Source organism: Cotesia typhae, unplaced genomic scaffold (genome assembly GCF_013202065.1).
Source record: "Cotesia typhae breed Kobodo isofemale line unplaced genomic scaffold, CoteBio_Ctyphae contig_123, whole genome shotgun sequence".
Taxonomy (NCBI): Eukaryota; Metazoa; Arthropoda; class Insecta; order Hymenoptera; family Braconidae; genus Cotesia; species Cotesia typhae.
Window position 1 is genome coordinate 711550 of NW_027423715.1, and position 539950 is coordinate 1251499.

At 30.9% G+C, this 539950-nt stretch overlaps 31 protein-coding genes and 1 non-coding gene across 48 annotated transcripts in view; 18 read left to right on the forward strand and 14 right to left on the reverse strand.

Moving 5' to 3' along the window:
* The window catches only part of Tj (Maf family bZIP transcription factor traffic jam), a 5629-nt gene extending 3589 nt beyond the window's left edge, over positions 1 to 2040 (reverse strand). The window contains exon 1 of one of the 3 annotated variants that reach the window (XM_074255566.1): positions 1805 to 2040. Coding sequence is in view for 2 of the 3 variants with exons in the window: in XM_074255548.1 (XP_074111649.1) it covers positions 587 to 670 (84 nt within the window). In the remaining variant the exon portion in view is untranslated. Of the gene's footprint in view, positions 1 to 586; positions 1029 to 1804 lie in introns of those variants that run through there. The other 2 variants (XM_074255548.1, XM_074255556.1) reach the window with 2 other exon arrangements.
* Positions 2041 to 8703: 6663 nt separating this feature from the next.
* Positions 8704 to 13174, reverse strand: L(2)gd1 (lethal (2) giant discs 1). Of its 2 annotated transcripts, XM_074258013.1 has the most exons (9): positions 13014 to 13174; positions 12610 to 12736; positions 11737 to 11837; positions 11341 to 11656; positions 10003 to 11275; positions 9458 to 9724; positions 9265 to 9303; positions 9119 to 9209; positions 8704 to 8982 (listed from the first exon to the last, which is right to left on the reverse strand). In XM_074258013.1, exons 1-9 carry the CDS (start codon positions 13071 to 13073, stop codon positions 8863 to 8865), a joined length of 2394 nt encoding a protein of 797 aa, XP_074114114.1. In that variant the 5' UTR covers positions 13074 to 13174; the 3' UTR covers positions 8704 to 8862. The 2 variants fall into 2 exon arrangements, with proteins under 2 accessions (XP_074114114.1, XP_074114121.1); XM_074258020.1 differs by lacking the exon at positions 9265 to 9303.
* A 1161-nt stretch (positions 13175 to 14335) lies between these two features.
* Positions 14336 to 17031, forward strand: Vhaac39-1 (V-type proton ATPase subunit VhaAC39-1). Its single transcript, XM_074258031.1, has 5 exons — positions 14336 to 14660; positions 14776 to 15126; positions 15238 to 15572; positions 16108 to 16185; positions 16492 to 17031. The coding sequence occupies exons 1-5, from the start codon at positions 14540 to 14542 to the stop codon at positions 16651 to 16653; spliced, it is 1047 nt and encodes a 348-aa protein (XP_074114132.1). The 5' UTR covers positions 14336 to 14539; the 3' UTR covers positions 16654 to 17031.
* Positions 16633 to 18689, reverse strand: Thg (tRNA-histidine guanylyltransferase). The gene is made up of 3 exons (XM_074258026.1): positions 18226 to 18689; positions 17769 to 18013; positions 16633 to 17398 (listed from the first exon to the last, which is right to left on the reverse strand). Exons 1-3 carry the CDS (start codon positions 18575 to 18577, stop codon positions 17075 to 17077), a joined length of 921 nt encoding a protein of 306 aa, XP_074114127.1. The 5' UTR covers positions 18578 to 18689; the 3' UTR covers positions 16633 to 17074.
* A 629-nt stretch (positions 18690 to 19318) lies between these two features.
* Positions 19319 to 21739, forward strand: Trf (TATA-box binding protein-related factor). The gene is made up of 4 exons (XM_074258040.1): positions 19319 to 19839; positions 19951 to 20063; positions 20686 to 21128; positions 21422 to 21739. Exons 1-4 carry the CDS (start codon positions 19747 to 19749, stop codon positions 21496 to 21498), a joined length of 726 nt encoding a protein of 241 aa, XP_074114141.1. The 5' UTR covers positions 19319 to 19746; the 3' UTR covers positions 21499 to 21739.
* Positions 21740 to 22125: 386 nt separating this feature from the next.
* On the reverse strand, positions 22126 to 24183 carry 7b2 (Secretogranin_V domain-containing protein 7B2). The gene is made up of 5 exons (XM_074258051.1): positions 24031 to 24183; positions 23695 to 23782; positions 22744 to 23122; positions 22489 to 22676; positions 22126 to 22401 (listed from the first exon to the last, which is right to left on the reverse strand). The coding sequence occupies exons 2-5, from the start codon at positions 23764 to 23766 to the stop codon at positions 22327 to 22329; spliced, it is 714 nt and encodes a 237-aa protein (XP_074114152.1). The 5' UTR covers positions 23767 to 23782; positions 24031 to 24183; the 3' UTR covers positions 22126 to 22326.
* Positions 24184 to 36205: 12022 nt separating this feature from the next.
* On the forward strand, positions 36206 to 44178 carry Vglut (Vesicular glutamate transporter). The gene is made up of 9 exons (XM_074254195.1): positions 36206 to 36318; positions 38280 to 38410; positions 40445 to 40677; positions 40829 to 41142; positions 41278 to 41452; positions 41891 to 42183; positions 42255 to 42635; positions 43284 to 43493; positions 43587 to 44178. Exons 2-9 carry the CDS (start codon positions 38337 to 38339, stop codon positions 43818 to 43820), a joined length of 1914 nt encoding a protein of 637 aa, XP_074110296.1. The 5' UTR covers positions 36206 to 36318; positions 38280 to 38336; the 3' UTR covers positions 43821 to 44178.
* A 5279-nt stretch (positions 44179 to 49457) lies between these two features.
* LOC141534863 (phospholipase A1 member A) lies at positions 49458 to 53798 on the forward strand. Its single transcript, XM_074254470.1, has 7 exons — positions 49458 to 49576; positions 50368 to 50479; positions 51155 to 51303; positions 52575 to 52829; positions 52931 to 53122; positions 53214 to 53382; positions 53460 to 53798. Exons 1-7 carry the CDS (start codon positions 49516 to 49518, stop codon positions 53572 to 53574), a joined length of 1053 nt encoding a protein of 350 aa, XP_074110571.1. The 5' UTR covers positions 49458 to 49515; the 3' UTR covers positions 53575 to 53798.
* A 606-nt stretch (positions 53799 to 54404) lies between these two features.
* Positions 54405 to 57192, reverse strand: LOC141535079 (uncharacterized). The gene is made up of 2 exons (XM_074254859.1): positions 56745 to 57192; positions 54405 to 55882 (listed from the first exon to the last, which is right to left on the reverse strand). Exons 1-2 carry the CDS (start codon positions 56884 to 56886, stop codon positions 54663 to 54665), a joined length of 1362 nt encoding a protein of 453 aa, XP_074110960.1. The 5' UTR covers positions 56887 to 57192; the 3' UTR covers positions 54405 to 54662.
* Positions 57193 to 62444: 5252 nt separating this feature from the next.
* On the reverse strand, positions 62445 to 76952 carry Syt1 (synaptotagmin 1). Of its 3 annotated transcripts, none has more exons than XM_074253081.1 (10): positions 76655 to 76952; positions 67089 to 67230; positions 66042 to 66167; positions 65773 to 65918; positions 65590 to 65682; positions 65205 to 65399; positions 64229 to 64405; positions 63829 to 64080; positions 63045 to 63276; positions 62445 to 62618 (listed from the first exon to the last, which is right to left on the reverse strand). In XM_074253081.1, exons 2-9 carry the CDS (start codon positions 67225 to 67227, stop codon positions 63082 to 63084), a joined length of 1323 nt encoding a protein of 440 aa, XP_074109182.1. In that variant the 5' UTR covers positions 67228 to 67230; positions 76655 to 76952; the 3' UTR covers positions 62445 to 62618; positions 63045 to 63081. The 3 variants fall into 3 exon arrangements, with proteins under 3 accessions (XP_074109182.1, XP_074109165.1, XP_074109173.1); XM_074253064.1 differs by having other exon boundaries at positions 65590 to 65688; positions 76655 to 76933; XM_074253072.1 differs by lacking the exon at positions 76655 to 76952 and adding an exon at positions 68098 to 68180 and having other exon boundaries at positions 65590 to 65688.
* A 730-nt stretch (positions 76953 to 77682) lies between these two features.
* Positions 77683 to 80202, forward strand: LOC141533957 (uncharacterized). 2 transcript variants are annotated; one of them, XM_074253095.1, is made up of 6 exons: positions 77683 to 77947; positions 79019 to 79372; positions 79541 to 79635; positions 79726 to 79775; positions 79865 to 79915; positions 80003 to 80202. In XM_074253095.1, exons 2-5 carry the CDS (start codon positions 79169 to 79171, stop codon positions 79873 to 79875), a joined length of 360 nt encoding a protein of 119 aa, XP_074109196.1. In that variant the 5' UTR covers positions 77683 to 77947; positions 79019 to 79168; the 3' UTR covers positions 79876 to 79915; positions 80003 to 80202. The 2 variants fall into 2 exon arrangements, with proteins under 2 accessions (XP_074109196.1, XP_074109204.1); XM_074253103.1 differs by lacking the exon at positions 77683 to 77947 and having other exon boundaries at positions 78984 to 79372.
* A 1156-nt stretch (positions 80203 to 81358) lies between these two features.
* Positions 81359 to 84773, forward strand: Oaf (BRICHOS-like domain-containing protein out at first). The gene is made up of 3 exons (XM_074255186.1): positions 81359 to 81673; positions 82603 to 82716; positions 83024 to 84773. The coding sequence occupies exons 1-3, from the start codon at positions 81578 to 81580 to the stop codon at positions 83771 to 83773; spliced, it is 960 nt and encodes a 319-aa protein (XP_074111287.1). The 5' UTR covers positions 81359 to 81577; the 3' UTR covers positions 83774 to 84773.
* Positions 84774 to 84859: 86 nt separating this feature from the next.
* Positions 84860 to 148940, reverse strand: LOC141535290 (uncharacterized). Of its 4 annotated transcripts, XM_074255175.1 has the most exons (11): positions 148697 to 148940; positions 148339 to 148428; positions 147274 to 147351; positions 121767 to 121823; positions 101223 to 101403; positions 100572 to 100839; positions 90263 to 90500; positions 89751 to 89938; positions 88260 to 88477; positions 87739 to 88039; positions 84860 to 86967 (listed from the first exon to the last, which is right to left on the reverse strand). In XM_074255175.1, the coding sequence occupies exons 5-11, from the start codon at positions 101400 to 101402 to the stop codon at positions 86399 to 86401; spliced, it is 1962 nt and encodes a 653-aa protein (XP_074111276.1). In that variant the 5' UTR covers position 101403; positions 121767 to 121823; positions 147274 to 147351; positions 148339 to 148428; positions 148697 to 148940; the 3' UTR covers positions 84860 to 86398. The 4 variants fall into 4 exon arrangements, with proteins under 4 accessions (XP_074111276.1, XP_074111253.1, XP_074111268.1 ...); XM_074255152.1 differs by lacking the exons at positions 121767 to 121823; positions 147274 to 147351; positions 148339 to 148428; positions 148697 to 148940 and adding exons at positions 107859 to 108161; positions 109455 to 109513; positions 109635 to 110308; XM_074255167.1 differs by lacking the exons at positions 121767 to 121823; positions 147274 to 147351; positions 148339 to 148428; positions 148697 to 148940 and adding exons at positions 107859 to 108161; positions 109455 to 110308 and having other exon boundaries at positions 84860 to 86964.
* LOC141535547 (uncharacterized) lies at positions 125274 to 126534 on the forward strand. The gene is made up of 4 exons (XM_074255519.1): positions 125274 to 125310; positions 125534 to 125684; positions 125784 to 126111; positions 126177 to 126534. Exons 1-4 carry the CDS (start codon positions 125274 to 125276, stop codon positions 126435 to 126437), a joined length of 777 nt encoding a protein of 258 aa, XP_074111620.1. The 3' UTR covers positions 126438 to 126534.
* Gclm (Glutamate-cysteine ligase modifier subunit) lies at positions 142114 to 144492 on the reverse strand. The gene is made up of 6 exons (XM_074254946.1): positions 144191 to 144492; positions 143948 to 143989; positions 143507 to 143621; positions 143166 to 143365; positions 142702 to 142816; positions 142114 to 142495 (listed from the first exon to the last, which is right to left on the reverse strand). Exons 1-6 carry the CDS (start codon positions 144278 to 144280, stop codon positions 142359 to 142361), a joined length of 699 nt encoding a protein of 232 aa, XP_074111047.1. The 5' UTR covers positions 144281 to 144492; the 3' UTR covers positions 142114 to 142358.
* Positions 145072 to 146314, forward strand: LOC141535148 (transmembrane protein 14C-like). The gene is made up of 3 exons (XM_074254967.1): positions 145072 to 145268; positions 145355 to 145544; positions 145904 to 146314. Exons 1-3 carry the CDS (start codon positions 145193 to 145195, stop codon positions 145968 to 145970), a joined length of 333 nt encoding a protein of 110 aa, XP_074111068.1. The 5' UTR covers positions 145072 to 145192; the 3' UTR covers positions 145971 to 146314.
* LOC141535140 (uncharacterized) lies at positions 146351 to 147178 on the forward strand. The gene is made up of 3 exons (XM_074254960.1): positions 146351 to 146489; positions 146566 to 146800; positions 146907 to 147178. The coding sequence occupies exons 1-3, from the start codon at positions 146384 to 146386 to the stop codon at positions 147061 to 147063; spliced, it is 498 nt and encodes a 165-aa protein (XP_074111061.1). The 5' UTR covers positions 146351 to 146383; the 3' UTR covers positions 147064 to 147178.
* On the reverse strand, positions 147969 to 148087 carry LOC141537295 (5S ribosomal RNA). Its single transcript, XR_012480908.1, has one exon. It is a non-coding gene; the product is annotated as a 5S ribosomal RNA (ribosomal RNA).
* A 236-nt stretch (positions 148941 to 149176) lies between the features above and the next one.
* Positions 149177 to 156819, forward strand: LOC141534042 (ornithine decarboxylase 1). 2 transcript variants are annotated; one of them, XM_074253192.1, is made up of 7 exons: positions 149177 to 149544; positions 153135 to 153309; positions 153390 to 153806; positions 154087 to 154260; positions 154351 to 154690; positions 155163 to 155377; positions 155479 to 156819. In XM_074253192.1, exons 3-7 carry the CDS (start codon positions 153543 to 153545, stop codon positions 155899 to 155901), a joined length of 1416 nt encoding a protein of 471 aa, XP_074109293.1. In that variant the 5' UTR covers positions 149177 to 149544; positions 153135 to 153309; positions 153390 to 153542; the 3' UTR covers positions 155902 to 156819. The 2 variants fall into 2 exon arrangements, with proteins under 2 accessions (XP_074109293.1, XP_074109288.1); XM_074253187.1 differs by lacking the exon at positions 149177 to 149544 and adding an exon at positions 151855 to 152188.
* Positions 156820 to 163884: 7065 nt separating this feature from the next.
* On the forward strand, positions 163885 to 165215 carry LOC141534693 (uncharacterized). 2 transcript variants are annotated; one of them, XR_012480457.1, is made up of 2 exons: positions 163885 to 164866; positions 164985 to 165215. XR_012480457.1 is itself a non-coding variant. In XM_074254225.1 (2 exons), the coding sequence occupies exon 1, from the start codon at positions 163887 to 163889 to the stop codon at positions 164625 to 164627; it is 741 nt and encodes a 246-aa protein (XP_074110326.1). In that variant the 5' UTR covers positions 163885 to 163886; the 3' UTR covers positions 164628 to 164629; positions 164985 to 165215. The 2 variants fall into 2 exon arrangements, 1 of the variants encoding a protein (XP_074110326.1); XM_074254225.1 differs by having other exon boundaries at positions 163885 to 164629.
* Positions 165216 to 174626: 9411 nt separating this feature from the next.
* Positions 174627 to 228326, forward strand: Sona (sol narae metalloprotease). Of its 3 annotated transcripts, none has more exons than XM_074253735.1 (17): positions 174627 to 175308; positions 180132 to 180231; positions 209644 to 209744; positions 214051 to 214114; positions 214981 to 215195; positions 215778 to 215867; positions 218392 to 218593; positions 218823 to 218958; positions 219345 to 219474; positions 219541 to 219683; positions 220631 to 220683; positions 222952 to 223078; positions 223284 to 223448; positions 224080 to 224206; positions 224386 to 224490; positions 224566 to 224714; positions 227514 to 228326. In XM_074253735.1, exons 3-17 carry the CDS (start codon positions 209646 to 209648, stop codon positions 227527 to 227529), a joined length of 1821 nt encoding a protein of 606 aa, XP_074109836.1. In that variant the 5' UTR covers positions 174627 to 175308; positions 180132 to 180231; positions 209644 to 209645; the 3' UTR covers positions 227530 to 228326. The 3 variants fall into 3 exon arrangements, with proteins under 3 accessions (XP_074109836.1, XP_074109821.1, XP_074109830.1); XM_074253720.1 differs by lacking the exon at positions 220631 to 220683 and adding an exon at positions 221582 to 221637; XM_074253729.1 differs by lacking the exons at positions 174627 to 175308; positions 180132 to 180231; positions 220631 to 220683 and adding exons at positions 183611 to 184226; positions 185188 to 185691; positions 221582 to 221637.
* A 417-nt stretch (positions 228327 to 228743) lies between these two features.
* Positions 228744 to 231456, forward strand: LOC141535997 (A disintegrin and metalloproteinase with thrombospondin motifs like). The gene is made up of 13 exons (XM_074256192.1): positions 228744 to 228803; positions 228886 to 228946; positions 229162 to 229373; positions 229448 to 229718; positions 229798 to 229903; positions 229975 to 230104; positions 230180 to 230328; positions 230398 to 230447; positions 230518 to 230644; positions 230716 to 230859; positions 230928 to 231054; positions 231132 to 231239; positions 231313 to 231456. Exons 1-13 carry the CDS (start codon positions 228744 to 228746, stop codon positions 231439 to 231441), a joined length of 1674 nt encoding a protein of 557 aa, XP_074112293.1. The 3' UTR covers positions 231442 to 231456.
* A 1601-nt stretch (positions 231457 to 233057) lies between these two features.
* On the reverse strand, positions 233058 to 235663 carry LOC141534283 (homologous-pairing protein 2 homolog). The gene is made up of 4 exons (XM_074253552.1): positions 235475 to 235663; positions 235112 to 235292; positions 233732 to 233891; positions 233058 to 233609 (listed from the first exon to the last, which is right to left on the reverse strand). Exons 3-4 carry the CDS (start codon positions 233882 to 233884, stop codon positions 233157 to 233159), a joined length of 606 nt encoding a protein of 201 aa, XP_074109653.1. The 5' UTR covers positions 233885 to 233891; positions 235112 to 235292; positions 235475 to 235663; the 3' UTR covers positions 233058 to 233156.
* Positions 233944 to 235075, forward strand: LOC141536177 (A disintegrin and metalloproteinase with thrombospondin motifs like). The gene is made up of 5 exons (XM_074256514.1): positions 233944 to 234081; positions 234269 to 234330; positions 234414 to 234537; positions 234611 to 234775; positions 234922 to 235075. The coding sequence occupies exons 1-5, from the start codon at positions 234002 to 234004 to the stop codon at positions 235073 to 235075; spliced, it is 585 nt and encodes a 194-aa protein (XP_074112615.1). The 5' UTR covers positions 233944 to 234001.
* Positions 235664 to 237577: 1914 nt separating the features above from the next.
* On the forward strand, positions 237578 to 240529 carry LOC141534626 (transitional endoplasmic reticulum ATPase TER94-like). The gene is made up of 2 exons (XM_074254088.1): positions 237578 to 237719; positions 237807 to 240529. The coding sequence occupies exon 2, from the start codon at positions 237856 to 237858 to the stop codon at positions 240250 to 240252; it is 2397 nt and encodes a 798-aa protein (XP_074110189.1). The 5' UTR covers positions 237578 to 237719; positions 237807 to 237855; the 3' UTR covers positions 240253 to 240529.
* A 139-nt stretch (positions 240530 to 240668) lies between these two features.
* Positions 240669 to 242897, reverse strand: LOC141534632 (kelch domain-containing protein 10 homolog). The gene is made up of 3 exons (XM_074254100.1): positions 242176 to 242897; positions 241275 to 241616; positions 240669 to 241205 (listed from the first exon to the last, which is right to left on the reverse strand). The coding sequence occupies exons 1-3, from the start codon at positions 242812 to 242814 to the stop codon at positions 241038 to 241040; spliced, it is 1149 nt and encodes a 382-aa protein (XP_074110201.1). The 5' UTR covers positions 242815 to 242897; the 3' UTR covers positions 240669 to 241037.
* Positions 242898 to 243488: 591 nt separating this feature from the next.
* On the reverse strand, positions 243489 to 246764 carry LOC141534256 (kelch domain-containing protein 10 homolog). 4 transcript variants are annotated; one of them, XM_074253511.1, is made up of 4 exons: positions 246707 to 246764; positions 244987 to 246118; positions 244135 to 244476; positions 243489 to 243981 (listed from the first exon to the last, which is right to left on the reverse strand). In XM_074253511.1, exons 2-4 carry the CDS (start codon positions 245623 to 245625, stop codon positions 243814 to 243816), a joined length of 1149 nt encoding a protein of 382 aa, XP_074109612.1. In that variant the 5' UTR covers positions 245626 to 246118; positions 246707 to 246764; the 3' UTR covers positions 243489 to 243813. The 4 variants fall into 4 exon arrangements, with proteins under 4 accessions (XP_074109612.1, XP_074109603.1, XP_074109620.1 ...); XM_074253502.1 differs by having other exon boundaries at positions 246250 to 246764; XM_074253519.1 differs by having other exon boundaries at positions 246715 to 246738.
* Positions 246765 to 248065: 1301 nt separating this feature from the next.
* On the forward strand, positions 248066 to 250591 carry Zmynd10 (zinc finger MYND-type containing 10). The gene is made up of 2 exons (XM_074253148.1): positions 248066 to 250033; positions 250093 to 250591. Exons 1-2 carry the CDS (start codon positions 249017 to 249019, stop codon positions 250321 to 250323), a joined length of 1248 nt encoding a protein of 415 aa, XP_074109249.1. The 5' UTR covers positions 248066 to 249016; the 3' UTR covers positions 250324 to 250591.
* Positions 250592 to 250714: 123 nt separating this feature from the next.
* On the reverse strand, positions 250715 to 252002 carry Rps12 (ribosomal protein S12). Its single transcript, XM_074253134.1, has 4 exons — positions 251844 to 252002; positions 251325 to 251456; positions 251029 to 251233; positions 250715 to 250812 (listed from the first exon to the last, which is right to left on the reverse strand). The coding sequence occupies exons 1-4, from the start codon at positions 251858 to 251860 to the stop codon at positions 250744 to 250746; spliced, it is 423 nt and encodes a 140-aa protein (XP_074109235.1). The 5' UTR covers positions 251861 to 252002; the 3' UTR covers positions 250715 to 250743.
* Positions 252003 to 252671: 669 nt separating this feature from the next.
* Positions 252672 to 256130, forward strand: LOC141533995 (uncharacterized). The gene is made up of 2 exons (XM_074253121.1): positions 252672 to 252836; positions 253889 to 256130. Exon 2 carries the CDS (start codon positions 253894 to 253896, stop codon positions 255478 to 255480), a length of 1587 nt encoding a protein of 528 aa, XP_074109222.1. The 5' UTR covers positions 252672 to 252836; positions 253889 to 253893; the 3' UTR covers positions 255481 to 256130.
* Positions 256131 to 329592: 73462 nt separating this feature from the next.
* On the reverse strand, positions 329593 to 346814 carry LOC141536004 (uncharacterized). The gene is made up of 3 exons (XM_074256202.1): positions 346742 to 346814; positions 330074 to 330728; positions 329593 to 329954 (listed from the first exon to the last, which is right to left on the reverse strand). The coding sequence occupies exons 1-3, from the start codon at positions 346812 to 346814 to the stop codon at positions 329903 to 329905; spliced, it is 780 nt and encodes a 259-aa protein (XP_074112303.1). The 3' UTR covers positions 329593 to 329902.
* A 21551-nt stretch (positions 346815 to 368365) lies between these two features.
* LOC141533987 (uncharacterized) lies at positions 368366 to 506081 on the forward strand. Its single transcript, XM_074253111.1, has 5 exons — positions 368366 to 368967; positions 380111 to 380263; positions 409504 to 409606; positions 491799 to 492244; positions 500819 to 506081. Exons 1-5 carry the CDS (start codon positions 368392 to 368394, stop codon positions 504362 to 504364), a joined length of 4824 nt encoding a protein of 1607 aa, XP_074109212.1. The 5' UTR covers positions 368366 to 368391; the 3' UTR covers positions 504365 to 506081.
* Positions 506082 to 539950: the final 33869 nt, after the last annotated feature.

Below are 539950 nucleotides of genomic sequence, written 5' to 3' on the forward strand. Positions count from 1 at the left end.
AAGAAAAACGTATTAAAAATAATTGGATTGACCAGAAAACTAATTCTTTTTTCTTTATCTCAATACTTTTTTTAATCAGGGATTTAGATAAATTTTACTCAAAATTTAAATTTTAATAATAATTAAAAAAATCTAAATGTCTATTGGACTTTCAATTAAAAGATATTTATAAACAATTTAATTTTTTATTTATGATAAAAAATTATTAAAGTGATAATTAAACTTTTAATTTATCATTTTCTTAAATTTGATCGACAATTTAATTTCAATTAATGATTTTATTAAATTTCATTAATAAAATCTTCAAATGAAAATCTATCGAACTTTTTCAATAATTAAATTTCTTTGAAAATTTTTACAAACATCAAAAAGACTTTCTAATTAAAAAATGTAATTTTTGCGACTCTGTATAACTGACAATTGCTTAAAATTAACTATTAAAAAGTGTTAGTCCCAAGGTACGGAGGGGACAAGTATAAGCATAAGCATTAGCAAAGACAACAAATAAATAAATAAATGAACTAAAAATAAAATAAATGATAAGAAGAAGAAGAAGAAGAAGCGATTGTTGGTAAGGTGAGATCACCTCGCGCTTAACGTCGGCGGGATCGAGATGATCGAGGACAAATTCCTGGACGTATTCCCTTGCTAAGTGGTCCTCCGCTTCCATCTTGACCTCGTCGACCTCGAGAGTAACTTGTTCCGCGGCCGTTGTCTCTATCGTGGAGGCTGCAGTAGTGACATAAGGAACCGGCTCCGAGGGACCTTCTTTCTCCCTTGCGATTAACCCTAGTTCTTCGCCACCGCGGCCGCCACTTTCTTCCGCGGCTGAAGAGTTAGTTATTTTTCTATGAGGCGTCTTGATTATATTTATCACTTAACTTTTTTTTTTTTTTAATATTGCACTTCACTAATTGTAAGTTATTATTGCACTGAAGTTTTTTGAGTTAAAGAAGGAACTTTAATTTTCACAAAATAATTTTTAAATAATTTCAGTACTTAGTCTTAAATTAAAAAAAAAATTAATTTTTAATTTGAATATTTTCAATTTAAAAAAAATTTGATAAAAATTTTTTTTTACAAATAAATTTTTTTTTAAAACAAACAATAATATTTTTCTTACAAATAATTTAAAAATAATCGTCAAATTTTCATTAAAAAATAAAATCAATAATGTTTTTATTATAAAAAAAATTTTCTCTAATTTTTCACAGTCAAAAATTTGTTGATAAAAAAAATATTTATAGTAATTTTCTTAAAAAAAATTATTTTCACAGTCAAAATAAATATCGCACCTTTTAAAATCCATTGCACATTCACTGTTTAAAATAAAAATTAATAAACCAAACCATTGAATAAAAGATAACATAAAAATCACAAAAATGAATAACTAAAATCGTAAAGACGCGTAGTGTAAAAAAAGGTCAGTCAGACACGGCGGATCCTCAGAGATCTCTGTCCGATTAGCTGGCGGTCACTAAGAGTGGTTTCGCACCTCCTCGAGCGGGTATTTTCCCATTCGTACATACATCCCACCGTACAACAACATATTTATCAACACTGGTAGCTTATATATCTTGTAAATCTCATGGGTGAAAAGAGTGCGGGTTTTATTTAAGTAGTACAGCCGAGGACGGAGAAGACCAAGGTAGCGAAGAGAAGGTACAAGGTAGAGAAAAGAAGAGAAGGTGAGGGTGGATTTAAGCACCCGGTTATTACAAGTATGAGTATGTAGGTATGTAATTTAGTGTGAGTGTGAGTATGCAGTGGGAGGGTTGTTGGAAGCTGGCGAGCTAGCACGAACCTGAGGAATGGAAATTCGGCACCGGTGCGCGGCCCACGATACAGAAGATACGCCAACCGAATGGGGACCTGGTCAGACGCAGCCTCGACGAGACTCTTGGTCGGCCATGACGTCACTAGTAGGTGGAGCCCGGAATAGTCAGACCTTCCCAGACGAAGGATTGGCTGATAGTGTTATCGCTTCTCATTGGCGCTGCTCCCTCTGCTCTACTTGCCTGGAACTGGAACTGGAACTGGAAGCGCGAGCACTTTAAACTCTGTCACTCAAGGCCTCGTATCAAGGAGCTTGGCAAGGGGTGAAGCCAGACCCCGAGTCTTATATTCCGAGTATCAATGCATACCCTGCTTTAATGTACCCAAGACTACTTTCTGAGGTGTCTATTAATTTATACCGAGATTATTCACATTTTTCATCATTCAACCCCCGGGTTTTATAATGCCGACAAAATTTACATTATCTTTAAATAATCCTTTTTAAATTGTTAATTGTCTTGTCGCGGATTTTTTTCTGGGGTCTTTGGTGTCACTTTTGGAAGGGAAATTTATAAGTTTAATTGGAGTATTTTTTTTTTTTTAAAGAGTAATTATAATAAATTAATTATGAAATAAAATTAAAAAATTTCATGAAAAAAATTAAATAATTTTGAAAAAAAATTATTTTTCGTATAAAAAAGAAAGTTTTTGAGTAAACAAAATTTTTGTTATTTAAATAAATAGTTAGAAAAAATTTTTGCATGGCTTAAGACAATAAATTCTTGAAGATGAATTTTTTTTAAAAGAATTTTGATATTTAGATAAGGATAAAGCTCCATTAAAAAAAAATTAAATTTACAAGAATTTAACTTGTAATTTATAAATTTTTTTTTATAAAAATAAGTAAAATTGAAAGTTTTTGAAGTAATAATAAATGAGATAAATAAAAAAATTAATTTTGACATTTTTAATAATGTGAAATTTGTAAACGAAATTATAGAATATCATTTACAGTAATTCGATAGTTAATTAATAAATATTCGACAATTTTTATAACTTTATAATGAAATGTGGATAATTTTTAAGCTTGAAACCTTCTTTTATGGCTACTAATAAATTTTATCTTACAAATTATCCCACGATTAAAAAAAATTAATTTTTTAATGAAAAAAAAAATTTTTTTAAATAAAATTTAGCCAGTATAGTTAGAAGAAAAAATGATGAATTATTATTATTATTATTTTTAATATTAAATAAATAACAGTGATAATAAATCTAGATAGTTTCTAAAATTAAAAACTAAAATGATTTTTTTTTAATTAATTTTATTCATAAATGAATTTAATAATGAACAAATTTAGATTCTTGTTAAGATTAATTAAAGCGTTGCTCAATTATAAATAAAAATAAAAATTTTTCAAAAATAAAATAAAATTACCTTAAAGAACATAAACAAAATTGTAACAAATATTGAAGCGTGTAATATCCTAGATTATATATTCATATTTATATTTATACATGTGTGTATCATATGAAATATAAAATAAATAATATATAATGTGTGAGAAGAATGATACGATAGTGAACACTGAGTGTAAGCTGAGGCGGTGTTCTCCTATAGACTCAGTAGTCTATGAGCTGGGAGGTATGCGACGGGGAGTCTGCAGAGGAAAGAGGAAAGAGGAAAGAGAAAAGAGGAAAGAGGAAGGAGGAGGGAGGAGGAAAGAGGGAGAGTGCTGGCTCAGCAGCTTTGCCCGTGCCCGGCACCCCGGCAGCTTCAGCTTCAACTAGTAGCCTGCACATCGATACCAAACCTCTACTCTACTCTATCCAATGATACCTAGCTCTTACACCGCGCACCACACACCACACTGCACACCGCTAACAAATCTTTCCATTCATATTGCACAATCATCTTCAAATTATATTCCCTAAATATTTCATCAGTTTTTTTTATTCTTTCTTCTTTCTACTTGTTACTCTTTCATTATTTTTATTTTTATTTTCATTTTTATTTTTATTTTTATAGCTTCGAAGGATCTAAGTAGACTCAGTTCTGATATTGATATTCGTTGGATAATCTGGCATTATTTTCCTTCGGTTTAATTCGCCGTAGAATATAATATAATACACTGATTCAAGAATTTATTAATTATTAATAAATTTATTTGCTTGGAAATAATTTTTTTTTTTTTAGAAAAACTAAATCAATTTTTTTTTATTATTAATATTAATAGTTAATAAATAATTGGTAAAAGTCAATTAATAAATTGATAATAAATACTTTTTTACAGATATTAAATCATAAAATTTTTAAAAATAATTATTTATTATTAATTAATAAATATTTAGTTAAAATTAATTAATTATTGATAAATATTTGTTAACTATTGATAAATTAATTTATTTAAAAAAAATTTTGATAATTTATTAAAAAGAAAAAAATAATTTTTTTTTATTTTTTTTTTTTTTTAAGTGAAAGTTAACTTGTTAACAGTGAAGAAATTTTTTTTACCTGTAAATGAATATTTATGAACAGTTAATAAAAATTTATTAAAAATTAATTAATTAATTGTGTTTAATGAACGATTTATTAATTTTTTTTAACTGTTAATAAATTTTTTTATCTGAAAAAAATTATAATAGTTTATTAAAAAGCACAAAATATTTTTTTTTATTTTTATTAAATATTTTTTTTTTTTTCAAATGAAAGTTAACTTATTAACAGCGAATAAATTTTTTTTTTCCTTTAAATGAATATTTAGAAACTGTTAACAAATGTTTATTTAAACGACGAATGTTAAAAATTATTTATTGATAGTTAATAAAAACTTGTAATAATATAATGTTCAAAAAAAATTTATACTAAAAAAAGTTTATAATTAGAGATAAAGATTTAGATTCGAGGAATAGAATGAAAACGCATCTTTTTCATTTCGTTTTGTTGATATTGACGTCGCACGACTTGGTAAAATCTGAGATGACAATACCTCGGATGAATGACAAATGACCGAATATAGTGGAGGATATATAATGCTATACTTAGAAGAGAGAAATACGTGTATAGACTCTGACACACTAGGGATTCATTCCATTTGTCTTTCTGCAAGTACTTGATCTGTTTGCTATCCGCGCTCAATTATTAACGGATAATCGTTTTTTTTTGTATTCTGCTACCCTGGAGACAATATAGAATCCACGGATGTCATTGCTGACTGTTTTACTCGAGGAATTAATTTTTTTGTCATTTTACCGCGTTTAATTATTTTAATTTATAGATTTTATTAGAATTATTATTACTCCTTTTTTTGCAATTCCTAATGTGGGCCAAGGCACAATAGCCAAACGGCAAATATACGACAATATAATATTTACAGTATTTACAGAAAGGTAATTAATAATCTTTTTGTTTCACCGATTAAAAACAAACAATTTAAAAAAATGAAAAAAAAAAATTTTTATAATATTAATTAAAATTATATTTAACGTAAAAAAATTGGATGGAATTTTTTAAAAATATTTCCTAAATTATTTTTAAACATTTTTAATTTTTTTAAATTTTAAATTAAAAATTTTTTTAATTTTTAAAAATTAAAAATTTTTAATTTAAAAAATTTTTAAATATTTTAAATAAAAAAAAATAAGTTGTCTTCTGACCTATTAAATAATTAAAATAATTAATATTAAATATTAAAAAAAAAAAATTTTAGGGCTGACTATAAGCGACTGTTCTACTGAGTAATGTATACCTATCGGATAGTAAGTAGTAAAATAAAAGTAAAGATAGAAGTAACAAAGCCTAGACGTCTGCAAACATGTTATGACTTAGATTTGGTTTTATTATTATTTTTATTATTTTTTTAACATTTTATCAGGATGTTTGGTAACGAGCTGAAACTTTATACGGATTGTTGATATGAGGCTGCATTGTATAGACTTATATAAAATATATTAAAGGACTACATACGTACCATTTATTATTATTAATTGTATATTATTAAGAGATACACATTCATACATTCATACATTGTAATAGTGTTTTGAACAAGCCAGTGACTTTCTCACTTTTCGCTTAATCGGCGCTAGGGCCGGATGTGACGCAATTGCGAGTGAGTTCTCGCGCGTGGAGATTGGACGGTAGATGCGATGTGATCCGACACCCGTGTCTTATTCAAACGATATAATATAATGCGGTATAATATTCGCTCTCTTTAGAAACAAAAAAAATTTATTTTTTTTTCTCGTTTCAGTTTATTTTATTGTAGTAATATTATGTATCGAGGCTACAATGTATAAAAACTCCGGCCAGGCTCGGATGCCTCTACTGATTATTCCTTCATAATATTTGTCCACGTGCAATTAATTTAATCGTTAATGGCTTGTTGTTTTGATTACACGAAAAAATAATTATGCTGCTGGTATTATTTACGATTGCGATTGAATAAATCGGGAGAGTTAATAGAGATATAAAATATATAAAGCGAAAGACATTTAGTGCTTTTCCGGATTCAACGGAAGTTAAGTCAGATTTGTCATACCCGAGACTTATTTATCACATTTATATTGTTTCATAATTTTTGTCGTAAAAAAAAATTTGATTTCTTTTTTTTTCAATTATGAAAAGCTTTTTTTATTGTTCAATTTTAATTTTGTTTTTAAAACATAAAAATTTTTTGGAATAAAATTATAAATATTCATTATTCATTAAATCATTTAATATTAAAAAAATTATTTAAAACAAGCAAAAAAATTGTTAAAAATTTTTATGTTAAATATTTAAAACTTTTTTGTGTTAATTTAACACAAAATTTTTTGACGCAATGACGCAAAATTTTTGACTGTGTAAAATCCCGTAAAAAAAAAATTGTATTCAACATGAATTTAATATTGAAATTCGTATTTTAACATAATTAAACATAATTAAATTTTTATTAAAATTCTGAATTAGGATTGAAGGTTCTACATGCATGCTAATTTCTATTTACAATTCATTCTAAATCAGAATTTATTTTTTGCACGGGAAAAAGTACAAGAATATTTTAATTATGATAAATATTGACATAAATTTAATAATAAATATCTATAAAGCTAGACACAAAATAAATGTAGAAATTAATTGCAACGCCGAGCATAATCTTATCACTTATTTTCAATTTATTAATATTTAAAAGATTGTTGCAAATAAATGAGCCATAAGCAACAAAGTAGCTCGTGCATTCTCTGCACAAGCTGATCTTTAATCTAAAATATTATATAAAAATGAAAAAATGAAAGATAAACATGAACTTGTCATTTGAACTCCTTGAGAAAAAGTTGCAATAACTGATGATCAAGTTCTTAATAAGCATAATTACGTAAGCGGTAATTATTATCAGCATTATTTTATAGAATAAACAGTAACATTGCAAATATTAAGTTGAAGATAATATCAGCGATGCGCAATGATTAAATAAATGAACATAAACATTAAACATGATTAATTAGCTTGGATAAATGAGGAGTTGGCTTTTCGGTGTGGCGAGGACCAAAGGTCAATATTACTTCAGCTACTTCAGTATGATGTTACGGTGTGGGGTAACTAGATTGTAAGCGGTTACTCAAATAATCCTCAGCGATGCGGAAAAAATTATCTGTGTAGAACGTAGATCCGAGTGTTTAATTTTCTCTGATCGCATCACTGGCTTAACCCTTTCGCGAAAGGGTACATTGCAGATATAGACGTTTAGGAGCAGCCAGCAGATATCGCACGTGCTCGAGTTTGAGTACGAGACTCAATTGTCTAATTGGCAAATAAATCCACCGTTGTTTTCGAAAGTCTCTCAAGAGAAGAGAACCGATAGACGAAAGTGAGAACCCCGATCATACTCCAATCACCCGTCGATCAATAGATGCCTGCGGTTCTTTATTTATGCATCGATGGGTATTTACTTTCATTTTTGTGTTTCATGCCTTTCGACACCACGGGTGACGACCCTGTCAACCCTTTCATTTAATGTCATTTGTTTTTTAACTGGCTTTTAAATGCTATTATTCCACTCATTTGACATTACGCGACTATTTAGATTTATAATGGACATTTTTATTTCAATTGCATCGATAAAAAAATTTTTTTTTTTATTTAATATTAATTCTCTCCTAAAAAAAAATTAATTTGTTGTAATTTTTGAATTCTATTTGTTAAATTGAAAATTAATTTTTTTTTTTTCTAAGAGAAAAATAGAAAATTCATTTAACGTCATTTTTTTTTTCTTTACTTTAGATAAATTTTATTTTTCCTTTTTACTTACATATCAATTCTTGTTGTAGAAAAAAAATTAAATATTAATTTATTGAATTTTTTTGATTTTTTAAACCTGAATAATTTTTTTTTTTTAATTAAATATTAATTATTTTTAAAAAAGAAATTTAAAATAAAACTAAAGAACTTATTACTAAAATTAGAAGTGACTTATATATATGTACCAATTTTTATATTAACAAATTAAAAAGATTCTTGAGAAATAGTTTATTCTTTTTAACTCTTCAAGTGCTTATAATTCTCTAATTTCAATGAATTTATTTTCAAGAACAAAAGTAAAGTTTTTAATATTCAAAAATAGAATTTTCAATCAATAAAATTGAATTTTCAAATAAATAAATTGAAAATTATTTATTATTTAGAAAAAGTAACAGTAACTACACAAAGTGTATAGCGATAGAACAATAGAAGCTGATTCCACATTTCCTGGAGAACAATACACCTGGTGAATACCACTAACAAACTATTGTCCGGTAATCGTCGTTGTCTCATTCATGCGCAATATGTCGAGTTCTCCCTTTCAGGTCAAAGTTCACTTCTAATTAACCTTCACAAACATACTTTGATAATTCCTCAAAATTTAACAATTAAATTACTCTCAATCAATGCAATAATTAATTAATTAGATGTTTTATTTATTTACAAGCTTTATTCATAAATACATTTGATAAAAAATAAATGATTGATTTATCACATCAATGTGCAATAAGGCATGCGCTTCGTAGTACAACTGTTAAAATATTTCCATAAAAGCAAAAAAAATTTTTTTTTTTTAATTAATTTGAAGATTAATTATCAATAACGAGCCATCGGTCGGTCATTTTTTCAATCTGCTTGGTTGTGATGGGGTTCCTCACACGGATTTTTACTTCCAGCTGTCCTCCAGCAGCTTTTCTTCCGTTCATTAACTGAAATAATTTTTTATTTTTATTATTAGTAATTAAAAAATTTTATTTTATTTTATTAATTATTAATAAATAATTTAATTTATACTGTCTTGGCATTGAAATTAAATTATAAATAAATAAATATTGTAATATATACCGGGAATGTGTCATGCAATATACATTGAGTTTCCAGTGGTTGAAGTTTAACAGTAACAGTACCCAGCAAATTGTCGCTTCGAAGAAATCCTCTGTAATAAAATAATAATTTAATTAAAATAAATAAACATTATTATTAAATCGTACCTGGGGTGTAGGCAACACATCAAAGGATTCGTTGAGCATCTGTAAATTAATATATCCTAATCTACAGGTGTACTTTTACGAATTTTCAATAAATACATAAATAAATAAATAAATAAAAATAGGAGAGAATTGTCTAAAAGTTTCTAACACAAGCAGGAAAATTATTATTAAATAAAAATAATTAAAAAATTACCCTTTGGACCATACTTGACACTTCAAAGAGTGTCGTTTATAAGTTCGCTGACACTGCCTGGAAGATCTGTCAATGCTACCGGTCAATGTAAAAGTCGCGTCGTACTCTGGAGTGCTCGTATTACGGACTGTCGATGTTCTGTCAGTGGGCGAGTTCTCTGTCGGGTAAGGGAACTCGTAGATAACGTAACTATCAACTTCTTTCGGGTAATTGACTCCGCGGATAATAGACAACTCGACATCACCGTCTGTTAAATCTGTACAGCTCCTGATGAAATTATGAATATTTTTAATTTTTGATTTTTTTTTTTTTTTTCAATTTAATTAAGTCTTAAAATTTTTTATAACTTAAAAAAATTAATTTTATCATTATAAACAGTGTTGGGTAAAAAAATAATTTAAAAAAATGACTGACTAAAAAAATCAATCATTTTTTTTTAAATTAGCAATTATCAAATACTTAAAAAAATAAAAAATTAACATTAAAAATATAATAACCCCCCAACACTGTTAAAAATGAAACCTAAATAAAAAAAATATAATTACTGAACAATAGCGTAAGTTTTAACTTCATAATGATGCTGTGGAGGCGGTAACCCATCTCTGCGTCTAACACGAAGCATATCCAAATCTCTACTGTACCCGAGAGCCATATTTTCCCACCTATTGTACCCGGGAACGTCACCGAGAGCCTTGGCATGATCACGCGTAGCCAAACAAACCTTCCTGTGCTTGATCAATTGCTTCTCCAAGTTATCATAAATTTCCTGATCAGTCCCAGTTGCTTCACTCGGCTGGTAATCATCAGAGGACACCAGAGCGAAGCTGTCATTAGAAGAAGCTGCGATGGAATTATGAAGTTCTTCTTTAGAAAGCGGAGACAGCGGAAGCGAGGCCATGTCTACTGGCAGCCCAGCTATGCTAGCCTGAATCAGAGGTTCAATCTGCTTCGCCTGTCTCAGGTAATCCTTGGCCAAGTCCAAGTCTCCGTCCTTCTTAGCAGCCAGTGCTGCGCGTTTAAATTCCATTTGTCGTTTCTGTAAAATAAAAGTTTGCTTCTCGGCTCGGGAAGTCATTGGCTTCCCTCGAGCCGGTGGGGTAGGTTTCTTCTCTGTCCCCGATTCAGCTTGCTCTGGCGGAGTCTTCGGAACTGGAGCTGGAGCTGGAACTGGAGCTGGAGCAGGCTTTGGAGCTGCTACGTTCAATACAATCGGAGGGAATCCCGGAGGAATCGGCAGTTCATCAACAGGAATGGGTCTTCCTTTAGAGTGAAGTTTTATCGCATCTTCGTATTGCTTGCAAATGCGACCGTATCTTCGGACTTTTGAAGAATTTCCTTCTTCTTCAGCAGCTGTCTTAGTCCGACGGTAGACTTCCAATCTTTCTTTCAGAGCACCCATGATATCTCCTCCAGTAACTGGAGCTGGATCAGGAGCTGCTGATGGTTCTTCACCAGAGTCTTGAACTTCGCTTTCTTCTTTAGCGGCATCTTGAGGTGGAGTTACCTCCGTTGCGGTTACAGCTGGTGAATTAGGTAAATCTGGCGTTGGTGGCATGTCGGATAAGTCAACAGGTTCTCCAGAATTCAGCGCTGATATGACAACGTCGAATTGCATTACTATTTTTAGATATTTAACAGCTTCTTCAAGCTGTCCGGATTTTCTCCAAGCAATTGCGGCTATTTTGTATTCTTGCTGGCGTTTTTTTAACAGCGCTAATTTTTCTTCATCAACTGGAATTGGTTCAGCTGCTGGGGGTACTTCTGGTGCTGGTTCAGGTGAAGTGGAATTTTCCAGTGGAATTTCTTGAGTATCAGGTTCTAAATTATATTATTTTAAAATAAAAAATGAACACAATACGTGGGTATAAATAGATGGAATATACCTTGATCAGCAGGAGTGTCTGGAGTTACTTGAGTCGCTGATCGCGGAAGCAAAGGTGGTATATCTGCTGAGTCGACGTTCTTCCCTGCTTTGGCGTCGCGTAGCATTCCTTGAAGCGTTTTCACACTGCGATTGTAACGACGAGCTTTTGAGGTGTCGTTTGTACTTTTTGCTTTCGACTCCGCTTGCTGGTAGAGATCTAGTCTTTCTTCCAGGAGTTTTACCAGTTCTTCGGAACCCGGGGATTCTGCTGGGCTAGATGGAGTTTCTTTGAGTTTTGGAGAATCGTCGTCATTTTTCAGAGCTTCCAGCTCGCTCTGAAATTTTTATAGTAATTATTTGTCATGATTTGATTTATTTTTTGGAAGGTAAATTATTTTTATTATCAATCAAGTACCAATAATTCTGGATCATCATCATCGCCGGATAATTCTTCGTCAGAACCGATTTCTTTGACTTCGAAGTTTAAATCTATTAGTTCTGTTGGTGGTTTAGGCGCTATAAAATTTCATGTAAAAATAAAATATTAATTTTTTTTTCAATTTTAATGTTGTTAATTTTATGATTAAAAAATCAAATTTTTTTTGTATTAATATAATTGCTGTAAAAAAAATAAAAATTTTTACATGGCTGTTAACAACATTAAAACTTCTCAATTTAAAAAGATGATAAAAGATTATTTTATTATTAATATCTAATCTTAATGTGTCATTGTCATCATAACTAAAAATAGAAGTATAATTTTCAAATAATAAATAATTTTAATTTTGTCTAATTAAAATTTATCTGTTTTAAAATTTACTTATTGCTATTTTAATAACATAGCTTGAAATATATTTTTGTACCACTGACTAATCAGCTAATAAAAGCAAAATAATTAAATTATCAAGTACCTGACAGTGTCATAAGTAAACAAATCGTGACATTAAAGTTAGCTGTCACTAGACAATTTTTAATTTTCTTTAACAAAAAAATTATTTTCAAAAAATTGCATTTTTAATTTATTAAAATTTCTACAAGTCTATTTTTTTAATAATTTTTTTTTGCTATAATTTGTTTGTTAAAAAAAAATTAAAATAATTTTGAAGTGACAGCTAAATTTAATGTCATTAATTTATCATGAAAATAAAATTAGCAGGCTTCTGAAAATTTTTAGGGTTTTTCTCATTAAAAAAATAAAAATAAAAATTTAACATGTTAAAAATTTGAAAAACTAAGAAAAAAAAAATTTGAATATCAGCTGATTTAAAATTAATTTTTAAAAACAAACCTGGACGTCTAGGCTGTGGATTATCTTCCATCGCCAGCTGATTTAATTCACTCTCCAGATCTTCATCATCTTCATCATCATCTGGGACCCCCATGGGATCAAAACCTCCCATAAAATCAATTCCCAACTATCAAAGAATAAACTTGTTATCATATCATCATCACCCAATAATAATAAAAATACATAAAAATTAAGTCAGCCGATATTTAAAAATTTTTAAGATTTTTTTTTTATTAAAAAAATGATTAGAAAAAAATGAAATAAAATTTGCATTTGTAAAAAATTATGAAATTGTAAGTGCAATTTAAAAAAAATTTTTTTTTGTTCTAATTTAATTATTAAAAAAAAAATCAAAAACGTCGGCTAACTTTATTATTATTAAAAATACATTTAAAATACTTTACCGGATTATTAGTCCGCGGTTTTCGTTCTTTCTTTTTTTCTTCTTTCTTTCTCCCAAACATAATTACAAAAAGAATAAAATGACACTAATAAAAAATTAAAAAACTATTCAATTACTCATCATGTGTCAATTATATACCAGCATCAAATTACGTGATAACCTTCACAACATAAAACCAAAAATTTATTTCCATTGACGTTTATATTAAACATTACTGGTTCTCCCCTTTTTATTAAAATAAATTTCCATTGGTTAAATCGCCGCTGCGCCTGATCAATGATCTCACAATACTGAAGTTAGCCGTCAGCTGTCAATTTAAAAAATTATAATAACAAATCAATTACAATCAAAAAATGCTTCTAAAAATTTTCACTTGTAATTTTTATTAATTTTTACATGTGAAACTTTTTAATTTAATTTTTTTTATAATAATTTAATTGTTACAAATATCTAAAAAAAATTTTTATTTTTATCTGTCAACTTTAGTGTCATGTGATATCTCTTGTCTCTCTCTCTCTCTAACCTTTAAACTCGACAACTGCCTCGCCTAGAATGTTATTAAAGTTAGCCGTTACTTAATCATTTTTTAATTTCATTTTTCTAGAAAAAATTATTCATAAAAAATTGGATTTTTAATTTCTACATGTCAATTTTTTTTACCATGATTTATTTGTTAAAAAAATTCTCAAGATTATTTATTAAATATCTGTTAAATTAAATAATAACAAAGTAAGCCAACGTTTTTAATGTTTTAATTTTTTTTTTTAACAATTAAATTACAACAAAAAATTTTATTTTAAAATTACATGTGAAATTTTTTTTTTAATAAAATAAATTATTAAAATTTTTAAATGTTGGCTAACTTAATTTTCATCTAAATTAATTTTATGACATTAAAGTTAGCTGTCACTTGAAAATTTTTGAATTTTTTTTAACAAACAAATTTGCTCCAAAAAATTATTTTAAAAAAATTGCATTTGTAGTTTTTTAAAATTTCTAAATGTAAATTTTTTTTGCCATAATTTATTTGTTACAAAAATTTTAAAAATTATCAACTATCTGGTAAGTTTGTTTTCATTAAAATTCCTACAAGTCCATTTTTTAATAATTTTGTTTGCTATAATTTATTTGTTAAAAAAAATTTTTTAAATTGTGAAATGACAGCTAAATTTATGAGATTAAAGTTAGTTGTCACTTTACAATTGTTTTAATTTTTTTTAACAAATAAATTATAGCATAAAAAAATTATCAAGTGACAGCTAACTTTAATGTCATCTTTATTTTCATTCACCTAAAGCAAAAGAGACATCTTGTTTAACAGCCGATACTACTTATATATAACTACAAACTATTCTAAATACTCAGCCAACTTCAGACAATTCGGTCATATGATCCAGGTCTGGTGATAGTAGGGCGAGTCCAGTGTCTCTAATCTCCATTTACAATAGTCTTGCCAGAAAAAAAATAATTTATCGACTAGTTTGTGTTTTTAAAAATATTATTAAAAATAAATAATTAATAATAACCATGAAGGGCTGCTTGTTCAATATCGACAATGGTTATCTTGAAGGTTTGTGCCGTGGATTCAAGTGTGGAATCCTTCAACAAAGTGATTATCTTAATTTAGTTCAATGTGAAACACTCGAAGGTATGTTTTTAATTTAATTTTATTTATTATTTTTTTTTTTAACATCTCTAATTAAAAAAATATATTAATACTTTTTTTTTTATTTTTATTTTTACTTAATTTGACAATTTGACAGATTTAAAATTACATCTCGCTGGTACTGACTACGGCAGTTTTCTGGCAAACGAGCCCTCACCATTAGCTGTCAGTGTCATCGATGACAAGCTAAGAGAAAAATTAGTTATTGAGTTCCAGCATATGCGTAATCACTCCGTGGAACCTCTGTCACAGTTCCTGGACTTTATAACCTACAGTTACATGATTGATAATATTATCCTGCTGATAACTGGGACTCTTCACCAGCGACCGATTTCCGAATTGATTCCCAAGTGTCATCCGCTGGGTAGCTTCGAGCAAATGGAAGCTATCCATGTCGCAGCAACTCCTGCTGAATTGTACAATGCAGTATTAGTTGATACTCCACTTGGTAACTTTAATTATTTTTAACTATTGATTAAAAATTATTTTTAACTATTGATTAAAAAATTATTTTTGAGAATTTTAAAGATTACTGGAAAGTAATTGTTTTATTTTTTAGCTCCATTTTTCGTCGACTGTATCTCTGAGCAAGATTTGGACGAGATGAACATTGAAATTATCAGAAACACTTTGTACAAAGCTTACTTGGAGGCTTTTTACACTTTTTGCAAAGACATCGGAGGCACTACTGCTGATACTATGTGCGAGATTCTAGCTTTTGAGGCGGACAGACGTGCTATTATCATCACGATCAATTCTTTCGGTACTGAGCTCGGTAAGGATGATCGAGCCAAGTTGTACCCACGCTGCGGTCGGCTTAATCCTGATGGACTTGCTGCCTTGGCTCGGGCTGATGATTACGAACAAGTTAAAGCTGTTGCTGAGTATTATGCTGTAAGTTTACAAGTATTTTTTTATGGATATTTAGATTTTTAATTTAATACCAATAATCTATTTTTGATGATGAGTATTTAGGCTGCTTTCAAAACTGCTCCATTTCTAGATACATAATTAAGAAATGACCTTGTATCTCGTGAACTATTGACATTTTAAAACATTTAAGTTCATCTCGATGTTACACTCATCGAGACCTTTCATTTGAGTACCCACATCAATTTTTCATATATTTATATATATTATATATATGTATATATGAAAAATATATGAAAATGCAGGTGGGTACTCAAATGAAAGGTCTTGATGAGTGTAACATCGAGATGAGCTTATATCTTTAAAAATATCAGTAGTTAAAAGAGTATAGTGCAGTTTAACAAACGTCATACTTTTATAAAACAAAATTTTATTTATTTATAGTTCACAAGTTACGGCAGTCACATAGTGACTGCAAGGTTGCTCGTTTTATTTAATTTATTATTTTCTTATTTTAGTTTAAAGAAGACATTACTTATTGATTTTTTTTTCTTTTTAGGAATACAGTGCATTGTTTGAAGGCGCTGGTAATAATCCTGGAGATAAGACTCTCGAAGATAAATTTTTTGAGCATGAGGTAATTTTTTTCAATACAATTTAAAAGTTAGCTGACTACTGTTAATTTTTTCAATTCTTATGAAAAATTAATTACAATCGAAAAAATTCTTTTAAAAAATTCCACTAATAATTTTTTTTTTTAATTTTCACAAGTAGAATTTAAAAAAAAATTTTTTTACAGTTATTAAATAGTAAAAAAATTATAAAAAAATTTTTGATGTTTGCCAACTGTAGTGTAATTCAACAAAAATTATTTAGTTTAATTTTGATATTATAAAACACTAAAATTATTTAATTCTAAAGTAAAAAATAATTTTATTTTCAGGTACGCTTGAATGTGCATGCATTCCTTCAACAATTTCATTTTGGAGTATTTTACAGTTATTTAAAGCTTAAAGAACAAGAGTGCCGCAACATTGTCTGGATCTCTGAGTGCGTTGCTCAAAAACATCGCGCTAAAATCGACAACTACATCCCGATATTTTAAGCGAAGTTTTTTTTTTTTAATTTCAAGCCCATGATAAAAATATAAAATGTGTACATTAAAAATCAGTTAAACAAACGACCTCATCTATTAAGCTGTTGTTGACGCCTTGATACATAACGGCGTATTTTATTATTTACTGAGGCAAAATGTATAGAGTATTAATATTAACCGAGAGTTAACTTGTTATTATCATTATTAAGTAATAATATATGTTACAAAATAATTATTGCATTCCATTCTAAAATCGTGTACCCAAATTAACCAATACCTTCAATCATATAAATATATAAATAAATATTATAAATGTGTATGTATAATGTATATCATTGTAAGAAAGATAGACAAATTGATAGATAATAAAAAAAATCCATAACTTTATTTTTTTTTTTTTTTTTTTTTTTTTTTTTTTTTTAGTTAAATACTAAATGAAAAGTTTTTTTGTTACTTCAGGTAAATTTTCAATATTTTGCGAATTTGATGATTTTTTGTAAGTTAAATTATTTTTCACTTTAGCTTTTGGGTTTAAAATCTCGGGATGTTCTTTCCAAAATCGGTCTCCTATGATGTCTTCATTCAGAATCAGCACTGTTGACTTAATTTTACCATTTTCGTCTGGTATTAATTTTTTAATTATCGTTGTACCTTTCCGATATATCGGCAGTTCGTTGTTGTAATTAATTCCAAAACTATCGAAAAGTAAATCGTTCTTTTGGCTACTGACTGTTCCTTTTAATTTTTCTTGAGCCTGTAAATTAAAATTTTAAAGTTATTAAAATTTATTTTTATGTTTAGGAAGTTGTGGAAATTATATACACGGAAAAAATAAGATGACACTGGATACCATCGTAGATTATACTGAGTGAAAAAATTTTTTAGACAATAGCTAGTATAATCCAGATTACAATGAGTATAATCCAGATTACAATGAGTATAATTTAGATTACAATGAGTATAATCTCGATTATAATGAGTATAATCCAGATATCACGCAGTATAATCTAGATTTTTCTAGTTACTATCTGAAATTTTTTTTCACCACAGATATCACTGAGTGTAATCTGGGATGATATTCAGTGTCATCTTATTCTTTACGTGTATTAAAATTACTAGCTTACTTCTGCAGTAGTCATATTTTGTCGTTGCACTAAATTCCAAAAGCAAGTGTTGTATAAATTATTAATGTGAACATCAGCTTGCCTCCAGGACAAATAATCTCTCAATTCTTGGTCTGATGAGTAGAGTACCACTCTGGCATCAAAGGACGGTGGATATTTCAAGGCACATTCTGTAAAGGAATCACTCCAGTGGAATGTATACGCCGATGAGAAAAGAGAATTAACGTAAGTTAGCAGTTTAGTTTCTGTAAAAAATAAAAATTAATAATTACTTGGTATTATATTTATTATTTAGAAATAAAATAATTTATCATGGTTAAATTAGTTGACTGCTGAAAAAAATTATTTTTAATTTTTTAAAATTTCTAAATGTCCATTTTTTTACTAATTTTTTTTTTTTTCACTGATTTATTTCTTAAAAAAATAAAATTTGATAAATGAAATAAATAAAAATTACCTCGGCGATTATAAGCCATAGTTTCTTTCCTAAAAATGAACGAATACTCATCACTCTGTCCAAATGCTAACACAATGTCATAAAACTCTTTGATTACCGTGGAAGCGGCCTTGTTCATCAAATCAAGAGCCCTGATATCATTAGGCTTCAAAAACTTGTGGTCGTCTGAGAATTTTGAAAAATTTTTTCCATCTATCCTCACGACAATCCAACAGTTTGGCAGACAAAAGGTATCTTGCTCATTTCGTCTCACATACTCAAATTTACTTTTCGCCATCGCTGATGAAGTTTTTATAAAACGATTTATTATAACAGGCACTGACAGATTTAATTTTGAAAAAATAGAACACATTAAAATATTATTGCAAGTGATTATTGAACAAAAACTGTTGTTTATTTTTAAATCCAGCACATGGTTGCATTTATTTACCTTTTTTGTTTTTAAGGTTATGAATGTTTGGAGCGAAGTTCCAGGTGTCATCTAGAAAATGTATGAAAATTAACTTAGCAAATAGTTGATCATTTTAAAAATTTTTGTAACAAATAAATTATGGCAAAAAAAAAATTTTAAAAAACTACAAATACAATTTTTTTAAAATAATTTTTTGGAGCAAATTTATTTGTTAAAAAAAATTTTTAAATTATCAAGTGACAGCTAACTTTAATGTCATAAAAAATGTTATTGACACAAATTTAATTTTCAAATACTAAAATCAAAATCAGCTGACATTTAATATTTTACTTAAAAAATTATTTAGTTCTAGAAAATTATTTTTAAAAATTTAATTTATAATTTTTGACAATTTGTAAAAGTAGAATTTTTTATAACAATAAGTTAGCCGACAAAAAAACTTACCAAATGTTTCTTAATTTTATTATCATTAATTAATGTATTAAAAAAAAATTTTATTTCAATGAATAATTATTTTAAATAATTAAAAATTAAATTAATTATTACTTTTATCATCCTTATATTTCTAGTAAGATTTATGACCTGTCAAAAAATAAATATTTACAATTTTTAAAACTAATTTTTTTCGCGCGAAAATTAAATAGCGCTGCAAGTACTTTCTCTTAACAGCTGGATAATAAGAATACTAAAAATTCCACGGATTATTTAATCTGTACGCGTAGCCGAATGTTTCACAGCTAACTGAATCACACACCGCATCCTGCAATCGTAGGTTCGATCCCTGAAGAAGCAAGAATTTTTTTCTTCAAGAGAAACAAATTCGTGATTGATAAAACGTCACTGTCATTTCACTTATATATAATTCCTCAATCACTTAAATTTTACCGTGTAAGTTAATTTATAAAATTTGAAACATTCCCTAGTTACTCACCAAAGTCACTAGTTGCCGACAATCTGAATAAATTTTAGTGCCAACAAAAAAAATAATCACAGTAGTTGTAAAAAGTCTCATCAGCATCTGGAAGACTTTCAAAACTCCACGTGATAGGTGACAACTGTTTAAAATAATAATTTCAAGTGTTATTAAATTGTAAATAGAATAATTAATAATGTCCGGGCAAAATGATGAGTTGAAGCGGCTACTTGGTAGTCCTAGCCCGAGAAGAGGTTCTGATGACAATATCATGGCTCCACCGCTCTCTGTAAGTAAAGGTTATAATGTTTTAGTTTTTATTTATTTATTTATTTGTTGATAATAATAATAATAATAATAATAATAATAATAATAATAATTATTATTATTATTATTTTAGACAAATGTTCCGAAACCTAGTACAACACAAAGCGGTACTAGCAATCCTCAAGCTTCTATGACAGCTTCAACTCCGGCTACTAGTCAAAAAGAAGTGTTGGAACCTGTCATACAGTAAGTTTTTGAAATTTAATAATTATTTTATTAATTAAAAATTATAACACTAAAAAAAATTTTTTTAAGTAAACAAGTATGAAAAATTTAAGTCTAAAAATTCACATGTAAATAAATTAAAAAAGTACATGTGATATTTATTCAAACATCTGACAATTTATTTTACAAGTCGATTATAAAAAAAAAATTTTTTTTAGATATTTATAGCAATTCAATTATTATAAAAAAAATTAAATTAAAAAGTTTCACATGTAAAAATTAATAAAAATTACAAATGAAAATTTTAAGAAGCATTTTTTTATTGTAATTAATTTATTAAAAAAATTTTTTAAATTAACAGCTGACTGCTAATTTCAGTATTATTACAGATATTAAAAATTTTTTTTTAATTTTATGGCAATAAAATTATTACAAAAAAAAATTATAATACTAATGTTAGCCGACGTTTTTAATTTTGTGATTTTTTTTTTAATAATTAGTGTACAAATAGTGATCATAAACTATCAAATATTATATTTTTCTTTTCTTTCAAATTTTTTTAAATTAAAAAAATTTTTTTAATTTTTTAAATTTCTTAAAAAAAAAAAAAATTAATACTTATTAAGATCTGTAATAAATTTAGGAACGTTGTCTCGACTGTCAATTTAGAAACTGAGTTGAACCTAATGAAAATAAACGCTTGCACGCGTAACTCCGAGTACAACCCAGCGAGATTCACTGGACTGGTGATGAGAATCCGGAACCCGCGAGCTACTGCGCTAATATTCAGATCAGGAAAGTTAGTTTGCACTGGGGCGCGGTGCGAGGAGGACTCTTACCTAGCGACCCGGAAATTCGCGAGAATCATCCAGAAAATAGGCTTTCACGTGAAGTTCAAGGACTTTAAAATTCAAAATATCGTGGCGACTTGCGACCTGAAGTTTCCTATAAAACTGGAGAGTTTATGCGAGTCTCATGGAAATTTTACTTCCTATGAACCGGAGTTGTATCCTGGACTCATTTATCGGTTAATTGCTCCGAGGATTGTTTTGCTTATTTTTGTAAATGGAAAAATTGTTATGACAGGTAATTATTTTTCACAGTTTATCTATTTAATATATAAATTATTTTTTTTTAACAATTAAGGAGATCCAAGTAGCTTCCTAGTGTAAAGAATGTCTAGAAAAAAATATTACGTAAAAATACTTTTAAATTAATAAAATTTTTGAGGAAATTTCGGAAAAATTTACTCATTAAATAATTATTAACATTTAAAAAGGCGATTTTTTTTTTTAATTTCACACTAGTTGTGCCTTTTAAGATTTTACAGAAAATATTGTTGCTGATTAATTAATTAGTTATTGATTTATTATTTATAGGAGCAAAAGACCGAGAAGATTTGACAACTGCCCTCAGCAAAATATACACAACGCTGCTGAGTTATCGGAAAAAATAGCAAAAATTATTGCTGGTAATTTTAATCACCATCAAAGTTCTTGCGATAATATTAGTTGGAATGTTAATACGATATTTATATGTTTATAGTTATTTTTATTGAAATTTATAAAATTGAGATAATTCAATTAACTCAAAAATTTTATTCACAATTATTTTCAAACGATCAAAAATCGAAAATGTACATATTCATTAATTAATCTTCTATTTAAATTGATTGTAAGTGTAAAAAAATTTTGTCGAGATTATTTATTATTAATATTTAAAAATGAGTTCATTTTTTTGTGGAATGTCTCTTTAGATAAATACTTATCTAAATATTTTAGTAGGTATAAAAAATTTTGCATTTAAATTATACATTTTTTGTTTATTGTATTTACTTAAATAGCACCATTCATAATTATAATTGTATTTCACTTTCATTAAATTAAGTAGTTTCATGCATAATATATTTGTATCTTGTCTTTTTGTTAAAAATACTCAAGTAATAGACATTTATTAAAATTTGTCAATTTTCAACGTTAAAAATAAATTATATATAATATATTTCATTGTATAATATATTTTATGTATATTAACTTTTTTTGTATTTATTAGTTATAATTTATAATTTATAAATAATGATATATTTTTAGTTCCACACCAATTTTCACACGAATATTTTCTAAATATTTTTTTTAATATATATTTAAATCGATAATATATTTTATATTAGACCATTGAGTATATACTTTGGTTTTCCATCAAAATTAAAATATATAATTTCGAAAAAAATTTACGAGATTTTTGAGATAAAATTTTGAGGGTCAACCAATTTTATAAATATTTTTTAATATGAAAATACATTGATCCCTTTTTTAGCTGCAATTGGCAACTTTTCACCCCGGAAATAAGGATTACCCTCCTGAAAAAAAATTAATAATATTTTATTAAATTATTTTTCACTTATTATTAATTATTAATATTAAAATATTGATTAAAAAAAATCAACCTGTAAACTTCCAACAATTTTTTCAAATTCAGAATTGGCAATTTGTCCACTCATAGCTTGATTATTTTCATTGTTGTTGTTCAAACAATCAAGCATATGTTCGCTGTCACACATGCAGTCTTGAGATGCCTGAAAATCGCGACTAAAAGCTGCGGTGTTTTCAAAATTTTCCAGACAATTGTTGACGCCTGAAAAAAAAATATAATAGTTTTATTAACTTGTTTTTTGAGGCAACAAAAATATTTATAAAAGTACTTGTGTATCCGATTGGGCACGGATTTGGAGGAGTGCAATAAGCTGGAAGAGTATTCTCGGATTTCTCTTCCTTGGGTCCCTTGGGCTCGGCAGCTTGAACCTTGTGTCTATCTTCACCCGCTTCGTCGTTCATTCTCTGGTTGGCTACAAGACTACTGTGTCTCAGGTACTCGTGATCGCGGATACTTGGATTAGGATTAAGCGTTTCCATTTCTTCGTAATCAATCGACATTTCTGCTGGGATTTCTTTGGCTTTCTCGAAGTCTTCGGCGTCGCGAACCATCTCTGGGTAATCCAGATAAGAGTCTGCTGTTTCTGCTAGGTCTTTGCTCATATGATCAATTATATCTCGGAGAAGTATATCCGAGTATAGAGGGACCTTTTTTTTAACATAAAAAATTATTTTTTTTCTTAACTAATGCCGTTTTTAAAGATTTAAGCTCATCCCGATGTTACACTCATCAAGAGCTTTCATTTGAGTACCCACATGCATTTTTTATATATTTTTCATATATACATATATATATATATATATATATATATATATATATATATATATATATATATATATATATATATATATATATATATATATATATATATATATATATATATATATATATATATATATATATATATGAAAAATTGATGTGGGTATTCAAATGAAAGGTCTCGATGAGTGTAACATCGGGATGAGCTTATATCTTTAGAAATGTCACTATTTTACGAGATACAAGGTCATTTCTTAATTATGTATTTAGAGAGTATTTTCGAATTCAGCCCAAATGCTTATCATAATTAATTGACTATTGGTGAGAATGATATGAAACCTTGAAAAGGCACAAATTCAAATCAAGACCATTGCAATGACATTTTAGGTTCGAATTTTATGATTATTATAATTATTATTATAAATTTAAAAAATTTTTAAAAATAACAATATAAAATTACCTTTAAAGATGGCATATACATTGTTCCTTCAACAATCGTAATAATTGTTAATACTCCAATTGTTAATATCATATTTATAATTTAAAAACTGAAAAATATAAAAAATTCATTATTTTACAAACATATTCTTATAATTTTCAAATTTATCAAATCACAAAAAAGTAAAAACTAAAAAAAAAAAAAATTATTAATATCATTCACAAATTTACGAATATTTTATCTCCATTTTAGTAATTTGACTTCAAATTCTTCGACTATATATTTTAAGTCTAGGTCAAAAAACTCTAAAAAAATTATTACAAGTAATAAAGTAGAATAATTGAAAAAGTAACTTACTATCGGATAAATGTAGAATAATGTTTATTACCACAAATAAATAAATAGTTTTAGCAACAAAATAATGCGTGTGTGTTAAACTGGGCAATTTGAGGCTTCAGAACGCACGAGCAAGAATATCGCGCCTTCTCCGGTGTTGCTCGGTATTAAAGTATTGATCACCTAACAAACGGATGTTCGTAACGCGCTTTACTTTTCTCACGTGAATTTACCGCCCACGCTTATCCCTTGTACTCGACTTTGCATCGCTCGGTACGGGTAAAGTCGGCGTACACGACCTATATCTATTTTATTGATGATATAAGTTACATGTTCATCCTTTTAATTTCGAATTTTTATCTATTAAAAATATGATTTATCAAAAATATATTTTTCCTCCAATTTATAATTCAAAAATTTTTAGTTTAAAAATTTAATTGAATAAAATTAACAATAAAAATTAATTAAACACAGAAAAAAAAATTTTTTTGATCCAAAAAAATTATAAGGAAGATCGAAATTATTTTGGAGCAAGAAGAAATTTTTTTAGCTTAAAAAAATTTAATTTTGTTCAAAAAATTTTAACTTTAGTCAATAAATTTTCAGTCTTCTTTAAGATTTTCTTGATTTAAAAAAATTTACGCTTGACTCAAGGCTTTTTTTCTTTCTGTATAGAAAAAAAATGAATTTTAATTGTTGATATTTTATAAAAAAAATTTTTTTCTTTTAAAAAAGCTTCCAATTTTTTTTAAAAATGAAAACTAAAAATTTAATTAAAAAAAATTTTTTAAATAAAAAAAAATTCTTGGACTTTAAATGATTGACAAATCATGACATTAAAGTTAACAGACGTCTAAAAATATTTGATTTTTTTTATTAATTAAATTACAACTAAAAAGATATTTCTAAAAAATTGCACTTGTAGTTTTTCAAATTTTTTACATGCAACATTTTTTTTTTTAATTGTTTAATTGAAATTTTTTCAATAAAAAATTTCAAAAAATTTTGAAATGTCGACTAACTTTATTTTCATGAATACTCACCAAAAATTAGTAATTTACCGAAAATAAAAAAATATTTATATTAATCTTGATTTACATTAACCATAAACAAGATATTTGTAGACAACTATAAAGCAGATCGATTAACAAACAGTCTGACAAAGCAAAGGGATAAAATGTATTGCGTTTACGGCGGTCGGTGGGATCGAAAGATCAAAGGACCCCTTTTAGAATCGTTACGTCGACCAAAAAGCAGGTCGCTTATTGTGCTTCTATCACCTTCATTAAATTACCTTTACCTTTATGCAATTTTGTTATTTTTTTATCACTAATTATTGTTATCAGTTATCACAAATCAATACACAACTTTATTATTTATTATTTCATCATTTAATCATTCAATCATTTTATGTATTTATATTGTTTATTATTAGACCGGGAAGAAATACTTCAAAGTATTTTTATCTGCATGAATTATGGATGAGGATTTTATTTTCGGGCTCTAATCGATATAATTATTATTATTATTTATTAATAATTTGAATTATGGGTATTGTTATTTTTGACAGTATAAATTACTGCAGAAATAAGGGAAAAAACATTTTAGTAAATAGAAAAATTTTTTCCTTTTATTTAGAAACAAGTTAGAAAATTTTTTATAAAAAATATTTAAACATTTCTAAAGTAAAAATTTAAAAGACTAGAATTGAGTATTGAGAGAATAAAATTCCGTAAATATTTAGCATCGATAAGACACGATGTATATTGGAATCATTGACTCGCGTGCAAGGAATCTTTGGCACGTATCACGTAACTCGGTTTGATTTTTAAACACAATTAACCATGAGTTGTACTTTTCGCAGCAAATACTTTAAATTACTTATATTTATTTGAGTAAATAAATCTCAAGGTAAAATTTTATAAAAATTACTCAATTATTAATTGCAAAATTGAAAAAACTAGGATATTCATTAATTTTTTTAATAATGAAATATAATTCATATTTTTTAATTTATTGCCTTAGAAAATTAATTAAATTAAGTAGGGGGAGAATCAGAGTAAGCGATATCTGAAATATTAGTTTGCTCGACTTACGTCTTATTTATATTTTTGGGGTGAATGTCACGAAAATTTATCATTGTTGCGTCATATCATAGAGACGAAATATTTTAGTTTTAATTAAAAAAAAAATTTTAATTAAAAAGACCGAGCTTGCCGATTTTTTAAATATTTTTGAGGGACAAGGTCGTGCTCATTGATTTTTGTAATCAGTACTTTTATTTATCGAGTAACTCTAGAGACATAGATGTAAGATCTTGGAAAAATAAGACCTTAAAATAGATGTTGGACGTGGGTGTGTGTATGTGTACAAGGGATGAGTGTATAAAGACGGTATGTACTTATTTGAGAAAACGGTTGTTACGCTCCTCTGTCGTCTCGGCGTCACGAGTATTGATCCCCCGCGAACGTGCCAACAGGAGCGAGTTTGCTCTGGCCACTATCTGAATGGACCACCCCCGCTGATTGCATCTCCCTTTTCTCTACCCTTCAACGCTCCTCTCATCATCCACTCGAATTTAGTAAACGAGACGACCGACTGGTGCCTTTTTTTCATCAACTATTAAGCCTTGTTCTACTTTTTTTACCTTTACTTCAAATTTATCTTGTCTAAATATACTTTTTTTAATTTTTAATATTTTAATTGGTCGTAAATTATTCCTTATTTCTAAAATATTTTTAATGTAAAAAAATAATTGTAAATTTAAAAAAGTAATTACACTGAAAAAAAGTCATCTGAAAATTTTTAAGATTTTTTTTTCCAACAAATTATAATAAAAAATTAGCGCCAAAATTTAAATAGACTGCACGGAAAGAACAAGATGACACTGGATACCATCCCAGATTATACTCAATGATATCTGTGGTGAAAAAAATTTTCAGATAGTAGCTAGTATAATCCAGATTATACTGAGTGATATCTGGATTATACTCAGTGTAATATGGATTATACTCAGTGTAATCTGGATTATACTCAGTGTAATCTGGATTATACTCAGTGTAATCTGGATTATACTAGTTACTATCTGAAATTTTTTTTCACTCAATATAATCTGGGATGATATCCAGTGTCATCTTGTTCTTTCCGTGTAAAATAAAAAAATTTTTACTTCAATTTGACATAATTTAAATTTTTCAAATTGACGGACAAAAGTATTAAATATTAAAAAAAAAATAATTTTTACACAAACATTTTTTTTTTACGCAATGACGGAAAATTTCTAACTGCGTTTAAAAAAAAATCAAGGTCCAGATTTTGAATAAATACTATCAAAAATCAATTTTAATTGTTAATATTTTATAAAAAAAATTTTATTCTTTCAAAAAAGCTTCCAATCGATGTGAAATTGTTTTAAAAATGAAACCTTTAATGCCAAACTTCACTTAAGTTTATTAAAAAAATAAAATTACCTAAAATGTTTATTAATTCAACATCGACATGATTATTCTTATAGACATTTACAAGTCCACCAAAATAATTCTGATGGTGGGCTACGCGTGGTTAATATGAATGAAAATCGTCCCCATGCATCGAATATTACAGACAATAAAATTTCGGTAATTACAACTTTTTACACTTAACCTCTAGCTCAATTTTTAATTGACTTTCTTCCATAATTTTTACCACAATAATTAAATTCCAGAACACCGTAAATACAACTGGATTTAATTTTGAAAAATACGATCCTTACATAGATGTCCTCCGAATTTTATTTGTCCCAAGCATCGACAAGCGAATCTGCGAATTGCTCGAGCTCTTCCACACAGATAAAATCACAATAGACACACCATCATACTGGGAACGATGCTTAAACATAGTCTCGACGATAAAGTACGAAGTGGGAGTGGTGCAGGGCTACTTGAAGCAAGTGTTCTGCTACTTGGTGAACAGCCGGCCCGTAAATTTCGTGATAAACACCCTGCTCTTGAGTAATCGGCTGGACAAAGTTTGCCGCGATCTCGACAGATTGGGCGAGAAAAATCTTCTAAGGTACGCGAATGCCTGGAATTTCGTTAACGAGAAAAGCTACTGGTGCGTCACAAGGCAATCTGTTTCCATCACTACTGAGGGAAAACACAGGGGAAGTCTTCTGGAGGCTGAAATAGGCTCCGCGTCATCGGCTTATCCGACCTTTAACTCAAATTCTGTCTCTTTGCCGCGAAGACTTAGCAAATTTTCCCATCGCAGCGCCAAAAGTCGAAAATCCAACTCGGAAAAAAATTCTTTTCCCGCTCAATCCGCAGAATTTGGTTCGAATAATAATAATAATAATAATAATAATAATAATAATAATAATAATAATAATAATAATAATAATAATAATAATAATAATAATAATAATAATAATAATAATAATAATAATAATAATGGTGAAAAAAAGCTAAAAGTGTTGATTGGAGACCTGCACAATTCAAAATATTCAGAGATTCGCAAATTATCGGTGCCTTGCAAGTGCGAAAATTTGATCCAGCATTTTATAAAAACAGATTTTATCGACTCACCTATGAGCGTAAAAGCCAAAAATAAATTAGAAAATGCGTTAAGAGACACTTGCTTTTCTTTAAATCAAATTTTGGAACCTGTGGACAGTAATAATGTTCAAAAGTGTAAATTATATTGCAAACTCAAAGAGAATTATGTGAAGATACAATTGAAAAAACAAGAAAATAATGGAAACAAAATTTGTTTATTTACGGAACGAATTGATGTTGCAAAAAAAGATTTTGCGCCATTGAGAAATCCGTCTTTTAAGCTGGAAGATATTTCTGAAGAGATCAGTAGGAACTCGACAGCTAAATCTAACAATGATAAATTTTTAGTTAATTCTGGGCTTAATGAAAGTAGAGATGGAAATTATGAGTTGATGAAAAATGATTGCAAAAATTTTGAGTCAAAATTAGATAATGGTTTGTCGATGAAAAATGACTCAACAATAAAGAAACGAAGTTTGGTGGTGGCTACAGATAGTTTTGATTTGAACGAGAGTGATTTGAGAGATTCAAAAGTTAACGTTGTAAGTTCAACAGAAATTTACAATACTGGTGTTTCAAAAAATAGAAATAAATGTTTAGATCGGAAGCATTGTGGAAAATCACAAGGTGAATTGTGTAGGTGTCCTACTTTATGTCATTGTGAACTTGATTCATTTGATGATAATTACATTACAGCGAAAACTAGCGTTCAATCATGGGGAAGCTTTGTGAAATGTGACTCTGAGCATTCTTGTGACTGTTCTTCAGGTAGTTCTATGAGTAGTGTGGTTCAGAAAAATAAAAAGTGTTGTTCCGGAGGAAATTGTGATGATGATAAAAATGGTTGTGGTTCCAAGAGTTCAAACATCGATATTTATATCAACGTTAACGAAAATGATTCGACGAGACAAATTAAAGATTCAAAATCAATTTCTGTGCAAACTATTGAAGAGAAGTTGGAATTGAGACCTGCAGAGTCTGAGAAAAAGTCCGAGGATAGTGCAAGTATTTTTCCGGTAAATTCATCGGTTTTTGAGGCTCTGAAGACTATTGATGAAAAAGCTTGTGATTGTGATGAAAAAATTGAGGCTTTTGATGAGAAACCGTTGATTGATTTTGAAGATAGTTTTGAAGAAAATGAATCGGAGGAAAATAGTTTGAAGGATTTACCGAAGAACGAGTCCAGATGCCTGATTTCAGAGGGATTTGTTAAGAATATGGTTGATAAACTTGAAGGGAATAATTTGGACTCTAAAGAAATGATATTGATTGAGAAAAATGAAGCGATTTGTTATGTTCCATTGCAAGATGTTAAAATAGAAAGAACAGAATCAAATTTTGGGGATGCAAGGTACGAAACTGATTGCGGTTGTTCAGTATGTTCAGATTCTCTGAAAGAAATTAAAATTGAAAGGAAAGAATCGAGTTTCAAAAATGAAAATCTTGAAGAAAATGATGATTGCAATCGTATATCGTGTTTTGGTTCTTCACAAGAAATTAAGCCAGAAATACAAGAACCGATTTTTACAAATCTAAAGCATGAAGATGATTACAATTGTTCATCATGTTCCATTTCTTCAAAAGAAATAAAAACAGAAAGACCAAAATCAAGTTCTGAAGATAAAAAATATGATAATGATTGCAATTGTTCATCATGTTCTGTTTCTTCACAAGAAATGAAGCCAGAAAGACCAAAATCAAGTTCTGAAGATAAAAAACTCGATAATGATTGCAATTGTTCATCATGTTCTATTTCTTCACAAGAAGTGAAGCCAGAAAGACCAAAATCAAGTTCTGAAGATAGAAAACATGGAAATGATTGTTGTTGTTCAGTTTGTTCAGTTTCTGTGCAAGAAATAAACCCAGAAAGACCAAAATCAAGTTCTGAAAATAGAAAACATGGAAATGATTGTTGTTGTTCAGTTTGTTCAGTTTCTGTGCAAGAAGAGAAGCTAGAAGTGAGAAAATTGTTCGAAGAAGAACGAATCGAAGAAAACGAACTGAAAAAAGAGAAAACATGTTCGATTGGTTCCTTTCAAGAAGAAATAGACGAATTGGCAAAACGGAAGAGCAGAATATCGGAAGAAGTAGTTGACGAAATCAAAGCCTCGGTAAAATTACGGACTGATGAAAAAGACGAAGTGATTGAAGGCTGCGGTTGTACTATCGATTCTGAGGACATGTTTACCTCGGCACATTCTGTTCTGCAAAAGTCCGCTGTCGAGATCGAACTCAGCAATGACTGCAGCAGTCTTAGTCCGATCGTAGAAATGGAATCCCGTGAAGTTGATATCCTGGAGCTGAAGTCTGGAAAGCTGAACTTAGATTCTGTAAAAGTGAAAACCAATGTCGAGGAAAAGTCTATTGCAGAAGAAAGCGAGAAGAGAAAGTCGAGTTTGGAGAAGAAATCAGCTGTACCAAAAATTGTTACTTCTGAAAGTTCAGCTCCGGAAACTCTTAGGTCTGTCACGTCGGACGTTTCCAAAATTTCAAGAACTTTGTCACGTGCTGAGGCCGATTGTACAAGACCTTGTTACTACAGACATAATATTTGTCTTCACAAAATTTATATGTGCGGCTGCTTAGAAGCTCGTCGCTTCTCAAAACTTGTAGTTTCCAAAAAGAACCAAAATTATCAGTCGATAAACGCTAACAAATTGCAACGTCCTCCATATAAATTGCCGATGTATGTCCGTGAAATAATTTCGTCAGTCTGTCGCGATGTTCGACTTGTATTTTCCAAAAAAGGGTGCCAGGAAATGGGACAAGCGTTTCGAGAAATAATTCGCAGAATTTTGAAAAAACGCAATAAAGGTACCAGTACAGAAGATTTACCGCTGTACACTTATTATCATCCGAGGAAAAGTCGTAGGGCAGTGTCCAAATTTTCTTTAAATTCCCAGGAATTTTCTGACCGCAAAAATCTCTGTTCTTATCACAAGACTGCTCAAAATTTGTACCATAAAAATCATGAAGCTAGAGTTCCAAGGGAATTTTTGAGTTCTACGAAGCACAACAAGGAAGTTATTAACCAAAACAAGCAATTGCATCAACATTGCAGTTTACCAAAAAATTCCCAAAAATTGCGAAAATCAAATTCTTGTTTTGTGGGAAGTAATTGCAATTGTAATTGTGTATGTTATTATAATTACAAATTGAAGAAAAATTTATCAGATACTTCCTTTTCGACTTTCTCGTACGGGTCGCGGATTGATAATTTAGGGGAAAATGGGTCAGGTGACTTGAACTCAAGGTGTGATTTGAACTACAGAAAAAAAATGAGAAAAAGAGCTGTAAGGCATTTGACTGATTACTTGGAGACGCTTCCCTCGGATGAGTAAGAATTTGGAAAATTGAGGCGCTTAGATTTATTTTATCGATGTAATGATTTATGAATTTTTTTTTTTTTATAATGCATTTGATTCGAAGGTATTTTGTTTTGTATGAATTTATTTAAATGTACATAAAAGACAATAACAATAAAATAAAAAATGTGGATGAAAAGGAAAAAAGTCGAAGGACATTATTTATAAAAGCGAGTGGGGAATCGATCTGATGCTCAGCCTTTTGTCATTCGCACAGCCCATTACGGTGAACCCCTGGCGATATATAGCTGAGTACTTTACCTTTATACATGTTTAACACCCACACATGTATATATTATAGCGTACAAATATAAACCGAGGGTGCTTATCGATGTAAATGTGACCGTTAAAAATCTTGTCGTGATATCAACTCAATTAGGAGGAGACATCAGCTTTTTTTATTTACCGGCAATTTATTGTCATTGTTCTGTTTATCAAAATTTAATTCTTTTTATTTCTTGTTTTTTTTTTTCTGTCTGTGATTTTAAATTAAGAAGTGTGAGTTAGGGTTTGAAGTTTTGGGAATTAAGGCGTTTTTGAAGATAGTTAGGCCAAATATTTGAGGAATTGTTTGAGCCTTAATGAAATTCTTGGGGAGTAGAAAGAGCATTTGTAAAGTTTATAGTATGAGAGGGGATATTAAGTAAGTAGGTCTAAAAACTGGCAGACATAAAAATGCCCGGGGGATTAAACTAGTGAAATAAATCACCAACTTTGGTAACAGTCAAAGCATGCGTCTGACATTAATATTATAGTTTGTCATAATAATATTATGAGTTTAATCGAGTAACAAAGTAACTATGGCTCTTTTTCTTAAATTTTATATTAATTGTTGTTGTTTGAAACTTTTTGATAAATATTACATCCGTCAGTAATATCCAATAGTAATTATTAGTTACTCATATAACTGTGGGAAAAATTTTTGAAAATGACTTGATATGTTTATTCTAGACCAGATAGAAATTTATATGTCCTTATATACACGGAAAAAAATAAGCGCAGCAACAGAATTTTTTTTCGGCAGCAAAATGACTGATCCTGTGGGAGTAACATGTAAAAATTAAAAATTTTAAATAATGTCCATTTTTAGAATGTTATGTATCGGACTGAATAAATTTATAAATTAATTTTTAATCAATAAAAATAAATCTCAGACATACATTTTTTCTTGTTGGGATTAAAAATATATTTAAATTAAAAAAAAAGAATCAAATTTGTAAAAAAAAATTTTTTTTCAATAAAAAATTGTTTTTAAGGTAGTACGAGCGCTAGGCAGGGTGGGGATAGGTAACGACTCTAACGCGGTAGGTTATTTATTTAAATAATCGGGCAATCTCCTTCAAATTTTCTGAATTTATTTTGACATTTTTAGACTTCATATTAAAATTAAATGAAGTCTTTTATCAAAAATTGCCTTGGTGCTCGTACTACATTAAAATATAAAAAGATATATTTTTTTGAGTTCAAATTTGTTGTTTTTTTTTTTTTTTATTTTCAAAATTTGAATTTCTCTTAAAAATTATAATTAATTTAATCTTGTAGCTCCTACAGGACTGCATTCTGTTGTAGCGCCTATTTTTTTGTCGTATAGTTTAATATGTTTATAAATAAATTTTTAAATGTCTGTTTTAATAAAAAAAAAAAATTAATAATAATTCAATTACTAAATTCCATACATAAATTTTTCTCCAAAAAAAAAATCATAATTATTAATTAATTAAAATAGCAACAATAATTTAAGCGACTGCAGAGTTAAACTTTTCGTCAACTAACGAAACAAGTAGAAAAGACTTATTTAAAATCGGCGATGCGTCTGATGCATCTATTGTATGTAAGTATATACCCAACGTAGGTACTATTTAATATCATCCACACTACAAGTAGTAGAGACAAAGTGGTGGTGTGTTTCCCATGAGTAAGTCAGCTAGGATAGGAATAAAATAAAAAATCGTGAGTAATACAACGGGCCAGTAGTATATAGTACATATAAAAGCACATAGCAGTGGCAGCATCCTATCCGTCCGTCCCCCGTGCCGGTTTGCCGATCGATATTTCCTGGCAACCGCGGAAAGGAGGGTTCCACACACTACACACTACACACTACTCACTACATCCTATTCAGTCTGCTCTCAGCTCGCTTCCTCTGTTTGTAACAATACCGTCCTGCTCCTAACGTCTATCCAGGATTCCAATTCCTTCCGCTTAGCTTTCCGATATATAATAACACATTCTTTCCCTTTTTATTTAGCTTTATGACTTTTTGCTCCCAAAATTATTTTCCCCAAATCTTACGCCTATTTATCATAATTCCTAAAATTTTATCACAGCGTTACAAAATCACAAGTCCATATTTCATTCACTTTTGTTATTAATTATTAAATGGCTATTTTTCTTATTTTCTTTTGTCAGTTTTCGGTTTTATTTAACTTTTATCAAGGCGAGAGCTTTCGCCGCACATATATGTTCGAGGACTATCGAGCTTACTACGACGGATAAAGTATAATTGTAGACGCACGCGGCGAAGCTCTACCTACTGACTTGACTCTCTTTTCAAAATAAAAACGAGCGTAAAACTCAAGGGGAAAATTTTATCACTATTCACCATCACATCTTCTCTCTATTTACCTCTGACAATTCAGTATATTAGTCTCTCCACGGGCTATTCAAACTCGATTATAATTAAATGACTATTTTATTAAATTTTTATTAACGTCTTTATTTTGGTATTCTCTCTTATTTAAATTAAATTAAGTAATATAAATAAAAATTGCATAGACATTTTTTTTTATTAACAATTTTAATTATTTTCAAACTTTTGTTTATATTTTATTAATTTTTACTTTCAATTTTTTAAATTAACTTCGCTGCGAAAAGATTTTAAATAAAGACTAGCAAAAAATCTAGTCCAAATCAAACCCTGAAAAATTTTAAATATACTGATAAAAAATCAACTTGATTAAAAATTCTTAAATTGAGTAAAATTTACTTAAACAAAAAAGAGCTCCTAGTTCAAAAATTTTTTTGCTTGACTTAAAATAATGAAACTTCTTAAACTTTAAGAGTTGAATAATTAAAAAAAGAAACTTATTTTAAAAAGTTTTTATACAGAATAATTAAGTTTTACATTAAAAAAAAAATTAATTTGATTCAAGAGATAAATTTTTGAAGCAGTAAAATAAATTTAGAATGATTTATTATTTTAAAGTCAGACGAAGAAATTTTTTATTAAGTTTTATTTACTAAAAACCATAAAAATTTTTCGAGAAAAATGATTAATATAGTCTTGACACTAGTAAATTTTTTTTAAACAAAATAATTATTTTCTTGATTCAATAAAATTTCATTTTTTACTTCAAAATTAATTTTTTTTCCCGTACATATTTAAAAAAAAAGTTTCATGCTTGCTTATAGATTGTAAATTATAGATCATAATTTTGATATTTATAAAATTTATCTTACTTGACTTACTGCGACTAAACCAATCGCTTGAACAAAAGTTTATTTAAATTTATAATAAATATTTATTAATACTGTAATGTATTACATAATGTATTGTATAACATTTCTATTAACTTTGCGTAACATACATTAATATTGAAGCTTTAAGAAATTTTTAAGCACCAAGAAATTTTTAAGGAAGACAAAAAATTATTTCGGAGCAAGAAGAAATTTTTTTGGCTCAAGAAACTTTGACCATTCAAGAAATTTTTACTGATTTTTAATATTTTCTTGAGCCAAGAAAATTTATCCAGTCAAGAATTTTTTTTTTTTTAGTGTATAAATTCTGTCTCTATTCACAACTGTGTATAAATTGACTAACCCTGTTATTGGCCCTTTAGGATGTTCGATTTAAATAAAAATAAATAAATAAATACCTCAAATTTATTATAACTTGCCTAGTTTTATTTTCAATAAAAACTACCAATTAAATTTAATAAAAAAAATAAATATTCAACTAAAATGTTTGACAATTAATTCGGCTTTTAAAAACTCAGCAATTACTTCTAATGAAGAAATTAAATAAACGTGATTGATTGAATTAAAATGATTTGTGATAATTATTTATGTCAAGACACGACTTGATTATTATTTCTCACTTATTATCATGATTAGAATGTCCATTATTATTATTATAATTTTAATTATTATTATTATTAATATAACAGGTAAAAGCTCCAGGAAAAGCTCCGCCTAGGGTCATTTTGAGAAGGGGTTGTCAGTTTTATTGGCCAGTGATATCGATGCGTCGTGAATCTCTGTCCAATGGGAGGGCGAGATGTAAATGCGCTGGCGCCGACGAGAAGCTCTTCGAGGAAGCTACGAGCTCGCCGAGGACGACGACGACGTTCATCGTCGCGATCCCGCGCTTTCGAACCCACTCCGCACTTACGCTCACCTGGACTTAATTATTGGTGAGTTACTAGTCATTAGTTATTAGTTATTATATATAATCAATCCATTTATCCAACCCCTTGCTATTTATTTAATAATTTTCACTGTGCAATTTTATTTTTTTCGTCTTTTTTTTCTTGTTGGAAAATTTTTCCCAAAGCCGTTGCAATTTTTCCAGTGATCAATAGTTGTGAATGTTAAATAGTGTTATATATATTTATTTCACTCATATATATTTTATTATATTATACTTATGTTCTGTGGGAGTTATTATGCTGTAAAGTGAAGTTTTTTGGTGATTTTTTTCAGTGTTTCAGTGAAATTTTAAGTGCAAATTTTATTGATATATTTTTTTTTTTTATTTCAAGTGTTTTTTCAGTGAATGAAAATTTTTTTTATTAAAAATTTATTAATTAATATAATTGCATATAAAAGTTAATTCTAATTAATATTTTTACCAAAATTTTTTTTTTCAGGGAACCGAAATTTATTTCAATAATTTTTAGTAAAATTACAAAAAGTTTTAATTATTTAAAAATAAAATTTTCACTTACAAAATTTTCCAAGTTTTATTTTTTTTTTAAATAAATTATTTTACAAAAAAATTAATTGCAAAAAAAGAGCCAAAAATTTTAATTAATTAATTTAACAGAAAAAATTTTATAAAAAAAAAATTACGCTTAATTTTTAATTTTAATTAAAGAAAAAAACTTTATCTAAATCCTCATATTTAATTTCTTAAAATTCAATCCCCTCAATATTTCCAATTTTATAAAAAAAAAAAATAATTACTAATTACCAAAAAAATTTCCTCCTACTCAGACAATAATTACAATAAAATTTCGATATAAAAAAAATTAAACTGCATATTTTGGTAGTCTATAAGCGGGTAAGAACCCCACGCGATCGATAGTGGCTAAAATTTTTCGGGGATGACTGCCGTAAATATTTCTACATATTACCATTATAATACTCCTCCTCTATTAATATTCCCATGAATATTTATTGCTCTAGTATAATGTAACCATGTACTGCCTCATCATTTTTTTTATCCACTAAAAAAAAAAAAATAATAATAAAAGTCGTAAAAAAAGAAACAAGCTTCAAATGAGCAATAAATAGAATTCACAATCTGATAATCCACGGGGGATAATAGAATAAATAAAAAAAGACATCAAACCATTAATGGCAAACGTTAACGTATTGGTCAATTGCTGTGACAGTCCATTACGATTACTCCCTTCCCTATCTCCCTTCTCTTGTTCACGTACAAGATTCACCCTCTACTCACTGTTCACTCATTTATCTATAAAACACGTGCATGCATGCTTTTTAGTTTCATTATTATCATGTCACGTCATTTATACATTCAAATCTCTCTCTTTATCCCTAGATCGTTATTACGGCCATTAAATAAAAAAAAAAAAATAAAATAATAATTATTTAAAAAAAAAAATAATCCCGAAAAAAATTCAATAAATATTAATAAAATAACTAAAAGGTTTTTTAAATCCTCGATGTTATCTGTTCAATATATATCTGTTAAATCTCGAGTAGTTTTATCTTTTCACTCCTTTCGCTTCTTGGGGTTATTTTATTCTCTTCTATTTTTTTTTTTTTTCCAATTCTCGAGAGAAAATCCCTCGAAAGTACCGAGGATTAGGAGGGTAGATGGGCAACTACTCTAAATAAACATTCCTGGTATCTACTGCGGGACTGTACTATAAAATTCAACCCCTAAGGATTCCCTGTACTCACTTGTCGACCTAACACATTTACTACCACTTGTATCTTATAACTTTTGTATTTTACGTAACCAGGGCAGATTCATTTCCTCTGTATGAATAGACAGTCATCGCTCTCGTCTTCCATTTATATTCATATTTTTATTGTAAAATTTATTGAACTGGATAAAACATATGTATATTGTGACGTTTCAATCAATAAAATAAATAAAGTTTTAATTATTGTTTATTTCTAGGGGCTGCAAAACGTAACAACTAAATATTAATCCAAAGGCAACCCCAATAATTTAAAGATGTCCGGATTCGCGGCAGCGGGTCTCGGAGCCCTCGCGACTATTAAATCTAGGGTTGATGGCAAGCTTGCTGAGTAAGTTATTATTATTATTATTATTATTATTTTATTTTCGTTTTTACAAATAAATTATTTATCTTATGACAATGAAAGTTTTTATTTATAAGGAAAAAAAAAAATAATTCTTGGGTCAAAAATTTTTTTTAAAATTATTATTATTATTATCTGATTTAATTGAAAATTAATGCTACTAATTTTACAATAATAAACTTCACAAAAAAAAAAAAAGAAATAAAAATAGATTTTAATTTTAAATTTAAAAAAGTGTTTGCTGTCAATTAAATATTTTTCTTATTTATCATCTGCTCGGTCACGGATTATTTTATTTTTTTTTTTTTTTTTCATTATCTTCGTCACGATCAACCTCCTCTTTTTTATGTCAATAACGTTTAGTAAATAGATTTTACATTGACAATTTTTTATAAAATAATCATGAAAATTTTTTAAACTTTTTAATAATTAATTTACATTAAGACAAAAATATTATACAAACCAAATTTAGCAAGTATTAAATATATTATCTTAATTTTCAGTGACTAAAAGCCATTTATATACAAATGACTTGATTTAATATCGAGTAAAACCGCCTTGATAGGCAGATAATTCTATTAATTACCTTAAAGATGTTTACTCCTCAAAAGTTATAGACTTTATTGAGTCTTGAAACTTAAAAAAAATTTTTTGTTTCAAATTAGAGCAAAAAAAATATTTATGTCATTGTAAATTCTACAAAAAAGCTCAATGTTAATAATAAACTTAATTTTGAGATTTTTTAAATACTTTTAGTGTGGTTAGTCATTGTAAAATTAATCTATGACATGTTTGACATTAGAAAGGTTAAACTTGATTAAAGTTATGTATGTTGGCATAGAATGATGAAATAATCAGTTTTGGTTACGATTTGATCACAAACGCGCGTAATAAATATTAACTATTTTTTGAGTTGAAAAATTTTTGTTAGCCTTAAACAATATTGATTATTTATTTCATCAATAATTTATTAATTATCAATTTATTGTCATACTTAAGTGCTCAAAACTTATTATTTTGGAAAAAAAATTAACTTGATTTAATTAAAAAAATGAATTTGAGATAATAATTTTTTTTACTTCACTCTACTCTTCAATGTAATTAAAAAATATACGAAATAATTTACAAATTTAATTTAAAGAAATACTATTATAATTTTATTAATTTCTCAAATTTTCCAATGTTAGAAAATATATTCGAAAAATTATCAAAAATAAAAATTCCTGCATTAAAAAAATGGGACATCTATTTCTTAGCGGGAAGTTAAAAAAAAATTAATTTTAATCAAGAGAAAAATTATTGAATTAAGTAAAATTTTCTTAAACCAAGAAAATGGCAGTTTAAGAATTTTTTTAACTCCAATCAAGACGTTAAAGCTCTTTAAAATTATTTTCTTGATTAAAGTTTGTTTCGTGAGAAGATGACTTTTCGAATTTTAAGATTTTAAAAAATTTTTCGTATTAAAAAAAAGTTTGCGCGCCAAATTGATAAAAAATTTGATTTCTGAATAGAAAATACTTGAATCTAAATATTTTTAAGAAAAATTACTTGAAATTAAGTTCTAAAAGTTATAAGAAATGTAGCAATACTAGAAAAAATCAGATATAAAAATTTTGCAGTCACTGTGTTTTAAAATTGGGCAGCCGAGCGAGTTTAGAGCAAAATTTTTTTCTAAAACAAGTATTTTTTTTCCATACATAATATCTGTTAATTTTTCTTCATGATTTAGCGATGAAAGTTCCAAAATTAAATAATAATGATGTAAAATTAAAAGATTTACAATTAAAAAAAAAGGATCTGAATAAAAATGAAAAGACAATGATTTATTCATCGCACACCAGCCTCCTTTTTTTTTTTGTACTCATTCTTTCCCAAAAGAACTAAAAAAGTCTATAGGACATCATTAAAAAAGTAATTTCCCATCGATGAGACAAAGGCGTGAGAGTATTTGAGTGCGAGTACGACAATAGAGAATATATTGCGCGGTGAATTAAGAACTTATTGATCAAATTTCGGTAGACTGCGTATCGAGAGAAGAAACCAGCGAGGATATGAAGAGTTTGCGATGCCGAACAATGAGAGCGCTAAGGACAACATGGGATATGAGCAAGACCGCGATTTGCAGCCCCGTGGGTCCCTGGACTCGCTGCCAGAACCTGAGAGACCGCCGTTACGTCACATTGACACATATTGTATGCCCGAGTGTCCTTGTTTATCCAAGAGGTACACGATCGCCACCCTCGCATGCTTAGGTAACCCATTTACTCAATATATATTTCCCATTTTAATTAATTTGATTTATTCTTTGATATTAAATCCTATGTAAATTATACATTAACAATTATTGACAATTAAACTGGTAAAAATTATTAAAATTAAATTTTTCAATTTTTCGGAATTCAGGTTTTGTTATTTCTTTCGGAATGAGGTGTAACATGAGCATGGCCAAATTGATAATGAAGAACGACACAAACAGCGACGGACAGCCCAAGTTTAATTGGACCGTGGGTACCGAGGGCTTGCTGGATTCCTCATTTTTTTGGGGATATCTTGTCACCCAGGTGCCTGGAGGATTTTTGGCCTCGCTCTATCCTGCCAACAGAATTTTTGGAATGGCTATTGCTGCCTCTTCATTCCTTAATCTTCTTGTACCTGGTGCTTTGTCCGTTCATGCTGCTGTTGATATGTGTGTTCAAGTTCTTAAAGGACTTGTTGAAGTAATTATTATCAATTTTATTCTACATTGATTGCTCAAAATTTTTAAATTAAATTCAATGACATTTTTTTTTTTTTTTTAAGAAAGAAATTTAAATGAATTAATTATTTATAAGTAAAATTTATTTACTTAATAGGGAGTGACTTATCCAGCTTGTCACGGTATCTGGAAATACTGGGCACCGCCATTAGAACGATCAAGACTGGCAACTCTCGCTTTTTGCGGTTCATATGCGGCAGTTGTTATTGGAATGCCACTTTCTGCTTTACTTAGCAATTCCTTCGGTTGGCAAGCATCTTTTTATTTCTACGGTAATTTTATTCTCCGTATTTTTACAATTTTTATCGATTTTTTTATTATTCATTTTAAAACTACTTTCTTTAATAATCATGATAAAAAAAATTTTTTTTTCGGGAATCAACGTATTTTTGTGTGAAACGTGAAGAAATACAAAAAAAAAAATTTTCTCCAAACTAAAAATTTTTTTTCTACAAAATAATTAATTTTAACATTAAGAAAAAAAAATTAACTTGTTTCAAAAACAGTTTTTGAACCAAATAAAATAAAATAATTTTGAAGAGTTTCAACTTTTTGAATTAAAATGAGAAAATTTCGAATCAATTTAAATACACTTAAAATTTTTTAAAATATTTCTCAACTCAAGAATTTAAAATAATTTTAGTTGAAATTTATTTTCCTTAAATCAAATTATTTTTTTTAATATTATTAAAAATTAAAAAAAATTTTAGGTGTTTGCGGATTAATATGGTACTGCTTTTGGCTCTGGTTATCATTTGAGCGGCCATCGAAACATCCTTGTATTTCCGCCCGGGAATTGCATTACATAGAAGACTCTTTAGGAAAAGGATTGAATACTCAACCGATTCCCACATTTTCCTCAACCCCATGGAAGAAATTTTTCACCTCTATGCCGGTTTACGCAATAATAGTCGCAAACTTTTGTCGATCGTGGAATTTCTACTTACTGGTGCTGTTCCAGGCGCGGTTTATGCATGAATCATTTGATATGCCCCTAGTTGAGGTAATAATTATAATAGTAATTAAAGAAGTTACTTGGGAGCAATTTGAATAAAATTGACTTAATTTTATTAGACCGGAGTGGTTGGCTCGCTGCCTCATTTATTAATGACGATAATAGTACCATGCGGTGGATTACTGGCGGATCATTTGCGTAAGACGGGAAGAATGACTACGACCAATGTAAGAAAGTTGTTCAACTGCGGAGGGTTCGGAATGGAAGCGCTCTTTTTCTTGGTAGTTGCCAACGCGACCACTAACAATAACGGAGCTGGTGCGACGATTGCTCTGGCGATCGGGGTGGCCTGCAGCGGGTTTGCTATTTCTGGTTTCAATGTCAATCACCTTGACATCGCTCCACGGTATGCTAGTATTTTGATGGGGATGTCTAATGGTATAGGAACTATCGCTGGATTGCTTGTTCCTTTCTTCGTCGATACTATTACGAAAAATAAGGTATATTGTATTTTTTTTTATGATATTTGTCATGATTTTTTTTTTTTTTTAATTTGATTATTTTGTAATATTGTCAATAATTTACTATTTTTTTGTACTTGGAATCTTCTTAGCTATTTTAATTGATTAAAAATAATTTTAGAAAATTTGAATTTACAAATTAGAGTTAAAAATCAATTAAATTTTTTTTTTTGAAAATTTATTAAAAGTGGTGTTTTCAAAATTTTACACTTTTGAATTTGTATTGAAATTTTTGAAAATATTAAAAAAAATAAAGATTGATCAAAAATTAATTAAAAATGATTTTTTAAAAATTTGAATTTATAAAATAATGTTAAAAATTTATTGAGTAATTTTTTCAAAATTTTATTTAAAAAAATTTTTGTGAAATTTTTACTGATGCAAAATTTTTTTTAAAGTTTATATTATTTTGAATTTTTATTAAAATTTTAATTTGCACAAAAATTAAAAAAAAAATTCCTATAAATAATTTTTAAAAAATTAAACTGTATTTTTTTTTTAAACTGTTTTCTTGCAATTTCAATTCATAAAAAACAAATTAAAAAATTAATCAAAACCAGCGATCTCAAAATTAAATTCCCATAAATTTCAAAACAATTAAAATAATTAGTTAATTTTAAATTAAAGGACAGAGAAAGTTGGAGGAACGTCTTCATAATGGCCGCATGCGTCCACTTTTTCGGTGTAACATTCTACGGAATTTTCTGTTCCGGAGAATTGCAACCATGGGCTGATCCAGCAATGGAGGAGCAAGGAAGCTGGAACCCACTGGACGATCTCGGGCAAAACAAGCCACCAGTCCCGCCACCACCCAAAGTTATGCAATCCGAGTTTATAGTAAGTGTTATACTTCAATTACCTAATCGACCTGTGACCTATTAATAAATATTAATGACAACAATAATAATACTAATAATTAATCCATCACAGAAGCAACCATCAGTAGACGTAAATGCAGGGTGGAATGACGGCGGACAAACAGAAGCCAGCTCGTATAGCAGCCAACCAGTAATTAACTACGGATCAACGACAAACAATACGAATCCCTTTCATTCGTCAAATCCTTTCGCCAGCGATGTTCATGAAACTCAAGTCCAGCCGCCTACGATTGACGATCACTCTCATGATGTCACCCAGCAGCAGCATCAGCAGCAGTGGGAATAAATTACAAGTATTTTTAGTCCTTTTTTTGTTAAATTATTCATCAGGTAGGTTCGTTTTTTTATTTTTATTTTTATTTCTTCCCAAGATGATAAATTAATTTTAGTCTAAAAATTTTAAGACTTCAATTGAAAAAATTTTAAGACTTTAATTTTAAAAATCAAAAAAGAAAACAATGAAAGTATAAAATAATTTAAAAGAAGAATATATATATATATTTACTTCCTCTGAAAAAAATAAAATACCTAAGAGGACAGATAATAGTGCTAAAAGCCAACGAAGAAAGTATTTACAATAACGATAATAATAATAAATAATTATTTTTTTATAAAAAGATTGATGAAAAAAATTTTTTGGTAATTTAAATAACTGATAGAATTCGAACCAGGAATTGATTGATTAAATTTTCAACAATAATAGTTTAAAAATAAAAAAAAAATGATGATAATTATACTTATATAACTTATACTGACAATAATATGAAGGAAAAAAAAAATGGATTATTTATTTATATGGAATTGAGTAATCAAAATAATTATTAATAATAATAGCACTTGTTTTTAATCGCACGTGTTGATTACAGCACATTTGATATGGAAACTTTATTTATTAGGAAATAAATTTTTAATAAATTGAAATTTATATTATATTTAAATAAATGATGGATGTTAATAAATACAAGTGGAGACAATAACAATACAAAGCACAATTGGCTGATACTTTTAGGTATTAACTTATTCAATTATAAAGTTTAGCGATAAATTTTATTTATATAAATTTAACTGTATTATTAAGACGAAAGTATCAAACCGTATGAAAGTTTATTCAATAATTATATTACTTCAATATTTTTTTTTTTTTTTTTTTTTTTTTTTTAATGTAATAAAAGTAACTAAGGAAAACGGATTTTTGAAACATATTTACGCAAATTACATAGAAATATATAGTATATATATATATATAACATATGAAAGTTATTGAAACTTGAAAGTAAAACAATGAAAGGAATAGTAAAATTAATTTTTTGTCCGATTATTAAAAAGAAGCTAACTTTTAATTAAAAAAATTAATTTAATAAACGAACTCATGATGAGAAATTAGTCAATTTACATGAGACCTTTTTAATCGAGTAATAAAGCATTTAAATAATTTAAAAAAATATATAAATATTAATATACATGACCGTTATAAAATAGAGTATTGTCGATTATTGATTATATTAATAAATTTATATATATATATATATATATATATATATATATATATATATATATATATATATATGCATATACATTTATGTATATATATGTATATATATTATTGAAAAAATATATTAATAAAAAAAAATAGAGTATCAATTCTGTTGAATGAAATTATGGCAACATAAATATATGAATACAGTAATTAAAAAAATAAAAAAGTAATTATTGAAATGTTAATGCTTGGAAATAATAATATTGATGATGAGACGTATTAATATAATAAATTATATATAAAATTTTAAACATAATATTGATAATATAACAGTTGAATTATATTTGTTAATTTTCAATTGTATAATTTATTTAGAAAAATAGAAATTTTGTTTATTCATTTTTGTTAGGTAGAAATTTTATATTATAAAAGTCAAATATTTAATAAATTATTTAGAAATATATGTTATTATTTTAAATGACAATTTTTTTTTTATCAAGAGCAATACGTGTAAAAATTTATTATAAAAAAAAATGTTTTTGGTAATTCGGCTCTGCGCTGCTAGGTGGCGTCACTTCTCGCAAGTGCTAAGGAAATTTTGGCTAAATATATATAACGCGGTAAATTTTAATGAATCCGAACAAATTTTAGTCCAATTTGAGATATTAAATACGTAATTGGAAAAATTGAAATAATTTAAGAAGAAATATAGATTAATAATTTAGTTTTTTGACGTCATAACGTCTTATAAATTTATGAACGTTTGCAAAAACTGTGAATAATATTTGACTATTAAAAATTAATGTTTTTAACCAGTCTTAAAAATATTTGCCTAATTATTATTATTATTGATAATATTAATTATAAATAATAATAATTACACCAATTTTCAAATTATTACATCAACTTTTAAATGATTAATGCGTTACAGACAACCAATTTTTTTTTTTATCAAAAATTTACGCGCATTGTTCTGTACTATAAAAACTTGAAGTATAATAAAATAGATAAGCACATAAGTTATCAAATAAATAAAAAAAACTTCTCCAAATGTCAATGATGAAATAAAGAAAAGTATCTGCGAAAGATCGATAAAGAAATATTATGAAAAAAAAAAAATAAATAAAATATAAATAATTATCATTAGATGGAGTGTAGTATCAGGCCTAATAGTGTTGAGATATTTAAGTTGATAGTCTCCCTGATCTCCGAAATACAAATATATCTTTAATTATATTTAATTGAAAAAAAAAATAAATATAACAATAATAATAAAATAAAAATAAGAATAATGATAATAAGCTAAGTGCTGATGCTGTCGAACAATAATTCTGATATATTTATATATATATTAAGAAAAAAAATAATAATTTTATGACAGTAAAATATACTTGTGTGTAAAGTGCCGAAAGATTTTTTTTTATTATTAATATTATAATTATAAATAATTAATAACAATAATTATTAAAATTATTGTTATAATAATTTGTTTAGTCTATTGCTTTGTAGTTTAATTTTATTATCGATTTTATAATTACGTTGCAATTGTTGGATGAATGGAATTTTTTTTGTACATAAACGTTAATTATTTATAATATATCTCTGGATTAAATAGATAATTTTATTTGATATTATTCAATTTTATTATTGATTTATTTAGTTTGTATGCGGTTAAATGTAATTTCTGTAGTGTGCGTACGTGAAACTAAATCATATCTCTAAATATTAAATAATTTTTTTTATTAATTATATAGAATGATTATTTCGCTTTGATTATTGCATATATTGATAAATTAGTTTACCGATTTATTACTTTATTAATTAATTAATTAAAAAAGAGATTAAAAAATAAATAAATATATAAAATTATGAAATAGTTAATAAATAAATTGATACGAATTTTATCGGTATATTTAATATAAAATGTATCAATTATATCGACAATAAAGGAGTTAAATAAATCCAATAAAAAAAAAATATATATATATGAAAGTAATAATTTTTAAGGACAATAAATAACATTTTTTTTTTTAAATAATTTCAAATGACGATTTTTTAATTGAAATTTTTAGAGTAAAAATAGTTGTTTGTATTGCTGAATTTGAAGAAAGTGAATAAATACGTACCCGAGAAAAAAAGATTTAATACAATTATGTATAATTATATAAAAAAATTGTCCGATAAAATTGGATAGAAATGATATATAATTATTTCCCTTGAAATAAAACAAATTCGGCATGGGCAGGAATCGAACGTCGGACCTAATATTTAATTTTTTGGAGCATGAGAGAAATTTTCTCAAGACAAGAAAATTTAATTTTATCAAGAACTAAATTTTTTAGAGGAAGAGGCTGAATTTTCTCAAAACAAAAAGATTTTCTTGGCTTAAATAAATTTTCTTGGATCAAGATACGTATTTCTTAAAGCAAGAGAATTAATTTTGTTGGAATACATGAAATTTATTGTCAAAAAAAAAATTTTTTTTTCGCTCAAAAAAATAATTAGGAAGAAAAATATTTTCTTGGTTTTTTTTTTCTGTGTATAATTTTATACAATTGTATCTAATTATATATAGATGATATACAATTATAAATAAATTATATATAATCGTATCTAATTATTTAAAATCTTTTTTACTCGGGTAGGCCTTGCGTACCAAAATAGTAAATGTTATATTATGAATTATGAAGTAATGTATAATAAGCTTTTGAGAATGTCAGTAGAGGTAAAATTTTGCTTGGTAAAAGATAATAATAATAATAATAATAATAATAATAATAATACAATAATAAAATGTAAAACTTAGCGACTTCTTCTTGCCTTCGATATTGCATATATATATTAAATTTTTCAATTGCTGATTGACAATAAAACCAATTCTTTGAAAGGTGACTAACGTCAAAAGTAGAATTTTATTATAAATAATAAAATTGATATTTATTATTGTAATGATGAATGATTAATGATTAATGTTTACCGACTTGTAAAAGTAATTAATTAATAATAAAATAATGAAAATTAATCGTTAATTGCAAAAAATATACTGGATGGTTTGTTAATTATTTCATCATATAATTATGTAAAATATGTATGTACATTGTAATCTAGTTGTATTATTAAATAATACCTTTAAAATTAATTATTTGAGAATAAAGTGTAAGAAAAATCTTTTAAATTAAAAGTTTATGAATTCACCTCAATTTTATTTCTTCATTAATTTTAATTACCAAATTTATTTTTAAGAATTTTATAGTATATATTATAGTAGCTTATAATTATTTTGATAAAAAATTAATTTGATCCTAATTTGATCTTAATTATTCAATTTTTTAGATAAAAATTCTTAATTTTAATTCATAATTTAGATAAAAATATATTAGAAGTTTAAATTTAAAAAATTTTCAATTAAATTATTTTTAACACAATTTTTCTATCTAAAAAATTTCTTTCAAATAAATTTTATTTGATTCAAAATGATCAAATAAAAAAAAATGAATTTCTCACTTAAAATCAAAATAATTAAATCTTGTGATTAAATACCACAATAAAATTAGTTTGAGTCCAGTTCAATTTAAATAAAGAATAATTTTCATAAAAAAAAATAAACAACGCAACGTTCCACATGACATAATGGAATCCAGTATGCGTAAATCAAGAGTTGATAAAACCCGACTCCTGTAATTAAATGAAATATTTTTGTATTTGCCGTAAAACTTTCGACACTAATAACCACCATGCTCGCTTATTCAGGACAACAAATGACATGTCCTCCCAGTATTTAAATGCATTTTTTAATTATTAATTACATTCCATCGCGTTCATCCGCTTACTTTCCAGTGGATCTCAGTATTATGATTATTGTCCGTGCGTGATATAAAAAATCCATTTAATCATCCTTTACATCATTACATTTATTGCATAAAATTCAAAGAATAATAAAAAATGCATACTTTTTAATTTCCCACACGGCTGGTTAACAAATACAAACAATAAAATGACAACAAATAATTATAAATGATAAATAAAAAAATGAAGCGCAACGTCTCGTCATTTTGAGAAAACCAACAATGAAATAGCGATTGCATAAAAATTCAAAACGGGGAGGGCTCCTATATAAATAATAGACGGCGTACTTCCTTATCAGTATCAAGATTAATATTTACTTAATACTTTACCGCAAAATAAATATAAATTAAACCGCTCAACTCAGAACTTTTGTGTATAATTTTGTGATTTTTTAATCCTCCGAATTGCAAACAAGAGTTTTGATTAAAATAATTGATCGATTGCGCATGCGTAAGAGCTGGACCGTGAATAGGGGAAATGCCGGGACTCCCATCGTAATATACTTGTACTTTCTAAATTCTCTTGGATCCCTGATGAGTTTACATTTTAAACCGCGACATCAAACGTTAAAGAATCACGTCCAAAAAAAAATATATTTTTACCATCGGTGATACCAGACACGTCCGATGTTATATCACATACGCCGGGAGTGCCGGACATGGCGGTCACTTTTGTTCTACATCTTCTTTTTGTAACATTTTTTTTGTTTTTTCAAACATGTAAGTTTTATTTTTATTTTTATAAATATTTTGTGAATTTTTTTAAAAATAAATTTCTTCTTTTATTTTTTTACATTTGAATTTTTGTGAAGATTAACTTTTTATCAAAATTAATAAAAAAAAAATTTTTTAATGATTTTCAACAAAATTTTTTAAAAGATTAATATTTTATTAAAATAAAAAATATTTTTCTAAAAATTTTTTTGATAACAAAGTTTTATCAAAATTAATATTTTACAAAAATTAATTTGTATTTAATTAATATTAAAAAAATTACTTTGGAATAAAAATTTATAAAAAAATCACTTTTACAATTAAAAAAAAAAAAAAAAAAAAAAAATGAAATAATAATTCATAATAATGATCATAAAACTAAAAGCTCAAAGTACACTATTATGAAACATTCAATTAATTATAACCAGAATATAAATTCAATAGAAGACTGACACCAATCCGAGTGACCTTTGCCTCATTCGCGATTATCCTTTTCCTTTCCCAGCTTTTTATCTTGCCTTATCTTCATCGAGTCGCGTGTAGGGCGACAAAGACAAGGACGATAAGTCAAGGGCAAAAATCCTCAGACGTCTCGTTACATCTCAATGAATTTTTTCCGCTTTTCAATGACAATATACGTGCTCAATAACTATTTTTATTAATTAATTCTGTAAAAGTTTCAATTAATTTATTCACTAATTTGCATGCCAATGTATTCACTTATACTCAACAATTTATAATAACTATTTTATAAAAATTCTTATTTAATTAAATAAAATAGTAAATATAATTTTTAGCAAACGTAAGCGGCCAAAATAAAACTCTGAAAGATCTCTTTAATAGTACTTCTTGTGCGAAGCCTCCCTTCATCTGTCCGCATCCACAAATAGAGTTTTATTTGTACACCAGGTAATACCTTAATTTAAAATTTTAATTTAATAACAATTAATAATTGTATTAATGACTAACAATTGAGTTAAATATTAAATTTTCCAATTAAAAAATTCGAAAGATTAAAAAAAATAAATTCTTTAATAAAAAAATTTTTTATTTCATAATTTTACATAAGAATAGTTAGATTAACCAATTACTTTTTTATTAATTACAATTAGAGTGTATAACGTTGTAAAAAAAAATTTATTAAAAAAACAAACATTAAAAAGAAAACTTTTAATTTCAAGATCACGATCAACGTATGTTAAATTGAAAGTGACCTCAATACTGATGAACTCACCTTTCTCCGGGATTTGATGTACATGTTTACTTGTCTAAATAATAAGTACTTGACTTACTCTCACTAAGTACTCACTACTTATGTCATAAATAGACTCTCGGTAGTTTAAATTAAAATAATCATTTCGGAAGCATCCTTCTAAATTTTAAAATAAAACTGTCCGTCAAGTTGACGTTTTATTCACTGCAATAAATTATAAAAGAAAGTTTTCTGTGTATCCATATATTTATTTTTATTCTTGTTATTTAAAAAAAAAAAAAAAAAAAAAAAATTATACATTGAAAATAATGTTATTAAATTTTTTTAAACTCGAAAAAGTAAAGAATTTATTTACTGTTATAATTTACCAGAACGACTCAAAAAAATCCAGTTCTCCTTGACGTTCTGAATCGCCGGTCATTGGAATACACGACATTTGACCGGTCCCATCCGACGAAAATAATAATTCACGGATTTGGAGGCGGAAGGAATTTAGCGCCGAGCACTGATTTGAGGAATGGTGAGGATAAGTATTGTGATTATGGTAATTTTATTTAGATTTAATTTTTATTTAATTCGTGGGCTTTGCAGCGTGGTTATGATTATATTATTGTAAATTAATGATAATTGTAATGATATTGATTATAAGGCAATACCGGAAATTGTGCGTGAAAGGAGAAGGAATAGATAAGGTTGTCGACCGGTTAGTTAGTTTTATTAGTGAGAGTACTAGCAATTGCGAGAACTATCTCATTTAAGTTACTTATGATATTATTATTAAGTATTAGGAAATATTTAACTGCTGGGAAATTTGTAATATGTAATTATTTCATTTATGTTATTAAGCGCGTTTATGAATAGAGGAGTATGTTATTATAGTCAATTTTTGTAACGTTCAGTTCGTTTTTAATTTATTTTCTCTTGTAATATTCAATGATATATTACTGATTTAAGATTATTAAATAGATAACATTCAATAATAAATTCAGTTATATTTTTATTAAGATTTTATTTATATTTTTGAATTCTAATTATTAATAAATTTTATTTTTTATAAAATTAAATCCAAAAAATTTTAATTAGATTTTGTTAGATCTAATTTTTGTTTGAAAATTTATTCAAGAAAACAAATTTTATATAAATATTTAAATCTAATGATTGTAAATAAAAGTTAAGTATTGATTTTTCTAAATTAATAATTTTTTAAATCATAAAAATAATTGGTTAAAATAATTTTATAATTTTTTAGATAAATTCAATTAAATTTTAATTTGTTAACATATTTTTTAATCCAATGAAAATTTATTAAATTTAACTACTAATTTTTTTAGATCTAAAAATGTAATCAATGTTTAATTATACGCATAAGGAAGTATAATAAAAATTCTATTTTTTTTTCTAAGTCTAAAAGAAATTTTTAGTATGGAGAAAAAATTTTTTTTTTGCATTTTTTCACGTTTCATAAAATATGCAGAAATGCAAAAAAAAAATATTTTTCTTCAAACTAATAATTTTTTTGGACTTAGAAAAAAAAAAGAATTTTTATTATACGCCCTTATGACATCCTAGGTGGGTCCCGAGAGCCATAAGGACATATAAAAAATTTTTTTTTAATTTCTGCACATTTCAGACCAAAATACGCCGATTTCCGAAAAGAAATTTTTTATACGCCCCGATGGCTTTTCCCTGGAACCTTTTGGACACAAAATTTTTCTTTTTCTCTCAATGATATAGATTATAATTAACTAATAATTTTTCACGATTATAATAACAATTTTGAAAAATTTAAAGCGTATTTCAAGCGCGGTGACTACAACATAATAATCGTCGACTACGGATCATTAGTCCGCGAGCCATGTCTGTCGCAAATGCAGTGGGGACCAGATTTCTGTTCACAATGTATTGCTCAGTTAGTGAGGTACTTGAGAGATCACCCTCGTGGGATACCGGTCGCGAGTATCCACGTGCTGGGCTACAGCGTTGGTGCTCACATAGCCGGCTTGGTGGCGAACCACTTGCCCAATGACAAGCTGGGACGGATTACTGGTAATTAATCACCTCTCAATCCCCTCTCTGCCCTCAATATCGACAGTCGCCTCCCAAAAACGCCACAAGTTCACGCTGACGAATTTAGAAACGGCTTTCAGGTCTAGATCCGACGATATTTTTTTACATGAACGGAAACCGTTCAAGGGATTTGGACGAAACGGATGCTCACTTTGTCGACATTATCCACACCGGTGCCGGGATTCTGGGCCAGTGGGGCCCAAACGGACACGCGGATTTTTATGTAAATGGTGGTTCCAGTCAACCTGGATGTGCGACTGCTTCTATTTTACGTAATTTTCTTCCTTCACTTATTCATATTAATATTTTTATAAAAATTAGACAATTAAAAATTTTTAATTTAATTGTAATTAAAAATTACAGAAACTCTGGCGTGCGATCACACAAAAGTAACGCCGTATTATATAGAATCAATAACAACGAAGGTGGGATTTTGGGCAGCACCATGTGCAAATTTATTTTCCTATCTGACAGGATGGTGCAGCCCAAAAGACGAAGAATGGCTTCTTATGGGGGAAGATACCCCGCACACGTTAGTTTTTAGAAAAAACTAATTTTTTTTTTTTTTTTAATTAAATAATTAATTACCTGATGAAAATTTTTGCACAGCGCTCGAGGAATTTATTATCTGTCAACAAACGCACGCAAACCGTACGCCCGAGGACATCCAGGAAAAAGGCAACTCCCGAAAAATCGGAAGCAATTGTCTTACCGCCAGTATTAAGTCTGCTTAAGCAATTAATCAACATTATCATAGAATAATTAATTATAAATTATATTTTATACATTATAATTGTAGATATACATTAGGGTGTGCCAAAATGTAACTTCCTTGATGGACCTTATAAAATTGGAATTTTCAGTTCCGCTTTTGAAATCAGCTGTGTTTAGGCCTTTCCTAATATATTTTGGGGTAAGGCGATAAATTTGATTTTCATAGAATTTTTTAGCAGGAGGTTTAATTGGGCACCTCCGCTAAAAATTCAAATTTTCGCCGGAAGTGCCCAATTAAACCTCCTGCTAAAAAATTCTATGAAAATAAAATCTATCGTCTTACCCCAAAATATCTTAGGAAAGGCCTAAACACAGCTGATTTCAAAAGCGGAACTGAAAATTCCAATTTTAAAAGGTCCATCAAGGAAGTTACATTTTGGCACACTCTAATATACATTAAATAGTTTAGATTTTTATTTATGGTTCATAATTAATATTAATATAATAATAATTAATTTTTGTACTTTTGTTGTAGTTCATTTAGTACCCTGATAGCCACCTTAACTGAAATTTGCCGTCAGTCTACTGCCGAAATTTGAAGCCAACTTGACGGATAGAGTTGGAAAGCGAATGAAAATTTTCAAAATTATTATCTTGATAAATATTATTAAAAAATTTTTCTCCTGATTCAAGTTTATTTTTTTTTCTATGTGCTGAAAGTCAACTACTTTCCAGGAAAGCACTGGCTATCAGGGTAGATCTAGTATGTAATAGTTATAGATGATAATTTGTCGATATTGAATAATTTTCTATTGTAATAAAATAAAGTTAACATAAAGATCCAAATTTGAATTTAATTGTCATGAAAATTTATTTTTTACATTAAATACAATAATTATTATTACATTTATCTCACCCAAACGTTATAACCATTAAATGTGCTCAATGACACAAAGAGGGCTTCTTTTGATGACCATCATACATGCGTACATTGAATTTGAACGTAACAAATATTAAGAAATAGAGCAGTAGTGCAATAATAACTTATTTTTGGAGATCTGCATCTTTACATTTGCTCTAAATTATTTTTGTTAAAATTTACACACTTAATATTATTTCTTTATCACCAATACAGTTCAATATATATTTCTTAGATCCATCCAAAATTTTGATGAAAAAACAGATTAAACTTAATGTTATTCCAACAAACCAAAAGATAAAAAAGAAATACAAAAAATCTAGAGAAATTGGTTTGAAGCTCGCGACATATTCCGAAGTTTGTAAATTAGATATAATCCCCGCAAGTATATTAGCTTCTGTTTTAGCATTTATTCCAGAACTAACAACAGACATAAGAAATTTATCAAACTTAATTTTTAATGGCAACTCATCAGGAATTAGATAATTTCGTACACGAGTGATTATTGCATACTTAGACAAGTGCAAACTTAGTAAAGTTTTTTTAGACAATTTTTTTCGCATTAACTCTGACAGTAATGCATTAAAATAAGCGATACAAACGCTTGATGGATCTTTTATAACTTTTTCTACACACGTTCTATCAAGCAAACTATTTTCGGGTATTTTCGCCTTTACAATATTTTCGTGCTTAAAAACATCTATGTCTACGTCATAAGTTTTGAAGATTTTCTGATAATAATCATTCCGTAAATCCGACAGAGAATTTACGTTCTTTCTTAACTTTGTTTTAGACAAACCATCCACAAAATCTCCTTGAAGTGTCATTTGCATTACCAAAAAGTAAATAAATACTAAGCTGAAGAAAATTCGTAGATATAGAGAGTTTATTCTGGTGTTCAATGAAACACCGATCCACAAGCGAATTATTTCAAATGTCGTAAATAAGTAGCCTCGATCCGAGTTTGTAACTAAAATTACTGAATAGGTAATGATAGAAATTATTATTGTTCCTAGAATAAGTGAGAAGTCGAAGGATCTGTGGATTTTTTCTAAAGGCGAGAGGTATCTTTGATTGCTCGATAAGATGTATAGGCCTTCGAGGCTTGTAGGATAGCTAGATCTTAGCATCTCATATCTATTGAAATAGTAATCGGAGCTTACTGAGCACCACAAAATCTCTGTGAAATTTTCCATACGATATAAGTAATCGAAATAAATTGACTTTCTACATCCAGTTGACATTTCTGTGAGAGAAACATTGAATGTAGTCTTCATTGCTGCGATAATGTGCAATCCATCTTTAAAGCCGTCTGATTTTCGGGAAGGAATTGTAATTTTTATTTTAATTTTGTCGACATACTTAGTTCGGTCAAAATTGAAACCTTTGCAGATACTGTCTGTAAGTGGTAAATAAATAAATGTAAAGTGTTTTGAATTAAAATATCAATACGCATACAGAAAAAAAAATTAACTTGAATCGAGTAAATAATTTTGAAGAACATCCTCTTGATTTAAGGAAGTCCTTTCGCCATCAATGTTAAATGAAAAAAATTAGATCATGAAATTAATTTCTATCTAATAATTGAAGTCCTTATTTATCTACTAGTGAAGTTTAATTTATTCTTTACCGTGCAAATTTTAGAAAAAAAATTTCTAAAAATGTTTAGGCGGTAAAAACAGTTTACTTTTAATATTTTTTTAATATAATTCAATCAATGAAAATAAGTAATTGTAGTCATTTAATAATTTGATAATTAATGGATGAAAAAAAAAATTGTATTTATTAAATAATTTAATCTCTGAATTTTTTTTATAAAAGATAAACAATTTTTTTTATGATTCCGTTTTTTAAAATAAGTCGAGTTGTCAAACCTTGTGAGTTATGACATTTTTAAAAGTAGGTATCAAATAATTGGTCTTAAAAATAAATTTTATTGTTTTTAATGAATCACTAGAAATTTGAATAGCGCGCTACGCGCGCGTCTAAATTTTAACCAATAAATTAATCGTGGCCCGTTTTTTGCGAGTTTCGACCTTTGACGAACTTCAAGACTTTCATGTATTTTAATTTAGAGGATAAAAATTTTTAATGAAGTAATATTTAGCTTAAGAAAGAAAATTTATCAACTCAAAAAATCTTTAAAGTTCATTAAAAATAATTTAATTAATTAGGAAGGAATTCCTTAAAATAATTTTTTTTCGTTCAAGATTTCTTCTTTTGAACCAAGTTAATTTTTTTTATCAATATAATTAATTAACCTTCGTAATACGCTCGATTGTAAATTGCCATATAATATGATGCATTTGATACTTCTTCGACTGTTTTCCATTGATGAGGAGCTCGACTTGAATACGGATTAAAAGTATAGATAAAAGGTTTTCCTTCAGAATCAAAACACATGTAGTAACAATTCAGTATGTTCCACCAACGAGAAAATTTAAGATCATACAAAATTTTGTTTAATTCGCCAATCGAATTTTCAACAGTCGTGATAAATAAATTAATTTTTCCTTTTCCCTTCGTGAAATCATCATCAAATATCGAGACTAATAAATTATCTTGAAAATTAACAGTAACTGATTCTAAGCCGCCCAAGTGTCTACTTACACTTTCATCTGTCCGGTTGTTAATGACAGCAGCGTGATAATTCTTTTCGCAAGATTTTATAATATGTACCTGCAGAAAAAATGTTTACCCATTAAAATGAATATTAATTAACACTTTAATAACTCACCAGAATTTTTGATAGTTTAGAAAAATTATCTTCCTTTTTTTCTTCGATCATTGCCGATGATACTAAGAAACAAAAAACTAAAAACAGTAGACAAAATTCTTGCATTTTAATTATTCAAAATTTCATCATCATTAATAAGAATTATTTTTTATTCTTCATTTGAAAATTTCTAAAGCGTTCCACTAGAAAAAATTATACTTAACAAAATTTTCAACGAATTGATTGAAGCAAAAACGACTTACCATTTATTAAATGTCAAAAAATTCATTTTTGATCATTATTTGTTCCAGTTTGATATTATTTTATAAATGATAAAAATTTTATGCAAAAATAACAACAATTTATTTTTTTGTTTGCAGTAATACTAAAATTTGAAATAGTAGAACACATTTTCCACATTTAATATTATTGAATAATTGCTTTTATTCAATGCACTTATTCAATGCGTGAATGTTTCATTTGTACGCAACGTAAGTAACTTGATTTAAATAATATTATGTTAACAGGTGATCACTAGTATTACTATTACTAAATATTGAATTTAATGGCACATGCGCATAGTGAATTATTTTTGGAGATTTTTATCACTATGTTTGCTGTGAACAAACGTGTCGTAGTGTCAACAAAATTTGTTTTGCTGAGAAATAATCAAATATAAATCAAACTAAAAATTATTCTCCGATTCCGCTTTTTCTTTATTTTCTTCTTTTCTATTTTAATCGATTTATTTTTAAAAAATTAAAACACGATTATTTATTGAAGTTTATGTAGTAATATTTAATATTTTAAATTTTAAATTTTTTTATTTAAATATGATGCGTCTTTTAAATATTTTTATGTCACTGTAAAAATTTTAGTGAGTTTAAAAATACTTTTTATATATCTTAACATTACTTGAAAAAATTTGTATATAAAGTTTAACTATTGCTAAAAAAATAGTTTAAAAATTTAATTCATAAACAATTTTTATGATAACAACAATATTTATTACATAATCATCATCATTACAGTACAATAATATTAATAATAAAATTAATAATCATAAATATATATTATATTTAATATAATGAACATATCTACTTATAAACCTTAAAATGACAATGAAATAAATAAAACATACACATTCTCATAATAATTATTTTATTAATTAATAAAATAACTATAATTAATCACTTTTTAAAGCATACGCAGTTCCCATTTTTTTTAAACACCATGATTGTTAACTTATTAAATTTTTATATCAATTTTAAAATGAATCAGCAATAAAATTATGGTTAATGACGAATGATTAATGATCAATGTTCTGATTAATGATAAAGTAATCTTCGTACCATGAATTTATAAAAATTTCAGTCGGGTTCTGATCGTCGCTAAAAAATACAGCAAGGTACTCTAATTTTTTCTCTATAAATATCAATAAGAAGAGCGGGGTCAAATTATTTTTGATTTAAAAAAATTTTCAAAATTAATAATTAAAAAAAAATTTTTTTAATATTTAAGTCTTCAAAAACATTATAAATTTTATTTTAAAAAAATTTTATTCTGTTAAAAAAAAAAATCTGCAAGCTTAAAATTAAATTTTTTTTTTTTTTTTTTTTTTTTTTTTTCAAATTTCACCTCGCTCTTCCCGAGACTATTTTTTATATATAATATATTTATAAACGATTATTTATATAATAAATAATCATTACATATATGATCAAGTGCATTTATGATCGAAGTGCCTGATTCAATGGTATTTAATTGCTATAAAAAATGACCTATAAAAAATTATAGGTATTTTCCAATCACTGTACTCTTGAGCGACTATCAGTACCGATAATTTTCGACTCAATAATTATTAACAATTAATAAAAAATAAAAATAAAAAAAAATGAATGACAATTAATTAATAAATCAACAAACAAAAATAAAAAGTAATATGAGACTCTACCGTTTGTCTATCAATCTACTCTATAATTTTACACTCGGTAATTTAAACTACTAATACAAGTCGATCAACGACACACCCCCGACATAATATTAACCTTTATCTCTAATGACTTTACTCGCTACTCTAATGACATGCGATATTATAATTAAATAAAAATTGTGATAATGACAATCGTTTAATGAGGTGAGGTAAAAAAAAATCAGAAGTAGTTTTTTTTAATAATTTCCGCAATCATACGTTTGATAGTTATTATTTTATTTAATGTTTAATATTTAATATTAATTATTCAGTACTCTATGTCATATTTTTGTTAGTTGAATATTTTTATCTGGAATTATTATTTTTTTTATTAAATGTCGACGTCGAGGACAGTGACGTCGATGGATCGAGAAAATAAATCGCAAAACTAAGTGATGAAAATTAATTAAAGGCACTCTATAGATATTTATTTAGTGAAGGTACATGCGTGCAGATACGTGTAATTAAATATTTTATTTTTATTAATTAAATATCTCATTTTTTTTTTTTTTTTTTTTTTTTTTTTTATTAATAATCTTCTTCAATTTAATCTTTAATCTATATAAATACTTTAATAAAATACCCAACGTATACGATGAACAAAATAACCGACTTTTATATACACGAGTAGTGCCGTAATTTACACTGAGGTACTTATTGTGAGTAACATTAGTTTTAAGCTGGACGTAACAATTCTCGTAGAGGGTAAATAAACTTTAATGTGCATAAAAATAAATATTTTTTGAGATTAAAGCGGGGGAGTGTTATGATAATGGCGGTTGCTTCGATTAATTTCGCTCGACGCCGCTGTCTTCGTGTTACTCTAACAATTGTAAAGCTTTTTATTTTTTTAATTAATATTTATATTATTATTTTTTTTTTCCTCTTTATTTGTAATACATTAGTTATTTATTAGTTATTAAGTAAATACAGTCGTAAGATAACTAACTACGGTTAATTTATGTTTAGTTACTAACAAAACCAAAATTATAAAATTTTTGATAAAATGATTATGTCAACTTTTCTTATTATTAATGATTTTTTTGAATAGTTATCGTCATTGCTATTTATAATCATTTATACGTTATTAATTATTAAATTTCATTAGTCGATTTTTTCTTATAACTTGAAAAAAACATTTTTTTTTTCATAAACTCAAAAAAAAAATATCTTTTTTTTTATATAAACTTGAAAAAAAAAATTTTTTTTTTAAAAAATCAATATTGAAAGAAATTAATTTTCACAATTTTTTTTTAAATTATTCATGAAAAATAAAAATTTAAATTATATTTTTTTTAATGACATAATGATATTTAATAATTAATATATTTAGCATTCAAGTACTGATGAATATGATAATTTGTAAAGCTGCAGAGATTAAAGCGTCTATCAAAGTAGTGCGAAGAAATCGGTAGTTTTCATATTATTTTCTTTTTCTTCTTCCTTACTTCGTCATACACATATTTTAAATACATTTTAAATACGATTCATGTATTTTTTATTGTATTGTTTTCAATGTTTGTATAGTTAACAACATTAATAGTGATAACGATTGCAACGTTGATAAAACCGCATATGCGTTTTTTTTACTTCAATGTTATTTATTATAATGTAATTTTATTTTATTGTTTTAAATACTTCGTAATACATGTATTGTTTTAAGTAATATTGTCCGTTTGTTTTTTTATTTTTTATATTTTTTTTTTTTTGGTTTAAGAATTCGGACTATATATACGAATTAATATATCAGTATCTAAGATACTCAATACCAGCTGTTTCAGTTTATTTCTCGGGAGCAAAAGGCTCGCATAAAAAAGGCCGACTTTAAATATTTTAGCATAATTCCAATATTTCTCAGAATTTACCAACTAAAAAAAAGGAAACAGGTTTTTATGTTGATTTCCTCCGATTTGAATACTCAAATAAAAATATATTTACACTTTTATTAAAAAAAAAAAAATAATAAAAAAAAAAATAAAAAAAAAGTGATTGGAAAATAAAAAAAAAATATTATTTTTATTATTAATTATTATTGTTTATTATAATGATTTTTATAATGTTAAACAGCGTAAACAGATTGAATAGGCCCATTTGGTTTGTTAATTATTTTTTTTTTCTTATTTTATTATTTTTTTAATATTTTTCAATTTTGACAGGGAATTTGCATTTAATTTTTTTTTAACAATTACATTTATTACATTTTTTGTAGTATATGAATATAGTAATTAATTATTTATATGTATATAGTAACTACTCCCAAAAAAAAAAAAAAAATATATAATACGTAAAAATAATAAATAAAATCTCACAATCAATCCTCCATTTTGTTTCAGCGATTTAAAAAAAATGAACGCCATTTTTACGGCGATAAAACAATACTGAATAATTATAATATACATACAAATATTAATATAATTACTGTTTTTATTATAAATTTAAATATCAGGGACTTTCGCGTCTCGAAGCTACACGGGATTAAATGTTTTCATTTTCAAAATTGGTCTTTTATAAGTTATAGTTACAAGTTACAAGTTATCGTTGTTTGTTATTCCTCATACATATTTATTAAAACATGTATCATTAATAAATAGTTACAATAATTTTAAGCATCTCATTATTTACCATCAGCTAAAATTACAAATAAATACATTACTTATAGATACAAATAATTAGATTTTTTCAATTCTGCTTCGAAAACGCGAACGACCAATACAATAAATATTAATGTAATAATAATAATTAAGTCTAATTAAATATTAATAATAATATTGTTTATTATTGTAGCGTACGAAGACATTGTATACAAGAGTACAATTTTAAATTATTTAATTAATAATAATATTATAATAATTATTATAATTCTACTCTTGAAAACAAATAAATCTGTACGATTTTTAACAATAAATCTACAATATATACTCAATGCATTCTCATTAACGCTTTAAATCGATCAATTAATAATTAACAGTTAAATAATAATTATAATCTTGAAAAATAAAAATGTGCGGGGATTTTTTTTTAAATATACATATATATGTAATTTAACAATTTATCAATTAATTCAGCATCAAAGATCTCATATGACTCTACAGAAAAAACGTATAATAGATAATATATTATTGTTGTATATATTATATATTATATTTAATATATATATATATATATATATATATATATATATATATATATATATATATATATATATATATATATATATATATATATATATATATATATATATATATATATATATATATATGTGTATATACAAGATACTACACTCCATCAGAATATAGTTTAACGCTATTATTTATTAGATGATAATTTTTCTGATTTTTTTTCTGTTAACTCTTTTGTAAATTAATCGTTATCTACTGGGTTATTTTTTTTTTAGAGCTTTGTTTCTTATTTATTGTTTATTTTTTTTTAGATGAAGCGAATTTACGCCTGAAAAAAATTATATAACATTATATAAAATTCGTTTGGTTTATTCTTTATATTTTTAAGTTAATCCTATGCACATGCTACTGATAATTATTTATAATCTCAAAATATTTTTATTATAATATACAGTAAAAAATTTTGTGTTTAAAAAATTTTTATGTTTAATATTTAACACTTTTTTGTGTTGATTTAACTGTATAAATGTTAAATGTACACATAAAAGTGTTAAATATTTAACACAAAAATTTTTAATTCTAAGTTTTTTGACGCAATGACGCAAAATTTTTTACTGTATATATTTCTTCTTTAATAAAAAATTTTTAAGAGCTTTAAAAGTTTAATCTTTCCAGTACAGAGGATTAGAGTAAATTCGATAAATGAATTAAAACTAGAGTGGAGTTTAAATAGAATTGTAATAAAAAAATTTACCTTTTTTTCTTTAATATTGTTTTTGGTTTTAATTTTCTTAGTCTTTCTTATCACCATCCTCAGGATCCTTGAGCGTATGCCACTGGGCAATTGGTCGTCTTGGTGATGCTAACATGTCTGACCAATGTCTTAATTCAGTACCACTTGCATTGTAGCCAAGAATACATTTTCCAATTGGTTCTGATGTACCAATACGATCATAATCTACCACAGTTACTACTAGATTAACTTTCTGTGAATAAAAAAGAAAATAAATTTTATTAATATTATTTCTAAAAAATGTAAAAAAAAAAAAAGTCTCAATAAACATAGAAAAGTTTTTAACTTCCCACTTTGAAAATTAAAAATTTAATTTTCAAAAGTAAGAAGTCATAGATTTTGGTCCGATTTTGAGAATAAGAGTTTTCATCAGATCTCCATGTTTTAAGGTCCTGAGAAGCTAGTTCGACTATTTTTGAACCTTTTCAAAGATGTTAAAAAAATAACAATTTTTTTTTTTAAATAACTTTAAAATTCTTCGATTTATTGACTCAAGACCTGATAAAAATTTTTTGTGCTTAAAAAATTCCGTCAATTAAATCAAAATCGAACCAAGCGTTCAAAAGTTATAGCCATTTAAAAATTCCAAAATAATTTTTTTTTCGATATAACTTTTGAATTTTTTGAGCTTGAGGAGCTCAAAAATCAACTAATTGGAAGATTTTTGAGTTCGAAGAAGTGGGAAGTTCCAGAAATGGCCTACAGGTCAACCGCCTTTCAGATTTTTTTTTATTGAAATGCGTACTTGTATCTGCTCAAACGGAACTTCAAATGTAAAGGATTCGTTATAATAAGGATTCAATGTGCATTTCTTGATAGAAGTTTTCTTCTTCTTCAGCCGCTTTCCATTTTGCATGAGTGCTATTTTAACATACGGATCTGAGAGACCGCCGACATCCATCTTCTTTAGATTCTTGGCCTCCAGAATTACGACTGTTAATTTTCCAGCTGTCGGTACGTAACGGAGAGAGAAGCATATGTCACCAAGTTTGTTGTCCTACAAACAAGTTATTTATTATTACTGTTGCTATTGAGATAAATAAATAAATAAATAAATAAGTAAGCGAAGCAAAACATTGAATGTAAATATAAATTCAAAAGCAAGGTAAATTGCGATAGATAGCCCTAATAAAAGGATTACTCACTTGTCCGCCTTCTCCTTCAACGCTCTGCAGCTCTCTCCACTCCTCGATCGTTTGAGCTAAGTCTATTTGGCATAGCGGTACTTTAACTTCTCCTATTTGGTCGTGTTTTGAGAATCTGTCAAAGTCGAAGATTGCAAACACTAGGGTCTTGTTCATTGCATCGGCGTACGGAACACTCTTTAATAAAAATTAAAAATCAATACTATATTTTTTAACACATATCCTTCTTAAAAGCTAAATTGTGAACTTTTTATTTTTTGGGTAAATCTTTCCGGGAAATTAACTCTTAAATTCTTTTGTTATGGATCGCTCTCACAAACACGAAGCACAGTTTGTAAATTTAATTTAAATTTTTCAGGCAATTCAACAGCCAAGAAAATCACTGGCAGTTTATAGTTTATTGGGTGAAAAATTCGAGAGCTGTTACAGTATAAATTTCGTGAAATATTTACGATTAATGCCTTTAATATTGTTTGTAATTTATGCTTCTATTGATCGCAAGAAATTCTAAAGGGGTGTTACACAATGTAGAACTTTAAGTTTATACTGATAGAAGAATTTAACTATTAATAAACTCATTTGTTTGTATTAAAAGTAATAAATATGAATAATAAATAAATAGTTCTTTATAATAAATATATACTAATAATTTTTACTGCAAAAAAAAAAATTCTGTAACATTGCAACCGTAGTTTTAATGTTAATTTTATTTAATCTATATTTTTATGAGAAATTATTAATGTACCTGAGTTATAAAATGTGTTGAAATAAAATTTTTATTCAAAGGTCTAAAATGAATTATTAATTAGTAATTAAATTAAAAAAATAATAAAATCATTGATAATGTTTTTTTTTACTCTTCCAAAAATATTTAAATTATAATTAAATCTAAACTAAAATTACCTACATCCAAAATGTCTCTCCCAGTAAAAGCAAGTACACAATAACTTAAATGAAGTAATTACGTAAAATTCACCTTAAATGTAAACGTTTCATTAAATTCAGGACTCAAAGTTTTCCTATGAACTTTGGTCTCAAACTTCTTCTTCTTGTCCGGAAGTAAGTAAACTTTTACATAGGGATCTGAAGTTCCGCCCATATCTAGAGCAGGCAGGTCCTCGGCCCGGATCACCGTCACCGCCAAGCTGTTTGAATTAAAGTCGTATTCGAGCTGGAAAAAATCTCAGGCGTTAACAAAATAAATTCACGAAACGTGACCTACAAAATTATTTTATCACAATTTAAAAAAAAAAAAAAACTCATTGACTACAAAGGTCCTCAACAATCACATGGCTCGTAGAATAGGTGTATACTCATATACTGGTGCTCAAACTCATACGAATTTAAATTCACGAGTGTACCTTGTATTGTAGTCTTCCAAGTTTGACCTCGCTCTGTTTGCTCTCTGCCTCATCTGGCTCTTCAGCGTTGTCCGTAAGTTCTTCCATATCCGGCTGTACCTGCGCAAATGCAATTGGATTCCACCAAGGATAAATTGGATTCTCTAATTACTAATTCAAAGCATGGAAACCCGAATAACAAACCTTATCCTTGTACGTTCCTCCCAGGAGCTGAACGCCCTTCAGATCTACTGCACCCTTAAGACCCTTTTTTCCGTCCTTTGACCGGCGTTTGCGGAAACATCTTCTTATACAGCAGAAACAGACCCCCAGGACTATTGCTCCCACCGCTGGTAATTTTTAATTTAATATTAATGTCAAATTTTACTTTAAATTCATTATAAGCTAGCTTTTTGTAATTAAAATTGTAAGTATTCATCGTTTTAATTGTATAAGAAGGATAAAAACATTACCAATTAAAATCGCTACTAAGCCCCATGTTGGAATTCCCGTAGCTGCTGTTATTTCTTTGCCGACATTTTCTATCTTTGTTTCGATTTTAGCTGCCGTAGATTCTGTTGGAGTTTCCGAGAACGCTTCTGAAAAGCATTTGAGTATTGGTTAATAATTTTTTATCCAGAGCCGGGGAGGGTACACAGAAAAAAAGATTCACTTGAGCCAAGATAAATATTTTTTTGAGCGAAAAAAAAAAATTTTTTTTTTTTGACACAATAAATTGCTCTTGTTTTAACAAAATTAATTCTTTTGCTTTAAAAAATACGTATCTTGATCCAAGAAAATTTAATTAAGCCTCAAAAATCTTCTTTCTTGCTCCAAAAAATTAAATATTTTGATAGTAAATTTTCATTAATATTTTTATTGACTAACATGTCAAATTAGAAGATCAAATAATATTGAATCATTTTTTTTATTCAATATGAATAATTGCACGCTAAAAAAATATAAAAAGGGTATCAAATGATCAAGAGAAAAATTTTCTCAACGTGAGAAAATTTTTTTCTCAGCAGAAGTAGGTGGCGCTGCTTCCCTAAAGTATCTATAAATCTTTATCAAATATAAAAATTTATTATTTCAAGAATAGAATTTCAAGAAAAATTTTTAAATTCGCCAACGCAACTTCGATCTTCTTTCAGGCACCTGAAAATTTTCTTGTGCTAAAAATTTTGTTTTTCAGTAAAGGAATTTTTTCTTCTGTATAGTGTTAAGATATTTTATGTTATATTTACAAAAATTACTGTCAAATCTATTTCTATGAATTTTTAAAAATTTTACAAGTATTCATTTCATATTCATAAAGATAAACTGATAAATTTACGGAAATAAATATGTAAAAATAGAAAAACTCAGAGAAAAAAAATTTATATGATTACATTTATATTTCTGTACTACTAGAAAAATTAAATTGTGAAATTATATGATTTTATAGAATTTTAAATAATATTTTTTGTTTCAATGCAAAATTAACATTTTTTTTTCACATAAATATTTACTATAGTTACCAGTCATAAATTCTTCGCTAGATGCGACTATCCTAAGTGTTGTACTTGGCATCGCTAATGCTGGGTTTTGTGTGTTGATTGGAGCCTCAGCAGCCAAGCTTTCGGCTACGTTAGCCGATTCTTTACTCGATGGCGGCATTTTCTGAAAATCCAAAAATTTATTTTATTCTCCAAAACACGAATATCGATTTGATTTACAGCAATTTGACAGTTTGAACGTTTTATGATGAAAAATTTAACAAGAAGAAGTATGAAGGCTATAAAGTTGAAAAGTAATTAAAATTTTTTTTTTTTTTATTGAGTCTAACTTTGATCATTTTACTTAGCGTTATTATTCATTTTTAATTATTTTATTGATTTTATTTTTATTCATTAATATTCAACACAATATTCGAGTTTGTAATTTCAAAATTGAAATTAAGTTTAATAATTCAACGATGGAATGAGAAGTTTTAATTGAATAAATTAATTAAATTCATGGATTATTTTTCCAGTTGAAATAATTAATTATTCAATAAATTTAATGTTGGAATTTAGTAGCTGTCAATTTTTAATTTAAAAGAAAAAATTATTGAAATTCGGGCAATCACTTGAAAATTATTGGACGGATTAATCAACTGTAAGTTGATTAGAGCTGTCGATTGCAATATAACCATTCAAATTGCTCAATTAGCTATATTGTTGAAAATAGAGCTCAACTTTCTTACGGAAAAATAATTATAAGATGAAATATAAAAAATTGAATAAAAAAGCAATTATTATCAAGTAAATATAAATGGATACCGTTGGAATAAATTTATTTGATTCATGCTATTTATTGTTCAAAGAAATAAAATCAATAAACTCACAGATGCATAATAATAAAAAGCGTGATAAAAGATGACAGTAAAATGAATTAAATTCAATGATTGAAAAAAAATTACATTATTTCTTTCTTCTTTTTAAATAAAAAATGATTGTTATTATTTTTAAAAAATTGATAAGGTACTACAATCTAAAAGTTACCCACATGAAATGCAATTGAGCAATGAAGATTTTATTTTCAATTACATTTTATCTATCGCGAAGACGATAAATTTATTGTCAACTAAAACCAATCGCTCCACAGTTAACAGTAATATTTTTCAATAAAGTCACACTTCCACTGTACTTACTCAAGCAAAATTGACTGATAAATATAAGTATCTAACTCTTAAAAAATATATATATATATATATATATATATATATATATATATATATATATATATATATATATCTATATATAAATATAGAAAATTTTATAACAACGAACTGCAAGTAAGAAGTAGTGAAGAGAATAAGTGGAATCGTGATTGTTGAAGGAAACTTTGAGCATTCTATTTGCTCTCATATCGGTACCGACCTTGGACCCCCCCTCAAAACAATTTACTGTGCTCACACTCACATTTACACTCGACCACACAATATTAACAAGTACAATCGTAGTCGTCCTCTTAACTGTCAATCGCGATAAAGTGACATCTGAATTATTTTAATTGTTCCGCGAGTGATAAAATTCTAATTTTTATCTTCTTTGTTTCCATACAGTCCCTTTATTTTCATGAAATCATAGAAAAATTTTTTTTTCATGCACGGAAAAAAGTAAACTGTAAACTTCACTTGGATTCCGGTTAATTTTTATAGTTTCAAAGAGTACAGCGGACATCGGGGTGGTAAAAATGTAAATATTACAGGAATTAATGTAGAAAGTGTAAAAGCGACAATTTTTAATTTAATATAGAAAATAAGTGATTAGTAGCTGTCACTATAATAAATATCAAGTTTGTCATCTTAAAAATTACAGTTTTAAACAGTAAAAATTGCTTTTTTAATATATGTACAGAAAAAAAAATTAATTTGAATCAAGAAAAAAATTCTTAAAACAGGAAAATAATTTTGAAGAGTTTCATTGTCTTGGAAAATTTACTTGAACCAAGAAAAATTTTTTAGTTCAAGAATTTTTCTACTCAAATCAAGAAGATGAAATTCTTCAAAAATTTTTACTTGATTCTTATTATTTATTACAGTTTACTTTTTTCCGTGTAATTATTGCTGTTCTAGTATAATTTATTAAAAAAATAAAAAACTTCTTTGCTTGGAAGCAGAAAAAATAAGACTTTTAATTGTAAATTTTAAAAATTTACACAGTACTCCATATGAATACACGCGACACGAATACAAACCTCGAGCGATGTATGATAAAAATTTTTCTAAAGCCCAGAGATATGGATTCGCGAACACACATGTCAAAGAAAAAATAATAATAATAATAAAAAACTCGACCGCCCGGAATTCGCTATGCAGGTCACCTCAGCGCAAGGCACAGGGCACAGGTGAGCTTTCAGTCTCGAGAACTCCAACCGGAATAGAAATGAGAGATGAAAAAATGAAATGACGGATAAGTCTTACAGGAAATGAATGTTAACTCTATAATCATAATCCGGGCATCTTTCATCTTCCATCTTTCTGATAACAGCTCTTAAACTTTTCCTGTAAGTATTTTAATACCCGGAAATTGAGACTGATTTACAATTAATATTAATTATTTCATATTTTTATTTCCATGACTTGTTAAAAAATATTAATATTTTTTTTTTTTAAGTCAAATAATTAAACAATTTTTCAATTAAAATAGATCAACTGTTTATTTAAATAGATTGAACTTTTTCACTTGACCTTTAACTGAAAATCCTCTCCCACGTATTTTATCTCAAGTTTCTTAAATTCCTTAAATTCGTATTTTTATCTTTTATTTCCAATTCGCATTTATCGTACAAAGGGAATTTTTTTAACAACACATTTTTTTATCTACGGACTGGATAAAACTCCCCGATTTATTTCGTTAAGTTTACAACCTCTCGGTAATTTTATTTTTAATTTACTGGGTGCTTTATTGCGGTAATTAATGAGAGTTCTTTTTTTATAGCGTTAAAAATCACGAATTTTATAAAACTTTACAATCAGAGAAAATATTTTTAAACTTCTGCTGTTAAAAAATAAAAAAAAAAAATGTGAAGTTATTTTTTTTAATTATGTTGCTTAAAATTCTATAAATATTCTCGGTTGTATTAAAAATAAATGGGATACTAAAAATCAATAGTACAAATATTGGTTCAAAAAAGTAGTCCAAATTCCTTTAGAGCCGGCAAAAGTTACCTGTCAAATAATAATGTCGCTCTTATAATTTATATACTGTATGTTTGTTTTCAAACAGATCAATATTTTTAATTAATTGTCTGTGTACAAATTATTGACAGTTGTTTTTGTTAGTAAGAATTAAATACCAGGGGAAATAATATTTACATTTTTGTGTTGTTATTATCAAAATGATATAATCCATAAAACATTTGGTCAACATTTAGATACCGCAGGAGTTTGCTGAATAAGTAAACTAGCGACATTTAAAATGGTAATCAAAGCAAGAATCACTAACTAACTAACTCATTGAATATTTAAGATCGGTAATTTATAATCTAAACATTAAATTAACTCTCGCTGTCGGATTTTCTGTAAATTAAACTTCCTGAATTGATATAATTCTCTCGTAGAGTTTATTCCATTAGGATTAATACATAATAGTTCTTGACATTTAATTTAACTGAAACTTTGAATAGTAACGAAATTTTTGTTATTTTAATTTTTTTTAATTGAGAATTTTTTTTTTTTGTGAGAGAAAATAAAAATAAAAGTTTTGGTAAAAATTTTGTGAATGTTTAAAAAATTTAAATTAGTCGAGAAGTTTTAAGAGATTCAGGGAAGTCTTAATCGGTCTTAGGAAGTTTTGAAAGTTCGGAAATTGGATGTTGTAGTTTAGAAAATTGGAAGGCACTTTACTGAGAGTATTATCGAATACTCGACAAGTTTTAAGATCATGCTTATAAATTCTAAGTGTTGATCAATTTATTATGGTAATAAAATAATGATAATTATGATAAAAATTTTTAATCTTTGGTTGAATCAATATTTTGTATAAAAAATTAAAGATAGAAAAAAATTTAATTTTCTCTCATCATTTTTTCATAACACTTAAAATAGTTTGTAATTACATCTCACATAGATATTTTTTAGTTTGCAATTATTTATTTAAATTTTTTAAAAAATAATAATAATCTTGTATAATTTACGAGAGTTGGCAGTAAAATTTGCCAACTCAACTAAAAGACTAAAAAAAAAAAAAAAGTATCAAAGAAGTTGGATTTATTTCGTGACTATGGAAATGTATGATGAAAAAAAGTCTTTATATATATAAAACCATGATTGACGATAAGAAGCTTCGTAAAAAAAAAAAAGTAAGGCTGAAAACGTGAGCTTTCCAAGTTGAGAACTATATAATTTAAATATTTATCAGATTTTTTTTCATGTAACTGTGATCTAGATAATATCGAACGAATCCCCCATTCTTCATCCCATCACTGCTTTTATTACTATTTATTATGTTTCATAAATCAGCTATTAAAATTTCAAGAAACTGTCAAATAAGCAGATAAAAAAAAATTGCTGAATAAAAAATATAAAATCTCGCTGTCTAGAATTGATCTCACGCATATGAATAAAATTTGTCGGCTCTAAAAGAAACAGAGAAGAGGGAGAAAAAGTGAAATTGGAAAAGTAATCTATATTTATATCTCGAGAATTCCTCATATTTTTCCAAACAACATGAAGCGGCAAAAAAAAAGCGATGCACGGGAGTCTGACGCGCTATAGACTTTTCTACTGATTCCTCAGCTCCACATCTTTGAGCTTAATCTCTCAATCAATCTCCGCACTATCGCTATGAGCAGTAAAAATTGCTGTGTTGCTTTTTCTACTATTAGTCTATTAGTAACAATAAAATTTACTATTTTTCTCTTTATATTATTTTTCTAGAAGCACATTAAACATTATAAATGATTGCTCATTATCATTTTTTTCTCTTTACAATTAATTTTTTTCCATGTATCATAACACATAATTAATCCTGCTGCTTTCATAAATAAATTTTTTTTATAAAATTTATTTCTTAAAAATTTATCTAAAACTTTACTAATTATTTTCTAGAGCACTAATTGCAATTAAAAAATTTTTTCACTCAAGAAAAAATTCTTTATTGTCTAACAATTCAATTTAATCATGTAAAAAAAATAATAATAATTTAAAAATTATTATAATAATAATAATACTATTAGTGAACAGTCGGGAGTATGAAATCAATAAGAAGCAACACTGCAGTTCAGTTAGCGAGGTCGAAACAAAAGACCGTACATATTATATTATATATATACGTATACAACAATATATAAATGAACGAACGAGAGTAAGAAGATAAAATGTCATATTGGCTCCAATTCAATTTTTTCTCCATCGCCAATAATTAATAAAAAATAAAAAAAAAAAATTGTAAGGACAATAAAAGACACGTGGAAGAAAAGGTTTATTAACTCGAGAACGAAGTTAATTGAATTATTATTAATAATAATAATAGTAATAGCGATAAATAATAAGTAATAGCCGGGACAAAAATATTTTTATACATTAATAAGTCGAATTCTCGGTTGACGCGACGAGTAAATATACTTATACCATCCTTGGTGTCCTTCGAGACAGCTCAGTTCGCCCTTGACACATGCGTGGGCACTGGCATTACGTTTCATTACTTGGGGGATTACAATAACAACTTTACGGCCCCCGCTATCGCTGTTCTGGGTTTTTTCGCTCTCCAGCAACTCTCAATAGTCAAGCTAGACCTTCTGTATCTTGTATCGTGTATCTGAGATCTCCAGTATTATCTAGTGTGGAATATACTCTGGAATTGTTCCATACAGTAGTTGTTCTAATCCACAGTTTTACTTTTATCTTAATCTTTCTTCTGCCACCCTTTTATTCGACTTACTTCTTGCCCTTTGCCATCATAAGTCAAACGTTAATTAATCGTTTAACATCAAGCATAACACAATATTTTATTAATTAATCTTCTGACATCAAGCATGACATTTACGTCATTACAACACATGTTGCTTTGACTGCTGGCTTAATTGAAGGAAATTAATGTTTTAATAAAAGGACTAATTTTTTTTTTTATTTGTTCGTTCTGTCAAAATATTTATAACGGAAATATATATTATGGTCAAGATTTTTTATTTTTAATTAAATGAATTTTTTTATCAATAATTATTAATTTTTATTTAAAATAAAATATCAATTATTTTTGATCGTACTATAAAATAATTTTACATAAAAAAAAAATCTTGAATCAAGAAAATTATTTTAAACTACAAAAAAAATTTTTAAATCGAGTAAAATTTATTTGAATAAAAAATAATTTAATTGTAGAATTTTTTTAATTAATTTAAGGCAATAAAACTCTTCAGAATGATTTTTTTACCGGAATAATTATTAACTTCAACTTGAAGAAAAAAAAAAATACTTTTAACAAAACCATTGAATATTCACATTAAATATTCAAGATTATTTAAATTTTCAACCTATCTTAATTTTTTCACATCTTATCATACAATCAGCGATAAAGTTTTTTTTTTTAAGATAATCTTTGCAACAATAAAATTTACTATTTTATATAATTTATTCAATTTAAAATAATTTTTTTTTCACTATTCAAAAAGTATGATAATTAAATTTAATGAGAAAAATGTGCACAGAGTATTTGAATTAAAGTAAATTACTGAATAAAAATTTCCAAAGAAAAAATTTTTATTTGATCAAATGTAATAACGTCATTTATGCAATTACTTTATTCATCGGACTGGGATTTTTTTTTATAAATTTATTATTATCATTATTATTATTTTACATGAAAATTCTATAAATTGACGATAAAAATGGTGATTTATATTATCTAGTATCTTGGTAGCTCGAGATAGTAAATAGGAAATAATGTAAAATACATATGTTAACATCCATGCAGGCTTTATATATGTATATATACGGATATAGCGATATAGATAGTTTAAATATACATGCAAAGATGAACGAATAAAGCCATTCGGATCAATATTGACGAAGTTAATAAGGAATATGCTTTTAAAATAACTTATTTTTCAATAAATTAACTAAAAATTAATAATTAAAATGAATTTAAAAATAATTCATCATATCTCTGGAAATTTAAACGAGAATAATTGAAATAAATATGGGAATGTAAATTTATTATTTTATACTGCTTATCTAAAACTGTAATAATTTTTTTCCGTATAAATTTTTTGTTTAAAAAAAAATAAAAAATGAACATATTGAAATAAAACTCCCAAAATTGGAATTAGTTGTAAAAATAATTCATAAAAACTTTTTTATAATTACAACTTGTTAAATTAAATAACGAATTCTAAACAAGAAGTAATTATAAGTTTCAAAAAATATCCGGTTAGTTATGATGAATAGAGTGAAAATTGATGAATAAATAAGCGGTTGAGATTACTTAATTATTGCGCCGGTATTTGATGATTTAATACCAGAAGAGCCGGGTACAGTCTAAGTCAAGAAGATATTACAGCAACAGCGCATAATCACCGGGTCTGCTATAGACTAACTGTTTTATGTAACTGTCTGATAATTATCTCATACACTGTCCGGGTAAATTGATCACTCGCGGTCAAAGAAACTTATGCAACATTTGGTTCCAAACGCGTGCCTGATTTCTGTCATCCAGAATTAATTTATGGTTCGAAAATTTGAATTTTTTATGCGTTTCAATAAACGCGATTGCTATTCATTGAGCTCATAAATTCTTTGATCTACTCTGTCCCGGTTTATTGATAATAGACACCAGAGAAATAAAAGGCTCAGCTAAGTAAATAAACATAAATTCAATAAAGATATTTATGGTTTAATAAAATCGAGATCTTTAAACGTTTCGGGAGAAAAAAGAGGAGGTAAAATCTCTTTAATAGGTCAGCTCCCTAAATATATAATAAAGGGGAGAGCCCTTGCTAACAAAAATATTAAGTGTGCTTGGAGCTCTAACTCGTAGGGCTTCTAGACGCGCTCACCCCATATGACACAAATTCCAAAAATCGATCCGACACCATTAATAACGTCCTACTCAATTTCATACCAGGAATTTTTTTACTTCTTTTATTTTATTATTAAATTCTCGACTTTTTTACTGAGAAAGTCTTCAGTATGTCAGTAAAGTTTTATTTCTTCACATTTTTTAAGAGTCAACCTCTTCAATGTTTTTATTTTGTAATTACGAACAAAATATTATTATTATTATTTTTATTTTTATTGTAAAGAATATCATGCTCCTGTTTATATAAAAAAAAAAAACAATTTTACATTTTAACATTTTTTCATGTCGCATGAAATTAAATCTCAATTTATCTTTTGCTGAGTTTTATGAATATTATAATTATTACGTGGGTGGTAAGAAAAAAAACTACCGTATTCTAACCATCGAAAAATGTTTTTAATTTTAAAAAAAAATTCTATCTTTAATATTTATTTTTTTTTATAAAAAAAAAATACTGAATTAAAAATTTTAAAAACAAAAATTTTTAAATTATAATTTTTTTATAAAAAAAATTCACAATAAATTTTGATTTAAATTAAAAAATTTATAACTAACTTTTAATTTAGCCTTTTTAAAAAAAAAAAATTTTTTTATTGAAAAAAATTATAACCTCTAAAAATTTTTTTTTAAACTGCCAATAAATTGTGGAGATTAATAATAACATTACCCAACACTTTCCCAAGTCTTAAAAGTGCACAATAATCGCACTCATTAAAGAAAAAAAAAAATAGACAATAACTCGATAAAAAGCTAGTATAAAATCATATATTGCAAGGTATTATTCGCAAATAAGAGTGTATATAATAGATTAGTAGATAAAAGTAGAGAACGTAGGAAATGTATCATCACCATTTATAAAGTAAAATGTTTCAATTTATTAAGCTTTGATGTCTATTCGTACTTATCCAAGACACTTTTCTTTTTATTGTCGAACACACACATTCATCCATACATTCATCACACATTGATGCACCACACCAGGGAGCTCGAGGGCGGAGAGATAGTGCTTCAACCTAATTGGCATGGATTCTAGAAGACACTTGAGAATCTCGACATTATAGAAAAAAATCGATACCTTCTTTCATGAATATCATTTTAATTCACAATACCAATACAACCCCCCTCACACTAATATTTCTGGTCATATATATATAGAGATACACTTCTCTCGAAAACAGACACGTCCCCGCGTCATTTCCTCAGCGCCCCGATCTACAAAAAACTAATCCCCATAGATGAAATGAAAATAAGTATGGTTTATTTTAAAATGTATCTGTAATACAAATCAAATAGTCGTACTGAACGTGCATCGATCGCTTTGACCCCAGTGAGAACCCACCCAACGTAATAATAATTTACTTTGACATAAAGTTTAAACATAATCCTTGTTTTCGAGTTAAAAGATGGAGATAATTTTTCATTTTTTTTTCAAAGCTCTTTTCTGGAAAAAATCGCGGGGCAAATTTTTAAATTGAACTTTAAAAAAATTAGGGAATAATTTTTTTTCTAAATGAGTAGTAATAATAATAATTTGTACTTACTGAGTAGTTAGATAAAAGTTAAAAAAAAAATAGTTGGAAAATATTTTCCACGTCAAAGACGAACGCGGAAAAATCACTGAACGATTCAAAATGATCCACTGGCACAATAAATTTATTTAACGGTATGTATGTAGTACGATAATACGGTTATTTTTTTAGTATTTATAATAATGTTATTTAAAAAATGTTATCTTTCATGAAGAAAGATGTATCGAGGAGCAAACGAACAAATTTACTAATATAACAAACACATTTTTATGTGAAATAGTGAGTATCGAGCACGTCAGTGTAACGCACGGAAAATGTATCCGTTGTTGCGGTGCTCGAGTATCAATGCTCCTAGAGGGTGATGGTGATGGTGGATGACGATGGTGCACGAGGGGATGTAGAGTAAGAGGAGAGTACAAGAAGAGGGATCAAATTCACAGTGCGCAAGACCCTCCTTTTCGAAGGTACTATCGCTGTAAAGATGGCTGACCACGTCGACGCGAACGGGATCGATAAAACGAGTTACGTTTTCTGCCAGCTAACAGTCAATGTAATGTTTGTACATGTACAGCCACATTTATATCTACATCTACATTTGTACTATCTGTATCAATAACTACAAGTATGCAAGCACGGCTCCGAAAATACAAGACTATTTTTTTTATTACAATTTAAGTTTTGCAAGTTTCTAAAAAATTTCCTCAAGTTGTTTCTTTTTTTTTTTCGTTTTTTTTTTTTACGATTTTTTGGAAAAATTTTTATTCAAATTTTTCGGGGTGGGGGGGGGGGGCATATTTTGATGGCTGATGGAGCTTTTGACCATTTTTCCCCGGCGTGACGATCGCGGTCGTTGTGAAGAGATGGCGGTCTAGTATAGACTGGATATGAGAATTAATACCGCGCACATAGTCTAGAGTAAATCTAGCGCATCGTACACAATATAATACACAACGACTACTAGCTACTAGAGTGGAGGCTTTTTTTTTTTACAATGATGACGTAGGAGAGCTTTGTCGATGCCCTGGTCGATGGCCGTGACACCTCGCTCATCAGTATTCTATGTGAAATCTATTGATATTTTGGATTTTTTTTTCTTTAGTAATTGATGATGCGACAGATGTTGTAGAGAATTTTAAAGATAATAAGATAATGGTAATTTATAATGGGAAAATTGTGATGTAATTATAAGTACTTTCATGACAGTCATTTTATTTTAAATGGAGCGGTTGGGATTTAATTGCGATGAAGGAAAATAGTGGAGATGTTATATTATATTTATTATATGATTGTAAAGTGATCTCTTATGTAAGCTTCTCTTTATTACTGTAGTTTATTGTCTACTGATAATATAAAATTTATTTAATTTAATGTGATTCTGAGGGTTATTATTATTATTTATTTTATTGTTTTGTTATTAATTGTAGTCGATAATTTAAATGAAATTAAATACACATTATAAAAAGATAATTTTTTTTTTAATTTAAGAATTATACATTTTTTAAAAATGAATTATTTTAGACGAAATATTGAAGCTATGGAAAAATGATAAGAGACCTTTTTTGTCGGAAATTCAATTTTACATTAAAAAGGACTCCTTTTATTTTTCGTATCTTGGATCTTTAAGACAAAATATTAATTTAAATAAAAATAAAAATAACAATATTTTATTTTATTTTAAATTGTAAAAGTTTAAATTAAATTAAATATTCGGTTATAAAAAAAAAATTTATTTTTCTGATTAAATAATCATAAGAATAATAACACATATTTAAATGATAAATTATTTTGGGTAAAATATAAAAAAATGATGAGACTCTTTTTTTTTGGAGCAAATTAAATTTTCTACACAGAAAAAAAAAATTTAATGAATCAAATACATAATTTTGAAGAACATAATCTTCTTGATTTGAGCATAAAAATTCTTGAACTGATAAATTTTTCTTGATTTAAGGAAATTTGACGATTCAAAAATTTTTCTCTCGAATCAAGTTAATTTTTTTTTTTAGTGGATAAAAAAGATTTTCATTAATTTTTTTGTATCTTCGATCTTTCAGTCACTGATAAAAAAATTAACTTGGCTCAAGAGCCAAAATCTTGCACCAAAAATACCATTTTGAATAAAATGATATTCTTGAATCAAGAGAATAAATTCTTGAAACAAAAAAAAAATTTCTTAGACCAAGAATAATTTCTCAACTCAAGAATTTATTTTCTTGACTCAAGAAAATTATTTTCTTCAAATGGTATTTTTGGTTCAAGATTTTGGCTCTTGAGTCAAGTTAATATTTTTATCAGTGGTCAAAATATTGATTTAAATAAAAACTACAAAATTTTATTATTATTTCAAATAAGAATCACGAACATTTTGGTTGCTAGGTTCATTGTTTACATGTTACTTTGAACATATAACCTTTATAAGGGCATACAAGTAACTTTAAACTAATAAAGCATAACAAAGGGTACAAAGAGACAGTATAGTCTTGACTTCATGAGCATAAATAATTAATTAAGTAACAAAAATAAAGTATGAACAGTAAAAATAGCAGTATCGATTCTAATAATACCCCATTGGAAGACATATTTTTAGGCACGGAAATAAATAATTTAAAAAAAAATTTATCGGACAAGAGTGATGGCGAAAATAATTCAAAGTTAGATAAACCCGGGAGCTCCGATAATAATCACATCAAATACATCGACCGTCCACTCATGGATACTTCTTTGCCCTATGTAAGTTCAATCAGGTCAATCATAATCATAAGTCACAGGTACAACTAATTTGTAAATTGCTAATATTATTAAATCGATCATTGATTTTCTATTTAATTGATACATCAATAAAATTAATCTCCGCGTGGCAATAATAATGTTAATATGCATTTTATTATTATATCCCAGATTCCCGTTTACACTCATCTCGTAACTTACGATCTAACGCCGATAGAGAGACCGCCAACGCCACCGGTCATTAAAATTTTACGAGCCCAATTACGGTATTGGTTTTATTTGTCATTATTTGTACTTGTTAATGAAATATTCATTCATTCATGAATTTTTTCTTTCTAATTAATTTTTTTTCTTAGAAATGAAACCCCACGGAGCATTCCGGAATCGAGAGCGTCCAGTAAAACCGGTAAAAAAATTTTTATTAATTTATTTATCACTTTTGTACTTATTAATTATTAAAAAAAATAATCTTAAAATATTTTTCTTATTAAAAAGGGCAATTTTAAGGGATCATAAAATATTAACTTCGACTTCTGGACCTTGGAAGTAAGTATCGATATTTTTGGACATAAATAATTCCCGGTGGCTCGCATGTATTAACTCTGAATTCTCGATTCCCAAAATTATAAATAGCCTGGACGAGCCGAGGACTTAAGAGTCGCTTATATATTGTTCAATGATTTGTGATCCGCTGTAATAACGTCATATAAATAAGACGTCCTGCACACGTGTGATTTAATTCTGGAATATTATATACTTATGGGCTACTGAAGTCACACGCAAAATTGTAATCAAGGATTCATTTTTTATCATCTGTGACAAATATTTATTTGTTACCCGAAATTTATTTTTTTCTTTATATAAAAAAATTTTTGATAATTTTCAATAAATTTGATTTTAAATTGAAGAATTAATTATTTAAAAATCGAGATTTTATTCAGAAACTCAACTATTTAATTTTATAAAACAGGAATTGACATTTTTTTTTTAATTATCTGGTAAGAAAATGAGAGATGTAATTAAGAATTTGTGGAAAAAAACTATTGAAAGATTTTTTTAATTTTAAAAAAATGCAACATTGTAAAAAAATTTTGCAATTAGATACTTTTTTTTTTAAATATATTTTTCATGTTTTTAAAAATTCTATTTTACTTTTCAAATTTCTCTAAAATTTTATAACACTGAAGTTGACAGATATTAAAATTTTTTTTGAAATTTTAAAATAAATAAAATTAATTAAAAAATTTCACATGTGAAAATTAATAAAAATTATAAGTGAAAATTTTTAAAAGTATTTTTTTATTGTAATTAATTTATTAAAAAAATTTTTTAAATTTACAGCTGACCACTAATTTCATTTAATTTTCTCCAAAAAATTCTAAAATTTTGCACATGACATAAAAAATATCCAAATAATAAATTGCAATAAAAATAATTAATATATTTAGCATAGATAAATTAACGATGATATTTTTAGCGTTCAACTGACATTTGTCCGATGAATGTCTCAATAAAACCAATCCAATTATCATGGTTATTATTGTCCTAATAATAATAAAAAAAAAAATAAAATAATAAATAGAGTACTTATAATAGAAATTCATAAATAGCAACAATCTATTTTTTAAATCAGTAAAAAATAATCAATAACAAAATGACACTGGATAGTGGCGCTATCGCACACAATTAAACTAAACTAAAATAAATACATTAATTTTTTTACACTATCAATAAAATAAAAATAAACAGTAATTAAATAATTTACAAATTACATAAATTTTAGTATTTAATCATAAAATTCCAGTTTTTTTGGTGAAAATAAAAACTACCCTGGGGTAATTTGAATTTTTGAAAATTGTGATAATAGCTCTGAGCCGAACATACCCGAACATTTATAAGTCAGATTATTTCGCTAAGCAGAATATGGAGTCAAGCGGGGTACAAGTGCAAGTACATACAACCTTACAAGTACTGTTTCTATATGTACATCATACATAACAATGACAAGTACGCGAACTATGGACTGTAATAATAAAGCGTGTACATAAATGTGATTTTGTAAATTTTTTTACTTGTCGCTTACCGCGACTATTTTTTTATTGATTATTATCAGTGATTTATTATTGCTCTACTCTTTTTATTCTTGCTTTTATATTATATTAATAATAATTATTTAATTAAGTGATTGATGAGTCGCATCAATAAAAAATGAAGGAACTTGTCAAAGTCTTTGGAATATTTTTAGTATTGTTTTATTCTTGTGGAATTTGCACTACTTTGCTTTCGATAAACGTCAAAAATCAGGTAATTTTTTTTTTTTTTTTTTTTTTTAAGTTTCTCTTTGACAGCTTAAACGTCAAACGTAACCTCACTTTTTGGAGCTGTCATTTTTAGTTTTTTTATAAATTTTAATTATTAATATTATAAAATTTAACAATTTATTTTGATTTGTTAATTTTAATAAATTATTATTTTTTTTTTTTAATGTTATTTTTTTATTTCGGATTTACCAATTTTGTTATAAAGTATTAGACACTTGATATGAAAATTAAATGACATTAAATTTAGCTGTCACTTTATAATTGTTTTAATTTTCTTTAACAAATAAATTATTTAAAAAATGGACTTGTAGAAATTTTAATAAATTAAAAATGTAATTTTTTAAAAATAATTTTTTTGACAAAGAAAATTAAAAAATTGTCATGACAGCTAACTTTAATGTCATGAAAATTAATTTAATGATATTGAAGTTAGCTGTCATTTGACAATTTTTTAATTTTATTTAACAAAAAGATTTGTCCCAAAAAATTATTTTTAAAAAATTGCATTTTTTATTTTTTTAAACTTCTAGATGTCAATGTTTTTTTTTTTTTTGCTATAATTTATTTGTTATAAAATTTTTTAAATTATTAAATATGTGCTACATTAATTTTCATATTAAATAAAATTTAAAAAATTGTTAAGTGACTGCTAACTTTAATGTCACATACTTGACAACTTATTAAATTATTTTTTCTAATCGATAGAATATTAAAATTAAAATATATAAATAGGATTAAGTAATAATATAATATAGAAAATTTTTATAAAAATAAAAAATGGGAATGACAGCTTGAAAAAATGGGAGGTTTTTTTTTTTAAATCAGATTAATTTTTAATAATTTTTTTCATTCATATAAAAGCATGAATTTTTTTCAATAAAATTAAAAATAATTATTGATTTTTACTTTCAGGGTGGAGATGTTTTTCCAGAGACAATTATTTCAAATGTCACTGAAGATACCATAACTCTAGAGTTTCAGAGATCTGACGGAACTTTGGTGACACAATTAATTGACTTCAGAAATGTATGTTAATTTTTTTTTATTTATTTTAATGATGCTTTTATGGATTTTTAAAAAAATTTTATTCTAGAATTAAGATTAATTTAACAGATTTTGATAATTTTTGTAACAAATAAATAATGTCAAAAAAAAATTAATATGTAAAAATTTTTTAAAATTAAAAATGAAATATTTTTTAAAATAAATTTGTTTATTATAAAAAATTATCAAGTGGCTGCTAACTTTAATGTAATTAATTTTTTTTATACAAATAATCTAAAAATATGATCACAGAAAATGAAAATTAAATTTTTATAATAATATATTTTAGGAGGTACAAATGATAAGAGCAGTAATATTAGGGGAAGTAGAGCGTGGTCAAAATCAATTGCAAGTATTGTGTTTTGTAAATCATTTTTCTAAAACGGATTTTATATCATCGGACGCGATGTCCAAGCTGAGACAGAAGAATCCCGGAACAGTCCGAGTCGCTGAGGAAGATCGCGGTTATACTAATTATACAATGGATTTATTCATAGATATCAGCAAGTCTTTGGTGATATCTAAGCACATTTCGACATTTTGCTCAGAAGCCGCGGAGTCTACTTTTACTCGGAATGAAGATTTGAAACTCTGGACTCAGAGACCCGGGACTGCAGAGTCACTGATTACTTCTGCAGTTCGTAATTTTACATCACCAGTGATACAAAATTTAAATATTAACAACAGTAGTAATAGCAGTAGTCATAATAATATTATTAATAATAATAATAATAATAATAGCAGCAGTAGTAGCAATAATAATAATAATAATAATAATATTAAAAATAACTCTGTAATTTCAACATCGAGATCAAATCTAATAAGCAAATGCGCGGACACATCAACTTGGTCAGTTCCGTGTTCGTGTTCTCTTGAATTATGCATCGGTTGGTATCCATGTGGTTTAAAGTTTTGCAAAAGTAAAAATGACGGAAAAAAATTTGTCTCACCGTACAGATGCGGTATAAAAACTTGCAAGAGATATTACATATTTACTTATCAAGCCAAGCAGAAACAAAACTGTCTTTGGGATGATTGACATTTACAATCCTACTAGTGATAAAAATTAATAATAAAAAAAAAAAATTATTTAACAAAAGGCAAATATATTTTCAAAAAATATATTTGAGCATTTAATGCTTTCGACTTAGCTGCGAACCATGACAAAAAACCAATAACCGATTAATGGTTATTTTTATTATTATATTTGAATTTAAATTTATATTTAAATTGTACTGGATGATGTATGGAGTTTCGTTATTTTGTGAGTACTTTTTACTCACAAACTCATTTTTTACGCGGGTTTTTCAAATATTTTTTTATTCTTTTCGACTCTAGAGTTATTAAAAAAATTAAATTAAAAAAATTTATTATTATCATATCACTTATCGTTATTAATCAAAGATTTAATTAGGCATTTATTAAAAATTTTTATAAAATTATTTAGCTTCAATTATATTAGGCATCGAAAAATGCATGTATGTACGAACATTCTTTGAGTAAGTTATACGTTTTTAAAGGAAGTAAAAATTCTTTAAATTTTGAACATTCCATATCATTTTTTTAATTAAATCGGCTAATGAATGATTTGAATTTAAACACAAAATGTGATCAATATTTCCAGTGATAATTTAAAAATATCTAATTATTGTTTTTCAAGAAAAAAAAAGTCATGATAATTAGATAGCCATTATTAGCGAGCCATTTATAACAAGACTGTTAATCTGTCCATTTCATACTTGTAATAATTTCCAGTGAAGTATATAAATTTTTTGAATTTATAGATAATTTCTTGAATAATTTGATACTAATTTTGGTATTAATTATGATTTGATTGTCAAAAAATAAAACAAAAAATTATAAATTTGTCGCTTTGGTGACACTAATGTGAAGTCAATAAAAATAAAAATTATTATATGAAATTCTAAATGAAAAAAAAAAAAATATATTAAAAATAGCAATACTTAAAATTGTAAATAAAAATTGTAAATAGGATTAATATTGCAGGGATTTTTTTAATAGATTTAATAAATAAATAAATAAATAAAAAAAAAAAAAAAAAAAAACATTTTCTCAAAAGTTATTTGTTTTGTAGAATTTTCTTCTTACTGTTTATTTTTTTTTTTTTTTTTTTTTCATTAATCGCCGGTGAACAAAATTAATTATTGATATTATTAAACTATACACATATATAATATATAAATATATAAATATACACGAAATGATTTATAAAATATATGTAATAATAATAATTATGTAACAATTTTCGTTTACACATACATTGTTGTAACCATATATACATATTTTTTTATATGTCTTTAATAAATAATTGACAAACCAGGATTTACTCGTGAAAATATATTTATTCATTCATTTTTTATTTTATGTATAATATATATTATAGATATACATTATTTTTAAGTCTGTATTGTCTTGCATACGTCGTGAACGAGTAACGTTAATTCTAATAATTGTCTAGCGATGTTTAACATCAATTTATTTATTTATTTATTATATTATATCAAATATAAAAAAACAAATAATTTATAAAATATTTATAATCATCATAGTTTTTGTTTTTTTTTAAACTACTAAATGCAAGTCCAATATTTTTACGGTAAAAAATTTTAATTATTTACAATTAAAGAAATAATTTTATTTTTATAAATTTTCACTTTGAAAATTTATAAAATTCACACTCGATTTATTTATTTGTTAATTAAGTAAACAAATTGTTGAGATCTATTTTATACGAAAAAAAAAAATTACGACGAATTTTAAAAAGTAAAAAAAATTTTTTTTAATAAAATTGTAATTAAATAAAATATATAAATAAATAGTGCATTAAAAAAAATAGTGTCACAATATTCTAATTAAAAACTTAATAATAATCATAATAAGACCAAACAATTGTTCCATTGCACATAATTTAAAATAATCCAATATCATTAAATCTAAAAATAATAATAATAATAATTAAAAATAATAAGTACCGCAAGTGCAGTATTAAAAATATATCTATTATAAATTTACATCGACCGTTTTAAGTACTCAAAAACGAAAGACCGAAATAATTTAGTACTTAAAAAAAAACTTTACACAATTTCCTCGATTGCTCAACAGCAATCCTATTAAAGAAAGAAATATTTATCCGTATTACCCATTGTTAAAAAATATTATAAATCTTTCCCACGTCGAGATCAAAAGATTTAACTTTATCTGTTAATTTCGATTAAAAATTATCGCCTATGCAATAGGAGTAGAATTATTTACTAAATAAGTAAAGAGAGTAAAAAGTTGGTAAGTGAGTAAAAAAAAAACAATAATAATAATAAAAATACATCTTATCTTGTACAGCATGAGAATTAAGGCAGCTCTTTTACAGCAGGAAACTATTATTTCCTCAGAAGATACCACGAAATTCGTTGGGTGAGAGATCTAGAGATAAATTCAACTGCGTAACAACAGTAATACAACCTCGAGTACATACATAACATTACTCTTTATATTACTGCAGAGTTTAGCGCAGTACCAGTAGAAACTCTTCTAGAATTCTTAACAATTTCTTAACATTTTATATTTCATTTCATTAGATAAAATAAAAATAAAAGTAAAATCCCTCGCGTAACTTCCGGCCTCTAATTAAACAAATTTACGGTCTCCACTAACTACTGTAGCAAGTCTTACGGACATCTGCAAGGATCACGCTGAAATCATCGTCGGTCTTGGTCGCTTGCTCCAAATTTTGATTGTGCTGATTTTGCTGAGCCTGTTGCTGGTTTTGCTGATTTTGTTGATTCTGTTGCTGCTGTTGTTGCTGTTGTTGTTGTTGATGCTGCTGCTGTTGTTGGTGTTGCTGATGGTGGGCCTCCTGGTACTTTATCATGTCGACGTTCTGGTGGTACTGCTCTATCGTGTGTCCAATGTTGACGGCGATGCAGTGGTTGTCCTTGCGCTCCTCGATACACTGGTTGTTGAGGACATCCAGTTGGCTGGGGTGCAGCGAGTAGTAGCGCAAGTCGCTCGCGTAATTGTGATTGCTGTCCAGGAGGTTCTGAGACATCATGCTGGAGTGGGCAATCGAGGGGTGCGAAGGGTACTTGTAGTACTTGTCGAACTGCAGCTCCTGCTGATCCTCCTCCGCCATCGGCTCGAGGTGACCTAGCATGTGCTGGTTTTGTCCTGTATCGGGGTAGTCTTGGTGGTGGGGCATTTGGTAGCGGTGGGATACTGCTATAAGTTTTTAAGATTTAGTTTTTCGATCGGAGGATTTTAGGGTACTTTTTTGGATGTGATTTTTGTTAGTTTAGAATCCGTATGAATCTTTTGAAGAAAACCAATTTCCAGTAATGTCAAAGTAAATAAATTGTAGGATTTTTTTAAAATTAGTCATCAAAATTTATTTAATAATTTTCGTACCAAATAAATTATAGCAAAAAAAATTAGAAAAGAAAATTGACTTGTAGAAATTTAAAAAAATTAAAAAAGCAATTTTTTTAGAACAACATTTTTCAACCAACGTGTTTTCATTTTTTTATAGTACCAGAATTGGCAAATATCTTAATTTTTGAGTTTTTTTTTTGTTCGGAAGAAAATCAAAATTGTCGGACCTCAATTTTTGAAGGTGTGAAGTAAAATAACTATCTAAATAAATAATATTGACTATCGAAAGAAATTCAACTTTCACTAAGATAGAGTGGGTTAAAATAAAAAATTAATGGTTTTTTATATCCTTCAACTATAAAAACGATTAATTTAAAAAAATAAAAATTGTGATCAAGATCAATAAATTGATATTTTTCAACCATTAAGCAATATAAGAGATGTAAAATAATTGTTAAATTATTAATGAAGAAAAATGAAAAGAAGAAATTTAAAATTTCATAAAAATCATAAAACTATTGGTAGAAATAATTCGATAAAAAATTTAGTGACCATAATTACAAAGAGTAAGTAGTTAGTGTTGTATGAAAAAGTGTAAGTAAAAATAAAAATAAGACTCACTCGGACATTGTTCATTGGAGTTCCTCATATTAACATTTTGCTGACGATTGGAGCATTGAACCTGGTTGTAATTACTCTCGATATTGGACTGCATCGAGTAATTAGTAGATTTGGAAGGCTGAGGATTGTTGAAGTGAATCGTCTGATCATGAGGCGAAGCCACGGGAGGGTAGAAGGTCCCCGTGACTGATCCGACGTTGTCGAAACCAGACCGTAATTTATTACAGGAGACCATCATGCCATTAGCGATCCCCACCGCGGCGATACTCGTTGTTTGCCTCTCGAAATTCAAGTACCCAATCTAGAAACACGAAATAAAGAATAAATATTTTCATTGATAATTTACAATTCATAATTTACGAAATAAATAAAAGGGTGTTTCTAGTTTGAGTACATCGAACAGATTAATGAGAATAATAAACATGAAAGTTCGATCGGAGTGAATGAATGATTGAATATCAATATTGAATGTTTCGGCGTGCGGTGTGCGGTGTGTTGGAATAATTAATTGAATGACTCACCGATTTCTTATAGGTCAAAGTATCCGTATAACCACCGGTATTCTGACAGGAAGATATGCTTGTGCCGCCGGCGTGTCCAGCGTGCAATTGATTGTCAGTATTCATATACGAGTAACGTTTACTTTGTTCTAGTAAATCGTTATGCTGTTTAGCTGTGCTGTCCATTAATTCTCTCTCAGCCTCGGTGTTCTGAGAGGATTGAAGGTGTGTTCCTTCTCCTTTAAATTTACACGTTTGTTTTAATGTAAAAATATAAATATAAATTTATATTCATAGTGTAATATTACTTTAACTGTATATTATTTTTTTTTTTTTTTTATAATTCTAGCGTTGAATTTCATTTTGCTTTTTAAATTTTTTATTCCAAAAATTTTAGAGCTATTTTTTTTAATAAAATTTATTTGAAATTTTTAACAGTTTAAGAAATTGCACGTTAATTTAAAAAAATTATATATTGTCTCATCTCTTGGTTAAATTTTTTTAATTTCATACTTAATTTTTTTTTTTATTATAAAATTATGAGAAATATTTACAAGTGGGGTCAATCATTTTTATTTTCATTTTCTTAAACGAAATTTCTATTTGATTTTATTGACATATTTTTTTTTTTAAATACATAAAAAAATAAACAATTAAAAAAAAAAATTGATTAACACAATTTCAACAAGTTTTCAAAAAATTTATAAATTTTTTAGAAAATTATGATTTTCAACTTTTTTTTTATTGCTAGTTTTTTAATGTATTTTTCAAAAAAATTTGTATCAAAAATATCAAAAATAAATAAAATAGAAATTTTATCCAAAAACATGAGAGCTCAAATTTTTTCCAACTTTTGAAGGCAAAAAATTTTTATTTTTTTATCATAAATGCACTGTAAAGACAAGCAAAATAAAAAAAAACTTTTTATTTAATTTTTGAATTTCATACTCAAATTCTACTTTTAAGAAATCTTACTATTTTATCCTACTCCCAAAAATTTAGATATAAAAAAAAACTGTGCAAATGTTGAGTAAAAATAAAAAGCTAAAAAAATTATTTAATAAATATATATATTTATTTATTTAAAAATAGGTCTTTGACTCACAAATTAAACAACTGAGACATTAACCTCACACATTTATTTTAAATAAAAAAGAAAAACTAATTGTAAACATTTGAACCCTGATAAAAAATAAAAATTTTAATTTAAACTTTTACATGCCTAGACACTAAATATTTCCCGCAGCATACACTAAACAAAATAATATGAAATTTCATATTTTAAATATCAATTAATTTTGAAAAATTACCCTCGATATTCAACTGGATAAACATTTATACCGATAACCAAACGCGAACTCATCTTTTGAGTTTATTTAATAAACAATATAATGCGTCAATTAAATTATTATTCAAAAAAGATCATTGACCTTCAAATTAAACATTTTAGAACTGAGGCATCGACCTCATTAGTTTATTTATAATAAATTAAAAAAATAAATAAATAAATACCTTCAGATTCAGGACTCGCAACAGGTGATATGTCAGGTGTATGGACGATCGGCGTATAAGGACTGCCATATAGAGAATTATTTTCAGACTTATAATCCTGCATGCTCTGTTGCTGGTGATACATCGAAGAAATCGGCGAGTGGCCACCCCACGGTAGCTGCGACATTCCTTGATAATTATCCATCTTCCTAAACAATACAACACACATCCTATATTAATAAATAATTATTATAATAAATAATAAATAAAGAATGATGGTTAAATTAAATAAATTATAATCAAATGGGGTTTAAAAATTCAACTACTTGTGATTAATATTAAAAGTAAATACATAAAAATCGATGCTTTGAATAAGTAAATAAATATTCATAAATAAATATTCCGATGCGTGTGTCAGTTGGACATCCACATTCCAGTTTGTCATTGTTTCATTTTCTTACGAAGAGTTGAGGTAAGGCCATTGGATGCTAATAATTGCAATGATAATGCCACTTATTAATCGGTGTACTCACGTCGAATGACGAGCCGCTGATGCAGATGCTGAATTTCCACTCGGCGTCGACCTAGATCCTGCGGAATTCGCAATTGTCGGAGGCGAGGAAGGTCCTCCTGACAGTCTTTTCGGCTGTTTTCTGCGTCTAGGTCGGTATTTGTAGTTCGGGTGCTCTTGCATGTGGATCACCCTCAGTCGCTCGGCTTCTTCGACGTATGGCCGCCGGTCCTGGGGGGTCAGACCTCGCCATTTTTTACCTGTAATTTTCATTTGGTCAAAAATATTTTTAAATGTCTGACTATTTTTTAAGTTTAGTAAATCAGTAATTAAAATAATTTTTATTGACATTTAAAGATTAAAAAAAATTTATGTTAAAATTAAATTAATTTTGATACAATAATTTGTTTGATAAAAAAAATTTCTAAAGTTTTTAATTGCACAAAAATTTATTAAATGAAAAATGTACAATAATTTTAAAAAATAATAGAAAATATACTGATAAAAAAAATTAATTTGATTAATTTAAAAAAAAAAAAAATCCTGACAGCTGAACAATTCTTCTTGGTTCGATTTTGTTGAATTTTTTTTTAATCAACCTAATTTTTTCACCAAAATAAAAAATTTTCTACAAGCAAAAAAATAAAACTACGAAAATTAAAAAAAATATTGTAGTTTACGAGTTATTCTTACCAGTAAAGTACTGAGTGCGTGGAACAAAATAATATAAAAGTTATTTCATATTATATATTAGTAGATAAATAATATATGTGGACTGTGGATGTTAGGGGAGGTATATGAGGGTAATTGAAAAAATTATAAGTAAATCTTACAATCAAGAGCAGCGTACACTTTGTATAATATAATAAGAATAAGTATACATGTTTTTATATGTTTTATATGTACATTATTGCAGTCGTATGCACTGGGACGGTATAGGCTGCACATGTTGGGCTTATGGGGGCGTAGATATGGGTGCGCCCGTGCCTTTAGCCAGCCTGGACCCCTTACCCGTACCAGCCACGGACCATTATTTTATATTTCACTTTGTGCTTCGACTCTCAGATCTTGGAGACCTTTTTATTAATATTAAACTCAAATTAAATTTATTTTTCACCGGGTTAAGTTACTCAATTTTAATTTTCGCTTTTAATTTTTTTTACATTTTATTTAAAAAAAAAAAAAAATGTTTTTGATAAATCATTAAAGTTTTTATTTATTATTTTTTTTTTTTCAATTCAATAAATTATTAAAAAATTTAACGCAGCCTAAAATCAACTTCTTCGAATTACCCCCACAAAAAAAATTATCCGTGCTTTAAAATAAAATAATTTATTTATTTATATATGTAAATATATTCAAGCAAAATAAAAGAAGCATAAAATTGTCCAGGTCATGACACGCAATTTTTTCAATTATCGTGACCTGCGAGGTATTTTTTACGCTCCAAAAACGACGAAAATTGGTGTACAAACAGAGAGCGAAAATAAAGACCCCAGTACGCTGGGAGTTTAAAGCAGGCAGTAAACTTTTGAATAAACCGCGGGTTACTCTCTTCTCCACTTCTTTATCTCTTATTCTCTATTTCTTGTCCAGTATAGTGTCTTTGTAGAAGTTTTTATAAAAATTACCCACAAATGCGTGTATTAGAATACCTAACGAGGACACTGCCGATGGTGGGACGAAAATGCGCGGGTGTGACGATGAATCAGTCCGAGAGTTCCCTTTAATATAAACTCTTATTGCTCATACTTCTCCTGTGCGCACCTTTTATTTATATTTATTACTGTATTATTGAATACTCGGTCCTTAAGCTCAAATTAATTCCGTTTAAATTTTTAATTTTCGATGAAATTTGTCGAGTCAAAATTTTATTGAGTAAAATTTGGTAATTGGGGGGTTGAAAAAAATTTCACAACTTTTATTTGATGTTTTGAATTAATAGGACATGGATAAAATTTATTTGTAAGATAAAAAAAATTTATTCAATTAATTTCACGACAAGTAAAATAAAATAAATGTTAAGTAGTTATCACGTTTGTAAATAATAATTTTCTTTTCCTGAGCTGTTAAGTTTAAACAGAGGTTAAATGTTACGAAAAGTAAAAAGTAAAAATGGTTATCCCGTGTTTGCATCTATTTTTCCGATGGCAAACCAATTGATTTTACACATAAATAAATAGTGACATTTGAGTGAGAGACAGAGCGTAGACATGAATTTAATTGAGCATTACATATACCATTTGCGGGAATTAAGTAGAATTTAAATGTAATATGTAGGTAAAGTGAATTGAACTTAACTCGAAAAAATATCAAAGAGGCAGATATGTTGATATTGATTTTGAGCCGCGGATTACGATACATTTCCGAGGAATTCAATCTCTGACGAAATAAATAAATGCAAAAATAATAAAAAGAGACGAGGAGCAGTGAAAGATAAAAAGATAGTTCTGCAACTGGAGAAACATCTACAGTTGACATTTTCAGAATCCCCAAGCTGAGTTTTCTGAATTCCAGGATCGACGCGCGCGGCCTTTTGCGCGGACAAGGAATCCCGCGTGCCTTTACCCGATACTAAGAGATACTCGCGTGATTTACAGGTCGAATCGGCTCTGGCAACTGTTTATGTTTATGTTTGTATATACCGATATCCAGGGAACGTATGTGTACACATAAGTAAAGCTGACTCAATACTTGATAGTTGTGTAAAAGCCAAATGCATTTTTACATTTTTACATCTTCATAACTTTTTTTTTAATATTTTACTTTTGTTTTTCATACATACTAATAAACGAAATAATAATAATAATCATCGTGAAAAAATTTTCAATACGGCAATATCAAGCTATCCAGAAAAAAATAGAATAATTTAAAAAATAAGTATGTCAATTAATATCTCCTATAAAACAAAAATTTATTCAGCAATTGATTAAACTAAAAATTAATATCAGATAAATTTCTTAGAAAAGAAAAAAAAATTATTATTTATTTTAAAACTTAACTCTCTTGTTAGGAGAAGATTGAGCGACCATGCGTCATCTGTCGGAAATTTTTAGGACTACATTTAGTCAAATAATTATGTTCTCAGAAATATGAAGAGATTGGTTTAAAAAAATTAACAATTAAATCCAACGTAAATTAACGATTGATAAAAAATCAATAAATAAATAAATATTAATTTGTATATCAATTTTTACGACTTAGTTTTAGGTGGCGCGATTTCTATTTCTTACTCGATGTCGCTGGCCAGTATAATAAAATTAAAATAATTTATTTCTCTCCATTAAATAATAACAATAAATTAAAAAATATTAACAAGTACTTGGATCAATAATTATTTAAAAACATTTAAGCTATTATTACTGATATTATAAAAAATAGAGTAATCTAATAAGACGTGAAATGAAGAGTACGCACCTTCAGTATAGAAGAGTAAAAAGTGGCATTAGTTCTGATGTTTGTCGATACGGGAGCGTCAAGTACGCATAGCAATAGAAGAATTAAAAAAAGATGAGCAGAGTGAGGCGTAAAGAGTGAGGAGTCTGAGCAGAGATGAGAAGAAAAAGTAATAAATGATGAGATATAGGAGTGAGAGATAGAGGAAAGGAAATGGTGCTAGCACGAGCCACGAGAGATGAGATACATCACGGCACGGGAGACGTATTATTAATGGTGACAGTGGGCGACTCAAGTTGGGCGGGTTGCATTGGACCCTCTTCGTCGAGCCTCCTTGCCTTTTATTTCGTTTTATCTCTCGACTTCTTTTATGCCTTCTTATCTCGACTTGCTCCTCTGCTCGGTACCATACCGGCTGGCTCTATACTACTTCACTTATACTCTTTCCCAGTCCTCTGCAACTCCTTCATTCCGTTATATCGCTAAACCCGTGCCCCGTGCCCCATAAGCCCAAAGATACCTCTATTATTATTGATATATTTCTCGTCATTTTATTCAAATATTCACCGAATACCACTTTAAGCTCTTAATAATTCTCTCTCAGAAAAAAAAAATTTACTTTTGTATTCTTGATTAATAATTTAGAAAAAATGTTTTTTTTTTTTTTTTAATTTTTATAAATATTGTACAATAAAAAAAAAATTTAATAGCTTTAAAAAATTTTTTATAAATATTAAAAATTATATCTGTAAAAAATCTAAAATTTAAATGAAGCTTTAAAAAAAAATGAAATAAATAATTTCCCGAGTGCTTATTATAATAAACTATGTCCAATTAAAGAAAAAAAAAATGAATAAAAAATTAATTGACAAGTGAATAATTAAAAAAACAAGAAAAAAAGACTAACAAAACAAAGATCGGTTATCGCATCATCTATGGGTTAATATACTCGGAAGATTGTGCATGTATGTATTTTATAGAAAAGAGAGTGAGCCAATAAATGGCCCGCGGATAGCTCTGTACTGAGGGGGCGAGTATTCTTATAACCGAGGAATAAGAAGGTACGGATGTGGATGTGGATGTACCATACCTTGGGTACTCCATACGAGCGGAGTCGAGAGTCGAGTGAAAATAAGAGAAGACGGCTAGGTCGATCTTGGGGCAGTAACGAACCGGCACAAGACAAGATCGGGCACAATAATTGCGCATACATATAAAATGAGGATCCAATATATACATATATTTAAACATATATAGAGGAAAAGTAAGAGGTGGAGTCAAAAGTCGTCGTCGTTCCGTCGAATCTTGTGCAAGGTGCCCGTTTCTACATATATATATATATATATATATATATATATATATATATATATATATATATATATATATATATATATATATTTTTTATAATTATAATAATAATAACAATAACAAACTTTTTTAATGTTTCGTTTAAATCAATATATTGTCTGAAAGATTAAAAATATAAAAAAATTAACAGGGAACTATTTTATAGAAAAGTAAATTTTTTGTTTATCTAATATTATTAAGAAATGACCTTGTATCTTGTGAATTATTGACATTTTTAAAGATATAAGCTCATCCCGATGTTACACTCATTGAGAGCTTTCATTTGAGTACCCACATCAATTTTTCATATATTTATATATTTTATATATATGTATATATGAAAAATATATCAAAATGGATGTGGGTACTCAAATGAAAGCTCTTGATGAGTGTAACATCAAGATGAGCTTATATTTTAAAAAATGTCAATATTACAAAAAGTACAGTGCAATTTAATAAAAGTCATTATTTAATAAAGCAAAATTTTATTTATAGTTCACAAGTCACGGCAGTCACATAGTGACTGCAAGATTGCTAGTTTTTCTTATTAACTTGTATTTAATTTAATTTAAATTGTCAAATATTATTTAAAACAAAATAATAATAATAAAACTCATGAAATGGGAGATGAGAGAAAAAATTGTAAGCAATAAAAGAAGAAATAGATGATGATGATGATGTTGATGATTTTGAATATATGTAGAAGAGCATTTTACAGAGTAAGAGTGTAGAAATAAAAATGATATAAGAGAGCTCGGGACACAAGTAAAGCAAAAGCAAGGCAAAAGGCAATAATAAGCTTGGTGCCTGCATAGAATGCCAGGTAATGAGGTGGAGTCGGTTAAAGACTGAGTCGGCCGCACCCTTAACTTATATTCCGTACCGACACGTTTAGACCCACCTAGAACGCGATGAACCGACTAGTCGGGATAAACTCGCGATCTTCTGACAATAATTTAAGCGAGTAGAGGTCTCAGGACGAAAGAACCGAATTCAGGATTCTTAATATGTAATAATAATACATGTATCGAGTCGAGGTAATAGAGCAACAAATATAATGTATATTCTACACTACAAAATACAATGCCAAGTTAATATTAAGTACTGAAGCTAAACATGACGTTTGCCGTCGCTTTGCTCGGGATGGGATCGAATAACGCTTCACTCGAGCAGAGATAAAAATTAGTAATGTGAAAACGCTGGTGTTTAGCGGGAAATTTTCTTAAAAATGGAAAATAGCTTGCGTGTGAAATACCTGGGAGGAGATATGAGTGTCGGGTTTTGCTGGATTATTGTATTTAGGGAAATAGTCGGGTTTTACGAATAGGTGGGCACGAGACTAAGGGGGCTTTTAGCCCTTGAGCTGGTAATCCTATTCATATGTGTGTTGAGAATGCCTCGTAAATGTACGTAGTCTGTCCCTTTAACGGGCAGAAGACGCCTGGCGCTCGGTCTTTGAATTTCACGGGTGATTTGACGCGCGAATATTACAGCGAGTCTATTGAAAATTTCAGCTCGTTTCAAGCAATTTGCGTAGGTGCTTTTTCCGTTGTCTCGAGTTGTTTAGCTGCAAACATATTTTAGTTGTACGATATTGAAATTATTTTTTTTGTTACACCTCAGATGTCAATATATTTCGTTTTTTTCAAAGTTCATTACTGAATTTAATTTTTTTAAATAAGCCCGCTATATTAACTTTTGCCAATCCGCCATTTTTTGTCTTCTTCACATCAAGATTTAATTTCCTAACCATATTCAATTTATAGTTCCTAAAATCAGTAAGTAATTTTTATCCGAATCTCCTTATTGGCAAAATTATAATACACATTTTTCATTAATTTAATCATAAAAGATCAATTTTTTACTCCAAGTTATTTATAAAATTAAATTGGCTACACCTAAAAATAATTTGACTTGTCAAATATAGGCGGCGCTGCCTGATAATTCTACGAGTAATAAACTTATCGTTCAAAAAAATGGCCATAAAATTGACAAGTTCAAAGTTCATTAAAATAATCAATAAATACAAACAACAACTTATGATTGTATATAACCACGTACAAGCTAATCAGAGGTACTAAAACACGATATCAGGTAGTTTACTATAAGCCCCTTTTATAAAATTTTTTCTCCTTGATTATTGTTATTATAATTTTTAAATCGTGACGTGTTACGTGTGCTGTACGCGGAATATATGCTCGGTATATAGTATACGAGTCGACTCATACTCAACTTGGTATAATATTATTTGCTGGCACATTTGTCGTAGGTGGTCTCTACACGCGCTCCTATATACAATATATATATATATATATATATATATATATATATATATATATATGTAGATATATATAGTACACACTGGTTTGCTCTACTCGTACGCGTGTCGTATACGTAACAAACTGTCACGTATCATTTTAATTTATCCTTCGACAGAACAATCTTGGATTCTATTTTCGGTTCAACTATCAAAAGTATTGCTTTTATAATTTGAATATTTTTGATCAGATAATTTTTTTGATGATTAAAAATAAATTTAATTGCGGCCCAAGGAGTTTCCGGTATGACCTTGCAGTGCATAAGATCGGGTCGTCTTGGATAATTCAAAAGAAGAGAGAAAGAGATAAGAAGAGTGGATACTGCTGATATAATATGAGTCTGGTCTTAGGCCGTCGCGTCTCGCGCAAAATTGCTCCGAGCCGATCAACCGGAGAAAATTACGTCCCGATCTTGCCAATCTCTAGCATCTTATTGATTTTTCATTAAACAGACAAATAATAGACGAGACTTAACTTTATGGGACCGATCCACTGATACGCTATTGACTAGCAGCTATCGCTAACTAACTGTCTAGATATTTTATTTTAGTTTAGAAAAATTTTAATTATAATTACTTTTATCTAGGAGAGGACTTATTATTAATTTTATTAGAGCTGACCTGGCTTGTAATTTTATTACATTGAATAATTTATTAATTATCGTCTCAGGAAACTTTTTTATGAAAATTACATTTTGTTAGTAAATATTATCAATAATTTTTATTAAAAATTTATTTTAAGGTTTAGAAAAAATTTTTAAGAGTAAGATTTTTTCTCAGAAAAAAATTTTTTTGAACCAAGAAAATTAATGAAGAAAATTTTATTCTCGAAACTAAAAAATTTATATTTTACTGTGTAAAATATTAACTAATTTTTTTTTTTTTTAATTTTTTTAGAATTTATAAAAGAATTAAAATTTTTTCCGAGTAAAGTTGAATAGTAAGTTTGTTATGATTGAAATAAAAAAAATTGATATTAAAATAAATAAAAATAAAAAGAAAATGTATGTAACGGTCGCCATATACCTATAGATGATTAATAAAAATGCAGGAACACGCGTGTCGCCGGATATAAGATCCAATGCCGAGGCTTTAACGTATGATACGAGTAAGTCTTCGCTGAAGTTTCTTAAAAAATTCTTTCTGCCCAAACTATGTAATAATTTTCTTTAGAATTTTCAGCTCTGAATACTAATACTCATATAAATAATTATAATTAATAAAAAAAAATTGATGACTGCAAATAAAATGAAAGAAGAAACTGCAGAAATTAATATAAGCGACGCAGGTCAGCGTTTGAGACTATTATACATTTGTAATTTATACATTAATATAAATACATTTATATGAATATTATGTGCAGAGTATCGACGTATGGCACGTGCATGAATATGTAGTATGCAGCGTGTCTGCCATATAATAGTACATACAGTGGTTGCCAGAAAAAAAATTGATAAAATTAAGACGGCGTGAGTGTAAGTGAGGAAAAACAGGAGATAGAGAGAGAGGAGGGATAGAGACAATGCGAAAATGAGAGAGCAAAAAACTAAGAAAAGCAATGAGTGTACTGAGCACTCGACTTGCATAGCAATCGACGTGATCGCGTCATGCCAATAACATCAAACCGATCGCCTAATATATATGTGTAATCATTTTTTTATCGGTCCTACATTTTATCGTTCGTCGCTCTACTCGCCGGTATCGAGATAAACCACTCAGCGATTACCGCTTACGCTGAGAATATGAATTTGGAATAAGAAATTGCAATTAAATGTGAAATACTATTTTTTTTTACTTTGAGTTTTTTTTTTTTTTTTCAAGAAAATTAAATTTCTGTATTGAAATTTATAAAATGGTTGAAAAATTTTTAATTTCTTTATTAAATGTTAATTTTTAAATTAACTTGATTTTAAAAAAATTTTTGAACTAAAAAATTTTTCTAAATAAAAAAAAATGTATCAGTTAAAAAATTTTTCTACATATAATAAGTCGATAAAATTCTCTTAAATGATTTTTTTGATTCATAATTCTTATTTTGAATGATTTTTAAATAAGTTTCATTATCATTTGCAATTATGTGATGTCTAATAGTTTAAAAGTGATTTTACAATTTAAATGATTATGAAATTATTATTAATGCAATTGTTATTGGTCTTTAGCTTAGAGAAAAGTTAACTGTGACGGTAATTACAATTTGCTGGCCGTCGACCGGCTGGAAATGACCAATACACCAGCAATGTTGCGGATGCCAATTGCCGATAATCCAAGGTGTACCCTCCACGACGATAACGAACCAGTGAAGGCGATCGTTGACGGATTTATAACGAGTTTAACTCGGTTCACTGTATTATATGTTTATTTTCAAGGATTTATTTTGTTTATTATTTATTATTTATTTTTATTTTTAATTTTAATATTAATATTAATATTTATGATTATAATATTTTGTCAATATTTTTTTTTCTTTAGTCAAGTGTTTGGTATCTTTAGTTTTGTTTTCTCAATTGATTTTAATTCTACACTTTTTATTTTTTTAGTGAACGATAAAAAAAAGACAATCTTTTGTAATTCATTTTAATAATTATCAGGTTGACGTTAATTTTATTCTGTTTTAATGATTAATTACTGAATAAATAAACATTTAGACTTCAATAATTCAAAAAAATTTTTTTTATTAAAAAAAAACCTCTGAATTATTTTTAAATAATTTTTTTTTATAATCAAAAAATTAACAATTATTGTATGAAATAAAAATGTTCTTGATTTAAAAACCCGGAAGTATTGTTTATTTAATTATTAACATTCCAACACCTCTTTAAAATCCGTCATTCACTCCTATTATAGCCAATACCGATGGAAAGCGTCGCGAGCCTTAAGAAGCACTCAAACCGTGGTTAGCGTTAAAACTACTATCCTATTTATATAAATAAAAATAAATACTGCACTTAACGCTGGCGTATGTACTTTTATTATAGACAAAGTCTAAAGTCTCTCTTCCTTTACCCATATATAAATTTATAAAAATAAAATAAATATATTCTCTGAGCAGAGCGCGAGTTTAAATCACCGGATTTCTGTTCCGTCGGACAATTAATTTAATAAACTCTCAACGACGTATTTAGGACTTTCTCATTCCCATAGAGGTGAGAGAATTTCCGCAAGTGATTAAACATTTTTTATCCTGCTTTACTTTATACAATTTACAATTAAGATTACTATAATACGTCTCATTATAAAGAATAATAATGATAAATAATAAATCTTAACTCACCGAGCATTTTGCTGAGATCGGCGTTATGAAGATCGGGATTCTCGTCGGCCAATTTTTTACGCTCGACCTTTGCCCACACCATAAAAGCATTCATAGGTCGCCGGATACGTTGCTCCTTCAGGATACGCTGTGTCGAGGTACTCGGATGGCACATCTTCACGACACTCGGCATTGACAGGCTTTGCTGATAATCTAACGGTGGTCCAGATGTTAACCACGGCATGTCTTCCAGTCTTTGGTGAACTGGGCTATTTAATACTCCTTGCATCTAAAATTGTAGTTATGATTGTTGAAATGTCAAGGTATAATTCTAAATTTAGTAGAAATTTTTTGAGAAAATTCCAAAAAGTATAATAAAAAATTCATAAAATTTTTTAATACAAACTTTTGACTTTTGTAAATTATTTTGATTATAATGATATCCATCAATGATAAAATGGTACAATATTTACAAGTAAGGTCAACCATATTAATTTTCATTTTTTTGAACGAAATTTCTATTTGATTTTATTGATGTTTTTTTTTTTAATAAAATTTCAAATTTATGTTAAAAAATAGCAAAAATTGTCCGGAAAATACAAATTTTACGTTTAATAATTAAAAAAAGGAATTAAATAATTTAAAATAAAAATATAGCCGAAGACAACTCACAGAGATAATTTGTGGATCCATAGACATAGATCCATCATTTCCATCCAGGCTAGAGTCGACATCATAGGTCCGAGTAGCACCAGGATACATGGAATTGTGAAGAGCCAAAAGACCCTGGGAGCTCGCGTAATTCATTTGTGGCGGCGGTGTTGCTCCACTGCGGTCATAATTCTCCAGCATTCTATAAATATTACAAAACAAATAAAGTAATTGTTTGTTTATTATTCGCTGACTAATATATTTAAATAAAATAAAGTTATTAAATGCGCTTAATTGCAAGTTCGAACAACACCAAGTTGAATAAACGAGTGTATGTTGAATAAAAATAAAAAAACATTAAGAAAGACGTCAAGTCGTCTTATTTTTTTCTTCGTAAGCCAATACGATCGATTGATCTGTCAACCCCGTTAGGAAAAAGAGTTGATCGACATGAATGAACCATTCAAGGCCATCTAATGGAATTCCCACGATTGTCCTTAAGGCATTATACATTATACAATCAATCGTATAATATCATACAACCACCAGATGTTTCAATCATTTTATACTATATCCAGTACAACCTCATACTTATTCTATTTATTTATTTATTTATTTATTTATTTATTTACAAATATTTGTTTTCATCTGCCGGATAAAAATAAATAAACTTTTTTTATCTTTACAAATAAGCGCACATGAATAAATAAATTATTTTATTTATACATTTTTTTTATTGTTTTAAAATTTTTTACTCAGCTTCGAGTTAAATTTTCCATTTGAGTAAGTTTAAATTTTTTTAGAATAATCTCATTTTTTTTTAAATCCAACAAAATTTTTTTTATTATTTTATTTTTGATAAGATTTCTTTAAAGAAAAAAAATGTTTCATTGCTTGGAAAAAAATTAATTATGGAATTTTCTTAAATTTTCTTAAATAAAAAAAAAAAAAAATAAAAAAAAACTTTATTCTTCATTGATAAAATTAAAAAAAAAAAATATCAAAAATAAAAACTGTTATGCGGTAGGTCAAAATCTAGTAAGAAATAATAATAGTAATGGGTTATTAGGTTACAATAGTAGTTATTAATGACACATTTATATATTTGTCGAGTATAATGTTGATGTTAAGCCGCTAGACATAACAAAGAAAATATTCCAACAGGTTTATTAGTCTACAAACTAAAAAAAAAAAAAAGAGATATATATATATATATATATATATATTATATATATTATATATATATATATATATTATATATATTATATATATATATATATATATATATATATATATATATATATATGTACAAAACACACACATACACACATATATACTTCTCACGGTAGTGTGTTCTATATAATAGCCATTGTTTGGTTTTAAGTCTGTTAAGGTCTCTTCAGAAGATACTGATGCCCGCAAAAACGTCACGGTATTTTCATTCAATAAAACTCTACTCTACTCTGCTACTGTTACTTCTTGTGCTGTTGTTACATTAGTGATGCTGTAGCTGTTGGTGATGGTCATGGTGTCTTCTCATATATATTATCAAGTTAGTAAAGAGTTACGCGTGCCATTTTTTACTCACTGCTTTTATTATCTCTCCTCTTCATCCTCATATCAGTTCTAAGCATGCTTTATGGATAATATAATAGTTTTAATCATTTTTAGTTATCGTGTCATACTTTGCCGTAACTCGATACGCGGCGATAGCTGATAATAAATGTATCGCCTGACAAATACTAAAAGAAGGTATTACAGTTTTAAAATTGGGTTTTGTACCAAAAGGGCAGATAAAAAAAAATTTTTTTACTATTCGATTCAAAATCCTTTAAAACCTCAAAAAAAATTTTTTTTTAAAAACTGATGCCAAAAAGACGTATCAGGATTATTTTTTTATAAGTCAAAAGAGCGCATAAAAATTTATGTCTTGTTACAAAACAGGTAAAACTAGATCAGAATAATCATAAAAGATATAAAAATTAACTGTAAGGAGAACTTTTGGCTCTAAATTACAAAATTTTAGAATTCTTGATGTCAAAATGTCATAAACTTTGAGACATAGATCCTTTTGCTTTTGGAAAAATTTTAAATTTAGAATATGTTTGTAATAAGATCGGCAAAAAAAAATTTTTTTCATACACTCTTTTCGCATTTGCCATAAAAATGAGAGTGGGGAGCAAAAAAGGGGTGAGGTAAGAAGTTCTATCGAGGAATCGGTTAAATAATTACGAGTAGTTTATCGTTATGGTCGCGTAAATTGAAGTAGGTGATAATGGGCTGTAAGACGTGTTATGATACAATACACTATAATGGATAATGTATAATGTATTTAATGTGCGTGTGTGTTATTGGTACTTTAGTGTGACGAATTAATTTGTCTGTTTGTAAACCGGGGTTTTTAGTGTGTAGGACATTGTGTGGGTCGTTGTGCTTTCGACTTATTTACCAGCTAGTACTTGTACGTCGATTTATTTTATTAGACTTGTGCGTTAATTGATTGCTTTATCAGCTTTAATTGCGTAACTCTGATATTTGTTTTTTAATTTTATAAATTATTTCTCTGATTTGTTCAAATTAAATAGTTACTTTATAAAAAAACTTGTTTTTCAACAACTTTAATACTTTTTTTACTCAGTAGAAATTTCATCCCATTTTTTTCAATCTTTAAAAATTTTAGATCTGAATTTTTCTTCTACTAATTAAAAAAAAATATCGTAATTTTTTTCTTGATTCAAATGCTGATTTTTATAAAAAATAATCGTAATTTGAAATAGAAAAAAAATATTAACTAATTAATTTCCATAATTTTAACCAACGACCTCTATTATCTCCAAAAACAGCCTGCACAATTCAAAATCCAGGAAAAAATTGTTGCTCTAAAAAACCCCGGTAATAAATCATGAAATAATCATGAAAAATCTGATGAAACAATAATTAATGGCTAGAAGCCGATCCTGATTTATAGGGTCAATCTTTGATTTCGAAAGGTGATGGGTGATAGGATATGTGTTGGGATGATGTGTTTATACGTAAATAAAAAAAAAAAAAAATAGGCAAACAGATGGTACACACCCAGAGTCCTGGATGGATGAGTGCCCGAACAGAGTGTGTACGTAACCGCAGCAGGAACTGTAATTTCATAGTGTATAACACATAACATAGGCCCCTGATTAAACTTTTAAATCGAATGACCAACGCGGTTCAGTTGGTAAGCGGAAGTTACGACCCGGCCGCTCACCTCTGCACTACTAACGCTCCGACGGCGACGTCGCTTCTTCCTACACTATCACACTATCTCATAAAATATATATATATATATATATATATATATATATATATATATATATATATATATATATATATATATATATATATGAAAACGATACACATTGTAAATGTGTTATATATTATGTATGTTTATAATTTTGTTGAAATTTAGAGAAACCGAGTCGAGACTAAGACCAAGAAAGCACATCCTTCAAAGCTTTACCTTTGCTCTACTCTACTCGACTAATTTTTACAGTCTCAGTCTTACACGCTCGCCACACCGGAACGGACTAATAATCGTTGACCCCAGCAATCTGGATAATCGAGATACTGTCTTCATTTCCTCCTGCGTACACGTCGACCTACTCCTTGTTTTATTTTTTTATGTTTCAAAGATTCTTATCTTGAAATCTTGAATATTTAACCCAAAATCCGAAATAAAAAATTATTTTTCTTAAAACTTTTTTATAGAGGACGCGAGAAAATTTTTTATTAATAAAATTATTGGACGTATAGGAGTTAAGTGTACATATTTATAAATATTAAAGCTCAGGTCAATGACTGGTAATTTTTTTATTGAATTTTTAATTAATATATTTTAATTACTTTTTTTTTATTAATTTATGTTTGATTTTAGAGACACGGTAGTGTCTTGAGCCAAGGGTTCCTCTTTCTTCAAATTAAAGGGGATGAATTAATCAATTATATTGAAAAATATGGAAATTAATTTTGATACTGAAGTTGACGGTTTTGTAAACAAATTATTGTAAAAATAAAGTTTGGACAAATTTTATATACACACTGAAAAAAATAATTGAAGAAAAATATTTTTAAAGAACTTTTTTCTTGATTCAAATTTTTTTTTCAGCGCAAAAATTTAACAAATTGTAAGCGCAATTAAAAAAAAATTTTTTTTAATATTAATTTTTAATAATAATAAGAATTTATAATTTTAATTAAATATAAATAAAAATTGTGAAAATTTTAAATAGAGTAAAAAATAAAAAACTAGTTCAATGAAAAGACAGTAATTAAATAATTAAAAGTGGATAATAATCGAAATTAAGAGCAGAGATTGAGATGAAGATGAGGATGGGTTAGTTTGCGCATCACCGGTGCAACTGTCACCGCAAAGAACAATGGCCAGTGATTTATAAAAAGGCGTCGAAACGGTAACGGCAAACGTAAGCGTAAATTCCGTAATAAACCGAAAACAATGGTTGTGGGAATTGATACGAGAACGGGACGTTTAGCGTTTTATAACGGAAGCCTTTCGTTGCCACCATCGACCGTTTGCGTTCATCTACCTATATTAGTGCACTACTAGTTGTAGTTATAGTTATAAGTTACTATACATTAGAGAATAAGAAGGCGTTAGTTGGATCGTCGCAATTCCTGTACCCAGGATAAGGACTCGTATGTTGCTATTACATTGTACGACATATAACTTAATATTTAAGTAAGTAATGGCCCGAGATACGGATAGAAATAGATGTAAACATACACATCTACGCTGAATATATTCATCGGCTCAAATGGGATGAAAAATGCCACCTACTACAGGTATACATCATCCAGCTCCGGAAGCGAGGCAATTTCTACCGGATGGTACTTTCCAAATAATTCGACTTTTAAAGTACACTTACTTTTTTCCTTTAAATACTTTACTTATTATTATACTACGTGTCATTTCATTTGAATTGCTTTCTTTTATTGCTTCAGAAAATTTGTTTGTTTTTATTTTTTTAAGAATCGCTTGATTGATTTCGAAGAGCAATTTATTGAAAATTAATGACGTCAATAAAAATTGGTCGTCAAAGAAAATTGAGACACTTTAAAGTGAGTGACTAATATACGATGTTTATTTTATTGAATAAATATTTTGGAGAGTGAATGCGTCAGTTTTTGGTTTTGGGGTCAAAATATTAATACAATAAGTGATAAATAAATTGTTAAGTAACTGGTGGATCAATATAAGCTACGTTGACTTGAGAAATTAATTTTGTATTAATTGTAATTATTGAAAAATGATTCCTTGGTTTTCATTTAAATTTAAAACTTTAAATTTTGTATTTAATACAAAAATTAAATAAACAATTTTTATACCGAAGTTAGCAAATATTTGACTAATTTAAATATTTCTAAAAATATAAATTCTTGGACAATCAAATAATATTTCTTGCTTCAAAAATTCTTCCTTGATTCAAGATTACAAAATTTTTTTTATCAAAACATTATTTATAATAAATCTTTCTAATTATTAAAAAAGCAATACAAATATATAAACAAAAGTATAAGTTCATCGAATGAATAATAAATATGAAAATTTAGTACACAATAAGTATGATCAATACAATTGTTATTAAGCTCATCTTTAATGTCAAAGACTTCTTAGAAAATTAACAAACTCGATTAGCCGTGTTTATCTTCGAAGAATTACTTCGTAGGCTTGCCGACACACACAACAGTACTATGTCGATCGATTATGGTTTGTATTACACCAGTGTTTAATGTTTTCAACGTCTCCTGATTTGCCAATAAATTTTTTAATATAAATACAAAATACAAAATTAATATTAATAAAAAATAAAAAAATGTAGTATTGCGAGGGTAAAAATAATAAAATTGTACAGATCTTGATCAACTCATATCAGTAACTTGGTGTTTTAGCACGCAGAATTAAATTTCAAACCTCACCGACGATCGGTCAGCGTCTCGACATTTAATATCTCGGACAAATCACGTTCGTTTTGTGTTTCTTCTCCGAATGCCGTAAATTCACTCGGGCGAAAAATTAGCGCACTAAATTATCGGGCGATATAATAGAATAATAATTATAATTATCTATTTTTTTTTTACTTAAAAGACCAAACTAAATTTTGTAGACTACGTATACAAGAGTGAAAGTTTTAAAGTGAGAATTCAAAATTTGTGGGAACATGACCGATGTCAGATAGACCGATTGACGATTAGCGATTACTGATTACTGATTACACTAACCAAATACATGGTTACGCCTCTACAATTTACCTGATCGTTCTTTCCCCTAATAATCGAACTAATAACAGGATTTACCAGGACCTCCTCCAGCGAATCATATACTTATCCCCCCAATTCACCTTACCATTATTAATATATATATACAAGAAGATATCTCTACCTTATTTATTTAAAAAGGAATAGCAAAATAATAATTGAATAAATAAATACTGACACGACAGTCCTTTATCAAAAATTTTTAACACATGCTTTTTATATTCTTAATTTTATTATCACCATTATTAATTTTTTTTAATATAATAAATCTAAATTATTTTTTTATAAAAAAAAAAAAATTTTTTTTAAATAATTTTTTTAATTATTTAAAAAATAAAAAAAAAAACTCACGTATAGTGCGAATAGGACGGACTTGTTTGCTCAACGTGTTGATTATTAGATAAACTGTGTATCCCAGCAGACTGATCCTTATTCGGGGACGAATTTTGGGCTCCTGCAGTTCCAGCTGAGGACGAGGCTGGCGAAGGTACAGCTTGATGATAACGCTGGCACATTTCGGCCAAATTCCACCCATGAGTATCCATATATCCAAGGAACTTCTTTCAGTGGCGTGCCATCCATTTCACCACACGTGATTAGCACCATCCACCATCCATCCGTACCCACTCCGTCAGCCTTCAATGACAGTACTGCCTGGATCAAAAATTCAGGAACAAAATTTAATTGTCAATTTTTTATTTGCTTTTATTATTAAATTATTTGTATATGTGTATATAGACAAACTCGTAATGGAACATTACGTTAAATAATAACATAGATCGAGATGACTATCGACTTCTGAATTGGACATTTAAAGTTACTATAATATAACGGGCCGAAGAAAATTGATTCAATAATCCAGCATCTGGTACTCACGGGTATGCCTTCAGTTCAGACATTATAGGCAACCTCTGTTCTATCCTCAGATAGTCAATATATATGTAATAGTTTCAGCGTAATGCAGGGTTCAATATTATGTCTTGAGAAATTTTATAATTATATTTATTATTATTATCATTATTTTTTATTACTTAAAAAATCATGACAAAAAATAAAAACGAATTTTTTAAAACCAATTTAATTAATTGTCTGTTATTTATGAAAAAATCAGGTTAAATGTCAGTCTAAGTTTTCCTACTCGTATTATTTTAATTATCACTTTGTCATGCATTACATCTTTTTCAACTGATATATGAAATATCAAAAAAAAACTAATAACAGCTTATCCTAAATTGTAATTTTGCAATTATTTAAACAAGTAAATTAATATTGCGATGAGTTAGCTGCTAACTGATGTAAAACTTTTATTATATTAATTCTCCTTCTTCTTAGTGTCATTATTATTGTTATTATTTTTTTATTAATATTATTTTTATTCCGAGTAGTGCTATGTGACACCTTGACACCAGACATTCTTTATGTATATACTACCATCATTTTTTATTGTAATGAGTAATGACAATCACATTTGATATGTACATCGATTTTTATTATCGAATTAAATAAAAACTCTTATTATTTATTCCTCTGATTTTTATCTATTTTTTCTTTAATAATTATATTATTATTGTTAAAAAAAATTACGGAAAAATAAATAAATTCTATAATATAGAACCCTTTTTGTACTTTTAAGGAAGTTGATTGAAATTAAATAAAAATTTAAATATTAAAAAAAATATTCTGTCCTTCAGAAATTTTTAAAAAATTTTCTTAATTAAAAAACACTTGTAATTTATTCAATAAAAATTCCCGAGCCGTCTTACGTCGATTCTACTATCAAAAAATGTACTCCCGCAACTCACGTGTGTCCGTCTTATTAACCAGAATCTCAAGCTCATTATTTGCGTCTCAACGCGCATTAACTGACGTCGTCTTTCCTATTTAATGATCTAACCATTAAACTTTTAAAAAATAAATAATACAATCCAACATAATAAAAAAAATTACCTTCAATATTTTTCCTCATTCATTCCCTTAAAAGTAAAATCCACTGTCAAATAATACTCCTTCAATTTTAAAGTAAAACTTGTTAATATTCACTCACTTCCAATAAAATTAAAAATTTATAATTTTCAATTAAATAATAATATTTATAATAATAATAATAATAATAATTAATTCATTTACCACTGAATTCTCAGACACTATTTTGTGATGTAAAATAAATTACCACTATGAATCACAACTACGGATTACACAACACGTGATTTGATTGACAGTCCAAGCTGGAAATATTTTAAATTTGAATCATTTTTGACACAATCAATTGATAATTTAAGTCTCTAATTATTTCGGTAAATAAATCGACTTTTTTTCGGTTGTAATACTGTAAGACACTCATCCAGGCGTGTTAAATCCCGGCGGAAATGTCAAACGACGTCGATACACCCGCGACAAAATGTACCGTCGGTTGTGTGGGAGTGTGACATAATAACGTGTGTCTGCGGCGATCGGGTAGGCGATCAGTGAGTCAAAAATTTTTTTATTAAATTATCGGGGTTTGAGATTAATCATTCATCGCTCCACAGATGAAACTCATTAGTTTAGTGGAAAAAAAAAAAAAAAAAAATTAATAAGTCTGACAAAAATGAAAATTTAAATTAACGAAGATCACTGCACTTTGATAAAATTTTATCGATTTAATGATGATTTATGATTAATGAACAATCATTTTAAAAAAATTATTTTAAGTACACAAATTTTCGAACAGCAAAAAATTTTTTTTATTCAAAGAGTTAATTGTTTAGTCACTGTTTTGATTACTGGTTCGACGTAAATATTGTAGTGTTAAGAGTTGAAGAAGTTGAGGCCGTCCGTCATCGAGGAGGCGCCCGTCGCGACTGCGCGCCACTCGGGCGCGAAATCCGCCGCAGGACGATGCAACAAAAGAAAGAGTGATAGAGGAGAGAGTAGAGGGAGACGAGATCTACCGCGCACCCACGATATGTATGCAATGGTATTAAAAGGCCGAGTACTAAACGGATCAAGGGTCTTACTTTTGAACTACACTTTTTTGGTAAACTTTTGAGTATTTAGCAAAAATTCTATGGTTTGAAAATCGGAAAATAGTTACGATAAATGTTAAGAATTTAAGAGAAATTTTTTTTATAAGTTCAGAGTTTGAATTCTGAGTTAAATATTGGAGATTTGGAAAAATTAGTAATGACTTTTTTTAATAGAAATTTAATTTTTTAAAAAAAAGGTCCTTATAAATTTTTTTTATCTTCCGTCTCGTAGACATAATTTTAAATTAAAGTTTTTTGAAAACTTTCTTATAATTAAAGAACATTTCAATTGTTTGTTTAAGTTTGAAATTAAAATTCTGAGCTAAATAATGAAAATACAGATAAATTTTAAAGGATTTTTTCGATAAGAAATTAAATTTTCCATAAGAGGGTCCTTATAATTTTTTTTTTTTTTTTTTCCGTCTCTTAGACATAATTTTAAGTTATAGTTTTTTGGAAACTTTTCTGTAAAACTCAACAAAAATATTTCAATTTATGAGAAAATTTCAATAATTAAAAATTATTATAAATTAAAAAATTGTAAAAGTTTTACCGCGATAAGTGTGAGGTACTGTAATTTATATTTATTATGATAACTTGTTTGTTTATAAACATAAATAATATTAATTATCAGAGTGTAAGGATAGTATTTGTACTGTCATGGGTATGATATGAGTTTCATATGATATTAAACATTAAATATAATATTAAAAAAATTCACGAGGTTATGGGGAATTTTGGAACGCCTTAGGTCTATCCTTAGGTCGCCGTTAACATTACATAATTACAAGCGTAGGAAGCGGATCGATTAGCACACGAAGAGAAAGGCCGTCTCCTAGTGAACAGTACAGCGTAGTGTGTATCGTAGAGCATTGTACATGGCAGATAGTTGTGTTATGTTTAGCTGTGGATAGGAGTAGAGTAGACCATACAATACAATATAATAATGTAAGAAGAGTTGATATAAGTGTGAGATGGAGCAAGAAGTGTGTGGTGGATTGGCCGAAGGCTTATATGAATCACCGCGGGGGTCTCTAGACCAAACCGAGATAGGATAGATACCCTCTTTCATTTCGTTTGATACAACTAGCTCTATATCTGTACTTTTATTTCAACTGTACTGTTTATGTGTTACTGGGCTCGGTAACGAGGCTGGAGCGTGCTCTCCAAACCGAGAAATCGATGACTTTCGGTATTAATCATCTTAATTGTGTTACTACTTAGAAATCATGTTTATTTTTTATAACCATGTGCTAAGAAAATTAAAAGAAAAAATTCTATTTATAGCTCTTAAAAATTTTCAATTTTAGAATTTAAAAAAAATTTTTTTTTGTCAAAAAATATAAAACTCGTTAGAAAATTGATTAACTTTCATTTTTTTTAACGAAAAAAATTTTTTTTAATTAAATTTTTATATGAGAAAAATAAATTCATCATAAGAGAATTTTTTTTGACTAAAAAAAAATATTTTGGAAAACAAAAATTCTTGTTTTATTGAAGCAAAAAAATTTCTTGTCCCTGAAAAATATTAAAATTTTTTTTCAAACCCTTCAAAGTTGTAAGATCTTTTTTTTTTTGTAACATAAATTATTTTGAGAGCTTCAAATTATTAATTACTAGTTTAAAAATGAATATTCTAAAATTATGAAGTTGCTAATTGAAATATCAGCGATAAAAAATGAATAATTTATACAGAACATAAATAAATAGCGAGTGAATAATGAAATTAGATATTTTTATCAAAACAACAGGGTATGAAATGCATCGCCGATGATGATAGTTCTCAAGCAAAGTTATTTTTCAGCATTATCCATTTAGTAATTACACAAATTACATTAAACATTTCTTCGGTTTAACGCTTCGTTAAAGTTTTACGCTTCCTTTAATAGCACTCCAGTTCTGCCAATTTTATTTTCCTAGCCTCAACGATATTGTATCGGGTTAAGTAGCTCAGGTGAAAAATAACCGAGGGAGGCTCGGAGGGGGTGGGATTCCCGTAAAAAATATGTAAATAAATAAAAAAGAGAGTTGTAAATAATTTTATCGTATGTATATGGAGTTTATCTTCATTCATATCGAATTTTGTCGGTCTTTCTGTAACGAACCATGAAACTACGCCGGTTGTACAAGCTAATGGATACCAGTGTACCGAGCAGATAACTTGAATAAATTTAAATCTTGATCCTTATAGTAGAGAAGAGGGAGAGAGAAATAAATTGTATGGACATCATGATTATTCTGATACTCTATATTTATACTATACCTTCACTGTTAAACGTACGACGTTACTACTTACTCTATTTTCACCTTTATTCTCTATCTTGTACTCTATTTATCTCCTTATTCTCCTTAATTTTTAATAACAATTAATAATAATAATAATAATTAGTTGTAAGAATTTCCAACTTTTATAATACTGATAGTTGATTATTTATTTATTAAATAAATTGAACTAAAAATTGAATAGTGTTTGATTAAATCAATCAGGATTACATTTTTCTTAAAAAGACTTGCATAAATTAAAACTTTAATTTATGTAGATCTATCCAGAACTTTTTTTCTCTCTTAAAATTATTTCCTAAAATTTTATTATGAAAAATCTATTTTTAAACCATCAAGATACCTTTTTCTGTTGACAATATTTTTACCTAAAAATCAAAGATAAAAATCTTTATAAACATATATCTCAATTACTGTCTTCCAATTCTCACTACGAAAAAAAAAAAAAAAAATGAAAATTCTTCAGTAAAAAGAAAATTAATTTTCTACCTTAAAATTTTCGCAACTTAGCCTCATAAAATGAAGAAATATATTTGTACAAAAAAAAATATTATTGTTTCCTCAACTTCGGAGTGCATCCATTGTGCAAGATTTAAAATACCTCTCGCTCCTTAAAGTAAATAATTACCTTACGGAAAACTATAAGTGAAAGAAAGAAAAATATTTAAATTTCATTGAAATCCGGGAAACAAGGCATAGAATATCTTCGGCTGTGGGTTTACGAGGCCATAAAAAAAAAAATAAACAGCCTCCGAGCGCACTGTTGTGTGTATATGCAAGTAATATAAGGGACTTTAAAGCTCTTGGAATCAATACTGGATGGTGCATACTATATAATGGAGCTAAGCCAAGTAGTGAGTCGAGGATGCAACTCAACTCTGTTAAACTCCAAGTAAAGACGGCGAGTTCCCTCGAGAGAAGAGTAGAGGCGCCTCGGGTACACTCATGCACATGCAGCGTGCAGCCCGAGCCTGGGGCATTACATCGTACTTGGGACTGCGGACCGCGGATAAACCGCCGAGTTAAAGTTAAGAGGAAAGAGGAAAAAGGAAAAAGTTTAAGTTGAGATAAATAAGTAAGCAGCAGCGGCAGCAGCAACCGAGGAACGTACTGTACAATACGATACGAGGGAAAAGAGAAGGAATATTGTGTACGTATCACGACGCGTCGGTGAGCAAGTATAAAGTAGGTCCGCGGTGGCGGTCCGCGAGCCGACGACGAAGATCGCCGTCCCCTTCGCGATCAGTGCGACCAATCCGCGTTGCGAGTGAGCTGCGTGAAGGCGGAACGCGGACTCTTCACGTTCGCTTATCCGCGTATTTATTATTATTCAGTTTGCAAATACGCGGCAAAAATTATCTCTGTGCCGGCAGATGCCCTGGGAGGTGGAGCCACCGCGGGTATGAGACCAGACTGCCAGAGATCGGCACTCAGCCTGAGTCTTTCTTACTTACTTGCATACTTTTATTTGCTTAATCTCGGCATTCATTCTAATAAGTTAAGCTAACCATTTCACTCGATACTTTACTTCACTTGCTACGTTATGAGCACTAGCTTCTAAGTATGTATGGATGTATTAGAATACGTAACACTGCATTTATACATATTTAAATTTAGACGGATAGATAGATGGATTGTCAGACAAGGAAAAGTAAACAAGTAAAGGCTCAACTAGAGTAATGTTCAGTCAAGTGAGAGACAACAGCAACAACCGAGTACATTACTGATCCTCTGTGCTCACTTATTCTTTACTTTGGTTGGTTAATTTGTTACAGACGACGACTTGAGGCTTTACTATTGTACTAGACTAGTCACATTCTGATTCAATGTTTTGTTTTTGTGTTTTTGTTTAATTCAATTCATCTTTTTGATACATTGTAGAGATTGTATTCCTCAATTTTATTTTTTTATCTAGTAATTTATAGATCGATTATTATTGTTTGTTTAATTTTCATATTATAATAATTATTATTGACCATTAATTGTCAATTAACTTAGCCAACAATTATTAATATCATATTTTGTTGTATTATTTGGAATACATTAATCAACAATTTCTTATTAGAAAAATTTATAGTTCAATCCTACAAGTGAGGAACTAATTTTTTATAACAATGTTAACTTAAGCTACACTGAAAAAAAAAATTCTTGACTGGAGGGTAAATTTTCGTGGCTCAAGAATAAGTCAAAAAAATTTTTTCTTGCTCCAAAATAACTTTTAAAATATTTCAGCGACTTAAATTTCACATTAGGCTTCGACATAAGGGCTTGTACAAAATAACTTGGTTCCTATCCACTATCAGTCCGCATTTTCGTTCTCTTTATTTGATGATATTCAATGCAAGTTAAACTGGGAGCTCGGTGGTGAACGCGCGCGGTCCCTCAGAGGAGCAGCCACAACGTGTGTAGTACCGAGTGATTTTCAAGATTATTCCTCTCTCTATTTTCTATGTGCTGGACCGCGTATGGATTTATTGCCGGCGTGTAGATCGACGACAGATCTGAGATTTACGGGCATTCTAGCAAAGCGTAAGACAATCCGAGAGGTTTTGCTTTATATCGAAATACTTATAAGATCCCTTGTGAATCAACCAGAGATATCCATAAACTTTTGGATACTCAAGCTCAATTTTTATTTAAGATACCATAAATTTACTTCACTAAACATTATGCCATCTGGAAGGAAATTCTCTTTCATTTTTTCATCATTAAATATTTTTCGATTCTGTCAATTTTATTTTTATAGAAACTAATCATTTTTCTATAACTACCCGGAGAAAATTAAATTATATCATTTACAATACGAAATTTTTAGTGTTAACCATCTAAAACAGTATTAAAGTTTTCCGGTGTTAAAATGATTAGTTTTATAATCATATTTCACAAGATAATCATTTTTTTTCTATCATTGATTTTAATTAGTCTTGAAATAATTAACATGAACATTTTAAAAGTCAATTCCTGCCGTATCTGAACGATAAAAATTAAAAAAAAAAAAAAAACTCTCTTTAGAAATAATAACTAAATAAAAACCCGTGATTAATATATAAATAGTTACAAAATGATTTGAAATTAAAAGTGATAGATTGATTGACGAGGGATCATTAGCGAGTCCAGAGGCACGTATTATATACCGATTAAAAAGGAAGCTATATGTGTGCTCAGAGTAAGTCCCCGTGTCTCTATAAGCCGCACTATCATTACATTGCATGTACACACGTGTTACGTGCAAATTTTATTAGCCGAGTTAAAGCTTCTGATCGACAGATAGTGAGAGTTTAGTAAATGAGCTAATGTGTAAAGTGTAATGTAATGGAAGTAAGTAAACGCCATAGATACCATTCGATGGCGATGCTGACTTGTGACTTGGAATAAGAATTATTAACTCCGGGGATAAACCATATAATACCGATCAAGTGTACCATCTAATATAAGTACGTCGAGAAATCATAGTTACTCACACATGTACTTATGGATAAATCTATATCTTGTTTTATTAAATATGTATACATATATGTAGCGTAACTTCAAACGTGACTTGCCGAAAGTCTCAGTTCCGCATTGGTCTTTACGGTGCCATGAATTTCAATCCAATAATGTGAAAGTTATCAACTCATCCTGCCGTGTGGTCTTAACATTTGAGATGATGATATCTGATTTTATTTTTATTTCATTTATTATCTATTAAAGCGATGTTGTTATTATTATAGCTGATGAAAATTAATTCAATTGACTTGGAAATCGAAATATTTATTTCATCATTTTTTAAATGCATTTGTAATTTATTAACAATTAATTCTTTGGGATTAAGTTAATTTTTTTTATTTAAAAATTTTTTTTCTTAATTAAAAATAATCAAACTTTGCTAAATTAATTTTTAGGTTTAAGATTTTATCTCTATAATTAAGATAATTTTCTAATAAGTTTAGAATATGAAAAAATTGTAGAGACAAGAGAATTTTTTTTTTTTTTTGATAAAAAATTGTGGGTTTATAAAAGTATACATTTTTATAAAAAGGTCATATTAATACGCTAAAAAATTTTCAGTGTTTAGATTTAGAAAATTAAGATTAAAAAAAAAAAATTTTTTTAAATTATTTAATTAAAATCAATTTCTCGGAAGAACATTAAAGTAAGAAATAATTAAAAAAAAAAAAAAAAAATTTTTTTCTTTATCCGAAGATAAAATTATAATTCAACGACAATTGATTCCGAGGAAAAAAATTACCATAGTTTTAGATTCGTCAGATAACTTGTGTAAAAAAGTTGTCGAAATAAGGATGCATAAAAAGAGAATAAATAAAATCAAAATGTAAGCAGGTATTTTTCTTGATATTTATAAAGGCATCTGGAATCTAATCTAATGACCAGCGAGTCTTAATAATAAGATTAAAGAGAAGAGTACAAGTACAAGTATTTAAGCGTGTTCATTTGCTGGTTGCTGGTGAAACGACGTTGCGGCCCTCAGATGTACCCAGGTGAACTCTACCAGCTACCTCTATACGCAACCGGAAGTGACCGCGTGCCTGTTGGGTCGTGGAAGAAGTATTCGTGGGAGGCACGGTACCGGAGAACCTTTCCGTTCGCTCAAACGAGAAGTCTCGAAATCCTCGAGTGAAACTAGAATACTTTTTTTCTTAACACACTTTTTTTTTTTTTTTTTTTTTATTATTATTATTTATCTGTCGCTTTTTCATCTGCCTTCTTCTTCTATTCGTTTAGTTTACTATACACATTTACGCATTATAATTTACACACGCTCACTCCTCGCAACTCGCTACTACATGTGTTTTTTTCAGCCGTCTTAATTATAAATTATCGTGACATCCTTTTATCTGTTTACCTGTTACCTTTTTTATCACGGTACATCAAAAAAAACTTTTGGTAAATCCAAACACGTAAAAAATTCGAAATTACAACAATAATGTGTAAATCTTAAACCTCAAATATAATTTTATTCTGATGGAAAAATTAACTTGATTCAGGGAAAAAATATTAAACCAGAACATTATTTTTAAGAATCTGACAATTTTCAGGATTTTTATAACGAAATTATTAAAAATTAAATTAAAAAAAAAATTTTAATTTAAAAAGTTGAAAAGACATAACATTTTGGCCTTTGAAAATTTTTTCTTTAACCAATAAAGCTCTTTTAATTAATTTGATAATTAAAAGAGCTTTTAATAATTACTTTTAATAATTGCTTTTAATAATTAATAACTACTCTAGAATTAATAGTAAATTCAAGTAAATTTTTCTAAGACAAAGAAATTTTAAAAATAATTTCTTTGATTTGAAATCCTTCCTTTAAAATCAATTTAATTTTTTCAACATACATTCCCATCCAATTTAATAAAAATTGAAATCCATAATACAACTAGCGAAACAAAATGATTGGCAAGTATATTAAATATAAATCAAAAGTTTACGATGGATTTAATAATCGAGGTGCGTTGAAGCTTGTCGGGTGCGAAAACGGAGAATTGTGAAAGCCGAGCATGGGTTATATGTTATATATCCTTGTTGATGTACATTTTTTTTAAATATATACATAGACTCTACACTCCACACTCCACTCTACATATACATACATATATTTATTTATTTATTTATTTATTTATACATATAAGCCGGTGCCCTCGCTAGGAAATAAGAAATTTTCTGAGATGCGAGTATACTCTACAGCGAGGGAGGAGGTCTAGCGAACATAGTTAATTTAGATTGTATCGCGTGAGAAGCAGGAAATGACGAAATATCCTGGAGTACCAACTTACACCAGCTTACTGGCAACGATGGTTCTTCACCGTCTTGTGTACGTCGTCGTCTAAGTCCTCAGGTCTTCGTTACTATTATATATAGCACTCTTCTTCTCACTCTGCACTTTGCACTCTGCTTTATACATTCTATTCGCTCTTTACTAATATAATGCAATGTAATATAATAATAATGATAATAATAATAATAAAACTCGAGTATCAGTACTACACTGGCAAAGTAAGGAGTTGGCGCATTCGCGAGTCGCGACCTCATCGCGGAGTTACCAGGTTACGAGAAACCGGCACGCGAGGGCACCAAATTACGTCTCTTTATGAGCTGTCTTCTCTTTTTATTATTCATAGTCATAATCATAATTATTAATTAATAATGTTGAAAAATATTTTTATTTTAATTAATGATTGTAATATCCGAGTCGAAGTATTAGCATAATAAAAAGTTTAATTGAACCATGAAAATTAATATAAAAAATTATTTAAGTAATTTTTGCTTAAGTTCATTTTTTATGAATTAAAAAAATTATATTTCGATTAAAATTATTTTTATTTTTATTTTTATACATTGAAAAAAAAAAAAAAAAAAAAAAAAATGATTCATCAGAAAAATCATTATCGAAAGCTTTATTTGAGTTTAAAAATTCTTGAAGTCAGAAATTTCTTATTTAAATTAATTTTTTTCAACGTCTACTTTTTTCTAAGTCAAAAATTTTTTTCTGTATGAACTTCTATTAACTCATTAAAATTATTATTTTCAAAATTCAAATTTATTCGAATAAAATTTTTAATGTCGTCGTCAACGACTCATAAACTGTCATTTAAATTTACACCCCAAAAAACGAAAAAAAAAAAGTATAAGTTTTTGACTGTGTACTATATATGCAAATTCAATGGACCGTCTCGAAATTTATTCGAAGTAAAATTTTCTCCCATCAAATTTCGAGGTAGAAAAAAAATGACTAAATGAAAATGAAGGAAAAATTTGGACTTGAAAGAAAAAAGATTCGGGGTGTGACTTTGACACAGATATCCATAAATTGCATAATCGATGTCACGCAAATAAACGATACCCGGTTTCTTGGTGGTTGTATCGCGGCACGCCCCAGAATGACGAGCTCAAGCGCAAAAACTAAGCCCCGTTCTCTGGTCTCCAATGAGGCGTGGCGAACGATCTCCAGCGTCACTTCCGGCTTCGATATCTGCCCATGATACCTCATTTTAAAGAGCTAACCGATTCTAAATGTCATCAGTGACCTTTCATGTTTTATATCTATGCCTATACCTATCCAGCAATCTATCTATCTACCTATCTATTTCTATTAACCATTTCCATTCAGCTCTTCTGTCTGTTTCATCCAGATACCATCGGTTTATTTTTATTTTATTCAAAGGCTTTATCATTAACTTAAAAATCCAATATTTCTTCGAAAATTAACATTTTTAATATAGTTAAAAGGATTTTTTTCATTAAATTCATTAAAAGTCGTTCTATATGATGAGAAAAAAATTCGTGAGTTGTTGATTTAAATTTTCTCTCTTAAATCAAGAAATTTTTAGGTGTAACTAGTGCTTAAAGCAATTAAAAAATAAAAATAACAATAATAGAACAATTATTGTCACTATTATCTGTGACATTTTGATCTTTTTTAAGAATAAATAAAAAATGAGATTGTCGGAAGTAACTACTGAGAGAACCGTAAGCTCTTCAAATGGTTAATTGGCCATAGTGACTTCTTTCAGGTGACCAGCAAATGCTACGACAGTGGAACGAATACCACGATAACCACCTAACTGCTTGTCCTTCACTTTAAACTATAACTGAATTATATTAATAATGAATAATGAGGCTAAATTATTTTTTAAGGAAATAAATAAGTTTGAGTCACGATTACACTTATATCAAATAAAATCTTTTATCTTAAATCTTAATTAATCAGAAGAGCAACAATGCCATCTAGTTAATTATCATAATATATTTATTAATAATAAAAACAACCGTTTGAATGTTTCATGATTTTGAATAATAATAAAATTATGTAAAGAGGTTATAAATTGTAAACAGTAAATAAACTTGAGTGTTATAAGTTATAAGAAGCTTTAAATACTCTACTATTCAGTGACATTAAGACACGTGTATACAAGATGTAACAACAAGGTTTTCTAGCTATAAAAGTGATCGAGAGGATTGCATCTTCCTTACTCGTGTGTTAGTATGGTATTAATCGAGATTTCTTGCTTTGCTTCTATTTCGCGTGTAACATCTTGTTACTTTTTTATAAAACACACAACTTGTTTTTTTATTGCGTCAGATCAACGACTTTTTTATGCAATAAATTGAACGTTCATTAATTATTTATTATTTTTTTTTTTTTTTTGGAAATGTAACTGAAGTGTTGTTGAATTATTTTATTTTATTGAAAAATATATTTTTTTAATTTATATTATTAAGTTGCTAGTATACATTATTTTGTGCAAAATATTTAAGATATGGAAAAATGATAAGAGATTTTTTTTGTAGAAAATTGAATTCTGAATAAAAAAAATTTTTTATAAATTTTTTCGTATCTTTTATCTTTTGACAAAATAGTGATTTAAACAAAAAATTAAAAATCTTTATTATTATTATTATTGATTGTATATTTATAGTAGATACATGTCTTTATAGATATAATAAGATTGCAGGATGAAAATTGCTTGAGTGCCGAAGCGTAAAGTATGTATGCGAATCCCGGAGTCGGTCGTTACCTGCGTGCCGCCCACGCGATACACGAATGGGAGGAAAAATATCAGAAGAAAAAAGAGAGATATATCCATAGACGGAGAGGTAACATTGTCCATTACCGAACCGTATAATACACAAGCAAAGGGAAGAGGCGATGACAGCAGACGCCGTGACCACTGCTCAGGATTATGAGGCCTATCATATTGTATTGTATCATACTGTACGTCGCTAACAGGTGTACTACTTTTTCAGTTACTTAATTACCGCTCATAATCTTTAATGCTCAGAAAATCCTACACATTTAATTTATATTCAATATAATTTCAAGATAAAAAAATATATAATTAGGAAAAAATACATTTTTTTTTATCTGAAGATTTTCATTTAAAAAATTTTCAATCATAATTTGTTGAAGAATTTTTAAGAGTTCAAAAAAAAGTTATATACAATAATTATGAGTAAAATTTTAAATAAAACTTACATTTGAAGAAATGGCTCGTGGATGACAAGAACAAACAGCAAGCTTTGTCCAAAAGTTCTGAAAAATAGAAAAAAATCCTTAATTTCTATAAAAAAAAAATAAGCCGTGAATTTTCGGAAATTTTTTTATAATTAATCTACAACAATTAAATTAAATTACCAAAATCCACAATACGGGATTATTAAAGGTGATAAAGAAAAGCGCATGCCTTATCCTTATCGAGCTTAAAAAAGTCGATCTCGCGATGTTTATCTCAGGGTGGACGTTGTCATCGAAGCGGGTGGGTTGCGGGCAATAAATAAATGCGCTTGGAAGCATCACCGCGGCGGATAGTGAGCAAGAAAAGGATAGGGAAGGTAAAGTCTGCCCTGATGGTAGTAGGCGTTGTACATACAACACTGCGCGTAACGAGCACTTGGTTTTATATATTTTTACCCTGTACTCGGTTCTGTGCTGTTCTCTCTTACTTCAGTATTGTATAAATATATATGTATATGTGATACAGACATGTATACCAGTACCAAGTGCATGCACTTCTTGGGCAGTTTCTCTCACTCCCATCCTGGCACATTAAACGTATGTACGTATACATATATATGTTTGTAGTATATACGATTACGATTTGCGTATGAATCCCAGTAGCAAGGTGGTCGATCGCACATTAAATCTAACCGCATTCGCATGCCGATAAGGGAGTCCAGTCAACTTTTAACGTGTATCGTTATTTTATTTCCGTTCATGAATGCAGAAAAAATAAAGAAATTAAAATATATGAAGCATTTTAAAGTCCCCGACTGAGGTTGTCTTAAAGAAAGAAGCTCTTTTTTTTAGTAAGTGAATTATTTTATAATTCATAATACTGAAATTTACTTTGGTGTCTTCAAAGTGATTAGCATTTAATATTACGTTGACACACAGCAGAAAAGTCGAGATTTTTTTTTTTAATTATTTATTTAACGTCGCTTTAACCATTTGGTTCTAGGCGACAGGAAGTCAAAATTATTTGACTTAAAATTTAACTTGATTTGTCTTAATCCAGGAAATTTTTTAAACGTTCGAAAAAACCTCAAAAATGTCTTAATTTAGACTGAAAAAAAAATTCTTTACTAGAGGCTAAATTTTCTTGGCTCAAAAAAATATTACGAAAGATTGAAAATTTCTTGAACCAAGATAAAATAACTTTTGTCTTCCTTAAAATTTTTTTGATGCAAGAAGTTTTTTTTCTGTGTAAGTAAAATAATTTCTTAAAAATAATAATTTTAATTTTAATATTAAAATAATAAAAAGTATCATGAGTTGAGATTCAAGTGAGCTAACGGAGGTTATTAGGGTGAGGGTGAGGTTGTTAGCCTAGAACTAGAATAAGAAGGGCTTCCGGTTCACGATCCTTGGTCCGAGAATTTTAGAATGCAGTGTATAAATGTAAATATTACACTTATAATTAATGAAGGGCTTGATGTTTATTTTTCGAGAGCAGGTATTAATTTAAGCGACTCTTAGTGGGAGTTAATGTAACTGTATGTAAGTGAGAATTTCTCTTTTATGTGGCTAAGTTAATATATACATGATTCATGTATCATAATAAATACATGATACAGGTATGATTAAATGGGGTGAAATTGAAATGTGCATGATAAGCATAGTAATATAATTGCAGATCCCCAGTTTGTCTCACGATTTACAGGTGTTACGAAATTTTCAAGTCCTCCGGTGTGTGCATGTGTGGATCGAATGCGTGGATTATTATTATGGACTAGTCTCGTGCTCACGGGATGCATGTATTATAATTAGTCAGGGTTGATGAACTTGTGTGAATTTTTTTTTCTTAATAATTTTATAATTTTTAGCTGCAGAGGTTTGTTTAGAAATTTTTTTAAATGTTGAGTAATCCTGGATGTTGTGAAAATTTAAGTGGTTATATCGAGAGTTTAGTGCTGCCAAAATTTATGCAATGGAAGGAACGTAATGAAAATAATTTTGAATGCTTTCTGACGATCTCTAAAGAAATTTTTTGAGTCTAAAGAAATAATTTTTGTACAAAGTAAATTTTTCAAATTATAAAAGTTCAAATAATAATTATCATGTTACTTTCTATATTATTTACAAGAGATATTCATTTTTATTGTTCATCTAGTCCCATGTAAAATTTAGCTTCCTGTCATTTTTAAAAATTAAAATTGAAGGAAACTAATTTGAAAATACTTTGTTTTTTTTTGTCTAGAAATTTTTTTAGCTATTAAATTAATAAAAACGCCTCTCAGAATCTCTTCAAATAATGTAAATTTATCTCAAATCAAGAATTTCTTTTTTATATTCAAGACGATAGAATTCTTGAAAATAATCCTTTTACTTACAGATTCCTTCTGTTCAATGAAGTCAACTTTTCCATTCGTAAGCCCTAAAGCAAACGCAGGCTTACAAAACGGCTCAAAAATATGAACATAAAAGTAATGAAAAAAATGTATTAAAGACCTTCGAGCCAATAAATAGTAATAAATATAATATAACAGTATATTTAAGTACTGCATTGTTCTAATCCCCTTTACTAGTACTTATAACTAGTAACTACGCATTATAACTATACTTATTGCATAAATATAGACATAAAATTTCCCACCTAGCATAAATATAAATCTAGAATATAATTTATAAATAAATAAACATAACTTATCAATTATTTTTTTTTCTTTCATATTAATCCATTTTTTCTTTCACAACAATTTTCTGTTTTCTTTCTCTCATTACATATTTGAAGATATTACGCTTATAAGTGTGTGTATGTATATGAACGCAATTTTTCTAACGGTTAACGTCGCACCTGGGCGCGTCAGAGAACAACTTGCAAGTGCGTGCAAGTCACTAAAGAAGTCGGAGGTCACTGTACCTTGAGAAACATAACTTACTTGTCGGTACTATTATTTTTATTATTATAGTAAGCTTCCCTCTCTTTAGTGCTCTATTAAATTATTTACAGATAAGGAGAGCGTATATGTGTACTCCATTTTTATTTATTATTTATATGTGTATAGATAGAGTATATACATGGGTGGTGAGCAGTTAAGTGTAAGTAAAATAATGCATAAATGTACCAGAGCAATTAATGCGAATTAACCGCGCCACTATGTATATTATAATAAGAATTACGTTCTCACGAGTGTTGTTATCTTAAAGCTTAACGACGTCACGGTTTTGGATTTCTCATCGCGGGTTAGGTCCAGGAATTGAAATAGTTAATCGGTACATAAATAAACATTACTTTATCCGAGTTATTATTCTGTCTTAGAGATTTTATTTTGCGAGATTTGCATTTTTTATTATTAATTGTAAGTGTCAAAAAAATTTTTGATGGATGGTTTTTTTTATATCCTTAGGATAGAGAACATTTATGAGTTATTTCATAAAAAAATTTTCAAATCTACTTAACTATTGACGAAAATTTATAATTTGAAAAAAATAATTCGATCGATCGTTTAATTTCTTGAAACTAATTATTTCTTGTTAATCGATATGATTGACAAACCATTAACAAGTTTTATCTTTTCAAGTATGTTCTATTTTTATTAATCATGTACTAGACATAAACGACGGTAGTCTTCATAAAAAACCAAAATTCCTTTAAAAAAAGAATATTTTTTTACGTTCAGTTTTTTTAGCAAAAATTAGTTTTTTTTTTTTTAATTTGTGCAATATTTTGATTAGTTTGTAAAGTGATTATTTTCAATAATTTAAAATGAAAACCTATGAAAAATTGATTATTTTTTTTGTAGTTTGTAGTGTAGCGAATGGATTCCATTCGAAGCTAAAAAAAAATTATCCTTTATTCATCGTGTTAAATATAAACGGCAACGAGGATTTTGTATGTCAAGGTGTGTTGATTAGTCCAAGTTTGATTCTTAGTATCGGAGATTGTGCAAGAAGGTAAATTAATTTCTTTTTTATTCCATTGAATGAAGTGATCTAAATTCCAATTAAGTAAATAATTAATTTTATAAATTAATTCAATTTTTAAATTTACAGTTTATACATATCGTCCAATAACAGCGACACCTACGTCTACGACAATTCACTAAATCGAAAATACATAAGAAGAAATAGCTACTACTTTATCCGTAACGTCGCATTGATTAAGACAGAAGATCCAGTAGTTATAGAAAACTCAGATGATTATATTTTTAAATTAGCAAGTAATGTTGAGGATATCAATTACACTAAATGCAAGCTCCAGTCAGTAGAATCAGACATCATTAAAGACTATTCCTGCGCTTCAGAAAACACCCTTCGAAATGTAACCAAAATGGGGCATCACAATTATATTCATTGCGCGGTTATTGATTACGATAACATAGTAAGTTTTCTAATTAACAATTTTGAACGAACTGATAATTAATTTATTTATTCTTTTATTTGTAGAGGTACGGAGATCTTCTGACATGTTCAAGAAAAAATTCTGAAGAAATGGTTTTAGTGGGATTCGAGTATCATCTTTACTATAAAAGGAGCAGTAAATACCCTACTGAGCCGATAAACATGCACTTTATAAATTTATCCAATTTAGGGATGATTATCAAGCATAGATTGAATTTACTTCGGTGGATATACCAACGTGACTTTTTCCTTAGTCCTGAAAATGACAGAATTTTTTCGATACTAAGAAAGTTTAATGAGAATTAATAATTTACAATTTTGGTAAAACTGATGAAGCAAATTAAAGTTACAGATAGATATAGTCTAAAATATGTAATGCGCAATAAATAAATTCAATCATTAACTTTAATTATTTTTTTTTACCAATCTAATAGTGTTTTTCCCTTAAAGTTTTCGTAAAATTGATTTTGCATACTAATGATTGAAATTTTAAATTTGTTTAGAATTTTATTGTCTTACGCCATTAATTTTTTAAACGAAATTTTGGTAGAGGCCCTATTGACTACCCAAGATGATAAAAAATCAAAAATTAAATCAAGGAAAAATTCCTCAATTTAATCATTTTTATATAGAATCAAGTTAATTTTTTTTTTTTTTCAGTGTACAGAATAATAATTTAAAATTAAATCTATACAATAAAAATAACTGTCATTGTTATGTGAAATAATAATAAAAAATGGATTGATAGCTTTTATTTTTTTATTTCCCGTAATTGGACTTTGAAAAAAAGATAAGAGCTATATAAAGACGCACATTTTTGTGATTAATAATAAAAGCTTCAATCTACTCCTCCAATAAGTTAGATACAATAAGGTATGTATTCACTTTATTAAAAAATATATTACTACGAACATACGTTAAAGTAAAGTTAAGTAAAAATTATTTTCATTTTGTTTTTTCATAAAATCCAAAAGAAATATAAAAATGAAGGTTTACAGATTATTGATTGTTATTTTTATCGGATTTATTTACTGCAAAGCTGCAAAAATAGGAACAAAAAAATTAACTCCGTTGCGAATAATAAGTAAATTAAATAATGTAGAAGTAGAAAAACTTGCTTGCAACGCTGTGTTACTCAATCGACAGATATTACTTGCTTCAGGAACTTGTATTTACGAGTAAGTATTTCCCAAATTTAATATTTTTTCTAGAATACAGTTTGTTTTAATAAACCGATGAAATTAAAGATTAGCAGTCGTTTTTTACAAAGAGCTTTTATACTTGAATGATTTTAATTTTTATAGAAACCTCAAATTATACAAACATGATTACGCATTCATCTACAATGATGAACTCGTTGAAATAACGGTTGATGAAAATAATATTTTCTTCAATGAAGATTTGAGCCGCTATTTCGATCCGTCTTTACGCAATTTTGCGTTGATAATCAATAAAGAAAAAATGAACCCGTCGTATGCAAATGAATATTTCTATTATTTCGCCAGTGATGTTAATAAGATAAATTTCACGGATTGTATAGTTCAGACACCTTCAGATTTAATTACTTTGGATGAAGCACATTCTTGTGTATCGTCGGATAATATTGATTCAATTAATAGAGTAAAGAATGTCAATAAAATAAACTGTCCAAATATCGTCAGTTCATGGGTTAGTATAACAATGTATTTAATAATAAAAAATTTAATTTCATTCTAGAGGAAAATTCTTGACCTAATATAATTTTGCAAAATTTTTCATTTCCAACTAAAGTAGAAAATTTGTATGATTTTCTTACTCCAAGATTTTTTCTCTAGAATAAAATAAAATTTTTTATAAGTAAGGATAAATTACAGACAATAATTAATTTTTCCCAGCAGAAAGATGACGATTTGCTTATTTGCTCGATTAAAAATGATCCCAATACTATGGCTTTAGTTGGATTTACGCAACATGGTTCTAAAAATTTAATCAATTTATCTGACCTTGATCCTATAATAAATCAAAAATTAGCAAAAATTAAAATACTTCCACCAGAGAACAAATCTATTGCTAAATTTTTATCGATTTGGAATTTTTTGAGATTTTTCTCGAACGTTAGCCGATAACTAATAATAAAAACGATTTCATCAGAGGAAGGAACTAATTGAACTATAAAATTATTTTTGGACTAAACTTATGTATCAATTCCAGCTCACTGTGTAAACAAGCTTAGAACATTACTAATGAAGTAATTAATAAAAAAAAATCACTTATTTTTAGTTTACAAAAATTATCAATTATCGATATAAGAATTGAAACATTGAAAGAAGTAAATAAAAAAATATTTCTATTATGTAAAAAATAAAGTTTAATAAATCTGAAAGGGGCCAAGTGTTGGTAGCTAAAGATCTTGCACGGTATAAACAGAACATTAGTGTACAGGAGCATATTAATGTGAGTAGAGCGGAGTGTGTGGTGTAGCGTGCCGTATCACGGGCGGCAGAGAACGGATGTCTGGTGTGTAAGGAACCGCTAAAATGGTGTTCGTCGTTATCAGTTAGATCTGGAGCGACGATGCGAAGAGAAGCACGCCGAGTAGTCGCTGAGGGTTCTGTTCTGTTCTGTTCTGTTCTGTTCCCTACACTAAGCCGAACAGCCGTGCAATACAGCTCGCTTACAACCTCTATGTATTTTATGCTGTAAATGAACCTACCTCCCAACACATCCTCGAGATATACGACGTACAATATACGACATACGACGTACGATGCCCACATCCACAGATATAATGCACCAAGGGCTGGTCTCGTGCTTTCGCTCTACAGTACTTGTTGGTCTCTACTCGGCGTTCAACTTCTGTACCAGGTATCATTGTACCACATACATACCCGTACTTTCAATATTCTCGCCGATCTCTACCATTCCTACCTAAGCATTTTTTATTATATCTTTTCCTTATCCCTCCTTTTTTCTTTCATTCGTTTTACCACGTCCTTTACTTAACTACACATATGTATATATCCACCTTTTTTTTACTTTTTATCAACATTTCGCGGTCTCTTTTACTCGTTCGGTTAATCCTGATCTTACTCGGATGCTGTTACCAGAAACTGCCCACCTAGCTTACCGATATCTTTTCAGGTATGTGTATAAATATAATCGGCATACAAATTTTATTCATAATGAGACAGTCTAAGATATGGAGTGACAAAGGTAATTAGAGTTTACATTTACTACGACTGCTAAAAATTCAATTTTTACTCCAGCAATTTTTTATGAATTTTTTTAATACTAATATAAATTTAATTATAATTTATAAAAATATTTTCATCATTAATAATGAGCTCTATTAACTGTTAATTAGATTTTTTTTAATGTCAAATGATTTAATAAATATTATTATTGATAGTTAAACAATCATTTGTTAAATAAAATTTATTTAAAATTTAAAAATAATTGCTAATACTTAATAAATAAACAAATTGTTTTAAAATAAATTAATTTTTTTAATAAACTAAATTTTTTTACTAAATTGAATCATTAATAAAATTTCAATTAAAAAAAAAATTTACGAAAAAGCTCAATGATAATACGCATAAAAATAGTAAAATAATTTTCCAGGTATTTGAAGAATGGTTGCTGGTTGTAAAGAGATTGTAATTCGTTAATTAGACAGCAAAGACGTCCTACGGAGTCTTTAAAGTTGGCCTTAATTACCATTGCGCGTCCTCAACGCATTACATTTTTGTTATTAATTTTTTTTCCTCTTGTGTAGGAGTTTTTTTTTTATCCATTTACTCAGTCTTTTTGTTTTTATAAACTCGGAGCGAACCCACGCGCGAGATCCGCCGATTATAAGATAACGAGGGCTACGGGCTCAATGAAAGGCGTTTCTCGTCACGTCGTTATAAAAATAAACTATTTTTATTAATTACATAAATATAAACTTTTTATCCAAACAAACAAATGTAAACACCGAGGTAAAAAATTTTAACCGCAAAAAATTTAATTACAAAAAAATATTATTTATTGGTAATACCAATTGCATTTATCATATTGATGAAATGATTGATTGGTTGGTTAAATGTTAAAATATTAAATCTCATAATTCGAAATTTTTGCGAGCAATATTTCATTTTAATGTTTCTAACCAGAAATAAATTAGTCTAGACTTGATCAAAAAAATGAAATCAATAAATATTTTGTTTTCGGTATCTTTTTAATCCTAATCATCCGAGTGTCCTTGTACTGATTTAAATGTTGTAAAAATAAAAATAACAAAATTAAGAGAGCGGAAGCGAGCCGCAACATTTCACTTTTTCGCAACTAGTACACGCGTCGAGCCGAAAAGTATTGCACGACTTCCGAGCTCGATTTTTTAGTTTTGTTTTATTGCTACATCAGCGACAACGGTGGCCCTGGTGATCTCTTATTATGTTTTTTTTATTAATCTTCTCCAAGAACTTTAATTAATTTATAAACTTGGACTTTTAGAGTCTCGATACAGAAAAAAAAAATTTTTATTGAGTTACAAAAAAATATTTCTTGACTCAAGAATTTTTTTATTAGAGCAGAAAGAAAAACAAAAAACTATTTATCGTCTTTGGAAAATTAAATTTTTACCACCGGAATGAGAAAATTAATGATCAATGCTTTACAAGCTTTGAATTTTTGACAGAATTATAAATTTTTCATTCGATCAGGTCAAAGTTGATTTATTTTTCCACAAATATATATTTTAATAGGCAATAAATAACGAATACAGTACATAATAAAAAAAGGAAAAAAGAATAAAAAAAAAACAGTAAACTTGATAAAATATGAAATTAAAACGGTATAAGAAAATTTACTAACGTGATGCCGATCATTAGGATGCAATTAAATTTACAATTTTCATTCATAATTCATTCACATTGTATATTATTACACGGTTCCTAACGTCTCGTGGGAACTCGTTAACTAACCATGAGGGCTAGATGTACATGCGTGTATACACATATATAAATAAATATACACCTCCATGATGTATATGCGTATAAAATAATTAGAGAGGTCATCGTGATTTTGTTTAAAGTGTCGATTGATTCGCGTTGAAAAATTCTAATTATTTAATTAATTGTATGCGCGTCGGTAATTAAAACCTTGTTATTACTGAACAAATTATTCTTCCAAATGTAGATTACGGATAAATAATTATGTATAAAAATATTTTTATAGCGGATAGCAATAAATATTTTATTTAAATCAGGCGTGTATTTCACCCACAGTATCTCAAGTGATAAAGAAAAATGTTACAGTAGTAACATATCTGTCGGTATTTTTATTTTATCTTAAACAGTCTCTTATTCGCAATAATACGGTACTTTGCGGACATTAAATAACTTTTTTTTTATTTTATTCGAATACGAGAGATTAAATTATTTTTTTGAAGGCAATAATAGCGAGTTGAGAGTTTATAAAATGTATGATAAATGATAATAATGAAAAGGTCAAGTAATAGGTGTAGTGTGTGAAAGGGATATTGGATGTAAAATATGTCTTGTTATTTATATTAGATGTGGATTATTCGGAGGTAATGTAACAAGAGCTCAAAAAGTTGAGTGGGCATGTGACGACGTGATCATGAATCTAGTTTGTTTGTATAGGTACGTAACATGTGTAGGTATGAAGTACACGTATGGAAGTAAACGAATTGTAACTGTATCGAAGATCGGATTACTAGATGATAATGATCGATCACGATCGATCGATGCTTGATATTTCACTTTAACTCGACTCGTCGCGATCTCAGGCATTTAAGTTTTCTTCACTTGACATTTATATTATTTTCACATATTTTCATACCTATTTACATTTTACAGTTTATCATCTATCGAATTTTCATTCTTTTTTAATATTATTTCTGATAAATTATAGAGAAAAAGGCAACTAAAAAATTATTATTTCAGACTACATTTTTAAAAGATAAAATTTTAGTTTTAAAATTTATTTCTTACCGAGTTTTTGATGTTAAAAAAATGAACTCGATTCAAGGGAAAATTTTTTAATTAAGTAAAATTTATTTAAATTAAGAAAAATTTCTCAGTTCAAAAAATTTTATGTTTAAATTAAAATGATAAATCTTATCAATATGATTTTCTTTATTCAAGATTTTTTTTCTTGCATCAAATTGATTTTCAACATTAGAATTCAATTTTCAAACTGTAATATTTCAATTTTTTTTTTGCTCAGAGCTTCTATTAAGCTCCAGACAACCAAAGAAATATTTTTGGGTAAAAAATAGAAGTTTTGATGAAAAGACAAAAAACAAAATAGAGACGGTAGGTCATGAGTAAAGAGACGAGACTGTTTAATTAACAAATATAAACGTAGCAGCGGGGCTGATAAACAGCACGTACTAGCAATAAAGTTCGTGCCGCCTCCAATGTGACCGATAACACACTCTTTAAAATATGCCTATATATATATATATATATATATATATATATATATATATATATATATATATATATATATATATATATATATATATATATAAATATATATCTATATATCGGTCGCGGATTTCTCTCGGTCAGTGCTTACGCCGGGGGCCCGATATACTATATACTTGAACGCACCTTAACGCCCACATTCCCGTAAGATCGCGGGGGTGTACGCACTGCATTTTATTATTTTTGTTTCATTTTATTCACCATATATTTTTTAGTGTAGCTCCTTTTTAAATTTATACATCTATACATATTTATCTCCATCCTAGAACGCTTGGTATGCCGCGATACCCCTTTTCTACTACATATGCACTGACGTTACGCATCAGGTATCCGTAAAATATGTGGACGTTTTATAATAGATGCTCCTCCTCCTCTTTTTACTCCTCCTGCAGCTCTTCTTCCTCAAGGAAATTTATTCTTCTTCCCTCGCAAGCATTTTCTCGGCTTATATTTTAACTACCAAAGCAACAACTAACAACGGTAACAATTGACCGGTTAAATATTCTCGTTAATTCAATTATCTCCTTTTTATTTTATTTTTTTTTACATTTAATCCATTTTTTATTTTTCTATTGAAAATATTTTTTTAAGGATAAATTTTTTTAAAGCTAATTAAATAAAAAAATTCAAAGTTAGTCTAATGAAAAAATTTTTAACTTTGATTACGATTTCAATGAGTAATTTAAGCCTTAAATGAAAAGCAAAAAAATTTTTTATCAAAATAAAATGAACTCAAACAAGAAAAATTTCTTATTTCAAAAAGTTTTTAACTTGAAATGTTTAACATTTCCCTTGTATTCAAATCAGAATAAAAATTTTTGAAAAAACTCAATACTTTCTTTCTCAAATCTCATTCGAGTAAATTTTTCCATCAGTATCCAAATAAGATAAAAAAAAAAAAAAAAAAAAAAAAAAAAAAAAAAACAAAGTATTGTCGGCAAGTTGCAAGTAAAAAAGTACTTTTTTTCCCCTCCGGGTGTAAAGCGTCAACTTTAGCCCCGCTGCGCTAAACAAAGTTTCCGCTTTACACCTTCGTCAGGGAAAAAAATAGTATACACTCCTCGGGAAGTAAATAAGAAAGCCTCAGATCACATGTTTGTTGACCTCGGCTTCGCCTCGGCCAACAATTACATGTGATCTGAGACATTTCTTACTTTACTTCCCTCGGTGTGTAATATACTATACAACCGTTTATTTTATTTACTTAACTGAAGCAAATGTTTTTTTCAGCATTTATATATTCTTTATTTATTTTTTCTCCCAGCAAAGATTGAGAAGCGTATCATTTGCATGTCTGCATTTGCAGGTCAAGCCAGCGACGAAAATGTCTTAGGCAGTCTCAGTCTGAGTCTGTGAGAGCGCAGAGAGTGCGTAACGCAAAGGATGAGGATGCACGAGCAGAGAATCGCCGTCGTCGTCGTCGCCGTCAGGTCGTTCGACTTGACTCGATTTTTAAGAGTAGCGCAGAACGCCAGGAGATATATCTCCCGATGTGACTGCGAGGGGGACTAAGGAGGAGTAAAACAGAAGAAAAGAGAAGAGAGCCCTTTCTCACTACCACAAGCACAAGCTTGTTGCAGTCAGTACTACACTCAGAAGCAAATCCAGGTACAGCCAGAATATAGGCTGAAACCACCCGCTTCCCTCTTACTTTAAGAGCCACAGTATATATACTTATATATTGTGTAAGTCGTATCGCATTTACTTGCTCTTCTTCTCAATTCTCATTCTCATTCTCTCGCGTCCCCTGCACTGGTTCGGTCCCTTTGCCTTTACTCGTATTTATATTATATCGACTCTACTCAGCTTGCGAGATACTACACGGAGGCAACTGTTGGCGTCTTGGCACACATGGCACACACGGCACACACCAACTCTCCTTTCCACCTATTATACTAAACTCTTTTACTCCCTTTTATTTTACTTTGCTCTTCCACACAAATACACACATATACCCTCACCCTCGTACAATCGATTTATATATAAATATATAAGAGGAAGGATATATAGGATATACAGGAGGGACAGAACCCGCCGCTGCGGAGACAACATAAAGATTTAAGACTCTGAGTTGCACCAATAAACATGCTGTGTGCTCAGGATCTCGGAGACTGGTGCCTTGGAGATCTCCGAGTGTGCATTTTGCTTCTGTGTTCCGTTTTCTGTTTCGCTCAGTTCGCCTCTTTCAAATATATTTATATTTGTATAAAGAGAAAGAAAAACTGAATCCTCATTTTTTTATATTTATTTATTTATGGGGTAAATAATGTACGTAAGTACAAGAGCAATGAACCAGATTCAAAGCAAAAAAATTTTCATACCCTCTTTTTGCAACCTTTGAGGTTTAAAAATCATTTTTTACATTGAGTTTAACTGTACGGGTCCTATGGGACTGCGAGAATATATTAAAAAATTTTTCGATGGCTGGGATTTAGTTGGAATTATTTTTAATATTAATTTTCAAAGTTTCAAATAGCAATTTAAACTCTGAAAATTTCCTGCAAAATTTTCGGGAGTTCAAATCGTTTGAACTATAGTACTATATTAGTTTTTAAATGAGTCTAGTAAAAATTCAGTCAGAGTATATGTGATACATCCACAGCTTCAGATAAATGCCAAGATAATTGGTAAAGTTGAACACGCAAGTTAACAACGCGAACGCTGTCAATTTGGAAGAAACTTATGTGCTTCAATTTAGTGAAGTTAAGTTGAACATAACTTCACTGTTGTTTACTAACTTGCCTTCAGATCACGCAGTAGATTCACTCCAATTTACAGTTTGATATGTAGGCGGCTGCTCGGAAGTTTGAGTTGTCGGATTTAATCAATAAAGTTTTGAATGTTAAATACCTCACTAATTACAGTCTCGTAAACAAACTGACTAATTAAGATCAACCAATAATTTATCAAGGAGAAAATTCACTTTATAAATTATAAAAAACATTATAATGAAACATTGACTTGGTCTAAATAAGTAAATTCACCGCGATCCTGTAACTATTTTTGATGGAAAACCAATAGAGATAATTAACTTCCCTGAAAAGATTAAAAATCTCTTCAAGTTTTCCATTCTAACCGATCAAGGAGTTATGACCGAAATCAGCTTACTCAACTTTTATGCTTGGTGAACCTTTCAATAAAATTTAGGACTCAAACACTTCAGCGACTAGTCGATGCATCATAACTAACCCAAAGCCAGTACAGAGAGCACAGAACTGTTGGAGCAACTGTTGGAGGGTGGTAAGCTCTTCTTTTCTCTACTCGCATACACTCACTACACCTTACATGAAGTTAGTATTAGCTCATAACTTATATATACCATCATGCCTTCTTTATTATTTCTTCTCTCTACGTCTAGAAGAACTTGCGGTGCTGCTGTAGATACTTCTACTTGGTCTTGCTAACTAAAGGTGGGTGCACCTCTCACATGTGTGTCTGGTACATGTATACGAATCCTTAGGTACCCCCAGGACTACATAATACCCTTCCTGGCTGGTATCTTTCTCTTTTTCTCTTATTCTTCGTCTCCCTCAACGGAGTGTCTTACTCATTCTACTTATTCGGTATAAAAGTCACCTCGTGAAGGTAAAACCTTCGGTAGTAAAGACACCACCACACCACCTCAACCATTATTGTTTCTTTCTTCTTCTTCTTCTACTCTTATTTTCAGTCCTTTTGTCCGTTTTCTGCTTCCGCAAACGACAGCCCGCTTATTTATACCCAAAGGTTTTACTTTGGATCGCACACGGGAACGAGAAACTCCGAGAGAGCACACTTTTTTAAAATAAAACAAAGTTAAAATAACCCATGCACAAGCCCATCCTCGATAAAAAATATTCAACTAAAATAAGACCTGTACTCAAGTAAAGTATTTACTTTTATTTCCCTTAAACGCTCGAAAAATGAGACCAAGAACGAGGGACGTATCTTTATTTTTTGGCGTATGCTAATATAACTAAACAGTGGGAAATTCTCACATGCGAATTGCACGAAGAATCGAGAATGAAGAACGAAGATTGAAGCCCGAGAATTCAAGAGATGAATGATCAAATGATCAAATGTGTAACGAGAGATAACGACTGCGTAGCATTCAATTGAAAAATGGATTTCACATTTGTGAAGTGGATTAGTATTTGTATATGTGAAGGGAAGGGAAGAATAAGTTGTGAGTATGCTGTAAGAGAATGAGATAAATAAACAGAGACAATTCCGTTAGTGCATCACCTGTCACATGAACCGGATGGATCACATGCAACAGGTCTATATAGAATACTCAATTGACGTCGACTGATACTTTGAGACACTGACTTTTCTTATTCTTATAAGTTTTGTTACATCTTACGTCTTGCAGTTTGCACAGTAAGAAGTAGTAAGAATAGATGTCGGTGTGCATCGATCGAGTCTTTCGTTTTGTTTTATCGTACTGTGCATAACAGCCAGTAGGAGGAAGAGAGTCTATCACTATACGCTATACGCGGCTGGTTTATCTCTGCCCGGGGTACAAGAGAGCTACCCATGTCGAGCTTTATCTCTGTACTACTTCAATGTATGCCACTGCGGCTCTGATGGGTCGTGTGTCCGTCAATGGCACACATGTCTGCCACGTGCCGACTCTGCCTACTCGGTATAAATTTATATGCTCTGACTGGTTTTTTATTTTCATTTTTGTAAAATATTAATTTTTATATTAAGGGTTTGTACGCAGTTGAAGTTTTTTAAAAAATGATTTTTTTGGTTTAAAAATTATTTTTTTGAATTATTAATTTTTTTTTTTTTAGAAATAATTATTGAAAAATAAATATTATAAACATATTAAATATAGAAATTTTTGTGGGCCTACATTTAGTCAAATCATTGACCTGATGCCGTGATTTGAATGAATATCAGCCAGTATATGTTGTAAATAAAGTTTCATGCGTTAAAAATTTTCAGTGAGTATAAATATTAAAAGAGCCTCGACTCGATGAGTGGTAAAATAATTTACGACTTCCCACAATTTCTATTATTCTCAAAAAAAATATTAATACCCAAAAGAAAAAAAAAAGATTGAATATAAGGTGGAATAAATATGATTTAGGACAGGTGATTTATTTATACAGGTATCGGTCGTGCGTAAGCGCAGTAAGCAAAAACCTGTAGTACTATACGCTGAACGCTCATCATGATTTATTCGGGAACAAAGAAGCTAAGCTGGTGGTGACTTGCGCATCGCTACCGGGTGTGTTAAAGTAACACGCGATGACACCTACAAGCTTTGTTGCTACTCGTGATTCACTTTAAATTCGCATCGCGAGACTTAAGTCGATGTATTTCTCCCCGTACCGACTATTTTTTCTACTCTTGTTCCCTTATTTTTGTTTATACCTCACACCTCTAGATTTAAAGTTTATTCACCATTACCATTACAATTATTATTTCTGTCGTTCACTGATAAAAAAATTAACTTGAAGCTTGAAAATAATTTTGAAGAGTTTCACTGTCTTGAATCAAGACGAAAAATTTTTGAATCAAGTAAAATTTACTTAAGCCAAGAAAAATTTCTTAGTTTAAGAATTTTTTTATTTAAATCAAGAAAATAGTTCTTCAAAAATATTAACTTGATTCAAGCAATTTTTTTTTCTGTGTAGATTTAATTTTAAATTAAAAAAACTCTACAATAATTAAAACTATTTAATTCTCTCCGAATAATCTTCATGGTTAAAGACTTTTTTTTTAGATCGAGATAATTTTTTTATCAGTGTTGTGATTTTTTGTCATCATCATCATCATCATAAATCTTGCTGATAAAATAGCCTAGATGAATACGGAAGAGCATTAGTCCTTAAATCGCAGTAGTAGGCGATATTTATTTGGACAGGGGGCGAGTCAGAGAAATAAAATAAAATAGATGTGCCATCTATGTATTTTTTTGGTCTTGAAAAAATAAATAAAGTTGGGCTTAGTTGTGGCAGTGCGTTTGCCGGTAAGCAAAAGCGAAGCCGAACAAATAAATGCTGGAAAACAGGAACAAAACCGACATTATGTGGCATTAACATACAAAGTATGTCAGCGCCCATGGTCTCGAGAGGCATAACATAGTATCGTTCGCATACTACGTTACCTCGCCCTGCTGCTCCTGCTCCTGCTCCTGGCATCACCGACCAAAGACCGACTATAAGTATAAGTATAAGTATGAGACCAAGACCGAGACCAACAGTTTATTCCAACCTCGCCAAGACTAAGGACTAAAGACTAAGGACTAAGACTCGAAACAACAACTGAGAACTGATTCTTTTATTCTTCGGTATTGAGTCTACTTGTTTCAGGGTCTATAAGGCTATAATGAACAATAAAATTCTAAATAGGATGCTTTAACGATTATATTATATTATTAAGAGAAAATTCGCTGCCCAAGAAATACCAGCAAAGATATATATCAGGGTTACTCAAAAAAACCGGCTAAATTTTATTTTTTTTAAGGTCTTATATAAAAACATTTTTTTAGTCCATTTCAAAAATCAGTTCAAAAAAATGTGATGACACTGAAATCCGCTGAAGAATTTAAAAATTTTTGGATTTTTATTCATTGATTAAATTCAAACTAAAATAAAATTCTTTAAAAAATGCATCTTTAATTTAAAAATTTTGAGTGACCCCTAAAAATTTTGTATCAAGCTGATTTTTGGACTGAATTTTCAAAGCATGATAAATTTACATATTCTCATAATAGTCCATTTTTTGCATCACTATAATTTTATCGATTTTTTAAAGAGTAATTAATAAAAAAATTTATAATTACCTCTTAGTAAAGTTTATTCAAGGTGACATTTTATGCTTGATAATTTATCTATTATATTTCGTAATTAATCGTTAAATGTTACTTGAATTTCAAAAGACCCTCTACAATTAGTTGAAGAAAGTGATTGTAGCTTCATTTTACGGTCATCGACGATCAATTATTTATCTATTCATTGATAGTGTTATCTTTTGAACAAAATTTTAAATAATAACTTTTAATATTAATGCAATCCTGGATAATGTATTAATCTCATGAAAATCTGTGTAATAATCAAATCCTTATCTGCGATACTCGTTAATGACAGTCCCCACTAGACGAAGGTTAAAGTCCGATTCTTCCCTATATATTGAGCTTGATCTAACAAAAAAAAACCCACTAGTTTGTCAGCATCTACTTAGAAATCATAAATTTTTCGATATTTAATTTTTTTATCGATACAAAAATGGCCAACTCTAAGCTACTTTGTACTTTAATTTGCACCCTTTTGGCTCTGGTAAGTATTGACAGTAATAATAATAACTAGCAACCTTGCAGTCACTATGTAAAAAGGCACAAATTCAAGTCAAGACTTTTGCAATGACACTACACTAACAATAAAAAATTTTGCGTCAATGCGTCACAAAAATTTTGTGTTAAATATTTTTATGTCGAATATTTAACTTTTTTTTGTGTTAATTATTTAATTATTTAATCTATCCAATATTAATTTCTAAACGTTATTATTATTAATAGAACGGAGTAAATTCACATCCAACTGACACAAACAAAGATACTCTTCTCAAAGCATACTTTCATGATCTGTATGAACTGTTTCGTACATCCTGGGCAGAATTGGATTTTTTGGATGAGCAATTGGGTAAAAATCCAGACATTACAATCCTCGAATTGCAAGACAGCTGGGATGATTCTTATGTAAGTAATCAAACTAAAATTGCTTCTAAATTGATGAGCTATTAGTTACTTATTAGTATTTTTATTTTAAGGGCTCATTTGATAGCGAAAGTACTTCAGTAATGGTAAGTTCAAATTATTTTTTTTTGGATACAGAAAATCAATTTTAGAGTAGAGAAAAAAAATATTTATGAAATAATTATTGTCTTGGACTAAATAAAATTTTTATCTATTAAGTTTTAAGCTAAAAAATTCTTACTTGGACAACAATTTTTTTCATAGTAAATTTTGATTTTTGTCATCACTTTTTTTAGTTTAAATAACATTTTTTTTCTGTGTAAAGGAGAAACTAATAATAGTTCATAGTTTTCGTGGTTATTTAATTTTTGAATTTTTTCTTTTTTTTTTTTTAGATGGCTTTGATCAAACAATTACATGCATTGGAAAAAAACGCTCGAGAATTTAGAAAAAAATTGAAGTACATCGCGAAAAAATCGTCTGAAAATCCCGATTCTAAAATCAAAGAATTACTCGAATCGAAACTGTAGAAAAAAAGAATTTTTTTAAATATCAAGTGTAAAATAATATTTTTTTATAGATAATTTTAAGTAAAAATTGTTATGTGTTTTGTTACTAAAAAATGTTTTGAAATAAAACTATTGAAAATAATTTTTATACAATTATTATATTTTTATCTGATATGAAAAAAAATGTATAATAACCCAATTTAAAATTACCATATCAAAGTGATAATTTATGTTTGCGAATATTAAAACCAGGTTACGCATTCAATCAGCTTCAATGATTAATAAAACACATAAAATTTAGCGAAATTATTTTCATTAGTTTCTGATATTATAAATAAAAGTGTGTCTTTTTCTTGCACTCGCAAGAACGGAGGCCTACTGTGAGGGAAGACAGTTGAGTAAGAAAGGGATAAAGTAAGCTGCAGAAAATCACTACTACTTTTACTACTACTACTTCTACTGGTACTTTTGCAGCAAACCGATCTCCAGTCGGCGAGCGACCAACAAAACGAAAAATTTAAATCCGCCAGTTCAAGTCGTATGTACTCGATTGTGGATGCGACCAGACATGTATATGTACAAGGATCAACATATACACTGACCGAATACGAAGGGATTCTCGTGTCTTTCTGCCTAGTCGCTCCCGAGCGGCTACTGCTAGCGAAAGGACATCAAAAAAAATGAAAAATACGGGCGGATAAAAAATCGAGCGATCAAACATATTTTTTTCTACTTTATGTTTTTTTTTTTTTTTTTTTTTTTTTTTTTTTAATTAAAAATTTTTTTAATTTTTAGCCGTCAGATATTTTATTACGAAATCGTTTTTGATTTTTTTGCTCTTGTTAATAAATTTGTTAATTTTAAAAATATACCGGTGTCTACTTTCACTATAATTCTTTTTTTTTTTTTTTTTTTTTTTTTTTTTTGATGGACAGTATCAAAAGATCCTAAAGAAGTGAAAGATGTGAAGAAAAAATGTCAATCGGATAACAGATGCTCGGGTTATACCATCATTCTCGAATCGCGGATGAATTTTAAATTAGTTCGAATCTATTCGTTTGATTTGCATCCACTGATAGATTTATTTTTATTCACTCGCGAATTTATATTCCGCAAGCCGTTAAACCAGTCTGTGCTCATAAATAACGAAAATAGATGAAAATAAAAATAAATTTACAATCTATCATATAATATAATACGATAAAAAAAAAAACGACTCTTCATTTACTTATGTTATTCAAACTATAAATAATCCCGTAATTTTAATTTTTAATTATGTTGACCTCCATTCAAGTATATTGATTTTCAATAAATACACTTTGCACTTGATTGTTTTATTTTTACACTTTTTACAATTAAAAATATAATATACACAACTTTTATGAAAAATATTACATATAATACTAAATTAATAATACATTTTTCAATTCATTTTAATTTACTGAAATAAAAGCATTAAATGCTACAAAAGTGCTGCAGAAATTGAATTTTTAAAAGTAAAAAAATATAATAAGTATAAATTTAATAAAAATTTTTTATCTACTGAAAAATGCATTAATTATTTAGTAATGTTAACAAAATATCCTTTTGAAGAAAGTACACCGCGGCACTTTATGTGGACTTGGTATTTGGCGACCCAATTCAATTTTGCCTCGCTGCCAAACAGCTCCACGCAAGAATCTTTGTTCAATATATCTGTAATTAAAATAATAATAAAAATAAATAATTAAAATTTTTTATTTTAAGGAATTCAAGATCAAATGTGATTAATTATTAAAGTTTGACAGCTTTGAATCACTCAGATCATAAGTACCGAGTTGTAAGTGATAAGTAGTGATAAATGACAATGATAAGCTGTGACACAAGCGTGTTGATAAACTAATTGAATAATTTGAACTTACGATAAGGATCATTGTGCGTTAATAATTGAATCTGATTTTGTTGCGTAAACTCTTGAAGAACAGGTGGAACTACACAGCACATTGCTAGATTTATTTGCACAATTGTCGGTCGTATCTGTAATCATCATTTTTAGTTTGTTTAATTTTTATTTTATTATTATTACTTAAAATTATGTAACTGAATTAAAAGTAATAATTTACAAGTGGGGTCAACCCAAGCTAGGTCATGTTAAAATTTTTTTTCTTTTGATCAAATTGATCAATTTTTTGTTTTTTCTAATTGTTCGTTTTTTTATGTACTTAAAATAAAATATATCAAAAAAAGATAAAATAGAAATTTTATCCAAAAACAAGCAGAATAAAAAAAAGTTAAAAAATGTTAATTTTTCATCTAATCACGGCTCAAAATGGGGTTTTGACTCCACTTGTAAATAATAAACGAATTAAATGTTGGTCAATATTACTTTTGCCCACTGGTACAGTTTTATAAAAACTCCAGTATCTACATTGCTGAGTCCAACTGATGTCAAGGTTCCGCTTTGGATGTATTTTTCCAATACGGGCCAGAGTTTTTGTAGAGACTCTAATTCCTTTCCAGAATTTTGAGCTTCGCCGTAGGCAAGAATCAACGTTCCGATGCTGTTTGTATGCAGTTCCTTCAGCACTGTAATTAATGTAATTTAGTGATTTATTAAGTTTTTAGTGATAAATAAATAAATTATTGTTTTATTGATCTCAATATTTGGATTTAAATTTTATTATACACTCAAATTCTTAAAAATAAAAAAAAATAAAAAATACATACTTCGTTCCAAAGCATCTCTTAAGATTTCAGGATCATCAGATTGCATGAATATTTTTACTGTTATCTTTAATTCCTCTCTATCACCACCTCCTGCATTAATATCATTTCCACTTGTCTGTAAAAAAAAAAAAAATTAATAAATTGCATTAACTGAAACAATCAATTGTGATATAAAAAATAGCAGACATTGATCACTTTTATAAAATATTGCCAATTAAATTAGAAGACACTTGATAATTTTTTTATTTATTTTTTTTTTTTTTAAATAGACTAGTTCTAGAAAATAATTTTTTAAAAAATTACATTTATAATTTTTATAAATTTCTAAAGATGAAATTTTTAAAAAAATTTTTCATGTCATTTATTTTTTTTTTAAATTATCAAATGTCTCGATTTTAGTGTCATAAAAAATAACTAAATAAACAGAAAATTATTCCTTACGTTTTGAGAATCCTTGAGAATTATTTTGAGAGCCTCAACAAGCTGAAAAAAAAAATTTATCCATTAAAAAAAAAAGAAGTAAGTTAATTAATAAGTTTTATTGAAATTAAATAATAAAATAATAAACAAGTGTTTATAACCTCTAAAAAAGTTTTTGTAAAAAACAATTATTTTACTTACTGATTGAGTAATAAATAATAAATCATATTTAATGAAATTTAAGCAAAGTAAATAAATAATTACCTCTTCTTCCGAAGTCTTGCCAGCTTTTAATTTTAATGCATTCAAAGAAAGAATATTTCCTGTATTGTACAACACACTGTTTGAAACCATTTTTAATTTTACAAACTAATTTCAAGGAAATAAATAATTTTATAGGGTAAAATTTCAAAAATTTATAATTTAAAAAATATTTCACCCAAGTTTTTTAAAAATTAGCTCCAAAATATTAATTATTGTTTATTTTTCTGGAGTATTAATTACTATGTAATACTAAGTGCTCATAGGAGCACGTGATGACTCGGAATGACACTGACAAGTTATAGCTAGATCTTAAATGCTTTTAGATTTAGAAATATTAATTTTCATGAGTCATTAGATGACTATGAGTTAATTGTTATCTCTTAGAATTTTTTTTTTTTCTAAAAGTAAGTTCACTATTATCATCTGCCAGCAATCTAAATTAAAATAAAAATCAGCAATAATTTCTAATTAAAAAAAAAAAAAGAGTTCAACTTTTTAAAATTTTAAAAATTGGAGCTCACAAAAAAGTTTCAAAAATTTCATAATAAAATTAAAAAATAAATAAACAAACACAAAAATAATTTTACCAACTTTTAAAGTAAAAACATCCCTAGATTAATCTCTAGATAAAGAGCGCGCAAAATTTAAATTTTCCAAATAATAAATCTATTAAAATTTTTTCAATAAATAAATTTTGACCTTAAAATTTATTTTTGAGTGTTTGATTTTTTAAAAATTATTTTATTAAGTGTTAAAAATTGAATTTTAATTATTAAAAATAAATAGTTGACAATTATTTGCAAGTGCAAAAATAAAAGACGAGCAACCATCATTAAATATCAACAAGTTCCTATCAAACTCAAGACCGTGAGACTGAAGCTACTTCAGTTCATTTGATATCATCATCCTATCATACAAACATCACTATATTATTGCGTAACCTAGCTGATAGTGAGTAGTAGTTATTCAAGAAACTACTAACAGTAAAAATAAATAAAAAAGATGCTGATTGATTACGCAGCGTTCGCTTACGCGGCTTCTGTTGCTGGAGGTGGAATACTCGGTTATGTTAAATCAAGTAAGTTATTTTATTTTTATCCATGTAAAATATCATTATTAATTGTCATTGTCATTGTCATTAATTGAATAATAAATTTTCAACAGAGTCAATTCCGTCACTAGCCGCAGGCTTACTTTTCGGTACAATTTTGGGATACGGAGCTTATCAAACCTCACAGGACCCTCGTAATTGCGCAGTACTTTTGGGATCAAGTGCCACTTTAGGTGGTATGATGGGCTATCGTTATTACAATACCGGTAAAATTATGCCCGCTGGTGCTATTGCAATTATTAGGTAAGAAAAAATTGTTTTTTCATATGAAAAATCATTAGTAGGAATTTAGCAAACATTAAATTATTTTAATCATGAATAAACATTATACTGTATTGCATATTAGCAGACATCTTTAAAATTTTTTTTATTTTGTTTGAAAAATAAATTAATCCTAAGAAAATATTTTCTACATTCCATTAAAATTTTCTTAGAATTTTAATTTTTTTTTTAAATTATTTTTATCATTTATTTCTTTGAAATTTTAATTTTTTTTTTCATGATTAAAAAAATATTTAACGTCAATTGAATTCACACATGCGATGAATAAATTATTTTAATTAATTCATTAATTAATAAATGTAATTATTGGAATTTTTCAGCGCTGTGATGTTCATAAGAACAGTAATAAAAACTATGACAACTCCCGAAGCGCAAAAAGTCGAATAAATAATAAATAAATTTAAATTCCGCATTTAATTTATACGAGAACAAATTTTCATATTTTATAACTTTTGTAAGAATTAAATACGAAGAATGTTATTGTAATTTATGTAACTCAAAACACGAGAGTACGCTAACGTTAAAACAACGGACTTAGAACTTTATTCCGTATCATAATTAGAGTGTAGTGTACCTATATTGTTATTACAAAAAACGTGCTCTTCTATACTATCTTGTGTTCTTATTCAATATTTTTACCGGTCTCAAACATTATATTTATAAATACAAATAGGGTTTAAGGTGTTATGTACTTTGTTTAATTTGCATATTAAAATTTCTTAGAGCAAAAATTTACTGTTACTTTTTTTTTTTTTCTCAACTTCATTATAAATTACACATAAATATTTAAAAAAATAAAAATGAGTGATTTTTTCCCACTTTTTCCCATTTTTTCGCTAAATTGTTCAACATTTGCATTCGCAGCCGGAATTGCTGGAGTTGGAGTGTATGATTATATAAAAACAAGTAAATAAAATTTTACTATAAAAAAATAAATAAATAAATAATTTAAAATTTATCAAAAAATTCCTTTTTTTCCTAGATTCTACAATCTCGTTAATTGCTGGATTGACTTATGGATCAGCTTTGACTTGCGCTTGGTATTCGACTGTTAATCATCCATTTGAAATATGGGGTATAATGGTCACTACGGCTAATTTGGCGATAACAAGTGCCGCGGCAGCTGGAATTGTTTCAGCTTCGAGGATTATAAATGATGACTTTTATAATGTTAATAAAAATAAAATAAAACTATTGATTAAAATTGCAAAAGCTAGGTAAATATTTATCAATATATTTTTATGGAGAATTTTATCTTTTAAAATATTAATTGTGATTCTTCAATCATTGTTCAATATCTAATTAGTTAATTAATTGTTTCAGTGTCGCTCTACATGCTTGGAGTATAATCCGAATCGTCACAGTCTCTATTGCGGCATTTATGCTCGAAAAATTAAGCGAAAATAATCACTCACTACTTGAAAATATTATTAAAGTTTATCCTTGTAAAATAATGTGCTACGTAATGATTAATATTTAATCCTAAATGAAAATATTTTTCGTACTAATTATCTCTATAATTTTTATATCGCAAAAATTATATTAATTAAAATGTAAAAAATATTTAAATAAATTAAAAACTAAATTAAATTAAATATATAGTTGATATTAAATGAAGAATCAGAAAACAATCTTTACTGATCGTAACAAATTAAAAATAATTGAAATAATATTTTATTTATTGACTCACCAAGCTGCTCATCCAAACATTCAGCTTCCTTGACAGATAAATGCTGGAACAATCCATGTTGAGAATCCAAATCTTGGTCTGAAAAAAGACAAATTATTTAGAATACTTCATTTTCAAGTATTTCATATTTTAACTGAGAGATTAAAAAAAAAAAAAAAGAATGAAGGAAACGATTTTTTCTATTTTGAACTCAACGTTTTATTTAAACGCTTCAAAAAGGAAGTGCAGTTCTAACTCTGTTTTTATGACCTCAGACCCTTGGGTCACACAAAGGACTCTTTCTTTTATGAAGCTCAACACTCTATCCTCATAGAGTTGTATATTTTTTTTTATCAGCTAAAAAAATTTGTAATTTCAAGTATTGGAGTAGAGGTTTAGACCTACTTGTAAAATTTTTTCTTTAAGAAATAGTAAGTGACGACCCTCTCAACCGTAAGGACGCATCTCAGAACGCAATCTATACTAATAAATACTGCATATTTTATGTTTTAGTAAAATTAAATTGTTTAATTACAATTTTTTTATCAGTGTGGGTAGAACAAATCAATATAATAAATTAATTTAAGATATTTGGATAAATAATTCAAATAAAATAGAGCTGATGAATTTTTTTGTGTTCAAAGTGATTTTTTTGGGAAAAAAATTACGAGGAACTTTAAAAAAATAAATTTTTTTCCAAAAAAACTAAAAAGAAATACCAACAACACGTGGTGTTCCCAAGCGGTCACCCATCCAAGTACTAACCACGCTCAATGCTGCTTAACTTCGGTGATCGGACGAGAACCGGTTTTTTCAGCATGATATGGTCGTTGACATTTGCAAGAAGTAATTTGTTTTAACATAAACTTGTCAAAAAACAGTAAAATACCATTATTTAAAAAAAATTATTTAGTTGAATTTTTTCAAATGTTATCAGTACATTAGTTTAATTTTAAGACTACTAATTTAAAAAAAAATTTTTTTATGAAAATTCATAATTGTAATTTTTTTAATCCCTACTTGTAGAATTTTTGAACTAAATTTTTCTTAATAATAACTTAATTTATAAAAAAATGTTAATTTTACCATTGTCAGTATTTATAATGCTGAAGTTAGCCGTCAAATGTCAATTTTAAAAATTTTAATAAAAAATCCACGACAATAAAAAAAGTGCATCTAAAAATTTTCACGTAATTTTTATTAATTTTCACATGTGGAATTTTTTTTTTTTTTTTTTATAATAATTACATTATTATAAAATTTAAAAATAATTTTTAATGTCTGCCAACTTCAGTGTCATCCATTAATTATGAGTATTTTGACATTTTAATTGCAAAAAAGTTGAAAGCTTTTTTTAATAAAATATTCATGAATATTCCTTCAGTTATTTTTATCTACTTCTTAAATAAAAGAAAAATAATTGTCAAATGCCTACTATCTTTACTTAATTTTTTAACTAAACTCTTGTCGACTGTCAACTGTTCCACTATCACTCGAGATCCCGGACTGTATCATTTATAAAAAACAGAAAATCCAAAAAATAAAACGATGTCATAGGACATTTATATATATAATCTTTACTAGTACACCAAACTATCTAAATTAATTAATTTCAAGATTAATAAAAAAACTAAAACATAAAAAAATTAACTTTTAACTAACTGCGAATTGAGATGCTGGCCGGTACATTTTCTAAACTTGTCTATCATCCAAACGGTTACGCTTTACGGCGCCCCTAGTGTCAGCCGCTTGAACTATTTCAAAAACGACGCATGCGCACTGCCCGCCAATAGAAAGATTAAAAATTAAAGTTGTCGCTGCGTTGAAAATGACAAAACGATTGAAAACGTTGGACGTGAATTCAGCCAAAGTGTATTTACGGATAATTACCGATTTACTCACATTACTGAGACCAGACTGAGCTGATCTCATGGCCGCTCTGCCTCGTTCATTCTAAGGTTCGGCTCAGTACTCAGTTCTCTATTTTCAAGTCACTTAATTTAATCATCTTGGACTTGAATTTTGCGAAAAATAATTATTAAAAGTTATCGAAGCGCGTTCGCGTGAATAACGAGAAAGTGAGATAAATTCAAGTAACGAATGTACTTGTCAAGTTCAAATAATCATCATAAAACAATCGCCTGTACCACCAGCGAGCACTGGCTCCACCAGGACTCACTGATCCAGGTCCCGAAGACGATTTGACTTATTTTTGGGATAAAGTTTACGAAAACCTCCATCATTCCGCCTTCAATCCAGTGCCTACCCGCAGGGTGGCAATCATTTTACAAGGTAATTATTATTTCTAAAAATAAAAAGAAAAAAAATTTTTTTTTATAATTCAGTTATCTAATATTTGATTACCAATCGCATTATCATGTCCTTGTCACATTTATTAATAATTACTCGTTTTAATTTATTTAGTTTCTCGCTCCAATTAATATCTCCGATGAAATGGTTACGATTAAAATTACCATCACCATTAAATTTAAAGACTTATCATAAAACATCGAATCGTGGTTAGCGAATTGAGACGATGTCATGTGAACAGACACTACAACTCATTTTAACTGTTCAATGATTCAATCATGTTATTTGTGGTACATAAATATATGTGCTAATTTATTTCACTTCGTCATTAATATATTAATATATTTAATCTATATAAGATGATTTTATTTAAGAATAAATTTAACATTTATAATTATTATTAAAAATTAAATTATTTTAGTAAAATTTATTTTACTGCTTAAATAATTTTCTATTAATAATTTTTGTCCACGTAAATTGTTTCTAAAAGACTTAAATAATGTAATGACGTTACTATGTTATATTTTATCGTTATCGTAATTGTCACGCGTTTAACTTAATGACGTTGTCACTTTTTAAATTGAATTTCATTATCTTGGATGTACTTATTGGAATGGATTATTTGAAATGTTAAGTAAACAAATAATATTTTTTCAAGCTCATTATTATGAGACAATTTAATACAAGAGAGAGCTGGTTCAATGGAAATTTTTAATCGTAATTAATGTTATTAATTGTAATATCGATTGTTATCATAATCAGTGGTTAGCAAAACGGAAACGTCTGGTGCATCGGTATCAAGTAGCTCAGGGATAGAAATAGATAGCTGTTTATTTTTACGAATCAATAGAGAATCGATTATCTGTAATAATCAACAGTCACTGTGTCAAGTGTCTGGATTTTTTAATACTATTATTATTATTATAACTATTGCAATTAAATTTAAACTACAATTCTTAGCACGTATCGATATTGTTCTTGGAATTGCAGGAAACTCCGACTTATCTTTGCATTGATTTACTATTTTTTTGAAATTTATTTAATATTTTTTTGAGAATATTCTTCAACAATCAAATAACACACACGTGTCAAGGTGATACATATGGAATCGGAAATTGCATATTATGTTGTAATAATATAAAATTTTTTTTGTCGTCATATTAATATTGTGATTGTATTATTATTTTTTTTCTAATTATTATTATTAGTTATTTATTAACAGGATTTTTTTTATTTATATTTCCTGTGTTTTGTAATTTTTATTTATACTGCGTTGCAAATATCGAAATTAAAAATATTAGAAATATTTTTTGATAATTAAAAAGATGAATTTTAATATAAAAAAATTAATATTTAATATTAATAAATATTTTATACCAGGAAATAATTTCAATATTTATTAATTCGATATATAAATATTTTCGATAAAATCTTCAAAACAAAAAACCGGTTTTGATACTTAACATAAAAAAATTACGCAAGAAATTTAAATTAATCACGGAAAAACCCAAACTAAAAATGTATTTAAACAATATCGAAAACTTTTTCAATAAAAATTGATAATTTAATCAGTTTAAAAAAATTAATTACAAAAATTTGTTGAGTAACAGGCATCTGTTAAGTGATTAATCATTATTATTTATTATTATTTCAAAAGCCGATAAACGAGGATCAAAAATTTTAAAAAGACAATAGCTTTAGTCATTAACTCATGACTGATAACTAGCAATTTTTTTTTTCTTCGTCAAATAATCTCGTTTTATTAATTTTGATAAATAGAAAAATCCCAGATACAAAAGTCTAGTGAAAGATAAAAATTTTTAATCGCTTGAATATTCAGAAGATCAATATTTTATAAGAAATACATTGTAAAAAATAGTTAGTAGCGCTGAGTGTCGATGAGTAATCGATAAAAAAAATTTTCATTTCATTTGTTGTGTGTACATTACAATGATAATAATAATTAATAACGTCGATTGATAATCGCTAGGTGAAAGAATAATAAAAAGAGAGTTGGTACATACAAACATTAATTATTATTATCACCATTAATAATTGATGTCTGACCCCCAGTGGAGAAAAATCATCCTTCAAGTGTTACCCCCATTTACAAATGTTTATCTAATATATATATATATTGATGCATAGTACATTTAGAGCGAATCATGATTAATCATACACTTATTGCTGACAGATAAGATTCACTCGGCATTTACTTTAAATCGTAACATATAACACCACAATTTTGATAAAACTTATCAAGGCGGTATAAATACGTGGGTAAATACGCGCTGCGAATTCAGTACTATCCGATAATTCATCTCTTAAGCAACAAATACTTTATACTTAGTATAAAGCAAATAATTAATAATTAATCATCGATACTTTCAATTGAGTTTACAAGAACATTTAAATAGAATATCAATAAAAAGTCATTCGACTTTGCATCTCAACATTTATCAGCCGAGATTTTTTCTCGCTTTAATCAACGTTTTGTGTTTGATACTACTGAGCACTTATTGGACACTTGGTTAAAATTTAACGCGAATCAGCTATTGTATTATCCGCCGTATTTTTTTTTCTTCACTGTTATAAACAAGGCACGAGAATTTTCGCCCACAGCCGAGTATGTTAAAATATTTTTTATTACACTACAATAAATATAATAAATATTAAAAATGTTTTTTTTATGATCATAAATAATTGAACTAACACGCCATATTCTTAATTGCTTCAATTAATTTTTTTTTACTCAAATAAAGATAATATTTTTATTTGAGTCGTAAGTTTCTAATCTTATTATAAAAATTCTTTATTAATTATCAACAATTAATTCTTTATAAAAATTTTACTGCTTTATTGTTTGATAAAATATTTTATTAAGTTAAAACATTTAACGGTCTGTGGAATAAAAGTTAATACAAGTACGAATTAATGTCAAATCAATAACTTTTCTATGAGCTTCATTCGTATAATTGAGAAATCCCAGAAGTTCATCGACTTTCAATTAATAATTAATTAATTGCATTATTATTATTATTATCTATAAAATCGTTTTTTTCTTTTTAGTGAAATTTAATGATATTGCAAAGTTCTTGACTTGAATTTATGCCTTTTTAAGGTTTCATAGCATTCTCACCGATAGTCAATTTATTATGATAAGTATTTAGGCTGTTTTCGAAAATATTCTATCTCTAGATACATAATTAATAAATGACCTTGTATTTCATGAACTATTGACGTTTTTAAAGATATAAGCTCATTTAGATGTTACGCTCATCAAGAGCTTTCATTTGAGTACCCACATGCATTTATATATATATATATATATATATATATATATATATATATATATATATATATATATATATATAAATGCATGTGGGTACTCAAATGAAAGCTCTTGATGAGCGTAAAATCTAAATGAGCTTATATCTTTAAAAACGTCAATATTTAAGAAATTACAGTGCAATTTAACAAGTCATAATTTAATAAAGCAAAATTTTATTTATTTATAGTTCAATAATTAATTCAATTATTAAAGTTAATAATAATATTTTGTTTAATTGCAGGGTTGTATCTGTGATAGACTGGTTGGCCAGTCTGTTGGAGTTGATCTCACAAACAGCGGCAACTGGAAGTTGGCCCTAAACGCAGAGCCCCCGTGGCTTTGCTAGCACCCCCAACGCTGTTATTGTCTTAAATCGCCTCCTCACGACTCTTCCAATTCTCATTGACAGCTGCCTCGTAAGTATCCAGCTTATTAATTTAACACTTCAACAAATTTAATTATTATTAACTAATTAAAATTGAAATTATTCCCTCAGATTGCCGCCTAGCGCCTGCAGAATAAAAAAAGAACTCCGTAATCAACGGACAAAAAAATAAAACAAGCGAAAAATAAATCAAAAAAATCTAATTCTCAATAAATTATATTAAGAGTAATAAACGTTAATAAAAAAAAAAAAAAAATTGCAACCATGAAAGTTTCAAACTTGAACGAACGCATCCACGTGTTGGACAGCTCATCATCGGTGATGAGTGTAGTGAAAGACATTGTTGATAGTGGGTTGCAGGAAGAAGCTTTTTACGTGCTCGATGTTGGTGATATTGTTAAGAAACATCAAATTTGGAAGGAAAAGCTGCCACGCGTTGAACCTTACTACGCAGTCAAGTGCAATGATAGTCCCACTGTTATTGAAGTCCTTGCTGCTTTAGGGACTGGCTTTGATTGTGCTTCTAAAGTATGATTTTTTTTTTTTTTTTTATTAATTAAATAATAAACAGTAGACTGGAGCAAAAAAAAAATTTGTAGCTTATAAAAATAAGAAAACCAAAAAAATTAAATTGATTATTTCAAAAATCAGGTGGCCACTTTAAAATATTGAGTAAAACAAATTTTTTTTTTTTTACAGGCTACAAATTCCCTCAAACTGAGAAAAAATTTTTTTTCCTCCACTTTAGTATAAAATTACAATTATTTATTTATTTATTTATTTAAATTATAATTTTTTTTTTCTACAGATTGAAATAAACAAAGTCCTTAGTGCTGGTGTAGACCCTACGCGTATTATTTTTGCTAATCCAGCAAAGCCTGCTTCACATATTCGTCATGCTGCTGCAGTTGGTGTTGATATTACAACAGTTGACAATGAAAGTGAATTGCATAAACTCAAAAAAATACATCCCCATGCTAAGGTAATTTTAAATTTAATTTATATCATATTACTTCCTACAACTTAAATATAATATAAAATTTAATAAAAATGAATATGATTGCTGTTGCAGGTTGTCTTGCGTATACGTTGTGACGCTGAGATATCGCAGTGTCCTCTAGGAATGAAGTTCGGTTGTGACCCGGTAATGGAAGCGCCAAATCTTCTTCACTTGGCGCGAATGTTGGACCTCGACGTTGTCGGCATCAGTTTCCATGTCGGCTCGGGTTGTCAGGACCCGCCGGTGTTCCATCGGGCGATTTGCCATGCCAGGAATTTGTTTGACCTGATGAAAGAGATGGATTTCAAACCGTATTTGCTGGACATCGGTGGTGGTTTTCCTGGTGATCGTGGAACAAGTATTGATAAAATTGCTGATGTTGTCAATGGAGCACTTGATGAATATTTTAATGGTAAATTTCAAGAATTAATTTTTTTATTTTAAATAATAATAGGAATTATAATTTTGCTGTTCAGTTTATTTATATTATTAAAAAAAATATATATATATTTCATAAATGCGCCATAATAACAAGTAGAATCGAAAAAAAAAATTAAAAAATGTTAATTTTTTACCTAGATATGGCCAAAAATTGGGTGGACCCTACTTTTAAATAATTACTAAAATTTTAGTTGATTAAATATGAACTGAATCGCAAAATTATAATTCATAATGAATTTTTTTATTTATTTAAATTATATCTCAAATTATGAATAATAATAATATGTGTATAAAAAAAATAATTATAATTACCTTCAAATTTATCGTCAACTGTCACAAAAAAAATTATATCCGGAGTTTAAAATTTCAATAAAGATAAAAATGAATTCTACAATTACATGTTTATGAAAAGATAATTAATAAAACACTAAACAATATTTCAGCTGATGACGTGCATGTTATCGCGGAGCCGGGTCGTTTTTACGTCGCCTCAGCATTTACTTTGGCCACGTGCATTCATAGTAAGCGCTCAGTAAGAAGTGATAAACTGTCACCAAGTGCGATAACTCACAACATGTATTACATAAACGACGGTGTATACGGCTCATTCAACTGTATTCTCTACGATCATCAGCGAGTCGTTCCCGTTCCACTTAAGGTAATAAATTATTTCAAAATAATCCTACTAAACTAAAATATACGAATAAATAAAGAATGATGATTAATAGTTATTTATTTTTTTAATCTTTAAAAATTTAGAGCGGCTGCGGCAAAATGGTACCATCAAGCATCTGGGGACCTACATGCGACGGCTTAGACCAAGTTGTGGAGAACGTATTGATGCACGATCTAGATCTAGGTGACTGGATAATATTCGAGAACATGGGCGCCTACACACTGCCCGTGGCGTCGCCTTTCAACGGATTCCCGGTTCCAAAGGTCCACGTAATTGCTGACGAAAATGTTTGGCTGCTTCTGAAAGACATCCTGCCAATGACCGAAGAACACTTTGTTATTGGCAACTCTCCGGATAATTTGCGTATCGGTCTCGATATCGACGGCTCAAAGATTGATGAGTGGAACGACCCGGCCATCAATCTCTCCGGCTCGGACATTATTGATGATCCCAACAATTCATCGCCTTTCATTTACGAGTACGTTGAAGTTGGACCCATCAACTAATCAACTAACATTTTAAATAATTATTAATAGACATCTTAAGATCTTAAAAAGGTACAATTAACTGCTGCACAATTTTTAATTCATTCCAAATTTTTTTTAAATATTATTGTTATTATTATTACAACAGATTATTACTGCTGATGATTATTTAAACAATCACTAGCACAAATTTCTCTACAAAGCATTTTAGTTACTTAAATCAACTGCCATTTTACTTATATAAAAAAATTTTTTTTTTTAAAAGCAATTGCTTTTTTTTAATTAATTTATGTGACGCGATTTAGTTTAACAAGCTTTGCAATTAAATACTTGAGTATTTTTTGAGAACGGGAAATTTTATTTTTGGATGAAGCAGCACGTGGATGTACCGTTTTTTTTTTTTTTTTTTTTTTTAATTGAATATTTTCTATCCAGATGGACAATTTTGACTTTTAAATGAATTATAATCATCTTTGTTGTAATGATTAATTTTTAATTTTATAAAGTAGTAAATTTTTTTTTTTTTTTTTTTTTTTTTTTTTTCCCAAATAGAGTAAAAGACTTTTGGTATTTATTCAATTAATAAAATCATTAATTTTTTTAATTAAAGTAAATTAAATCTTACTACTGATTATTTTTTAAATAAAAATAATTTTGACATTATTAAAAAAATATTTTTACTCTTTTATAATTTTAAAATTAAAAATTATAATAAAAAACAATAAAATAAAAATGGTTGTGATTCGCGTACTTAATATTAATTAAAAATTCAGGGAAAAATGGTTGATTAATTATCAAGTGATATAAAATTTTTATTCGCCTGTTTTTCAATATTAATTTTTCGATACAATTTTATTTTTATTATAATTAATTTACAAAGTCATCCATCTAGATAATATTGTTTATTTTTTAATTAAAAAAAAAAAAAAAAAAAAAAAACTTAATTACTTAATTCTCGGGTATCGTTGTGTATGAATGACTAAAAATTACTAAGGCATATATAATATATTCTTAATAAATATATTCTTAGAAATGACAAGTTTTAAAAAAAATTTCTGAATGCTTAATTAAATGACTAGAATAGATAAAAAAAATGTCTATGTAAAAGAGGCTCAATACTATAGCCCACAGATTTATAAACTTTTCCATTGAAATTGACTAATTAGTTGATCGGCAGATCAGTTAATTTATTAATTAACAAAAACACGAGAAACATAATCGACCGTACAATCTTTTGTACCTTTGTACAAGCAGTCTGATGTCACGATTGTAGTTCGATTGGACAGCCATTCAATTCATACATTTACTATACCAAACAAAAATATATATATATACATTAATAAAAAAAAATTAATTACTATTTACAAATGTAATAAATTGAAGAAAAATCCAAAAAAATTAATAATTAAAATTAAAAGTAGATGATGATTGGTAGAGTAGTTTATTAGAATTAGCGTAGAATTCTGTATTGTCACAACGATTTACCGTAGAAACAACTATATTGAAAACTAATTGATAATTGTATTGATGAATATTAAAATTATTATTATTATTCCTATTATTATTGTATTTAACAAAAAAAAGTTAAATAGTGAGAAGAAATTGATAAATAGATGAAAATGGTTTATGAATAAGTTAAACTCTGCAGGAAAGCTAGAAACGTTGAGGCATTGAGGCAGCTGTCATAAGAAAATACAACTAAAGATAATTGGGTTTTCTTTTTTTTTTGTTTTTTCATTATATACCTTTATTGTATTATAATTGTCGGCTATTATATTTTATTATATTATTGTTAATTAAGTAATTATTATAATTAATTATTATTCATCCGTGTAATGACTGTAATGATATATACTACTAGTTCAATAAAGTTTCATCAATGTACAAATAATTGTTTTTCTATTTTATTGCTTAAATTTAGAATGATACTAAAATTGAGGAACATCTAATAATTTTTAGAATGTTTTTAACAAATAAATTACAGCAAAAAAAAATTCCATCAAGAAGCTCTAAAAAATTATAACTGCAATTTTAAAAACAAATTTTCTAGACTTAGTTCTTCTATATTAAAATTTACCTTAAAATTTTTTTCCTATTTAATAATTTTAATAAAATACGTCTCCCGAAGAAACAATTATATTTCTCCAAAAAATTTATTTATTTATTATCAATTTTTAAATAATCAATTGCTGCAATAAAAATATTAATTGCTTACGCTTGATTATTATTTTTATTATTGTATTATTTATTTTCCAAGTGATTCAATATTCTTTTACGTAATCATAGATATTTTGTACTCAAAGTTATTTCCTCGTTGATTTTATAATTTTACTTTATAAATAAAATATATTTAAGTCTAATAAATTTATCGACACTAAAAACCAAACATTTTCTATTTTTATATTTACTCAATAAATTATATCTGGTATATTAAAAATTACGAATAGTAACTTGTGTAATAAGCAATAAAAAAATCAGCGTATTAATTTTTAATGTTTAACAAATTCAGATATAAAGATTTCAAAGTGATATTGAACTTCTATGAATTACAATAACGGAATTAATTTCTATGAAGTTAAGACGTAACACAAAAGAAAGGTTTTATTAATATACAAGAGAAAGAAGTTGAAAGTTAGACGCTGTAATTTTATGTAGTTCGTCCGAAGAATTTTACTTTTAAGCTAACTTACTTTATATCACTACACGCCCATTTTACTTTTTTCTTTCTATGTATCATATCATATATAACAACAAAAATAGTAAAGTAAGTTTAAAGAGATTTTAAAAATCAAAACAAAGGGTGTTTATGGTCACTTAAATTATATAATTATCACGATGATAAATAGTAACGAAAGTAATTGTGTTAATAATAATAAAGGTAAAAAAATGGTAATACGATTCGTGAGGAAGTTAAGAATTGAAACTCAATATTATTATACATTAAATTGAAACGTGTTTACTTTTCTCCGGTGTTACTGTTCTCGCTTCATGAATTATTGTGACGCAAGAAACTGGAGAAAGAGATCTGTAAGAGTAAATTCATCTATTCATCCATTTAATTTCTAATTTCAATGCTACACCGTTTTTTTAAATTTATTTTCAATGATGATGCTAATTTTATCTCCGTCAAACAATATATTCTAAATCAATTTGACTCATTTTTATTTATTAAGAGATCATTGATCATTTATAAAGATATATATTTTTTAAGAAGACTTATTTAGTTTCAATTATGGTTCTAACTAGACATTTCGATTTAAGCTCCATGAGACGTTAAAAAAATTAATATTATCAATTATTAACAAGGTATCATTTTCATCGATTAAAATGGATCAACATGAATCATAAAAATTTTTTTTTAATAAATTAATAATTAATTAAAAGATTAATAAGTAAAAAATGTAAAACAATTTAAATTTTATTTAAAATTTCAACTAGCATTTGAAAAAATAAATTTATTGATCTTGTCATTAGATTGATTGTTACGTAACATCACTTTAGCCGGTATCAGGCTCTTAGACACCCTCATGGGTGACACCTTTTAAATAATGATGATAATATTATTATTTTTTTAAGTAAAATAAAATTAAAAATAAAATACACTAAAGATGATGGGTGACTCTGATTATTTTAACGGATCCACAGTGATAAATTGGCACCGGTTTTCATAATTTAATATAAATACGGATTTACCGATTGCAACATATATATGTATACCTACTTAAATACACGGTTAAGTCTCGAAACTTCCGTAATTTCTCAGAATTCTCAATGATCTTTATTTTACAATAGCTTTTAATGTAATTTATTTTTATGAATGTAAATTAAAAAAAAAAAATTGATTCAATTTTTCTAAAATATTAAAATTTAATTTTTACATCAAGTTAATTAAAAATGTTATATTAATTATTAAAACCTCTAGTTATATATTTATAACTTTTAAACAAATGAAAAATTTATTTATTTATTTTAATCGAATAAAAAATTTAATTCGAGGATTTAATCAATTAAAATTTGTCAATCTGTAATTTTTTTACTAACAATAGAGTATTAAATTAATTAATAAATATTTCCATCAACTTTATCCTTCATTAAACTGAACTCGAATTTACTTTAACAATGTTCCTTCAGCATTCAGCATACCAATCGCGATCAGACACTCCTCTGTACTAATTATAATTCCACGTGGTAATTTTAAAAAAAGACTCGCGATTATCTTAACAAATCCAAAGTATTAATTACGCAAAACATTTCACGGTGACAGCAAACGTAAAATTATTTTTAAAAAATCTGGCAATCGATAAACCGGCATTTATGAATCCATTCATCCAAATAATCGCATTTGACACTAAAATAAATAATCATTTTTTACTTGCACTAGATTATTTTATTTTATAATCATAATTAATCCCATGAGTCACCTCAGCTCAAAGCAAAATAATAAATGACTTATTGATACCAAATTATCAATAACTAAAATGATTTAATTTAAATGAGAAATGAATAATAGCTCAGAGAGCATGCAGTAACAATTGATCGTTCAATCGTGAACTAATTACGTTGCGTAATTAGTCGAGTACGGTATAATACGGTATATCGAGTAACAGCCGAGTACCTCCTGTTGTTGTGTTTAGATCTGAGAGTTTATATTTTAGAAAATTTAATACTAACTACCTTTCACAATGCCCGCCTCTGATTATTTCAAATCGTGGTTTGTATCCGTGCATTTTGTATTTATTACTAAATATATATCTCTATATATTTATAAACCATAAGTTTTATGGGACCGGGATACATTTATATATAATATCTAATGTATATTATTTAGTTTTATTTATAATTTATTATAATAATCGTTATCATTATTATTATTGTGTCTATATATGAACTACATAAGTATATAGATCACGATTTAAGCATTTACTGATTTACATCTGCTTAAATGTTCTCGTAAATCAACAATACATTCTTGATAAATCATTACTCTTTCCTTTTAAAGCCGCATTATCAAAATAACTTTTATTTTTTCGGCACTCAGGAATTTACTGATTTTATCGTTGAATATAAATTTCATTCTAATGTGGAATTATTATAAATATCAGTGAGAAAAAAAGGGAAATTAGCCCACCTATTTTTGAAATGTCAGATCATTGGAAAAAATTAAAAGAAAAAATTTATTTTCATTTTTTGTACTCAAACGAAAAATCACACTTTTTAAAAATATTATATTTTTGAAATAGATTCTTATTTTGAACTCAACGTTTTATTGTAAAAAAAATTCAAATTTTAGCGTGATATTGTCTTGATAAAACGGCCACTGTTTATGATATCAACTTGTTAGTTGATATTAAATAAAGAATCAGAAAACAATCTTTACTGATCGTAACAAATTAAAAATAATTGAAATAATATTTTTATTGACTCACCAAACTGCTCATCCAAACATTCAGCTTCCTTGACAGATAAATGCTGGAACAATCCATGTTGAGAATCCAAATCTTGGTCTGAAAAAAGACAAATTATTTAGAATACTTCATTTTCAAGTATTTCATATTTTAACTGAGAGATTAAAAAAAAAAAAAAAGAATGAAGGAAACGACTTTTTCTATTTTGAACTCAACGTTTTATTTAAACGCTTCAAAAAGGAAGTGCAGTTCTAACTCTGTTTTTATGACCTCAGACCCTTGGGTCACACAAAGGACTCTTTCTTTTATGAAGCTCAACACTCTATCCTCATAGAGTTGTATATTTTTTTTTATCAGCTAAAAAAATTTGTAATTTCAAGTATTGGAGTAGAGGTTTAGACCTACTTGTAAAATTTTTTCTTTAAGAAATAGTAAGTGACGACCCTCTCAACCGTAAGGACGCATCTCAGAACGCAATCTATACTAATAAATACTGCATATTTTATGTTTTAGTAAAATTAAATTGTTTAATTACAATTTTTTTATCAGTGTGGGTAGAACAAATCAATATAATAAATTAATTTAAGATATTTGGATAAATAATTCAAATAAAATAGAGCTGATGAATTTTTTTGTGTTCAAAGTGATTTTTTTGGGAAAAAAATTACGAGGAACTTTAAAAAAATAAATTTTTTTCCAAAAAAACTAAAAAGAAATACCAACAACACGTGGTGTTCCCAAGCGGTCACCCATCCAAGTACTAACCACGCTCAATGCTGCTTAACTTCGGTGATCGGACGAGAACCTTTTTTTTGTTTTTGTATAAGTTTATTTATTAAATAAGATATTATTTGTACAATATTTACAATGTTGCACTTATAATTTATTCATTTTTGTAGCTCCTGCTTAAGTTTAAGCTTAATCTAACATTTTATTTTACACTAAGTTGTTATCTTATTATCTAATGTTTTGTATTTTAAGTTTCGAGTACAGTATTATCGCAAAAGCAGTAGTAATTGACTTTGATACAGGAAAATTTGTGCAAAAACCTGTGGTTGGGAATTTCTCCAGACATATGTCTGCATGCTGCTTGGCGGTTAGCATTTATATCTGTTGTTTAGGTATCTGTATTATTAAATATATCATATAATTTTTGGTATGGTAGTTTATGCTTAAGGGGCACACCTAGTGTGAAATTTCGAAAAAGTCGATTTTTTTTTTTTTCCATATTTCGGTAGATTACATCTTTAAAAATAACATTAAAATTTCAAATCGATATCTCAAATAGTTTTTGAGTTATAACATTTTAAAGAGCAGCCGCTCGGCAGCTAGAGTGTCATTAGCTGCGAGACGTACCTGAAGTATTGTTCAGAGTCTACTGTCTCTTCCAGCCCCTATAACACGATTCCAGTTTCTATTGTTGGCTCTCAGGTATACAAAAATATATCATTATAATAATTTCTAGAAATTTCTAGAAATTTTTCGTTTACTGCCACGTAAATTATTTTCGGAGCCAGACACATTTAGTTTCATTGTGATCGTTGTATCGAGCGCATCATAATTTTACACGTGCTATTTTCTTGAAAATGAGTGATCAATCTTCATATTCAAATAAAAAAGGAACTCACAATGTTCCTAAGCATCGATCAATTGCGAAAAAACGCAAGTTTACCGGAAATAGATTTACATTTGAGCAATCTACTGCGAATACCAGTACGTCCGCAGAAAAGTTATTACAAAATAATGACAATAATGTTGTGATTGACCCATCTCATGGATATTGTATTTTGCAATTTTTATCAGTTTTTAGTGCAATTAATAATTTAGTGGTGTGTAAAACCTGTCAAAAAAAGTTACTTTCAATCAAGCAAGTTCAAGAGGCCTAGGGTTCAAAATTGCTATTATTTGTGAATGTGGCAATTCGTATATTAATTCTGGACCAATGATTAATAACGCCTTTGAAATAAATAAACGTATTGTTGCTGTGATGCGTCTATTGGGCATTGGAATAAATGGGATAAATTTTTTCTGTGGATTAATGGATTTAGCATGCAAATTTTACGACCAAACTTTTGCGGGATGTTTTACGAATTTACAGATTGCAGCCGAAACTGTTTGTAAGCTCAGTATGCAGCAAGCTATAAATGAAGAAAAAGAGCTTACATTAAAGAAAGAAAATTCGGAGACAAATTTGACTGTTAGCGGCGATGGTACCTGGAAAAAACGTGGCCATACTTCCCGTTTTGGAGTAGTTACGCTGGCAGGAAAATACAGCAAGAAAATTCTTGATTCATGCGTAAAATCTACATATTGTCAGAGTTGTGTTTTTGGAAGAAAAAAAAAAGATAGCGAACCTGAAGATTATGAGGAATGGCTATCATTACACGATGAAGAATGTGATGCCAATCATAAAGGATCTGCCTCAAAAATGGAAGTGGATAGTGTAAAAGACATGTTTGGTCGTTCCATTAGTAAATATGGTGTAAAATATACCCGCTATATTGGTGATGGTGATAGCGCTACCCACAAAGGACTTATAGATTTCAATCCTTATGATATTCCTGTTGCTAAATTGGAATGCTATCTACATGTGAAAAAAGAATGGGAACACGTTGCCGAAGTGTAAAGAACATTAATAAGAAATTAGGAGGAAAAAGTAAAACATCACAAAAGTTAACTGTAAATTTTATAAATAAACTCCAAAAATATTATGGTTTAGCAATTATGAGGAATCAAGATAATGTAGATGAAATGTATAAAGCAATCTGGGCAACATTTTATCATTTCTGTTCAACTGACAAAAACCCAAATCATAAAAATTGTCCAGAAGGCGCTGAAAGTTGGTGCGCTTATCGCCGCGCGGAAGCTGAAGGAATCACTAGTACATTTAAACACGATTACCTCCCACTGGATCCAGAAGTACAAGAAGCTATAAAACCTATTTATGAAGACTTATCTCGATATGAATTGCTTGATAGATGTAAAGGTAACAATACGCAAAACAACAATGAAAGCTACAACGGTTTACTTTGGCACTTTTCACCCAAGCATCTTCATAATGGCTTCAAAACTATTGAATTGTCAAATAATTTTGCAACTGCAATATTTAATGACGGTTATTCGTCAATTTTGAAGATATTCAATGTAATGGAAGTGATAATTGGACCTGCAGCAAGAGATTTTGCGGCTCTTAAGGACGACACGAGAATACGAATCGCTGATTATCGCCAAAGGGCTTCTTCAAAAGAAGGTCGATCATCTCGAAGAAAAGCTTCTTCAGCTGAACAAGCCCTTTTCGAAGAAGAGGAAGGTGTATTATATGGCCCTGGAATAGCAGATTAGCTGTAAATATGATTTTAAACCACTTATAACAGTGGAAACGATCATTTTATCTTTAAACGCGTTTTTCTCGAAACAGCATTTTCCGAATTTGCTGCAGTGATTACTCAAAAACAAATGATCCGATCACTATCGAATTTTTTTTACATGTTCTATATATAGTTCTCCGTACAATGACCTATCGATTTTTTGATCTGATCAAAAATCGAATTTTCGCAGGCCACAAACGACCAAAATTTTAGGTAAAATTCGACTATTTTTTTTAAAACGCCGCCATATTGTCAATTTTTGATTTTTTTTTTTATCGTAGGTCATTGTACAGACAATATTATCTAGTTTAACGAGATATTTTTTTTTTAGATTTCATCCACGGAGAAGGCCGGAATCACTGCAGCAGTGAAGGACCTTTTTTTTTTCGCGCCGTTAGAGATCGACGATAACTTAAAAAATATTTAATTTTTTTCTTCAAAAATTTCATTATGTATTCTTAAAACATGTATAAATATATTCTTAAAATTTTAAAATAATTGATAAAGTATTTTTTTTAATAAAAATTCCCAAAAATCACGTTTTTTTTAGGCCGTTACACTAGGTGTGCCCCTTAAACGTATGAGGTATATTATATTTTCTGATTTTAGTGATATTTTTAGTCAAGTTGTTGTTATTTAAATGTTTTTCATAAAAGGTGTTAGCTAGTTTGAAGATATAATCTTTTATTAACATCATATCAGCAGTGTTGTGCATATTACTTATTCTAGCATATCTATTTTCTGAGAGAATGAGTCTAAGGCACTTATTTTGGTATCTTTGGAGTAGTGATAAGTTGGTTGGAAATGCACCACACCACACTGGAGCTGCATAAGTTAGGATAGGTCTAAGAATCATTGTATAAATTAGCTTTTTAGTTTTAATTGATAGTGTAGAGCCCTTAACCATGAGAGGATACACTTTTTTCTGTACAGTGAAGGCTTTTTTAATTGCTTGCTTGATGTGAGTCTGATACGTCAGTTTGGGATCTAGATGAACGCCTAGGTATTTGACAGTATTTGTTGGTTCTATGCTGTGGCTGTATACTTTTATTGGCTGTATTATTCTCGTGTTATTTGCCTTCTTGGCAAAGGTTATCACTTCAGTCTTGGATGCATTTAGGGAAATTTTCCATTTGGTATAGAATTTTTCTAGTATGTTAATGTGCACCTGCAGTTGTTTGGCAGCGGTGATGGCACTGAATGAGTGTGCATAAATGGCTGTGTCATCAGCAAATAGTGCTGTACTTGTTTTAGGAAAGGTAGGTATATCATTGAGATAAATATTGAATAGTATAGGACCAATAACAGAGCCTTGCGGTACACCAGCTTTGATTTTCCTTTTGGTTGATATTGTACCATTAACAGAGACAGCAAAGTGCCTGTCAGATAGATATGAATGAATAAGTTTAATGATTGTCGGTGGGTAATCGTACTTTATCAGTTTATAAATTAGTCCATCTATCCACACTCTATCAAATGCTTTTTCAATGTCAAGTAGTAACAAGGTTGTTACTAGGTTTTTGTTGAAGTTAACTGAGATATCGTTCACTATTCTCGTAACTTGCTGTACTGTGCTGTGTTTACTTCTGAATCCAAACTGATGATCTGCAAGGATATTATTGGTTTTATCATGTTGAATGAGTCTCTGAAGAATGACTTTTTCGTATACTTTACTCATCGTTGGGAGAAGGCTGATTGGGCGATGGCTGCTTGGGTCAGTGCTTACTTTGCCAGGTTTTTTAATTGGCATAATTTGTCCAGTTTTCCACTGCTGTGGAAAGTAGAATAGTTTAATGGAGTTATTTATTATATATGTGAGTTGTACAAGTGCTTTACGAGATAAGTTTTTGAAGACTATGTTCTGTATTGTATCTTGCCCTGGTGCTTTTGTAGAAGGCAATTTCCTGATTATAGTCGACAGTTCTCGTGGTGATGTTATAAATTTGTCCCAGTTCTCATTGTTGGTTTTTTCTAGGTACTCCTGTACCTGTTTTATCATTCCTTCTTGCTCAGTTGTATTATTAACTAGATCTATGTTGTGAACTTGTTCAAATTGATCTGCTAACATATTAGCTTTATCGTAGTCAGTGAACGCTTCAGCTCCATTTTTTACCAGCGATGGGATGTTATTGTCTTCCATTTTTAATACTTTAGTCATTCTCCACAGTGAGTTGTCACTAGGATTCAGCTTTTTAGTTTGTCAGACCATTCTTCATTTCTGTGATTAATTATAGCTGTTCTTATTTGATGAGTGAGTCTTGTTACTTCAGCTTTATCTTTGTTTTGCCTAGACCGCTGCCAGATTTTCCTGAGATGATTTCTTTGCTTGATCATTCGCAATATGCAATATGGTAATTTATCTTGCAGATTTTTAAAAGTTGTTTTTGGAATATTTTTATCCATGCTGCTGCAGATGTCTGAGGTAAATTTTAGTATTGTGTTATCTAATTCATCATTTGTTTTAATTGTTGATGTAAGGATTGTTTTTTGGTCAAGATGTTTTCTAAAGGTATCCCAGTCCGCTTTTTTGTAGTTAAAGGCTGTTTTCTGAGCGTAGTTTCTTTCTTGTGATCCTAGTTCAAGTACAACCGGTGTATGATCTGAGTTGAGTTCATGCAATACTGTCATATCTGATATTTGGCTGACGTTTTTATTTATAGCAATGTCTATTATAGTGGGAGGGACGAGAACCGGTTTTTTCAGCATGATATGGTCGTTGACATTTGTAGTAGGCAATTCGTTTCAATATAAGGTTGTCAATAAATAAAAAGATTTAAATCTTTGAAAAAAACTTTTTTGGAGCGCTGAATTAATCTATTTTTTTAATTTTTAAAAATTATTTCGTCGTTAAAGATTTTTTTTCCTGGGTTAAGTTAATTTTTTTAATAGTATGAGTAAAACTAATCAATTAAAAAAAATTTTATTTGATTTTTGCGCACACAAAAAAATTACCTTGGATCAAAAAGAGAAATTCTTGAAGTTATTTATTAGAAGAATTTTCTAAGCTCAATACTTTTCCTCCCGAATCAAGTTTGTTATTGTATCAGCGTACATATATTAGATTGATTTATATGATACAATGTATATATTTACGAATCAAATAAATTTAATAGTTTGAAAAATATTTTACGTAAGTTTTTCAATATGTCCGGTTTTGAACTGACAGTAAATAAATTATTTAATATATATTTAATCGAACTTGTATTGAAGGCCATGAAAGCCCAATACAAGCCTGTACTTAACTAGTTTAATATAAATACCTTTGATTTGTAGGTGTTAATTTATCAATTTGTTTTACTTTAAAAAGTATAAAATATTGTTATAATGTATTATCATGAATAAATAAATTTATTTAATAGATAACAAAATCGACTGTTGCAACTTTAATGTCAAGAAAAAAAATTTATTATAAATTAAATAATAAAAGTTGAATAACAAATTTTTTATAATTTATGTAATCTCAACGATATTAAACTAATAATTTTGTTTCTATAAAAAATTCGTCTAAAGATAAAAATTTTCCTGGATGCGGTTGTCAGAGAATGCAAAAAAAAATAAGTTTATCTTAATATAACTATATCACGGTTTTTATGAAATCATTAAAAAGCTTGAATTACGGATGCACGGGAATTTATTTATAAAAAATAAATAATTAAATTATTGTAAACAATGTATAAATATATAGCATTTAAAAAATTCCAGCCACACTGTTTTTATTTTATTATAATTTCTCTGCATGTGTTAATTCGCGATAATTGTTCTAACCAATGGGGACCTTGAATCGTGAAAATTAAATCCATGATTTCTGATCATTATCGCCATAATTCTCATCCTCTTTCCTTCTCCATTGATCAACATCAAAGTCACTAAAATAATGACTTATTCATTTATTTTTTTACTATGCAGTTTTCTCCAGTAAAATAGTTAATATTCCATTTGACCATTTATCTACTCTAAAATCAATAACAACCTCGGAGCTAGATAATATTTCAGACGATAATTATAATCTGAGTGAGATGTTATTTACAACTTGATAATAAAATTACACTACCATAGACGGCTATACAATTTTTTTTTCATCCGCAAGTAATTTCTTTTTTTGTTTGAAAATTTATTCGTAATTTAAATCATTGTTGTAACCCCTAAAAAATTAGAATTTAAACAAAAAATTTTTTTTTGTCGTAAAAAATCCACAAATCATCATTTTTGATATTGCATTTTTTTTTTAGTATGCAAAAAAATACTTTTATTAAAATTTTTTCCAAAATTAATTGCAAAATATTTGACAGTTTTCTTTAAATAAAAGTACAAAAAAATGATATCAAGATTAAAAAAATTTTCTATAAATTTTAAAATTAATTTTTGACCCACCCAAATAATTAATCTTCCATTATTAAAAAAGCTTTTACATGATAACCATCAATCCTAATCACAATCTACGCCTGAACAATAATAATAAGATTTCACTCAGATTTCTCACCATCATCATTATCATCTCCACCATCAAAGAATTTTATTAATCAATATTTCTCTGTAAATCTGAATTTCCTTCAACTCAATAAAAAACAAGATACTCTTCCATATATCTGTACGATTTATCTTCTCTAAAACGAAAAAAAAAAAAAATTAACCTGCTCACATCTAAATAAATAACACATTCCTGATCCATTAAAACATAAAATTATATTATATTATACTAGATTATAAGCTTCCGGTGGATTTAGCGTACATTTGATGCATAACACTTCCCTAAACATAACAGTCTCGGAATTTGTTAATACGGCACATGAACATGTAATAAACGTCAGTGATACAAAGCATAAAAAAAGCCAACGCCGATTTCACTTTTAGCCATGCAAACTCTTAACGATCTCCTCATTATCATCCTCATTACTATACACGATAAAAGCAAGCTTTGTAACAACAAAAATAAAATAATTAATTATTCCTAAAAAAAAACCACCCTAAAAAATTGACCCGCGTCCTCGAAAGCCCGACAAAAGCCGAGCCGAACAAAAGACCAAGAGACACCTCGAGTGTCCGTAATGCCCATAAATATGATATATATTAGTGATAATAGTAGTTTAAATATCGGTTGTTAAATAAAAGCTTAGGCTGGTTTTTAAAAGTCCAGCTCATGCTCGCGGCTATTGGCTCAGGAGTCAGGAGCGTGCAAGTTAACACAGAAAATTAGGAGCAAGCCGTTCGTTGTCCCCTTTCTCTTGCCAAGCCGAGCGTGCTATAAAATACTTTCGCTCTCGTACCGATCTAGACTTGAATGTATACAATATATACACTCACACACTTAATAAATACATCAATACAAGTTTGTATGGTATATAAATCCACGATACAGACAAATTCAAGAGCGTGTTGGTAAATAATGTATACAAAGAGTAACAGTGCAATATTGTACGTATTTTTTGTCTAAGACGGCAAAATGGAAAAACCGGAAAACCAAACGTTCGAGTTTTAGAGAATTAATATAAGCCGCGCCTTGTCTTTGCTGAACTGATACAATATGCATCGAGACAAAGGCTCAATAGAGACCGAGTTTAACTTTAAGATAAATAAACAGAGATAGACTGCTCAGAAACATGTAATTTATAAATGTTTAAGTCATTCGTCGATAATTTTCACTTTTAAATGTAAACTACTAACTCCATGCTCGACAATGCGCTGGTTATGTTTTTATTGTTTTATTATAGGTCGCCAGGTTGACCTATGACCTGTCCTTTTTAAAAGCTGGACGGGTTAACGACCAAGCTTTATGTTATTCTTATTCTCATTAGTAATGCAGTTGATTTGTATAAAGAATTAAATTATTTTTGTATTGCTTGAACTATGATATTGAATTGTTAGTACAGAGCGCTCCGCTAGGTGGCTTCTGAGCGAAAACTTCTCGAGTCAACGACGTGCGAAAGAGTGAATATATTCGATTTCAATTACTACGGCAGATTGAGGCAATTGTCAAACATTTATTTGTTTTGCTTTTTATCTTAAGTTACTCGTCTTTGTCTTCTGGTTGTTTTATAATATAACTTCAAAATGTTGTTGGACAATAAAATAGTTTACGTAACACTCATTGTAATTGCAGTACTTTACATTTTTTTTGGGTTAGTATACTTTATTGTAACCTTTTTTCCGTTTGCACCGGAAAATATGGATGATTAGAGTAAATTATTATTTTTAATTGATTGGGAAGAGGTCGACAATATTTTATCAATGTAAGAATTATTATTAACCTGCAGTCACTTTTATAAGTGACTGCCGAGAATTCAAAAATCAATAAAAACTTTTGTAGGGTTATTGTGATGTTTTTCATCATAATATATTTAATTTACACAAATAATAAATTTCTTGGACCAAGAAAATTTACATTCCAGTCAAGATTTTTTTTGTTTCAGTGTAAATATTTTTTAAATTATTTTGCTATTATAATAAAAAATATCGACAATTTAACACTGTATAAAAATTAATTTTGAAACAAATATCTCTTTCACAAAATTCATTTTTTTTAATTACGCTGATAAAAATTTTTGTAAATTTAGTAAAAATTTTTGGTAAAAAAAATAATTTTTTTTAACAATGTATATGTCATAGATTACATTTCAAATTTTCTACAAAAAAAATTCAAAGTCATCTTCAGAGAACTCTAACAAATCTGTTAGCATCACTACTCATAATAGAGAGTGGAAGATAATTTCATTTTCTTCTCTTAGCTTGAGTTCACTTGTCCATATTTGTTATGCGTCCGGTTTAGTACTTCCGCTTGGTATTACTTGTGTGCAGTTCTGATACCGGTAATAGCGATCTAATACTTGTACTTGTAGAACTGCTACCAGCATTAATGTCCGATGCCAGTCTGGGTAGTCGTTGATAATTATTGTTATTATGGAAGTAAATGCCGTTGTTTTTGATAATTTAATGGGAGAGTTTACGGCCGCGATTCTAATTCCTATGCCACTTAGATTAAATTTATTTGTTTATGGCAATATTACGTTTATTGAATTGACGGTACGGCTGACTAACTATTTGTACATGGTTTTAGTTTTATTATAAATTTATGCAGGAAATGATATGGCTCATTGAAAGCACCCGTAAATAAAGCTTAGACAGATCAAGTAAAGACTATTTTTCTCCCCAGTTTGATTTGTTTTTTAGAAATGCCCGCGGTTGCGGTTTTGGTAATAAATTCTTATTCTTTTAATTTCTATTTATTTGGTATGCAGACGCCGACATTTAAGTGATTAGATTGAGGCTATTAATTATTATCAACGATTAATGAGTAATTATTTTTTATTTATTGTCCTGAGGAATAACGCTGAGAAAATATTTTTTGTTTGTTTCAAATAGGAAGTGCGTAATGTTGAAATTTATTACCCTGTTGTGTCAATTTTTTCAATTGTCCCATTAATGGAAGTTTTTATTTTTGGTAAATAACACAAGGTCAGTTTTTGAATGCACAGGTGTGTAATCTTAATCTACGATTTTTGTACTTATGGAGACAATTTGAAATATTGTTTGGAATATCAAATTAAACGCCTCATAAGGTGATAAATCATTAAATCAAACGTCATAAGTTTGGGGACTCGCAGCAGTCAGCATGGCGTGTCAATAAATAAAAATCCGTATATAAAAAGATCTCTCGGGTGGACGTCTTCAGTTTCGACGTTAAATTTTGCTCGGTTGGACTCTAACATTTGCACTGTGCCTGGTGAAAAAAGTTAATCCACTGTTTTTGTTGTACTTTTTGTTCTCTGCGATTGGACCCGGTTAATAATATATTAAGATAATAATTTAATAACACAAGAAAATAAAGATTTAAAATATTCAACGGACAAAATCTACGCGCGATGGAGCTAACAAGTAGGTTGATTATTTATTTTTATTTCTAACTGGAATGCTCGCTGCTCTTTATGATGAAGATGTTACTCTAGAAAGGACTTTAATGTCCTGATCAAAAGGAGACTGGTTTTATGGGTTATTTAAATGTTCAAATTATGTTATATATATTCGATATAGTAGATGAATAAAAATTTTGTAATATTATTTATTTCTTAATCGACTTGGATGTTTTCTTCATCTTTTAAAAATTTTTAAGAACATTCTTTTTATTTGAAAGTAACATTGAAATTTTTTGAAGCTTCAATGTTTTTTTTTATAAAATTATACAATTTTATCATGAAATTTTAAGAGCTAAGTTCATCAAAAATAGAATAACAAAAAAAAATTTTTTTTTTAAATGTCTATTTTTTCATTTTTTCGAAAACTATTTTTTTTTCTCGGAAAATTAACAGTTAAAAAAAAAATTTTTATTTTTTACATTCATTGATTTTTCATGAACTTAAAAAAAAAAATTATGGAATTTTTGGGAAAAAAATTCTAAATATCATGGACCGTAAAACAAAAAAATTCGATCGAATTAATCAATTTAAAGGAGTAATAAATTAAATTGTTTATTTTTCAAAAATAATTTCTCAACTTTTTATTAAAAAAAGAAAAAAAAATTCTTACCCCTACAAAAAATCTTTCCCAAGCAAATAAATAATTCCGAAAGTAATGACAAGCTAATTAAATCCTTGAAAAACCCAGTGAATTCTGTTAACCCCTTACAACCTTAATTTCCCACCAAATAAATAACCCCTGCCTCAGGCACCTCAGTGCTCGTTTTTCAGCATAATAGCGCAAATAAATCGCAAGTCAATGGAATCTTATCTGAGCAATTTAGTTGGATTTTGACCCACAAGAAGCTAGTTAACAGTTGCTGCTGCAAAAGTGGTAAATCACGTCGCTATAATAGTGCCCTTGTTTTGTTCTCTTAGTATCGGACCTTGTACCTCATTCAGCGGTCCCGTCTCCATCTCCATCTCTGACTCCTGTCTCGTTCTTTCACCCATACCAACTTACACTCCACCACTTAAATATTAGCATTAACTCGGCCCCAGAAGGACACCGCAACAAAAACGCGACAAAAAGCTAACCCGACAATTTTTAGAATTCTTACCGTTCCTTCACTCTCTACTAAACTCGACGCACTCTCAAAATCAGTCTCACCTGCCCCACCACCCAGCATCAGTCCAACTGGCAATACACAATTAACAATTGAAACGCAGCAATATCCTCTGAATTGCGTCAGCAATTTGAAATCTGGTGGACCCCAACTATTTTGCTGGATAAAAATATGCCGTATAAAACAGCACGGGTGAACAAATGCTGCTTTTCTCGCTAGCCCGTACTTATATCTTAGCTTTCCCAATATTTCGAAACAATAACTTATTAATTATTATCCTTAAATGCATTACCCGGCCATAAATAACGATGTATCATTACTCACAGTGCCCATGCCGTGCTTAAGCTCATACTTATACTTATTAGTTAGTTGTATTACATAAAAAATAATCAGGTATCAGAACTGTCAAAGACGTTAAAAATTAATCAGTAGCCATAAATGTCCGTCGAATAAAATAATTATTTAAATATAAGCGTAAGTATTTATCTAAAGAGGGAATCCACGATCCATGATCCACGGATCGACGATAACTTTCCCGATTTTGAAATTACCGGTAATAGTCTTAGTCTCTCCCTCTTTTTATCCACATTCACATGTGTGTACTGATGGTGTTATTGAAGTAGTAGACACATACAGCAGGTAGATGGTATAAAATATTATATATAATATATAATGTATAATGTATAATGTATAATGTATAATGAAAAGGTAAAAGAAGAAGCCGAATGGAAGTAAAGTCCCAAAGAGAAGGTAGTATACAGTCAAAGTCGATGACGATGATTGTGATAGTGATTGTGATTGTGATGGTGTTTGTCGTCTAAGACGCTCTGTGGTGTGGAGGCACCAACGAGGTGGTGGAGGTAAAAAGTGGTGGTAATTTAAAAAGTGGTGGAAAGAGAGTAGGCGAAACTGACAGGCTTCTCTGCGGGTATACAAACACCATGTTACAATCGCGATCACGGAGTTTGTAGTCAAGCATAAGCCGCGAGTCGCAAGCCCGGAGTAGTTGTTGTCCCCACTTTTTATCATTTTTTATTATTATTTTTGATCGTTTTAGAAGCATTACTGGTTAAAATTTGAACATTATTATTGTCATTATTATTGCTTCTTCTTTGGGCCTGTTCTTGGATCGGCAACAACTTCTCTGAGTATCAAGTCGGTTGTCCTCAGTTGGCCCGAGTCTGCTCACGCGTTCGCACTGACTACTTTTAGTTTTGAAATTTATTATTTTTATTTTTTGGACTTTTAAACTTTGAACTTTAAATTTTGAATTTATATTTGAAAAAAAAATTTTTTTTTTTTAATTTGTGCTCGAATTTTTATTTTTTTGATATTCAGTTGTTTGGAGTATTAAGCACGTGGTTGCGCGAAAATGCCGAGAGTGAGCGTACGCCGACAGTACTATTCAACGGGAGTTTATTCGCGTGAATAGTGAACACGAGGAAGAGAAATAGTGCCGGAAGAAAACAGTGAATTTGTCAAGAGGAAAAATTATTTAAATTTATTGTATTTAAACTTTCAATCGTTTGTCGACTCGAGAATGTTTTTCGTGATCGAGTGATTAAAGAGGAAAATAATAATTAAAAAAAAAATATATTAATAATAATAATAATAAAAATAATAATTGTTATCTACTGGAAATGTAAGAACACAATTGAAAAAAATTATTTCTTCTAAGGAAATTTTTTTTGACAAGAATTTAAAAAAAATTTTCAAGTTTTATAAATTTCGCTTTTTAATTAGAAAAAAAATGTTTTTTTTTAATTTTTGATTTTTTTAATTTTCAAATTTCAAAGTTTATCTAAAAAAATTTTTTTTTCAAAAAATTCCTGTCAAAAAATTTTTTTCTGAAAAATTAAAAAAAAATTTCTTTAAATTAAAACTAGTAAATATTTATTGATAGTAGACGATGTATGTAGAGCGCATAGGTACACAAGCTTTTACGTAATCCCTTCGTCCCACGAATGAGTTGTGGTCACGAATGAGAAATGTCTATTTATATTTGTTTGTCAAGATTGCTGTTATAGTTGTTACAGTTGCTATTGTTGTAATCGGTATAGGTAAACGGTTTTTATTTAAATAAGTAAAGGCGCGTACCGAGCCGTAACGTGTTCCGCGAATAGGGTGGAGAATGAGAGCAAAGGAAAATCATTGAAAGTTACACATTATATTATATTATTTGTTTAGATTTAAAGTAAACTCTAATGTAAGTAAATGTAAAATAGATATAATATAATATAATAATAGGAGTAGTAGCAATAGCAATGGGAGTGTAGAGTATAGAGTAAAGAGTGTAATGTATGTAAGTTAAAAAACTTATATGGACAACGTGGTAAGGAGTAATCATGACATGGATAATTTATCGCGATTGATGCTTCCATAATAATTTATAATGCACGGCATATATCCTTAACTTTTTAAATCGGATCGACTTTGGTATTTTCTAATCTCTATGTTTTCACTCTAACTCTAATGACACATATGTCTGCATATCTTATTAGTTATTAGTATTGGTATTAGAGATAACGACTAGGGAATAATAAGAGCAACTTTACTTTTTTTTTCTTTTCGTAATTCTTATGTGTGATTGAATTTACTTTCGGATTGGTTTTTAAGGAGGTTTTTGTTGTAAGATGGTAGATATAGTGAGAACTCAAAGTTTTAATTTATTCAGGTGAGAGGAAAATTCAATGAGTTGAATAGCTTGTTTATAAAATCGTGGAATAACTTTTTTTTTTATGGTGTATTAAAATTTTTGTTGTTAGGTTTTGATTTTTTATCAACTTCACTTTAATAAAATTAAATTAAATATTCAATAATTCATTTATTTTTATTGACAAATTACGTAACATCAGAAAAAAATTTTTTTTTCTAGTTAATTATTTTTTATAAATTTATTGCACTTGTTTTCAAATGATTTTACTTTAAATTAAAAAAAAAAAAAACTACTGAGAAATTGAATTAATTAATTTAATTTGCTAAAAAGTTTTAAGACTGAGAGTAAAAGTATAATAAATTATTGTGGCAATAAATCAATCTAGATTGAATTAATAAATCTATTAACAAAAAAAAAAAAAAAAAAAATATGTAATGTTTTTGATAAAGAATCTAAACGACTAATTACTGAAAAAAATGAATTTCACCAGCGCAGAGTTTATTAAAATAAACTCGTGGAAAGTAATTAATATTTTCAGCAAAGTAAATTATCAAGTAGGTTAATCAGCCGGTAGATGAATATCGACATAGCTCGAGTTAATTTATAAATTTTTCCTCAAATAGTTTAATGAAATAACGTTTAACAGTAACCTCGAGTTATTAATCAGATAAATCAATCGAGCACAAATAAATACCGGTAATCGATGAAAATAAAAAATAAAAAAAAATTGCATGTTAATGCGGCAATAAAATGATATTTTAAATGTTTAAATAAAAATAATTACTTAATTTCTCAACAAGTTGATTCTTGATGATGTAGAAATCGATTAATATTTTTTAAGCAAACTAATTATTTAATTACCGATATTTGATGGGTTTTAAATTAACACGCCAGTAATGAGATATAATCAATTTTTTTTTAAACTTGTAAGAATTATTTTAATTTCTACTTTCAAAAAAGATTTTTTTTTCTCTTTAATATTTAATTTTTTTTTTTTTGCCAAGAATCAAATTAAAAATTCAACCAAAGATTTATCAATTTTTAAAAATTCCAACCATCAACGTATCCTAAGAAAACAATCTCCATTACAAATTACATAACAAATCAGGTTGCAATAAATATTAAGAAAAAAAGTCCATGACATTCGATCGAATGAATTCGCGAGTCGCAAGTTTCCATGGAAATCCAGTCGAGTATCTCGTGTCTTCAACGTTTAGTCGGTATTGGTTTATTCTACAATCTCACTAGGCATCATGTCAGCAAACATATGTACTTGCCGGAGTGATACAACAAACAACTCGAGTTCACTTAAGTTGAGTTTAGTTTATATTAATTTATTTAAGCCCGCAATGGGACTGAGTTTAATGCAATTCTTGAGGATAGGAGCGACGATAGAGAAATCATTCGAGTTTCTAGGCCGACAACAAGAGTACACTCACTATGGAAGTCATACACTCGATAATAATAACCATAATAATGATAATGATATACATGAGACACACTACATTCTACACCAGACTGAAGTTTTTTTTATCTCCACTCTAGGTCATGAGTTTCAGTTTCATTTCTTTAAATCGGACGAGATCCTCAGGCAAATCTCACTTTTGATTAATCGCACGCATGCATATATTTTTATTGTTTATATTTTATTTTTCTTAATGATACCGCCGGAACTTGATGGTAAATTTATATGAATATAAATAAAAATCTAAATGCATAAACATAGTCGCGTGAAGAAGAAAACTTGTAGTTAAAGAGGAGGTTAAATTTCACTAGGATACGTGTGAGGATTTTTACCCGACAGCTGAAGGAATTTGCGGACTTTCTGTTTTTATATTAAATTATTTATAAATATACTGCCGATATTTCTCATATCGTAGAAGTGTCTACGTCAGATCGGATCTCGGATCGGTTAGATTTTATGTTACGATTTTATGGGAGATATAACCCGATTGTGCTACACTTTATTAAATTTATAACGTGCTTGTTTTCTTATCTATGCTTGCTTGTGAATTAAAGTAAAAGGATTAAATGAAAAAATAACTAAAAGTTTTATTTAGGAGCTAAGATCAAATGTGCGACTTCCGGATTCATGCATTATATTATATTAATCGCTGAAATAAAATTTCTCCGGATTGTATTTTTCTTACTACGGGTAAGGTGAGTTAGATTATGCCAGCTAGGTTTTATATTATGTACCCATTCGGTTAACTTCTATTCGATAGATTTCACTTAACTTAACTCGGCTGTTACAATGTACTGTGCTAACTGACATTTAAATAATTTCGTGCTCCACTTAATTTAGTACAAGTACTTTAAAATTTGATTCGGCTTTGTCATTTTTCCGCGATTGTTTCATTAAATTTTATACATTATTCTGTATTATATTTTTGAAAGTTTTTATGTCGAGTAATTGGATAATATCATAATAGGCGTAGATTTATAAGCTATAAATTAATTTTGATGGACTTATACGCTCGAAGAAGTATTTGGGATTCGGTTGTGACTGAGAAGAAATTTTGTTTCGGTAATTAAAAATTGTTTCATAAGATTTTTTTTAACTGGTTTGTTGTGAAATTTTTTTCTCTTAATATTTTGGATTTTAGAAATTTTTTGTCTTTAAAATTTTTTTTTTTTTATTTAATTTGAGATTAGCTTTTTAATTTAAAATTTTAGTAATTTTTAAAAAAATTTACTTGAATAATGATTAATATGAAAACTTGTTAATTAAATTTTCCATTTTATTCATAAAAAAAAAATTAAAAAAAAAAAAAACGTTTACAGATACAAATAAAAAAAATTTCTCAACAGTTTATAATCATTTAAAATTCTATCAAACTTGATCAGCCAATAATTATAATAAATTCCAAAATAAATTCCAAAGTGTTAAATGATCATTAGACAAATTAACTATCAAGTAAACACTACAATTTGTTTACAATTCGGAAAAAAACTAATGAGATTTTGCGCCAGAAATCCTTCTGACCACTAATTAAATGATAAAACGCATCGCACTGAAGATTATACTCAAAGTTTAGTGATTCAGTCGAGTAAAGACGTCTCGAGAAAAAAAATATTTAAAAATGATTATCTGAATGTTTCATTAGCATTTAAATAACCGTGATATCGTTTCGAAACGTCTGAGATTTCTTTCAACAAATCATTGACGGAGAAACTTGGTCATTTCCGCTCTGTTCTCAGTTCACTATAGTTCTCCTGTCCAAAAGTACCGAGTACCGTGATAATTATACACCGCGTTGTATTATTTTATCCTTTGCTCTCTATCTCTATCTCTGTTTCTATTTAGCACTACTCGATTTATTTAACTTACTTATCGATTTTCCTTTCAACATTTTCTCGTAATTGCTATTTACAATCAATACAACGTCATTATAATCAATTCTCACTCTATTCAATTGCTATTTTTGTCTTGCCAAAGAATTTTTAATTAATTATCATTTATTCATTGTTATCATTATCTATTCTATGCGGTGATTTATCTCACATTTTATTTTATTATTGATACTTAAATATCATATGACGCACGGGTTCAAGTGACGCTCCAAAAGTTATTGCACAAATAAAATTGTCACCCGTGAAATAAAATTTTATTGTTTAAATCGTATTTCTTAAAACAAAATTGAAGTAAACGATTTCATCATTTGTTTATTTTCCGGACTTTGAATAAAATAATTGTTGCTGTTTTTTTTTTTTTTTTTTTAATACAATTACTGCCAGATTAGCGAATATAAACGTGTGTGACAATAATAAAGAAAAATAATAATAATATTAAGCAAATATAATTGAAGGATGCCGAGTTATTTGGCCACAGTTACGATGGAAACATGAAGACCAAACAGGATCGTTCATCTGATCAGCAATATTGTACATTAACCATCTATAAATGACGTAAGTCCCTTTTGACAAAATTTACATAAATATTTCATATACGTATACATAATACATGTAAATATATATATTAAGAGTAATAATAATGATAATGTGTAAGGTTGGTATAATCATGAATGAGCTGACGTAATAATGATCGTCAATTAGGATCCCCGTAATCGGATCGTAAGTTACTTAACAGCAGTAACTGTTCAAAAGTATATAAATATGTTTTATGTGTAATATGTTTATTGAAAATTTTTAAATATATATGAGTGTAATAATTAACAATTAGCGGTTCGTTAATCGATATGTTTTTGAATTAATTATTAATTTAATATGGAAATAATTTTTATTATTATTTATTTATTTTTATTTAATTTTTGATTTTTGGAGAACTTTGAAGTTTAATTGACAAGGTAAATGCTGTCGTTATTTATTCGCTTTGTCAAGAAACAAAGACACTCTTTGTAAACTGAGCACGTACTCGGGAGAAACGGATAAGAATAAGAAGTTTTAGCTGTGAGGAGTCCCGAGTTGCAAGTACGCCGAAAATATTAATATAGGAGAAAATTTTTTTATATTAGATGAAATCGTGACTCTTTATTTTATTTTATTTCATTTCTCTCAGACTTGGAAATTTTTTTCGATTTGAATTTTGTGATGTGGAGTATGTATATATTAGACTTTTTTTTTCGTTGAAGAGAAAAGTGAAATTATTAAATTTTAGGGAAAATGTTACACTACAATGTGAATACCTGTAAATTGACACACATATTTTTTGTGCAATAGAAATGAAACGGCGTAAAGAAAGAGATCTATCTAATGTGGGCTGATAGGCGAATGGTTTAAAAAACAATTGTTTCTCGGGACTTTTTATTGACTTATTCGTAAACTATGTCACTAGATTAGTCACAATAAAATACAAAGCAATTTAATTAAAAAAAAAATTAATCTTGTCAGGACACTGATAGAATAATTAATTTGGTTGAACAGAAAAAAATTTGAACCAAGAGAATAATTTTTAAATTTATTAAAAAAAAAAAAAAAAAAATTTAACTGTTTTAAAAAACGAAAAAATTAGTAATGTATCTAATTCTATACTTTTATTCTGCAAATTATCAGTAATAAAAAACGAAAAAAATTCCTAAAAAAATTAGCCATCCCACAAACTAATAACCGAGTAAAATATCTATTTCTCACCAACGTGCAAATTAAAACATTAAAAAGCACCTGACAGCTCAATTACAAAATTACTTAACATATCCGAAAAGCGTGAGACCAACTCCGCGATAATTTACAGTTTTTTTTCTACAATATTAAGTTACCTATCACTGTTAAAACTAATAATCGCTCGTAAATACTTGAATAAATATTTATAGTTCTGACTAATAACTACTATTTACAAACAACTGAAAAAACTTTAATAAACTAGCATTAAATTATGACAAAAAAAAGCAATTTCTAACTGAAACTCCAACACTACACGCAATTGATATCATAAAAAAAATAATTACATAAAAAATAAAAAGCTGCTACTAATAAAATCTTACATGATAAAAATAATTATATTACCTAAATAAATACAAGAGATTTAAAATGGCAATCAGCCAAAGTGAAAGCCCATAAAATACATACATACATATAAATAAATGTATATATATGTATATATTTCTACTCTCGGCTGATCTATTTCTCACGATGGGTTTTGGAACGATTAAAATTTTAAATACAAATCCGTAAAAATTAGACGAGAATTCGCATCTGAGTGTGTGTTTGCCGACCCGATGCATAATCACCTGGCTGTTTGTAGGTTTATTTAATTTAAAATTAACAATAATACATAACATATATGTATATGCTTTTAGGGATAAAGCATGCATTAAGTATTATATATAAATATTTATAAAATAAGATAAAGTCTGGGTAATAGTGGCGTTGGCGGCGTCCAATGAATATCTCCACGCTTGCACGCGGATATCGTGAGCAACGATCAATTCCGGAGCACTTTCATTTCTCTCTTACTGTTCTCTGACACAATCCTGTCCGTGGTAATATAAGCATATGCTGGAGTAATTCAACTATGCCCCGATTCTGCACCGGTAAAGTTACTTATTGTTGCTATACTGTTGAACGAAATAAAAAAAAGTCCTAGTCAGAATAAGAAAAACATTTGAAAGAATTAAAATTCAAATTCACTGTCTATAAAAATTTCTATTTGCTCTGAGTAGATATTTTTATATGAATTTTTTTATGATTGGAAAAAATATAAAAATTGTCAGCAGCTGATTTTTCAAATTCGACAGATTAGTAATTAAAGATTTGTTATGAATAGCAAGTACTGAAGATTAAAGAGTAATGCAATACAAGTGTGGTAAAGAGAGTTTGGTTCTTATTCAGCAGTTATATTACTGGATTATGGATGGTGTACACAGTGGCATGATACTGTTACACTTTCCTCGATAAACTGACGACAAGCCGTGGCTCTCCTAAAATAGCATATATGTAATGTAATGCAATGAAATATAATGATAATATAACAAGACGTCGGGCAGCTTGAGTACTCTCATTTTCAATACCTACACAAGTTAATATAATACAATATAAGGATTCTTGCTTCTTGGTTTATTTTAATTTCCGATATTATTTTATTTTCTTGGTATTATAATAAAGACAAGAGCTACGGTTCGCGTAACTTTAACTGACCGTAACGATTTTTAGATCCATGACATTATTCATTTTTTTATTTATCATTTTTATGTTTATTGACGTTTACAAGCCTCGGTTACATACTTTGTGCTTCCGCGTTATAAAATTGACAATTTTCATCCAATTTATTCTACAAATTGATTAACATTATTATTGTTGGTGTTATTACTATCATTAACTTGATATAGAGAGCTTTTGTTTTTGAACATTGAATGTTTTTAGAAAATTTTGAAATTTTTTTTTTGCTTTAGAATTTTCTATATATTAAGAATTCAATGATTAAGACAATTATGAAACAGCGTATAAGTCCCGTGTTATTAAAAAAAAATTATAACAATAATAATAATGAGCATTCGTCTAATCAATGAAATAAAATAATTCAACGTTGGAGTCGTAAAATCTATTGTTAAAATTTTTAATTTCATTGTTAGGATGGAAACAGAAGGATTCTCGCATTAAGAGACGCCTAAATAAATAAATGGATGATGAAAAAGAATATTAGTGAATAAAATATTTAATTATTTAGTGGTAACGACTCAACGATCTAATCTTGCAGCGCTTTCACGCGTAGCACAATTCTTGCTGTTAATTATTATTTAGATTCACTGACGGCCTGACGAGTTTCCTTCCGCCTTTAACTCTCTACTTCCTATATTTACCTTACATTATATATATCTTCCTTTACAACTAACGTTCCGTAATAGTTGTATTTTTTTAATGTGTTATTAATTGCACAGCAAAAAAATTACTCGAGTTGGCAATCATTTCTGGTGAATCATTTTGACGTTACTCGAGTTTTGATCTAAAGATTCCTCGTTTTAAAAGATTTATCGGTACAGTAGATTGATATTTGAATCGTTCTATACCAAATGACCAAATTTTAGAAATCGTATTTTTTTTGTACATCAAAAGCTGCTTGTCTGTAAATTTTTAGCGCTTAATCTCAAGAAGTTTTTAAGATGTGAATAAATCTTAAAAATTCAGCTAAATTAAAAAATTTTTTTTACATTTGCTAAGTTGGTATGGAACAACATGTTTACATTTACCAAATATCAATAACCAAACACCGAATATTGTACGGTAAACACATCTTGTACTATTTTGTACATTATAGAAAACGCTCTTCTTAAAATAAACGACATTTGGTATTTTCTAAATTATACTACGCCAGTTTGTTAGACTCAACTGTACGTTGCTCATCAAAACAGCCATTTTTGTGGCTGTTGGAGTTATAAAAGTTATAAAAAAAGTGATAAAAAATGTGGAAAGAAGCAATAATTTGTATAGTCGGTACTTTTTGTTTTTTGGTAAGTCAAAAAAATTATATTTAATAAATAATTAAATTTTTTTGAGGAGATTTAATGACAGCTGTATGTCATGTAAAGTGTAATAATCAACAAAAAAAAAATTATTTAATGAATCCAAGCTAACTTAAACAAGTTAAAAAAAAAATGCTACTGAAAAAAAAATTGTTTACCCAAGAAAAAAAAAATTTATGAATATTAAAATAATTAATTTTATGGTCATAGTATTTAACGTACTCTTTAGTAATTAAAAATTTAACGATATTTATCAATTGGCTGGGTACGTGCATATATATTTGTTAACAAGTAAGTATGTATTGTGTATACTATACACTGTATAGGTGAGGGATAAATAAAAATGCTATTTCCAATTTTAGGGGACGCCGACAGTATTCTTGTACACGTAGCTCACCGAAAATTATATAGTACTAGCGGACCGATAGACGCCATCCTGTACACATGCCTTGAATTCAAAAATTTTAAACTTTCTTGAATAAGCTGTAAGTAACAGTTTGGACCGTTTTGATGAAAATTTTCATTCAAATATTTTTAAAATATAATATTTCAATTAGCCCGTGAGTTATTTTCATACCATAGCACAAAATTTTTCTGAATGTAATCGCAGCGTCTACTATCGGGATACACTAGAATTAAATTGAAATATTTTTGAATAATCGACACTGCGATCGCAGCTCTGTATGCCGGATACAATGTCAAACATTCCAAAATTAACTACAGTCACATACACACGTACAAAAAAATTATATGTAATTATGACTAGAATTTTCGTGCACCCAGCTAATATAAATTACTATTTAAACAACCAGAAAATTTAATTTTTGTTATTATTCAATCTTTACTATTTGATATCAGCTGTGATTAAAGCTCCTCAATAACTAATGGTTAAGCATCACAGTGTGATTTTTTAAAATCTTTTCATCAATTCTATTTATATTAATTACAGCAAATAGTTGATTCGCATCCTGCAATTGTATCAACTAGTTTCGATGTAAAAAATGAAACTCAGGATATAAAATATACTGTTTGGTCTGAGAATCATGATGAATCAAAATTTTATTTTAAACCATCAAGAATGGCGGATAATTCTTCTATGTCTTCAGTGGAATTAAGAATTGAAAGCTTTACACCGAATCAAACAGAAACATCTTCTGAAATTTTGGCTCAGAAAGAATCGTTTCTTTTCGTAGTAGAGCCATCGCATTCAGAGTTTGCCCGTGAAGTATTGAGACTGATGAAATTAGTCTTCAACTTTTGCATATCTTATGGGTTTCTATTTTTGAGCACAATAATGATGGTGGATTTTTTTATTTTTTACTGTTTGATCAATTTGTATTTATTATATACATGGAAGTCCATAAATAAGAACTCCCAAAATCTTAAGGAAAGTCACAAAGAAAAGAGAAAATTAATTCTACGTTGGCTACTCGTTACTGCTATTTCCATTTTGGTAAGTCGAAAAATATACTCAAAGGACATTTAAAAATTTTTTGATTCTAAAATATAATTCTGTTCAATTACAGTTATCATTTTTTATATATACAATGTGCTGTTTTTCTTTTGAGAAATTCGATTTCTACTACGAACAAAAAGTTCGCTTTGATCTTGATGAAGAATCAAAATTATGCTGAACACCACAACAATTCGCGGAAAAATTGGCAACAATTATAATATGTATATCAGGAATGTGGACTAGATAGAATCATAATAACAAATTACATTATTATTCCTGCGACGTTTCGGTCATTTATTAGACCTTCATCAGGCATCATAATACGAATTCTAACAATCACTATCTTACATTGCACAGTTGCCTTAGTCATATAAATCATCACAAAATTAACAAAATTGATAGATTTATTAATTATTCTTACTATTAACTCAGAAATAAAGTACACACGACACTTATAAAATTGTTATTGCGTCCTATTAGTCCACATTCCTGATATACATATTATAATTAAGAATTATGGATGATAATGAAAATAATATTGGCGACAATTTTATCTGAACAGAAAATAAATAACGCTGCAAACTTCGTAAATTTTTTAAAATTACTATCTTTAGAAAAAAAATGACTTAAAACATCTAATAATTTTAAATCCTTTTACAGACTCAAACAGATAAAATTTTCCAAGATATCCAACAGGAAGAACAGCATATTTTGATTATAAGGTATTGGAATTCATCATATTCTATATTTGACAATGATTTTGGGAACAAATTGATGGTATACTTGCTATTATCTGGAGAATACGTACTAGTAAAGATCTTTATTGTATGGCCCATATTGATAGTGATGGCCATCATATCAATGATCTATTGCATAACGCTTGTTGTAAAAACGACTTATATGTTATTGGATCATGTTTATGACTTAAAAAAAGAACTTGATTCTAAAGTTATAGTTACACCAGTACACTGTAAAAAATCCGGAGTGAAGTAATTAATCACTTAGCGTAGGTAGTGAATCCGGAGTTTTTGTTTGCGGAGTGACTCCGGATTTCACTTCGAAAAACATCCGCGATCGGAATTTAAAAAAAAAATAAAATAAGGATGAATTTTCATTCTACAAAAAAATCTCAAAATTAATTTACTATAAATGATTTATTATAAATCAACAAATAAAAATAATAATAATTGTTTATTTAGCAGCTTGCTATTTTTCATACAATTTTTTAGATTAAAAAATAATATTAATTTAGATGATAATAATAATAATAATAATAATAATAATAATCTATATTATTAAAAGAATAAGTAAAATTTTGTGGCCAGTGTATTTATATGATGAAATGGGTTTTTATAGTTAAATTTGGTATCGTTGGAAAAGTCTTGACTTGGAGTTGTGCCTTTTCATGGTTTCATATTATTCTCACCAATAGCCAATTTATTATGATAAGTATTTACTATTTAGACTGCAGTCGAAAATACTCTATCTCTCGATACATAATTAAGAAATGACCTTGCATCTCGTGAGCTATTAACATTTTTAAAGATATAAGCTCATCCCGATGTTACACTCACCAAGACCTTTCATTTGAGTACCCACATCAATTTTTAATATATTTATATATATCATATATATGTATATATGAAAAATATATCAAAATGCATGTGGGTACTGAAATGAAAGCTCTTAATGAGTGTAACAGCGGGATGAGCGTATATCTTTAACAACGTCAATAGTTAAAAAAGTACAGTGCAATTCTAACAAAAATTATTATTTAATAAAGCAAAATTTTATCTAATTATAATTAATTTATGAAAAAAATATAAAAACATTATAATAATAATTAAAATTAAATATTATTAAAAATAATAAATTAAATTTTTAATAATTAAATATAAAAAGGGTTTATAAAAATATTTTCTTTACAAAAATTTATTTATTTCTAAATTCATTTATTTTGGGAGTGAATGCGGAGTGAATTTTATTATTAATAAAAATTAACTCCTTCTCGGAGTAAAGATCACTCCCGCTGGGAGTGAATCAATTAAAAATCATTCACTCCGCGTTTACTCCGCGTTCACTCCGCAAATTTTTTACAGTGTATTAACTCTAGAATCTAATCTCAAGAGTAGTGTAACTTCAGAGTCATGCACAGAAAAAAAATGATTATGATTTTTTTTAACGGTGATGCACGTTTCGGCTCAATAATATAATAAGTGCCTTAATACAATGTGTGTGCAGGATTTAATCCATTAGGCCCAAGTTTGAAATCACTTTTTTTCTGTGTATATACAAATTTTTTTTACTATTTCATGATCGAGCATAGTTCTCAATAAAAATTTTTTATAATATTACTTTGTTTTTATTTTTTAACCAGCTTGTAAAAATTTTTTAACATTAACCATCATCCAGTGCGGCTAGATCTGGGTAAAAAGTACCCCCACCCAGCATTACGCACCGTACATTTCGCCAAGGGAAGGGGAAGTTTTCACCTACGATCTGGCTGCACTGCCGCATCATCTCACTTCTACTAATTTCTTAGTAGGATTTCCGATGTAATGACACCGTGTTACTGATGACGATTGTTATGAAAAGATGACGATATAACTGTATTGCTGGCGAGAAATCAGCTGCTGACAATTCTATAAATTACTTACCCAATACAAATAGTTTCTATTCTTCGGCAATTAGAAATTTACGCATAACCAAATTAAAAATCACGGCGTTATTTATTACAGAACATGTTATGTTTGATTTTAAAAATTACCAAGAGAAATCTCTCGTTATAATCTTTTTTTTTCTTATTCATGAATAAAGAAGCTTCCGCAAACTTCAGTTTAAAAATAAATTTTTCTGTGTCTATATAAATTTTTATGTACTTCTATATATTGTAAATTAAAATAATCATTATTACTTAATTCTTAAACAATACTCACAATTTATAAATTAGATATTTTTTAGAGAGAAAATGATATTTTTTAACAGTTAAAAATTTTTTCAGGTCTTTTAAAAAATTTTCTACACATAATTAATCTTATAATTTTGTGCGGTTCATTTTTTTTTCCTTTAAGCCAACTTAATTTTTTTATTGCCATACTCCTGATCAATTTGCAATTAAAATCAGTATTTTTTTTAACTACCGTAAATTTGAATTAATTAAATAAAATTTGTAGACAACTATTAATCATCGAATACTTAAATTTAATAAGTTAATTAAATACATAACATAACTGTTATGTACTCTTCATATTTCAACATAATAAATATAAAGCAAATTAATTAAAATAAGATAACTATCTAACGATCGAGATAGTTGATACAAATTGACGAAATATCAATTACAGCATGTTAATTTCCTGAGATACAAGTTTCGATCCCTAAGAGCTCCACCAAATAATGTTGAGCAAAAAGTTAAAACTTTTAAATAAATGATTGGTATTAGTATTGGTATTACTCATTAATACTAATCACCGTAACATTGATACCGATCAGCGTGTTGATCAACGTACTCTGTAGTTGCATAAAAGTCAATCGATTTTATAAATCTAACTCGCCGGCGTCATTGCCATTTATTAAACAACTTCCCAATTAAACGAAAAAAAAAAATTATTTCCTTCATATGTAAATCTATCGCAATATCACTAATGCCCATAATAATAAAAACATAAATATATAAATAATTAAAATAAAGTATGTATGTAGTAATTTCAAATTAGTGAAGCTAAAATCAACATTGCTATCTGTACCGTCTCACTTTACATTACTTGTGAATCGAGAGTACAAATAACGATTACAAAATCCAAGAATCGGTTTAGTTATTATATTCGACGATTCAATTCCTCGAGCCTCGAAAGTCCTATTTTATTGGCTCAAAACGACATAACATTAAATTGGACATCGATATCGACATCCATAATATCATTCGCCGTTAATTGCATTTACTCGCGGTTCGATAGTAAATTATATTAACATTAAACAGTTGAGTATACAAGGAGAATCGAATTAAAGACACTCGTCGCAGTATTTTATTTAGAAACTTTTTACAAGAGATTACTAAAGAAGCGAATTGTCTAATTGATATTTTATTGGCCTAACTTTAGTTTTTTTTATTTTTTTTTTCATCAGAGAGTAGAGCCCGGAGCAAAAAACTATGACGAAAAATATGTGAATTAAATGAAAACAAAATATAAAAAGTAAACAAGTGGATGAATGTAAAAAAATATAAGTATCAGGGACACATGAACGAGAAAACTCGTCGATCTAGCCTGCTGACTACGTATCAATTTTATTTGGTTAATTGTGAGATGAAAAAGTTCACGACAACAGCCTCGGGGAATAAAATCCACGCCCGTTTGTATAACCAAGGTCGCGATTAAACCAGTGACTGATTCGACGGTCGAGTTGTGACACCAAAGTCGTATGTATTATTGTTGCAAAAGATTCGCACGAGTTCGAAATTGTTTGCACTAATGGAAACTCATTCCAGTCGCTAATATCTTTCACTAATTATCGAGTGGCCTACATAGTTTATAAATTACTTGCTATTGATTTTTTTTACGGCTATTCTAAGCATTTATTCTGTTTCACAGATTCGCGGTTTTTCATTTGTGTCAAAATTTTTACTTTTATTTTTTAAGTGTAAATATTTTGAACTTGAATTCTGACAAAAGTGTAAGAGATACAAAAAATTGTTTGAATACTTTTTTATAGAAAATTTAATTTTCTACAAAAAAGGTTTCTTATAATTTTTCTGTATCTCTAATACTTTTTTAGAAATTTAATTTTAAACTTTTGCACTCGAATTTATTATTTATCGCTATTAATTAATCGAATAAAAAAAGTAATTATTTTATCTCAACAGTTCCGCTCGCTCCTTAATATAAAATGATCACGGGTTTTTTCTCCGGCGTGAGCAATTGAGACTTTAAAAGCTGATAAATTGCAGGAGAAACTGGAGCAAGTGTGATGGATAATAGAGAAGGCGGCGTAATTCTTAAGTTTAAGTACTGTGGGATCAAGGCACACGAAAGGCCGCTGGCACATAACACGATTCATTTAATATATATTTATATATATAGAGAAACATGGTATATGTATATGTATCTATATACATATATTTATAACTATATTTATATATGGGGAGAAAAATTTACTTTCGATCGTAATAGTTAGCATTGAGCTGGTTCACTCACGTGGAGCTCCGCGTGAAGGTTGGAAAGGTTGTCACTAAAAAAATTCGTATTTTTTTATTTTTATCTTAATTAAATTAAAATATCTGTTAATGATGTTATTGATTCAATTCCTTAAACAGTTATAAAGAACAAAAAATTATATAAAAAATAAATAAATTTGACTCTGTATAAATTTAATGTATAGTATAAATATAATGAACATTAACTTAAATTATTCATGTCCTTTCCTCAAGCATTCGTTACCCGTAACCCGTAACTCGTTTTATAATAACAAACGTCCCAATAATAACGGCCCGAGTTGAGAAAAAAATTAATTAAATATATTTTAAATTTTAAAATCAGATAACTTTTAGGTCTTAAATATAAAGAATAAATCCGCCGCTTAAATTCAGTAATTGGCTTCCGCGATTTAAAGTTTTATTCAACGTGTAATGTAACCAGTCTGAAGTTTAAGACAGACTGTTTTCATGTATCGCATCAGATGTATTATATGGTATCAATACACGACGACTTCTGATTGACTATTTACTTGTATTTGTATTTTTATTTATATTATGTATATTGTACATACATATAAACAATGTTTACACTAATATAATCTGATCATTTGTATATATCCGATACTATGTTACAAGTGTATATGGTACAGGTAAAAGTGTGTAAACACTCTTCTGTGATATGAAATTATTTTTTTATTTTTCTAAGAAAACTTGTATGGTCCAGAATTTAAATTTCGAGAATTTTTTAATGATTGAAGTATTAAAACATTTTTTTAAAGGTCAAATGTAATAAAAAAGTAGAGTATACAATAGTCGGTTTTATTATTATTATTATTGTAGTATATTAAAAAAAATTTCTTATAGTTGGATAATTATTTTTATGAAAAAAAAAAAAAAAAAAAAAAATCATCGAATTTTAGAACTTAGAAAAAAATTCATACGTTCGGTTTTCTTTAATTAAAAAAAAATAAATGTACATCCAGTAAGATGATATTTAAAGATTTCGGTTGTTATTATAAAAGTATAAGTCTTACGTATATTTAAGTTGATATGCATATATATATAAGTATATATATATATATATATATATATATATATATATATATATATATATATATATATATATATATATATATATATATATATATATATACATATATATAAGTATATATATAGGTATATATAGGTATATATATAACTATATATATAAGTATATATATAGGAGAAGTAAAGCGTAGTCGCGTCGTCGATACGGTGAAAGCTGATATTTTGTAATACTTGGCTACTATATATCCAATATAATATAGCATAGCACTACTCATTCGGTTCCATTCCATTCCTATCTACAGGTACGGTCACCTGGACATGTTTAGCTCTATATATTCTAGTTATGCTGAAGATAACAGAGAGTAATTTCATTTATGCTGGGCTCAGATACTGAATTAACTGCATTCTTACTATAGCACTCACACATTATTACTATATTATGTACATTATATATTATATATTTATGAGCTATCGCAGAGATATTTTAACCGTTTTAACGCCATGACCATTTTTTACAATTGTTCAATTCAGGTATTATCTACAAATATATTTATGCGCCTTTATTGTGTAAAATAATTAGCAGTGACGCGCATACATTTAGTCACACCCAAGATTCTTACATACGCTGGCATTTACCGACACCGACTAAATTATAATTGTCTGTCCAGTTATTAAGTTCTATGAATTTATATTTTTTAGATTAAGATTACTGAGGCCTGAGGGCTGATAAAAAATGTTTAAGGATTTGAGCTTAAATAAATAATTATTTTATTTATAGGTATTGAGACAAAAATAATAATAAAAAATGAGATTGAAACCTTGAATTCGAAAGTCGTGTGCCTTCGTCTCTTTTTTTTTTTTTTTTTTATTCCGATATATTATTAATATTCGATGGAAAATATATAGATTTGTTGACCTTGACAAACAACTTTAAATCGTCCAGTTTGTAGGTTTTTTTTAAATTTATTTTTATGGGGAAAAAACTTACAATGTGTGCCAGTACTATTTTTAATCCTGATCCTTGCTTGTTAAAATCTAAATATAACTGAACCAGAAATAAAAAGATACTTAAAGATGAAAATTTCTCTAAAAGTAGAATTTACTTAAATAAAAAAAAAACTATAACTTTTAATTGATTGGATGTAATTATTACTCATCATAAAAATTTTTTTAATGATTTTAAAATGCAAATTTTGTTTTGTTAAATTTACTTTACTGTTAATTTTTAAAACTTATCGAATATTTTATTTATTTAAATAATCTTGTGGTATTTAATAAAAATTAATTTGATTTTAATCTTAGATTTTTTAAAAATAAAAAAAAATAATTTACAAGCTTAATAATTATATAACCGGTGATAAAAAACTATTCCGACGACAAACAAAACATAAAATACTCCTCAAAAAATATCTGTCAATTTAAATATTATTATAAATCCATTAATATTATTTTGTCACGATAGATTGGCAAATTTAACATTTAAAAACCAGGATAAACATATGTATATATAGATATATAAAGTGAAATAGATTGTATAACAGCAAACACCGTAAAGTATACTGATTATACAGTTGTATTAATCGAGCGTATAATACCAGAATTAAAATGAAATTAAGATTGACTGCTTGCTTAAAAATTTATTCTTACACGATTTTTAATTCGTTAAAAATGGATATTTAATAATACATCTAGCTAGACGTGGCACAGAATAATATAATAATAAAAACCCGTTCAATATATTTATATTAATATATTTATATTATACTGAACATTGAACGTGTCGAGTTTAAAGACTCAACTGGTGTAATGAAAATAAAAAGCGAATAACCGGGCTTAATAATTTGCTTCCGTGTGCGCCTTCGATTATCGATCTCTACACCTCTTATTAAAACTGACATGACAGTTTTAACGTGCCATATTGAGAAATTCAATAATAATAATAATAATAATAAATAATAATAATAATAATAAAGTAACACTGTACTAAACAGAATACATATATGTATAAATAGTGATATAGCAACGTGATTAAAGCCCCAAGGGAACTTTTCATTTTCTTGTCCATTAACGATATATTTTATTCCGACGACTATTCTTCCGGTTTTGGCTTATTTTATTAAAAGTACTTCACGATACGGACGTATATCTTATTTACAATTTACAATTTACAATTTACAATACTAAGTGGATCAGGAAGACGCTAATTGAACTACCGGTTCTTTAAATACCCGTCAATGACATCCACTAAATTATTTATTTATGTCTTTAAATCTGGCCTTGAATATTTTTAAGCTTTTTAAAAAATTTAAATTACAATCCTATATTTTACTGTAGTTATAATTATTTTTATCGTAAATTTCAAGTGATTAAGAATTATTTAGCTGATTTTTGTTGTCGACGCTCGATACCGACAATGAAAAATTCTAATTAATGATTAGATGCTGAGTTCAGGTGTGAAGGCGCTAATTATATCCTCACGTAGTCATTGAAGGTAGAGAGCATATATAACATAATATATAACAACAACGATGGCCAATTTTCACTGCAGGTATATTGTATATTATATATGTGATCTGATGCATGGCCTTGCCACATATCAATAACGTCAGTGCACTTGCAATAATTACTGTCACATATATTATTACTTTTATTCCGCTCAGGCACCTACTGTGCGAAGTTTAACGTGGGAAAATATGTTAAAGAAGAAAGAAAATTTTATCGATTGTGAGTGAGTACTCCGATCGTTTTTTATTATTATATATACGGTAACACGATATGTATAACTATTTATTATGTTATTGTACTACGACAAAAAATATACGCTCGGTGCATGTATTTTACTATTTTAAATATGCATGATGCAAACATATAATTATTTATGGAATATTATATTGCTCGGAATTTATTAAAATAATAATAATAATGAAGTTATCGATAAAAATTAGTATTTTTTTTTAAGATGAAAAATCTAAATTTTTATCAAAATTTTAAAGAAAATATTTCTAATGATTTATTTGCGGAAGTGAGAAAAAAAATTCAATTTTTTCTGCCAATAAAAAAATAAAATATAAAAGGGATTATTATAAAAAAAAATTAAAAATTTTTTCTAAGAAATATAAAGCAAGAAAAATAAATTTTTGAAAAAAAAAAAAATTAAAGCTTTTGTAATTTATAAACTTACTTTATGTAATAGAATATTTTATGCAGGACATAAAAATAATTGCAGTGCATTAATTAACCAAAAAGTCCCGGGAGAAAAACTGAAGCGAATTTGTGCAACATCCTGATTAACTGGATGCAATGAAAGTCACGAAATTTGATCCATGTAACACGCAAATAATCGTTGTATCTGTAGTAATAATAATGTAAGGGTCGGCTGTAGCATATCCACCGTGAAAAAATAGCGAATTTATTATTTATCAGGGTTCCCTGAAGCGCGTCATCATAAAAATAATAATCTTATGTCCTAAGTAATATGCTTGTGCATTATACTAATATTATAAATACAAACAACCATAAATGTATATCATTCATGGCTTATAACTATATAGGTCACAATATATTTCTATTTCGTTTGCTAAATTTATAATCCCTGTTACTCTTTCATAATTATTATCATTACACAGTAGTTTTAATTAATTTTAATTAATTGCTGTTCCTTAAAACAATAAATTACATACTAAAATATTGTATCAGAGTTTAAATGCAAGCAAGTATGAGACAAAACCGCTACTAAAATTACATGAGCATCAGAATTCACCTGAATCAACGTAACGCTTCTTCTTTACTTATTTTATTATTGTTATTAAATTTTTTCTTAACTCTTCTGACTATTTCAGTTGTTAATTTTACGATGACGATAATGACCACATTCAATCTGACGTACGACAACACTGACGAGATAAAACGCTAATTCTTAGGTTATTCCTATTCTGCAATACGACTTCTTCTTTAATGATGTCACTACTGTTAGATTCACCTTCATTATCTTACTACTTGCAGGTGATTGCATAAACTAATTACGACAAACGGTGACAAGAATTTCTTTTTCTCATAACATTGCTCATTACTCATTACTTATTATCTCCTCGCTAATCTAACGGGAATTTTAAATTTATTTTTAGAGAAAAAATTAATAACTGTTTCTGCTTCTTAATTATAATTTTTTTTTTTTTTTAATTTTTTAATATTCAATGTCACGTGTCATTAATATTGATTTTCAATTTAATCTATGGCTTAAAAGCCTTCACAACTTTGTAGAATCATTTATCAATCGAATAAACTAATAAATTACGGAATCGAATATCCAAATGCATTAGAATTAAATAAATATTTTTAATTTAAATATTTAATAGAAAATTACAGAGTTTGTAATAAATATTTTGGTAACCGGAAATTCAAATGAAACTATACTTGATTTACTGGATTTTAATTTTAAACTATCAATCTTTATTTTTTTATTTAAATTATTTATTTCTTAGTAAACAAAAATATTGATTATGATAGGTTTTATTTAATTTTCTAATCAAAGCTAAAAAAAATTGAATTGAACAAATTTTGAAAGCACGAATAAAAAAATAATTAAAAACTGACATTGAATATAGAGAATAAATTAATTCGAATAAAAATCCAATAAAATTTGTCATCATATTTTTGTAAAACATTTAAATTCTCCGAATAAAATAAAGCGATAAATCAGATACAAATGATTATTTTATGTTAACAAAAAAATGTGTAATTAATCATAAAGAAGTTGAAAATTTCCAAATGAGTAATCCAACCCGTTGAAGTGCTCACATATAATATATAATAATTATAATAAATCGCTCGTTTCATTCATAAATTTATTATTCAGAATATACAATACTCAATAATAAATAAATAAATAAATAAATAAATAAGCATCTAAAATATCGGGTATTAATAAACAGTTTCTAGCCTAATAATTACTAATTTTGCGTATATGCTCGTAAACCTATGCTCATAATAATGTTGAAACAGAAGTTGTCGCGATAAAGATCTCTCCGAAACTGGGCGTCGAGATCATTGTCCTTGAATATTATTAAATTAACACACCTTGCGGTATTACATAGCTATTATGTCCATATAATATCAAATGATTGATCAAAGCGTAACAAATCATGCACGAAAAATTGTCAAGTTCAATCCGTTTAATTACCAATTATAATGTGTAGCTTATTTTTGAACAGCATTTTTACCGAGATAATTAATTTTGGGGGGAGGGGGGGTTCCGCTTGATTTCTCAAACGGGTCAAGGTTGATAGTCAAGTGATTTTAACAAATGCCGCAGCACGTACATTCTTGTCAAGCATGCGGAATATTTATGTTGTTATAAGCACATACAATAATAATAATTGTATATTTAATTATATCTTATTATATCTATATTATATTACTCATATATCGATTGACTTTTAAATAAAATAAGACACTACTAGACCACTACGCTGGCATCGAAATCTCCGGGTGATCGCGGCAGTATCTCATCCAACAATTTTAAATTTACGAAATGAAAAATAAAAAAATGATTTAATTTATTAAAATGCTAAATAATTATTAATTCAGCAATGACAGTGACTATAAAAAATTAAATTTATTTATTGTTGTAACATTTGGGTCGCATGAATATCATTCGGCTCAAAAAGGTACACGATTATATATAGACCTCATGCCAATCCAATCGCAATTGCAATCAATATCAATATCAATGCTGGGTTGTTATTCATATGTATTAAAATAATTAATGTGAGGTGAATAGACGTTTATAATACGCTGTACGTATTTTTGATTCGTTATCGAACTGAGCGAAAGAGATTTAATATTGCAAAGGCAATACATTAAGATCACGCCCGCATTTGTCATTTATAAATTGTATTGTTTTTTTTTTCTTTCAAGTTTTTATTTTATATGTGTTAACATTCGGAATCGAGTCACGGTCGAAGTGAAATTGGTGCTGCCCGCGATCCGCGATGTCACGTTGCGACAGTGAGAGGCCTCGTGGGAGGTTTTATTCAATTACTTTGTTATTAGTAATGTCATTGTAATGCTCTAAATAAATGTAAATGTAAATGTAATTATAAATATAAATAATGATAATGATATCTGGTGCAGGTGGGAGGGAAAAGTAAGAGTATTTTTATTCTGTGGATTAAATAAGTCCACTTTTGTCTGAGGAAAGATTTGTGTCTTAATATAGGTTAAGGTTGCATTTACTACTTTTTATGTTTGTCATTAAAGTAATTGTTTTTTAAGTAAGACATTCTTTTGTTTTTTCTCGAGTAGAAAAAAAAAACTTTTAATTAGATTTACGAAATTTTATTTGAATTTTCAAAATAATTAAAGGAGGAATTTTGTAGAGACAAAATGATAAAATAAAAATTTGAACTGAAAAAAATTTATAATTGAATTTGATCGATTGGCATTGAAGAGGTAAAAAATATCGAAGATGTATAATTAAATTTAATGAAACTTGGGTACTTGTAAATAAAATAAATAAAATAAAAATACGAAACAAAAACTGACCTTGAATAAGGACAATAAATCAAAAGAACCTAAGGAGACATGTACGAAGATGGAATGTCCGGCGTAAGACGTCGGAAATGTCGAAATATTAGACAGGTATGGGACGTACACCTGTCCATCTGATGAACGTCTGAGTTGAGAACTCGCGTTTGGCATACGTGTGTTTGATACAGGTCAAGGACGCCTCAAGTGTTATACTAATGTAATGGATCTGAGTGTATGTCTACGTTTATAATGTAATTACCCACGCGGGGTTGTTCTGTTTAATCAATTCAATAAGAAGGAGAATAATATATATGCAAGTTAAGTGTTGTTATTATTAAGACTTGAGACTTACCTAATGCCCGTTGGCGATATGATCTCTGTAGGTGTCAAGGTGATAAATCATTGAGACCTCAGCTCTGCTTCCTCCTATTACCCTTGGATCTGTCGTCGCGATTGATATCCAGCAACCTGTCATCTCAATTTTCTGCAATGAGATCCAAAATTTTTTTGACAGCTTTTTTTACTGATGATTTTTAAATTTAAAAATAAATTTTAAATTTAAAGTTTATAAATTTTTCAATTAAAAAAAAAATTGCAGATAAAGAAAATTTTTTTTAATTTTCATGAACTTTTAAGTCTAAATTCAAAAATTTAATTTCATAACACATTCTGCTAAATAGGCGGTAATCATCCAGTTCAATATAATTATATCAAAGATTTTTACCGATCAAATTATAAAAGATTTACTTAAAAAGTCACGTACATTCAAAATAATTATCCTCCTTAACTAATCCGATGGGAATAAATCTCTAAATTATAATCGATCTTACAGTATATGGCCTGATTACTATCAGTCATTACGAGGCCCGTCTAATAGATTATCAATCACGTCTAAAAAGTTTAAACCCGAACAAAATCCCATAGAATGATTACGTCTGTAGTTTTTATCATCATTTATTAGAGTGACAAGTATGAAAAATAAATTCTCAACATAATATAATAAATGATAAATAATAAATAATAACCAATCAAGAGCAGATTGATATAATTCGATCCACTCGTTTTGGTCGGCATCCAGTTAGTAACTATTTATTATAAATACCGTCTATGTAACTTATTAGATATGGACAAAATGAGATCTAGGAAGTTGGAAGCGCACTTGTTATTCACGCCAGTCAACTCAACTAAAGATAAATTGAGATTGAGATCAGACTTTAGTTTCGCTCGATATTTTATTTCGTACAATAAATTCAGCAAAGCCTAAGACCTACCTACCTACCTATTTTATATACATATCTATAGATATACTGTCGGTATATTTAATACAAGTCATGTTATGTATATCGCCGGTAATTACGTAATGGGTTGTTATCTTTTTTTTTTTTTTTTATTTTATTTTCTACTCTACACCCGCATTCACTAACGCGAGATGCTAGCAATAAAAAATACTTTCGCAACGGCAACACGCTCCCTAGCCGTTGGTTAGACGAGGATGAAGAAAGTGTAGCTCAAAGCCGCACCGGGTTTGCTGAAATCATTTATACTAACCTACCACAATAGAGGTCACGGTATTCATCCCATCCTTTTTATGATTGAAAGTGAATCTTTCCTATTGAGATGAAGATGAATAAAAATATAATTTATAAAAATGAGAATCTAAAGGCCAATACTGTGATCAATACGTCCAATAAAATTGATTGTTTATATAATAAAAAAGATTTAAAGGTTATTTGATTCATTTTTTTTAATTGAATCATTTTTTATTATAATTAATAATTAAAAAAAAAAAAAAATATATAATTATTAATTCGACAAATTTAGTAATTGATTAAGAAAAAAAAAAAAAAGAGAAATTTATCGGCAATAATAAATAAAAATAATAATAAATCATGGATATTAAATGTCAGAAATTACTTTCATATAAATGATATATTTAGTACAATGTATCATTGAAGAAATAATAATTATTATTATGATTATGTGTAAGAAAATAAAAGTTGAAAGAAAGAATTTAAATTAGCTGTAATAGTTGATTTAAATACAAATTAATTTAAACAACTATAATGAATACTATTTTATTGTCAATAAAAGTATGTATAATTTGACTTAAATTATACTGTAAGTCATTAAAAAAAGGTTGTCTGTATCGTTTGAGTGTTTACTTAAAAAATAATCAAAACTATACTACTTTATTATACTATACAGATAAATGTGTACACAATTAACGTTTAAGACAGCTGAAATTTAATGATGCGGCGGGTACTTAAATTAAAGTTACGCAATACCACGGCCGTAATATTTTATTACAGTACGTGAACATAATAGTAAAGGTTACGTTCATCATCATCAAAAATTTCTTTAGATCAAGGTAACTATTATTTTCTGAAATAAAAAACAGATTGTATTGATTGTCAGAAATTTTGTTATTTTTTAGAATTTCGAAGACAAAAATCTGAGTGAGTAATGATGAGAAAGCGAGAGTTTTATTATTCCATTGAGTAGAGAATTTTTTAGTGAATCATTTAGTAATAATAAAACATATCTCACTCGGGATTTATGAGCTAGTTCTCATGATTATTATTGTCCGGATTTTAAAAATGTAACCGCGATTATGTTACTTTAATTTGGCCGGGAAGATTTGAATTACTCTTTCCGGCGATTGCACAACAGTTGAGTGTTTTTTAACTTTTGTTTTGATCAAATTTTTTTTTTTTTTTTTTTTTTGATAGTAGATTTGAGAATGGTCTTTCTTCTATCTAGATTACGAGAGATTAAATGTAATTACTATTATAGAACGTAATTGAGTGTATAAATCACTAGTGATTTTATTAATTTAATTTAGATTGTAATAAATCAAATTTTATTAATTGTTTGAATGTTAGTGAAAATTATTATTTTAATGTGAGTTACAATTTAACTTAATTTATGATTTGTGATTTATCGTCAATAATTATTGCCCCTGAATTTTTATTTTATTTATTTAACAGAAAATATATAAGCAGCTTACAGAAGCGATTAAATCACCCGTGCAATTTATTTTAGTAAATAAAAATACAAATGATCAATTTAAAATTAATTATTGTATACTTTTAAGTAAATTTTATTTAATTCAATAATTTTTCTTCTTGATTGACAATGATTGAATCATTAAAAATAATTTTCTTGATTTAAATTGTTTGTCAAGAAAATTTATAAGCTTAAAGAAATTTATAATCTAGATTTGAGTTTCTCAATAATTAAATTTGATAATAATTTTTATGGATAATAAAATTTTCTGGGCCGTAAATAATCGAGGTGTTGAAAAGACAATACCTGAAAGCTTTTAAATTTGACATAAGAAAACAAAAAAACCCAGAGTTATTATAAAAAAATTTCAACCAATTTGTATCGTAAAATTTCTTTGTCATAAATTAACAACTCGAAAATTTCTTGGTCATCTTTTTTACTGTGTGAAAATTGAACGCGACTCAAATATTTACATAAAACATAATAAAGTTTAGAGTGGGCCAAAAAATATCGTAAAAATAATTTACGCATCGCGGTACGATCAAAAGTATCATCCTTTTTAATAACTACTATACACTCGAGACCTTTTTTTGTCACAAATTTTTATATCAGCAAACGTTCAAACAATGAATTATTTATCCTAGGATATACATATAACGTGTCTATATGAATGATGTGTATAATGAATTAATTTAATTGTCTCTAATGGTGTCTGAATGAATAAAATTAAAGTTCCTTAAGTTTTTAGCGTTTAATGATGGACATAAAACGACAGTATTTTAGTGGTTTATGGGAAAAGATTTGAGATGTGATGTGAGAAATTTTTCATACACGTCTGTGGGATTGTTGTACCCAGGTGGACAGAATACGCGTTAATGAAGACTGAGAATAAGAATAAGAAAAAGAAAAATAATAAGAAGAAGAATAACCTGTTTTTTCTATCTCCTTATCTTTTCTCTATTCACAATAATGATCCCGCCGCAAAACGATACAAAAGTAGAGTATAGGAACATGTTTCATTTTATTTTATATATTTTTTATTATAAAAATATATACATATTTTTATACGCATTCGTATATACTTATCATTTTTTAGCTTATCGATTGCGGGAAGACACTAAAGTTAAATCACGAATCAAGTTATTATTTGAACCCAGTGAATATTTAATTTTTTTCTCAGAAATTAAACACACTAAAATATAAAATTTTTAAGTATAAAATACTAAAACATTTCGATAAAAAATTAAAAAATGTTCCGAGCATTTCATCGTCTCAAATTGAGACTAAAAATTTAATAAATAAATTTAAAAGAGCAACGATAATGATAATGGTAGCGGCAATAAGAGTAATAATAATTATAATGAATTTAATACAGATTCGTTAGAATTAAATTTAATATTACACAGCTTTCGTTTTAGTCTCGAGGTCTCCTATCCGTTCACTTTTTAGCGATAATAATAAACGACTGTGAGAACAATTCGCATGCTCTCACTTGTGGTCTAAGTCGCTGAACACTGTGTAGTACCAGTCATTGGACCCTGACGATCATACGTAAGGATTATTGGTATGGAAATAAAAATAAAAATCACTTGACACCGACCATTGTATTGCATTACTTTCATTCACCGTATCTGTTGATTTTTATAAAACTAAGCGCTTACACGACTACAAAATTTACAGATTAAATAATACGGCTTTAATTCACTCGGAAGACGAGACTTCCGACCGTTTTTTAGTTTTAATGGATTATTATAAAAAGGATTGACAATTGCGTTCTTTCCTGAACATTGTATTCTTTCGATTCTTTGTTCGGGCTAACAATAACGAGCATTTCTTTTTCTCGGTCGCCAAAAACTTACTTTTGTTTCTGTGAAAATGGAAAGTTTGTCGTAATCGTTTTGACGTGTGATTAAAAAATTTTTGCTAAAAAGGCCAATCCTTGAAACGCGAATTGTTTCGTCAAAAGTCGCGATTAACAAGACATTAGTAATATTTAATTTAATTTTAGTTTATTTTAAATTAAAATGTATATCAATGCTGTCTCGTATTTTTCTAATTTTTAATACTAAATATTAATTTATAGATCTAAAAAAAAAAATTATTGCTAATAAGTAGCTAATAATTAATTCATGATATTTATGATTCAATTACTAAAATCTATAAAAGTATGAACCGCATATTAGTCATTTGAAGAGAATTTTAAATAAAACGAAATGGAGAGACCTTCTCAGTGGGAGTTGACAGGTAATCGAAAAAATAGTTTCGATAGCCCAGACTGGGAGTCGAACCCGGGTCCTTTGGCGACATGCCGACTCATTCACTTAGGCCACTATAAAGAAGGAAATATGTTAATAATTATAAAAAACCAAGAAATGACTCAATAATTTTTAAAAATCTTGATTTAAAATTAAAACCATATTTTTTCTGAAAAATTGCAAAGATCCTTTTTTACAAGGTAAAGTTGTACCGAAAATGTGAACCTAAGGAGAGTATAAACATTAAAAATAATCAATATGATGGTATAAAAAGTAAAAAAAAAAATTCAGAGACTTTTCGAGGCATCAAGTTTATGTTTAAAATTCAAGTTTTTCCATTTTATATATTATATTTATTCGTAAAACCCGCTTGAGTGAAATATTTGTATATTTATCTCATATATTTCTTCTCTTGATCATCATAATAATGATAAATATTATTATTCTATCGTACGATTGATATTATCCACATTAGGTTGACTGGGTCGTAGGTAGAAATGACGAAGCCCAGCAGAGATAGGATACCAGGAAAGTTAAGAGGTCAACGATCGAATGACCGCACCTCGTGTGTGTCGGACTCTTGGACCGTCCCCAAATCTATTATTTAAAAATGTTTCTTTTTTTTTTTTATTTTCAGAACACACATATTATTATTATTTCAATTTTATTATTTTTAAAAAATACAATCCTCTCACTGTTCTCCCTGTCCAATATTTTTCTCATCCAGCATCCAACGCAGGTGTCTTTTTACCTGATTATATATTATCAATCGTTCATGAGAAAGGCTCTTGTATCATGCCTTGATACTTGGATTGAATTATAAAAGGAAACGACGCTAAAAAAAATTATTTGAATGATCTATGGATCCCCCAGGATGTCTTCTAATGTTTATTTCAATCAATTGATTAATAGTTATCCTTTTTCTTTTAGGATTATAATAACAATCAAGACGTTTATTATTAATTATTGCTAGTGTAAGATCCAATGCCACCATTCTTATTTTATTATTAATGAGTTTTTGATTTCTCTTGGTAAATATTTAGATTCATAATTAATATAAATTAATTTATATTTCAGAATTAGAGATCTATAAAAAATCTTTAAATATTTTTATCGTTAACTAGTTTAAAATTTTTTAATTAAATAAAAAAAAAATAGAGTTAAATAATTTTATTCCAACAAGTTCCGGCACGTGTGTGTCCAATAGTCAACTTGTTTTTACGAATTAAATGACATACTGAGAGTTACAATATAAATAATAATAATAACGATGATATTTCTGGCTACTTAATAGTCAGCAACTGAAAAATCAGGTTTTTTTATTAAACATTTAAAAAAATCAGAGGAAAGAGACTTAAAAAAACAGTAAATATATGTTTAAATTTACAAGAATCAGGTGGTCAAAAAACAAGCTTGTCTACAATTATATTAATACAAGTGTCGTGATATTGACTCTCGTACAAAATACAGTCACTTCTTTTCCATACGTCGTGATGATAAAATAGCGGACAATAAATCATTGTTTCTTTTTTATTTTTTTTTTTTCATTTATTTTTAATATTTCTGTAAGAAACTAAACTTTGTCTTCATCTTCAGCTAATTTTTCAATTATTTTTATTGTTACAATTTATTAATACGCGGATCAATATTCATAAGGATCAATTTTATTTTGATGGAGTGAATCGAAGTCTTGGGATTAAGATAAAATACTAAAAATTATGACGGACAGAATGAAAATTATTGTTGTGATGTCTTTGGCGAAGGTTAAGCTTTTAAGTTTTACAAATAAATATCGTAATTGATAAAGTAATTTTTATTTTTATTTTTTATAAAATTCTTCCTAATTTAATAATCATGATAATATTTAATTATAAAATTTTTTTTAATCATGATTTTTTTTCATTATAACTTTAATTGTTAATTTAACAAAATTATTAAAATTGCAAAAATGTTTTTATTAAAATTTTTAATAAAAAATAACGTCAAATTAAAAAATTTACAAGACTTGAATATTAAAAAAATTAATATTACAAATTATTAATTATTATCATTAATAATAAATTCTGTAGTATAGATATGCAAAAAAATGAAAAGCCAATAAATTTAAATTTCTATCTCAATAAACCTTAATATAACTTAGCAATAAAGCAGATACCATTATCATGATTGATTAAATAAATGAAACTTTTCTACAATTACTTAAAATGTCATAACAATTATAAGTAAATTACATCAAGTCGTCAAGTTTGGTGTGATAATATAAGTGTCGTAAAAGTTAGAATGTAAACTCGTTCACCTTGCAATTAAATCACACTTGATAGTATCAAGATGCTTGAAGCTGCAATTTGTAATAATAATAAGAAAGATCTCGGATTCTCAGTACAGTATAGCACTTGACTATTGATTTTTATTTTATCATCTCACTAGTATAAACAAAACCTATGCCTCTGTCAATAATAATTAATAAACATCTCTGTTTTCCCGATGCGGAAGTATCTGTTTTAAAAATCACACTTGAAATATGCATTTATTGTTAATTGAAAAAATAAATGCCAAAGATGGAATAAACATATATATATTAATAATACATAATAGAATTATTGACTCGACTCGCATTGTAGTCTATTGTGTTGCGATAATTTTATGCGCACGAGACAATCGTTAATCGTTAATCTACACCCGGGACTTTTAATAATAATATTGTTTGTTATTCTAATTATAATAATTATTGTTATAATAATTATTATTATAATAATAATGTTATTCGAATCAACATAATATTTATTATGATTGACTTAATAAATTACATTGTTCATTTTTTATGTAATTGTTATTATGCGTTATCAAGTATGCAATAAATGTACGCAACCTGTTGAATAATTAAATAGATTACGCTAATAAATTATTTTTTAATTAATAGGCAAGTAATTTTTTTTTTTTTTTTTAATTAAAACTTTTAAAGTTTCAAAAAGCATAAAAGCTTCTTCCGGAATTGACTCCTTGAACCGTGATGATGACTACTTTTATTTACTCGTTTGACAAGAAAAATATATCAAGGTGGTTATGGTGCTGGTAATTTTTTTTAATCGGTACGTACATTTATGGTGGCATGTACACTAAAAAACGAGAAAGTATTGTCAGCCTTGGCGGCGAATTGTAAGCAAGTGAATTTAATTTTTAATAATATTAATTCAACACAAGTGATAAATATGAACAAAATTATCCTTGGGTGGTCAAATGTATAAAATATGAAAGATATTAATGCATAAAATGTGAAGATGAAGAAAAATAAGAAAATATTTATTGAAATTGTTTTTAAATTTGAATTATCGTAGATCTTAATGTACTGTCTTCAATTATCGTAACTTGTCGGCAAAATATTACCATCGTGTGTGTAATTAAATATATTATGGTCAAATATTATTTCTGGTGAAGTTAATACGTGAGTTATGCATTAAAAATTAAGATTCCAAGATCAGGGCGTTGATATATTTATACGGGTGTATAATTAACTCAGGTGTACAAGATAATTATCGTATACGCTGGACGGTGACCATTGTAATATATTTATGGATATTTTAATTCGTCCACTTACGTCAGCAGAATTAACTGACGACACATGTCGGCTTTTTATTTTTTATTCGAGAAATTTTTTATAGACGTATAAATTTGATTTCGTTTTTTTTTTTTTTTTTTTTTTTTGCTTTTTATGGTGTGGTCAGAGGATAAATTTAAAGCCTTAATAAATCAGGGGCAAAATGGGCTTCCTAAGAAAAAAACTACTTGTTTTTAGTCGATAAATTTGACATCAATAAGATCTAGTCGTAAAATAAAATTTAAATGCTGCAAAATAAGCCGCCTTAAAAAAAAAAAAACAGGAAACTTTTAAAATTATTCATTCATGACAAATTGGGATTTTTATGAAATTATTTTATAACTTGCACTTGTCTAATAAATACCTACTTAAAATTAAACGTATTTATTTATTATAATTTATTCATTGCAATAAAAAATTTTGGACTCAGAAATCAACAAAAAAATATAAAAAGTATTTCTTAGCCAGGGTTGTGAATTTTTAATTGAATATATATTAACTTATGAAATTTAATTTTCTAATAAAAAAAATTATTAATTGAAAAAATTTAATTTAATGATTCAATTTATTATTTTTCTACCGAAAAATAAAATTTAACTACTTTAAAAATTTAATACTTTATGTAAAATTCTGTTCATAGCCTAAAAATTATTCAACCATCTATAAAATCAATATGACTCAATGATAAATTTTGACCAATGGTTAAAAAAGTGCTCCAAGTATAAAAAAAGTCATTTAACAAAAAATAAAGATTATTCAAATAAATAAACGTAAACACAAATAATTAGCATAAAATTTAGGTCATGGGAATGTTTTTGTCTCTAATTCACAGGATCAGCTGAGCTAAAAGTTGTCGTGAACATAGCACGAGGCTTAACACACAGTACGGTACTTATAAACACAAGATATAAATTTCCTCAAGGTTTCCCTAGAACAATACGATATAATATAAAACATATAATGGTAACTACTGCTTACTGGCTACTGCCCGTAACGTCAGTCAACCGTGTATTAAATGTGTATATGTGTAACATATTGTCACACTGACAGCAAAACGTATAGTTGAACGTAAACAAACTGACGGCAGAAAACAACAATACATTGAATACATGAATTAAATAAATAGGAAAATGAATAAATATAAAATAAATAAATAAATGACAGTAATAACACGGATTACATAACGTTGACAGATAATCAAACGGATGAATATTTAATATTTTTATTTATTTATCCAATGCAAATAATAAAGTCATTAAATATTGACAGAATACGGGATGTAAACTAGTGATATCGCAAGTAATGTTGTTAGTTATTTTTCATTTCTTACAAGTTAATAGTAAGAATGAAGGATAACCTTCAATTGTGCATTAATATGTTTCCGATATAACATAATATGTCTGATGGTTAATAATCGCGCTCTTACTCGACTAATTTTTCCCTGTACAATGTACAATGCCGCGTTATATGTTTATTATTTCGCGACGTGATCCTCGGCCCACAATATAATGAACAACACGCCAGATCTAGTAATAGCTATGTATATCTATATAATACAACAAGTAAAGCTGCACCGATCCCGGAAGGAAAGTACCGACTTTGCTCGTTACGTCGAATCATAATGGTCAACTCTACTCCGTAGGTTTTAACTCAGTACTGCCGCGTGCAAATCATTTCTTTCCGCTATTGTCAAGTACATATATACAAAGTATCCATACATGTATATATTTATATAAAAAAAGCTTTTGCTCTTAATATGTACTGAGATTAAATGTCTATCGGATTTATTTAGCGATCAGGTCAATAAATCATGAAAGAAATTCTTGGCAAATTAATTATCCTTCTCCACACTTTGATCTTCGAAAAAAAAAATTAAAAAAGCTATTTATTAGATAACATTTATTTATTATAATGTAAGATAGCATTATTAGAATATTATTAATGGAGTGAGATTTATTAATGGGTTATTTCGTACTATTGCGATATTAGGTGTCTGGCTGCTGATAATTGATGAGCCATTAATATCAAAGGGCAAAGAGTTTATTTCTAATTTATTAGCTTTTTTAGTTTTATTCATTAATCATCGATTTATCATTAAGACGTACTAGTTTATTCATGGAGTTAAATATTGCGTGTAATTAAAGCTGAGCTGTAAAATAAATGTTCAAATTTTTAATTTTTAAATTTGGAAAAAATTTATTTTAAAAAATTATTTAAAAAAATTTTTTAATTTTGATAAAATTTATGGAGAAAAATAAAAATTAATTTATTTTTCAACTTTAAAATTAATAAAAAAATTAATGAAATATATATCATTTTTTTTCCAGAGATGCGGCGTCGCCAATCATCAGGAATATTTAAATGCAAAATGATTCACATTCGCGTCCTGCTGTGTATGGCCGTTTTATCAGTCGCACAATGTCACCAGGTGAGGAAAGAATCACTCTTCCATTTTATTACCAACTTTATTCCCCATTTAAAAGTTAATTACCGAACCAAAACCTCCATACAAATTTTTATATTCTTGTAAACATTTTATTGGCAGTTATACTTGCAGCCCTTTGTTCACTGACGAATAGAATGCGTTTACCACTGCGGTCAGAGTTTACTGCCGTTAATATAATATAAATAATCTTTACAATGTACCAAAGTGCAGACAGTGTTAATTATAGTATAAATAATATTTATATTGAGGAAAAGGACTTATAAGTTAAAAGTTAACACATACGACTAGTTTTACGGCTTTTCGTTTTAATTTAATACGTTTTAGTGTTCTGTACTGACGGGTTTGGCTATCGAAAATCTACAACCGCAATTTAAATAAATAAAAAATTAAAATGTCTTTTAAGTGTTGATAGAAAGAAAACCAATATTGTCACTTACTCAATGAGCTGTCAACTTTAATTTACTTTCTTACTTATGTTCGTAAAAATAATATTGTATTATATTATATTATTTGTTTTATTATTCAGAATATCTTTTTATTTATATTTCTAATTTTTTATTACATTCAAAGGAAATGAAATCACCGAACTGTAATAAAATTAAATAAATAAAAAATTCTTCATTAAAAAAAAAAAAAAAAAAAAAAAATTAAATTTAGACAATTAAATAAAAAAATTCCAACTTGTAAAAATCGATTTCTAAATTTTTTGCACGTGTCTTTTATCTGTAACTACTCATCTAAACTTTTAACTCTTACGCAATATTTACATTAAAAAAACGAATAGGTAATTAATTTAAAAAATGAGCAATAATAATTATTAAAAAATAAATCAAGTTGTGAAATGAAGACAATAAATATAATAAACTGGGACATGAATATTTAATTGAAAAATAAATAATTATCTAATAATTAAAAATTTATTGCTTATTAGTTATTACTTATTACTGATAAATAAATATTTAACGATCAACGAATCGATTCATTAGCAGAACTTTTATGCAATTGGTACCTTCACGCTGTAACGCAAACGCATATATTTGCGCAATTTAAAAGCATTGCTAATTCTAATCAGCTTGGGAAAATAAAAATATGATTAAACGAAAAAAAGGTAAATATAGTAAAAAAATAAAATACTTGGGAGTTGGGAGCTACCGATTGTGAAAATAAAAAAAATAAAAAGGTAATCTTTTACGCACTTAGTTTGAATCGCGTTTCGCAAATTCCCGGGAGTTATTTATATGTCTCATTAGGGCTCTAACGTGTGTTTATGTTGGCATACAAATACACTGTATAGAGAGTACTCTCAGATACAGAAGTAAGAAGTAAGAATCAAATAAGCCGAGAAAATAACCAAGGACGCTCCGATTCTGGCTGTTTCTAGCACCGATTGCCTAACATTTTATTCACCACTTCGCGCCGTAAAACTACTGATTAACCAAAAACCGGGTGAATTATTTAAATAACACCATTTAAATCACCCCAACACATTAAGATGTTTATCTAAATTGTTCTCAGTAAATTCTCGCTTTCGATTCTGTTACCGATATCGAAATCACCTCCAAGAAATAAAATGCCATTTAGTCCAATAAATTTATGCCTATTTCATTAGTTGCTTTTAGTACCGATACAAAAAATTAGGGACAAAAACTATTTTATCTGACTATTGATATTTCTCAATATCATTTTATTATATTTATTTATTTATTATTAAGAAATAAAATTCTATTGAATAAAATAGATTCCTATCCAAGATTCTAAGATCCCCGGGGATTTATACATTTTTATTTTTTCTCAGTACACGCCGATCTTGTCTCAACTCGCGATATTCAACCAAAGCAGAGCAGCAAATTGTGAAAGTACTGAATATAATGCAAAACGATTGCATTAACACAAAACAACGATTTATGCTCCATCAACCCGATCTCAATAAATAAATTAATATTTTAATTTTTTTTTATTTTTTGCTTCAACGATACGACTATTTTCTGGGCAGCTAAAAGTCGCAAAAAAATTATGATTAAAATTAGCAACCTGACAATTTTTTTTTATTTTTCTTTACAAATTTTTATAAAACTATAAATGCAAAATTTTTTAATAAGTTATTTGTTCAGAAAATTAAAAAATTTGTAAATGTCTGATGAATTAAATTCCATAAAAATTTCGCGTTTCTTTGAATTTGATTTTTATAAATTTATAAATACAATATTGAAATCTTTTGTTGACTTTTGTATTTATTATTTATTATTAATTGCAAAATACACGCTTGTTTAACAATAGATTATCGCAATTGGGCTAACGATCGATCCGTCAATTCTTTGTATAATAATAAAAATAGTAACAATAATAAATATGTAATAAGAAAGGAAATAAGTAATACACTTCTCACAAAAATTAAGGGAGCAGAAAAAAAATCCAAATTTTTGGGGGATTTTCAACAGGCTGTAACTTATACAAAAATGGTTGTACAGCAAAAAAAAAAAGCAAATTGTAGCTCTAAGTGTTTTGTTTTTGGATCTGAGTTTGAAAATTTTTTTTTGAAAATATTTTTCGAGTAATCATAAGAAAACCACCGAAAAAAAAATTTTCGAAATTTTTTTGGTTTTTTTTTTTAATCTACGGACGTGGAAAAAATTTTTTCGACTCAACCTCCATATGGACCGGATAGCTTGTTTATTCAGATTTAATTTCGTTTTTTTAAAATCTCGATACGAGCATTTCTCGCTGAGATATCGATGTTTGAATGGAAAAAGATCATTTTGTCTTTGATTACCAATATCTCAGCAACCAATGATTGCACAGAAATTTTGAGGTTGGTTTTAAAAACTTGAATAAATTCTCTACAAGGATTGGCAATTGAATTTTGAAAAAAATTTTTTTCAATCATTACATGAATTTGAAAAAGCATCCAAAAAGGGCTTTTGTCGTTTTTTGGAAAATCAAGCGCCCAATCAAAAATATTGCGGAAACCACTGACGTTAAGTGTGCCTCTTACTGTTCAATATACCCACAAAAACCCTACAAAGTTTCAATTCAATCCAGCCAACCGTTTTTTTTTCCCACTTGATCGAATTTTTGAAAAAATTAAAGGAGCAAGAATTTCGCTCTGAAAATGTCATAATTTTTATCAAAAATGAAAAAAATTTTCGTTACGAGCTAACATAATATTTAAAAACGAGGCAACTAAGAGTGAATTTAACACGAAGTGATGCCTCGGGGATGTATTCACTCAGGTCCTTTCACTCTCGATTCAAATGGAGGTCGGCTCATCCTTTAGCAAATTCATTTCCAAATGCAATAAAAATTACACAATGACTCGAAGTATTTCCTTATTTATTTAATTAAGCGTTAGATGTATTTTAACATTATTATAAATAATGAATAAAAGAATTAAAATATAATTGATTGAAGTTGAGTTGACATTTAAAATTTTTCCAAGTTTTTTTTTTTTTTTTATTGTACGTGCTGCGTGAGGAAGAAAAAGCCGGGATAGTTGGTATAGGGCACGCACCAATCTCTGATGCAATTAAACCCTCGATAAAATCAAAGCCCGAGCGATTATATCAGATCATTGTGTATCCGGAGTAATCGATTGGAATAATATAAGAAGAAACATCTTCACTTATCGTGATATCGATGGTATCGACGGATAGTTTGAGCGCATCCTTTCACTCTCGACTTATACTTGTTCTTTCCATCACATCTACATCGACTGCCAGCATACTTAACATTTTTATTTGTTTAACATTGTGTGTGTAAAATGTAAAACCAACTACACGCCTCTATGCACGACCTTTTACTGCTCTTATTGCTTGTATTACCGATCTTTCTACTGATTGTAAAAAGCTTTTCCTCGTGGACATTTTATTTCAAAAGTAAAGGTAAACGTTAAAGATCAATCTATCATCCCAGTAATTAATGTTTTTTTTTATTTATTTATACATCTAACATTTTTATTTTTAACATTGACAACGTGATAATCGATTATTTTATCTATTAATGCATAGAAATTATCTTTAATTTCAATATTTATAATAATAATAAAAATTTAATACAAGATTAAGTCATTATTATTAGTATCGCAAATAATTTAAAATTAAAAAAAAATTAGTGTAATAATAATAACTAGCAATTTGTAAAGATGAACTTTCGGGTATGTTATTTGAAAAATTAAAATTTTTTATAGTAAAAAATAAAATAATAGTTAGCATCCACGAATCAAAAAGGGTGAAAAATTTAACCAAAAAAAAAAAAAAAAAATTTCTCATAATTTCGAAAATATTTTTTTCAGATTCACGAACACATGACGGCAGAAGAAAGGCTGTCGGTATTTCACCAAACAACTGATGAGATCAGTAAGTCTGATAAATTTAAATAAATATTTTTTATTACAACTAAAAACAAATTTAATACGTCTAAAAATTAAAAAAAAAATATGTATATATTTTCATTCATACATCACTTTTCTATATATTTATATATATATTACTAATATAATGTAAAATGTAAAATCAACATTCAAGTTAAGACGATCATTTTTTATCCAGGGATATATATTTATATTTTTTTTATATCCTCGACGTAGTGTCTACGTGGGTCGATTGGCTCAGGTGTATATATTTATGCAAATTACTCCATGAGTCATAAAAAATTTTTTTTCGATGATTCTTTTTTTTCTATAGGCTTTTTAGCTTCGATTGGGTTATCCCGTTATTAATTAGAAAGGAAGTAGAAGCAAATATCCATAGGAAACACTCAATAAACTGAACTCAATAAATAAATTAATTAATTCATTATTGCGAGAATAAATTAATATTGAATTATAAATTGATGATAATTAAATTTATGTAATCTGACAATAGTTATTTATTGTTGTTATTAATTTTTGGATGAATATGTGGGAAACGACCACGAATCACGTGTTAAACTAGTGGTATTGTGAATTAATGCCGGTGAATCATTTGTGGTATGAATTATTTATCAGAAGGAATCGGCTGAGGCATTTTTTATCCAGATGTTTATTGGTAAAATAATAATATAATATAATATAATCGATTCATGGGTCATTCACATCTGGAAGATTCTGTCCCCACGTAAAATAATTCAATTAACTTAAATGTTGATAAGGATGTATTAGTAATGGCAATCAAATAAAATTTTTACAAATATATATATTTTTTTTTAACTCCCCTACGACTAATGGTGGTCTTTATGTCTTCAGTGCCGACGTACCAAGTGGTCCCCATTTTGCACTCGGTATTCAAGAGAAACCCGGAAGTGGAGCCTGAGGTCCACTTTAAGGTGTTCGGTCAGGACTATTACTTGTCTCTGAAGCCAACACAAGGACTCTTTTCTCCTGACAAACACATCGCCATGTGGACAGTCATTAAGAATAACTCCAGTCCTAATGGACTCGACTACGAACAAGTTCCTGAGGTTCCTTCATATTTTTTTTTTTTTTTTATTTATTTATCAACTAATTGTGACCATAAAGTTCATAATAAAAAATTCCTATTTGCGTCAGATCAATTTAATTTTGAATGAAAAATATAAAATTCTTGGAAAGATTTAAATAATTTTTTTTATACTAAATAACATTAAAGTACAAAAGAATTTTTTTCTATTATAAAACAAAAAAAAAAAAAAAAACTTAAATTTATAAATTCATTGAATCTATAAAATTACAAATAAAAATGTTGATGCATAAAAAATATATTACGAAAGAGAATTTTGTAAGAAAAAAATTCTGAGAAGAAATATAAATTACCAATTAGTTGTATAATAATAATAATAATAATAATAATAATAATAATAATAATAATAATAATAATAATAATAATAATAATAATAATAATAATAATAATAATAATAATAATAATAATAATAATAATAATAATAATAATAATAATAATAATAATAATAATAATAATAATAATAATAATAATAATAATAATAATAATAATAATAATAATAATAAAATTTATTTTACCAAAAATACTAATCAATAAAAAATGACAGGCTAGTGCAGATATCGGTGATATTTATCAAGACCCGGCGAACATGGCGTCTATATTGCTGCACCGAGATGCGAATGGGAAAGTACTTGTGGTAAGAAAATAACCGTATTTAAAAATAAATATATCTCATTCGTCCTCTAATTTCTTAGCCATCAGATTAAAGATTCGCGTTTCACTGATCCCGATTCTCAAAAAAATAAATAAACATAATAATCAACCTGTACCCCTTTCGTCACACCACAAAGTAGTCGGTAACCGTAACAGTTATTATACCCAGAAATATTTCGTAAACTTTTATTTTAAAACTCGGTCCACGGACAGATTGAAACGCTATCTCCGTGAGCTGTCCAACTCAATTCATGTAACAACAATCATAATAATAATAATAATAATAATAATAATAATAATAATAATAATAATAATAATAATAATAATAATAATAATAATAATAATAATAATAATAATAATAATAATAATAATAATAATAATAATAATAATAATAATAATAATCATTACAACAATAGTATAAAAATAAAACCGCGATGCATCGTAACAGTAGGTTGCATGACGGAAAAACAATTAGAGGGTGGCAATCACAATGCTCTTAGGTCTCTTCGTTTCTCCTATACACCGTGTCAGCAAAACAGACGATATTGCAAGACAGCCAGCTAAACAAAACATTTTTTAAATTCGCAACAATATTTATTCACTACGACTCTTACAACTCTTATTTATTCTCTTTATCCCAATACAACTCCGGTGTTATTTTTTCTGTCACGCATCGCTCAGCGTCCCAGTTTCAATCCATCTCTTGCAATTTCCGTCAACTTATTTATTCCGTTAACAAAGTTGCTTCAATAAATCTCTTTCTTCCTTCGAGTTCATTGCTTAAAATTTTTTTTTTTTTTTTTTTCAATCATTCAATTCATTATAAATGAAAATAATAACCTAGCGACGGCCTCGTGGCGCCCAACGCTTTGCAATTAGGAGGTAGTCAAGTGAATTGTCCTCGTTACCCCTATACTTATTTGTATATATTTATTATACATTATTATATAAATATCTATACATTATAATCAATCGTACTCTTACACGACAATAATATTTAGTATTTGGTCACGCATCGCTCATCTTCGTGGCTACAAACATTTATTTATGTCCTCACCTTGTTCGCAATAGACGTGTCATTATTACCATTATTACTATTATTGTTGTTATTATGAAGCTAAGTAATAGTTTAGGATTTTAACTTGACATTTAATAATATCTATTGAAAGTACGCAGTAATTGGTACGCACGTCAATAATTGATAGCTGACATGTGCAAATGGAATGCACTTTTTAGGACCTTTTAAATTAAAATGTTTATGAAATTATTCTTCTTGATTATTTTTAAAAGGGATGAGCATGGGATTTATCAATGACTCAATAAACATGTTAATTATGCACGAGTAAGACTGACCGATTATATAATAAAATGAGAGGCTAATGTTGTGATGTAAAGACAAGCCTCCGGTAAAATAATATTTGTATTTTATTTTAAAATATCTTGCTCGTCTTCTTCGTGTTGGTCTTCATCTCAACTTGGCTACAAATGAACTTAGTGTCATGACCTTTTCGTGAGCGCTTTCACTGCTGCCGGTTAGGTGTATTACACTTTACAGTTGTTACTTTTTACCGGTTAACTTGAAATGCCTATATACTGAACATATTGCCGCGATATATATAAATATATATGTACCCATCCCGCGATCAAACTTGATAGATGATCGATCGAGACCGAGTTTGTTGCCATATTCATTTTTGCCGGCTATTACTGCACGGGTAACATTTACACGTAATCCGAATAAGAACGTAAATGAAGAACATTTAGACCGATCCTTGATTTTTTTTTTTATTTTTTTTTTTGTTCAACTAATGACCCGGTTACACATGAAATTTTTGAAAGATTCTCCTTAAGCGATGTCGAAAATATTTACTTTCTTTTTTTTATTAGCCGGAATTATTATAATTTTATTAATAATTGAATAACCTTGTTGGGCAATTTTTTTTCACTTCATGGAGAGAATTAAGTAGTAAAAATTATCATCTACTTATTGTAGAGTCATTTTTAATTTATCCGGATAATAAAATTTACAATTGTTGATATTAATAAGAGCTGATAAATTTTATTTTCAAAAATATTTATAAACATCATCAATATTTATCAAAATTCACTTATTAAATTTAAAATTAACAATTCTAAATTTTACTATCAACTTTATAATCTCCAAAAAAATATTTATAATAAGAATAATTGAGAGATGGTAACAGTTATCACAAAGTATGATAGTTATCATTTAAGCTAATTAAAATTTCATATTAAAAATTATTATCCTTGATAATAATCGTTTTCATCTTCACAATAACTCCTACAATGAAAATGAGAAATATTACGGCACTTTATTATAGAAATTTATATGAAATGATTATTAATTTTAATTAAAAAATTGTTAAACTAATTATTTCAACTCTAGAAAATTTTTTTACTATGTTAGATGATTTATAAAAAAATCTCGTTGTATTAATGATATAATTTAATTTTTTCTGGGTTTATTTAAAATGAATTATTTTTAGGAAGGAGACATTGGCTCTGAGTTAGTGATCCGACCACTTCCAAGCCGGTTAATAAATGAAATAGTAAGTAAACATGATGTGTATCACGAGCCTAATTTACTGCCAAATGTTACAAGAGTAAAGAGAAGTCTCAGTCAAACACATCATCACATTGTGTATAAACGCACGAGTCGGCCTGTCTCCGATGAATATAATGATTTCGGTAAGTTTTTTTTTTTTATAATTGTTTAAGTTATTTCGAAAGTACAATTAAATATAATGAGAATGAGTAATCTTTTAGTTTTTAATGTCACTTATTAAATCATAGTTTCGCTTGAATTTTTTTCCTATAAAGTAATAATGATAATAATTTATGAGAAAATTTTTTAAATATTAAACATCGATGATAATGATAATAATAATATTAACGAGGTACTTTAAATCACCCACAGCTTTTATGGAACCGGACCACCTAGCTAAGAGGTTCAGGTTGAAGAGATCAATTAACTCGAGAACGGAGTATTCTTCGCCACCGCCTGATGTTATTTATCCGGAAATATTATGTATTGTTGATTACGAAGGCTACAGGTGAGATAATTATTATCATTATTTTATTATTTATATTTTTTTATATTGAAAATTGAATAAATAATTACGATAATCATTCAAATAATATATTAAAATATTCAATTATTGTAACGATATTAATTTACACGCATCACGAGAAAACTATGTGTATGTTGAACAAATTCTTACATAATAACATATAATTGCAAAATGTTTAAAAATTGGAGTGAACTGGATTCAACCAGTTAATTATTAGTTTGAGTACTAGTTAACCGATCGATACATAATTACAAGCCAGAATAATTTTTATCCAAGTTCGGAGTTCAACAGAAATAAATTAGCTCCTGATTTTTAAACATGTTCATTTTTTGTTCTCGTTTGATTAATAATTGAACGGCTTGTTACAGAATGCACGGAGGAGATAATTTGCAAATAAAAAAATACTTTGTGGCCTTTTGGAACGGAGTTGACCTGAGATATAAGTCGCTGAAGGGACCAAAAATACGCATTAGTATTGCCGGAATTATTATCTCGAGGGTAAAATTTTTTTCTATTTATTTTAAAAATTTAATTTTCATCATTAATTTAAACTGTAATTATTAGGGAAGGGACGCAACACCGTACTTGGAAAATAATCGTGTAGGACGTGATGCCATCGACTCAGCAGCAGCACTTACCGACATGGGCAAATATCTCTTCCGGGAGAGAAGACTTCCGGTTTACGATATTGCCGTCGCAGTGACAAAGTAAGGGTAACCGTATTCCACGTAAATTACACACTGTGTGAATACGTATTTTTTTACTTTTTTATTTTTATCAACTCAAACTTCATTACTAAAAGTCACGAAATTTTTTTTTCTCGGAACAAATTGTCCCACTTTCAAATTTAGACTAAACATTTTACTCTCCGTATTCTTAAAACTCATTAGTGTCGCATCAAATCCAGTCGAGTCGCATAAAAGAATTTCTTTGCATTTCATTTACTTAAAAAATAATTGCCGTTGTAATTTCAACAACTTTTTTTCGGGTCTTGTTTGTCTTTCTCGGTAACAATATTTAAAATTTAAATAACACCAGTTCATTTCAAAAGTATTAATAAAGAAAATTTATTTGATTCAAGAGTAAAAATTTTAAATAAAAAAAATATTTAAAATTTTTATATTTTTCAATAAAACAAAAAAGGACTTTAATTAAAAAATTTGTTTTGGTTTTAAAGAATTTAATTAAAAAATTTTTCTGCTAGATTTAAAATTTCAAAATTATTTTTTTGGTCTAAAATTTCTTCTCCCGAATTAATTAATTTTTTATTAAATTACAAAATTCGTTTCATGTATGACCATCAGTTGAACGATAATTGACCCTGAAACTGTTGGCGGGCCTTGAAAATATTCATCGGTCATGGCCCGATTAATTTAGAAATAATCATTCAATTTGTAGATTATCATTGTTATTATTATTACTGGTGTTGTAAAAATCAATCAATCGGTTGGTTAATCATTAATCACTATAAAAAATTTTTTTTCTATAATTTACTTGTTTATTTTTTTTTTTTTTTTAAGAAATCTAAAAATCGATTTTCCAATTAATCGATTGCTTTCTTACAACACTAATTATTTCTAAACAAAAATAAAATATATAAACTCATCGCCATCACTATTTTCATACTGTCGAATTTTTTCATTCTATAAAACAGGTATGATATGTGCCGTCGTAGGAAAGGCGGCCGGTGCACTAAGGGAACCGCTGGTATGCTCACTCCAGAGATTATATATATACTTTTGTTATTTATTATTATTAATTATCACCGATAATAACTATTTACCCTCACCGTCCATTTGTAAATATTGCGCCAACATTTACTCAAGTAGAAAAATTACTGGGCTGAATGGTAACCAAAGATTTTTAAAATAAGCAAAAAAATCTTTCGTAGTGAATTTTTTATTTTTAAAATCAGTGGGTACTTTATCGTGATTTTTTTATTGAATAAAATTAATAATAAACTAGAAACTTAAACTTATAATTATGCTAAAAAAAATATTTAAACTTAATCGCGCAGTAAATTTTTATTACCCAAAATCCGGGCGTTGACATCACGATAAAGTCACTGACATTAAGTGCAATAAAAATAATATTCAAAAAAGGACGAAAATTTAAAAAATTTACAAGATAATAATGGTAGAATAATTGCTTGTTAATGTTTGGGTTTTGGATTATCATTATTCATTAATGTGGTTATAATTTAATTATTGTATGTATATTCATTTAATTTTAAAAATAAAGTGCAATCTAGTGGCCCTCGACAGTGAAAGAACCGAGTTCGTAGAATACCAGGATAATACACCGCTAATTCAAGGAGTCACCTCTAACTGTCATTCCCGACAAAGATTTTTATTTTTTTTTTGTACTATAGTTTTGCAAACACTCAATATCAAGTCGCTTCAAATTTTTATTTTCTCTTGAAATATCAAGTCTGTTTGCCAAAAAAATAAGACAGTAATCGCTTAGTCATCCATCGATCGATTCATTTTATTTAATTACATTAGTATATTATTCTTCTTCTTTTTTTCTATCAAGTCTCGTGACGTGGTAGTCCATCACAGTTTTTTACTGAATAATAAACAACGATTTTAATTGTGCGTTCCAGATTAGATATGTGCAGGAGACAACATACTAATGCCGTATGCAATAGAGGAACTGCAGGTATGTTTTCTGACGAAGAAAGTTAAAGCAAACAATATAAAAAGAATCTTTTTTTCTATCACTTTTTTTAATTTTTGTGCTTTCGCACCGTTTTATCTTTCACTGATGTTTATTTTGTACTTCACTTTATTTATTTTTAAGGTAAATGGCCAATTTTTTTTTATTCTTCTGATTGATAAATTTCAATTTTAATCACATAAATTTTTAATTTAGTTTTGAAAAAAATTATTCAAATAAAAATAATGATTTAATTTATTAATTTGATCTAGATCAAAGTTCTGAGAAAAATGAATAATTTAGTGTAAAAATTTAATGGCCAAACTACCTTACAAATCACCGATCACTTTACTTTAAAATGTAAAAATTCTATAAAATAATTGTCTTTATTATTTTATTTAAAAAAAAAAATTTCTAGTAAAATTGCTGAAAAACAGAATTTTTTTCTGGACACCTGCTCTCTACACTGGCTTGTTCTCTCACTGGCACGTATTGCGATCTCCAAATCAAAACCTCAAAGTCTCAATAAAAATTATATTATTTTATCAACACTAAAAAAAAACTAAAAAAATTAAAGAGCAAAAATTTTTGACGTAAGAAAAATTTTGAAGAATTTTTTCTTAAATCAAGTAAAAAAATTTTACTTTGTTCAAGAATTTCTTCAAAATAATTTTCCAGGTTCTGAAATTTTTCTCTTAAACAAAATCAATTTTTTTTCAGTGCACTAAATAATTTTATTTGTCGTTTTTCTATGCACGTTTTTTCTCGTTTCCTAAAAACTTTTCTGATAAACGTTTTAATTTTTCACCTCCAACGTACTATCGTTAAGGACCCCCACGGTAAGTCTCTCTATTCTTCACGTGAGTGACTAAATGAATAGAATTACTAAGTTAAAAAAATGTTTTTAAATAAAAAATGATAAACTTTAAAATTAAAAATTTTAAATGACTGAAAAATTACAAAATTACGCATGAGCTTACGATGGCCACTAGCATGGCTTATAATTACAATAGATACAATAACATTTGAGTTACTTTAATTCCCAAATAAAATCAATAACATCCTAACAGTAACTCGATAATTTATTAATTTTAATTGAATAAAAAAAATATTGCTGGTATTTTTAACCTAAAGTAGCTGAATTAACTAAACTGTTTGTCAAAAAATATTAATATAAAAATCGGTTTTCATAATTAGTAATTTATATAGTCATAATTCATATTAAAAAATAGATAATAGATTGAATAATAATTAATAATAATATTATTGGGGTGGAATATTTAAAAATTTTTAATATAACAAACTTTCTCAACGCAGGATTCGCTTATGTGGGTGGTGCTTGTGTTGTTAACAAGCGTCTGGAGAAGGTCAATTCAGTTGCTATTATCGAGGACACCGGCGGATTTAGTGGAATAATCGTCGCCGCTCACGAAGTCGGTCATTTGTAAGTCTCAAAACTTTCTATTTATAATTCCTCTTATTAAAGTATAATAGAGTAATAAAAAACTAAAATACATAAATAAGTAAAATGTCAATAAAAGTCAAGTCTAGCTGATTGTGAGCGTAATCATCGGCTTGCGCGAGTAATTATTAAAATTTATTATAATATGCCCGTAAATATATAATTACAATAAGTATCTATCATGCAGGCTGGGTGCTGTCCATGATGGTTCACCGCCTCCAAGCTACCTCGGTGGACCGGGTGCTATAAAATGCCGTTGGGAGGATGGTTATATCATGAGTGATCTTCGACACACTGAGAAAGGATTTAAATGGTCCCACTGCAGTGTCGCATCTTTTCATCACTTCCTTAAGTATGCTTTTATTTACATTTCATTTAATAAATCATTGTAGTTTGTAGTTTTCGGTTTTATTATTCGTGTTGTTTGTTATTTATTATTATTATTACTCTAATTAATTTTTAATTCTATCACGGAAGTTGTTAAAGTCACTATTTATTAGACAACGTATATTATATTATTATTGTTATTTCAAAATTAAAAATATATTATTAAGTTATTAAATTAAAGTGAGTTACAACACAAATTAATGTCAGAGCAAGTTGATTTCACACTTTAATTTTTTTTATTTTAATAATTATTTTAAATGTACATCTACTGTAAATAAAATTTTAATTTCTGAAGGAGTAAATAATTTTTTTGAAGGGAAAAATTAAAGTTAGAAATACAATTTATAAAAGCTAGATGCTCTGAGTAAAAAGTTGTAAAAATTAATACTCAGAATTTTATTTTATATAAATTTTATTTAAAACTATAATTTATATTTTTAACTAAAAATAAAATTATAAATTTTTTAGTCAAAGCTACTCTTATTATAACAAAAAACTGTAAATTTGTCAATTGCTCTTTTTTCCGAGCTAGAAAAATTGTTGTAAATTTTAAATCATTCCGAGCTTGTTAATTAACATAAATACTACTTTTACAGCGGAGATACGGCGACCTGCTTGACAAATGTACCGCATGAAGACGAAAAACTGTCGCGAGTATTACCGGGTACATTATTATCATTAGATGCACAATGTCGCAAGGACCGTGGCACGAGTGCATGTTTCGTAAGTATAAATACATTAACAAGTATATAAATTTAATCTTTCGATATTTACAATTTGTATTTAAATCTTTAAAAATTTTAAATGTCATAATATATATTTTCACTTCTTTTAGTCGTTTGTGTAATAAAATTTGAATAAATTATTATTTTATTTTTATTATATAATAATTTAAATTACAGAGAGACAACAGAGTTTGTGCTCAATTATTTTGCTTTGACGCGCTCTCTGGTTACTGTGTTGCGTACAGACCTGCTGCAGAAGGCTCGTCATGTGGGGATGGACAGGTACTTTTTATACAATTTTGAAACAATCATTTTAAGTAATTAATTCTATATTAATGTCGTCTATTTACTCCTCAGCATTGCTTGAATGGTCAATGTGTAGCAGAACACGAAAATATTATTCCCGATTACACGCAAAATATTCCCTCGTATGTCCGTCATGACGGTGTTTACAACAATGCAATTCATAGCCGTCCTTTTTCACAGTATAATCATACAGACTACAGGTATTTTTAAATTTGTTTGTCTAAAAAATTTTTTTAACTTTTTTAGGTTGAAAAATTCACAGTTTCTGATTTTTTTTTAAATCTTCTTCATTTATATAAAAGAATTTATGGTAATTATATAGAAGTAGGGCTTCACTTATGCCTTGAAAAAAAAAAAAAATTAAACTTGTCAACTACTTGATTTTAATCCCTAGTCAATAATTTACAATCAAGATCAATAAAAATGGTCGTTGACTCGGTAATAAAATGAGTAATTTTATTAATAAATTTTGAAGGCTAAGAAAGGTCAGAAACTGGGACATGGTCAAGTCAATAACGATTATTTACGCAAACTATCAATAATAAAATATTTAAAAAAATTTACTAACTTGACTAAGTTATGTTATAAAGCCAAAGAATAATTTCAGAGCTTTAATGAGCAATAAACAAACAAACGAGCCTTTATTGCAAATAAATCAATTACACTGTCGATAAAATTTTACAAGCTTGTAATTAGACAGTCGTCAATCCGAAACTATTTATTGGCTTTATCGCTTCAGTTCGTTATTCATTTGCATTAATAATTCACATGAATTTAATCCTTTAATTAAAAATACTTATCTTTTCTATTTTTTTAATACACATTTGAAATGTATTTTATTTAAAAAATTAATGACGATTTTTAATTATGAAACCGGTACATTTTCTAGCAATAGTCATGTTTTATGTTTAGTAAATATTTAAAAATATATAAATGACCTAAAAATATTTTTTCTCAATAAAAAAATGCAATCTGACAATCCGCCCACGGTACTGCAAATATCACCGGTTAAATAATCAAGAAAAAATGTCACGGTACTTATAGATTTTAATGTAAATAATATTTTTGTTTTTAAGCTTTGGAGGATTAAATTTCATTATTAATTTTTTTTTTTTTTTTTTTTCATAATACTGAAGCTAATTAACTATAAATTAACTCCAGTAATTTTTTTTTTGTTTTCGTAAGTAATTTATTAAAAATGGGACTAAATTGAATATGCATGAAATTATATAATTTAACTAATTAATGATTACATCAACTAATTGATATTTAAAAAAAATATTAAATGGATGACTATAAAAATATAAAATTATTATATTAATAAAATATATACAGGTATCAGTGGGAATCGACAACCCAAAACATACAACAGTCAAATAATGAGTATTCAACACCGAATTACCCAAATTCAAATGAATATACATCATCTGTTGATGATTACTATAACAATAATATGCCATATTATTCAACGACACCTTATTACGACGTATATAACTATGATAACAACAATAACAATAATGATAATAATAATAATAATAATAATAATAATAATAATAATAATAATAATAATAATAATAATAATAATAATAATAATAATAATAATAATAATAATAATAATAATAATAATAATAATAATAATAATGATAATTATTATAATAACAACTACAACATTCAGTCAATTCCTGAATACAATAATGTAAATTATAACGACTACGACAAGACTACTGAACCTACCACGACGTCGACGGCTCCGACTACGACGACGACGGTTAAGAGTGTTTATAATTACTATAATAATTACAACAAAAATTACTATAACCATTACCAAGGTTATTCAACGACAGCCAGTACAATGTTACCTAATAATTATAATGTTTATGATAATACGTTGAATAATGAAGTAAACCCGTACGTACGTAAAAAATATCCAAATTCAGTGACTACATCCACTGCTACTCAAGACCAAAATCATCGACCGAGTACAGGTCGTGGTAAGAGAACATTCCACAATAAATCAAAATTTATTTTCAAACTTTCTATTATTTTCTAAATTTTTTACTTCTATTTTTATTTTTATTTCAATTTTAATGGATTATCTCTTATCACCGCTCTTACTATGGAACTCAATTATGACGATTAAAACATACTTTCAAACTGTTTATTATTAATATTTATTTATTGACTAGAAAATTTATTTTTAATTATTTTATCTTGTAGAATTTTTAGTCAATAATTAATTATAATGTGAAAAATAATGGTAATTATTTACAAGTGGGGTCCACCCTATTTTTGCCTTAAAAAATTGGAAAAAATTTTGGCTCATGTTTTTGGATAAAATTTTTATTTATTTTTTTTTTTTTTTCAATAAAATCAAATAAAAATATCGTTTAAAAAAATGAAAATTAAAATGTTAGACCCCACTTATAAATAAATACCAAATTAATTTTTAAAATTTATAAATAAGTTATTTTTTTAATTTTCTGGTCAAAAATCTAAATTATACAACTACCTACTATTAATAAAAAAAGAAGAAAAATTTTAATAATAATAACTGGGACTAATTTCAAAATTTATCACTCAACTGACTAAAACTTCACACTTCAACTTAACAAGTAAAATTATAATAAAAAAAAATATAAATCAACATAACAATACGTATCCGCTTTTTAACTGATTAAACAAAGGTCTAAAGAAGCGACTCAAGGTCACGCAAACATCGTTATTACAGCTACAAATTATAATAAATTGGTGCTCGATAAGTTGACAACTGTGGCATGAAATAATCAATCATTTAAAAAAATATGAATGCATCTAAGCAAAACCACCCACCCAATTACCTTACTCATCACTCTTATTGTCTACTCAAATTTTATTTACTCAGCCATTAATCAATAACTCACAAAAATTAAATAATAATAATAAACAAAAACTACAAAAGAAAATTAGTATTAATAGTATCTATTTTTTTAATTTAATTAATGAATCTATCTAATTTTTAGAAACCGAGGACGGTGAGTGTGTGGATACGGCGACAAATTGCGCGGAGCAGATTGACAGGCTGAGAACGTGGCTGTGCCATCTACCAACTGTGAAAATTCGCTGCTGCGCCTCCCTTAAAGGCATTTGCAGATAGAATTTTATTTTTTAAAAATACAAAACTGCAAATAACAATTAAATCTTATTGTTAAAATCTTATCAATTTTACCGTTCAATGTTTTTCTCTCAATTTTCATTACAACAAAAATAATTATTATTATTATTTATAACCGCGGATAAAAGGAAATTTTTCTTCCCAAATATTTTTTCTTTACAATAAATTTTGTTCAATAATAATAAATACAAAACTTATTTTATTTATTTCATATTGAACTATTTTTTATTGCTAAAATTTTTTGGGAATAAATGATGAAAATAATAAACCTGAGAAAAATTGTTCTAATAAATATTTTTAAATAAATATTGAAGTAGACAATATTGTAATTTACTTTTGTTTTAATTTTTAAAAAAATATATATATATAAATATATAAATATTATATATAATTATAACTTATGGTCACGATATTGACGATAAGATTTTTTTTAAGTAGAATATATTATTATTATTATTTTATTTTTATTATTATTATTAATTATTATATTCTATTGTGTAGAAAATCGTGAAAAATTTCACATTGTTTTGATTAGAGATAAATCTAGTGACAAAACAAATGGAAATTGTCATTATTGTGAAAATGTGTGACGACGAAAATTTTAAAATGTAATGGAAAAAAAAAAAAAAAAATAAATAAATAAATCACAATGATCTTGAAATTTTGTTTGCTTTCAATTTATTACTTGTATTTCCTTGATCATATTATCGATACGATAATTATTATTTAATTCAATTACGAGATGCCGGAATAATTTTGACCATGAAAATTATCATAATTAAAAAATTAAATATTCACTGTGACAAATCACGTTAAAGTAAATATAGATCGATAAATTATTAGCATTCATCAATTGTGGTTGGCTTTTTAACGGCAAATTAATTACTTATATTGATTATAAATAATTAATTAACGATTTGGAACCTTCGTTAAATGTGTAATATGTTTACTCAACTGATTGTTTACTTACAACTAATTAACATACCCAAAAATTGTATAAAAGTACCATTGTAAGATGATGATTACTTGATAACGTAATTGATTTTTACTCGGATCAATAACTTTATTTTTATTCGAAATGATCCGAAAAATCAGTTTAATAATTTTTGCAGTGATTTCTTCATCGTGCAGTCAATCGGTAAATTTTTTCAAATAAATAATTCATTAAATTTAATTTTTAATAGCTATTTAATAATTATATTATTCTATATTATCTCAAGTTTCATCATCATTTGACTGACGAAGAACTTCAATCTATTTTTCAATCGTCGAGAGATAGAGGTAATTGTTAATTGTTAATTATTTTTTGAAAACTATTAAAATTTTTTAATCATTTATTAAAAAAATTCATAAATCGTTTTCATTGTTCGGCTGCCCAATTTTGAAACACAGTAACTGCAAAATTTTCACACCTGATTTTTTTTAGTATTTTAGTTTTTGATAAATAAATTTTTTTCATCGCTAAATTTATAACTCTAATCATTTTTCTTTTTAAGTACCTTACTATGAAGTAGTACCAGTATCACACACTTTTCACGCCCGAGCCATGCATGAAGATCAAACCGTAAAAATCAACTCTTTTGGCCAAAATTTAGAAATGTATCTAAATCCATCCGATGGATATTTAGTTAGCGAAAACACTCCTGTTTGGATGGCTCAGCGCAACGTAAACTCATTGAACGGTGTAAAATATCGCAAAGTCAAAAATGTAAGTCTAGTCAAAGCTTATAATGAAAATTTGAAAGATTAAATAATTAAATTAACTAATTTTGCTACTTAAAGCCCTTCAGAGATGTCGGTCGAGCGTATCAAGACGCCCAGACCAACTCGGCAGTCGTTATTTACAGGTCTAACAGAAATAAGATAAAATTGTTCGGAAAAATTCACAAAGACTTTATAATCCGTCCTTTGCCTGAGCGTTTTCTGAATAGATTTTTCCGAGTAAAGAGAAGCGTCGGAAATGAAACTGAGAAGAGCGAATTTGCAGAAACGCATCATCATATCATTTACAAACGCCCTGAAATGAGCAGTACCGAATTGAAAAATGCAATTAGTATGTTAATTTTATAATTTTATAATTTTATTGATGATTTTAAGCTATTAAACGATCAATTATTGATTATTTTAATCAGGAGTTGTCGAAAGAACACGAAAATCTCATCACAATAGAAACAAACGCAGTTTACCAGATGTTATTTATCCGCAAGTGTTGGTCATCTTAGACAGCTCTTTATACCAGTAATTATTTTTGTTATTTTTTAACAAAAATTATTTCAAGTTAATTTTTTTTTTTTTTTTTTTAATTACAGAATTTTGAATAAAGATTATAAAACATCAATTTTATATTTACTTTCATTTTGGAACGCTGTCGACTTGAGATACCGTATTATAAGCGACCCGAAAATCCGATTGACTATCGCAGGTTTCATTATTTCAGTGGTAAATATTAACTTTTTTTTTTATTCAGAAAAATAACCAATTATTTATTAATCATAACAATATAAAAAAATTTAGTCAGAAGGAGGAACTCCGTACTTAGAAAACAATCGCCGCGGAAATATAGAACTTGACGCTGATTTGGCATTAACAGCCATGAGTAAATATTTTTATAGAGAAACGAGATTTCCATTTGATACTTATGACATTGCTGTCGCTCTTACCAAGTAAATTGACAAATTTGTATTTATTTCTACCAACTGTTTGTTTTTTTAATATTATTTCCAATATTTCAGCTACGATATGTGTAACGTAGAATACGGCTACTGCGACACTTCAACGTTAGGTAAAAATAATTTTCTATTAAAAAAATATTGAACTTTTATCAAGAAAATTAATCATCAAAATATCAACAGGGTACGCGTTCGAAATGGGAGCCTGTAACAGAAGTTCGATCGACCGAAATACCGAAGCCGTAGGAATTGTGGAAGATGATGCTGGATTCAGCGCGATTCTTCCAACTGCTCATGAAGTTGGTCACTTGTAAGTTTTATACTTTAATTATATAATTAAAATTTTGATAATTAAATTGATTGATTAATTATTAATTACAGAGTGGGTGTTCCTCACGACGGTACCGAAGAAGCATCAGATTGTTCGGGCTTCGACGGCTACATTATGACGTCCACGGTTACTTTCGGCGAAAACAGTTTCCATTGGTCAAAATGCAGTAAAAGATTGATGGCCGAATTCTTCGCGTAATTATTTTATTAATTAAAAAAAAATTACTTGAATTATTTACTAGAATTAATTATTAATTCTCCAGGATGAGCGACGCGTCTTGTCTTTTTGACCAGCCAAGAAGAAGCAAACTAATACCGCACATGCTTCCAGGAAAAATTCAATCTCTCGATCAACAATGTCAAAAAGTTTATGGAACTAAGGCTTGTTTTGTGAGTTTATATTTTAATATCAATTTTAATTTTATAGAGCAACTAATTTTATATTTGTAATTTATAATTTGTTTCAGTATGATGAAAGAGTTTGTATGAAATTAGAGTGTCAAATCCCGAGGGGTGGAGGGTCATGTAAGTCGATGTCTTCTGCTGCTGAAGGGTCCAAATGTGGCGAAGGAATGGTAAATATTTTGACGATTTTGTTTATTATTTTATTAATTATTTTCTATAATTAATGATTTTTAAAAATTTTAGTTTTGTATACGAGGAAATTGCATCGCTGAAAATTCAACGACTGTTCCTAACTGGGAAGAGACAAAACCCAAGATAAATCCGTTTAGAAATAATTTCCACTTCGGGCTTTCTCCGATAAAAATTAATTAATCACCGGAAACACTGTAAAACATTCAGCTGTATTTAATTATTTATTTATTTAATTATTTGTGTAAAAATATTGTAAATAAAATATTTTTTTATTTAAATATGATTGTCGTTGTTTTAAATAAATACGGAATAAAAATAAGAAGTATATCATGATATGATATAGTAATTTATGGACTAAAAATATCAATAAATAATTGGTCTTTTCTGAATAAAAGTGAAAAAGTTTACAGAAATATCTCATTGCAAAATGAAGTCGCTTGTAATACTTTTGGTCTTAGTGCTTCAGTTTTGTTTCAAATCTGGTTATTCAGCTCAGGTAAAAATTAATTAGCTAAAATAGTTTTTATTTTAACAATAAATTCGTTTGTTAATAAAATGAAATTTTTAGCTTCACGAGTTAATGACCGATGAAGAAATTCAATCCGTATTTCAAAGCAATCGCGATAGTGGTATTTATTTTTATTTACTAACTTTTTCATTATTTGAGAATATTTGAGTGTATAATTAATTAAATTTTTATTAATTAGTACCAAAGTATGAAGTAGTACCGATTTTGCACTCAATGAACAAAAAAAATGTTAAGTATCCCGAAGTTTACTTCCATGCTTTTGGAAATGATATATCGTTATACTTGTGGCCTGCCGAGGGATTATTATTTGGAAAACACACACCTGTTTATACGGTACAGAGTGATAAACTGTCGTCAACAGGCTTACGTTACACAGAGTACGATGAATATGGTGTAAGTTATTTTTGTTTAAATATTTCTAAAGTTTTTTATAAAATTTTAAATAGTAAATTGTTTTGATCATTTTTTGAAAAAAATTATCAGATCTATTACGCTTTTCGAGATGATAATAATAATGCAGCGATAATTGTTCGCGATGGAATGTACAACAAATTTAAATTTGTAAGTCCAAAATTAATAAAAATACATTATTTTTATTATTGTTGTTGTAAATAAAACTAAATAATAAATTAACTAAAAATGTCAGGATGGAACTTTTAATAAAAACTACGTAATCAGATCTCTTCCGCCTCGCGTGATAGAAGATGTGATACTTAAAAATACATCATTTTTCAAACCAAACTTATTCCCGGTACCTCATTCGTCTAGTTCATATTTTCTGGCTAACCATCACGTTATATATCGGATGAATGACACGAATATTAAGCTGAAAAATCCTAGAAATATTATTTTTCCAGGTAAGTCCAACTAACAGATCATGAAACTAACAATTTTGATTACAATAAATCTCACTAAAATTATTTAAAAAATATTAATCGACAGACAACCCAGTTGTGAGTAAGAATTATAAAACTAATGATGGAATTAGTGCAAAAAGTACACCTACAGAAATTATATACCCGGAGATACTTTTACTGGTTGACTACGACACATTCAAGTCAGTAATTAAATTCTCAAAAAACATAAAAATAATTAAACAATTAAATGTTTATTTTAAATTACAGATCCTTCGGATCAGATATTTCAGAGACTCTGGTATATCTAGCGGCATTTTGGCACGGAGTGGATTTACGTTACAGACAATTAACGGATCCTCAAATAAACATAAACCTTGCGTCAATAATAATAGCAATGGTAACTAACAAAATTAAATAATTATTATTATATTTACAGTCTCCAGGTACAAAAATATTAAATACATTACAGTTTTAGTATAAAAATATAAAAATTTTCAATTTAACAACTTTCACTCGACTATTTTAATATCGATGCCGATGTCATCGTAGAGCGCCTTTTTAGTACCCGGAAACCCTTCTAAGATAGATTCAATAACATCCGTACAGAGCCGCTTGCGCTTGGAGTACGCTCGAGAGTACAAGTCATAATTTTTTTGAACATTCTTTTTTTTCTCGCCTAAATCTTCAGAATTATTAGCAGCTTTAAGGTCTTTTAATTTACTCTCAAGCTGTTCAATCCTCGCCTTGACTTCTTCATACTGTTGCCGAGCCTCTTCTAGACTCGGAGTGGCCTTTAAAGCCGCTAAAGTTGCTTCTCGGGCTTTTATTTCTTTGTCAAGACTCTGAAACTTTGTTTTAAGCTCATTTGCGTGTGCTTTAAGCTCGCGATCTACTCGGATCAGTTCATGAGGCTCTTTTGTTGAATCCGGAACAATACAGTAAATTTTTATTTTTCCATACGTCTGCAAAAACAAAACACATATTAGCCATAAATTATAGAAACTTGTAAATTATTAAATAATTTATAATAATAATTTTAAATATTAAGAAACATGTTATAAATAAATTATGATTTTTTTATTACTTTTTCAAAGACTTTTCCCGCTTTTACTAATTTATCCAGTGACTGCTGAATCGCTGACTTCTTGGTCTCTGCAGAAAGATTCGACGCAATGTCATTGACATTGTACGGTCGAATACGTACTTGTAGAAATTGATATACCGCTTCTGTTGTCATTTTAGCTCTGTTGTTAAATAAATTTTAATTATTAACATTAATCATTTTTAGGACGAAGATGCAACACCGTACTTGAATGGATACCGCGTTAATGATAATGCAATAGATGTTGAAGCTATGAAGCCTATGGGAAAGTTTCTGTACAATGAAACTAAATTTGGAAAAGATTCTTATGACATTGCTGTCTTGCTTACTAAGTACACTGCTAATAATGACATTTAAATCAGCAAATATCTGACAATTTTCAAAATTTTTTAAATAAATTTTTTTCATAATAATTTAATTATTAAAAAAATCTAAAAAATTGTCAGCTGTTTGTTGAATTCATAATCATTATCAATAACATTTTATTTCATTTTAATTTATTAATTATATTGCTAATAGATTGCAAGTATGTGAATGGACTTCACCAAGAAATGATAGATCAAAATGTCTCCCTTTAAGAGGTAAAAATTTGATATTAATTTTTTTAAATGATAGACTTGATATTTTTTCAAAATTAATCAGTAAAAATAAATTATTTTTAAAGGAATAAGTAACTTTGGATCAGCATGTGCTTGGAGTAAGAACAACAAAGCGTTTGAAGCCATCGCATTTGTACACGACGAAGGATTCAATGGAATTGCTACCGCTGCTCATGAATTAGCTCATGTGTAAATAATTAAAAATTTAACTTGATTTCTAAAAAGTTTTTAAATATAAAAAATAAATAAATAAATTTATCAGATTGGGGGTACCGCACGATGGGTCAGCATCAGCTCGCTATGTCGGGGGTCCTGGAGCTACCAGGTGTAAATGGGAAGACGGATATTTAATGAGCAGCAATCGTTTTGACAAAAAAGCATTCACGTGGTCTAAATGTACCAAAGAGTGTTTCAAACATTTTTTGCAGTAAGTTTTCAAAAGTTATGCTGGTCAATTATTAATTAAATAATTATAATTAATAACTCGCGGTACTTTTTTAAAGATTTTATCAGATGACTATCCTAGAAACAAAATTTTTTTTATTCTTTTAATAATATAGTCTATTTTTGCAGACTACCGATAGCTAAATGTCTTTTTAACAAACCGACGGTGAACAGAGGACTTCCGAAGATTTTACCGGGGACGCTGATGTCTCTAGATGAACAGTGTGCTAAGGCAGGAGCTCAAGATGCTTGTCATGTACTTACAACTTATTTTTATAATTAATTTTATAACTAAATTCGTGGTTATTGAAATACTAACTTTTATTTTTCAGCACGACGGACGAGCATGTACGTTGCTCTTCTGTTCGAGAAAAAGTAACTCTGATGAGTGTTTCTCCACTGGACCAGCCGCTGAAGGGTCCACTTGTGGCAATGAGAAGGTAACTTCTAAACTAGTCTTCTTGTCCAAATAAATTTAATTATTGTATTATTTAGACTTCCTGGTGAAAAATAAAATTATTAATTTATAAATTTCAGATTTGCATTCAAGGACAGTGCGTTAATAGAAGGCGATGGAGAAATCCTGGTATTAAACATTAGCATTAGACTAAAAAAAATTAAAATTGTAGATGCAAATGAAAGTATTAAAATTTATAGAGATAAAAATTTATGTCAAACTTACCTTAACATTAACCTCTTAATAAAATTACACTTAATTAAAAACAAACGTCACTTAAAAAAACGAGCTGGTTATTTTTCAAAACTTTGGGAAGTGTGATATTTTTTTTTGCGGGTTTGATTTATTGCTATTTATTACGTATGTATTTTTAATTATGATTGTAAACAGTTGAATGTATACGCATCTGTGTAAACAATGGCACGAGTATTGTCGCGCCGAAAGTAAATGCATGACATGAAACTTTGAACACAAGATGGCGGACCGTGTCATGTCCGATTTCATATTTTTTATAAGAATAAAAATTTTTATAGGTGAAAATATAATTTTTTATAATTAATATAACGCTGGAGTTGACAGACATTAGAAATTTTTTTAGAATTTTATAACAATTAAATTGTTATGTAAAAAATTTATCAAAGAAATTTCACATGTTAAAATTAAAGAAAATTAACAGTGAAAATTTTTAGAAGCACTTTTAGTGCTGTAATTGATCTGTTATGAGAATTTTAAAAATTGACAGCTGTCAGCTAATTTCAGTATCAATGAAAATTAAGTTAGCCGACATTTAAAAATTTTAATAATTTATTTTATTGAAAAATTATTAAAAAAAAAAAAAATTTCACATGTAGAAAATTTTAAAAATTACACATGAAATTTTTCAAAAATATTTTTTTGTTGTAATTTAATTAAAAAAAAAAAAAAAAATTAAAAATGTCGGCTAATTTTAGTATTGTTCAGTATCATTATAATTATTATGATGATTAATATAAGCTTACCACTACCATAGAAATTATAGAGAACAGCAAACACTCTAACATTCCTGTAACATAATTAATAATAATAAAAATATTAATAATAAAAAAATTTTTTATTTCATATGAAATTTTCGATGTACCATGGCAGGATGGAGATACAGGAAACGGCAGGAATGGAGACAGCGGCATCATTTAGCTTCATGATTTTATAAAATATTTAAATTCATACACTCAAAGTTAATTTATTAAAAATATGTCATTAAGGGAAGAAAGATATAAATTATCGCAAACAATTACTTAAATGGAACTTTTACGGCGCGGCAAGAGCAGCCCGGGTTGCTGAAAAATTAATATTTACGTTTTTTTTTACTTATTTTACCGAAATAAATGATAATTACTACGGATTGGGTTCGAGATACTAAATAGGGACTCATACTTAATGCAATTAAGGCTTAATTTAGTCTAAAAAAGTAATTATTTAAAGATAAATGACGGAGCTACTGGAACTTCGCTTGCTGTGCTTCAAAAGTCGCTGCGTAAGTGCGTACAAGTACGAACTCGTCCGCAATCTGCAATTCTGCAATCTCATCATGGCTGCGCAGTCGACTGCTGCGCTGATTGGCTCAAGCACAGCGCAGGCGCGTCATTTCATTGTCAGCGGGAAAAAAACGAATTTTTTGAAAATTAATTAAATTTTTTTTAATTTTAATAGAAAGTTTTTTTTTTTTAATTTGAATAAATTTTCTAAACAAAAATTATTATGATACTGAAGTTAGCTGATAGCTGTCAATTTTATTTAATTTTTATAATCAATTAATTCCAAAAAACAATGTCCTAAAAAATTTTTTAATTAAATTTAATTTTAATTTTGTGATAAAAATTTAATTGTCATAAAATTCTAAAAAAATTTCTAATGTCAGTTAACTTCAGTGTTTTAAATGATCAATTATTACAGTAATTAATAAAAAATGATTCAATAATACATTTAAAAAATTTTAAAGAACATAAATCGTGAAAATGAATAAAATTACACGAAAAAATAATTATTTATTGAAAAAAAAAAATTTAGAAATGAAATCTAAACGTCAGTTTATTCGTAATGTCATTAGTGGATTTTTTGATTATTTTTTTTTTTTTTCTATTCAGTTAGTACTAAAAAATATTTTGTAAAAATTGCATTTATAGTTTTTAAAATTTTTTTTATTTTTTTGCAATAATTTTATCAATAAAAAAAAAAATTCTAAAAATTTTTATATGTCAGCTAACTTAATTTTCATGTCACAAGTATGAAAGTATATGTAATTCTATATTAAGGTGCACTTTATTTCTTCAACCTTAATCACGTGATTCAGCACTTTTACCAGCCGGCTTGATCATCTTATTGTGAACCTTAGATTTTCAGTTTCAATTAGATTTAGTCATTCATCGTTCAGCTTTCAATACGCACAGCCCCGAAGCTCGACAATTCGACATCTATTTTGCAAAGTATCAAGGTAACTATCATTTTAATTGAGAAAATCTGAAAATTCTGTATCCGTAAAATTATAATCTAACCAAAAGAATTTTTGGTTGTGTTTCAGTGCCTCGTTAGTTTTATAATAATTAAAATAAATCAATTGAGAATCCAAAATGAGCGACAAACCCAGTGAAGATTTAGCGACTGCTATTTTAAAAAAGAAAACCAAGCCAAATAGATTGCTGGTTGAAGATGCTGTGACTGATGACAATTCCATAGTCGCCTTGTCGGAGAATAAAATGGCTGAACTCCAGTTGTTTCGTGGTGATACAGTATTATTAAAGGGTAAAAGATGTAAAAAAACAGTTTGTATTGCTGTAACTGACGACTCTTGCTCTGACGACAAGATCAAAATGAACCGCACCGTCAGGAACAACCTTCAAGTCCGTCTGAGCGATGTGGTAGCTGTCCATCCGTGTCTAGAAATTAAATATGGACAGAGAGTGCATATATTACCAATTGATGATACCATTGAAGGACTCTCGGGCAACTTATTCGAAGTTTACCTCAAACCATACTTTTTGGAAGCCTACCGTCCAGTGCACAAGGGCGACAACTTCATCGTCAGAGGAACGATGAGACCAGTAGAGTTTAAAGTCATTGAAACAGATCCAAGTCCGTTTTGTATCGTCGCACCAGAAACAGTGATACATTGCGAAGGCGATCCAATTAAACGAGAAGAGGAAGAAGAGTCGATGAACGATGTAGGATACGACGACATCGGCGGGATGCGCAAGCAGCTTGCTCAAATAAAAGAGATGATCGAATTACCCCTGCGTCACCCTTCATTGTTCAAAACAATCGGCGTTAAACCTCCACGCGGAATCTTGATGTATGGTCCACCAGGAACTGGAAAGACACTAATCGCTCGAGCTGTTGCCAATGAAAGTGGCGCTTTCTTCTTCCTCATCAACGGACCGGAAATCATGAGCAAGATGGCGGGCGAATCTGAAAGCAATCTGCGTAAAGCTTTTGAAGAGGCTGAGAAAAATTCACCAGCTATTATTTTCATCGACGAAATAGACGCGATTGCTCCAAAACGCGACAAAGCTCACGGAGAAGTTGAGAAAAGAATTGTATCGCAATTGCTGACTTTGATGGACGGCATGAAGAAAAGCTCACATGTTATTGTAATGGCAGCAACGAACCGTCCCAACAGTATTGACGGAGCTCTTCGTCGCTTCGGGCGCTTTGATAGAGAAATTGATATTGGAGTTCCTGACGCAATTGGACGCTTAGAAATTCTTCAAATCCACACCAAGAACATGAAGCTTGGTGATGACGTCGAGTTAGAACAGATAGCCGCTGAAACTCATGGTCATGTTGGTGCTGATTTGGCCTCACTGTGCTCTGAAGCTGCACTCCAGCAGATCAGAGAAAAAATGGATCTTATTGACCTGGATGATGATCACATTGACGCTGAAATTCTTGCATCTCTGTCAGTAACAATGGAGAATTTTAGATTCGCTCTGGGCAAGAGTGCTCCAAGTGCGTTGCGAGAAACTTCTGTTGAAGTTCCGAATGTCACATGGGCGGACGTTGGAGGTCTGCAGAATGTAAAGAAAGAGCTACAAGAACTTGTTCAGTACCCAGTCGAACATCCTGAGAAGTTCTTGAAGTTCGGAATGCAGCCATCCAGAGGAGTCTTGTTCTATGGTCCGCCAGGCTGTGGTAAAACTTTGTTAGCTAAAGCAATTGCTAATGAGTGTCAAGCTAACTTTATTTCCATCAAAGGACCGGAATTGTTAACGATGTGGTTTGGCGAAAGTGAAGCCAATGTAAGAGATATTTTTGATAAAGCTCGCGGTGCTGCTCCATGTGTTCTTTTCTTTGATGAGTTGGATTCTGTCGCTGCTGCACGAGGCAGCTCTGGTGGAGACGCTGGTGGTGCGTCAGACCGAGTTATAAATCAGATTCTCACGGAGATGGATGGAATGGGCGCTAAGAAAAATGTTTTCATAATTGGCGCAACCAATAGACCGGATATCATTGATCCAGCGATACTTCGTCCAGGAAGATTGGATCAACTTATTTATATACCACTTCCCGACAAACCTTCTCGAGAGGCTATTCTAAAAGCCAACTTACGTAAATCACCCGTCGCATCAGACGTTGATTTGAGTTTTCTTGCTGAAGCTACTCGCGGTTTTTCTGGAGCAGATTTGACTGAAATTTGCCAACGAGCTTGCAAACTCGCGATCAGAGAGTGTATCGAGATTGATACTCGCAGAGAAAAAGAATGCGCGGAGGCTCAAATGGAAATGGAGGAGTTTGATGATCCAGTTCCTGAAATTACTAAGAAACATTTTGAACAAGCGATGAAATTCGCTCGTCGTTCAGTTTCTGACGCCGACATACGAAAATATGAAAGTTTCTCGATAACTCTTCAACAGTCTCGTGGAATCGGAACTAATTTCAGATTCCCGCAATCCGGGACTCAAGCTCCAGCTGCACATTTACAAGAAGTTTTTTCTGAAGATCCAGATGATCTTTATGATCAAAATTATTAATTGGCTCAAATTTTTTTTTCTTCGTATTTATTTACAATTTCTTAAGTTTTTATTCATTCTTTTTTTACGTTCATTGTAAATTTAAAACATTAATTAATATTAATAAGAAAATTCTACCTCATATTGACTAAGTAGATATATTAATATTTAATTAATCTTACAAATATTTTTATAACGATATTTATTATTATAAATATATCATAGGTTTTCAATTAACGAATGTGATTTTTAGAGTCAACATTAATGAATAAAATAATAAAATTCATAAAACTTTGTTTATTTGCTTTTTTCAATAATTTTTTTTTTTTTTCAACTAAAGTTTTTTGGTGATAAATAATTTTTTAACGAATGATTGTAAGTTTAAGAAATTTATTTTTACCTGAAAATTATTCACTTTTAAATAAATTAAAATAATTAATCCAGTTAATAGTTTTTTCATATTCATACACTTAAACATTTTCAATTTATGTTATAAAAATTTTACTAATTAATTTTTTCGATTAATCAGTTCTTATTGTTACAAAAATTCATTAAATAATAAAACAAAACAATGTTAAATTAATAGAAAATATTAAATTAATTACAATGAAAAACTTTTATTACAATAAATCAAGAAAGAAAAACTTTTACATTTATATAAAAAATGTTAAAATTTTAAAGAAAGTATCTAAAATAATTATAACCAGTTAAGTAATACTTTTATACAATTGCTTTAAATAAAACTTTGTCTCTAAATCACGGGTATTTATTATTAATATTATTTTTAATTATTCTTATAAACATATTCACTGGCATCTAGACTTAACGATATTAACAGGTAGGCCAAGATTAAACAGCTCCTCATCTGTTTTAGTGTTCAGATCTTTGTAATAGTGATTGACAGCATCCCAGCAAATATCTGTCAGCCTGGGTATCCGTAACCACGAGGAGTATAGAGTATTTATTTCGATCAACTGTGAAAATAAAAATAATTTTTTAGCATTTAGCCACAAGTATTAATTAATATAAACATTTGTAATTACTCTGTCATTTGTATTCTTGATTCTACCACCAAAGATGTACATCTTGCCCTTAAATGTAATCAGAGCATCATGCTCGCAAACAGGTTGAGGCAGAGTAAACCCAAATTTATTCAAACAGGTCCATTGAAGTGTGCGCAAATTCAGCTGCCAAATATCATTGTAAATCGTGTGATTCATATTTCCTCCAGAAATAATCACACTCACATCTTTAGTCAGCAGATCAACGTACGAGGAGTTGCCAAAATTAGTCCTGACATCAGGAAATGGCTTGTCATTGTTTGGATCTCCGGTAGTGCTTAAAATGTACCAACGATTCTGCTCAACATCGTAAGCTTGAATCGTCTAAAAAAAAAAATTGCATGTTTAATTTTAAAAAATTTCTAAGTCAATTTTTATTTCTCATTTTTTTTTGCCATAATTTATTAATTAGAAAAATTCTTCAAATTGTCAAATATGTGCCAAATTAATTTTTATACATCAGATGATATTAAAGTTAGCAAACAATTTTTTAATTTTATTTTACAAAAAAATTTATTCTGAAAAATTATTTTGAAAAAATTGGATTTTTAATTTTTTAAACTTTCTACAAGTCAATTTTTTTTTTTCTTATGAATTATTAATTACAAAAATTCTTTAAATTGTCAAATATGTGCTAAATTAATTTTCATACATCACATGACATTAAAGTTAGTAGTTGCATTAAAGTTACTTGACAATTTTTCAATTTTATTTGACAAATAAATTTATTCTAAAAAATTATTTAAAAAAAAATTACATTTTTAATTTTTTATAATTTCTAAAAATTAATTTTTTTCTTATAATTTATTAGTTAGGAAAAATTCTTGAAATTATCAAATATCTGCTAAACTAATTTTTCTCCATCAGAGTTAAGCTTTGATACCTTAATTTCACGGATTCTCTCCTCGTACAATTTAATAAATAATACATAGATTCTTTTTCCATCATAAGCCAGCTCAATGTCTTCATAATACCCTGGAAAGTCATTTCCATTTTCAGGGGAGAGTTTTTCCCAGATCGCGGTCTCCGGGTCAACTCTGTAGACGCTTAAATTGTGATTATTACCAATTGTGTACAAATAGGAGCCATGATTTACAAAATTGTGAATAATTGACCGCTCAGGAATAGGTCCCTTGGCTTTTATCTTGACGACTCTGTTCTCGTCCTTGAGATGATGAGTATAGAGGTAACCTTTCGACTGGTTTTCATTCCAAGTGGCGACAATTAACTTGTCAGACTTGAATGTCATACCGAGAATTATTTCGCTGTTTGTTGGGAGGTACTGCTGTTTTGGCAGGCATAACCAGACACCGGTGGACAAGTTGTACTTCCAAATTTCTTTTATTATTTTAGGATTGTCGTAGTCGGTGATAGTGTCTCTGTTAACTATGTATTTATAACCACTAAAAGAGTACAGGTACTTTTCATCACTGAATATCGTGGGAAATGTCCTGGGTGATGGTCGTGCTTCATTTATCGGGTTTGAGCACTCCGTGAAGACAAATGGTTTAAATACATACATTTTTATTTTTATATTTTATTATTTAATATTTAGAATTTTTATTCTAACACTAACACTTGTGGCACGTGCATCATATGACAACAGACGTGAAGTTAGTCAACTATCTACCGGCTGGATTTTAAAATAATTTGTTGGTTTTTTTTTTCACTTTGATTATTTTTATTAAGTTATAAATTAATTGACAATTTTTTTAATTTTTTTAACAAAAAAATTTGTTCTAAAAAATGATTTTTTAAAAATTGCATTTTTAATTTATTAAATTTTCTACAAGTCAATTTTTTTAATCATTTTTTTTGTCATAATTTATTTACTAAGGAAAATTAAAAAAATTTTAATGACATTAAAGTTAGCTGTCACTGGACAATTTTTTTTAACAAATAAATTTGCTCCAAAAAAACTATTTTAAAAAAATTGCACTTGAAGTTTTTTAAAATTTTTGAATGTCAATTTTTTTTTGCCATAAATTATTTGTTACAAAAATTCTTAAAATTATCAACTATCTGCTAAGTTAATTTTCATTAAATTTAATATGAATTTTTTCATACAAATTTTTTTTTAATAAATAATTTGTTTATAAGTATACTACAGTACAGAGAAATAACCTATTAACTATTATCATAATCATATTTATTATTCCATAATAAATTATTCTTTTACATAATTATACTTGTAAATTTCAATAATTTGAGGTACATGATTAGTCATAACTATCTCAGAAAAAATTTACAAAAATAAATATTTTTTATAAAGATTTAGTACTTTGTGCGGCAACAGCATTCGACAATTTATTTCAAAATCAAAACATTACTTGGTAGATGAAATTAAATTTTTATTATTATTTTTCAATATTAAAGTAAATAAAAAAATTTCTATATAAATAAATTTGACGGCTTTAAAAAAATTGTCGAATGCAATTCAGTCTGATATAAAATAAAAAACTAAAAAATAATTTGATCAAAAAATATCCACAATTTTTTTTTTATATATAAAAAATAAAATTCACTGGCATCTAGACCTCACAAATTTAATCGGCAATCCAAGTTCAAACAGTTCTTCATCTGTTTTAGAATTTAAATCTTTGTAATAATAATTAACTGCTTCCCAGCAAATGTCTGCTAGTTTCGGTATTTGTAGCCAAGCTGAGTAAAGAGAATTCACTTCAGTCAACTGAAAACACATTGAATCATTAATTAAAAATTAACACAAATCAAAAACTAAGTTAATATGCTGCTCGATTTATTTTTTCAGTTAAACATTAAATTGATTGCCAATAAAGAGTCTGCATAATTTACTAATAAAAAATTTACAGTAAATTATTACTCTATTATTTGTCCTTTTAATCCTTCCACCAAAGACGTACATCTTGCCATCTCGGGAAGTAGTCGCGTCATGCTCACAAATTGCTAAAGGCAAAATAGATCCAAGTTTATTTAAACAGGTCCATCGCAACGTAGACAGTCTGAGTCGCCAAACATCACTGTAAATTTTTCGATCCATCGTTCCTCCAGAGATCACAATACTAGTTTCCTTGGTCTCAGGATCCACTACGTGATCAATTCCGAAATTAATCCTGAGATCTGGATAAGGTTTATCATTCTCTGGATCTCCGGTAGTTTCTAAAATATGCCAGCGGTTCTGCTCAATGTCGTAAGCTTGTAATGTCTGAAATACAAAATAATAATTAATAAAAAATTATTTGAGGGTAAAATAAAATTTAATTTTATAAAACTTGTCGGTAATTATTTATAAGTGGGGTCAACCCCATTTTCGGCCATATTTAGTTTATTATATTATTATATTTTAGTTTATATAGCCATATTATTATTTTCAAAAGTTTGAAAAAATTTTGGCTCTCATGTTTTTGGATAAAACTTCTATTTTATTTTTTTTTTATGTTTTTGATATATTTTTTTTTGAAAAGTACATAAAAAACCGAACAATTAAAAAAAAAAGTTGAATATCCAATTTTTATAAAAAATTTATAAATTTTTTTGAAAATTGAGATTAACAACTTTTCTTTTTTTTTTCAACTGTTAATTTTTTTTATGTATTTAAAAAAAAAAAAAAAAAAAAAAAAACTATAAATCAATAAAATCAAATACAAATTTCGTTCAAAACAATGAAAATTAAAATGTTTGACCCCACTTATAAATATTTACCAACTTTTGGTACCTTGAGTTCACGAACTCTTTCTCCTCGAAGTTTTACAAATATTACATAAATTTTTCTTCCATCAAACGCAAGTTCAATATCAGCGTAGTTTCCTGGGAAGTCATCACCATTGTCAGGAGACATTTTCTCCCAGATTCCAGTGTCTGGATCTATTCTAAAAACTCCAAGACCCCGATCATTCCCTATGGTGTATAAATACGACCCGTGGCTTATAAAATTGTGGGAAAAGAAACGTTTGGGCAGTGGACCCTTGGTTGTCATTTTTTCAACTTCATTTTCATTTTTCAAGTAATGTGTGTAGAGGTAACCTTTTGACTGACACTTGTTCCAAGTGACTACAAACAACTTTTCAGACTTGAAAGTCATGCCCAGGATAATTTCATTGTTGGTGGGGAAAAATCGCTGCTCTGGTAAGCACGTCCAGACGCCAGTGGCTAAATTATACTTCCAAATTTCTTTTATTATTCTCGCGTCATCAAAATCTGTCGCAGTGTGGATATTCAACATGTACTTGTAGCCACTGAATGAGTACAGATATTTTTCATTGCAAAATATTGTAGGGAAGGTTCTGGGGCTCGGTTTTATTTCACTTGATTGGGATTCACATTCCTTGAACACGAATGGCTTAAATGAATACATTTTACAATGTAATTATTACAGATGTTTTATTTTTGTACTCTGGTATTTATCTCTGACACTTTTATGTTGGTTGTTATCGATCATTGAAAGTATACGTGAAGTTTGCCGAGAATAAAAAGCGCGGTTTTAAAATATCTAAGAATTTTTACAACCAAAATTTAGAATTGTTTTTTTATTTAACAGATAAAATATTTATTTGCAAATAATTGCTTTGAAATATTGTTTAAACATCACACAAAAAATTTTAATTTTGTAGCTAATAACACTAAAGATAAAAATTATTAGATTATTTTTAAAATACAAACTATTTATTAGTTTTTTGGATGATTATTAAAATTTTTTTAATTATTCATTTATTATTCATTCTCTAAATCTGTGAACTATAAAATGTACAATTTTTTTTTCTACATTCTGGATTTATAATCGTGTTGTCATCTTGAAGAATATTAACATATCCTCATTAGGCAATCTTCAAATTAAATGTTCCTGTTTTCTGGAAAAATTATAATAAAAAATAATTTATTTGTTTATACAATTAACAATTTAATTTAATCAATAAACAACAATGAAATTATTTTACTGTGACTATTTATTTTAATTAAAGTGTATGGATTTAATACCTACATTCATTTATTGTCTTATTCAATATTATTAAACTTGTTTTACAACAAATTAATTACATCACAAAATATTTTTTCTGAATTATTAAAAATTAAAAACATTAAATAAAACTAGAAAAAAATGTCTGCTGATTTTAGACTTAAAATATATTTACAAAAGTTTTATTTGCACTGTTATTATTTTTACGTTCATAGATTAATAATAATTAAATGACACTGAAGTTGATAGATATTAAAAATTTTTTTAGAATTTTTTAGCTATTAAATAATTATAAAAAAAAAATTAATTAATAAGTTTCACATGTGAAAATTAATAAAAATTACAAGTAAAAATTTTTAGAAGTATTTCTTTATTGTATAATTGATTTGTTAAAAAATTTTTTAAAATTGACAGCCGACAGTTAACTTCAGTATTATAATTATCAATTATAAAATTAAAAAACAAACTTTGTATTATTTACTGTCATACAGCATCAAAAAATCACGTATTAGCAGTGTGGCCAGAACGTGCTCTTTTCTTACCCCCATTTTGTAGGATACTCTCATCTGACTACATTGAAAGCGGTACAAAGTGGGGGTAAAAAAATCGCACGATCTGGCCACACTGCGTATTAGTGTTTACAACCAATAACCTATATATTTTTTTATTTTTTGTCAAGAGTTCATAATAATAACCATCTGCTGATAAAATAATTTTCTAATTAATTTGCATTCAAATTTTCGCGCTTTAGTCTACTAGCGCCACCTACTCCGAGTTTCGTTACAAATTTGAAATTCGCGGGCCCAGTGCGCAAGCGCTCCGAGAGAATTGGCCAATAGAAAGCCGTGGCTCCCCCCTACTTTCGTGTACCTAACCGACTTTACTCTCGGGCTCAGAACAATCAACGGTCGCGCCTCGAAAAGTTAGATCTTGGTAATTGGGTACAAATAATTCTTTTTTAAGGGTAATAATTCACAAATTTTTACTTAAATATTAATAAAATAGCTCTAGAGTCACTCGGGGATAATAATTTGCATAAATTTTTGCGTATTTATTTTTAAAATCGTTGAAATATATTTTGAAAGGTGTCATGGCGGCGGGACTCGAATTTACTGCGTATTTTATCATTTTTTGCAATAATTATGTATTTATTTCGGGATGTTTTTTATTAAAATGACTCAAAAAAATTCGGGAAACAATAATTTCTATAAATTTCCATTAACTATTCGATAAATATTTATATTTCGGTACTCGCATTTAGATCATGGTCAGTATATCTATATACATTGTATATATAGATATACTCACTGATACATAACTGATTTCATTATAATTAATAGTAAACAATCATTAAAAAATTTTTAATTAAATAATATCAAATAATTATCTTCAATTATCCAATATTTAAGACGTATTAGAAGTTTAGTTTATTTTTTTATCTTTAATATGAAAATAAAATTAGCCGACCGCGAAAAAAAAATTTTGTTTTTTTTTTTTATTAATTTAATTAGCAATCAAAAAATATTAAAAAAAAATTGCACATATAGTTTTTCAAATTTTTTATATGTGGAATTTTTAAAAAAATTTTTTTGTTATAATTTTATTAATAAAAAAAATTCTAAAACGGTTTAGATGTCGGCTAACTTAATTTTCATATTTTTAATTGAATATATTTTAACATATTTTTTTTGTATTAATAATTTTAATCACCATTTTGAATTTTAACTTGCTTAAAAAAATTAATTCAACATATTCTATTATATTTTTATTTTTTTATAACAATAATAATATTTTTGCTAATTAATAATTAATGAATTTGATTCGTTTATTTCTAATAGAATTGCTTATGAAAAAAAAAAAAAAAAAATAAAAAAAATAATAATTTTCAAAAATATATAAAAATCTGACACAATTACTAGATCAAACTTTTCGTTGATGAGAAAAGTTCTAGAAATTTTCGTCGCGATTTTTAAACTCGTAAAATTAATAACATTCAGTTTATTTTAGCTGTGATTGTTTTTAGCGAGTGTAGTTGAGTAATTAGTAATCAGTTAAAGTGAGTGAGTGTAAGTTCAAGTGAGTGTGAGTGAGTGAAGGTTCAGAATTTTCAAAACAAGCCGGCCAGAGTTCTAGATGCAGCTGAATTCATCTTCTGACATAATTGGGTATTTTATCACATACTTATGATTATTTTTTTTATTAAAAAAAAAAAATTAATTAATTAATTTATTATTATTTTTTGTTTCAGAAAACGTCAGTAAAGTGTTGGAACCCTTCTGATCTTTTCTCAGAGGTTGGTAATACATTTTTTTTTAATTTCATGACATCAAAATTAGCCGACGTTCAACAATTTCAGACTTTTTTTTATTAATTAAATTAAAACAGAAAAAATATTTTAACAAAATTTCACGTACAATTTTTAAGACTTTCTACATGTGAAATATTTTCAATGAATTTTTTTTTTTTAATTTTTTCAATAGTAGAAATTCTAAAAATTTTTAGATGTCGGCTAACTTTATTGTCATAAATTTAATAATCAATTTATTTATAAAATAATTTATTTTTATTATGATCATGTTCATTATCATTCAATTGACAATTTGAACCAATTTTTTAAGAAAATTTTCAACTTCAAATTTTTTATCTCAAACTTGACTTAAAAATCGTCAAAAATCGTCTAAACTCGTGACTATTCGGTTATTTACTTAAATTCAGAAGCTAGAACTCGTTGCCATAGCAACTGTTTATTAATTTACGATTAAATACAAGTTTAGTTATCATTAAAAAAAATATGTCTCAATACTTTGAGTATGTAATCCCTCCAAGGGAAGCCGAAATGATCATCAAAGATCTATCACCTTCCAACCTCGAGGAAATGGGGACAAAGCTCTGGTTCGAGTACCACAAAAAGCTGATGCACTTAAGTCAGCAGAGTGTGTTAGAGATTACTCACATGCGTGAGGAAACAATCAAAGAGTGGTTCGTAACTTTCCAAAAAATTCCGATTCTGATTTTCGAAGCTATACAAATTTCCGTGTGGAAACAAAAAATATTTCCGCGACTCCTGGAGCTCGATGAGGAACCTTCCAACACTTTCATGCTCTACAGTGTTTTATACCACGAAAACATCGCAGTTTCGTTACTGGAGAATATTTTGTACCACTCTGACAGCGTAGAGTCTCTTGAGGACCCAGCTCTTGATTTAATAGACTACGCGGTTTCTTGTATTACTGGAACTATTTTTCCAAAAGAGCAAGACCAGGGTGACAGTAATAACATCAAAGAAGATCAATCTTGTCTTGAAGAGTTGTTACTAAAAAAGAAAGAGATAGAATTTGACATCAGTATCAAATGCATCTCAATAATCGGTTACCTGGGAAGTTTTGCTGATTCGTTACCTTTGGCTACTTTGAAACGTTTGCTATCAACTCACGATGTTCCTTATTTGTTTGCTCAATTGATTGAATTGCGTCCTTGGACAAAAATAGTCGACGGAATTAGAATGATATATTCCACTATCGGAGTCTGGGAAAAATTAAAAGAAGGCGAGGAAGACAAAGTTTCTAAAATAGAAGGCCAAGTTTGGTTTGGACTCCGCGAGCTTCTTCTCAACCCCAAAGCCGCTACTTATTACCAAGTTTCCGAGTTTCGAATATCTGCACTGGCAAAGCTGCAAAAGTATTTACATGAAAGAGTGCTCGATCAGATTCCTCCGCTTGTCGACTTTCGTAGATGGCTTAGTTGTTTGAATGTCACTTCGCAGATTCCTAGTTCCAAGCCTGGTTTTTGTGTTGAAATTATTCCTCAAGTGAGTTGTAGATTTTTTTTTTGCTAATAATTATTTCTAATTGCTGGTTTTATATTTAGATAAGGTCGTCAATTGTTGATAAGTATAAAAAGAAGTGGAAAAAAATCGCTGAACAACAGTCGGAATATTTTTTCGGTAAAAATATTGAGTATGTTCAAAACATGGCGCAAGTTTTAAGCGAAGCTTATGATTTGGATAAAATGGTTATTGATAACAAATGTGTCGTTTGTCGCAGCTTGGCTAACAAACGATGCTCCAAGTGTAAAAAAGTTTGGTATTGCGGAAGGTAATTTTTCACTTGTAGTTAGATTTTTCACTTGTAGTTAAATTCACTTGTAGTTAGATATTGATTTAAATTTTTCTTAAATTAAAATTGAATGTCTGACAGTTTTCTAATTTTTCTTCAAGTCTTATTAAAAATAGTCAAAATTTTTTGGATTATTATTAAAAAAATTATTAAAAATGGTAAATTGTCAGATTTTCAAATTTCCACATTAAACTAAAATTATTTATAAATATAATTATTTTTTAGAGAATGTCAAGTGAAAGATTGGACATCTCACAAAAATGAATGTGAAAAAATAAGTAAGGACCGCGACTAAATTTATCAACGCGTTTATTAAATTAAATTAAATTAAATTATTATTGGCTATTATCAATTGAATTAAAAAAAACAATCAATTACTTTAAAGTATTATTTATTTAAACGTTTAGTGGCCACTGTTTTGTTTCAAATAATCGATAAGGACTTCCTTTGCACTGGTATCGTCACCAAAGTCCTGTAACATATCAAAAATATTTTTTATCACTATAGGTTGAATAATAAAATTTAATAAATTAAATAGTTAAATTAAATCATCAGACATTTTGGCGTATTTCAGCAGGGTTTTTAAATTGGGTTCACCTCAGTTGAGGGAGCCTGTCATATCATCATTTAAATTTTAAAATAAAATTATCAAGATTTGATAGTAGATGTTTATAAAATAATCAATTACCTTAATAACGACGCAAGAGCAGCCGACAACTTTACGTGCTTTTCCTGCACTGTCGATTTTGCATAAACCAGACCACTCGCCGAGTTTCTTGTTGTTGTCGACCTTGATGAATGGGATTTGATGCTCATTGCAGAGTCCCTGGACAAGTTTTTTGTACATTGGCTCGTCGCAGTTCTCAGCCAGGATGCACAGCATCGCCTGCCTCCTAGGAAATTAAAAAATTCCATCATTAGAGGTTTTAATGCTCATCCGATGTTTTGTCACATTATCTCTTTAAAATTATTCAAAGTACAAACTTGTCGAGGGATTTTGTTGCTTCGTGCAGACCATGAACTACTCCATCGTGGATCAGGGCGTTCTTCAAGACTTCTTGGAGCGCCGTGTTTACGTCCATCGAGTTGGACGGTGCTGCGGAGGGCACATCATCGCTATAAATTAGAAAAATATTTATTAGTTGTGAAAATAATTTTTATTTAAATTATGTCAATAAATTACACGTGTTTAAATTGTAACAAAATTTTTCAAAAAAATTTTCGTCAAGTTTTTAGTAAGATCGATTCAAAATATTGATTTGATTAAAATATGAACAGTAAATTTATTTAAAAATATATCTATAATTTATTTAAAAATTTGAAGTCTTCAGATACTTTAAGGTTATGAACTATCACCGGAATATAATTTATACTTTTGAAAATTTCAACTAAAAATGTTCAACTCAAAAAATAAAAATTAAAATATGAATAGTTAAAAAATCATATTTAGTAAATAAATAAATTAAAATAAATTAATTAAAGTGCAAGCAAAGCAAAACTTACTTTTCGGCGTCTGACATGATCGAAGCAGTTTATACCTCTGAAATAAATTAAAATACTTATTAGTAACATATACCTGATTATTTAAAATTTTATAAAATTGTTTTTTAACAAAAGATGTAATTATTAACGACGGATTTGACAACAGCATCATTGTGACATGTTGCATTTACCTTAGACGAAGTAAGAAAGAATTAGTTACTGAACACATGTGTTATTATCGCGATTGTCGCGCTGTATAACCTCGTCCCGCCATCTTTAGAGCGCATTTGATAGAGAACTGTTCTTTCTTACCAACCGCCGAGTTTCCCGCACTCATATGAATTTGATTTAACTTGAATAGGATTCCCAGCAAAGTGCGCAGTGCTGATTGCTATCAACCTGATTAGCATAAAAGTAACATCAATTTTATTTCTTATTGTTAAAGATAAATTAACAAAGCAATTAATTAATTTGATAATGATAACGTAACGGGTCCCGGGCTTTTTTATTTATAAGTACGTGAGACTTTTTGCTAGATCTTAAGATTATGGGCCCTATTAAAGAAGGTCAGATACCACGCAACGGGATTGTCTAATGATCTCAAGAGAATCTCATGATTCACGATAAAATTGCGCGTAATTTATCGCAGATCATTAGATGTTAAATATGAAACGCTAAGTTTTATTAGATGGTTTTTTAGTCTATAATCAGCAGCGTACGGGATTGAGTAAAGTACTAAATTAAATTTAATACTATTCGTAATTCAGTAAAGTGTCTACTTAATGGGTTTTTTAGCGTGGTAGGGGGTAGTGGATTTTATTATACCGTTCGTTTATTTAAACGGTGACGCGGTGTGATGTGACTTTACAGAGCAAGTGTGTACTGAATTGTGACCAGTTCTTTTAGTCATCACTGTTGCTTCAGCCAAGCCACATCGCGGGGGTGGACATACTCCTTTTTATTAAACAATTACACTTAAAGTTACAACTATACTTAACTTATAGACACAATTAGGTAAGTTTTATTATTTATTTATTTCACTTTATAATTAAAAAATATTTATTTAGTTCGAGTCATTGGCAATTATTCTTAAACTTCATTACAATTCAAATTTCCCATAAAATTTTTCTACACCCCTCGGTTTTACTTTATTTTAAATTAATTATTGTAATAAATAAAAATGATTAAATTTATAAATTAAATTGATGAAAATATTCTTAAAAATTTCGCAGTAAAAAAAATGACCGGTCTGTTAATTAAAGAAGCAATTATACTATCGCGCAGACGAAGCGTTTACTTGAAATTAAAGTGTCGCACACTGATTCCCAGGTTATTAACCAATTAAATGTTTAATTGCGAATTTGTGAAGTTCATTGAACTACACATAACTGTATATTATGATTATGATATACCGGAACTGGTAACTTTAGTAGTAGATATATATATATATATATATATATATATATATATATATATATATATATATATATATATATATATATATATATATACAGCAATCGTAGGACGTTGCTACTAAATTCTTACAAAGATTTGTTCCGCTATCATTCTCATCTGTGTTTGTCATTGAAAGTGTAGATTTAAATTGCAGTAGCTTACCGTTGGTTTGCTTACAAACCATGCGATCGATAATTATTGTTGTCTAAAATAAAAAATAAAAAGTAGAGTGTGATTTGACAGGTAAAATGAAATTATAACAAACAAGTTGTTTTGGTTCCCGCGGTGACCGGAAAGTCGGAGCCGGATCTCAGGCTCGTCGATCTTTTGCATAAAAGCCACGGAAGTGTTTAGGGAAATATTTGTCACGGTTTATGTTAGGGTAATGCGACACAACCGAACAAATGAACTAGGAGCTATTGTAGAGTTGAATTAAGTATACCGTGAATGTTGAAGTGAAAGAAAGATTGCCGTGACATTTATGCATGAGTGATTATTAAAACTTAATTATCTTGATGGGTGTGATAAATTTTATTTCACTGTATCACGTGTAATTATCGTTTAATTAAATTAAATTTTATTATATTCATTATTTTTTAAATTCATTCTAGGCATAATGATTGTACTGATTGCAATTCTGATTAGCCTGCTGGCGAGCAGCTCAGCTGACGGAGTGGGAAAAGCTTGGGAAATATCACCAAATCCAAACGCCGAAATTACGACACATCCGACATGGCCACGGTTAGATTTGTCGGCCTTCGAAGTGAGGAGTGTCAGTGGAATTGGTCGATTGACGTCACGCGAAAATCAACCTCCGGTTAAAATTCAAGAAGAGCCTATCAAAGATCGGGAAGATATTGACATTTCAGCTGAGGAATCTGGAGAGAATCGTGTTGCTAAGGAGATCGAGGACATGGAAAACGATTATTTCAGTCCAGAAGTCATTTATGATCACCCTATCTTCCAGGGTGTGAATAAGAACACACGAAAAGACGTCGAATTGCTACCAGGTCCTTGGGAGAAATCGAGAACCCAAAGAACTAGCAGAAAACGTGGTTACTGTCCTGATAATGACGACGAGGTGGAAAATATTTCTGTTGAAGAAGAAAAACATTTGCGCTTACGTCGAGATGTTGATGAAAAACAAATGGAGAAGATTGCTGCTAGTAAAAATGTACGAGAACCTCGTCTGAGTGCTTCGGAGTCTTGGTCCAAGCAACCATTAGCGATTGAGTTTCGTCATCGAACAGATTTAGATGAAAGTACTTCCAGTGGAAATAAAGAAGAAGTTTCAAGATCATCTGCTCGAAGTCATCAGGCTCCACATGTCGATTTTGTTACAGCAAATCGCAGAAATTTCGAAGGAAGAGAGTCTCGGGATTTGCCTTTGCCCAGAGACGCACCAACGGCTCGAGACTTGCCGATGTCTAGGTCTTATGACGAAACTCCTTATCGCAATAGCCTTCGGGAGAGAGATCCTGATTCACCGTACTCCCGAGGTTATTACTACCCAGATCACTTCAGAACAGAAAGAGATTACTACGTTAGAGGAGTTAATGAGCCTGCTGCATTTTCTATGAATCGTTACCGCATTGAAGACTATGATATGTACCGGAATCGGCCAACTCCGAAGCCCAAGAGGATAATATACTACGCAACGCTCCCTGAAATCGTCCGCAAGCCTGTGGATCTTCGAACTTATGCTAGACCTTATGACAGCGTGAGTAGAGCTTCGATTCCTGTTGGAATGATTACCCGCGATCGATACCATAAAAGAATGCCCAGCATGATGGACAGGGATGACACCAGGTACCAGTATCGGAATTATCAAGGTTACAACTCTTACGACCCGTATATGAAGAGATCCAGCTATCTAGATCATCCTTATGCTCCTTTTAATGAAAGATTGGAAGAAGATCGCTATCGGGACCAAGATTTCGATCACGCTAGCTACAAAGAAGCTCCTGAGACTCGAGAACGTGAAGATCCCAAGAAGGTAGTTCCTGGAGTCGAAGCTAGGGTAGAACAGGACAAAGCACCTTGGCCAGTTCAAATCGGAACTGAGATAAATGTCAAGGATAATCAAAGAGTTTCTGGTAGAAAAGTATTTGGGCAGTACCCGAACTATGACAGATTCCGTCCCAGCGCGAGACTAGACCGCAAAGACAGTGGAAATGATCCCAGTGGAGAAACCAGACACTGAAACTAGATATTTATTATTTATTTATTGATGTATTAGATAATTTGAGGTATCATGGTGACAATGGGATAATTTGAGAGGTATAGGGGTTCTGGTTTCTCTGTCTGCGATTTAATAGTACATATTTGAGACAAGATTGATTAAATCTCTTGATTATTCATTTATGTTGGGATGGTCTGTTAAGTAATGATAACAATGATTATTTATTTCAGCATTAATCACTGATATTTTGATTTATATCCTATTTTTTTTGTACCTTGAAAATAAAATAAGAATCTTGTTTAAATTTATGAGAATATGTTTGAACGTAATGTCGATGTTTTAATTAATAAATTGATTAGCTCAAGATTTTTTAGGAGGTGATTCTTGAACATTTTGAGATAGCAATAGTCTAAATACATATTATTTGAGTGCCTTAAACGATAATATTATGCAAAAGGATAAATATTAATTAAATTTTTAAATGAAAATTTTTTCACTTGTGTTTTTTGCATAAATAGAATATGTCAGAAATAGAATTAAAAAATTTGTTAATAAGACGTCGATATTTCCAATAAAATAATGTAATCAAATATTGTTGTACCAATGAGTTGATTGAATAAGTAAAAAATTTATAAACTTTATTAAAACTGTAAGAATAAACTATATCCTGAAAAATTAAGCTCTTTTTTAGTGAAATAAACCTTTCAACACGAGTTTATCGATTATCAAAATACTAGAAATTTAAATTCTCATTTAATTGTTTTTTCATTCCCTACGAGGTTTTTAGGCTGAAAAGTTCATTCTTTAATTATTTTTTTAGAAAATTAGAATTTTTTAAACTACTTCCTCGCGTTTAAAAAAACAAGAGAGATTAAGAGATATTAGGTTTTAAAATTCTCAATAAATTTATTTCTAATGACCAATTCCAGAAAAATTGATTTTTTTCGCATTACTGATGAAGTATCTTGTTTAAAGTCGAAAAAACGAGCTGTAACGAGTTTGCAAGGACTCATCCTGTACTTGGATAAAATATCCAAGTTTTCTGCTTAACCTTACCCAAGAATAATGCACAACTGTAATACCAACATCTACAACACTCAGTCTTCCAGTACTTGCTTATACCATCCGTAAAATAGCAAAAATCCTACCTTTTTCACCACTCCAAACCCATTCACTGCTTCTCTCTGCCGGCTATTTTCTCAACAACTCTCACACTCAAACTCCTTCACTTTTTCTCGCACTAAAAAAACGAAAAAAACCGAATTATCCTCGGTATATTATGCGGTCTCCTTCTTGTATTAGTTCTCCTTCCGAATGGATGAATGGTAGTAAATGACGGTAAAGCAATCGAGCGATCGATTTACTCGATTACCCGTCGATTACATTCGAGCTGAATATCAGAGGAAGACGACAACAACCAACAGTCGTACTATATTTAATATTAAATATTATGGAATACGGCAAGGGCCATATGGAATTTGGGCCCAAAAAAATAGTCCCGTGCAGGAAATTGCTAACGACTTAAACGCCGGGGCGTTTCTACTGAGGACCTCTCCTGGGTCCGTTGTATGGGACCCTCCAGTGATGGATGGACCTGAGCTCTGTAATTTGGAGGCGTTATGTGTGTATCGAGACACGTAGGTGTTGCTTTATATAATATAATATAGCGCTCGTTTGGCCACACCACACATATACATTACATTAACATCAGTACAATCTTCCCTTAGTATCGAATCCTGATGCTCTCTCTTGTCCTTACCAAATAATTGTGTACCGTCTTGGTCACACGGTCCTCGAACTGGTCTTATCCAGATGACCCAGCACCTGTTTGGATTTCCTCTTGGTTGCATTGATCCGATCATCATCATTGTAATCATAATTGTAGCCCTTTTAGACCATCGCATAATTTATATTTATAAATAAAAATATCAATTTTACGATGTAAATGTGTTGCATGAAATGCTTGGCTCACGATCGACACGTCGCCAATAATTCATAAGACCGTAAATTCATACGCGAGTCATTTATCCAACTGCGGCGTAGAACCCTACACCGTGATCTCCAGAACTCTCTAAGAAGACGAGAGACATATCGTCGGTTAGTCAGTCGCGGCAACGCTAAATTATTAAGGATGATCCAAGTCCTAGCCCTGGCTTACTATGCAGGAGACAGACCTAGAAGACGAGGATGAGGAAGATAGGCTAGTCTCGAACGCGATTAGTCTGGGCAATGGATAATATTCCTTCTCATCTTTTCTCTTTTCCTTTCTACTATCTGCACCCTCGGGGCATCGTCGGGACGCCCGTTGTATGATAAATGACCAAATGGTCTCGTAGTTTTTAGCAAAGTTTGCCGCGGCTCTTTACTCTTTCTGCTCGAGCTACGGCCGAGGTCCATGGCATAATTTCGTTGTAAATCATTGTAAACGTTGACGTAAACGTCGGGCTAATTAGATACACTTACCGCAAAAGGGGCTCGCGTTTATTTTGTGCCCATGCACCAGCAATGTCCTCGATATCTTTCTCTCGTGCTCTGTCTCTGCAAAGCAAAAACAAAGAACGCTTTTTTGTCCCATCGCGCTTACCTCGGGACTTTTATTTCAAGTAATAAGTACATCTTCTTCAAATGCCAAGAAAATAATTAAGTAATCGTTAAATTGAGATAAATGTCACCGTGATTTATTATCACTATGATTATGTAATTTCCATCGACAAGACTGGTTTATTTTTTTTTGTTTAAAATTTCTCATCAACCCTTCAGCGGCGCAATAATTGTAAAAAATTATTGACGAATCCTTTTAGGTCTGCTAAATGTTTTTCTTATTTTATGCTTAGACTGCATTAAGAGAAAAAAATTTTTTTCTGGCCGGGACTGGGAAATTAAAAGACACCCGGCGTGATATTAAAAACGCTAATCACCCCAAAAGTACATGAACGATATAATTTATATTTTTTTTTCTCAGACAGCTCCAATGTACCCTAACGACATTTGCAGCTCACTTACAAGTTAGGAGCAAAGAGATGGTAGCCCCTTCTGGCTCCCACGATTACCGTCAGGACACCCCAGGTCGCCAACTTTTAATGGGTCTATCGTTCGACGGTTTTTTCCTCCCTTGCCACGTTTGATGCATCCCCTGGGACCGCCTCGTTAACCCCGGGCCTCTATCATCAGATTTTGTTTTTTATTATCATTAAATTACTCGGATGACTCTTTTGGTACAGCGTAGAAAGTATAGTGCGTTCAAAGTCTTAAAAGTCTTTAATGTAAAAAAAAAAAAAAAAAAAAAAAAAAAAAATAGAAGGAAAAAACATTTATTTAGCAATATTTTATGTAAGGTCTCGAAGGTAATTTTTATTTTAAAAACCCGGGCTCTCGACCTCTCGTCGGTGCTCTTGTACACGATAAGTAAGACCCATAATTTACAAAAACTTAACCCGGACACATTTCGCCTAATGGAAAAATACGTTACGGGTAATTTTAGGTGCTTTCGCGCGTCTCGACAACCTTTTAAATAAAATTCTTGCTATTATACATAACAGCATTCTATTGTATGCGATATTTTATAAATATACATGGATAATTTTTGATCGACACCGCAATGATGTGCGTATTATTTAAGTGGAATTCGTACATCACCGAGAGAATAAGGTGATGAATAAAAATATAAAAAAACCCGCGGGAAATATTTAAAATTTGCCACGGAAAAAATTATGTCCATAATAGGATTATAATACAATGTGTGTATAAATACCTGTAGCTGCACTCGGAAATCAAGCGAATTGCAGATTGTGGGCGTGGTATATATGTTATATATACTTTTATTTTATTTATTTGATTCACTTCCGTGAGTAATGCGATTCTCTCTTTAATAAATAAATTTAAGCTTTGTTTAGTTCTCTGACAATTAAACAATTAAACTATACCATTAACTCGTCATTGTTTCCTTTGCATCAATACACTTTGGCAATTGTTTTGCGATAATTGTAGGGATTACTAATTATTATTTCACTTTATTACTCCCATTATTATTTATAGTTTGATTTAAGTCCAGGGCTTACAGTTATAATTGATAATAAAAAATCCTTATTTATTTATTTATATATTTGCATTCATAAGTTTCTTTGTTTCTTTGTACTTTTATATGTTATTTATTATTCAAATAATATTTATATTACGCGATAATTTTATTCGACGGGTAGCGGTACTCGGTACTTACGCAGATCCACGGACGTAAAGATGTCTCGCGTCGGTTATATCTTCATTAAAAATCCCTCGTACCTTACAACTGGCTACGAAATTATACAGAGCCTAGGGTATCATTGCCTCTGGGCCAAGCCACACGAATAATTGGCTTACTACCTCGGGTAATGTGTCTTGTATTTATTTGGTTTTTACACTTTAACGAGTGATTTTTATTTATCTAGTTTTCCATGGATATAAATAAAAATTTAATGGTGCTCGTAAGTAAGAGGATCAATTGAGAGAGGCTAAACCAATTTAGGTATTTTTATTTTTAAATTCTCGTAAGAATTCTAATTAGATTTTTTCCGATAGAAAAAAAATGTAAAAGTTGCCAGAAATATTAGTAAATACAGGAAAAACTTAATGGATTTTTTTATCGATTTAAATTTATTCATAATCAAATTTTTAATAAATTATTATGTTGATGATAAAAGTCACTAACAAGTTCGTTAAAATTAGAACAACAACGTCCGTCAAAAAAATATCGAACCATATCTTTGATTCAAATTGGTCAGGAACTGAAATCGTAATTGTAAATTGTAAGTCAGAACAGTTTTCTTATAGACGAAACGGAATGCATAAGTGGTTCCGGCGAATATTCTCCCCGCGTAGCTTCTTGAGTGAGGGGAGGATTCTTGAGTCGACTTCCGGTTGCGAGGCGAGTAGCTAGTGTCCCTAATTACCGTGTCGGTTCATGAATACGACGATTGCCGCCACGGCGCGCGGCCACACCGGCACGGAAGCTAGCGTGGCGTCACTGGGTTGTTACTACGCTCATGAATTTATGTATCTGCATTCCTCAACGCAGTTCGAGGTACCCTCTCAGCTCTACACTCTATTACATATAACATAACATAATATAAACATATACAATACAATGTTGAATGTAAGAAAGAGAAGAACCGACCAAGTCCAGAACTCACTTCTTATCCTCGTATTCACGACTTTCAGCGGGTTTATGACGTTGACTGACTCCAACTATGACTCGGATTAATTCATCGACCATGTATGTATATTTCATACATTAGCTCTCACTTAATATTTCTTCAGTGAATTGCTGTCTTCTTTACAACCAGATTTATAATATAAATAAAGTAAAAATGTCTTCTGTACATGGAGCAAGAAATGGTTGAAGAAAAGAATGTCTTTTTGTACTCGTCATACATGTAATATAAATATATATATTTATATATAAATCGCAGGTGAATTCTTCCACACTAAAACTCTCAGTGATGGACGAATTCCAGTACAGGGGTCTTGGACAAAGGGAAACCGTCGCGATTTAACATATTAGCGTTAATTAAGGCAATTATGTCTCCGCCCGTGAGCATGAGAGTGTGTCCGTTGACTCAAGAAGTTCATCCATATTCAGAAGTAACTTCCGAGGCAAGGGTATAAGGCATGGCACGAGAATAACCGGTGAGCTGCTGGTGCCTTTAGAAGCTAATATAAGACACAGAGTGAGGAAATGAGAGAGGATAATATAAAATACCAAAGGTAACAAGACATACGAGATACGAGACACCCAGTTGTTAGTCCATGGTATGGTAGTTGTCCTCATCAACGGGAAAACGTTATTTAGTTATTCCTCTACTTACTAACTCGCTGTATGTTGGATAACGTTTATTCCATCCTATCCCGGGTTTTAATTTCTTCCCTGCTCCCTCTTATTCTATTCTCATTCTCTATTTATTTCTTCACCGTTGACAGTCATCGTGGGACTGTTCCGTTTCATTTTATCTATGTGCATATAATACGGTTGTCTCGCTTCCATAATAAGAATCGAGACAATGTAATCTCCTGCATACCGGCACACATGTCTCTTTTCGCATCATATCAACTCCTATGATCTTTTGTCATTATTTTGCCATCAACTTCTGCGTTTCCACATGGACTTAGTCACTGGTATTGCGTTTTTTTTGCTTCACTTGACTCGAGCAAGAAAATTCATCTCGTCTATTATTCAAAAAAAAATTTTGAGGATTGGTTTTTAATAAGAAGCAAAAAAAGTTGTATAATTTTTTAAACTTATAAAATTATATTTTTTTCAAATTTTCCACAATTTAAAGTTAGCGTTAAAAATAACGTAAATCTGAGAGCAGAGAGGTACTTTTAGAGAGTGCATGGGCGGGATTGTAACGACGACGTCGAGGACGAACTGAGGTAGGAAGTGAAGGGGTGGAAAGCGAGGGATGAGAGGAGAGATAGAGAACGATGGTCGAGAGTAGTGAGGACTCTTGGTTGCTCGCCTGGGGGGTGGAAGGATGAGAATGAGGATGAGGATAAGGATGAGGATGAGGATAAAGTTTAGGGTGGTAAGGGTAAGGCAAGGAGCGTCTAGCTGCTGCAGCTCTATGACCAATGGCAGCCCGGAGTACGGAGTACGGAGTACGGAGACAAGAGCCGCCGCGCGCCTCTTCAGTATCGATCTTCTGGCGACTGCCGTATAGTCCCGGGGTCACCTCATCCACCTCGTCTTCCCTTTTGCCGCTTTTGCTCCGCGAGTTCGCCCTCATACACAGGCACTAGCACTCGTTTATTTGGCTCACCAGCGAATCTTAGTCTTGGTCTTTACTTGTGTCTCCTTTTTTTTTCGTCTGTCCAGACTCTTCTGCGATTGCCGTACTCGAACTCTATATATAGACCGAGCCATCACACCCAGATCTATTCGCAGATCCATCTTTCGTTTGGTCCCACGAGACGCGTTACCGATCCTCCGGCTACAATGATACGTCTTATGTAAGTGCAAGAAATATATGTGCTCACATGAAAAATCTTTATCACTCACTCTCAAATCTATTGATCTCAACGTCATCTTCGAAGATGGCTAAAATATCATCCTTTCATTTCTGAGCATTTCTCCAGACAGTTTTCTATCATTAATCATATTGTAAATCCTTTTTTTTTTTTTTAAGTTTTGATACATTTTGCTTGCCAACAATTTTATTATACCTATAAGTATATATCAAGTTTAATTATCGTTGTTTTGCTTGATTAAAAATTAAGATTTGAATTTTTTATAAATAATAATCCACATCAAAGACTTCTTTTTGAGCCTGCGCGATGGGAAGTTGGGGACAAAAAGGGATTATAGGTGAGGAGATAGGTGTGCTTCTTCGACCAGTGGATGTCGAGTCGCGTGTCGCGCACGCTGGTGACATCTAAACTCCTTTGGACATGCGTAATCCAGCGGCCTATCCGTGAGGGGGTTATTAAAATTTTCGAACCAATGAGGGTCCTCGCGACAGGGGAGGGTCCTCCTCTGTCGCGAGGGTTGACACGATTGGAGGTTGTCGAGGAACTCAGATGCTTTGAAGTCCTATCAAGGACCAATACAAGTGACATCAAGGATCAAGTCCAACTGAATGCTTGACACTTAACGTTGAATGTATATTTATGTCTTAACACACAACAACTTGGGATAGAATTGTTATGTCGAGACAAAAATATATAACAACTCTTTGACTCGGGATGGTAAGAATTTAATGGTCCAGTCTTGAGTGGCGGTTCTCGTTGGCAGTTCGTTGTTGGACCGGTCAGGTTCCTGTCCGTATGCTGTGCCATCAGTTGGTATCTTGGCGTATCCGCCCACTCCATTATCCGGCGACGATGAGTATGAGTGCGCGGGCGTGTATGGGAGCCAAGTGAAGAATAAGGTTGAGAGGAAGAATATAGACTTGGACTGGACAGAGATCTCCAGCTATAAGGGGTATATAATATATATCTATATGTATACAGTGTGTCTGTATGAGGCCCTTGTCTTGCTCACTTTGGCTCACATGTGCATCATTGGACTCATATCCATGCTGATGCTCACGTTGGATCTTCCTCAGTGAAGGTACCATTGGGTTTTTAATGTGTATTGTTATTGTTGATGTTAGGGCTACACTAGTACTAACACTGAAAGTCTATGTAGTGTGTAGAGGCCACGAATTCTCCCTATACCCTGCTTGTCTCTTTGCCCTTTTTCAAGCCCGATATCTCCACCCACGTGGTCTAATGGGCAAAATGATTTGCGAGCCGCTAAGACGAGCAAAAAAATAAATTGCCTTGGACGTCGTCAAGTTGATTTTCTGTTTATTGGCTGACGTTTGTATATACACGCTCGCAGCAAACATTTTTTTAAAAAAAATAAAAAACACATATTTTCACATATGTGTAGAAAAATAAAAGATATTTTGTTACTGATGAAAATTCTTGTGATCGAAAAACCAATATTCCGATTTAATCTCAAGACTGTAGAAGCTTAACAATAAAATAATAATTTAAACAGTTTGTCTCATGGATACGGCAATAAAATAAAAAAGTTTAGAGCAGGATTATTCCTTGAATATTACATTTGTGACTGGAGAAGCGAGTGTATATCGCTAGGGTGGGAGGCGAGATGTTTCTAATTTCCTTCGGGAAACAACTGCGTCACATTGCTAGAAACGTGTTATTTATTCATGCGATTATTTTCTCTTTGCGAAATAGACTGAATAAATAAATAAAAGTAAAGTAAATTGATTGTTGCTTTGCTGTTCGGTTTGTTTATTGGGAAGGTGGTAAAGTGCGAAGTAATTAGGCGATCGGTTGATACAGAGAGAGCCACGATTTTTTTACAAACTCAATGAGAATAACTCTGAGAAAAGAACCTTCTTGGTGCAGAAATGAAAAATTCTTCCTTAGGGAGCACTTCTCATTGCGCCAGCGAATTTCATTAGTACCCTTCTTCTTCTTTACATCCTCTATGCTACAGCTACAACTACTGCTACTACTTACACTCCTGGTGTATACAGAAAACTCGTCAAAAAATCGCCGACGTAAGCACTTTAAATCCTCGAAGAAATTTTTTCGCAGGTCTATATTTACTGCACGACTCATCTACTTGCAAGACTTTTCTTACTTTATATAATTTTGAACTAAGGCAAAAAATTTTTGAATTATGTAAAATCTACAAAAATTTCTTGATTGAGTTTTTCTCTAGAATCAAGTTAATTTTTTTCCAGTTTAGTAATTAATTGGTAAACTTATTTTAAAATGAATATTTAATAATCAAAAACCGCAGACATTTTATAGAATTAAACAACAAAGGCTAAAGTACTTGGAAAAAGAAACACAGTTGGACGTCTTAGTCTGTATCTCGCGTTTCAATATATCTCAATTATATCGTAAATAAAATATGACCGTCTCGTTGCGTGCGTTCAGCAAATTGGCAGCCGAGGTGTCCGTTAGCGAGACCTGTTCTTCCCTCTAATATTCTTATCCTTTATATACCGACATATATCTCTGCAGTGTACTTAAGAATATGCAGCGAGCAATGAGGACTGCACTTTACCCCGTAACTCATTTTAATTTCAACCGTTTGCGCCTCAACTGAAACGTCGTAGACTAAACGTATAAAATTAAGCGTAAAACCTTTCACGTGGAAAAAAAAAATAAAATATGATGTGATATGATATGATAAGTCTGGGGAAGAATGAAAAAATAAAAAACAGTGCAGCTTATAAAGTTGTTCGTCAATTATTAAAGTAATCTTGTTTGGGATTGAGATAAAAATCCTTGGCATGAGCAGTAACGCGATATAAAGTCGCGAAAAACGTCCTCGGCTCGTTTGCAAGGATACTGTACATCGGTTTTGTTTATACATGGGACTTTATTGCGAGGGAGTTCTGCCACAACCTCCCTTACCTTCATTTTGCGTTAAAGCGACAAGTTTAATATCTCAACCGTTTTCTCGTGGCGATGAGGGTGTCGGCGGATAGGATAGAGAATGCCAGGAAAGAAACCAAATGGGCTGAAAAGAGCAAGACTGAATGATGAGGAGTCGAGTCAAGAGAGATAAAACTGGAAAAAGGAATACCGTGGAAAGGGGATCCTGGAGCTTCGACGGAAGAGCTAGCAAAACAGGGACTACGAGGTGAAACTTTAATACAATTTCATTTGCCTCGTGCTGACAAACTCCTCTACCTCTTACCTAACTCTACCCTTTTTATCTTTATTTCCGTGTTTTTTTTTTTTTTTTCTTTTTTCAGTCTCGACTTAAGAACTATCGGTAATAAAGTAAAATTTACTTTTTCAATACAAGCTTATCTAATGTCAATAACAATATCTTTTTTTTTTGACAAATATTTGAGTTGAAATTCTCGCGATCTTGTTTATTATTTCTCTCCATAAAAATATGTATTTTTATTTCTGCATTGATAGAATAATTTGTTGATTTTAAATTTTATATTTTTTTATAAAAATATGATCCAATGGCATCATCTATATTGATGCATAAAATGATTTCCATTAGCATAAATAATAAATAAAAGTAAATTTTAGAATAGACTGAATTACACTCTAACTATTAAATTCCCGATAATAACTGACATTAAATAAATTTAAAAGGCAACAAAATAGAAGAAAAAAAAATGTTTATAATAAAAAAGAACTGCCAGGTGTCGAGATAGGAATCCGTCAGGTAAATTATCTAGCTGTCGTCTGGGTGATCTCTTTTTAATCCTATCCCCAAACGGCTTAGCTAAATTGCACGAGCACGTTGAGGGAATCTCATAATCGTTGTCTAGAATGAGTCTAGGATGGGCTGGACAGACCACTCGATGTAGTAGACGTAGAATACAGAGTGTAGAGGGAAGGCCCCTGTGCTACCGCGTCGAGATTTATCCACGACTAATCACAGGGTCGGGTAAAGATTGTTATTGGTGAATTTTAATGCGATTGAGCTCTCTTCATTCTACTCCACTCTCCATTCGAGTAGCCGGGAATTTTTAGCTTAGATTGAGCAGAGGATGAGCCGGAATATCTGTGCGGCTCCCATATATCTAGGGGGTGTTATTATTTTTGTGGTTTTGTGGTTGTCCGAGTAAATTAGCGGTTACCTGGTATGGGTGCGCACGGGCCAACCCTACGTCCATCTGTCAAACCGAGGGTTGTCTTGTAATATTATTTTTTAAGGCTAAAATTTACAGTCCAAAATATTCCGTCATTCTGTAGAATTTTTTTAAATTTATTTTTTGTGCGAGCAAATAAATATTTATTACTGTTTAATAAATATCTAGACCAATTTTATAATTCTCATCAAGATGATTGTCTCGCTCGATTCAAACCTTAATTACATAGCGTTGGGTCGTTGATAATGGCCACCTTCAAAATGCCATAACAACCAACCACGTCACGGTGATTTATGTCCGGGAAATGGGCCGGTGCCTCCCAGGCTAAACTGTCTGATCTTAGAAAACGGTCATAGGGATCGGGATCCATTTAATATTGCTATTATTTTTTTACATTAACTTTTTTATTTTTGTTATTATAAATTGACCGAAGTATATATAACTATAACAAGAAGTTAATAATCTTACGATACGATATAGGATATATTGTATGCGATTGAGTCTTTTAATTCCGGTCGGTTTTAATTTTAATATTATTTTAATTTATACGTTCAGGAGATTGATGTTGACACTTCTTGGACGCAACGCGTTTGTTGTCGGGCTAAATTCTCATTGTGTTACGTGTATGTATCCGTTGAGGATAGGGATAGGATAGGATATTATATTCCGTTTTGCGATGGCTATACACATGCCTGGCTTTTTCTTTAGTCCATATTTACTCCTTGACAATTATTTTTCCGGTAGATAACGAAGCATGTAATATTCATGCAGGCCTCGGGCACAGTGCGACGCGAGAACCAACTCTGTCTGAATGTGTGTAAATGTGTATAAACAGATATACTTAGGTAGATGGATAGATATACTAAGATAGATATATAAGCGTTAAAGACGACGACGACGACAACGACGCACCGACAATAACGCTGATTTTGCGATTGCGCGCTCACCGTGACACTAATATACATTGTTGTATAAAATACTCTGACGGAAATGAACTAAATTCTCTTTTTAATCGGTATATTATTTATGTATACCACTGTATTATTCGTTATTATAATAATAATTCGAACAATTATTTTTTAATTTATTCTTTGAGCATTAAAATTTATTTCTTTTATTTTAATTCACTTCAAGACGGTGAGAATTATTTTGTGACATCTTTATTGGGTTGCGGGTAGACAGAGTTTTTTTTTGGAAAACATTAAATTATTTCGCAAATATATTTCAGAGGGCTCTTTGAAATTTACCGTCAAAATTTTAGGATAGATTTTTAAGTAAAATTTTAATGAAGTAAAAATTAATTTTCTTATATGGAAAAGAGCATACTCCAACTCCAAAAGCCCTCGTATCAATATATTTATCTCTCTTTTGACCTTTAACCCAAACTTATACTTATAAAAATTCATACTTAAAACTTATAAAGTCATTAAACATAAATAACTTGCTGACAATATTTATTAATTTTATAAAAATAACAAAATCATTACAGTGTGAAATTATTGGAATACCATAAACCATCTTATAATTTTTCTAAGCAGCAGAAAGCAGGCTGATGTATATTTTCTAATATCAAAGACGGGTAAATCACAAGATGAGACGACAACCGTGAACTCTGTGGGGTGTCCAGTGAGCCTCAGCACCGAGTCCTCGCTGTGTGAGGAATTTAGCGATCGTAGTTATTCATAATAATATTCACAAGTGTGGAACGCAATTACTAGGGCTGTTATGCACATACTATTGGTCATGGCGTGTCCGAGTCTCATATAATACACGCCTTATGATCATTATGGTATTAATAATAATGCTAATAATAATAAGAGCGTACGTGAGGCGTCGGAAATAGAATTCAGAATGACGAGGCTAACGGAACCATTATTTTTTAATCGAGATCGTTGAACTTTCTCCAGATAAATTCATACTTGCTTCGATTAGACATCTAACGATTTAATATAACATGTAATTAAAATAATAATTACACACAATAACAGTTATTATTATTATTGTTGTTGTTGTTGTACCTCTGATTAACTGCTCGACAATAGCTTAGATAGAAATAGATTAACAATATTCGAAGACCTTCACCCAGAGGGCTGCAAAGACAAAATAATGTGTCAGTAGAGAGTTAGTTAGCAGATACCCCTCGGTAGGCTCGATGACTTATGTGCTTCTGACGATATCAGCAGAGGAGCCCAGGAGGATGAGAGTCTGTTGGTTGAGCCCAAACACCACTACACCGCTTCCTCGTAAATCATCGCGATCCACCCACACCTCTCGCTTTTACCAACTCCTTTATTCTCCCTATCATTTATCGCTATGTCGTTTTTCCTTTCTAGAGGTTAGATCTAGTATTTTTACTCCTCAGTCACTCTGTTATTTCGGTGCTCATTTAAAACTTTTTAGAAGATTCGATACAATTCGATACAAAAAAAATCTTAAACCAAGAAAGTCATTCGGAAAAATTTTATTGTTTGTGGGATTGAGTAGAAATTTTTTTGTTTGGTCTGTTGGATGAATAATTAATTATCAGAGAACTTTATTAAAAATTTAATCCTTCACAAAGTCAAGATGCAAAAGTAATACTTAAAAAACCGAAAAAAAGTTAGTCAGATCTCTAGAGCGAAAAGTCACGTGTGTATCTTTACAGCATTCCCGCAGTGTTACAAACGACAAAGATGCAAACCGAGGGCTACCGTATTCACAGTTATCTCTAGTGGGATCTCGAGACTCTGAAAATATTTTTTTCTCTTTTTCCGGCTCACTTGATGGCATGCCCTCTTGTACCCATGTGCTGGTGAATAGGGTTAGGGTTAGGGTTAGTGTAGGGCGGAGGCGGTATTTTTATTAGGGCAATTCTGACGACCCACAAGTGGTCGTTGGCATCTTGCGTCTGTGTCGAGATCTCACTCCAGATCTCGAGAATTTGTCCCTTTATTATATTCATTTCTGTGCTGGGCTTTTCACGGTTATGTATCATTGCATTATTATTATTATTTATATTTATTTTTATTTTTATTTTATCGTTTCTGTATTAAGTTTCAGTTTCAAATAATTTCGCAATAGGTGTATTGAATAAGTCAGTTGCGTAGAAGCCGCGCGCGTCGAACCGAGAGATGTCCTCAGGATAAACGCGGTCTTTGTTCAGCGCTCATGAATAAAACATTCGATAACGCATCTCACTCCTTTTCTCCTGTTGTACTTGCTTCACTTGTATGCACATGGATTGCCGATAACTCGACAGCGTTAGGTGTAGCGCATCCACACGACAATAGACGAGGGGAAAGTTATATTATTGTTTAAAGTGGACCTGTTCTGTAAATATACACCTGCAGGAAATCGTTACGTATCTTTTCAGCCCCAACTTTTTTTCTTTAGACTTAAAACTTAATTCAACGTCAGCAGGCAATGTGATATCACTATCTACTTGGCATTTTTTCATTCTCGTTTTGGAAATTGAAAATTTTTATCGGTACTCACTCGAATTCATCTTCATAGTTATGATTATTCATTATGATTATTTACTAAAAACTGATAAAGCTTATTAAATCCTACAAAATTTTTCTGTCAGTAAATTCTCAAGAATATATTTTTATAACTGTTGTTGAGTTACTGGTGAGAACATTATAATTTATTGATAGTATTTAAAGTAAAACAAAAAAATTTGACTGTTAATAACCCGACATCTAGATTTTATTAAAAACAGTGTAAATCTGTAGTGTGTAACTTTTTGTTGAAAACATTAAGACACCGAAATAAAGGGGTTGGAGGTTTTTGAGTAAACGTGGCAGTTGAAATGAAACTCAGAGTAGGTTGAGGCGGGTGGTTACTGCCATGTAAAAAGTAAAACGAAGAGTAAAGAATAAATGGTGAGGGTAAAAGTTGTTGTAGTCTTGAGGTACTTCTTATTCTTGTTGTTCTTCTTCTTTTTGGTAACTGGGAGCTTCAACATCAGCTTCTCCGTCTCCTTATACTTGTACTTGTTTCCGTGTCTCAATGTCTCCCCGAAGGCGTAGCCCGGCAATTTGTGCTTTCGTTCGCACAAAGCAACACCGTGGAAAATGCCAACATAAAAGAGAAGTTAAAACTATGCCGTCGTTCTTATTACTGCCTCGAGCCACCCTTCCAGTACAAAACCCGCTGTGGGCCCACCACTGACACACAACATCCCCCACTTCCACCCTCCACCCTCTACTTTCCACTGCTACACTACTATCTCGCGCTGTTCACGTTTGCTGCTTTTCTTCCCGCTGAAGCTCCGGATACCAGTCAAGCTTTTTTCACTTCTTACTTTTCTCTCTCTGAGCTTGTAATGGAGCTAACATTTTTTTCTTGTTCTCTTTTATAAAAGTAAAAAGTACACGCGATGTTACTTCTTGATTAAATAATTTATAATGTACCTTAATTTTGTTTTTTTATTAAATTTCATTATTTTAACCCAAAAACAAATACGAGAGAAATAAATTATACGAAAATAAATCGACATGTAGAATCGGAAAAAATAATATATTTTTCTCTTCGTGTATAACGTATAATAAATATGATAATAAATAATAATATAAATAAGATTGCGATCACGTCAGAAATATTGAAAATATAGTTTGTTATTTAAATGTAATACGAATCAGAGACATTTTCGTGATTGTCATCACACAGCGCATAACACAAGTTAAGACAGTTTTCTAATCACGCGATTAAACACATGTAAGTTATTTTTCTCCAAAGGACACGATCGCTCTCTGTCAGCGCAACGTGTGTCACGAGTACAGTCACACTTTCGTTATACATCACAATTTGATCAATATCCGTCGACATAAATGACAGCCCGGAAACTTTTATAAATAATACAATATATATATAACGTATATTAATTTAATTAAACAGCTTTTTTCTTATTCTTTATTAAATTGTTCAGAATTAGTTTTGTAGGCAAATTACTTTGCGCATTCCGAGCACGGTGGAAAGAGAAAAATGAAGAAAGACCGGACGCAGAATCTCTAATTTTAATCAAACTTGAGGTATGCGTTTGCGGATTTTTACTTTCTTAATTTTCAAAATGCTTTACTGTCATTTTAAGTAAAAAGTATTGAGCCAAAATTTGTATTATTTTTTTTTTAACACTGACAGAAGGATTTGTTAATATTTAATAAGCTTCATTAATAGTTGATAATAAATTTACTTTGTTTCCTAAAAAAATATTAATTTATAGTCATATTTAATAAATTTTTTGATCTGATTGTAAGTAATTTAATTACAAAAACAATCTTGTAACATATTCTTCGGTGGATTAATAATAGATAAGATTTAAAGAGAACCAGTACGTTAAAAGACCGTAAATACAGCTTAACTGACCTACCACAAAGTGTGCAAAGAAGCAGACCACCCAACACACAAAAATAAATAAGTAAATAGGGATTTCAATTTACACATATCGTGCAACATTGTCCGTGAAAAATTAGGTTTGCAATTCGAACGCTGTCCACCGTATTGTTTAATACATAATATGTACATATAATACACACCTCGAGTTGTTTAGCAATGGTAGCATTAACGTGTACCACGTACCCTGTGCCATATACCATGCCCGCTGTATACGTGCAAACATCAATAGATATGTATCCGTCGTCAGTTTATGCTCACGAAGCGGCATATATGACTTTGGCCACACGTTCCTCGTTGTTATATTCAAATTTGGTTACTTTGCTAGTCCATGATTGGCCCGAATATTACAATACATGCATCCTTATTCCTTATACTGTCTCATATGTATATAGGTACATCCTATACATATACATATACAAATATAAGCCGGCAAACGCCTCTCTATCCCACGATAATACCGAGAAATCTGCTTTGAATTTTCTTCCTCCGAATAATATTATTATTACTTTTACACTATATTGTTCCCTCATTTATTTGCTTTTATCTCGCTCAATAAAAATCACTTTGCCCCATTGTTCCTTATTCTTGATATCGTTCTCAAAATCTCAATCTAATTAATTTTCATCGAATTTTTAGAATCTTTAATTTTACTTTTGTTGTATTGTAATTTTTTTAATTCAAATTCTTGCATAGAAAAGAAAAGTTTTTTTGAGTCAAAAAAAATTTCAAGAAAGCTTAAAAAAAAATTATATATTTTCTTGAGTAAAAGAAATTTGTTCTACAACAAAACAAATAATTTTTTTTTTCTTGGGTTTAACTGTACCAAAAGTATCACTTTTTTCATATTTAACGATTTTTTTTCAACTCATAAGTATTTATTTGCACATATCTTCTTACATACACATAATGTATAACATATAACAGGTATATAGGGTATATACGCATTAACATTGCACCACGTATCAATGTTTACGATTGTATATATCTAGAAGAGTGTTATCGTGATATAAATCCGCCGTTGGACGCTAATGGGCATTTCACTCTGCTCAGAATCTCTCGCGTCTCGATTTGCTGAGATAAGCCGAATGTGTACAAGTGCAAGCATGTACATTCACCTGCACTGAGCAGAATACTCTAACATCTATCCACCTGCTTCAATTCAAAATTTGCCGTAAAAAACATTTAAAAAAATACAAATCGCCATTTCCATTACAAATAAATTATTTATCAGTTTTACTGGAGTTTATTTTATTTCATTAATTGTAATATAACTTAAAGTATAGAGTATACAGATACATAAACTAGGTTTATTTAGTAACACCGCTAGTCAGATATCTATAAAGTATCGTAATGCATATTGTACATAAGTTAATGTTACTGTTACTGTTACTGTTAATCTTAATGTTAATGTAACTCTAAATCTAAATGTAAATATAATGCAGTGTAATGGCATGTGTAAGGTGTAATGTATAGTGCATAGAGGAGAGAGGCTTTTGAGATATTCGCAGCCTAATGTAATGGTAAAGTACGCCCGGAATAATCCTCGGGCATAATATGACATTTAATTAAGACAGCCGAGTAGAGTCAAGGGATATTTCAGGCAATTAAAAATGTATCCAGTGGGTTCTTTGAGAGCCGTTTCATTGCTCCACAAAGAACCATCACCGACTAATGTAAAGAGCTAAAGGAAGAAGAACCTAAGACCTAAGAGGAAGACTTTCTTCAAGTTAATCCCAAACTAGTCATCTCTTATACTTATAATAACTCAAAACATCTTATCTCTCTTGTACTCTTAACCTATATTATTAATTCCTACTCGCTTGCTTTAATTCCGTACGCCCTCGTATTGCCCCGGGCAGTTCCTTTTTAATTTTTTGTTTTATCTTTTAATATCACTGCTGCTGGAAACGCTTTAATCGCCGGATAATCTTAATCTCGTTTGGATAGTCGGTTAAATGATTTTTTTTTATACTTAAAAATAAAATTTACGTTAACCTCTAACCTGCCTTTGAATTCAAAATTTTTGTGTGTAGTGTTAATTTAAACTTTTTAATGTTCTTATTCTCGGGACTGTCACGTAAGGGTTTATGTAGAAAGCGTTTATAGGGACTAAGGTCAAACGAATTGTGGGATGCAAAACATGTAGATGCAGATGAAACTTTGTTTGTTTCCGAGGCAGAGTAAAAGGACATCTTCGGTTATCGTGTCATCTTTCTTTGACTAGACCGCTCAGTTTTGACTAGAGCGGTTTTCGGATGATCCATATCTCCTTGGCTTCTGTCGCAAATAATTTGATCGCTATCATCCCTCGCAAGCTCCTGTGTAAGGTATAAAAACTTTTGTTAGGCCGAGCATTAATTATTTTTATTCGTTCTTCAGCGATTCGTTAGTCCATAAATTTATAGTTTTTATCCGTAAAAAGTTGGAAAATATTTCGAGAATGTAATTATATATTTGCTGAAGGAGAATCATTAACTGGATTCAGCGGAAAAGTTGATAGAAGTTTGTTTTATTTTAACACAGAATAAAAATAATACAAAAAATGAATTTAACGTTCGGGTGGATAAATTCAGTTGTGAAAAAAAAAAAAAAACAAAAAAAATAATTTTATTGGCAATTCTAGTTGGTGAAAAAAAAAGTTGAGAAGAATTTTATTTTATTTTCTGTTTAACTTTGTATACTTTTTTGTTTTTGTACTTGATGCACATGGTTATGAGTTGTGGGATAAGAAATAATGAGATTATTTATTATTATCCGAGTAATGAGTGGAGTAGAAATAGTAGAATATTTAATGAAGGGTCTTGTGATTATTTTTGTTGAAAAAATTGTTCTTAATTAAGGAGGAAACTTTCTGACTCGTCATTAAACAATGGATGGTGAATGGCAAACGGTGGATGGAAATCGAAAAAATATGACCGCGAATAGGAATCGGGTAATAGAAAGCTTGAGTAAAATGGGGGAGGGCAGCCACTGGGAGAGACAAGAGAATAAATCGACTAGTAGAATATCGACCTGTACATATCGTATGCCGTACATAAGGGTACGACCTTGCGCACGGAGCTTTTTAATTAAACACAGACGGCTGCAAGAGAGAAGAGACCCGGGGTTGGAGTGCCAGCGTGGATACGATACGAAGGAAGGAGAAGGGGAAGGGGGTAACAGCTCGGTGTATCCTGGAGTTCAAAGCTGCGCCTCGAGAAGTCAATATCAAATACCTCCGAGCTAGACGGAGCTGGATCGCCGTACGAATATCCGAGAACCGAGAAGTGACGTTGTAGTCAGTACGAGACAACCAATTCACTCAACCCTCCACACTCCGAGACCCGTGCTGCTAGCTGCCGGAATAGAATTCAACAAAGTGCATCTCTCATATATTTATTAACTTCTCTTTCACTTTGACTTTAGCTTTGACGTTACACTTGTTTGGAATTCTATTTTATCTATTGGTCTCAGTTTAATGTATTTATGTAGAATATTATTTTTTTTTTTTCATCAATATTAAACAAACCTTTCAGTAAAAATAATTCTATAAAATTTTAATTTTTGAAGCAAATTTTATAATATTCAACCATCAAAGCTATTAATTTTTCTCTCTCAATAAGCAAATAAAACGAATAGTGTGACAGTTGTGAGGTATCCCTTTAACCATAAACTGGAAATGTTTGTCCGGTCCAGCGGTGCCATTTGTCGCGATCATCGCGGAATCCACGGACTCGTTAGTCTGAATAAATTTAAATCGGCATCGGCATGAGTTGAAGTCTCTGGCGAGCGTATGGATGTATATAATACTGAACCTTTTTGCCGCTATCTCCTGCTAGCCTCGGGCACGCGATACGTCTTGGCGACACTTAGGGTCTTACAAACACACACATGTCCAAGTAAAGTACATACGAGGACATATATAGGAGGACTGGGGAATGTATATAGATAAGAAGGGTGAAAATAAAAATATAAATAAAAGTGTACTGCACTGTGGAGCTGAAGCTGGTTCTTGCGACGTGTTTTTCAGATCACCATTCGCAGCGATCGGCAATGTTCGACGTCTTGTCTTTAACGATCTCTCAGTGAATCTCTCGGTTCTTTCTTTCTTTCTTTCTTTCTTTCTTTCTTTATATAAAAACCGTAGAAACAAATCCAGCAAACATCTGGTATCACCCAAACACGCGAGCTCTTTTTAGAATCACGTACTTATATACAACCTCAACATTCACCAATATCTACTGTATACTTTATTTTGTATTGAAGCTCAGCTGTGAGTTTAAAACTGATGGATATCGAAAACTGGCGACAATAATCGCAGACATTTAAGCCAATTACACGAGCACGCGACTTGAATTTATTTCACACGAGTACCTGGATGATATCCGGAGCTGAGATCTGGTCAATTTTTCGAGATAAAAACCGCTAAAAATAAGAGTGAATTTTAAAAATCACCAAACGTGAGGTGGCCTTTCAGAAAGTTTATTTACTTTTATATATTTTTCGTGCATACAAACATATAAAAAAAATTTTTTTTTATTGTCTAGGTTCGTTTTTATCAGTTCAGGCGTTATCGATGCAGTTCTCCTCGGGTTTATTGCTGTTTGCTCGGGTAATTGGAGTAATCGTGGAAATCAGATAATCCAGTAACGAGTAGAGAGTAGAGGTTCATGAAAAAGATGTGTCTTACGAGCTCGGATGCACCGTGAGAGTCATTCCGTGTCGTGGAGTCATTACCGTATAAACCAGTTATCACTTGCCGCGTTAATGTTATCGCGAGGCAACACCTCGTCTTAACTTTGCCATTACTTTTTTTCTCAGTTATTAAAATTGTTTTAACAAGGACTCAGTCAATAAGGAAATACTTTGACTATTCATTTACCTGAAGTTCCGAATGTTCGTAAAACGAGAATTTATTTAATTCATCATTTTCGTTCTATTGAATATATCACGCGAATTATTTCTCAAAATCGTTCTTTTGGGGTCTTGAAGCAACAAAAAAAATTTGAACCCTCTCCGACTTTCGGAAAAACCCCCTACTGACCACCCTCATGCCAAAAAAATTTCTAGATCTTTATTCTCTTTTACATTCAGGTATAATATAATTGACTTTTTGACGCTTGATTAAAAAAATATTAAAAAAAAAACTGTCTAAATTTTAGTTCGATTTTTCCACATTAAATTTTTTAATATTAATTTAATGTAAAAGGGAGATTAAAAAATGAAAAAAATTTAAGTAAAACATGTATTTATATCAGAGGTCATTGATCGTGGTGGGAAATCTCCGGGTTGGTCGGTGGCTTTTACGAGCTGGCATTGTTGTTGGTCTTACAGAATGGAGAGGAGTTATATTCTGAAGCAAAAACGAAACGGAATCTAATCTGATGGAGCCCAGGTCCACCTAATGGGCAAGCCGTGTCCGGTGGGACACGCACCTCGAGTAGAGAAACTCAAAGAACGGAGCTCGTGTCTCGAGGAAAGCCGAAGTCGTGTTACCGGTATCTCGCCCTGGTGACGATATCGCTCGATATGACACTTTAGTCGGTTCGGTGTAAATTTAAGATTCTTGCCTAACTCTTTTACATTTTATTTTTAAATTACATACTTTACTTGCCTGTGCTCATTTATTCCGCGAAGTTAGCTTGCTCTAGGCTCCAGCAAAATAATTGAACCCACCGGATTAATTAAATTAATGATGCTAGGACAGGTTCGTTCCCGGTGTTTTATTTTGACGTCCTCGTGGAGAGTTAATAGGTGAGATGATTATCGTGATTTAATTTGCGTGGTCATTTGTTAGGCTTCGTCAGGACCCATTACGGAAGAGTAAACGTGGACCGGTACGTGTACCGTACGACAGTGGACGATAAGGGAGCATCTTTGCGAGTACACATCAACCTGATAAGATTAAAAGACGCCGGAGAAAGGAATGTACCTTGTAAATAAACCTTCGTACTCTTCATGCCCAAATACATCTACTAGTTACTTTAATTTCATTTCTCCAGAGGGTAATTAATTTTATAGTTTTTTGTCTTTTATTCAATGAAAAATTTCTTTGGTGAAAAATTTGTAAAATATTTGGTCCTGCAGGCCATTCCTGGAACTTGTAGTTATTTTTAAGCTCCAAATACTTGATCATTATTTTCTTTGATTTTTATCATTTCAATATTTTTTATCTAATTCTAAACCAGATTTAATACCCCATAAATCTTTGCAAACAATAAAAATTTCATTTCAAAATCAATAATTTCAACTTATTAAAATTATTAATTTTCAAAGCAGAAAGTTAAAAGATAGAAAAAAAATTTCAATTTTGTTAGCGGGAAGTTAAAAAATACCGCGAGTACTGTTATATGATGGACACTGTGATATCGACAGATTTTAAAGTGTCGAGTAGTTTTAGCTTGTAAAACTATTTTCGTCTCTAACACGTCAAAACTGTCGAACAGACAAGAGAAAATGAATTATCAGAAAATTGTTCCGGGAGTCATCTTGCTGTCAACTGTCAATAAAACTGTAAAAAAAGCTTACCTTAATCAAGCTATTTTTATCGATCGAAATTCTATTAGCCTCATTGAATCAATCACCGCGCTAGAGTTAACACTGAATTTCTCTTTTGGTTGTTAATTATACAGATAAAGTCATTATCATTATTATCATAATCATTGAAATCATAATTATCGTGTCCGTAGAGCATAATATATTTAAAAAAAATTCATAATAAAATAGCATCCCCGTGCTTACGGTTGTGGTTGATACTTAACATTATTATATCCGTGCCTCGTTGATGCTCATTCGCAATTTAAATTATGCCACCCGAGTTGCATAATTGCACCATGGCACCTTGAGTACGCGATGAAAGAATAAGTAAATATATAATGTATAATATATGATTTATAATATATAATACATAATAACAACAATGAGAGTAAAAAGAAAAAACTGGTGAATCACCTGTCGGCTGAATATAATATTACTTTATTAAACAAAATGGGATAATGCCACGGTGTGTGACAAATTGGGATCAACGCACGCGAATTAAGCGCGTGTGCGTGGGACAACTTTATGTAGATGAAGTGTGTGTAGTATGTAGTTCATTTGTGTGTGTATATAGTCATGCAGGGTAATCAAAAATCATGAATATTCATGACTAACCCACATGTACGTTTATTTTATACACTTTCATCGACAAGTACATTTTTATTTTATGAGAGTGTCTGTAAACGATGTAGCATCTTACGAACTTGGTGGGACCCGGGTGGCTTATAAGCTTGGGCATAAGACCCTGTTCCTCTGTTCACACGTCATGACAGTGAGAAACGATTTAAACCACACACAACGCACTATCCGCGAGGAATATGTGAACCCTCTGTCCCATGCGTGGGATGCAAGTCAAGTTTCAAATATTTATCATCTATTTTTGATAAAAAGTTAAGGAGATTTTTTATAATAAATTTTACAAAACCAATTTTGATGAATAGTTTATCTTCTAACAGATATAAAACTAATTTTTTCAGTAATAATTTTTCACCTATTAATAAATTAAATTGAAATAGAAACCAATATCAATTGCAAATCTAAAAAAGATTTTAATGAATTAATTAGCGTGCCGCGTTGTTATTACTCCTGAATTGAATGATTGATTCATTATCCGTATACTTCAATGTAATGTGTCTTTTAGCTAACTTATTCACACTAAACTATCGGCTCTTAATAAGCATAAATATATTAATCCTCGGTGCTGAGACTGCATGCATGAATGTAAGGTATAAATATATGAATGTATGCTCTGGAGATACAATAATGTGTGTGTACATGCAGCGGTACGTTAAAAAGTCAGCGGTTAATCGGAAAAACGATTAATCAATCAGTTGACGGCGACACATTAACGCTATCATTAAAGGAATAAATTTTTCCAGAGCTAAAATATTTATTTGAAAATAAAGCGTCCCGTCGAAAGCGAGGGTACTTTATTTTCCCACGAGCTGTCGTACCACGGACGAGAGTGTAACCCACTAGATAGATAGATACTCTTAGATAGATAGTATGTAGTCTATGTATAATAGTATCAAGTATTAAAACACAGAACAGAGAGCACTGAGTAGTGAGTACTGAGTTTAAGCCTCCCCCTCTACTTCCCAGTCTCCTCGGTTTTATTATATTATATTAGGTATATGCATTAGCTGCTAGGTACAATGTATGTGGTGTATATGTAGATGGGGTATGGTATTAAGTGTAAGAGGGAACATGCACCGGATTGGAGAGCTGAGTCTCAAGTCGTACTCGTAACAACATCTACTTCAGCGGAGACACCATTCAATTATCCTACAGTAGAGCTATAGTAGGCCCAGTCAAGCTGTCTAGTATCTGGTTAGGCACAGAACGCAGCAGCGGTATCCTCAAAACCAATAAACTCGATATTTAAATGCGTCCCCGTTTGCCTTTCTAAAATCATCATCCGGAGAGAGTCGCCATATACGCGATTAACGTTTTACTTCTATTTTATTTATTTATAACGTAACTCTGGATACTACAATAGCCTGTTGAATTACTCTGGAAATATGTGAAAATATTTTTGTCATTGCCTCAACACGACCAAGTAATATAAAATTAGTATACATTTAAAATTAATGAAGGATAAGCTCTTAAGAGAAATTAAAAAATTATTTTTATTTAAAATTTAATACCTCAAAGTTAACTCTCTTGTAACGAAAAGGTTGAGCGACAATGCGCCATCTGTTGGAGGTTTTTAACACTAACTTTGATAAAAAAAAACCATTAGATTAGGTTTGATGGGTACATCGATTAAAAATACCGATAAAATTGACAAGAAGTTTTATTATTTGATTGCATCACATCAATTAATAGAATAATAACTGATAAAAAGTATTACAAAGACTTAAATTGCAAGTAGTAACTCGCCAATAGAAGAAGGACTTGATTTTATTATCGGCAATAAAGCTCTCTGTAGTTGATATTTAGTAAAAAATATAAATAAAGAAGCAGCTGGAGGCTCGCAGTAAATTTAGCCGGATATCGCGGAACATAATGCGGGAATTATGCAGCGTAATTCAGCGATCGGACGTCATCGGCGCGAGTCATGGCGCATCAGTGCATCAGTGGATATGGAGAGCCCGCACGAGAAGAAGTGTGCCCTCAGGGAACGGGTATCAGCGTTATCTTACCACCCTTTAATGAGACATCTCAGGTTTATTATTTGTCGGCTACCTCCGGTAATATTTCAATAACCACTCAACTTTTTGTCGGCCATTAACCAGCCGCGGCTACCGAATTGTTTTTAATTCACTCGATGTTCTGTTATACCGTCGTATGTACATCCTCATGTTTAATTTAAATTCTTGGGACAGGATTCAAATTTTTCGTTGATTAGAAATTTAATTTTCATCTCGGATCTCCAGGTTTTTAGTGCTCTTCCACCGCAACTATGCTTGAGCTTCTACACATCTCTAAATACTTTACTTGAATATAATAATATAATGTGAATTCTTGATATAAAATAAGTAGTATTTTAAACGCATGTATGCACGTACCACACGATCGTAATTGCTTGAATAAAATACTCACACTCGCAGTGAAGAGTTTCTCTCGTAATTATTATTTATTTATATTTAAATCTCATCATTCATTGTACATTGTTAAAAAAATTTTTTTAATTTTTAATTTAGTTATAAATTTTATATTTTATCTTAAGTATTAAAACTAATTTAAAAATTTACTTTTGATAAATAAGAATTTTTCTCTAAGAAATATTTAAATAATTGTTCGATATCACAATTCATATAAATTAAAAAACAGTAGATATATGTCCGCGATGAGATAGAAATTATAACCGATAAAATGTCCGAGCGATGATTGAAGCATGAAAGTCGGAGCCATTGTTTTCTCGTGCCCCACCTCGCATTATATATTGCATTTTACATTGAACATTTTATATTGTTGTTGTGGTCCATATCCTCGGTGTTGGTATAACAGCGAAGCCAGATAAAAACAAAACAAAATAGCTGAGAGGAGGTTCCTGAGTTGGGTGGCGCGGAAGCGTAACTATTTAGCCGCGGGTCCTCGCGATCGCGATGAGGTCAAAGCGCGACTTGTAATAATTGTCTCGAGAGCGAATAATGAAAGGCATCGCGGAAAGGAAGGTCGGACAGTGTATGCTGAGCATATCCATGCACATAGAGTTGGCTGGTGGATGTTAAGCACCGAGAGTTTCATTTGAGAACAGATGCAGATGCACATGACCACCCGCGGCGTCCGTAAACTACAGCAAGTAGGCGTTTTACCTGTACTGGCTGTCGAACGTCGTACGTCCTAGTGCAGTATAAGTACGTACAGTAAAGTCCTTACTTACCTCCTCTCTCTCTTTCTCTCACGAGTTTAGTCAAGACTCTAGAGTAAATAAAATAACAGTAATAATAGTAATAAAGTGTGGGAGAGGTTGGTAATAGTTTTTACCCGCATTATATTAATTTTTTTATTATTATTTTATTTCATTATTATTTTTAATTTTTAAATAAAACCGGACTAATAGCTTATGATTGCAATAACACTTTCTCCTCTTCTGCTCTCAGTCTTTCGCTTTATATTATTTTGTTCCGAGTAACACGAGTATTAAATTTATCTATACATATATGAAGTTACAGTACAGTAGTAGAGTTGAGGAGTAAGGCGGCGGATCATGAGGACATCGTGGCGACCCAGTTCAAGCTCTACGCTCCATTGACTTCGCGTGACATTCTCTCTACACACTTAAACTCCGACTTAACTCACGCGACTTAAGACTTAACTACAAACTGCACTAGTGTAAGAAAATAATAATAAGTTTAATTTATGTCTTAGCCTGTGTATTGTATATAATAATACGGGTCTGTAGTTGCAGGCACAGGTAGATACAGGTAGATATGTATGTATAGTATAAAAAGATCGTTAATTGAACGAGACGCGCTGATGGAGAAAAGGTACATTGTCGACAGACTGAACACATTGAGATTGCTATTGTTGGGTTACTATATATACACTACTCACGTTAATGATGCCCGTAGGCAAGCTCCAAGCTCTTCGATAACAGTCAATTCAACAACCGACTCCACTCTTTTAAATATATATATATATATATATATATATATATATATATATATATATATATATATATATGTCTGTATCTCTTTAGTTTTATCTTTATCTCCTTTGCGTATTGTCCTCCAATGCATGGGCAATTTTACCCGGTTAATAATATCATATACTTACTAATTTTCATATTATTGAGACATTTAAGAGGTTGATTGATAAAAAATATTTTAAAGAATGATTCAGGCTTTTTAAAAAAAAAAAAAACAAAGTATTAATAATCAATAAATATTCAGTTTGTAATTCATTGCTAATTATAAATTTGCTAATTATCAACAAAAGTTCATTTAATTATATGATGCAAAAAATCATTTATTAATAGTTAATAAATCTTATAAAAAATTTACAATATGATCATTTTAATAATGAAAATTTAATATAAAATTAAATCTATATCAATTTGATATTTTTTAAAAAACACATTCATCAAAAAAGTATAATATAAATAAGTAAAAAGCTAATTGGCACCAACAAATCCGAGTACAAGTAAGAAAAGACGACACAAAAGTAGAAGTAGTAAATTATTGCAGTCCTGATCGGGTAAAAACTCCTTATACGTTTATAAACTCACAATCAGCGGCTTCGTATTTGCAATTCTCTGGTCGGCGAGACCAGAACCATCTACAATCTGGCGGATATTTTCTTGGACAAAATTCCTCGTATTCTGCGTGTGTGTCAGATCGAATTTTGAAAAGTCTCGGCCTAGTCACTGGAATTAAAGTTTAAGCCCAGAGAGAAGACTGCACGGACAAAATTAAATGATAGAGGTTATCATATTAAATTTGTAGTTCCAATCATCTAGAATGATTAAAACATTTTTTAACAGTTACAATCAGGATGATAACAGTCACTATCAGGATGGTTACAATAGTAACTGCTATTATTTAATTTTCTCCGTGTGGAGGGTTTACAGTCTACAGCGTCGGTATAATATCGCGGTACACAATATTAGTAACTGACCCGAGGATATCTCTACTCAAACCGTGTGGTATCAAACCGGTACGGCTTGACTGTGCTATTAGACACCCACCGGGCACTCATGAACAGCAGTTCATCGGATTGTGTGACGTGTTTCCGGGAATGCCACGAGCAGGAAAGCTCCATTGTAATAACGACCGCCTCCGGGCCTCTCTCCGTTAAGTATAGTCTCTATTATACATATACATATATGTATTAATATATACACACAAACTATGTATAATACATTTATTGCTCTCGCGTTTTCAACTCAGTACGGCATTGCAGCATCACATGCGAGATGAAAACTGAACTCCAGATCAGTGACGTCGGGCTCATCTCATCTCCTGCGAATGACCAGGGCATTGCACGTAATGGCAGCAAACTTGGAACCTGAAAACGTTGATATGATATGATGCTCGCTTGTACCATCCACATCTACCACGCATTATATATTATATTAACGTAGTACACTAACATGCCACACAACACAAATATAATAACATTGATATTATCCTGGTATCGTATCATCATATCATCGTATCCCGATAGGAGAAAGAATAGGATACGGGCGTTCATTTCCGCGTTGCGTTCTCTCTTCTCAGTGTCGGCTTCGGCTATTACGTCCACGTTCACGTCCTCGTGTAAGTGGATGTGGATGTGGATATGTGCATCCACATGCGAATCAAGAGTTGACTAAATGCCGCAGAGTCCAGTACAGAGAATCAAGCTAAATGCGTGGGCGTTGGAATTGTATAGACGTCAGGCAGAGGCAGGTGGATGGTTGCCCTGCGGTGCTACCACTTTAATATAAGTTGCTTGGCCTCTACTCGCGATCTCTCTACATCAACACGATATCATTACCCTCCATATACTTGTGTATTTAAAATTTAATATATTATTATTATTATTATTATTATTATTATTATTATTATTATTATTATTATTATTATTATTATTATTATTATTATTATTATTATTATTATTATTTATATGTGTATAATAATTTTGATGTATGATTTTTTTTGCATGTGAGACATTTCTTGATTTTATTTACAAAGTACGGCAATAATTTTTAGATTTAAAGACTCGATTTCATAAAGAAATTTTTATGAATAAAATGACTTATTTTTCTTATCAACTTGAAATTTTATCAAGTGAAAAATTTTTTTATTTCGTAGGAAAACATGATTAAACATAAAGAACAAATTATTCCCATATTTGTTCTCGTATTAATTTGTAGTAATAAAAATCTTTCAATTATACTCCTTGCTAGATTAATTTCAGTATTTTCGATTATTATTGCAACAAAGAAACAAATAACAAGCATTAAAGTAATTTTATTGATTAATGAAAGCAATCAGTGACAAAAAACAAAATAATTGCTCGATTGAGTGAATAAAAAGCATCTGAAGAATAATAATGATAATGAGAGTAAAGGACAACAGGTAGAATAATACGACCGGGAGCATCGAGGAGCAGATACGGAGAAAAAGGAGGCAGGCGTGCCCGATGGTTACGGCAATCACTGCACAAGCTCCTGCACTCGAACTCTGCTATTGAGCACAGCAGCCCGGTGCCTAGTACCAGTACCAACTACCCAGTACATAGCATTAGTCTACCACACTACTATCCGCTATCCATTATTATATCCGGCATATAAAATCCCCAGAGTTCACATCCGCGTTGGTATCATCGGGCTTTTCAGCTGTTGCTGTTTCTATCCCGGTGCCTCAGCCTTAGCTCTTGCTGCATACTTGAGCCGAGTAAACCAGTAACCAGTAACCAGAGAAACATTGCACGCCCGATGAGCGATCGTTAATCGTCCAGCAATTCCTCTCTTTCTCCTTACTCTAATAAAATTATTATTATCCTTTTTTCCCGTTGAACTACGAGCCGACTCATCATAACTTATATTACGTAATTACATCCAATTCAATTTCTAGTTGCTTTAATTGTTTTTCACAGTAAACATAAGATAGTAGATATAGTAGTACTAATAAATAATTGCAATAGTTGGAAGTTTTTAAAAAGTCAGTGTAGATAGCCATTTTTCTATTAAATTAATTTTAAAGTGTACTTATAATTTACATTTTTTTTTTGTTAATCTAAATTGATGTTGACAAGTATATCTGGAGAATTTATTTTTGATTTTGGATTACAAATGAACTATCCTTTTAAATTAGGTGATATTTTTGATAACGTAGACAATACTCAGAAGGTAGCGATACTTATTTATTTAGCAATCAAGAGTGCGATAAATTCATCATTTACCCTGATGTAATATTCCCTGAACAATATTTTACAATACTATCCGTAATTAAGTGTATCAATATCACTCACGTCTATCACTATTAAATGATTAACATGAACACATCCTTTGACTTATTTACAGAGTTCCAATTGCCCGCTGTAAGCCGAGATAGATTCGACAGATACCTCTCCTCTGATTTCTGGTCTCTGGTTACACATATTATCGAGGATCGAGGACAAAAAAGCTGTACGATCTCACGTAATACTTGTGCAAGAGATTTTTCAGTGTACTCTAGTCATGTCAGATCTCGGTAAGTACACTAAAGTATATTACGACTTAGACTGCATAGCACGATTACAACTAAACCAATGATACGACTAGCATATAAGTAACAGCTGAGAAGTAAGATCGAGTTGACATATCCGCGTATACGTCGTAGTCCTCAGTAGAGCCTCGACTCAGCCGCTTTTATATATTTAAACGTTTGATCTCCGTCCTGACGAGAATGGAAATTTATTTTATTTGGTTAATTGTGCTCGGGAGCTTAGCTTTAATTCACTATTTACTGCTTACTATTTCAGATTTAATTATAATTATTGTCTTAGCCGTGCTCATACAGCCTCTTGTCACGATACCAGAGTTAAAGTCGAATCGTTAACGGCATCATTAATATACCGTTAGATTAAAATAAGTGTAATCATCGTACCAGTTTCGATCCGAGAAGTATACAGGCCTCGGTCTAATACTTCAGCCCTAGGATAATGCCGTGCAATGTAGTGTGTAATATATAAATAATGCCGATCCTCAGTAGAAGCAATGCCAATGAGAATGAGTATTTAACTTTATTCAAGGTCACCAACAGCTACAACGATGCTCGAGTGAATGTAGTGGTTAGGTTCCTCCTTTTTTTATTCGCACTCTCACCTGGCGCCTCGATAATGAGCCACTTAACTTGCTCCATTGGTATGCATTAACCGTCGAGATTAAGCATCCAAGTGTCGACACGACGACACGATCTCAATACATTTTTTTTAATTTTTTGTTGTATTCAAATTAATTGATTTAGAGTACGAATAAAGCTTTTATTCAATTAAAATATAATTGAGATTAGTTATTTCCTTATAAAAGAAATTTATATGTTAAACATGCTGAAAATTTATATCTAGATACATGATAATTATAAAAAATTAACTTGATTCATGATCATAAAATTCTTCAAAATGATTTTTTTTGATTGAAAATTTTTTTCTTGAATCAAATTAATTTTTTAACAATATATCTTTTTTTATATTAGGTATTTTAATTTCAATATAATTGAAAATAGAGATTTATGTGTAATATAAAATGTTTATTTTTTTATAAGTATTACATATATATTTTTATCATGAGGGATACGGCAAAATAATCTCTGGTTCAACATTATGAATAATAATTTAAAAAATCGATCAACAGTTATTACGATAAACATTATTATTTACAAAAATTCTTTTTCAATATTTCTTCTCATTAGCATAATAAATATTTATTTTCCTGGGATAAATGAAACCTCAAAAATAAAATAATAAAAGTACGGATAGGAGTAAAGTGCGTGAGTCCAAAGGCGGATTATTAATTTATTATTTATTATTATATATTATACACATTAAGAGCAATGGATAAGCGTGAGATGAGAGCAGCGAGCACCGGATAGTGATAGTGAGAGTGAGAGTAAGAGTGAGAAACGAAGGATGATAAACCGTGACGACGTCACACACACTCTCGGCTACCCACCTGTCCGAAACCCGTTGGTTCGGTCCCCTTGATTATTTTGCATTATGCAAAATGACTTTTTATCAGGTTGCCGAGTAATAAACGGTTGTCGCTAACGGTTGACATAATGCAAGGGCTATTACCCATCATGGAATTGAGTCTTTTTATTTTTTTTTATCTGTTCACAACTGAGAGAAGGCCGGAGACTGGATCCAGCTTCGAGATGTCTTCCAAGTATTTCTTACCCTCGGGCAATGCAATGCAGAACATCACACGTTTTTTATCTTCTTCTTCTTCTTCCTCTTCTTCTGCCGTCGGTGATGGCGATGGTGTGTAGCGCTCCATACCTTACCTGACACCCGTTAACGTAAAAGTTCGTCGGACACTCGACGACGGGCTTAATCTGGCCAGTCTATCGCGTTAACGCGTGCATATGTGGCTGCGACCATCGTGAGAGTTGTCAATCCATCTGACTGGGTAACGTGTTAATCGTGAATTAATCGAGGCCAGCAACACATAAATATTTGTTTAATTAACTCGTCCGAGTTATTAATTTCTCTGATAAATCAATCATCTGGTTATTGCAGGCCTTAGGAGCTTCAAGCACTAAGGATATGTTTTACTCACGCTTGAAAATTTTTTAATTTATTTACAGTCTAAAAAAAATCGTTTTTAAAATTGTAGAAATTTTTAATACACTTTTATTAGATTGACCTGCATGTATTTACATATTTATATAACGGGATTTTTTATATAATATTTTTACTGACTTGAAGGTTTACAGACTACAAGAAATTCGATCGAAAAGTTCAATATAAGTATATCAGAAATTTTTATTATTTATTTTATTAGACTGTAATTTATTAGATAAATTATTACAAAAATCCCTTTTGAAAATGATAAATCAGTATCTCTTAATTCAAAATTTTTTATTTGTTAAATTCTAATAAATTTATTCAAACAACTCCTAATCCACCGATTTAAATTCAATGTTGTTTGTTTATTTATATATTTATTTATTTATTAGGGATTAGGGATCATGAGAAATATTACAGTGTGTAACAGCTTTCTTATAGTGTTTTACGATCACGTAAGACACTCATTTTAAATAGAAGTAGTGGCTGTATATTCCGGTGGGGCGATTAAAGAAAGCGACACTGCATATGTCACAGCGTTCGCACGCCCCATACCGGCAAATGCTCAGCTCTGGCGCCCATCTCACCGCTTATTATTATATTATACACTCTTTAACTACTCACTACTTATACTTAACTATAATACAACGAACAGCGTACATCTTGGAGTTAAAGGTCTCGTAGTTGATCTGGACTTTGCATTTGTATCTGCCACCAGCCAGATTCCGTTACGGAAGTCACACAATTTCTTCTCGGTAAATTATTTAATTAATAAAAGTAATTAATTGTGACGTGCGGTGAGTTATGGCTGTAACTACCCATACAGGAAAATACGACGGGGCCAGGTATGGGCCTCGCTTGGCGCAATGCTGTCAATCTCTGGCCCATTCTCGTAAACCCGCTTTGGCCCAGCTTTGGTAAAAGTCTGGGATGATAACAGGGTGCCAGGCTTGGTTGTTATCATTGGCCCAGGTATGATCGCCTAGGCTGGTCCATGCGTGGTAGCCAAATCTTGGCCATGCTTGCTAACCAAGGCTGTCCCAAGCTTGTCAGCCTATCTTGGCCCAGGCTAGGTAATCAAAACTGCGCCACGTTTGATTGTCACTACTGGCCCATGCCTAGTTACCAGAACTGGATAATAGTTCATTTTCAAGTCTGGTTTATGCCATTTGATAAAAAATGATAAAAAAAGAATTTTGTAAGTGTTATTTTTTTATTTTAATTTTGATGTAGAGCTAGCGCAAATTCAGACCGTGACTCTTGATTTAAATCTAACTTTCGCTAATTATAGAAATAAAATGAAAATCGCGTCCGTTCTAACCGAGATTCGAACCCGAGCCGTGCGCTTCCCAGACCGACGACTAACCTCTACACCATACGACCGGTGAGTTGATGCACATCTCATCATTCTTATAAGCTAAATCTATATGGTGACCAAGTGTGACGGTTTATTATTTATATAATTTATGTTATTTAATATTGTGTTTGGATGAAAATTAACTATTTTTTTACAAATGTTTATTAGTTATTAAAAGAATGCAAGCGTCACGTTCTTATATTACTTTAGATTTCGTACATCGTTCTGTATATTTTTAATATCTTATTATAAATTTTAATGTTTAAAATTATCAATATTAAAAATTCAACTGTAAATTTTATATTTTAATTTTCTAAAGACTATATCAATTTTGACGATACGCAAATGTTTTGGTTGAATAATGAATTTTCAATTTTAACGTTTGCTAACAAATATTCGTTGAGCAATAAATATTTACTGTTTAAAATTCTATTGTTTAATGATTAATTAACTTTGGATTTCCCATTGAATGGCCGTGGCTGGGGAATCTAATTTTGACTCAGGCTCGAGCAATCATTGGGCCGGCCAAGGCTAGGTTAGCAAGTCTTGGCCCAAGCTTGGGTCACCAATGAATGGCCAAGACTAGGTTAGCCAGTCTTGGCTCAAACTTGGATAATCATTGGCATGGCCGAGGCTGGTTGAGCCAGTCTTGGCCCAAGGTTTGGTGATCATTGGCATGGCCGAGGCTGAGTTAAGCATCCTGGCCCAGGCATGGGCCAATATAGGTACGCCAAAGCTAGGTTTCCCAGTACTGACCCAAGCCTGGCCCCTTTGTCAACTCTGGGGGTTTCCTGCATGGGTACAGCCGTAGGAAAAATGTTTCTGAGTTTTTTTTTTTATTTTTTATCTTCAATGCATACATATATATATATATATATATATATATATATATATATATATATATATATATATATATATATAGTGCTGTTTAGTACAGTATACTATATATCATAGTTGAATGAAATTATTTGAGCTCGAAAGCGGGGATGGGAGCAAGTGAGGATATCTGTTCGTTCAGGAAGTGCCGATAGACTAGAGCGTCGTGACTAGCTGCTGTAGAAAAGGGCGAGCGAGACCCCAGGTAGCCGGTGAATGCGACCCCGTCGGTGTGCCAAGTGCACATCCGCTTTCTTTCAGGTCTATGCTGAGCAGACCTCTACCTCTATCTCTATCTCTAGTCTTTCTATTTATACACTTACTGGTAATAGCAATAGTAATAATACTTGGTGTTCTCTCCTGGGCTAGGAGTTAGCAGCCTCCAATTGGATATCGCTGGCTAGGTTTCTCAGACAATTTATTGTCACTTGGAGCAATGTATTACTTCGAAGGCTCTTATTCTATTGTAACATTTTTTACTGTTTTATACCCGGGCTATAATTTACTGGAAGCTGCTTTAGCTTTACTCGCTAAAGTTTTGTCTAAGTTATGGTTATTGGTTATAGTTAAATTATTTGAATGTTTTGTGGGAAACGTATGTAATCTGAGGAAAATAAATTCGTTAATTAAAAGCTAGTTCTAATGAACTAGAAAAAATTTTAGTTGATTAAAATTTCCCGTAATTAAATTCGGAAGTTAATTGGTATGTAAATAATTAATGAAGACAATTAAATGTCTATCAACCTATAACAATCTACTGGCCAGTAGCGAAATAATTTTAATTTAATTTTTTGGCTCCAATTTGTTCTGATAATTTAAATTTGATCGAAGCCGAGATCCGGGAATTCTTAGCGTACTCTATAAAATACTTTATTTGTCAGAGAGGGAGAAAAGCACGGAATCAATAAGTTATTTACGACACTGGACACAAGTTTATTACCTGAGGTTGTTTATGTCAGACGGTTGCTCTTTTGCTCGGTAGAAAAGATCTTTTGGTTTACATTCGCAAAAGTAATCTCTAGTGTACGAGCCTGAGAATCGATTCATTTATGACTAAATCACTGTATAATACTGCGCTGTTATGATATTTCGAAACTATTCCTTTGTTTTGTACTTATTGATGATTATAAACTCATAGAAGGATTTATTTCTATTTGATGAGCTTTATTATTAATTTTTGATAAATCGACGATCTAATTAGCAATTGGTCTAACTCCTTATTTTTAAAAATAAATTTTAAATAACGACTAAAACGTTTTGTTTCATCAATTTTGATAAATTTACAATCTAAACTCACAGTACCCTCATTATCCAACGAAGTTTTTATCAGCAAACATTTTGATTCCGGATAAATTAATTAAAAATGACTCGGCTACCGGTAATAGATAACCGGATCGCGATAGGATCATTTAATTGTCTCCGTAAATATTGTATATCTTGGTCTTGAGGTAAAAAGGATTTAACCAGATAGTTGCCACAACGCTTGACATCCAGGGATATTTATTGCAGTGTTCTTGTACCTCTACTCGATATCTCTCTGACTCAGACTCAGACATAGTAACGTCGCGACGCTTGGAAATGTGACGCTCTTAAAGACTGAGTTACTGATGTTTAATGTGTCCTACGGTATTCCGAGACACCAACTAATGTCCAGGCTTTACTCAGCCTCGGTGTACTTACTTATTATACTCTATCCAGAGCTATCTACATATATGTACATACATTTACACTCTCCCACACGTGCATTTACATCCTATCCACAACACAGATTTACTCGATAACGTCCATTCTCGTACATGCACCGTGTTAAATATACTTTGCTATCATATGTATGAATTCTGCCAACCAATACAAGACAAGCTACTGCTTACTATTAAGTATTAAGAATTGCTCCTCCACAGTTAGAGTCACTTCTTGCCTTAATGAATCCACTTTGCACTACTCGTTCTTACTATTACTATTACCGCTTATTTTTTTTTTCGTTTAATAAACATAGTAGAGTATACCAGTTCATATCTAATCCGTTATATCAGTCATACTTATAATTATTGTAAATACCTCTTTTTAATTCCTTCCCGCATATTTCCTCAATCCTGTACTTTATAAAATGTCATAGGTGTACAAGAATTTAAATAACACGAGTCTAAATCCAGTATCTAATACCCGGATAGTGGATTACACTTAACAGTGCATTAGTTCCGATAGATGTTTTCCTATTAACAATTACTTTAAAAATTGTTATTACTCGCAGAATGCCGGCAAATTTTTTCAACTACTTGAATAAATGAAAAGGTTCTGTGTTGAGTTATACGCAATCCCGCAAGGCCAAGCACCTGCATTTCTTACGTAAAAAGAAATAAAATAACGCTTAAACTTATTTTGTAAACAAATATTTGCAGGTCAATTCAATTAATTTATTCATTTTAATCAACGAAATAATTTTTAGTATTTTTCAAAATTATGAAATCCAATTTTTAATAAAATTTATAAATTTCCTTTGACTCTGACCGCAGTTTTATTCCTCAGCAGCTTTTCTTCTTGAATGAGCCTTAGTTTGTTGTAAAAAAAGTAGCTACACTCTTTATGCCTCCCAACTTAGTTGCCTCTATGACTTCCTCCTCCTTTTTCTTCTTTTCCTTTATATTCTTCTCATATACTTATATTTTTATTTTGCTCTTTACTTCTTGGACGGAGAGTCCCGAGGCAGCGATCCACCCACGAGGAAGCGGTACCCCGGCAGGTGAGGTGTCACGAGGCGCGCGAGTAATATATCGTTAGCTAGCACCGGTGGGTGTGTGTATCACATTTATATGCATGTAAACCGCGAGTATGTGAGGCTCGGGAAGAAGTGCCCCTCAAGCTCAAGCTTAAGCCCGATACCGCTTCGGATCCGCGATTTTAATAAAAATCATCTTTCAAAATTTATTCTTTTTACCTCCAAGTTCGAGTCTGGAGGCAATTTTTCGTTCACCTGTTCTTTTAGATACTTTTAAACGGAGCTTCATTCATTTTTTGTTTGTTTGTTTAAATAATTAAAATTCATAGAGGCGATTTTAAAATCGATAAATCAGGTGGAGTGTTGTAAGATTGGAATTAATGATTTCCGGGCTTATTTGTTTATTTACAAACCTTGATAATACTTAACAAGATCATCGTATCGTATCGGATCGTATAGCATAGTATATCCTCTTATAAGAGGAGAGATATGGAGGGAATAGGGAATAGCCGAGTAATTGGCTCGGATCGACTAATTGGAGCCGTTCGCGATTTATAAGGAGACAAACCCAACATTTGCCTGCATAATATCAGTTTATTTTTATTTTCCTTTTCATCACAACCTTCATGCTATTTGCCTGCTTATTTTATTTTTCTCAGTGCAAAATAAAAATTAAGAATATTTTATTAAAGGTTGGGCTCGAGCTGAAGCAGTGTCGGCTGGTGGACGTCGACGCGTGTCTGTTTATGCCCCCCGAGGAATCCTTTTCCATACGATTCTGAGCAGACCGATCATACATATTAATAGGGTCGAGGTGGGTGCCTTCAAGTAACTAACGGAACTCTGGCGCTGTTAAAGTTAATACCGAGCTAAGGTGAGTTACATCTTCTCTTTGTAAATATTATTTATTATTTACAAATATAAGTATGTTGACAGCAAAATACTGTGCTGATCATTATGCACGATTCTGGTTGCCAAAGAAAGACATTTTGTCCCGAATTAGTGTATTCTATGATTTCAAGAGAGATCAACGTTAGTCTTGAAAACCTCCAATAGAGGTCGCATGATCGCTGAATTCTCTCTTTAGAAGAGAGTTTTCAAATAAAAATCAATTTTTCAATCATCCAAAAAGCTTATCTGACATTTTTAATTTAATCAGCCGTCAGCATAACTTTGAACATTACTAATAATAATCTTATGCACTTTTATCTAATCACTCACTCGTAATTTTTAATTGGTCTTTTTCATTATCATTTTTATTAATAATAAATGTGCAAATAATGTACCTTAAGTACGCATAGAATAATTCATAAATAGGAAACAGGGTGGGTTAATGTAAAGTGCGTAGATAGTCGTCGCCAGAGTGCGTGACCGAAAGTTGCGTGCCATCTTCCGGTAGCGTCGTCAAATAAATTGTTATTCTCGTTTTATTTAAAAGAGCTCAAGTTACTCGTAAGAACCAAGCAGAGGCAAATAAATAGGGATATTTATGGTATAGTTATAATTTATAATGATAATGATGATAGTTGATGGGTGAGCTGAGAAATTTTCACACTCGGTAGTCTAATGATGCGAGCAGGCGGCGGAGAGTCTCGAGTCTCCTCGTCGGGAGTATGGCCATTTCAGAGTACAGGTTATATTAGCAAATGGGCACGGGAACGTGATATCTATTTCATAACCAACGCGTCCCCGTGTGAACGCAATCTGGGCTTACGTAACTAGTAGCTCAGTGAGGTCGCGAGTGGAATTTTCACGTAACATCTTTTAAGGAAAATTGTTGCTTATTTATTTAATTAATTTTATTTAGTTAATGACGATTTTGCTGCAAACTCGAGTGTCAACTCGGATTGGAATAGAACGAGGATAACGATCGATCGAAGCCGCAATTCTCGTTCTCGGGACAGGAGTATGTAGAGATAGGACATCGAAAACGTGCGTGCTGCATCTCCGAGCACAGTTATCCCTCTGCCGCTACCAATTGCGGATTTAAACTCCGGTTAGCGCCGATCTGATCTACTCTCGGCCTCTGGTTTGTCCGGCAATACTATACTAGTTATACCGCGACTACAAAGTGTTGCCACTTGGCACATCGTGTATTCCGTACAAGCACAACCTTTCCTTTGTCCTTTTTTTTTTTTTTTTTTTTTTTTCATTTTTCGAGTCTACTTTTTTTTTTTTTTTTAAGCATCGATAAAGCGATATTTTTTAATTTTTTACTGAAATTTTTTATTGAAGTAATTTTGCAATTCAATTAAAAATTTCAGATCCAAGTAAAGTTATTGAAATGTTGGTAAAAGAATTTATTCAATGTTTCCATTGAAAAAATATTTTTCAATTATTAAATGTCGCTAAATATTTTTTAACTATTAACAAATATTTTTTACGTCTAAATGAATATTAATTAATGATCAAAAATTATTTATTAAATCACCTAATATTAAAAAATAATTTAAATAGATAATAAACTTTCTTAAATATTAACAAATCCTTGATTCACTGAATGAAAAAATTTCAATAATTTAATTTTTCACGGTCAAATAACGTAAAATGGTGATTCTAAGCGATGGTCGATTGTAGGTGAAAGCTTGCATCGTTTGGATTTTATAACATATAATATAATATAATACAAATGGAAGAGACTGCTCGCGCTCCCATCGCGGAGACAATGGAGGCCCCTTTTCTCGCGCGGACAATGGTCCGCTTGAGCGTTAAGATCCTATATACACACATTTATATAAATATATACAGGTAATATCATTATCCTTCGATATTTATCGTACGATACTCTCTCGGTGGCTTACGCTCGCGAACTCACACGTTGAGTAACACCGCATTAACCACGACCCGTTTGACTTTACTGGGACACTAAATGACGATGTAACTGAATTTTGTAACCATTATCTCTTAAACTATATCACCCGATTCTTACGAAATCTAGCAACAGGAATAGAAATAGTTATTACCGAGATCAGAGACAAGGGTACATATTTATGATCAACCTCAGCTCACCGTAGATCGTGGGTGCGTTATATACAAAATTTTACTCACCATTACAATTACTATCGGTTTATTAAATATAAATATAAATACAAGTACTATACTTCTCAGTAAGTTGTTATTATTTATAAAACAAACAAATAAATCGAGCGTGTAATGTGTTTAGTTGTAGGGTAATAAAATACAAATAAGTTTTAAGTATAAATTTAACCTAAGCAATTTGATGAGCCATTGTTTTCACGCTCCGACATATATTGTGCATGTCAATTTTTATCAAGAGTATTTCCATCATCTTACGGATACTATTGTATCTTTCACCTGTTATTTCGAGCTCAGCTGGAGATCGCGAATTAACTTTATATACTAAATATGAAAGGTTTCATGTCAGTTAAGTCTTACTGAGGTAATTGAGCTAGTATATAGACTCTTAAACAATCGATTTGAAAGTTAAATTATATTTATACAGTTAATTTGGTGAAAAAAGTACTTTATTGATTTAATAATAAATTACCGTATAAATAAATATTTCAATTTTTATTGTTTGCAATGCCTGTGAAAAAATTTTCTGATATGAAAATTATTTAGATCAAATATCAGAAATTTTTTTACCGGTAATTGTAATTTTAATTGTTATTTTAATGCATACGATTGTTTAATTAACAAAACTACATAAAATATTTAATATTATTGAATTAAAAGTAATTGATAGTTAATTATCGAAAAATATTCAAGTGAGTAATTAAATTATTTTATTACATGGGAATAATTTATTGAATAAAAATCTGGTAATTTAATTTAATTGAATAAAAATTTTTAATTGCCCGTTAAATAAGTATAAATTTTATTTTAAAATTTTTATTCATTAAAAAGTAAATGATAGTGACACAAATGTAATTGTAATATGTAATACACCTTGGGAAAATTAATGCAAGACGAGTTTCCATCGGAGGAGTGGCCTAAGCTGGCTAAATTAAATGCGATATTTATTGCGTCGCAAATTTCCTCGTAAAATCCTCTCATAGTCACACGGGGTTGCATAAGTTGAGGCTAAACATTTCCTGGGTATGAACAAGTCGATATGCCGATGTGAATATACGTATGTGTGTATAGAAGATATAAAATTGTCGTGTCTAGTCAACGGATTTATCACTAAAAAGGCACTGGTGAGACCTCACATCGTGTGTTGTAGTCGCTAGCTCCATCCTTTGAGGATCGTATTATACTCATGATAATTGTTATTGATATTACTCCAGTAGTCGGGATTTGAGGGAATTAATATAAAGATCAGTAGCATCGCTAATGTCATCTTGAAACACGAGACTTTTATATTGTACATCTACATACTTGTATATTTATATATATAAAAGTTAAATGTTTATTTTCACAATGATATATTTTTATTTCTTTTATATTTTCATAATAGGACACTTTGCAATGTATTATATTTTTTTTTACTCTTGAAAGTGTGCTTATTTGTTGACATTAAAAATATTCAAAATTTTCTAAAATAATTATTGATTCTATCTTCAAATAATCATTAAAAAAAAATCTTATTATCTATGGAAAAAAAAACTTTAAAACGGACAATTGATAATTTTTATTTCTAATAAAAGTTAAATTAATATCAAAAAAATATTTTTTAACAATTGTATTCAAAGTTTTCTATAATATTTATGAGTAAAACTTTTTTCTCAATAATCAATTTATTTTTACAAAATTATTAGATGCCAGTAAAGTTCAAGAATTAACGTAAAAAAAAAAAACAAGTAATAAACATTTTAAGGGTTTTTTATTTCTAAATTGATTGTGTGTATCGAAGTGTAATAATTAAATATAAAAGGACACTTCCTATATCGTTTATTCTCGCGTAACTTATAACTAAGGCGTTAAATATTAAACAAACGCACGCGATGACTGGTTGTTACTCGGGAGAATCATTAATTAATTAAATTTTATTTACACGGATTTAAATAGATATTAATGTATGCAAGTACGGGATTTAATGGTAGCCTTGAATTAGCATAAATGACCGGTGACTCGAGATAAAAATATAAAAAGGGAAATAAACGTTATCATATGGAGAATCGAGGTTGCGCAATAGATATCGCGGTAACGTGAAACGTGTACTGTTTTGAATCGGACGTGGGTCGCGAGAGGTCGCCATTAAATAAAAATGAGGTGAAGTGCATAGAGTTGGTAAGTTGGGTGTATTATATACAGTATGTAGTAGAGGACAAAAAATAAATGGACATGGAGGAAGTTTCAGACGAAGGCGAATAGTCCTCCACTTAGCGGAAGGTTTCGTATTATCGCTATTCCCTTTGTCTCTATTTCTCTTTCTTATTCATATCGTTATCAGCGTGAACTATACGCGATGTCCTGCGTGGGTGTGGCGAAAGGAGCGGTCCCTGCGGGAAATGCTGCGCATCTTACTTATACTCATACTTATATTTATGCTTTTTTATGCTTACTCTTGTAGTCTTGCTGTACTGGCGGAGGATGCGTTTACCGTAAGAATTGTGCAACTATTCTACTGCTCATGACAATAAAAATAATGGTACTCTCGGTGTATGTCACTTGGGTATTTTTAGTACTTAGTATCATATTACATATTACAAATAAACTTCAAGTTTATATAAATATCTGTTAGAGAAGCTTCAAATATTTTCACACAACCAATAAATTTAGATAATTCTTATTCTTCAATTAATTATTATATTTAATTGCTTAAGAAGTTCAATTTACATTTTATCGGTTTATTGCACGACTTATAATGCGAAGCATTACGATCGTTTAATTTTTTTCGCTTTTTCTCAGCAAGTATTTTTATTGTTTAATCATAATAACTAAAGTCATTTTCAAGCTATTCTACGTAGTCTAATTTTTTTCAAAATGCTTCTTTTAAAACTCAGAAAATTTTCATCTCATAAAATTTTTTATTTCCTTCAAATTTATAATTCATCATTTCTAAAAAAAATGCTTCCAAAAATTCTCGAGATATATATATTTACTCTCTTTTTCACAAACACATCATCAAAACAGCTGTGTTGAACATAATTAGCGACAAAAGCCAACAAATAAAACTAAAACCCTTGAATTCCACATTAAGTGACACTGACATTTCCAAAGGCGACATTCGTAACGTTTCCCCGCGAAACTATCCAATTATAACAGACAATTAAGTATGCATTCCAGTGGCATATTAATGCCTCCTATTCCATACTCCTCATTCTTCACATCTTGCATTTAAGTATAAATATAAACATAAACATGTTTAACGCCAAAAGTTTATTTCATTTTGCATAATCGAGTATTTTTAACTTTCATCGGCCGTTTAGCAGTGTCCCCTATAATCATCGCTAAGTACTGAGGAAAATTTTCAATGATAGGAAATTTATTCTCAGTATCGTGTAATCTGGAGAGTAGGCGCGACGACGCTTCCTCCTTGATGGAAGAACAAAACAACCACTAGCTAGGAAACTAACACAGCTTAAACAATAATAATGATAATAATCATAATGATAATGGAATAAGAAGAATGGATAGAGCATTAAATAGAGAGAGGACTCTACACTGGCAGATACAATATAATAGAGAGTACTTGTATTCGTACTCAGTGCCAAGAGTAAGAAGAGAAAAGGGCGAACGCGTTATGAACACTATCAGCTAACGATCTTCCGCTATCAGCCGGCATGGTCAACAACCTCTTTACCCTCATTCACCGGTGGTTTGATTCAACTTTTTACATTGAACATATACTGAGCTGTACATGCATGTATTATATGATAGGAGAATCTAGTGTCTAGTGTTAGGAACAGAGGAATGGGCGATACCGTTTGAGAGTTGATAGCTCGACCGAGGACAAAAAATAAAATTATCAAGTGAAGGTAAATGCGGAGGCGAAGGTGGACGCTGAGATCAAGAGACATAAAAGATGCTCCAGAGCTGAAGAATAATATAATGTTGGCTACTTAAACTCTTGAATTACCATACTCGACGGATTATCTTTCGCCCGCAAAACATCTCCATCGAGAGCGGAGTAGACCAGACCCGAGTAGTGTATAGAGTGTATAGTGAGCGAGTAACCGTTTGTGGTCCGGTAATCCGATAAGCGAATTAAGATTAGCTGGAACTCTTTCGCGGTTCCTTTTCACTCTGCATATTTACTCGCGAATAAAACACATTCATTGTCTCTCTTCACAGATACAGATACAGGAGTTGAGCCTGAGGTATCTACTATCTCCTATCTCCTGTTATGTAGGCCCGACCAGACGGGAAAGGGATAATGTAACTGAATTTGCATATCGAGAGCACACTCACCGGTGACACAGACGATACCAAACTCGATTCGATCCCAAGACACCGGATGATAGGATCGATTACAACACAAGTAAACGCTTTTGCTTTGCCGAGACGCTAATAAATGAATAAGGATGATAATCCAAGGTTTACTTAGAGATTTACGTTCTTTGGCGTATTCCGCATATAGGTCAAAATAAATTGGTTAATTTGACTGAACAATTCCACATTCTCTAGACATTTCTGATTGGGACTCATATGAGAGCTTCAATAGGTTTCATTGTCAAAATTTACCAGACAAAGAGTGGTATTAAAAATCTCCCACAGAGGGCGCAGGATCGCTAAATTGTCTCATTATCAGAAAGTTAAGTTTGAGGTATTTAATTTGAAAATAAAAATAAATTTTTTTATTTTTATCAAGTTCTAAACCAACTTTTGTCTTCTCCGACGTGATAATTGATCAATAAATTTCTAAAAAAATTCCAGTACATTATTCAATCAATTCTTTTTTATCGTAACTAATCTTAGAGTTTGAATCATTTAACTAGCGTTTTATATTTCTATTCGTGATATTATTCACCACAGATATCTTAAATCACTTTCTATCTTTTCTTAATTATCGATCTTTAAATTTATAATCGATTAAAATTATTTTATTGACATTTAGAATGTATATATATATATAAGTATCAGCATTAGCATTTAATTCAAATAAATTCAAAATTTTATTAACAACATTAGCATAACTACCGGGTAAAAATTCATCTGTATTTCCATTAGATTATTTAAGCTTGTCTTACTTTATTTCATTAAATAAAATACGCTCTTGAGTCTTGAAAGTAATATAATGTCACAGAGGAATTTGAGAAAGTTTAGAGCATAGCCTTTAGAGCAGGTCAACCGGTGAATGTTGATACTCTGGTACTCTTAATCAGCATATGGATCCACCACCGACCGTAGTATCTAATTAATAATTTCGCGTTTGTTTTGCTTCAAGAGATAAAGCTGCATAATACCCAATATATAATGTGTAATATATACTTTAAGGCTATTAATTTATTTGTGACATCGATATTACCATCGATAACTGCTGCATACAGTTGTACGGACCCGAGACTGAGACGGTAGTGTAGGATATAGGATATAGAGGCGCAAGTGCTGAGTTAGACAAGTAAACGCGGATAAATTAGATAAGCCACGCGAGTAGAGTGTGACGTTCCCACGAATAGGCACGTGGAAAATTTACTGACGTGTCACCTTCCGATCGGCAAAGTCGCCGTTCACGTACGTCTCACTCTTGTATAAATAAAATATCAAATACATTTTATGTGTGAGAAGACAAGAGACAGGAGACAGCAGTTTAAGACGTTAAACATGCGTTAATAAAAGCTTGACAAGTTTATGTGATTATGATCAAGGTAGACTAGAATCTCAAAGAGCTTTTAAAAGTTCCAATTTCGACTTTACAAGGTTTATTCATTTAAAAATTTGATTTTGAAGAGATAGCTTTCGATCAAATTTTACTAATAATATTTTTTTTAATTTGAAATTTTTTAACTGGACAACAAATAACTTTGCAAGGATGATCGAAGCATTGTTTTGTAGGAAATTGAACTTTTCATAAAAATTTTTGTCCATTTTATAAATTAACATTCAAATTATAGATGTTATAGACTTTGAAGGGAATCATCTAGCTTATTCTGTCTTTTATTATCATTAATAATTTTTAGAAATAAAGTTTCATTACTCCCAAATAAATCTAAACCCTGTTATTGACATGAATTCATGTCTGGATAGAATAATCTCACGAAAACAAGGTATTTATTTATATAATAACAAGTAGACGTGGTTGCATGTCTGGAAATTCACTTGCCACCTAAAAGCATCATCACGAGTAGTACAAGGTCGACGGGACTTGGGAGCACAAGACAAGCAGACAAGAAAAGACACTTGGAGCATAAAGGAGTGGTTGAGGTGCCGAGACTGGAGTAAAAACCAGCATACACCAGAATAGAACCAGATAGTAAACCACGGGCTCTTTGGCTCTTACCAATTGCCAGTTGCCAGTTGCAGAGGAACATGAAAGTCTCGTGACCGAGGGGAGTAGGCTTTCTATGAGTTTTACCTGGAGAACAACCAGAGCCCGGGTCATCGTCGTGGTGACACGGCAATCGCTACCTGGCATCGCACGATTCAAGTTCCACTAACCAGCCAACCACTGTACTACCTCCGGCTCCGGCATTGTCTAGTCAGGTGTCATGATCAGGAAGTCCATGTTTTTCTACACCTTTCAACTGCTATTTCCTTATAATTATAATTACCAAACACTTATTGATCATATACACTATTAGATCCAAAAATTAATGATTTATTACACGCCTAATAACGCATATTCTACTTTGAACTAATAAAATTCTAGCAATTTTTGTTGCAATTAATAATATAAGTAAATTTATTGTATGTTACATAACAAAAAAATTGATTCAAAAAGGATTCGATAGCTTAAAATCCAAAATAAATAAAAACTACAGCTCGATAAAATGATTTAACGCGATAAAATCTCATATCAGAGATGTCACCTCAGAGAATGTGCGCGCCACGGGGTAGAGCAGGACCTGACAAGATCCTAAAAGGTCGTACGAGGTATAGTAATAATTCCGTGTGTCCTTTTCATCTTTGAATCTCGGTATATCTTAGATATAATAATTTTTTTGTGTTGTTTATTTCGAATCTCTGCGTGACGCTGCTCTCCTTCTTCATTCACTATTTATTTATATTATTTATTTCTCTGAGATTGTTGGCTGGTGCTCGGTTCGTTCACTCGTTTACTCGCTCATGTACACCTTGACGCTCGTCGCGCATGAATCAACGTGTCGTTGTGTCTTATGTGTCTTGTCCTGTGCTCGGTGAAGGTGACAGCTGTCAAGTGCCTGCTTTACGCCACGTTATACTTACACATATATGCGCTGTACACTATGTAGGAGGTGTCCTGCTGAGCAATCACACGTATTACTTCGAGAATCCGATGGGAATAAATATTTTAAATAAAATCAGTCGTGAGCCAATCATTAATATATTGAGCAGAAAAAAATTACGATTTGATTTTTTGATCCTTGAAAAAATATTCATTGAAAAAATTATTTACAAATAAATTTATTTATCAACAATTAATAAATTTTTCTATTAGCGAGTTTAACAAAAATTTTACAAATATTCGTATGACTTTTAAAGTACTTGTCAAATTTTTTGTATTTAGACCTTAATATATGCACACTAATGGATTATTTAGTTCCGAGGAAAAGGACTAGATACCTGCAGACAATGCTACTGGATAGAACCGATGTCTATTAAATAATCGATGTGAGTCGCGTACTGCGATTTGCGATATAATACACTTCCTACTCCTTGAAAGTATCGGATAGTATATAAACACACCAAACAAAAAGGTGATTACGCGGGAGCAAAATAAGGATATTTATACATACTTCCTGGAGATGTTGGTCTTCGGTTCGGCTCGTATTCGGTTTAATAGAATAAGTGGTTGGTATTGGTGGCATAGCGTGCTGACGCTGTCTCTCTTAAGCCCCATGTTAACGATAGAAGCTAAAGGCATACTGTGATTCCGTAATCGCTGTGTCACTGCGTTCTAAGTAATTCCATTAGCGAACAGAGACCAGAAAGTACGGAGACGAGCACCGTCTGTACTTCTGTACAGTATAATAGTATTATATACTTATACTCAATAGAAAAAGAGAACGGCGAGTATACCGCAAATGGAACGAACCAGTTACACTTTATTTTGTCCTTTATAACTTCGGCCCACATTCTGTTAGTAGTTTATTGTAATGCCATTTTACAATCCTTGTTCCGGGTTTATTTTTTAGTTTGCTGATACTAAATATATTTATTGATCTCCTGGTAAATGGATTAATAAAATTTCTTCATCAAAAAATTTTTCCTAAAAATTATCTAACACTTCTTTATTTTTTTTGCTTATTTTCATTTCGGCGCCGTTTGAATAATTATCAATCCAAAATGATAACAAAAGCTCGCAGGTCTGAGGATTTAAAGCGACAAGGGTTTATTATCATTATTATCTGAAGCATGTCGCGTCTTATACCAGGACTGTAAACAACATTCCTCGATATAACACAGCAAAGCCACAATATACAATATAACAGAGTCAACCTTACTCTCCTTTCTCTTCTCCTTTCTCATGCCGTGTCCTACACTCTCTTGTCTTGAGCCTCTTGTCTCTTGCTATGTGTCCGAGCGTGTGACATTGTCGCCTCTCGCCTCGGTATGTAATGCGTCGTTCTTGTTCTTGTACTTGGATTTTTAACCTCATCCGTTGTCTTAAATATTATTCTGGTGGTATGCATCTACTTTCATCCTTAAGCACTCCTTAACTTCCTTCAGCTCCATCAACAGAGTATACATGAGCTACACTAGTGCTACATAACACGACACATCCTAACATTGGCAAGCGGGCGTTAATCACCTTCTTGGAAAAACAGCTCTAGCATTCACATATATGTATACACATATGAATACATATGGGCACTGCTGATTATGTATGTAGTATCATGTAGTGTAATGTAAGGACATAGGTGACGTCCATGTATCAACGTCCATTAAATCTTGGTAGGAACTACGAGGAGACTTTGGATTCCCAGCCACGAGTCGCAGGAATTTATGCGGGTCTTAGTCCCTTACTCTATACGATATGTCGCTCTTACTGCAATGAGACTAGAAATAACTAAACTATAACACATATATAAAATAAATATACATCTATAATATGTGAGATTAAATGTAAAAGGGAGAATTTTGTGGAAAATCTGATACGGCGATTGATCGAGGAGGGTGATGCTGATTTTTGCTCATCATGCGGGTAACAAGCTCATTTATCACACATGCACTTTAGGATGAGTCAACATACGAGGTGACAAAGTACTTTATGGCTTCGGTTGCTTAATTAATCTCTAGATACTTATTTTTATTTATGGGGGGAAAATAAAGAAAAATAGTGGAGAAGCTCCTGATTCCGGAATCTCAGATTAGATGGGCAGGATGAGAAACTGGAAACTGTAAGCATTTAATTTAGTTAATGGGGCGTATTTTGCATCGGCATAATCTACGGCGATAAGATGCTCGAGGTTAAAAATTCATGCAATTAGTCGGCGTGTTTTAAGATTTTTTAACGGTAAAGTAGTAGGAAGTAGGTGGGGTAGAAAAGAGATCGTAACCCCTTGAGCGTGAGTGACAAAAGTTACGAGCCACCGGGTGTCGTTAATATCGAGCTGGAGAGGGTGCAAGATGATGTGCGAGCTCAAGGATGCCGTAACATGATTTTACTAGAGTTACTGTCGAGGGGAGTGTTGCTATACGTTTCGGAGACTAAATTATTAATGGAGTTTTATTGAAAATAAAAAAATATGGGTATTTCCATTCTGAGTTTTATGGATTTGTTTGTAGTTTAAATATTTTTTTTTAATAATATATTTATTTATATTAAACTAGATGTTCTATCATTGGATTTTTTTATTGTTCAAATTTTAATTCACTTAGAATTAAATATTAAAAAAATTTATCAAGTGAGTAATACACTGTTTTACAATAGAAAACTATAAGCTAAATAAAAGTCGTAGCAAGACACATAAAAGTTGCGTATTACCGTCTACAGACTTGAACAGCCAGAAGTTTACCAAGTGTTATCGTGCCCTGTAGGGAAATGGAACCGAGTAGTCAGTAGGAGCCAGAGCGTCGATTCTCATGACGATAACGATCTGACCTCACTTGGTTCGATCGGAACGGGCTGTACTGGGGTGCTGGGGACACGATCACCGATCTTCCTCCTTGTTTCACCAGTGTCGTACATAATGGCCCCACGCTTCAAGCTCACGATAATGTCAATTACTTCTTACCAACAGCCATTGAGATTTCGTTTTGTCATTGGACACTTTGCTCTGTCCTTTTCCGTCCAATGCAACAGAACACAATCCAAGCCAACACGGTAATAGTAACTGAATACTACTGCATAGTGTCATACAACAAGACTACTAACACCGACTGTAAATGTCACCGTCTAGCCTGATATTATATCTTCTAATCAATCCTCTACCATTGAAGATAATTTGATCTGATGATTATCATTGTCATTAAATATGGCGACTGTCGCTTAAAAAACTAAAAGTAAAATAAAATAGTGGAGAAAATAATATGAAAACGGTATATCTTTTTCGTTCCGTTATATCTGCGTGATCATTAGGACGTTGACTGACGACGCGTAAAGAGTGTCTTGTCTCACTATATAATTTAGCTAGACTGAATGCCTGGTCATATTTTCCTCTTTGATAGTCGCCATCAACTGCCACGGGGTAAAAGACCGTGCATCGCAATGATGTCCTGATGCATTATATGTAGTCCTCTACTCCGTCTCTATATCTTTATACATATGTATGTATATAAGTGTAACTCACAACTTACTACTAAAACTCTATCTCATCTTCATCCTCATCTAGCAACGATAATAAGAAACACACACGCGTTATATTAAGCAAAAAGCATCACCAGCAGTAACACGACAGTAATCTTTGAGCTGGCTCTCCACTCTGATCGTCCAGTGCCACCGGCGGATTAGATACGTGTGACGAGCATATACACACCAGACAACAGAGACACCATATCTCCACGTGCTGAGAAATTTACCTCCGCTTTTTCAGCTTCAACGATGACTCTTTTTGCGGTCACTCATTTATCCTTCCTCTCTATTTCTTGGCATTACTTTACGTGTCTTTTATTTTTCCATCAATTTATTTTTTGTCGAAAAATTCAACTTATTAAAGTTTAAATAGTGTCAAACATACTTAAGATTACATTCAGAATTTTTTTTTTATATCATTCTATGAGTGTTAATAAGTTTTATTTGATTAACATTCTTATGAAAAATTTGATAAAAAATCTTACTTAAGTTTCATTTAAATTAATGAAACTCTTTGAAGTGATTTTCACCAAGAATTTTTTTCTTGAATCAATTTAATTTATTTATTCAATACATAACCATATTAGACCTAACATGAACATATTAAATGATTCATAAAGTCATCTATGAACATATGAAATTAGTTCACAGAATAATTGTCGTAATTTTTAATATAAAGACAATAAAGTACACCTTAGCAGCTTTCACGATAGAGGTGAGCAATTGAAACGTTTAACCACTGTCATATCCAAGATTTAAACGCAATTAAACTCGGTTACAATGGAATAATAACCCAAAGGGCAGTGTTGGCTATTTTTACTATTTATTTATTATTATTTTATTTTTTACGAGATGTAACTGCGGGATGGTGGCACGCTGCCGCGTGGTCGACGGTGCGTGACGCCACGGGAGACCACAACAGAGAGAAGCCGACCACCGATTGCTCGTGGACGTTCCATTTGCTAGAAGGCATATATCCCGGACGTAAAGGATCTTACATTAGATATACTTTTATAAAATAAATATGTGTGTGCTTGATCCAAGGTGGATTCAGAGTTGTTAGAGTAAAAGCAGTGGTACATACCACCAGAGGTGCATACGTCGGGGCACATAAGATAGAAGCACTCATATTCTCAGGCCACGTTTCCTCATGACGCTGTTACGACTGACATTATTGTACGAGTTGTCGGGACATGAGATTGAATATATCAAAACTTTCTATGTTAAATCTTTCATGACCCTTTTTTTTTACAACTATATTATTTACGGTCTTTTTTATCAATCTAATTATCCATCATAGTGACGTACGATCTGCTGCAGTGCATACCAGTGCCAGTATTTAGTTGGAAAAAAATCCGTGAGTAAACTTTTTAGTTTGGCGGTTTGAGTTCATATTTAAATATACATATATAGACAGCAGAGAGTCAAGTATGATAAAAAGATATCGCTAAAAATCATTAAGTCCTTATAAATGTATTTATGTATAAATGTTTGTGTATACGTTTGTATGTATACATCTGATAGGATGCATCCGCGTTGCACTCGTGCTACTCGATGGCTGTCCGCTCGTATGCTCAAGAAGAAAGCCCGTGTCGTGAGAAGGCAATGAGGCAACCGGTCGTTAAGTCGCTCAGCACAACTCAGTTTCAGAGTGTAATCGCTCATCCAAGTATTCGCGACAATTATTTCGAAATAAATAACAAATAATTTTTTTATTTTTTCTTTATCGATTTTATTAATGCATCTACCTGATTTAAATCCTACCGTTAAATTTTAATCATCACTATTAGGCATTAGGTCATTCATTCCCACTCGAATAAAAATTTATTAATGAATTACCAAGTGTGATTATCAAATTTTTTTAAGTCTGTTCCAGATTTTAGTTCGAAAAATATTATGGACTCAAAAATCTAAAAAAAAATAAAACTAATAGTTATAAAATTCAGCAATTTGATTTTTTTCGTTCCAAGCTTATTAAATTTTGCCAAGTAGTTGTTTAACTTACGAGTTATATTTTTAATTTAAGATAAGACGTTCAGTGTGAACCCGAGGCATAATAAAAAGTCCCATCGGGTAATTGATTCGGTCCGTTTAATTTAACGAAAATTGCACTCTTTGGAAGATGGACATTTGGATGATCGGTTGCCGCGTAAAATAAGTGGGTTTAATGGTTGTAATTTACTGGCGAAGAAAACGGTACTGCCCGATGGATCGGTCTGACCGCATAAAGCACCCCCGGGAAAGACGGTTCATTAGTCACCATGCGGAGAGACCAAAAATAAACGAAAAAAATAAACTGAAAAAAATAATATAACTAAGAAGCAACGAAGGAAAAGAAGAAGCAGAAGCGCAAGTGGAGTAAAAGTGAGAACAAAGAGTGGATGAGATAAAAGAAGGAGCTTAAACCCCCTTATTCAGCTGGTAAGTTCTCTCAAGTTACCTCACGGCTAAAATATTTAATACAAAGTCTCAGCTCAGCTCACCGTATTTTAAATTATACGTCAAACGTTTTTCTCGCGATAGCTAATGGAGCTGATTGAGCCGCTGATGACCACTAAAATAAAATAAATAAATAACAGCTCAACAAATTACATACGACGTTATTTAAACGCCCGAGTTGAGAAGAGGAGGAGTAAAAAACCCGGCTGAAGGTGATAAAAAATAATACGACAACTTTTTGTCCTCAGAAGTATTTTATAAGTCCCTTACTTCAATTATTTATTCTTATTATTATTACATACATACCGAGTGGAGGCTGGAGAACGTACGAGTAATCTTCCACAATCTTAATCAACTCTTATTTTTTGACTCAGCTATTTATTTTATTTTCAATTATAATAATATTATAATATATAAAAAAAAATATATTAAGACGGGAGTTTATTTTTTCGGCAGCAGGTAACAGCTTGGACGTTTTTTCCCCTTGATCCTTGGAGGAGCTGTAGCAGGAGCCGAAGCAGTCTCCTGAAATGAGCGATGGCCCAACTAAACGAAAAATGTCACTACCGGTCCGATTAACTTCTGAAATTAACGGACGAGTGGAGCTGTCACATTAAACAAGATCAAACTGCCCTAAAGATATTTGTCACGTTATTTTTTAAATATTTCATTACTATAATTATTATTATTTTAATTTTTTTTTTCAAAGACATGCAAAAAAATTCTTACATTTATTAATAGCAAGTTAATAAAATAAATAATTAAAAATAATTTCACAATCAATGTGTATATTTATCGACAAGACAAAACGTCTATCAGGCGGATCTACGTGACCGGCGGCAGTCGTTCGGGTGGTAACGATTTGTTCTGGGTTTTATCGAGCATCTGATGGGGATCCGACACCCCACGAGTTAAAGAAAAGACTCGAAGAGTCAAAAGTAAAATAAAAAAAAATTTAACGGAGCAGAGTCGTTTTATTGTGTCATCTGTGGGAGCTCAAGAGGCATAGGAGCATAAATGCGAGTGGAATAAGAATGCTAAAATGACACTGAAGGAACAATGAGAACAAAGGTGTACGCCCCAATGCCGTAAGGGGTTTTGTTTCATTCCTGGAGCTCCTTTCTATCTTTACGGTTGGACAACACGACACGTTATTAGTCATGCATTTTGAGCCCTTGCCGATTTCATCTCGACCATTTTTCTTGGGCTGTCCTCCTCTGTACTTTTATTCATATTTATATTTGTATTTGATACACACATTCTTGCATTGCACGTGATAAAGAAAAAAAAAGAGAATATAAAAACATTTTACGTGGTGCAAGTTCATACACGCGTCACACGATGTACCAACATTGTTGAATATTAAAAGTTTAACCACAGACAGACTTTTTCTACTTACTACTCTCTACTCATTTTCGCTCGGATAATGCACCGAGCACCAGTAACAGTGAACGCCATAAATCATGAGCTGCTTAACGCGTAAGTGGGTGAAATGCGTTCCTCATATCAAGGAACGTCTGTTGTGTTGTGTGTATGCATGGCTTATAATAAATTTATTGGCAATACATGTAATGAGTTACTTGTAGTTATACTGAGGATAGGATATTATAGTTACTCCTTAACTAGCAACGGATAGCTGAAGATGGCTGGAACGAGAACGAGATCGAGTGTATGAGTTTGGAATTTTTGAATAATTGCCCTCAGCACGCACGTCTTAGATTTTATGGATTTACTAGCCACTTTCTCATGCCATTGCTAAGAGAAAAGTGCTAATAAATAGTTTTACTTATAAAAATTTATAAGTAGTCACTTTATTTTGTTAAAATGTTAGGAGAAAATTCAACAAAAATTATCTCTCAATCAGAGTTACCACTAAATACATTAGAAGAACGATTTGTTAATATTTAATAAGCCTTACTAACTGTTAATAAATGTAATTTTCTTAAAAAAAAAAAATATTCAATTAATTTTAATAAAAAAAGAAAATTTAATCTCCAGTCAAGAAAATGACTGGAACCAAGAAAATTTTCACTCCAGTCAAGAATTTTTTTTTCTGTGCAGAAAAAGTCACCAGAGACCCTCTGTTTATAAATTTATAATAAAAAACCGCATCCTTTAAGCCTTTGTCTCTGTCTGTCCCGCGATCCTTGATCCACGGCACAGCGATCGATCTTCTTAATTCCGATCGTGAGTTAACGAGACAACGCCGCTGGCCGGATAAGTAAATTACGCAGAAGATGTGCAAGTACGTCGACCATTGGACGTCTCTCTCTATCTCTCTCTATCAACCTTTCTCCTTGTTTATTCTAAAGCCTTTTCCGATTTATTCGCCGTCTAACGTCTTACCCTACATTCTCCTCTGCTCTATCTTATTATTCCCTTTCTCCATCACTAAAACGCAGCGGCAGCATCACCATCAAGCTGCATCTTAAAACCTAACGGCAGACCGTTAGATGCATCGAGAAACGCGTATGAAGGACGCGGCCCCGGACGTCTTGTTGAATCGACCGGCCGTCTATTGAATAACGAGTCGTACATAGACACATCCACACGTTCACATTTACATTTTATTGATTACAATTATTTATACACATCATAAATATTTGTAGTTTATTTATTAATCCGATTACAGATTAACTTTATTTACTCGGAAAATAAACAGTCCTAAAACAAAAATTATCTTCTAGCAGCATTAAGCCTGCAGTCTCTAGTCGAGTTCATTAAGTTTTTCTTTCTTGGTATTTATTTCCATCTGTTATGTATCAATATACTATTCAATATTATATACTTATGATAAAGATATTAACACCTTTTGAAAAATTGCAGACAAAAATGTCAAAATTTTTGTGAATTTTTTATGATAAAAAAATTAAATAAATTGTTGTGCCTTGTTCAAAATGATTAAATCCTTAAAATCAATTTTTTTGGTTCGAAATTTTTACTCTTGAATAAAAATGAATTTACTCAATTCGAAAAAAAAAAATTATGAATCATTAATTTAATGAATTTGATAATTTTGAGTGAGGCAGAAAAATTTCTAAACAAAGAAATCGTTCTCAACTGAAGAAATTTTTATTTGAATCAAGAATTTTTTACATCTTTAAAAGATGATATAGTTTTTAAAAATGATATTCTAGGTTTAAATTTTTTTATTTTAAATCAATTTAATTTTCTTATGAAAAAGTATACTCAGTATAGATTAAAAAAAATTTGTCATAAACCCCAGGAGGAATTAATCATCCATAAGATAATAAGATAAAATAAGAGCTACTAGTCAGCATCCTCAATCCTTTCGACTGAAGTTAAAACAAGTCTAGTTCATTAATTTATTCTTTCCTGGTATCAATTTCCATCAGTTATACATAACATATCAGTATACATAATACACGTATGTATTATTGCTGTTGTTATACATAAAGAATAGATGAGATGATGATGAGCAAAAGGATAGAAGGCTTGTCAGAGGAGGACAATGAGCGTTACCAAGTGAAACGCAATATTCACGATTATATTTCTTATTCAGGATAATAATATTTATTGTCATTATTATTATCACTATTACATACATGTGGCCAGTGGTTTGATATAGATGAGCTCTGGACTCGGCGCTTTAGCATTTGCAGTATAGTTATATTTATAGTTATATTACTGCTACGGTGGGTAAGAGGAGAAGAGGACCCGCCTGATTCATCTTAGATCGTTATGGAGATAGCGGTTTATATTGTCCTGGAACGGGACGGCAGGTGTGTAAGATAACAAATCGAGTCCGTAGTCTGATACGATTCTTGTAACTGGGCACGCCACGTGGTCCTTTCTAAAGATTTGCTCTTTGCTTGTGAAGACTTTGTCTAAACTACGCTTGTTTATAAACGGAGAGAATTCAATTATATCATCTACGATACGAAATTTTTTGCGTTAATCATATAAGATAATAGTAAAATTTTCCAGTGCTGAAATAATTTTTTTAAAGATTATAAAGATTATAGTAAAATTTGCAATTGTTAATTTTTAATCCAATGAACGAATTCTAATGAATAATTTTAAAATTAGATAACAACGTTTACGACATTGGTAATGTTTATAAATATTTTTAAAAATAAAATTTATCAGTTTTTATTAATACTAAGAATTGTTAATTTTATTATATGGTTGGTAGGTACTTCAATTCAAATTGTTTAATAAATAATCTGAGTTTAATTCCTATCGAGTTAAATTAAAAGTATCTACAATAACTAGATGATAGTTTTTATTATTTGATTCTCTCCGTGTATTTATATTTATATTTAATGCTCTGGAAAACGGTAATTTGTGGTGTAATTACAGTAATATAACATCGGCATTACTATTACTATTAAAATTGTAATTAGGCCTCTTTATCTGGCTAAAAAAGCCCGGACAGGAGAGAGGAGAGAAGAACCATCAGCTTTCACAGTAACGAGCCTGACGTCGATAAATCACATGTGGATTTGGTCAGTAATGTACGCAGAGCACGAACCTCGACGGTCTGTTCGCTCAATTGCAGTCAGGATTATTTTTTCTTGTTCCGTAGCACTTCTGCCCGTCACTTCTCCAGCATCTCTGGTCTCCAGGCTAATACAAGTGATAGTACATCGTGTGGATATGTATACAAACTACACAGCATGGATTATTTCCGGAATTTTCTCCGGACTCGTCTTCTAGCAGTAAAGATACTTCTTTTCTGGATTGGATCGGATCGGATGGCCTTGTTGGTTTCGCTTCTCATCGCTTCTCTCGTTAACGATCCTATGGGGGCTGTGGGAGCTGGAGATTTAACGCGTACGTTATTGCCACTGCCTTCGGCTATCGGGTTATATTATGCTTATTCACTTTTAAAGTCATTGAGTGGGTGCGTCTCTAAGTAGTTACATTACGACGACAACGTGAAAGCCAGATCTATGCTTTTATTCTGTGAGAAACTTTCGATGTACCTGCTTTTATGTTTATATTTACCCAGTTAAGTACGGCATATATATTTGTCATATTACTGCTGTACTTTTAGTTTATTTAAGTATTTTTATTTTTATTGTTGTTGTATTAGTTTTGAGTCAAAGAAGTCACTAAAAGAATCCTGAATAAATATTACCGTCAGTTATACAGTTTTAGTTTTTTTTTAATTTTTCATCTTACGGGATCAATATTATTTATACGAAATTGCTTTGGGTTTTTTTTAAATGGTGTATTTATAAAAAAAATTTGAATGATTTTTTTAATATTTCATTTTTAAGTAGACTAAAATTTAATTTGTCAGACTTAATTTTTATTTATTTGAATGAAAAAATATTTTTAAAAATCCTACAAAAAAAATCTAATCGGTCAAAGAATTTTCAAATGATAACACACCGAAAAATTTTTTTATAAATTTACCATTCAGGAAATATTTTTTAAATGTATTACTATTAATATTTTCAAGATTTTAATTGGTATTTTAATATCATTGAAGTGAGTGGAAATAATGTAAATGTCCGTTGTAAAATTGTCACTCTCTTTAGGATACAAGGAGCTATTTATTAACCTCGAGAGACTCGACACGTCGAATGAGAATAAGAATGAGAATGCTAAGCGTCGTTGGTCTATCGATAGAGTTTAATTGGACAGTGATCGCGATTATATATATATATATACTTTGTTCGTCCATGTTTAAAAACAATAATAATAGTAATATTAACAATAATAATATTTATTTAAACGTGCAAAGTTGTCGTATTCGATGAACTAAGTGACGGCAATTATTTATTTTTAATCACTCGATAATAAAATTTATTTTGTCAATTATTAAATAAATAAATCAACATATGTAACGTAAGTATGAATTACGCCTCGGTATGAGGTAAATCGGGAGCTCATAAATAAACGGTGTATTTATGAGAACGATAATGTAAATTATCGTTCAAAATAATTAATGTAAAATGTATTGCAGCTGTCAGTTAACACTTTAACTGAAATTATCTTGTCATTTATTACGAATGTTTTGCACATTCTGTACTTGTACTTCTATATTCTGTATCGCTGTATTTCTATGGAAAGTACTGTGCTGGATTATTTGAAATTGGCGATATGGATGTTTAATTGACTGAAGAGTACATAATATTTGCATGATGATTAAATCGAGTTAAAACAGCACAAAATTTATCATTGGTGTTGTTATTATTGGAATTATTGTCGAGTGTAGACTCAAGTAGTGTAAATTATTTTCCATCAATTAATTTTAAAACGACGGTAATCGCTCCACTCTCTGTGGAGGATATATTATACTTTAAATGCTAAATGTAATCAACTAAGCGGATTTATTGTTATCGTATTTAATTTTGTTGTCTCATTTTTGATTGTTGCTTTCAGATGGCTCGGTGATTTATTTCATCATTATTATTATATGAAACTAAAAGAAAAAAAAATTAATCTTTGCAGATGAGTGTGAGGGACAGAGCTGATCTAAATTATCGCCGGCATCGATATTGGCAAAACACTAATTACATGGATTTCCATCTTTGGCGGACTCGGCTGTGGAGAAGGCAAGGTAAGATAATATTTAGTTATTAGATTTTTTATTTCAAGATAAAATTCATGAGCTCTGACCTCGCTCTTCGCATCAAGACCGGATGTTCACATTCATGGATAATATGGGATTAACGGGATGAGTTTTTTTTATATTATCTATGGATTTAATGACAAAATTTGCTTAGTTATTTTTTTAGACTTGAAACCCAATAACATTTTAATTTTACTTATTAAAATTATATCTTTAATTTTTTTATTTTGAAAATTTATTCACATTAATAAATTTGTCATCAATTTACGAAATTTTTAAGATTCCGTGAAAATATACGTGAAACAATTTAATTTAATTTGAAACTTTGAATTAATTGAATTAATCATAACAGCATCGAATCAAATATAAATGAATAATTTTTCTACAAAATTAATTTAACGAGTAAAAGTGATTGAAAATAAAACTGAAAATAGAACAACGTTGAACCAAGATTAAAATCAATTTATATAAAGTAATTTTTTTTTAAGCTCAGTAGAGCTTTTTTAAGTTTAAGTTCAGTAAAGAGTTAGGAAGGGAACGGTGACTTAAAAGCTCTTGTGAAAACCAAAATAAATTATGGGCAAGCGAGTGAGTGAGAGAGGTGCATATTTAATTCGAGCAATTAATGCCGTCTTGTAAAACACGCCACCGTGGGCAAGACAGCCCAGAAGAAATGCGCAGGGGTGTTGGGTGTTGGGTACTGGGTGGATAAGTTAGAAGAAGCTCGGGAGGCAAAATGTTACGTCACACCTCCCCGTCGCCCGGCACTCGAGCAGTAATGAGTCCGATAAATCAACTGCTTCCACGCCTTTAAACTTTGGATAACTCTCATCGCGTTTGTTTTGCCGCGGCGTAATATACCGAGTACACCACACACCAGCTAAATCCGAGAAACCGCTTTTTCAAATCCACTCATCGCTACTTTTTTATCCCAAAGTTATTTCGAATTACTACTGACAAATAGCCTCCACTCGGGCACAATTATTCGACAAGTGTTTTGCTTTATGTTTTATTATTTTTTCTTCTTTCTTTTTTATTTTTTTTTTTTCCATACTACTATTAGTCTGGTGATTAAATAATAAAAAAGTTGGGGAAAAGAAGCGCTACGGGCAAGGAATTTTTAGCGAAGCTGATCCTCGACGTACCCTCGAATTTATGAGGATCGATGGCCCGTAAGTGGCTGCTTGTTTGCGTGAAAAAAAGTACCGCAGATTGCTCCTCTTAATCCTCAGGACTTAAACGGGGCTTCCGCGATTTAAATGCACGCCAATACTTTGTTGTAAGACTTTGCTCTCGTATGACTACGATTGCCTGCTCTTGTTTTCATCCTTGACATTATTTCTTCTCTCCACTCGGCAGTTTTATTAATTAAAAGCTCCTTAGATCGCATTTGTTCACGACACTCCCCAATTTTACAATTAAATATAACCTCGTAATAAATGTAGACGCTTAGCCTTACCCAACGAATTAAAATCCCACTGCCCGAATTTATCCCCGTCAAATTTATTTCTCGTTACCATCATCATGTAGTAGCAGTCGGGAGTTGAGGTTAAGTGGTTATTTTTACGCGAGAAAACAACAAAATCAATTACATGTAAGGTGTTCATTGCTATACTAAATTATTAGGTGGATTCTTTAGCGACGAAAGTCAATTGCAAGACTTGATTTATAAAATTTATTCGATTAATTCAAATGAATACTAAGCATTAAATCAAAACGTAACAGATAATTATTTTTAATTAATAAGAATTTTAAAAATAAGAATTTTAGTTATTAAAAAGTAAGAATTTCAGGCCTTGAATTTTTAAGGGCATAAAATAAATAGTAATGAGCAATTACGTGAGGATGACAAAGTAAAGAGACAAGTGGGATTTTCGACATGTAACAGGGCTTATTAAAATTACAACCTCGGCAGCAAGGGATGTATAGGGTTGACCGCATCTTCCCTAAAGCTTCACGGAATGAACCGCGAGACGGCAGAAGACACAGAGCTGGCTGGAGATGCGGAGATGTTGGTTGCAGCATCAACAAGGGTGAACGAGTAACACTGTCAAGTTTAAGCGTATGAGTGGTTTATGTGAATGCCTGGGGACCTTGACCACCGGAGATTACTCCGAAGGTCCTCTCTATGGACAAGACGAGTCCTGCAGAAGCCAACATCCAGAAGGTTGAACTACCCGAGACTGAAACCGCGAGATGCGAGATGTAAGCCAGGGAGGTTATCCTACACTGCGTACTGGATTAATGTTATTGCTTCGGCAATTCCCTTAGTCTCACGTGGACAAAGCGGGATTAACAGTGCTGGTTCACTAACGTTCTTCGTGGTAGGGCAGTAACATTTCACTTGAGATTCAAACTATCAACCCTCTATAACAAATTGGACTGTTATTTTTCATTAAAACATTATTAAGTAAAAATTTAAATGATTCGTGTCCATCGTTGTTAAATTATATGTTATCCAACGTTTTTATTTTTTTGTGCAACATTTCGTTGTTCAAAGGACTTTATCAAATCTGTAACAGGGATGGGATAAACTACCTAAAATTTTTTAGGTATAAAGAAGAAAATGTTGGAATGTCAAATTTGAAAAGTGAAATTCCCTAAAAATTTTTTACACAATTTTCTATCACTCTAACTCATTAAAATTATATCTAACATTTTCCCTAATACTGTAGCGCGACGTTAAAAATTATAAAAAGCTCGCAAGAACCTCATTTGTGGTCTTTTACCGCTCAAGTGCTAGCACAGGGGCTTTCGTGCAGAAATACACAAGAACTTGAAGACGACGCGCTATCACAATGCCTCATCACGCGAGGGGCCCCTTGCGTGCGATTCTACAAAAAAGTAACAAAAAAAAGCCAAGACAGTACTAGGAGGAATTATAAGAGTGCTTTAATCGAAACAGAATGAAAAAATAAATAGCGAGCTTTTTATTTTCGTGACAATTAATCTCTGATCATCACGTTAGGGAAGGAATTAACTATCTGAGTGTATTGTCTATGTACTGGGTAATAAAGTCACCGAGTGGGTTTTGTCCTAGACCGATAATGGCTCACTTCATCAACCCGGTTCTATTCTCTCGTCTGTACTTATACTCGTCTACACATCTTCGTCTTCCTGTGGGACAAACTCTGCACTCCTTCTATTCTCATCGCGGAATGTAAGAGAAAACAGAAACCAGAAAATAAGAAAGAGACATCGTCCCGCAGGAGGCCATCTGTTTCGTCATTACCGGCTGGCAGTAAACCACCTTCAATTTCTTTGCAGCCTCCTCTCCCCTTCTCGGGGCAGGACCCCTCGTCCGTAAATTGTAACTACCCTGTTGTCTCCCTCGAGTGATACATCGTGTTTCCTTATTTGTTGGACGTGCCGCGGGAAAATAGTTCGAGAAAATCGAGTGATTTGGCCGTAGGTGTTAACGACCTTCCACAGATCATTCTTTTTCTTCTTTTTTCTCACTTTTTAGATTTAGAATAAACATATTATGCGTTCCATTGAATTCCGCGGATAATATTTGCCGGTCAATGGCCGTTGCGAGTATGTGGTATGTTATGAAAAGCGAAATAATAATTCAAGCCCCTGTAATCTCTGGGCCGAGCTTTATAATGAGTGGTTCATTAGTCGACTTAATTAGCCCACTCCACAACTGGAGCCAGAGCCAGTAAATTGCTGTCAAAGAGTTCGGTCAGCTCATAAGCATTCAGGATATTAGTTCAAATTCATATCGCGGTATATGTTTATTAGTATCAGGATTTTGTTTTGTTTTGTACATTTTTTAGCAAAAAAATTTTTCAAATTTACATCAGCTTCTACCTGAAATTATGATCTTGAGGACTTTTAGTGTAAAATAAATGATTTTTAGTTTTCAATATTGAGATCTTGATTATTGTGTCAATATTTTATTGAACTAATTATATTATTATAATAAAGAAAATCATTTTAAAGAATTTTATTGTCTTAAATCAAGACCAAAATTTTTTAAATAAAACCTAACTTTTTTAATTCAAGGAAAATCTCTCTTCAAGAATTTTTTTTAAAATGATTTTCTCGGATTAAGAATTTCTCTCATGAATCGTTAATTTTTTTTTCATGGTAAAATTAAGAAGTTAATTTGATTGCATTTATTTGTGATTGACCTATTAATAATGAAAATAAATAAAAAACGAAATTGATAACAGTAAATAAATCAATAAGCAAATCAAATTGATTCTCAAAAATCAAAAGTAACGTTTCCTGCAGAAGCTGCACCTCGATGATAAGACAGTTTAATTTTTGCGACAAAACCGGATTCCCGTCACGCCTCCAAAGCGCATTGACGGATTATTATTGATTATGTCGAGTCATCTCTCGAGTGTATACTGTAGACTAGAGTCGGGGATTGACTAGTCCTCGCAGAGCTTTTCGATTATCTATCAATAAAAATAAAACTCAACGGAATAATAATAGCACGTTGATATTATATGACGAGAAGTATGAGGACATAATGTCGTATTTTATTCGCGGGCATTGATCCGTGATCCATGTATTATATCTTGTAGTGTAGTGTAGTGAGTCAAGATGGACCGATGCAATTTTCTAGAGTCATCCACGGATCGTTATACGCCAGAAGTATATAAATAAAATAGTATTGCATGCAGAGGCTCTGCAGTAAAGAGTAAAGAGTAGCGAGTTGCGAGCACCAGCGTACTGAGTGAGTAAGTAAGAAGTTAAGAGCCAGCAGTGCAAAGTATCCGGAATATATGTATATATATATATATATATATATATATATATATATATATATATATATATATACACATACAAAGTATGCGTGAGGAATCGAATACAAATCTAATGCAAGACTTTTAAGATCCAGGCCGTAATGAAGTATTCATGCATCTTGATTCCGATCTGACCCGTGAGGCGATACCTCGCGGGACACTTTGACGCGGAATCCGCTGCTCAGGTCTCTGCTCGATGACAACCGGTTGGATGGGCTCGGGAATTTACTGCACTAGGAATAGTCAAGATTATAAATATTAACATTTTTATTCGCCATTTATTTATTTTTTAGAAAAGAATTAAGGCACATATTAAGTCGTTTAAATAGTTATAAATATATTTTTAATTAAAGAGAAGATAGCAAGGCAAAATAAAGAAACTTATCAGTAAAATTACGATCAAGAAAATCTTATCAGTGGCAGTATATTTTTTTTGTCAATGTTCTAATTGATAAACGAGTTTATTTATATAGTCTTAATAAATTCATTTATTTATTTAGACAAAATTTATCAATTGAAAATTTTTTTATCAGTCTAGATCTAAAAGAGGGTCCAAAATTAAACATTATTACAAAAGTTTTCTATTAATATTTTAAAAACAAACTTGAATAAGAAAAATTAATAATCTAACGTTCAGATAGAGATTGATGGGGTTTAGTTTGGCGCCGGAAAAAAATTTATGAGGAGTTTACGCGCGTTATAATCCTCTCGAGTAACACAATACAGAGTACAGAGGCTAATTATAGAGCGTTAAACATACAACAGGGTCCCCGATGCGATGTGCACATTATAAACCCGTATATATTGGTATTATAAATTAAACTAAAGCCCATCGTATTCTATCTAATATAAAGAGCAATAAACTTAAGTTTCATTTCATTCGATTTATTTTGTTTTGATTTTAATTTGGACTTTTTATTTTGCTTTTACCACCGCTTAAGTACACATCGCCGTTCTATTCATGTCCATGTCGTCGACTCATGAATCAAAATGGCTAAGACCACTCATACGGTGTTTATTATTATTGTCGTTGAGATACGTGATGATTTTTTTAATTTAGTAATTATCAAGCCTAGATAGTTTATTATTTATGTTTTATTATTGTTGGTGCTGGTGTTGATGTTAATGTAATGAAAGAAAAGATAAGAAAATATCCGGAGTATGGTGACAGGGCTGTTTCAACGAGCCGAGTAAAATAGGCACGAGGGAATACCACGTTAAGAAGCTGGTGATTAATGACATACAGGATCTAAAAAGATTGCTTACCCTTCGTTGTCGCTGTCTTGTTTTCTCAACACTTCGTGCTTCACATTTATAATTATAATAATAATAATGATGATATTAAAAATATTAAAAAAATTTTTGATTTTTTGTTTAAATCAAATTCTGCCTAAAAAATTAATTATACAAAAAAATTAACATTTTTTATAAAGAATTTAATTTTCTGCAAACAAGATCTTTTATTATTTTTTCATATTTTCAATATTTCGCTCAAAATAATTATTTTTAACAATCATTGGTAAAATAAATCCTCCATATGATTAAATTAATTTCAATCCAGTTTTAAAGAAATCGTAAAATTTTTAATTATCTTCTGGTAGCTGTTTAGTTGCCAAATAACTCGAGCTAATTCGCAGTCGTCACGTTTATCTCGACTCCTCTTGTTATGTTAGTTTTAGTACAAATTGGTATGTCGAAATGTAGAACCCGTAGTCCCGGCGCGATTACTTACTACGAGGTATATATAATATTTCAAAGTATTTTACAGTCATTGGAAATAATGTTGTTCTGGAATTTCTAGAGTCATTTTAAGTGCGAGAGCGACAATTATTATCTGTCAACGTTTCGGTGCTGTAATTAGTGATACTGCTTATTTTTTTTAATTTATTTTTTTTCTAAGTAAAGCAAATATAAAAAAAAAATTTTTCAATTTTGACTTTAAGTAAAAAGTAAATTATTTCCGATTTTTATTTTTTTAATAATATTCACTTACAGAAAATAAATAAAATAATATTCCAGATACTAACTCTTTATCATCTCATCTATTAATTCGCTCCATAAAAAAAAAAAAAAATTAGAAATAAAATCCGTTTGATATAAAGTTATAATGTTGGTAATATAAATATCAAATTGAAGATAATTTTTCATCGCGGGAATTATCGATGAAAGGGGTTACAGAAAGTCCAGTGGGATTGAGTGTAGGATGTTTGCTCCTCGCAAACGCCGCTAATTAAAATCCCGCAGTGAAAGAGAGAGGTAGGTAATCAACGGATGCCCAGCGGGTTCTGGAGCCGCGATCCTGGTCAATAGTCAATACCCACACATATTTATCCATCTCTCTACCGGGAACCCAGTCTAAGGGTAAGAAGAAGGAGGGGAAGAGGGTGTGCGTGAGTCTTTACCCCGTTAGCTCAAAATCAAGACGATACTGCCCGCGGCCTCTCGCTTACACTCTGTATGGCTTATCCTACGTCCTACCGGCTATTTATCCACGTTCAGTTTACTCAAATGTTTTCGCTAATTTATTTTATTCTACTTTACTCCTCTGAAAATAATTAATTTTACTAACAGTAATATTAAATTAATATTAATGAATTTTCATCCTGAAAATTTTAACCCTCATGTCGAAAATTTTTGTCATAATTATGCTTTTCTAATGTTGTGAAGAGTATAGAGAAATATAGAGACAGACTAGACCATTAAAGTTAAAAAGTTCTGAAATAAAAGCATTACTTGACATACTCAGCCGAGAACGATAACCAGAATTTGTTAGAGCGACATAGGACGTAGAGCTGACGGGTGGCCCGTTTTAATTTGTTTGGCATATACGACTCCATCCAGTTGACAAACACCCGAGTTAACATACGGTTTAAACATACACACGATGACTGAATATATTTAAGATAAAACAAATGAGAGCTTCAGTCGATGGAACACACATTCTACATTACATTATACATTTTAGCATTACATAGTTAAAGTATATACATATATACAGATAAAAGTGAGTAAAACTGGTGTGTTTATTGTGAAATAAAACTAACAAGACATCTTAAACTTCTCTACTCTGTACTCCGTACAACGAGAACAAGACAAATATATATGTGCTCTGGTATTATTATTATACGCATACATACTCTCACATGGAGACAGGCGACAGAAATCGGTGCGGTTTGTTTATACAAGATGTTATTCATCGACGACAACTACGGCGAGCTGAAAAGTCTTCTCGAAATAGAACTACCACGGTCTACATGACTGTGACAAGTAATAGGAACATAACAGGGGATCGAGCCCAGTATTAAATGTGGAAGCTTGAATGTAGGATACAAGAAGAAAGAGGAGAAAAGAAAGCCTGAAGATGGAAGATGGAAGATTGAGGAGGAGGAGGAGGAACAAGAAATATGTGGGACTGCCTGAGATTTATCATCGTTTAATGGAAGCATGATCGTAAAAAACGGTGGGATTAAATTTTGTCAACGAGTATGTCAAAAGTTGTGTCAACACAAGTCACTTGCCAACAGCTGGTTCTAGCTGGCTCTTTTATTTATTTCAGAGCGTAAATTTAACGACATTAAACAAGACGGGTTGAGAGACGGGGATGGATGTCTATCAAGATTCGGGCTTATTTCAGTTCGCTAACCGTTCAGGCTGATGAATAACAGCAATAAGATTTGAATTTATTAGTTAATTATTTTAGACACGTCTGAGTGTCTCTAAATCAATTTTATCCTCTATTGCCTTTAATATAATCTTATAAAAAAATTATGATAGAACTTGATATGTTATTATCAGACCTAAAATGGTCATATATGATTTTTTCATCAAAAGTTAGTATTAAAAATCTTAAATAGGGGGTGTATGATAGCTAAATCGTCTCCATAGTAGAGAGAAAAATTTAGAGCCTTATATAAAAAAAAAAGTTTGTAAATAAAAATCAATTTTTCATTCTTTTAAAAAGCTTATCTGTAAAAATTGACTATGTAAGAAAATTTTTTTATGTGATGGCTTGACTAATCGAAAGAAAATTAGCCATACTAATAGTACTACATTATTAAAAACAAATTTTTGTTGTTTTCGACTCACCCTGATGGTATATTGTGTAACTGTGTAGCTGATAGAATCGTGATGTATAAGGATGAAGATGATTCGTCTGTGGAGCACTTGGATGTACCCGAGTAACAACTTACACAAATTGGCTACCACGACTCTCGTGTCGCACGTCCCGGTAATTTTGTTTCGCCGCTTTGATCCTGCAGCTCCTCCAGTATCTACCATCCAGCTCGTCCTTAGACGGACGCAAAGCATCTCGGGAAAATTGCCTCATCGAAGTTGATACCATGTCGGTCGTTATGTAAATCCATATAGAATAACTATTACATCTTCTATACGGCTGCATGGATGTTAAACAACTAAATATTTATGGAAGTTATTCCTAAACCAACAGCCCCTTGGCCTTATAGGTTCTGTAAGCTCCAAGTCCAAGGACTGCTCTGTGTGTGTACCGTTGTGAGTGTTGTTGTGTGTGTATATGACGTGACGCCAGTTGGGAAAAATAATCGTACAGTGTAATGAAAAAAATAAAAGGAAAATCACCGGGCTGATGACGCGGCGGTATTTTCACTTCAACGTGGCTTTTATTTTTTTCTCGTTAGCCTCGTCGTTAGGACGTATAATGTGATCCTAATATATGAGAGAAGAGAAGAGAAGAGATGTTAGTAGAAGTAGAGGTATTAGTCGTACTTGGTATTGTATAAAGTAACCGCGCCCACACATCAGACGCGTTATTAATTGTGCCGTGACGAACGTTTGATTCGGGTCACGCAATAATCTACTGTACGTCCATCTGTGATATAATTGTGATTAGACTCTCGTATTATTTAAAAAAAAAAATTTTCTTTTAAACTAAAACAAAATTTTATAGATTTTTTAAAAATAAATTTCTACATAAAAAACTTTTTATCCAAACAAAAAATAAATGATTTATCTTTTATGATAAACAAAATAACTCGTTTAGTGTTTTCTCAGCGCGAGGTCTATTATTAATAAAAGCCGGGAGTTGATTAGATGAGATTGATGCAGTTGGTCAAAAAAACAAATGGAGAATATTCCATCAGCAATAACAATTGGCTAGAATTGAAGTCAAAGTGAATGTGCGTTTTATATAATATTATTGTAACTCTATATACGTGGTATCAGAGCTGTCAATTGAATTGCACACTTGTATAAATTAATATAAAAAGTAATATAAATAGAGAGTGCAAGTCACTTGGGAATCGTTTAACGCAGGATAGGAGAGGAGGCACTGCAGTGACATTACAAAAAAGTCACGGAGCTTTTCAGCCGGATATCATTCAATTACCCGTTTATGTGATATAAGCTGCGCATTATGGTGGATGGGCAATTCCTGGTATGCGGAGTCAGCGTCGCGTCGTTCGCCGCAGCACATGCCAAGTGATTAATCCACGTCAACCACAGACCTCGAGATTATCGACATCTCTCAACTCAACTCAACTCGACTCGTCTTTCATTGTTACTTATACTTAACTGTTTTGTTCTTACTTCTACTCGGACTTCACTCTTATTCGCATCTAATCCTCCGCTCGTGTCCTATCTTGCTCCTGGTCTATCTATTTCCAATTGTGGTTGTTTGTGAGCAGCCCGGGCAAGAGGAAAAAATTCAGACAAAAGTAATTACCGCGCCCTGATCCTTTGCGATCGCTACGAACGAGTAGGGTCCAGCCGCCTTCGACTTAAGGGCAAAGACGGTAATTATCGCCTGGGAAATTTAACAACTGGAGTACTATATGTCTTCTGTCTTTTTTCCCATTCTATGACGTTTTGCCAGACGATATATATTTTTGTAGTAAATTATCGTCAACGGACTAGAAATTTTATGTTCTAAAAGACACAAGATAGTAAATAAATAATTTTTTATTCCTTCTTAAAATTTTAAATTTATAAAAAAGTCCTTAAAAAAATTATTAAGTAGTATTATTTTTTACTAAAATAATACACAGAAAAAAATTCCATATGAAGATTGGAAAAATTTTTATGTAAAAAAATTTTTTTTTAGATAGTTATATAAATGTTTATATAAAATTATAGAAGAGTCTTGGTCATATATAATTTTATACAGTTTTATATCATACATCGACAGTTATTAGAATTGAAAAATTGAATTTCTAAAAGTGAATAATACTTAAAAAAAGAAATGATAAAATGGGATAACAGCGATAAATATCATCAGCATTAGCCTTATTTTACAAAAATAGTGTATGAAGCTCCAGCATATCTCATTTCCCCTTCAGCACACTTAGCGTAGAGGTATCCTATCCGTTGTTGGAAGTAGCAATATATCGGTCCTGCTATCGCGAGTCCAAGTCTAGATGCTTTCAGTAGGCTAAGAAAAAAAAAAAAAAAACAATAAATAAAATAGACAAGACGATGCAGAATAAGATGGGAGATGAGTGGTCGGTCTCTCTCGGCGGGTACGACAAGGAGTTATGATATCAGCGGCGATCGGCGTGCCAAGTGAAAACACGGTGGCGTGAGTAATATACTCAGGATGGGAGGATAGGAGTGAACAGTGAGGTTTCATCTTAGCTCTTAGGAAAAGGACCGTCAGAGGAGACCGGAGCGTCAGTGGGCACATATCATGATAATAGACAATACTTGGAGGGGATCGGGCATAAAATGATCCGAGCGAGATGGTATCAGCCCCGTCCTCCCAACCCTGAGGAAAGAAGCGAGAGGGTCAAGGTGATGCGATCCCGGAGCAGTCATCGTCCCCCGTAAATAAAGAGAACCTCGTCTTATAACTTGTAAGTATGAGCAGCGAGCTACCAGCCACCGGATTCCCATTCTCATTCTCCGTCTTGATATTTTTCCCGACGTGCCTTCAATCGAAGGATTCGACTTGCTCAGAATAGTTACTTATCTTTTATTTCTTATCATTATTTCTTTTATTAACTCTCTCGACTCTGGACAAGCCAGCGTAGGCCGGAGCCGAGCCAGATCGAGAAATAAGAGCCAATCCCGTCCGTACCAGCACCAGTACCAGTAGCTTCAATTTTCAGTCGATACCACGAATCCACCTCTGATTATTCTCAAGAAAGTAACCCTACAAATTGAGCATCAGCTAGAGCTATCATCATTCTCGGGTTTGATTTAGACTGTGGTTTCGCTACCGTTCATGTTCAATCATCTTCCTCTGCTTGCTCCCGCCTCTTATCTCCGACTTGATGCTTCAACTCTACATTTCATTTTTTATCCACCTAAAATAATAATGAATTTCACGCTTGCCATACACCTGTTCCAGCACCTCGATCTGAAGATTACTGGAACCTGAAAACCACCTGGGTGTTTATAAGTAAACGCTTTTTGAAGGAAATAACATGAGATTTATCAGCTATTTTGCTTTTTATTTCGGGTAAATATGTGCTAGAGTATCAATTTGGTTCAACTATAATCCAACTATCTTGAATTTGATACACGGAATGAAGAAAATCGTTAGATTCGCTATGTAGAAAGTTAGTTGTTAGTATTTTTTTCCATAATTTTAATTACCAATTTTAACTATGCTAACATAGTAATTAATTAAATCATTTTTTCTCTCCGCGTATTTAAAAAAAAATCAATAAAAAATCTACCTATCACCTAATGTCACTAATGACTCCAACGTCCGGTCTCATTAATCACCCTAGTGATTACCGGGCCCTTTGGAAGCCGGGCAAAGAGGATCAGAATTATTATCACCGTATCATCCGCGCCGTCCACGGAATTCGATAACTACGATTTGAATGATTGGACGTTGCTCCTATTCGGAGCCCGGCTAGCGCTATCGAATAACAGCCAACAGCCGTCTCGATGATCTCTCGTGTGCAGTTCTGTTATTTATGTGCATGAATTACCTGCTGAACATATATAGCGACAGACAATCTATAATGTGTAGTAAGGACGTATTTAATAGGCAGAGAGCCAGACACGGCATCTGGATCACGGTTTTGAATTTAATAGGAAACCAGTGGAACCAGACCGCCGAAATTCGAAATTCGCCTCTGCTCCTGATTAGTCCAAACATGAAATACATACGCTCTTCTTATAATTTCCGACGAGTCGGCCGCCGTCATCGAGATTCCGTGTATCCCCTATCATTTAATACCAACACTGTTTTCATCAGAACACACTTAATTTTTCTTCGTTTTATTCACTCGTCTACGTCTACACGAATGTTATTTAACGAAATACTTACCGATTTGAAGGATAATGCTGCTGGTGTGGTTTAATTCCGGACAAGTTGTCACGCAAACTCGTCGTGTCCCACTGAAATGATAATACGTCCTATACCTATTTCGCTCACGCAAACGCTGCAGCGCCTGCGAAATATATATCATTTGCTCATGGTGAATTTTTTTATTTATTTAATTTGGCTTACTTGAAAGTCTATTAGACCATTCTTTATACATACAATTTAGAATTTAATTTGCCGAAGTTGAATTACAGTTTTTGTTTCGTAGGGGCTTTTATTTTATTTTATTTTTATTTTTTTTTTCCACTCTGTTCGGGCTGGTGTGATAAAAGATGATAGAAGAGATAAATAATAAAGTTCTTAAGGTTAATGGCGCCAGCGACACTGCGCTCGGTTGATTCGACATCCGGGTGGATAGTTCGATCCCAGTTCCGCGTCGACGATTATCACCCTCTTAGTGCCTCTGTTTTGCGACTTCCCTTTTCCGCAAACTATTTTCTCGAACAGATCATAAACTTCCATTTCCTTTGGTGATCTTTGGGGCTTTTTTCTCCGATTTGCTTTGATTAAAAAATTTAATCTTTTATCAAAGTTTTTAATGGATATTTTAATTAATATTTAAAAAATATATTTAGCTATATTTAATCAGTGTAAGAATGAAAAAAATTAAACAACTTACAAATGTTCAGAGTTTCGGCTCTTAATTGGTCCCCCGATAAATTCATGAACAAGAATCCGAGGCTGGGGAGAATGTTGGTGGATGAAATTCTCAGATACCAAAATATTTTTTAAAGCCGTCAATCTCTTGAAATCATCAGCGGATCTGACAATCGCTATATCAGCTCTTGGACCGGGTGGTTCAGGCAAAATTGAGAATTTTACTTTTGGTTCGTTTTTTTCGTTGCTCAGCTTCGAAACAAATTCACCCGCGTCTTTAATATGTTGCACAGTCCTTGTGAACACTTCGTTCCAGGCTGATACGTCATCTTGCTCTTCAATTTTACCCTTTTCTTCTTTTGGAGGAGTTTCAATATCGATGTCCAAATTTTCTGGTGTTGGAATCATTTTCAGCGAGGAAACAATTTCATTTTTTAGAGCTTTAGGCTTTCGGTCGATTTTAAATGACTCCAGTAAATTAATTCCCCATTTCTGCTTCAAAACATACGTTGGTACGTCTAGTTCTTCGAGTTCTGATTTGACAGAAAAGTTGTACCCTCTCTGGCGACACAAAGTTTCTAATTCCAAGTCGGAAATCAAAAATTCTCGGTTTTCAAATTCGTAATTTTTGTTCAAGTCAAAATTGTCCAACCAGTCTAATGTTCCTCGAGGATTTTCTGAAAGGTAAAATTTTTAGACAAGTGTTTGAAAAGAATATTGAATGATATCTAAAAGTTATTTAAAAGTAATGGCTCAATATTAAATTTTTTTTGAGAAATCTTTTACTCCACAAAAAAATAAATTAAAAAAACTATTGGTAAATGACAAATATTATAATTAGCTTTAATTAAAGACTATTAAATAATTAAAACATTTTCAATTTTAAAAACAAATCGTGACAAATAACAGATAGATTACTACTGAATAACTTAAAAAAATTTTAAGTTTCTTACCCAAGCATAAAAATGTTTTAAACTTCTCCAAAACATTTTCACTTGGTTCAAATAATTTCCCGAAATTAAATTTACTAAAAAAACTTTTAACCAAAAAAATTTTTGGCTTCAAACAACTAAATTGGACTGGATTCATACTGAAATTTATCAATTTACGATTACACAAATGAAACTAAAGATAAATCACATCACAACTTTCTATTGTTTCCAAGAAAAATAAACAAAAGAAAAAAACGTTCCCTCAGCGGAAAAAATTTATGACGCATTGACATTAAATAATCGAATGCCGAGATCTCAGTAGTAACTCTGGTTAATGACGAAAACTTTGGGTCCTCAGAGACCAGACTCGCCCCAGTTAATGTCCTTATCTCGTAATATCTATCAAAAATTGTTGGTAGGAAAAAGGAGAGAAAAGCTGAGCCAATATTTTATTTTATCTCAATGGAACAATTCAGAGTAGGTCACTATATATGTCGTCAGACCCACCAAAGTCGATAATAAAAAGCGCGAGACATAACACACGAACGAGAAAATTCAAGTCGTGGTCATTCGTGCCACGTACTCAGATAACCGTGGATAAAAGTTTAAGGGCGCGTTATCGAGAGAATACGGAGGACATTAAAAAAACGCACGTGTCCTTAACGGTGGTAAGTCGATGCAATTTTAAACGGGCTATTTCCGTCCCTCCCAATCGTTTTTCAGAGGCTGGGAGCTAGAGTGACACATGTCCCCAATGCTGGTACATGAATTCACCGACGCCTCGGGAATACTAAGCAGATAAAAAAATTTGATAGGAATTAAAATTTATCAGTCCAAATATTCAAACGAATAAATTTGTAAGCGGTGAGATTGACGAGCTAGTCTCTCATTGAATCGATCTAATTTTTTATTCATTCTATTTACAATCATGGAAGGATTTTTTGAGATTTTATGAGCTTTATTAACTGTTAATAAATGATTTTTTATAAATTAAATAATTTATTAATTTTTAATGAATCATTTCATTAAATGCTACAAACTAACAAATAATCAATATTTATTGATAGCTAAAAAAGATATATGAAAGTTAAAAAATCGTTTATTAAATACAATATATTTTTAATAAATTTATCAAAAGTTGAATAATAGTAACTTATTAAATTTTTTCCAAATAAATAATTTTATTAAAAATATATATGTTACATGATTAAAAATTTTTTTTTCTTATAAATTAATTGATTACTAAAAAATTAAATTTATACTTTTAGAATTCTCAAGTACAAAATATAACATATAAAAACATTTCTGTCAAGTTATTCCTCAGCGGTCGAAAGCCGGGACATTAGCAATAAATTCGTAGGTCCCTAGTGCCAAATAGCGTCATAGTCGTAGTCATAGGGTCATGCCCGACCATTCCAATTCTATAAATTGGCTATGACAAAGTTATTGTGTACGACGTGCATCCATTTCTCCTCAGTCTTCATGTCTACCCACACATTCTATCTCCTTATTTATTTCTTCTCATTAATTTCCTCCGCGCTGCACCCCTTATTATTACTCCATCACTTTACTGCCCGGCGTATCGCGAGGTCACATATTTTGTCAAGCCTTGAGGGAGAAACAACAGCCGATAGTTCACCGTGTGAAGGAAGAAACTATAAGACACACGTTCCAGGTGCGTGTTCGCTGCCTACTTCTATTTCTGGTTCTCGTTCGTTTAGGCCTCTCCCTCGTGATCGTTTGAGACATCGTTCCCGTGAGGCCGACGCCAGATACGTGACGCAGAATACTCACCTCGCATCTTAACCTAAACTTTTATATGTACTTCTATACTTACATTCACATATGGCAAGTACACGGAGAGAATTGAATAGTAAAAATTATCATTTAGTTATTGTAGAGTTTTTTCAATTTAACTTGATAGAAATTAATAATAATTAGGTTATTAAGAACCGTATGTATTTTCTGAATCCGTTTGACAAGCTGAGTCGATATATAGCAAAATTTTTAAAAAGTTCCGTCATGAAGACCAATGCAATAATTAAATTTAGTTATAGTCAATTATAAATAGTATTTAATATCGTCAATTATTTATGGTATTTGACAACAAGCTTGTATTTTTTTAATACATTTAATGTGTGTTTATATTATTATTAATACTAATACATTAAACGATATATTATTTTTTAAAAGGAAATTATATAGAAAAAAAGAAATATTAGTCATACGTTTTTATTTAACGATAAAATTATTCTAACAGCTAGTTGGTTAATTGCTCAACGATAAGTATGAAATAAGTATAATTATCTTAATAACGTTAAACACTGATAACTAAAATAGATGTAGCTTATTTTATCGTTTGTTTATGAAACGGTATACTAAAATAAGAATATTATTGAGTATTTAAAGAACTAAAATATTAATTTGATAATTAATTAATATTGCATTTATATTAAAAAACTAATTATTTCAACGCTGATGATTAAAGCCGATAATTTCATATCGTAGATGATATAATGAAATTTTTTCTGAGTATATGGTCGATAAAATAAAATAAAATCATTCAATTATTTAAATGAAATTGAAGCGATACCAGAAACCGCGAGTGGGTGAAAGAAATAATTGTCTGAATTTAAAAGCGAGAATAAATAAAAACCGATTGGATATTGTAATAGTGTGAATTAGTTAGGAAATACCCGGGGGCTCTATGAAGAGAGTTTACATTCACGAGCTTTTTTCTACCCTTGTGAATAGTAGTCGTAGTACAGCGGCGGTGGGTTCCCAATGAAACCGCTCGTTTATCAGCGACCGACTCGAGTGAAAGCGACACCGAGGGCTCGTACGCGCGACGAATAACAATCTCTACCCCATTCCTGCGATCGTGTCAGAGAGTGAAGCTCTTTTCTGTAAAACGCTATATATATCTGTACTATATAATATGTCTAGAGCGTCCTGTATATCCACTCCACCGCTTAGTTCGCAACCTCTAAGTGAAAGAATCCCCATCAATTTCTTTTCGCGGGATGAAATCTAGTATCTGACTTGGGACCTAAATCCTAAGCAGCTTTTAGTTTTATTTTCGTTTTAATCCACTCAAGCGACCCCAATTGACCAACACTTTACTTTAATGTCCCATTGGTTTCGGTTACTTTGAAATTTATTTTGTTTTTAAAAAAATTCTAAAAAAAAAAAATTCAACTATTTGATCAACCACTTATAGAAATCGTAAAAAGGTTCAATTCAAACAAGAAAATTTTTTCTTGCAAAAGATTTCTTTGCTTAAAAATATAATGAAATAAACCATGAAAATTTATTAATTTTTAATATTTTATTACTAAAAAATTGTTAATAATTTTTTTTTTCTAAAAAAAAAGAATAATAAGATACCAGTCGATAATAATAATAACAATGATAATAATTTAGTGGGACTCTAAATTGTAAATGCAAATGGGAATATATTAAAGGGATTGGGATGTCGGGGTATCTGATCTGGAATCACTCGGTTCAGCAGTATATCCAATTTGCGTTGGGTCAAGTTGTAAAATTTTTCAAGGGTACGGTTTTCCTCGGGCGTATTATGTGTCTCGTTCGATAAAATTCTCGTGAGCCAAGAGCCGGCTCCTTGTCGCCCCATTTGGCAAGTGTCGTCGTTGCGCCGGGCTAATTTGTCAGTTGTCGAGTTAGCGTACTCCTGGGGATTCTGGGGGCGGCATATCCTCGGCACGAGCGTTGTATAATCAACCGGTGAATATCTGAACTGCTTCGGAAGCTGCTTTTGTGTATACATAGCTGGTAAAGTATCTTGTCTCAAGCTTTACCCCCGTTCTCCTGCATCTTTATCATCCTCTACTAGCCCATTCCCGTTCCGATAGCTTCTATCCAGCCTTTACGCTCATTTATAAAGAAGAGCCTCTACTCCGTTGGCACGCGATTGATCGTGCCCAGTTTCATCACCGCGGGGCCATCGAATCGCTATTTTACAGTCTCAGGCTTATTTACTTTCGAACCTTGTCGTAAAATTCATATTTTCACCTTGTAAAATTCATATCCGTCTTCGTAAATTGATTGATTTTCATATTTTTATAAGAAATGTTTGCAAAAATTGTTTTAAGAATAATTTATATGAAAATTGGTAATAAAAAGTTTCGATTGTTTGTTTAAACCAATATTCTATCTAAAAAAATTAGTAGAAACATTTTTTATAAAAAATTATATTTTCTACAAAAAAAAAGTTTCTTGTCATTTTTTCGTATCTTTAATATTTTGTCCAAAATAATAATAATAAAATGTTTGAAGAAATAAAATGACAAGTAAATTAACTCGAGAGTAGAAAAAAAAATATTATTCTAGAAAATGATAAGATTTAAAGAAGAGCAACACAAAATTGGAATTGTAATCTAAGAACTGAAAAATAGCGTAGTAAACATAGACGGATATGAAGTAAAGTGTGTCGAGGGGCGAATAGACAAAGCTAATGTAAGCCAGTTGGGTCATATCTCGGTTGTCACATGGCAGGGAAGAATAAGAGCCGTGTTCCGGATTTTCGGGGCTTTGTAGTCATCCATTTCCCGGTGAATCCCCTCGTGTAAATTATTTAAATAAACAAGGATGAGGACGAGGACGAGAAAAGGAGTAGTGGAGCAGAGAAGCGCCAGTAGCTGTTCTGAAGATTGGCTGCCGCTATTTGCACATCTCACTCTGATCTGCCGTTCTGTCTCAGTTCCTCATCACGTCAGCTCCAAGCTGTACTGAATTGTGAATTGTGTTGGTGTATCTCAGTGACGAACAATTACCCCCACCGCTATGACAGACAGAGGGCCAAGAATATCAGAGGAGGCGTTCGCCTACTCGTCTAATGAATTTTAAATTGGCTCGCATTTATAATGCGCACTCGTTGACAGTCTTTCACGGTAACCTTTTTCAAATGACGTTGTAAAATTACTCTGTGAATGTATTACGCTTCTTGGATCTGCAATATTTCTTTTGAGCGCCTCAGAGCTTTTACTTTTCTTGCAAATCATTTGTTAAAGTCACCTCACAATGCACTGATATGTTAAAAAAAATACTTTCGTAAATAAACTATCAATTTTTTAGTTAGTGTGTTAGAAAGTTAGAAGAAAGTTGAATGAATTTTTTAAATAAAAATCTAATATTCAAAATTAGGAAATATCCGTGAAAAAATAATAGCAAAAAAAAGAATAGCGATAAAAAAAAACACCCTTTTGAGTTCATCTATATTTTTCAGCAAATCTAATTTTCAAAAACTCCGACAGATGGCGTATGATCGCTGAATCGTCTCAGTACAAGTCAGTTAAATTTGAGGAGTCAAGTTTCAGAGTAAAAATAATTTTTTTAATCTTCTAAGAAGCTTTTCTGCAATTAATTTTTACTTTAATCAACATTTCCAAATAAAAATCCAAAACTCAAAAATATAAAACAAATTCAATTAGCCAGGCATTTAATTCAAAATAGCAATTAATTAAATTCTGACGAAGGAACTCTACAAGTTTCTATTTCTCAAGACGCCGAAGGGTAAGCGAAGACAATGACGAATTCAAAGGAAGAGAAAGACAAGCGTTTAGACGTCACCTGCCGGACATTCTGGTGGCGTGCTTGGCGCTCTTCAAATGCCGTCATGTAGCAACTCTCATCCGACGCCTGTTTCCCGTCGGACACATTCCGGATTCCAAGACGTTCAATTGTACTCTAACAGATTTCCCGGCGCAATCCACCGATCAATCGTCAATCAAATCTCAGATAAAACTTAAAAGATTAAATTTTTATCTCGGTATTATATTATTCACCTCGGAACTCACCGAGACTATAAATAAAATCTAATAATTCAGTTTATTCAATATCATATTATATATATTATGTTTCGTGATAGGAGTGTTGATCGATGGCTACCCGTCAGTTGGCAGGACTTTTAATTAAACCACCCTCAAGATTAACTCTCCCCTCCGGCCACAACCAAAGACTCTTGTAATTGTTTTAAATCTTACCCTCTTGGCTTCCCTTGGATTCACTTTAGACATACCTTGTTTTTATTCTTGTGCCGAGAAAAAAAAAGCCGCAAAGTGTGTCCTGAGGGTGTGACAGATTCCGCGGCTCGTTGACATTTATAAGATCCGCTCAAGCTTCAACCCTACTAAGGGAAATGTCTAGAACTTAACCCTGACGAATGTCGGCATATCTTTATTTTTTTCTTGAAGTCTTGAGATTTTTATGGATTATTTAATTAAAAAATAAATAATCACAGTAATTAATTCAAAAGCTTAAAATTAGAGTTATTTATTCCCTTTATTTTAAAAAATTTTTGAATAATTAAACCAAAACTGGGCCCATAACCTTTTAAAAATAAAAAAAAAAAAAGTAACTTGCAAGTAGATGTGCTTGGTAAGCTGCAAACCGACTTGCCGGAGGAACATGGATATCTCGAGCTGTAGTTGTTAGTATGTAAACTATTATACATGCAGTCTATGTATGGTCGGCATATTGGTATCTCCTATCCAGTGTATCACTGGCGTAACATCCACTGGCGCTGGGCAAACTTGTTACCGCAACCCTGGCAGCAGTATACGGTCTTTGTCTAAGACCACCGTTACAGTATTACAGTATTGTCTACGATACTGTGCACTCTCTACTCTGGACACTGCAGGAAGACAAGATAAATATACGATAGTCAGCATAGAGTATAATATTAATTAAACGGGTTGTTTTATAAAACAGAGAACATGCAACCGCTGAGACGGAATAAGAGTAAGAGTAAGAGTTTAAGTTTGAGTTATTATTAAATGTCATAGAGACACAACGTCAATTCATCCTATCCAGTGTGTACAAGATCAAACAGCATTAACCACCAGATAAGACACGAGTATACCAGCGTACCAGTAGAGAGAAGAGAGTAATATTTATCAGTTTGTCCGAGATGGACCACATGGCTAAGGCTGACGGTTATTTTTAAATAAAACCAACTCTGTTTCCTATCTTTTTTTAAATATATGAATATAAATAAATTCATACCAGCCAATATCTCTGCGCTACTCTCTAGTCGAGCTTTTATTATTTTTACAAGGAAAATTTCGATGATGCCATTTTTTTTTTTTTAAATTAAATCTACAGAATAATTAGTAATAGTATTGATAAAAAAATTTATCAATTGTTCATGAATTAATTTATTTCGAAACCATTTATTAGTTTATGAAGTATAAATAATTCTTTTTTTATTTTTGATAAATATATTTTTAAGAAAAAATTAAATTTATAAAAAGTTAAAAAATATTGATTAATTTATTTGGTAAATATCTAAAACTATTTTATTCAAATAATTCATCAATAATTTTTTATATTATTTATAATTATACAGTGATAGAGCAATTCATTGACTGTTAAAAAATTCAATTAATTCATTAATGACAAGCAATTATTTTTTTATATTTTAAAAAAAATTTTTCGGGGATGAAATTACATTTACAATAAAGTCTTCTGAGATGAAGACGAAACTTTGTTGTATTAAACAATACTTTTATTAATATTTATTTATTTATTTTATTTTTTTTTTGAAAAATTTGTTAAGCCTTTTATTAAATTAAATGTATTTTTCTCTAAAGCAAGAGAGAGAGAGAGAGAGAGAGAACAATTTTTACGATAAATTTTGTATTCAATGGCTTTGAAAAAAGATTGGGTAGTCAAGGGTCGAGCTTTCACCCAAATTGAAAAGTCTCTTTTGATCGTCCTGCTGTTGATCCGAGTTGAATTTACCTAAGCTTTGACGAAATTTGTTTTTCTCTGGTTCGGAATGTGTTGGCCAAAAGAAAAGGCATCTACAGTAATATTCGCGGGAAATTCATTCGCCGAGTTTCAAGAGCCTTAGTGCAGTCGCTGGCTCCACTACTTGCCAGAGAAATAAAAAGAGTAAAGTGAAGAGAAACAGAATGAAAATAAAAAATAATGGTGGGACTTGAATGTTGCGTGCACCGGGGTCATCCCTCGTCTCGAGAATTTATGCTCCTCGTCCCTAACTAGTCCACCCACTTACTTACAACCCCTAACCTCTACTCTACTCTGCCACTGAAAGACTCTGCTGTACTCAGTGCAGTACCTTCTGTTCTGTTCACTTCCATTCGTTCTTTGTTTTATTTTTATTTTTATTTTAGTTTATTGTAACCACAGGCAATGGCTGATAGGTAATGGGCTAGCATAAACTATATAATATATAATACAACAATAAGGGTGATTGTGAGCTTGACTTCCCGAGGTCTTTAAAAATATCACCTCGTCCTTTATCACTCTTAAAACTTTTTCCTTTTATATCCCAGAAAGCTCACGTCCGATGTGCGGGCTAGGGCAGGATATGCAGCCCGAGCAATCGATTTTAAAATCTCCGGAATATGTAAAGCGGGCATTTACATACCAAGAGTTTTATCGGTGGCTCTAAACGTCTCACCAACTCTACCCACTGACAACACACCCTTAGCTCCTTGGTATCTTTCTTGGATCTCGTAGCCACCACAATATATATCAGGGATATTTCATCCGAGGACATTGCCCAGGAAGTGTCGACGGATTTATGGCAGATTCAACCGCCAGATCAACATTTATTTCTTCTTTTTTCTAATTTGTTTTAGATTCACATTTATTCACTTTATTTTTAGTCTTAAAGGCTGACAAGAAAATTTTTTATCAATAACAATTTTTTTGCTCTATTCAATATGATCTAATTCTTCAAAATGATTTTTTTGGTTCAAGATTTTCGCTTTTGTATCGAGTTAGTTTTTTTATAAGAGATCGTATTTGTTATCAATCGCGAAAATATTAACTAATATCATTTAATTTGTTAGCCTTACTATAATTTACATTAAATCAGTCATTCAATTTTTTTTCTCTCCTGAATATCTTACTGAAATCTTACTTAAACTAAGATTAAAGAACTTCTTCATCTGAAGTCTTCTATCTAAGAATTTGTTTTCACAGCTCAGGAAAATTTATTTCGTAGACTGAAATTTTTTTTTTCTTAAAATGAAGAAATAAAACACATCAAACAAGAAATAAATAATACTTTTTTATAGTGTCACATAAAGAATGACTATCCGTATTGCAAAGGATACTGCAAACTTAGATTTAATGAGTTGGGAATTTGTCACGATCCAAATGCAAAACCAGTACGTTCTTCTTGGATTGGGTAGGTTCCTTCAGAAATCTTAATGTTGTAACCGAATGGCGCATTTTCAACTGTTTCAAGATTGGAAGTTTTGACTTAAATTTATCTTATATTATATCATTTCAATTATTGTCTTATTTGAGAATAAATTCATTATAAATTAAGATTTAAGTTTTTTCCTATCCAAGATTCTTGATACTTAGAGAACAGAAGGTCATAACGCGCCTTATTGCTTTAACGAACCGCGAATTCGTTGCTTTAATCACTTCATTAATATTTAACTAAATATCCATCTAGCTGACAATCGACTTTGTCTTCTTAATATAGAAAAAGTTAGTCGCATTTTGAAGAAGACAAGTTAAGAATCAAGACTCCTTATTCTCTTTCTTAAGTAGTTTCCTTGAGTCTCTACACTCCGGAAATTCTCAGTCTTAATTGCTTCTATTTATGCTCCTTTGGCTTCCGATCACCCGCACCAAGGAAGAGTTACGTGACATGTTTATGAAGCCAACAGTGGCAAGCACTAATGCCCCTTTCCCTCAATCAAGCTATCCTACTTGTACTTGTTCCCGGAGCATTCCAAAAATAAAAGCAAACCCACTGGACTCTTTAGGTCTGTTACTCTCATTCCAAGCGGTATTGATCTTCGGGGGTGCTTTGATCTACCAAAGGGTCTACTAGCTTGGCTCCTCCACACATACGCGTCAATCCGGTAACTATTTTCCCACTGAGCTTCGATGTGTGTCTTTCTTCACCGAGCACACACTTTTTCAGGAAAATGTTCACCTACTCGAGTAGACCGCGCACGTAAGGCTAAGTTTATCATCAGACTCCCTTTCGGGTTTAGGGATACAGAATACGGTTCTTTTTTCTTCTAAGACTAGGTCCCTAAACCAGCGACAGAAGTGTCGGCGTAATTACTCGAAATAAGTTTTGCGGAAAGAGAGAAAACTTATTATCGAACTTGTCCGGCGTTTGGGAGTTTTAGCCTGTAACCAAAGTACGTTACATCTTGTATTATTGTTTGGAGATAGAACACTGGAGATGGTAATGTAATATAGAATAGAATATAATTCTCTGGTTCCTTATCCTTAAGGAGCTGGAAAATTTAGTGATGGGAAAATTCTTGGGATCTACCAGCACGCTCTGACAAAAGAATCTTGCGATTGTATTTATGGTGAAAAATCGACGACATCGAGTAATTTAGCGACCCTTTTATACCACTCGTAGATTAGCTGCTCCGTGAGAATATTTACCGTGTTAATTGCTAAGATATATTTTATTGCGAGACTATAAGGATTCATTTGGCCTTGTCTCATTAATTGTCACTGGTTTTTTTTTTATCTGGTGATATATCTTACAGGTGCTTAAGAGTGATTTTTAAATGAGAATTCTTTCAATTTTTCTCTTTTTTAAAAGTAATAATAATAAATGGTAGTCTTTTACTTCTTTTGGAAATTTTTTTATGAAATTTTTTATTACAAAGAATAGACATATTAGAACATATGTGGCTTGACTAAATCTGGGTCCATAACCTGTAGAATGAATCGGAAATCAATCTTTCATTTCATTAAAAGCTTCCACTCGTATCAAAAGCAACTGAACCGATCTAAAATGTAAGAAGCTTTTAAGTCTTAAACTCGTCGTTTTTCTGTTTCAGATCGGTGACTACGTTGATAAGGACACGGGCAATTAAACAGAAGACGTCGCTGACATGGCCTGAAGGGTAAGTACCAAGTTTTCGTTTGTACAATCTAAATGCATTTGACAACACAAGTACTATTACCACAAGTAATTTCCACCCTTACATCCTCCGGGCTTGTCCCACTGAAACAGTAAAGTAGGGAGCGCAGGAAAGGGTTACGGCAATGAGAATTATTCTGTCGTGTATCAACATTCGAACCGTAAATTCAAGTTAGCTGATAGCTCATAGTCATATAGTTGGTAGCTTATATATGACGTATAGGTGTACATCAACAGTGAGTGTGTATAAGACGGTATGTATGCTTGTCACGTCTTGAGGCAAAGCCGGGCTAATGCAGCTAAACAAAACAAACGTCAAATAAAAATAAAAGTGGCTTTGACCAGAAGGGTTGGAATCCTCCTGGGAATCGGTTAACGCAAATAAAGAAAAACTGGACATAGTGACCCCGAATCTCTATCTCTCTTTTTTTTTACCTTCGTCACACTCGTATTTTTCTTTCTGGAAGCATACTTTCCCTGGATATTAATTTAATAACAGCGCAGGAAGAATCGACAGGCAATAACGCTGGCAATCAGGCACACGTCGCCCTTTTTTTGTTTCTTGTCTACGAAAAACAGAATTAAACTCGATACGAGTCGAGGGTACGAATCTTACGGTATCAACCCTTTCGCCTTAGCAAGTGATGTCACTTTGGGCAAGTGGTGGGTAGTTTTTCTCTTGATTTCACTCTTCTCGTTTTATTCCCCATGTTTAAGACCCCGGGGAGTTCCGTGAACGACATAAGGATCGAGGGTTCAACGCCTATGCTATTTTCGTCTTTGACAACTTGCCTACAGATAGATAATCTCGCTTTTATTCTTCAGGAGGTTATAAGTTACAATTCAAGAAAAAAAAACACTTTGGAATTAAAACTTTAGTTTTGTATCGGAAAAAAGTTAATGATGAAAATGATTGAATTACTGAGGTAACGGAAGGAATGTTAGGATATACATGTATTTATATGTAAGTACTCCACTCACTTGTGTAGGTGGTAGCTTTCTAACTGGGTTATCCCGCAGGAGTTGGGAGAGATGTGAATTCGCACGGTGCTTTCTGGAAATTCAGGAATCGCTCCTGCAATTCAACTTGACTGTTACTACTACTCAGAGGTGCATGCTACTGTATAGGAATAGGAAACTGACCGTACTTCATTACCCGAGAGCCCCCCAGTCTCACGGGTCATCTGTTATCATTTTTACAACTGCCGCCATTCAACAATGTCAAATAAAGTCCGTTAGGTATTGCCCGTGCGAGAAAGTGCTCAGGAGAATTCTACAATCATTATAGATACCACACGTCTTTTTTATTAAATTTTATTTTTTTAAAGTTAACGAACGATTTTATGAATTAATTTTTTCATCACTAAAAATGTCTGAATTTTTCATAAGAAATTTTTATTTAGATGTAAGTAATTAAAATTTATGTGAAAAAATTTTTTGGTAGAGCCTTATAGAATTTTTGTTATATCCTGATATACAAATAGGCCATATTAGATCAAATATAGTATCGAAATCTCCATATATATTTTTTAAATCAAGAGTAGTAATTTAAAAATAAAAATTATTTTTTTTTTTCTTTCAATTTGATTTCTTACTAAATTTTCTTCTAAAATTATTAGAAATTTAATGTTATTTTTTTTTAAAAGCATTGAATCAAAAATCAGCAAATTTATATAAAATTTAATTTCAGTCTGATATATATAATAAATTAATAAAAAATAAAAAATGGCCATATTCGACCAGATAAAGTCTTACCAGAAAATTTTTCAGGGGCTTGAAAATTCCAAGTTGGAATGTTTTTATGTACAAACCAAAAACTTAATTATGTATCAGGAATTTTCTTAATGACTACACACAAGTGTCAGAAAAGTCTGCGGTAACTACAGCAAGCATAAAAAGCAAAGTAAAAAAAAAACTGAAAGACAAAGTAATGGAAAGTTTAATTTTAGGAGTAAAGTTGGTGGTCGTTTAACAAGAACGAACTCATTACCATTCGTCAATTTGAAGTACGCTCGTAGGAAGTGACCAATGGCTCTCTATTCTGGTGTAATGGGCGAGCGCCCTACATCAGTCACTGTGTCCCTCACGACTTAGTACAGGGCCTGTACTAAGTCTTTCTCAATGTGCCAAAGAGCATTATAACCATCTGAGCGGGAAGAGAGTCTCCTCTTGAGCTCTTCTGCTATTACATTTCGACCCTTGCTCGGAGCGCAAAAATTTTAGCGATTCGTTTTTTAATGTAACGAGAAAATGGATAAAGGAGAATTTTAGCGGGTGAATTACGGAAAGAGTAATGAGTGGATGTTGATTTATGGGGAGAATTATTTTTATGGGAGGTTGAGATAAATAGAGACGCAGATCCACCGGAGGCTTTGGAGACCGGCGTAGCGTGGCTACAAGCACTTTGATGCTGTTTCCTTGCCTCTACTCTGCTCAGGCTCTCGGGGTCAAACGAGTTCTACTAACGAGTTGACAAATCGAGTCTCGCGGGGGTCGTGCCAGTAGACCTATAAACCCAAGTATAAGGTCGAGGGTCAAGTATATAACATGCTTCTGTTTATTGCTCTTGTTCGCAGCTTCGTAACGTATTACTTTCGACCACCAGACTTCCCTATTGTCATTAATATTCTTGTCTAATAAAAAAAATAACCTCACACTTTGTAATCGCAAATGTCTCGATCGACGCCAAATTCCTTTTTACTAAAATCAATTTACAGTAAAAGTTAATATTGTGAAAGTAATTTTTTTAGCTTGGTGCGATGGAAAAATTTTTAAAAAAACTTTGATAAATTTTTATTTTCGAAACAAAAGTTGAAAAATAATCATTTGAATACTTAGTAATTCATTCAAATTCTACAAAAAATTTTTCCCCGCTATTTGATCTCAATTCTCAATCAAAACTCTGTTATCTACACTTTAAAAAGCCATGAAACAAAATCCCAGCAATTCAATTAAAATAACAATTTATAAAATCGTTTCTTAATCCAAGCCAGAAAAAAACCTCGAAAAGTAAAAAACAAAACAACGTGACATCCTCAATGTATCACGTACAAAATGAGCGCAGTGGCCTTCATACATACGACCGCATATAAGTCTCACATACATCTCATATCTCGAGATCCACAAAGATACTTCGATACACCCATTCTTTCTCTCATAACACTCTTTTCTCTCTTTCTCTCTCTCTCTCTCTCTCTCTCTTTTTTTTTCTCTCGCTCCTGCAGATTCATCCAGTTTAATATTGACTCAATGTGTATCCTCCACACGTCTCGCTTACTACGGATGAAACCAGGAGAAATACATAATACACCTCCATCTGCACATACAAACATCCATCCACCGGAGCAAGACGCTGCTATATGTTACCCACCCTGTTATTTTCTGGAGGGCAAATTATCTCGACCGCGTACTTTTGCTCAGCCTCTGGATGCACTTGCCTGTGCTCGTGATCCTTGCTCCAAGACGGCTGCTCAGTATAGTATCACTATACAATGCTTCACTGACGCCGATTGAAGCTTCGTGTACGTGGTAGTTCCACGGAAGAAGTAGCATCTTCGCGCACGTATCTCAAGCCACCACGCCGCATCAAGGCACGTCCTACTGGATACTGGACTCCTTCCATCTTTCATCCTTCTGCACTTCCATCTTCGGGCTTATATCTGCAATTGCCTGCTCGACTCTTTCCAGTCGTATCATCCCATCGTAAAAGACACTGGGCTGCATGCAGGATTGTGCAATGTGCATCACATCAGCTTATATATAAAATTTATATATATACCGCGGACTATACACAGAAGCTCGAACGTTTCAGGGCCAACTTCGATACTTTATACTTTATGCTTTATGCTTGGTACAGCTCTGGCTTACGACCGTGGGACGAAACTCCGCTCTTCACTCTCAATCCTGAGATTATGGAGCTCGTAATTCATCTGGGTATAAATGGAAACAACTGAAAGTTCATCAGTCCCATCCCAACTTGATCTACTCTATTTAATAACAACAGACTCAATTTTTATCAATTCAATAAAACTCCCAGAATTTTCTTTTCTATAAATTGATGCTTGATTTCAAAATTTAACTTCACTTTAGTATCTTTTGAAGGAAACAGACCCGTAATTATTATCATTGAAATGAAGCTATGAAAGCAAGTCGGATATCCAGTGAGTTGAATGAAGTTATAAAGGTTAATTACAAGTTTTTCGCTTGGAAAATTTTGAAGTTAATAAATTATTTACTAGAGGTGAATTGAAAATAAAAATATAGGGAATTTTTTTTATTTCAATTAATTTTTCTATTATCAATTTCAAAACAAACGTCTCATCATTTTTTAGTGCAGTAAAAAAAAAAATTTTTTTTGATTTAAAAATTTTTCTTCATTTAAGTAAATTTGACATGATTCAGGAATTTTTCTCTTGAAACGAGTTAATTTTTTTCAGTGTCTAGAAATAGAAATAAAATGAGAGTGGTAATAAAATGAATTAAAATAAATAATATCTAATCTATCGAAGGTTAAGCCTCAAAACTGGGATTTTAATTTGCTTCCAAGTAAGCAGTCTCAAAAGTAGAAAGCAAACAAAAAGAACGAAAACGCGAAAGATTACGAAATATGAGTAGAAACACAAGTTCCTCGATATTTTTGGGTTAAAGGTCGGAAATATTTCTAGAGAACTAAAAGCGTCGCGTGCACGTGGTAGTCATTGGATCCGTCGATACACGGGTTTGAGTGAGCTGATAATTTAGCAAAAATACCAGAAGCCGACTACTAGTAAGTGCCCATAAACTCTACACTCTACGCTTCACTCTCTACTCTACATTCAACATTAAACATTAAACATTAAGCGTACAGTGTACCTACCTACAACACCCAGACACTCAAACTCGGCTATTAGTCTGCGTTCCCAGGAAATAAAACAACCAAACCAAACCATCCTATCCCGAGTAGAGTACTAAATGAGCGAGCGATCACTCGTGCGTGGATATCGTCCATGTGTCCTCGGGTATTTCGGTCGCAAGCACGTGCGAGAGTCTCGAAGGCTCTAGGGGTGCACTCTCTCGCTATCGAGACCAAGACTTACGACCTACTACTAACTTATAGAGATAATAGTCGAGGTGACGTCACTTTTCATTTTTTTTTTTTCGATACTACATGGAGAGAATTAAATTGTAGCACATACAATACGAAATTTTTTGTGATGAACTTTTACATGGTAAAAAAAAATTTGTAGTGTTAAATTAATTAGTTTTATAATTAGGCTTAATAATAATAATCTAAGTAGTATCAATTCCTATCGAGTTAAATTAAAAAATACTCTACAACCAATTGATGAAAATTTTTACTATGTAATTCTATCCATGTGATACTGGGCCATCAATCACGACTCTAAATATAATATAATAAATTTTTTGCTGTGCCATCAAGATTCGCTAATTTGAAAAAACAGGGATTATTTATCGCGAATAATTAATAAAAGCATGATGAGATGTGACCTTTACAAAATAACAAAACTCATGTAAATTTATGGGTTAATTAATTGCCGGCTATTAATCAACCCCGCGAATATTTAACCGGAATATCTCGATGTCCCTCTCTATCTCTCTCGGGTGGTCTTTGCTCTGTACTGAGGTATTACAGTGTATACGCAGTGTTGCCGAGTATTAAACGGCAATCTCAAGAGGATTGACAGCTCTCGAGAATTCACGATATAATATATAATATATAACTTGTAAGCCTAGCCCAATCAAAAGAGGATCCAGATAGATAACAATAATAATGATAATAAATAATAACGTGATATGAGCCAGAGCTTTCGGGTTACTTGGAAGCGTCTTTATCTGATGAGTAGTCAATTTAATTCGGGAGGGTTGGTGTTTATTTAAACATTTATAGTGACTTGTATTACTTGTGCATTGATAAATAAGAATTTATTAACTATTAATAAATTAATTTTTTAAAAAATATTAACAAATTATTTTGTTAAGATATTATTAAACTCACACGTGAATATTAATATACATATGTAAAAGCAGAGGTGACCTCACGACAGCGTATTATCTGTTATATTTGTCTCACTTAAATTAAAGCTAAAGAGTTTACTCAGAATCGGCAGGGTGTAGGTGCAGAGAATGAGAAAACACACTACTCGAGCTATTTTTTCCACGGCATCGGCATTATACATAAAATGTATAATATCACGTTCAACGACTTGCCCTACTTCCTCCTGTTATTATGTTGTGTAGATACTACAGATATTCTCATACTGTGCTTTGCTGTCTTCTCGTTTTATTCTATTCGCTCGAGTGTGATTTATACGCGACCGAACTCCGGGATATCCAAATTAATCTGCCCACTCTCTTTACTTGTTCCTCAGCATCAGCGTCTGGCCTGGTATTGCTTTTGCTTTACTTTACTCTACTACGTGTGTAGTATTGAATTATGTTTCATCCGACGTCAAGAAAAATATACTGTGTTTTTAGATTTTATTTATCATTTTTACTTTTCGGAAAGCTCGTTTTCGTCAGCGTATGCGAATTTTTTGTTTATTCTGTCGTTTTAAACATTTTTATATAAACAATGGATGAGAATGCTTGCATTCTGCAGTTAGTGTGAGATGTGAGAATGTTCAACTTTTGTTTTGAAAAAATTTTTTTCAAAATTTTTAATAATAAATTGTTGACATACGCATAAACTTTTGAAACATAAATATCTTCTAAATCGAATTATTACAAAATTTTTTAAAAATTCTATCATAAGGACCAATGCAATGGTTAGATTTCTTTAAAATCAATTAAAAAAAAAATTCCTGGGGTCACGACCCAAAAACTTGCTATCTGATTGACGTACAGAGCTCATAAATATTTTTTCCAATGGCATCAACATCAATAAGATGGGCATTTATTCCGCTCATCCCTCATCGTTACGGGAAAATAAAACAAAAGTTATTTCTCACCCGCGATGCCGATGCACGTTTCTCTGGACGCCTCCAAACGATCATCCGCGATCGCCGCGAGATTCCGCAGTAATATCCAGGCAATACACCGCGATTCAAGGTCTCGAGGAGTTGTCGGGACAGGAAAGTTTATCGATAATTTTCTTAGGATTGCAGGTGCTACATGCTACACTGATGCATCTACTGCATGTACGTGTGTGAGGTGAGACTCCTTGCTGGTGTGAGACTGAGACAGTCCTCAAGTATTCCCAGAGGCTCGCGGACGACCTCTCGGCCTCTGAGCCACGCCCAGTTAAAAAGAACCCACCATCAATAGTATTAGTACCAGCACCAGTACCAGTACCAGTATCAGTACTTCTACTTCTACTTCTATTTCTACTTGTATTTTGCCAGAAGAACCAGACTCTTGCACCCGGAGCGTCGATCGGCTTTCGAGGTATCGCATCAGACACCAAAAAATTTATCAAATTTTATTATCCACACATTAATTAAATCTGTAAAAAAATGACAGAGTGTTGTCAAATCCATGTTCCAAAGACTCAAAGATTGATTCACATTACACCCATTACATGGACAGAAATATATCTCGGTACTCGGTATGGGATCAGAAGCAAAAATACGTAACCATAGAGGTGTACGTGACGCTTCCTTACACTCCCGAGACTCCTGAGTGCGAGTACGAGTGTGGCTGGTTGCCATAGGCTCGCCATTCGCCATAAAACCATTTTAAATTCTCCTCGACTTGAAGAAGCCAATTTCATCCTCCAAGGATCTCAAATATACTGCTTTTAAATTCCTTATTCTGGTTTTTTTACTTTTATTTTATTTTATTTTACTACGACCGCGAATCGATCTTGCTAAAGTAACACAAAATCACCAGAAATAATCTGTCGTTTCAGATTGAAGTCATTTGTTCGTAAAATAATACATGGAAATTTTTGACCATATCAGGCTTGAAGTTAAAATAGCTCATATCAAACTATATCAAGTTAAATTTAATCTAATATTTCTCTTCATAGCAATTTATATTAAAAATATGTTCACTTAAAAAAAATTTATGTAAATATTTTTATACATTTTTAAGATATGATTTAAATATATTTTCACAAATTTTTCATATGGGATGGCCGATTTTAATACTATACCATGTCAGAATTAACAAAAATTGATATATGAACATATCAGAAAATTTTTCCACAAGTATAACAGTACACTTATAATCCTACGCTAGAAAGTTAATATCCAACTAGTATGCAATAAGTGAGTAAAATATGGCGCGAAAATATCGGCAAGTTGTTGCCTGAGACAGATATTACGGTGACCCGAGGTCGGACTTGCATCCACTTACTCCTTCTCCTTATGCTCATGCACATGTTAAATCTTGTGTCGTATTTCTTGGACCCCAGGGCTTTCTTATCGTTAGTTATTCCTGGTTGGGTACTCAGCGGTCGCTAATTTTGTGCTATTTACAATCATTCATCTAAATCATTCGTTGAGCTACGGTCAATATTGATTTTAGTTTTATTATCTCATCTCTCGCATAAACGCTCCAGGTATCTCTTATTTTTCTTATTATTTTTACAATTATCAACATAAATATTATCTTAAATTAAATCAAAAATACCAAACATTCATCTTACACAAATATTTATTTTTATTCAAATAATCACAATAAATTTTTTAGCAACACTTTTTCTTCTTCTCGGATAATTGACGATCAGAATAAAAAAAAAAAAAAACCGTGTAATTTTTAGTGTAAAAAATAGAGTATGAATAAGAGTAAAGTAGTGACTAGCGACACGAAGTGGAGGCTGAAAATCGTGAGACGTCTATTTAGAGTAATCGTAAAGTCTGAACGTCCTATCCCTCGTATCCTCTAATTTAACCGAGCTCTCTCCCGATGCTGATGGCGAGTGGTATAAATTTTGTCGATATTCCGAAGACGGTGTATTACTCAACTAAAAATGAGAAGTAAGGCGTACACGATCTACTCGGGTTCCATGATCTACCGACAAACCTCATCTTTGGTCATTATCCTCTTACTGTCAGGGAGTTATTTAGAGAGGTGATCTTAAGAACATTAGTCGTACGATCGCTCGACTGGAAAACTACGTCTACAAGTACTTCTCGGTCCTCTCATTCACATTATTATCATTATCATTATCATTATTTTTATCATTATCATTACCCCCCTCTTTGAGCATAAACTTTACTTGCGATCGTGCTCCACACCGAGCCGTCAATTTATGATAAATGTTGATTACAAACTTCTGTTTTTCTCCCTTTCTTCAATCTTGAGACGTATCAAGTTTGCTGACCACCTTGATGCTCTTTTTCTGGGTCCTTTATTTTCGGTGGCCGTCTAATTCATCAGCAATAAGAGGAAAAATTAATTTTCTTTCTGACAAATATAGTGGAGAGCGTGATTCCCGAGCGCAAACACGCACAAAGTGTCAAATTGCCATTATCGGGAGGACTGCGTGTACCGAGATTACGTGTCGTGAGTACAGACGAGAGCTCACGAGAATGCTGTTAGATGTTGTATAGTAGGGTATGGGCTGTAGGGTAGTCTTTTACTCTGGATGACCCGGACATCCCCCGGTGTTCCTCGACTGGTGATCTCTACCCGATAAATCTCACCCTCTATTATCTCTGGCACCCGGCAAATAGTAAATGCTTGTTCGCAACGCCCTCTTTATATATAGAGCTTCCAAGACATCACTGTATTTTCACAACGATGCCTTATTTTACATGGACAACTGCTTCTAGTAAAATATAATTATAAGTTGTGATTTAGTGCAAATGTCACAATTTTTTTTTTTTTTTGAAAATTTAAATTGAAAGAGAAAGCTCTGAAAAAAGCTAATTGATCAAAAAAAAATTATTTATGACCCAAAACATTATTTTTAAGAAAACCAGTTGTCTAGATTCAAAAATTTTTTATCTTCAATCAATAAAATCGAATTCTTCATTTAAAAACAGTATTTTTCAAGGCAAACAATTTTCTTTTTTTTATAAAATTTAATATTCTTGGTACAGAAATATTTTTTTTTTAATTAAAAATACAAAAAAAAAGAAATAAAATTTTTTTTTTATTCAAGAATTTTATTTACTTAAAATATTTTAAACCGAATTTCTCAAAGGACAATTTAAATTTTCAATATAATATTTTTCTCAAACTAATTATTTTTTTCTATGTAATGAGCTAAAATATTATCTTTTTTTTTATTTTATTCCCAAATTAAAATAACTGTTGATATTGTTCAGACAAGCTTAACATATCAAATTAATATCAAGCTAACCATACGAAGCAAGTGTATCATCCATATTTAACAACATAATAGGGGATCCAGTGTATCTGATATCTAATATCGTGGATATATTCGGTTGGAAACATTTAATGAGACTTGTGATGGCTAGCGACTTCCGAGTCTCATCTTTGCGACGTAACCTATCGGAGATTTGAATAATAAATGTACGGACGCGAGACGGTCACGCTATCTCCAAACATGCCGGCTTGTCACTCGAAATGTCAGTCGAGCTATTTCTGAGCCGTGCCGGGTATTAATTGATCAATTTTACCAACGACCCAAACAAATATCACAAAATATAAATGACACATATATAATAATTAATATTGAATATTAAATGAAGTTTAAACCGACGTCACGGTTCGACAAAACTTCCGTGAGAAATTTCCTTGAGACACTAAGTGCAGAGTAGTTCTCTCTTCTGTCTCATACTTCGTCTTCAAAGACTAAGACTAGACGTTGCAAGCACTACCTCACATATTCCACAAGTACTATTCACTGCACAGTAGTAATGTATGCAGATTGCAATACAACGCTGCCATTACGTATCACATATTACATTTTCTCCCTCATATCCATATTATATTCAAAGGAGTGTAAAAGTAAGAACTAAGACTAGAGAGAGTCTCACTGCTATATCAATGCAAGAGACACTTGAGTTCACCAAAGTTCATATGGCGAAATATTCCCGCAAAGGACGGTGTACGACTTGTAGTACTTCATTGAAACTATATAGTTGCACTGTCTCCTTACCACCCCAAATTGTATCGTAATTTACCGAGATCACCTGCGCCTCACTCACCTGCCAGGAATTATACCCCAGCCCGGGAACTACAGATTAGATGCTCCGCGAGGAAAACGTTCCTCGGGATAATTAGTGTTGATTGCGCAATAATCACCGGTGCCTGGTATCTGTACTACCTCGTACTCGTACTTTAACTCTGTGATTGCAACGTAAACTGAGGCATTGTAATTATTTTCGGGGAAAAAAGTTTTAATTAATAATACCGAATTATAAGTAATTTATGTCATTATCGTTAGGAATTACTTATGCTGGTTTTCATTTACATTCTTGTTTTAATTGTATACCAGGTACTTTATGAATCGCGTGGGATAATTCGCGAAAAAATTTACCGAAATGCCCAGGGATGGCAAATTTTCATATATGATCTGATGTGGTAATAAACAACTACATATGTAATACGTGTTGATAATTATTAACACGTAAACTACAAATATGTGTAATAATTGATAATTAAATCGACAGTACGATATTTGAATGGATATTCGGATTAGTAATGTTTGATGTTTGATGTTTAATATTTAACCGGAGAATTAGATGGAAACATGATTGTGGTAAGCGGAAAAACATCGGAGTAAGAGGAATCTTAAAGATCGGGAAGCTTCACGGAGAATGTTGAGTATAGGAGCCGATAAAGGGTCTGGACCCTCCTTCCGAGCGCTTTAAACAATTTTAAGGCTCATTTCCCCTCGGCTGGGAGCGAGGGTGGAAGACGACACGCGGCCTAAGGCGTCCTAAGGATTCACCATCCACCGTTTGCTCTCTTTCTCTTTTGTCTTTAAGACGGATGCTGGATGCTATCTCGGGTGTTTCTGACTCTGTAAGGTAACCCTCGTATTTACCAATTACCTAAGTAATCTGCGGCTGCCAGACTCCTTCTCGAACTGTCCTTATTCCTTGTACTTTATACACTGCGCAGTAGTATACCGTATACTGTATACGGTGTAGGTGCCTCGCGGGCCGGCAGCTTTTCAGTTCCTGCCTCCTACACGAATGCTACTCACCAGTCTTCAGTCTTGTCTCTCTACTCGGCCTTAGGGACCTTCTTGGGTACAGTTGTCATATGTGTAATTTCAAGGTTCATTAATCCCTTAATTGCTTTTATGATCATCACAATAGTTACACGCTGTAAATTATAAATTATACATAATAATAATAATAATTATTATTATTTTTTAAATTTTTCTGAGAAAGAGTAGAAATTAAAAAAAATTATTGATTCAATTTTTTAAGATAATTTTCTTTAAAATCAAAGAAAATTAACTGATAGAAATTTGTAAAATTTATTGATGCAATCTTCTCTAATTACTTCTTTAAAAAAAAATAAACTAGAAAAAAAATTTTTTTTAAATTAATAAAATTGGTTACAAGATCTCGAAAGCAATTATCAATTGTCTTGTCATCGGAACAATTTACCGATCAACGACCTCCCCTTTCATTCCCATATTTAACACTTATCCTTGCACAAAACTCGCATACTAGAGGAGCCGAGCAAAATAATTATAATTTTTTTTTCTCGACGTGAGACAATGCCAAAGACGAGCACGATTCTCAAGAACAAGCAAACGACCTCCGCATCCCTAGAATACCAATCTCAGCAATCGTTTAGCTGAGAATCCACGAGGTTTCGGTTCCGCAATAATTACCGTTCTCCTTTTTTTTTCTCCCAAGCATACTGATTCTAATGGTCTGTTCTAATGCCCGATGTTGTGATAGTATAACTATTACCGCGCCCCAACCCCAGCCAGCCCCATTTAATCGGACCGAGTGTTTTATTAAAAATGTGGTCCCACGCGTTTATATGCTGTACATATTGTATTATGTTACCTGCACAGAACACATCCAAGTCCGCTGTTAATCGCTTAAAGACTAAATGCGCAGGTGAAAGTACTACACACGCTCGTTGCTTACTTGCAATTAGCCACGGGCCTATTATTAACCACGGACAACATCATGAATACGTTTATTGTTGTAGGTTGAGCATTACACTATTGCTATTCTAGATTTTCCAAAGTTTACGTTAGAAACTCTACTTGCACTCGGTACGAATCCTCTGTAGACTAGTTCCATCGTAACTTTTATTATAGGCGGATTATGATACTCTCTATTATATGTGAGCATTAATGATTCAAGAGTGATTCCCGCATCGTTGGGAGTTGGGACGCGGAAGTGTCGGTCAAGACAAAGGACTTCTCATAAATACTCATCGTGTTTTTGTAAGAATTATACGGTAAAAAATTTGTTGCACAGAAAAAATAAATTTTTGACTAAAATAAATTTTATTGACTCAAAAAAATACGTAATTTTTAAAATAAAATTCAAATTAAATAAAATAAACTTTCAGTAACAAAATCCTGAAAAAAAAAAAATAAATAAAAAAAAAAGACAAATATAAAATGAAAAAATATTGAGCACTCAAACAGTTTGGTAAAGCGATTTGAAAAAGTCACCCCATGAAAAAATGTAACACATAAGCAATAACACACAAGCATAAACCCCAAATAAAAGTAAGACCGTATTTATCTAAACTCTATTTACAGAGCGTGTATGGTCCCATAACAAACAGCATAACCGTAGATTCCCCGTTACATATTTAATGACATGTCTCTCATGATCGTCCGAATTCGACCCTGGAGAAGAAGCGGCCCTCACTTAGCCCCTGTGATTGAGGGTTAGGGCAGCCTTATTAACTTTTCATCTTTATACATATAATTCCACCGCCGATAACACTTCCGGTCGCGAGCCATGTACACACACACACACACACACATTGCTCGGTCGGGTCTTGCGCCTGTACATTATATTAATGCATCTTGCCTCTTGCCTTGGGCAGAAGATATTCTCGACTTTTATTACACTGGAGCTCCCAGCTCCCACAAGCTCTATTTCAATTTATCCATCGATCCCATTTTAAGCTTCTTTTATTATATATTTATTTTCTATATTCCTACTTTAAAAACAGTAATTATAATTATTGGAATTGCCGTAGCAATAGCTGTGCCCGTATAAAATCTTTAGACAAAAGTCTTAATGGATATATCCACTTTTTCCCTTTTCATTTTGTTATTTTTATTTCATTTTGTGTGTGAATGTGGTGAGAGCAATTACGTGAGCGAGAGGAAAAGACGTGCCTCAGAAAAGCACTCGGAGAAAATCTATTGCTACTACAACTACCTTACACGTTACCTACACATAACACAATACTAGTTAAAAGAGCAAAAGTAAATTTATATGAAAGTGTGTGTATTTGTACAATAAAACTAAACTAAAGTTAGGTAAAGGAGTCTTGAATGTGTAGATGTAGAAGAATGAGGATAAGGATAAGGGTAACTATTGAAGTGTAGGGCGAACTCACTAGTGGGTAGTGTGTAGTGTGAGCTCAAATGACACGGAATAAAAGTAATGCCAAACGAAAACGATAGAGTAGCAAGACGCCCTCTATTTCTTATATTAGCCAACATCACGTCGTCCCTTTGCCAGAATCGCAAGTTCTATACTTCTGTACTCTTTTTTTTCTTTCAAGTCTTTCCGGGTTTTCTTATGTATATGACATATTATTTTCCTATAAAACTACAATAGTATTTCGTTGGACATTTATTTTAAGCGTTTGGTAAAAAACTTTTATCCAATTCGGTCCAAAATATTCATGTAAAATTTTTCGACTAAAATTAGTGTTGAAAATCTCCAACAGATGGGGGACCATCGTTGGATTGTCTCCTTGTAAGAGAGTTAAGTCTAAAGTATAAAGTTTATTATTATTATTATTATTATTATTATTATTATTATTATTATTATTATTATTTTTTTAGTAACAATAATATTCTCAAATATTACATAAAAATTTTCTAGTGAGCTTCCGTAGATATCTACGACTAGAAACAAGTAACGAGAAATCAATATCTGGGATGAGAAATTTTCTGTGCATCGTAGTTCTAACCCCAAGAAATCGATTTGCAATTATTGAGGCCATCGGATGTGCATAGTTGGACTTGCGTGCATCCATACAAAGCCTGTCAATTTTTATTGTATTTCCGAGACAAGGACTAAGAACTGAAGACTCTGTCTAGTCACTAAGTTGAAGGACGTAATTAGTTTCTTCGCTAAATGTTTCACAGAAAAGTAAATTTGTATTCGTTCTGAATTCATCGTTATGTTTCACCACTCCACAAACACGCTTGCGTTACATTAAAACAATTGAATTATTTGGGAAAAGAGAAAAAAGAAGAAGCACCGGTGTCGTGTCTTGTCGCAATTTGTCTTCTACGTCCTTCATGTATTCATTTAAATAACAATAATAATAAAATTAGTTTGTTTTTATTGTTTCAAACTTTTAAAAGTATCCGTCTCAGTTTTTTGCTTTTTACTATTCAGCACTTACTCTCTTAAATGACTTTAAATGATACGTTAAAACAAAACATTTAAATCTCGTTTTCGGGGAATTTTTTTAATCGGCTTTTATTATTTTTTCTTTATTTTTCATTTCAACATTGACCCATTTTTTTTTTTATACTTCATGCACTTATTAGCCGTCACGCATCGGATCTTCAAATAAAATATAAAGCCTTTATTTTGTGTTTTATATTTACTTGTATCTCGGTTGGTCCCAAAGTTTCGGTGTCGTTCCAAGTAATGCAGAGTCGTGTCGAGTAGAGAGAGTTGACAGGTTACCGGATTTTATTTACCGGATTAATCGAGCTCTTGACAATGTAATCGAATCCTCCCGCGGATTTCGCAGAAATAATTCTTGTGAACTTATTTGCTGATCAACCGCCGGATTATTTATTAAAAAAATTTATTTTTTATTGCAACAACAATAATAATAATAATAATTTCTGTTTAAATCTTTAAAGATTATTAGATTGTAAAAAAAAATTTAATATTAATAATAATGGTAATAATAACAATAATAATAATGAATATTAGATACAAGAGAGGACATAAAAATGACAGGGAACAAGTGTTTTTATCGTTGATTTATCAAGAATGCGAGACGGAATGACGAGGACATTTGGTGTATACTGTATAATAGTTATGATGAGGATGAGGAAAAGGGGTGAATCGAATCGGACCACCCTAAGCGACACGATCGTAGATTGCCAAAGTCATCTGATTTCTTGTGTCATACTCACGTTTATATATGTTTTGTATTATATACCTGAGATACGTGTCGCCAAGACAAGACGCGGCGTTTTAAACGGATTTGTCACAGCGAGATGAGCGTCCCCGTCCCCGATCCACGGTCTCCGATCTCCGGGATCCGAATTGGAGGCGTGGAAGGTTATTCTTTTCGATAAAAGCCGCCGTATACTCTTTATACTTAATACTCAACTTATTAAACCAGAGCCACGTCGTCTTTATATTTTACCTTGAAACGATATGACAGTAACTGAATAACCTCGGAAATATTCTACTGGAAATTTAATTAATCAAATGCCATCTGACTTGACTCTCGTATTGCCTAATAATTTTAATAGAATACAACCTGCTGTCCTCACAAAAAATTTTAAATGTCATTTATTTTTTGTTACTTTTATTTTAAATTATTTTTTTAATTAGCAGAAAAAAATTATTTTGTTTAAGATTAAATTTTAAAAATAATTTTTTTTTGTTAGTAATAATGAAAAAAAAAAAAAAAAAAAATATGAAACGAAAACTAAAATTTATTAAGACCCTAAAGACACAGTGACCTAGTAAAGATGCTGATATCTAACGCACATATTTCTTTCTCGTACATTAGGGACGTAGAAAAGAATGCTGTAGGGTACCCGAAAATCAATACCCTATTCCTAAGGGTACGGTTACTTACGAATAACTCCAATTTATCATTACTCGAACAGAATGTCGATCTGGAAAAAAATAATCTTCTTTATTTTTAGTTATTTAATTTATTTACAAATTTTTTGCAAAAAAACAACTCCGTGTCTAGAGAAACTCAATCAACCGAATTGGTCAGTGGTTTGTCATCGTGTAAAAAAATCTGGCAGACATCCGGGCGATTAAAACTTTCGTAAGTCCAAAGACGAGATCACTCTCCGGCAAACAAAAGTGACAGTACGTTTTTTCGAGTGAACAATTTACTTTCGTTATTTTTTGCCGGGATTAATTGTCTCTTTTGTGCCTGGACAAACAATAAGTAAATAACAACAATCAGAGGATTATTTATTTTATTAATGTATTTAGTATTTAGTATTAAATAGGTTCCAAGGCTCTAAAGAAACGGTGACCGTATCGATTGCCCTCGAGAGAATAAACCGCGTGGCGTCGATAATCGTTTCGACCTTCCCTGCCGGGTAATTGATTGTTCGTCACTATATAACTCGTTGGCTGATGTACCAGCACATTTAACAGCAGCCTGGCATGCAGCGACCGCTACCCAATCTCCGGGATTTATTTTCGTCTGACTAAATCATCATTTTTTACACTTAACTTTACTCTTTGGATTTTTAAACTAAAACATCTAATTGTTTTTCTCTATCTAAGTAATCTACATTTTTTTTAATAATATTAAAAATTATGATTGTTGTTGAAAAAAAAAAAAAAAAATTAATAAAAAAAAGAAATATTCTTATGCTTGAGTAGTTGGCCTGAGTGCTCTTGCTGTTGATCTTTCACCAGGAGGCATCTTTTGTATAAAAGAGAGAAAAATAAACACAAAGCGACAAGGAAGCCACTGCAAAGGGTCAACGCGGTCAAAGAATCGCTGTCTGTATTCTCTCCGCTGTATACTGGGGAAAAGAGTAAAGAAAAGAGCAGGCAATGCCAAAATGTATGAAGAGCACGAGCAGAGAGTGAATCGCATACTATCATCCCGTTTTGTGTTTTTCGCCGCTCTTGCCAGACATCCCAGGTTGTTCTGCTCCGCTTTATAGAGTTGATCCGATGGCTGGGCAAGCCCCATGCCCCATTCCCCATAAAAACGCCTCTATTCACTCGACTATACAAAACAACTGTCGGGTAGTTTTAGGCACAGAAAACTAAAAAGCTAATTTACTTTAAAAGTATCCGGCGTTTCATCAGAGCCACGGCCAAACTTTACGTCCAAAAGCTCACCGCGGCTATCATACGTCTCTATATATATCTATATGGATGCTAACAGCACATCGTTGGCTTTTCAAAAGCATTCGGCTAATGCAGACAGCGACAGATTGGTGGTATGGCCCCTGACTCTCGTTTCCCATTTACTCTTCACTCTTCTCTTCTCTTCTCTTCTCTTGTGTTGTGCTGATGCAAATATACTAAATACTCCATACTACATGGTCATCTCTTTATCTTCCTTGTGTGATACCGGGCACACGTTTCACGTTAAATGTAGAAATGTACGAATGGTCATTTGGTTGATAGCTCAAACCGGCATGCGAAAATGTCTAAACGAATTCCGTGCGATCCAAATGAATGTATAGGAGTAAAATCATCCAAACCATACTACTCCAACCAAAAGAACATAAAGAGACTCCAAACACAAGCATGCCAGAGGGAATAGATCTGAATTTCTTTTTTTTTTCTCTTTGGTGATTAGATGACAATTATTTTACTTTTTATAGTAATTGATCTGTTCGGATATGGTCATATCAGGATATATATATATATATATATATATATATATATATATATATATATATATATATAAGAATAAAAAAATTAATTTTTAGTTTAATTATCACAAAAGTAATTGGATTATTTTTTTTAGTTTTTAAAATATATTTATCGATATTTTTCATATTTTTACATGAAATATTGTATTTTTCACTTAAAAAAATTTTTTAAACTTAATTTTTATATCCGACCATATTTGTACTCATCATTTTTTTCTTATAAAATCATATATGGACATATGAAGATAAATCAGAAAATTTTGTCACGGTGTGAAAAACAAAATCTTGAATTATAATCTTCATAATTCCCCAGTGTCTGATTTGGAGCACTCCTCATCCATATATCATATAAATTGTAAATGAATGTATGTATATATAAATATATATATTGTATTAAATAAAAAGTTGGTGAGATGCCTCGTATAAAAGGGTCGATGTCAAAGCAAAGCGGCATGACGCGCTTGTAACGTCCGGTTTACGTTTTATCGCCCTCTTAGATCTATCATTTATACATACGCGGATTAATAATAGCAGAAGCTAATACAGTCCATACATATATTTATTAAAAAAAAAAAAGAGAATACGATGTAGCATTATTATCAACTCGCATAATGTGTACGAAAGACTACGACGCGGAATCTTATTTAAAAATAATTGCGCAAGGCTCCTCATGGTTTCCTGTGTGTGCAGCCTGATTACGACTAATTGTTGCGGATTTAAAAGTATAATATTGCCAACAAGTGCGACGACTTAAATGCCGTCGACTACGTAACGTTCACTGCCGTCGTTCATCCACTAGACTATTCGCTATTCTGCAATACATTAAATTATAAACACACATCTATATCTATATCTTTATCTTTATCTATATCTGCGCGTTCTTATGCATGACGCGATCGTTACTTTGTCCGCGTCAGTTTATTACACTCGTTACTCTTTAAAAATAATAACTTGGGTTCGAGGAATCCTCAGTACGCTAAATAATTGCCGATTATTACAATTACAATTATAATTATAATCACAATTATCATTTTGTGTATATATGCAATTATATTGTGAAAATTTCAATCCAAACTCATTTATATCACGAACTTTTAATATTTATAATTTGAAATAATATTTTCTCTTTATAAGCATTCACATTTTTTATTAAATATATTGATAAAAAAATTAATTTTAATTCAAGAGCAAAAATCTTGGATCAAGATAGTAATTTTAAAGAGTTTGATCATTTTTAATTAAGTACACTAATAAAAAATTTAAATTCAATTAAGAATACTATTTTGAAGAAATTAATTCTTTTGAGTCAAGCGAAAAAATTCTTGGGTCAAAAAATTATTCTTGACTCAAGATTTTTTTCTCTTGAATCAAGTTAAATTTTTTGTCAGTGTAGTAAATTTTTTTAACAATGTATGATTGACTTTAAGCTGTAGATACGACTTGAGAATAATTTCTCAGTAGAATCAGTCAGTCCATCAGAAATTACCCTTGAATTTGTGATCGATACTACCCGGGACTAGATAAAACAAGCACAATAAAAAAAATGAGTAGACGGTGCAAACGAGCCATGAAACCTATAATATAGAATCGAGTCGATATTCGTGTTGAGAAAAATCCAGAAGGTGCAACGCACCAGTCGGGTACTCACTGGCGATAAATAATTCACGTGTTCAAGAATATAAGAATAAATCGAGCCAGCAAGCAGCACCCAAACCATAGACGCTGGAATGAAATCATAATCATAATAATAATGATAAATAAAAATACGAGACAAGTGAAGGCAAGGCAAATACCCCGAAGACTCCCCGTGAGGAGACCCCGGGTCAACTTCTAGCGGTGATTGCGGGGGGCCTGGACTAACGAGCCACGCAATTAACATTTTTATTAGATGGACGCTGGCCACTAACCACATTTGCTCCAGATATATCTGCCCATCATCGACAGATATCATGTATTTGCAATTTAAAATTGATTTGTCGCTAGGAAATTGTTTGCAAGAGATTAGCATGAGGTTGGTTCTTATTGATTAAAACAAAAATGAGAAATTAACAATCGAAGGTACAAATAAAGGAATTTTATAATCATACTGTGAATTTTTTTAAATCTAACATAAAATAGCCGTGTAATTTTTCCACATAAACGCAATTTATTAACTGTTAATAAATGTACATTTCTTTAAAAAAATATTTTTTAATAATTAAACCATAACTAATTATATTTAATAAAGAAAAAATTATTTCCCAATAAACGAATCAAGTAATAATTGATAACAGTTAATAAATTCTTGTATCAGTGCATTGAGCGGATGGACATCGGATATGTTATTAACCGGGAACGAGCGCAAGCATCATCGGTATGATAGTTGCTCAAAGCAACACGCAGATAGGGCACGTCAAGTGTGCTCTTGGAGCCAGGATAGGATAGGATGCGATTGAGTGTCTGGTGGCTAGCAGGGCCACAGATCCATACGTTAGTTGCTCGTGCTCTTGTGTACACACTCTGACATACCTGAACGCATACTTGCACACAATACGTATAATGGTGATGATTGCATGTGATAGTGATTGTTGATAGTATTCTCTATTCTGGACTCTGGACTGGCATTTGGCGAGCTCACAGCAAAGCCTGCCCTTGCCCTCACCCTTTTACTGGTCAGATAGGTCGGTCTTTGTTTCCTCGCAGTTGAACAGTTGAACACAACGAGCGTGTACGGTGATTTGGCTAACCACACGTTGTCGGGCCATCGGCGGCATATCCACCAGCATTGTTTGCTCGCTTTGATGAGGCCAATTCGACGTTTCGTACCACAACAACCCACGGATGTATTTATATCTGTATGAGAGCGAGTACGCAGTGGTTATGTTCTCTTACGCCGCAGATCGTGTGTCATTAGTGACCCCGTCGGGTCGCTGGTTATTCCATCATATCGTATCATTCGGGCGTTAATTCAATGTTTCAATCCTCGTTCTTCAGTACCTTCATTCTGTGTCTACAATATCGAGGATTTTTTTTTTATTTTCCTCTGTAACATCCTCAACAAATTTTCTCAGTTGTTAGTTTAACACTGAGAGAAGAGAATAGTTATATTTTTAATGTAGAATGAAAATGATTTATATGCTTGATGATAACGAGGATTTTTTAGTGACGAGAAATTTACCAAATTCTAAATAGTAAATTTATCTAGATTAAAAAAAAAATTAACTTGATTCATTTTCAAAAAATTTTTAATCAAAAAAATCATTTTTTGTCAATCAAGTCAAGTCAATAAAATTCTTTAAAATAATTTTTTTCAATCAAGTTAATTTTTTTTTTTTATCTAGAATTAAAAAAAATGAGAGTGATTACTGTGTAACATAGTAATTATTACTTTTTTTTTTCTATGCAAATAAATTTTTCAAATTTCATTTTTAATTAAAAAATAATCCTTTGCATTTTGTATTAAATTTCGATTGTTCAATATTTTCATCAAAAATTTATCCAAGATAATTTTTTTACTATTAAACTTTCTTTACAACAAAAAAATAGAGTATTGATTTAAAAAGAAAAGACTCGAGTCGGTACAAAGAAGACTTTTCTACTTAATAGATGAAACCGATAAAAACAGAGTTTTCTACTTGGAGTGTGCCCTTATCTTCTGTCACCTAGTATAATATAAGTAGTAAGGACCCGCAGTGGTATAAAAACACAAGCAAAGACTCTCTCAAAGTCTAAGCTCACGGATTAGTCACTCTATCACTGCCGACCCACGTCCTACTTAATCTTCCTTTGCTCCTTGGCCTGCGATAACAAGCCTCTCGTTTTTTTCCAAAACTAACAGACTAAAAGGCTAAAACGAATCCATATCTGCAATTTAAAATCAGTGTCAACTCGTCAGTTACTCTAATAGTAAAAAAATAAATATTCCTCGGAATAGAACTTGGAATAAATATCCAGTTAATTCTTAGAATATTATTCGGCCTTATTTTCGACACTTGACGATTAAAAGTCACGGAATTTAAAAGCATCAACAACGTCTCCGTCATGTCAAATTGACGGATCAGCGTGCGCACTCAGGAAATTACCCAATTTCCGCACTGTACCTGCTCGTGTCTGCATTTAATAGTGCAAGCTCTTGCGATTGTTTTACCCAACACACACACACACACATACACATTGTATTCCTCTAAAGATGTGTGTATGTGTAAAGGCTTTACCTTGGCCACCTAGACTCAACTCGAAGTCTTTAATAACTCGAGTACTATCGTCTTGTCCTACAGGCAGCCTTACTTGCAAGGGTTGCCGAGGGAAAGAGCACCGATCGATCAAGGTGAGACCCCCAAGTGTCTGTCCTGCAATATATATCATTCTTTACCTCTCCCGTCTTTATTTTCTACTTGCTTAGCAATAAAAGTATTTATCTAAAAATAAGTATAGTAATTAAATAGTAAAGAAATAATTTTGAACAAAAAATTACTATAATAAGAATTTACTTCAATAACTTTTCTACTTAATTAAAGATAAATGAATTTTTTAAAACTATTGTCTTGATCCAAAGTCTTTTCTCTTAAATCAATTTCATTTTCATGTCAATTAGAGAATCATTTTTAAAGAATTTGTTATCGTCTTCCTTAAAATTTTCTTGGTGCAAGAAGTTTTTGTTCTGTGTACGGTCTGATATGTCCTTCGATACAAAATTTTTAGATCAATATATATTAAGTCACATGGCCACATAGTTAAATGATTGAATTGTTCAAAATCATTTTCTTGATCCAAGACATCTTTTCTTCAATAAAATTATTTTTTTCATCAGTCTTCAAAAACCAAAACAAAAATTTGGAACCTTATCTATTACATATCAAAAAAATCTCCATATAATATTCTTGAAAAAAACCTGTCGACCAAGAAGGAGAATGAGTAAAGGCTCGAGGATCATCCCGAAGCTTATAAAATGTATGGTGTCTCAGCAGCAGCAGCAGCAGCAGCAGCAGCAGCAGCAGATGCCGGACCCGTTTCCCTTTCCTGGTGTCTTTTCTCACCAACACACGTGCACCCCACCCTCACACCGTTGGGCGGGACGGCTCCCCTCTTTGTGTCCACCTTCCCCTGAACCCCCTCAGCTGGTTTCCCCACTCCGAGGTTGCGCGTTGACGCGAGGCTTTGACAGTGGGGTTTCGCCGACAGCTTTGGTTTGACGCCAACGGGGAATCACCTACTGCCGGTCGCCGAGTGTCCCACCGATCCACGCCTTCGATTGCGTCCCATTGGCTCTTTCGGATGTCTCCAGAAGCACCCAAGAGGACACACGCCCATTTTCTCTCGACTACCTTGCTCGACGTCACGTTAATTAATGCTCTTTGACCCGACACTCATTCACGATAGCTCTACGTCTCTATTGACACAATACACATAATAATAACTTCAACCAGCTTACTGCCCATCCATCATTCTGCCAATTATCCATTATTTCTATTATTTATTACTCATTTTCATAATTATGCAACTCTGCTAGCGCAATTACAATCACAATTACTGCTCGAATAACGCAAACACTATCCATCTATCTGTCCTTGTATCTTTACTCCTGCACCAGCAAAGTCAATTGAACTTGTGTAACAAAGTATGGCAGTAACCCAAAAGCTAGCAATCTAATGTGTGAGGAGCATGCATCCAGTCAGTACTCGGTATAATGTAAGAGCTAGTCCGAACTTCAAAGACGAACTGAACAATATTTACGAGGCTATAAAAATAATCTAGAGCTCAGTCTCTAGCACTTAAATGTATATAACGCATATGTTTGCAAACAGCTGGGTAGCGAGACTTCAGGCTAATTTAAATGTCCATGTTACACCATCCTCATCCACCAATACCAATCTCGGGCTCTAACTTTGAATTTGATATGAGTTATTTCATTAGTCATTAATCTATTTATCTTTGATTGAGACTGCTTTCATTTTATGGAGCACATTTCGTTAAAAAAAATTTCTGATATGGCCTGATATAAAAATTATTAAAATTTTAGATTTTTTTTAAGGCTGAAAAATTTTCGTTTTCTTAAAAAGCTAATTTTCCAAACCAAGAATTTTTTGTTTTTATGCAAAAAAACCTTCATTGATCAAAATTTCTTGTCAATAAATTATTTTTTTAACAAATTATTACGCAGAAAAAAAGCTTCAAGATTGCATTATTTATCGTAAATTTATCTAGGTCGAAAAGTAATTGTGAGGTCACACATCTGGTGCTCGAAAAAAATAAAACCGTGATCTTTGTGTCTTTGCACTACAATCAGATACTGATAGACATTTTCGAGACGGAAATGTTAATAAATACAAGTGTTCGATTAACAATATTATTAAAACAAAATAAAATAAAATAAAACAAACTGCCTATAAAATGTAATTTACTGTTGTTTTATCTTTTGTCTTTGTATATGTTATATCTTTTATTTAGCAATAACATCCTCAGGCAGTAAATTCTTCACGCATTATTTAAATGTCATGACATCTAATAAATAATCTCCGGTCTTTGATATTTTTATTTCACAGAAACAAAAATTTTATCTATAAATTCACAATATTTCCGACGAAACTTTTTTAGTTTTATCTCGATTTCCATAACTGACGTCCTTACATCCACAATTGAGTTATTCGGGCAACAAAAGGTGAATCTAAAGAAAAGGTCTTGCATACTATACTACATTCTACACATTAGATATTACATATATGAGCCTACAGTCTTTGTGTCGTACATATATAACATATACCTATATGTAAACCGGGATTTAAGTGAACACACTGAGCGCACAAACACAATAAAGCCTGATGTCGGTAATCGTCGGCTCAAATCGGCTACTTTCGGCCGTGGTCGCGCGCAACCACTTGGTTCGCGATCGCGCACAAGAACCCGGCTTCATTTTTCCATTCACTGAATTATTTTATCCGTATAAAATCAGGTAAAGACAACAAATAAAATCTTCATTGAAAAAAAGCTCACATATTCATTAATTAATCTATCAACAAACTTTTTATCATAATTATTATTATTATCATTGTTAGTAGAAGACTGGACCAGCATCCACCGATTGAATTCAAACAAAAAAACCCTGAGTGAGCTGAGCGCGCCGTTATCCACGATTAATTACGAAAACGCACGAATCCTCTCGCGGCTGCCAAACGCGGGGCGAGAGAGTCGCTCGTGGTTCGCTCGAGGGAACGGACGAAGTCGCGAAACCTCCGTTTTAAATAAAATAATAGTAACAAAAATAGAATTAATAATTAAAATTCGATATTTTTATCAAAACTGGTAAGTAGTGATAAAAGTGTGTTTTACAGTGAAAAGTGTTACAAAAACTAGTGACTAAGTGACCGCCGGGTGCCACTGTTAAATACAGTGTTAGATTTATGTGAAAGGTTTATAATATTAATCATGATAAGTGTTTAATAATCAAACGTGCGCGGAAGGAATCCCGCGTAGAGTTAAAATCATCGCGCGTGACAATATTTGGAGGGAAAATTTTTTGCAGCCTGGTGAGTTGTAGGCGGGGCTAAAATCGGAGACACGTGACACGGAAACTGTCACGCCGCCCTTGCCTTCTTCCCCTACTACGGCGACAACGACGTTTACTACTACTACTACTACTACTATTTCTTCTTTATATTATATACTATCATCACTCTTTGTATCGTAGTATAGTATATAGTTTACTCACTCACTCAGTTCCCTCCAGGACGACCCCACTCCAGGAGCGAAAACTACCGAGTGAAGTCGCGTCTCTTCGTGACTAATGCGCTCCATATCGCTGCGTAATTTCTGCTACTATGTAGTAGACTGTCAAACAATTGCTACCTTTCGGTAACTTTTTTGAGGATCTTTGGAGGATGCAGCAGACCGAAATTGGCCGTGATCGCAGGCCAGACTCGGAGACCAGGAACCGGGTGAGGATCAAGCAGGAAATCATTGACGCAGAGGTTAAAGTTAAAGTCAAGCAAGAGGTTCAGGTTAAGCTAGAAGAGGAAAATAACACTAACTACGAAAATGGGTTTGCGGTAGATCAGGATTTAGAGAGGAAAACTGAAGGAAATTTTGGACGAAACTGTCCTACTATGCATCCCGCGTATCGCGCCGTCGGGGGACCCGGACCACCTAATAGTTTTGGATTTCCTCATTTCTTTCCACCGAATTCTTTTGGAATCCCCAATTTCATGGATCCGCATTCTCAACATTCTGAACAGGAGAAAATTCATTTTTCTAACAATTTCTTGCACCCCAGACAGGAGAAAATGAAGGATTTGGAGTACAGGAACTATGAGCAGAAATTTGACATGTATCATTTTCGCACACCACCGGAGTTTTCACAGTTGATACAGCAGCAACACAGTATGAGAAGTTTGTACTCGGGAAAACATTCGAGAAAATGGAGCAATAATTTGCCGGCAAAGTTCGTCCAGTCAAATGTGAGTTTTAGGGTTAAGACTGGCAGTGGAAAAATTAAGATGATTTCAGAGGAAATATCTTAGACCAAAAATATCATTTTTGAGTTAAAAAAAATTTATTAACTCAAAAACAATCCCTTCAATAATTTTTCTGTCTGATTCAAGATGATCAAACTCTCTAAAATAATTTTCTTGGTTTAAGATTTTTTATCTTTGAATAAAAAAAAAAAAATTTTTTTCTCGCTTATTTTATAAAATTGTAAACAAGTAGAAAAATTCTTGAGCTAAAAAATTTTTTTTTTGAATCAAACAATTTTTTTTTTTTTTTTTTCAGTGTATAAAATTTCCATCATACGGTTGCAATCATAAGTTCACAAAAATTAAATTTCTCTAATTCAGAAGTAATAAACCATTGAATCTACTTGAAAAAAAAAAAAAAAAAAAATACAAAATTGCCCAGCAATTTCCTTAACTGAAAGTCTGTTTGGTAAAAATTCTTCCCTCGCCCTATTGTTCCGACGACTTTAATTTAAACAAGCAGTAAAATGCTTCAGTGAAGTCGTAACAAAAATTTTCTGAAATGCGTGAGCTATTTACGACTACTGTTTGCGTAAGTGCTCGCTGACACTAAATATTATTCTGGAATCCTCAAGCTTAAAGTAAAGCCTGAATACAAAGTGTTATATTTGTATTTATATTTATAAATTTCCAGGCTTTGGCAAAGAGCTGGAGCTGAAGCCGGAGGGCAAAAGTATGCAGTCATTTAGTGTTATTCTTCATCTTCATCTCAGTCCCAGTAGATCTTGCATGGGAACTAAAACGTTGTCCGTCGAACTGAACCGTTACGTCGTAATACGCGGCCGAACGATCTCGCGTTACTGCGTTATTTATTCCGAGAAATGGTTTCACTGTGAAATCGCGTCCTCTGCGTATACAGTAGAAGTATCTATAGGTATAAATATACAACGCAGAAAAAGATGCAGTAATCACAACACACTTAGACTCCAGACTGAGAAAAGAGGAAAAAACAGATGACGTTATACGGTCCGCGGTCCATATAAAATTTATTTTATCGTTATTATAATAACAGACTAGCCAGTCCAGTCAGTAGTCAATAATCGCCACACTTGGTCTTGCTCTTACTCTCTTCTCTTGTTCTCATGCTCGAACTCATACTGCTGAGCGAAATACAGGGTATAAATTTACAAAAACGAGTGTCGCTGGATTTAGCTCAAGAAATAACACACCTGTACGTCAAGATAACGTCAAGGGACTTTTAGACCGTGGCGAGTCGAATAAGGCGATTGAATCGACGCCGATCCATTCAGATGTTATTCACCACCTTTGGCTCAGCCAACAGCAAATAAAGGGATTCCCAATATGTAAGGATTTTTACTCCCGACTTATTTTTTTATCGCGCGTCCTTCCCTAAGAGGCAACATAAATTTTCGTTGCATCCGTGATCCAGGATAAGTCCACGGCATCCCGTCCAATTTGGAAGCCCGCTGTTATGTTCAGGTGATTCATTTGCTTCGATTAAATCACTTATATGGATTATATATGCTTCAGCCTTTTCTGTGTCATTTTATAGATCAAAAAATTCTCAATTTTTTTTTGAATCCTACGCTGATGATTAATTAATTAATTAAATGAAAGTGAACAAATTTCGAGAAATTAATTTTAAAGAGCTAGATCTTTTGGATCAAGTAAAATTTACTCAAATTTCTTCTTGAAATTCAATCAAGAGTAAAGAACAAATCTCAAATCTTCAGAAATATAATAAAATAATTAAAGTATTAACATGTGTAACACATGAATTTAATAGGAGAAATAAATCATTATAAGCCATTGAGTTACTTAATGGACCATTATAATGTTATTTTAGTACATGATCAACTTTAAATACCTTGTTATTGCTAAATGAGAAGATAGTAAAATATAATAATAATCTATGAAGAAGATTAAAATATTTGAATCATAAATAACTAATGAGAGTCGTTGTAAACATTTCTCATTTGCATAACGCACTAAATTCATTTATTTATTTATTTGTACAATGATCATACATAATAATTGTGAAGGGTTAAGCTTTTAAACTCAAGCATTTCTATTTACCGATTTATCATTTATCATTTATCATTTATCATTTATCATTCACTATCATCTGTCATCGTTATACTCATCTTATAATTTTCCAGTCTGCAATAATCTGTAACACTTTACGGATCATGACAGGTTTGAAAACTGTACTTCAACTAAAATTCACCAATGTACTGTAATAACTAAATGCGGAAATGTTACTGCACTAACTAACAACATAATGACACCGATGACATCACTCTTGTACATAGTTATGTTCAATTATTATTTTCTGTGTTTTAAACTTCCATAACAGCCATTGTAATATTTTAAATATCTGTTCTCATAATATTGCTGCATAACAACAAAAAATTAAATATTAAAAATAAAAATGATGTCGCGTCTACATAAAATTCCAACTCGCGGACGTGGAAATCGATCTACTTGTTTTTTCTCGATTGTTGCGCCGCTTGCTGGACAATAAGTAGCGGATTGTTACAAGACTTTACGGCGTGGAAAAGATTATGCCTTCCGTTTAAATATAATACGATGAGTTTTTAAATCACAACCATTAGAAAGTCTGAAATAAATTAGAAAACTGTGATTTCATTTTTTCCAAGTAAACAAATAATTTACGCTTTAAACGCTGAGTATTTATTTTAAATTTACTTTGTCATCGTAATCGATAACTTATGAGTTGTAAGCAGGACCAAGACGATTGTTTGATGGGAATAATTTATTTTTCATTTTTTTTTTTTTTTGAATAAATTTAACCTATTTGAAGAAAAAATAAAAAAGAAGATCCCTGATATTCAAAATTTAGCTAATTTTATTTTCCATTTATAGATTAGTCATAATTTAAAACAAACCATAAATCTAAGTTTAAACATTGGATCATATTAAACATGAAAGAGATGAAAATGTGAAATTAAATTATAAAACGCAGTTTGAAATAGAAACTGTAAGACTAAATTAAGAGTAAACAAGACAAATGTGGAGACTTAAAAAATGTTTTTATTTTTTTTTTTTATATTTACTGTTCTTAATTTTATGTTTTTTTGTCCTATTTTTTTATCTTACATTTATTTTTAATTTTTGCCTTACAGTCTTGGTCTTGCCAATAACATAATCGTATTTTTCAATAGTTGATACAAATTTTATTCGATTTTCTGTTTGTTATTCCGACAAAATTCGTGTGATCAGTGCAATTACATTACAAGCTGATTAGTGGGGTAGATCAGAGGCGCACGTCGGCACAAAATGGTTTTTTTAGTGGCATGTGTGCTCTATTGGGCACCCCTCAGGTAGAAAAACGATCTGCTCAACAAAGGCTTGATATGTCGATGCTACGCATCTGGCGAGCGGTGAACGGATCTACTCTACTAACTCTAAACTCATACCAGGGGGCGTGGGTTAACATATACATGGATAAAATATATAAAATATATGTACATAGAAATATATTAAGTACATTTCGTGTGGTGTGTGATCACGTCCCATTGTCATGTCGGGACAGAAAAATACATTTTATTAATCATCGTCATTCCCATCAAACCTCTCAATAATTCAACAAACATGAATAAATTTACGCTTCTTCTTCTTCTTCTTAGTCCTTTAATTTATTTAACCACTAAATCAGAGAGGACAAATGGGTAAAATAATCAACGGTGAATAGCAGGTCATTGAACATATAAAATTATCATAATAATAATAATAACAATAATATTATTATGCATCTATTTATAAATACACATGAAGATGGACCATCAATATTATAAATTTGGATTGTGGATGGAATAAAGAGACAGGTTCATTTATTATAAGGTCAAATTTACAGTTCTTGGAAATTTTTTTATTACTTAATTTTTGAAGAAAATTTTGGTACAATTGATTAATTTATTTTTATCAATACATACACATTGAAATTTTCTTAACTCAAGTAAAATTTTTTTTTTGTACAGAAAAAATCAATTTTAGGAAAAAAAAACTGGAAAAAATTTTCTTGCTTAAAGAAAAACTTTACTTTGACTTATTTTAAGTAAAATTTTTTTTCTGTGCAGAGTTTCAAAATTATTTATCAATAAAACTCAAATCTTGAATATTCTAATAATAAGTAATAAATAAAAGAGATTATGTACTGTAAACTGTAACACTTTTAACAAAACAATTGATGTCCTTATTTCTTGACAAAAGCTCGAGGTGTTCAAATTCATGAAAAAACCATTTCCGGACGTGCTGTGGTTTCCGAAACTCAAAATGTCGACGCGTGGCACTTGCGTACACCGACATAAATAAAAAATACAATGCACAAAAATACAATAAAAAATAATTTAGAGAAATTTTCACGCAGCTTCCGCAGCAGCATTCAAAGTGAGAAAAATTCAAATGTGTTGACTTCAACTTCTTACAAAACCGATCCTTAAACAGAATATTAATACCCTTTATACTTTATATAATATTATATTATAATATTTTATATATATTGTCCGACCGATAAGGAACGCGTGCTCACTTCAACCACGAGCCCCGAAACCACACGGTAATTATTCATTCTTCAACCAGTAAAGGGTATTATTCTTTTTGTTGGCTATTTCCATACTTATAATCACATTTATATTTTTATTAACTTTTTTATTTTTCTATAAATATTTTTCTCAGTGTAGCGTGACACGAGTTGCTCTGTCTCATCGGTCTTTTCCTCGAGGGTAACCAGCCATTTTTTCCCTTATTTTTTATACTATTACACACTCTCTCTGCGGTTTCTCGATTTCCTTTTTGCTGGTATTTATTTTTTTGCTATTACATGTCGACTGTTTTCTTCTTTTCCCTCAATAATACTCGATACTTTTCGAAATTTATTTATAAACAATTGTTATCCAACGTGAAAGTTAACGTGACACGTAACATACGATTTATTTATAGAAAAAAGGTTAAATTTAACTAAAAATTAACATTTTGATCTTCGAAAATTTTTTTTTGATCTAAAAAAGCTCTTTTTCTTGAATTCAATATTTTTTTTTTTGTAAATTTGACAATATTAAAAATTAAAATCAACAAAAAACTTTTTTTTTTTTTTTATTGAAAAAGAATTTATTTTTGGAAAAAAAAAAAGAATTGAAAAATTACATTGCATAATTTTTCCATTTTAATATGCGGATAACCATATGAGGCCTTGTATGTAATTGGCCAGATACGAAACTTGACGATACCAGAAAATTGTTAAGTACTGTGAAAATTCCAGCTCAGACTTTAAAAACTGTATCTTCACCCTCTTCTTCCCTATAACTCTTAGACCAAGTCGATTACAACGTCATATACAAAAGAACAAGACCATACTGGGAGTGTTTTACGAGCGCTGACACCTTGCCGACCTGGACTGTAGTTCTCAGCCCGGTGCTTTGGCATTGCACCCCTGCACTGCACACTGCACATATAAAATACTCTCCTCGGTTCACTGTTATTCGCTTTCTTTATCACTTTCATTCTCTCGAGTCTTAAGACCCTCTATTTCATCCTCCATCCTCCATTCTCTGTCCTCCAGATCCAAGCCCTCGCGTCTCTACACTGTTAAACCAAAGTATATACAATATTCTCCCGGTGATATTACGACCGTGAATATTAAAGTAATTGATGCCTCCATAAAACAGTGAACAGCACCTTCGATGTCTCACCGTACAGCACACACATATACACACACTTAGCGATCCCTTTACTAGCTTGTATTGTGTCTGGAGCAGACCGCGGTAAATACACATCTATATACTACATACTCATTTATACATATTATTTAAAAAAGACATTCTTGTTGCAATATTCCTCGGATATAAACCTTTATCTTATTTTCCATTCCCTTACATTATTATTTCCTTCTCCTTCTCTTCCTCTTCCTCATCCTCATCCTGTAATGTCATTCCTCTCGCGATATATTCGCAGCTCATCTCACTTTCACGTTGCAGAATCTCTTGCTACTGTGTAACAATAATTTAAATTTAATTTGTAACTACACGAGCTCACTATCATACAAAATCAAAAACAAACAATACTTTGATTATTGCCGTGTTGTGTTAATATTTATCAGTAGTCGCTGATAATTTAAAGGGCTGAAGATTGATGACCAAGGTGCAGAACAAAGACAAGAGCCAACAAACAACAGACAAGGGATGTCCAGCGACTCGAGTTTGGTGTTTGGAGTTGGAATGGCCTTACATTACACGTATGATATGTATGATACGATATGTGTAAGTCGGAACGCCGTATAACTATGTATCAAGCTGTTGCGCCCCCGGCATGTCCGGGCAGCTTCAAATACTGAAATGTTCAGTGCATATGTATGTGTGTATACGATGCCAAAAATAGCTGGTGAGTGTTGTACCAGGCTTTGAGAGGAGACCGACATCAGACAGAGCCTCTGCATCGTAGCTTACACGCTCCCAATGAGCAAGCTCCAACTGGTAATGCTTGCCCAGGAGAAGAATCCTGTCCTGTTGAGAATCCAGCCTCGACCCCTGGACACTATTAATTTTATCCACCACGGTGTATAAATGTGCATGTGTAATAAATATGTTTGTGTATTTATTATATGTATTTTATTTATAAGTGTGTGGATATCGATATGGATAATACTCTCCACTCTACAAGCTCCATGAGATCAGGATGAGTGTCTTAATAATATTATAGCCTCGGTAGGATGTTGGGCACAAGAGTTAGTTCGAATGGAGACTCAGTATTTAACATTGAATTGTCTGGTAGTTTGTGGGCTTCGATGATCAGACAGTGAATTGTTGGTGAAAGCAGGAAATTTTTATGGTATGAATGTGAGAAGAAGTATTCTTTGATTGTTATAAAAATTTTTTTTTAAATTTCAACATGTTATGGGCCCAGTATGTTGTGTGGAGAAATTTTATGGTTTCGCTTGATTTGACCATGTCAAGTAATATATGAACGTGAAAAATAAATCTTTGACATAATTTTTAAGTTTTATATTTTTTTTTTTTAGAAAATTTGTACTTCAATTAATATGTTATATTAAACAGAAATCGATTAATTAGTTAAGTTTACTAGAACTTAATGAGAGTTGAGCTCTAATAATTTTTTATTATTAAACTTAACATTTAAAACTTAACTCTCTTGTAAAGAGAAAATTAAGCGATCATTCGCCCTCTGTTGGAAATTTTTAACATTTCCTGTCAAAAAATTATATATGATGAAAAAAAATTTCTTCTCGAATTTTAAACACAAAAAATTCTCAATAAAGCAATAAGCATTTTATTATTTTGATTTTTAATTGAATATTTCCGGATAAAAAAGGTACGCGTGTTTACAATGAGCCAATTAAAACGGCAAACGCGTCCTAATTAACTCGTCGATTATATAGCCGGCTTCCCTGACAACTCGAGACTCGGCAAACAAACAAAGCCAAAGAGTATTAGGGTGATGACGATGCCAAGAGGAAAAGTACTGGTTGGTGATGAACCCAAGGGCTGATATAGCTGATGCTGATGCCAGTCCTGGCGCGGGTTTCCCGTCTACGGTACACATTATAATTGCGCATATTAAAATGGCGTCGCTGTTGTAGATAAAGAGAAAGACAAGGCCAAGGACAAGGACAAAGAGTGTGCTGGTGTGTACAGCAAAGTCTCCAGCATCCGGTAAGAGCGAGGCAAGTAGACGAGATGAGAGTTTGAGAGCTGCTCAGCCATCTTTAATCAATAATGGAGCATCACAGGGACCATGACAACAGATACTACCCGACCACCCTTTCTCAGCGGTTCCGTGTCTCACAGGACCCCCGGGCAAGGGTTGTGCTGCCTTGCTTCGTCCAGATACTTTCCAGCCCCCTTCTTCCCTCTCTCCTCTCTCTACTCGTCTCTCTACTAGCAGGCTTCACCCTTGCCCTAAGACCCGCTCAGGTTACATCCGCAACCGTTTCTCAACTACACTCCTTTGCTTCAGAACAAAAAATCATCTCGTGTATTTAAGAAAAATTTTTACTAAAATTTTTTAGATTAAAAATTTTTTTTGAGGTAAACTTAAGTTACAAAAGTCTAATTTAAGATAATTGAGAACTTTACGAAAAATGAAGTCGAGATCTGAAGTAAAATCGTCCGCAAATCAACGACTTCGAAGGAAATTAAGAAAGTTTGGAAAATCCAAAAATGCTCATTCATTTTTTAAGAAAACAATAAATTGTGTAATTAATTGAAAGAAAAATAATAATTTTTTTGTACAAAAAATTTTTTCACATAAATTTATTAAAGACAAAAATTCCTAAAATTTTCAACTCCAAACTTGAACAATTGACAAATTCCTCTAATTGGACCCCAGGCATGAAATAAAGCCAGATGATCGTTATAGGGTATCTGATTTTCGCGGACCACACGCAGCTAGATACGACTCTCAACTCGGAACTCGCGGTGTTTCGAAGCGATGAATACGCTGTACTATAATATAATATGATATGATATAATATAATATAATAACGAAGCAAGGGACGCCCACTATGCCACGGTTACGAGCACGGGTTATCGGGTATCGGCGTCGCGACGCCATTGTAATACCTCGGTGCTAACGAGCTGTCGTCAGCGATATCTCCCGCTACGAGTTGTACGAGTTTTATACCTATAGTGTTTGCGTTATAATGTTCCGCCGGTGTAGCAGCCTTTGGTTGGGTTATACATATTATGCCCTCATGCCTTTATATATATACCTATATCGGCGTCCCTTCTCGTTTGGCTGGCTCGTGCCTCTGCCCACTACACCACCGAGCCTAAATAAATACATGGACATCAGAGTCTATTGCTTGCATATATTTACCCAGGTTACAGATATTATCTTGCCTGGCTAACTATAACATTTTAATTAAATCCTCACGGTTGTTTAATTTATTTCGTTCATTATTTCGTCAGGATTAATCATCCCAGTAATTGTTATTAGACTTAAGTACAATACATTTGACAGTACTTATATTTTCAACCACTATGTTCTTACATTTACAAAATAAATAATATTTTTGTAAACCAAAACCACATTTTAATAAAAAAAATTAAACTAAAAAGTAGAAAATAATTTTTTTTAATAAAAACTTTATTGTGATTTTAATCCGACGTTCTGAAGTTCCCAAAAATCGAGTTTAAAGATTCTTTTATACATACATAGGTAGATATGAAGCTTGTTAAAAATAAAGAGGTGACGTCGCAAAAGAAAACCGGTGAATAAGTATATAGTAATGTATCGTGTATAGTGGCGAAGCTAATGCGTGTAAGCAGCCTGAATTGTCGTAGACGTTGTTGGGCATGAATGTAAAGAGTGAGCTGTTTATTCGCCGTTAAATAAATGACTAGTGTGCGGTAGGTGAGGGGATTTTTGTCACGGCACTTTGTCTCCATTTGCTATTATATTATATTGTACACAAGACATGATCGCTGTCGCATGTAATTACCCGGACGACAGTGGAACAACATGGAGAACGCTGCTAGACACACGATGGCGTGTCGCACGCGTCAAACTTTCCTCTATATGTATATAACAGCATATATATTCACTATATAATATGTAATACGTTAATAAAGAGACATTACACGTTATGTTTAGATGTCATGCTTTGCTTCATTTTTTATTTTTATCTCCAGGCATGACATTTTTATACCGTATTATTATTTTTAATTTGCTCGCTTAGCAATCGTTTATTTAAATACTTTTACTATAATAATACGCGATTAATTATTTCATTAAAAAAAAATTTTTTTTATGAATTTAAAAATTTTTTTCTTCGATCTAAATATTCGGAATTATTGGTCGTGATTAGGACAGCCTTTAACCCAATCTTCACATAGAAAGTAATCGACCTTTGATCCTTCCAGCTACTTTGATTGTAACTTCTTCTGACGTGACGTCACTCTTAATTATTCCTTTCAATGATCAACAGTAACAATAACAAATAAGACACCAGTGTCATTCGACAAAAGACCTTATAATTTACGAACCATGCAATAACCTCTGACGCAATCCGCCTCTGAGTTATTCATTTTAATTAATTACCAGACTTATCACCTTGACAATTAACCAACTGAAGAGAATAAGAGTAAAAATATTTAAATAGACTTTTTTTAAATATGTTGTTGGAAATTTCTATGCAGTGGAAAAAAAAATTTTTTAAATTTGCTTTTAAGTTAAGCCTAACTCTAGTTCTCTTTACAAAATAAAAAAAAAATTATCGCCTTTGAAATTTTAAGAAGTTTAAATTTTCTTTCCCAATTTTAATTTAAATTGAAACCCAAAGCCCAGCGGCTTGTTTGCTTTAAAAGAACTGAAGGGTGACCTCTGAAAATCTCAAAGAAAAACAATGACCCGATTCATAACACTATATTTTTTTTTTTTTTTTTAACATAACAAGTTTCATTCCGAAATTTTTTCTCATGAACAAGAGCGAGAAATACAATAGATGCAGTGTCACCAGTGATTAAAAAATGAAAAATACATAAAACATGATAGCCAATCAAAAGGTCTTTTATGAGGGAATCTATTCTTTTTCACTTGACTCGTCCGGTGCCCAGCTCCTCAAGATAAAGAGTCACAGTCACATTTAACATATAACATAACAACATGACATCACATGTGATGTGGATGGATCTGTTATATATATGCAGCACGTTAACGTGTAAGGGCTCCTATCCGGGAGACCACACGCCTCGAGCGAACCATCCATCTTGAGGAGTCTCATATTCACAGAGTGACACTAATGCTCTTCTGTATACTGCAAAATAAGCATAAGCATAATCATAAGTAACATTCGGATCTGCATCACATTCACATTCTTATTTTTATGCTTCGAAGATCGGTGAGTTGCCGAGTCCTTTAAATGTCCCTTTACTTCTTATAAGCCCTGGCAAGTGGCCTGTTGACATGCCGACTATTTTCTCATCAACTAATTTATTATCTCCTCCATTCCATCTCTCACCAGTTGTATACATTATTATTTCCTTATCCTCACGATCAACATTATTATCCTTGTACACAACTCGGATATCTAAGCGATCTTGTAATTGATTTTTTTATCAACTTTTATTTTTGGTTTTTATTTTTTCAGCTGCCTTCGTGGTTTGCGAGACCAGAAACTCCAATAAACTCATCCTCGAGTCATCCTCCGTCCTCAACTAGAAATCACCTCGATCTAACGAGAGCCGCCGAGCCGCCGATTAATGGATTAAGTATTCATGGCCAGATACCGACTATTTGTACGGTAAGTTTTTTTTTTTATTAAATTCTTATGAAAAAAAATTTTAATTTAGCAAAGTTTGAAATTTTGCACAAATAAAAAAATTATGACTAATTTTTTGGACTCAAAAAAATATTTAAGAAGCGAAAGTTTTATTTTTTTAAGAAAACTTTTTCTTGAATTAAAAATATTTTTACTTAAAATAAAAATTGACCCAAAATTTTTTTCATAAAAAGTGAATTTTACTGAAAAAAATTTTTTGTTTTTATTTCAAGTATGAATTTTAAACTAAAAATAAAAATAATGAATGTAAGGTCAAGTGTAAGTTCTGTGATTCCAAACGTTTAAATCTAAAAAATTAAATTACGCATATATAAATAATTATCTGAAAGTAATATCGACACCGTATTATTATATTTAAATCTGAATAACAGACAAGTTCGCCTTTAAATTAAATAATGAGTGTTTTATTTCACGAGGATGACGATGCCGTGTAGTCTTCAGGTGACACCGTAAATTTGTGTCACGAAAACCCCTCGAACTGCCGGCACACATAAAGTAGATATATGTATGTATGTATCGAGTCAAAAAAATAAAAAAAGGAGTACGAAGTACGTACAAGACCCGAGTGAGAATCGTGAACATGCCGCGGGCCTGTAATTTTATTTCTTTATCGAGGGGACGTGGTCGGGGCTTCACACTTTACTACCTTTGAATTCAAGAGTCACGCCATTGGCATTGCCATTCGATGTTAAAACGTCGCTGGACAACTGAACCCAAGGTATTAAATAAAGAAAAAGGACGAGTGAACTGTACCTTTATCGGAGAGAGAAGAGGGCTATAATGATAATAATTTCGAGCTTTGTGTCGGTGATATGAGCTATTGAGAAAGTTTTATTGTGCATTCGTATGGAGGAAATTCGAGGCGTGAAAGTTCGGTCTAACTGTTGACACGATATACTTCATACTTTATATTTATATACATGTATATAGTGTATGCGGTCGATATTCAATTTACAACTCGTCGCAATGACGTTTGTTCCTTTTATTTAGAAACTTACGTTAGGAATAAAATAGACATATTGCTTTCAAGGTTTCTGTTATTTTAATTTGTTTCTATTCTACTTTGAAAATTATTTAAACATTCAAAAAAAAAAAAAAACTTTTTAAGTCAAGGAAAATATTTTGTTCAAATTTTGATTTTTAGTTCGAGATATTTTTTTTGGGGTAAAAAAATTATTTTAAAAATCAATGCAAATAAAAAAAAAAAAAAGAATTTAAAATTAAAAAATTGAACATTAATATTATTATTATTCTGTATATTTAACAAAACAATTTAATTAAAAGTACATTAACCTCCGGTAAAAAAACTCATGATTTAATTGAGCATGGAGCTAAAGACTAGAATCGGACAGTAGGAATTGACCGTCTCGGTGCTGATTTCACGGATTCTTTATTTTCTCTTCCTCATACTTATACTTATACCCTCAATTCAGCAGCCAGTATTCAGTACAATGCCAAGGCTGCTCCACTGCAAATAAAACTCGACTCTTATTCATTCTGTTCATAAATGAATTAACCCACGTGGCTGTAGTAGGTTAATAACTTTGTTCGAGAACCCCGGACTTTACTACTATCCAGTATTTTCTTCGGGCACTACAGAGTCGCTCTCGCCATCCACATCCACACGTAAATCTCGCGGTGGATGGATAAAGACCCGTGACTGCCAGGATCGCGAGTGATCAACGGCTAATGATGATGAACGCGGTATTCACGAGACGAATCTCCAGCAAAGTACCAGAGTAAACTCTTCAGCACATATAACGGTCTCTTAATATTCCTCTCTTCGTACCTATACCTCTTATTCGATACTTATTCGAGACAAGAAAAAGGCCAAGAAATACTAAAAAATTTATTGCAATAAATTTAATTTAAGCAATATTTTAATTTCTTAAGGAGAAAATTTTTTTTTCTGAACTTAAAGTCTTAAAATTAATTTGATTTTCTCTGCAAAATTTCCTTCAACTCGCCAAATAACTCTTACAACTCTGAGCACATTGAAACCTTTAGCCATCGCCCATCACAGCGTCAAAGAATCACCCACTGTATGTCGGCGATGAAATGATATTTTTTATTCGCCGATCGAATTAATAATCCGGCTATTCAGCGAGACGTATTCGAGTCAAAGTAAAGCTAAATGCCAGCCAGGCTTAAGCAACGCCATCATCATAATCATCATCATGCGCTCTCATTGATCAAATCTCCCATTTAGTCCCCGGAGAATTTGTACGTACTTGGCGTTATTATGAATTATATATTATATTATGTATTACCTTGTTTATTTGTATACATCTCTTTCTTCTTTCTTTCCATCCCGATCTATATAGATGAATGTTTTTCAACGTGAATGGTTGTCGAGTAAGACAAGCAAGCTCGTTATTAGCCATCCAGTTGAAGCTGTGTTGATGCTGAGTAGGCTGGCAAGCTGATAAAAAATGTAAGACATTCATCGGGGCGAGCGTTAACGATTGCTCATACCGTTCTGCTGGACAAAAAGGACGATCTATCAAATTGTCACTAGCCTGGCTCAGTGTATTATACACTCTACATTCACATTAAACATTCACACATGTGCTTTCTATTTGATAGTATATAGAACTGTAGTGAGCCGTGCCTTGCCCAATAGCCATCAGCAATCCTCAATTCTCAATCTACAATCTCTGGCCAAGTTGATACGATGTACCAACGTCTAGATGGATTTTTTTATTTTTATTTATGTTACTTTTTGTTGTACGTTGTCGAGTATGTAGCGTATTACTTGGACCGCCAACGTCGCGGATAAGAAAGAGAGACAGAGCTATTAACTTCTCGGCTACCAGATGGTACACTAGTCTGACAAAATACAAACGCGGGTAGAGACAATCTTTATGAATTAACAACTCACCAGCATTTGTTTATGCTCTTTGCTTTCTCTCCGTTATTATATTATTAAGCCAAGTTAATAATGCCACGTGCCTATATCCCTCGCAAGATTGTGCTGTGTTATATTATATTAAGGAATTACTGTGTTTGACCAAGAAGAAAATAATCGAGAATTCTTAGCCACTAAACAACCAATTGGTAATTTTGATAATTCGAGGGGTATTTCACCGGTCTAAGACAAATACTAATAAAAATGTTCCTTATTGCTCCGTATGTGAGGACAAGGGGCGTAGATGTCTGCGAGACGCTTCCTTTTCCTCAGTACGATTACTACGCGTCGTCATTACACCCAGAAAATAATGTACCAGAGCTGAGTCCAAGGCACCGGTTACCAGCTGTCGGCTGATGGCTGTTGGCTCGGGACAATTGAGTGGTCAAATCTTCGTCAACTTGATGGGGTTATTATAGATATTAAGTATATGCTTTTTACCTTTACCTTTGCCAAGGAGTGATATAATGACGACCTGACAGAGGATTATTCAAACCGTCTTTCTACGGGGCTTGGATAAATATTCTCTAATGTTTATTTACTGAAAGTTTATTTAATTTATTTAATTTTAAAATCATAAAGCTTAACTAATTTTAATATAATCATGGAAGAGTTTAACTTGAAATTTGAAATCTTAATAATTTTTATATTAATTAATTGACCAAAAAATCACTTGATATTTTATAAATCATAATACAAAACATAATTTTTAAAATATGCAAAAAATTAAGTTAAATAAATTTTCTATAAAAAAATGTAACGCCACCTGTCGTTAATATATTTAACTATGTAACTGAGTGGCGGTAAGCTTCAGCTACGAATGTGTTGGTGCAACGAGCAAAGAGTGTGTTCTAACGCACAAGTGCCAAAAATCTTATCCAAAGTTGTAATAAATAATAAATATTGGATAGTTTGATATAATTCCTCTAAAAATACAAGTAAAATATTTAGAGACTTTCATTAATAAATTTTTCATATCCAACAAACTCGCGACTCCGTGGATGATCTTGAGCATCCTTCCTGATCGGCTCGTAAACGAGGTGCCCATTAATTTGGCACGAAGCCCAATATGGGCATGGAGTGTCGATCTTTTTAGTGGAAGAATAAGAATGAGAGGTGAAGAAGGGTGAGAAGAGTTGAATAAAAGGAAGAGCTTGGGCTCGGGCGCGATGGAAACCGATAGGCTGTGGGGATAAAATAAGTTTAGAGGCGTGAAATTGCCAGTAATTTTACAAGCCATAACGATCTACTAAATCCGTAAAATAATTAAGGGCGCAGATGTTTTCGCTCGGTACTCACTGGTAATACGTGGCATTACTTTTTCTGGCTCTTTTGTGTCAAGGGATTGTATAATAAGAGTAATAAATAAAACAAAAGTTAACGAGTATCATCAACCCAGGGTTTTGACATACGGAAAATACCGATTGCAACAGATTCAATTCCCATCGCGTGACTCGTAAATATATTTTTTATATTTTTACTTTTTTTTTTGTTTTTGTTTTGCTCCCAGCAGCTTTTTATTTAAGACTTTATTGGCAGGTATCCGTATCTCGGTTTCTCTACTATGTGATAAATGATAATCCACAGCGATGCTATGGATCGGTTATAAAATTCACCTCACGGACGTCAATCAGCTTATAATTAATAGCTGGATAATTGTTAACGATAATTGTCAGTGATCTCTTGAGATCCAGGTTCATCCGGCACTCGTCGACCAAGCTGTACACTGCCTCTGCATTCTCACGCCGTACTACGATATAATACGGGTACAGGTACATGTAATCGATCTACTTTCACGCAACGATATTCTTCTTATTATTATATATTTATAATAGAGGCTGTACCAACTAATTATTGTTTTTCATTTTCTTATTACTCATTTGTGGTGTATTTATTTTCTTACTTTCATTCCTCAATAGTACTAAGACTTTCAATTTAACAAATTTTTTACCACTATTAACAGAGTTTTTTTTTTCTTATGACAATCAAAAAAATGATTTTTTCTTTAAAACTTAACTCTTTAAATTTAACTCTTCTCTAATGAGAAGATTAAGTGATCATGCGCCACCTATCGGAATTTCCAAACACTACTTTTGTTAAAAAAAATTATATTTACGCATGTATCACCATATCAGATCATATATGCCTAATTTTATATCAAATACTTTCATTGAGTTCATTTATTAATTCTATAGCGGTCTCGCGACCGTTATTCGTAAGTATTCTTCGGGATTCTTCGCGATTATTAGTTCCACCTTTTCTCTGCTTGTTTCTTTTTTGTCCATGTATTTATATATGCTGGAATAAAGTATTAAGTGTACTATATATCTATATATAACATTGTATACCGAAGACAAGAGTCCGTCTCACTACCGTAAGCGATATAACGAGGGCCCTCTCGACCCAGGTAGCCGATGACTGCTCGTTCGTTTCACGCCCGATTTCATTTTTCATCTTACATCCGCGCTATTTATCTCACGGACCCTACACTACTTAATATTATGCACGGTATTACTTTTTTAATTACTTTCACGATCTATATCATTATTATTTATTAGAAAAATTACACCCGATTTTTCAAATTTTTTATTTAAACTCTGAGAATTTTTTTTTCCGTTCAAAACACAAGTGTGTTATTAAAAAATAAATTATTTTTTTTTTTTTGTGATAATCACCTTCAAATTTAGATTATCATTTTTTTTTGTTTTTCATAATTCCAGTCAATAAATCCACATGAATACATCCATGTATTTATTTTCGATCTCTCTTTAATGGACGTGCCCATTACAGCCGTCATAATCGGAATAATTAGCCACGCGGTGCGGATCCAGCCTACTCTGCATATTTCTGACGGTCTTGTTTCAAAACAGACATAATCGTAACTGGTAACTAGTAAATCGTAAATCGTAACTCTCCTGTGGTAGTTTATCCTCGTGGATGAGATGGAAGTCGAGTTTGAGAGTGAAGAGAGCAAAGGTTTCATAACCATCGAGATCGGAATTAGAATTATTGGTTAAACTATCATAAACTTCGATCAATGTAATCGTTTATTGGCAATTTTAATTACTGATTAATGAAAGGTAAATTATTGTTGACCCTTTGATTTCTCTGGAAGCGAGTAGAGCCATAATCGATCATGGGATTGAGCATTGATCGATCCTATTATTTATTATGGCGATTCAAATTATTAAAAAATAATCCGCATGCGATGAGACACATCTAAACTACTGCGGACTCACTTCGCTGATGATGATCATCATCATTATGATTATGATTATGATTGTGATGAGATCGGATGATGATGAAAAGAGCTGGTATTGCCTGTAAGGGTACTCAGGCCATCGATGTGTCGGTAAGCATCACGATCGCGCTGAGTACTCGACGCGAGTCACGACCTACTAATGAATGATTATGCTACAATTTGCCCCGGGAGCTAGCGCAATTTATTAAATTACAGTGATTCTTATACACAACTTGCGCACGTTTAATGATTCCAGTAGTCTCATTGTCTTTCCCATTTTAACTTTATTTTTAATCACTACTTATTATACTTGCTTGTACACTGAAAAAAAGATTCATTTAAGCCAAGAATAATTTTGATCTTTAAAAATTTTTTATTGGACTAAAAAGGTATTTTTCTCGATTTAAGAATTTTTTTTTTAAAATTAGTGGTATTAAAAAAAATTAAGTTGAGAAAATAACTTTGTGCATTGGAAAAGAATTTATTTTCAAATTCAACTAAAAGACATTTTTATTCAAACGTACAGGAATTAAAAATTGAATAAGAATTATTCTTTAAACTTAAGAACTAAATAATTAATTCAATAATATCAACGTCCGATATTTGAGAATATTAATTTTTTTACAAACTATATTATTTTTTTACAAATATTTTCCTTAAAATGTTCTGTAAGTAATAATATTTTTCCATCATGAGCCAAGATATATTTTCTTTCTTGGTATAATTATGATCATTATCATTTTACCACTGAAAATTCTTAAACTAGTTTTTTTTTGTAATATGACTCAATATTTAACTTCACTTTACTAGCAAACGTTCAACAAAAGTTCAATCAACACGCTCAATTTCACGGTAAAAAATCTCGAGTTTCACCTTCAGCAAATAATTAAAAAATAAATTGGATAAAAATCTTTTAATTGGCCTCAGTAAATCTCCCAGACAATCGAGGAAATAAATCACGTAGTAATTTTTCACGAGTTGAATAAAATAATTAATAAAACTCGATCACATTGTTGTCGACTTCACTCACAATAAATGCTGCAGCTATCTCTCTCTCTGGACAGCACACAGATCTCGAAAGTGCCTACACGAGTGAAGTAAACGTGTGTGCCTGAGGTCACTTCTAATCAAAATCCTAACGAGTGATCGCCCACATGGGCGTGGTGCTGACTTGCTCCTCGACGCACCTTTGATAACAATCCCGGTACAGGGAGAAATGTAACGCTCTGCTCGCGAGTACAAGACACCATACTCGACTCTGAAAATCTCTGTTATATTCGTAATATATATATATATATATATATAACAACACTACTCAACTCTCTTACTCTTCGATACAAAAATATATGGCCGGGAGTCATTCATTCCCTCTACACTTCACAAACACGCATAAATATCTTTCATATGTACAATACTTATACGTACAAACATTACATCCAATATATTAAGGCTCGATATGTGATTTATCATTCTCGCGCGATCGCCATCCTCTATGAACAAAGAATCATAATAAAATTGAAAAAAAAATCAATAATAATAATCATAATAAAACAATAAAATATTAAAGTATTTAAAAAATTTTGATGATATTTAAATGAAAAAATTTTTTTTTTAAAATGGTTTTATTATTTTTATTTTGGACGAAATATTGGAGATACGAAAAGATAATGAAATACCATTTTTGTAAGAAATTAAATTTTCTATGAAAAAAGACCTTATTAATTTTTTTTTATCTACGATTCTTTAGACAAAATTTAGACAGAATTTAGAATAATAATTGTTAAAAAAAAATGATTAAATTATTAAAAACTTAAAAAGAAAATCTCGATAAAAAAATAATAATAATAATGAATGAATGAATGAAAAAATGATCAAAAAATATTTATCTTAATGCATGGATCCCTAGATATGAAGTTAAAACGGTATTAAAACCTACGCGATTCCACGTGAGCCGTCACGAGATAAAAAAAGGCATGATCTTTGGTATTCGCGGTTCGCAGTTCAGTATCGTCTACATTACATTAGTTGTATTTAATTCTGGGTTGATTTGCTCGTGCTGGGAGTTTGTTGCAGCCCCGAAGCCTGGGGGCTTTACATCAGCAGGTGAACTTGTGTATAAATAATACAAATACAAATATAAATATATATTACAAAGTATATATTACAAAGTAAACCCCGAACCGCGGATGGGAGGCGTGGCTCAAAGTAGAGAAACGGACAGCTACGAACCGTGAAACCAGACTGAGACCTTTTGTCTATTACAGCGACTTTCCGCGGCAAGCTAACGATAAACTTTATCGCTGTCATATTCGCAGAGTTACAAATGTGCGTTCATTTCATTTTGAAATATATAATATAATTAGAGGCATAGATAATGTTATTATTTATATTACTGGATACTGGCATCGAGCCTTAGACGTTATGCAACGGCCACATCATTGTCGAACCACACAGAGAGTTCCTGATTATATCTTTACGATTTGTGATAACCGATCGCGTGGGAATCGCTTCGTTACCTTTCGATTCTCCGGTTTTTTTCAATTTTAAGACTCTGATGCATGGATTATTATTTTATATTCGATACTCGATAATATATATAATAGGTAATGACCAATGAGGAAGTACTTGCTTCCTATTTACGCTGAAAATTGAAATTATGCACGGAGAGAAGATAATAGTTATAATCCCAATGTAGAATTTAGTTGTCTTAAATTGAGCAAAAAAGTTCTTGGAAGAAAATTATTTTTAAACGAATAATTTTAATCAATAATAAAATTGTAAAAAATTCTATCAAAATCTTAAAACATAAAATCTTTATATCAGCAAAATTAACTGCGCTAATTTACCCGCAATTAGTCGGGAGTAATGAAGTTATCGCTTTGGGATTCGTGTCCCCGATTACACGGCATTTACATGAAATCGCGTGTGTCCCGGCGAGAGGTAATGCATGTGTACTTGCTACAGAATTATATACGATGTACGAAGTACAAAGTACGGTCTTACAGGTTAAGGGGTAGCTGGGTTGTATGTACGACGATGACAAAGCGTATACTTAAAAAATAAAAAAATTTATATTGTAATGCCCGGGATAGGAATAGCACGGTGTCGTTAGCCGGGTGATTAACGGCTCACGCTTCTTACCTAACGGCTTATCTCAATTGTTAACATGAAAAGTTGTTACTAGTGTCACGCCTCTGTGTTTGTTCGATAAAATACTATATGCCGGGTGCTGGCTCGTTGTTTATTTCATTTTCGTTAAAAGAAAAAAGCTTTAAATACTTTTGTTTACCTCGCTGTTAAAATACATTTTGTTTGTTTTTTTGTTTAATTATAAAATTTAGTCGAGTTCTTGGTACAAATTAGCTTTTAAATTATTTTTTTGCTTGTGTGTGGTACCGGATGGATGTTACTGATAAAAATACCCTTTGCAATTTGTGTTAAGGGAAATTTTAATTGAGCATATTGATTTGTTTATTTATGTACATACAGAAGAAATATTTCTTGACTTAAAATTAACAAATATTCTTGCTTACAGAACATTTTAAGGAAAGTAGCGAATTTAAAAAAAAATTCTTAAATCGAGAAAAATATCTCTTTAGTCCAAAAAAAGAAATTTTGAAAACCTAAATGTTCTTGGTAGTTAATCTGTTGCACGAAAAAATTAAAAATTCAGTAATTATTGCCACAAAACGAGAGCTCGAGCCGTAAATTGCCGTCTCAGTCTACAATTCATAATTGGGCTGCAGATCAGGGTTATCTGAAGATGAGAACTCGCGAGTAAATAAAAAATATTTTGCACCACACTCGTCTTTCTGCCCTCTTCTCTTCTCTTGTCAGTGAGGCAGATAATTACCACATTGGGATCGGTCATACGTTTTGCTCATCAGAGATAGACTACCGAGCATGCGTGTCCACTTAGCTCCTTTTCTTTTTACAAAAGTTACAAACTAAACGTTTGTTACTTTTACTTTATTTTTTTATTTTTTATCACCTCAGCTCACTAAGCCGCTTCTTTGTCCGGGTCATTTTCGACCTGAGATTTACGAGCATATATAATTGTGTACATTATTATTGTGGATAGCGCTAGCGACACATTTTTAGGGAATTTTTTCCTCAAATTTTAAATTTCAATAGCTCGGATAGAGAACGTAGACTTAAATTTATTTGCCCGGTACTTTTATTTGTATTACCAGTATTTTGTTGGATGTAATTTAGTGTTTGCTCAACTACTTAGATCGTAAACCGAATCGGTACACTGTATAGTAAACGGAAGGGAGTTTTTTGTCGCCGGCAATTAACACCTCGGCGGTACTGTATTTAAACAACTCCTCTGAGCTTCGGTCTTTTCTCTAGATTTTTCCGGAAATTTTCAGTAAAAATAAAAAATAAACCATTTTTTTATTTTGATCTTGTCTTTTATTATCGAAAAAAAATTTTAAATAATCACTACTTTTTTTTTTTTTAACTTTTACTTAAAAATTAATATTTATAATTTTCTAAAAAAATAAAATTTATAACTTTTCGATAGTTTAAATTGCAAGTAAAATTTTTAAAAAAAGTTTCATAAAAGTTAAAATTTGATTGTGAATATTTGAATTTATCAAACTTTAACGTTTTAATATAACTCATGTGTGATCACGCGACGTAGTATTGTTAAGTTTTGTTTATTTCAACCCGGTGTCCTCCACGTTATGGCAATATATGTACTGTGGGATCCACCAGCTGTGATTCACGATTACCTGTACAATAATGGATCATCACATGCACTCTACATACTCTTATCAATGCGATGCCACATGAAATAAGAAATGTTTGAATTTTAAATAACTATTAATTTAAGTTTCATATTTTTTGTTATTATTATCATAATCAACTTTTGAGAATAAAAATTAATGAGCCGTTGTGAATTTTAGAACGCATATGAATGACTGAATGGTGAGTGCCGTGTATAAAACACGATTGATCAGTCAACAATTAGCGTCGACATTGGCTTCATCGTAAAGTAATGTCTCAATTAACTGAGAGAAAATAATCTGACAATCTAGAGGCGTAAACTCCGGAGGATTGTGAAGGAATACATTAATGTATGCTCAGAGTTCTCAGCTCTCAAGAATAATATAATGCAATATAATATAATATAATATTAAAGGTTCGTGCGTTTTATATTTAATGTATCGCGTAGGCAAACCCCTAGAAGGGCTATCCGAAGATCCAATAAGACAAGACCGATGAGACAGCTGTGGGTGGACGTAGATTGCGACCTGACATCACCCTGCAGTCTTGAAACTTTTTTTAGTCTGCAAGAATGATTTTTTTAAAAATTAATTATTCAATTTTATTTTAAAGTTTTTTAAAAATTTGAATTTGAAAATTGAATCTTTAAATAAATAAATTTGATGTAAAAAATATTATTTTTAGCTCTTCCATCAAAATTTTATTTTAAGTACAAAAAAAAAAAACATTCTTTAAAAAACGTTTTTCAATTTACAAAAATTAAATACAAAATATCAAAAACCCATCTACTCTGCAAGCACAAAAAAATAATTGAACAAAATTTAGAGTAAGTGAGCGTGACAGTCAGCAGGTTGAGTATTTAACCTCTCTAGTTACTTTCAAGATATACTTGGATAATAATAATTACTCATCTATCCATCCATCAGCGAATTATTATTAATAACAGCCGATAAAAGTCTGTACTTGAAACAATACAATTAACTCTGTATTTTTCACAAATTTATATTCATCTCCCTGATCAGTCGGAATGATTCATACTAGATAAGCATAAGCAGTAACCACACGGCGTATTCCACTCACGAACACAAATATTAATAAGAATACTCATACGTAAATTAATAACCTGTCGACGCTTGCAAGCGCAAATAAATACATCTATAAATATGAATATGAATATGAATATAAATTAGCGTTGCACTTGCTCGCCGCGAAGCTCTGTATAATTACACAGAATTAACGAGTCACTTACTCCGTCAAAAAAAAAAAAAAAAAAAATTATGTAAATATATCTTGTGAAAAAATTTTTTGATATTGAAATTTTTTGAAATTGTCATATATGATCATATAAAAAATAATGTATGATACACTCAAATATCAAGCCATTGATAGCCATATCAGAAAATTTTTTTACGGTAAAATATATATTATAATTATCAGTCTACAGTTTAAATTGAAACGCATTTATATTATATATATTTATTATGTTTGGTAAATTGAATTTAGTCGATTGAAAGAGTGAGTGGTTGGCCAAGTGTGCGATTCGTCGAAATCAAACTGCGGAGAGCTATTACTTATCTACGATCTTCTATTAACCTTTAGTAACAAAACGCCGTGAGTGTGACGCAATGTTAGGCGTTCGATGCCTTGAGAATTACCAGTACAGTATTATCAAGTGTGTATATACGATGCATGAATATACAGATGTGTGTGTGTTGGTACAGATGGTAGTACTGTTTACTACGTCTACTATTACTACAATATATATTTAAATGTATTATATAGGAGCTTTAAGATTTAAAATGAGAATGAGATCTAAAGTCTGTGGGATCGATCAGCTGTTTCACGTAATTACACATACCTATCTCAACGGATTGTGATTTATTGTTTACTCGATTGCTGGCAATGGCTCGCGCTCAAGAAAACAATGCTATCATGTTTGGTGAGTCGATGAGTAATTATATGATTGAGAGCGAAAGCATTTTAATATATACCTTTTATTTTATTTCGTTTTTACTATCTATTTCATTTTATTTTATTTTATACTCAATAGCGTGTAACGTATTTATTTGTTTATATCTCACTGATCTTGTACACGTGTCAACAAGAAAATTGTGAAATTTTTATTTTAAAAATTTTTAGTATGAAACAAAATTTTTATTTTTATTGAGAAAATTTTTTTAATAAAATTTATAGTTTTGTTTTTGAACTTTGATTTTGGATAGCTTTTGAACTAATTAACTTAGCGAAAAATCATAAGAGATCTTTTTTGTAGATCGTTTCATTGCCTATAACAAATATCTGAACATATTTTTTGAATGATCAATGGTTGGCTTGTTATGACAATCAGAAAAGAAGCAAAAAAAAAAGTGTTCCTAAATCATTTTTGTGAAAAATTAAAAAATGCGTTTTTTTAATTTTTGATATTAATATTAAATCGAGAAAAATTTTTTTTCGCTTTATCACTCTAGTTTATATCTTGAGTAAAAAATTAAGAACTTTTTGGTCCGGAATAAAAAAAAACTGACGTCATACTCAGTAAATTATCAGGGCAGGTGAAGTCATAAGCGAGTAATGGTTTGTTTAAATTGAATTTTGGAAGTCTATTATAGTCTGAGTGTTGGTATACTTTGAAAAAAAAAATTGATGCGACGACATATGCCGAACGGTATCTTTTGGTGGGTTATTGCTGTTTTACAACGACACCGTCCAACAGTAATGTAATGACGATCGTAAAACTTGTATTTTATATTGGTATTACCCAAGAGCAACAACTACAACATTTAATACCAATTACCGTGACATCCGGATCCCGACTCGTCATGCCGATGGATCGCAAGCGAACCCGATTTACGAGCAGCCGAACACGCCTGGAAATACGCTCCAAGATGGGACCTTACCAGATGAGAGACCCAATTCGAGTGCTGAATGCTAACGAATTTATGATCCGACATTATTATTTTTCCCAGGTCGCTTTACTGTGGGAACTCTACACATTGTAGGCACCTAGTACCTGGTGTCATTAATTTAACTTTGCTGACTATGACGTTCAATGCATGATAGTTGAGTATAAATTATTGGAGTTTTTATCGATTCAAACTATCAATTAGTGTGGGTGTCTTCAATTAATAACAATTTTCTGTAATAAATTTTGTGATGTGACCTGAATGCCATATTAATAAATTTTGTGTGTCTATCTGACCTAATATAGATCCATATTTAGCTTTATATGGCCTAATACAATTTAATACGTCCATCTATGATCTAAAAATTGATCATGTTAAGTCATATAAAGCCGTATCAAGACATTCATGGCTTAATATGCCTAAATAACTTGAGAATTAACATCAAAATTTTATAGTAAATACATAAAATTAAAATTTATTATAACTTTTACATTAGAAAAATTTTTTACGGTAGCAAAAATCATAAACTAAACTTAAAAATAATTTCTCTATTCTTAGAAAATTTTCAATTTAGATTTTCATTATCTAAAAAATGAATCGTTCACGGTTTTAATTACTTAACAAAATATGATGATAGTAATTTCACCAAAAGCAGAACCTTGAAAGCATACAAATAATTAGATCCTTCGAAAATACCGTGGTGGATGCGTGACGATAGGGCGTATCGGTCTCGTTTGGTTTCCTCACCATTTTGGCATCTGCAGGTGAGTTATAAAACGTCATCGGAATATTATTAGTGTAAAGAAGCGTTGAGAAGGGAATACACATTTACCAGCATCATCACAATAATACCACAACGCACCTGTCATCCTTAAAGGCCCTTAAAATAACAATTGTGGTTCCTCAGGATAATTCTTATTCTTCTGCAGTGTACAGTCTTACTACCCATCTTGGTGCAACGCTCCTTCTGGACAGGACACTTTGGATAATTAAATAAAAAGTGTTGATCATACTCACGAGCATTGACCATGACTGAAGACTTACAACTGATGACTCATGACTCATGAAAAAAATAGATCGGTATTTATTTTTATTTATTTATTTATTCACACCACAAATGTCTCTGGTCTCTGATCTCCGGTCAATAGAAGAATAATAGAAAGAGGAGCTCCTTGACGGAGAAAGAATCTCGCGGGTCGTTCACTTTAGTCTCGTGAGCATGAGGAAGACAAGTATACAGTGTAGAGAAGAATATTTAGTATTTATTTATTTATTTATTATAATCATTATTATTATTATCTTTCTCTTGTATTTACATTGCCAACCCTAAATAAAGATATGTCTTGTACACCACTGGTTGGTGGTTGGTGTCCTATGATGAGTAAGCGGTGGCGAATTAACCTGAGACTGAGTATAGTGGAGGCCAAGGTGAGAAAATCAACTTCTGTCCTCTTACATCTTGTCAAGATTCCTTCGTACAATTCTGTTTGTTCCACAAACAGAAAAAGGTCAAGAATTTGGCTGGCCTGGCCTGAAGCTAGATGATGTTTCAATATTTTAATATTTGGCCAGTGGGATTTTAGAATACCACCTAAATTGTGTTAACTGGCAACTGTTTACATCAATCTGTTTGACTTGGATTCAAATTCAAACCCAAGAATTCCTTTCTTTGTACGTCTGTTATATTTATGAATATTCAAAGTCAAATGATGTGATGTGATGACAAATCCGAGTTAGCATCTGTCTGTCAAATTATTTACAGACTTAGAAGGGCTTACAAAGGAGTCCAACAAAGAGCTGATTTTCCCGTAAAAGAATTTTCTGATATGGCCAATTTTCATCTATGATCACATATGGTTTGATCTAATTATATCTGGCTAAGAATAAAAATGAAAAAATTATTTAATATGATTTGTATATTTACTGATAAGTTATTTTATAACTTATATAAATATATATACAGTATGCAATGCGATATGAAGTATAGACACATATAAGGGAGGTCCTGGAGGGATAACGATCCAGCAGTGTCACTATAGAGGAGAGAGAGCCTGCTACCAAGTACCGAGTGCTGTCGAGTACCACTCGAAAGAGCTGGGTGGGCTAATTAGCCAGGTTGCCTAGCAACCGGATATATGCTCAGTACACCGATTTATGCGAGCGCCATTTCTGTATATCACTCGACCTCTAAACTCGATAGCCCATTCAACATTATAATTACACTATAATTCTATTTTATTTTTATTCATTTTATTCATATTGTCTTCGGTGGGCTTTTTGTTCTTTCATTTCGCCGGTCATTCTCCGACAGACTTTTGAAATTGCTACCTTATCATTCTGGCTAACGAGCTCTTAACCTTCTTCACGCACTGTCTCGGATTTTTCTAATCACTTTTTTTTTTATTTATTTATTTACTTTGGAAGGCTTGCTTATTTTGGAACATAATTACGGTAAAAATAAGAACCACTAGTGGTAGAGAATTTCAATGAATTTGGGACAAGAAGAGGTGTCCTTGAACCTGCTTTCAATCTCACCAGAAATAGGGCGAAAAACCATAAATATTTGTATTTTTACAAATGGTTTTTGGAAATAATAAAACCACAATTCTATATATTGTGTGAAATGATCATTGATATTTTTTGTCGCCTTTTGTGAAAAGAAGAAGCAATCACCTGTAATTTTATATTCATAAATAAAACTTGACTCGGACACTGGACCTGAAATCATTGACGGGACATTATATTATGTGTCCATTGTTGGTCGATCGTACCACTTTTATTAACTTTTTGATGTGGTCCTTGATCTTTAAATTCTTATAAATTTTTTTCTATTTATTATTGCTATCAAATGACGCTGCAGCCGCGGAGAATAGGGAACTTGACTCGGACTGTTGACTGTTGACTGTTGATGGACGTGTCACGGACATAAAATAAAATAAAATCCCTTTTTATAACGTCATCTTCAGTGGCACTTGAAAAGATACCTTTGAGAATGAGAATCAAGATACTTTATTTCTATGAAAAAAAATACCTGAATAGTCAGTGTCACTCTAAGCAGCTCTTGATGTAATGGTATGATGGTCGGTTGACTAACTCTTGACTCCGAATTCTCCTCTCTCTTATTCACCGAGTCCTATTCAGCCTACGATTTATTATTTGAACTTACAATATTTTTATTACATTATGTATTAATGATGTTTGTCATTACGTATATTTGTCTTTTGTCATCGAAACGCAAGTATGTCAGAATTTATTTAAGTGATATTCAAAAGCGCCTCACTAGACCATCTAGTTCCCGTCTACAATCTGCAGTCATCACATATATTTCGTTAAGGTCATTTTAGATTTATTGTACTGATTAAATGTCATTCAGTTGCATTGCATTCACACATTAACCACACTGGCCATTCATTCGATTGATATGACAATTCAAGAATTTGACAGTTTCCTTCGTAATGAGGTCAAGTATTTTTTTGATAAATACATTTTGAAATTTTTATTTTAGTCGCTTACTTTATGTTACTTGTCTTACCTTGACATTTTTTTGTTCGATTGTTACTGATATTTTTTGAAACTTCACTTCATTATTGTTATTACCTATTTTCATTTCGAAATAAATATTTGTAAGGTAATAAAAATTTTATGGTACTTTCTAATTACATTTTTAATTTATTCTGTAATGATGATGCGACAGAAATTTCAAAATCATTTTTGTTGTTTTCCTTTTTCTAAAGACTTTTGAAACAGTTTTTAAAGTACTAAAATTTGATAGACCCAAAAAAAAACTTTGGAAATTTCACAAAATTAAAAAAAAAATTCTTTTTTTTTTTTTTTTAATTATTAATTCCCAAAATTACAGACCACAAAAAAATATTTAAATATTCATATTTATATTTAACTAAAAAAAAAAAAAATATTCCACTAAACTTTCACAAAAAAATAGAAGTGACTCGATTTATATTTAGCTAAAAAATAATTTATTACAAAAAAAGCAGCTCAATTTTAACGATCTGCTACGTAGTTATTACATTAACAGCATATGTGCCGTGCGTTAATAAAAAAGCAAGGTATAGCAAAATAAAAATAAAAATAAAAATGATCAGAGGAATGTAAATGTAAGATGACTAGCCAGATGATTCTACATGTCGAGAGACACGATTAGAATAATCATAAAGAGGTATATATAGTGATTCAAAGCGTTTAGAATAACAACTCGTTCTGTTTATCATAATGGGCACATAGTGGCGAAAAGATCCACGGTATATATACGGTACCTCGAAAATATCTGAAGGCAAAGGACTCGAGACACTAAACGATAGGGAGGAGACCAGGAGATTAAGGAACTCTGGCATTGCTCTTATATTATATTATATTCCATTATATTATCCTGGGATCTCGCGTCCTTTCGCTAATGTCAACAGATTAGCTCGGTAATAGTGAAATTACACGTTCGCGATGGCAGCATACACCAAGTCCTTTCCTCTCAACTATATTTCGTCTTCCCTCTCTTTTAATACACCAGAATTATCTACACTGATCGTTGTCGTCCGAAAGAGTCGCTTGTATCCTTCGTAATACTCGTAATCGCGAGAAAGAGCCTCCAAAACGGATTTTCGGTAATTCTAGGGTTAGAATAAAGTATTTTGTATATATATATATATATATATATATATATATATATATATATATATATATATACATTCTCTTCGTCCAGACGAGACGAGAGGTCAAATAGGATTTACCCCATCGCAGCAAGATTACACGAATTATTTGCGCGTCTGAAAATAAAAGTTTCCAAATTCCAAATATTCATCTTTCAAGCTAAAATTCTTTATCATTTAAAACTTTACATTCCCGTGAAAAATTTCTCTTTTATGTCACGAGTTGTTTTCAAATTAAAAAATAAAAAATTTAGTTAACTGGAAATTATATAGAGTAAAGGTAAAAATAATAATAATAATAACTTGTTGATAACAGATTTATATTAATTTATTCTCGTACGGAGAACAAAGTTATGAATATACCGAAACATTGATTAGAGTATGACTATGAATAACGTTTTTAAAAGTTTGCCACGATTCAAAACTAAAACCACACAAAACAAAAGTTACCACATTAGATTATTTAATCTAGAAACTCATTATTCATTATTCATTATTCGCTTTCTGTAATCACTTTATTTTATTTTAATTGATATTAACTTGTTTTATTGCTCCATCAGATTCATACCTGCTAGTTCTCTCCATTAATTTTCGATCCCCAAGCTCCATTTATAAGTGGGGAGCCAATCACAACAAAACTATCCGTAAAAGAGGGTTGTTACCCTTTACTACTTCATATCTTCTACCTTCTACCTTCTACCTTTTACCTCCTGCTTCGCCATAAGCCAGGTAATTTGTGTCCACGGCATTGAATTCATTGGAAATAAATTTTAACGATCTTCGAGAATTAAAATTTAGGGTAAAAAAATTTAAATAAAATATGAATGTGATATTGAAGAGCTCAATACACTTATAATTTGAAAAAAACCATTGTTTTTTTTTTTTTTATGCATATATTTAAAAATATAATTATAAAATTTTATAAGTCCTTTCTTTCAAAGTTAGAGAGCAAAATTTATCAGTTTAAAATTTTTTATACAATTTTCTTTGCTATGTTCACTAGTAATTTATCTGGGGATTGATAATTTTATTAAAAATATTTCATATTTTTATAAATAATTTAAAACCAAAAATTTTCATCAAAAATACCAATTTTTGGATTAATTACTAGACAATGTTTTATATTTTTTTTGGATTAAATGACATTTTCCTAAAATAAAATTAACAATATTTTTTTAAAGTAAAAGACCTTCCGGAGACCTTTCACAGAAATTATAAAAATAATTATTAAAAAATTAGGACAATTTTTAGTTAAAAAAATTTTTTCTAATTTATAACTTTCTATAAAAAAAAAAAAAAAAAAATGTAAAAATAATCCTAGACAAAATACAATTGAGTAGAAGCTCGTTAAGGAATACGCCATTGTTCTTTGCTAGCAATCCCGTCAGCTTTCGAACAACTGGTTCGCTGGGGGCTGACCGAGAGGAGCTCACCCCTCGGCTTACCCCCACTCGCGGGTTCTGATAAAAGGGTTGAATGTACTGGCACGATCGACCGGACATGCTGTGTACAAACACAAGAATAAGTGACTCAGCTCACCACCGACCACCGAGCGGAGAAAGAGACGGAGACCCGGTGAAGGGAGAAAATAAAACGCTAAAATGCAGCAATAAAAAAAGGGGCAATAAAAAAGTGAACGAATATCTGTAACAATTATAAGACTGCTAATGTCCGACATCAAATCTTACTATCGGTCGTTTTCACTAACGGCCGCGAGATTTAGATTATACGGAAATTCAGAAGTAAAACTAGTTCAAGGAATTACAGATAAATAAATTAGAGATTGAAAAACTAAAAATTTATTTTAATCGAGAATCAAACTTAAAAGTACAAAATAATTTTGAATTATTTCCAATAATAAGAATAGAATAATGTTCAAAAAAATTTTATTTTATTATAAAATAATTATAAGATGCTTCATATTGATCGTAGAAATTATTTTATTGATAGATTTTTGTAAAAGAAAAAATCTTGAACCAAGAAATTAATTTAGAAGAGTTTTATGGTTCATATATTTACAAGCCAATATAATAGAATTTTTTTTTCTGGAAAAATATTTTTTTTTGGGACTGTTTTTTCGGAAGTGAGACTCGAAGACAGAACGGACGGTTTATTTTATTTTGCAGATCGATTAACCGAGCACGTATATATGAGGGAGAAAGCTCTTTCGCGCAATTACCTGTTCCGGTTGTATTAGTTGCATTATATTATATTATACACAGTCTGTCTATACCCGCATATATATATATATATATATATATATATATATATATATATATATATATATATATATATATATCATCGAATATCAGGAAGTACAATACCCTTGGAGTCCCGCCAATAGATTAATAGCTCCACGGTGATGCTCCAACTTTTGTGATGTCTCCCCATCGATCTAACGTAAGTGTAACTGAATAACAAAAGTCGAGAGGAAAGACCGCATTAGTGAAAGTGACTCGGATTTTTCTGGATCTGATGACGGCGAGTCGCGTTTTGGCTAAGAGATTTTATTTTGTTCGAAAAAAAAATAAAATATAAGAAGTCTTAATTACTCGATGCTTGATATGTTTGTCGAGAAAAGAGTGCGCAGACGTGAAAACATCTGTGAAATATGAGGGTAGATGGCAATTCCCAGAGAGCCCTTTCTCTGATATTATGTAGATGTTCAGTCGCTGTGGTTGGCATTGTTAAAAGCCTCTAATAGATTATGCATTGAACGAAGGAGACTAGTTTCGGGGGTAGCTAGATTTATATACATGTGTATGTATCTTTGGATGCCTTCACATTAGATAGACTTTCTTGACGTTCCCTCGGTCTTCAGGATTCTGTCTTTTGTTATTCATATTTTACGATTTTTTTTTTTCATTGATTTCGGAATTTTTCACTGGAATGATTGATCGAAATTTCGGACTTAGAATTCATGATATAATTTTGGATAACATTTTTTTTTGTCAATTAAAGGTTTATTATTATTCAATAAATATTTTGTGGTTCAAGAATTTTTCCCTTGAATCAAGTTAATTTTTTCAGTGAATTTTAATAATTAAGAATGAACAGAAGAAGTTTGGTAACAAACAGAACATTTTTTCTAGTCACTATTGATTTGGTCCCGAAGACCCGGTAAACCAGTCACGTTCGATTAACTCACTGGTAGATTTTATTTAGTGGCCTAAGGGATAAAGTATAAGTACACTGTCTTGCGAAAGTCAGTCCCCCGGGGAGTCAATCAAGACGTCTACCTTGCTTTTGTGCTTGTGTCTGCCGAGACCCAGCCTGATGGCCGTCATTTACGCTCGGAAAGTTAACGCGATAAAATATTATCAATCAATTACGCGCTTTTCCACTTGATGAATAATATTTTATAAAATAATCTTAATAAAATTCATCCGTACAAATATTTCATAATTTAATTATTATTCGGTAAACTTTTGAAAAAAAAATAATATTGTGGCTGTTAATAAATATTTTTTTCAATGAATTAAATACATTAATATTTTTTTTTAATTATAACAAATTAATAATTGATTTGTAAACAAAATTCATAAATCAATATAATTAATAAATTATTCTATCGGTGTATATTTACTATACAATACAACTGAAAATTTTAATTAATAATAATATAATTTTAATTAATAAAAAATTGTCTGTAAATTCCCTAATATTTCAAAAGATAACCACGCGTATAAAATTTTACCATGTAGGATAACATAGTAACAACACAACATAAATACACAGCATGACCTGCATTCTGTCGAGTATTAACAGAATGCTCGAGCAAAAATTTACCGAATTAACTTTGGTGCATTATTCGGGGGTAAAAAATTTGTGCAATGTTCTCGAATGGATGTCTGTTAACAATACCAACCAACAATGATAATGATAACGACGATAATAATGATACGCACATGATGAAGCGTCGCGGCATACCGGGCGATATTTAAAATACCGACGGAATGAAACAACACATAGTTATAGTTGTAGTTATATTGTTGTAGTTAATAATGAGTGGAGGCACGAGCGGCGAAATAAAAGTGGAGTGAGTACCGCGTGGCTGGTATCGCGACGACGACCAAGTGGATGCGATGGGGGGTTACCACTGTGCTCTGCTCTGGAAGAGCCTGATAGAAGCCGGGGAGAGCACTCGAGCACGGTACAGTAAGGGGATGAAGCCACGAGACCAAGAGCAAGAGGCAGAGGTGGAGGTGGAGGCGGTGGAGGTAGAAGCAGGCTCGACGATTGGCATTTAATTAGCGGCCGGATGACCGCCGCCTCTGGATCAATACGCCGCCCCTGGGGCTGAGTGTGCAGGAGGCAGCAGCAGCTTCTCTCAACCCTCGCCCACCTTGCCTCCTCGACTTTTGCCTCTGTTCTGCTCCTCTTATTCGCTCTCTTCTATCATTAAATTTGCTTTTTCAACAGTGTCAATTATTCTAGCCCTTTGACTCTTTTGATATTTATTTCCGGGGTTTATTTAGTGTACTTTCTTTTATTTTTACATTTTTTTTTAATTAATATTTGTTTTTTCAATTGGTTATTTATTTGTTTCAGTGTCAATCTTTATACTGGTTTTTTATTTTATCTTCAACTTTTCTCTGTTTTCATTTTATTATATATTTTTCAAAAAATAATATATCAACAAAATGAAATAGAAATTTCGTTCAAAGAAATAAAAATTAAAATCGTGGACCCCACTTGTAAATGATTCCCAAATTTTTTTGTCTCATTTTCAAGCGCAATTTTCAAATTTTTCCTTCATAACATTAAAATTTAAAACTACCATCAATCTCTGAAACCCACACAATAATAAATATTCCACCATAGCGTACCCAGCGACACGATCCCTACCGGTAAATATTCTATTACAAATTAGAGCGCTGATACAGAGACAGAAATAAAAATAGCGAGCCAAAATAAAAAGCCAACCAAAAATAGCGACCCATGGACTTTTGCTTGGGTGCTCCTACCAACCCTTTCTGTCCCCTCTCGGGTAGTTCCGCTACCACTTTTCTGTGCTCCACACCCTCGTCGAGTATTTTCTCTTCCTCGCTGCGTCCATTGCCGCGGACGTGAACGTAGCCGTAGAATGTGGACGTGGACATAGACATGGACGTTGAGTAGCTCACGGGATAAAGGACGGCTGATGGAGGATGGAGCTTGGCAACCCTTGCAAGCCTTCATGAAGTGAACCTTCTGACCGGAGCCTCCCCCCGCGTGCCTGAAATATCCGGAAGCACTCGTGTAAAATAAATGGAGAGAGGCATGTTATAAAGCGACTTTTTCCTCCAGGATTTTTCATCTACTTTTTGTTCATTTTTCGGGCAGACGCCACTTTTGCTACTCAAACTTTTTATTTTGGGCTGCATCGCAACATCCTTTGAGAATGCCAGCAGAATGCTACCGCCATTATATATAAATACACTGTACGCTGTATTCCGCCGATTGGAAGTTGCTCCGAGGAGAAAATGCAACATCGAGTTTAGTTCCTTTGAAATTAAACTACATTTTTTGCAATCAATTTTTCAGTCTTTGTTTATTCCGGATAACATTTAAGAAAAAAATCCCTTTGGGAGTTTATAACAATAAGTCCGCAGTCTGCATAAAATACGCGACTCGTTAACAATGTTCGCACTTGTTCCAGCCCTGTATTATTCTTAAACATTATGTGCACTGTTCCTCACATCGTCTTGTTCAGATCCCAGAGTTTTCTCCACCCACCGTGCACCATGAGTACCAACATGAACCCGCACTCCTCCAGCGCCGGAGATGAAGTGAGGGCCTTTCGGCGACCGCGACCTTTAACCCGAGATCCTGCAGAGATATTTTATTCCTTAGGATTTTTTACGAGCCGATATATCACACATCGACCGATTTTAGCCTCCTTCTCTCTCGCCTGAACTCTCACTCTCACCCGTCCTTTTATTATCTTTATCTTTTGTTTCTTTTTATATATATTCACGCCCTTTTGTCTGCAAGTTTCAAACAATTATTTTTAAATTTATAATTTTGTAGTTTTTTTTACTTTTGATCATTTTTTTGAGTGCCTTTCGTTTTTTATGTACATCAACTACGATTAATACATATTAAAAATATAAATATACAAATATTAAAATAGGAAAAAATAAATACATATCTAAGAAAATCGACAAAAAATTGAATATTACTCGAAAAAAATTTTTTTACAACTCAAGTAATTTTTTTTTTTTTTTTTAGAGTATATGTTTTATAAAACTTCGAGAATATTATCAAGCAAATTTTGTAAAAAAATAAAAATATTTCCAACAACTATACAAGCAATAAACGGCTACTCCACATTTGAAAATACTAACAATCACCATAAACTTTTAAACAATATAACTATTTACCGAGAAAAAATGTCCCGTGTCAAGGAACCATCAGTAGATTACGTGAACTTTTCTTTGAAGAAAGCTTAAACCATCACATTTACACATTACTATGTCCCAGTTTAACACAGGAGGTCGTAGCTCATAAATACCACCCCTAGCCATCCCATTACTCTATTACGGATCACGTAATATATTTTTTTACTTTTAACAGCCGTGGATCGAGCTAAGGTGTGTCCTCTACCCGCTAGACGATAGAAAAACTATCGATTGTGTCTACATATAATCATAGTGAATTATGATTATATTCGTGTCCGAGTAGAGGTTCATCTTTTATGTCGTCGACGACGACCCATTCGGAAATTGACGTCGCGCCCTTCCCTTTTCACCATTAATAGTAATATTAGTATATATAAATCTAATTCAACTCTAATATTCTTGATAGTCACGAGACAATAAACCTACAGAACGGTAGAGACGCCTTCGTCACTAAATTTAATAAAATTTTTCATCGACTAATATAGAAAACACGTTTAATCTCTCGCATGCTGTGAAGCGTCATAAAAAATTCTATTCTTTTTCTACTGATGTAATTTAATGTTTTGTCGCTGCGTTCACGATGAAGGAAGAAGGATGAACCTGGATTGTGTTTATTCTGATGGAAGTCTCAACCCTTAGCTGCCCCGGAAGCCCAAAAAGATTTAAACCTGATACTTTTTCTGTGGCCCTCCACCGGAGCCTTTTTCAGAGAAGAGAAAAAACCCATCAGCGGAAAAGAAGACACTAAAAATTAACCTCATACTCATATTTTGGTATACAGAAACAGAAGGGCACAAAAAAAAGCAATTTTCCTTCCGCCAAAGCGGTCATTTCCCACCGGACACGTTCAACTTAAATTTACCTTTATTATTTACTATTACGGGATTAACATCCATTATTTACCTTTTACAAAGTTTAGTTTTTAATTTATGCTTCATTTAGTTTATAATTAAGTTATTATGAATTTTTTTTACGGACAATTAGGTCATGTTATATTTATTTTTAGTCACTTTATTTTTTTACCGAGAAAAATCTTTCAAATTGAATGGTAAATTTTTTTTAAAGACTTAAACATTGAACCTTGGTGACAAATAATTTTTACAAAAATTTTCAAGCGTTGAAAAATCAAAAATAAGCTTTCTAAAATTTTATTTTATTAAAAAAAAAAAATTTTCTCTGACGGAAAAATAAATTATTTTTTTTAATTGAATTGTTCGGTAAAATAATTTTTCAAGCATCAAAAAATTGAATGTAGGCCTTTAAAATTTTGTTCTTTCAAAAAAAAAATCCAATTAGTGACAAAAAATGTCCTCCCAAGGGGTTACTCGAACGGTCCATCCTTTCGCGATAAATATTTTTCTAGAAATCAATGGCAGTCTGGTTCATTTAACGATGTATATATTTTGCGCTGGTTCATTTTACATGCCGGAGAATTTTACGGTACACGGGTCAGACAATCGCGGGGGCGCCAGAACGATATTATTTCACGGGTCTCTCGGTCTTTGAGGCAAGATCGCCGCGAGAAAGAATGAGCTGCCGTCATAACACATCGAGCTCTTACGGGCCATAAAAAAGCAAAAGGAAGAATACAAAATAAAAGCAAGAGGCTCGGGTTAACTTCGCTCATGACTTAGTGGTCCTAAGGGTGTCATCCGTCAACAGCCCTTACCGGAACCTTTCTTACATTACATTACATATATACCATGATATTTTGTCGTCTCGAGATATATTTATCGGTACTTTTATATTTATATTTTATATTTATATTGTCCTTTTCATACATCACACACCAACACTCACATTTTCACGCATGTAATAATAATAATGATAAAATAATAATAAAATAACAGATAGCTAAAAGTCTCCGAGTTGCCGCGTGGCTTCATTATTATCGACCTCATTTTTCACCCAAGAAAATTGCGGCATAGCCGCGTGCCGTACAAGCCGTTAAAATAATACCAGCGTATTTTTGTATTTATACCGGCATTAGCAAAAAATAATCCTGTATAGACGTATGGGGAGCCATTGGGTTGAAATAGCGACAAGTTAATTCCACAACATTTGAACTCGTCGCCAGAACCGACCCGGTAATGGCCAAATACATCACCCAAATTGCCATTGTGGTTGCGACAATGTGCTAAACGTTTCCAGCATTTCATTCTCTAAAATTTATTTTTTTTCCCCTTTTAAACCCACTCGACACTCTAAGCCGTTAACGTTTAAGTAGTACTTTATTTTGTATGTTGACTTATTCCGTGGATTCAAGAATAAATTTAGAATTTTACATTTTACGGCAAATATATATATATATATATATATATATATATATATATATATATATATATATATATATATATATATATATATATATATATATATATAAGAATAAATATACATATATGCAGTTAATTTAGTACTTGATTCTGCCAGTCCATCCAGTCTAGTACGAAAATACATTTTTAAAATTCTTGAAGCAAAACAATCGGTTGTCTTTAAAATAATTTTTTTGAGCAAAGAAAATTTAACATACAGTCAAGAATTTTTTTTTCTGTGTAGAATTTCTCAGTCAAGAAAATAAATTTCAAAAAATTTTTAAAATCAAATCATTCAATTTTCTTAATTAAAAAATAATTTTTTTCTAAGATTAAAAAAATTTATTTTAAACCAAATAATTTTTTTTCCGTAATTTTTGCGATATAAAAAATATCTTTAATAATTCTTAATACCTAATACGAAACCTAATTCATATTTATCAGTTATATTACTTATAAGCACCGAGCATAAAACCCGATTGAGTGTTGAAGTTTATGATATGTAGAGCTCGGGATATTATTTTGTATCTGGTTTATAATGCGGTGGACCTGGTACACTACAAACGATTATTAGTTCGATCGTGGGTGTGGCAATGGCGCACCTAAATCCCGTAGCTCATTAATAGCCTGCTCGTACGTCCATACACTCGTGGATATCGTTCATCCGCGTTATACACAATATATATAGAGTGCATGCACACACGATCGGAGCTTTATACTTGAGGTTTAATTTCGCCCGAATTAATTTGCTGGCGAGCACGTGAGCTTTCCCCCTTCTCTTCCCTTCCTCACCCACTCACACATACACACCTTCGATGTTCTGTACAATAAAAATTTCTATGCATGAAAATGTGAGGGTGTATGAGTATGATCTGACTCCGGGAAGCATCATCAACGCAGATTAATGGCGTTTATTAAACACGAACGTGCACACGTAGGACTAATCCGTGGAACCACGTGGCGAATAACTAGTATAGTAATGTATTCCGAGATTTTCTATTGATGATGCTGCTGGTTGTTGGCTGCTGTTACTGCTACGTCCGTGTTTGTTGATCCATGCTGTTGTTGCACCTGTATCAATTCAATATGCGGACCCACCCGATAGCTCTAATTTTACTCCGATAGTTTATGCGTACAAAGCTTACCAGCATTAGGCAGCGGTGAGAAAACTAATTTAAATATTTACGCTAATGGTCTTTCATTTAATTCTCAATCATATCAATTTAACGTTTTTGACTCTTTTGGCCGCGTATATTCCCAGTCATTAATTATGGCATGTTTTATTAGTTAATAACTCGAGTTTGGTGGTTTTAGAATTTATAATTAATAATTATTCATTGTTAATTAATTTTATCGATTAATATACTCTATTTAAAAAATAATTGATAATTTAAAAATTTATATATTTAAAAAAAATTTTTTGGAAAATAATACTAATTTTGTTGAATTAAGTAGAGAAATTATTACTTTAAAACATTTTTCTTGATTAAAAAATTAGGCCGTTTATTCTAAAATATAAAGCAATAATCATAAAATTTTTAAACCTATTTTTTTTTATTTTATATAAACAATTTGATTAATTTTTTTGAAACCGAATTAAAGTTTTTTTGAGCCAAAAAATTCATTTTCAATTTAATTTCTTCTTGCTCCAAAAAAAATTTTTTTTTTTTTTTTTTTTTTCAAAAAATTTCCTCGGTTTAATTAAATTTTACTTTTTTTTTTGTATTACTTATAACAAAAATTTCAAAATCTAAAAATGTATCCCCACAACCAAAGACAATCACAATTTCCACCCTCGGATGCATTTGATCCTATAAAAACCAAATATGTAAAGCGATAATAAACGGAATATCTTCGAAATTCCCTCGGGGTTAATTTCAATTTTACGAGGGCGATATTCGGTTCCTTAAAATCCGTTTTCCTCTGGGTCTTATAACCCCGGTCACTAATTTTCAGGATGACCACACCCCATCTCTCACTCTCCAAATAAGTTTATTTTATCCATCGCTCACACTCATACCAATTTACAATCTACAATTTGTAATTTCTTCTTTTGCAGTCAATCCGATGCACTTTGACCGGCTGTACCTGCGACTCATTCACCCCTGGAAAGCGACACCTCCGGTACTGCGACAAGTGTCACCACGGCTGGGTCCTCCACGGTAAGTCCAAATTACAATTATAAATTACAATCGAATTTAGAATTCTCGCAAACGTTTTCCGCCCTCGGTCAGCCATAAATTGCTGAAATAAAGGGCATATTTGTTTCTAAATGTCGGCATAGCTCATCCTAGTCCTTGGGGACGGAATTCAATTTTCTACGGATGACCAGTGCCCCCTTCCTTAGATCCTTCGTCCTCATTCTGACCATGCTTTATACTATTATATTATATTACATTATATTGTAGCTCATATATATTTATGTTTCCATTTAAACTTCTTGCAACCTGTACTGGACTTTTATATTTTTATGCTCTCGTAAGTTTTACAGCCACCTATACTACACTAGGTGAACTGTCGATTGTATAACACCATACAATACATCTAAGATCGTACTGCACTGTAGTATATAGCTCACCGTTGGTACGCAGTGCCTTGAATTCGTGAGGAATAAAATAAAAAAATGAATAATATTGTGATATCGGAAACGGCGTTTAAAATTCCGTCTGCTTGACCCGATAGATTGGAACTGCTTCTTCAACCAAGGTATGGAATACATATAAATTTCACTGACCGGGTCTCTAGAGATTTTTCGTTGCTCATACGAGATTATTGCACAACTTTTATCTTTTTTTTTATTATAAAAAAAGAGTCAAAAATTTACTTCCCTTATAGAAAAAATAAATTGTTGCGAAGAAATTTTTTATTTTGTATCAAGATAAAAAATTCCTGGATCGAGTAAAATTTACTTAAATCACGGAAAACTCAGTTGAAGAATTTTTTTATTTGAATCAAGTTAACATTTTTGGTTAAATTATTAAAATTAAAATTTGGACACACATCTTAAGACACTTTTTGTTCTCCAGTGTCTTAACTCAGTCCTGAATGAACACGCATGAGGAGCATTTATTAAAAGTTATTTTTAGTGACGCTACTTAAAATGTCATGTCAACATTTTATTTATTTTCATCGAGCAGGAATATAACAACACATAACATATATATAGATATTATATACATGAGAGAGTAGAGAGCAGATACGCGATATAATAATAAAAGAGCCGAGATACCGAATCAGATGGTTTTATTTGGGCAGCCGAGACTGAATCGAAAGTGAGCTGACAAAAGATTTTTTTAAAATTGTAATGAGCTGCCAAAGGATGAATTATGTGCCGTCCAACTGCCATCGGGTCCTTGACGGGCGAAACCCCATCGTACCCTTACGGGTGAGTGTATTGGATAAGGAGCTGGTATATATGTATGCGTGTATATGTATACATGAGAAGAGAATGAGTAAGAGACTACCCGTTACACCCCACATCATGAATATATTTACATTGATCGTCTGGGCATTTTTCATTTGCCATCTCGCGCTCTACACTCTACACTCCTGCATCTCTATATTACATTACATTACACACATGAGTGTGTGTGTCGCTGGTTTGAAGAGTGTCTATCCCTCGATATTTTATTTATCGTTCCTTCAGTACCAAGAAAAATCAGCCTCGGGGTCCAGTCGTGCTGCCTCCGCCTCGGGACGATCTTCTGAGTGTCCACATGAGTGATGAAGTCGCTCTTAATGATTTCAGACTTTTTATAAATTTATTAGATACATAACAGCCTTTTTTTACTCGTTGATTGAATAATTATAATTTCAAATTGTTGTATAATATATATTTATGCTGTATAACAGTGAGTTCGTTGAATATTTTGATCGATAGAGCATCGAGAAATTTGATAATTTAATATAAAGAAGATTGAAAAAATAAATTTGGAAATTTTATGTCTTTTTGCTCTCAATAAATTTCAAACTTTTTATTTAATTTTGAATAAATAAAATTTTTAAACAAAATAAAAATTTTATAAATTACAAAAAAATACAAATGATTGAGGATAAAATTTTATTGTTATAATTTCAAAGGATATAAAATATCGAAACGTATAATAAAATTGTTTGGTAGAACATTAATCGTTAGCACCTTTCGAAGTTCTAAAGAAAAAAAAGACATAAATATTACAAATTACAATAATTACTGGGCAATCGAATGTTGGAGTTTAATGTAAAATTAAGAAATGATGGATTAAAAATCCAACCATCTGGTGGTTACATCTGTAAGGGCAGCTGGAGCAATCTACATGCCAGCACCCCTGGCGGCGGGTTGAGTTGAACAAAGTAGAGACAAAGAGAGTTGTGGGATCGGTATCTTATTATTATACATTTTACATTACATGCATTTTAGAGGTTTATAAATCAGGAGAGGCGTTACCGAAGTGACAACCTCGCTAATAAACAGCATGGGGGTGGTGAGCTTCCCGGGTATGGTGAGAACACCTCGGGCGCTTTCGATCGACAGGGGGTGCGCTAAGAGAGTAGAGTAGAGGCCTTTTTAAAACTTTTCACCGGGACTATTTGTTCTCATATTGAACTAATGCTAATGACGATGTATCATATTATATAAATGCTGATTTTCCCTTTTTTTTTTTTTTTTTTTTTTTTTTTTTTTCGATTAGAGAAGCAACGTGCGTCCCTTCGTCACTAATGCATCAATTTATCTTGTTACTTTATTAAGACTTATTATTCTTACTAACTTTTAAGATGTCATACATTTCGTATTGATTTACGTGAAATCTAATTTTGGTAGAAATAAATTTATTGTAGAAAAATTTGGCTCGTTTTTTTTAAAAAAAAAATTATTTAAAAAAAAAACAAAATTGGAGAATTTAAAGTTATTAATTTTTTGTTAGAATAATTTGAAAGTGACTTTAGTAGAAAAAAAAATTACTGTAGAAAAATTTGATTTTTTTTTGCCAAAATAATTTACATGTAGTTTTAGTAATAGTTTGAGCACACGATAGTCGGTAGTAAGTAATTCGAAGGACATTAAATGGAACCGCAATTTAAACTGTCGAGAGTAGAGAGCTGTTTAGTTCTTCTGGTGCGGTTTAGCCGAGACAGGCGATAGAATGACGTCAGATTAAAAATAGACTTTACTTGATATAATATAATATGAGCTTACATACGCAGACTAACACGAGTATAATACTAACATAACACCAACATATCGCTGCGAGGTTGGTGGGCCGGGGCTGTAAACAACGAGGCGCCGCGGCGCTTTACGACGCCACGCGTCTGTTCCCCTTCTCAATATAACATAATATCCTGGTGAATCTGTTAAACGCTTTTCTGTCATCGTCCTATCACTTTTTGCACTGTCGCCTTTTATATTTACATTTTGTTAGTTAGCTTGTTGATTGTTTCCTTATTGTAATCCAAAGTCATTAAACTATAGCAATTTAAAATTTACAATATATTTAGTATAACGAGGAATTCCATTCCAAGAAATCAGAAAATAAAAAAAAAACAATTTTTGAACCTACATTTACAGTATCTCAATATCAGCTATTTCTCAATTACGATTAAACATTGATGGGGCGGCTGATACAGATTAATGTTTGCCCGAAGATCGACTCGGACGGATAAGTTATTTGTCTCAGTGTTCATGTAGGATAGATTTGATAAAAAAAAAAAAAATAAAAAAGAAAAAGGGAAAATGAAAATATTTTTGGCACCTCGCTCTGATTTGACCCCCGTCACTTATCTTCATCTACACTTACACTTGTATCAACTGCCATCGGAAATAAATATCCGAGTCGACGTGTATGACAAACGATGTCGCCATGAGGGTGAATACTTCCGAATATAAGATAAAGTCCCCCGGGAATTTATTTAATTTTTACGTATACTTGTGTTACTTTTATCCTATAAATTGCACTAAATATTTTATTTATATTTTCATAGATTACTCGTGATATTTTTTAAAAAATAGTTCCGAAAATATCCAACAGATGGCGTATAGTCGCTGAATCTTCTCCCCAAAAAAGAGTTGAATTTTCAGATATTAAGTTTTAAAATAAAAATAATTTTTTTATTTATAATATTTAATTAGGCTTTTTAGAAAAATTTTTTAGATAAATAAGTACAAAACAAATGAAAATATACAATATCGGAATACATAAACAAAACAAGGTTTGAAATGGTTGAGCCAAAACGAAGAATTATAAACTTAATTTCCTTTAATTAGATTCTCCTAAAGGAAGAATTAACAGTGATAATAAAAATATTAATAATTGACATAATAACAAAAAAAAAAAAAGATAAATAAAAATGACGAGATGATTTTTTAATACAAAAAAAACGTAATTAATTACGAGCAAAACAGCAGCGATCGGAATGAGAACGAGGATGAGATAGAAAGTACCGACACACCATGTAATAATCGGCAATTACGCGGATTAATTAAATAATCCTGGAACGCGTATATAAATATAAATCGGAGGTAAGCGATGACCGAACTGTACGGGTGGGCTTGTTTATAATCATCATCCGCGTGCTCTCATATTTTTCACCGTAATCACTGCTCCAGAATAAATGACGTGAAAATGTTTTCATGAACATATGTTAGCCGTAATGTGTGCCAATATATCTAGGGATATCTCGTCTATGTAATATCTCCGTGTGTAATAATACTGACACAGCAGAGTCTGTGCAGCACTTGTATCAACTATTACCGCAGTATTTTATCAGTCCCGGAATTTTACAAGTCCTCTCACATACACACATCGCTTGTCTTCTTACGCCTCTCTCTCTTTCTCTCTTTCTCTCTCTAATACTATACTATACAGACTTTTCGAATCCATCACCTACGAATAAACGGACGACCATTTCGGCTGCTGCTTTTTCACTGGACCGGAAAAGGGTAATTTATACTCCGTACGTGATACTAAATAAAAACTCGGATAAATCTTTGATTGCTACCTCTGCTTTTAAATTTTTAACTCGTCACATTTAAATGTACATATAAGTACGATGGTGGCCAATAAAAAACACGGATAGGATCTCAATAAAAGTCAGAGGTCGGATGTTTTTTATTTTATTTTTTTTTTTTATTATTACATTTTAAACCACAGAGTTTATACATTGTAATGTGGTCATAAAGCGATGAAATAAATTTTAATTAATGTGTCGCCTGGTATTGCAGGTGATTGACAGTTTCGTGACCGCGACAAAGTGCCGACAGTATTTAATTATTTTTACATCTTCTTTAAGTCATTATTACCTTTCATTTTTTTTTTTCGATTTTTTAACTCACATTTAATAATAATAATACCTTCGCCTATTTTAAAAAGCGTCAATTAATTTTTTTTACAGTCAATTTTTGGATTTATTATTATAATAATAATCTGTTGTTAGAAAATTATGGATAATTAGTTAGTAATTTAATAATTGAAAATTTTAGTACTGATGATATAAATTAATAACTAAAAATGTTATCCTATATCGTAAAAAATAAAATGAGTTAACTTGTTAGCGCGATGGGTGATAGGTTAAGCTTTCTTGATAACGGGAAGAAAAAAGAAATAAAAAATAACATAATTGGCTTGCATACAAACGGGCGCTAATGGCGCGGATGCTTTTGTTGTTTTTAATTAACCCTTTCTTTTAAGACGACCAGAGGGAATGGTAAACTGCTGCGAAAGGGGTTCTTTAGCCATCAGGTCCTTCCTGGAGCCCTCGCGGCTCTTTTGCTATTGCTCCCTGTGTCCGTAGGAGAAGAAAGGAGAAAGAGGGCCTTTGTCTCTCAGGAGAGATGTAAATACAAGCTTAGAACTGCACCTCGGAGACAGACGAGCTTTTCATGGTTACGAGGCACAATGAGCCGCTTGCAATTAAAGCTTAATCTAATTACTTTTTCTCACTGGACATATAATTGTTTACTCAAGACATTGCTTTAAATAGTTGATCATTTGTTTTTTTTTTTTTGTGATTAAAATTCAAAATTTTTGTTTTTAATGAAATTTAAATTAAAAAATTGAGTTGATTTAAGAAAAAAAACCTTTTTGTGAATTAAATTTTGAATTTATTTTCATCTGGAAAATTTTAAAAGCCCAAATGATGAAAATTTATTCAATTAATATTTTAAGTTCCAATTCAAATTTTAAACTGTCGAAAAATTTTAGTTGAATCTTTTATTTAATTAAATAAAGTAAATTTTATTTGATTCAAAATTTTTCCTCTTAAATCAATTCAATTTTTATATCAATGCATAAAATATAATTTTTATTCTGACTTGAGTAAGACATACTAGCATTTCAAAAAAACTTTTTTTTCACTCTTAATTAAATCACATAATATTCGTAATATTCATAACACCAGTTTATTTTTAATATAAAAGATTATAATGAAAAGGAAAAAATTATAATGATTTACATATTTGCATTCACATTTTAATAAAGTCGCAATCTAATTGGATCGCGGCGGAGTTATTTGTAAGTCATAACCCAACTAAGCAGGCAAGGCGTACCCCTATTTCGTGACTCGCGATATCATCGTTTCTCCGCGAAATTTCTAACAGCCTATAAGAGCATTTAATTTGTAGCGAGTCCAAGTCTTGAGTCTTTACTTTTACGAACACCAGTAACACAAATATTAAATTAATAAATATAATAATAATTTCTCTGGGTAATAAAAGTCCTAAATATTTATTTATGTATACAACGTGTACTTTTTAGTCCTTTATAGTTCCGTTCTTCAAGGTATTATTTATTTAAATTATTTTACATGCTACTAAGTATCAAGTATTACTCTGTCGTATAATTAACGTGAACACGCAAATTTAATATTTGAATGTTACATTTTGCAGATCACATTATTTTAAAAATTTATTAAGTATATACCGAGTTAATTAAATAAATAAAAAAAATAAACAATGACTGGTTGTTGGAAATCAGTCACAGAGTTGGATAAAAGTCAAAGGGCAAAATGTGCGACGACACTGAGCATCTCGACGTGGTATGGAGCTGATACGACGGTTTAATTACCAGCGGGTTGCGGAACGGCTTGCCAGTAAATCTCTTTGATGATCCATAAAACCTCCAAACGCAATCGCATCAACGGGCTCCTTGACGGCTGAGTTTTATTGTACATATTCTATCTAACTTATATGTTATTATTTGACATTACACTATTATGCTAGTTATTTCTTGAGTTTCATTTATCAAATGTACTAATATTGATTATAAATTAATTTGCGATATTATTGATTTGTCTACTTTTTAAATGTTGATTAATTTCGTTGTTTTTCAAAAATATTTCTTTGTAGAACCTTCAAAAATTTTTTCAATTTATTTATTAAATAGTATTTTGTCATTACTATAATTCATAAATTTTTTATGATTATAATTAGAATGATTATAATTAGAAAAAAATCATCAAAAATTTTACGATAATTGTTTTAGAGCCTTATCACAATTTATCAATATAATAGAATAAAGCTAAAAATGTGCGACAAAAAAAAAACATAAACTAAATTTAAATAATCTAAAATTATTTCTCTGGTATCTGAGTTCGCTCCTGGATTTTGTCAGTCGTAGTTTACACTATTGATGAGCGGGTGTTTAGACTAAAACCCGTAAAACGAAATATACATACACAAAATTTTCCGGGTGGAAATAACCGTTGAGCAACCTGTTTCTAAAGATAATTCATAAATAGAGAAAAAAAAATGAAAAATAAGCTTACGCAGCGTAATTTATTACAACATTTAAAATAAAAATTAATCAATAAATTGTTGTACTTTGTCTTGACAATTTTATTTAAGTATCGTGTAAAAAATACGAGAGCATATATATTATAAATTATAATACAATAATGAGTGATGATGTTTTATAAAGGCATTAATGATAATGAATGTGTCAAGAAAGCAATAATAATTAATGTTTAATGTTTAACGATAATACAACAACTTGACATAGACTGATCGATGTCATAGGCCGGTTGTCATGTCGATAACCTCCTTCATTAAATATATCACCACCACTCGAGCACTTCCACTCACATGAGCAGTATCTTCTCCTGCGTTTATCTTTTCCACGAAATTTCTCGTATTTACCGATTTCCAAGCTTATTTACGGTATGATATCAATTTATATATTAATATTAATATAACACAAGGTTCAATGGCTTGAGACTGTAACGACTCAAGAAAGACTGCGATGAAAAACAAAAAATTGGCTATCGAATCTCAAGATTAAGACCGAAGATCAAAGACGAAAGACGACGTATAAGTCTAGCGGTAAAATTAAGTCGGTAAATGTTGTGGTATTAGGTTCTGTTCTGCATTTACAAAGGGCAAGTAGTGTCATGGTGTGTCGACGCACATGTCCCGCGAGAATTATAACCCTTTAGTCCTGCATAATCCACGACTCCACCGAGACTACGCGAAAATTAGAGCCACGTTATATTGCTAACCCTTTAACGTTTATCTTATATTATACGTATACGTGTTCATGACCTCCACCGAGCTACTAGAAGGGAAACGGAAGGGGAGTTTAGTCAACTTTGTACCCTGCGATGATTTAGGAGTGAATTATCAGGACGAATCCAATAACGCGCACCGCGAAATTTGTCCCGCGGCAAATTAAGATCAAGGAGCCCAAACGACTAAGTGGAATATATAAGTATTCTCCCTGTTTGATCATGCTTGGAGTTAGGGGCAAGGGTGCCTAATTAGAATCTGTTTATTAATTTTAGCTTTTTTAATTAATTAATTTTTTTATTGTTGGAATTATGGACGTAGAAAATTTTAGTACTTTTTGGAATTGAATAAGAAAAATTTTTAATAATTTAGAGTGACAAATTTTTTTTTTTATTTTAGTTAGTGATTATTACAAATTAAAAAGTAATAATATAGTTTATAAAATTACTGTTAATCTTTAATTGTTGTGGGAGTTATTATTTTTTTTTTTTTAAGAAAAAACTTTGAATTTTTCGATGAAAAAGTAATTTCAGGTTTTAAAATTAGAAGAATTTGAACATTTAAATATTTTATAATGATGAAATTATTTTTTTCATTGCTTTTATTTCAATAAGAAATATTTAGAAATTTTTTTTGAATATTATTTTTTAAAATTGAATCAGTAAAATTTTTTGGTGATATTAGGTCACTACTTAATTGTCAATTTATAATAAAAAAATGCAGTGATTGTAAAAAACATATATAGAAAATTATAATCTATTTCTTGTATAGTTAGAAAGTTTGAGTAGGAGGAAAGAATGTTTTATACAAATGTTGAGTGAGAATAAAATGAATTATTAGTGATACGACGCAAAGGTATATTATTAAGAAAAACATTTGTGAGTTGTTATGACAGTCAGCGGCGGACGATCTATCACTGAGATTTAGTCCCAGCGGAGCGCCGTGGACCAACTTATACAATATTTAAGGTTTTGTCCCTCAAGACCGCTAAGAGATATATCACGCCGCATTAATATATATTTACGGGGGAGATAACGTCCGAGATTCTTATTCCTGATCATCCTGTTCCTTTGTGCCGAACTGAGGAAAACTACGTGGTCACCAAACAAGACAATCTTATGATTATTTTGAAAATTTTACGTTACGCTGGGGACATTTCAGATAAAACTTCTTGTCATCAATGTACTTAAAAAAAAAAAAAAAAAATTTTAGTAGGTGAAAATTATTTAGTTAAATTTAATTAATGAAAAAATTATCTCCGAATAAATTAATTAATCAACAGTTTAAACATCCTTTTATTGCAAACATCTCCGAGATTTCTAATAATAATAATTTTGCCGTAAATTAATGCTCGGTAAGCAAAAAAAGCTTAAAAGTGAATAAATTATAAATACCGAGGAAAAATGTAAATAAATTTTTGGCGATTACAGCCCGAATTGTAATGAAGATTGAACAACTGGTGTCTCATATATTCTCATTGCTTATAACTTACAACTTAGTGGGCAGTTAGTTACATTATATATGTGGAGGAAGAGGAAGAGCACCAGCACCATCAGTATCAGTGTATACATATATGTAATATTATGAATGGAGCCCAGTGATCGCGTTGAATGCGTGCGAAGCGTGCGTGAGGTTAGTTACGCACCACTTGCCGTGCCCCCAGGGGTGTTTCGTCGGCATGTAACCCACACGTTGATGGGTCGATAGACTTGCTGAGATCCAGCCAAATAATGATCGAGTACACTTTGCCCAAAAGTTATTAACTACTCCCATAATAATCACTTTATTCATAAATTTTATCCATTCACATCGCCGAGCCACTATTACTTATAACTCGTTAGTGATTAGTTATTACTTGAACAACACCGCCTTTTTATTCTCACTCGAAAATTTTTTAGTCTTCTCTCTACTCTCACAGACGATCCAGACTTGACAAAGTCCGCTCGGGTTTCAGATCGCCAGCTCGATTAAATTTCATTTTATTTAATAATGATAAAAGTAAAGGGCTGCTCACCGCTTTTAAACTCGCATACAAAGCTCCGCTTGTCCGAGACACCTAAATCGGCTTGTGATGCTTTTTTACTCGGTTTTTTTAAGCTCATCGAGTCTTGAGGACTTACCGCACGTGCTAGCTTGAGATAAGACGAATCGACTGAAATCACACACTTTTATTTCTAGAATTAAAATCAAATTAAAAGAACGAGAATGTCTGATGGTTCTTATTCAATTTAGTAAAAAAATAAAAATTTATGGATCAGCAATTTTGGTGTCTCCGCTAAAATAAAAGTTTGCTAATGATCGCCGATAAAATTTCTGAATAGCCTCGTTGAGACTCTCAGAGTTCTCGAGTTAGTTTCCACTTTTACGGCGAACCCAGCTGAGTGATAAATTATTTCATTTAATTGTTCAATTTGTTATTAGCGATGAAATTCAAACTTTTGAGGGTTTTAATGTTTTTAATAATGAATATTCACGGAAATATTTGCTGCTAAGAGTTTGTATAATCATATATAATATATCAGGCTATAAGTAATAATAAAAATAAATTTTTAGTATGGTTTTTAATTTTATAACTTTTTCCAAAAATCTGTACATCAATTATCATGTTCTATAAAAAAAAAGTTCGTTTAATAATTAATGAAATAAAAGACCAATGGCAAATAAGCTCTTTAGAAAGCTAAAAAAAATATTTTTATTTTAGAACGTAATGTCTGAAAGTTAACTTTCTTCTCAGGAGAAAATTCAGCCACTATGCGACATCTGTTGGAAAATTTCAGCACTAATTAAAAAAAATAATGTATGGGCGATTATGACCATATAAAATCATATTTTATTGACACATTAACTCTTATAAGTACGCATGAAGCTATATCAAAGCAAATACGATTTAACATGACCAATTAAATATCGTATTCAGGCTAATATAAACATATTAGAACCTATTAAAATTTATTTATGGACATATCAAGCCGAATTAAAAATTTTTTTCACGTGTAGTGGCTAATAGCTTTTATTTTCGGCATGATTCGCATTTTGATTAGGATTTATCACACTACTTGGTTTACACAAACAAACGCTTATATTCTTGGTACACATTTTTGCGATTGCTCTATTAATAGTTCTCATAAAATACAAGACGGTTTTTATATTTTATGAGTAGTCATTTTTTTTTACATCGTCTTTCGTCTTGTAAACATCATTTATCAAAAGATGTATTGTGGAGTTTTCTTAGGTGATATTGATGGCGATGCATCAGTCATATACTTTTTACTTTTTTTAAATAACTTCTAAATATAATCAATAATTTTTATTAAAAAATGTAAACTTAAATAAAATGAATTATTAAAACAGAAAAATGCGGATGTAAGCTCTAAATTAAGTGATCCTTGAAGGAGTTAAAAAAAAGAAAATAAAATAAAAATTGAGCAGAGATATTTAAAATTCAAATATTGTTCCTGTTAATTGGGGGCAACTCTCGTTTTTGTTGAGCAGAACCCAGCGGAGAATTAGCATCGAGTAATTAGCGGGTGGGAAAACAAAGTATAAGTCTGCTCTGAATTTTTATCCTTGCACTTGTGCTCTTATCATATCTGTATGCTGTATATTTAGCATTCTTGTTCGCGTCTTCGCGTCTCTTCACAGCACGTGCTAACAGCAGGATGCGTTCATTCGAGGTACTCATACTTATAATAATCTCAACTCCCAAGAAAGCTAAACATAAAACGGATAAAAAATAACAAAATTAACGCCGGCTCGATGATATTTACGAGTTGAGGTTAACAAAAACACGACAGAGAAATAGGCGCGACGATATCCGGTCAATTTCACTTTCACGCACGACATCATCTGACTCTCGTGTAGGGCCGACATTTTTTAGAAAAAATAAAAAAAATATCTATATATATAAACATAACACAGGCTGACTAGTCCTCAGACTTGTCGCCAAATTCTACGGACTTGTCCCAAATCCCAGGGGGTCCGTTTTATTGCAGTTTTTGAAATACTGCCGCGTTTAAATTATGCCAGGCTCCATACTAACATATGGATAATGCTAACACTCGTTTTTTTTTATTTTATTTTTTTTTTTTTTTTAAGAAATAATCACGGCTGAAATCCATCCGTGAGATAAGAGATAATAATTGTAATTATGAAATATGTAATACTGATTAGTGTAAGAGGACACGCGACACAATTATTCTCGAATGTATAACATAATATAATATCGAATACAAAATATCGTTTTACCCGCGGCACGTTACGTATGATTACAGCCTTTTAACGTTAATATGCAAATACCCGCCGCAATTTAGTGGTATCTTAATTGAACCGGTCATTATAGACTCACCTATTCAAACTTTACCCTTTTTTTAGTGATGTTTTTATTTAATAAATACTTTTTTAGACAATTTTTGAGAAAAAAAATTGCGATTAAAATTTTTTTTTAATTAGAAATACTGTAGCATTTATTTTTATTCAATTTTTACAATGAACAATAACAAATCAGTGACAATATCACTAATTATTTAATAAAAAACATTGTCGAATATTCTGATTAATTTTCTGAGATATTATTCAAAAAAATTTTGAATTAAAAAAAAAAGTTCAAACTCTGAAAGTTAAAAAAATCATTGAACTTTTCCTCGGAAAAATTCCTTACTTATTATCTTCTTTATTATCAAATATCATTCAAAAATTTCTAAATATTTTGATTCTCTTAATTATAGAACCCAAAATAATAAATTGACATTAATTTTTCTCTTCAAATTCCAATATCCTCCTTACAAAAAAAAAAAAAAAAAAAAAAAAATTAAATAAATAAATAAATAATAATCCTCGACAATAATTAAAGGCTAAAAATAATTTCAAAAAATACATTATTACCGAGTAATTTATGAATACAATTCGTCATCTGTCTAAATAAGTAAGTACAAAAAAACAATTTATATAAAAAACTTACAAAATACCTAACCAGGAAACTTTTGAAAATTTCTTTTCCTTATGATAAATTTGTCTAACTTTTGTTGACTTTTAAAAAAATATATTCAATCTCCAATCGATTAACATCTTAATTATCCGGCTTAGAGCTCGCTCCATCAACCCGACCAGTTGTGTTACAAAGAAAAAAAAAATAAAACCGATCAGGTGGGATTGAAAAGTGAACTTGGTCGCGTTCTTATATTACCGAGTTCTGGTCCGACTTCCCGCGGGGGCGGCAGCTTTGACTCAGTAATGGCGCGCCGAGAAGAATGGGAAATGTCACCAGGGGGCGAAATTCCCTCTGTTCTCCAACTCTTTAGCCTCAGTCCTATACTATAACATTAAATACCATATTCTCGCTTGTATTAGCTTCTTCTTCTCTGACCTCTACCAATATATGTATAGAATATAAGTATAAGTATAACAGCGCCTTGATGTGTACAGACTTTTGAGACATGTACAGACTTGCCGCGAGTCAAAAAGTTTTTTTTTAATTTTTATACATCTGTAACAGACAGACGCCACGGGGTTGTGTTATATAGTATGTAGTAGAGAGTCAGCTTAGAGATGAGCAGATACAGCGATATTATATTATCGCCCATAAAAAAAATTTGTAAAAAAAATATATGTTAAAATATAAAAAATAAATATAAAATATTTATTAAAAATATATTTTGCATTGTTAAATTTTTGGCCGATATTTGTACGTATCAATATATTTTAAATGTAATGAAACCATAAAAAATATATATATTCAATATATTTTCTTATATTTTGATCCATTATGTATTGTTTATATATTCTCAGTTATATTTTAATTTTTTAAATTCCATTTAAAATACATCCGAAAATCGGCCAAAGTTCAGCTATTTAAAATATATTTTTTATATTTCAATATATATATATTTTTTTTTTATTGAAGAGTAATCTTGCTTTTTACCGGAAGTTTCTATAGCCACAATAATACCAGCTATATAATTATAATTATAACAACATAAATGCGAGGTTCAGAGGATAGAAGAAGGGGAAAGAAAAGGAAGAGAGGGATATGTGTATTTTGGAATGATCAAATCAAGTCGACCGCAATTTCAATTTAAAAGGGTGATGTTGGTAAATTGGTACAGTGTTAAAATAAATAATTTATTTTGTTGTGTTAGATCTGTAGATACCGATCAAATGATGCTTTAAATCAATGATTTAATATTAATATTAAAATTATAATCACGGACAAATCGACAAGGCCATGTAGATCTTTATCGTGACTGTGAACACGCGTCTAAAAAAGACATTAGATTGAAGATTGTATTTTATTATATTATGTACATATGTGTTGTATTACGTTGAGAGTTTCTCTCTGTCTTGTGTGGAACGGGTTACGTATATGTTGGGATTTAGATTTAGATTTAGATTTAGATTTATGAAAGGGGTTTTTATAATTTTGTTATTGTTTATTGTTTATCTAGTGAAGGGATAAATAGAATTTTTTTAATAGATACATTTTTATCGAAGAAATTTATGAGAAATTTTTGAAAGCTATGAAAGTGATTTAAAAATAAAACAACAATAGTAATTTTTTAAATAAGTAATTTATAATACGAAAAAACATATATAATTATATTTTTCCATAATTGACCTCCCCGTTATTAAAATCCGAATTTAAAATACTATTTTTCCGGGTAGGCCCTAAAATTTTTAATATTTTGAAATAGAGAGATCATCACAAGACACCCCGACAGAACTTGAAACTCAATTTTTTCATTGACGTCCTCTATTATTAATTCACTCTTATGTTTTGAGTGAAGTTCCGTTCTGGGATAATTAAGGCAAGAAAACTAGTGTTTTCTCGAGAGATGGTACGAATGAACGTTGACGCGAGACGCCAAAGCTGATGAGACATGAGTATGAGAATCTACCTGAGAAGGACCGTGAGAGATGAGCAACGGTCTTAGACAGAGTCCCGTGCTTGTGAAAATAATAAAAAATAAGGAACAATAAGACCGGCTGAGGTAAAATGAGTCCCTTACCTTTCTCCTACCCCGTGTCGGTACGGCATCGATGAGGATGAGACGCGATGGACAAATGGTCCGTCGACTTTGAATAATCGATCTGCCACAATAGAAATGGACCGACTCGAAGCTAAGAAATAAGAAATGAAGCTCCTATTGTTTATTCTCCGATCAGTCTTTCGTATTTTGTATTTAAGTAAAAGTAAAATTTATTTTCTCTCGATTTTTGGACCGCAAATAATTGCCGGGTAGTCGAGTGCCGAATTGTCGAGGTGCAGAACCATTTCATGGGAAAATAGTTTAATTGCAGGGTAATTTATATTTATCTGTCTCATTTTTAGTTTCTCTCTTTTTTTCTTTATTTCTTTCTTATTTTACAGCATTTGTGCTGCTGGTCATTAAAAAAAAAAGAAACATTATCCAATTAAGATAGCGTGTAAAGGAATATAATTGCGCTAGGACCAATTATATCATTGGATAATAATTTAAAAACACAGGCAGGCCTGCGTGGTAAATAGTATTACTTTTTTTCCCATGAGTTATGGCCGTAAATGACCACAGGATTTTTTTGCTGTCCAAAAACAAAACGCTAAAAGTAAAAAGTAGTTTCCCATAGAAACCTTGCCTAGGCGCAAATTAAAAAACACTAGCGAGCTAAAAACTAAACGGAATAACAACAAGCCGAGAGAAGATAGAAAATGAAACAAAGGGAGATAAAAAATATATGCAGGCGTGCTCTAAAAGCCAATCAAAGAATGACAGTCTTGGGACCGGGACCCGCCTTGTAACCTTCAAAGGACTCTTGCCAGAGGGCTGAGTGGGTCGTCTGTAGTCTTCTGTATAATATATATGGTAAACCACCTCCATACATATGGATATATTATACATATATTCTCGCACTGTATGATCGTATCTCGTACAGTATCGTGTTGTACCTCTATAGGTTATATACTACTCCATATTGATGAGTGACCTACCAACCGGATCCCGGTCAAACGCAATTCTTTTACTCTCTTACGAAAATCAATCTAACTATTGTTGTATATCTTGGGCTTCTTTAACTAACTGTTTTATTGTTGTTACGAAAATTTATTTCTTAATCGTCTAACTTTGTTTTTAAATCGATATGTTAGATTCAATAGTGATAAAGATTAACAAATTAACTATTACTAAATATGTTAAATTGGGTTTATTATTTTTTTCGTGATCAAAATTTTGAATTTTTTTCTATTGTTATTATTATTATCATTTATTGCAGATATTTTATTATTATTTATAAGACAATAAAAATAATTTTTTGATTTTTAATCGTTAGAAAAAAAATTTTTTTTTCTAATTAAAAAAAAATTTAATCCGTGTAATTTAAAAAAATTTATAACATTTATATTTTTTTTAAATTTCCAAAATTATTATTATTAAAATAATCCCTATTATTATTGCTAATTAATTTTCAAATTTTATTAATATTATTTATAATGACAAAAATAATAATAATAAATAAAAAGAAACTTTATTACCATCTGTCAACATTGATAGAACCCCAATACTAATACAAACACATATAAGCTGCATCATCGGTCCGGATTTCTTGACAATCCGCGATGTCATCGCTCGACGATAGTAGCGATCCGTAACGTCTACGTCATCATCATCATCCTAGTACATACCCAGCATTTATATACACTCTCCTCGATATACATTTCCTTTGTCTAGGCGTATCGTGTCATCGTTCGCGGGCGTGACGGAAATTCCAAGTAAAATATTGGTAAACTAATACATAATACTTGAACGATCTCTAATGCAATCCACTGCACTATCCGCTGGGTACTGGATGGGAGCTTCATCATTTCATCAATGACAAAGAAAAGAGCTCCATCCCATATGTATCTATCCGGAGTACATTGTACGTATAAATATCTACTACTCACTCACATGTGGCTTCGCGAAGTAATAACAGCATATAAGGAGGAAAATGCGAAAAAAAATAAAAAGAAGAAAATACTGAAGAGAGAACGTAAAGAATGAGGGTCGTGTCGCTGAAATCAAAGTCTGCAATAAATCGCGTGATAGAGACACAAAGGATACTCTGTCTGCACTTATTCGCAATCCCCGAGAAAGCAAATTCAGATTCAAATTATATTTAAATTACAATTATCCATCCACCATATACATATTTCATCTTTCATCTCCTGACTGAAAAATCTCAGGAAAAATTAATGACACCAATTCGCTTTTTAATTGTCCTTGAGCTCAATAATTTTTTATTTTTCGTCAAACAATAAAACATTTATGGAGTCGATGATTTTTAAGTGATTTTATTCATATGAAATAAAATTCACTTTGAGGTAGATACTTTTTATATTAAAAAAAAGTAATGAATTCTTTATTTTTTTTTTTAATAAAAACAAATAGTCATTTGTTAAAAAATTACAAAATTAGTGATTGAAAATTTAGAAAATTGTCAGTATAAATTTTTTGCTCAGATTGATAATAGAAATAAGTTTTAATCTTTAAACAAAATTGCAGCAATATTTTTTTTCTGCAAGTATAATTTTCTGGTAAATTCTCTTGATAATAATTTATTAAGAAATGTTCAAAAGTGACATATTTTATATAATTTCAGCAACATTAAATTAATTAATTTTATTTAATTAAAAGTAAAAATTTCATTTTATTAATTTTTATTTACATTAAAATTTATCAACAAGATTAAAAAAAATCAATTTTTCTCAAAATTTGTACTTCAGATAAATTGACAATTTTTTTATTCTTTATTACTTTGAAAAATACACAAGTAAGTTCAAATATTTATGTAATTTAAAACAATCAATAATTAAAATTCGTTAATTAATAAATGCAAATATTAATAGTATTATTTATCAATTAAAATTTTGTCGTTAATAAATTTTCATTATTGAATATAATTGATAATAATCAATGAACATACGTGGGTACCCTCAACTCATAAAATAAACAAACTACAGCAGTTCATACAGATGAGTAGCATTAAAATTTTTTTACACATGGGACTTTGGCACGCAAATGCTCACTCGCATTAAAATTGAAGCTGGAATCTCTTCGGCTTTAGAGTTTATCAGCCGGCGGGGTTATCAACTAAAGACAAAACTAACGGCATGTTCCCGTACGATCGTCAACCGGCTGTCGTGTCATCGTTTATCGTTTTATGACCAGCTAATTAGCGTCCCCGGGGTTTATTAGCCCGTTAGTGCACTCACCGCCTCACGGAATGTAATGTCTCATCTCTTCTACATCTCAACCGTTTGTCCATATATATACTACCTACAACACACAAATGTAAATATAAATATAAATTTGTAATTAACAAAAGTAAGACTCGGCATTCTACATTATAAACCGTACGCATTTCATAAAATTCATTTAATAGCCAGTCTGAATAAAATAATGAAGCCTTAATTTAAATTACGTCGTTAAACATTAACTTGTTTTTCTTTCTCTTCATTATCCATGAAAAAATCTTATGATATGACCGATTTTCATGTCAAGTCATATCAACCTTATGTGGTCGTATGAAACGATATTAATCTAGGTATAAAATGAAAAAATAAATTTTTTATTTTATAAATTTTTTTACAAAAAATTAAGTTGGTTATAATTGATCAAATTAAAAATCAATAATATTTTATTTTAGAATTTATTACCTCAATATTGATTTTTGTCAGATTTTCAGCAATAATATCCTGATGTAGCAAATTCTCACATCATATATGGGCATGAAAAATTATATCGAGTTATACACCAATTTATCAAGTCATATCAGACCAATAATGTCTTCAAATAGTCATAAATGACCTAAAATAGCCTGATATTTTCAAATGTGGCTTGATTTATCCATCGGACCATTTAAAAAAATTTTTAACGAATATTTATCAAACTCGTTACCAAATAAATGATGATAATAATAACATCTGATGACATTTCGAAGCTTTAAATATAAAATATTTAGGATTCCTAATCTCATATGTGAACCAACTCATTCTCCGCTCCGACGATTGATCTCCGTCCACTAATCATTCCATCATTTTTCTCGAGACAAAGGACGCGTCAGATAAATAAAAAATTCCTCTCTACAGCAGATATATTTATATTAAATAAAATAAATCTAAATGCCGAGAAGAAGACGGAGGAATCATCTGACATAATATTCCGTCACAATTGTACGCTCGGTTTAAAAAAGGTAATTTCTTATAAGTTATAATCCACAGGGACAATGGCCCAGTGATTGTAGTGAGGAATAAACACCTATGTAGATAGATTGTACCAGTGTAGGAGAGAAGCTGCCCGGATGACGAATCTCTGGCCTCACCTCGTGAAAGTCACAACAGTGTTTGTTACCACTCGGTTATACATTATACATGTTATATTAGATATGACGACTATGCTTATGATTATCATTATAATTATTTTTATTTTTTTTATTGTTGTTACTGTGATTATTATTACAGTGATTTCTCATCATAATTCAACGCGTCTCTTGACGCCAGCAGCCACCTGCCTTCCATCAAGTTTCATAAACTAATGTTGGCTCATCAAACGCCGGGACTTCTTAACTTATATTCCATATAATACAATATACTACACGTTACATATGTGGACGTACATATATATTTATAAGAGTATGGATAGTGACCCTCAAAACACCGCATTTGTTATGCTGTCGAGATTTTTTACCTTTTTCTAGTCTGTTCCCACTCTTACATTTATTATTAAAAAAAATATATATATATAGTAGTGGTAGGATGCACTGAAGAACTCTAAAACGGAACGAGAGGCCAAAAGAGAAGAATAAAAAAAGTTCAGATAAATCAAAACTAACCAGCCTCCTTATCCTTGTATTCCTCAAGTGAAGACCCCTCGTATCAATTCACATCACGGCTATATATAAATATATAAATATATATACTATGTATGACAAGTGGGACTTGGGTCTAACCCCAAATTACTGAAATTATTTCTAAAAAATTATATACGTACATGAATGTTTTTTTTTTTTTTTATTGATAATTATGTAAGTTAAAATATGTTAACTGTTTTTTCATTGATCGTAAAATTAACTAAAATAATTGACCTGTTTTTGGGTAATGATGATAAAAAACTTTTAAAAAAGAATTACTGTAATCAAATAATAAAGGAGAGGACAGTTTCAAATATCGTTTCAAAGATGATATGGGAGGACCTTCGTCCGGTGCGTAATTACAAGGAAGTGCAGAAGGCTCAGAAGACGTTACGCGCGAGCGGCGTCACATCTACAATTAATTATTGAAATTTTATTGGCCGAGCGAGAGAATAAAGACTCTTAGGCAGCCTCCACGGCCTATCCAGTAGCAATTTATTCAGCTTTAACACTAAGTGCCAAGTGCATTGAAAAACCGACACACCGTAATCTGCATTAATTTGAATAAATAACCGATCAATAACGGATAATAAGCCAACCCTGCTATCTTTCAATGATAAAATCCTTTATAAAATGTATTGACTATTAAATTGTGACTATGTACTCACAGATGTGGGTCATACATTCCTGATAGAAAGATTATCATTTTTACAAACTCGAGAGAGGTAGATAAAATTTCTGATTCTGAAACAAAAGTTTCTATTGCGACGTAGATGTAATCTGCACCTGTGCGATTCTAAGAGTCATTAAATTTGACTTTTATATAACAATTTTTTTTTCTTGACGTTATTTCTCTAAGATTGATATTTTTATAGATATAGACCGTTGAATTTTTCGGTAGATAAAATTTTTAATCGATAATTTTCAAAAATTTTTAAAGTAGTCTTTAAAGCCTCCGACAGAGGGCGCATGATAGATAAATTTTCTCCCAATTGGAAAGAATAAGTTTAACTTATTTAGTTCTAAAATAAAAATAATTTTTATGTTTCCTTAAAAAGCTTATAAGTCATCATTTTATGGATTACTCAACTATTCAATTAATAGAACATATTAATTGAGGTTTAAATTTTTAATAAAATAAAAAATGTTTTTTTTTCTTGTCATATATAGTCTGATATATCCATAAATGACCGGATCAGCCTTGATATAAAAATTTTCCTTATCAAAAAATTATTTCACGGCTCTATTTGACAAAAATAAGTCAAATAATTTCTAAAATAATTATTGAACCTAAAATTTTTTTCCTTTATTAGTATTACTGTCGATCCATCCATAAGAGCTCGGAATTTCTCGTTAGTCAGCGTCATTTTTTTCTCATGAAGCCTGGCTCATCCCAAGCCCGGTGTCTCTAGCCGAAAACCAATTTGCCCATCAGAAGACCGGCAATAATCTTGCGCTCGGGTTGCTCGTTTTTCAGCGTAAACGGTCATTGGATAACCCTCTTGTCCTCGATGATCGCTTTGGGAATCCGACTCCCGGGTACTTACAGCCCAAATTGAAAAAAACACAGATCCCTGGCTGACGAGCGATCAGCTTCTTGATTCTTCATTTGCCTGCGACTCGCGTGAAAAAAGAACAAAATGAAAGAGGGCAAACCAATTGGAATGAGATAAGTCGGCGATAAGTTTCATCAGTCCGTGGTACGGGGCGATGGATGATGATGATGAATAACAATAATAATGATAATAAGGATAAGGACTGAGGGGAGTAGAATGGGGACGGCTTCTACATTATAACCAGCCACCCGAACGTGAACGAGAACGCGAACGCGAACGTGTTGTAATCTTCTCGAGACAATAGCGGACCCTCTGGAGACGATTGGCCGGCGAGTTGAGAGTTGGATCTCGAGGTTCTGGCTCCTGCAAAAAGACCAGGGACCGATAATAGGTTGACGTTCGTCGCCGTTCGCCATATTGATGCTTGCTCATCATTTTTTTTTATTTCTTTTCATTTTTTACAATTTTTTTTTCTTTATACGTATAGTTTTATTATTTGTTGCTCAATAATTCCCCATAAAAAAAAAATTATTTTTAAAATATATGTTTCAATATAGAATATAGTAAAAAAATATAAAAAAAAAAATTAATATGAAAATATATTTTTAATCACCAGTTTTTATAAAAATATAATGATTATACATTTTTTATATTTTCATTTTTAATAAATAATTTTTGGGCGATTCATATATATGATTATACATTTTATATATATTTAAAACTTTGATTCATAAGAATATATTTTTTATACATAATTTATAAATTTTTTTTTTATTTATTTAATAAATTTATTTTATCGGTGACTCCAAATAAAATTCCAAGAACAATTTCACTGAAATTAAAACTGGTACCACGAAAAGTGACATTAAATTCTGACCAAGGTTCATCAGGACATATGATAGGAGGATCTCTCCTCAGTTATAGTTTTAGAGCCCAAATAACGCACGGTGATAATAAAAAGGAGCGTGGTGTGATTCACGAGTGTCTTCCAAGAAGCTAGAGGGCTAATTGGCCAAGGATATGAACCCTCTTGGGATGAGGTATCCTCGCGAGGATCGAGATACCGAGGAAGACCATAAACTGTCGCCCGATCGAATGTTTGTGACGACCAGCTCGGCATCATCTACATCAGCTTGCCCCGAGCTACTTTTGCCTCTTGTACATCCACATGTTTAACTGTATAAATGTATAAATATATAAATATATAAATGTATGGATGTGGTACAGGGGTCTAATACCGCGGCGGTTTTACAAGTCCCCGACACAACGCGCATGAGTCGCCCGGGGCCTTTTGTCCCAACCGCTCGCGAGAGAGACAGAGTACACTGTACGAATTTACATTTAGAAAATATAATGAAGCAGCGTGAAGCGACCATTAGTCGTTGGGAGATGACAGACGGTTTCGGACCCCTGCAGGTCCTTTTCACCCTCCTCTCCGTCCTCAAACCCTTCTCCTTCTTCCTATCCTCATTTATACTCCTTCTCTGTTCTAGAGTCACTTAAATAATCTAGTATTGACAATGATCGCCAGTATGGATATCAGACATCAATAATTCGTTTAAAAATTCTCTGACATGGCCTGATATGGGTCTATGTGGTCATACCAGGCTCATCAAGTCCTGATAAGCACACATTTGGCTTAATATCATCATATATACCTAAATTAAATCATATTAGCTCATATGAAGCCGTATTAAGCCAAAGGTGTCCTGATTTGGCCTGATAAACTTATATTTATTCTTATGTGGCCATATATGACTAAACAGAACCGTATGAGCCTATATGAAGACATATCAAGCCACGTATGGACATATCAAGTCAGATATAAATTAAAATTTGTGAATAAAATTTTTTATTTTTTTTTAATGTTTATAAATATGAATGTAAAGTAATTTATGAAGTATTTTTTAAGTAAAACGCTTCACATAAATGCTTTACAATTTTTTCTATAAAAATTTCAATACAATTTTTTCAATTTAAATTTTTTTACCGAGACTAAAAATTCCTAGACCCGGTTTAGTTAGTTAATTTAAAAAATAGAGCTATAAACCAGCAATAAAAATAATTGTCACATTTATACCCGTCGAGTTTGAAAGCCCGTCACTGCACGGATTTAGATTATTACCCTCTCATCCTCGATTCCTCGACAAACTAAAACTGTTAGTGGCCATAATACTGGAATCCTTCCATCTTCCATCCGTCCATCCGTCTAACCGTCTCTTGTCTCTGGTATCTCGAGCTCTAGTAGGCGTGTCCCGAAATTATTGTAATTATTTAAAAGCTAGTGACGAGTAAGACAAGAGAATCTCAACTACAACTAAACCGAAACCAGTACCGGGCAGAGTTGAGGCTAAGGCACCGTAATTAACGCAACTAGCAGGACATCTTGACAGATCTGAATTCCCAGTAATGATTCGAAATTGCTGACTCGCTCGAGACGATCAATTACCTGTTTTTTTGTCGTCAGGCTTTAAAATCATCGTGGGAAATTTTTTTTTTAATTTTCTAAATTATTATTTCTCAAATTTTGATCGAATTAATGGAGGTTAATTTTCCGTCATTACTGTCACAATAATTGTCTGATGGGTGGTATATTTAAAAAGGATCGATAACAGCCAGGTTGATTGCTCGCGAGGAGATAATAGCCGTCGATCGGTAATTAAATCAGAGAGTTATTCCCGTCACGCGCCGCGCAATTATAATTAAGGATTTATTAGCGGGTCCGTGGCTGGCCTGCGGGCAAACCAACCACAGAAACGCCCCCACCTGGTTCCCTTATATCTAAGGCTAGGATGTAGGATGTGCTCCTAACACACGTAACAGGGCTACAACTGCTTTAACTTACCCGAGATCCTCATTGTCTTATTCTTATTTTTATTCATTATTGCTCGCTCTCAACCCCCGAACCCTTTTAACTCTTAACTCAGAAGAGACCGGACCCTCCAGTTGGACCAAAACAAATTAAAAACTGTCCCACTGACTGTGAATAAAATACGGCTAAATAAAAATATTAGAGGAGCCACGTCTTCTCTTGTTTATCCTCGTTCCCACACTAACATCAGCCCAAGCAAATGCTCCAAAAAATTTATTCCTCCTCGTAAATCAACCGGACAGAATTGAACAATTTTAATAGTAAATAAATTAATGAATTAATATATTTATAGTTGGACGGGCAAATTAAAATTTAATTAAGAGCAATCAATTTTTTTATGTGCATATTTTTTATAGGGTGAATTTTTTTTTAGGATAAAAAATTTGACATCTCAAAAATGATCAAAAATTTCATATGGAGTAAAAATTAATGCTATATATTTTGAAATCCAGTCATTTATGAAATAACGTCATAAATAATCATTTTTAAATTAATCATTTGAAAAAGCATCTTCAGAAAAAATTACTTATCGACCTTCTGAGTGCGTATAATTTTTGAGTGCTTAAATTTAAATGATGAATAATTTTTTATGTCCAAAAAATTGATAAAGAAAAGTGACAAAAGTAATAAAATAAATAAATGTTCTAGTTAATTGACAGAACACCCGGTAGATCGCGGCGTTTTTAGTGTTCCTCGATCCACTGGGCCCTGGCGCCGCCGCGCGGCCCAAAATATAATGACACCACACGGGGCCTGAGGACTGACTCCCCCTCGAACCTCTCTCTGGCTCGTCGTGGGGAACTTTTAATTACAAGCTGATGACCGAGCCAAACCCGAAAATATTGTCTTCAGGTCGTGTTCAGTGTTCCTGGGATCGGATGCATAATGGACCCGCTCTGCTACGAAATCGTTCATTATATGTGTTCATTTTTATTTTTATTTTTATTAGACAATCTGTATAAATATTTTTTGTTATCAATGTTTTTCCTTTTGCGAGACTACACGCGCCGAGCTGATCGCATATAAATGTGCCTTAATTAACATGATTTCATATTTTATAAATAATTAATCGGTAACACAGACGGTCCGCCATCCCCACATAAATTATTTAAATATATTTTAAACACGGTTATAATTATTTCAAACAACATTGATTCAATTTTTGATTATTAAAATTTTATTTAATTTTTCTTCAGCTAAATTAAAAAATTCTTAAAGATATTTTTCTGAATTTAAATTAAAAAAAAATTGATCATAAATTATTTTGGAACATAATTTATTATTATTTTCATTATTATGATTGATAATAATGATACACTTTTTAATACGGTTTTACCGACTCAGCCGAATAATCAAAAGAAAACGGGATGCCTAATCGCCGGCTTCTGTAATAGCGACGTCCAATTGTGCTCCCGTCACTGCTTTTAAGTGCCCACCCGGAAAAGATAATCACAATAATAAATAATATAATATTTTTCAAACCGTAACAGCTCCTCATTACTATCACTGTGGCTAACTTTACTCTTTTTTCATCTTTTTCTATAACTAATACCAGCTCCACTGATTTTACGACCATTTTACCGTCATTGTACATTCCTGTGTTCAATGATCCGCCTTTAAAGTCACCACTGGACACTAATTTCTTAAAATTCTCCACGAGAAAATATAGATGAAAAAATATAGGCAAACATTAAAAAAAATTTATTTTGCTAAAATTTGATTTTTAAAAAAAAAATAAATTAAAAAAAATTTTTTTTTGTCTAAAAATAAATTCAATACTTATTATCAAATTCTGATATTTTTATTTTAGTTTAGAATAAAAATTAAAAAACCAAATATATTTTTTCCCTCTCCACAATAAAAATAATCAAACAATAAAAAAAAAATCTTGCCATTCCAATCTGGAGTAACGTCGTGACGATAGATCGGGAGCCATCTTTTACAGGCGTAATAAAATAAAACCCTCTGACGGATTTAGTGTCTTCTCGTGATCGGCATTAAACCGATTCCCATTATATTAGGACCGATCTGTTGTAGCTGCCGCGTTTCGGTTAAATAATTATTGTGAAAATCACGACCGGTATTATTATTACTATTGAGCAGTGATCATCTCGCCTCGGGCAAACCCTCCAGCGATCGGCAATAACACAATCTCAAGTTTGCTTACGTAAGCCTTTTAATCCTCACTCGCGTTCGTACAAACAACAACAATGATTTACAAACAACTGAACACATTCTGTAAGGCCTAAAGAGAATTGGATCACTTATATATTGAAGAGGAATCGGCAGTCCCCAGTAATTGCCGGAATAATTGCCACTATCTATCCAAGAAGCATAAAATGATCTAGCCCTAGTCGGTTCGAAATTCTAACATGTACAATTTACACGCAGTTGCGATAATTTTCTGCAAAATTGCTTTGATTTAGACCGATATTCGGATCTTCAACGCCATTCCGGTAATCATCGGCATCATCACCACCTCGAAGTTGGTGTTATGTAGAACAGAACAAAGTACAATACACGATTCGCGTATCGGCAAATGCAAGTGCAAGACGCCCACTTGTTCAACAGGAATATTGTGAGGATTCAACCTATCCGTTGACGATAGTTAAGCGTGCGATTATCCTTAAATAGAACGATTTAATCTGGTGGGCTGGTTTATGTTACTCGGGCTAACTGGGTGTATTCGCTGATTAAGAGAGGGCTGTATACACATTTAGCATTTAACATTGAACGTTAAACATCAAACATCAAACATCAAACATCATGAATCGCGAATCACGATTGATCGTTGCCTAACTGCTTGAGATAGTAATGAGAGAAGTCGCGTACCAGGTGCGTGATCCAACAGCTTGCTGAATGGTAATTGCCGAATAGGAATAGGAATCGACGCGTCAAATCCGGTGATGTTAGTTCCCATTCGAATTGAGAGAGACAGATAATGATTATGGTGATATAGTCTTAATGTTTTTATTGATTGCATTATGAGACTTAGAAATTTTTCTGAAATTTTATCTAAAAGTATTGGCCGTATATAATTTTATATAATGCATTTTTTCAGAGTAAAATTTACAAATTTTTTAATTATAAATTTTTTTTCAAACTTTTTTTCCGTATAAATCAAGAATATCAAAAAATATTTTCCACAGATGTTTACAAAACATGTATCACATCAGAAAATCAAAGAAAAAAAAGTTTACATCTTCTGAAACAAAATTTTTTCAACAACTTCATCAATAGTCATTTCATCAATGACTGATAATTTATTCCAGAACATTAATACATACTTACTGTCTCACTGCTTTTCTCTGTAGTTAAAGCCGACTTGAAAAGACATTTAATATCCAAGACAAAAACACCAGCCTTAGATCTTGAACTGGTACCCGCTTTTGATGCAACTAGAAAACCCGCGGGTGGGCTTAACATGTAATCTTATTCGTCGACAACTACATACTACATGCTACATACTCATGCTCACGATCTTGAGCATTGAAGTCTCGTCATCCCCAAAGCGATTTAGAAAAAACAAAGACAAGAAAGCGTCAGCCATCTCCGGACTGGGAAGTGAACCAGTGTGTGTGTGTGATATCATGTGTGATGAGCATGGAGAACCTCAAAGGTGAAAAGAGGGCCAGTGAATGTATTCGGGTTATTAAGGACGTGCTCATGATCGAGACCGAGGAGGGATGCGATACGTTGATGCATGTGAATATACGTGTGTGCATCGTGAGACACAAAATACAGCACAGGACGACGAATATGATCCGAGAAGAAGACGCTGGAGAATAAGAATAAGCTTAATATAAGCCTAAGAGGCCGGGAGCTATGCGTGGTTCGCCCCGCCTACGCTTTCAGAGTCCCAGGACAAAACTTGTCCACCTTCTTTAAGAGGTACTGCCCAGGGCAAGAGTACCACCGACCACCCTGCTTTCGTATACTCTAGCAATTCTCCTCGGGATAATATGTATATCAGTACAGAATACAGAATACAGAACAAGCTGCCCAGAGATTACCAATTCGGCGTCATCACCAAGACGGGAGACATGCATGAGAACAAGGATGAGCCCCCAAAATCAAAAGTTATCATATCGCTTGAATCTTGGATCCTCCATTAAGAATTTACACTATATCTGATTGCCGAGATTCGATTCCCGGTTCAGGTTATGTAGTGTTAGGGATCATCTTCAAGATTATGATGATGATGATAATGATAATGATGATGATGATACAAAACCCGGAGGCGCATCTTCTGGAACTTATGCAGCTCTGCTGATATGATACCAACTTCGGCTAACTAACTACAATCCCGACTCTGATTCTGAGTTGGGCCCGGATGTGATGATACTGGTTGTGCTTACAGAGCCCCGGGAGGCTGACAGGGTGCATACCCGAAGACAGTTTATGAAGAATAATATTAACAGTGGAAGTTAAATCAAGAAGAAGAATTTTAAACACTCCTACGGGAGTATATTTTCACAACTATCCTTCGAGACGAAAGAGCAAATTGAATAATGTTGGAAGAAGAGAAGAAAAGGCAGTCTGAATGGAACTCAAAACCAAAACCCAGGTCCTCAGCTATGCAAACATTTACGCGCCAGAGAAAGACCAGTTAATTATTTTGGTCAGATGTCAAGCAGTCGTTGGTGTTTTAATAGCTAGTTGAAAACATGGAGGTATTGTTTAAGTGATATGAATTAAAAACAAAACCCGGGGTTCATTTTTTGATAACGTAAAACGTCAGGACTGAGAGTGAAGCAATAATGGTTGCTGGTACAAAACCACCGGCTAGAGCTGGAAGCTGGAGAAAGAGAGGGTGAAAAGTGGAGAGAGCCAGGCTGCCTTGGACATCCTTTTGGCTGCTGCTCATGTTGGTCATATCATGGACTGGTGCTAACCAGAAAGTGCGAGGGTAAAAGAAAGGGCTTTTGTCTTCGAACGGTACCGGCAAATGAGCCGCGACTCAGGTGGAAACTCCAGCTCGTGTTGTGAATTAGTCTTTTGTCCTAGCCATTATTATATCTACACGCCTCAAGTATAGATATATGAATGATGTGAAATTTAATATAATATACTATACAATAGGGTGGGTCAAAAAAATCGAATAATTTATTTTTGACTTTATACTCTGAAAAATAGGTTCGTAGACACCTAAAAAGAATTCTCTCCAAGTATAAGCTCTTAATTATAACGGGAAGGTCCTCCGCTTTGCGGGTTTCTATTTTTTTCGAATAATCAGATAAAAAAATTTATATCTCGCTTCCAACTGCTTGGAAAAATATTCCGTGGCATAGATTTTGTGAGAAATTGAATGCTTTACAAAAAAGGTCTCTTATGACTTTTTCAAAAACTCAACCGATTAAAAGATATTCATAGTTGAAGTTTGGCTATTTTAAGGAAAATATTCGTTTTTATTATGAATTTTATAAGTCGATGAAAAAAATTATTTCGGATTGCGGAACTCATGATTTTGTAGGAAATTTACTGCTCTACAAAAATGGTCTCTTATGATTTTTTGATTAAGTGAAGCCGTTACGAGATATTCATCGTCAAACATTAACGAATATCAATATTTCCAGTTTTTGATCAATAATTCGATAAATTTTAATTTAAACTATGAGTTTCAGGAAAATTTACATAAATTTGAGTTTCGATCGATAAAGAAATGTTATAATAAGTTAGATAAAGAATTATTGGAATTATCATTGATTTTCTTTGGAGAAATGCCTCAAGAAAAGATTTCTTTCAAACGTCCTGGTGCTGTTCATCATGCTAGATGGATGGCTAAGGCCATTTATAGTTTGAAAATGTATCTATTCAGAGATGAATTCAAACTCTCTCAGAAAGAATTGCATGGTCTTCGTCATTTCTGTATTTTTATAGTCACATTGTATTTAAAAGCTTGGTTTTCATCAACTTCTGCAACAACTGCTGCTTATCATGACTTGCAGTTTATGAAAAATTTATTGGAGTACAAAAATATCAATCCTTTGATTTCTTCAGCTACGTGTGAAAAAATGATTTCGCACTTATGGTATTTGAGCGATGAACTTGCCATTTTATCACTGTTTGACGATGGCGTTCCATTAGAAGTAAAAAAGTATTGTTGAAGCTGTTAATACTCGTGAAGGTACAGATTCTAAAGCTAAAAGATTTGTAATTGCTAAAAAGATTTGAATTCATTGGCGCAGAGAACTCTGAGTGACTTTGTGTCTAAAAAGTCATTAAATCTTTTCAAAATCTTCGATCTACCGTATGACTTTCTTGATGTCGATGTTGAATTATGGCCTACTAATGAGAGTTATCTCGAAAATAAAGAATACTTTCAACAACTAAAAGTTGTCAATGATTCAGCAGAGCGAGCTGTTGCATTAGTCAGTGAATATAATCAATGCTTGACAAAAATGAAGAACAATTCCAGTACTTATTGCAAGTTGTCAAAGAACATCAAAAACATTCCCAAATTGTAATAAAAGAAATTATTTTTAGTAATAGCGTACTGTTATGTTAAAAATATAGACAATTATATTGCAATTGATAATTCAATAAAAAATTTATCTATAAAAAAGTTAAATACTGGTTGTTTCTCACTTGATTCAATACTTTTCATATTAAATTTGACAAAGAAATATGTCATTCACTTCAAATTAAACTAATCATTGGCTATATGTCGAAAAAAATGCTCTAATTTCTTGTTTTAATGCAATCAAACAAGCTCAAGACTGAAAACAATATTAAAAAATTGTTTATAACATTTCTTTATCGATCGAAACTCAAATTTATGTAAATTTTCCTGAAACTCATAGTTTAAATTAAAATTTATCGAATTATTGATCAAAAACTGGAAATATTGATATTCGTTAATGTTTGACGATGAATATCTCGTAACGGCTTCACTTAATCAAAAATCATAAGAGACCATTTTTGTAGAGCAGTAAATTTCCTACAAAATCATGAGTTCCGCAATCCGAAATAATTTTTTTCATCGACTTATAAAATTCATAATAAAAACGAATATTTTCCTTAAAATAGCCAAACTTCAACTATGAATATCTTTTAATCGGTTGAGTTTTTGAAAAAGTCATAAGAGACCTTTTTTGTAAAGCATTCAATTTCTCACAAAATCTATGTCACGGAATATTTTTCCAAGCAGTTGGAAGCGAGATATAAATTTTTTTATCTGATTATTCGAAAAAAATAGAAACCCGCAAAGCGGAGGACCTTCCCGTTATAATTAAGAGCTTATACTTGGAGAGAATTCTTTTTAGGTGTCTACGAACCTATTTTTCAGAGTATAAAGTCAAAAATAAATTATTCGATTTTTTTGACCCACCCTACTCTACAATTCACTCTCACAACATATATAATATCACGATTGGCTTTTTCAAGCAGTTCTATGCAGGGTCTGGTCTCCCTCCCTTCCCCTTTGACTGTAGACTTCTCACTGAAAAGAATGCTCGACACGTATCAATCACAGCCGAATCCCGTCATTTGTAAGTGGAGAGTATACGAAAATAAATGATAAATTTAATCGTGCTTTTTTACTTTTTTATGGATGATTGATGACCTCAGTTCAGCGACGAACATCACAGACCTGTGTGATAGTACTATGCTGACCGTCCTTTTAGGTCGCTCGTGGGACGGGACGGACGCCAATAAAATTATTTCAACGGCGTCTCTCCAGGTGGCGTGCGTTCTCAATTCTCACAGTCGTGTCACTTTATAGTGTTATTAATAGTGTTGTACAAAGCGATTGGAAAGTTTATTATACCTGTTACAATTGTGTACAGGTGAAAATTATTTTGATACAGCCGATTTTTACATCAGACTTCTTTTTAAGTCTGAAAAATCGATACTCTAATTTTTTAGAATTTTTAAATGTTCAGTTTGTTTTTTTAATCTTTGTTTTAAATTATTCATCAATTCAGAAATGTATTAAAAATTGATAAAGGTTTATAATTTTAATTTTTTTTTGTCAGACTTATGATATTAACATTATTTTATTAGCAAACAAGTTTGGTTAATCATAAAAATATGCTTACAACTGGCTGACCGTTGTACACGAGACGTGTTCGAAAGCAAGTGGGTGTATATTAATGTAAATGTGTTAGCAGACGCACTTGTGCCTTGTGCTCATCAGACGTTGGACGATAATCCCCGTACCCACAATTGAGGAGTCTTGAGGACTCCCGTCTTCATCTGGTGGATTCGTATCTCCATCTATAATTATACATGTATATTCAATCTCACATATATAAGCATAAGTATGTTTACGTTTGTCTTCTCCAGCTCAGAATGCCCCGAGAGTCTGATGTACGCTGCTAACGCTAGTTTACCAGCATACAAAGGCCGTTTTATAGTCTGCCGGACGTAGCTTAATTATTTTTCCCTCGTCACGGCTGTCGTTGATGGCGACAAAACAGTACAAAGAATCTTCTTGTTTTCGCGATTCAGACCGGGAGCTTGCTTTTGCGGATTAGATTTTTAAAAATCGTCACATTCTGATCTAATCAAAACTCTAAAGCCTAAAGTTTAAAATCTATAGTCTGCAGTTTATTAATAAACCTACTAGGAAATTGTTTGATACAGCCAGATATGATCATATATCATTCTTTTATAATCATGTTTTATGTTCTAATGTAAAAATTGGCCATATCAAGTCATATATGTCCTGATGTAGCCAATTTTCATATCAGGACATATTTGATTATATCAAAAATTTATTTTAAAAATGTAAACTCGGCATTTTCTCTATTTCATTGATGTTTAAAAGTTATATTTATTATTAAAAATTATGTTATAAGTTTAAGTAACGTAACTATGACTTCAACTAGTCCTGTGTTGTGTGAATAGAAGCAATATAAATGTAAGTATAGACCAGCAAATACAAGAGCTGGGTGAGCTTGGTTATTTATACTCCGGATAGGATGCCGATCACTCGAGTTTGTTTATACCACGGGACAGAAATACAAAAGTGTCGTACGTAGTAAAACCCACAACAGAACTTACAACTTGGACCATCTGGCAGGCCAGGAAAAAGGTTGGTAAATTTAACGAGTAGAGACTAAGCTTGGTTATAGTCACTCTACGCTCAGCTATTTTAGATTATTATATGCTGCTGCTTTCTAGAATTCACTGGCTACGACATATGATCGGTTTGTGGATCTTGACGAATATGATGAGCTTGGTGACAAACTCCCGGTAATGCCCTTCTCAGAACGGCTTCTAGATGACGATACTCTATAGTATCTGAGGCGACATTGATGGCGAGCAGAGACACCCGGACTTCCTTTATATTTAACATTTAATGTTCTACGTTTGACTGAGCCACATTTTAGATAAAGGTCTCTTTGAAAGCTCTACTCGCTCCCCGGATGGTGATACTAAAAAAATAAAGAGTATAGTTAAGGAGTAATGTATAACAGTCTTTGATGGCTAAAAATATTTGTTTTGTTTTTTCTATTTTTAAGGAAGTTTCGTGCATGGCTCTTTTCATTTTCTTTATTTATTTATTGAAAACACGGCCTTGCATTGAAAAGACAAAATTTTAGTAGTTACCGTTTTTATACTAATTTTAAAAAATCAAAAATAAATTTTTGGCTGAAAAAAATTTTATAGTGATTTTTGAACTAATGAAATATATTTTATTATTTTCATTTAATAAAAAAGAATTTTTAATTTACTCCTTGGAATTTTTTTTACTTATTAATATTAATAAAACTCTTCTCAAAGAGAATTTCAATTTGAAGAGATTAAATCACTTAAATATCATTCACTCTGTAAATTTTTTACAGTGAAAATAATCCATCTTATTTTTAATAAAATTGTAAATGACATTAGGGATTATTACTGATTTTAATTTGTTCACTTCGATGAAAAAATAATTATTAATCTTTCCACGTGCATCAGAGATCGGTCCGCCAAAGTAAGTCTGAAGCCTGAATAAAATGTACCGAGGTTAACATAATATATACTGAATTATATATTTTGGACGGGGGATCGGTGATCGTGCGACAGAACCGATCGTTATCCAAAGTGTCGCCTGGCGGGCTTGCGTGCAAGAATGCACCAACAGAATGTATTCTTCCCATTACATTGCATCCCCGATCAATAGAGGGATCATTACGTGGAACATGGACCAGGGGACTTATTTTCATGAAGCATTACGACGTACGGTCTTGGTACGATGTCACCGATCAGGCAAACAGTAAAGAGTAATTTCTCAAAAGTGTATTCTTGCCGTAAGTGTTTTTCGTAAGAAGCAAAAGACGCCGGATAATAAGATCGAGACCAAAACCCAGACCGAGATGGACAATGTGATATTTATATTTATTCTAAAAAAATTACACATGTGGGGCTTTGAATTTGGAACACACTTACCTTTTGTCAGCTTAAATTGTGGCTAGAGGCGAGAAAATGACGGCACGTCCATTGACACTGGGTGTCGGAGATAAAATAGAGATGAAATTGATATCTGACCGCATACGCATTGATCCTTTTACATTTTACACACTTCTTCCTGCTGACGCTTACTGTTGTCTGGTCTCTGTTGTGTCGAAACGTTCCAGTCACACGTCGACTTCCACCGAATAAAGGAAAGGATATTTATATTTTGTATATATTTTATTGTTACTGTTGTGCATTTTATTTAACTTTCTGTACCCCAGGCCTGTAATGGCTTGTAATGTCTTCGAGGCGTGCTCCTGGATCAGAAATTGCGCAAACTAGTGAATTGAGGGTGAGAAAAATTGAAAAACTGGAGCTTGAAATGAAAGGAAGACAACGCTCGGTTCTGCTGCTGCTGTTGCTGCTGCTGCTGTGTTGGTTACTGGTTGGAGAGAGCAGGGCCACGTGCGTTTCGGGCCAACTGGACCGCATCGGAACTGCTGACGAAAAAGTCATCTGGCACGTCGATCAATTTTCACCTTAAATTTCATAATCCCATGAATTTTGTGTGTAACATATCCAGCCCCGGGAATTCACAACCAATTCCATATCCTTGATGTCGGAAATCCCACGCAGTACTTCTTTCACTAACGCCGGAAATTATCCGTAAAATGTCTTTCAATTTTTTTCTATTGAAATCGACGGAAATTTAATGTTGTACTTTTTTATTAATACAATAACTTAATAGTAGATGGAATAATTTTATTAAATAATTATTCTTATCAAAATTAAAAAGAATATGAAATTTTTTTAATTAAATATTCAATTTTTGAACAATTTTATATTAATTTTGGTTGAAAATTTGAATTTAGAGAATTTTTACCACCCAAATTAGTAATAAGAAAATATTTTTCAAAATTTCTCTATAAGAATTTTTTATTTAATTTGTGTATAGTAATATAACTGATTAAAAATTTATTGCGCCTTCTAGACTTTAAAGAACTCAAAAAAATTTTTTCAAAGCAGCAAAAAACAATACCCAGCTAATAAACATGACGAGTTTAGTGACGCTTATTTTCAGCCCTAAAGAAAACTTACGATTTATCATACATCATACAACCAAGTAGAAAGTCCCTTGGCGTCTCGATTATTGTTGTTCGAAAAGACAGACTGCAAAGCCGGCATCGAGTGTCCAGAGTAGGTATATACACATATATACAGGCGCCTGCGGTCACTCGAAAACAATCGACAGCATTCTATTATATTTTTCCTGGGCATCAGCATCAGCATCAGGATCGGTATCCCTCGTTATGGTGCGGCGTACATTATATTATATTGCCTCTGCTCGTCGTTTAGCCACGTAATTTTTCGTCAGCGTAATATCTTTTAAGTCTGAAGTGGTATCTCCGAAGGCGGAACAGTCAGTCACACCTTCAGATAGACGAGGCGCGATTTTCACGGGACCTTTTAGGCCTTTCTCTCGCTCCGCGGGTGCGGTTTTGTTTTTGCGGGAAAGGGAAAATGTATCGTCATCCAGCCGAGCCACCAAAAAATCATCGGGCCCAAATTCGTAGCAAGGAAAGGACACCAGTCTGCTGACCACCAAACAATGAGTCAGTCCTCACCTGGGAATTCGGGCTCGAAAGTTAAAAAACCAAAAACTAATGAAGAATTTAACTTGTAACTCATAACTTACAGGTAAGCCTACGACTAAAATATGGTTATAATTTATAACATAAATTTTTTCTAACGCCAAAGCTCGTTAACGGGCTCAATCAGTTGCGATGACGCATCAACTATTTTGGACGGCGACTCACAAAAGGGGCCTTCGTCACATTTTATTTTTTGTAACCGATGTATTGTATTTAGAAGTAGTCTGTGGTAATTGACAAAAAATGTATTTATATTTATTATTATTATAATACATTGTACGCACAAACATAAATATAGTGGGCTGTTGCAAAAATATTTCGATGAAAAATCTAATGGCCCAGATTCAACAATTCGGTACGCTTTTTTTTAATTTCAATAGAATTTTTTTATAACCCAGCCTATTTTACTCAAGAAGAATTAACATAGTTATATTTTGAATATAAAATAGTAATTATTCTTATGCTCATTGGTTTCTAGAATTTTACTACGAATAGAGTTAATTGAAAAATAAATCAAACAAATTCTCAATCTCGAATTTGGTGATAAAAGCATAATAATTATTACCGTCTCACATTCCGAAGAATAAACTTGTTTTAAGAAAAAAATTCTTAATTAGGGAAAGTATTTTTGGTTCAGATAAACTTTACTCGATCTAAGAATTTTTTAATTTGATTTAAGATAATCTAACTTAATATGCTCACATTAGGCCGTATATGGTGATATTTGTCCATATATAATTTTTTAAGCAAAGTTAGTGTTTAAAATTTCCAACAGGTGGCGCGCAGTCCTTAAATTAGTTCGCTACAAGAGAGTTAATTTCTAAAATATTAAATCAAAGCAATTTTAAAAAAATCATAGTAATTATTATCAGAAAAATGGTAATTATTAAATAATAAAAATTACTATTTAACTAACTTTCCGATGCAATTTTACACATCAGCAAAATTTTTTCCTTCAAATTGTTTTTACTATTTATTTCATCAATTTCAAACTATATTTACCATATTTCACGGATATCCAACATATGTTTATTCTGCGACGGTTCACAAAAGGCAAAAGGCCCATAGCGAGTGCTCTCATGAACGACAAAAGACATCGTGCAAGAACATAATACTCGAGAGGAAAGAAGACGGGGATGGAGATGGGAATGGAAGCCAGTGAAGATGATACAAAATATTAATATCTCAACATCCCTCATAACTCACGGGCGGTTGGGCACATTGCTTACGCTCGACATACCATCCCGAGGGAAAAGTCCTAGAATATCTACGCAAGGAACCAAACAGAGCCTGTACTGTGAACTATGAACCACCAGGACGGTACTTGGGATCGAGAGATAAATCTAACCTGCGAATAAAAAGATAAAGAGAAACATAAGGAGCCGGGTGTCTTTGTGCCCTCAATAGTATGTCTGCCGGGGTGTATTGTCCTGCGAATTACTTAAGTACAACGGGGATGTGTTTAGACGCAGCTGAATGCACATTACTCTATACTCTAGATCGAGGACTGCTCCCGCTCATATTATATGTTATATATTATATATTATGTCTTGGTCCTATCCGGATCGGGCCCATTATGCTGACATAACTCGTCAAAAATATTGTGATTGGTCGGCATTGAATATGACGTACCTGGACTAATATGACGGAGGACTGAGGCTAGATCCTAGAGTTTTATTTAATATTTTATTTGGAGAAGAAGGGGGACAAACAACCGGCCTCTTACTAGTCTTCTGGATGTTAAGATCTATTGAAATAAAGAGAAACGGCCGCTTCGGATTCTAAATAATGGACATATTACGTACCGGTGCCTCGCTAATGCTAAATCTCAATTATTATGTGCTATGAACTATTCGATATTCTTTTATGGATTAACGGATACGGACAAGCTTTCTATAAATCTTCCAAAAACATATATATTATATTATATTTTATTATACTCGAGAAATATGATATAATTTTAGTGACAGGATGACATGTCCATGCTGTTGGTTTTTGTAAATATTTTAGTACTTCATGGTCGCGGTTTTAAATAAATTTGATTGACTGGAAAATTTTTAGTGTGAGGTCTAATAATATAAATTTATTTTTAAATTTTAGTATGTTTTTGTGATATTAAAAAATTTTATTTTTATCACATAATAATAATAATAGTTGAAGATTTTTATAATTTACTAATAAATAAATAAATTATTATATTGGAAATTATTAAAATAAAAAATTAAATAATAATTGAGTATATCAAATAAAAGATTAATCTGGAGAGTCCCATCTCATAAGTGTGTCCATTAGAGATCCATAAAAAAATCGTCACGTTGAGAAAATAAGGACTTTTAGCCTCGACTTAAGAATTAGTGTTCTGTTGTCTTATTCAGCAGAAAGTTTCAAAGTCTTGTGATCGAGGAAGAAGGGGTCGAAGGTCTTGTGAGCATAATTGGGTTCCATCTCTCACTCTGGCTCTTACTGAGGGATCCCCGCGCTCTTTACGCGTAATTGGCCAATCGTCTCGATTGGCCCGAGTTATTTTGTCTGGACCAGGATAATACATAATACATAATTGTTGATTCGCGCACACCTTAAAACATTATTATTTTTGTTTATTTATACTGCTCGAATGGCTGATGCTGATGGCTGACGCTGGATGGATCTTTTAATCCTTTGTGTTTAAATCCCGTTGAGAAAATAAATAAGCAAATTCAAAAGACGGATGCTCAATTGAGAAATTAAGAGGATCTGTTATTGTATACGGTATCTAGTCGGGTAGTTAGAAAGCAATGGAGACTAAAGACTGAAGACAGCAAATCAGATCCATCCAGGATCGACGTATTATGTTTTAGCCATCCAATACAACACTTGGACCGGTGTTATATGTACTCTATAGTGTGTAGGTCTTTTGCAGACCGCGAGAGTCAAACTCCCGCGGAGTATCTAACGACCCCGGAATTGCTCTGGCCTCTCTTCTCTTCTACCCTATCCTTATCCTTTACCCTGCGCTTTAGGGTTGCCGCGATGATGTTGCAAATTTAATCATCTGCATACTTGCCGATTACACAGACCACCGATCACAGAGCTCGTAAGCACCAGATACTACCCAGCCCTCGGGCATAAACTCCGCTACCAACTCAAATGTAGCCATACCAATCGAATCTCATCGTCAATTGCCGTCTATAATTTTTTAATTTTTTTTTTTTTTTTTTTTTTTCAATTAGATAATATTAATATTTTTTCATTTTTTGTTTTAATTAATATTATAGTTAAAAAATTACTTGAGATCTTTTTTTATAGAACATTTAATTTTCTAAAAAAAATGTCTCTTATTATTTTTTTCGTATCATCAATATTTCGCCTACAATAATAACAATAATTCTAAAATCTCAAAAACTTGAAATATTGTTATTATTATCTATATTATTGAAAGAATAAGAAAAATTTTGTGTCCAGGATAGTCATATGATAAAATCTTTTTTTTTTTTTTAGTGAAATTTAGTGAACTATTGACATCTTTAAAGATATAAGTTTATCCCGATGTTACACTCATCAAGGCCTTTCATTTGAGTACCCGCATCAATTTTTCATATATTTTTATATATTATATATATGTATATATGAAAAATATATCAAAATGCATGTGGGTACTCAAATGAAAGCTCTTGATGAGTGTAACATCGAGATGAGCTTATATCTTCAAAAACGTCAATAGTTGAGAAAGTACAGTTCAATTTAACACAAGTTATTATTTAATAAAACAAAATTTCATTAATTCATAATTCACAAGTTAACTAATAATAAATAATTATTATTATTTCACTCATAAAATTTTCTAAAATTAATATGTCAAGTGAATTTCAGTAGAGTATAATTTAAAAACTCGTTCAAAGTGACACGTGGCCATGGGTCTGTAGTGTTGTCTCACCCCATTTGACATATCCGATACACTAATAGAATAAAATTTCGATAGAATAACTACACTATCACTAATAACAACAAAAATAACTACGAACACATGCCCCTGGAGTAAAGCTTGATGATACACATGTATTAGTATAGTTCCCCGAGGCTGACATAGCAGTTGAGTTATCACATCATTGGCAAGCGCCACTGCCAGATATATTTGAGCCCGCGATATCTGTGCTTCTGATCACAATCGACAGAGGCATTCTCGGGTAATTGGTTTTTTGCGTAATACTAAGCAGAATCGTTTAGACGTATTTGCTTTTCCGTGACCCTATCCGTTCCTCTGTATATATCACACGGGTCCAGGGGCTGACTGATGCCGAGCTTCAAAGCCGAGAAATTAATCCGTGCTTTTTGACCCGATAAGAGCACTGCTAGCTGCTACTGTTGCTGATACTCCTACTGCCTACTACGTACTGCGCTGACGTCTCTTCGAGTCAATCATTTCCTGAAACTCAAAGGAACGGGGTTTGATTTTTTCGCTGAAGAATTATACAACGATACCAAAAATTTATTTATCTGGAAACAATTGATATCCTTCTTAACCATGAATAAATATTTTTTTTTTTTTTTTTAAATTAAATTTATTGACAGTTAATAAACAATTTTGACTCAGAGTTACAAAAAAATTTTTTCACTGGAGCTGATAAATGAAAAAAAATTTTATTTTCTATCAAAGACGAAAGAATGAAGTTAAAGTGTCGATAAAATTCCATTGTGTCGTCGAGAAGCGTTTAAGCTCTCCTCCCCTTCTCCAATTTTTTATTTTTAACTTTTGCCCCAGGGCGACGCTTCGCCCTCTGATACTGAGCTGAGGAAATCGGCTCAAAGTCACCCCTCAGTATTCTTTTTGTGCTTGTCGCAGTCCTTTATTGCCCCCCTCCCTCCAAAGCAATGTGAAGTGTAAGAGGCGGATGTTTTTTGACATCGATAAGACTTTTCCACTTGTTGCGTGTCGCCCTTGTTGTTTTTGGCCTGGAAGTGAATTTTTCGTCACGCTGACATTTGCTATATACTATTACACATCCAAGACCGCTACTGATAATTTTATCCGTGATTGAGATTTGATTGCTAATAAATGATAATTTCCGTTCGGTTTGATAATCCAACTCCCGAATAATTGGAGTCGCTGGGAATAAGCAATGCCGAGGCTTGGAATGATAATCTTGATGCGATCTATTACCGAAAACGAGGGAGCAAAAATTCCATTTATATAGGAGCTCTCTCTTGGGTCTAGGTCAAGATGATATTTCGGCGATTGTCTCGCTCGGTTATGAGTATTATGTGAGGAACGGTTCTTCTGTTCTTCTTGTGTCTTGTATCTTGTATCTTTGAGCGAATACCTTTTGGGCTGTAGACCGGGCGGAGCTCCAACTCGGACAGCGTATATCAAAACCACAAACCGCAGTCCGATATAATGAGATTTAAATTACTGTGAGACTGTGACAAAGGTGTCCGTGTATATTTCTGTTTGTTACGTGCCCTTTATTACTTTTTCGGGCAATCATATACTGTTATTTCCTTATATTGGGGTCTCCAATCTAAGGTGAGACAGAGATCTCTGATCAACCGAAGAATTTTACCAATTTATTATGTTCAGAAACTATATTCATTTTTTTTTTTTTTTTTAATTAAGTAACTACATTGAGAAATTTTTTTTGATCTAAATAACTTTTATTTAATCCAAGAATTTTTCTTTTAAATCAATAAAATTTATTTTTCAAAAGAATTACACTAGTAAAAATTTTTTGTAAAAAACAATTGTTTTACAAATCCAAGTTTTTTAATTTTTTCTCTGAAAAGTTAATTTTTTTTTTTTTTTTTGATAAAGTATGATCTATATATTTTTTATCTAAATTTTTTATAAAAGAAAAATAAATGAATTAAAAAAAATGATAAATCAAACACAGTTTATATTAATAACTAAACAGAAAAAAAAAATTTGGAGCAAGAAAAAATTTTTTCGACTCAAAAATGTTTTCTTTCTGTGTAATAATAAGTAAATAAATGACTAACATTGGGGATAAAAATTAAAATTTCATGATCTTGTTTACAATATAAAAAAAAAATACAAATTGCACGTGTTGACAAAATAATAAACCCAGAAGCGACGAGAATCACGCGACAATATCAATAGCTGTTCATTCAATCGGAATAAAAGCAGTACACTGTAAACACAAGATGTAATAATAATCACTTGACATGTTTGTCGCCTTGTCACTGACACCTCAGAAGACATAAAGAGACACAAGTCTCAGAGAATATTACCAAAGTCACCAAAGAAAAACATAATGAATAGTGTCACTTTCTTAGTCTTCTACCGGGGATTAATCGACGACCGGCTGGCATTGAGTCCGTTTGTTTCGTCACGTCAACTTTGATCGATCGTCGCTACTTAAACGTGTTACTCTCATCTCGTCGTTGAGTAAAAAAATCTAAATTTCGTGACTGCTTTGGTATTAATATTGTGTGTGTATCCGGATCCCGAGTGGAGGCATCACACGATTCTTTGTTCGGTAGCTTCAGAAGCAGTCCTCTTTTTTGTACTCGAGTATAGTGTCATGGAATAAGAATAAAATGGATAAAAAATAATATTAAACTGGACAAAGTACACTTGTCACGGCACTCTCTCGGTTCGTGGCTAGTGGATTAATCACCGGGTCTCGTGACCGTCAAATCTCTTTGTCCGTCTTCCGTGGCTCCTGTTACTTTTTTATCGTCGCTTCGCATCAAATCTCAACGATTAAACATTTTATTTCATTTAAACGCTTATATATGTGTCTGATGTCTGCTGGATCTTTTTATTTTAAACTTTGTATTGTATGGATTAAAATTAAAATTAAAATTTTAGAATTATTTATGTCAGCTCTCTGAAATTTAATCAGAGAAATTTTTACTAATTGTGTGGTTTAAAATTTTTTTTACTGTAAAATTAGTAATTTTATTATTTTAATTAATTTATTTTAAATTGTATTGTATCAAAATTGAAATTTAAAATTATTTATCAACTTTCCAAAATCAAATTTTATTTATTTAGCGATTAAAAATTTCTTTACTGTAAAAATATTATTGTGTATTAAAACTTAATAATAAATTTTTCTATCAATGCAAAAAACAATTATTTCATAAATTTTATCCAACACTTTCTATCAAAATAATTCCCAAAAATATTATTTCGACAAAAAGTCGTGATCTTAAAATCACTCAACCCAAAAATTTAACATAACACAATAATTGGCCCTTAAGATTCGAGATGATGTAAAAAGATATTGTCATCCAACTTTTTATTCTCTTTCTCCTTTCTCCTCGATTCTTTATCCTCCTGATCTGTGCTTCAAATCTGTATTTACCTCAATGTCACTCGGCAACAATAAGTTAAACACAACAGAAAGTAGTGGGTTGTCGTCGAGAAGCCAAAAGTCGAGATCCGAAATCGGTAATGGAAGGTGCAACACAATAGACCTGTATTTCGACTCGGCTCCCAAGGACCCGTGTAGTGGTTTTGCGGTCAATGTGGAACGAAACGTCACCACAATATTCTGTCCTCCACAGGTACAGGTACTTTACCTAAATCCCCATGATACTTCACTTCTTCGAGTCCCTCTTGCTCTTGCTCTTACCTGTTACATGTCCTCAGACAGGTGACACGCTGACATTTTTTCGAGGCCATCCCTCTACTATTCTATTATTATTACTATTATTATTATTATACACAAAATGCGAACCGAGAGCTATTTTTCCGCGTCAACGGACGACAAATCTCTGGCGCCCAGCAGCTTAAAAAATAGTTCTATAATAAATATTTTCGGAAGAATCAAATTATTAATTACTTACCTGACTCTTGACATTAAATATAAATTTTTTTTTATTATAATTTTAATTTTTTTTTCTACCAAATTTTATTTAAAAAAATTAGTGACAAGAAAATTGACTAATAATAATTATTTTTTAAAATTAAATTTTATCCAGAAAATTGGCAAAATTTTCTTTTTAATTTTAATAATATTTATAAAAAAAATTTTTCTTACTCAAAAAATAATAATTAAAAATATTTTTTTGTTACAGGTAAGTTCCATCCATCAAATTAATTTATCCAGCCCGGTTAAATTATAAATAACCAGGCTTTGGCGTAAAGCATCCAGTTTTCCATTACTAGTCAGTTATCTGACTATAAAATATAAGTAAAAAGCAAGGAGCCGACACTACTCCACACACACCGATCGGGTGAAAAATCATCTGCAGTATGTCCAAGTCACGCCTCAACATAAATAATAATAATATTACATTATACTAGGTGTATACGAAGCGACTAATTATTCCGCTTCGGCTAATGCATTCGCCTTATCTCGGACAACTATGCGTTATCTGATTTTCACTTATAACTTCTATCTTCTGCCTTCTTTGCTCCAAAGTCGGAGCTTTGCCAGCCTGTAGCCTCTATTATATATATCTAGTCATATCAGGCGCTTCTCACTTCTTACTTCTCACTTCTGACTCCGCATTATATATAATATGTCCATATATATACATATATAAAGGTATAACGATCGAGAATCTTGAGAGTTGAGATCTTTGGGGCACTTGCCGCGCGCCACTGAACACCCGACCAGATAACTAGATAAAACATACGATACCTGACATCGTACCTAACTACTAAAAAAAATTAATTTTTTTTTTTTTAATTAATAATGTTAATTTTCATTTTTTGAAAATTACAAATAATAATAAATTAAATTTTTGAGATTGCAGTACTATTTTCATTATTTTGGGCAAAATATTATGTTAAAAAAACGTCAATATTTAAGAAAGTACAGTGCAATTTAAAAAAAGTCATTATTTAATAAAGCAAAATTTTATTTATTTATAATGACCGCAAGGTTGCTAGTTAATAGATAAAGTTTGAATTTGTCAATAAAGGACAAAGATAAAAATATTAATATAAAATAAAAGTATTGTATGACAAGTTTTCTTCTTACATGTTGTGTGTCATGTGTGTAAAGTCCAGTATGTGAGTAAAGCATTATTAGACATTGTGTCACTAAATAATTCAGCGACATGTGTCATAGACAAGTGTCCGAGTTAATACTGAACAGACTACAAGTAGGTATCTCCGAACAATATAATGCAAGTAAAGGCGCCATGACACCCTACTACACTCCAACTTGTAATGTGTAATGTTCTAGTGGCGTATAAGTACCAGGCGATGCGAATAACCCCAACACAGTAACACACTCTGAGCTTCTCTGAATACTGAATATAGAATACTGAATACAGAATACAGAACACAGAATAATACTGAATATAAACGGCATCACGCTCGCGCGAGCTCGCACAAGGACGCCAACGCTCGCTCGCGTCAAATGTAACGTCAACTGTCAACCGGACACGTTCGTGTAGACGGAAAACACCACCAACCACCAACCACCGTCAACTTATATATGCATGGATAATTGTTTCAAGCTTTTTATTCAATTTTCATTTCATTTCTCCCTATCATCTTCCTATCATAAATTCATATATCATATATCATACATGCACATCTGTCCATGTTTAAATGGTTTTTATCCTATCCAGCAGCCTCTGTGCTTTAAATTATATATCAACAACATAAGAATAAATACTCCGATCTTTTTAAATTGGCTCTACATCCTATTTAGCGGTCATTGAAATTCCAGAACAATCGTTAAATTTTTAATGTCTATTTGTAAATGCGCAACTTTACAATTCCAAGTTACTTATAGATGGTCCTCAGTATATGTTAATAAGCAAAAAGTTTCAGAAGTTCTCAGAATTTTTTTTTTTTTTTTCGTAGGACAAAACAGTTAGGTAACATTGTAGTTTATGTTGACGATATATGATTAGTGATTTTACAGGTGTTATTAGTTTTATTTATTTATTTAAATGGGTCTACATTGGTAATAACAATTAAATATACAACACGAAGTTAAATTTTTTTATTTATTGAATTTTTTAAACTCAAATTTTTACGTCAATATAACTGAATTTTTAATTAAAATTTTAAAAAAATTACATAAAATTTTTTGCATCAATAAATATTTTTTTTTTTTTTATTGACAACAATCAATAAAATTCAAGATTTTTACAATTTTCTTACGTCACTAACTGATCTCTTTATTTTAAATTTTCCTCGAAAAAAATCACAAATCTGAGTCTTAAAAACTAAACGAAATTTTTATTTTAAATCAACAACTAAATTTTTAATAAAAAAAAATCCAAAACTTTTATCCAAATAAATACTTAAATTTGATATTAAACTTAAAAAAAGAAATCCTGAAAGATAATTTATTGTAAATCGTAAATGAATAAAGACATCGTGTAAATGTAATGAAATAATGTCTGAGGCAAGTACATAACCATGAAGACGTCAACATGCAGCAGAGAGCGTACATCATATGCTATCAGTTGGTATTGGTGAGGGCCTTTATAATACACATTACACATTACAGATTACAACACAGTAAAAGCACCTCTCATCTGTATCACACAGTGCAGTGCCTTCTCACCGAGAGCGTTTGATAATACATTAACGCCGGTGAATCGGAATATTAGCATAGCATACGCCCATCGCATTTGAATTGAGAGGCGGTAGTTACAGCGGGAGCCGGAGCCGGAGCTGGAGCTGAATCCTCTTGACTCAACTCCCTCATTTCGCCCGACAAGCCAGTGGGTACTGGTGGCACCTCATACTCATACTCATACTCATACTCACCATGTCCCCTCGTCATATCTCTACTCGTCGACTTGTGAGACTTCAGTGTATACCATCTACCATCTACCATCTGAAGCGAACGAACCGCGTCCCATCCCGCGTCGCTTTGTCATGCTAATTCGGGATCCATTCGACGCCGACAGTCTATACTATATAGTATATATATCCTCTTATCCTCTCATCCTCGTCCTCATCCGCCACCAAAGGGATGACTCTGCTACTCTTAACGCCCCGTCGGAGTGTACCCCCCAAAAATGATCTCTGTCTGTCCCAAAGCGGATCTTCATCCCCGACTATCGTCTCACGATCGATCCACCGGCTGAAAATTTAAAAGTCTAAAAAGTCCTTGGATATATTTTTTGTTTGAATTTTAGAATTGTAATTTAAAAAAAAATTTTTTTCAATTTTCAAAACAATAAAAAAAAAATACTGACATTTTTTAATTTAATTTTTTCATTTGTAATTAATTTAAAAATTAGCCAAAAAAAAATTGGTAAAAATATAGTTGGTAGTATAAGTATATAATAATAAAATTATTTAATTTAAAATTAATTATATTATTATATGAATATAAGGAATTTTCTAAGAACAAGCAACGTGTATTTATTTTAATGCGCACATCGTTTAAATAAAACTGAATAATATTATATTACCGCGGAAGAATTTATTGCCGCAGATAAAATGAAACGGCAATGTAGTATTTTAATGTTACTTTTTATGCGACAGCAATTTACATAAAACAGGAGACATTAACAAGCATCAATAGCGACGATAATTTGTCCTGTTGTGTGTACATTGTATATATCGTTGATTGTACGTTACGAGGAACAATAATAATTATTGCCACTCAATGGACACAATGACGCTTCAGAGTGACCTTCATTTACATCCGCCATCACTTTATTCGCGGTAGATTATTAGTCAATATCTTTTTTTGCAGTTGACAATCATATAATTATACTTTAAAAATCTTATTTTAAACATTTTATTACAATCATCTTATTAAATTAATTACATTTGTTATTAATTGTTAATTATTGAAAAGTATTCAATTGAAAGATAAAAATCTTCAATTAGTTAATTGAAATCTTTAGCACTTTCTCTACATACTCTAGAAATATCTAAGTGGAAACTAACTCGTGTACACAGATCGAGGTATACATGCGTTCACTCGATACATGTTATATGTATATGTAATGGTGTACCTATAGCTATTTCTACAATTAAAATAGGCAGCTATATTGATTACATATGTATTATTTACAATGTATGCATTGGTAAAAACCGAAGAATTATTCCTATTGCTATTTAAGTGCGATCACGTTAATTCAATTACTTCATGACCTTCCATTTATTATATATTACATGTATGTATAAGTCTATAGAAAAATCATTACCTTTCGGAACATCATTATCATTATTATCACTGTTTTATTATCTATATATTGATCTTTGAATTTTTTTTTTTTTTATTTAATAATAATAATAATAAAAAAAATTTTTTTGTCATTATTATTGTTATTATTATCTTGGTTATTAAGAAAATAAGAAAAATTTTGTGTCCAGGATAGTCATATGACTAGAGATCTCTATCTCTAGATACATAAATAAGAAATTGGCTTGTATCTTGAAAATAATTGACATTTTTAAAAATATAAGTTCACCCCTAAATTACATTCATCGAGACCTTTCATTTGAGTACCTACATCAAATTTTCATATATTTTATATATTTATAACAAGATCACACTGGATATTATCCTAGATTATACTGAGTAAAAAAAATTTTTAGATAGTAGCTAGTATAATCCAGATTATAATGAGTATAATCTAGATATCACTGAGTATAATCTGGGATGATATCCAGTGTCATCTTGTTATTTCCGTGTAGGTACTCAAATGAAAGCTCTTGATGAGCGTACCATCGGGATGAGCTTATATCTTTAAAAATTTCAATATTTAAGAAAGTACAGTGCAATTAAAAAGAATTTATTCTTTAATAAAGCAAAATTTTATTTATTTATAGTTCACAAGTATAAGTCACGGCAGTCACATGGTGACTGCAAGGTTGCTAATTATTATTATTATTTTTTTTTTAAACTATGATTATCATTTTAATATAAATAGAAAAATAAGAAAAGGAAGATGATATTAAATTTACCATTAAAGACTAGTAAATATATTTATCCATAGAAGCTGAAACAATATCTCACGGTCTGACGTGAGTGGGATATCAGGCTCAGAAACTACACCAGATACTAGATATTATAGTGTAGAATGGCGCAATAACCATAGAAGAGAGCATAATACCTACACCGAGTGGTACGATCGATCTTAGGTCGACGCAATTACCGAGCGACATTTATCGTATCATTTCCAATAGCTCGACACCTCTGTTAAATAACGGCACATACACTTTACTCTCCATACTCTCCAGCATCCAATAAATTTATTAACCTACCTTAAGGTATCGTATAAAAGTAACCACGGATAAATTAATTGGAGAATCGTGAAGCATTTTCCCGATATTTTTAATGAGCCTGCTCTCATGCTTGCCATCAGATCAGATAAGCAAGATCTAATAAATATATCTATCATCTGTCTCAAGTCTTAGGTCTCAACTCTTTACTTTTATAGATATATATTGTACGTATATAATCATAAGGTTGCTATTTTCATCACCAGGACATATTCGGGTCAACTTTGCCTACATTTTACACGTCATGAGAAAATATTCCTATTTTTTATTTATTATTTACCTGTTTATTATATAAATAATTATAATATATAAGGACATATGTGGCCTTATCTGGCCTGATATGTGGATATATAATTTTTTATATGTCAATGTATGACCTGATAAGTATCGATCTAAATAATTTCCATATCAAACCATATACAGAAATTTTTTTCCGGGTAATGTGTTGCATCTTTGTTGTAAAAGGATATTTCATTATTAGTCCATAAATAATCTTCACAACATACTTAAAAAAAATTCATTCATTTCAAACAAAATTTATTAAATATTTACAAATGTTAATTAGCTTAATAAATATTTACTTATATTTAATAAATTACCAAATTATTTTCAAATAAAAAAATAAATGCGTATTAATATTTAATAAATTCTTCTAACAGTATAGAGGCTATGATATAAAAATATAAATCTTTCAGGCCTATTTTTGATAGTATAAATAAATTATAACTCTCGACAATGAGCTGACGTTTAACGAGCCGATAAAATCGGGCGACAAGTGTCACGACCAAATTTTATCCGGTCGAAGTATCTAAAAAAGAGAGAGTTAGCATAGCACAATAGAGGGACAAATTTTAGCTGCCCGAGGGCGCGTCTCACGGTCATATATTAAACCCAACCATCAAAAATCTCCAATTTTAAATTTGTATTATATATTATATTACTATTCTATGATATTTTGATGTGTTGGTTATTATAATACACGTCCTAGTACATAATATTGCCGCTTTGGTTTCGCTACTACCTAATAAAATTAAGTATGATAAAAAACGACAACTGTTTAAATCAATTTTATGGCGACAAAAATTAAATTTCAAAAAAAATTTCATAATTTCAAATTATTAATTCTTCCATATTATTTTTTTTTTTTTTTTTATTTAAGTTGTAAATTCCGAGCCGAGGATCGAGTGTCAGGCGAGGACTCAGACAGTAGTCAGTAGCCAATAGTCTCAAGTGAAAAATGAAATTATACTCCCTTTATTTCACTTTACATTCACCCCAGTTGGACTCGTTCCGCAGCGTATTATCCTCATCCACTTTACCACCCCACGGGTCGACATATTCAAAAGGACATATTCGATCAGCTCCGAGATCCGGAGATTATTCACTCATTCATTTCCTCTTACCACACGTCGCGATTTAAATTTTGTCACTGTCGAAAGTGACCGGCGAATTAAATCGGATCATCGCTGCTTCCGATCCACTTTCCGCCTTCGAAGTCTATTTGATTCTCTTTACTCTCATCATCGTTAGTCTCGTTAGTGGATTGCTAAAAAATTAACTAGATTCAAATTTCTTTGTTTTTCATCGACGAAAAATTTATGAGTCAAATTTTTTTAAATAAAAATCAATTTTTTGAACTTGCTAAAAAAAAAAAAAAATTAACCATTTAATTATTTTAAAAAACATTTTTAAAATTTTTATTTCTTGTCTTAAGAAAAAAATTTTTAACCCGGGTAAAATTTACTACAACTATTAAAAAATGTTTAGTTCAAAATTTATGAATATAAATTAGTATTTTTTCTATAAAAAAAAAAAATAATTTTTATTAAAATTTAAAATTGATATTCTATCTCTTGTTCTAAATAAATACACAGAGCTTTGGTAAGTGTTGATGAAATAAAATTACTGCTGCAGGAGAGTTCAAAAGGCTTTCAAACTAGGACGCAACCGGAATTGACAATTGACAGAATTGATACTGTATTCACTGGTGTGAGCACATAGTACACCGTACATGCTACATACTACAGATCAGTAGCCGCGAGCGATAACCGACAACAGCAGGCTCCCTCAAAAGGGACCCTGAAATTCAGCTCTCGATCGCAAAGGGCTCGTTAAACCTTTTTTCAATATTAGTATTAGTATTACCGAATCCCCAATTATTTTTCAATTTTTCCTATAAAAATTTCTTCGCCACAAAGAAAATTATAAATTCGCCATCACCAGCGTGAATTTCAGATATTGCGGGTACGAGAGTCAAAGACCCCAAATTTTTTTAATAATAATATTGTAGTCGTGTAGCTGATTACAATCATGTCACTAAATTTTTATATCTGATTGCAATTAGTCCAAGTGGAAGTCTGTCCTCGACTTCCGCTGAAAATATTCCACTCAAAATATTTATTTATATTTTAACGACCTCATTAAAAATGAATGGGCTTACTTTTTTATGCGTGTCGATTTTTTATTTCAATTAATCTAATATCCAATTTATATTTTATTAAATAGCTTGTTATCATTGAATTGAGCTTGCTGTAAAATAAAATTGAATACTAAAAATAGAAATGCTGATATAAAAATTAATTTAATTCAAGAAAAAAATTTTTGAACCCCGAAATAAGAAATTTTTACTAAAAAATTAATTTTTTTTTTTTTCAGAATATATTTTTCCATTAGATTGAACTAAATTATTTCTAAAAATTGTATTAATATAAAGAAAAATTTTTAATACAAATTCTGCAGAATATTTATAGTTGGAATGAATATAAAAAAAATGTATTCCATAGGAATTCTTAACACTCGAATAACTATGAAAAATATAATATAAAATATGAAGGGTGAAAAAAGAGCGAGGGGACGAGAAAATAATGAGTCACTGCAGTCCGTAGCCGGATCAAAATAACTATCGCCTATATTTTGGACTCTAGAGTAGTATAGGATTCCTGGCTGAGAATCTGGGCTGGGTATGATTGATTACTGTTAAGTTTGATCCGCAAATGTGGGTATTGAAAACGAGAATCAATCGAGAGCCGTTCGGTCAACCACTCACCACTCGAGCTCGAGAGTAATATCCAAGCGATTGTCGATGCATTGTGCTCGCGATTTATCTTTTCATTATTCGACAAATCAACAACCAAGTCCGGATATTTTATATTTTCTTCTTCTTCTTCTTCTTCTTTCATTAAATTCTTTCTTTTATTCCTTGAGATTAACAATTATTTCCTAAAATTAGCCAGGGGAGGAACCGAAGAGGCGGGCATTCGCATACATGAATGAACAACTACCGAATAAAAATATAAAAGGGTTACCGTATAAGTAAAAGAGCGTTCCCCCTCGTTTTTAGGCATTCAAATCTAATGGTTGTGATATTCAATGAAATTCAAGGAGCCGTTCTCAACCGATCTTCAGTCTTGCGTTCGCTAGTGTCTAGGCCACTTCTACTTTAACTTTGTAATAATTATTAATAAGTTGTAAATTTATAACTTAATCACAAAGCTTTTTGACTTGTACTTCTTAAGTTTTTTTTGTTAATTAGGACGGTCGCGTTTGTCACGAATCTAAGCAAAATTTTTTTTTTTGATGGCCCGTGTGCATTTCCTGTGACTATTTAATTGTGACTTTTGCGTGTTCTTAAATTTTGTGGTAAATTATAATGTCACTTTTAATTATTTAAAACAAAACTTGATAAAAATAATAATAATATTAATTATTATTATTCTGTGAGAAAAAAAATTAGCAACAAAATTTTTATTTTACATTTTTCTTCAAAGACTAGTTTTTATTTAACTCAAAATAATAATAATAATAATAAAATATTCAAATTTCTTACGCTAAAAATTAGGATATTGATTATAGAAAAAAAAAATAAAGACAATAAATACGACTAGAACTAGCTATCAGTCAAAGATGATTAAAAACAGGATTTAGCACGTAATATCTTGTTCACGGGGATAGGGATCCAGATGAGTGGATTTCTCACGGTTCTCCGAAAAGTTGTTGGTGAAATTAAAAAAAAAAACTAAATAAAGAAAAAACTGAGGGAGCTAAGAAAGAAATTCCATGCTCGAAACTTTTATTCCGAAAAAGTTAGTAAACAAAAAGCAAAACCTCGGAGTAGAATAAGACACGCGTTGATGCAATTAAATTACGACCAATCACTCTCTCACGAAAAAGTACCCACTCGGTCCTTATTACTCCTTTATTCATCGGCATCGGGATTCTCTATTTCAAACGTAACCGACTGATGTGCTGTGGATGATTCGCCCCCAAATTATATCCTCGACTACGTTAATTGTCCCGATCACGAACTGCAAGTCTCAACCTTACGTCTACTCGCTCATCTTATTATGTTACTCCTCGCTCCTCCATACAGCCACCGTTCATTATTTCGTAGACGCAAATTAGCAAACACTGGATCTCGATAAATGAAACGAATTTCTCCTATATCATAATAATAACAATAATATAATACCGTTATCTTTTTTTGCTGCCGATAAATGTCTACTCTTATTCAATAAAACAACAAATCCGCAAACAATAGTGTTTAATTATCTTTGTCTCGCTAATGACTATTTGAAAACAGTCTCCGATACGTTCCGCAAAAAATTAATAAATTGAAATCTCAAAAAAAAAAAAAAAAAAAATTAAAAGGATTATTTAAAAATTTTTTTAGTTAATTAGACCGCGATTTTTCGAGTGCTTGACTCGAAGAGGAAATAATTTCACTGCACAGTACGTGAGAAACACGCGGACGTAAAGTGTAAAGATATGACTCGGATACCGGCAGTCTGCGAGTAAAAAGAGAGGGAGAAGAAAAAGAAAGAAAGAACAGAGTATAAGGAATAAGGAGCCGACAGGATGAAAATCGATGGCAACTTCTCTCATCCGACTTGATACGGCCCGGACTTAACTCTTAACTCTTATATTCGAATGGAGATGATGCGTTGATATCGCGGACTTGCCGAGTTCTTCTCGCGTGATTCGATCGTTAAGACGCGATTCACTCCAGACTATTTTCTATATTCAATATCAGTATTACTTTTATTATTATTATTGTTATTATTATTACGAATTTTTAAATTAAAAAAAAAATTTTTTTGTTAAATATAATAATAACTTTTTAAAACAAAAATTATTATCATCATTAAAAATAAATAAAACAAATAGTTGTATTTTTTTTTCAATCGCTGAATAATTGAAATTTTTCTTTAATTTTAAAATAATAATTTTATTCAATTCAGAATTTAAAGGACATTAAAAAAAGGAATTCAGTCATCGAAAGCTAAAGCTTAAAAGAAAAAAAAATAAACTTGAGGATATCAAAAGTACATGAAACAAGGCGCGCGTCCGCGAGTTTACGAGCGTTCTTGTAATTATCTCCAATAAATATCTCCGCGGCACGAGAGCGTACATATCGAAATAAACCGAGACCGAGGTCGAGGGTCACTTTCCTCTTTTTTTATTAAACTTTATTTTTCCCTTTATTATTATTTCTATAACTTCTTTCCCCTCCTTCCATCTTGTTCATGGAGTACTCGATCTCCCTGCACTCTTTCGATCGCCATAACCACGCTGATAAATTTATAACACCAAGCCCAAGCAGGGGTACAGGAATGTACCTGTTTAATAACTTTTCCAGTTGACCATAGCACGCGAGAATATCTATGGAGTATCGAGTAGAGGATGTGTGTAATGTGTAATGTGTTGTATGTAATGTGGAATATGGAATATGGAGATGCGAGATTCGCCCCTTCCCTTGCTTCTTAACTCTCAGGAGACCTCGCCGCAAACGACGAGCTAATTTTGCGATTCGAATCTCCATTAGCTCAGCTTTTAACCTCAACCTTATCTTAATTTCTCATTATTACATTTTAAAGCCCGTGTCCTCTTCTTCTCCCTCTACCTCTCTATATTTTTATAATTATTTTAATAATGACTAGCAATCTTGCAGTCACTATGTGACTGCCGTGACTTGTCAACTATAAATAAATAAAATTTTACTTTATTAAATTAAAATAAGACTTTTGTTAAATTGCACTGTACTTTTATGACTATTGACATTTTTAAAGATATAAGCTCATCCCGATGTTACACTCATTAAGAGCTTTCATTTGAGTACCCACATGCATTTTGATATATTTTTCATATATACATATATATAAAATATATAAATATATAAAAAATTGATGTGGGTACTCAAATGAAAGGTCTTGATGAGTATAACATCTGGATGAGCTTACATTTTTGAAAATGCCAATATTTCACAAGATACAAAGTCATTTCAATAAATTTAGTACAAAAATTATTCTGATTATAATTATTATAATAATAATATTCATAAAAAATTAATTATTAAACAACAAACATTCAGAAAAATAATTTTAATGTAAATGTTAATTATTTATTTAATCAGTGGACTGCTTCTTAAGCGAAGCGTACGTAAGATGAATCGTGTGACCTGGCATCCGACAGCGGAACACTCGAGTCTTGGTTGTCGCGCGTGAAATACGCGTGTCTATCGCGGAAGTCTACACCAACGGTCTGACATCTCGTAGACACACATCGCACTCGAGAGCCAGCCTTAGCATAAATACACAAACGCGTACGTGCGTGTAAAGCAAGATTAAGTTTAAAAAAAAATAAGTTAAAACCAAGATCCTTGAAACAGGAGCACGTGATTAATCGCAACACGACGGCGAGCAATATGTAAAGCGTCTCCGCGACGACAGTAGTGATACAACACCGAACACCGGTAAGTCCTACGCACTCCGGATTCGCACGAGTGTGCATCTGTGCTGGGACGTTCTTGCGAGAATCGTAGAAACAGAAATCCAGCTCGCGGAAAAACAGTTAGTTAACTTTTACGCTAAGGAGAGAGAATTCAGCAAGCATCATGACTCATGAGCGAAACAACGAAGTGATTAAAGGGGCTTGTTTAAAGATAACACCGTCCCGCAATGTCATTAACTATTATTTTATCATCGCCTTGTATTAGCTTCTCTTTATACTAGACTAGACTATTATATATAATGTGCCTTTTTCTCATTCAATTTAACTTAATTTGTACAGTATTTATTACCTCCGGTTAATTCATTATTGTTTTATGGTACACAAACTTCCGATAAGTTTATTAACTCTTAATTAATTAATTTATTTATTTACTGTTCTTTGACAGCTTAAAATAAGTGAGTCAAACTATTGTTAATTTATCAAATATATTTTTCAATTAACAATTTATGTTTTAATTTTTATTTCAAAATTTTAATCTAGAATTTTTTTTAATTTTGAATTTTAATAATTAAATTCAAAATTATTTTATTAAATTTTTAAATTATTTCGAATCACCAATAAGTCTAATATTTTCATATTTTATATAAATATAACCAAGTATAAAAAATTTTTTTCAAATCTGTGGACGTAAAAATAAAAAATCCAAATTTTTTTTCGCGCTTTTACTTCGATTTTTTTTTTATGTTGCATAATTTATTTTCTCAAAAATTTTACAAGAAAATCGTATTGAATTCTTGATCAGAATCGCTTTCGAGAAATATCATGCGTCGTAGGATTGCGAGTGTGCATATTACAGGTTGCAAGTAGCTGGAGCGTCTACGTGTAACGTGTAAATGGAATAAGTAGCTCTATATGTATAGCTACATAGTAGTTGTCCAGGTTGAGACATCGAGCTCGGACACGCTCGACGAATTCGCCGGGCACGTATAGTAGAATATACATGTATAATAGTAGTAAAAAAAAGAAGTTAAAGACCCCTCAACTATATATATATTTATATAAAACTTGAGCCACGGCGGATAGATACAATGGACGATATGCCAGCCGACTAACCTATGCTAATTCGCTTCCTATTTCCCGAATAAGGAGACACCCAGCGATTGCGATAGCCTTCTTCGCTACCAGAAACTCAAATTACTCCCGGTGATATACGTCCAATTAAATTTACCCGGCGTAATTACTGAATTTTTTCATTTTTCTCTCTACATTTTATTTATTATTATTATTATTATTATGATTATTTTGACTTTGTTTCAAGCGAAACATTTTTTTTCGACGTACATTTTCTGTCTCTGATTTAATATTTAGCTCCCCTCGGGTCACGTAACAAATGAAGAGACGAGAGATGGAGACGATGAAGTACCAGATTGTCGCGGCAACAAATTTGGTCCGCTGGTAGCGGTGACTTTTATTCCCGATAATAACAGAGAAGAACGAGAAGCCAACGCCGGACTGTAACCAACTACAGCCAGCGCTACGTGATCAATTTCGGAGGTCCTCGAGAATACGAATAAGAATAAAAGTAAAAATACCAATATCAACACATACAAGCTTACAAACTGTGTTCCCTCTCACCTTCTCAGCCCTAACCAGAGTTGTATTAACAGAGTCCATCACCAGACAAGACAAGAACACTTATACTTAGTGAGCGGGTTACCTACAATAGGTGTAGTGTAGTGTAGTGTGTAGTATACGCTACGATTTTCGGGCGTAATTACATACATTCGAATCATCGTGTCCCTTTGGATCTTGTATTTTGTATCTTGTATCGTACACGGGCAATCATGGCTCACTCGGTCCCAGATCTTTGTCATTAAATAAAGTTTTTTTTTATTTTAGAAACAAAATATTTTTTTAGAGACAAAGGATGACGTTGGAATTTGATTTATAGATATCAAAGTAATTTTTTTTGTGTTTTTCTGGATAAAAATACGGATGCAAAATTCGAATCAACATCCTGTAAAAATTTTTCTTTTATTTACGGACATATATACATTTTTATATGTCCTTATATGAGCTTACTTAGTTTATATGATCATACATGCTCGTTTGTAATTTTTCAACCGAAAATAGTTTAAAAATTTTCCAACAGATGGCGCATGATCGTTAAATCGTTTCCTATTAAGAGAGTTAAATTCGAAATATAAAGTTATAAAGTGAAATTACTTATTTTAAAATTATTAAGAAACTTTACGATAATTAATAATAATTTAATAATAACAAAAAAAATAATTTAAAATTAAAATTTTCTACTCTAAAAAAATAGATAAAAATTATTAATAATTATTTTAAATCACTAAATAACTGCGTACATTTTTAACTTCATTAAATTATTAAAAATATAACGAAAAATTATCAATTAATTTTAATTTCAATAGTTAATAATTGAGTAATTAGTAAAATATCAATAATACAATTTTTTAATCGTTGACGATCGTGTAATTTTTTCAAGATAATTAATATTCAATAAAAAACACGTTTTGCGTTTAATCACTTACGTGATTTAAAATGAATGAATTAAAAATTAATCGCTCGTAAAAATAAATTATTATTATTATTGTATGTAGGTATAAGAAAAATGATTATAATTAGATAATAAATAATAAATCGTGATAAAAGTAAAATATAATAAAATTTATCTGACGTTTTATGAAGTCAAGTAGATTGGTGTCAGTTTGAATCGAAGGAGACGAGACACCTTCAGCTCATACAGTAATTTTTAGTTAAGGTGAACATATTTATGCACCATGTGAATGTATAGATATGTGAATATGTGAATATGTGTGTTGGAGATGTGGAGGCTGATGCCGAGAAATAATGTAAGATGTAAGAGCAAGTATGAGGTCAAACCTCGTGAGAGAGACCTCCTGCGGACACGGTGGATGACGAGAGTAGATATGAGTATGAGGACGAGCTTCTCTTCTCGTAAAAGTCATTTTACACGGTCTCACGAGAAAAAGACAGGTGACCGGATCCGAGTCAGTATTACCCCTTAAGTCTCGACCTTTGTTACTTTACATGGTCCAGAGACAGAGCCCAAAATAATTATAATAATAATAATGATAATACTAGTGTAAAATTAAAAACCAAAAAAATGTATATTTTATATTTAAAGTCCAAAATATTCGAGTGTAATTCACGGCCGTTTTTAATTTTGAAGCATTGGGCAGTCGGTCAGGAGGCCGAAGAAGATCCAATAAGCTTCGGGGCAGGATGAACCTTCTGGTTCTCCATGATAGGATGTTTATAGCGCGGATAAGGACCGAAGAAGCAGATGGCTCCGAGACGAGCGTAATTGGCTGGGTATCGATGTACGAGTAGGCCAGATTATTTAAAGTTGTATTGCCTTTGGCCCTAAGAGGACAGACCCGGAATTTCGAATTTGGAATGTGATGATCTATTGCTAATAATACTTCCCTCCAAAGCTTTGGATTTCTTTTTTATTTATTGGGTGGTTCAATGTCGTGTCGTGATTTCGGTCAATCATATCTCGACTATTCCCGAAACTATTTTATACAACAAAAGACAAATTTGCACAATATTTAAATTTGATTTAGATTGTCTATGTCTAGGCTAGCGAAATTGGACCGAGTCACGAATATTTTTTTCCCATCATGATTTTTTTTATTTTTGATTTTTAATTTTGTATCATACACGGAGAGAATTAAATAGTTTAAATTATCATGTAGTTTTTGCAGAAATTCTTAATTTAATTTTATTTATAATTATTTCGACACTAAAAATTCTACTGCTGTATTAAATGATTGACTCTAAAAATTTCATATTGTAAAATAAATTTTTTAAGTAAAATAAAAATATTTTACAGTATGAGGCTTTTATGCTAAACAAGTACCAAAGAAAAGCAAGTACAGAAGGCCTCGTAAAAGTATAAGTTGGAAGTTGGAAGTTACAGCCTGTGACAGACTGCATGGCGCACTGCTGGCTGCTGATGTTTAGTTACTAGTTATCCTGTATAGTACCGAGTCATATTGGACAGACAAAGTCGTACATCTTATTGACGGGACGCTCAACTGTCTTATGTTACCTGTACGGAGATCGTAGACATTTAAAATAAAATAAAATAAGGATCTTTAGAAAAAAATTAAAAAAAAAAAACGAGACTTATTCGGACGGAGATGTGTGTACGTTGACTTGTTTATGATCCTGATATAAATAATGATAACGAGTATGCGCAGTTACGCGCGACGTTCGCGTTAATCACAGCCGTGTCGATGTGCGTGTAACCACTGAGTAAAGTATCTTTTTTTCTATATATTATTATATATCGGTGAGTTCTTACTTAACAATAACGCACGCCGAGAAAATGGCAATTATTTTCACGCGCGGCTCTGCGAACCTTACAGTTTTATTTTTATTTTTTTATTATAAATTTATATTAACTGGTACTTATCTGAGAGCAAGAGCACTGCACTAATCAGCGTATTTACATTTAATTCATACGTCGCTACAAAAAATATTTGCATTCTAACAGCAATAAAGTAATAACTAATAAGTAAATAAATGAGTTAATAAAAACATAGAATTTCAAATTGAGTAATTAGTTAATTGATTGTAATTATAATAGTTATTAATTATTAATGAGTTGTGATATTGATTCTTTTTTTGCTGTTTTAATTAATAGATGATGAAAAAAAATTTTTTGTAATTTAAATTTTTTTCTAACGATTAATTATGTTATTTTTTTTTTATTTTAAATTATTAACATGACATTTGTTAATTACTTAATTAATTTTTTATCAATCTAAACTGCAATAATTTATGTTTTAAAAATTTTGTGTTATTAAAACTCAAATTAATAATTAAAATAAATAATAAAAAATAAAAACTTCATTATATAATTCAAAACTTAAAATAAAAAAAAAGTAACAAAATAATATTATGGATGTAATATAATATAATATAAAATAAAATAGTGAACAAAGAGGAAGAAACGCGTGACATGTTGCAAAATATCCGTCGTGTGAACGTACTGAATAGAGTGGCTTATGGTAATGGCGCCCGACGTACTGGCTATTGTATGGAGATCCAAAAGAGAAAAGAGTCGATATAGTAATATAAAGGAAAAGGTAGCAGTTACCCGAGTACGTCTTGCGCGTATTCATACATACACACATGCATTAATAAACACTACTCCTGGTAATATCCATATCCATATATGTTTATACAATATCCATTTATTTTTACAGTAGCTAGCTCCTTTACAGTGGTGTGTCGTGCCAAGTGTGTCTACATACTCGCGCTATACTCTACACTCTACTTAAATTCAAACTTTTTGATGCCGATATTCCGCACCGACAATGTAATGTCGCTGTTAAGAATAGTTTACAATTATAAAAATAACTATTATTGCTAAATTTATAGTCTTTTCGCCTTTTAACATACTCGAAAATTTATCATAAAAAAAAATTTTTTTTTTATTATAATTTTGTGAATAATTATTTTTTTTTTTAATAAAATTTTCCAAGCATTTTATTTTGAAAAAAAAATTAAAATTAATTCACTTAAAACTCTCGAATGTAAGCAAAAATTCAAATAAAATTAATCTTAATATTCATTAATTATAGATATTTTAAAAATGTAAACTCGAATAATAATTACAAAAATAATTAATTAATTCGGTATCACTAGAATTAAGCGGTTTTTCAGCGGAGACTAAAGCAATAACGAGCCTGGAGTGTTGCGTTGCGTACAGGTGCACGAAAAATATTAAGACGGAGATATTATTATTTTTATCATCATTGTTATTATATATTTAATTTTATGGCCCGGGCGTTTTATCGCTTTTGACCTAAATCGCGTTTTTTGTTGCCGCATACAAGCGGAGCTCGGGTAAACGACGACGAATTGAGGAAAAGGTTGTTCTTTCTGTCCACGATGTATTTCTCTGAGTTGGTATTGGTACCGAGTTAAAACTGCTGAGATTTCCGCGAAGGAGCCAGGTATGGACCCTACCTGCCGGATCGCCGGTCGTCGGATTGCGTGACGTCGTTTCCAGTTGCCAGTTGTATTATTTTTTAATCTTTGTTTCTTGTCTTGTATCGTATAATATTGCTGTTTGTTGTTGTAAGTTGTGAGATAGTTTTACGTAAAGATGATAGAGGAGGGATAAACGCGTTTTTAATTTTTATGCACAAACATCTCATTCAGGTTGTTTTGTTAACTCTCCTCTCTACTCTTAAGTTGGCATGCTGCTGCTTGTTTTTTGCTCGTTAAATGTTTTCCCACGGATTTCATTTTTTATTTTATTTATTTATTTAGTCATTTTTTTATTTTCCTCTTGTTGTTTTTAAATGTATATAGTTGATCCAAAAAGTAGACTGATAGGAGGATTTTATATTATTTAAAAAACTGTTGATAAAATTTTTTTTTAACAGTAAGTCATTTAATTAATTTTTATTAACAGTTAATAAATAGTTATGAATTATTTTCTGAACAAAATTTATTAATTTTTAATAATAAATTTACAGTTAATAAAATTAAAAAAAATTTTTTTAAACCCTTGAATAAAAGTTGAATGTAAAAATTCTACTTTGACATTTTTTTTAACAATAACTTCTTAAATAAATAATGCATGTAACATAACTTTGCTTATTATCAATTATTATTCTTAATAAAAATAAAATGACGAAAGAAATCAATAGCAATCAAGTAAGCTCGACAAATTTTCGATTCAAAGCAATTATTAAACGATGTACATTGTAAAGTATAAAGAGTAATGCATTTTACGTCACGTTTGGGTTTATTACATGCACTATCGAAACTCCGGGACTATTACGACGGACAGACGTTAGACGTTTAATGAGTTTTGTTCCGACACCAAGGTACGAGGCAGGTCCGCGTAACAACATTCAAAGAGTACCAGTACTGAGTATGAAGACGCGAAGGGGTAGAATGACTATTCGTGATCGCTCATAGTCTCCGTGATAAGCCGCGACGTTTGGACGCTGCTGTTTTCCATAAACTTTTCGCAATCATAAACTTCACACGTGTTTATCATTTTGACTACTAATTTATTGCCAATTTGAAGTTCTTTTATTCTGATGAAAAAGTTTTAAAAAGACATTTTTGAGCTTCTAACACTCAAAATTTATTAATTAGTTTATTTTTGAGCTTTTGAGCACAATAAATTTTTTTTAATATTCTAAACTGCAATTTCTTTAGAATGACTTATTCAACTTCAATTTTTTTGATGAAATTTGACACAATTTTTTTAAGCACAAAAAAAATTTGTAAAATTTGGAATTTATTAAATAATAAAAATTAATAACTTCCTTCTTTTAGAAATAATTATTCTAAATATTAAAAACGGGATTACAAAAAAAATAATTAATGGATAGAGAATCAGATGGAGAGACAGGTGTAACAAAAATCCTCAACCCAAAATGAAACCCCTTTACTTAAAACCAATATTCAGAAGCCCTTAAAGCGGTGGGCGGAAATCGGTGGGCTAGCCCCCGCAAAATAAAATCCTCCTGGCAAATCGATAGCCCTTATTATTAATTTAACGATCTACTGTCATGCTGCATATTGTCTCGAGCATTTAAGCACCAGATATATGAACACACATACACATAAAGAGGAATATATAGCTAATAATAATACGTGGAACGTGGGACGAGCTCGTAAATATCGAGGACACGCAATAGTATAACGGGGGTTGGACTTGACAGGGGTGATGATGCCGAGCCCCTGCTTGTAAGTCGTATATACTACATAAGTGCATATAAATCCACCCCAAGCTCTTTCTGTTCATTTTAGAAAACTATTTTTTCCGACAGCATTAAATCGTCGCAGAACCGTGCGATTGGTCGTCGACCCAAGCTCTCATATTTTATATATACATGTATTTATCCTTGGTTATATATGTGTAAGATACACAATATAAGTGAAGTGAAGCGAAATAAAGGGACAAGGGAGCCCGTCGATGTCGAAAAGCAAATGGGGGATGAAAGCGAACCAGCAAAAACTCGAGGACTTTGGAGGCTGTCGCTTGAATTAAGTAAATAGGGCACGTGAAGAGACACACGCCCTCTGCATTATGAATCCCGCGTCACAATACTTGGGGCGCCTCGAGCCCTCTACTGCGACCCGGACACAAAGGGTTACTGAATTTACTGCTATTCCAAAAATTATGTTGGTAGTTTGTTCACTTATGTCCTGTCAGCAGTGCTCTCTACTTTAGAGGCTGGAGGAAAACGACATCATCTCGAGATCGGCTGCCTAAATCCCCTGACGAGACATGAATGTGTGGCACAACTTTGTCAATCATATTGGTAGGCACACAATGTTCTGCTCCTTTAGTCTCTATTGTAAGCACTACAATGAGGAGACCATTTTTTGTCGTCAAAATGGCTGTCTATGATGATGGCTTTTAATGCTGGATGCAAATTTAGAGAAAATATTTTTAAATTGTAGTGTTAGTTTTATTCTGTGGCTGATCGAAAATTTATTTAATTTTTGAACCAAGAAAAAATTTTTAAAGGGGTTGATTATATTGAATCGAGACAAAAAATATTAAATCTAGTGATATTTACTAGAAATAAGAACAAATTTTTAGGTTGAAAATTTTTTTACTCATTAATAAAAATTAAATTGATAATAGAGAGAAATATTGAAGGAAATTTTTAAGTATATCACCGATTAAAATTTTGAAAAAATTCTTCATTGGACCATGAACATTTTGAACAACTTTTTATTTTTTTAAATTAAAGAAAAAAATTTTTGAATTCATCAATTCTTTCATTTAATTAAAAATAATCAAAAATTCGAAATCTTTTTCTTTTTCTTTTCTTCTCTCCGAATTTTAATTTTTTCCATCCAACCATTTTACTCCGCTCAAAAATCCAAAGCACACCCAAACAACCCACATCGTAATTCTCCAAATATTTATATCAATTTATCAGCCTTCTACGGCCAACTTCGAAATCACCAGCATGATTTCACTTACAGGATTTTTTCCAAGCCCTTATAGCCCCTAGCAGTCTTCCCCTCAAACTCGCTTGGTTCTTTACTCGGAAAACACTCGACGTAGTCCAAAGTAAGACACACAACACTCGTAAACCCGCTAGACTTATATGTAGCCTGTAGAGGCAGCACGTGAATTAATAAAATCGTGTGGTTGAAATAAGCATGCACGCGTCCAGCAAGTAGAGGGTGACTGATACCAGCTTGGCTATAAAATATGTCTGCATACAAGTCTATATAGATAGTAGCGAGGGATGGATCTGGCGTAAGTTATAGTGATTAGCGATATTTTATTTCGTATGGGAAGCCGGACAGATGAGAAGTTGTTGAGTGGGAGCTCAGAGCTCTTTCATTAGGGCGGACTATTTTCACCCCTGTCCTCGATATATTTGTGTATATCTATATATTTATACGTACATATAGCACGTGTAAGATCTACTTTCAATATTATGTTTATCCCCGTCCTCCTGGGCCTGTCACGATTACATATTACATCCAATATTGAGTGACTTGACAAGAGTATAGTCTTGGACCCGTAGGAGCCAAAACAAAGAGCTAGAGCTAGGCTCAGTCTAAATCCTGCTCAAATATTATGTATTATATATTGTATACTATATACAACAGTTATCTCTTTAAAAGCAAATAAATATGGAGGACAAGGATGGGTAGGAAGACATGCAACGAGAAGGTAGGTTAAATGTAGAGCACGGATGGACGGATGTCGACAAACCCGTCCTCGTTAGCAGCTGCCTCGGCTTGGCATCCCCCGCTTGTTGTCGTTCAATGTATACAATATGTCGATGTGTGTGAGTACGGTGGAGGGTTTATTCGAGGGATACGAGCAAAAAATACGGGACTTGATGGGTGGATTAGTGACGTCACGATCCGGCAAAACACCTGGCATTGATGTCAGTTGGACCGCCAATGATCGTACGTTCTCTTTTATGTCAACTTCTACTGGTTGGCCCCTCTTTGGTGACACTGCGACGATGTGTCGACAAAATGGACACTTGCGAATAGAAATATCGAGCACACTTTTTTTAGCTATGGTTTATTCATGAGAACTTAAGGTGGTGAGAGAGAAGAAATTTTGGAGAATTTTTATTTAGTTTGAAAATATTTATGCTTGATTTTAGACAAAGAATTTTTTTAAATTGAATTTTTGAGTGGTAAAAAAAGAAGAGAAAAAATTTTTAACCAAAAAAAAATTATTTTAAAGAATTTTGACATTTTAGATCAAGCAGAAAAATTGAATTGAAAAAATTTTAACAAAATTCTACTTAAATTATTTGTTTTAAACCAAATTAATATTTTTGCTGTGTAGTACTTGACGAATTGCTGAAATTCTAAAAAAATGAAAACATCAAAGATTAATATTTGTTCATTGATAATAATTTTATTGTTCATAGAATTTAAACCCGGAGGATTTTTTAGTGGCCTTAATAAAGAAATTCTTTTTATTGTGTTTAAAGTCGAGGCTGAGAGCAAAACGGAATGAGGAAAACGTGAAGAAGGGTCTTATCATCAGCAAAGCGATTTGTTTCATTGCAAGTAACGTCACTTTGCCACGCGATTCCTGATGCAACGCCTTTGCCTTTGCCTGAGAACGAGAGAGATTGCACTTATTTCTGGCGCGTACTACCCTCGAGGATAATTCACCACCTGGCTTCGCTTCTACTCACTATAGACTATTAAAAGCATGAACGAGAAAAAAAAAAACTCCGTGAAATAACGCCCGATACAGTGAATTATTTAACGAGAGATAAAAATAAGGAGAAGCACATTTTTTAAGTTTGTTTTTTGTCCTTGAGCTGCTGGAGTTTCTAAACAGTGAGTAGATTTATGTGTCGTTGTCGGGAATCCGGTTTCGGCTCGGTTGACATCGAGGACACTTTTTGAAGGATTGAGAGCACGGTAGTTTCTGCTGAAAGGAGTTTTTACGGAAGAACTCCACAGTAATTAAGACGCGAAGGGAAATCTTTTGAAAAGTTTTACTTTTGAAAAGTATGGAAGAAAAAAGAGAAATAGAATGGGTGAGAGGGTCTGAAAGTATTGGAAAGATGTGATGAGGAAAAAGGGTTTGTTAATGTTGGCTTATGCATAAATTAGTAACGCTAATGGGGCGCCCGGAAAACTCAACTATTGTCTTTGTAAACTTTTGAATTTACTTTGGCTCGTTATACTTGAGTTGATCCGATCATTTTCTGATGTTTTATTATTAATTAAATTTTAACTTTTATTGTTATTAATTTTAATTAGTCTTGGGAATTTTAAACTTGTTAATTAGAGATTGTTTTATGGTTTTGGTTTAATAGGAGTAAATTTTATTCCAAAGGTTTTATTTTTAATTAAGAAAATTTATTAATTGCTTGCAACTGAAAAATCAATTGTTAAAAAAATTTTTTTAATTTGATTAATTTATCGGAAAGTAAAAATTTAATCATAAATTAGAATTTAAATAATAAAAAAAAAAAATTTATTCTTGATGCAGTTTTAAAAACATTAAATATATTATTAATTACAGACTATAAAATTATAAAAAAAAATTTTATTTCATACTTAACATTACCCCAAAAAAAATAAAAGTAATATTTAACATTAACCAGCAAAAAACTCCATACATTGATATATGATTCCAATAATTTAAAAACAAAAAAACACATTACAACTTTCGTCTCTTACAAATCACAAAAAAGTATCCCGCGTTATAATTATTCTGCAATTATCTGTAGAAATTTCGAGACATTTACTGATGACCGGCTGACGGTAAAAACTAAAAATACAAAACACGAGCCACCAGACGTAGACGCACAGCCAAAAAATAAAAATGATCCGAGAAAACAGTTATCAAAAAACTATACCGATAAATTTCGCCGGAATGGTGCAGATAATATGAAATATGAAAGGATATATATATACAATGTATGTTGCAAAAAAAAAAAAAAAAAAAAAAAAAAAAGTTTTAAAATCAACGTCTTTATACTTACGAGAGATAAAAAATTGTAGCACAAGGATCAAAGGGGTCAGCGAACGCGCGAGTTATTCTGCTGACGTTTAAGTTCAACCGTATGTTATACTAAAACGTATATTAATACATAAATATATAATGTATGTAACTAAAATTTCTCTTGATCCAATTGAGTCAACGCTCATGCTCAATCACACCCGGAGAAAGATGATGTATACACATTATTATAAATACATACTGTACACAGTTACAGAATAGTTACAAGTTACAAGTAATAAAATATGGAATACGGAATACAGAATACAGATCCAGAATCCAGAGGAGCACCAAGCGTGTCGTGTGTTAAATTTTACTGCAAGACTCTTACTTGGTATTAGTACAGTATCAGGAGGCGAGAAATAAACGCAACCACATCCACACATAATAGACATAGGTGGAATAATATAAGAATCGGTTTTAGCTGCTGTGCCGAGTCATATCAGAGTCCTACTCTACTCAGCACGTGATCATTATGTGGACAGAGATAGACCTGACGATAACGTCCATTTGAGAAAGAGAGATGATAATATAATAATAATGAGCAGTAGGAACACAACTCACAACTCGCTACTCTTGATATAATATCAAACGAGAAACGGGCTGAGTGTTACTCCATCTGCTATACTACATGTCGAGTGTCGAGGCGAATGTATATATGTGTTACCTCTCTTTCGAACTACGTCTTTCCTTCCCCATAATTACCGAGGCTCAACCTTCGCCTCGGCAATTTGTCAAGGCTGTAATATTATGCTCTTTGTGTGCCATTGTAAGGATCGATCAACTTGATTGAAGAAATACTACTTTATGTCTATATTTTGGATTTTAATCCGAAGCATTTGATTGATCATTTTTAAGTAGTTTTTCTTTTTTGTACTTGAAGATTACTTTTGGTGGTAACTAAAGGCATGCAACCATCATTGAATTTTTCAACGATGCTATGTTTCAAAACACAGTACTTGACATTTATTAAAAGACTTTTTTTTTTTTTCACTTTGTTTGTAAAAAAAAAAATTTACAATATTGATTGATGAAAAAAATTTTTATTTGGTTATTTGAAAAAATAAACAATGCAACAATGCTGAAAATAAAATATTTTTTTTTACTTTTTTGAAAGTTTACAAACTTTATCATTTTATGTTTTTTAAGGCTGAAAATCAAAGAAATTAAAAAAGTTGTTAGGCTTAAAATTTTTACCTGATCCAAACAGGAAATTTGGGAATATCAAAAATTCATTTTTCTCCAAAAAAAAAATATACATTTTTGGTAAAACTCTAAAATTTTCCGGAAAAAGGACAATAGATTATTTTGTTTGTAAATGTATACTAAAGGTATATTATGTGTAGTCTACAGAGGCAGGTAGCCACGTGGCGGCGCGTAAAAGGTTTTTATTTGAGCTAAGATAATAAGAATAAGAAACTAGATAGTGGTAACACATTTATGATAGGGCTTAAGCTTATGGTTATTTCTTAATATTTATATTGTGCAACACCGTCGACTGTTGACCATTGACCATTGCGTCGAGATTCCAATGTCCTACGCCGGAAAAAGTGGAGTGACTAGACCAGTGACACTGAGCGAGATAAAAGGGACCGTCCGAGGAATCTATTATTTTTGGTAGACCGAAGGCTTTTCTATTTTATTTCAGGCATTCATAGCTCTGTTATTCTGTTATTCTAATTAGCCCCTTGTAAAATTGTCCTTTCAGATTATCTTCTTTGGACTTTTAGTTTCCCGACCTCAAAGTCCGGCTGGAGGACAATCTTTGCTTTTAGAAACAAAGAACGATGCAAGCAAATAAAATTTTAGAAAGTTAAATTTGGAAATGTAAAAAATATGCTGCATTTTTTTATTGAATATATTTGCTTATTTCTTGAATTATTTTTTATATACAAAAAAGTTATACAATTTTTAAGTAAATATTGAGAAATTTTGAAATAATTTTCTAAAAAATTATGTACATATATTTTTTTGACATTCTAGAGGCCATAATTTTTATTAAAATTTAAAATATAATTTTTTATATATATTTATTTTCTGTATAAAGTTAAATTAAAAAAGAAAAAATTAAAAACTATATTAAATTTAATTTAATTTAATAAATTTTTGAAAAATAATTTATAGTTGAATTTTCAATTCATATAAAATATAAATTCGATGATGAGATTAATGTTTGATCGCCGTGTAACGACAATTTTTCCGCTACTAACCAGAAAAGTGTTCATAACGAATCGCGCTGCACCACGGGGACTAAGTACCAAACTCACGTCTTTCTTTATATTAAATTATTACTCCAGAGTTCTAAATAAAATAAAAATAAACAATATACTTTGTATTCAGGGCCATCATTGTATCAAAAAAAATAAACTGTTAAAAAAATAATTATAAAAAATGACAATTAGTAATTGTTTAGATTAGCATTGGAGTGTATGAGGGCTCAGTCGAGTAGAGTGGAGACCTTAGATGATTGATTCTAGCGAAAACGTGAATCAAAGAGCAATTTGTCAAGCTGTCAACTCCACCGCGGAAACGCGTTTATACGAGAGAGATCGAACGTCAAGCTGCACTCGCGCTCGACGCGGGAGATACGAATCACTTTGCACACACAGCACACACTCTCGGTGTATTATAAATGTGTGTAAATGCATATGTAGTTAAGTTACTCACCCCATACCCGAGCCCCATACTTCATAGCGTATCACACTACAACGGGGCTGAGGTCTCGCAAAGTGAGGATATCTTTCCTGGTACGCAATCGTAATTTTCTGCACGCAAATTCGCACGCGTCTGCACAAATTCAAAGGCTAAATAACTATCTATGTTATTGTTCTTGTTATTGTTGGTGTTGGAGAAGTTTTTTTTTAAATTAAAGGACTAGAAATAAAGTTAGAAAATTTATAACAGTAATTTTAAATAATTTAATAGCAAAAAAAAATTTTTAAAAGTTGAAAAAATAAAAATTCCTGAGAAATAATTTAAGGAAATTAAATTACTACAAAAAAAAAAATTTTAAGTTCCATAAAAAAAATTTGCAAAACTGGTGTTAAAAATTTTTAATAGATGGCGTATAGTCGTGAAATTGTCTCTTTACAAGAGAGTTAAATTTTAAAATATATTAATTATATTATTTATAAATTATAAAATATATACATGTAACTTTTATTAAATATTCTAAAAAATTTATTTAAAATTAATTTTTAGTTTAATCAAAAATATACTAATTTATGTACTACGTCATGAAAAATACCTACAAATTTTCTAGAAAAAAAGGAAAAAAATCTTTGGGAAAATTGTAACTGCATATAAAAAAAAATTATTTTTCAGAGAAATGAATTAGAAAAAAATTTGTTCAATTAAAATATGAATCACAAATAATTGTCTCTCTAATAGACAGTGTAAATGTTTGTTGAAGCTTCCACCCTCTGATATTAATTTTGTCAAACAATATATAAAATAAATAAAGAATCAAAATAATAAATAATAATTCACAATCGGTAGATTAAATTGGTTCTCGTTTTACAGTCACACGTCCTTATTTTAATAATAACACAAGCACAAACAATTTTTTTTGCCGGTACAAAGTGACAAAGAGTTATACACTCGCGTGGGTTTCGAGACGTCGAATGTCATAAATCGCGTTAATTAAATCCGTTGACGATAGGAGTAGGCGAGCATTGTATACAGTTATATCTGTTATATATAAATATAAATAAATAAATAAGTAAATAAATATATATTCTATGGAGTGAGTACGCGTGTACAGTGAATGTAACAAACGCGCGTGTAGCACGCATGCACTTTGATCTTTATCCTCAACATCCATGCCATGAGTATTGTCTGCTGATAATAGTTGTAACTTAAATGTTGTAACACGTATACTTGAGATATCTGATAATATGTATGAGTGTTGAAAGGTCTTACAAGTCGCGAAAACTTATAGGCTTCAAATGGGTTCGTATATTTTCCGAAAATTTATATAAAAAATTTTTAGAATATTAATTTTTTAAAATAAAAAAATTGAGTTATTAGATATAATAAAAATTTTTCTTATTCTCTTAAAAATATAGATTATAAATTAATAAAAGTCTAATAATTTTCTCAAAACAATAAAATAAAAATTTCTATTAATATCAGTTACTTATAATTGTCGGAAGTAGAGGGTGATTATACGTATACTTTTATCCAAGAATGATATGACGTCATTTCTGAGTAAAACTTACAAGTGTTTCGCATTAAAACGTCACATGAGTTAATGTATATCAGCATCAGATCTTCTAACTATTAAAAGTTCTAATTTTACTTAATAATTTTATCTCCCAACTAATTGATTGAATTAAAACTAATTGACGGATTAATAGCCAAATAATAATGATTGTTACGTCAGTAATAGCAATAATACTTGAAACTTGAACTGGAATTTAAACTTCTAGTATCTTCACTCTTACCATAAGTTCCTTTGTTTAGATAAACTCGTTGCGTCAATTGGCGATCGCGTGATCCCGAGCAATCGTGGCTGAAAAAAGCCGTGGGAATAATCTCAAACCGATAATTAAAATTGATAACTCCAAAAATTATATTGTTTAATATTTGTTTTTTGAATAAGCGGAAAAGTTATCTTCCTTTTTTAGTCGATCATTGTCGAATCATTTGGACGAGTATATATATATATATATATATATATATATATATATATATATATATATGTATATATATATGTATATATATAATAGAATACATCTTATTGGTTTTTTTTCTTGTTTTGGCGTGTCGGTGGGTCTTTGAGGGCCGGCTGCTTCAACCCCCCGCTGCATGCCGAGGAAGAGCCTGCTGGTATATGAAATTTGGAAAACAGTAAAGGCCCACGGCGTTCTATTGTTTGCCTGTCGTCGGACATGCTCGATGAATAATATATAATGTCGATCCTCATCGGATTTTTTTTATCGAAAGATAGAAATTTTGTATCGCAATATTATCTGGTCATAAAATTTAATTTTATTTTTAGAGTAAAAATAATAATAATATTTGACGATTTTAAATTTGTATTATTGCTAAAAATAATATTTAAAACATGAAATCTTTTTTGTAGCGAGTTAAATTATTTTAAAAAATTTTTTAAACAAAAAATTTTATTATTATTATTTCAGTTTAATAAAAAAAAATAATAATAAAAATAAAAATTTAACTTCTTCTCGTTACCGTCAACCCGATTTATTTTTATTCTTGGATCGTGTCCCCTCAAATTGTCCGTAAATATTATTTCTGTAGATAGTCTGTGTCTTTTAGTCTTTAGACTAGAATTAAAGAACAATGAGACCCCAGTAAAGAAGCGGCTCTGATCAGATGATGAATCGGTAACTTTTCCGGGCACTTAAATATTCTCTGAGAAAAATTTTAACCTGCGTACGGCTATGGCGACACAGTGAAGAAACAGTACAGGGGAAATTGAACGTTAATGGATGACTGGTTGTTTTCGAGTCCACCAGACTAGACCATACGGTTCAGTAAGAGATTTCGCAAATCTTTAAAGAAGAGAGCCGCTTTCGGCTTTCGGAAATCTCGACTTGGGCTTAGTGTCCAGTCTGTTGGTCTACTGGTTCCTGGTTCCGGGTTAGTTCACGATGATAATGATGATATATATTTATTTTTTTTGTTGAAAATAAATACATTAACGAGTAAATAGGCTTGAGCTTGAGAGTATAAAGAAATTATTATTGTGGATGGTGGATTTTGGATGTTAAGACCACCAGCTCTATTTTATTTACATGAAGTCAGTGCTTTCGGCAGGTGGATAAACAACTATTGTTCGGATTAACTCGAGCTAGTTTTTATAATGTAAATACATAATTATATTATTATTTAAGTAGAAAAAACTACGCTAAGGGTTTACTTTTATTTATTTATTTTTTTTTTAAAGTTCATTTATTAAATAATTAGCAGTTTTAATGCTCGAGTTTTTAATAACAATTTTTAAATCTCAAATATGGTTCAAAAAAATTTTTTTTCATACAATATAAGATTTTTTTAATTTATTTTTTTACTCAAAAATTTTTTTATTTTTAAATTAATATTTTGTCTGAAAAATCAGGTGAAAAAAAATTAACAAAGACTTTTTTTAAAAAAAATTTAATTTCCTACAAAAAAAGTCTCATATAATTTTTTCGTAATTTCAATATTTTGCCCAAAATAATGATGATAATAATACACTACAATTTTAAAAAGGCAAGACGTTAATATTATTAATTTTTTTCTTAATTGTGTCCCGTTGTGAAAATGTCATACTCCATCTGGTTCTCGGTAGTTTTGAGCATATACACAAATTTTATTCAACATACACAGATTTTTTAATCGTGTCGAGAATGGAGAATGTCCCACGTAACGAAACCGCGGCGATGATCAAAGATCAAAGAACCAGACCCAAAACGTCACGCGACATAATACAGTCGTGTCATCTCGGACTCTTTCTCACCCTTCTCCAGCTCTCTCACACACGTAATATTTTGTTTTTTACACACGTGTGTTTATCTTCATTTATACCTGGCTTTAAATATTTAAGATTCCTACGTAATCGCTGTCGCTTTTTTATACGTGACTAATTTTACGACGGAAAAAAGATTAATGTTTATCTTAAATATTTTACCGGAGATCTGACGAAACTTTACTGTCGCCTAATCGCTGGATTTTCTAATCGTTTAAATAAATAAATAAATATTAAATATTACGTTTGACATTCGGTTACAATTTACAATGGACTCTGTTTCACCGATCAAACTTTAGAGTGTCAGAGGACCTTCAATTTTTATTAAATATATTATCGTAGGAAAATAAATAAGTCAAACGAATAGTTTTTAAACTTTTAAATTCAAATTTTATGAAAAAAATTTTTTAGTCTAAATTTTAATCACTTTTATTGCTAAAAAAAGGTAACTTTTAGATATTTAAAAAAAAAAATAACCCACCAGTTGTTCTTAATTTTTTTTTTTGACCATATTTATATAAATTTAAAGCAAACAAAAAAAATTTTGAAAAAAAAATATCTATAAATTATTTTGGTGTAAAAAACAAAAACATTCTTTGAAAAGAATTAAAAAAATGAATATAAATATAATAAATTTATCTGAATAACCCACTCCACAATATTTAATCTACTAACCATCAAAATCAATACGCACAAGCCAACCATCGTGGTGGAATTAGACCCAAAGTACAAGAATCTACTTATACAATTCCGCGTGTTATTATGGCTGTTATCATAGTTTAGTTTGGCGGAACCGGGCGCCCGAATCTGATTTTCCGAGGGCATTGGGACGTGCCTAATGTTTTAATGGAGTTTGCCGAGCAGTCGGAGTACAGAGTACCGAGGGTCACAGGGGTACATACCAAGTACACCGACACAGTTTACATACCATTTACTCTCGCCCTTCCTCCCTTCTCCCTTTCTTCTCTACCTCTTTCCGTCCGCCCTCAGCACCCTGTTTGCTGTGCTGTGCAAACTCTCGGTGTTACTTACCAGGCTCGATAGCAGTTACATCCCGTAATGTCTTTGTTCCTCAATATTCGCTTTATCCATTTAGTTATTATTTACCATTTAGTCAAGTTAGTAAAGTTAGTCTCTAAATCACTCCCAATAATTACAATCACAGAATTACACCCTCATTTTAAGATAAATTTTAACTTAAGAATCACAAGAATTATCACACAAAAACAATTCTTTAAAATATCCAAGTATATATATATATATATATATATATATATATATATATATATATATATATATATATATATATATATATATATATATATTTTCCAGAAGAATTATAAAAAATTTTTTTTTCTATCAAATTTTTTATTAATTTGACTTTGAGAGTTTTTTATTAATTATTACTATCACATGCTCTAAATCTGTACTTCTAATTACGCAAATTATTCAAATGTCAATTTATTTCATTTTAATTGAAGTCTAAATTACTTTAAAAAAAAAAAAAAAAGATCCAATCCTAATTAGAATAAATATTTAATTTTAATTATAAATTCAAGATTTATTTATAAAAATAATATTATTGAAAATTATCGCTAATCACCGTAATTTTATTTTCAGTCAATTTGTTTTAATTTAATTGCGTGTCTCTACCTCACGGTGATAAATGGCCGAAAATAACGACACGCACCATCGAAAGTAGCTGACAAAAAAACAAATCTTTTTTTTTATTCTTGTGTGATTTCAAAAAATGGGATAATAATGAAATAAATTCAAGGGTGGGACTCTCCTTGACTGTTCATATTCAAGTGAGAAAGGTCCATACCCCGTGACGAAAAGCTCTCGGGTCTGTTTTTTATAAATGATACTTTTATAATTAGCGGCATCTTTAAATTGTGATCGTGAAAAAAACAAGTAAATTTGAGGATGAGTATCGAAAAGATATTCCGATTGTATTCATCTAAACTTTGGCTATTATTTTATTTCACACTGGTATTTTTCCGGAATAAGAAAATACGCGTGGCAGGTGCAGAACATTGTTCTTCGATGGAATTGCGCGCAAAATCGCGGGAGGACCGTGACTGGGTTGACAAGGGTCGTAGGTCTGTTGCTTTTTTTCTATTTCAATAGTCTACTCTATGCTCCTCTCTTACACAATGGGACATTAAGGACAAAAGATAAGTGGCGCCTGCGTTGAAATCGGATAGTCCCAGAGGTACTATTTTACATTATATATTTTTCATTATGAGCTGACATTAACAATAACCGGACAAAAAGGACAAATGCGCTTTTCTTCTCGCTGTATAAGCTATGGTGACAGATAGCTGGCGTTTGCTAGCGATATATATCCCTCTTCAGTTTTTGGATATTCAAAACTTTCATTAGTTTCTAGTTTACCTTTTGTGAGCTGTTACAATGCCATCGGAGCGTCACAAACCTAAAGGCTTGTTTATACTCGGTCTTTTATTTTTTATTTTTCAATAAGAATAAATGAAGGAAAAGAAATTTTTAATTTTATATAGAAAAAAAAACGGTATATTTAAAATAAGAAAATTTTTGGCAAGAGCTAAGTTGGTTTTTTGGCAAGAAGAAATTTTATTGAGTGAATTTCACTTCACTGTAGTGAAAAAAAAATTTATAATGCTTTAAAAAAATTATAATAATATAATTATAATATATATATATATATATATATATATATATATATATATATATATATATATATATATATATATATATATATATATATATATATATATATAATATAATTATAATAATAAAAATTATAAAATTGTAAAAATGATTGGAATTTTTTTACAGTCTAAATCAGTTCTAAAAGTTGTGAAAATTATTCTGTCAAATATCTCTCATCGCTAAAAAATTCTTGTTATCATGTAACATAATAATAATTGCCATTCTACACTAAAAAAATTCCCATTCTCCCCACACAATTTTTAGTCCAGTCTGTCAATTAGCGAGAATATTTTTCAACAAAAATGCTATGAATTTTTCGATAGAAAAAAGAAGCATTTATCAATAACGGGTTAATTAATTGGCTGACGTGTAACGCGAACCACAAGTTCGTGAAAATATGTATGTAAAACGGGATGAAAATATTATTTATCGTTGAGCAAACTTCCATTGAAAATAACAGAATTCATCGAAATATTGACGTGGCAAGGGCTGCAAATCCGATACACAGCTTCCCTAGAGCGTCATCTGCGCGACCGTAATTCTTTAAATTTAAAGCACACACGAAAAACAACTAAAAAAAGTGGGTTTGTTTTTACCCGGAAAATGGCAGCAGTGCATGACGGCTAACTCGATGTATCTGGTAAACAGGAATTCATTGAAAACATACACGATCAGCACGGAACGGGTGGAAAATAAATAAAAAATATTCTCCGAATAAAATAACCGAGGAAATACTACACCCGAGCTGCTAGCAGAGGGCAATCCGCTAAATGACAGAGGGTGAACAACCACCAGTTATAATCCTGTTTGTTTATTACGCTGCGGAGAAACACGATTTTTTAATCCGGAGCTGTTAATCCGTACAAAACACGCTTTTGTCTCCGAGGTATGTTTTAATTTTTTTTTGTACCAGTATGGTGTAGTGATAGGAAAATAATTAAAAGAAAAAACATTAAAACTTTACCATAACAAAAAAATAGTATTAAAAAATTTTTTTTCAAGTCAGATATTTTTTTTCAACTTCATAAAAAATTGAATAATTAAAAAAAAATACTTTTTCCGAAAATATTAATTTTACAATTAAAAAAATTGAAATTTCTTTTTTTTTAATTATTTGAAGAAATTTTTTTGAAGTATCAAAATTTTATTCTTTTTTTCTCTCAAAAAAAGTGACCGAAAAAATTAAATTAGTCCAAAAAAAAATTTGTATTTATAATTTTACGAAATTTCATCCGTTCATTTGTAACTTTTCAGCATAATTAATCCAACGAAAAAAATAATTCAATTCACAAAACTTACACAAATATAAAACAATGACAATAGAACAAAACAAAAAATAATATAAAAAAAGATTATTTTTTCTCAGCGAGACTGAGAAGGAAGGATGGTCATCGGTCTTTAATTAAATCGAAAAATGTTCAAGTCATTAATGACAAGTGGCGCCCAATCGGGATGACTGCATGATTTCTATTCACTCGATACGATTATTCGAGTTATTGCGTCTTCAGCAGACACTCGGTAATGAAAACGAAGAATACAATACAAAAGATAATATAAAATACGAAATACAAAGGATACTCGTACACCGAATATTGGTGGACTGAAGGAGGAGTGAAAGGGAGACAAAGCGTCGAGAGAGGTGAGAGGCCGAGCTGGACAGTCCCAAATACAACAGAGATAAATATACATTAACATCGCTGTACAGGTATAAATATATATCTATATATAATGATATTTGGGAAGATCTCCCGTCGAGGATCGTATACATTATGACAATAAGAACAGCCACTAGAGACGATCTCGCTCGTGTTAGACACGCCGGCTCTTGAATTAGTATTGGAACTGTATTGTATTGTATTAGTGTCTACACTATATATATATATATATATATATATATATATATATATATATATATATTATACTGTATATATAAATATATGTAACACAAGTACGGTCGTGTAGTATCGATCGAACAACACTCTGCCATTAATGACGAGCAAAAGAAAGAGAAAAAAAAAAAAAAAAAAGATAAGAGAAGTAAACTCGTTTTCTGCGTTGCTACTCCGAATATCGCGGATCGCGACTCACGATCCTGATGGATATATCTCTGAAACTTTCTCAAATATTAACATTAACGCAAGACACAAGACACGGATAAATAAAACATAAAAGGAAGATTATCTGTAGCATGTGATGTGCGAGCCGCAACTAGTCCGCTACCGTGGATATGGATATGGAATATTGTAGAATTAAATGTAGGTATGCTTGTATGTATGGACGAGATTATTAGTGAAATAATAAATAAATACTAATAAGGAACGAGCGAGTTTCGCGGAGCGGAATGGAACGGAATTAATATAATATGGGCATGGTAGGACGATACGATCTTGTTCCGAGCGAAAAGCGTGACCATCATCACGGGAAAGCGCTTTCTTTATTATCATTTTGGTTTATCGGCGATCGTTAGTCAAGGTCGTTTAAATGCCGTTTATTAAATCAAGAACAAAGTATTAGGCGAGAAAAAAATTGTTTTATGGACATATGTGAGCATTAAAAAGGGTATCACATATATAGGAACAGTAATGAGCAATAATGTGGAGACGAATATTTGAAAAAAAAATTTTTGAAGATTTTTTTGGTAAACAAGTTTTTCTTTGGTTATCTTAAAATGTGTTTATATAAAATAATATGACATATATATATATATATATATATATATATATATATATATATATATATATATATTACATATAATAATGATATGAAAAATCGTAGATAGTTATACTTTATATTATGATATTAAAATCAAGAGAAATATGACTATTTTTTGTTCTAAAAAAATATTATAAAAATTTCAATTTATTTTTTTTGTATGTAGTATTTTTTTTCGTTTGTAAATAGGAAAAATTTTACTCTATACGTAAAAAATATTTTAATAAAAAAATTAAAAAAAAAAAAAAAATTCTTAATTTGGTATTTTTTTTTTAAAACTTCACAAAAATTTCTATCAAATTTATTGATTATAAAATTGCAAAACATTACATATTATAAATAGAGAATTTTTTATGTATGTATCTAAAGGGTCTATATCAGAGATAGTTGTAAAAAAATCCGCCAGAGGCAATAGGTTACGTGCACACACATTGTATTAGAAGTAAATCAAATACAATTTAACAAAGTTTCACCACAAGGATTATACTCTGCACTGTAAAAATTTTTCTAATTAAATTTTAATTCTTAATTTTCAATAAAAAATAAATTTTATTATCGTTTTTCCTGAAAAAATTTCCCCTCGTTGCCTTAATAATATCCTAGTACAGTTGTAAAAATAATTACCAACTATTCAAAGCAAGATATGAAAGTAATTATACTGCGAAAGTTGATACTAGACAAACAAAACCTCCCTTGATATGATATACAATTTGAAGTATGAAATAAGTAATATTTATAATATGATTTGTCCGGTTAGGTGTATGAACGTTAGATGGGTGCAAAGTGTAGCAGGTGACTCGATAGTGGGGCGATCCCCACGCGGGGGCGGCTGGGTGGGGATCCGCGAGTCCAGTAGTAGTAGTAAGTAGTAATACCTAGTAGAAGCGCTCGTAGTAGTCAGACTTGCAACATTCTATACTATTCACTACACACTTCACTGCATGACGAAGATACAAGAGAGAGACAACGGCTGTCTTTATGTTTTTATTTATATGCGAACTTGATTGCGATTTCTTCACTGTCAATGATAGATTTATTCTTTTATAAATTTAAAGTATCATATTTTAACAAATTTTGTAAACAGAACAGTTTAAAAAAAAAAAAATAACTATCTAATTTATTTGGATAAGGATAAGAAATTTTAAATTAATTTATTATTTAAGAAATTTTCTTGGATTTGAATCAAGCGACAAAATTTTTGAAGCTAAAAAATTATTTTAATTAATTTTTTGGTTTTGAATTAGAGAAAAAAAATTTTTAATTATTTTAATATTATGATTAAATTAATTATTTTAATCAAGAAAATCATTTTAAAGAATTTTATTGTTTTGAATTAAATAGAAAAATTTCTCAGTTTAAAAATTTTATTTTCTTAATTCAAAACAAGTAAAATTCTTCAAAACAATTTTTTTTATTCAAAATTTTCTCTTTAAAATTGAATTAATTTTTTTTTCCTACAAAAAAAAAATCATTTCAATTAATTAAATCGTCTTCAATCAAGCAAAAAAATTCTTAATTCTATAAAAATTAAAAAAAAAATCCTTTTGTGCAGCATAAAATTGTTCATAAGCGTATCAATAATAATTCCTGTCATGAATTATTGACCTTTTTCCACCACCCAAATCCCAATTATTAATCAATCAATAATTACTTCATGTCTCAATAATATAATAAATAATTGAAGATCCAACTGTAAATAAATAAATAAAATGAATAAAATGAAAATATTTGATCATGTTGCAGCGCTCGCGCGACTGTCAAGCCTCCAGCGGCCGCCGACAAGTCCTCGAGACGTAACCTCAGCCCGCGCCGCGGAAAGTGGAGGGGATGTCGCCACCAGCCCACGATGTCCTGGAAGGGAGGACAAAAGCGCCAGAGGGAGGGTAGAGGTTGACTCCGGTGGAGGTGGAAACGGTGACGGTGACTGCCCGGGTGGTGGTGGCCACGATGGTGGGGACACTCTTGAGGTCGCGGAGAAGGAGGAGAGTCCACCGGCTTCAGAGACTGTCGAGCCGACGGCCGTGTTTGACGTCGCATCCCTCGTCCTTTACGGCTCACGCGCGCTACCCATTCGACTTAAGATTTTACTCGATCTGTTGTTTAACCAGTTGCCCAACGCGAAAGTGACACGACTGCTAGCCGCTTTCGGCTGGACACACGAGGATTACTCCCGAGGATACATACTGCAGGTAAGTCGGTGGACCTTTTATATATTTTTATATTTATCTCTTTATCTAGTAGGAATCTTCGTCCTAATCCTCATCGTCGCATTCACACTTACACTCACTCACTCACTCCATTTACAAAATACTCTACAGTGAAAGTAATAATTTTTTTTTTTTTTTCGTAATTAAAAATGAAAATTGTTTTTGTAAAATTTAAAAATTTGTGCATTTTTTTTTTTTTAAATACAATTGACATTTATTTTAAGCAAAAGTGACATTTATAAGTGAGAATTTTGGAGTCAATTTTTAGTTTTTAGAATCTTTTAAGTTATGTACAAGAAATTTCATGATTAATATTTAAATTTTTATAAAAATTTATTTTAAAACAGTGATTTTAAGTGTAAATTTTAAAGTCAATAATTTAAAAATAAAAATTCTTACGACTGACCTTTAAATTTTTTAAAACATATTTATTATAAAACAGTGACAATTTAAAGTGCAAATTTTTAAATAAATTATTAATCAAAATTTTTCTTGTACAATTTTACTTTAAAACAAAGTGAAAAATTATAAGTGTAAATTTATAAAGTAGTTTACAACTAATTTTATAAATTTTTAAATAATTTACCAGTGACAATTGATGTGTAAATATTTAAAATTTATTTTTAAAACTCCCCCAATATCTATTTAATAATTGCCAAAATTCAGACTTATAAATTATTAAATACAACTTTTTATTACAAAGCAAACAATTTTCTCAAGCAAAAAAGTGTACTAAAATAAATGAAAGATTTTCGATCAACACGTGCGCGTATTTTTATTAAAAATTCTATAATAATCGGACGTGTTTTTATCAACAGAGATTAGAGTGACCTCATGCGACACTGATGTAGTAAACATTAAACTCGACATTTTACTCAGCCGTAGATTCAAACATAGAGACACTTGTAACTTCTATTAAGATAATTATAATAATGATAATGATAATTGTGATAAAAAAAGAAGTCGTAGTAGTATAGTATTAATTGTTTATTTTATACTTTAACAATTGTATTTTGTTATAATTCAAGTAGACAGAAAATGTAAATTGAGATTTAAAAAGTGATTGTATGTGTCGTGTATAAGAATAAGGATGACAGGTGCGACGATATCCACAATCGTGTGACAAAAGACGTAAAACACAAAACGAGTCGAGTACTGTCAGTCGCGATTGTGACTCGTACAATTATTTTGTTTATGAGATATCAAATGTCAGTTGGTTGTCAGTTTAAAACTCAAGTATTATTAATATTATTAAAAATCATAATTATAATAAATATGTAAATTGTTATGAGAACAAAATGAGTACAATAGAAATATGAATATCCAGCATCCGGTGATCGTTACTCGTTATTCAAGAGTACCCGAAATAAAATAACGTATGTAGATATTTATACGTTATGGGTGAACGCTAAAAATAAAGTACGTGTACATGTTGCCTCAGATTTATTTATCTAGTACGTCATTGACATCACAAATGTCGCTGATTTATTACCATTTTTATTATAAGGCTTTGTAATCAAATTCGAGTACTGATTGTGCTTTTATTTTTATTTATAATTCATTTTTAATAATTATTTAAGAAATTTAAGTGCTGAGTGTTACCGACGGATTAGTGATCGGATTTATTGATGGTGATTAGAAATTTTGTGAAATAATAGTTAGTGTTTTATTTTATAAAATATTTAAATGTGAATTTAATATTTTAATGAAATTTGTGAAACTTTAACAATTTTTTGTACCGAAAAAAATTCAAATTATTTTTCTTTAGCGGGAAAATATTTTTTGTGACAAAAAATTTGCTTTGTAAATATATTCTTGAATCAACAGAAAATTAGTTTGCCGAAGAACTTTTTTTTTAATTCGAATAATAAATTTATAAATTTACTGGAAAATTGTGAAGAAAATTTATTTCGAACTTAAAAATTTTTGACATTCTGTTCAAATTAAAAATTGTCAAATTTTTTTCACAATTTTCATGAATAATTTTTTTTGTCTTGATAAAATTTGAAAAGAAAAATTTTTAAGTCTAAATTATAAGTAAATTTAAAAAAATAAAATTAGGTGTCAATTATCCAAACGTGCAAAGCAATCAGACTTGATTTGATGATAGATGATAGACAAACTGCATTAAAGTAAACATTTAGATGTTAAATTCATAAATATCCTGGTATGGAGCTCGATATGTTAGAGAAAGTATATAAATAATAATCCACGGGTAAATATAAATATAAATATAAACATATATAAGCAAGTTGATTGCGTGCGTGAAAATTTCTTGCGGGGATACTCGGAAGAGCGAGTTGAAGGTGACCGGCGATTATAAATGTCTCTTATTATTATTTATTATTTATCATTTTTATTGTTATTTTTATTCTGGTACTGGAGCGCTGTATCTGAGTCCTTAGGTCCTCAGTCTTATCTCTTATCTGCAATCTACATCGGGGACAAAGCTCGAAACGCGGAGGATATAAATGGAGGATACTCGCGTAGAAAATGGGGAGTATCCATGTAAACTGAATTGCTGGCGACGTTACCGTGAAATTAAAAGTATGTAAAACCGGTTCTCACGTGTATGACTCCTCTGCTCGTATAGGTATTAATACAGTACAGCATTAACTCACGGAATACACGCTGGAAAATAGCCGGATAGTCTCTCAATAATCGTGTGATCCGCGATTTTAAGTCAAGGAAATTTACTTTTTATTGTGTGGTAGCCATTTAGTTATTATTAATAATTGTGACTGATATAAATATATATAAATGATATTTTACAGTAATTTAACAAAATTTTATCTTGAGATGAGATAAGTTTATGACAAAAAAAAACGTCTTCCGACAATTTATTATCACTGGGTTTTATGTTTCAATTTTTATCAATTACTTGTCATAAATTAATGTCATTTTTTATGTAAACAAAAACGTTGAGCCATGATCGAAAAATTCTGAGTTGACCAGAATCGAGAATCAGGATCTTTTCTGCAGGCTATTTAAACTTGTTTGGTAAACGTCACTGTCAAGTAAATTTTTTTTAGTCAACCAAAAAAATAATTATTATTATTTGACATTTCCACTGAAAAAAATTTTTTTTTATTTTAACGAAAAAAAATATTATAAAAAATAATTTTCAGTTAACGATACTTGACACAAGAATTTTTTTCTTCAATTAAATAAATTTTTTTCCCAGTACTAAATTATTCTAAATCGACATAAAAGCCGCTAATGACAAGTAAATTGCTAACCTTTAGACTCCTTCGCGACACGAACAGAAATAGTAATCGATGCCTGATTACTTATTACGGTAAATATAAAAATAATATATAATGATTGACAATTTTCCGTTCCGACAAAAGACAATTTTTTTCATCCAGAAATTATAATAATTATCAAACAGGTAACAGACCAGCTTGATTATAATAAATTATAATTATAATTATAAAAAACTTATTAATTCAGATAACTAAATGTTAATTGCTTCGAAATTGAGTCGAGTATGTATCGTGCAAAAAATACGCCCGCGGGCTTGTGGATGAAAAAATGACATTTGGTATCCATAAATATATATATATATACATATACAACATATGTAAATTGAGAACAGGGAATGTTAACATGGGAAAGTATACTGTCGATACTCAAAAATATGCATACCTTTTATTTCTACACATGTATACAATATTTCACTTATTTTTATTTAAGATCGCAACCTTCTTATTTAAGATCGCCTTAGGACTGTCAAATTATAGTTAATATTACTTATAACTTGTGGTAATACTCGAACTCAAGTGCCGCCATCATGTTACACATATTTATTTATTTATTTTTGCTGTATATGATTTTGTTAAATGAATAACGAGTTTACTGTGAACAAAATTTTCTGATGTGGCCATGTATGTCTTTATATGAGGCTATATGGCCTGATGGATGCATATATAATTTTTTATGTGGTAATATACGGCCTGATATGTCATTATTTTGATAATTTTCATATCAGGACCACAGTAAAAAATTTTGCGTCAATGTGTCAAAAAATTTTGTGTTAAAAATTTTTATATTAAATATTTATTACTTTTTTGTATTAATTTAACAAAATAAATGTTAAATTTACAAATAAAAGTGTTAAATATTTAACTCAAAAATTTTTAATACAAAATTTTTTGACGCAATGACGTAAAATTTTTTACTGTGACCTATGAGGACATAAATTAACATAGAAAAAATTATATATGCACATATTAGGCCATATATTGCCAAATAAAAAATTATTTCAAGTCTGATATGGCCATTTATGTCCTGATATGGCCAATCTCCATATCAAGACATAAAATCAAAATTAAATTTTCACAAAAAAGTTTACTTTTTAAATTCTAAAAGCTTTGAAATTTTTTTTTAAAAATGTTAAAAGCTCTATAATTAATTATAACAATATTTCATCACTTTTTAATTTTTTTATTTGAAAATACTAATTAGTTATCGCAAAGACAATATTAAAAAACGTAAATAAATTTAGTACCAATGAAACATGAGGCTCATCCTTATAAAAATGAATAAATAAAAACTGTGTAATGAGTAGGAGTAGTGAGAAGTGAGAAGTGATAAGGATCAGTGACATGTCAGTTGAGTAGACGATAGACGATGAGACTCACACAATCAAAGAGTATAAAGAGACATTATATTATACATATGAGTACATGTATGATTTCAAATGTAGAGGCGGAGGAGTTAAGAGACTTACGCGGCGGTATAGGTGCACAGAACGGGCAGCGGGTATCGAACGGAGGTGCCATCCGTGACTGGACAGCGCATATGATTTCACGCTCCGCGGACCTGTCTTATTCGTGTGTAGAAATCGTGAAGATCTCAAGGCGGATTGTATCCGCTTTTAAATTGGATTGCAGCTACTGCACGACCTCCTATTTTCTATTTTTCCCTTACCCGTACTGTCTTCTTTGTCTGCAATTTATTTTGTCTCCGCGAATGGTAAATATGCATGCTAATGGCCGAATATAAAAAAATTTACCAGCTAACTACGAAGATTAAGAAATATTACACTTTATTTAATATTTATTATTTAATATTTAGGCAAATTGACGCAATTCCAGGACTTCCGCTATGAATATTTCGTCTTTGTAAAAATTTTAAATATGGGAATTTACGTAAGGCGAGAATTATTCTCCGAAAATTGCATTTATTTTTCAAAATCACGCGAATTATGCTCAAGATAATTTTAAATAAAATTAAGATTTTTTTTTTTTATAATTATAACTCATGAAAAATTTTTCTGATGGCTATATATGGAAAAAAAAAAAAAAAAAAAAATCTCTAAAAATTAAAAAAAAATTCATTAAATATAAAATCACAATTCCAATTTTTTTATAAAATAAATCGTAAAGAATTTTCAATGAAAATAATTTAAAAGAAGAATTGAAAATTGTAGAGGACAAACATAAGTTCAAGCATCGGCCGCTGAGTGACGCCACGTACCGAGTGACAACGCAGGTGTAGGAGGTCCATATAAAACTACAGTGGAGAGGGAATATGCTCGTAAGCCGCCACTCAATCTTACATTTAAAATATAAAATGCAATAAAAAAACAAGATGGACCGACAATGAGAAAATAGTCGACTAATATATTAACGAACAAAATACATAGTCGTTGGGGCACAATTACACACGCGATATTTATAATTAATCCACATCCGGAGATAAATAAAAATGGAGTTTAATAGTAGCCGTGATTTTAATTAGTCATGATTGTAATAACGAATTAATGTGCATAGGTATTACTATTAAAAATGTAAAATAAAATTTTTGGCGTGTAGATCTCACGGTAACCTGTCGACACGCGACCCGAATTCCACATCGCGCGTGACGAGAGTGCGAGTAATATGGAGTGGAAATAACTAGACCTAATGTAATTGTAATATACCTGTACTGTTCCGTACAATTTTGCTGTGTGTGGACTTTTTCCAGCCAAGATGGTATACGTTAAATATTTAATCCATTAAGTGTACAAGGCTTTATGGAGTAGAGTGTGAGTATATGAAGCATAGAGCACCAGAAGTTGAGGGAAAGAAGAGCAGATTAAAATAAAAATATGGGAGTGAGAGAAAAGGTGTGCTCTGGTTCGCGTGCGAGGATTAAAATTCGGTCTCACGGTCTTAGTCTCTGCTGAGGCACGCGGTAGCCTTTTATTTAGCATTCTCATCACCGGAGTAGGCTAGATCCTTCTTACTTTACGTAACACGTTTAGTCATTAGTCTCACCTCTCTGAAGCTCATCATCTACCGCTCTACGTCTATACAGCTACCTTTTAGTCATATCAAACTAAATTTTTATTTGTTTTTTTTTTTTTAAAAGACATACAACCCATCGACTCTACTTAAACACTCTCTATTTGAAGATTCGGTAGAATTAATACTCTTTTTTTTTTCTCAATTTGGTTTGAAAATTTTTCTAATATCAAATGTCAAAATTTTGTCTTTTCAGTAATGGAAATAATTTTTAATTTTATATGAAAGATAAATTTCAATTATTAATTAATAAATAAGTGAAAAAAAATTTTTTTTCTATATTTTGTCTTTATATCTATTTATATATTTATAAACTCATAATTTATTAAACTAAAAAATCTCAGATTTCTCTTCTAGATCCAAAGTATCATTTCTTTACTAAATAATCCGAATCAAACCATAACAGCGATTATTTAAAATAAAAAATTATCCTATTAAATTAACCATTTCCTGAAACCTCGTCCTTATAATCACAAATACGATCCTTGGATTGACTTAACCCCAAATCCTTGAAATCAATTACTCGCAACAATCTAAAGCTCTCTGATTAAACGTTTAGGATTAAAATTTCCCGAGATGCAGGCAGGAGTTTAGAAAACACAGACACATACCTGCAGTTAAATATCCCATCTGGAGAAAATGAATATAAACCATAATAATAACAGATCGAGTATAGAAGTAAAACTGCCGTGTGTGTCCGTGAGTGATAGAACGTAGAACATGCTCAGATGACCCCTGCCATCTCGATCTAGCTTTTTATCATTTACATCATTTTTATTTTTATCTCTTAAACTATTTATTATTTTTATTATCATTATTATAATCGGCGGAGAAAAGAAGAGAAGTTGAACACATGCTTCCGTGACTTTAATTCCCTATGATCATGATGGACGCTAACGGACCGTGACGAATTTCCACGTAGCCCTGGTTCATAGGTTACACACGGAAGAGAGAGTCTAATGCTCCATCTCGATCTCCAGCGCTGCTGGTATCATAATCATACGTGGAACCCGTAGTGGACGTGCTACGTGCAGTACACGTTTATCCGCTAAATATACATTTAGTGCTTAGTATTTAGTAGTTAATACTTGCTATTTTATTTTAATTTTAATTTTAATACTTAATGTTTAATATTTAATATTACTTTAGCGTGTCATGTGTGTTCTGCATGGTATGTAGGTAGGTGGTGGATGTGTGGAGAGTGAAAAAGAGTAAGAGGAAGACGAGTGGCCACACCGGGCGGTCTTCTCTTACCCTCGAGAAAATATACAAGACGTGTAAGCGTCGCGGCGTCCTGCGTTACCTCCGTCTTGTCGGCATGAGTAAATAAACAATCTTTACTGTTACTGTTATTCTATAAGAGTGTGTGAGTATTTGTAGTGTGCTGCATGTGGAGCTCGTGATGATAGATATAGATATACGGCGTTATTCAAGGCAAACTCACGGAAATTTGTATACACCGTCACCCTAAATTTATATCACAGATATAACATATAATGGTTCGCCGATTCAGCGCTAAACTACCTCGGAGATACTCAGCCGAACTGTTAATTTCGAAATAGGATTATTTTAATCGAATGACGAGTTCAGTTTACTCAAAGTGTCCTATTTTATTTCTAAATAAATAAATTTGCTGGATCTACCAATGAAAATATTTTGTAAGTTGGGAATTTTTCAGTTCTCAAGTGAATTCGGAATCGTGATAAGAATTTTTTTTTTTTATTTTTGATAGAATTTTTAAGAGAGAAAAATATTTTATTTTATTTTTAAATAGTATATTTTTAATAAAGATTTTTGTTTAACATTGTTTCATGTTTTAAAATTTAAAATAAAATTTTCTAATGATTTATAGATGACTTCAAAAGGTCGAATATTAAGTAAAGTATTCTAATAATTTTTCTTAGAAATAAATTAAAATTTTATTTATTACATAATTATAAAATTTTTTAGTCATATATAAATAAATAATAAATAATTCATATCAGTTATTTTCAAACTCAACATTAAAATAAATTACATAAATAACTTTTGTCAATCAATAACTACAGTTTCATTTCAAATTTATGTAAAATAATCGTTTTCATTGACATTTATTATCAAATTTTTACAATTAACATCAATCATCATCCTTCAATCTAAATTTAATCATCCAAAAAAACATTTCCTCAATTTTATTTTATTTCTATACACAAAAAAAAATTAACGAATCAAACTAAGAAATTTTTCTCGGTTTCACCCCTAATAAAAACCGTCTTTCTGCTTTCAGGACTCGCAGAACGGCCCACTGCTGGACCGATGGAGCATATGTTCAGCTGAGGAGGAGCCGCTGGTGTTGCAGCAGTTCCTTCGTTTCCCGGAAACGCGTCCACTGGTGCAGCAGCTCCTGGTGGCTGCCGGTTCGGGTTCCACGGATGCTATGTCACCGAGCCGCCGTCCATCTCCGCCGACTATGCCATTAGCCCACTTGCCGCCGTCGATGCACTTGCTCCACTGCCGACTGCCGCACCCAGGATCTCGACTCGGGCCCTCGCTTCAGGTTCCCCCCACCACATCATCCCACCTCTCCATGTCGCCGTCCGCCCAGACCAAACACTTCACAGCATCAGCCACGTCCGCCTCATCATCCTCAGCAGCAGTTTCATCAGCCAACAGCTGCATCACCACCTCGCCACGCATCGAATCTTCGCACTTGACCTCCCCCCTCAACAGACTCCAGAACATGCAGCCGTTTGACCTCCGAGAGTTCGGAGGCCTGGGCCTGGCGGGTTTTCCGCACCTGGGGCCACCGCCGCTGGACCAACTTATCCAGGCTCGAAAGTCCTTGCGGCTGCACAGCCCTCCTCACCACTCAACGGCCCAATTGAGGCCCCCAATGCCAGTGGCGCCCATTTCCACGACCGCTCTAGCCTTCGGCCATCCGTTGGCAGTCGCCGGATCCTCCGGGGCCCTGCCCCCGAATTTCCCCGTAAACTTTTCCCACCATGGAATCGGGAAGCTCAACTCCGGACTGACTTCTCCAGGAGACCTCTCCTTCAGTGGAGGCGAGAAGAGCATCAGCGAAGTTGGCTCTGAAACGGAGGACGATGACGAAAACTCCGGCAGCGCACTCAATTTGAGCCGCAAAGACTCCGGAAGGCAGGACAAAAGGGCCTCCAGAAACCCTTCTATTGCCCTCCACGCGACTCCCACGCTTTCCAGGCCCCACGGCGTTCCTGGAAGAAAGTCCCAGTCACCCGGAAAACGCAGTCAATGGGGGACAACTTCCAATCTGCCCCCCAATTTGGGAACGCCCTTCATAAATCCTGCTACAGGGAAGAAACGCGTCCAATGCAACGTCTGTCTGAAGACTTTCTGCGACAAGGGAGCCCTGAAGATCCACTTCAGCGCGGTCCATCTCAGGGAGATGCATCAGTGCACTGTAAAAGGCTGCAACACGAAATTCAGTTCCAGAAGATCCAGAAATCGGCACAGCGCCAACCCAAACCCTAAACTCCACTCTCCCCATCTGCGTCGGAAGATTTCGCCGCACGATGGAAGATCTTCTATGGCCCACGCGTTGGTGCTGCCGCAGCAAATTGGACTGCCTGTCCCTGCCAGCGGGCTGAACCATCTGCCCTTCGGGTCGTTTCCGATATTGACTCCGCCACCAGAGCTTAGATCTCCTGCTTCTCTTTGCGCTCTGGACTTTAAGCACTTGGAGCTGTCGTCGACGCAGAGCCAGGCTATGTATGACGATGCTATGCATCAGAGGATGATAACTACCACTGCAGCGACTACTATTCCCTCCACTGGGCCTTTCTCCGCGTTTTCTAATACTATTACGACCAGTGCTCACATGAGAGGTCCTCCTAGCACTGCGAGCACCACTGGTGGAGCTTCTCCGTCCTCTCAAACGCCCTCGATTATCCTTGAAGGGGAGGAAGATGAAGACGATGAGGAAGGAATTGTTATTGTAGGAGATGAGATGGACTCTATGGATGCAACCATGGTCAGGAGCGAAGATGACAGGGAATCCCAACCCTTCAATTTGGCGAAGAGACCCAAGTTGTCTGTTGAAGGGGAGGAAGATTTGGTCAGCAATGCTGATAGTGTTGATGATACTGACTCGACAGGGGCTGCTGATCATTCAGTCTCCTTCAACAACAACAACAACAACAGCGCTAATAATAACAATAATACCAGTAGTAATAATAATAATAATTATAATAATAATAATACCAACAATAACAATAACAACAACAACAACAACGCTCACTACCAGCCCAACACTCAACCAAACTCAATCGCCTTCAACCGCGGCGTAAGAAAACGAAAGTCTCAACACCCGACTCGCTGCGCCATGCCAACAGAGATCCACTCGTCGTCGACAGACGGCGACTCTTCCAACGATGCCGTGTTCCAAGACCAGCCCGAGGATATGTCAATGTCCCGGTTGGAGGCCGAACAGCGAAAAGCTTCGCTCTCCCCCGCTGAAAACGACAACCTAAAAGCGGTCAAGCAGGAGAGAATTGAGACTGAAGAGAACGAGGACGAGCCCAGAAACTTGAGCTCCCACACCAGCAGCGTCAGGTCGCCCAAGTGGTCTCACTCTCCGGAGGAGCCGCAGCCCTCGAAGGAGCCGGCCGTCCAGGTGAAGGAGGAGCCAGAACGAGATCCAGAGCCAGAGGAGGAGGAGGTGGAGCGAGAAGAAGACTCCAAGGAGGAGCTCAAAAGAGAAGGTGAGCGTTCCGAAGTAATCTCCCGAGCCCCGAGCTCGGTGGAGAGCTTTCCTCCCGCCACCGACGACCTCTCCCTCGACTCCTCGAATGCATTGCGTCAACTCGAGTCCTTGTCGCAGGGTCACATGATGGGGCCGTACGGACCGGGAAGCAGAGAGCCCAGAGGATCAACTTCGAGTCTGCCTGGCCGGATCTCCACCAGCCCAGTCCGGCTCTCCAGCTCGAGTCCAACCCTCCATCAGGACACCAGCAGCAACATGGACAACTACTCTCGTGGCTCGCGCTCGTCCAGCGCCTCGCCCTCAACGGCGGCCACAGATGTGGACAATAGTCTCATCACCTACGCCAGGTACGAGAACGGTGGGTTCGTCAGCACCCAGGAGGTCCCGCTCGACAGAGACAACCCCCGGAGGTGCACTGCCTGCGGAAAGGTCTTCCAGAACCACTTCGGGGTCAAGACCCACTACCAGAATGTCCACCTCAAGCTGATGCACAGGTGCAGCGTCGACGGCTGCAACGCCGCCTTCCCATCCAAGCGCTCCAGGGACCGGCACTCCGCCAACCTGAACCTCCACCGGAAGCTCCTCTCCACCAGTTCCAGTCCGCCCAGCGCTTCCAGCCTCCCGCCGAGCTTGTCGCCCAGGATGGACGCCGAGATGAGTCCGCTTCTGCACAACGACTTCCTGGCCAGGCTCTATGCTGATGGTCTCGGCTACGGACTCCCCTCCGCAGTTGACTTAGCGGCCAGGATCCCGCCGCCGCATCTCTTGATGCCGCCCCATTTGAGTCCTTTTCCGGGGCTCTCTTCGTTTGCGAGCCACCTCGCGGGCCTAAATGGACTCACCCAGCAGCATCTTTCGCAGCTCAACCAGCTTTCCCGGCTCAATGACGAACGCAGTCCTTCAAAGTCCCTGTCTTCACCCGCGACTTCGCCAATCGGCTCCCTCGAGGAAAGATTGCCGATGGAAGAGGTCAGATGCACCATCGCTGGCTGCAATCGCGTCTTTGGGTCCCGCGCAGTTCGCGACGCTCACGCCAGGGACCCTCAGGCGCACAGGGACCTCCCTGTTTTATCGACCACTGGAAATTCGTGACCTACGGCCGTGTATCCGCTTGCGATCTCCCGCCGCGGGTACGAACAGCCTTACCCGTAATTCCGAAATTTAACTTGGCAAATTCCATTTTTTATTGTATTATTATGATATAATATTTTATTATTTTTTTTGTTATACTACTATTACTATTATTATTATTATTATTATTATTATTATTATTATTATTATCATTATTATTATTATTATTATTATAAATGCATTGAGATAAATGAATGGTCTTAAACACTGTGGGATGGACTGGATTTTCTTGTTCTCACTAAAGAGATCTTGCTGAGATTAAAGGCATCAAAAGAACTTTGAATTTAAAAAAAAAATTATTTTATTGCTTGTGTAATATTTTTGTTGGGTTAATCTAACTTTTAATATAAAAATATGGTTTTAATGATCTTGATAGAGACAATTTTTATTTATGGGAAAATAATTTTTTTTTTCTATAAATATGAAATTATAGTTGTGATAAATTATCGGATTTACCATCATTAATTGTCTAATATTTATTAATTAATAATTAATAATAAATTTGATTTGTCTCTCGGTGAAAAAAAAAAAAAAAAAAAAAAAATGTATATTAGTGTTTTGAATACTAATTTTGAGGACAAAAAATAAAAATTTAACTAATATTATATTCTAAGATCAAGTAGCGAGAGATATTTATTGTACTAAATCCGTAAAGGGAATTATTGAGATAATAATTTTATCATCGTTGTGATTACGTGCATTAGTGAACGCTAATATATTTAATCTGCTTAGTATATCTGTATGTACATAATCAGTGAATTTAATTATCAATTATTAATTAAAATTAATACTAAATTAAATATTGCAATCGCGCTCTCATTTTTTCCGCGATTTTGTAAAGTAATACTCGATAAAATAAATGGCAGCTACATGGCAATTCTATAGATTTAAGAGAGTGGAGTTTATTGCAATTAATGAGATTGATGTTTAGACTGGTGCCACTTCTCTGGTGTAGATTTATTAATTATTATTATTATTATCAGTAAAATTAAGAACGAGGGAAATATATAAATAATTATTTATTGTTTTAGGATAAAACTGGCGGCCAGTAGCGGGCACTGCCGCGATAATTATTAATATTAATAACATTATTATTATTATTATTAAAAATAATAAAAATTGATTGAATAAATACTTCCTAATGATAAATGATACATAAAAAAAAAAAATTAGAGTAAACGCGTGTATTTAAATAGTTATCTGCAAATCAACGCACTGCCTGTCAATATTATCACGAGATTTATAAAATATATAATAATAAATAATAAATGAAAATTAATATGCCGCCGTTAATAAGCTTTTGTCGTACGCAACTTTCCTCGACTGTATATATGATATGTTGGTTAATTTTATTATGATATTAAGTGGAGAAATTATTATTTTTGTTTTAAGTTAAGAGTTCGTTAGGCTAATGGTTTTTTTATTTTCAAATTTAATTTTATATTATATTATTTAATAATTTTCTCATTATTTTTATTTTTACTATTATTATTATTATTATTATTAAATATTGATGTATTATGTATTATGATGATATGTGTACTCTAGATAAATAAATTATGGCGAGACGATAATTTAACCATTGTAATTATGTATAAACCAAACGCTATGATGTATATTATAGATCAATTATAATTATAATTATAATTATGAAGAAAAAATCACTCATCATTATTAAAATAAAAATATCTATACTGAAAATTATACAGGGGTTATTATTATTTTATATTTTTTATTTAATAATTATTGTTATGTAATTTTAAGTTCATTATTTATTCAATCAACCAGTTAGATTTATTTATAAGTTAATTAGTTTTTAGTGTAAAAGTTCTAATCGAAGGATCTTATAAGGTAATTGTTTTTATTAAAAAAAAAAATTTTTTTTTCACTTACAATTTTATAATTTTGTTAATTTATTTTGTAATTTATATTATTGTTGAAAAAAAAAATTGTTCGGTAAAAATTTAAAAGTTTCTAAATACATTTTGTTAGATTGAGGTTGATTAAAAAAAAAAAAAAAAAAAAAAAAAATTAAAAGTTAAAACAAAAGGAGCCAGAGTCTTCTCTGGAGCAAAACTTGTCTCAGCAAAACGCAGACTCAGGTGCCCCGCCCACGCTCTTGTTTCACGGTACCGACTTAAATTCTCAACTCAGTATATGAAATGAGAAACGGCCGGTCGTTTATCAGAAAAATCTCTCGCGTCTGCTTGTCCACGGCGAACCGCCTACCGATCCGTCCTCATACGTGATTCCAAATTCGCCAGAGTTAGTTGCTTTGGAGAGAATTAACTTACCTTCTAATCTTTAATTTCAATAGACATCACCATGAAATAATTATAATAATAACAAAGTAGCCAGACGTTAGCTTTAATAATAAGAAATTAAGGACATTAATCGAAAATTTAATTATTTTATTGCCAATTTTTTTATTCTTTAAACTTTTTCAAATTATTTGAAAAAATTTATTTTATTTTTTTTTTTTTTTAAATAAAAATTTGCATAAAAAATTTTGGCATTTTTAAAGATATAAACTGATCCTGTTGGTACATTCATCAAGACCTTTCATTTGAGTACCCACATCAATTTTTCATATATTTTTTGACAAAATTTTTTACTGTGTAAACAAGTTAAGTTTTTTTTTTTTTTTTTTTTTTTTGAAATTTTTGATTTAATATTTTCATATAAATTATAGTGAATTTTTTTTTTTTTTTAATTAAAAACTTTATCCAATATTTTCCAATTGAAACATAAAATTAAATTTTTTTATAATTATAATTTTTGACCTAATATTTTTAAAATAAAATGCAAAGCGCAAAATTTTTATAAACCAAAAATTTTATGAATAAAAAAATTTTTGACCCAATATTGAAATCTAACTCTTTAATAATTAAAACTTATTCCAAGTTTGCAAATAATTTACAATCGCCAGAAAAAAAGTGAAATTTTTCTAAATATCAGATATGGACATAATTTGTTCTCGATAATTACACGTCCCTCGATACATACCTCATCTGAGTCTCACAACTCCGCTGTGCTAGACTGCATAGGCATGTGATAGGAGTGCAATGAAGATTATTAAGTATCAGGGAAAAATATTTCATTGGCGGCCTTTGATCGCTATAGAACAAGGATGAGATTAGCACCTAGCGTTTGATTTTACACGATCGCTACAAGTACATACACTACACACCGTACTCTACAGCTCTAAGCCAGCTTCTAGCTTCTAATATAACGAGTAACAAGTAACGAGTAACGAACGACCCGGACGCGTGATAATAACAGGTGTACCGCATAACCAGCTACACATTACATCCTAATAAAAAAGGCTAGTTTTACACTTTTATAATCCAAACGAAAACACCGGATTAATAGATACAAATAGCCTGCTCCAGTATTAGATATATATATATATATATATATATATATATATATATATATATATATATATATATATATATCCAATGCCCTGTAATCGATAGTTGCAATCATTTATTTTTTTTACTTAAAGTGTTGTTTATTACGAGTCTCTAATACATAACGCGCTCGCAGTAGTCTATTACATATTTTTCTTGAGTGTGGGAGCGAAAAATAATTATCCTGGTTTCTAATGACTGTAATGATGACAATTTTTAAATAATTATAAATAAAAAATTTTTTTTAATTATTTTACAAGAAATTTTAACAATTTTTTCTCTCTTTGTAGAGCGTTAAATTTCCTACAAAAAATATTGAAACAACTTTTTTTATGTTCTATGGTTGGCTAGAAACGAAAATAAAATTTTCTGTTATTTTTGATATCAAAATTGAAAAAAAAAAATTTTTTTTTCAAATACTTGAATTGTGATAGATGATTTAATGGTAAAAAGCTTTAAAATTTTTCAGAAAAAAATTTGGAGCTTTTAATAAAATTTTTAAGAGAAAAAAAAGCAGGTTTTATAAAAATAAATTTCACTTGCAACTTTGCAGTTACTATGTGAATAAAATTTTACTTTATTAAATAATTAATTTTGTTAAATTGTACTTTATATTCTTAACTATTGATGTTTTTAAAGATATAAGCTCATCCCGATGTGACACTTATCAAAAGCTTTTATTTGAGTACCCACATGCATTTTGATATATTTTTCATATATACATATATATAAAATATATAAAATATATGAAAAATTGATGAGGGTACTCAAATTAAAGGTCTCGATGAGTGTAACATCAGGATGAGCTCATATCTTTAAAAATGACAATAGTTCACGAGATACTAGGTCATTTATCATATAAATACACTGGCTACAAAATTTTGCTTATTCTCTTAATAATATATACTGAAGTATTGATGATTATTTTTTTAATTAAAATAAAATGTAATTAATTTTTTATAAATCAATATTTTAGTTGAAATTTTAATGTGAAAAAAAAGTACAGATTTAAAATTAAAAAACTAATGACAATAATAAAATATGTCTAGATTTTTTTTTGTCACCGTCCCTCTGGACTGTGGAACCCGGTCGCGGAATGAGAATTGAGAATATGGAAGGTGCGTCAGTTGTCTGAAAATTAGAAGGGTCTAATGACGGGGGAGGCGTGTCGGAGCTATAAAGAATACCTCGGCTATAAAAGTACATCACGCATCGAGACACGAGCCTGCAATAAGTTTGGATTATTTTGTGCAAATCAATTTTTTATCTAACAAACAAAATAACTAAATATTTATACAAATCAAGTCAAAAATTAATTAATGTAAAATTGAAGTTGTATTAAATGAATTAAGCTGATATATGTTGCATATACATTTACAGATGAGTGTATAGGGTTTTATTTTGAATGCACTTGTGCCCAGTACACTCCATAAAATCTGACTGTCACGCGATAAGGGTTAATGGAGCATCTTAAAATTTTTCTCTCTCTCTCTCTCTTTCTTCGGTAATATTTTATTGACTTTAATTTTAAATGGGTAAATATAATTAAAAGCAACCTGTTTGCGTCATAAATTTAAGTTTGAAGGAAATGAATTTATTTTTAATTACTAATAAAACATTTTTTAAACAGTTAAATGCAATTTGTAATTTAGTTCGCTAACTATTCAATATTTATTGTTTATTATTATTTACATTTATTTTATTTTTTATTGGCTCGTTAATTTATAAGTTGACGCTAAATAGCTCAAGATTTAATAATTGTAATTTTTAGTAAAATCTTCTCAAAAAAAAAAATATTTATTTATTACGATAAAAAACTCTTAAAAAATTAGTTCACGAATATTTCTCTCGATTTTTTTTTTAATGCTCACTTAAAATTTTTTAGACACTTTAAAACAGTTTTTATAAAATAAAATACAAAATAATAATTTTTATTTCTTACAAATTTTATAAAAATTATTATCTTTTCTGTAAATTATATATTTTTATTGATAGGATATGTTTGTGATTATTATTTGTAAGTAAAGGTCCATGAAATGTCATATATTATATATTATTGTATGTAATTAGTGAAACTGTGAATATCAGTGGAGAGTATCTAGATCTCCAACTGGTCGAAAGGTGAAATGTAAGTATACTTATGAAATAAACTATAAAGTCTGGGTGATAAACATCTCAGGGTGTTTTGACATCACACACATGTCGCGCATCCGCCCAAAAATTAACGAAACAAAAACAAAATACCTTTTGGGCGCCTCTGGAACTAAACAGTGATCGGTATCTACTCAAACATCTTTGTTTTATCTTAATCTGGAGTTTTGTTTTGGGACCACTTCGATTTGTGCTTCTGTATATTCTAATAATAACAACAATAATGATAATAATAATAATAATATTGTTATTATTATTATCGCTACTTTTGTCGGTAGTGGTGTATCTACTCTAATTACCTGCACGACCGTCACGCTGATATGACTATCTGATTACACTGCCGTGTCCGTACACGCCCTCCTACTACAGCCCAATCACTGTTTTGTACAAAAAGCGAAATATGGCCATTTTATATCACGCTATCATTTTATGCTTTGAGTACATATGATTTTACTTTATATTTAGAGGTGATAATAAATTATATTTATTTATTTGTAGCAGATAAAAATATTTTTTCTCATAAAATTGAAATTTCACTCTTCAAAATTTGAATTTTATGAAAAAAAATAGAAAAAAATTTTTTTTTAATTTTATACTTTTTTATCATTTCAAAAATTAATTTTTTCCATGCACACACAAAAAAAAATCAATTTGAATCAAGTAAATAATTTTGAAGAGCTTTATTAATTTTTGTTTTTAATTAATTATGATTTAGAGAATTAACTAAAGAATTTTACTTCATTCAAGACAATAAAACTTTTTAAAATTATTTTCTTTGTTAAAAAATGTTTGTTTTAATTAAACTTTATTTTTTTATGCAGCATTTTTTTAAGGTAAAAAAAAAACAAATAAAATAAAATAATTTTTATAAATAATGTGAGTTCAAATATTGAAAAAAAAAAAATTACTTAGTACTCTTCAAAGTTCAAATAAAATTAACAAAAAAAAATTTGAATGTTTTATGATTTATTAAATCGACATTCTACCTTTATAAGATAATTTTTATGTTAAAAATTTGACCTTATCGATAAAAGATAAAAAAAATTCAATTCAAGAGTATCTAATGCAAGAATTGAAAAAAAAATTTTTTTTGAGTTAAGACTGACCCGGGCAAGATAAAAATAAACTTCCACCATTTTCTTTTAAAGAGAAATATATGTTTTTTATATATATGTTTTAGCGTCAAAGGTCGCAGATTAAGTACTTGATTTAATTTCACTCCTTGCTATCAACAGCAGCCTTAAATTGAACCTTTAATCTCGGGGAAAGATCGGCGAGGAATTTATCCGCGGCAATCGTTCACGGCTTATCCTCCATCTTTAATCCATTTGAATATCCATCCGAATCCCAATTCGAATCTTTTAATAAAAAAACCCCAGTATGTATATATATAGCCTTAGTAAAGAACGAGAACAACAGCAACCTGTAAAACGTTTTACTGCTGAAACGCGAACAAGCGATGAAAGATGGAAGAATTTTATGTCCCAGTAATTTTTGGAGCAGTCACACAGAGCCTAGCACAAAAGAACCAAGCCACAAACTTCAGGCTATCTCGGCAATTTAGAAGCACACACGAAAAAAATCAAGGCGAAAGCTGAGCTCGGCAAAATAATAGATCCTCGCCTTAGTCTTATATTTCCTCGGTCATAAAATGATCATCATCCTCTTTGGTCCTTCTCTTATGTGGCGAAATTGGAAAAGTACTCGTATTTATACACACATATATATATATATATATACACGGATGAAATAAAGCAAGAAACTGAAAGGCATCCGATACAATATACAATGATGAAGAACATAACATCACAACAGATAAACCAGCAGAAAGCGAAAGGAAGACAAGAGGAAATAAACCTCATGGCCTCCCGTAAATGCTCGAGTTTTATTCTCAGGATATCTTCACTCTTCTCACTACCAAACAAGTCCACCAGGCAAAAACAACTACCTGCCGTTAAGCAATAAATAAATAAATAAATAAATTTGCGATGTTAAGAACTTGCGGCTAGTGGCTAAATTTTTAACAATGTTTTTTTATTGAGCAGAAAAATTATTAAATAAAAATTCTTAAACTCAAAAAAATCTACTTAATTCTAAATGCCAAAAGTTTTCAGAATTATTTTTCTCGTTTAAAATTTTTTTGTAAAATCAAATTATTTAGTCAGAAAATTAGTTTTAAAAATTAAATTATTTTTAATCAAGCCAAAAAAATTTTTCTACTTGATTCAAGATAAATTCTTTTAAATAATTTATTTGGCCCAAAATTTTTTTCCTATAAAATTAAATTATTTAAATATTTTTCATTTTTTTTAAATCAAAGATCTTCTTATTGAATAAAATTTTATTAAAAAAATAAAGTACATTTTATTTTTGTCCACGATTATATGATTATTATATTTAATACAATGTATGCCATTGAAGACTGCCATTTACTTTTTTTTTACATGATAGTAGACATATTAACTGTTTGTGTCTAAGATTATAATAAAAATAATTTTATTAGGCAGGAAATTATTTAAAAAAATTTTAATCGTCTTAAAAATTAAGCAAAAAAAAATTTTCTCTAAAATGAAAATAAATTTTTTGTTAATGCTTTAAATATTTCATAAAATATGCCAACAAAAAAATGTTTACATTTATTCCAACATTTTTTTTAAAGTATTTATAACTTTTTTTTTTTTTTTAATGAAGATAAAAGTATAATTATTAAAATGGTAAAAAAAAAATACTTTTGTTTTGAAGGATTTCCGTCGACGTTAGTCTTGGAATTTATATAAATATTAATAACAGTGACAAGGATAAATTCTGAGGACTAGATAGACCAAAATTAGATGGCTTGGTGGAAACAGGTGGCGGAATTGTCTAGAGAAGCAATTGTCGAAAGTCGAAATGCCTGTTATGTGTTATGTCTCGTCTTTTCGCTTTGTCTTGATGATTACCGAAGGCAGGTGTCGTCGCGTTCTTTGGTATTGGTTCTTGGTCCGTGAAGCGAACCGATAGGATGTAGAACGTAGAATAGAACGTGAGTAAAAAAGTAAAATCAAATCCCAATAGTAATCGGCGCGAATCCTTGCGTGTCTGGTTGACGAGAGACGATAGCGGGGAAGGGGTGTATGCTGTCCTGCCCAAAATTTGCCCTTGAAAAGTTGTCACGTCCTCTCATTTCTCATTTCGCGATGAATCACTATTGATTATTAGCCATTGACATGGACAACAACAAATCATAAGCAACAATGAGACGACCGATATAATAAATATATTGTAATGTTATAATGACCAGTTGCTTTGTAAAATTATCTCTATTGTGTCCTCTGTCGCTACACCTGACGCTGCCGGAAAACCTCAAAAATCTGAACTTATTTTTGTTAATCCTTTTTGTGATATTATTACAAAAGATCGAACAGGGAATCCTAATTACTTTTTTTTTTATTTATTAAAAAACTTCATGTTAAGATTGATTATAAATTATCTTTTCTCAAGCTCAAAAAATTATTAATTTTATTTTATTAAGTGGTAAAAAATCAATTTTAGCGAAAAAAAAATTTTTTTTGAAAATTTTAATTCAGTAATAAATTTTTTTCATTTAAAATTTTTATTTTTTAAAAAAATTGCTCAACCATTTTAATTTTCATTTTATTAAACGAAATTTCTATTTAATTTTATTGATATGTATTTTTTTTTAAATACATAAAAGAAATGGACAATTAAGAAAAAAAAATTGTCACAATTTTAACAAATTTTTTAATTTTTTAGAAAATTGTGATATTTAACTTTTTTTTTTATTTGTTCTTTTTTTTATGTACTTTTAAAAAAAAATATATATCAAGAACATAAAAAAAAAAAATAAAATAGAAATTTTATCCAAAAACATGAGAGCCAAATTTTTTTTCAACTTTTGAAGACAAAAAAACTATCGAAATCTTTATTTTTTTCTTTCACGATTTTTTTTATGGCTCAAAATGAGGTTGACTCCACTTATAAAAAATTAACGATCAATCTGCATTTATTAAGACAATAATAATTACGAATTATGGTTTGAATAAATTTTAAAAATTAATTTTGCTACCTTAGGATTAATTTTGTAAAATTAACTGTCGCTAAAAAAAAAAGGAACTTTAAAAATACATAAATTTAAGTCAAATTTTATTAATTGTACTAAATTTAACTCAAGAAAATTTTTTTTTATTTTCTTGATCATATAAATTAAAATTTATAAATAAATTTTACTTTGAAAATAAATTTAAAGAGAATGAATAGACTAAAATTAACCCCGGTACATATTTTATTATAAAATAAAAATATGAAGATGATTTAGAGGTGTATTTTGTACTGCAACTTGTACTGAAAATCCTATAGATTGAAAAAGCCGTAAAAGTTTGCTCGCGGAATGTCACTGAATGATGGACCCTGGGATCAGCCCCCGGTAAGTAATTCTTCGGCAATTACATAATTACTCGTGCGGTTTGCGAGATGCCAATGGTAGTAATATAATGGGTTTGGTTTGGTTGTTGTACTGCTGTGCTGTAGTACAGCGGAGGCTAAGTTAAAGCAATGTAATGTAAAAAGTACGGAGTGAGCCGCGACGCGGTCGTTACGATATTTACTACTGCATAATGGCTGGTGTGCCTGCCCCCCCTGCCCTCAGGAAATCTACGACTTGGGACCAACATAAGCAGTAACGAAGTAAGCGCTGAGGAAAACAAGTGACCAATAAAATAAAGAAGGAAACTAACGTTACTGAGAAAGATAATAAGAGAGAAAGAAAGAGAGAGAAAGAGAGAGGAGGAAGGGGAAAATGAAGAACGAGTCTGGTGTACGGCGTACTACTGAAGGTCGGAGCCGCAGGTGAATCCGTCTATATGTGCCAGTGCCATGGACCCGCTTTTGATACGTCTTAAAATCAAACGACCGATAAACATCTGCCTTTTTTATTTCACACCCTTTTTTTATTCCTGTAATTTTACGGACGTTAATTAATTTTAATACTATGAAAATAAGTAATCATTATAAAAAATTAATTTTTAATTTATATATTGCTGTATCATACATGCTAAATCATGTATTAACGACATGACGGCCGATAATCTTGATTAAAAATTTTTAATTCTTTTATTGTCTGAATTAAATGCTTTTATTTATTTTTTTTTTTTTTTTTATTCGTAAACATTATTTCTTATCAATAAATTTTTTGTTTACTCATTTATAACAATTGTGGTCAATTGAATTTAATTTTGTAAAAAAACTTACGTTGACCTGTACTACTGAAAATTTAAAAAGTAGTCAAACTTATGATAAAAATATTTGTAATAAATTAATTTAATTTTCTTTTTAAAAAATTATTTTTTAAATTGAATTACAATTTAAAAAAATTGTTTTTTTTTTTACAAAAATTAATTTTTTGACATGTTTTTTTTTTAATAATTTTTTTTGAAACTTGTAATTTAATACACTAATTAAATAAATTCTTAAATTTTAAATTAACTCTATTTTTTAAAAAATTTAATTTTTTGTTTAAAATTAATTAAATTTTTCTATCAAAAAAATTTCTTGTCACTGGCCACAAAATTTTTCTTATTCTCTTAATAATAAAGATAATTAATAATAAAAATAAAATTTTTTTTCAATCTAAATATCAAAATAAAAATAACAATTTTTTCCAAAAATAAAAAAAAATCACTATAAACTCTGAAGAATGTGAACATAATAAAGATCTTGAGATGTGTTAGCACATATATTATCTCGAGCAATTTGTAAGTTCAAATATACCCGTGAGGGAATAGATGACGATAGCAAATGTATGTATAAATATAAATATAAATATAAATATAAATATAAATATAAATATAAATACACAAGATTATTACGAAAGAAGGAGGATCTCAAGAACGTATTCATACCCAGCGATAGGAAAGAAAGAGCTTGCTCGTAGGCGCATATCGTTACGGCGCATTAACGCCGATAGGCAATTAGTGACTCTCTCATTGTTGCGGATGTCAGTCGCACATGATTACGGTGTGGTATGTGGATGCTTAGAAGCATATATAAATACAGTATAGAGGCAGACGAGATGGATCTAAGCTGAAACGAGCCAGCCTCGGAGATATACATCCCAGGTTCCATAATAAAAGACGCGAAACGCGAATAAGTCAAAGCGAAATATAAATATAAATAAAAAAGTGAAACGACGGTAGGAGGAGTCGAAAGAAAGGTCTGGAAATAAAAATAAACAAGCGAAATAAGACAAGTGAGTAAGGTACACACTGGATGTCTGTGTGTATGTCTTTTACTCTTGCACGGCGGAGTCTTCTAACGATAACTCTCGCACGAGGTATAACGTATAAGGTACCATACTCGATATATATAAAAAATATATAAAACGTACGTGTAAGGGACTGCAAATATCGTGCAAAGTGCACCTCAAACGCATCCCAGTCTGCGTGACCTGTGTTTAAGGTAGTTACTGCATATAGGCCCCCACAAACCATCCAGCATCCTTAAAGATAGGAGACTCCATCATCACTACTCTTCTTCTCAAGCTGATATTCCTCCTCAGATCCTCAGATCCTCATCTTTTAATTCTTTTTTATTATTCAGCGGCATTCCCTCCCGCGTGGTAGAAAACTATCACACGCGAACGTGAGAACCCAAGGATTTTTCGGTTCTACTAAAGATCCCTTGAATTTGAGCCTTTTCAAGGTTTCATATAATTTTCACCGTCAATTTATGATAATAATCTCTAAATACATAATTAAGAAATGACCTTGTATCTTGTGAACTATTGACATTTTTGAAAATATAAGCTCATCCTGAAGTTACACGTACCGAGACCTTTCATTTGAATACCCACACGAATTTTTGCATATATATTATATATATCACAAATATGAGAAATATCATATTTATAAAATATATGAAAAAATTCGTGTGGGTATTCAAACGGAAGGTCTTGATGAGTATAACATCAGGATGAGCTTATATCTTAAAAAATATCAATAATTAAGGAATGACGTTGTATTTTGTCTACTAAAGATATTTTTATAACGATATAAGCTCATCTTAGAGTCCTTTGCAGTTAAAAAATATTAAAAATTTATCTTACTTAAGTTTGTTAGACATTTAAAATATAAAAAAATAAAATACAGTGGAACAAGAAGCTGCATAACCATAATCTTAAATTCAATAAACTATCGTATCTTCACTTTAACGGAACAAATACCAGCATCCTAGTGCAAAGTAAAAAAAGTGAACTTTAAAAAAGCTTGGTTATTGTTTACGAAATTTATGCCTTTGCTATTAAAGTCAATTTGATAAGAATAAAAGAAAAATAATAAGAGAATATGATAATAAATAAGAATAAGAGTGCATATACATATCATGAAACGATATATTACTTACTCATGGTGAATTTTGACCTTGCAGATGATACGTTGAGTAGATGCACGTATGATGAACGCCTGCACGTGCAAAACATAACGCCTCTGATGATTCTTAGCTGGTGGATAGTGGATGCTGAGCAGAGTCGCGCCGAGATCTCTATTGGATACACACATATATAAATAAATAAATAAATAAATAAATATCTATACATATATATATGGCATTACACTACTATATACTTCTCTCCTCTTAGCTTCCTCTATCGGTCATCGGTAATAAATTTTGAAATAAATTGCAGCCGCGAGGGCAGCCCGGCGACCCGCGAGATCCTCAAAGCAAACAACAATAATAATTATTCGATACGGGCAATAACTTAGAAGAGGCCTGCCTCTTTTTCCTTCTCACATGTCGAGTGTACCCGCGTACCCATGGGTACTGAGCCAGAGCAAGACGAGAGCAGAGAGGAATAAAATCAAATAATAATAAAAAGGAACAAAATGAATATAAAGAAAGAAATTGTTCGAGCATGTAATATCTATAATGGCCACGGTGTTCTACCCGAGTGACCTGTCAGCTCCATCTGAATTAATGGCACCTGAGATTTCACGAGAAATGGACGAGAAGTCGCTGTCTTGATGTACCTACCATGCGCATCCAATCTTATACGTTTTAAAGCGTTACGTACAACGCGTTTTATCCTTACTACTCCCCCCCCCCTTCCCCTGTCTTCACTTTGTCTATTTTATTTATTTGTTTATTTATATGTTTATATTTATAGGAAACTCCGACAAGGTATCCGCAAAAGCTTACAACTCGTGAGCCACGACTCGGTAATGGTATTACCACTAGTCGATTAGCACCACTAACTAATTTTTAATTCGTGCAGCATGAACACACATTAATTAATCCTTTTCAGCGTTTGCTGTATCTCCGCTTCACTTCGGAAAGTTACCTCCTACGGCGAATAAGTACAGTAGACCTGCAATAAATAAATTCATGTTTATTTTACAAAAATTTGTTATTAATTATTCAGACAGAGCGATTAAAGATTTTGCTTTTTTTTTTTAATAAACCTAGATTTAATTGATTTTAAACAATTTTCAACGTAATTTTGTAAAAAACTGGACAATAATTTTTTAGACGAAAATTCGAAGATATTTTTATTTTATTGCTTACGAAAAAATTTTTGGGGTGTTTATGTAACTCCGATTATTTTTAAGTTATAGAAGAAATTAAATAAGGGTTGTTTTTTAAGATTGTAAACAAGTGTTTTGACTTTAATTAATTTTTGTGAAAATAATTAAAATTAGAAAATTTTTATTGACTTTTTTTTTGTGACAGAAAAATATTAAATTAATTTTTTTTAATTGTAAAAAATTGGAAAACTTAAATAAAAATGTTTTAGTTGGTGAAAATTTATCTTAAAAATTAAATAAAAAAATATTCATTAAAATTTTTAAAATATTTTCTAATCCTAAAAAATTAATAATTTATTTTTAACTAAATTGAATAAATTCTTCCGTCAATATATTTTGCAAAAATCAATGCATGGATTCAATTATTATAAAATTTCCTTACAAAAAAATTAATTTAGAAAGACAATATATTTATTTTATTAAATTGATAAATTATTTCAGAGCATCGTTAACCAACACCGACTAGAGCCAGACCATCAACATCACCATGGTACAACAGGAACAGGTAAAGCTATTGAATTGATCGCCGTCTCTTCTTCTCGTTTACGATTACCGGACTAATCTCATTTTAATCATGGGTTGCTGGTTGTTGGGTTTCGGGGCCGGGCGAATAATGAAGTGTCAAATCGCCCGCTGGTGGGCGTCGTCATCGTTGTCATGCTTTCGCTTATACATTCGTATCCTTATACGTGTAGAGTGTCTGCTATATACATTCAGATTCAAACAATAATGATAATAATAAAAATATACATTTGGGCTTTTACTCCTCATAATATATTCCATCGGCGAATTTTTAATTAGCTGCGGGAGGATCGGGTCGATCCTCTAGCCTAAGTTCCACTATTATTACCATAATACGTCTTCGCCTACTATACTTTTTTTTTAAGCCTATTTTCATATTTTTTTAATGATAAATTAGCGCCGGCATCTGCTTTTGTCACAGGAATTTTTTCAAATTTAATTATTATCGTCTCGTTAGTTTAAAAGATAAATGTGGGTTTTAATTATCATTATTTTATTTTTATTCATTGATTGGATAAATATTTGTTTTTAGTCAATTGAATAAAATTATAAAATAATTATGATTTAATAAATACTTGATCATTTATTGGAAAATTAAATTTTTTATAAAAAAATTTTTTTAAACTTTATTAAATAATAAATTTTGTTAAATTGTACTGTAATGTTTTTAACTATTGATGTTTTTAAAGATATAAGCTCATCCCGATGTTACACTCATCAAGAGCTTTCATTTAAATACCCACATGGATTTTGATATATTTTTCATATTTAGATATATATAATATATATAAATATATGAAAAATTGATGTGGGTACTCAAATGAAAGGTCTCGATGAGTGTAATATCGCGATGAGCTTATATTTTAAAAAATGTCAATAGTTCACAAGATACAAGGTCGTTTCTTAATTATGTATCTAGAGATAGAGTATTTTCGAATCAAAATGATATTAAAAATATTTTTAATCAATGCAATTTTTAATTAAAAATTCAATTAATAAAAATCCAACATACCTTCTCGTCCCTGTACAGCGAATAAAATTTAGATAAAACAGAAGTAAAGAGAATTGGAGTAGAAGTACATATATTCGTTGGAGATCCGAGCAGCAGAGTGTTTAAATTCTATTCAAGTGCGACGCATTACCAGATTAGCTCTCACGCGGTTAGCATTCACCGGCCCTTTACATTCATGAACCTTTTATGCGGCTGATTTGACTACGTTTTCCTTTATACATCCGTACATACACGAAAATATATACATCTGTATGTGTATATACGTATTCACGGGGCTACGATTTTATTTGCATTGATTGAAGTGCATGGTTTTGCGGGAGCGCCATTTCTATGCCCAATAAAAGTTACACTATTTCTTTACTTGGCTTTTACGAAGAGCACGACTATTCAACTGCTCCCCGATGCACTTTCTCGACGTAAATACCCAAATGTTCATGTTAAATGTTAAGTATTCTGCACGTAACATATATAAACACATATATATACTATGGAGGAAAAAAAATCGGATATATGGTGGGTATAGTGGTTGGAAGTTTAAATAAGAGCTATGATCGTTCAAGCCAATCAAATTAAAATTTAATCTAATTAATTAGACTTTCTAAGTACTTGTTTGTTTAAATATTTATTACTATTAAATAAATTAATAATTTAGGCTACAAAATTAAATGTTTTTTTTTTTATAAAAAAAAATATTAATTTTATTGATGAATTAAAATTTTATTTATTTAATTTATTTAAGTTAAAAAAATTCGAAAAAGTGCCAAAATATAATTTAGACACTCATTTTTTATTAAAAACTTGAAATAAATATTTTAAACTTTTTTAATAAAAAATTTATTGATTTTTAATTATTTACAGAAATTAATTTTATTTAATAAATAATTAATTAACTATTAATAAAAAATTAATTTATCAGTAATTAATAAATCTCATTAATATTAACAAAAATATTGAATGTAATAGAAATTTATATTTTTATCAGAGCATAAGCTAGAACTTGAGCTTAAAACCTCCCAAAGGGGTGAATTTTTATTACTCCACGTCCGTGGATAAGATGACAGTAGAGAAACTTTAAAACTCGTTATTACCCCCGCGAGCAAGCGTTAAACTTTATATATATATATATATATATATATATATATATATATATATATATATATATATATATATATATATATATATATATATATATATATAGGTATGTATGGGCTGTTGGGGCGCCCAAAGGTCCTTAAGCCTCGGAGCTATCTTTTTTCATCATATTCTCTCTTGATTCTCTTCTACACCTTCTTCCTCTCGTTCTCGGTGATTTCGCGTCTCACATCAGCGACCCCTTGACGAGTTGCCGTACTGCAAAATAAAAATACTAAAAATATATATATACACGCTTATGTTAGGCCACTTTCGAGCCATAAAGAGACAAAGGAACATTCAACTCGCGGCCGTGGAAGGCCGTAAACTCTCATTTTCGGAAAGTAAAAAATTAAAGTACTTACAAGCAAGCTGTCGGAGATTTAATACGCGGCAGCCAGAAGAACCATGATTTTGAGTCGTTAAAATTTAACATTTGAATTTGACTTTTCCAAGTCAGGCACGCATTCACATGCATAAAAATATTCACATGTTTGCTGTAGAGGTTTGCATCGAGGCAAGAAAATATTCTGTTAAATCTTGAAATTAAAGTAGTAAAAAAAAATTTTCGGTTGCAGATAAGCACGTACTTGACCGTGACACTTATCCCCGGTAAGCTGGACAGTGGAATTACGTATGCGAGCTGGTTCATATGTCAGAAGCGACTTTAAACTCCCCTTAGGTTAAAAGGGATGAAACCGTCACCCTCGTTGCTTTTCGCGAGATTTCACAGAATACGTACCGAGTACCGATGCGGATGCTCACCGATGCGAGGGATAAAGACCTCCATTTCTCAAAGTATAACACATTCTTACCCTGTCCTGCCAACATCTTCGATTTAATGCCGCGTGAAAGTCATTTCCTATCTGTCCATCGTATTTCAGATGCATTATATTATAATATTTGTGGATATCGCCAAAGTATTTCACTTTTAAATCAGCAAAACTCCAGGGTTGTCCACAGTTTCAAAATTGAACAAACTTTTCAACTTATAGATTATTTTTCATGGTCTAAAAATCAATTTAACAATTTGTAATTTCTATTAAAATTACTTAAATAAAATATTTCTATACTGAGAAAAAAAATACTTCCATTAATGTTATTCCTAATTCTTGTTTTTCCCGGGAAAAAGAAGGAAAAAGTTACACGTATTTTAACATAGCGCTTCATAAAAAAATTGGAAAAATTATAATTTTACAGATTTCATAAAAATAACATTGTAAAATATAAATATTACATTTAAATCTGTGAAAATTAACAATCAAATTTTGAACTGCAATTTTTCTAGTTTTAAATTTTAAGCGACACTTATTACCATTTATAATATAATTTTTCCCTTTTTTCTTTTTTATTCTTCTTAAAAAAAATTAATATATTAAATTTTTACACTAAGCTAATTATTGGGTGAAGAAATTTTCATTCGAACAAAATTTTTATCTTTCCTCAGTCTAGACTGACAAGGCATGAAGTCAATTTTATCTATTATATCTACCCTCGTTAAGCTAATTAAATATTACTTCAACTTCTGGGTCAAAAATTCAGCAATTAATAATTATTATTCGCCTAACATAAAGTTCTTTAACCTCTAAATTTTTTTTTTCACACTATCAATAATTTATTTAACCTAATTACAAAATAAAATAAAATCAATCATTCTTTGATTAAATCAAAGAAAGGAATCGTTTTCTGACACTGAACTCTGTATTCATTTTTCAATTCCTCCAGCTCCTGAAATTCTCTCAAAATATTCCTCATTAGCTCTGATCTCTTCATTAAAACTTTCATTAAAAAATTCTTAGTACAAGCCTCAGATTTTTTAGCACCCAAGTCTTCAAAATTTTCATTATTCTTCAAAATTTTTCTGTCGAAAATTTCATTTTCCCTCTTCACGCTCTTAATTTTCTCCTCAATAAATTGTAACCTCGCCAAAACCTGCTTGAGAATTTTTCCATGTGCAATTTTCCTGGCATTTACTTCCCTTGCAAGCTTCTGAGGGGTTTTATCCTTAGATTTCTTCTCCAACATGACCCTAGTGTCCTTAGTGACCACAAAAGTCTTGACATCCTGCAATTCATCCGCAAAATCCAGCATCTCTTTCTTCAAAGCTTCGTGCTTCCACTCCTTCATAAGTAGAATGCGATTGAAGGTCATGACCTTCTGCAGTACCCTCAATTTATCTTCAGCAGCAACTATAACTTCCTTGATAACCCGCTCTACTTGTTCCCTAGGCATCAAATTACAATTTTTCGCGTCCGCCCTTCCGCCGCACAAATTTATTTCTACTTGCCTTTTTTCAATCACCAGCTGAATTTCAATATCGATATCAAACTTAATCAGGCTCTCCTTCAGTCGTCGCACTTGCTCCTCCAGTTCGCCCACGTCCGCTTCCAGCTGTCGTACTTTTATCTTATTATCACCGACACCTTTCTCAATCTCACTTAGCTCTATTGAATTAACACGCAACCGCAATTCTATTTCCGCTTTCTTTCTCTTCAGACCAACAAAACAATTTCTCTGCTCTTGTGAAATAAACTCCATCTCCGAAGCCTTGTCCTTGAGCCCTTTCTTCATTTCTTCAAAAACTTCTTTTCCAAATTTTCCAACCACCTCCTTTCTAGCTTTCTTCAAAACTTTTACTCTTTCTTCTTCTAAAACTCCCCTTTCTTCTTCAAACTTCCAAACCAAATTCCTCATCTTTAAATCAATTTCCAAAACATCTCTCACCCTCTTTTGCTTCTCAGCAATCGACCCTTCAACCTTCCCAATTTTTTCCATCATCTCAAACTTTTCAACAAACCGAATCATCCCGCGAATACGCAGCAAATTAATCTGCTGAATCGCAGAATCAATTTTGATCTTTAATATCAAAAAATCCTTGAAACGCTTATCAAAATCAACAACCATTTCTTGCATTGCCTTATAAGTCTTTTGGAAATCGCTTTCCAACACCCTCCGATACTTTTCCTTCAAGAAATTCAATGCATACACTTCTTTTTCATGTTTCTCAACCACATCTCGCTCAAATTCTTCAGGATTCTCCAATATCGGAATCTCTGTCTTCAGATCCTCCCAGCGAACCTCAACGCCGCCCATCATCACGATCGTCTTCTCACGAAACTCATCAGCCAGTCTATTTTTTTCTGACACATCCTTTGCACACCGTCCATCATCCCCTAACTCGCTTTGTTCTTCTCCCAACTCCGAATTCCCTTGCAGCTCCAAAAGTTCGCCCGAAAGTTTTTTTCCAAACATCTCCTCCATTTCTTCGCTAATAAACTTGAGTTTTTCCTTAATTCCTCCAATTTCCACGGTTTTTTCCCTCCTAATTTCCCAAATTTCTTCAAAGGTCCCATTGAATTGGTCCTTCAGGCGCCTAACATCCACCAAAAGCCGTTGATTAACCCTAAAAAACTCTTCAAAAGACAAGTTCTCAAACTGGGAATGCTGAAAGTAAGTCTGAATAAATCTGCAGGTCGTTGTCCCCGTGCTTATTCGCTCCTCTTCCAGCCTGACCTCTTCGTCTTCCTCGTCATCATCAATCATCAGGCTCTCTATGACTGATTTCTCATCTCTACTTTTGTATCTACTTTTCACAAGAGAATACACTTTTGATTCACGACCAAGACTATTTATTCGCATATTAACATCCATTTTTACACTGCTTCGAAGCTCATCAATCCACGAGAGCACTCCTTCTTCAGAAAGAGGATCCTCCATTGACAGATAATTTGTTACACTATAAGTGCAATTGTCATTAAACGAGCAAAGTGTCTTAGCTTTGACTCTCTGAGCATTCTCAAACCTTTCTGCTATCCAACAAGCGACTTTGTTCATCTCCTTACCCTCAAATTCTCTCTGAAGTTTCACGTCTTCGCGTTTTTCTTTAGCAGCCTTGATCTTCTGTTCTCTTATAAATCTAGCGATATCAAAATCCGCGACAGGTAACTGATAAATTTCCTCCGCTCTTTCATTCTCATCCAGCATTTCCTTGATTTTATCCTTAAATTTCTTCAATTCGTTCTTGATTTCCAGCCTCTCTTCTCTCCAATCTTCTAGTTCCATCACTTTCTTCCTCTCTTGGCTCCACTCCAGCCAAGTACCATTTTTAGCATCAGAAGGCACTACCTGACACTCCTGCGATAGCATTTGATGAATAGGACGTACGGATAAATAATTATACAAACTTCGGCTCTGTTTGGAGCCTCTAACGGTAGTCTTCAGGCATACCAGTGAGCCATTACGTCCTAGAGCAATTACCAAGTCCTTAGAGACGCTGCAAATTGCTCTAGACACTCCCAGATCCTTTCTGTGATGTGACAATAAAGTAACACGCGAATCACCGCTGAGAATAGTTATCAGTCCATCCGAGCCAGCTGCTGTGATACAAAAACGATTGCTAGCCAATTGTAAGTACCTTAACTGGTGGTAAATCGCTGAGCAATCAGTCAAACTCAACCCAGTTGCCTGCAAATTGAAGAAGTGGATTTCTTTGGACAAATACGGAGTACCAACCATCTTCAAGCCGTTTCCTGTGAAATCCAAGCTCTGATACGCCCTTGGCAGTTCAATTACCCGCTCAAAAATTTCTGGGACTCTGTAAACCACTAAAAGTTGTCCTGATTTGTGAGAGGTAAGAACTAGAGCTATTATTTTGATAACTCCTTCAAAAACGCAGCAGTTAACGTCTATAATCGATTTCTTAATCTTCAGATGATCGACTTTGGAGAACAGACTCTGATCACTGGAGACGCAGAAGCAGTCGCCTGAGGCTTCTGCGGCCACTAAGTGTCTTCCACAGGCAGAAAATTTAGCAAAATCCAGCTTCCGTCTCTGGAGATGAAATTTAAACAGCAGAACAGGACGATCTGGCTGATGGACTGCAGTGAGATACAGTTCTCCCGAGTCGAAAGTTATCACTAGCAAAGGATAGTCTAGATGTGACTTTAGACCGGAAACTTTGACACCAGAAGCAAAGTCTAGGATACCTACTTGATTGCCGTCGGCGATACTTATGATAGAGAGCCGGGTGCCTTCAATAGTAGCCAGGTGGTCACCCCACGGGTAAACTAAATCGACAAACTGGTAGACTCCGCCGTTGCGGAATTTTACTTCGTTAGTGATTTTGTGATTTATGTCCAGCTGCATTAGAGAACCTTCTATAGTAAAATAGAAGAGCTTTTCTTTCTCAACTAGGTGGGGAAGGAAGAAACGAGGTTTGTGGTCTGATTTTACGTACTGCTGTCGTCGCCAAATATTTTTTGCGTTCTTCTTGTAGAACCTCATTTGGCAAAACGTTGTTTTGAGCATCAGACCGTCTAGGAACCAGCAAACTGAGGGAACTTCGTATTCTAAACAAACTCCACACCGTTGGGAAAGCACAACTCTGATTATTCCTTCGTTGTTTTTTATGTAAATGTGTCCATGTCGGTCGACAATCGCCAGCTGGGCTTCTAGATAAAGTTAAAAATTTGACTATAATATTTTTTTTTTTTTGTGGTTAATGAGCATTATGAGACGTGCACTTGTGAATTTTCCAAACTTTTTTTTACCTACATCCGAAGACCAGTCAACATAAACCGCTAAAGTTTCACTGGGCAAAACAATTTCTTCTTTAGTCATCACCAATGAAGGAAACAGCTTCCAGACAAGTAGTCTTCCTCCCAAATGAGCCAGAAAAATCGGGTGGGTTTCAGCAACTCTGATCATCTGGTTCTCCAAGTCTTCAAACGATGTCTCAGTTTCAATAAATTTCTCACCGGTTTTCCACGACCAGACGATCAATGAAGAAGAAGAAGTTGAAGACACAAGGTAGTCTTTGGCAAAGGCTATTGAGAGGTAAGCAAACTCCTTCGGTTCTAACTGATTATAATTGCACTTAGCAACCAGTTCCATTTGCGGATACTTGTAGATCAAGATACTAGGGATTGATTTTCGTTCTGCGAAGGCCAGAAGTTGTAACACAGGCTTGCCTGCTAGGCAGCAAACTCCGTCGGCTTCTGAGAGTTTTGGTGAGTAAAGAGTTTGAGTGCTGGTGGAAAGATTGTAGAAAACCAGGTGGACCCCCGAAGACCAAGCTAGGACTTGTTTGTCGACCCAAACCGCTTGGGCAATCTCTCCGCCTCTCAGCCAAGCAGATGTCCAGTCTTCTTGCCTAGTCCAGGTCATTACAGCTAAGTTAAATTGTGTAATGTTAAATAAATGATAAATAATGAAATATTTAATGGATAAAAAAAATTTTTAAAAGAGGACAGACAACTTCAGATCATTTAAAAAGTGACACTTGAAGGTTGGAGACGAAGACTAATGACTAATGATGGATACATTTGCAGTTGATCCTGTATATATCATGCCAGTGAGTGTTTAAGAGACAGTGGATTTACAGATTAAAGAGTCGAGAGTAGAGAGTGGGCTGACCAGAAGATTACCTATATATATACTGTGTATGTATGTGTACAATAATTGTGAGACAAAGCCGATTGGGTTCGCTCTTCGCTCGAGTCTATCTTGTTGATGCCGGCTCATGAGACCCCCAGTAGAGTCCCGTGATGAGGTCAACCAGCGGGAGGCAGTCGTCTGGTGAGAGGCCCGATCAAAAAACACCACGTTATCTTTACGCGTGATACAAAACCGGCAAGTGGTTGACTGCTCACCTATAACCTTATTTTCTATATTTTCTTATTCTTCTTATTTTAGTAGTATAGTGGCCATCATTTTCAGCTTCATCGTCATTTTCTCTTCGTGTCGTAGCTCGTAGCCCTCGGCATTATCAACGAACATCGATAAAGTAACGCCTGCTGGGAGATGGATATTTACAGTAAGACACGTGGATTACACTTACTTGAGGTTGCTTCGTTGCTTGCTTTATTATTCGGGTTATTATTAATTCACTGAAAATTAATTGAGTCATTAATAGTATCACAGCAACATGTTATACTAATACTGATAATAATAACTAGAAACCTTGCAGTCATTATGTGACTTGTCAACTATAAATAAATAAAATTTTGCTTTATTAACTTTATTAAATAATAAATTTTGTTAAATTGAACCGTACTTTTTTAACTATTGACGTTTTTAAAAATATAAGCTCATCCTGATGTTACACTCATCAAGAGCTTTCATTTAAATACCCACATGCATTTTGATATATTTTTCATATATACATATATATAATATATATAAATATATGAAAAATTGATGTGGGTACTCAAATGAAAGGTTTCGATTAGTGTAACATCGGGATGAGCTTATATCTTTAAAAATGTCAATATTTTACAAGATACAAGATCATTTCTTAATTATGTATTTAGAGATAGAGCATTTTCGAATGCAGCTTAAATATCATAATAAATTTACTATCAGTGAAAATTATATGAAACCTTGAAAAGGCACAAATTCAAGTCAAGACCTTTACAATGTAGATAATAATGCATTAAATTTACTTGCAATTTTAGTTTTTCTTCCAGAAATCAAATTGATGATTTTTATTCACCCAGTTAAAAGTTAAAATTCCCTGAAGTTAAATTAGAAGGTTTTCGGAAGACGAACTGAGCAGCTGTGTCCGATTTTTGATGGAGTAGAGGCTTCTGCTGGTCTTTCTTTTTCCCGAATACGACTAATGTAGGGAATAGGGAGACGGTTGTTGTGCTGTGTTATATAATAATACGAAGATAGCTCGAGATATCTACGGTAAGGAGAGACCATAGCGTGTTATTATTTTTTATAGCGTTCTTTGGGGCTCGGTTGCTCGAGAATCTGGTAGGGGTCTGGGCACTATGCAGACCATCAGCCAGAGCCGAGAGTAATTTGGCGTTTAGCGAGATATAAACGTTTGTCTGTGATCGCCGGGACGCATCTATAATCTCCGGGCAATTCGGGACACATGCAAGCTTCCAAAATGCAGCTGTTAGCTGCTAGAAGACCTATCGAGCCCCTTCTCTTCACTCCCAGAGAACTATTTCGCGGTTTGCTGTGAGAACGGTAACAAATTTTCGGTTTTTATGGAATCTTGTTGTCTAATTAGGCCAGACGTAACTATTATTGACACGTTCAATTTTTGACACTTTTATTTTGGATTTTTGATGGATTTTTTGTCATTGAAAAAATTTAATATTTATTTATTTATTTTTTTGGAAAGATCCAAATTGTGGCAGAAAATTACCATAAAAAGAAAATTTTAAGGAAGACAAAAGTGATTTTGGAGCAAAAAGAAATTTTCTTGCACAGTAAAAAATTTTGCGTCAAAAAATTTTGTGTCAAAAATTTTTATGTTAAATATTTTACACTTTCTTGTGTTAATTTAACGTAATAAATTTAAAATTTACACACAAAAGTGTAAAATATTTAACATAAAAATTTTTAACACAAAATTTTTCGACGCAAAATTCTTGACTTCATTCAAGAAATTTTCAATCTTCCTTAATATTTTTTTAAGCCAAGAAAATTTACTTTTCAGTCAAGAATTTATTTTTCAATCTAAGTATAAAGAAAAAAAATCTAAATCCTCGTCAAATCTTTTAATACAGTGTCAATAATTGGAGCAAAACAAAGCCGGGAAGAAATGAAACATATAAAAAATTCATGCAGTAGATGATTCAGCTCTGATTCTTTCATTGATTCATTGATAAATAATGATTGGGCGATGGTATCTGTGATTAAATTTCTATAAAGCAGAGACACCTCATTGGCCCGGTTATAAATCGAGTTAGAAGACACGCGGGTAATTGCATACACGCCGGAGTGATTACTGGGGTTTTATTTTGCTCTTTGGTAAGGATCTCGTGATTACTGACGGTAGAAAGAGGATCGCTCTTGTTTCTTTTGCAGCACGGATAGGTCTAGAAGACTTAGCTATAGCCGTAGCCAGGGGTATGTCGGTCCTTCGCGGTTCTCGGCAATGAATGATTGGGATGCGGCCAACAAGAGCAAGAGCAAGAGCAAGAGCAAGACCAAGAGGAGAATCGAGGGGGGCGCCATGAAGAGAGCAGAGGTTACTTTTAATGTCTCGCGTCACGCAGCCCAAGGCGGAGAACGCGCGATGCCTCGCCTCTCTTTTACTCTTTCTTCCCCTCGCTCACTCCTTCGGTCGTCTTCTTACTAATTTGGCGCCAATTTCCAAGCAACTTCTCTCGGTGAAAAAACTAACCGAACCATATACCTCTATACTCACTTCTATATACTATATACTACACTCGAGGTAAGCTCTGATTAAATGCTACCACTTGGTCTCAAGAGCCGATTCCCACACTCGTGGAATCCAACGACTATGCACTGAAAAATACGAATAAAAAAATAACTCCCAAATAAAACGTATAACGCCGAGTTTAATACTTTTTAAGAAGTATTAAATTAATATGAACAACAACTTGTACCAGGATTACAAATTTTATGAGAACAAAACTACAGATCAATTATTTAAATCTCAAAATTATAATTATAATTATAATTGCATTTGAATTAATATTTTTTTTTGTGATTTTATTTACTTCAAAGGCTGAAAGAAAAAATTTTTTAATGAGTTCTTTTTTTACGAATAATTATTTTTTTAGCTTCTGTAAAATATCTCTAGAAGTTCAGAGAAGCATGACATCTTCAATTTAAATCATCGAAATTAAAATATCTTAATAAAAATAATTATTAAAATACACGCAAAAAAGAAAAATGTAAAAATTACGTTCTAAATAATAATAAACGTCGCTTTATATAAAAAATTAGAAAAATTGCAGTTCGAAATATATTTTTGTAAATTCAAATTTCGAATGTTAATTTTCAGAGCTTTCAATGTGATATTTACATTTTACAATGTAAATCTGATAAAATCTGTAATAATTATAATCTGAAATTGTAATTTTTTCCAGTTTTCTATATAATCCTTGGATCAACACTGAGAAAAAAAATTCTTGACCAGAATGTAAATTTTCTTGAGCCAAAAAAAATTTTTTTCTTGCTCCAAAATAACTTTTGTTTTCTTTAAAATTTTCTTGGGGGAAGAAGTTTGTTTTTTCTGTGAATTACTAAAAAATATAGTTAAAAAAAAAATTTCAAACTAGATCAGCTGTTTTAAAAAAATTTTTGCAATTAACACTAAATTTATTTATAAATTAAAAAAAATTAATTTTATAAAATTCCAAATACACAGTAAAACATTTTTCGTCATTGCGTAGAGTGTTAAAAATGACAAAAAATTTTTTCCATAAAATAATTCTAAGCAACAATATACCAAAAAAAAAAAAAAAAAATAAATTTCCACTGTTATAAACCTATCTTAATTTGACATTGTCAAAAATTGTAGCTCCTTAATTGACTGGCTCACGTGAGCTTTTATTGTTGCGAGTTCGTGATTGTTGATATTGACGACTAAACGAAGGATTTTCCATCTGTAGGGTATAAATGAAATCAATCAATATAATACACACATAAATTATACGATTAGACATAAGTATATAAAAGATATCTCTAGGAAGAATAGTCATTAATAACGTGGTAATGAGGATTAACCCCTCCTGACTGGGCGATGATGAAAGTGTCCATCACTTTCGTTTATTTATTATCTTTTTGGTTTAATTACCTCGGACATTGGAGCGGTGTCGGATGTGTCGGTGTCGGCGCGGCTGGTTGGGTTGTTGGGTTGTTTCGCTTGCTGTAAGTGTAAAAAAAAGTGCATCAAAGGCTCGATTTCACGGTGCAGCAATACTGGGAATCCTCTGGTGGCTTATGGGGGTTTATTGAGCGAGAAAAAGAGAGATGTATTACGAAGAGATACACAGATAGAGAACGGGAGATCGCGTGGACTATAATTAAATGAGAACCTCTGGTTGCGAACGCAGGAACGCCCACGCCATGCATCAACCGTCATGACGTAGATAGGTAACGCTGGCTGCAGATGTAAGAAGATGGTCCTCGGAGATATACCCATCCCCGGTTCCGAGTACGAGGCTTACTTAGGGTCAGCTATCTCGCGCGACCCATCTCCGCCTATCCAATCACAAACTAACACTCTGGCAACACTCACACCAGCAATCGCTAAACCCCGTCCGTGTTCATATAGTCCATCCAGCACCCAGCACCCAGCTCCCCGTACCGACGTTATATCGCACGCAAGCGATAATACAGTGTCCCAATTATCCTACAACACGACAGCCCATACCGTGAGAGTACTTTTTCAGCTCCTCCCAGCTCCCTCCTTAACATTTTCACGTCTTGTCACTTCTTACACAAATACATACGCAAATACAGACATGTGTAATTTTTTTAAATATTATATTACTTATATCATGTACTGCCTTGTACGATGTATGCTTGTTTTTTAATACAACTGGACACCCGTGACCTTATACTACGACAATTAACGTACACGCGATATTAAGTTTCTCGTATAATAAATATTATACATTATTTTAATGTACTTAGTATGCATGTATATTTCTGTTTTTATTATTATTATTTAATGAAAATGATCTTGTCTTTTGATCTCAGGTGAAGTATACCAGCACTCGAGCTTCATAGTGAGAATTCACTGTTTGTCCTTTTATTATACACTCAAAAAAATATTTACTTGAAGTAATACTCTAGGTCAGAGATTTAGATACTTTTATACTTCACAAATTTTGCATCTTTTATAAAATTATTTGACTTAACTAAGAATTTTAATACACACAAAAAACAAATTTTTTGGGCCAAGAAAATTTTAAGGAAAACAAAAGTTATTTTGGAGCAAGAAGAAATTTTCTTGGCTTCTAGAAATTTTTACTTCATCCAAGAAATTTTCAATCTTCCTTAAGTTTTTCTTGATTTAAGAAAATTAACGCTTGACTTAAGACTTTCTTTCTTTCTGTGTAGTATCGGAGGTAGTACACAGAAAAAAAAATTTACTTGAATCAAGTAAATTATTTTTAATAACTTCAATTTTTTGATTTTAGTAGAAAAATTCTTAAACTAAGAAATTTTTTCTTGGTTTAGGAAAATTTTAATTTATTCAAAAATTTTTCGCCTTGATTCGTTAAATTTTTTTTTTCAGTGTATTTTTTAAATAATAATAAATTAAATATAAGAAGACTAAGGATCAAAATTATTGGATGTTAAATTAATTAATTATGTATTTTCTTAATTTAAGAATTTTGTTTCTTTAATTAATTTTTTTTTTTTAATAAAAATTAAATTTTGAACCATATTATTATTTTCTATCCTCAATTTTTACTGCTCTAAAAAATTAACAATTAAAAATGTTTTTAAATAAAAAATTTAATTTCTTAGCTATGATAAAAATTATTATTTTGGTCACCAAAATTTGATATTTACACCTGAGAAAATTTTAGCGCTATTCAGCAACCCGGTACCATCCAATCAATGATAAAACACTTCAATTCCATCAAAAAGTTGTCCTCAGCGACCAATCCAAAACTTATCAGCAAGTTTGTCGCGACGCCATCCAATTATCCTGACTCGCGATGGTGGAAAACCACGCCTTTGTCCCCGCGATCGGCCAATCGGCGTTGTCGCGCGTTGTCCCCCGGCCAGAACGACATTCCGAGCGAGCTTGATCCTCTCACTCCCGGCCCTCCAGCTCGAGAGTTCTCCGCCGAATGAGCACAAGCCAGAGAATTGCGATCCAGGAATTGCCGATACTTGATAAGCGGAAATGTCATTAAATAACAAAATTAAAATTTATTTCCTATCATCAAATAATAATTTTACCTGTCTTGCTGGTTAATTATTTCTATATGTGTATACATTCATACATATGTACATCTTGCTCTGGAAATTGAGTTTGTTATCTCGTTCATCCCATGGGAGACGCGGACAAAAAAGCTCATTGATCATTTAGGGAGTGATCTTAAATCTTAAATCCTCATCTTAGTCTACTAATTATACATTAATCCGATGGTTATCTTCATTGTTCCTCCACTCCGACTAAAAACTTCATTATTTTTTTCAGAGAATAAATAATTACAAGCAACCTTGCATCAGTCATTATGTGATTGCCGTGAATTGTAAACTATAAAAAAATAAAATTTTGCTTTATTAAATAATAAATTTTGTTCAATTGCACTGTACTTTCTTAAATATTGACTTTTTTAAAGATACAAGCTCATCTTGATGTTACATTCATCAAAAGCTTTCATTTGAGTACCCACATGCATTTTGATATATTTTTCATATATGCATATATATAATATATATAAATATATGAAAGATTGATGTGGGTACTCAAATGAAAAGTCTCGATGAGTATAATGTCGAGATGAGCTTATATCTTAAAAAATGTCAATAATTCACAAGATACAAGGTCATTTTTCAATTACACTGTAAATCTAACTGTTTTGAACCTATCTTGAAGCATTGCATTCATTTTTAAAACACTTGGACTTACAGTGTATGTTTCTAAACATAGAGAATTTTAAAATCCAGCCTAAATATTAACCATAAAACCCATTTTATCATATAAATACCCTAGCCACAAACTTTTGCTTATTCTCTTAATAATACAGATAAAAAAAATAAAATTAAAATTAATTTTTTCAGCTAAACAAAATAAATCCAAACCTGAAATTATTTTATGTGATTAGGAGGATATAATTACAGTAATTTTACGCCAGGTGTGGCGAAATTGAAGAACAAACTAAAAAAAAAAATATTGCAAAGGTAAAATTACAAGCTAGCACCAGTACAGCCCTCAAGGGCGTAGTCGAGTGTCACCAGTTTGTTGGTTGGCGACAGGACATCAGGAAGGGGTCTTATGCGGTGACAAACCTGAGGACCGTCGTAGGGTGTTTCGACGAATCAGCGACGTCTCCGTGGGAGGACAAGAGGACAATCGGGACTCTAAGGGCGCAAGCGCTTCAGCTGGACACCTTTTCTGCGACACATCGATCCGTGAAGCTCAGCCTCGCGGTTTTCTTCCACCCCGACTTTAAAGAAAATAATTACTTTAATTTATTTATTGAAATAATAATTATTTTTTTTTTTTTTAATTTCAATTCTTGGAAAATAATTTCAGAACTTGGAAAATATTTTAACAAGTTAATTCAAGAGCCTGAGGATAAAATTAACATTCAGAGTTGATACAAACCTCTCGAGCGAACCGGGAAAAAATTACACACCGGCGATAAATCCTTGGCGAGTAATCCGTTGACAAAGCTGTTATTAAAGTATTTATAGGTAAGATCGAGGACACGGGTGCTATTCTAGGTTCACACGCCCAGGTATCGATTGCGGGCAAGTTGGCTGTGTTCTGTTGTGGAGTATGTAGTAAGGAAGGAAGCTCGAGCGGGGAAAAGGTGGGCACGACATCAAGCTTGCTTGCGCGTCTCACGGACGACAAGAGGGTGGTGATATATTGCTTCAAGTAACCCACCAGTCATCCCTCACCTCACCTCCGAGCCTTCAACCGGCTCTCGAACTACCCCTCGTACTCTGCTTTTTATCCCAAGAAGAAATCCATCTCCATAATAGCCGCAGTTTCCCACACCTTTCATCGGAGCATCACCGTCGACACATAACTTTCTTCTTTTTTCCTTTCTTCTCTTGTGTAACTATATTTCTTATTTTTTTTAAGATTTAATTAAATTCTAGTGCATTTGTCCTTTCGATGGAACTTTTAAAAAATTTTGCTATTTTCTGACTCAAAAAATGGGCCAAATTGGTCAGTTTAGAATTTTTTTTAATTCTAAATTTTTTTAAATTAAAAAAATATTCTAACTTTTACTGTCTCTCCGTGCAATAATTATTGAATACAATAATTTATTAAATTGTTATTAATTTTACTTGAAAGATAATTAAATAAACTTTCATTTGGATGCCTAAATATTTTTTTAAATCAATAATTCAAAAAAATGACAGCAATTCAAAATTTAAAAAAATTAAGAAAAATTTTTACTGTCTCTTCGTTTAATAACTATTGGATGCAACAACTTATTAAATTACTTTAAGTATTATCTGAAAGCTAATTAAATAATCTTCAATTTACATAGCTATATATTTCTTCAAAAAATAAATTTATATTAATTTTTAAACTTTCTAATAAAAATTTTTTCAATTACTGTACATTATCAATTTTTTAAATAAATAAATCTAAACACAATTATCAATAAAAAAAAAAAAAAAAAAAAAAAAAAAAAAAAATACAAACCAGAATAAATTTGGAGACTTAATGACCAGGACAAAAACCTGTCGGCACCTTGGTATAGATTCATATAAAATTTTGCAGCTGCTGTCTTATGCTAATCCCGCCCCCGAGCCTAACAGCCTAACAGAGGATCGCCGGAAAAAGTTGGTGGGTACTACCATAAATCTCTCGTTCTAAGCTTAATCTGTTCACCGACTGAGCTATCTTTATCTCATCTTAAATTTTTTTTCCGTAGTAGAACATTGTATTATATAACATAATATTATACAGAGAGCTTTTATAATTTAATAACAATCTCTATTTAATATTTTTTATTTTTTAAAGATGCGGAAAAACCGGTGGGTGGTAGCAGGTGCCGGATTTTCATGGCAGATCCTGAAATTTAAATTATCTGGGTGATGCGGGCTGAAGCCTCGGGTAACAGAAAATAACAACCCACGTATGGTAAAAAATGAAAGCGTGGTATTTAATATAACCTCTGGTGGATCTTTGAATGTTTTAGGGAGTACGTGGCTCGTTTCGTGGAACCCGAGGGGGTCTTCGTGGGACTCAATGAATGAGAATGAGAATGAGAGTGAAATGGGGCGTGGGAAGGGGTGTGTGGAGACAGAAAAGAAGATAGGAGACTTATTTTGAACCATACCAGCTTCAGCCGTGGGAACAACATTAAAGAAGCTCATTTTTATTCTTATTCTTCTTCTTCGCAGTAAGGCGCTGGCTTCTGCTCGCGTGAAATTCCAAATGTAGATATTACTAACATCGAGTTGCAGTATCCTTCAGTCTCAAGGGACACTCTTTCCTGGTTTGCTGGAATCCAAGAGCTGTAACTCAACACGCCATGTCCGTGACACGCCATTGGTTCGGCTTTTTCTTCTTCTTCTTCTTATTTCTGCTTCTCTATCGGTTCCCTTTTGCTCCAACAGAAGAAATTACGTGAATCCTGACTCCTGTCAGCGAAGATTGCACCCTCTTGATCCGTGTAGGGATCTTATACTATCTCTTGGTGTGTTGCTTGTAGTTGTGTGTTTACAACAGGCAGGAGCTGAGCGAGAGCAAGAGTTAAGGCTCTACTGACTGATGTGTGTGGTCGCGGTAGACACTGGTTTATGCCACGGGAAGGCTGCACGAATCTCCTGGCGTGAGAACCAGGTGGAGATCAGCCCGTAGTACTTCTGACCCGTGGATTTCTCTGTTGTGGCTTAACAGTGGACCAGCACGAGAGGAGCAATGTTCTAGGAAGCTCAGGAATTTAATAACCAGCCTTGCAAGGTCGGGATGAGAAAGGAAAGTCCAGGAAGTACGTCGACGCATACTGAGGAAGCATGTTTACGTATTTCGGGAAAGAGAAAGGAACACGGTGGTTCCTTGGTTACAAACGGTAGGCTCATGTCTGGTTTTTTTGTCATTCTGGTTAATTTTTGGGTAGTTAACATATTTATATATTTTTGAGGATTTAATTTTTTTTTTTTTTTTTTAAGGTAGGTTTTTATTTCTTCAATATTTAACTAGGAATTTAAATGATTGTATTTCTTCTTTTAAATGGGATGATTTTTTAGAAAAATTTTTTGTGTTAAAAAAAAATCTAAAAAATTATTTAAAAAAAAAATTTGAAATGAAGAAATTCAGAAAAACTATGACAATTTTTTTTTTTTTAATATTTCTTCTTACTAATTAATTTTTTTAATTAAAAAATAGTCAAGTATTTGTTGATTTCAGTATTATATGAAGTTAATAGACTTTTTTTCAATTTTTTCCACCAAATTATTTATAAAAAAAATTTTTTTTTGTACATAAAAAAATTTATGACTCTTATAATTTTTTAAAAATATTTCTTCTTACTAAATTATTTTTTAATTGAAATTAAAAATTAGTTGTGTCAATGTCAAGAATTTTTTCTTCAAAATAATTCTAAATTTTAAAAAATATTTCTTCTCACTAATGAATTTTTTAAATAAAAATTTTTTCAAAAAATGATGATATGTCTGTTGATTTGAGAGTATAAAATTTCCACCAAACTTACACCGAGAGAGGAGTAATTTTTTCTAGCAAGTTGATGGAAGAAGCAAGTAGATTGAAGTAGGTAGTAGAGTCGGGTCACAAGGGCGAGGACCCGAGGACGAGGACGAGGACGAGGTGAGTAAAGAGGCAGAGAAAAATCTGGACGGCGCTGCTGGAGACGTTCAATACTCTGTAGCAGCGACGGTGAGGCAACGCCATTGGCTACCATTTTCTCTCCGGTCTTGAGTCTCCAGTGCATATTACTGGAACAAGTGTAGGTGTATGTACATCTGTAAATATATATATAATATATAATATATAAATGTGTGGAGAGTCCTTGTATATATAGAGCTTAGCAAAGTAGAGAGATACCTCGGCGAGTTCCAACTCCTACTCATTCTGAACTTTACTCTGTTGTACCTGAGCACTCTCTCGACGTAGCTGCTCTTGAGGCTAGTCCTTACCTACACCAAGCAGCAGCAGCAGCAGCAACCATGTCGAGACAACCTCACAACAAAATGATCCAGTCTTTCTCTCGTCTTCACATTTCTCCCGACTGAAAAGTAAAGAGGAAAATAGTCTTCTATCTTCTATCTCGAGCAACTCATCCCCATCCTCGGAACGGGAAACTCTCCGGCCCATTCCACCATTCCACGCTCAAACTCAACCTCCAACTCCCAACTCTAACTCCTACGGACGCCGGAAGTTCCGGAGACTGCAGGTACGACTGCAGATCAACCGTAATTGGACGAGCTTTGCTGTTACCAGAAATTCCGGATGCCTGCAACTGGAAAACCATGTAAAATAGTCTCGTTGTTTGATCACAATGTATGAGATAGGAGATTGGAGATTCTAGTTGATTGAGATTTCCGGAACCAACAAACTCTTTGCTATACATACTCTACATACAAACTGTTTCTCTCATACTAAACTAGCTTAAACACTAAACTTTTCTTCTTTTATTTTTTTCTATCCATCTTTAGATCTACTACTTCAATATTATTATATACTTATGGTAATTGTTACTGTCACGAGTGATCGAGCGTGAAGAATCTCTTCAAAATGAATGCAAGTGTGATTTTGCTTGTCATTATATTCCACGTCAATAAAATGTCAGTCTTTGTCCATTTTCTTCTCATGGGAAAGCTGCTTCAATCTAAAAATATTTAATTAATTTTTTTTTATCGAAAATTTTATTTTATTTATTAAATACTTACAGAGTTATTTATTGAAAAATAAAATTTAGGTAAATATTTATTGGTGGGGTCAACTATTTTAATTTTCATTTTTTTAAATCAAATTTCTATTTAAATTTATTGAGATATTTTTTTTTGAAAAATTAACAATAAAAAAAAAATTTGATTATTATAATTTCAAAAAATTTTTTTATCAATTAAAAAAAAAATTACTCTTTCCTCGGTGTCAGTTTGATAAAAATTGTATACACTGAAATCACTAGACATATGATCATCTTTTGGGTTTATTTGAAAAATAAATTAGTAAGAAGAAATATTTTTAAAAAATTTTTAATAAATAATGTAATTTGTTTTGGATGAAAAGAAGAAATAAATAATATTTAAAAAAAAAATTTATTCCGTCATTCAATAATTAAGATTTTTTTTT

Excerpts from the sequence above, each read along its gene's own strand:
- Thg (XM_074258026.1), bottom strand. The coding sequence starts at position 18,577 with ATGTGTTCTATTTTTTCAAAATTAAATCTGTCAGTGCCTGTTATAATA. Across the intron at positions 18,014-18,225 it reads TATGGCTTATAATCGCCGAG|AAACTAAACTGCTAACTTAC; the intron begins GTAATTTTTATT and ends TATTTTTTACAG. Across the intron at positions 17,399-17,768 it reads AAAATATGACTACTGCAGAA|GCTCAAGAAAAATTAAAAGG; the intron begins GTAAGCTAGTAA and ends TTTAATTTACAG.
- LOC141534863 (XM_074254470.1), top strand. The coding sequence starts at position 49,516 with ATGGCGGTCACTTTTGTTCTACATCTTCTTTTTGTAACATTTTTTTTG. Across the intron at positions 51,304-52,574 it reads GAGCACTGATTTGAGGAATG|CGTATTTCAAGCGCGGTGAC; the intron begins GTGAGGATAAGT and ends AAAAATTTAAAG. Across the intron at positions 52,830-52,930 it reads CAAGCTGGGACGGATTACTG|GTCTAGATCCGACGATATTT; the intron begins GTAATTAATCAC and ends AACGGCTTTCAG.
- Gclm (XM_074254946.1), bottom strand. The coding sequence starts at position 144,280 with ATGGTTTCAAACAGTGTGTTGTACAATACAGGAAATATTCTTTCTTTG. Across the intron at positions 143,366-143,506 it reads AAGAGATGCTTTGGAACGAA|TGCTGAAGGAACTGCATACA; the intron begins GTATGTATTTTT and ends CATTAATTACAG. Across the intron at positions 142,496-142,701 it reads AACGCACAATGATCCTTATC|ATATATTGAACAAAGATTCT; the intron begins GTAAGTTCAAAT and ends TTTTAATTACAG.
- Vhaac39-1 (XM_074258031.1), top strand. The coding sequence starts at position 14,540 with ATGAAGGGCTGCTTGTTCAATATCGACAATGGTTATCTTGAAGGTTTG. Across the intron at positions 14,661-14,775 it reads TCAATGTGAAACACTCGAAG|ATTTAAAATTACATCTCGCT; the intron begins GTATGTTTTTAA and ends ACAATTTGACAG. Across the intron at positions 15,127-15,237 it reads ATTAGTTGATACTCCACTTG|CTCCATTTTTCGTCGACTGT; the intron begins GTAACTTTAATT and ends TTTATTTTTTAG.
- LOC141534693 (XM_074254225.1), top strand. The coding sequence starts at position 163,887 with ATGGGAACACGTTGCCGAAGTGTAAAGAACATTAATAAGAAATTAGGA.
- LOC141535547 (XM_074255519.1), top strand. The coding sequence starts at position 125,274 with ATGATTGACAAACCATTAACAAGTTTTATCTTTTCAA. Across the intron at positions 125,685-125,783 it reads ATCGGAGATTGTGCAAGAAG|TTTATACATATCGTCCAATA; the intron begins GTAAATTAATTT and ends TTAAATTTACAG. Across the intron at positions 126,112-126,176 it reads TTATTGATTACGATAACATA|AGGTACGGAGATCTTCTGAC; the intron begins GTAAGTTTTCTA and ends TTTTATTTGTAG.
- Syt1 (XM_074253064.1), bottom strand. The coding sequence starts at position 67,227 with ATGCCGCCATCGAGTAAAGAATCGGCTAACGTAGCCGAAAGCTTGGCT. Across the intron at positions 65,689-65,772 it reads GAGGAACGTACAAGGATAAG|GTACAGCCGGATATGGAAGA; the intron begins GTTTGTTATTCG and ends GCATTTGCGCAG. Across the intron at positions 65,400-65,589 it reads TTGGAAGACTACAATACAAG|CTCGAATACGACTTTAATTC; the intron begins GTACACTCGTGA and ends GATTTTTTCCAG.
- LOC141535148 (XM_074254967.1), top strand. The coding sequence starts at position 145,193 with ATGCTGATTGATTACGCAGCGTTCGCTTACGCGGCTTCTGTTGCTGGA. Across the intron at positions 145,269-145,354 it reads ACTCGGTTATGTTAAATCAA|AGTCAATTCCGTCACTAGCC; the intron begins GTAAGTTATTTT and ends AATTTTCAACAG. Across the intron at positions 145,545-145,903 it reads GGTGCTATTGCAATTATTAG|CGCTGTGATGTTCATAAGAA; the intron begins GTAAGAAAAAAT and ends GGAATTTTTCAG.
- Zmynd10 (XM_074253148.1), top strand. The coding sequence starts at position 249,017 with ATGTCTCAATACTTTGAGTATGTAATCCCTCCAAGGGAAGCCGAAATG. Across the intron at positions 250,034-250,092 it reads GTGTTGAAATTATTCCTCAA|ATAAGGTCGTCAATTGTTGA; the intron begins GTGAGTTGTAGA and ends TTTTATATTTAG.
- Trf (XM_074258040.1), top strand. The coding sequence starts at position 19,747 with ATGTCCGGGCAAAATGATGAGTTGAAGCGGCTACTTGGTAGTCCTAGC. Across the intron at positions 20,064-20,685 it reads GTGTTGGAACCTGTCATACA|GAACGTTGTCTCGACTGTCA; the intron begins GTAAGTTTTTGA and ends TAATAAATTTAG. Across the intron at positions 21,129-21,421 it reads TGGAAAAATTGTTATGACAG|GAGCAAAAGACCGAGAAGAT; the intron begins GTAATTATTTTT and ends TATTATTTATAG.
- LOC141535997 (XM_074256192.1), top strand. The coding sequence starts at position 228,744 with ATGATCCGAAAAATCAGTTTAATAATTTTTGCAGTGATTTCTTCATCG. Across the intron at positions 230,645-230,715 it reads GCTCATGAAGTTGGTCACTT|AGTGGGTGTTCCTCACGACG; the intron begins GTAAGTTTTATA and ends TATTAATTACAG. Across the intron at positions 231,055-231,131 it reads ATGGAACTAAGGCTTGTTTT|TATGATGAAAGAGTTTGTAT; the intron begins GTGAGTTTATAT and ends AATTTGTTTCAG.
- LOC141534042 (XM_074253192.1), top strand. The coding sequence starts at position 153,543 with ATGAAAGTTTCAAACTTGAACGAACGCATCCACGTGTTGGACAGCTCA. Across the intron at positions 154,261-154,350 it reads AAATACATCCCCATGCTAAG|GTTGTCTTGCGTATACGTTG; the intron begins GTAATTTTAAAT and ends TTGCTGTTGCAG. Across the intron at positions 155,378-155,478 it reads TCGTTCCCGTTCCACTTAAG|AGCGGCTGCGGCAAAATGGT; the intron begins GTAATAAATTAT and ends TTAAAAATTTAG.
- LOC141533987 (XM_074253111.1), top strand. The coding sequence starts at position 368,392 with ATGCAGCAGACCGAAATTGGCCGTGATCGCAGGCCAGACTCGGAGACC. Across the intron at positions 368,968-380,110 it reads CAAAGTTCGTCCAGTCAAAT|CTGCCTTCGTGGTTTGCGAG; the intron begins GTGAGTTTTAGG and ends TTATTTTTTCAG. Across the intron at positions 380,264-409,503 it reads AGATACCGACTATTTGTACG|TCAATCCGATGCACTTTGAC; the intron begins GTAAGTTTTTTT and ends CTTCTTTTGCAG.
- LOC141533995 (XM_074253121.1), top strand. The coding sequence starts at position 253,894 with ATGATTGTACTGATTGCAATTCTGATTAGCCTGCTGGCGAGCAGCTCA.
- LOC141536177 (XM_074256514.1), top strand. The coding sequence starts at position 234,002 with ATGAAGCCTATGGGAAAGTTTCTGTACAATGAAACTAAATTTGGAAAA. Across the intron at positions 234,082-234,268 it reads ATTGCTGTCTTGCTTACTAA|ATTGCAAGTATGTGAATGGA; the intron begins GTACACTGCTAA and ends TATTGCTAATAG. Across the intron at positions 234,331-234,413 it reads AAAATGTCTCCCTTTAAGAG|GAATAAGTAACTTTGGATCA; the intron begins GTAAAAATTTGA and ends TTATTTTTAAAG.
- Sona (XM_074253720.1), top strand. The coding sequence starts at position 209,646 with ATGCGGCGTCGCCAATCATCAGGAATATTTAAATGCAAAATGATTCAC. Across the intron at positions 214,115-214,980 it reads CCAAACAACTGATGAGATCA|TGCCGACGTACCAAGTGGTC; the intron begins GTAAGTCTGATA and ends TTATGTCTTCAG. Across the intron at positions 218,959-219,344 it reads GTTGATTACGAAGGCTACAG|AATGCACGGAGGAGATAATT; the intron begins GTGAGATAATTA and ends GGCTTGTTACAG.
- LOC141533957 (XM_074253095.1), top strand. The coding sequence starts at position 79,169 with ATGAACAGTAAAAATAGCAGTATCGATTCTAATAATACCCCATTGGAA. Across the intron at positions 79,373-79,540 it reads TGGATACTTCTTTGCCCTAT|ATTCCCGTTTACACTCATCT; the intron begins GTAAGTTCAATC and ends ATTATATCCCAG. Across the intron at positions 79,636-79,725 it reads ATTTTACGAGCCCAATTACG|AAATGAAACCCCACGGAGCA; the intron begins GTATTGGTTTTA and ends TTTTTTTCTTAG.
- Rps12 (XM_074253134.1), bottom strand. Across the intron at positions 251,234-251,324 it reads GCAACAAAATCCCTCGACAA|GAGGCAGGCGATGCTGTGCA; the intron begins GTTTGTACTTTG and ends TTAATTTCCTAG. Across the intron at positions 250,813-251,028 it reads GCTCTTGCGTCGTTATTAAG|GACTTTGGTGACGATACCAG; the intron begins GTAATTGATTAT and ends GATATGTTACAG.
- LOC141534256 (XM_074253511.1), bottom strand. The coding sequence starts at position 245,625 with ATGTATTCATTTAAGCCATTCGTGTTCAAGGAATGTGAATCCCAATCA. Across the intron at positions 244,477-244,986 it reads AAAGAGTTCGTGAACTCAAG|ACATTACAAGCTTACGACAT; the intron begins GTACCAAAAGTT and ends TTTGTATTTCAG. Across the intron at positions 243,982-244,134 it reads TTAAAAGGACAAATAATAGA|TTGACTGAAGTGAATTCTCT; the intron begins GTAATAATTTAC and ends ATGTGTTTTCAG.
- LOC141535140 (XM_074254960.1), top strand. The coding sequence starts at position 146,384 with ATGAGTGATTTTTTCCCACTTTTTCCCATTTTTTCGCTAAATTGTTCA. Across the intron at positions 146,490-146,565 it reads GTATGATTATATAAAAACAA|ATTCTACAATCTCGTTAATT; the intron begins GTAAATAAAATT and ends TTTTTTTCCTAG. Across the intron at positions 146,801-146,906 it reads ATTAAAATTGCAAAAGCTAG|TGTCGCTCTACATGCTTGGA; the intron begins GTAAATATTTAT and ends TAATTGTTTCAG.
- Vglut (XM_074254195.1), top strand. The coding sequence starts at position 38,337 with ATGTCCGGATTCGCGGCAGCGGGTCTCGGAGCCCTCGCGACTATTAAA. Across the intron at positions 38,411-40,444 it reads GTTGATGGCAAGCTTGCTGA|ACTGCGTATCGAGAGAAGAA; the intron begins GTAAGTTATTAT and ends AAATTTCGGTAG. Across the intron at positions 43,494-43,586 it reads TTATGCAATCCGAGTTTATA|AAGCAACCATCAGTAGACGT; the intron begins GTAAGTGTTATA and ends AATCCATCACAG.
- LOC141534626 (XM_074254088.1), top strand. The coding sequence starts at position 237,856 with ATGAGCGACAAACCCAGTGAAGATTTAGCGACTGCTATTTTAAAAAAG.
- LOC141535079 (XM_074254859.1), bottom strand. The coding sequence starts at position 56,886 with ATGTGTTTTGATTCTGAAGGAAAACCTTTTATCTATACTTTTAATCCG. Across the intron at positions 55,883-56,744 it reads CAATCGAGCGTATTACGAAG|ACAGTATCTGCAAAGGTTTC; the intron begins GTTAATTAATTA and ends TACCACTTACAG.
- LOC141536004 (XM_074256202.1), bottom strand. The coding sequence starts at position 346,814 with ATGGTTTGGTTTGGTTGTTTTATTTCCTGGGAACGCAGACTAATAGCC. Across the intron at positions 330,729-346,741 it reads TGAGTGTCTGGGTGTTGTAG|AAAATCCTCGAGGAACATTA; the intron begins GTAGGTACACTG and ends TTTACCTTTCAG. Across the intron at positions 329,955-330,073 it reads AGCCGAAACTCTGAACATTT|CAAATCGGAGAAAAAAGCCC; the intron begins GTAAGTTGTTTA and ends TTTTAATCAAAG.
- 7b2 (XM_074258051.1), bottom strand. The coding sequence starts at position 23,766 with ATGATATTAACAATTGGAGTATTAACAATTATTACGATTGTTGAAGGA. Across the intron at positions 22,677-22,743 it reads GTGCCCAATCGGATACACAA|GCGTCAACAATTGTCTGGAA; the intron begins GTACTTTTATAA and ends TTTTTTTTTCAG. Across the intron at positions 22,402-22,488 it reads AAATTGTTGGAAGTTTACAG|GAGGGTAATCCTTATTTCCG; the intron begins GTTGATTTTTTT and ends ATTTTTTTTCAG.
- LOC141534632 (XM_074254100.1), bottom strand. The coding sequence starts at position 242,814 with ATGTATGTATTTAAACCATTTGTCTTCACGGAGTGCTCAAACCCGATA. Across the intron at positions 241,617-242,175 it reads AGAGAATCCGTGAAATTAAG|ACGATTCAAGCTTACGATGT; the intron begins GTATCAAAGCTT and ends TTTTTTTTTTAG. Across the intron at positions 241,206-241,274 it reads TCAAGAATACAAATGACAGA|TTGATCGAAATAAATACTCT; the intron begins GTAATTACAAAT and ends TTATTTTCACAG.
- Oaf (XM_074255186.1), top strand. The coding sequence starts at position 81,578 with ATGAAGGAACTTGTCAAAGTCTTTGGAATATTTTTAGTATTGTTTTAT. Across the intron at positions 81,674-82,602 it reads CGATAAACGTCAAAAATCAG|GGTGGAGATGTTTTTCCAGA; the intron begins GTAATTTTTTTT and ends TTTTACTTTCAG. Across the intron at positions 82,717-83,023 it reads AATTAATTGACTTCAGAAAT|GAGGTACAAATGATAAGAGC; the intron begins GTATGTTAATTT and ends AATATATTTTAG.
- LOC141534283 (XM_074253552.1), bottom strand. The coding sequence starts at position 233,884 with ATGACAACAGAAGCGGTATATCAATTTCTACAAGTACGTATTCGACCG. Across the intron at positions 233,610-233,731 it reads CGGGAAAAGTCTTTGAAAAA|ACGTATGGAAAAATAAAAAT; the intron begins GTAATAAAAAAA and ends TTGTTTTTGCAG.
- LOC141535290 (XM_074255152.1), bottom strand. The coding sequence starts at position 108,052 with ATGGATACTCATGGGTGGAATTTGGCCGAAATGTGCCAGCGTTATCAT. Across the intron at positions 90,501-100,571 it reads CGATCTCAGCAAAATGCTCG|GTAAAAAATGGCGAGGTCTG; the intron begins GTGAGTTAAGAT and ends TGAAAATTACAG. Across the intron at positions 88,478-89,750 it reads TGCGAGTCCTGAATCTGAAG|GAGAAGGAACACACCTTCAA; the intron begins GTATTTATTTAT and ends GTAAATTTAAAG.